A 514,783-nucleotide genomic window follows, 5' to 3' on the forward strand; every position below is an offset into this window, starting at 1 on the left:
GGAAATGGGAGACCTGGTTACTTGGGATATGGAGAAGGCGGAGATACTCTACTTTTTTTGCCTCAGTCTTCACTGAGGCACACCACCCAAGTTGCAGAAGGCCAAGGCAGAGACTTGGAGAACGAAGAACTGCCTGATGTAGCTGATCATCAGGTTTGTAACCACCTAAGGAACCTGAAGGTGCACAAGTCCATGGGACCTCATGAGATGCATTTGTGAGTCCTGGGGGAACTGGCTGAAGTGGCTAAGCCACTATGCATCATATTTGAGAAGTTGTGGTGGTCTGGTGAAGTTCCCAGACTGGCAAAGGTGAAACATCACCCGTTTTCAAAAAAGGGGGGAAAAGGAAGACCCTGTGCAACTACAGGCTGGTCAGTTTCACATCTGTGCATGGCAAGATCATGAGGCAGATCCTCCTGGAAACTGAAAATAGGTGACTGGTGACGGCCAGTATGGCTTCACTTACGGGCAAATTGTGCCTGACAAATTTGGTGGCCTTGTATGACAGAGTTACAGCATTGGTGGATAAGGGAAGAGCAACTGATGTCATCTGCCTGGACTTGTGCAAAGCATTTGACACTGTCCCACATGACACCCTTGTCTCTAAAGTGGACATGGATGGGGCAACCACTCTGTGGATAGGGAATTTGCTGGATGGTTGCACTCAAGAGTTCTGGTCAACAACTCGTCCAAATGTGACAAGTGGCTTTCCTCGGGTAGGTATTGGGACCGGTGCAGGGAGATCTGGACAGCCTCAAGAGGTGGGCCTGTGCGAACCTCATGATGTTCAACAAGGCCAAACGCAAGGTCCTGCACCTGGGTCGGGGCAACCCCAACCGCAAACACAGGCTGGATGGAGAATGGTTGAGAGCAACCCTGAGGAGAAGGGCTCAGGGGTGCTGGTTGAGAAGCTCCACATGACTCTGCATTGTGTGTTTGCAGCCCAGAAAGCCAACTATATCCTGAGCTGCATCAAAAGGAACATGGCCAGCAGGTTGAGGGAGGCGATTCTCCCCTCTGCTGTCATGACACCCACCTGGAGTACTGCAGTCAGCTCTGGGCCCCCCAACATCAGGAGGACATGGACCTGTTGGGACAGGTCCAAAAGGGGGACACAAAGATGGTCAGAGGGCTGGAGCACCTCTGCTATGAAGACGGGCTGAGAGAGTTGGGCTTGTTCAGCCTGGAGAAGAGAAGGCTGAGGAGACCTTACAGCTGCCTCCCAGTACCTAACGGGGGCCTGCAGGAAAGCTGGAGAGGGACTTTTTACAGGGGCATGTAGAGACAGGACAAGGGGGAATGGCTTCAAACTGAAAGAGGGTAGGTTTAGATTAGATACAAGGAAGAAATTCTTCACAAGGAGGGTGGTGAGGCACTGGCACAGGTTCCACAGAGAAGCTGTGATGTCCCATCCGTGGAAGTGTTCAGGGCCAGACTGGATGGGGCTTTGAACAACCTGGTGGAAGGTGTCCTGGGCTGTGGCAGGGAGTTGGAACTGGACAATCTTTAAGGTCCCTTCCAACCCCAAACATTCTGTGATTCTATGATAAAGACAGTTGCTTCTTAAGTATGCACTTACATGCATCTTGCATTTTCTCTGATGGTATTAGGTATTCTGTGCCTGTGGCGATTTAATGGTCTGGGGTTTCTGGGTAAACTGTATGCAGCTAAACTCATTACCGCTACATTACAAGTAACTTGCTCTTTTCTTATTTTCAGGATGTTCTACTGTGTTGAAATTCGAGTTGGAAACAGTCAAATTTTAATTTCTACAAATATTTTACAGTTTGAGTTGCTTACAAAATTGTTTTTAAATACATAGTTCTAAATATAAACAATATTAATGCTTTATAGGAAGTTAGCTTATCTTAATATATTCTATCATTAAAATGAAAGGGGTGATTTTTGAGTGAATATGAAAAAGGTATTTATTCTGTCTGCAGGATGTGAAAACACAGGGCTAAACTGCCTGTCACTGCTGTTGGTGAGTTATCTTCTCCAAAATGTGGAATAATGTTATTTTACCTGTTTTAAAAGTGTTAGTTGATGTTCGGAGGCACAAATCACACCTTTCTTTTAGGAAAATGATGAACTGGCTTCTCTTCGTTATGGAAGGGATCTAGGGCCTGAATTGCACAGTCCTGTGGGAAGAGCTGTAGTAGCAGACAAGCCTGGAGGGAGGGAGCGTTTCATTGATGGCTTTTACTGTGTTTTTGCTTTAATCATGTGAAAAAAGGGATTGAGAATTATACCTTGCCCTAAAATGAAATCTCTGGTATTGTCTGTCTTACAATAGCATATTTTAAAAGTTTCTCCTTTATGAATGCAAAATAAAGCTGCTGAATGCTGAAAGAGGTTTTTCCATATTTATCTGTGTTAGGATATGTCTTTGTAACCAGCCTCAGGGGTGTATATATTCCAACCCAGAGGGGCAGTTTAGTCCTCAAATTCAATCAGATTTTTTTACTTGGTGCTGAAAATGGGGCATTTTTTTAGCGTAAAATAAAGGTCATGGAAAATAGTGACATGGTAACTTTTTTGTGGACTAGCTACTAAAGATACAAAGGTAGCAGCAACACAACTGAATCTTCATGTTTAGTATATTTCATTTTCAATGAATCATCAACTGAGAAGATCTGGACATAAGGCGAGTACCCAGGGTAGCAGTAAATCCAAAGGGAAGAACCCTGGCTACTAGAAGATGAGTATGTTAGGGAGGGAAAAGAAGAATCTTAAGAAATCATGTACATTTTTCCCTTTGCATCTCACCTTGTCTCAAATGGAAGAGTAAGACAAAGGGGTGGGGGTAGGGGAAGGCTTATTAGGATTCTTTTGGCTACCTGCGAGATTTGATCTGCCTTTGAAGTCCAAAGAGCAGGCACTGGTCTTTGAATTTAGTTAAATAGAGATCCAAAAATGTCATGTCACAAAAATAAAGTTTCTTTGTGAACAGGCCATTTTTTTATTTTTTGGTTTTGTTTCTTTGGGATTGCGTGAAAATTTCTGCTGTTAGCCTCTAATCAGAATGTTACTTGGAACAAACAAGAATGATAAATGATCTGTAGCTATCTTTATTAATGCGAGAGGGAGACACAGAAAGGTAATGGATTAGTTTAGTGGGCCATCTATTCTGTGCACAACACACAGTGTTCTCCATCCCATTATTGATTTATTTACCGATTCCTGTTCTTTTAAAGTGATTAATAGTGGGAGGGAGAGTTTACTTGGGTGTGTGTATTACTCTTGAGTTTCCTTCCAGATTGTGATCCTTGAACAGTTTTTCATGCATAATTAAGTGTGGTATTATGCAGCGTGGACATGGACTTTCCCATGAGAAAAGAGAGGAGCCACCACAGATTTAAAATAACAAGGGAAGGACACCTGAAATTAAACCACTGAAATTAAATCCTGTAAAGAAGTCAGACCACCTGCAGTTGTATAGAAGGTAAGAACAATCGAGAGATCATTGGGCCCTCTCTGTTTCAAATTAATGTAACTCATACTTTAATTAATGAAATAGGATCTGATTGATTGTAGCAGGAACAGGTTGGTATTATGTTATACTGGTGCTTCCACTTGCCAGCAGGCGGCTGTCAAGTTCAGGAAATATGTTTCAGCTAGATGCGCGGAAACTACTGAAACCTGTTAGCTGAACCTTACAGTCTACGGTGATGTCTCATGAACAAGTTTTAATTTAAAACTCCTTTAATGAGATTAAACAGTAACCCAGGATGCTCAATATGTTCAAATGTTAAGGTAGATGTTGCACAACTGCATATATATTTGTGTTTCTGATCATAATTCAAAGTCAGATGATAGCAAAACATTTTAGCAAGTCTGAAGATGGATGGTGCTGATCCTTAGCTATGCATTCCTCCACTATTCATTTTTCTACAGCTTGAGTTAGTACCAGGACAGACTCTCCATCTTTCAGAATTGATACAGTATGTCAGTCCATACGCTTTGCTCGAACGCTGCTAGCTAATCAATGCAGGTAGCAGTTACTACTCGTCTTTGGCTATTATCTCAAAACTAATAACCTTTATGCCTGTAGATAATACAGTAATGAAAAATTTTGACTATCAGAGTTCACCATAGCTATGCCTAACCGCATAGTAGGTACAGCTCGATGTTCTTTTAATGTAAGGAAGTGTGTGTGGATGGGGTTTGTGGGAGAATGGAGAAGACGGGGGTTAGGTGAACTGGAGGTATCAGAAATTAAGGTACCAAAGACCTGGCATTTATGGTTATGTTTTGATATAACTCTGAAAGTATGTGTGATGAAAGCAAGTGGATTTATAGTATTCAAGCAAGTAATGCAAGCATTAAAGAGTTGAAAATCATATTTTGATATGATGTATGGGTATTTCTTGACATTTTGTAATTGTCCAGCCTCCATCTTGGAATACAGTTGTATGTTATCAAACAGAAATGCTGAATTATCATGTGATGGTCTTGCTTCACTAGAAAAAAGCAAATTCCTGTGAAATAAGCAGTTTGTACTTAAAATATGGCTACTTGATGCTGATTGACACTAAGTTTCCTCTGCTACACATGGCATAGAAAGATGTGCTCTTGGCTATAGTGTGGGCAAAAAGAGTGAGCATATTTCACAAAAGCAGACAGAAGTTCTCATTTTCCTTCTATTTATAGCTGGTGTAAGTAGTATCCTTTCAGCTCTGTTATCCGATCACTGGAGATGTCTTTCTGTTTTGCTTGCTGAGACAAGAGAAAAAGAACATACTTTTCTTCTGCTATATAAAGTGCATTTCGGTACAAACTGGAAAAGATGAATGTGTGTGTGTGGTACAGTTCCTACAAAAACTCAGAGACAGAAACATTTGAATTGGGTCACTCATAAGTGCAGTTTTCTTCTTCAAAGCAGAGGTGGTATGGTCTAATATGGCTTACTGCTAAATCTCTGCTTTAACACCACCACCACCACCACCCCCCCCCAAACATCAGTACTCAGAGTAAAACTAAGTTTATTTTGCCTAATGGTTGAAATAGGAACCCAGTGGAAGTAAGCATCTAGTCAGGTGCATGGCTACAAACCCTTTGCACACAGCTGCTCGTGGTTAAATAACCAGCCTCTGGGTGAGGGAGGAAGTGTGTGGAGAGCCTAGCACAAGTTGAAGTGTCAGGACACCTATTCTTCTGTCTCTGAGTATTTCCTGAGCTGTAAAGTAATGGTTACCCACTCACCACATGAAGGTGTTATGACTATCAATCTTTTTAAAAGTTAGAGCACTTAGAGTGCTGGTGATGTGTAAAGGGGGGAGGGAGCTAAATTATTTTGGCTTTGAAACAAAAAAAGAGAAAATACTAATGGTTTTTGCAATACTTCATTTTCATTCTTGAGTAAAAATAATATCCAATTTTAATATGACAAAGACTGCTGGCTAGCAGAGAGAAGGATTAATGGCACTTCATGCTGAGAAAGAGATATTTGGAAGTAATTTTTTTGGTCCTGCTGATTTTTGTGGCAATGAAAAGCTAAGCTGCTTCTCTCTTTAGAAAGTATGCCCAGAGGGAGTTCCAGACTGTTCTTCTGCCACTCCAAATTAATCATGCAAATTGCTGTTCTGCCAAGATAATATCCTTAGGTACACTTGTAAACTCAAACAGATTCTGTTGAGAAGTGAACAGAGTTAACAAAATACATAACTATTGTAATAACTGGAATGATGTGGATTCAGTCCAAAAATAAAATCAGGCAGTTTTCTTTTAAAGCCTGCATTAATTAGTCAACGATGGGGAAAACAGCTAAATATAACAGTAAATTTTCTAAGTTAAAAATAAGTTGTCATCATCTTCCGGAAAATGGTAATGGTTTACAAGGATACTAGAACAATGCCATTTATCATGAAGCCTTTGCTGTGTGTAAAAATTACTTAAATACATCTTTAATGTCTTCTTGAGTCCCTGTAGTGAAATTTTTTTAAAGTATTTTTTTCCCCAAAGACTAATCTTTTTAAGGATGTGAATAGAAGAATTTAAATCTGTAGGGTAATATTTATTTAATTACTTCTAGGCCTAGGGCCAGTTGCAACCCCTGATAACGTAAACAATGTCACAATTCTAAATGATTAGTTACAAAATTTCCAGCAATATCCTGTGGAGATGCAGATGACCCTTCCCCTCATCCTACAGTTAGGTCATTTCACATCCTGAACTGCTAGACTGGAGGAGAGCACTGCTCAGTATACGTATGGGAATCTCCTAAAGCAAGAGTGTGCTTAGGCAGGAGAAGGGCCGAATGGTGTGACCGGTGCCAGACTTCTTGCTAAGCTGGAATGGTAAGTGTTGTGCTGCTAAGACTTCTGGTTTATTTGTAATGAGTTAAAATTTTATTTGATCACATGGTCTTAATTAATACACTGTTTATGAATTCTAGGTTCCATCATAACTTATCTAAGTGCTTTTTGTTTTTTTAACTAACTTACAGCCTGTTACCTTTGTAGTTTATTGTTGTAATCAGTGGTGATGTCCTTATGGATGAAGAGGTGGCTCCTAGTTTAAGTAAAGGTAAAATGCAACATCTCTGTATAATGTACCCGATATATGTATGTGCTTCTGTTTTTGGAAGAAGTAGAGGTTGAAGGCAAACTAAAATTCATAAACCAATCTTGCAAACAATTGTGTCCATATTTCAATTCAAACACTAATAAAGCCACTGAAATCTGTTGGCAAGAAATAGGCTTTGCATTTGAATTTTTCAGAATCCTGTAATATGAAAACTGTATAAAAGGCATTATGAAAGTTTTTATCCTATATCCTGAAGACTTTAAAAGCTTACCTCAGTTTTGGCTTTTGGTTTTTTTTGTTTTAAAATAATAACATGTCCAGATCAGATCAAGAAATTATTTACTGCCTTTCCATGAATACTGGAAGCAATCGTTCCACCAGTGTTCTATAGAGTGTATATGTTGTCCAGCTCTCCCCAGTCTGTTTCATTTACTTTACCTGAAGAAGCAACGGCTATCAGCAGTACCTCAGGCAATTGCGAACTGTATCCTTTGAATCAGATTTGTGCTCATTCTCTAGGGGAGTTTCTACATTGCAAAGTGAAGGTCCAAGATCTGAGTTAGTCGTGAATGAGCTGACACAGCTAAATGGCTCATCATGCTTCCATGCAGGAACACTAGGCTGGGTCTCAGAAAGTGTATGTTAGTGTGTATAGCTTCTGGCCTCATCAGCCTTACTTCCCAAGCCTAATTATTAACCTCTGAACATGAATAATTAGCCAGACTGCAGCAGTGCTCTAATGCAATGGTACAGGCTCCTGTTCTGGTGCCAGCCTGTTCAAAGCCTGTTCAGTAGTATCTTTTGATTGCTCCTCATTATAGTGTACATATACTCTTAGAAAAAGGTAGGAATAGCCCAGAGGCTGCTGTGGTAACACCCACCCCATTTCACACAGTATTTCAGAGCAGCCTTTCAACCTGTTCTGGGGGTTGTGAAGTTACCCAGAATCTCTGCAACATGGTCTAGCTCCTGATGCTTTACCCTAGGGCTTGTAAAGATGTTTTTTGAAGAGAGCTGCATGGAAAGAAGGATCCCTCTTTTTCCTGGGAACACCCCTCGTCAGCTAGAATTAGGCTTCTCAATCATTATTGAGAAGCTAGGTATTGTATTTAGGTACCTATGATGCAAACCAGTTTCCTTCTCCTAAAATGGCTAGAGATCACCATAAAACATTCAATTTATATTGCTCTGAATTGAAAACAAATCTTGCCATATTGAGAATGCTGACCTTGCACATTTTGCAGAAATAGGAGTAATTAGTTAATTCTTAAATTAGAGTGAAGTAAAAGAATGTGAGTATTCAGGTATCAATCAACCAACCACAAATATCAATATATATATCCACACATAAAATATTACATGTTGAAACTCTCTTGATGTTATTTTGCATACAGTGAGTATTTAAAATTCAAGTGCCAATTAAGTGCCTGATTTTCAAAGCTTCTAGATTCATAGATCTAGAATTTAGGATCAATTTTGCAGGAGATTAATTTTCAATACACCATTAGGGCTTCTAAGGTTGAAGGCTTTTTAAGGTTCATTTTTAGATGTCTAAGCTGAAACAATTGGAAAGGTGAGTTCTCCTGAAGTGATCAGAAAGTGAAAAATCCTGGCACTTTTGAAGCCACCAGCAAATTTCTAATTCACTTAAATGGTCAGGACTCTCACCCCGTGTTTAAAGGTTCAGTGTACTTTGTTTCTAAAAATTATGCTTTTACAAAAAAAAAAATAAAAAAGTAAATCCAAATCAGGCAGCCAAAACCAAACGTGCCCAGATGCCCAGATTGTTGGGTGCATTTATAAGCCTTGGTTAAGGCACAGTAAAATATGAATGTGTTGTTAAACATTTTGAAATCCTTCTTTCTAAAATTATGACACATAAGCAGCAAGTTAGAGCATAGATATTTGAGATATATTAAAAAGCATATAAAATGAGCAAATTCTCTTAATTTGTAGTTAATTATGTTTTGAACCAGGTTATCTCATTATATCTGATTATATTTGTAGAGTCATATAAATGTGTGTGGCAAACTGCTGGCAATGCAAAACGTTGGTTAAAGTTTACAGCATTTAATGGGAATTATTTTTTTCCTAATCCTGAAAGGTATGCTAAGTTGTGTGAATTCAAGTATATATTCATTTTTTTAGTATTTATTTCTGCTTTTTTTTACTGAGGATTCATTAGCTGAATCCTCGACATGTGTTCTGCGTGGTGAATATTTTCAGTAATGCATGCAATCTACAAACTGAATTAACGTGTCAGAATTCAGCTGTAAGTGTGGATTTGAATCTTCAGAGTCTGGCTTCCTCAAACATCCATGTGGGCCACTGCAGCATTGGCACGTGTATTTGTTTTGTGGATCCCCACAGACCCCAATGCATTTCTCATGTGATGTGGCTGGCTTAAACATTTCACTCCAGAAATCACGTTGTCCATCTGTGATCTTATCTGCTTATTTTGATGAATTCTAATGTTAATGTTATTGTAATACAGTAATTTCATAACTATCTACAAGAATTTGCAATTCCTTTCATACAGAAAATACGACTAAACCTGAAATATGCATGATGCGAAGGAACATTACCTGAAAAGTGACTTGGCAATGAAAAAAATGATTGGATTTAAGTCATTTTTGTTTCAAGATACAGGGACTTCAAGACAGCAGTATTTTCGCTTGATTTTTTTTTTTTTATTGCAACCTATAAAAATGAGAGGGAGATCCAGAAATTGTTGCCGGTGGAGGGCAATTTAATTTGGGTGACTTTCAAAGCCTTTGCTTCCAGTTAGTAGCTTCACTTTGGTGGAAAAAAATACCCCCTGAGGAGGATTTCACACCCCTGTTCCAGTTGCTGTTCCTTGTAACAGCCATTCGAAGACGGGGTTCATCCAGCTGCATCATCACACGAGGCTGTTTTTCCTCTGGTGTCACCTCGCATTTCCGAACTTCCCGATGTATGGCGGACTAACACACCTGTGGGGTGACAGGCCGATCGCGACAGCCACCCAACGCCGCCGCCGCGCCCGGTGGGAGGGGGCGGGCCCGCCCCGCCGGCCGTGAGTCAGCGCTTTCCCGGGGCAGCGCGGAGGCCCCGCAGCCGGGCGGCACACAAAGCACCGCGGCCTCGCCGCCGCCTTCCGCCGGGCGCCCTCCTCCCCGTTAACGAGTAACGACGCAGCCGGCGCCGGGAGCCGGCTCCCGCCGTGCGCGGTCGCCAGCGGCTCGGTGCCGCCGCTCCCCGCGCCGTCCCCCGCCCGGCGGGCCCGCCCCTCTCCCAGCCTCCTCCGCGGCCGCCCCCTCCCCGCGCCAGGCGGAGCTGGAGCTGGGAGCGACGTCGTTGCTTGCCGCCGCCGCCGCCTCTCCCCAGTGACCGGGGCACCGGCCCTGCCCGGCGGAACCTCCTCTCCGGCCGCCGCCCGACGCTTGGTCCCAGCCGTCGCCTCTGCTGGAGCCGGCGCTGCCCGCGAAGCAGCCATGAGCTGGGGCACGGAGCTGTGGGTGAGTCCCGGCTCGCCTCTCATTGTGTCTGGGATTCGCCGCCTCCCCTTGTCTGCTGAGGCGGCTTCCCCGGGGCAGGCGCGGGGCGGCCGGAGCCGAGGCGGCCGCCGGGGCGCTTTGTTCGACGCTGGGGTGGCGCGCACCGGGCGGGGCGGGGGGCGGCTGGCGGTCTGGGGGTGGGGGGAGGCTGGAGGCGGCGGAGGGCGGTGGCGGCCGCGGCGGGGACGGGGGAGCTGAGGCGGGGCGGGAGCGGCGGGTCGGGGAGCGCCTCGTCCGGGGTGTGGGTGAGCGCGTGCCTTCTCGCGCGGCCATGGCGCTCACGGCGGGGGGGGGGCGGGGTGTGTGTGTGAGGGGGCACGCGCCGCCTCGCCCTCCGCCCGGTAACGGTCACGGCGGGTCGGGCCTCTTTGTGTGCGCCCGCCGCCTCCCTCGGGGCGGACGAGGGGACGGTGCGGGGCGGCGGGGGCCGGCGGCGGGCTCGGGGGGGGGGGGGGGGGGGGGGGGGCGGCTCGGGGCGGGGTCCCGGCGCGCCTCTGCCGGGGGCAGCGGCCCGTACTGGGCGGCGGGGCCGCTCCGCTCCCCTCCCGAGAGCCGCCGGGTTGCCCTGCGAGCCCCGCGTCCTGCGCGGCCTCCCTAACTGGAAGCAGCTCCTACACGGCTTTGTCTCCGGGAGCACCCCGGGACGCTGCCCAGCATTAAATTCTTTTAAGCCCGAAGAGCTGGCAGCGGGGAGGCACGGCCCCTGCGCGCCGCTGTCTGCGTGGCCTTCGGGCTTTCTGAAACCCCCGCTCCTGCCGGGGCTCCTGGGGTGTGCCCAGGGCAGCAGGGAAGGGGCTTTTCCCGGGGGATCTGCCCCAGCGAACACAGCGATGTCTGCTCGCAGGCAGCTGTGGGATGTTTTATTTTCTTTGTCAGATTTCCTGCTGCTGCAGCTATAACTGGAGCTGACACCGATCGTGGGAAAGCTTAGGCAAAAAAAGTCTGGTAACGAGGGTTTAACGGCCCCGTTTTAAATGCTGCCTGCCTTTCGTTTCTTTGCTTTTAAACATTGTGAAGCACGGATACTTAGGCTCAGAAAAAAGTAATTATAGAAGGCTAAACGTTGCAGCTTGGAGTCTAGTCAAGAACCCTTAAATTGTACCTAGTATTATACCTTTTTTATTTTATTTTTTAATTTTGAAGTTGATTTAAATTCCTCTATCAGTAGATTCTAGCATAGGGCTGTTGGTCGCTAGAGGAGCGGAGATTGCTCAGCACAGAGACGCCTATTTCCCGGGTGAGCTGGGGAGCCACAGGCAGGGTGGCATTGCACTGAGGGTGTAGGTGGGGGCTGTAGGAGCTGGGCCAGTGGAGCTCCTGAAGCCACTTGAATAAATTCCTGTCTGGCTATGCAAAATGAAGACGTAATAGCATTTCATCAAATGCACTACGTGGAGAAGCCTGTATTTAGGGGTTACTGTAGTGCTTTCTACAGCACCTTAACTAGGATTTATAGGCATGTTGAGAATTCAGATAAAATGCGCTTGTTAAGTACTGAGAGCGCTGCTGTAACAAAACTGAAATATTAAACTGTTGTAATATTAAGAGTAAGGAGTAAGTAAAAGCTATGATTTATACTGGTAGCCCAAGTGTGTCTTTGTAGCTTGTGCTTGTATATACTTCAGATGAGAGGTTGTAGGTCAGTGTTTTGGAAGAGTGGGGTTTTGCATTTTAGGGGAGTCCTGAATTTTCTGTAAGCACTTATGTATGTATCACTTTAGGAAACAGCGCTTTAGCGTACTGATCTCAGTTCGTTTTTAGAGCCTCTATTTTCTTTGTTCAGCTTGTAAATGATAGTTAAGGTTTTGTAGTCTGTCTTGTATTCAGATTTGTAAGAAAGTGTTTATCTTCCTTATGTGCTTAAGGAACATATACAAAAAGGTGGATTTTGACCTCAGACTTCCTTCTAATGACAGGCGTTTCATTCACAGTCTTATGAAACTAGTTGAATTTTATCTAGACGTACTATATGGGTTTTTTTCCTAAGTCACTAATTCTTACGTGTTACTTTTGAAGAAATAATGCCAGAATTTTAAGCTAAAAGATTTACTGCAACAGTTTTAAGTCAGCGAAATTTAATACATCTTTTTGCTTGATACCAGGCGATGCCTACAACTCTACACTAATGAGGTAACTTATGCATAAAATGGTCTGTTTGTAACTATATGACTAGACCGTGACAGTACAAGTTTTCACTTCAAAGTGTACCTTTTAAATGGGTTGTTTTTTTTCTGTTGAAGCTAATCATACTTAGAAAAATCTGTTAATGTTACAAAGCAGACTGTTTTCTTAGTTGGAAAAATATTCAGTGTTTCTCTTACAGGTTGAGAAGAATATCAAACCTTAGTTGTTTAAACAACTTGTGTTGAGCAAATAAAGATTAAAAATAATTTCAAAAACTCATTAAAAATTAGCTTAAACGTAGGTTAAAAACACAAGGAAAACCAGCATTTGTGAAGCTTCAAAGACAGGGCTCTGAACAAGGAGTAAATAAACCGTTAGATGTGTGTTCCACTGTAGCTCATCATTCCCTGTTGCTAGCATCAGTGCAGCTTCAGAAGGCACCCCAAGCTGCCCCGGGTTTGCTAATGGCAGCAGGGTACTAGGAAATCATGGTGTTAAGGGTCACCAGCTGTGGAGAGCTGCACACGTTTTCTGGAGACCTCGTTGAACCTAAAACTCTCCCTCATTAGCGCTTGCACCTGTAGTCATAAAGTGGAAATTTTTAGTATTAAGACTGGTATCTACATGATAGTTTTTTAGAAAGTTTGCAAATACGTGTGTAGGCTTTGCTGATTTACTGAGGCAGATTCGGTGATTTTGTGTCAGGTATTTTAATATCTCCTTAATCCTGCCTTATCAAATTGTATCTTTTCATGCTTTTTATTGGTATTTTATGCTGATTTACAGTTCTGATTATATTTTTTTCCCCCTGGAGTCTTACGCTTTACGCTATTTCTGATAAAGTAAAAACTATGCATGGATGGATTTAGAGACAAGGAGCCAGAAGAAAAATCAGGGGATGAGGGAAGCAACTTCTATCTGGTATTTATATGGTCCTTATTTAATATGGTTGTTCTAGTGTTGAAATTATGCATATGCTAATTAAATGGTTACATCAGCAATGTGACAACGGAAAGATTTTCTTTGATGGGCCAGTATTTTCTAATTCTTTATATTCTGTAGCTGCTAAGTACACCACCATTCTCTGAAGTGGATGTGCATTGGCCAAAACATGCATGTCTTGAGTAGGCTGAAGCACTTTGTGCTTTTCAGTATGTCCTGGCTGAACAGCATGCTCCCTGTTGTGTTTCCTTTGATAGCATTGTATGAAATTATGTCAATTAATAGTAAAATGTTGATTCATTTAAGCCATCCTGTCATTAGAACCATTTCATTCTACGTTTTCTATGCTGTGTAAATATGTTCCCCTTTTATGCTTTTTTATCACAACAAAAAATTTTGATCAATTTTGGAAGTATTATTCCACAAACAGTTTTATTCTCATCAGTGCAGTTACCTTTGTGGTCACTCTGCAGCATATTCTTTATGGTATATCCACACAAAAACTAAGATACTCCGGTGAACTGCCTTGCGTGGTAATATTCTCTTAATGGTTAGAACAGTAGTGAGAACTGGGAAGTCTAGTCTTCTGTAATCGAGTTGAAATTATGTTTTCTGAGAATTTGACTGTTGTGTGCTAAATTTACCTGTTTGTAGTACTGAACTTTTTCCTAGGTAATGTTTGTAAAGCAGTAATTGTCTCATGAAAGGGGGCACGTAATTGCAAAGTAGCATCGTTGTACTTCATTAGTAATAAAAAATTGTTGCTGTTTATTTAGATACAGTACACTTTTCAGAGTTCTAAGTTTCTTTTTAACATGCTTTTTTCAGATACAGCATGCTTCTGTTCACCTCATGGGCAGTGAGAGGGTTTACACATTGGAGTCCTGGGCAGACTTGTGTACTTGCTTTGTAAGGCGCCCGTCTGACTTTTGTCAAACTGAGCTGCCATATCTAAGGCAAGAATAGGTGAATGGAACTAAAATTGATTTTTTTTTTTTTTTAGTAACTAAACATTTGGAGATGAAAATGATGGATTATGATATGTTAAAGAATCTACACAGCATGAGCATCTGTTCAGTGTGTATGTTTCTGTACATCTGGAGTTCCTTTTGTGATGGGCGTAAAGTGTACAAATAACATTAGCGTAGAATATTTAACAAAATGTATCTGGTAATTGTTGTCTTGGGTTTTTATGCAGCTAAATTGAATATGTAGTACAGTTGCTTTGATTCTAAAGGCTCGCTGTGCTTTGGAGACTGGAAGATAGTTGATAATGAAGTTCTTGGCTTAATGAGTGGAGACAAGTAAAACTGTGATTGGCAGTCTGAAGTGGCTTCCTTGGAAATTAATTAAAGGGTTTGTGCTGTCTCTAAAAAAAATCAGGAAGGATGTTTTTCAACTTCTGATGCACATTCTGTCTTTCGAACCTCTGAACCCCTTAATAGCAGTTGGCAGAAAAAGAGTTTGAATACCATGTCAGAGCGTTTTCAGTCTGTAAAACCAGTCTAACCATCTGTTTCTCACCTCTTGATAAATATTTAAAGCAGAAATTTTGCTGAGGGCTTTTGTGTGAAGATTTCATGATTAAAAAAAAAGGCTATAGAAGTTTTAATGATACTATTGTTGTGAGCTCCTTGGGGGCCAGATGCACGCCATCTTTTATAATTAAGAAACCACTGGCAGTGTAGAATACTATTTTGGAAATGAGTTATGTTGGACCAAAGAAAGATCAAAGTATATTTGGTGATGTGCTCTTTTAATCTTTCCTTAAACAAAATTAATTCCATGCCTAAACCCAAGTTCTATTTACAAAAATATTAAATAATTCTCAGTTGCTTCAGTAGTTTTTCAAAAGCTGTTAAAAATTCTCTTACGCTTTCGATGCCTGTTTCAGACATTGTTTCCTTCTTGTTTTAAAATCATGTTCTCTTTTTGTAGAAGAAGATAAATTTGTGTGATGTTGTCTAATCTTAGAAATTACCAAGTTTAATTGTATGGAAAACATCCACAGAATGTAAATAAGGAAAAGCTGACTTCAAAAAATAGCTAAGTATTATGTAGCATATTTCTGTTGTAATAATTTCTTGGATTTTTGTTTACTAGATTACAAAATTTGATATTTTTTTTTAGCTAAATAAATTTTTTTCAAGGCAGTTTGAAACTGAGAAACTTTTCTCTACAATTAATATGACTGTGTGGTTATGTAGTCACTAGTATTGTTAATGCTAGTAAATTGTGTTTTTAACCAGTTAAAAAAAACATTGTCAGCAGTTGTAAATATCAAACCATATCCCATCTGGAAGTTCTTCTGTGCTTTTGAATCTTAATCTTGTGTAAACTTCGTTTCCGGTGTGCTAACACATACACTGTGTTAAAGGCAATATTCTGTTTAATATGTAGATGTTTGTGAGATGAAACCTGGATGGTTATTTTCCTAGACTTCTCCTTCAATTAACCCAAGGATTACAAGTGGTATGGATTCTGTTTTCATCCAGTGTTCTTGCTGTTGTGGTCTGCAGATGTGTGCAAGGAATGTGTCTTGTGGCTAAAGTATGAAATTGCAGAGTTTTCCAGATGCATAGGATGGCCATGTATTCCCTCTGTCATGGGTAAGATACTGGATAAAATGCTTAACCGCTGTGAGGCTACAGTCTTTTACAAGGAGTATGGTGCAGCTTATCTCATCCTTGTGAGACCCCTGAGATTTCCAAATAGAAAGCTATGTAAGGATTAAGTACTTGACTATTGAATGTGTAGTTACTTCAGGCTCTGGAATGAAAACAGTTATGTCAAATTTTAGTTAGAAATAATGTTTGTCTGCATTTTTCCAGCAATTGTCTGGTTCATAAACATCTGACCTTTTTTACTGATGTTTCCAGGAAGGGGTGAGTCATTGGCTTGAGACTTTATCAGTTTGGTTTTGAGGTTGAACATAATTTAATTTAAGAAGGCATATGTTTGTGCCCTTGAGTATCTGTTTAGAAAGTATTTTTTCAGTTTTGAAAACTGTTTATCACCTGATATCTATTAAAATGGCATCTGTTTTTATTTATGGTCCCACTTATGTATGTTTGTGCTCTTCAAGGAAGTTTGTGTGAATATATGAGGGACTTCACTAATCTGGAAATGCTGAATGCTGCAAAAATATTTCCGTCACGTAAAAAAACATGTGTAGTATCCTTACTCATAATACAAAACCTGAGAGTTGCCTATATCAAGATTCTAGATGCTACAGCTGGCAGTTCGATTTCCTGGGTGAGGCTAGCAGGAGGTTGGTTGAGATGGCAAGGACTTTTATCTTAACCTAGCAGAGGACTTTTTTAAAGTGTGTGTCTTTCAAGATAATGATCCTTTGGAATGGCAAATCTGTCGGAACTTAGGAACTTAGGATGGAGGAAATGGAGAAAAGTGTGTTGTCAGGGTGCTCAGGTTTCCATTCTTGGTGAGGTGTGTCCAAGTAGGGGATTTGTGCTTTCAGCAGTTCACAAGTAAATACTGGAAGACAGGAGGTTTCTGTTAATGCTTGTGTAGAGTTGTCACTGGTGCTGCAGACCTACTGAGGTAAGTCTGAAAGTTCATTTGTGTATTTAAATTAATTCTTAACACTGGATTGATCTGGGTGAGACTCTGTTATTAACGCAGTAGTTAAATACTTCAGACCTTACATTTGCAGAGCAGCTTTTTAGCGTGCTTGGTAAAGCCAGTAATAGAATTTTGGAGGGTTTTTGTTGTGGTTGTTGGGGGTTTTGTTGGTTTGGTTTTTGGTTTGTTTTTTTGGAGGGGAAGTTCTTTAACATTTCAGATTAATTTTTTGTTGTTCATAGCACACGTGTGCATACTTTTTCAGCAACTTTAATTCTTTTTGGTAGCAGAAGAATCCCCAAAGTCCAGATAATGTTCAGCTTTTTCCTTGCGTTGGTGAACAAATTGTTCAGTGAAAGCTGACATTCCAATCAGCTTGTTTCATTTTGCCCCTAGTGAGTTTACGTACCCCGGTCCCAGTGCTCTCTTGGCAGAAGGTTTAGAAGTTTGTCTTCAGATGCATGTCAGTGCTTCAGCTGGATGGGAGGAGAAGCAAAAAAAAGTATTATGCTAATGAATTCTTCTGGTTTTCATTAAAACGTGGACCTTCTACACTGACTTTGTTTATGGAATTATCTGCAATAAATTTGTTAGTCTGAGTTGCTGGTTTTTCTCAACTACAAGTTCTATTCTAAGAGAGGAGTGGCAGCAGTACTGTATTTCCTGCCAAGTGACAAGAAAGGGCTTAATTTCAGGTGTACTTATTTTTTTGTTAATTTCAGTTGTATTGAAATCTGAAATAGTGACATGTGAGATTCATGAATACCTTTTCCTTGATTATTTTTTTTTTAGTTAGAACTGAGCTTCTGCTTTGTTATTTACAGTAAAAAGGACATTGGACTGCTAAAAGTGCTTTCTGGTGTTGTGGTTTGTACATAGTTGTGTCGCTTTCTATATCTTTCAAAGGAGAAGTGCAGTCTCACAGTGAGCTAATATCTCAAGACCTGAATTTTTCTTGGCCTTTACTGTGGAATGCTTGTGTGGTCTTGGGCAAGTAAACTTACTTTTTGTCTCTGTTAGTTGGGTTGTAAAATTGGAATAAAGTTTGGATTTTTTAATTAAATAAAACTTATATTGTTACAATATCTGCATTTGTAGAATATTTCAGCATTCTTTAATGTGTAAGTGTAAAGCAGTATAATGTTTTAAAATGTTAGAAGCAAAACACAAAAAGCAATGGATTCTAATAACTTGTTCTGATTGTCTTTGATCGGACTTGCTACTCAAAGTAACCATTTAAAAACTCTTCACTTGAATGGGTAAAATCTGCTGTGTACTAACAGGAAGGTTCACCATTTTGCAGTGTCTATTCATGTAATGCTTAATGCTTAGCAAGTATTTGTTCAGGAGGCAGGTGCTGTGCAAATCACTTCTCATCAGCTGGTACACAAAAAATAGTACAACAAGCTTTTTTGTAGTTCCATATTAAGTAAACAATTTTGTTTTTCAACATTGTGCAATGAAATGGCATCCACTTGAATTTAAGTACTGAAGAACTTGTGAAATATGACAGCAATTGCACTGGAGAGTTGAGAGGCAGTCTTACTTTTGGCATATATGGGGGAACCAGATGTGAGTGAAGGTGATGACAATGGGTGTGCCTTTTGGACCTTTATGTGCTATGTATGTCCTTTGGAAAGACAGCATTTGATTGCTGGATTTTTTTCTTACGACGGGTGCCCAACTCAGGTGGATGTGAAAGCCTCACTTTGTAAATTCTGGTTGGCGGAGGAGGGTTTCTGTGAATGTGGGTATGCTTCTTGCACACTTTGTTTTTCCCTCAGGTGCTTAATTTCTTTCAAAGAAGGTAAACAATGATTCGCTTTTCTAATGATGTTTTCAAATAAGCATTTGCTCTAGCTGGCACAGTGTTTTCTTGTGGCTGTCAGTAGGAAAATAATTGATATGCGTGAACCCAGGGCAATACCTGTGCTATGGTGCAGCTGGCTTTCTGCACCAGAGGAATATTCTGGTAGAGCTGTAATGTTTCTAATGCCTAACAGTTTTTTTTCTTTTTTCTTACAACAAGTGTATAAAAGTCCCTGTTCAGCTATCTGTTACAACGTCTAGTTGTTGTCCTGCAGTTTTCCCCACTATATGAAGTCAGTTGCAATGAGAGAAATGTTTAGGGTATTTGACATCTGTAATCGATAGTTGGAGTGTATTTTGCTTGTATTTATATAGTGCTAGAACTGTTAGTCCCATAGCAGGTTTGTGTTGTGCTGCGTTCTGTACAAATACAGAGTATAAAGACCAGCCCCAATTCAGCTAACTTTCAATTCCAGCAGAAGATGGGTCTTTTAATGATCCTGCCACATGTCAGTGTGCAAACCCAAATACTGTTCAGCATGACGGGCAGTGATCCCAAGGGCAGCATCTTAACTGTTTCTTTAGGTAAGCCTTGCAAGCAAAGGATAGCAGCGGGGTGGACCTTTGTGGTGTTTGCAGGGGATTAGCGCATAAGCAGCCTAAAAGGATGCAGGAAATACTTGTTGAAATATGCAAGGGAGTGTTGGAGTCTCATGAAAAGAAAACAGTAATCCTTTGCTATAATGAGGTAATAGAGCTGGAATCAGCCTGCAGTGCCCTTGAAAGTGAGGTTAAGAAGCTCATGTTTGATGCGATAGAGAAGGATGCAAGGAGACAGGGAGAGATAACACTCAAGAAACCAATGTGAGTGAAGTGATGATCTCTCAATAGCAGAGAAGAGGGTGTTGCTGTAATTAAGAAATTGGATGGATAGAGCGTGGATAAAGATTGCAGCTATTGGAATGGTTAGAAGGAGCCTGGTTTTTCAAAAAAGATAGTGTAGAAATTGTTAGCAAGTCTTAGGATAGAACATAGATTTGAGTTTCAGGGAAGAAGTTAAGTGCTCAGGTGAAAGGAAAGGTACAGGTTTTCTTTTTCACCCTGTCTGGCCCCTCCAGTGTGTTTCTGTGGTTAAATGTGCAGTATATCTTGAGTTACCACTTTGCATCTAAGCTCCCTGGCTCTACCTGTAGATTGTAGTTGTTGTGCTGTATTATTTAAATGAGCAAAAATTACCCATGCTTTGTTATTTTCTTTAATTATTTAATGGGATTTCTTTTAGGCTTATGGGTTTTGCTGTAAACTGGGATTTAGTAGAACAAGGATATAGGTTATACTTGGGTTTATGAATGGTGCAGATTTTACTCTCAAATGATTTTAAATTAAATCTATTAATTAAAAGTTTTGTCTTCATAGCTATGTTTATTATTATCTGGGACATTTGTTAAACAGTAGATGATGACATTTGAGATCTGTGTAATATGGTCAAGATGTTACAAATTTGTTTGGAGGAGGGGAAAGGATGAACTTGTGTTGAAAGGTTCTTCAGCATGTGATAATAAAATGGGAAAAACCTGACTAGAGTGTCTGGTTAGGTCTCATATCTAAGTAGATGGCATTTTTTAAAAAGAGAAAAAAATTGTTTCTTGAAAGTAAATAGTAACTTGCAAGGCAAATCCAAATGCCTGGGATTTTTCTACTTCATAAGTAATGCAAGGGGAATGAATGTAGAAGTATAGTTCCATGAAACTTGCATAGAAATGTCACCATGTGAAGCAAGCCAGGCAATTTTGTGAAGTATCTCGACTCTTTGTATGATACTCAAATATTTGCTTCTGTAGCAAGAGGTGTGGCGGTCTGATTAAGTCTTTGGGTTTGAGACTACGGAAGTAAGGGTTGTGGATTATTTGTTTTGGTTTAGCTTGATTGGTGCTTTGTTTTGTAAAAGCTGCGAGGCCTTTTGTGTTCCTTGTCACATTCTCATTCCTGCTGTAGTATTGCACTCATATAACCTACATTTTTTTAACCTTTCTCCCTGAGTTTGAGGCTCTGATAAAGTTTTCTCGTGACTGATCACTCTCTAATAAGGACAACTTTCTTAAATGACTTTTTAAGAAACATTTTACTTTGGTGCGAGGGAGTGTAATGGTTGTCTCTTCCTCAGAGCAGTGTTGCAGTTCCTCTGGCACTAGCCTAGCCCTTGAAAGATACAAGTGTGATTCCCAGAGTTTCAGCTTTATCTTACACATTCCTGAGCGGGAAATAGTGAGGTAGGAGTAGTTGTGTCTAACTAAGAAGTTTCTACTGGAAGAAACATTCAATCACTGGATTGGAATTGGAGTCTTGTAAAACCTTGGTAAGTGCAAACAAACCCAATGACAGGCTGTGTGCTAGCTGCTCTTTGTGGCGTAGCACCCGGTGACTTTCAGTTACTTTGGTTCTGAGGGGATATAATTTGGTTTCACTGAAGTTTCAATAGTTGAACTGAAGTAATTTTCTTACAGGTTTAAAATAAAGTCTTAAAGATGAGATGCTAGTGATATTTATGCTTAGTTATTGTTAAATAAAACATTTTTCCATGTTGTGATTTAATACTGTGGGGCTATAATTGTGGGCTGTGTAATGAACACATCTTGACATCATTTGTATAAAATGCCGTGCAATTTTGGGGAAACTATGTAATCAACTGAAGGTGATAGTAGTGAATGGCTGGCATTCATGCTTTTTTCAGTAACTAGATACCGTGGAATATCAGTGCTTCAAACACAAGTTTCAATGTCAAGTTTTAATTCTGAAAGGAGGGCTGTTGTTTCATCTTTATATAGACCTTAGATGGGAGTACTGCTACTAGTTTATCTATACTGGATGCTGGGAAACTGAGAACAGTGGATTTCTAACAAAAGGCCATATATGTAAATGTTTCTTACGATCTTGATAGACTGTTTCTAGTACTTTGTACTTGGCATTTCAAACTTTTATCATGCAGGCATAATCAGACCGTAGGTCAAACCTGAAGCTTGTGGCTTCCATGACTGTTTTTCTTCATTAGGTTATTTGGAAAATTTTTTTGCTGACTTCTGGTCATTTGTGGGAAGAGGATCAGGCTCCTGTATCACCAAGTTAATCTGATAGGTGTTTGGTGTTGTCTGTGATACTTTCAGGACGGGTACCGGTTACTCTGTTAGGAAGACAGCATAATTTTACATAATGTTGTTTCTTCCTGGCTTTCTTAGATTGTTAATTTCTCTTAATACAGTGTACTCTCAAACTTGTTAATAAACTCAGTGGATTTATAGATAACATTTGAGTAATTCATTTCACTGTAAGTCTGTTGTGGAATACATTCTTTTCAGTTCTGGCTATATATATTGAGGAATGAGTGATGCATTTTTTTAAACTTCTGGGTTTTTTTGTCTTGTTATTGGTCACAATAATAAAATACAAAGGAAGGACAGAACACTTGGCAGGGTTCATCCATCCTAAAGCAATCAACATAAAACAATGTTTCATATGGTGTAAAAAGGTTTTTGTTCATTAAGTGATGAGTTCTAGAGCACTTCTTTGAGAGCACTTTGCAAATTTTTCGTTTATTTCCAGTTGATTTCAGTTACCTCAAAGGAATATAGTATGCAGTGTAACCTTGTGGCAAGAGACCATTTTATTTTGAGATGTTATTGTGTTTTGTAGAGAGCTGATGAGGGCACTTGAAAAATCTAAATAAAAATCTGTATATTCCTGTCATAAGTAAAGAGTTTAAGGCTTTGCTTGAAGTTGGATCCTTTCAATATTCTCTGCTACTAAACAAAGCTAATGCAGTAGTAAGTATGCTCCATGAGCTCCATGAAATGGCACCCTAACATACTAAGCAATTTTTTGCCATGAAGTTCTGCTTTTCTTTTTTCGTGAAAACAAGGGTTTTTACCTTTATTTGATTGAAGTTCCTAATAATTTACTTGCTCCATTTTTAGTTTTAGACTATCGTCTTTTGTTGTTTCTATTCATAGTCTTTTATCTCTTAAGAGTTACAATTCATTCAGTTGCTTCAACAGTGTAAGTTTCTGTCTTCTGCCTAGTATTAACTTCTGTTTTATGAGGAAAGTAGACAAAGAGTTAGCATTGCAAGTTAGCAATGAAGAAGTACCGGTTATGTAAAGTTATTTCTGAGAAGGTCTTTTGCAGTATGGCATGCTTTCTGTTTTCTTCTGGGCTTTGTATGAGCTGTGGTTTATCTCAGTTACATGGTATAAAACATCGCATTATTTAAAAAGGTGTTACCGAAGGCTTCCATGTTAATGCTGCAGCAGGCTTTCATAACCAGTATTTCCAGCAAAGAACACTTCTCAATAGCAGTCATTGCTTTAACTTTTTTGAGTAGGAACAATGGTAGATAGGTTTTATATAGTGCTTTAATGTGCAGTTTCTGAGTTTATCTTTTGGCTTTAACCCTTAAGGACAGTATATGACAAGATATTTCCAGCAAAGCCGTATTTAATACTAGCTGACACAGAAGGTAGTACAGCTCATCCAATTACATTAATCTGGCTGGAAACCGTTTACTGTTTCAGCTGTAAGTAGTTAATTTGAATTACACTTGGTATGCTGTTACCCTGCATTAATATTAGGGATCCTAATTTATATCTTGAAAAACAAGTCCTTATTGAGTATTTTCTCCGTGATCTTACGTGCTTGATTTCACCTCAGTATTTATATACTAGTTGTGTATTTATTGATGTTGTGGCCCAGTTTTACTGCTATTCAGTATTCTGCCATAGTTACTGGGAATCTGCTTGGTTCTATTTGAGTTCTTTACTTATTGCATCCATTTTATTGCAAAAAAGCTGTTAGTTTAAGCATTACAGTTGTATAAAGTAATAGAGTTGTTTCTAAGATACACAGATTCGGAAATCAGAGATGACGATGCAGATGTGATAAGTGTGTTTTGTAATATCTCCACTTGTTTGTTGAAATGGGGAAAAACTATTTTGTGGCACGGGGAAAAATATTTTGAGTAACATTTTAGTTTGTTGTTGAGTTTGGAATGCTTGATGTGAGATATTTGTAATACCTGTGAGTAACAAAGTTCTGTATCAAACAAAGCACTTCATATAGGCTTATTTAAAAGTATGATTATTAAGATATATTAGTATATTGTATCTCAGCATGATTTAAAAATGCAAGTAGAACAAATTAAATTAATGATGGTGACAACTATAAAGATGGATGCTAAGAACTGCAGTAGTTTAGAGACTATTAAATTATTTTTAAATTGCTGTCTTGTTTCTAGTGATTGCATCTATGAACTGGATTATATATTTGATTATTGTGTGAGTGATCCAGTTTGTGGAATACTAGAGATTCAAGTATTTACTATGTGTTTGTCCTAGTATATGTTCCTGAGAGGCATAAACATTTTGGATTATATGTAAGTAACAAAAAAACCCCAACCAACACACACACACACACACAAACAAACCCAAACAAAAAACCTTTGCAACAGGTTGGTATTAAATGAGTATTTCCAGCCTAATGGACTGATGCAAAATGTGTGTTAATGCTGAGCACATCTCACATGAGTTGGTTCCTGCATATGTATCACCTAATTCAAAACCTGAGTTTTTAGAAATTACAATAAAACCAAGTCCAATATAACTTCCAGAGCTGAAAATAAATTTTATTACAGTATAGGCTTTTCTTCTTTTTTATCTTCAATTTAAGACATGCCAAGAATTAACCTGTGTTTCCTGCCATTATCATTAGGATTACGTTCATTTAAATGACTTGGACTAAAATCTAGTTCTCTGGATGACTCCTCCAGATAGGAAGATCAAATTGTAAGCAGTATTCTTTCTCTTTTGTTTTTCTCTCTCTGTATAAATCTTTCTAGACTGTACAAGGTTATTTTTGATTCGCCCAGGAGTGAAGTTGCTTCACAATAAAGCAATCAAAGAAATCTAACATTCTGAAGTAAAAACTTGGCATTGAGGATTTAATTCCTAGAGAGGTATTTCAGGATACTGCTTGCAGGTTAAGATAAGAATATATTCTTGACACTTACTTGATTCAGTTTTGCTACCTTTGTTGCAGTTTATTAATTTACTTTGAAGCTAGAGAGTGGAAATACATTAAATAGTCTTTTGTACCAAGATCAAGTATCTCAGTTTATCAGTTACATATTTTGTTTGGGGTTTTTATGATATGAAAACAAATTTTGCTGTCACAATAAATCTTGTGATTTTTTTAAAGTGTGAATTGCCCGTTCTGCTGTGTAATAATTTTGCTTATTCTTACCAAGCATTTTGAAGCATTTGGGAAATAAATCCTTTATGTGACTGTTTTGTGATACAGAAGAACATTCAAAATTTAGTCAAACATATTTTGATAAATGATGTTTTGAACGTTTTAAATAATATTTGGTGTTTGTCTGAGGTTTATGGAGACAGTAGTTACAAACAAAAACCATCTATGACTGTTCTCCTTCACGGGAATGATACGTAGCTATCTTTAAACTCTTTAGATTTTCTTGCTTTCTTCCTTCTGAAATCATTCTCTTCAGAAAAAATGAGTGGCTGAGGAGTGGCTTTAATTTCCTGTTATATACTAAAGATGCATTGAATTCAGGTATTGACACAGATAAGAAAATTACTGATTAATTTTTATTTTGTTTTTGTTTATTTTCTTTCTGAAGGATAGGCATGGTTTTACACATTGGTATGTAATGATTTATGAAATAGAAAAAGAGATGTTTAGGGCAAAGGCACTTTATAATTTTTTCTCCCACAAAATCCTGATGTGTTTTTGATTACAAACTAGCATGCTTTAATCACTGATTTGAAAATGTTTTTGCTGGGATATAAAGTGTTAAGGCTTCCCAGATATGAAACACAGATTTTCAGTGGGTCTTCAATCAAGCTCATAATGTTAAAAAAACAAAGTTGGAACTCCCATATGCAATTAAATGGTTTCAGTTTTATAGTAAATGTAGTAAGAAAAGACGTAACAGTTTTATTCAGTGTAAAAGAAACAGTTTTGTGGTTTTGTCATTATGTCATGTTTTATTCAGTATTTGAGGCTGTTTCTCAGAATTTATGTAGCATTTTATGACAGTTCCTAGAACATCTATTATTTACTGAGATTTATCACTTATTGTTTAATATTTTTCTATTCTAATTCCCTGAGGACTTAGTGAAATGAGTACTTAGTAAAGACACAAGTAGTACTTCATGTTGAAGAAATTTACAAATAGCAGGGCTTTCCATGTGGGAAATAAAGAATGGGATGTGGCAGTGACACAAAATCTGAGAGGTTCCACATCTTCAGGCAAGAAAAAGACAGTGCCGCTTTCTTCTACTTACAGGTTGATGCGTAGTAAGGAGTGTTAGTTTTATAGGGTTCTTTGGTTGGAGCTGGATTTTGAAAGGGAAGTACTATGATTCATAGTGAATTACTGTGTTGAACTGCAATTGAATTTTGAACTACATCTCCAGTATATTGTTAAGCACTTTTTTTTACTGTTCTGCTCTTTATTATTTCTCATTTAGTAGGTTTCTTTCCTAATGACTTTTCAGTGTTACCAATCAGTTACTACACTAGTGTTTTTTCTGTGGTTGTCATCAATGGAACAAGCTGCTTTGCATGGAGTATAGAATTAACATAGTGCTTAAGATACTGTTAAATTGGTTACCCAAAGTGTTTCTTGATCAGGGCACAGAAAATGTTCTCAGTATCTGCCTATTGAGTAAACGGTGAAGTTAGGTCAGTAGGGTAAATTGTGCAAAAGAGGCTTGAAGAAGGCATTAAAAGGGAAGTAGCATATGGACAGGAGATGAAAAACCAGATTAGAAGATATTTAAAAAATGATCCTGAGAAATCATGAGAGGGAAAAAGTGTCCAAGGCGCTTCTGTTTCAATCACAGGTAAGATACCTAGATTGGATGCTTGTTTATCTGTACCTTTCTGGTCTGCACTGTATTTCAGTGTGCATACCCTTGTATTTTTATTAATTTACTCAGGAAGGAAATAACTGCAGAAGGTAGGTTCCTGCTGAACTACCTTTTAATTTTGACATTGGTTGTTCGATTGGCTTTCAAAAAGAAATGGATGCTGGCTGCTGTCAGTGTTGCCAGATGTGACCCCATCCTTCCATGGTTACTTCTGTCCCGAACGTGAGTACTATTTGTCTGGCTTCAGAAATACTTGCACTGATTGTGCTATAGATTTGCTTGCTTTCAGTATTGAACTCCTGCAGTGGTGGGGAATATATTTACGGAGCCCATTGTTTTTTAATACCGATGTAATTGGTATACCAGATTACAGAAACAGTATGAAATTGAGCTGTTCTGAGTTTGGGCTTTATGTGTGTTTTGGAAAGAATGAGAAACGTAACTATGACAGTTTAAAAATGTGGGGTTTTTTTTTTCAGTATGCTGAAATTTGTGCTCAGCTTTTGTACATGCAATTTCAGTGTCCAAATGTGCTGTAATAGGGGTGTTTTCTTGTTTTTAAAATCTAACTTTTCTAATGAAAGTGCATATGATTATGCTTAATTTACAGCACACTGATACCTGTTTCCCTTGCAATTTAAGGTATTTGGGAAGGAAAAATACCTTGTTAACCTGGAAGGGGAACAGTGTGTGTTTATATTACTTGATCTTGAAAAGAAAGTACATTTCTACTAGAAAAAAAAGTTTTATGAAAAATTTTAATGTTATTCTTGCAATACAGGTTATGATTCTGACATCTATAGTGAAATATAAGAGGAGTTTACTGTATACTTCTAGGGCTGTATCTTAAAAACTCTGTGGTAAACTCATACACAACAGAACTGTGCTACATTTTATCTGAGTAACAAAACCTTAAAAAATTCCATTGTTTTGAAGATGCCAGTAGTAACATCTGGTTTTAGTTTAAATGCTTTATTCAGTTATGTTAATGTTACTATGAATTTTGCTTTAGAAACAATGAGTGCAGTAGATTCTGTTGTGAATAGAGGATGATTTTTGTGGATTTGGTGGTGGTCGGTTTTTTTGTGTTTTGTTTTTGTTTGTTTGTTTTTCCCTAGGGTGTTACCTTTATCTGAAATAATGTTCCAGAGAAGATAGGAAGGCTCTAATTTACTGACATGTTAATTTCCTGTTAAATACATGGATCTAGTTTTATAATAGTTTGAAAAGTATTACTGCTGCTTGCAGCATATTTGTGAAGGGTAAAAGATGTGGCTTGTGTATTCTTTCTCTTGAACACTAAAATATTCACAGGTGAAACTGAAAAGGGAAGTTCACCTTAGGGTAGGACTTTTTACAGGAAAAATCCCCTTGTCTGTTGAGTTGACGAAACCAAACAACGTATGATGAATCAGTTAACAGCTAAGCCTTCCAGTTCTGTAAGTTTACCAGACCAGTCCCCAGCTATCTCTCATCTGAAGTATTGAAGACTATTGCTCCCATTTAATGAGAAGCGAGTGTCCTCAGAACAGTCTGTGTTGGTTATTTCTCTTAATATTTGCTGTCTTTCCTAAACAGTGAAAGGCTAACGATTCAGTTCAATAAAAAGGAAGAGTTGATCAGAATACCTGCGTATGGGTGTCTTACTCTGAGTGATTTAGAAGAGCAAGTATTTGTTGACAGTCTGTATAGTACAGTTATGTCTTTTGAATGCCAGTAGCAACCAATGTAAGGCGTATGCATTCATCGAGCTGATAATAGGAAATACATTCTTATATTCCAGTTGCATTCACTGTACATTCCTACATTAGGAATAGAGTCAGTACTCGAAACAGCTTTATCAGAGCTATGCTAAATTAAGAGATGCTGCATGGATCTCTGGGTCTGTGTTTAAAGGTAAAAGATTCACGTTTACCAGAAGGTCCAATGCATGTTATTTCTGTACCAAGTTTGTGTGGGTTTACTGTGTGTTGTAGTTAACACTTCCTGTGAGAAGTGATCTAAAAGTTAACACCAGGATACATGTGTTTTATTCCTGTGCTGCAAGTTTTATTTTACGAGTTTGTTTACTCCAATTACTGTTTAGAAATAGTGCCATGAAATGTATTTTGTTTAAGGAACTGTTGACTTGGGTTTAATATTCTAAATAACATGCACCTTTATTAAATGCAATATGAAGAAAGTTAAAAGGGATGTACCTTACTCTGTGTTGAAATGGTGAAGTTCTGCTGCTGATACTCAGTTCTTGGGTTCAGTGTAGGTATTTTTATATGATGTTTGTCCTGATTGTCAGAATGATAAACAGTATGATTCAACCCATACCAAACAGGTTTTTTCTTTCTACTTATTCCACCGACATAAGGCTTAGAAGTGCATCTTTAATGCAAAATACACCAAATTGACCCATCTCCGTGGGATTTGTGCACCCTACTTGTTAAACACTGTAGTTTTTAAGTCAGTAAAAAATGGTATCCTCAGAATGGTCTACTTAATAGCTGAGCAGATAAATATAGGGAAGTGATATTTGGATTACAGGGAAGTGGATACTCTCCCTTGTTTCTCGCCTCCCCCAGCCGGCAGAAAGTACTTCCTTGTTTTAAATTTGTATTGCTTGTTATCACAGTCATCTTGGCTTTTTGGTGAGTTCAGAGCTATGACTCTGTTACAGACTACACTATAGTTCAGAACTATAGTATAGACTCTGACTAAATTATATGCAAACTAGTAGTTATTTTACTTATGTCACAATTCAGTAAAACTCAGGTGGTAAGCTGCGTTTCATGGTAGTGCAGCTGGGCAGACTGTAATACAGTTTGTACAGAGTTGTGCATGTACATATAAGGGATGGAGTGTAATTTGACAAGCAATGACTGTGTCCTGCAAAGCAGTGGATGCGTGCTCATTGCAACAGAATGAGCAGCAAAGCTGCTGGTGGAACTTGTTTTCTTCTGAATTTGTGACGTTAAGGTATCTAGCTGCTGTGTAGTAATACTCCATTGGCAAAACCTTGGGCTTTTGCCTGTTGTCTCCTCTGTACCTCTCCCCTTGTTATCCCCCTGTTAATAACTACCTACTCTTGGGGAACCATTTTCCTTTATAGCATCAATACCCTTCCTTTCTTTTCTTGAGTACACTGTTCTAACTTCATTCCCACAGTATATGGAGAGAAAAAAGCAGTGGGTACTCTGCTTGTTAGATGCTATGCCAGACTGGCCAGAGCAGGAACTTAAGTTGGCAGTAGGTAAGATCTCTTTCCTGTTTCTCCAAGTTCTTGGAAAACAGATCCTTTAGAATGCAAACATAGATTGTCATACATGCAAGAGCTGGAGAGTATCAGGGCTGCTTGCTTATTCAGTCTCCTGTGGAGGCATTTTTAGTAATATTGTGGAAGTATCTGTAGTTTGTAGAGAGGCATTTAAAAGTTTTTAAAGTTTTCAGTAGTTTCACCAATGAATTGTTTAGTCATACACTGAAATACTCACCTTGTACACTGAGTGTCAAACCATGCAATAAACTTTTCTAAATGAAGAACGAAATTATTCTTTACGCAATTTTTCAAAATTAAAACCTCTTGCAGCATTGTTTTCCAAGTCAGGTACTTCGTTCTTGCAAGTGTTCTGCAGGCTGATGTTAGTCATGTTGCAAATGTGCTGGTTTTGTACAGAACTTCTGCTTCACGTGAGGCCTTGCATGACTATCAGTCATATAGCGAATTCAGTATTCTGCTGCTTTGTTGTTGTATAACCCTACTGCTTTAAACTCAGTGTTATTCCAGTGTTGCTGTAGCGATGGGATCTTCTCCAGGTGTTTCTTACAGTAAGCAACAGCATCTCTAAGCATTGTACCAACTATTATTTTTTTCCTGTGCTGCATCTTAACATGCTTACTTCATTTATGGTTAAACTTAGTCTTCCTTTCGCAAGTGACATAACTAGAACTGAAATCTGCCTGAGCTTCTGTCTGCTTATTAACAGCATTCAGCCACTCCCAGAAGACTGAGGGAAGTGCTTGCTTTCTGGCTTGGCTATGGTGAAAATAAGATTTCTTGGTATTATGGGGAATGGACATAATTATGTCCTTTGTATATACAAGGCAAGTGTAGTGCTGTCCCTCTGTTAAAGTGGCAACTGTTTTAATCCAGTAATGCTTGAAAATGTGTTTATATGATTTGTGATCTGCTGTTGTCTCGGCGCAGAGCTGTTTGAAAATGGCCTGATGTGTGTTAAAGCGGGAGTTAAGCTTAAAGCAGAACTAAGTGGAGAGTTACTGTTTCAGAATTAAGCTTTGGTTCAAATGCAAATAAGACTCAAGTATATTTTAAAGATCTGTATAAAGAGCATATGTGAAAAAAAATCTGGTTAAGTATTTTAAGCAAATTTCCTCACAATTAAAAGTAATGAGATTAAGGAGCTATTTGAAAGCTAAGTGAGTGGATTCTGATCCGGCTTTCAAAATAGGATTTCCTGGTATATACTTTATTTATGCTTGTATTCTACAAGCAGGGATGTATGGTTAATGCTACGTGCTCTGTGTGTGTGTGTATATTTTTCTCGAGTGGTGGTGGTTAGGAAATCCATTCTGTTTGCTTGAGACAGTGTCTTAACCTCCTTACTAACTCATAGCTAAAGGTGTTAAATGAAAGCTGATACGTACCCAAATCAACCAACCCTGTTTGTTGACGAGCAGAATGTGAATGGACTGCAGTGGGTAGCAGAGAGGAAGGATGCCTGTAACCCACCTTCTGGCTGCTGTGAGCTGTGTTGGTAGAGCTTCCTGAGGAAGAGGAGATGGTGCATTTAGGAAACAGCCCTCCTGGTGGAGTGAGGCAGGCAGAGAGCCTGCCATGGGAAGGCAGAGCAGGAGTTCCCCAAGATAAACAGAAAGCAGACCCATAGGTAAATTTGTGAAGAATTGAATTTTTCTTTACTTGTTTGCATGCTGATACAGGGAGGTAAATACACTGTTTTAATTCTTATGGACATGCCCATCCATTAACTGAAAAATTCTGGAGGTGATTTGTAAGCTGGACAAACAGGAGTTGTTGTTGAGATGCCCTCTTGTCTTAACATGGGTGTAGTGTCCCCGCTGTGAACTGTTTCAATCAGTTTGCTCTGCTGGTAGAAAACAAACCGTGTTAAAATCTAATCCTCAGTCCAATTGGTACGTTCGGTTGCATGGGTGAACTGGAGTGCACAGCTGTAATCTCTAATGTCTTTCAGCTGATCTGCTGATCTCCAGATGCAGAATTTGATTCTGTTGTAGTTCTGGCTGCTCATTCCAAAAGCGCTCACAAATGTTTCTGCTGCTGTTCTCTGTGGTAGATTGCTGCCCTTTCCTGGAAAATAAATGTGTCTGTCACACCTGTGAAGTTGTCAGCTGCCAAACAAGACATCCCCTCTTGCCAGACCTGACTTTCTGTTGGAAGTATCCAAAGCTTTCCTTTGCTGCTGGTCTGAGGACATCTTTACAGAGGAAAGCACAGACTTCGTATTTCACTTCCTCAATTGTGGCTCTCCATTTTTAGCTTCACTCCAGAATCCTGACTTGCTGTATACATTATCTTACAGCATGGCTAGGTCTCCAGCGGTTCAGTCCTACCTCTGAGTTGTTTGCTCACTTTACCATGCAGACATTTTCCTAATCATAGAAATTGACTTTTTAAAATCAAAGTTGACACTGGTATTGCTTTTAAAGAATATATACAGAAGTTCAACAGGCAAATGGATTTCACATACTGCGTTCATGCTATGAATTTATTAATTCTTTATCCCTTAGAGCAAAGTAGTCTTTCATGCAGCTAAAAGTAATTTTTTAATTCCCATTGTTTTGCATATTAGAACTTCAAGTCTGCATTTCTAGCCAATTTTCTTAATTAATATTTTCAAGCTACGACATGTGGTTTAATGTTAACACAAGTCTCTCAGTTTTTGCAAGCAAAATAACTCCGTGTCCTGAAGGTCAGCCTTGTTGTCAGAAGTTCTTTTTAGGAAATACTTTTCCTTTTCTTGTCTCCAAAAGACTACTAGATTTTCTTCATACTATCCTGCCTGTACAGTCTATATTGAACTTTTTTTGTAATATGAAGTAGTTTAGTTCATGTATATGCACCACTAACTTTTTTTATCTTAATTTCTGAGTGCCTCTGCTCTATTTCCAGTGTCGGTATGGCTTTTGATGTTGTTGCTCTGAACCATCTCATTGATATTAATCTTGTAGTCTATAAAATGTTTAGTCTTTGTTTGCTCACAGCCACATTTTTTCCACTTTTAACTGTAATACATAGATTGTTTGCAGAGAGGAATGAGGTATGATTTGCAGGTTAATCTGGAAGATACAATCCAGAACTCACAGGAAGCAAAAAAGCAAGACACTCTCTGTTTTGTTCTTTATATGGAAACAGCTCGTTTGTTAGTTTTTAAATGTAAAACTAACAGGATGTTTGAAAAGCATAAACTAGTTTAGCTGGAAGCAGTTCTTGTCTGCCTGTTAGGAAGAAGCACATTGCAGTTTTAAGGAGAAAAGACAGACCAGAAGACCAGATTGATAATTATAAAAACAAGCAGGCAGGAAGAGAGAGAAGTGTTAATCAGTTCAGGCAGTAAAACAGAAGAGCTATTATCCTAGGATAGAAAAGGAAGCAGGAATGCATAAGCATAGAGAAAAAAGTAGAAAACAAAAACAGTTGGGCACTGAAGAGGTTTAAAAGATCAGAAAAACTGAAATGTATTGTTGGAATTGTAGCATATGCTAATTAAAATACAAATTTATAATTAATTGTCCTGAAGACAAATAGGGAAAGGTGTACTACACTATACTGGTAACATGGTTGAACCCCAGCTGGCAGCTAAGTACCACACAGCCACTGGCTCACACCCCCACCCTGCCGCTCCCCACCCAGTGGAGGAGGACTGGGAAAAAGATAAGAATAATAATTGAAATAAAATACAAGAATTGTAATGAAAAGGAGAGAGAGGAAGAGAGGAATAACACACACACAAAATCCCAACAAACCAAACCCAAGTGACACACAATACAGTTGCTCACCTCCCACTGACCGATGCCCAGCCAGTCCCCCAGCAGCGATCGGCAGCTCCTGGCTGGCTCCCCCCAGTTTAAATACTGAGTGTGATGTTCTGTGGGATGGTGTATCCCTTTGGCTAGTTGGGGTCGGTGCTCCTGGCTGTGCTCCCTCCCAGCTTCTTGTACACCTCCTTCACTGGCTGAGCACAGGGAACTTGAAAAGCCCTTGATTCAGGGTAAACACTACTTTGCAACAACTAAAATATGTTAGTGTGTTATCAACATTCTTCTCATACTAAATCCAAAACACAGGACTGCACCAGCTACTAAGAGGAAAATTAACTCTGTCCCAGATGAAACCAGGACATGTATTTTATGTCCAATTATGGTTCCCATAGTTTTTAGTGTAATGCAGCAAGTAGTTGTTTACACAGACACTGTAAATGTAACACATTTTTTGTTAATGTAACTAATAATAACTGTAAATAATAATGTTAATGTAACACAGCAAGTAGTTCTTTACACAAACACTGTAAATTGGTCTGTTGCTGTTTTTTTTTAAATACATGAATTTATCTGCAGTTCTCTCATTCATGTAAAATGTTGAATAATTTGTATTTAAGGCCTTGACCTTTATTTAAAAATAATTGTAATCATTAAAAAAAAGCAAGCTGCATAATATTTAATAGAAATAGCTCATATTTAAGGAGAACAGTTTGATAAAATCTTAAGATGCCAAGTAGTTGCTGTAACTGTTTTGTAACTTACAGTACTTGAACAGAATTGGGTCTTTTTGTGTTCTGCAGTACAGCTGATGTAGGAAGGAAGAACATTATGTAGAGTTTAACCTGTCTTTTCAATTTATTCATAATTCAGGTCTATTTGAGAAACCCTCACGGAATTTAGTAGAGTAAACAAGGACTGCTGTGATCGATGTTGAGTTACATCATTAGCCATATTTTCTCAGTCTGATTACTGTGGGCTTGCAGTTGTGTTGTTAAGTAATTTGTTGCTTTTCCTAAAGTGATAATAAAATACAATGTTTCCATCCACAAATGCACTGAGGTTTTTTTGATGCCAAATGTTTTGGTCTTTTTTCCTGAACATGACCTGATTCCTGCTTTTCCATGCTTTGAACAATTTCTTTGTGGAATCTTATTAGGGCATAATATGTATTTCCTTATACTGGACCCCATAAGTGTTAAGAATTTAGAAAGCAAAATATGGCATCGAACTTTTAATCCCCCACTCACTGAATCAGAAGCTCAGACTGGTGATGCTATGCAGCCTGGAGAGCAAGGAACTGAGGGGGAAAAACCTACTCTTGTGCCCGTGCTTCAAAACTGCAAGTAAGATCACTTGAGTAACTGCAGACTAAAATTGTGGTCAGATAAAATTATGGAATGAATGATGTACAATTCAGTCAAAAGAGAATAAAATGATGGTAGTGTAATTATTGCAAAGTGTCATGATTTCAAATAAAATGTTTTATTAATATATTGTAAAGATACTGCAGATTTATTTAATTACAGTAATTAATTGAGATAGCTTGCTTAAACTTGTAAATTGATGTAGTTTTATGTTTAATGTGATTTGTAAGGCTTTCAGCTGTGTTGCCTGGAGATCATTGAAGATGAGACTAATCAGCAATAGCAGTATACTAGACTTCACGGTAAAAGAATCATTCAGTAAAATGGAAATTTTTTTACAGGATTTGATACCAAAGTCCTAGCTTTTAATGCAGGTAGAAAAGCTTTTCCAAGTCGATGAAGCTGGGAACATTAAACCCTTTAAAAATCTCAGTCTGGTTTAATGCCTTTTATTTGGTACTTCCGTACACAACCGTTTCTGGACTAGCTATTGATAGTCTTAGGAAGACTACAGGTTTGGTATTTATGCTGTAGTGTTCCCTCCATGCTCATCCCTCTGAAGATATCCTCACATGTTTTTATTGGTTCTTGAGGCTCGTTTGAGGAAAAAACAGGTGTAAGAGGGGGAGAGCAAATCTTGAGTTTAACCCAGGAAAGGCTGTTTTGTCTTTGGTGCAGATTTGATTCAACTTGGCTCCTTCGATGCTTCAGCTGCTATTACCTGGTATCTGCAAAAAACTGCTAAGTTTACAAGTACATTGTCCCATGGTTCTAGTAAATAATTTGGAAGTAGAATTTAGGGAGGTAACATTTATTTTGGAATAGTCCGTATTGGCCTACTACAAAGTTTTTGTGGAGTGACAGATTTGTTTGTTTATAATGTAGGGGCTTTGGGACTGCATTCCAGCTTTGGAGTGGGCAGTTTTCACTTAGGGCCAGCATCCATTAACTGACGTTAATCAGTTTCTTAAAACTGCAGCTGGCTGTTCTTGGAAGTTTTTTACACAGATTGCCTGCTCAGCTGCTAAGGGGTGTGAGAAGTGACTAGGCAAACAGCAGTACGTATTTGCCTTGGAATTTTGTTGAGAACATACTCTGCTATCAAGGTAATAAACAGCCAGATACTGTATTTGCTGATCTTCAGTTAACGCAGTTGTCACCCTTCTTGTAAAGGAGCCAGCCAAATTAATACAGTGATACATTTATTTTTAAATTCCAGGCTTAAATTCGATTGCAGCTATTTGGTCCATTTTCTCCTCTGTACAGTATTGCCTGATATTTATCCTTTTTTCCATTTAAGATACTATTTGTCTTGGCTTGTGTCTCAATGTGGAAGATTTTTCTGCTTGTGTTCCTGTATGAAAAGGAAACTTTTGCTTAATTGAGTCCCAGAACTCAAATATGGATGCTTCTGGAGAGAAGTGGAAAGGACCACCAGTAAATCTGTGGCTCACCTCTAGAAGCCTTTCTGAAAAGGCCATTCCTTTCTGCTCATTCTTTGATGCTGCCTTCATCTTCTGCTGCTTTATCTCAGTGTCATTACCGAGCAGTGTAGGGTGATTTTTCTGACTGTGGACTTTCATTCACTGGTTTACTGTTTATAGAGAATTTGAAAAATAGTGAAGCTGATGTGTTTTTAATTTTCTTGATCTGTTAATTGAGAACTCTGTTCTACAGCACACGTGACCTATAGAGAACTTAAGAGACATTATCAATATGTCTAATTTAATCCAATAAATCAATGTTTATATTAGAGTTTATAGTGTTTTAATTTTTAATACAAATCCAAAAATAGTTGTGCGTGTGTGTGTGTATATATGTATATATATATATATATATATATATATATATATATATTCCCTTCCCCCCCCAAGCATCCAACTTCGGTCATTCGTGATCCAGTTTTCAAAAAATGCTTTGGTACTTCTTGACAGTATTATTTTTTTTATCCTTCGTACTGTGTGCTTCATTCTAAGAGACTGCATAATGTAATTGTGGACCAAAAAATGGCAGTGAAGCCAGTCGTTGTGAAGCTGTCTCGCTCTTCAGAAGAGTGGAAACGTACTACTGCCTTTTTTTTTTTCTTCTTCTTTTATTCCAGTAAATGTGGACTAATGGCCCACTAAATTAGGATTTCCATTTCTTACCTAGGAGATCATTAATGCATCCATGAGTAGATGGCAGTAATGGTGGAGGAGCTGGACTAATGCAGAAGTCTGCAAAGTGGTGGAGAAGTTGTTTTGTTTTTTTTTTTTACATGGGCTTTACTCCATTCAGGTTGTTCTGTGTATGTTCTGTGCCCTCATACAGGGAGGGAAGAAATTCTGTCTTCCCTTGAGGGTGGGCGGTGGGATAATCCTACAAAACTGCCTTTGCACAGAGCGTGCTGTTTCTAGAATTAGATGAAGAAGCAGAATCGAGGAAAGGAAGTTGGCACTCAGTCAGTGTTAAAATACTTCTAGTAAAGTGTGAGGGGAGAATAGCATATCAAAGGTACCTACTTTTTTCCATTCCAGTTTCGTATTAGTAGCAGAGAATTAATTTTGACCAGAGGAGTCCTTTTTTGTTTGAACAAAATATTTGCAACGCCATCCTCTCTAGTTACATGTTTGGAAACATAAGTAATGTGGTGTTCCATAATGCTAATGAAACCTTAGCAGCAAATGAGAGCTTTGTGGACTAAAGAGCCTAAGTAGGACAGCAAAGGCTTTATTCTGCTGTACACTGAAGGAAGTCAGTTCTTTTAATGGTCTTGGATGTTGGCTCTGTGCCAAAAGCACCTTTTGGAAACAACTTCTGGATGCTAGGTTAGTGCTGTCAGTGATTACCAAAATGAGCGGAATATAAAAAAGAAAGTAATCTTGAGATTGATGATGTATTTTTATGCATATATGCAACAGGGGTTTGACACTACAGCATGGTAACAGTGTCCCTCTTCCCACACACAAACGATGGACATGTAACTTTTCTAAAAACAATAGCAGGAAGGTCACTTTATTTGACCAAAGATATTTAATGTGGAAATGTCCAGTTGGTGTAAAGTGAGTGCATCAGAACAATAAGAGATAGAGGTTGTGGTTTCCCAGATATATTACAATCTTGTATTTAGTCCTTCTCCTGTCTCTTGGCTGTTCATAGGGTTCTCTGGTGAAACTGATCAGAGGAAGTGGTTGTGGTTTTGGTGGAGAGAATAATGCAGATGCACATGGCTGGTGGTGGAACGGGATGGATGCTTTTGGTTGGCAGTACTTCCATGCCATTGGATTGAGTGTTCAAGGCACGAAGGCCATGGTGGTTAGTCCATAGTATAGGATACTAAGGGCTGCAAGGCAAGATCTGAGAGCAACCTGAATCCTGTCAAGTTGTTTTTATTATTATTATTATTGCTGGTAGTATATAGTTACGTTGTCTTGGTATCTCTTTTAGTGAATGCATTTGACTTGAGTCTTAAGCCCTGCAGCATTTTATGGCATTTTTTGATTTAGTTTCAGACCATCCTACTGCATGCTGAAATTGAACTTAAATTGGTAATACTAAAGGTCAACATAATTCATTAGGTTCAGGCAAGTTACTGAATCTGCAAGAGACAGCCTCTGATAAACACTCCTTATAGTTTTTTGTGTAAGGTAAATCAACTTTGCCTTCAAGTGCTTGCTTTAGATTTTTTTTTTCTTTTCTTCTTCTTTTTCTTTTTTAAATTTGCCATGAAGCATGTTTGGATTCAGCATATACATGACACAAACTTTGATGTTGCAGTTACTCGTCTTTTTGGATTACTCAGTAACTGTTAAGAAGAGTTTACTGTAAATGCTGTTGTAAGCTGAAAAGCCTCGGTTTTGTCACTGGCAGATTTTTAGCATAAAATACAAATACGTGCTAGGCTAAAAATATTTGCTAAGCTGTATTTTGTACTTTTATTCATTCCTGCCTCTAGTTCCTAACGCTTATTTCCACTTGTTTTTTGAAATTTCAACTTGTCCTAATTGATGTATCTTCCACCTGTTCATCAGTACAGAATACAGTGAAAGATTGATGTTGAAGATGATTTAATGTATTAAAAATCCCCACACTTTTTTTGGAAGTGTGGTGTATTTTTGACTGTTTCTCCTCTTTGTTTTGCGTGTTAACTTTGCTATAGTTTTCTTAATGGCTGAGGACAGGTTTGCTTGCTTTGGCATCTCTTGCTAGAGCTGATCATGATCTGTGGATATAGATTTGCTTTAATAAATGTTTTTCATAGGCAGACTACACCCAACTTAGTCATGCAGCTATAATTTGTATTCTTTTTCTTTCAGTGGGTAATTGTAAGAGTGAAAGTAATTTTCTGTATCCAACGAAATTACAATTTCTTGTGTTTTACAGCTGCCAAACACATCTCTTCTGTGGAACGGTCTCTTACTTACCTAATACTGATATTTGGTTGTATCTTTGTTATCTTGGTGGAGGAGATCCACTTTAGAATTAAAAGGGGTTTGGGGGAAAAAAAGACACGTTTGCATTCTGAAAGTGATCAAAGACTGCATACAACCTAAAATGCAAGTATTTAGAGCTGGTTTTACAGAAGGAGGTAGATCTGTGCCTGCACATACAGCTTATTGTTAAGCTGGTGTATATATACATATACACACATGACTTGATTTATAACTTGGATAATTTCTATCCGAGTAGCGAGCCTTCCTTCACAGCACAACTCGTAAATAAATCATGTGTCATTTCTGGTGCTGCCGTGAGTAACTAATTCTGGCTATTTTTGTTCCCTTTTGTTTTTATAGGATCAATTTGATAACTTGGACAAGCATACACAGTGGGGCATTGACTTCTTGGAGAAATATGCAAAATTTGTAAAAGAAAGGATAGAAATTGAGCAAAACTATGCAAAACAACTGAGGTAAGAATTTTGTCTTTTTAAAAGAATCTTACCACTTAAAATCACTATATCAGATGATAGGCAAGTATGTAATGTGGTTAATGGCCACTTTCCATTTATAGAGTGAATTAGATCACTAGTTCTCTTCATGACAGACAGGTTGTTCTTTACCAGTCCAAAACAGAAATTATCTTTGGGTGTGCACTTGCTTGCTTGTTTTCATTATCTTCCCTCCCTATCTTCTCACCCACCCTTCAAATCTTTGAACTAAAAAGATTTAGGACTTAAAAGTTCAAGATTCAATACAAAATAAAACCATACTAATATTTTTCCACAGACTATCAGGCTCTTTGTTGTAAAGTGCATTATCCGTGTCTACGTTTTTCTGTGTGTGTGTTCAACCAGTTTCAAGTCCCTGCTACTAAGTAATTTCTCATATTGGATTGGCAAAAAACACTACATTGTGTTAAGAAATCTGATTGAAGTCATAGAGTAGAACTTGAGAAAGCAGCAGATCTTCCTGTCCCTAAAGTGCACCCTTTCCGTAGCTGGTCCTGTCCTTTTGGGAGAGACTGTAACCCAGCCACCCTTTGTCTTAACTCTCCAGTCTGCTTTCTGCTGGTGCTGAGTGAAACGTCTTTTAGGTCCAATAGGAATTTCCCCTCACAGATTGTACATGAGTAACCGCAATGGAAAGGCAGAGAAGAACATTCTTCAGAATAAAGTAGGGTTGATTTTTACCAAAAGGTGCACACAGTACTTGAAGAACAAGATTTAAAATAAGTCACTCCTGTGAACTTGGCCTTCACCACAGTCTTTGCTGTCTTGAGTCTCTCCGGAAATTCAGCTGAAGCTGCTGCCTAGCTGTTGTCAGACTGAAACTGGTAGCAACTTCTCTCCTGTGGTGTCTTCCATCACCTCATCATTGGAAAACTAGATTGTCACCAGTTACAGAGTTGAGGAATTGTTCCTCATAAATGCAGTAATGAGGTTCACAGGTGAGGGTATGGATGTTCTTTGTCCAGGCTGCTCTTTTCCTTTGTGGTTTCTTTATCAGTTTCTTTTGATCTAGTTGTGTATATTCACCTAACATAATACCCCATTACTTTACTGAAGAAGTTTTTCTCTTAAAAGGAAGGAAATAAATATCACTTTTCCAAAGCTGGTGTAGAAGAACTTCAGGAGGTAAAGGAAAGTTTGAAGCATGCACAGCACCAGTTCACAGCCCAGTTTTGATTTGTTTTCAGTTGTCTGTTTAAAAATGGAAATGTGTTTTTATTTGCACAGACCTATCCAGATCTTTTCCTGAAGTAGTATGAACAAATGCTGTTTTGCTTAATTATATTTAACGGTTCATTCCACAGCTAGCAAGATGAGAGACCACATTATTACCCCAGGATCTGACTAAAAATAGGAAGTCTCTGTTCAGCATTTTACTCTCTTGGGGCAAAACTATTGATTTTTCTTAAAGTATCTTTGCAAAAGAGTTATGTCAAATACCCTTTCTGCCAGATGACTGGACTGACTGTCCATGTGCAGTAAGTATGACAGTTCTGGGAAGCACATGTCTTGCTGCACACGTGTTGTAGAGTGCATGCATGCACTTCCTGACTGCTGCCAGCGAGGGTCTGGGCAGCCCACACCTGAGAGGTGACTGATTTTCTGCCAGTAGACCTGTTCATGAAGCTGTTCTACCGATATTCTTACCTGTGTATTCCTTGGGGGAGAATTGATTTTTAGTAGTGAATGTCTTGTGATAACAACTTGATTTCAGCCATCGTTGCTTTTGAGGACACTCAACTGTTCTTAACCTTGCAAAACAGTCATGAGGCCCCAGGAAACATTGAGATCTAGCAAAATTTATACCTCCAGAACCAGCCATCCTGCAGCTTGCTCCTGAGAGGTTCTGAAAGAGAAGATCTGTGGGATGGACTATGTTTCTAATGAATTCTAATGCTGGCAGCATATGGCTGTGAGACATATCAATATCTGTGATAGAAACTTCTAGTTGATCATCGTTTTTTCCTTTTGTAATGAAATAAAATCTAAAAAAGTGTGTTGAGAATCTCTTCATAATGAATTTATAACTGAGATTTATTATTCACTTGTTTAGTAGATGTGTAAACAGTATGGTGAGTGGTCACCTCTTTGTACTTCTATAGCTCTTTTAGTACTTGGATGGGAGACCAAGGAAAAACAAGTTTACTGAGGGAGATACTACTAGTAATGTATGTTGGCACTTTTCTTCTGTCTTGGTTTCAGTGTAGGCCACGAACATTCTGCTGAGATTGTTGATGGATCTTATTCTCATATACTTAAACCCAAGGATGAACATTTCATAACAGTTTTCATAAATTAGAGTCCATGTCCTGGCAGAAATTCACATTCACTTTATGTATACCCTTGCATTTTGATAAACTTTTTTTTGATACTGTCACAACTTAATGATGAGACTTTCCCAGATGCAACAGCTGTTGAATCTTCTGAGGAGGTGACAAGTCATGCATGTACAGCATATGAGTAGCTGTTCAAGTGACCTCACTGTATTCTTACTGTATGCAGTTATTGCAGTTTGTGGTTGCCGAGTAATTCCAGAAATAACTTGTGAGAATCCTGTGCAAATGCTGGTTTTTGGTTGCAAGTAATTCTTTGCTATTCTTCTTTAATAGGCAGTTTTTGATACTCAGAAAAAGTGTAAGAAAATTTGAAACCATTGAAGAATCCTCAAGTGTCTACAGAGAAAAAAACTCTAGAGAGCTTATCTTGTCTTTGCAATATACTTTGTTCTGAAAAAAAGCAACTATAATTTGATCTTTTTGAGCTAACTTAAAGGCAAACATTGTTTTGCGTAGCTTAGTTCTCAACTAATGTATTGTGGTACCCCAAGAGTTGTGAGGGTAATTACAGGTCATTACTGAGTTACAGGGATGTGAATCAGTGCAAACATATTGCAATATACGTTGTAAATGAATCAATTTCATTTTAATTATATGAATTTAATTTGTTCTTACTTTATAATTGAAAAATATAGTTTAAAAATGTGCTAATTTACTGGGCTCTTGGCCTAATTTTGTAATTGAATTCTCAGATGCTGTTCTTGATCAGCATTGTTGCTTAAAAGGGGTGAGGCAAAGGTCTGTTTTGTTTGCTTGCTCTTCATCACACACAAAATAACTCCCTTTTTGTTGCATTATGACACTTGAGAAGACAGAGGAGTTCCTCTTCCTGTAGTGTTGGGCAGTAATACAAGTTATACCTGCAGCTACAGGTGAAACTGTCCTGCGGAATAAGATTTCGGAATTTGGTCAGCTTCTCTACTGTCAAGTTTAAAGAAAATAGCAATGATTGTTCTTGAACAATATGAGTGTTTCCCTTTAAAATTGTGTTGTGATCTCTGGAGATGTCTAGTTAATCCAGGCAAATGTATTTTTCATGTTTCTTCTGCATACTGTTGTGTATAAGTGGGATTTTTTTCTGAATATGGTATTAATATATGCATATGTCTTGTCAAATTGAGACATAGTAAATGCATTTTTATATGCAGAATCTTGGAAATGTTATTGAAAATGGGTGTAGCTCAAATGTGAAGTTGTGGACACAAATTATGACCATATGTGTTCATTTCTCAAATCTCTTCCTTTGATTGGAGCTGAGAATTTACGTTACTGATTATTACACAAATGTGGATGTGACAGGGTCTTTTTTTTATACTGATGTTTCTGCAAGCTAAAACATATAAATTCTTAATGGTTCCAGGAATATTCAGTTCTGTAAACTCAAATTCCATGTTGCAATTTGTAAAGATTCATCTCTTAAAACTCTTTCCGATGACGTTACTAAATACGCTTTATTGTCATTGCTTTCACACATTCCATGGTACTGATATGCAATCACCAAAGCTGTCAAAAAACCCTATTTGGAAGTATTACTTTACATATAAATAGGAAATGCTGTTAAGTACTTATTACGGGGGTTTTTTTTTAGTAACTTACGAAAGCAGACTTCAGAGTTTGTTCCCAGGCTCATTTGTAACGTGATGTAGAGGCTGTGGAGGTCTAGTATAAGCAGATGCCGCAGTACCTGAGCTGCTGCCTTAACACAGATTCTACCATGTTGATGCTGCTGCCCCCGTTCTTTACATGCTGTATTAATTGACTGAAGAAAACTTGGTTTTTATAAACACAATTTTTGTACAGATGTCTAAAATTTTATGTAGATATTTTATGTACATGACTGTAAAAAAAATGGATTTATTAACTAGTTTGCTTTTTGAAACTTCTGGCTACTTGACTGAGGTACTACTTCTCTTACAAATCGGTAATACAGTCTAGGCTGCTATCGCACTAGTGTTGACCTGAGACCAATTTATAATGAGAAGAGAGGTTGATAAAATTACAGGGGCAGCACAATTGGATGTGGTTAGTCCTGCATGAAGTCTGCTTCCTGATGGCTTTAAGATGGAGTGTGGTAGAAGTAGTCTAAACTGTACTTCCAGAGCTTATTAAACTGTCATCAACCTACACTTTGCTAAGGAAGTATAGAGCAGTTTATTTTATAGATTTGGTTCAGTTCTGATAGTCTGAAATGACTTCTGCAAATTTTCTTCTAAACTAGTCCAGATCCATACTTGGATTGTGAGGGTTAGACACGTTTAGATAAAGTGTTAGAGAGTATTATGCCCCCTTGAAGTGTGAACTGGCTCCTCTTTGAAATAACACTTCAGTCTTCAGATCCACTCTCCTACTAGCAGCTTGCCAACCTGTGCTTTTTCAGATATCTAAATCTAATTTTTCTGTTTTTTCTAAGTGTTGGTGTTCACTTCTTGGAAAAGCCATTTATGCCTCATTGTTCACGTGAACACTGGCTTTTTCTTTGAACTTTAAATTCTGCATTTGCTTGTCATTTCATATATGTTGACTTTGATTATTGTACCGTAACTCCTGATCACACAGTGTCTCAAAACTGCATGTTCCTGTGATACTAAGGTAGACAAGACTGACTAATGAAACTGACTTCTGTTGGGAGAAAGAATTACATAGTATTTTTGTCTTCCTAGAAGTAGTAAACAGTTGCATTAAAAAGTGAAACCAGAACAGAGATCGGCATGCTAGTAAATAATCTGTATTTGTGACCCTTCTCTCCTGCCACTTCAAACTAACTGTGTATTAGTAAGTGGTTTCTTTTCTCATTTTTAACACCTCTGAAAATCTTCCCTTTAAAAGGCTTCTGCATGGTTGCTTAGCTACAGCATCGTATACTTGTTATGCATTTCACCTTCTGAATAATAAGGTGAATTTTAGGAGTTTCCCATTTGTTAATAGGTATGGAGGAGCAAAGCAGAAATGTAAGGGAAAACGAAACATGGGAAAGTTACTTAGTGAAATGATTGTTTGGGGTTTTTTTCTTGGGTTTATGCATTTTCCAATCAAAATGTCTGGATTTAATCCCTACCAAGTAGAATGTTGCAAGAGGCGGTGGATTACTGGTGATAGCGAAAAGAGATTCTTGCTTTAACTTCAGTGAGAAAGTTCTTACAAAATGTGTAGATAGATTTTACAAAGTCAGTGTTTATTTTGTTTCTTAGTACATATTGATATAAAACGGACTTGACTATTTTATTATAGTGGTTCTTTCTGGTTGTAGTCTCTTGAGGGTATGGAAGGAGTTAAAGGGTCTGAGCTTCTAGTTCCACAGAGATTCCCTGCTCATATTTTGGTATATACTTCATGACTGAACATAGTCTCGCTACTTGTACCCTTGTACCGTAGAGATAACGTGACTTCCAAATAAATTGATTTGAGAAATTGCACAAGGTTATTTTAGACGAAAGCAGGATTAGCACCCTTGTTTTAATGATAAGGTAGTTCATAGTTCCTAACAACAAGAGTTATTATAGACGGACAGTGGGAATGAAATACAAAACATGCATGTGAGGCTTTGTTTCACAGAACCTTCTGTTACTCCTCCTCTCCTTTTCTTCTGTAGCACTGGGGATGTAGATTGCTTTATATAGTCCACTTCATTGCTGCTTTTTGGGCTGTATTAATAATTAGTCTAAGAAGTCAATGGCCAGTTTCTCAATTACTACTGGACAGACAGATGGAAGAATTCTATCCAGAAGCCAATTAAAAGACAATTGTTAAAGCAGCTCTGCTAGGTTTGCATTGTTTATACTTCATTTAGTCTTTGTATGGATGTGTGAAATAGTTTCACTACCAAACACCATCCCTTTACACAGTACAGCAGTTTGAATGTAGTCTATTCCATACCAGTTAAAAACCAGGAGTGTTCCTTGCATAATCCAGGCTCACTTCAAGAGCACGCTTTGAGCAGCCATCCCTGACAAGCTCAAGGCAAACACTGTCTCAAACAAAATTACTCAGTTTTGTGCACTTCTTCTGTTGTTTGTTTTTTTGTTCTTAAATGGAAGGTATGATTATTTAGAGATGTATGGGGAAAACTATTGCCAGCATTGCGCTGCTTCTGCTTGTGGGTTGCAAAGCAAATAACTGATGTGCGTTATTTTCTGTGGAGGTGTTAATTCACACTTAAAAGTATTACTTTAATAGCTTAAATGAGAGGTATCATAGCAGACAATCTGGTCCGCACTTCAAACATTACGAGCAAGTTTTTGATGAAGTGCTTCTAGTGTTTGGAAAATAATGAGAATTTTTTTGAGGGTGGGCATTGGCGTTTAAATATGGGTCTATTTAATTTGAGTAGTAGATCTCTCTTTAAATACTGTTTGCTTTTAAAGACACACATCAACTGAGATGTTTCGCTTCTTTGACCTCAAAAAGCACAAATGTTGGGGGTAAGCAATTTGAGAAAAATCCTGTGTCTTACCTGTTTTTCTTCCATACAGAGAAGGAATCTTTACTTGCTGTAAAATGGCAAATTCTCACAGGGAAGGGAAAAGAACTGTAGTAGAGTTATAATCTCAGTTTTTCTGTTTTTTGGAAAAACCTGACAATTTTGAAAGTTGCTAGAATAAAAAATGCAAGGGTTTGAAGGTTTGAACATCCAGCTGTTAAAAATGAGAAGGAAATTATGGATTTTTTTCCCAAGACTGACAATATGTATCCTTTTCTATTTCAAGAATTTTAGATGAACTCATTGCTGTCAGAAAAAACAGTACTGTAAGTCAAGGCAGAATGCTGTGCTGGAAAAAATGTGTACTTAGAAATTTAAAACAAAGATTGACATACAGGAAGGTAAAAATTTCAAAAATCACCGGACATTCTCTCCTCTTACCCCTCCTGTTTGTAAAATTGTGTGGCTTCATTTCATGTTCATCACAGCGTGTGGGATATTTGTAGCAATATACGTAACTGCAAATATTTTGCAGTTGTTTGTGTAAGCTGTGTGTGTCTGTGTTATTGATGCTTTAGGGTAGAGTAGGTGATGTGGTTTTTATGTTTCTTAAGGTGCTGTTTCTGCATTGCGTAATAGGCAAATGAGTTCATATCAGTTCTTGGTAATTGGACTGGATCATCTTTTAGAGATTTTCTTGGTTTCTTAAAACCTGATTCTTAGAACACTGGTGGTAGGGCAAAATACTGTCTTTCCAGAAAAGAGGTGTTGCCTCTTCTGTTCTGGAAATACCCTTATTGAAGGTTTGGAGATACTATGGTTAAAACTTCTACCTGGACGTACACTTAAAGCTTAATTTAGGTACAGGGTTTTGTGCTTATGGGTATAACATACAGTATGTGCTATCTATTATGTTACACAGTGGTTGTACACTTGCTTTTTTCTTGTCTGCTAGCTTCTTTTGCATGAGTGAAAAGGATTTTAAATAAAGAATTGATTACTTTATGTCTAGTCACTGTGCAGTAGAGGTTTTAAAATACTTAGGAATATATTGTTCTAGGTCAAAGTGACTTAAAACTTTGAAGATGCCATAGACTTCTACCTTGTGTTATCTAAAGGGCCTGTATAAGATGACAGGGATAATAGATTTGTTCCTTAAAGTCATTACGAAGAAGTAATGCGTTCATGCAGTTTTCTATGTGTATGTCTTCTCAAAAGAGACTCTAAAATAGCATCTTTTTTTCATTCTCTCTTAATAGAAACCTGGTTAAGAAGTACTGTCCTAAACGTTCACCCAAAGATGAGGAGCCCAGGTAAAAATGTACATTTCAAGTTCTATGTATATGAAACAAGGACTACAGTATACTCTCTCCTTTTATGGATTTTTTTTTCTTTCTTTTTTTAAGATGAAGTGTTTAATTGACTTAAGACAACAAAAGAATTGTGCTTGGCTTCTTACAGTTCTGCTGTAATTCTTAAGCATGAAACCCGAGTTTATTTCTGTTAGTATTTTAAAGTAGTAAACATGGCAGATTGTTCTTGCTCCATTCCAAATTAATCTTCAACTAGCTGAAAGTTTGAAAGCAGAAGTTTAGAATGCTATGTACAGTCTAGTGTTTTGTGGTTGGTTTTTTTTTTTAATAAAAAAGCAATTATGTGTCCTTAGGTTGTGTTTTTTGCTTAGTTGAATAAGAATTTTTCAGTGCATTTGTGTGGCAATACAAATGTAGCTATACATTTTTATACTGAGACTGGAGTGTACACAAATAGTTATGTTTTTGGCAAGAAGAGCTCTTAAAACTGCTGATTTGGTTGGCCTCCAAAGACAAAATAAGTGAATGTCTTAACTGTGGAGGAGCAATTTGTGCTAAATGACTTTATGATTATTTATCAGAGAGGAGCTTGTTTTGCTGTCCCAGTCCATAGCCTGTTTTTTGTTTTGGTGTTTTTTTTTTTATTTAGAAAAACACAATACTCTTTTTCTTTAGGAATGACTTAGGAAGTAAAGACAGTGGGCAAATTTCAGGTGGCAGCTAGCGCACATGCTGCGCGCAGAGTGCCTGAGAGTTCACACTAGGATTTCCTCTAGCTCTTCCAACTATTTAAAGATCCCGGACCACAGGGAATGGCATTTCTGGTGCTAGAGCGGCATTTGAACTCCCCAGAGCCAAGCCTGTGGAGATGGCAGTATTCCACAGTTAAAAGAGAGAAAGATGTATATTTTAATGTGGTGCCTGTTGTTTTTTTTTTTCTTTCCTCCCTCCCACACACACTTTCTACCCTTTGCCCCTCCTCTTCCCCCCTTTTTAGTGCCAGCCATAGTGGCACCTTACTTCCAGCCAAGAGGTGGGCAGGCAAACAGGCAGCTGTCTCCAGAGCTGATAGCAAACTTGTTCTGTAGATCATCCATCGGGATGCATATGAGTGGTATGATTGGCATGTTCCACCCTCAAGACCACCAAGCACAGCACATCATCTCTGCAGCAAGTTCAGCCTCCGAGCCTAGGGACGTATGTATCCGTTCCCAAGCTCAGGCCTCTCAGTTGGCAGCTTAGGAGATACCACTATACTACAGGGCTTTTCAGGTAGTATTATTCTTCTTTCTTTTCCATCCACAAAAATCCATATTCTTAAAAAATGTGTTTGAAAGAGACATTGCAACATATAGTACATGCTAGGCTTTAACATAGGCTTTCCCAACTTGGCATTTCTACTATAATTCAATTAGCATAAAGATAAGGTTTATTGTAAAATATGTATGGGTTGGTTTATTTATTTATGTAATTAGGAGTACAGACTGTACTAAAAGAAGTTCATTAAAAAAAACAGTCTCACTTTTATGATATGTATGTTTGTGTGTGTGTGCTTTCTGTCAGGTTTACTTCATGTATTGCCTTTTTTAACATCCTTAATGAGCTGAATGACTATGCAGGACAACGAGAAGTAGTTGCAGAAGAAATGGGACACAGAGTGTACGGAGAATTGATGAGATACTCTCATGATCTAAAAACGGAGAGAAAAATGGTAATTCCTATATTTTGATTTGATAATAGGATATCAAAATGGATGTGCCTTTCAACAAATTGATGTATTTACCCAATTTAATGAACTTGGCAATATGTAGGTTTCGTAACACATTTATAAAACATATTTAAAGTTACTCTATATTTTAATGTACTGGTTTACTACAGTTATTAAACCTAAAAATTAGAATCTTGGGAGATAGTGCTTACTAGTAACTTTTTTTCCAGTGTAATTTTCATCTGTGGTACTGTTCTTATATGGTGGAGTAGTGTGTTCCAAAGAGTACTGGTAACTTGTGGGAAATAGTGCACATTATAGTGTATCAACTGGAGCAGGGACTAACTAATTGTAGCACTGCTAAGAATATACGTAAATTAAACTTATTTGTTGTGTTTTTAGCATCTTCAAGAAGGGCGAAAGGCTCAACAGTATCTGGACATGTGCTGGAAACAGATGGATAATGTGAGTTTGTGTTTTGGGTTTTTTTCCTGTCAATGATACACAGTTTGTAAGTGAAACTGCTGTCATCTGTCTTGCTTACACTTTAATATTTAACTATATTACTGAATATCCAAATCAAACTTGGTAACATCCAAAATGCAGTTCAACGTATTTGTAGTTCCCTATTTAAAAAAAAACAGCTGTAAACAGCTTCTGTGTGTATGTTTGGCTGAAGCCTTGGCTTTTATCCAGTGTAGAGGAACCTATTTTTAACATAGGTTACAGCCTTCTTGGTTGCTTGTCTGTGGGCTGTTTTTTGTTTAGGGAGTAGTTAATAATGACTGCTTATATGAAGATGAAATCTTACGTCACTGTATTTAACTTGAGTTTGAGGGCTTGTTACATGGTGTTTGTTCAAGAATACCGCTATAGACTATTCTACTTTCAGGAGGTAGAATTTCTTTTTAACAGAGAAATGCAGAAGTGAATGTCTCTAGAATAGATTATAAGCACCTTTTTCTTGAGAGACATGCTTTTAAAGGAGAGAAAATACAAAACTCAACCAAGTATGTTCAAGATGCATTCTGATATTCTGTTGGGTTTGTCTCAGAAATTTATTACATCTTTGATCCAAGGTACTGTGAAGCAGTACAGGAGAGGTGAATTTCTGTTTTGTTGTCGTGGACCCAGATAAGCAATGTCTTGCTTCAGTGTCACACGTAAGAGTTTAATCCGTGGTCAGAGGATCAGTGTAGAAGCAGATGTGGGAGTTTTAGATGCTATCAGCCTTCACCAAGATAACTCCCAGACTTCACCTCAAACAATTAGTTGTGTTACGTGCGCTGCATTTACTTGACACATTAACCACCATTTGCCTGACTTTACACTGCTCAGGAGAGCAGTGCTCACACAATGTCAGTTGCCACTTTGTCTCTAGAGGTACTAACTTTTTGAGCTGCAACAGTAATTTCTACAGCTGTTGTCTTGACAACAGACAGATGTATTGAACATCAAGTGCATTGAATAGTGTTGTCTGTGCTGCTTACAGCTGCGCCAGTTGATAGAAATACTGATGATGATGGATGGATATGCTCAGATCTCGGTAGTGGAGCCAAATCATTCAGACTGCCTTCAAAATAATTTAGTTGAATTCATGCTATTAAAATTGATCACTGAAGAAGGGAACTTGAAAATTCTACTCGTACAAGTCCAGGATTAAATTTTATGCCCCCTAACTTTTATTTAGGCTATTGAAGTCATGCTAGAAAGTGAGCTTGTCTGTTCATAATTTACTGCAGATCTTTGTAATAGGTTATTTTGTATTTTGATGATCTGATATTTTATAGCACAATTAAGAGTTGTTTCCTTGCTGGTACTTCAGGGAAATAAATTTTAAGTAGAAAAGTTGAAATTTTTTTGAGATTTAGTTGCTGTGAGAACAGTGTACTTACTGAAAGGTATTGAGTGAATTTCAGATATTTAAATGGATGCTTTGATATTTAGAATTCAAAATTACTGTACAAAACCAAAAGGAGATAATGGCTGTTGAAGCAGTAAGTTTGTGGCTTTTGTAGAGCAAAAAGAAATTTGAGAGAGAATGCAGAGAGGCAGAGAAGGCACAGCAAAGCTACGAAAGACTGGACAACGACACTAATGCTACAAAGGCTGATGTTGAGAAGGTAAAAGCAGTGCCATTTCTTTCATTACTCTTTTTATCATATGAAATATTTGCATGGTTATCATCAGTGCTGGAACAACATTCTTTGAGTATAAAATATGCTTGCTTATTATGTGCAAAATCAGAGTTAACAGTAAAATCTAAAACACAGAGAGGGAGTATGCTTCATTACTCTCAAGATGACGCTGTGGAGATGATGACTACCTTAAACAGGCTTACTGGTGTTTGGTATCTTGTGGTATACGTGTACAGTCATTTCTGTGTTTTAGGATATGCATTTAAGCAATGTGGCTAAGGGAGCTAAAATGATTGTTGCTCTGTATACGACAAATCAGGTCTATAGACTGCCAGTATATATGAAGTCTGACACACTTTTTACTTCAGTTATAAGGATGTCAGTTTTGATGACTTGTATTGTTTTTGCATCGTTGGTAAAATAAAATAATGCTGTATGTCATTGAAAAGCACAAGACATGTTTGAACTGAGAATGCTTTTTTACTAGGCTAAGCAGCAGTTAAACCTGCGCACGCATATGGCTGATGAAAACAAAAATGAATATGCTGCACAACTACAGAATTTTAATGGGGAACAGCACAAACACTACTACATTGTCATTCCTCAGATTTATAAGGTAAAATAACTAACAGATAAAGTATGTCTGATCTTTTTCTAAGGGAGAAGTAGGTTTTAAAATTTAAAACTTCATTTTGGGGTCTTTAGTGGGTAATTTTATCAAGAAATTAGTGTAATCTTGATACAACCTGCATTTTATCATGAGATTTACTGCTTATAGTAATTATGCTTAGGCTTGTAATGAAAATACTCTGTTGCATTTCCTGTGAAGATTTTATGTTACATAGAGTCTTTGTTTAAATATTGCTGAAGAAGTATAGCAAAAGAAACATAGGGGACATCTGGAGATTTAAAACAATCATTCTAATAAAGTTTGATCACTAGTCCTCTTGATATTTGTGTGTGTGTGTGTGTGTGTGAATGCTTTGACTCTGGCAGAGCTGAAGGAAAGCATACAGCTAATGCTGACTGTGTGGTTTAATGTACCTCGTGTACAGGTATGAAATGGGTGGATTGGAGGCAGAAGTCCTCCCTCCCCATTGCTCATTGCTTCGTCAATATTGCCAGCAATCCACAGAAAACGCTGCAATAATAAAAAAGTTAAAGGTCAAATTAGACTTCAATAAATATATTGTGTAAAAATACTTCACATCTAAAAAAGGGGATTTCTCAAGGTGCTTCATGTAATGATGAAGACTTTTTTTTTTTTTTAAGATTCTTTCAAAACCAGAGAGGCTTTGCAAAATTAGATGGGGGGGGGGGGGGGGGCGGAGAGCACATCAGGTGAGGGAGAGTTTGGTAGTGTGTTGGCTGTTTGGGAGAATGCTGTGACTGTAGAGACTGGTTCTGAGACATGAGTGAGGAAATGGGAAGTGGAACGGTGACTTTATTTGAAGGTATACCAGTTTCAGAGTGCTTGGTATTTTCCAGAAGCACAAGGGAGTTCATCTTTTTCAAAATTAGAAGGTCTGGGATTCACAGGAGAAAGTTGAGTTGGGTTACTAAAGAATCTTCTGTTATTTTAACTAAGCAGCACCACAGTGGGTCTGACATGAGCACACTGATGGGGGAACTGCAGTCAGAAACAGTTCAGTGTTTGTAGCTTGGACCAGAGTTCTGGTTTACCTTTATTTCTCTAGGGTTAAAATCCATTATCATTTTAAGATATTACTTAATGGTTTTTGAAATCTCCAGTAAGAGCAGAAAGTCCTAGTCTTGCTTTCTCTTGGGACTACGTTTTTATTATTTCCTTGCAAGTAATTGTTAACATTCTATGGGAGAACCTTGGGAGAGGAATTTAGCGTGACTAGGTGGTTGCTTTGTTTCAGAGAGATGAAACGAGATGCTGTTTAGGACATCTGTCTTTGTTAAGAGTAGACATAGGAAAGATCCAACTTCTCATCCTGTTTTTGATAACCTGTTGATGTATGTGATACTGCTTTTTATTCTTTTGGGGTTTTTTTTCAACCTTCAATTAGGTGACAGGTCCAGGGTTATTATCTTAATAGTATTTCTCTCTAATTTTTTCTTTTTGTTGTGTTCCAGTAGATTTCTATTACAAATCTTATGTAATGGTATTCTTTTCTCTGTTTTCTTGCACACTTCTAAAGGAAATGGTTTGTATTTCAAATGAGACAGCATGTCTAAACAGTATAGAATTGTAATATTTTTAATTTTTCCTAATTTTTAATCATTGGTATTTTTTGGAAAGTATAAAAATAGAAGCAAGATAGAGATACTTATCACCAGAGAAAAATTATTTGGAACTAGAAGGAGAGAGTGAGGAGATACAGAAATTACTAGAATTTCTTTACTATAGTTTTCATTTTTGCATGAAACATATTTTAAACTAAACAGGTGGCTGTAGACACTGTACACATGCTTTAAAAAGGAATAAGGAAATGAAAGCCCAACCCTTTACATAATTTTTAAAAATCGGAGAGTATCAATGTTTCATAATTACTGTTCTGGGCTTCTTAAGTCTATGTCTGAAAGGACTTGATTATTTAAATTACATTCTGTTTTGTTAAGAAAATAAAAATACTGGGAAAGCACAGTAATTCTGTACTACACTGTGGTAACCACAATAACTGTATACATCAGGATCAAGGGAAAAAAATTGCAAATAAAAGCTTTATTTTATCTTTATGCTTGCAGCAACTTCAAGAAATGGATGAAAGAAGGACTATCAAACTCAGTGAATGCTACAAAGGCTTTGCTGACTCTGAGCGCAAGGTTATTCCAATTATCTCTAAATGTTTAGAAGGGATGATCCTTGCAGCAAAATCAGTTGATGAACACAGAGTAAGTAGAACTGAGCAATTTAAATGTGCATGAGCAGTTTAACTGATATGGAAGCTGTGGAGAGAGGAAAGACGGACTTAAACCTGTACATTATCTTTCTGTTGTCAAATATTTGTCTGCTTCAAAAGTGTTGTGACTTCAGTTTTCGCCTAAATGGTCACGTCCACTTTCGGTGTCTGTTCTCTTCTGTGTCTGTTTGCTTTCTTATTATCTGAAGATCTTGACGCTTTCTCCCTGTACGTGATTTTGGACACATTGTTCTCATTGTGCTGAAACATCCTGGAATACCAGCATGGCTGGTATTTTCTCCAGTGTGTAGCATTAAATGATGTAAAAGATGTTCAGTTAACAAATATACCATTCTATGTCATGTTTGCAGCTATTTATGCTTCTTTCTTATTCTTTCTAATATGGGTTCTTCCTTACTACATCTGGTTTCTTAGTTTTATCTTTGTTTCAGTGCTCACGGTGAAGGATTAGAAGGTGTAGTAGTAGTTTGGTCCTACATCATGTCTCGTTTTAAATTTGTGATGACCCTTGGGGAGTATTTGCTGGATTCTGAATAGCAGGGTATGCTTTGACTTACGCTCACAGTTAACACTGCTGAGAAAAAACCATACATTATCTTAACTGCATCTGTCCAAAAGCATGCATCCCGAGTGCTCTCCTGCTTCCCATCTGTGCCTCTCTGCAATTAAAGGGAAAATTTGTGTTTGTGTGTTTTTCTGTCTCTGGTTCTTGAAGGTTTTGCTTGTTTTGCTTTTTAAACTCCTTAATGTCCTATGTTTAGGACTCTCAGCTAGTGATAGACTGCTTCAAATCCGGTTTTGAACCTCCTGGAGATTTTCCATTTGAAGATTACAGTCAGAATATTTACAGAACTATCTCTGATGGAACCATCAGTACACCAAAGCAGGAAGGAATGAGAATTGATTCAAAAACTACAGTGGGCAAGGCTAAAGGAAAGCTGTGGCTGTTTGGAAAGAAGCCAAAGGTAACAATTAAGAAATTACTATTTGGAAAATCAAAATGTGAAGATTTAGAGTGCATGGAAGCAGCGCTTTATTTATTTTAAAATAACCTACCCCTTCCCTGCCACTCTTTTAAAATAAATGTAAAGGAGATCTGAAGGTTTGAGTAGGATTGGATACTTTCTGTATTAAAAATCAAGTTCTCATTGCGGGAAGTTTTCCAATTTTTCTTCTAGTGATCTGTGTCTGGGAATGTTCTTAATAGTTATTTGGGAGAAGTAGCTTCCCGTTTCTGTAATGTTTATGTTTCTGTAAAGGGTTCTTGCAGTTGCATAGAAAAGGTGCTAGTTGTGCATGTAAAAATAAGGGGAGGGGGGAGTATGCTTTGGATTCAGGCAGACTTCAGATCTCTCTGCTGTACTACAAAGAGCCAACCCCCTTCCAAATGTCACATTTTGTGGATGTTTATATATAGGAGCGTTACATAGATTCTTTGTTACACCTGCTGCTAATTTTGAAAACTTCTGAGATTTGCCTTAAAACATGAAAAATTTCTAATGCCTCATTGATAAAACATGCTGTTGAAGCTCCATACAGGTAAATGTCCCAGAAGAAATATTATTATGACATAGGAAAATATAGTCCTATGCTCAAGAAAAAATTGTAAGCAGAGAAATTACTCCTTTCTTGTATTATTATCAGTTAACACTTTCTGTGCAAGATGGCTTCATAGATCAACGAAAAAGATTATCAATACATGCATTAGCTATCTAAATGAATAATGAAGCATATACATATTTAATTTTTATGCTTAGTATTTATTTAGTATTGGAGCATATCAATGAGTCATTGTAATGATTCCCACAAATTTCTGAGGTTATTTTAGTGCTCCAAGTCAGTTTCTGCCATTTATTATAGGAAACTATTCTTAAAGCTTGCTAGTGGTAGGACTTACTTTCCACTTGATAGTATTCCAAGAAAGCAGACCTTTACAGAAAGAAAGGATATAGCTGATTCTTTATTCCCTCCTCAGTATACTATGTAACTGCAGCTGTGTGTTAAAATAAAAAGTGACTGTTTACTTTTCATGCAGTATAATGATTGATAATAGTTTAAATACATTATTTCATTAGCATATTTATTGCGTTTGGCTGCAGAGGTGGATGAGATTCAGCCTGTTCTGAAACTAGATCGCGATTACCAGTTTGACAAGACATCTTGCCAAGAATTTTGGAGAGGGAAGCTATGAAAATCTGCATTGGTTTTCAATCTGGACCTTGGCATTTACTGTGGTTTGAAGAAATCCCCTAGTATGACGACAGCTGAAGAAAGCTGACAGGACTTCCCCTACTCTTCCTTCTCCCCAGTTCATTCACTTTTTTATGTAGCATTCAGAGTCGGCCCTACTGTTTACTGTATAGAATTACAGATATCACATGTGTGTATACATGCTACATGTCTCCCTTAAGGACCTTGAGGAAATGGAAGATTATGACCCTTTTTTTCACCTGTTTTTAGGGAGGATGGGGGGGTACTCTACAAAACAGCAGCTGGGAGCCACATACTTATCAGGAGATACATATTTAATTCCAAATATTCTTTACCGATTTTAAAAGATAATCTTAAATTTGCTAATATAAAAATAATGCTGATTTATTGTAGCTGGGGTATTCATGGTGGCCTTCGGGCTTTCATTTAGCTGAATCTGTGGCTGGTCTTGACTTCCAGATAGGCATTTACTATTTTTGGTGTTGTGAAAGACAGAAAAGTCTTTTGGAAAGGGAATGAGTTGTGCAGTAGAGGAAATAGTACCGAAAAATTGAACTGGGAAAAAATCAGAGACCCCCAAAAAATGAGAGAAGCAATTTTTAAAAAGGGGAGGAAGGAAGTGGAGGGAGTTCTCCTGATGACGTTAATGCCACGCAGCCATGGTGTCAGTCCAGCTTGACTACAGAGATGGAGTATACTTTTTGTTTTATTCATTCTCCACAGATGTACCTAATATTTTTATTTTAGCACACCTGGTAGGGTGTAGGAAGAAACAGTGCAGGAATGCACAGGCTTCCAGAATGGCTGTTAGTTACAGCAGAACTTTGTGTTTTAATAAAAGAGACAAGCAACTTTGCGATCTCGTTAGGATCTTGAGGAAGTGTTGAGTCTAAAGCTTTTTTGCGTATTCCTTCATTCTCTGCAGCAACCTGTAACTCTGAAGATTAATTAATGACAGAAACCTTTAAAACCAATACAGTTGTAGTATAAATGTGTCTGGAACGTTACAAGCTGTTTCTGTGTTGGATGGAAATTTTATTTTTGTAAGACAGAATTTTCATTTTAAAATCACTTTTGAACATTTGGCTTATTTATTGCTTTCTTTATTTCCACATTAGCCACAATCCCCACCCCTAACCCCTACTAGTTTATACACATCCAGTACTCCTAATGGGTCCCAGTATCCCATATTCTCCATTGAACCAGTGCATTATTGCATGAGTGACATAAAAACAGGGAAGCCCAGAATTCCTTCTTTCAGAAGCCTCAAAAGAGGGGTAAGTTTGATAACAAGTTGAAATGCATGATGGGCTATGAACAGTGTGTTTGTGATGTGGCTTTTCTAATGCTCTTCACCCTCATTATAAGGCTTACTTTGTTAAAAGTAACACTTCAGCTGTAAGGTCACTTTTAGGATACTTTGTTTCACAGTGTACAGAAGTTACCCACCGGTTAAAAAAAAAAAAAAAAGAAGACAGGACTCTTCATGGCATTTCAAATGCTTGTGCCTAAAAGCAAGGTGTTATAAAGAGGGTGCTCAGCATGTGTTTGATACCTTTCTTCATTGTTGTTCACATTCACAAATGTTTTCCTACCATCATGTAACATTTTTGCAGTAATTTATCATTGGGTATATAGTCACAACAAAAAAATCTTAACAAATCGGATGTCTTTATTTGCTGACTTTTAATTTAAATAGTAGTAGTTGATTACAAGACACTGAACTGAAAAGGGAGAAATTTCATTTCTTTTGTACATCAAATGCTATATAGCACATGGTGCTTGCAGATTTCGAAATATTGACTTCTGAAACATTACAATTTTAATGCATTTTCTGATTAATAAATTGTTCTTGTTTGTCCAAGGTTCTTTTGGGTAAAATTATTGAAAATTTATTACCAAACGCCACCTTCTGAGATTTATCAATTCGTTTACTAATTTATAGTGGCATATTCTGCAAACAGAATTTGTTTGGAAAGCAACAAAAGGGAAATGTTAAGTGGTTTCCTAGCAACATTTATAGTACTAGTGATAAATGTACTGGCACTTTCCTCTTACATCGGTGAAGCATAGGCTGCCCAGTTTATGTACTTCTAAAGATATTTATCGATCCAGATAATGAGATAATTGGATGCATTTAATTATATCTAATTCACAATTTTCTGATATTTGTAAATAATATTGACTTGCTGTCTCATGTGCATCAAGAATGGTTGACTGCTGTTGACATAATGGGGAGATCAAAGTACAGCAATGTTATATTGCAGTAAAGTTACGATTTAGAGGTTCCCTTGCTGTCATTCCGAAATATGAGTTACACTTAGAACTTACATCTTTAAGTCATATTGTGGCATCTTATTTCAGGCTTCCAGATATCTTGGAAACACCCTTTCTACCATCACCATAATTATTTTTTTTTTTAAAAAAAATTCTTGTGCTCTATTTAGGAGGACAGGTTTTCTTTTCCCCTTCTGAGTCACTTACATCATAATTTGTTCTGGTTATGAAGATAATGTTCCTTCTTTAGTACTGGGTGAGGAACTGACTGGATTAGATGGTTGTCGAAGTGCCACAGGTCTTGGTTACACCTCCTTTTTGTTGCTCACTGAATGTATCAACTCCTGGCTCACAATCAACACCTTGTAGTATCAGTAGTTCTAGAACCTGTTACTGAAGCAAAAGATCATCTAACAACTACAGAGTGCTAATGGAAAATGAAACCATATTCTTATTTATTTTTTCTATTCTTACAGTTCACTGTTCACATTGTAAAAGTGAATGAATTTAATATAAAATAATATTGCCTAAAATTAGCAAGGATCACTAGTGCCCTACAAATCTAGATTAACTTGGATATCTCACAGTATTAAAGTTAAGCTCTGTAAATCTTAAGGATGAACATTTAATTTTTATATATTTTGAAATCCCTCGCAAGCATTTTAGGACAACATATTATCACATATTAAGTGCCTTTTCAACTTAAATATATACTTCAATTTTAATAGCTTTGGGGTTTTATCATCTTACCAGTCTTATATTTAGCGTCTATCTTGATTCAGTGCTTAGTAGCTGCTAGTACATGATGCTGGTTTCCACAGTTTTGTCCCTGGAAAATGATGTCCAAATGATATTGACATGCAGAACTACCAAATGGTATTAATTAGCTTCTGCTTCTGCCAAGGTGTATCCCTGAGCTGGCATCTATCGGGCAGTAAGCATGCTGGACATCCTGTTTTATGTGCCCCATACAAGATTTCACTCAAGGCACTGGAGGTCACAAAACCAGGCTGCCCTGCACTTCATGCATTGCATCTGCTTACCGTGACGTGCGCTGAAGGTGGCAGCAGCTGTAGAATCGGTTATTGAAAAAAGGCTTTAAGTACGGGCAGGTGTAACTTGCTGTGTTAGCACTGCTATCACATGCTGCTTATTGTCTGTTGAAATCTCAGCATTTCCAGGTAGTGTTAGTGCTTATGAGAGGTCTTTGCTTAATGCCACTTGATAAATAAATAGATGCATCATCAACAGTGACAGGTAAACCTTACCTGTGTTTTCTTGGAAGACCCTTTCTAAAGGGAACAAGAAGTTTGTTCTGTAGCCATTTTACGTCTGTGGACTTCACTGGGGTTTCTACCACGGTATCGTTTGTGAAGGTGCTTTACTTTTCTTATTGCTGGAAATATCCTAATTTTGTGTGTGTGCCCCAGTCAACAGCCTTAATGATTGCTGAGGGTCATAAATTACATTGGAGGTACCTGTCTTCTAAATTGCTTGATGTTTCTCTGGAAACGGTTATCTGAAGTCACTGAAAGCATGGTAGATCTTGAGAAGGCTGTGGATGTCAAACCCAAGATACAACACCTGGCATCCCATGTTTTATTTGCTTCCCCTAAGGATAAAGTCTTTACTCTTTAAATGTCATTGGTTTTATCTGGACTAAAATATTTCTAGGATAGCAGCAATAACCCAAATGCTGTTTTCAGAAAGTAGAATTACTGACTTCTAAACTTGAAAAAGATCTTTGTTTATTGTTGTGCTACCGTGATAGTGAAGTAAATACATTGTAAAAATTATGTTTGTAAAAGTGACAGTAGTGGATTTAACAAATTATTTGCATATGGCTGACCAGTCTTTCATCATCATCAAATTCTGCTATTTTGTGCAGTTGGCTGTGTGTTTCTTCTCCTACGATAGAAGTTATTTAGCATATTATTCAAAACACTGACATTCAAAAGTAGTTTCATGAAGTTGTGTATTAGTATTTCATGAGTTAAACTACCCGTTATCACCTAGTAATTTTTAAAATCAGTAACTTTTAAAGCAGAATTGCACTTCTGATTATTGTATTTTGCTTTTCTTATGTTCATAGTAAAATGCGTTTTTTATAAATTGAAATCTTAATCCTTAAGTAATATTTTAAAGATAGATTTTTTAGGCATTAATTATTTTAGTAACTAGTCGTTGCACGTGAATAATTTCCCGTTTCTTTCTGTTTTCAAATGAACTGTGCAGTGGTCGGTGAAGATGGTAAGCCCGTGTGCTGATCTGTCTGCTGTACTTCTGCTAAGATAGCATGAAAGTAATCTTTTGAAAAGTGTTGCCATATCATAACTGCTTTAAGTCAGGTGCTGAAATACATCTTCAGATTTTCCACTCATATACACAGTCGTCTTAATCATCCATGCTTAAATGTAAGATAATTAAACTTGTGATCTGGCTGCAACTAAATCTGGGATTTTGGGATTTTAGGGTTGACCAGTATTCACGAGTTGGTCGTGATGGAAATACTTGGTGATTTCTTTGTCAGGAAAATTGTTAAAGCAGCATAGAATAGGTATAGGAAACAATTACAAAACTTGTGTAAAGGAGAAATATTGCAGGGGAGATGATCCTTTATGTTTAGACTTGCTAGAAAGACGTTCTATTAAATGAAACCCACACGTTAATACTGTTGTTTTGCAGAGTAAACCAGTAAAATTCACAAGACAACCTCTGTTCTTCTGATTATTGCTGTAGGATACTCTGGTTTTACCTGACCTGTAAGGAAGAGCGATACAGGGGATGTGACTGTCTTTTTGTTTCTTTGTAGTGTGTTACAGCACCTGAAAGGATTTTAATTACTTTTTTTCCTCCAGAAAGAAACACTGCTGCTTTATTTTGGAAACATTGTATCTTGATTTCCCTCCTTTTATTGTGTCTTGTATTCCCTTCTTAAAAAGCAGCGAGGTTATGATTTTGCAAGTGCAAAAGAACCAAGAGGTTGAGGCGCAAGGAGATCCTAGGAAGGGGGAATTAGAAACTTTGCACCTGAGCCTAAGGCTGCTTGTGTCAGAATCTCGACGGCTGAATTTCTGTCAAGTTTCTTCTTGACAGAAGAAACGCTGTCCAGGCCAGTTCGCCTCCATGGAGGGTTACTGTAATGGCAAGCGGGTTTCTTGTGCTAAAACCAACTCTCTTAGGCAACAGGACACAAGTAGTGTAACTTAACCTTCTGTCACTAAGACACGTACCATAGTTCCTTCTTAACATTGTTGGTGTCTGTCACCCTGAGGAGAAGAGTTTTCATAACAAACTCGGAAGATGCATAAAAATTTCTTTCTGTGCTTTTCACACCCAAGTCCTTCCATTCTGTTTATAATCCTGGCACAAGTTTGCAATCCAACCTTTGCAGGTTTTGGCTTATAACAATAGGTAGTCTTAAGGTTTTTGGAGGGTTTTGTTTGTTTTGAAACACTATTTTTTGTAATGAAAAAGGTGTCCTGGACCATTTGAGCAAGTTTTGATTCAGATTAATAGATTTAAATCAAAATTTTGATGTTATAGAGGCTTTTTCTGTGCTCTATGAACTAGTTTTACTTGAGGTAAAATGCATCAAACAAACATGTAAGTTTTAATTTGTTTTCTAGCAAGATTGCTGAACTTCAGAAAGAGAACTGTAAGAGCACTTTGGAATGAAGATCCAAAATACAGTAATTTTCTTGTGATAGCATCCAAATCACCATAGAACACACACTCCAGAGAAAGAATCAATTACATACCTACCCTACACACATCTTAAATTTTTGTTCTGACTGAAATTGCTCTGTAGTAATTAATTCTGTCCTTTCTAAATCTGTTTTAAGTGCAGTGGATGTAACAGGAGGTACATGGCTCAGCTTTTCAGAAAAGTAATTAAGTCTCCAAGTTTTGAATTAGATCTGTGAGCCGACTGTTACAGAAGGCAGAAAGAACCTTGAATGAATGACTGCGATGTGGCAGCAAGAATGTGCATTTATTCTGTTGCGGTCTTATAGAGCTGTGTGTCGAGTAGAATTTTTAAGAAGGTCCATCTTGCTTCCAGTGAACACTTGTCCATGTGTGGGTATGTCAGCTCAGCTGTCCGGGTGCGTGTCTGTGACTTGTTTAACAGTGGTTCTACTTGCAGGGCCCTGCACTAGAAGACTTCAGCCATCTCCCTCCGGAACAAAGACGCAAGAAACTGCAACAGAGAATCGATGAACTTAACAGAGAACTACAGAAGGAAACAGACCAAAAGTGAGTGCATTTTTTGGATTTTGTCTTGGTTCTCTGGCTGATTCTTTTGAAGAAGAGAAGCCAACAGTGCTCTGAAGCTAGGAGAGAATATACTAGTTCAGGCTATTACACACATCTTAGTGCGTGGTTTATTGCGTGTAGGTTCTGTTGGCATTGCTTCCTCTGCTTTACTGCAATCCACATTTTGATTCTAATATTGCAGAGGAAACATTGGATGTATAAGCATGCACTAAACAAAATAATTAATGTGTAGATCTGTTGAGCAAGAGAGCTGCAACTTCGTGCATCAAGAACATTATTAATATTTAGAAAATTGCATATAACAAAACCCATGGGAAACAGTATTTAGACTGGATAGAGAAGTTGACGGAGTCCTTGTGTGCTTGTGCACAACACGGGAAAGGCAAAGTGCTAGGATGACAGAAAGGGGAAAGGATTTAGGTGGGGGGAGGGGGGCGGAGCAGTAGTTCCTCACATCTGTGCTCAGAATTGAATCATGGGTCAGGATCTCATGCACATAAACACTATTTTGGCTTTAATGAATCAGTACCGGTGTATGTAACTTCTATAATTATTGCTGGGTTTTGAATGTTTTTAGAGATGCCCTCATAAAGATGAAGGATGTTTATGAAAAAAATCCCCAGATGGGTGATCCAGGCAGTCTGCAACCAAAATTAACTGAAACTATGAGCAACATGGACCGTCTTCGGATGGAAATACACAAGAATGAGGTTAGACTAAAAAAATTCCTTGGAAAATGTAAATTAGTGGTAAAATTGTAGTTTGCCATATGGGTTATAATTATATACAGCACCCAGAAAAACTCCTTGATTTAAGAAAGTGCTCCTGATACGTTTTTTGTGGAGTGCTGTATTTTCAAGTATGTTCATGTAGCTAGAATAAGGATGTACGTTACTAAAGATGTAAACTGTTCAGAAGAATTTCTTATTAGTCACTTATTCTGAAATTGATACATGATTAAAGATTATGTTTTTCCTTAAAACTGGTATGGAGTATAGGCTAAGCATGAGGGATATGTTTATGCTTTGTGTGAAGGAATTGTGAGACTTCACATGTGAATGCAGTCTCTGTGTGGCTATGTACTGACAAGTAAACTGTATGCAGTGAAGTGCGTTGTTAAATGGTATTTTTAGGTTTAGAATCAAGTTTTCTTTGACACCAGTATTTATCTTTTTTCTCCCAAAGGCCTGGCTCTCTGAAGTTGAAGGTAAAGTAGCAGCCCGAAGCGACAGGCGGCACAGCAGTGACATCAACCACCTTGTAACACAGGGCAGAGAGAGGTCACTATTCTGTCTCTACTGCTTTTCCTAAGCTAGACTCAGTATGTCTATTTGATAGTTAGCAGTTGGTGATGGTTGTTACTTATCCTCTGAAAGTGTATGTCCTTCTAAAGGAAAATCTTACTGGTTTCGAATCCTAGAGGTCACTTCATGTCATTATGGTAACGTAAAAAAAAATGGCGAGTCTAACTGAAACACCCTAAACAGCAGTGCCTTTTAGAACTGTCTTACTCTGTTGCATAAAGCTCACCAGTCTTCTACGGAGACAGGTATGTCAAATTTGTGTTTGTTTTTGTAGCAGAGTTCAGTGAGGCCTTTGCTAGATCAGTGTTTTCAGACTGTTACCTCCAGCAGTGAATATAAAACCTGCTCACAGGCGTTGCCGGAGCGATATCCACGGATGTTCTGAGTTTTAGAGCCAGGAACTCCGGAGCGTCCTCACACCGCAATCATTGCGTTTCAGCCCCGAAGGGAGTTACACGGATGATGCAAACCAGGAAGTGCGAGGCCCGCCACAGCAACATGCACATCCCAATGAGTTTGACGATGAGTTTGAAGATGACGATCCATTACCAGCTATAGGACATTGCAAGGCCATATATCCGTTTGATGGTAAGGTTAACAACATGCACGGTGATTCCTTGACTATACAGCATGGATTGTTTGTTCTAGAGAAGACAGGTAAAATGACTTCAAGTAAATGAACTGTATGAGCAACTAGTTGCTTTTAAGATCAGTGGAAATACTTTATAAGTCACTTGAATTCATGGGCGGTACTTCTGTGCTGTTTTAAGATAAATACTCGCACAGCTATTGGCAAATATTTAGCTTTGCAGATTGGGCTAGGCTTTTGTCTGTAAGCCTGTCTGACCATATGTTCTCGTGCACAGATTTTTCGTTCTTCCTGTTTATATACAATCTGGAAACTATGCCCTGGGAAAAAGATGACTTGAAATTCTGTCGGAACATTGAGCCTTCCTTGCCTCGTTTTTCCCAGGTCACAATGAAGGCACTCTAGCAATGAAAGAAGGAGAAATTTTGTACATCATCGAGGAGGACAAAGGAGATGGGTGGACGAGAGCTCGAAGACATAACGGAGAGGAAGGCTATGTGCCAACATCATATATAGATGTAACGCTAGAGAAAAACAGCAAAGGTGCAGTAACCTATATCTAACAGTAAACTGGCAGCTTTCGGTTGTACATTCCCCAGGGAAAATAGCAGAAAAACCAGGAAGTTACACAGGTTCACGGAAAGCATTAGAATGTCAGAAGTCAGCAATAGTCTGTTGTTTGCAATGTGAGTTTGCTATAGTTTTTTTCAGAGATGACCACATTAAATTATGCATCTGACACTGGTCTGTAATTTTGACCAGTATCTTCTTTGTTTAACTGATCTAGGTGCTTCTGCTTTACAAAGCACTAAATTCCATTCAACTATTAAACTGGAAAAGACCAAGATTCTTGCTTGTTCTATAGAATACCTTGGTTTTATAGAGAACTGAAAAAAATACTTAGTTTTAGAGATAAATCTCTTAAGATTTACTCTTCCCACTTTTATGACTTAAACTACATGCTTAAAACAGAGGGTTTTTTCCTCTAATAACTAACTGAACTCAGTTACTGAAAATTATTAATTTCCTTCCTTAGCAAATACTTGGCAGCTTTCACTTCTTAAACAGGAAAATGTTTTCTGATTCTGAAAGCTCAACAAAAACACTCAGGAAAAAACATTATGATTAAGGACAGAAAGTCTGCTGACCTGCCTCTCCTTCCTTTTTAGTACCTGTAATGTAGAACGTTGTGTATTGGACACAGCTTCGTCGTTTTGTTTTAACTCTAGGCATCCTGAACAAACAAAAAAAAGAGATCACGTGCAATGCTTGATGTTTTACTGAGGCCTGTGAAAAGGGAATGATTTCCATATTCTTAATCTGTGCCTGTAAGCTAAGTCGTTGAATTGCGTCATGTTTAGTTTGAAATCGAGGTCTTAAATGTACAGTAATTCCCCTCACTGTTAAATCACTGAGGATTGGAAGCTGCGTTGCACTACTTGATGACTAGAAAAACAGCTGATCTAAAAGTTGTGGCCCGTGTTTCTAATGAGTTTGTGGAATTAGGTACAAAGCTAATGTACAGCCACCGAGAATGGCCTGTTAGAACTGAGCACGCTTCTCTGTCTTCTAAAGGCCTTCAGTAACTTTGTTCTTTTCTTTTTCCTCTTGGACTGCAGGTTCCTGAAGCGGGTTTCTGAGAAAATGGGCGAGATCTTGAAGGAGGTTACATGCAGCTGCTGGGGGGTGGGTGGGGGTGGGGTACTAGACGGGGAGGCCCAAGGGGAAAAGCTAGTTGCATGAATGCATGCAGACATACATTTAGTCACTAACATCTTAGCATCTCCATACATAGGTAAAGATGTATTACAAATTCTTCCATTTGTGCAGGAAAATATAGAGTTCCATTACCAGAGTTAAAAGGCTACTGCTCCTAAAATTGCTTTGTTTTTATTGTCCTAGGTTGTCCCAGATGCACAAACTGGTTTTTAGCTTGTGCTGTGTTTTGGTTATCCCAGTTACGCTCCTTTCCAACTCATTTTAATTGGCGGTCATTTAGAACCATGTGTCAGTTGTCAGTCTGCCTGTGCCACCTCCATGCTCGCCGTTAACCTCCTGCATGCCTAGGCCAGTCAGGCATGTCTGCGTAACACTTTGCCATCATTGCTTGTCTTATTTTGTAACAAATCATTTTCTTTAAGTATCTTCAGCACTAGAGTTTCATCCCAGTATCCATGTATGCTGCTATAACTATACCACTGCAACCATCATTACATTCCAGTTTTTGGCATAACTGATAAGAGACCGTAACGTGTTTGTGTTGATTTGGGGAAATGATCCATCTCAGCTCTAGCCTACAATGCAATCGAGAGAAACTCCTAGAACTGTGGTCCATCTTCGGCACTTCAGTAACCTGTTGGGAGCACTGAAAACCTGGAACAGAACCACCACCACAGAGATTCACCACTGCAAGCTAATGACTGTTTTCAGAAGTCAACCACTTGCCATTCAAATGCTGCCTTAAACTAGAGTGCCTAAACCTGTTGTTTGCCAACACTACCACTTACAGTATCCCACAAAGGGCTTTGTGTCTCAGCTCTTTTCACAGCGCTGCAGCTGCTGAGGTAGCCACGGTAGGTGTTTTCTAGAGCTCTACTTTACTGGATACATGGTGCATCGTGAATTTTATACATTGAAACGTGTATCTCTTCATTTGACTTCAATATTTTTTTTAAATATTTTTATGGAAACTGTCTTTTAGTTTTTCACTATGAAGTTCCAATTTTAATTACTGCAGTGCTAGTCCATTTCTGGGTGATGCTTCATTGTATGGACCAGTTGAAATTCAAGTGATACTTCGTAATGATCTATGTGCACTTTTACTTGTAAACAATTGAAATTTGCATATGTTTATACGTGTAAATATAGTTGTCTGCAGTGCCCCTATGGCTTATGTTGTCTTGCCTCCCATTTGTGGTCCTATTAATAAGTACATCATATCTGATTTAATAGGGTGATAAGAATTAGACTGGAAATGTTGGGGGGAGGGATACTTGTATCAAGCAAGCTTGTCAACCCAGCCACCTGCTGTTTGGGGAAATGAAATAATAATCAAAACATCCTGTTTTTCTGGGGTCTGAAGCAATATTTGGATGCAGCGGTGCTGGATTCTTTTTCATTTCAGTGTTATTAGGAACTGTACTACAAGTAAATCTGAATTTGAGTGACTTGTGTAGAGGTTTATTCCTTTTGTTATGTATACCACTATTACACAGCTTGACCTAGTGTATTATGGGGGCTATTAAACTCTAAATTTTAGATTTTTGGAGCTTGTATACAGGGTTATTTATATAATAATGTGACATTACTCAATACTGACGAAACTACTTAGGTAGTTTTTTGGGTTTGGGGTATTTTGGGGGTTTGGTGGGCTTTTTTTTGTTGGGGGGGTTGGTTTTTTTGGTTTTGGGGTTGGTTTTTTTGGTTTTGTTTTTTTTTTTTTATCTAGTGCTTTTTTATTTTAAAAAGTTAGAGAAAAGGAGGAAATGTGATCTGTGTATTTTCTGCTAAAGGGCCTGCGGTTTGCCTGGCTAACAGCCTTGCAGGTCAGTAATAACACTTCCTGGTAAAGGACTAAATGTTCTTGTCACGCTACTGTTTTTGTTTTTCTGAAACCAGGATTTGCTTCCTTTGGAGGCAGGTTGCTTTCATGAGGGATAGTGCAACTTGTATGAGGGTTATTAAACATAGGAAAAAAAACATTTGTACTTGCACAGCTAGTTATAAGTCACTTATTCTAAAATTCTGAATGTGAGTTGTCTTAAAGAATCTTACATTTTCCAGTAATTTTTAATCCTTTTTGTGCACATGTTGATTTCCTAAATGTTAAATGCTTTGTTTAAAGATAGTGTTCTCTGTTGAGAATATTTTCCTGGAATAAAAAAAATCTTTTCATGGTCTAAATAATTAGCTTCCCTGATTGTCTTCTGTTAAGAAAGACAAAGAGACTTACCTCTTCTTACGGTGGCAGCACCTCTGCGATGGTTGTAGATGGGTGGAGCAGATACTACCGTGTTGGTTTTGTCATTAGCTTGCTCAAATACTTTCAAATGCTGTAAATACCATCTCACTGCAGAAATAGGCTTACTGACAACGAATACGTGCAGCTCTAATCATAGTTCTTGCTTAAAAATTCATACAACTTCTGAGGATAACGCTTGTACACCAATTCTGTGTGTGACAAAGTGGACTTTGCTGCTCAACACCATGCACGCTGGTTTCCTATGAAAAGCGCTAACAGCTTATGCTTTGCCTTCATCCAAAGGAAAAAAAAATACTACTTACCACAGTGATTCACCTCAGTAAATGAAGCAAGTTTTAATATATACGTACACCCACATTTACTCATATCTGAAAGCATTTTAATTCTCTGGATTGTTTGTTCTTGCCATTTCATCATTCATTCCTGGCACCGTAGCTGTTGCGCAGATTCCAGCAAAAGCCAAAGTACTACAGATGTTGTCTTAAAAAAAACCAACCGTAAGTTGTCCCAACACATATAGAACTAATTTTCTACTTTCATAGGTGCCTGGGATATTTGAGCCTTCTGTTGTGGTCACAGATACAGGATCATTTCTGCAACCTGCAAATATGCAAACTATTTTGCATAAAGATACACTTTAATTCACAATTCTATGTACAATGTTTTATATTCATTAAAGGAATATTGTACAACAAATTTTCTGCAATGTCACATACTGAATCTATCATTTTATATACACTGTTTGCTTCATTTTAATATTAAGATGCCAATGCCCTTACTCCTAGGCATTATCAAAACATTGCAATTCTGGGGAAATACAAAAAGCTGTAAGACTATCTTACAGGGATAACCTAACTGTTTAAGGGGATCATTAAATGACATGGTGACACAGTAAATAAATAATTTGTTTAGAAATCAGTAGTTTTAAAACAAGTGTGCATTGTGCAGTTAAAAGTTCTAAACATCTTGTGAAATGCAAGAAGTTTGTGCAGTATCAAATTGCCAAGAGAAAGCTAAGGTTATTTCAAGTATATAATTTAAATAGTGTTTAGAAAGTCCTATATACTTAATTGTTCCACCTGCTTTACTAGAGGAGGTTCCAGTTTTCGGGAAAGTGCAGTTAAAATCTGGCTGAATTTCTCGTATCTTTCATTTTGATTAACTTGTGCTCCTTTGCTGCCCCAGAGCAATCTCATTTGAAATTCTGTCTTGAAGATTTCACTCATCTCTTCATCTGGCTGGAAACCTAGTAAGCAAGAAGAATCCCACAATATCAGCATCAGGCAAGTTTTTTATTCAGAAGAAATGGCACTTCAACTGTACTCTCTCCAACCCTCCAAAAAAGATAAGCTTAGTCTGCTGGGTTTCTTTTGCACAATGATTTTAACAAGTAAACAGTGACAATCCTTTCCATCTGTGACTTCCTAATAGCACACAAATGGCTTTAGGGACACTGGGATGGGCGATCCTTTGCTCAAGTCTAACGGTCTAGAATTGTCATTACAACCCAAACTTAAATAGAATTACTGAAGTATACATGCTGCCTGCAGAAATACCTGTATTTCTCTCCCCTCAACTTTTTCACTGCAAGCTTAAAGTATGTTGCTGCTTCCTGGCTGCAAGCTGTCAAGATCTCGATGTTGATCTTGACTGCTGTAAAGAATCTTATTATGAGGGCTGGTGTTTTATTAGCAAAAACCAGAGAAAAATATTTAAACAGAAGACAGGAATTTATCCTTGTTGCTTACTGTACTTCTGTTCAGTTGCTAGAGGGGTCAATGTATGGAGTCGGGAGTATGTTTAGCAAAAGTGTATGCTTGTTGCTCACTGGAGAACTGTAGTGACAAATAATTTACTGTCTGCTTTTAAAGAATATTGACCTTGTCCTCAGGCTGAGTTTCCTGCAGGACATTTGCCACTATCTCAGCTCCCACGAAACGGGGCAAGAATTTCTTGCACTGACTTTCAGTGGCACTTAGAGATCTTATTCTTCAGCCATAACCCACACTTTCTGTTGACGTGCAGCGGTTTTGCCTGCTGGTGCTGCTTACCTTCCAGCATGCGTTCTGCGGTCAGGCTGTACATTTCTGCATTCTGTGCTATCCGACGGGCCGCAGCCAAGTGTTTGAGCATTATTTCACAGCTCTGGTCACTGTTTTCCCACAGGTCCATGCCTTCAAAAACAACAGCTTGTCGCTCCATCAGGGTAATGAGAGGCATCAGCAGTGGCACTGTTACGTTGGTCTGTTGAACGCTGCTGGTCTCTGGGATAGAGAGTAACAAACAAAACAGATCATCAGACATTAAGAAAACCTGCTACCTGAAGGAGGTAGTGTAGCTGCAGTGTTCTTTTCCAAGCTGAAAACTACTATTTGTCTTCCATCTTTCAGATTAACAGCTTACCTCAGATATACCTGTCCTACCGGTTTCCAACTAACTAGTTGGGGGAGAAGGCCAAGACAAATTAGTGTTGGAAAACTATTTGCTACAGGAGAAGGCTCTGCTGAATTACAAGTCAGTGGCATAAAGATTTTAAACACATTTAATATCTGGGTCATTCCAGTAAATTCTGAGAGGCTAAAAAGTCTTCCATCTCCACCTTGCACCCTTCTTTTGGAGACTACAGCTGCAAAGCATCTGATGCAGGAGCACCTGATGTGGTCAGAGGAAGTATCTGACTAACCTGTTCTTTGTACTGGAGGATTCATCCTCTGATCAACAGGCAAAGCAGATAAAAAAGCAGATCTGCCAGAAGTAACTCTGCTCTGAGGAAGATGATTTTTTTTCCTGTCCTTGAGGCAAGATGATGGAGTGTTTCAGCTCCACAAAAAGGGAGCATGGGTTTGGGAAGGATCTTCTGTTCTGCATGGGTACGTGCACACCAGCACACGCTGATGTTTGGCTGGCGGAGTGTTGCCTTCTCTTTCATTGTCTTACACTGCATTTATACAAGTTTACACAGTCCTTTTAACATGTGATGCACGGTTACTGAAACAGCTCTCTCATTTCCCTACGCAATAAATGAGGAGTGGGAGAGTTAAAAGGCTAAACAGAAACCAGTGTCACTCATACTCACTATTCCACTCATCTTGTCCTTCATGCAAAGCTTTGCTAAATGGCTTCAGCTGTTTTTCATACGTAATGGCAGTTTGGGTATAATGATGCCTTAGAGAGGTCCAGGTTTGTTCTAACCGAGTGACCTGTTCAGACAAAATAGAGAATACCCGTTACTGTCTCCATAGCCGTTCACAGGAAGAGTACACTGCCAGTGATGAAGTTCCTGTTCTGCTGATCTCTTTCGTCTTGAAGAAACTGCATAAATTAAGCCATCAAACTCCTCCATATTTTGCAACATAAAGAGAAACAGATACTTACCTGTGGCATTTCCAGTGCTTTCATAATGGCAGAAAATGCATACAAGTCTCCCAGCGAGTCCTTCAGCTCCACTGCGACCTGGATGATCCTGTTTAATGTTGCTGTTCTATCTTCTAGACTTCCTGTGCAACCCAAGATATCCACAGCTATTCCTATCGCCATGGTATTGTGCCTGTAAGTGAAACAATTCACACTCCTGGTTACAAATTATGACATTTAATAATACATTATGCTGTACACTCATTCAGAGGAGATCAATTCAAAGTTGTATTTCAATATCTTTGTGCACGCAGCGAACTTACTAACATCTCTGTATCAAAAGCAGTAATGGAATTATATGGAATAGATACTGGCTTTGAATTTAATAAATTTTCTTAGGATATTACTACTGTACAAAATTCTGCTCAAGCAACAAATGTACGAACACTTCCAGGAAAATTGCCCCAGTTTCCTTTGTCCTCCACATTCAAATCCTGGGGCCTTCCCCCTAAATTTCAGCAACACAACTACTGAAATCTGAATCAGAAAAACTAGATCAGAGATAGAAGACCTTAATTGTTCCCCCCTTAACTCGTACAGAAAGCTTTGCTAATGATTTTTTGCTTTAGTAGATCCTCTAGCCTCTTCCCCACTTGCAGGAGGCTGCTACCTTCAGTCTCTTCGACACACACTTAAATGCTCAGCTACATTATAGGTCCCCTGAACTTCAGTTTACCTGTTTACTTAACAAGTGTTCAGCAGCTCCAAGGACCCTGCTTTCATTACAGTTCCCCTTTTCCTATGTTACATGCATGGAGTTGCCCCATGACCTTAAGGAATTTTTCCTGTGCAAAAAAAGTTAATATGCCACCTCACTAAATTATCTTCTGTAGACATGAATTCAGAAGACGTGCAGGAGAGCATTCTTTGAGGAAATCTGGAGTGCAGCATAGCAATGCTCTGATCTCCTGGCCATCTGCCCTGGAAATGAGTAACAGGAACATTCACCTTTCAATGAGGTCAAGGCGCAGCTGATGTCCGTAAGGCAAGGTAATCAGTTCCAGACCAGAGTTCACTCCCATAATCCTCCTCATTTCTTCAGAAACTTCTAGTATCCTCGCCACCTGTCAAGTGCAAAAGCGCACAAGTTTTGAAACCAACTTCAACCAACCAACCCTAGCCACATAGAAGTCCTCCAGGTTAGTGCAGGGGCTACAAAGCCAAGTGCACAGCATGCAACATTAGAATACAGTCATTAAGAGAAACTGAACCTAGGCGCATGCAGCGCCTTACAGAAAGAAACCAATAAAGTGGGAGGGGTTTTTGCATGATTCAGCCATCAGAAAACGTGTAACAGGTGTGACCAAAGTGCTTCGTTGAGCTTCTGCTCTCCACTTCCAGAAGAAGATTCATACACAAGCTCCAGGAAATGTGCTCTCGTGGCCTGACCATCGTCAGGGTGGTGCACTCTGGCCTTAAAGATGTACAAACTCGCTTCGCCGCCTTCATTTCTGAAGAGACAACTGCTCAGAATGTTTTTGGATTATACCACAATGTCCTCATAAGGATTAATTAATAAAAACACTTTAAGGAGGACACTGAATGCTGAGCACTTAATGAAGTTGGTATGTGAAAGCTGACACCCTCACCAATTTGTCTTTCCTTTTTAAATGTACAGTATTAGCTCATGCTTATATCAATAACAATTAAATATGCTAATTCTAAGCAAAACCACATTAATATGGTAATGTGAGATTACCTGCTCGTTTAAGGCCCGTATGACACATTTACCAATCTGCGTGCTGTTTTCTGATACACCCATCAGCAGGCTTTCTCGGTTATGAAGAGATGAAAGCAATCTAGGCCACACAACAAGCCTCACCGGTACAAAATCCAGCACTGCAGAGAAACCTGTTTCACTCGTAGAGACACAGGAGGGATGCGAAGCCCCTGGAGACGCCGATTGCTACGCCTTCCTCACAAAGAGCCCTCTCAGGCATGCAAGTGGCAGATACTCTATCACTTACCATATGGGTGCTGCTTTCATTATTAGAAATGTCATTATTTAAAAGGTGAACTGGGCTACTGATGCCACAGAAGACGTATGAACTTTAGCCTTATCACAGATCTCCGTAGGAAGCATTTATTCTGGCCCAGTTCACATGCCAATCTCATTGTATCATGCAGTTCTTATCAGTGCAGTCGGATGCAACCAGTTACCAACGAATGACAGTCACTGCCTCTCAGCAGCACGAGATACAGATAAAATAGATTTCTCTTAATGTCCCAGCTAGCTACTATTCCTGTTCCAAAATCCAAATTCTGTTTCTGTAAAACACTCCAGTGACTTAATTGTACAGGCTCCCACACTTCCAGCAGGCCAGTTTCCTTGGGCCCATTCCAAAGTTTATAGGACTTAAAATAAGTAGACTAATAATGAGCTAATTGACTTTTTTATAGATATATAAATACGCTTACTACTTCTGTAAGGCATGCATATCCTATGCCTTCAAGCAACGTACTCTTCAACAATATATTAAAAGTCATTCTGGTTATTGTTACTAGGTTGAGGTGAATGCTGAAACTAAAATGTCACAGAACACTCTTACTACTCCAGGAACCATAGTAAAGACGCCACGGTCTGTCACTTGTGAAAAGACCAAGCAGAGTGGAGCTGAGATTTCCTGAGTCACCGTGTCTGCACGAAGCCTCCCTGGGCAGCAGCCAGCCCTGCTACTGAGGAGAGAAGCTGTGTTTGCTGTTTGCACTCGCACACGCGCTCATCCTGCTGCCGCGCCAGGGAGCTGCCCCCTTCCCAGACCCACGTGTGCATCGGTGCAGCAGCACTAGCAGAGTGCTCCCCACACGTTTCTTCTGGAGCACCACCGTCCCTCGCTTCCCTATCTGCGATGGAGTTGCCCAGTAAGTAGCCCCGTGTGGCCCCGTGACACCTGGCTCCTGCAGCTGCTCTGTGGCAGGTACAGCAAAGTAGTGCAGCTGCAACTGCAGCGGCATTTCTTCTATTGCACAAAGTCATCACCTCATGGGGAGACGACCTTTCCTGTGCTTCCACATTTCTGATTCAACAGCTGATCTCCAAGCCCTATCAGCTGAATGAAGTCTGCACTGTCCAAAGTATTTTGTATTTCTACATCCTTCTAAACAATTCCACTAGCAATACAGAGAAATGCAGGAGCATTGTGAGCTGTTTTCCCATGCCACCTACCCAGCTGTAAGAGACTCGGACAAAGATTAGACGGGCAGCTAATTTTAGAAGTTTAAATATATTTAGTTCCATGGAACACCGTATATTATGGCCAGCAGTATGGCAGCCAGGTGATGTCGGTCTCCTGTCTGCCCTTGTAAGCTAACTAGCTATTTCCTGGCACGAGTAGTTCTTCCCACAGCTCTTCCCCCAGTACAGAAGAAAGGCTGAATCACAGATACACAGCAACTGATCAGAGATTAAAAAGATGTATGGAACACTGAGAATCTGAGTCTGAAGTCAAGGATGGTGGGAGACCTTTAGTTTGTAGAGTCTGTTAACATGCTTGTTCTTCAAATGGGGGCAGGGGGGAACAAACTCAACCCTAAAAATTCCTGCAAGCAATTCATTTATTACATTAGCTGCAAATCTACCCATTAATCTCTTCAAATCAGTTCTTTAAGAAGCCTAAACTTGCACAATATAAAATAAAAGGCAAGAAATTCTTAATTTATCTTTTTTACCTTGCAGTCCATTCTAAGAATGTGCTGTGCAATAATCTTTGGGTTGTTGTTGGTGAAAAGCTCTTTGACTCTTCTTAACATGGATGTTTCCAATGGCTTGTTTTCAGGAGGAAGTAATTTGGATTCAAAATCATTCGGTTTAAAACTGGACACCATCTCAAAAACAGGTGCAGAAAAGATGCTGTCCCCTTCCGCCACCTCAGCTGAAGCTTGTAAAGGATCTGCAGAGTTCATTGTAGGGTCATCTTCCAGGATCAAATAGTTTGTTTCAGAGTTCCTGAATGAGTGTGTTCCCCTCTCCTTCCGTGTCAGATGTTCCACGTAGCTGTTTTTCTGACCTAAATGTTTAGTTGCTGCAGGATCTCTGGCAGGGCTTAGTTCACAATAGTGTCCTTCTGAACTGTGGAAAGCCGAAGGAGAATCTGGGGGCTTTATCAGGGATGCTTTGCTGGGTTTAGGTGGAGGCTTCGGACAGAGCTGACTGTCTGATCCTCTAAGAGCTTCCCCTACTTGTGACTCAGAGGTGACTTTCTGAGCAATGGTGGGGCTTAGAGAAGGTTCACTGCCTGTTCTAAACGCAGGAGAGCTTGGACAGGAGTCTGCATCTGCTTGAGGTGATCGAGGTGGATGTCTTGAACCTGCACGGGAAAATGGTATTTTGGAAGGTCAAAACATACACCAATCCTGATGCCTGTCCCAGGGTTCATCTCTTAATGCTACTTGCTGAGGAAAATAATGGTCAGATCATGTCAATTATTCACTGACAAAAACGTATATGAAATTATATTTTGTGGAACAAACTAGCCAGCAAATTCCATTCACTTGCTGATCTTCCTGAAATCCCAAATACACAGAACAGCTGCACCATAATATTATTCTGTGGTAACGCTGACAAAAATTCCAGTCCCTGCTGCATACATAAGCTATACTGTCAGTGCTGGATAGTCTCCATGGCTTGGAATAGGAGGTTCCTTTGTAACCTGATCGAGGCTATAAAAACAGAAACTTCCAGCCACACCACATAAAAGATGAGTCATTTCTGAGAATGACAAGTTTGAGATGAAAGAAAAAACTTCCCGAAGTCAAGCCTGAACCTGCAATAGGTATGGAAGGAATGAATTTCAGGGATGCTAATCTTTTTGCTAAACAGTGGCTGACTTGAAGAGCTGGAGAAACACATCCATATACTTGTGTGTATTTATGCCTCATCCTGTACTCACTGCATATGCAAACCTCGGCATCCAATACAGGACTGAGCCCTATATTGGACATTCCCGATCTCCAGTTCCCAGTGCCTTTGCAGGTGTCTACAGCGAAGCGGCCAGTAGCATCATGTGGGCTTCACTGCTTGTTTCCAGCTGGCTATCAATTCACGCAGACAACAAAATCTGCAAATCGCAGCCTGTCGCCACTCATAAGCAGTATGGTACCAGAACCTGCTTGAAGGACCCCATGGCAAAAGGCACAGCAGTACTCTTCACGTTAACCGTTACGGTACCAAAAGAAAAGTTTTTGCAGCCATGGATTTGAATAAAATAATCAATTCAACTGCAGATGGCCAGAAACTTGTTTTACAAATGTCTGTCCCTCCCACTGTTAAACACGGGAGCACACCCTTTCTACCAAAGTACAGTCTCACTATACAAATACTTAATATTATCTTTGTCTTGAGAAGTCTTTCCACAATAAACACTCTAAGTTTTAACAGCTACTGTATTCAAAATAACTAGCAGCCTTAGAAGTCAAACACATGGGAACAGATGCATCACTGCAAGCTTCCTTACGCAGTATGCTAGTTTGGAAACGATTACTTAAACCTCTGAAAAATGTGAGAAAGAAAAAGCTATGGTCAACAACCAACAAGTGTTGGTACACCCTGTATTGCTGGAGGAAGGCAATAAGAGGGCTATGGAACCAGACAGCAGCAAAAGGAATGAAAAGTAAAAAGGATGGGGGCCAGGGGGGAAGAGAAATGGGGAGAAAAGGATGGACAGAAGTGAGTACAAAAGCTGTGGTAGTGCTTTTCTCCTGGTGAGGAACACTGCCACATCTGCATAATTTACCAAGAAAAAAAAAGCAGTTACCATGATTTCCATGAAGCACGGCTTCTACTTAGACTTCTGTCAGAATGACAGGAGTGAAACAAGGCAGTTCTTGTGAAGCAGGAAAGGTAATATTTTGTCAAAAGGGGCAGTGAAGCCAACTGCAGCTGACATTTTTTTGGTGTGGAAGCCTGCTGTGTGCTAAGGTACTCGGCCAGCTGGTGCATTGTAAATAAAAAACTGTCCCAATGGCTTAAAGAGCAGTAGTGTGCTAACACAGCTGGCACTGGCCATTAAATATAACTGTATACACGGTACTCTGAACACTCAACAGACTCACTCTGGTCTGAAGTGCAACAGAGCACCTGGGCACTTCTATAAGCACAAAACATTTAATTACAAAACATACCTATCAGCAGATAGCTCTCCGACTGGTGAGCCTTCAAAGGGAATCTTTTCTCCAGAACGTGATCCAAACTAGCTGGCTGGCTACCACTTTTTTCTTTGTTTCTAGGGAAAACAACAATGCAAACAAAAACATGTCAATATATGCAACACTCTTAACACACGTACCTAATTGCCAGAACATATCATAACCAGGGCAAGGATCATTGACCTTCCACTTGGGCAGCTTATAAGAATAAAAGGTACTTGATGCTGTTGTGGTAGCAATGAAATGGGCGATAACATATGTGACCCTGCAGCATTTGCGAGGGTGTTTCTTTGAATGTTGAGAATTTTTAATCAAACATTAGATTTGGACACTGAAATTAGGATCCATTATTCCACACGGTATTTCTATTGCAGAAGTCAAATATGGAAAGACAGACCTCTCTGGGACAGCAGCAAGATTTTATTTTAATCCTTCATCTCATAATAGTCAGAACTTGCCAAGTTGCTGCAGAACAAGCTGCACCACTGTTGTGCTTCCAAGAGTCTACATTTGCTCTTGCTCTGTGGATTTGCTGATTTTTAGCAAAGGATTTTTCAGGGCCTAAAACACGCCTCAAGCTAGTCTTCCATCTAAAATTAGAGTCAAAATTCACATCACCTACAGCAGGGGCTGATAGTTACCTCATTTCCCTCCATAAGAACAGCAAAATTAAAGTACCTCAGAAGATTTCCTCTGGGTATGCTCTGCTCCGGGGACTGCATGCTGGATACACCAAGGCTCAACCTTTTTGCAGTTTCTGTTTTTCCTTCGGGGATACCTGACTCTCTCTGTCGGACTGGAGTTACACCATACTTTTCTTCTAGACATCTGAGAGGCACGGTCCTGTTGATCGGTTGAAAAATAATTGCTCCGCTCTGCTTTGATATTGGTGTGCGATTCCCAACATAGTATCTAACTAAGCCGGGGATACTGTCGAAACTTTCAAGTTCAAACTGATACTGAACACGGCAGTAGGCTTCATTGAGTCTTAGAACTGTTCTGTTGATTTTAAAATGCTGAGAGGTATTTTTCCACTGACAGGTAAGAACAAAGTTCCCAGGACTCGAGAGAGAATCCCTAATCAGAAAATCTCCATCCCTCTGAACCAGGCTTTCTGCCACCTTTGAGAAAAAACAAATTATAAAAAAAAAATATGCTTTCAGAATCGGAAAACAAGTGGTCAAACAGCACATTGCAACAAAATATTCTTAAACATAGGACTTAATTTGGCTGCTCTGGGAGGACAGACAAAGCAAGAAATACAAAGCAAAGCATGAAGTGTGGTAGAAAAACAATGTCTTCAGTTCTAAAATTAATAGCTCATCCCATAGCACAGAGCTGGAGGCGCTTTTTGGAAAATGCCTAGCAGCATGACCCACCCTTGCATATATATTTCTTCTAGTTCACCAATAGAAAAGAAGGCATGAAGGGAAAGCAATGACTCCGGATTTTAGAGTTTAAAGCATCTGAATAGACAATCACACTGAAGTTTAGAAGCTACTACTACAGGACCCCAGAAACTGTCCTTCGTTATTACCTGAAGTGACAGAAGCTTTCATTTTTTATTCTTTGTGAATACTGCACTGTACTAGAAGAGTCAGAGAAACCCTGTTTTTCTGTTTTGAGTTAGTCCTTTGATATGATAAATTGCACATCTAGCAGTTAACCTTCAGCCAGCGCACACGGCTGCTGTGCCTGCCCTGGCCCGGTGAAGGGCAGCCGGGGCTCTGCGGAGGCAGGTCCGCGGGGGAGCTCCAGCTGCTCCGGGAACCTACGCTCCAACCCAGCGACAGTGTGAGCTCGTTCGTAACTACATCTGTAAGGATCAAAATCACGTTTCTGCACAGATTTTGTTGTGGTTGTTTTTTTCCTCCCCCAAATTCAAGGAAGAAAATAAGAACACTTTCACTTCAGTTAAGAATACTGAACCAAATTAATGTCAGCCTGTCTGACCAATATGTGGGGAAGGCATTCTCAAATAAAACTTAAATTCCAGTTCCACCTTTATTCAGTGAACACAAGTCCTGAAATACCTGTATTTTTCCACCAGTGTCTGCCCTGAACCCCTCCTCAACCTTGTTTTATGCCAAGCTGTGATAAATACCATAGCTTTCACACAGACAAGCGTTACATTTCTACAGAGTTAATGCAGATATCAGAGGTGTGTATAGTACTTTAGTGCACCTCTGCTTGTCTATAAATCTCAAAGCAGATTTGGCACGTACCTGCCGAGGAATACGTCCATGGTACCAGGCATGGCTACGCAAGTCTTCACTGCTTAGCTGTAGTTCTTCCTCTAACTCCTTCTTCAGTTTTTCTGGGCTGTTGTCCATAACTTGCCTCTCCCTAGAAAACTACAATAAAAGATTAAAAGCTTCAACTGTGCCAAGTTTAGTGATTAACATTTTACCTGGGTTATAACATCCATCACATGATCTGCACTAGCCGCTGGAATGCGGGTGCTGCTTTAGCAGGCTGGCTTGGCCTCGCTCTCTAGACTGTATCTGCAAAATCCAGCATTCGGTGAGATAACGTGATTGTTATACACTGCACGGAACAGAGGCAAAGTGTTCTGTCTGTACACCAAGCTAACAATGACACACCTACAAAGTCACTTCTCTTACTTCCTCTCCCAATAAGAATTCTAACTATACTGCAAAAAAATGGAGCTGGACCCAAATGCCCTGCTCCAATATTCTTCCTTCTGTTTAAACTTTTGTTTTAAATTCAGATTTCCCCCTCCCCACCCCCAACTGGATGGATGAAACAATCCAATTAAGAATATTCCCAATGCATCAACACAGCCTAACCTAGACATAGATAGTTGTTCAATATTTCTGTTGCACTAAAAAACAATTTGCCAAAGTAAATTTTCAACCTTAAAGGGCTTGCTTCTAATGGTCATTAAACCTGCATGTCCAAGACCTTCCACTCTTAAGAGAAAAAAAGCTCCTGCTGCCCCTTAGCACAAAAAGCACGAGATCTGCTTGGAGATATCTCCATCACTCCTATACAACTACTACAGGACTTTCTGGAAAAATTCCATCTTCATCTCTTCTTGGAGTACAGCTTCCATGGTAGACTACTCTAGCTCATTAGTCCTTCTTGTACATGCAGTGCTGCGACCAAAGTAAGGTGCAGTATCTTCTCTAGAGAGCTGTCACGTACTCATTCATAAGCACTCAGCAGAGGGAAGTCTTTGGGCTTCCTTACATTCTCCAATTTATTACAAGGCTCCAGCCCATCTTTACTGTTGCTGCAGAGTTTCAAAAGCCTAACATACCCAAAAGGAACAGGTTCATTGCAATGAACATCTTCTGCATCGAACAAAGAATCAGAGTATACCCTCTCTTAAAACAAAGTGCATTTTAAAAAAGAGAGGGAGAGAGCACGCTGAGGTAAACACACAACACATGCATTATTTAAAAAAAGAACTGGCAATGCTTGCCCACCGATCCTATGCTTTCTGTGAATACTGCTCCCTATAGCATTTTCTTCTTCGTACTGAGTACTCACAGCACCCGACCGTGGGAGCAGGTGGCATACATTTAGCACTTCTTTCAACAATCCTCCCTGCAATTCCAAGCAGACTGAATTACAACAGATTACTAGACAGCAGATTTTTGGTGGAATAGTGCCAGAAGCAGCATCCTGCTGCCAAGACTATATTAACATGCTGGGAGCCCAGAGATATTCTGAGATTTCTCCTCTTCTCTGCTTTTCTCGGGGAAAACTAAGGCTTCTCTTCAACAAATAACAAATGAACACAGTGGCTTATACAGGAAGGTAAAAGATAAAAACAACCTGGTAAAGAATCACTTTTCACCTCTGTTTTGCTTCTGTAAACCATAACGGGGTGGTATTTATCCATACAAATGCGGTTCAATGGACAAGCGTTTTCAACAAAGAGTAAATCCTTTGTGCTTTTGTACAGTCCAGGTCTTTCACCAACTCCTCCCAAGCTTTACAAGAAGAAAAGTCTGTACAGGAGGAAACCATGCCACAAAGAACAGACCTTCACTGCAAGGGCTCTTTGATAAAACCATGTACCATGTGAAGAGATCAAGTTACTGGGTGTAGAAAGAGCCATAGCAGAGGTCTGGTAAGGTCTCAAGTCCAAAAGCATATTGAAGTATCAAAACATGGTCAAAAATCCCCGTTCCGCTCCAAACCTCTGTGACCTGTCAGGCTAGCGCAGCTACAGGCCTAGTGGCACAGGCCTGCCACCTTCGCTTCCCAACTCACACGGCGGGGTACCCATCTAAAGCTGACGGGGTTGATTCCAGGATTAACGGCCATTTTACTGCCACATCTTACAGAACGATAGCCAGAATTACAACATTTGCAATAAGCTGAAGGTAGAGCGAAGGGCACACAAACTGAGAGTAGACTTCTCAAGAGCACCTTTCCCCTGACCACGTGGGGAAGTGGCCAGACAACTTTTAAAGCACCCCTCCAGTCTCAACAGCAGCGTTCAGTTGTAATGGTACACAAACCTATCACGTGCACAGCTGAGCATTTTGCTGATCTTCTTGAAGGAAATGCTACTTTAATGTGGACTGTATTTAAGTTTTTAAAAGATGCTTTCGATTGAATACGGATCTTAAAAAACCCGAAGCTACCCCAAAGCTACTGTACAAATTGATACCATCATTCCAAAAGCATCTCACTGTATCTCAGTGGTAGGCAAAGCCATGGTAAATGGCACAGACTGTAGCACACGGATGCAATAACTGAATTTGCTTAGGAGAGCTACATTCTTAGCCAACAAAAAGTTATAGGTCTTTGCGTATGGACTAATTTCATCCATTTTACTGACATGAATTATCTTAAAAAACAGGATGATCAAGCTACAGATACACATGAAGTACAAACTCAGCAGAGAAACCTAGAATTTCTTCTGGTGGTTAAATGGATTTTTCACTACTCAGACGAACATAATGAGACACATACTGCACTTGAATTACATCTAGCAAGACAACAAGAAAAACACTTAAGGAGTCCAAACCAACTAAATTGTTAACATTCATGATTATTGGTTTGTTCAAAATCCTCTCTGCCACGGTCTACCACATTGAGCACACTCTGATTGCCAGAGGTCAGATATCTCCTGAGATGAAGCGAACATACTTAAGTAACCCTTCTGCAACTCTGAGCTTGATAGAAATCCTCCTGTGGCTAGCATAAATCCCGAAATATACAGGGGGAAAACTGCCTAGGTAAGCAAGTTCAGTAATAGCATGTCTTCCTGGACCATTTTTTGTTGGCTGAGACTGAGTTCTTATACAACCTATGCCAGTTAAAGGAGAAGCGTGACCAAGAACTGTCTGTAGCCATACCAGCCTATGCCTTTCTATGTTAAACGCCATACCCAAGGCCTCTGGTCCTGCAAGATTCTCTGCAGACACAGAACATCACACGCAACCAAGGGCTCAAAAATCACTCCAGGCACAGCCTCCACAAGCACGTTAGTCTGTAAATAAGAAGAGCATAAGCCTAACTAGCTATGTCAGTGGGCTTGCTTTCAAAAGAAAAGGTGACCTGTTCCACACAACGCGATGCAGTTATTTCAGCCTCATCTCCCAGTAGAACCCAAAACTTCACGGACAGTAACAGTATGCTGTGAATTCGCACTAACTTCATAGTAACAATCTTCGTTTAGTAGTACGTCCTAATTTTATCTTTTTGTGCAAGACTCTTTGTTGGCTCCTACCCAATGAACTGAAAGAAACCTGAATTTACATTTACAGCTAGATAGTGAAATGGATGGTAAAAAGAAATTTTTAACAAACCTAGGGCAAAAACTAAAGACTTAAGTTTATTCTGCAACAAAACGCAGCTGAAGTGACACAGGGAAGCTTCCAGTTTAAGTTCTTTAAGACTTTCAAATAGTAACAACCCTGTCAAAGACCCTGGAATATAAAAGCAAATCAAGTCAGCAGAACTCTTCCAACACAGATGCTTTTTCTGACCTACAAAAAGCTTCCCCCAAGTATGAGCTTTCCAGAACTGTATGTTCACATTTTAGTCACATTATTTCCAGTCCTTGCATTATTTTTAAGATATTCCTGCCATCCTGAGTTTTCCTGAACAGGTCTTTGAAAGAAAAACACAAAGCTATCTAGCAATACAATATTATCAACCTCCAGCAAAAGTCCTCAGTCCTACTTACATACCCAATGGAAAATCTAGAGGGCCAAGAGTTTAGAGGGGGGGGGGGGGGGGGGGGGAGGAATTCCAGTCAGTACAGTTATTTTAGTGTTTTAAATAAACGTCATGCAAGTTTATTATAGTTCATAAAGGATTCCTACCTCAGGGCCATTGAACTAAAAGCAGACAGTGCTTACAGATGTAACAAGCTACCCTTACTGTTACACATTATTTTACATTTTTTTCAGGCAAATACTAATCTAGCATTCCAAAACCTGCAAAGTATCAAAGTTTAAGGAAGTAGAACACCAAAATACAATCTTTCTAAAGGCATAGACCTACCACAATATGCTGCACCTATGAAACCTGTGAACACATTTTAATGGGAATTTCTCACAATAATCTGTTGTTTGTGCATCTAAGGGGTTACTTTCATTCAGGTGTTTGACACTCTCCAAAGGAAACTTGCTGTATCCAAAGCCCTTGTGTCAATCACCCTAGCTGAATTTGTCACATTAGATTAGAATAATTTTTAATTGTTCTGAACAATCTGCTGTACGAGTTTGGTGGTAAACAAAATGGAAGTCCCACAGTTATTGCTGTTGCCTGCTGGCAGTGGATTCTATCTCCAGTTCATACCTGCAACAACTCCAGTAAAGTACATGTACCAATGGAATATCAAAATAGCCGAGAGAAGCATCACACAGGTTTCTACATATATACCCAAAGTTGCATCTTACGTGTTCCAGCTTTCATTGCTTACATCAATTGTTATTAATGAACTTCTCTCTAAGGTGATCAAGTGAGGGGTTTTTGCTTGTTTGTTTAGCTTTGGGTTGGTTTTTTTTGTTTCTTTGGGTGGTTTTTTTTTTTAACAACTTGAATTATGAGAGAAAGACTTTTACTTTTTAGATACAGTTTAGAAGTGGTCCAAAATCTGTCATGCTAGATCATCTCTTTCAGTTCTGATAACGCAGAATTTCCTATCACCTCTCTCTGCATCTTTCTGGTGAGGTACTATTTACTTAAAGCACAGCCAAGGCCCGTTACAGGTACACAACTAAAGGTGGCCACGTTTCCGTCCACTCTCAATTACTTCCTGGTGCTTTGCAAAGCTCTGCCAGATCATACTTAAATTAGCCCAACAGGCAGCCTTGGAATCACCAGATTTCCTGTTACCTTGAAGGTTTCAAGGGAAAAAAAAAAAAAAAAAAAAAGAAAGGCGAGAGAGAGATAATTATTAGGGACAAATGAGAACAGCTCTGTAAAAACTGAAGTGTGATTGTAGTGATGAAATAAGTCAAGCCAGTACCTTTCCTAAACTTCTGACAAATGTACTGTATCTATCTAAACCAAATCTATTACAGCTTCCTCCCAAATACATCTTTTCTCCAATACTGGAGCCCTGCTACATTTGCTTAACTGCACCATGAACTCTGACCTACAACTTTCTGATCTTATAAAATCACTAGGTCCGACAGAATCTCCAAATAAATGTGGAGAGATGGGATTTGTGATCCAGCAAAATCTTAAATTTTGTGAGATTTACATATCTTTTAGCCAAGTGGTTAATTTAACAGAAAGACCCATCAACAGAAAATGTGAAGGGGATGCTGGGCAGGGACAGGAAATACCAAGAGGGAAGACAAAGATGTGAAAGGAGAAAGAAAGGAGGGGACGCACAGACACAGGACACTAAAAACATCTGGAAAAGTGAAAAATTAATGAAATTCCTCTATTTCCAAACCACTAGAGAGCAATCAGCTTGTTCATACAGAAAATGAACACTTGATTGTCAAAGTTCCAATTCTGAATCAAGACACACTTCGCTGACTGCAGAGATCCCCTTAAGTCTCCAGCCCTGTGCTCCTGTGATCCTGATCAGACTGCCTGCCTGGCACTATGAGCACAAACATTTTAAAATATACGGTTACATCAATTTATGCTTTAATTTTATTTACTGTGAGTACAAATGTATTTCATTTCACTTTTAACTCTACTAATCAGGCACCAAAACCAAGAGATTTGCATTAGGCATATAAAAGAATACCCATGTGGAACCAGACTCTCGGTCTTTATTGGAAAACATTCTTGCTGGTCCTCACTTTCTCCTGTACAAAAAAATAGTATCATTGGCCAAGAACTTAAAGCGACAAGAACACATGGACAGAGTTATTTCTGAAATTGTTTTTTTAAGAAAGAACTACTGGGGAAAAGGGAGCGTCTAAATTCAGGAAACCCTTTTCTGATTAACTTGGACATTTTGAACTACAATTGTGGCAACGTTCTTCACAGGGGCAGGTTTTTCTGATCTTCCAGAGAGCTCAAAGTTCACACAGGACTACAAGTGCTACGGTAAGCAATGGAAGGTACAAAATGGGTGATTAAAGTCTCTTTGCATAGATGACTGCCAACTTCTGCAGGATTTTATTTTTATTTTCTAGTGGTTTAACTGGTTGGTTGATACATAGAACAAATATAAACTTTCGCCATGCCCAAGACACAGGTGAGAAGTCTTAAACTACTCAGAGAGATTAATTAGTACTGGAGAATAGAAATTTTGAAGCCACAAGATTTCTGCGTGCTTGTTTAGGTGACAACTTTCGAGGTTACTGATGAAAAGATAACAGACCACCATGAAAACTTCCATCATGACTATGACAGCTTTTTAAAACGAAATAAACTCCATCACATGCGCGTTTCTCAGTCTGCCACTCTGAACAACATAACCTGTCTGACAGTCACAGAAAAGCAGCCATCTTTAATTAACTAATAAGTGAGATACCTGTTTGGGAGAAGGAAAATAAAAAAGGCTTTTAGTACCAAGTTCAGTCTACCGTTAACTGAAGGTAATGGGAAGACTTAATTCTAGTGGACTCTGCCCCCACCTTCCACTAAACAGTACACTGATAACAAATCTTAATTTTCCAGGTGACCACATTCAGAGCTAGGAGGACAGCCACATTTCCAGAATCCTGAGAAACCCCGAGTTTAGAGTTAGTCAGACTCTGATCTCCTCACTCTGACTCTGGGGATTTTGACTACCAAACTGAAAGGATTTTAGAAGTTGTGCAGGGTTTTTTTTTGTTTCAATCTGAGAAATTAATAAATGAAATGTAATACCAAAAAGTTAAATGTATAAATAGCTACTGTAGAATGTTCCCATTCCCATCAAACAGGAACTGCTTACAGAGCACCAGTGGTCCCTGTGCTGTCTATCTATGATAGGGGTTATACTGCAATGAAAGTCTGAGAAACTGTATAAAAGAACCATGGGAAACTGAAAGAAGTTAAATAGTGTAAGACTGATCAAAACGCAAAGTCAGAGGCAAGACAATGGGGAATCAAAGTTCAGGGAGCTATAAAAAATTTCACATCATTTTGATAAGTCAGTCTTTTCCCATCTGGTCTTCTCCAACAACAACAAATGTAACATCAAAAAGGCAGACCCATAATGCCAGGTGGTGATGACTTGTAAACTCATGTTATCAAATCCAACTGCCTCCACATACATGCTGAAACTGGATACATGAAGCCCGAGGATGCCAGTGAAACAGATTTAGATCATCACATACTGAAGAAACATTAATTAAGATCTACTATCTATAAAAAGGGTTTGCAATTCATCCAAGATAAGAGATGGCACTTGCAATAAGTAGCTGCTTATAAAAGGCTTCTTACGCATGCCACATTCATAGCATTAGTACATTACCCAGTAATGAGCTAGATCAATGTGCTGCAAGTTTTAAAACTTGGCAGTCCTGCTAATTTGAGTGGCTTTCCCCTTTTGCACAGCTTCAGCTGAGGGTGAATCACAGCAGAGAATTAAGAATGAAAATACTTGAACTTCAAGGTCTTTCCCTCCAATTGTGACAACCGTACTAGCTAGAAAAAAACCATCTAGTGGCAAAGTTAACTTTATTAATTTAGACCTGTTCATTTTTTGTCCACCGTTTATCACTGATTTATAGTCTTTCTTAACTTCCAAAAAAATGCAAAAATTAAAGAACAATATTTTGGCTTGGGAGCAGCATAAATCAGAATTTAGAATTCTCTCTTCACTTTGGGGTTTTTTTAACCCCAAACAGGGCCCCTTGCCTTGAAGTTTCCCTTTATTTTTCTCAAGTGTAGAAGCTGACCTTAACTGTAAACCGCTATTAAAACCAAATGGGATCGTAAAAGGTACTGACACATCATGACTAAAGAACGAGTGGATCCAAGTTCAGATCTTCTGCACCAATCTTTATATTTTCTATTAATGTATGGGAAAACAAACCAAACATCTGCTATTGAGATCCTAATTTCACACGCTAAAATCAAGTACAGCAAAACGTGACTGCTCGAGTGCTGTACTGTTTACTGTGCTTTCATGGGACACAACAAGGCATCTCTGAGCTTGGCCACCTACTGATTTCAATTAAATCTGACAACATAATCGCAACAAATTTATCTTGGTGCAGCAAAAAATCTGCATCTCTCAGAGGTAACTGCAGACTTCAGCATGCTTATTTATGGATCAGTTTGGTATTTCATTACAACTGTAATTACTATTAAAAGGAAGAATTAATCTCATCTAATTACACAAACTGATTTTGCTTGAAGTGGTACATTTTCACAAATTAAGACCATGACTTAGGATGATACGAACACCTGAGCCTAGGCACTTTGGCATTTCATTTGCCCCCAGGGTGCAGACCTTACTCGATTTGAGCACCAGCTGTTTCTGTACCTACAGCCACTTTCTCTTCAGCAAACACACCCCAGGTTCCCTACCATCAGAATTTCTTAAAATAGCAGTTCATCAGATTCAACTAATGCTAAATCTGCATGCTGGAACACATGCATTCAAATCTATTTTAAATGCTGCAAATCTCTTTAAATAGAACCTTATTTTTGAAAGAGCCCAGCTGTAATTTGTTTCTACATAAAAGGTTTTATTTTTTACCCTCCATACAGCAAACACTATTAATGTTTCAGTTTCTCTAGAGACTATATGGATTAGACTAAATGGAAAGTTGCCATGACAACACCACCGTTATTTTAGGTATTAGAAATTCATGCCAAGTTAAATAAAGGGCATGTATGGTCAAGAACAACGGTTTTGTAACTGTTCTGACAGCCAACAACAAAACCCAATGTCATTTTAAAGACGTTTTGGAACAGAAGATTAAGTCTTACGCTTAAAACTGGAATGAAAATCAATTACATTAACAGGACAGCACCTTTAGCACTCTGTTCTGATAACTTCTGACATTTGTCCCAGTGACAGAGAAGCCAGTCTCAGAGTCACTTTTTCAGTGTGCCCAAAAGACTGAGCCCCACACCCCGCTTTCAGAAATGGACAGTTAAAAGGCTAAATCACTGGAGGAGAGAGAAGAGGGACAGCTGTTCCCCACTTTTAAGTGCCTCCATCAGAGTTTGAAAGCCAACAGGCCAGAAAATAGCAACCTTCACATCCTTCCTCATTGCAAGTGCTCCTGAAAAGCTACACACAGTGTCTTACAGAGCTGACACTTCGTTATTCAAAGAACAATTCATACATCTTAAATAAAAAGATTTAAAAGTTTACATATAGCTCACAGATCCTCAACAGTAATTAGATACCCCACCTGATTACAATTCAATTCCCAAGTGACACAGACACTTCTGTAAGTGTGGCTCAAAATGTTTATAAAGGCTTTTTCTTTGCATGTAACACATACAGTGCATTTTTGTATAAAGTAAAAGGTGTCCCTGCCTATGGCAGGAGGGTTGGACTAGATGATCTTTAAAGGTTCTTTCCAACCCAAACCATTCTGAGTATACATGTGTTCATGTATTTTGTAATTTAAAAAGTTCTGAAAAATAAGGACAAGTCCAAAATTATCTGAAGTGCTTAAAAAACCTGAGCTTCTGAGCACAACTGCCTATGCTTTCAGTAAGCAAGTGAAAAAGTTAGGGAACCGAGTGGTCTGATCAGTTAAATTCTGAAAGCTTGAAACTTTGCTAAAATTCACTTCATCGAGTCTGAAACCAGGGCAACTTTTTTATCTTGGTGCCTAAACGCGAAGACAGTCAGCTTTAGGCTCATAAAACTGAAAGTTGTTTAAGCTTCTCTCTGAAACAATGCTGAATTACAAAGATGTTCTTTAGAACAGAAACACACTGTACCCAACCATCGTATAAAAACAAATACTTCTGAACAAAACCTAAAAGCATTACTGACTAGCACACTGTGTATTTACTGTTACTGAAAAAAGGCACCTACCTTGACTCTGATAATAGACTTACGATGATAAAAGCAGCAAAGCGCTGCAATCAGCATTTGAAAAACATTATAATCCTTCGGCATTTTCAGTTCTGCTGTTTGTGGTTCCCCAAGACTGAAGATAAAGAGCCACTGTTAGCAGTTTTCAGAGGTTCAGCAAGCTCTTTACTATCACCACTGCCTGCCAGGGCTGCTACACCCCCCTACTCACGTATCAGTCCAGGACACTTTCCACAGCTGAAGCTGATACTACCGATTCCGTGGCCGCGGGCACGCTTGGTCCAGCATGCCATATAGAGAGGGCCAGAATCCTCATGTGATCTGTTTCACTCACCAGTAAAATCCTAGCTCCTCTATCTTGGTGTCCCTTGGCTCAGAGATGTATTTAAGCCATCAGCTCAAGGCAAACCTCTCTTCTTGATGAGATACAATGCCTGACTGTCTCCCCGTGCTGATAAAGGCTGAATCAGTTGCTCCAGCTCAATCATGCAACATCTTTTATCCGCATCATCAGTAATACACACATAAAACACATAAAATAAAAAAAAAATGAAGAGGAAAAGCAGTTGATTACTGTTTGACAACTGTTAGTCTTCATACTCAAATAAGAATTACATCCTTTGGTAACCAAGGAAAATGATAGATCTGTTTATTTTTAATTAGGAAGCTTCTGGCAAACAGTCCTTGGAAAAAATAGCACAAAACCAACACTGTCAGCATGGTCAGTATTAGTGGCACAACTAAGGTACATTTAGTATTTAAAGCTATCAGTCAAGACTATCAAGGTGATAGTCCCATGGGACTGTGCAAACTGCTAGAGAAAGAACTGAATTCAAGAACGCCTCTATTTGGCAAAGTAAAAATAAACACTAAAACAAAATAAAAAGCAGCAGTTTTATTTATGCCTGTGATTCTTCTCTCTTGGACAGCATAGTCCATAACTTACTGACTCACCAGCAAAGAATCTGTCCTACATACCTCAAAGGCCCTCTCAAGAACGAAAGCAAAAAAGGCAAATAACTTGGCTAATTATAATAGCTGTTGGACAGAACAGCTCACCTCCATAGCAGTCCAGCTAACAGACTTGGTGAAGGGAAACAAAATGCATTGGATTGAGGGGTACAAGAAAGCCTTTAACAGTTTAACAAAGAGAAACTTTGAAGAGATCAGTCATTTATAAATTGGAGGGCACCAAAAAGACTGGAAATCACAGGTATTTCAGATCTTAGATTGGGAGTAAATTAGTCCCAAGGAGTGGTTAAAAGGAAGAGTTACTTCTTCTCTTCTCATCAGCAACAAAAATATTCCATAGTTAGGAAGGCACATATATTAAATGCTTATTGATGTCCTCGGGTACTACTTGCAAGGCAATACTTCTCACCTAATGACAGTACTTCAGCGCCTGCACCGAGCAACGGGACTTGGCACATAAACCAACCAGCAGCACTGCGCAAAGACATCAAATGTGCACTGCCTTTCAAGGCAAGTGGGATGGAGAGCCCAGTCAAAAAGAGAAAGAAACCTCAGGCTTGATCACAAGGAAAAGGAAGTGTGATGTGTAAAGTTCTCTTACCTGTTTGACCACCTAAGTTTGCAGATACCTAGCACCAAGTTAAGCACTAAACCCAGAACGTTCATCAAGCTCGTCGCACTACCTGGCCATATGTTGAAGATGTTATGCTTGTGACTCTTGAGAAAAGGAAAACTGTAGGAATGTAAGATCGGAGCATTAAATGGACTGAAAATACATTATCCTGGCAAGAAAACGAAGGAAGTATTGGCTCAGAAAAGAAGCTGAAAAGAATTACTTTGAAGATGGAGTCCTGCTATAGGTGGGGAGAGGAAATGCCTCTCCAAGTAGTTTATGATAAACTCAGACAATGAATGAGCAGATAAAATAGTAAAAATGTGAAAGTATCCTCCTTTTCTCTCTACTCTATGCTGCAGTATATTTTAATTTATTTTTTCCACTTTGAGGAAATTCAGAGGATCGCTTTAGCAGGTAGCCAGAGAAAAGAAGATGAAAAGATAGCCTGCAGAAGTCCAAACACTAAAGCCTCAGTTGTGACTTCTTGTCTGGAGTTTTTTGGTACTGCAGGAGGACATCTCATCAAGGACTATATTTTTGAAGACTCTTCATGAAGCTTGTATAACACCCAAATCCAATGTATAGGGGCAGCCGGGGAATGACAAAAAGGGAAATTAAATTCAAGGATGTATCACTAAGGCGTTTCTGCTTTATAATGGTGACAAGGAAGTATTAGCATCACTGAACAATACGCTGAAGTTTCATTTGGATATTACGAACAGAAACTATCAAGACAAATAACTCAAACCTACAGCAGGTGACAAGAAGGGCTATTAGGACAACTGATTTTGGCAGCAGAAACCAAATGGTTTAGCAAAGCAAAATAAGTTGGGCCACTTTTGCTTTGAAAAGAATTAGAAGCAAGTTCCAAAAAGGAGAGGAGATCTTTATGCAGTTTAAAAAAAAAAGGGGGGGGGGGGACGACAAGAAGTATTATGACCTAGTAATGAGTAAACCTACACTGGAATTTAGACAGAGGTTCTCAATCATCACCAAGAATAACCCCCCCACACACACAGCTCTCAAAAAAAATTGAGGGTTAGACTGGCAGTTCTAAGAGTTCAACATGAAGTACTTTATAAAAATAAAAACAACACCCAAGTCCCCATAGTAGCACAATAGACAATATGACAACAGACAGAATGCGGTATCCTTTATGTACTTGTGTTTTCTTACTTCGTCAAGTTCTAGACTGCAAATCCAACCATTATTCTAGTTCACTAGCTAACACATGCATATTTCCCCAAGCCTCGATAACTTTATGCGTACATTCATATCTTACAGAAAGACCTGTTAGTTTTACAGCTTCTTGTATAATTCCTTTACCCATGGATACTTACGGATATAGTTCTATTGGTCTAGTTTGAATGATATAATTATCAATATGGTTCCTTCCCCCGCAACAAGTAGTAAAAACACAAGGCAAGCAAAGAATAAAGTTCTTGCACATGAATCATCTTCCCAAACCTTCTCCAACAGGACCTAGATTCCCCCGCTAGTCTTTTCCCTACTGAGAACAAAGGGACGTAATTAGTATATCTTCAACAGATCCCCTGGATTGCAGGCACAATCTACTCCCTTCAATGGGAATAGCATAGCTCAGTCTGGAAAGTAAATTTGGCCTAATACGTTTTCAGTGGAGGTGTGTCTATTTTTCATTTGAAAGGCTTGTTACTAAGCAGCAGTGAAAAAAGTTTAAGTGTACATCCACAGCTCAACATGAACAGCAGGGCATAAATTACAAATGGTAATTGCCAGTTCCTTATTTCCTGTCTGTAACCGAGTAAATAAAGAATCAAAAATTATGTATGCTGTTAGAATGCCAGAAATAATGAACCTTAAAAACTAATACGGTACCATGCCACAAAAAAATGAACCTTAAAAAATAATACTGTACAATCTCATATAGCAGCTGCCCACACTTTTTATCAACAGTATAACTGGCAGGAAAGAGGGTGCTTTATTTAGATACTGAATCTGTTTTTTTTAAAACAAAACTAATGGGATTTTTGTTTTTATTAAAGGTTAACATGACTTCTGCATGTGTAGTTCAATGAATGGATGACACATTCGTAAGAGTCAGAACCAGAACCCTTTGCATGACACTGTGATACAGCAGTATGAAAATAAAAAGAGTACTGGAAGGAATCTCAAAGAGCACACGAGTATGTATCTGGGTGACAGTATGATAGTTCCTCCCCTGCTGGCTATCACGGAGCTGTTTTCAGCCAGCATGGTCAAGAACAACATTCAGGGTGCCCCAAATTACACTTCATACGTAGGTAAGATTTACACTTGTAAATAGTGACTCGGAGAAACAAAGGATGGTTTAGCCACATTTTCACTCTCTTGTCCTGTGACATTTTGCTGGTGCTTTGGGTTCTTAAGACTGCACATGAGAAACAAACCACCTCTTTCTTGCACCTCAGAAACACCAAATACATTATTTCAGCTAAGTCAATCTATCGATGTATTTATAATGCTCTCCAGCATCAACAGATCAGCCATCAACTTAATTTCTTCATTTTCATAGATTCTTGCCATGAATATTAAAATACCTGATAGTCCTTCCGTCTGTTTGAAAGGATGGATGGCTAGAGTGCGTTTGATAACTAAGTTTACTAAGAAAGGATTTCTGAATTCATAGAATTCAAGACCACATGAGTTTAGGGACACTTGATTATATATTCAGTGTTGAATTCCTAATTGTCCATCAGTAAGAGAAATTAAGGTGTCTCTGCCAAACCCATTTGTATTATTACAAAGCCTCTGGAGTTATTTAGGATGTTTTTGTGGTCTGGTTTAAATTACACTTACCCAGCACTGCATTATTGGGACTGTTTCCCTGACACACCTAGACTTTGTCTACTCCACTCATAGCACATTGCATATGCAGGAGCTTGAAGCCTCTGCGCTGGATAGTGTGAACTTGCTCTGGGGGAACCCTAGGTTATTTTATTGTACAGGTTAAACAAGATAGAATGCAGGGATAACTTCTTTACAGGGGCTTGGTTTCTTTTTGTCTCACCGCAAAAAAAAAAAAAAAAAAAAAAAAAAAAAAAATTGTTTGGCTTCAAAGTTGTAAGTGGCTGGAGTAAAGCAACCAAACTCCATAAAAAATATAAACACTTGAAAACTCACAAGCAGTCTGAGGTTATCAAAACAGTCTGCAGATCTACAAGAAGCTATTTTGAACTAAATACCACTCATGTTCATGGAAGTGCTTATAATTCACACGCAGAATTATGATTTATGATATTACAGAGAAATAATTTCAGACTAAATTAGATGAGGGAATTGGTGGCTTGCCACTGTTACTTTGTACCACATCAACTAATCACTGAAGCACTTAAATCAGCCTGACAATATTCAGTGAAACACATGTAATGCTTTAGATTTCTCTCCGCTAAATGAAAGTAAACAATCCAGGCAGAAAGGCAGCTGTAAATGAAAGAAGGCATGGTGTTCTGTACAAGGGTCAACAACATAAATTTGATCTGATACAGCACACAGCCAATCCAGTACGTGCTGCTGCTCCCTGTCGCTGTACTAATGACATCATATGGAATAGAGCTAAGTCCCAGTCACACAGTGCATATGTAATCTAACTATGGCTGCGAGTGCCTATGGCTGTAAAATGGCACCTGTAAGGTTTTAATGAAGCACAATACAAATAAAATTTGAAAGAACAACCCCGAAAGAAAATAAAAGTGTTTAAATCTTCAGACTGAAACATTCTTCATTTAATACACAGGACTTTTCTCTATAACAAGTTATCAGTTCTTTTTAATATAAGAAAAAGTCAGGAAACAGGAGGCAACTGATAATTTGTCCACGCAAACAACATCTTCTCAATGTCCAGTATCGTTTAGTTTTAAGTACTTAGTCCTCCAGACACGGCCCATTGCTTCTAACAACGTTCTGTGGGGGATGCCTCCAAATGCAGGTAGTGCCCAACCGCTTACAGCTGTTTTAAGCGTAGAGTAAGTGGAAGCAAGCAGATGACAACACTGTCATAAAGTGCTGCTTACTTTTTTTACCTGTTTGTAACTCAACTGTCTAGAGGCGCATAAAGTCCCACAACCCAGCTCATGTCCTACCATTCCTGTGTCAGTTCTTAATAGAACCGATATTTTTATGTTCTCTTCTGTAACCTCACTTCCTGCAGGCTGTTGTTGCTGCAGCCTACGATCATAAATCAATAGATACAGCTGCAACCGTAATTACACTTGTTTGCATTCCATGGGCGTGGTATGGGAGAGTCAGCATAATTTCCTCCTCCTCTCTACCCGCAGTTCCGTGAGGCAAAGTCAGAAATGTGCTGCTGTTGCACAGGAATAGTGAAAAAACCAGAATTTGCATCTATTTCGTTTTCAATCTGCTTTGAAAATCTGACTCATATAAAAACCCAGATTGGCAGCTACAATAAGCACCCAACCTGCTTATGAGCTTCCTACTAGGTCCTAATTTGCACTTTAAGATGTCCAAATACCTTTGAAAAATACGATCTTTGGTAACTAAAACATACAGACTTTAAAGTTATCTGTCAACAGGCCTGGTTTTCTGACTCGTCGTCTTCCTATTAAGAAGCCATCAGCAGGTTTCATTGATCCTACCAAAAACTAGTATACATATTCCTGAGCTCCATCTACCGTCTGCCAACCCATGTACAAACACAAAGCAATTCTTTAACGTCTCTCTCATCTTTCCTTCAATTTATTCCCTGGATTGAAAAAAACCCCCACCAAACCAAACATGCATTAATTTCCTTTTCTTCAGAATTACATCACAACTTATAGCCCATATCTTTTTCTCTTTCCTGCTGACTTAGCTGTCATTAGTCTAACTTCAGCTTTGTTGGACAGCGTACAGGAGCTCTCTCACATATAAAAAGATGCCATTAACTCCATCACTAACTTCAGATTTCTGTTTTTGAAAGCCTCCCCAGTCCTGTCAAAGTAAAGTGTTTGCCTGAGATTTACACCAATCCCAAATATAATTCAAAGATAAAATAATTCTGTTACTTCACCAGGGTAAGTGTACACATTTCAAAATCAACTATTCATCTAGAAGTCCTGAATATCCTGAAATACTTCATTTTTATGCAAAGGGAGATTTTGGATGTGTAGCACTCGAAAATAAAACTCACAAGTTGCTTCAGCTCCATCAGAGCTTAGTTTTTCAGAATTCTTTAGCAGCATGTATGGGTTTGAAGAGGCCTGTCTCCCTTCCGCATTTTTGCACAATACACTTTCATGAAGCAAAAGCTGCAAGGTCACCTCAGCTCATACACCTCCTTTTCTACATTTTACTGACGGAACAATCCGAGGGCATGGAGGCAAATGACCTCTGGGTATTCTAGATGGCCAACATAACATTTTTACTCCCTCTTTTTTGTAGGTGCTTAGTTTCTAATGGTATCTGACATACAAAAGTCTCGGACAAGTGGGCTCCTTTGACAGCACACATTAACAGATGGCATCCCAACGGAAAGGTACCAATGCTCTTTCTGCTGCTCTTTCCACAGGCCAAACAGTATGTAAACAGTGTGTCTCCAAAAAGAGGCAAGACGTACAGACACACGCAATGTACCAGTCTGACTCTAATTATTGTTTACAGACACAGCTCCAAGAGGTTGGGAGCTTTGCCTCCATGGGCTTTATTAGGAGGAGCACCTGAAATGCTTGTTAATAACCTGCCTTCCACAAGCTATATTCTCACCCCCCCTTGTGGTTCACATGCTTATATACATTTAAACCCCAACTTCAGTAAGGCATTGCTATGAAAGAGTTAAATCTAGATATTTCCGTATCTTAGCTTTTGCTGTTAGTCCATCTTCAAAATTATGAAAAGGATACAACAATATCAAGTAACTATCCTCTTTAAAGCACAGCTCCTTATGGAACAACACTGAAAGCCCAAAATGAATAGAAAAGTATTTCACACAAGAGAGACAGCTGCTCAGCAACAGTTAAGAAAAGATCAACACAAAAGATGGTAGACTGTAGACAGATTTCTGCTGTTACTAACAGTTTAAGTATCTCGCATGAAAAGCGGTAAAATTCTGTGTGACACTCATCCCTTTTGTACATATACACAACTATTCATATATGTATATAAAAGCCTACTGTAAGCAGTAAGAATTCCAGCTGATGCCATCACACAGACAGATGTTTTTCTTCTCTTTGCATCAACTGAAAAAAGTCTTTGCACAGAAATTGAAAACTGAAAGAAAACCAAACTAACTTTATAATAGATTAAGTTTACTCCTTAGTCTCCACTCAAATCTTCAGATCCTTCTCATTATGCATATGGGGTTGGCTCATACCAATACAGAGAAAACGTTCACTACAGATGAGGTAGAAAAAACGGGGCAGGACGATATAATTTGGCACTTTTCTCTCTTTGCCATAGGTACTGCTTTTGTGGGAAATGGCATGATCTTTCCTGGTGGTGTGAGGCAATACAGTGCCAACTGTGATGCAATGAATTGGGTCCAGGATGACACGTTGGCTTAATTCCGTACAGAAAAGCACTGTTTGTCAGAAATTATCAGTCACTTCAACAATCACAGTGTCTGACAGAAGATACAATAGCTCTGTTTACAGCAAAAAAGGATCACAAATCAAGGTGAACCAAGCAATGTCTTAGAAGTAAAAACTACCCTTTTTTCTCTCTTTGAAAACTAAGTGCATGTCACCATTTACTAGCGTTTTCTTTCACTGACACCGTCATTTTGACTTGGGAATATTATCAATAGCAACATATAACTGTCAACACGTGAGAGCCACAGGCATTATTATTTTGGAGAAAAAGGGTAATTCATTTAAAACCAAGTTTCACAAGATTGCTAGAGACAAAATAAGAACATTTCTTTGCACCTCAAAACTTGTATCCCGTGTTTCAGATTCAGACCTTTCCAGCTTATGTTTCTCATTTGTGAATAAGGCTTGACAGTAGTTACTGATCATCGAACAAAGATCTTGAAAAGATCGACTAAGTAATTACTGCCACTAGGATTACTACTGGTTCCAAGGAAATTAGTGCAAAGTAATTTTACAGATAGTTTTCAACTCAAAGCTCAGTGCAGTCTCAGTGTATATGTAGTGGCTTTTCATGGCTCCAGATCACACATAATTTAAGAGTTAATGAGGAATAATACAAGAAGTAGAACGCAGATATTAACAGGGTTGAATTCATGATAGGACAAATGTAAGATTAACTCTTCACACGCGAATAGAAAGCATGCGTGCCGCTCTAAGAATTACCAACATTTTAGATTTACCCAAGCATACTCAGCATTACAGATGGTGCTTCATAAGCAAAATTCCCTGAACTCCCTTTCAGTATCAGGAAAAGGGAATGCAAGAGCCACTGCTATAAGACTTCACAACACAGGCCAGAATAATTAGAGAGCCACTATCCGTTTGACTGAATTAATATGAGGATTATCATTCATAAAGAAAAAAAAATCCCTCCTCCAAGTATGCTAGAAAAAACCCCAACCACCAAACGAACCATGCCCCCCCGCCCCTCCACCCACCCCCCAAATAACCCAGATCTTAGAGCTAATCAGGTCATTCAGAATTAGGGGCTGAGAATGAACAGAAAGCCCCAAACAGTAACAAGCTAACTCAGGAATCTCTCTACTAGCAAACCAGGAACTAGGACAGTAGGCTGAAAAGTGCATTGTCTTGCAGAGTTGTAGAATCGTACTTCTAAGCTGGTGTTTCAGTAAATACGCAGGATTTTATTCATCACTTTGCACCCAAACGATTAGAGAACTGCTGACTCATCTTTTCAGAGACTAGGCTGTTGGTCAAACAAAATTCAACAGGACAAAATACTGAAACTTGGGTGTAAGGTTCCATCACTAATTACAGATAATTGCATTCTATCAAATAAAACAAGTTTTCATTAACTCCAAATAAATAGGGCAAGATTCTCATAATTATTTTAGGGGAATTAACTACTTGAGAGCTGCTGAATTTCAATTACATATGTAACTCCTTAAGACTTTTCAAATTTCCCTGGGCTGAAAGCTTTTAGGAATAACTTAAAGAAATATTTACCCCTTCTAAGTAGAGAAAGTGCACGTGTTGTAAGAAACAAGCCTGGAATAAGCCTGAAGAAAAAAATTCTACTATCCAGAACCTGACCACTACCAAAACAGGATTTTAAAAGTGTAAGACAAGATAGTTTGTCCAACTTACTGCAAAAGTCAAAACTTATCCCACTAGAAAATTAAATCAAGATAACAAAGAAGAGATGGACAAAGAAAAAAAAAAAATCACCTGTACATGCAAAAAAGATGACTTACATCACATTTTAGGAAAAACTTATCCACAGTAACGCTGAAAAGACCATCAGACTAATCCAGTTTGGGAGGTAGAACAGATTATCTTGGGAAGGTATGGAATCTCTTTGCTGGAGATTTTGAACAAATCTGAACATTAGCCTAACAATCTCAGCGACAACCCAACAAATTTCTCAAGTTCCCTCTAGGGTCTACTTCTATAACCTAGTGGCAGGGAGAATCTTTCCCCCCATTCTGTGCCTCTGGAGAAAAAAAAGCAACCAACTTCCAACAGTCAGGCTACAGACTAATTAAATTATTATGAAAAACTCGATTAAAAAAAATACACTTACAGTGTTGTTTTCTCCAGCAGAGGGCAGTGTAGGACTAGCAACTGCCTGTCGAGCATCAACCCTGACCGTTCTCATCGTGAGACAGATAAAAGAGGTTTAGATTAGCTCTAACAGGATCTTAACTTTGTGAATTATACAGCTTTATACAAGAGGCAATTGCTGTGGAGTGATGTCTGTGACGCTTTGGTTCCTACTACGCAGAAAAACATGGGAAAAAAGGTAAATATCTCTGACTGAAAATCACTGACACCAATAACAATCTTTGAGTTGGATGACAAATCTGTAATGACAGAGACGTGTACAGTCGAAGTCAGCTGAATGGGCATACTCCTCCTCAACAAAACACATTTCATCTGATAATTATACCTTCTGCAATCGGTTGTCCTTGCTGCAGTTGCAAAAAGGGGCAAAAAGAAAAAACGCTAGCAGTTCAAAAAGAACCTGCTGATCATTTGGTGCCTTAGTGTCAGGCATTCCTCCAGGCTCACATACTTAATGTGTAACACTGTCAGACAGCGCAGAAAGCCAACAACCTTTCTGCTCACAAGTCACAACTCGTATCTCAACAGGCAAGTCTCCACAGAGGAGCTATGCGCAGCAGCTCATGAACTGTAGTTGGCCACTTTTCCAGTGGGGTGGGGATCTCTCTAATATATTTCCGTGTCTAAAAAAGGCTCCTTGCAATGAAATTTCAACCTCATCAGGAAGAATTCTTTCCCAAACTGTGACTACTTATCATGCTGACACAGTTATTTTCTTTCCCCTGAACCTTCTCAAACATACATACAAATTTGTTTTTGATAGTACTCTTACTGTATTACCTTCCTGGCACAGCATTAGAATGATGACAGTCAAACACCCACACGTACACTTGGATTGGCATCCCCGATATTATAAATTTGTGCAATTAACTATATGAACTATCAATAAACCTCATCACCTGATCGAAGTTCCCTGAAGTTGAATTAAACCCACAAAATATTGCCCTATCTTGCAAAACTACAGGTAACAACCAACACATTGGAATGCCATCAAAATTTTATTTTTAGTCGCGCTCCCAAAAGCCATGAATAACAATAATTTTTGTGAGTTTGCTTTCTAACAAAATCAAGGAGGAGTAAAAATAGAGAAAAAAATAAACATTATGGGGCCAAGAAAAACAAGAATCCTTCAGCAGAATTTCACAGAGGAATAATGTTTTTCTGAGCTGTAAACTTCCTCAGACCAGTGACAGTTTTTTCAAGTCTGAATCTAAATATAAACTTCCCTCATGACCACACTGAGCAGACAGTCAGTCACAAATTCTATTTTTCCACTAATAGATTAAAATACAACTCCAAAATCTCAGGCCATAATAATACTCAACTCATCGCTGATAAATATTTCTGTAATTATTAGTACTATATCCACAGGAAATGCTTGAAAGGTTTCCAGCCTTAATGATTGCAACAGAGACTTCTGTTAAAAGATCTTGAAGTATTTATAGTGAATAGGAATGGGACAGAAAGCTATCTTTAGTTCACATGAATTTGATCAAAATGGCTCACAAAAAGTTCTCTGACACACTCAAATCTGCCAGCACTTGATCCTTTCTCCCCTGCAGGAGTCTGTTCTGTGGATGTGCAGACTCAGGGTGTGGGAAGAACCTGCTGAGACTACCAATGGATCTATTATTTGGCTCATAAAACTTCTAAAAATCTCACAGAATGTACAACGTGCTATTGTTTCCGTAAATCTCTTTCATGACTTGGTTAGCAGCCTGACTCAAAGCAGTCTGGCCTGTTTTCACTTCTACCATAAAAGGGTTTTTTGAAAGAGCCATTTAACTGTGACCATGGTTTCAGCAACGCTGTGAGGACAAAGGAAGGGTTGAAGCCACATGGACACTTCAGTACTCAGACTCCAGCAAATAAGGACTTTTTTTTTCCCCCCCTCCTTAGAACTTTCTTTTGCATAATTAGCTCTCTTTATATACTGAATGAACTAACACATCAATATTCAAGATGCGGGAAACTGCCATTTGTGAGATGTAATTTAAAGTATTAGAAACCATAGTGCACCTACAGAGAGTGTTTTCTAAAAAACACCTTCAGAGGATTAATTTTGTAGTCAGCGCTTTCTGTCTTGAACAAAATAAAAGAGGAGAAAGAAATTATTTTGCCTTTCCTCCGTCCAGAGTATTTCTAGATACAAGAAATTCTTTCTATTACTTTTAGTCACCAGATTCTAGCAAGGAAAAGTTTGTATAAAAAGCAAATTGATACACTCAGTTTCTAAATTTACCATCAGTCTCTCTACTCTACACAGCAACACCTGCTTGTAGTCACTACTGCCACAGTAAACATGATATTCTTTTCACTGTGAAACAGAGCACACAACCGAAAAAATAACCACGTTACTTTTCCTCAAACCTGAATGAATTTTTTACATTCTATTTACAGTAGAGTCTAGTTCTGAAGAGATGTTGATCACTCCCCAAGCAGGAGCATGTTCTTAACAAGTATTAATTATCTTTCTTTTGGGACTCACAAGAACTCAAGTAGCACACTCGCATCACTGCAGAAACGGTGCTAATTTGCAGCCGTGAAGCTGCAAAATCAGCTGTGACCAGCTTCCCTTTTTAACATTACTTTTTTAAATCTTGCTAGTTCAAAACGAGCTGCTTGTCTTGGAGTTGAAGGAGACTAGGTATGCCTGCGTGGCCTGATAAAGCGGGTCGGTTTTGCGGATGGCACACATTTCATCGCACTGGATCCTTCAAAACAGCCAGCTACAATTAGCATGCTCGGGAGCAGCAAGAGTGGGGCTGCTCCCTAAGGGAAGGCGATCTGGGAGCACTGGGAGGGCAACACGCTCACCAGCAAGGTGCAGTCCCACAGCACCCAGACACAAGCAAGCTGAGCAGGGTGATGACACCAACGGGTCCTATCGCAGTCCAGTGAGCCTCACCTGAGACTGGGTAACAGCCCAGACCCGAGGTCCATCCACAGCACCCCAGCACCCGGGCTAGGGGCAGGCAGGCATAAGGCACAGCTCAGGCAGAGCCTGAAGGCTGCAGTCTGAGCTTAAATGCAGCACTTGGTCAGTGGGTGTGGGTGGAGGTCCTGGGACTGGTCAGGACACTTACGGTCAATTAGTGCTTTCAGGGCTTGGATGTCGTATGCTTTGCTTGGGACTGTAAGTCGGGTAGAATCACTAGCAGCCAGATTACTCCAATACTAGTGTCACATACTACTTTCAAAATAATGCAATTTTTTATAAGGCAGATTAATCCAAAGTCTCTCTTCTCTTTACAGTCTAAACAGCAAGATGAGAGAAACAAGAATCAGTATCAAGACTTTGTGTACAATTAGCTTGTTATAGTGTTAGTTTTGATGTATGCTTGATATACCGTATGTGCTCAATATTCAAGTTTGTGTTTTCAGTCAGTCAATCAACACTTCTCTGCCTAAAGACAAAACTAACTATATTTTCCTGTGCATCAAAAATATGAATCTGTCTCACAGAACTTTGGTATCCTGAATCAGCAAAACAGAACTCCCAAAAGCACTCTTTGGTTTTTTTCTCCCTCTTCTCTTACTATCTCTTCTTCATTTAAAGGGTTGGGTTTTTTTCACCACTGAAGCAACATCTGTCAAAGCCTACCCAACTGGCACCAACCCCACTTGCTCAAACTACATATACACACATTATACGTGAAATAGACCTGTGCAAATGGCAATAATGGTACAAGCACAGTGAGATTCTACAGAAATGTATTCTTTCAGCTTTATAACTTGATGCTGGTGCTCGTCAGCTTATACCTGACTTAAAACTGCCATCACAATTTATTCAAGGAGCTGAAAAATTTATAAACATTAATATAATGGTTACCATAAGGTAAGTTATAGAAGACAATGAACACATACTTGCTGAAACTTAAGCCAAATAAGGTGGTTCCAAGAATCTGTTGTTACAAATTCAGGTACATCTTTTACATTCATAGTAAACTTATAATAAATTATTGATGAGAATCCTCCTTTATTTGGCATTAATGGTAATTTTTTGTGTAAGAATACATTTCTGGAATCAGTTTTGTTAGTAACCTGGACTTTTACAGTAAAGAAATGTTTTTAGGGGCTATATTTATTAGAAAGCAATTTCTGCCTATTTTTTGAAGTTGTAGTTTATGATTTCTTATCTAGAATTCCTGTTATAATACCATTGAACTGGGGACCAGACTCACAGTTGACTAAGGTAGTGATATGGACAGAAAAAAACTGAAAGAGAAAAGAGAAAAAAGGGAATGGTAACCCTTGTGTTCTCCCTCGTAAGTCTCTTTTCCCCAGGCTTTCCTCCCCAACATCAAAGTTTTAATAACTAAGCTTAGCACCACTGCTATTGACAAGAGTCCAAGACAAGCTTCTACTAGAAAAGTTGAAAAGATCAGAAACCACATTTATAATATAGAACTTGCTGCAACAAGACAAGACACACATATTGATGAACTGGCACGTAAAACCTCTGCCTTCTACTTGGCCATATTATTAAAACTGTAACAACACACTCTGCACAGCATAGTGCACGAGACACAGTAAATTAAATAGAGCAATTAACATGTCCACCACTTTTGTTGCCTTTGGCATCCCCTCTTCTACAGCACTCTTCAGAAGGCTCTTGGCCTTCTCTATTTTGACTACTTCACCATATTCCGACTTCAGGCCGGGACCGAGGCCAGGGGCCTTGCAACACCAAGCTGTTTAGAGCAGAATTCCAGCAGCAGTCCTCAAAGTCCTTTGGCAGCCCCTTTTCCATGGACCTTTGTGTTCTGCTCTTCTCCTTTTCTTCTTCCAAACCCTAGTTCCTACCTCCACCCCAACCCCAGGCAGAAAGTCCAGCAAAAGAAGACCCCTCCACTCTTTCAGGCAAATTAATTCTCAGCACTTTCCTTTCATAGTCCCTTCTCGACACTGCATTACAGTCTCCTAGTTTACTACTTTGATCAACCTGAACCCTAACCTGGGCTCCTCTCCATTCCTATTAACACCCACCAAGGGAATTTCCAGCAGCAGAACCCACCTGACTGGCTCTCCTCTGCCTTTTCCTCACCTGAAGCCTCACCTGTAGCAGAAATTCAGGTGTCTGAGAAATTCAGGCTGTCCACATGAACAGCTACAGAAATATCCTACATTCAAGGATAACCTGTGTTTATCAGACACTTCTCAGAAGATTACAGTCTTCTAAAAGACAGGTAACAGAGTCCAACAATTAAAGAAGCCCATTGTTGAGAGACATGACATAGAAGCCAGATTCTTTCAAGGTTCTGAGAAATAACGTTCACTTAAATGAAACATGTTGAAAGGTACTAATTCCATGGAAATTACAGCACTGCAAGAGAATCCCCAGTAAAGAATCACATCCCCAAGGCTTCTTCCAAAGTCTCTATATTGCCAATCCAGGACTGATTTTTGAATAAAACTTATGAATGCTCCAGAGTTTTTTATTTAGAAATATATTTTTCTACGTATACTTTTTTCCCAGCACTCTGATCTCGTACAAAAGGAAAACAGAACTTAAAATTTTGCCAGGATTCCAGTTACTTTTTGGACCAGAAGTGAATTTTTAGCTGTAATTTCAGTAAGTATATTGCTAAAACCATAAACCAAAATCTGACATTTTCATGATCCTTTTCAAATGTGCTCCTTTACTTGCCCAGAAATCCATAAGCAAGAAATAGAGATTCTTTTAATCTGTTAATAAAGGCAAGGTAACTGAAAGGAGGCCTCAGTATAAAAAATGCAACCTACCTCCAAAGCACAATGCTCACAAGTATTTCACTGAAACATACAGAAAACAGTCTGAGACATATATATATATATAAAATCAGTTTTCCTATAGCAAAAGATAGATAGAAGCACTATTTATCTACAAATGGCTGGAAATACTCTGGCAGTGCTGGTTATATACAAAATAAAATATCTTAAGGGTAAGAAATGGCACCTTACCTTAACATATTCCAAGGTAGGATCCAGAATATTCTGATCTCTGCAAGAAAACGGGACATGGAGGAAGGAAGAAAGGACACAAAAACAAACAAACAAAAAAAACACAAATGGTGAGTCCAAATATAATCTCAAACTGAAGAGATGCATTCATATGAGCAGTAGGGTACTAGGTCATGTTAAAATCTTCATTGAAAACTGTGTGTTATAGCTAGATGGCCTATGCTACCTAGCTTTTAACAAATATATAAATAACTGATTTCTTCTAGAACGTTAGGTAGCGGAACCACTAGTAATTAATTTGGGAAATAAAAGTTAATTATACACTTTTAAGCAAATAAAAATAATATTGAAATTTCAACAAATGGCTGAAAATATTTATATACAACTTAAAACATCTGAAATCAAGTTAGGAAAGCTCTCCCAATGGCTTCTAAACGTATTTTTCTGCTTGTATGTCTTCCCTTTGAAAGGGCATTGCTAACACAAGAAAACAGGAAGCAAAACATTCACTTTTTATATAAAAAAGGCAAAGAATTAATAGATTTGCAATAGTAGAATGTTTCCTTTTATGATTGGAGAAATACATCTGGTTATTGCACTCTTTTAAAAAGTTCTCAAAATTATCATAATTTCAACATTGCAATTACTTGAAAGCCAGATAATCAAGTTATTGCCCTGTTTTAAAGAGAAAAGATCTCTTTGCAGGTTTTCCATACATACAGATGGCAAAGAGCACATAAGCCCAAGTGAAGAGCACTGCAATGAATTACAGCTCTTTCCGTGAACAGAAATAAAAATAAGCACATACTTTCAAAGGCTTTTATATATTTGTTTTTGCTTGAGAGCTAGCAGGTTAACAGAGTTTGCAGTACACGACTGGATGCTTTCTACAGAACCTGAGGTGACATACATGGTGCTCCCTTAAATACAAACGTGTAACAGGCACAATGAAAACCTTGCACACTTAACAGAGATCAGGAGCTTGTTACAGCAAGCAAGTTTGCCACGTGGACAGCACATGTCCCATACATTTAGAAGAAGAATCCTGTTTGGTGGAAGTTGTTACAATGGTGTAACTGGAAACATAACAAGCAGCTTCAGATATATAGACACTGGGTTACACTGGAATCAACCATTTCTAAACTCTCTCCGTGGTTTTGAAAATGTAACTGTGTATTATCTGAAACAAAGTTATTATTTTAGACTCAGTTTTCAGTCTGGTTCCCTAATAGCTTTTAATGCTGAATGTCTACTCAAAGGCAAAACGGAGCCTTCCCACTTCTTAGCCCTGCCCATAAAGGATGGTACTAGATTACTGTTTTGCACTACCTCAATTACTTACCAAGGGGTCAAGTTCCATTCACAGCTTAGTTTTTTAAAAAAACAACCAACAATGCTGCTAAATTAAATGGAAATCAAATTTGGACCATTTGAAACTCTTTCTTAGCCAATATACAAAGAACAGGCAGCTTGGTAACTGTACACGCATGAACTATGTACAAGCATACCAGAGAAAACACAAGTAAAGCACAGAGGAAAAAGAAAAAGGAAGTTTCTAAAAAGAAAGTTTTCTTTCTCAACACTTTGCAATTTGACTGGGGGGAAAAAAAAATCCCATTCTTAACCAGTTCAGCAAAGTCATTAACCATAGCTGAACTCTTCTCACATTCAAATGATCTGTGGCAACTTGTGCCAGTACCAAATGCTTCTGAAAAACTTTGCAGTTCAGTTCTTCACTTGCCTGTGGAATTTTTCAAGACAAAGACTCTACCAGCACTGCATACGCTGTGCACGCTCCAAAAGAACAAACTTGAGCAATAAGGCTAACAACTAGTTCACTTGCTTGCTTTGGCAGTGAGCACATTTTGTTACAGTCTGCATTTACAAACTCCGCTCCTGCAGACTACCTGTGCTACAGACTCCACTGTTCCCACCATCAGATACAAGACAAAAGATCTTTAGGACACATCAAGTCAAAGCAAAATGAAAGAGGCAGAAAAGCTTTAAGACAAAACACTCTATTTACTACTATATAAAGCGGGAAATCCAGAAGAGCTAGGGAAAGAAATGACCTACGTTTCCTTCACCATCCACATGACAAAAGTGCTTTGAAAATTTTGGCTTTAGGAAATGCAAGGTGTAACAAATCTCTTCACAAGAACTATAATATTTAATCCGGTAGACTTCCACAACAAAATGTAGGAAACCCTGCAATTCACCACAAGCACAGGTTATACATGAAGATGTTTATGTTGCAGCCCTATGCAGCTTGGACACCTTTCTCCTACCAGATCTACACCTCTCTCTCCAACTTCCCTTGTTGTCTAAGTCTTCATCTTTGCACAATTTTTTTGAAGTTATTTTAAAGGAATGGTAACTTCCATTGATGTGTAGTAACTAATAGTAAAGATTAAACTGCTGCATTTTCCTGTCATTCGATTCCACCATCATACTGACACATTATATGCAGAAAAACAGATTAAGCTGTTAGCCTAAATAACTAGGAACCAACCAAATGACTAGATCACAAAACTAACTCCTAATTTCAGCGTGCTCTTAGTAGCGATGATGTGCTCCTTTATGCCATATGCTCCCAGCAAAGGAAATCTATGTCAGGAACCTAAGAAAAATATAAAGCACTTATTTACCTTTCCATTTTCCCTCTCAAGGAATCTTAAAAAAAATGGTGAACCCACATACTTACTTCTTGTATTATATAATTTGCAGAAGAAAACTGATACTTTTAGATAACTACCAGATCAGATGAAAGGTACTCGCAAGCTCTGCCATCTCTCAATTCAACTGAAGGTTTGTTTCAATAATACTAAGTTCTTCATCTTTCATCAGATATTATTACACTTCAAGTAATGCTAATGTTTGTCTTCACAATGTGCTTAATTTTACAGCTGTATTCATTTGCATCTGTTTACCTACAACATGTATTAGAGTCTGCACGTAAGTCAACCATTACTGTGTAAACTGTGGGTTCACAGATTGCATTTTATTACACATTTTGGCTTCCTAATAATCAGATAAGCCTTACTTCCATTCAGATAAAAAAAAGCACATTTAATGCAGAAAGATGTCACCTGGAATAGATAAGTTTTCAGAACACCTCAAAGGCACGGTGTTGCGTAAGGGCTGCAGTAGGACATGCAGTATTGACTTCACGCTCTTTTCGTAACTCACTCTGTCACTGAAAGGAATTTAAGAACAGGATGCAAACACACTCCCACATTCATTTCAGGTATTCACATTGCTGCCAGACTCTTTATCACCTCATTTCATGACAAAACAAAATTCCCTTTCCAGGATTTTCTTGCTCATAGGAGGGGGAAAAAACCAGGCACCTGACTTGACACATGTTCTCCTGAGTAGCGCAAGTCCTCTGTTGACCCTCTTCCACATGCACAAGGTCTGTGGGGAAACTGTAGTAGCATAAACACTCCAATAATAATTCATCACTAAAAGAAAGCAGTTAGTCATCACAATCTTAACCTTCATGATTCTGAGGCTGTCCTAGCCAGAAACACATTCTTTCTAGAGCATCCCTACTGACATCTGACAACACCTTTCTCTCTGCTGGCTGATCCTGCAAACAGACAACCTTTTAATCTCTTCCTACTAGTCCTTGGAAACTATCCTGATTTCTTTTCAGGCCAGCTATAAGATTCTTAATAGAATTATGGGGCTTTTTTGTATGTATGGGTTTCTTACTGATATTTCCAAGAAAATGCACTGAGCTTGAAAGTCAGACATGGAGCTCCAGAAACCCTACAAAAAGATGAAGACAGCAAGACAGCAGAAGATGTGGAGCTGCTCCTTTGCTCGCCTCCTATTCCCCCCAAATAAACTGTTGCAACAAGGAAGAACCTGGTGTCATACTGGTTGGAAGTGACTGTCTACGAGCAAGTACTGATACTTGGAGCACTGTGAGAACCAACGTAACTTCTCAGAAAACAGGGATTATTGTTATATATAGACTCCTTCAAGATACAGCTAAAGCTGACTGAGATGAGAAAAGGAATGCATTTCAGATGTTATTGGATGCTATTCTTCCACTTCCCAACACCTCTAAATGATGGCCAAATGTGTGGGAAGAATTCAAGAAAACCACAACCTTTTAAAGTTGTCAACATCAGCAGTCATCAGCTAAAAGGAAAGAAAAATTCCTATAAGCACCATGGATCCTACTTCTGGTATGACAAAGTACTGCCATACTGCCAACTTCAAATCACGCACTGATTTGACGACATGTGCAACCAAACATGAAAATCTGTAAAGAAAACATCGAAGTCTGAGTAACTTATCACTCTTAAAAATATCTGATAAAGTTGTTATCTACTTATAATCAGTGCTACATCTGAAAAGTTGAACCCTGGAGTTCAACCCCAACAGAAGTTTTTTAGTTTGGTGGGTGCAGGAGAATAGCCAGAATCCCAGCAACTCAGAAACAGTCTTTTTTTTTTTTTTTTTTTTCCCCTCCAGATTCTGAGGTTTGTCCAATAGTTCTCTGTAGCACTGCTTCAATAAAGAACCTTTAAGCAGATATCCTGTGATCTTCCGCTGTTGATTCTACAAAATCCTCCACCTTTCTACTAACAATTGTACATTACCTTCTCTCTTTGTTGCTGTAAAGAATCCTGCAGCACACCGACCTTGACAGACCAAGCCATGTTAAGCATCTGCTTTCTCCAGGCCTTAGGCATCATCACAGACATATCAACCACAATTATAAATTAGCTGTGATCACTTTAACAAAATTTAAGCCTAGACACAATGCTACTATCAGAGATGCCCAAATCCTCGCCATCATTCAGCTATCATATATATATTCTTACAGCGATGGGTGGGAACTGCTGAATGGCCCTGAAGCAGCTTTGTGCTGCTCCACACTTCTATAAACATAGTTCTAGGAAAAACACTAGAAGACATTGCCAGTACTTGATGTATGAAATTATGTTTGTTTATTTTAAAGTGACCTTTGTGAGGGCATTTTCAAAAACATCTCCTTTCTGCTACACTGAAAGAGTGATCCCAAGAACAATCAGAAGATTGTTCTTGCCAATACTGCCAATGCCATGGTGCCAACACCAAATCAGAGTGAAGACAATACAGGCTCAAAGGGAGCCCGAGAAACTGAAAACACACCAATCTGCTGCATGGCTGCTTACACAGACAGAAATACTATGAAGAGACCAGATGGGATCAAATGCCTTCTTCAATTTTTGTCTTTGAAATCTCTCCATCTATGTAGATTTAAGAAATACACTACTGAAGTATGAAGGTGCAAGTTCGAGCACGCTAGACATGCTGTCTTTAAGTATATGTACTGCAGACTGATATTTGTACTGTAAACTAGGGTACATGATCCAGTGATTTCATCCTCCAGCAGCTTCTGCTTCACACATACACTCCTACTACATTCCTAAGGCCATTCCACCCTTCTGTCTACAGCTGCACAGCACCATGGACATGACTCATAAACACCAGTGGAAACAAGTGCAAACTGCTGTGACTAACCACTTAATGACCTGCAGTTCACACAAGAACTGTAGTGACTCTTCAGTAATTAAAACTCAAGGAAAGATACATCATACTTTTCTGTGAACTAAATGAAATTTCAACTCAATTCATGCTTGTTCAAAATGCCCCTGCAGAGATGCTACTGCCATTTACTTTCACCACTTCAACCTTCTGCAACCCCTACGCTTGCTCCATTTTAACTATCGCTGCAGAAAAATCTACCCCATTTTTTCTACCTTTTCCAAATCAATTTATACTTCTGCACCACATACAGTACCGGTCTCTACAGCCTGTTCAAAAGCTCAGGCTAGGCATTCCCATTCTTTTTCCTTTGTTTTCCTGTACATTTGAGAGAGGGCCAAAACTCTGTTCTTCAAAACCCTTTTTAAACCTTCTATTCCCAAGACTGTTAAAACATTGTGAAAGTAGTGGCTGGGCAGTAAGACTTGCTCATCCAAAACAATCACTGTTTCTTCCCTTATATGTGTGCTGTTGTCTGTTGGCCTTCAGCTGACAATTCTTTAGAGTCAGTGCTTTAGTTGCTGTAGTTACTCAAAATCCAGCTACACATAATTTGAAGTGCTCAAAATAATTTAACCTTACAAAATTAATATGCACATTCCCAAAAGACTGACAAATGCTCAGCAGAATCACAGACTCCAGCAATTCATCTGAAATTCATGTAAATCTAGGTACAGTTTATTCACCAAGCATGGTTGTCACCCAGCTGGTATGTCTTTCAGGAATGTGTATTTGGACTGAAGCATAGGAAAGTTAATCCTTTGCTTTAGTACTGATTAAGATGATGGTGGGAAGAAGAACTGTTCTCCCTGTCTATTCCCTTATCCCAGTTTAAGAATCTCATTGCATTAAACGTCTCTCTACATTAAGATACTGCAAGCAAGCACTAGGAATATATCCCCCTATGTGACATTTAACTACTCAGTTGCACCAATTTCCTGTTAACTAACACAAATTTATAATCCTGTATTACAACTGATCGCTCATTTCCCCTCCTCACATCCCATCATCAAAACAGTTTGCACTTTGACAAGTTTGCACCAATGAGTTGCAACAAATTCAGAACACAACTCCGAGAACGTGCAACCTTAGCATGTAAAAGTGGCAAAAAATGGGCACGGGAGTACTATTCCTTTATTGAAGCTGTTTAGCCAATGTTAGAGATGCTTGATTTTCCTTTCATGCATGTATGTTTCTGTGCTAAATTAACTGGTTTCTGCGGTAGTAGCTGAAATTCTTTACATGCAGAAGTGCCACATTATATTACCAGAAGAGACAAGAAAAATCCACTGGCTCTACATTTTTTTCAGCTACAGAACACAGAGACTGAAGAGACTTTTAAGAAAAACAAGTTGTCAAGTGAAACAAAGCAGTTTTGAAGTATTAAGCAGCATAGCAAGGGTATGGAAGAAGAGATGTGAAATGACTATAGCTTCTATAATACTTTCAGAAGCCAGCAGGTATCTCACAACCTATCACACTATCAGACTGTAGCACAGGAGAAATTGCAGTGCAGTTTTGCCTTTTGCTAATAAAGACGTCCTGCTGAAAGGAAGGGGTACAGCTACAAATAGTATTTTCTGTATCAGAAGATGACAGATTAACAGATGCCTTGCAGCATATATACAGTTAGTAAAACTTCCGATATAGAAATGGTCCATCAATTCTAAAAATGCAAGGAGAGTTATCCTAGCACAACAGTGTAGTTATCTCTTCTGATTTGTTGTGTTCTTAAAAAGAAGGCCTCTAAAATGACTGCTGCCCTGATTAAGAGAAGTGTTTACTAGAAGTAAGCACCTAAGTGCAGGTGAGAAAATAAGATATTTTAAAATCACAGCTGCCTTTTTGCTATGCACTTTCTACCTGCCTTCATTCAGGGACTGAAAAGAAAATAGTCACTTTCACATTTATCTGCAGGATTGTTGTTTGTTAGCCACAGGTACCGTTGTTATGCCCTGCAGTAATCATGGAAAGTTGCTCTCTATTTCAAACTTAAAAGGGGCAGAAAGGAAAATAAATGGTCACATGCGGACAGGAAGAAAGCTGGGGAAGCAATACAGTACTCAGAACAAGTGAACAGGGTGCTCCAGAATCTTTACAAATGAGACCAGGAAACTGCAGAGCTAGAGGGAAACTCTGGGTGTGATGGAAGGATCAATCAAGAAACTTGCCACTACATACAGTATCCTCTGTCCAAAGAAGAGATGGCCTGAAAAGATTATGTTTTCAGGAAGTCTCTAAAAAATAACATACGCTCATATTGGTTGGTGCTTTAAGGAATCTGGGCTCAAGTTTACCTGGCAAGTCATTCATTAACAATAAGGTCCTCATGCCACAATTAATTTCAAACAATGACATAACTGTTCCCATCCCATATAGCACTTCTCTTCCTCTGCTCAGAAGCTGAAAGGCTGGGGCTTAATTAATCTCCACTATTAGAGAGATGGTCTCTCTTTCTGAGACATGTTGTACCGTTCCCCTCATCTCCCTCCCCCAAGACCCAACAGGGCAGGTTTTGGTAATTGTCACCTGTAGCCAGGTTTCCAAAATCCCCATAAAAAGCAAGAAGTGAAGCTTTGGTTCTGCAGTTCCATGTCAAGCAAGCAAAGACAGCAGATGTGAGCATCAAATGGGACCAAAGGGGTGAAGTGTTGAGTAGAACTTCACAACAGAAGAATCTGACTCCAACAATGTACAGAAGGGGTGCAAAAGGCAGACGAGCCAAAACAGAAATGACCCCCAAAAGTTAAAGGATAAAAGGATTTGGTACTGAATGTAAGCAGAGAACAACTATTGTTTTCTGCTTATACAACAAAGCATTCCTTCTACCACAAACATCTACCAGCTTTATGGGTAGCTCTGTTTCACCTCTGAGACAGCAGAGGTCAGATGTGCAGGTGCATGTGTAAGCAGGACACATCAAGAGAAAGAATGGGAAATTCTGGGACAAAACCCACGAAGCTTTGGCAACATCTAAGGAATTCTTCCTTTTGAAAAAACATTTATGTGTGCATGTGTATGCAGCCCTAAATTCACCATACTTGCCTTATTAAAAAAAAAAACCACAAACTCACAGTCTGTTTCAGCTTCTTTAGAAAACAAAACTCATACTAAGAGGAAGTTTCAGGCATTGCACCAAACCCATAACTATTTTTATTTTAAAAAGTCTGTGGTTTTATTAAAATTTCCTCCCCACCTTACCCAAAAATTTAAAGGGAACTAAAGATATTGATCTTCTTCCTGTTAATCTTGCAAGTATTTTCATATCTGAAGAACTACATTGCATTCTATAACACAACAAATAGCATTATTTACTTTTCTCCACACAGAAAACATGCAAAATACATATTTTACTTGATATATTCAAATCACGATAAAATTTTATTTTTATCTTCATTTTCAAAGTGCACCTAACCACATGCTGTTAAGTGCACACACAGTTTATAAAAGTAACACATATTCAAACTAAAATTATGCAACAAATAACACTTTCCAAATCAACAGAACAAAACAAATGCTGTCTAAATACCCACCCCACCCCATTCTTAGAACCCAAAGAAAACCAGACTTTGCAGCACCTGGAAAAGCAAAACAGGCTGCAAATTCTGGCAAGGAAGAAGCAAATCCCCGAACAGTGTGCGCCTCACCAAGTACTGCCCTGCCAGCTCTTTTCCATTACAAAATAACTCAATTCAAGGACTTCAGCAGGTCTCATCTATTGTAGTAATGCCACTAAGAGAAAAGGAAAAGTTTCAGGAACCCAGAACCCAGCCATTGATGGCTTTATACATCAAGACTAACACATTGCTAACTTCCAAATGTACTGCCCTCCAAGGACAAGGTCCTGCCAGAGGACAGAGAGCCTGCTTAAGTTTATGCTGATGAAGTTGCCCTATTAATGTCACGGATACTAGTCACATTTAAAATCGCATATTTTTCCCCCCTGGACAGTTATATAAGATGAGACAAGTATGCAAGTCTCCCCCAAATAAACATGCAGAGCCTTGAAGGGCACAGAACATCCTAAACAACCAGATAAACTAATCTACTACTCTAGAATAACTCCCTGCTGTAGCAATAGAAAGTCCAATGCTAGTTAACAGCACTTTATCTGAAATAATAGGGGGAAAAGCTGACATAGAAAAACAAGAGGAAAAAAAAAAAAAAAAGGCTGGTGATGATTACTCAAACTAAAAGCCTGAACTCTAGCTAAATATACAGTTGGACACAACTATCATACTTTCAGAACTACAGAAATTAAGTGTATTCTTACCATCTGTATGTAGATACTTCAGGCTAGTCTATAAAATACACTTTAAAGACCATCTGCCACATTTTGATCTTTTGCAACCGAGTTCAGTGAGCACTGGAGGACATTAGAGCTACTGGTTTGCCCACTTCCTCAGTGAAAGAATCAAGCTAACCACAACAAGCTGACTCCCACCGCACACCCACCAGATTCAATTTTCCTTTTTTAAGAGCTCTGAACCATGTTAAAAAACTGTTGGATATGAACAGTATGCATTTTGCCAGAGTAAAAAGAAGCTGTTATGCCTTATCTACCTACAAAAAGCTGCAGTTTGTAGCCACATGGATAAAAACAGACGTAGTGTTGTACCTACAATCACATTCAGGACTTCTAGCATAGCCTGGAATTCACAGGGCTTAAAAATGCAAAATCCAGACAGGAGAAAAAGGAGGAAAGATTAAAATTATAGCTCTGCAGTTACAACTCTGCGCTTCTAAGTACACAGACAGTTAAAAGAAAAGCTTTACAAACTAGGGGGGGGTGGGGGGTGGAATTAATTCTGACCAGCCAGTAGGTCAGAACCTCTCATGAACAGTGATAAAACAAAGTATCCAGGGCATTAGGCATTATATGTGATTTAGAGAAATGCACAAATTATTTTGATTTCAAGTCAGTCTGAACAGTACAGCCCTACTGTTTATCAGTGACTATTTTTAAAATGTCAGTATAGACAAAGAATGGAATTTGAACAAAAAGTTGTCTTTGCAAGTGTGAACAGATAAAATGGCTACCGGAAAGACAGCTAGTGAAAAGGAATTAAACCAGCATGTATTCACAAACATCCTCTATAACAGGAAACAGTCAGTGTAAATTAACGTCAGCTTTGTTTGAAGGCTTTAATTAGCATGAAAGATCATTTCTGCAAGATGGTGCGCTTCAACACTTCCTAGGGAAAGGCTCAGCAGAAGGAAGATAGTGATTTAATGCAAATGTGCGACCACACAGTTTCTCCTAAAATATCCAAAGCTCACCTCTTTGAAGAGTCCCATACCACACACAAAGAAAAGGACAGAATTAGTTCATCTTTCTTTCCATAAAACGCTATATTTCTTATACACATACTTTACCAGTAAATTATCTTTTCTCAAATGTCTGAGTTGGACACACATGAAACACTAAGGGCTGTAAATAGGCATGTTACTCTACAAACTGCATAAAAAATTAGTATCTTTGTAAGAAATTGTATCTAGCTTTGATTTTACTACTGTGCTAGATTATCTGTCCTAAATTTTGTATTAAATCCCTTCAAACCATCATGAAGACAGGAAAAAAACAAACCAAACCAACCAACCAAACAAAACCAAAAAAACCCCCACCAAACCCCCAAAAAACAGTGCAGACTGTGCAAATTTGGATCCTATTTCTGGCCTCTTGACAGTTTACAATTTCACTCCAGAACTATTATTAAACTGAATTTCACTTAATTTGTTACAAAGCCTGTTTGTTTCAACAGGAATACAGGCTGGGTTTTTTCCTATCACTTTGCAGGCAATAAAGGAACTGCCAGTACTGAGAAAGGAGTATCTTTTTCCTTTCCTCCACTGTGCTTTAAGCTGATTATGAAGATCACATCTTTATTAGCCTGATTCTCGAAGAACACAAGGTTGGAACCACCATACCCCTTCCATTACTTCTCTCCCTACAAAACAACTTTGGAACTAATGACCTGTTTGACAGTGAGGTATCAAAAATATATTTCTTTCTCACCACTACAAAAAAATAAGTGGCTAGAGGCAGCAGAGGCAATGACTTCCTCCATGACAACTTGCCAAGAGGAAGACTGTGGCACGAGGTTTAAAATTTATTAGTCAAAGGATCCACATAAGAAGAAACACTGAATACCCTAACCACGGAAAAAGCCTTAATTGATGTTTATTCTATACTAAGCACTGAGGAATACATGCAGTAGCACCCGTGACTATGGAATGGATATTTGTGTGTCTTGCAAAAGTATTAATTTCAACTTAAAACCCCAAATGAAGGAAAAACCTTCAGAATATGTCACGCTTCTCCTTCTTCTTTCCCTGGTATGTGGATTGGCATAGATAGTATATATGCAGCCCCACTGAAATTCAAACAAAACACAAGCCTTGTGTAAGAAACATGTCTTTTGGAATCAGATTCTGTTAGTCTTTATGAAACTGTTAGATTTTTTTTATTAGGAAGTTTAGGAACACAGAATACTATAGGTGTCATTTGCCAGACAATCCAAGAAGCAAAGCAGTTACTTGTTCTGCTATCTTGCAGTCACACTGTCTCATGAAACATACAGCACAGTATCAAAACTGGAATCTACTTTTACTATGGAGTATTTACAGAAGATTCTTTGCAAAAGTCTTTGCTCCATTCCATCTTAACAACTCTCAGAAAGTCCTTGCATCTCTACAATGGGGAAACATTTAAGTATCAGGGTCAGCATCAGACCCACAGAGGTAACTACTGCCTTAACCCAAGACTATATCCAACTGGGTACTGTTGACATCCAACTGAAATACTGTAGAATGTTGATAACGGTCTTTGACAGCTGCCATTACCACTACATTCAAACTTGCTGTGACAGTCCTAATTCTGTACTGCTTTTAGGTCTTGTTTACCTGAGTGATATTTGGCTGCATTTATGAAAAAGCATGAAAATGTCGGAAGTCTGTTAAAGTGGAATGTAAGTCAGGGAGAACCACAACCATCCAAGCACACCAGCAGTTCCAAGTAGAGACCATTCCTTAAGTTAATTCAAGTTCTGGTTTGTGCTTTTAACACCACGAGGCTACGACTCATACCTCTCTGGCTTTTGCTTAGAAGTAGGTATGACAAATCTTCCTGGTAAGGACTGCAGACTTGTGATGTGTTGGTCACAGAAAAATTAAAAGTGAGCTTGACATTTCCAGTATTCCTTTATTTGAAATGAAATATGCCTTGTAAGATCTATAAAGAGTCTAAAATTATGCAAATAATAGCGCTAGCATTGCCTGTGAAAACTAGGAAAGTATTGGACAGCGAGGGAAGAACCACTTACCCTTCCCAAAATGCTAGAATAGAGAAACAAGAATTATTCTACTTCCCTGGAGCAGATACTAGTCAAGATAGCTGCACAAGACTATGAGTATCAGCATAGTGAAATGAAGCATTTGATACAGCAAGTATTCTTTCCCTCCGGAAGAAAAGCAGGAAAAATGTCTGGGCTGACCTCCTTCCTCATGCGCACAAGTGTGAAACTTTAGTATTTAAAAAGAGCTTGGAAATTCTGGGTTTCATGACGACAGCCAGAAGACACAGGGCAAAAAAAACAGTACAGGTTCTATCAACAGATCTGCATTGGAACAATTTTACTTTTAAATAAAGGCATCATAATATAAGGCAAAGCTAATAAAGATGACCCGCAGACCAGGTGTCAAAGAGAAAATCCACTTGTGCTTTATTTGCATTTAATTGTCAACATCAGATAATAAAGAATATTAAGCACAAGCAGCTTTACAGTTTTACAGGCTGAAATAGAAATTCCCTCTTGAACGTCCTTCACTTTAAAGAGGGAATTCTTATTTTTACCAGTAAAATCAACCTCCAGGCATTTTCAAGAGCTCAGCTGCTTTTAACTTTGGCCATTTAATTATTTCTAAAAGAATCTAAAAATCAGATATAGGCTTTCTCAAGAAAGAAAACTTTTTTCCCCTTGAACTATCACAGGTGTACACTACCACACCAAGCAGAAGAGAACACAATCTTATTGTATTGAAAGTTGACAAAATAATTTCTCCAAGTTTTCAAAAGTGACTATCAGGTTTGAAGAGACTTCTTTTGGGTTTCCCTCCACCCACCCCTGGAACTGCACAAATTAGTTACAAAAGCATCTTCTAATGTTTTAATATGTCAGAATTTTATTTTTCCATGTTAATCCTGAAGATACTAGAAATTTTTTAAAGACATACTATTTCTGTTCAGATAGAATATAGTCCTACAAATAAATTGCCATACATACAACTGCATCTTGGATAGAGAGTATTGCAATTCAGTAGCTGTAATACAAGACAGGACAAAATTTTCTGGAAATCAGAGAAGTTCCATTAGGGAATGCCACAATTCATTATCTTTCTCCTATTCTCCTCACCTTGGCTTATTTTTTTGTTCCAGAAAATTATGTATTGTGTATCTAAGTATTAAAGATTTTATTACTCCTTTTGAATTATTGAAAATGTTATCATGGTTGTATTTTTTAAATTAGAATTTATCAAACAAAGTGACATGCCTGAGTCCAGTACTATTGGATCCATGCGCATGCGAACACTGTAATCCTAATGACTAGTAGTTCTGGCCCACTGACATTAAATACAGCACTTGGGTTGAACAATGCATCATGAAAAAGTGTGATCAATATGTGTGTTCACGCTTTTCATATTTGTGAACAGCATTACATCAATGAAAGACTGATTTACTCCTGAATGAGAATATCCATGCAATGCTATGCTGTTTTGGAAGCCCCTACACTGAAAAAAGATATTACACAGCTTTTTTGATAAGGAACATCGACTTCCCTATACTATTAGTCCCAAGTAATTTCAGCCTGAGTGTAAGCATTAGAACGTGTACCTTGGCATATATGGCAGAATGCTTACCACAGGAAAATAAGGACTCACTCTCTGGAATTTCTTTTAAAATATACTAACGAAAGGTACAATGTCATCCCAAGAAGACTCAAGAAGTAATATAGTTGCTGACTGTCAAATTGGTAGTGACTTCTGCTCTAATACAATTGGCCTGTCAGGTCATGGAGCAGAACATATAAAGATGCATTGCAAAAAAAAAAAAAAAAAAAAAGAAAACAAGAAAGGAAAAAAAAAAAGGCACAAATTAGAAATTGTTACCACAGCATTCTGTGTGTGTTTTAGCAAAGCAACTGAAAGATCAAACACAAGAACAGCACTTGCTGCTATGGCTCAAAAGACAGCTTCTACGAACAGGCTGCACTAACAATATTGTTTGAACCCCTTATTTCAAAAGCACCGTGTTTTAATTCTGATCAGGCAGAACTTCTTGACATTTTCCTCTCAAGCATTCTCATTGCTTGTGCAAATGTGTTCTTCACAGAACAAGGAAAGTTATCAGTTACAAGTATAAATATACTTAATATGGAAGCTTTGGTCTCCCAAGAAATCAAAACATCTCTCACAAATCTTGTTTAGTAACTGCTCTTGAGAAGAAAGACGTAAGACAAAAACTTCAGTGTACACCACCACATTCTTTTTATGGTAGCAGAATAGCAACCTGGCTGCTTGTGTTCTTTAGAAGTACGCAAATCAAAGCAGCAAATTATATTAAAAAGCCAGTTCATGTAAGGAGGTACACCTCAGAGCTCAGTGACAGAGGAATACTAAACACACTGAGGCCCTTTCGTCTTTTAATGTGAATGGGGTATAGAGAAGAAAAACGTATTATATTATATTCAACTGAGAAGAGAGCTTGGTCCCGTATGCCACAAGCAAAAACCATACAAAAAACAATCTACACACACAATGGCACATAATTAGAACTGTCATTCCCTCACAAGATTTGAGAACAAGAAATCTTATAGCGATGGACACAGCAAGACCATAAATCCTAATGCAGAAGTTGTCATTTTGTTATCTTTTCTCAATCTTTTAAGTCTGTCACCCCAAGCAACCTAACACTCATCTTTGTGCCTTTAACTTACTCGCTGCATTACACTGATTTCTTCTTGTGTTAGCTGGAAATTTTTTCCTATTTTGTAGACCTCAATATCAGAACAATAACAAAAAAAGGACATTTACAAAATTAATTGCTTTTTTGTTAGCAACGCAGTATCAGTGATGATAACAGATTCCCAAAAGAAACACTAGCTACGAGAGCATAATTATTTCTCAAGAGTCATGGATATTATAACCAGGAAGTCAGACGAGAATAATAAACTGGGATAATTTGCCATTAGCTCAGTGTATGTTGGGTTCCACTGAATCGTCAAGAAAAACAGCTCACATGTAGCTCTAGGTTGGAGGCGGATGGAACACCACTCCCCTCCTCTGCACTCCATCTGTATAAGCATGGAATCCAAATCAAAACAAAGTTTGAACAGTTTGACTTCTTGGTTAAAACTGCTCTGTCAGAATGATGCAAGGGGTCATTTCAAAGCAATTCAGGGACTTCTAGAAGATTCTTCTGGGGGAATAGTACATGCAACGCTATACCTCCTAAACAATCAGAGGCAAGACCCTAGTCCTTAAAAATTATTTTTAAAAACTATACAGATGTCAAAAGAAAGCCTACAAATCCAAATAGCTAGATCCCACAGAGAGTGGTATAGAAGGTTATTTTAAACAGGCATGAGTATTTAACAGCTCATATACTGACCTTACTGCAAAAGGAGAATTATTTTCAAGTCTGAGCTATTAAGTTAGTAATTTTTTTTTTTTAAAAAGAAGAAATTCTCAGAATTCCTGATATATATGCATCAGAGATTCACTATTCTCCCCACTTGTTTCACGATGGTTTTTTGTTTGGCTTCTTCCATCAAGACCTAAACTGAGTACTATGGAGAAAAATCAGCCTCTGTTAGAATGCAGAGTTATCACAAACAGCTGCACCTATAATTGGACATTGAGAAGTCCAGAAAAACACATAACAATTCCTATTCAACAAACATAAGTAAATTAAGGTTTTACAAGATACCTGGCATGGAGTTTGTTGCTCTTCCCATTTTGTGAAGGGTACTCTTCTATAACATGCTGGACAAAAGGCGGCTGCTGCCGGTGTGTTCTGGTATATGGCAATGTTCCCATGTGGCTAAACATATCACAAGACCTAGTGGGAATTGTCCCCTTCTTCTTCCTGGGGAGAGTGCCATGGATAGAGATGTCTTGAAAGGAGTCTGAGCGATACTCCGTTGGTGAAGGTTTAGTGGTCAAAAGGTCCATGGAAGAAGCTAATGAGAACTGGTGGTTCGCTGGGCCATTTCTGGAAAGACTTGAACATTTTCCTGCAGCTATCATTTTTGGTTCTGCAAAAACAAAACCAAGATTCATCATAGTGCATCAATCATTGAAGTCCCCACTTTAATGTCAGTTAAATAGCATGACTAACAAAGGCATCAAAAATTGAACTGCATATGTCAAGATGTAGCCTGTATCATAATCCAGTCATGTTGCACCCAACTGCATGTGAAGCACACATTGCATGTTAACTGTTACACGTGTGAAAAGTCACAAAAAACCCCAACTGATCTAGACACACATGCAAGAGCAGGCCCTGAGCAATTCTCCATTTTTATGCACCAAGTTCCTCCTCTTTGCTCCTTCACATCCTCTGAATACTCAGACATCAACTTAGATTCATTAACAAAAAGCAAATTTTTAGGAACATTTTGACAAAAAATAAAAGGCACTCAACAGCTTGGTTTGGAAAATATGCTTCTAAACCCAGTAGCTGGCACAATGTGAGGAAAAAACTCTTTCTGAAGAGTGTCTTGCTCAAGTAATAAATGTAGCACAGAAGTGGTCACGTATTTCTAACAGGCTGTAAACTGAAGGGCTCTACCCAAGAGATAAGGGCAGGAGCAGATTACTGGAATTCTCTTCTTCAGCATGCACTGCCTGCTGGCTCAAATCGTTGTTGACATTAGGGATCTGCATAACTGTCAGTCTCTCGCTCAATCAGTTGTAGCCTGCTGTACAGTAGAGGTTTTTCTGTTATCATTAACAAAAAACCTTCACGAGACAAACACTTCGGGCACATTAACAGATTGCTGTTCTCTTTCTCAAAAAATGCTGCCTTGTGCTTACTTTGCAGTGCTTTATTACAGAAGACAGGCTGCCTTATCCTATCCAGTTATATCAGCCTGCAAAAGCCACTCTATGGAACATACACACAGACTTAAAGGTCAACCAGGCCCACACTATTTAACCTAGGTGGTAGTCAACCAGGTGCTTCCTAAAAAAACTGGAAAAGCCACAGAAGCGGCAGAGACAGATATGGAATCAGAAAGCAGAAGAGCTTTTGGAAATAACAGTTATGGACAGGGAGAATCTGTTCTGATGCTGGTGAAGTTTCATGCTGAAAAACAGGAGTAGCACCCTGAAGGCCCAGCAGCCTGGAAGTCAGCTGCTGACAGCTGCACAGGAATTCCTCTGGGTTTGGGGAATGCACAGGTGTTGCAAGGAAAACAGAGCTGCCTCTACAGTCCTCCTGCTCCTTCCTCCAGCCTCAGTATCACAGGTACTATCGAGTGTTGCTGCACTTGAAGCCATTGTTACCTCTACCCAGAGGTGATCCTAACAGTAACACTAAAGCTGATCGCGAATTTATAAAAGAATTCTGCCATTTCCTCTCAGCTGCACTGCAGAGATGCACAGGCGGGATAGGGTTTCCAGACTTCAACAACAAATCCCTTCCCACTTCTCCCTTATTGAAGGTCCTACAATAAACACTCACCGATCAGAAATGATAAATAATAATTAGCCTCTTTTTTTAATCTTCAGTTTGACAAAGCTCTGTCTGAGATACTATGTACTATAGTAGAAAAGCCTCTGGAAACAACACCTCTGTTCAGAGAGAATGTTTAACTTTGGTCAGGTTTCTTGTTGAAAAGAGTAGAAAAGAGTTAAGAGGTTAACAGGAACTGACATTTTTAGTTAGACAGATCCAAACAGAATTCAAAACCCTAAAGAAAACACACTCACAAAAAATCTCCCAGAAATTATCATATGGGCCCTTGATGTGAAACACTAAATCACCTCTCCATTTATCATGTCATTTGAGGACACAGTTTCTGCTGGCTAGTATTACAAATATTGCATAATTATTTTCAAAATAATAAAAAGTTTTTAAAAAAACCAAACAAACGAAAAAAAAAACCTGGGCTAGAGATAGGACGATCGAAAATGCAAACACTTACCACAAAGCTACAACCTCCTATAGCTAAAGTAAACTGATAGAGCTTGTTTCCAGTAAATTCAGATTTATTATTAGAGAGTATCTCAAACAATAGGGGAAAGAAAAGCTTCTTAGGATTCACACAACCATTTGAAAACACATCTTTATGTATTTACTGTAAGGAGGCAACAAACACCATTTATAGAGTCTGAAAAACTGGAGGCTAGCTTGCTCATATTGCACAAACATGTTGTTATTCTCCTTCTGGGGTCTGCTGAGATTCTGTACTTAATAATTCAACTTTCTTATTGGCTTCTAAAAAACACCTCCTAACCTCTGAATTCTGACTATTTAAATTCAGGTTATCCAGCCAGAAGAGATTTTTCTTAGGTTTTCCTGCAAGATTATCACCCTGAAATGAAACACATGGTATTTCATGCAAATGGGTATCAAAACCAGGCAGTTACCACTACAACCAATGAAAGCTTCAGTTGAATAGCTGACACCAGATGAGTCCACGATAAGCTTACAATAACAGTAAACAGTCAACCACTTTATGTTTGAGGATCCATAAAGAAAGCTGAGAACTCCCTCTCCTAACCAAATCACAGGAAAGTTATAGCAATCCAGTAGGTTTCCACTCCAACAGTTTGAAAATTCTCAACAAATATACGATACTCTGAAATACAGCATTTCCCATTTAACCTCCCCTCCTAAGAAGCCCTTCTTAAGAAAGAAAACCAAACACCCTGAGTTATGTCCTAATCATTGCATCTTTTAAGTCACCTTCAGTAACATCCCATGGTTTACAAATTCCATACCCAATCCTCAAATTCACACCTGAGTTTTGAGGAATCAAGTTAGAGTTCCAAAGTTACTATGAAACACCTACATTAAGGAACTTGCAAGACACTTAGCCACAATTACGTGTGTACAGAAGCTTTGATAATATTTCAATCCTCCCTGCAAAACCCCTCAAAAAAAAAAACACACCACCACCCAAAAACCAGAACCCCAAACCAACAGATCTGCTAACTTCTATCCATAAATTTACTTGCTTGCCTATGTGCTGCTGCACTATGTATTCTTCATAAACGTAAACCAAGAACTACAATAATTAGCACAGTAAAAGTCCTGCCAAACTATCCAAACATTTTTTTCATATCACATGTAAACACTGCAAGGAGGGAGCCTCTTCAGCTGAAGACCCTGGAATGTCTCAAATACTTCAGCATATGATTCAAAGAATGTTTTACTTTACTAGATATAGAAAACCTGAAAATTTTACTCCCTAAGAGACAGCGTGCTTTGAACATCTGCCATCATGCAATCAATAACGGAAATGGTAGAAATTATAACGATAGCCCAAAAGGAACTGAAATTTAATTGTGCGTATTCCTATTTGTCAAAATGCAGCATCTAACAAAACAGAGTGTTTTGGAAGTCATACAAGTTTCCCCTAACCAGATAAAAACAAGATTGACTCATGCTGATAAAATGTTAAAAACGCTAGGTGAGTTTTGATTTGTATATAGAGTGGCATTTCTCTTTCTTCAGTCTGTACTTTGGGAAGGTATATGGGAATGGAATTGGCAGAAGTCAGGCTGTGACTTCAGAGAACTGGAGGCCATGAAACGTTTCCAGGTAACTTCTGACACATTCAAGTTTTTTGTTATGAATGAGGGCAAGGGAAATCTTTAAAATCAATGTGGCATTTAGGAAAACAGTATGAGATCGGATGTAGAATAAAATAGGTATCTGGCGGGCAAGACCAAACATGTACCAAGCTCTAATCCAACAGGGTGTCATCTCTTCATGTCATTGCTCTAAACAAAAAAGAACCATATGAACAATGAAAAAAATAACCTTTGCTTCCCCAAAACAAATACAAAATATCCTTCTACTCATGCCCTCTTGTCTTTGGTTTACAAATACAAACTTTCTGGCTCAGTTTGTCTTATGAAAACCTTCTGATGTTCACACAGTCTGAAGGAGTGTTCTGATGGTTCATTCAAGCCAGTACAGCTGCAAGAATAAGCGCCCCTTCCATACCACAATATAAGGTAACTAGTGGCAGTGGCTGCTACTTTGTTGTTTCTATACATTGGAGGAGGGGGAGGGAAAAGGAAATCTCCAGCTCAGTCTCAAGAGATTCACAAATAGCATAACAAACAGTCCAAGGCTGTATACGCTCATGTTAATAGAAACCTCATAAAAGGAAACAGAAAAGCCATTTCAGAATTCCAAATCGGACTCTCAAGCTACCTCAAAACTCTTGAGTTATATCTAAACCACTTTTGGACATTAAAAGATTCACTCTTCTCTCAAAGTCTTATTGATCTGCAGTCTGGTGATTCTCCCTGTTAGATCAAAGTCTCTGAAGTTTACACCTGGTCTTAATATATCGCCAATGGTACAATACTTCACTCCAAGTCTTACCGTGTCTTTATCATTATATATGCTACGAGGCGAAGAGAGCTTGAACATGGTTTTAATGCAGCCAACTGAAGAACAACTGCCTTATGTCCTCAGGTCTTTCCAAGACTGAGTCAACTTTTGTGAAAACCCTACTTACTTTTGACACAGCAAATCTTCTCACAACCTCCTCCCACTCACCTGCCCTCCCCTCCCTCAAAACCAGTAACAATAAATTACCATGAGTGGGAGACACACTGTCTTCTCCCTGCTAGATTACTTGGCACATTTACATGCACCATGCAGATGCCCAGGGCAAATAATTGAAGCAATCAGCCTTAATTGTGATGAAAGTCAAGTTCAGGACAAAAAACCAGATCAATTTCCTCAAGATTTGTTTTTTGTGTAGTAAGAAAATAAGTTAGGGAAACAGAAAAAGCATGACTGAAAAGCCACTAAAGTTAACATTTCGTAGGAAGAAATACAGTTAAAACTACAGCCACTATAAACTCAAGGTAGAATTCATGTTAACTGTTTCCGTAGAAGCAACATAGGCTTCTTCATTAGCATAACAAAAACCAGAGGATTCTTGCTCCCAAAATGGCTTAGACGCACTTTCTGCAACCTGTGTTCTCTGCTTTTTTGCTTTTTTTTTTAACAAGATAAATTGATGCAGTAGCTGCTAGAGCAAACAGGTCACAGGACTTTGAAAAGACTGTTAAGGTTCAAGAACCTACAGCCTGTTATGATACAGAGAAATAGACTGAGAAAGCACACGCAACAGTTCAAAGGCTCTGAGCTACTATCAGAAAAAAACATGAGTCTGTCAAACATCAAAAAAACCCCACAAGACTATGGCCAGGTCAGTGCTTCCAAAGGGGCCTGAAATGCTATCACAACGTTCGTGCTCTCGTTCCCCTTAATGTGTGTCATACAATTTCAACTCTCCATACATCCTTGCACTGTAATCTGGAAATCTATTTTAAATGTTATTCTTAACTATTATTCTCAGGCAACAGAAAACACACAGGCCAGGATAATTATCTTTGAAATTTCTCTGTTTCAAAGTCAGAGAAACAGATAACCCCCCAAAAAACCTCTTTGTGAGTTTTCACACGTAGAATGCCTTGGTATCTATAAAAAATGCCAGGAAAAAGTGATCACTGAAAAGGATTCAATAATAAGCAGAGATCTCTTTGGCTGGCCTATACTATGAAATTATCTCAGAAACTTCAGTGCCCAATCAGTTAGCTCAGTAATCCTGAAAGGAATGAAGCCTTGACTTGAAATAAACACTCTCTCCCCATTCTGCTGGCAGAAATAAAGGACTTCACCGAAGTTACAGTCAAATCTAAGCGGTTTTCAGCTAATACAAGCTTTTGTTCCTCCCCTAGTATAGGAAGTAATTTATTATTTTGCCTGCTCCTCTGTTCCCACGATGTTACTGAAAAAAAAAGAAAAACCACAAAACAACGCACTCCAACTGAAAACGAACTATTTAAAAAAACCTTTTCAGCAGTAAGTATGCACTTATTTTAAACGATCAAGTGATTTACGGAAATTGCAAATCTGGACAGACAGAAGTGCTTTTTAAATACAACCCTCTAACTGACAAGAGAAAAAAAAAAAAAAAAAAAAAGACACAGCACTTCCTTTCTCTCTGCTCAGTGAAGTATCTCGAGTATACCGGCGTTTTATACTCGAAGAGCATTTAGCAGATTCCAGGGCATCCGTTCCCACAAAGCCCAAGCAGGGAGCAGCCGCCGCCGCCGCCCCGCAGCAGCAGCCGGGCCCGTCCCGCTCCGCTCCCCGGCCGGCGGCGGCAGGCAGGGGCGCTCACACACCGCCCGCCGTGCGCTCCCTGCCCCGCAGTTACCGGTCCGATCACCGCTCTTGCTTTCCAGGCTTCCCGGGGATTAGCCGGAGGTTTTGTCCCGGTCGAGCTCCGGCAGCGAGTCGCGTCCCGGTCCCTCCGGGCGGCGGAGCTCCGCGGGGCCGGGGGGCGCGGGGGAATGGGGCGGCCGGAGGCCGAGGCCGGCCGCGCACCACCAGCAGCCCGGAGCCCTTCCAGTGGGTGCACTGGGGCGTTCCCGGGGGAGCCCGGGGTACGGCCGTGCCGCGGCAGGAGCGGGCGCGCACGCCTGCAGCAGCCTGCCCTCCAGGAGAGCAGCTGGCGATGGCTAACCAGGGGTGACTCAGCCGGAGCCTTCCAGGAGCGCCTTATCGCCCGCCCGCGCCGCGGAAGGCACGACCCGGCTCGGTGACTCCCGAACGAGCGCGACTGCCGGGCGCCACTCACCTGGCGCGGCCGGCCCCGCACCCCGCCCCGCACCCCGCGCTGCGTGCGGCGGCTCCGGCAGCGCCGCGGCCCCGGGCGCTCTGGGCGGCCCCGCAGCGCCGCGCCCCACGGCCGCCAGCCACACCCCGCGGGCCGGCCGCGCCGAACCCCGCCGGGCAGGCCCGCTCCCAGCAGCGACCCCTCGCCGCCCTTCCCCATGGATGCGAGAGTGCCAAATCAGCATTGCAGCAACAACGAGGCTTCCCACATCCCCCGTTCGCGGGCAGCGCCGCGCACTTCACGCACACGGTTCCTTCCCTTGCCTGAAGTTATCTGTGCAACAGGTTGGCGGGATAAGACGCATTTGCTAAAACAAAGGGTCAAATAACTGTAAAGGGCCGAGAGCTGTCGGCAGAACAGATGGCTAGCTAACCGCCCCTTGCAAAGTACACCCTCTGAAACAATCGGGTAATTAAAGGCAGAACACGCACCCTAAGGAATTACCTCGGCCCCCCTCAGCCGTCCCACCGCCGCAGCCGAAGGGCTTCTGCTTACACAGAAACCAGGGCGCGCTCAGTTGACTTCTGAAGCACCGTCTAGATCAAATTCTTCTGCAACACTGTCTTTGTTTCTTTCCTGTTGGCTCAGTCTTTCAGGCTGCCTGGCCAACATTTCTCCGGTTTTGCCACGGTTATTCCAGTTGTGCAAAGCAATTTTGATAACATGGTTCTTTCCCTCTTACCAGAATTCGTGCCAACATTCTGCAAACCTCTTCACAGCTATCCCATTGGCATTAGCTTCCCAGCAACAAATACTTCTCTGCCTAACCAAACATGTAATTGATTTTGACATTAAATATTTTACCCCTAGTAGCTGCACGGTGGTTCTGTTTTCAGAGATCCTCTTTGTGCCCTATTTTTCATTTCACGCTAATGTTCAATCCTCTCACTCTTTCTCCATTTTAACTAGAACTCACTTTAATATGCTTCTTCCGATATGTCTGCTTCAGAGCCCGACTAATATGATGTTGCTGAAGTTGTACTCCTAAACTATCTAAATGATAAATGTCATTAAGGAGCAGATTATTAATTTCCCAGGACCTCTATGTATTATCAAACCAACCACCAAAAATAAACTATGGTATTCTCACTCTAAAGAAGTTAAGCTATATCCAATGGCAACAACAGCAGGATTAAAATTCCACATGGTGACTAACCATAGTGACATCTCTGGGCACTGGGTAGAACTAGGACATCTACCTCTTTGTAGTTCAGATTTTTAGGCATTGTCCAGAACGTGGAATTTTACTATCTGAACTATCTAAAATACATTACAGCAAAAAGCCCACCTTTTTAAAATGAAGCAATTAAAGACAGAAAGAGCACTGGACCTCCTCTTGGAGCAGTCTAGAGCTTAAAAGGCATTTAGCTCATCAAGTCAAGATTCCTTAGCCATCATCTGTGTTGCAGATGTAGGTATTGGGAAACTTCTCAGAAGTGTCTTGGAGTTTTCATAGATAGGAGTAGAATCTTTGCACAAAACTCTCGAGATGAAGTTTAGCATAAAAGAAGAGAGACAAAAAAATAAAGGCAGAGAGCACTCAAACATGCAGTAAGGGAAGGAGACAGAAGATTAAAAAATCAAATTTATCTAATATACTGAGGTCAAGGAAGCTCATGGTGGCATTTCTGACTGCTGCTCTTCCCATAGCAATCCCACTTTGGTTCCTGCAGGCATGAGCAGCAGGAAAGCATTACCACTGCTGCTATCGCCACGTACCTTTTATAACAACTTCCAAACTGGGAAAGTTGAGGTAAATGTGAAAGAACAATTTCAGAAAGGATTCATTCATTAAGACATAAATCACCACTTGTGGCATGCTGATGGACACAAACTTCTACACTTACATAAATTTCTCCCGCCAGATTACAGAAAATTGTAACATCACACGGACACTGAAAAGAACCTTGAAGTTGAGATCTGAATTCAAACTAATTTGACACAAAATGAAGCCTGAACACACAACAAAACTCACTCCAATCTTTCATCATTTTTTCCCCCAAATGCAATCACATTTCAGCTACTGATGAACTAGGAAAGCTAGCAGATCTTCAGTGGCTGATGGCACTCTGCTTTTGTCATTGCCAGTTGTGCAAAACCACGTTAAGTATTGAGGACAGAGAGGTACCTGAAATGTTTCAGAGTGACAGATGCTAGACCTTCACTGCCACAAGCAACAATCTATGGAAATTTCCCATAGGATATTTCAGGCACAATCCTTCTTCAAAGTACACCTGGGGAAGGGAGGGGATGAGCAAGGGGAGGAGAAAGAAACCAAAACCCAGCAGACTAACCCCATCTTGGACACCAAAATGACTCACTTATATGTCCTGTGCAAGAAAAAATGGAATTATGGTGAAAATACAGAAAGAGGAATTGAGATACTTGGATTACACTTCGAGTTCTAGCATTCTGACCCACTTACTTCCTCCATGACCTACACTTACATTTTTGTAACATACATCAGAGTGGTAGATACTTTTCACAGGAAAGACCGTACAGTCCTTCATCAGCTTATCAAGTGGAAGATGCTACAGAAGTGCATACTATTTTTTTTCTTCATTGCATAAAGGAAAATACCTTGCTACTCTATCTAAACCATACATTCCACAGATCAGGCAGAAGACATCTAAAATCATATAAAAAAACCATCGGATCGGTTAGCACCTAAGACAGTCTCTATTGGCTGATTCTAAAAACTCGGGGAAAATTTCAGGCACTGTAATTACATAGGAAGTCATGTCACACTTCATTGTCATGTTTTTTGAATAAGAACCAGAAAAGGAGTAGTAATTTCCTTAGTAACGTGACTGCACGCTAAGTAATGGGACTGGTAGCTGGGCAGTCCTGCATAAACTGTGATTACTCTTGCATGAGTCATTACATCCTTCTCCTAAGAGTTTTATACTCTCCTCAGATGAAATTGAAAATTGGTCTTTGTCTTCACACATGAGAATCTGCACAACCCATCCTTGTACACACTTGATGCAAAGCTGTTAAAAGAGAATTTGCCTGCAAGCTACAAGAATGAAGAATTTGCAGGACTGCCCACAGTACCTACATTAGTTGTGAGTTACTAGAGCTAGATTAGCTTCCTCCTTGCAAAATTTTTTGTTGCTTTCATATTTTGTATCTACTTTGGAAATGGGTTTACTGAGGTGTGGGATGAAGTCTTGTAAGCACCTGTGCCCTGAAGCAAACACAGCACCTCTGTCAAGCCTCCCTGTCAGCATTCCACCTTCAACTGCCACACCTCTCAGCCATCTGTTTATCTATACGGCATCACGCTGTCTGTGTATCGCCCGCCACAGAAATGTTAGTGGTGAAGTGCTGTCCTTTGTGACATCAGCCTAGGGGAGGGTGAGAAACCAGCAGCGTGCTGGTCGTCCGTCACTGGCCATCATCACACACTGCTGTGGCCTTCTACAGTCACCCTTGACTTCTGCTTTCTGAAGGAAGGGAGTATGTACAGGTGCATCCTTCCACCTAGTGCAAAGACACCTACACAAGCAGCTGTCTAATCAGATGAGTGAGGAGGAATGTAACTGGGTCCTAGGTCCCAAGACCTGTGATGCTGTAGGTCGCGTACCTTAATCACACCAAGAGCTGGGTATTTGCCAGTTCTTCAGGGACCATTTTCAAAATGTGCCTGGCTTATGGTAACAAGAGAGGTGATGGAACAAAACAAGAGAATTCACTGGAACTTTTCAGTTTGACCTTAAACCATCAGAAATCCAGTCTTCCTAAAATAACTGGGAGAAGAAACATCTACTCTAAAAGCACTGCTGTGCAGCTGCAGTGACAAAATGCAGAAGCAAGTACACAAGATGAAGACATGGTATGCACGGATTGCTCACACAGCAGTTCTTGTAGATTCCCTGATAAACAAAAGTCAAAGCAAATTTCTACTGTAGACTTGTCTTAGAAGAGAAAGGACACAAACAAAATGCTGCATTCCCTCAACTCCCACAGATGCCACATAGAAAAAATAATGATCAGCGTAATTATTGGCTAGAAAATAAAATTTCTTTGCTGGTAATTTTCAAATTAATCAAAGACATATCAGGTCAAATTAGAATGACAACACAAAGTAAAAAATGCTCCAGTAATTGAAACCTGACAATATTTAGTCTGAAAACTATAAGCTATAGCAATTGTGCTTCCTAAGGTCCCTCCTGGCTGCCAACTGAAATGGACAAGTCTAGTCAGCAGCTACCCAGACCTCCGTAAGGAACCTCCTACCAACGTTCAGTCTTGCTACTTGGTCTGTCTTGGGTCTGGGAGACACAAGGTGTTTCAGAAATGCCCAAAGAACTATCTGTTACAAGTTAGAATCAAGAAACCTCACGATCCCTAGCCTCAAAAAAGTTTGCAAGTGCAAATGTCCCGCAGCTGATCACCCCGGAAATTATGCCGCAGTAAAGCAGGAGAATTTGAGGAATTATATAAACCTTAGATCATTCAGTGACAAACTGGAGCATGAACGTGCTCTGGCTTGCTGGAGCTTCTGGCTACAGCACATTTAATTTTTGCAGACCTGGAAGAGTACAAACCAGGTACGTATAATACCAGATGTCTGATTTTCACTTATTACTGGCTAAAAACTACGGTTCTGACAAATCAGTGTTTTCCAATAGGAAGTGGTTACTGTTAAACTACTCTAATCTGCAGCTCACTGTTGTCTTAAGTCAGAAAGAAACTGAAACTGGAAGAATTTGAAAAAAAATTTCACTGTAGTATCAGAAGTTCTCAGTGCTACAGAATTCCATGTATTTTGAGTCACCTAGTATTAGCCACTGCTAGAACCAAAAAAAACTCTAAGTGCAGCGCTTCTCAGATATAGTACAAGAAAACTTGAGTATGATGTTTAACAGAAACCAATTAGTAATTACAAAAAAAAAGTTAAAATAAATTATTCCACATATTCTGTGACAATAACATATTGTGTTCCTACCCCCATCTTCAATTTGATATTGAAAATCACGTCAAGCAACTTGTGCTGACATAGATCAGACAGACCTGTTTGAAATACATGGGTGAAACTGCACTAAAACCAGTTTTCTTCTATTGACTAGTTCATTCCAGACAGTAAATTGGAACACAACACCAGAAAGAAACTGGACAAGGTTTTATGGGTTCCATTCTACCAGGGGGCCTATTTTCCTCTCTTTGCTTCTAAGCAGTGGAAGAACTGTTACTATGGAGCTAAGATTTCCTTTTAAGTGTCTATTTTTCCATGCTTCTGTAAGAAGTCTCAAATACAAGAGAATTAACAGCCTCTCTTTGCATGTGACAGATATTGGGGGGGATGTTCATTTAGAGCATAACTGAGGTACAGACAAAGATAAACAGAAGGCCAGAAAGCAGCAATAAACAAATTTGGAACTTTCAACAAATTAAATGGCACAGTCAGAAGCGTATGTTTACATTTACATTTACAACATTGTTACATTTGTAGCAGCATCTACATTTTTGTCCTCCTCAAACAGAAATGACAAAGACCTACAAGTCCTTGTATCTCACAGTGAGAGCAAAATAGACCACACAGGCAGCAATACCACCTCTAACTGTCACGCACAAAAAAGCATTCAAAGCAGCCTTCTCTCCATCTATTGGCAAAGCTACCAGAATACTTTAGCACTAGTTTGGAATCTGCCAGGTTGACACTACATACCACTGCTCCAGAGCACTCTGTTTCTAATGTTTCAAAGAGAACCCAAAAAAACCAGAACGAGTAAAAAGGCTTTATCTGAGAGCGACAAAGGCAAGACACTTGAGTTTGACAAGGCTAAACCAGGCGTGACTTTATGTTAATTATTTTGGCCACCTAAAAAACACATGCGGGAGTCCCTCAGTTATTTTATACCTTCTTTGAAGGCGGCCTTGTCTCTATTCATATTGTTCCAAGCACAAGCAATGACCTGTACTGCTTGCTCATCTTCCTTCTTAATAGCACACATCTTGGGTCTTCTATATAATGAATGACAATGAATGACCCACATGGCAAGAAAGCACTTCATATTTAACTTTACGCTACTGCAGCAGGGTAAAAAATACTACAGATGCAGAAACAGTTATTTAAGAATTTAAATGCAAAATCTCTTTTCCCCACCAAAAGCAGGAAGTTATGGAATATTAATTTCATTTAGTCTAATTCAGATTTTGCATATTATTTTGTGTTCACCCACAATAAACTGTATCAATGTATATATTTTATTTAAATCCATTAAGGCTAGCTTTCTTTGTATGACAGGTAAAATTATAAAAGATCTAAATATATATCCTATTAAAACTGCAATCTCTCTGTATAAGAAAACCCATACAAGACAAAAAGGAAAGATTCTTTAAACTTTTAGCCCATCAAAGGAAAACACTCTAAGATGTTAATGAAAACATATTAATCCATAAAATACTACTAATCAGAATTCAGCTCAGTAAGAGAAGGTACCAGAAAAAAAAAAAGTTCTAGCTCTTAGAACACGTCATAAGTAAAACTTCTTGTCACTTAGCTTTCTATTTACCTTTCCACTCATAACAATGTGTGGAAAGGTGCATCATGAATACTTACAAATGTACACAGACATTTTAATAGTCAAATGATACAAAGCTTTCCAAAACAATTCTATATTTAAATCCATGGTTATAAAGGGACCAAGAAATATCTTCCATGGCTGGCCATATCCAAGGTATTTTTTTATTATATCAAATTCTATATTTGCGTTTATATATTTACATTACCCACTCTATACGTAACATTTCTACTGCACTGAAGGAGCTGGTCATATCATGGTGGGATTCCTCAACGCATTTGTAGCAAGATTTATTCTTCCACTATAGCTCATAAGAAATCATAGTAAAATCCCACTCCTAAAACTGTAGCACAATATTGTAACACAATCAAATATCACTCTATCCCAAACCCACAGAGCACCAAACCCTGCCTCAGTTGTATTAGAGGATACTGGGAAAACGACACGTCCTTCCTGGAGTACTGCTCTAAGTACCGAGCTACAGCTTTCAGGACGCCTGTCTTGAGCTGCTGACTGTTACAGACAGCATGCTATGCCTCACGCTCTGGGAAGGAAGACCTTTTTCTGTAATACAGGAGTCAGATAACACCTAATTTGCCACGAGTTTCTCTCATACCAGAAGCAGCTGCTTCTACAAGAGGGCACATTACTTCCCGGCTTCTTCACAATGCCAACCAAACATTTCTAAGACTACAGAAAGGTGCTAGATAGCCACTTTAGAACACTCCTATAAGCACAGCCCATCATTTTGCTTTTTAGATGCACTCTGATTCCATACTGGGACAAGCCCAGGCAAGCTGCAGACCCCACCCTCTGACTCCACAATGTCCCTGGAACAGAAAACAAAATGTACGTCTCAAAGGAGGCACAGCATGCTATGAATACGTGAATGGATACTGGCCTAGATGGCAGGACACCAAGATCCAGAATGTGCTGCAGCACACATCAAAAGGTAAGTCAAGATACAGGCAACAGGACTATGGAAAATGTATTTATGGCTCTTCACATTCATGTATTTTTGAAACTTCATTTTTGTTACATTAAATGCTTGGAGGCTGAGAACATATCCTGGGAAAGCACCACTATGGGTTGGTGTGCTCTTTCATGTTTCATTTGACATCTACTTTGCCACTACCTGATGCGAGATCCTGGACGTGAGTGACTGTCAGTTTGACTCGGTGCACAGCCATGTGGTCTTCTGTTCATGGAACAGTGGTAGGAAGTATGTTCAGAACTGGTAAAAATTTTGCACTTGGGAAGAAAGTTTGCAGAAATTGGAAACATTTTTCCACTTGTGTGTTTTGATTTGCAAGGAAATCAAATAATAGTGATAAGCCCTAAGCAAATATTTGAGATCATCAGGATTTAGAGAAAAGGAAACAAATGCTTGAAATTTGGAAGGCTGCACCCAAGAGATGACATGTTCCAGGACAACTGCCATTGTAGCTTTTGGGCCTCAATTCATTCCACCAGCTGTCACCACTTGCTGAGTGATCTGCCAGGAAATCAGCTACCCTGGAATATCTCTACAATCAACAAAAAAATACAGACACCAATGCAAAGTAATTCAAATTGAAAGTTTGGACTGAATTATCTGCTGCATTCTTCTGTCCCTTTCTAATACCTAGGACCACAGAGTGACTTGCCTCCTATTAGGAGGCGCTCCTTCAGCTGTGGTTTCACTTCAGGCAGCGGCGCTGTTCCAGGCGTCAGGGCCCACTTCTGCTCTATCTTCCTTGGCCATTCATACTTGTACAAATGTTTGCGCAGCTGAACAGTGAACTGGCATGGGGACTTGATCTGAATGAACATGAAGGGAAAAAGAGTTGGTTTTCAGCCAGATAAATTTCCCAATAGGTTCACCATGCAGCTGCAGGACAGTTTTACTGACAACAACAGGAATGATACAGAGATGGGGAAAAGCAGCTAAAGGAAAGCTGATGAGGGCACAGACTGGCATTTCGGAACCCCAGCTTCAATTAAGGTCAAGAGTCAATGGCACAGCAGCCTTCCAGTTTTCTAATACTGGTGAAAAATATCAGAGCTCCATTATTCAAAGCACTGGTCCAAAATAAAATTAATTCTGCTGAAGTGGTTTAACAATTTTGAATGGTTATCATTCTACTGATTAGCTAACGCTGTTCACATCAAACCACTTATTCTAATCACTTCCTTACCATGGGCTGGCATAAAGACGGTGTAAAAGCATGAAGGTAGCAAACCTTGCTTTGTGTACTCTGCCTAATTCAAGAGGTATGTGATCACGTGCACATACATGATCCAGGTCAAATGTGTTTCTGGGCATTATGGCAATGCATGGATCCTGGTTATTAATTACTGTGGAAACACAGCCTGAGTAGCTAGAGTTCAACAAGATGAACCCAAATCTTAGTATACTGAGACATGTTCTATTCAAAGTAGTTTCAGAACCAGATAACATTTTAGAAAACGGAAAACATTTTGACAAATTTTTCCAAAACTTAACTTCGCTGTACAAAGAAATGCTTAGTCCTATAAAATTAACCTTGTGAAAGTGCTTACATATTAAAGTCACTTCGCACATCAAGCACTGACTGGAAACTGTTGAACCAGCAACAAATACAATGCTGCTGCTGTTTAAAGCTCGAAATAACAGCGAACAATAACATAGCCTTTGCTCCGTACTGGTAAGTATGTTAGTAGGACATTAGTATTTATTTAATAGAATGCAAGATTTTTTAAAAATGTTTCTTCTAACGTTTGACTTCAGTACAGTTTAGGGCTGGAAAACAAGCATTTCAGTGTGAACTGATTAGGCACTTCGCTTCTAGACACAGCACTCTGTCAAAGACAGACACAAAACAAAACCATCTCATAATAGGCTGGGTACTAGATAACAACCATTAGTCCCTACTGTGAAAACCAAACAGTCTGCACTCATGTATGACTGACTGAACGGAATTGTCTTGCAGCTTTCCCAGAACTCTTTAATACAGTAAATAGGCAAAGCTATCCAGGATGTAAATATCCTGGTGTAAACAGAACAACTCAGAGATCAATTTGGCTATATTTTTTCAATAGAGGGGGGAAAGGGATATACACTCCAGTTTGGAGACAAAAATGTTGGACTCAAATTCAAATTCACTGAAATCACCAGCAGTGCATCAAGATTAGATTTAGGCCAACATATCTGAAGCTGGACAATCACAAGTTGTAGCTGTATTAATAGAATTTGGAGTGTTCCAGTGAGTTGATTGAAATGTTACATAAATACCTATGTATCAATTCACCATGTGAATTTGAACTGTCCATTCCTTAGAAAAAATGTTACACCGAGAACTGTAATACGTTCCTCACTCCAGTACCAAAAAGGTTACAAAATGCAGTCCCAAGGCCAAATGAAAAAAGGTTCTAATTGAAATACATCTAGTTCCACTATAATAATCAACTTGAACAATACCCTAATCTGTTCACAGTAGCAGTTACAAAAGTGTCAGATTTATAATTTTAAGCAGTTAAACCAATGAACTGTAGAAGTTATGTAATTGTTAAAGCTATTTTGAACTCCTCAGGAGACACTGAGAAAATACACTGATCTACTTGTACACAACCAGTTCTAGGTTCTTCTGAAAAGTTAAAGTAGCTAATGTACTTTACATTACATTTTATTTCTACACAGGCTCCAAAATCTTCTTGACCAAGGCAGGGTAAAAGCAGGAATGTTAGCCAAGTAAACCACTGCTTCATGTTACATTTGTAAAAGCCTTAGGCAGTGATCTTTAGAATTCTTGGGCAGGCTGCGTAATACCCATACCTTGTTATCTTGTTAACTATTCTCAAAATATCCCGTACAGTAAGTCATAGTTGAGTAACATCTCGCTATACCCTTCCACTCAAGCTGAATGAATTACAGGGCTTGTTCCAACTCTTACAAACTTGAGTTGAATTTTGATACTGAACTGATAAAAGCATCATAAAAGCAACAAAAGATGTAGCGATAAAGTCTTAATTCATAGCAAAGTCCCAAATGGAAAAGGAGGGTCAGGACTGCCCGTGTAAACACTCTTCCTCTCTCCTCAGTAGGGATGAGGTAGCACGTACACAAGCTAGCTTGGTTTTGATACGATCTTTCCAAGTGAGGAAGACAATGGTGACACAGTCTTCCATCAATTACAGTCTGCTACCATTACTGTACCTTGTTAAGCTGAAGACTGAGAGCGCAATGGGAGGTGAAAGTGAAGCCTTTTCTAAATGACAACTTCTAAAACCAGTACAGCTCATATTATTTTAAAACCCTGCCAAAAGATTAATGTTTAGCTATTCTCACTGCCTTTGTAAAGCACCCCTGTGATCTGTATTCAGAGCAGTATCCTAGGCAGAATCAGGAAAGCTTGGGCTGCCTTAACTCATTCTCTCAGTCTTTAGGCGACAACATGGAAATCTTACCTCTCGTTTTTTCTACCTCCTGAAGCAGCAGGATATTGGAAATGATGCATGTTCGGTGGCCTTGATTTTCAATCCCCATTTTTTTAAGATCAACTTCTGTAAGATGGAGTAAGTCCTGTAGCAAATGCCAGAGTAAGGAACATACTATACCTATTAGTCCAGGAGAATTTGAATTTCTTTCAGAGAGGTTTACTGTGTCTGATAGTGTAAGCACCTAACAGCAAACTTAAGTATATTTATGTGTTATATGAAGCCACTTCGTTGTGACAACCTATGTCATTGAAGGGATGAAGAATTGTTCTTTTAAAACATTAATTCATTGCTTTTAAACAATCACATTGTTTTGCTGTGTAAATAAGACAATTGACACAGAATTTCTACTCTGAGCTACTGTTTCTGAAGTTGTCATTTTAAAATCTTTTTTGCAAACTAAAACCACTGCACAAGCATGACATTTTTTGGTTTAGGCTGTGCTGAAAGCCTCAGTTTTTTACGTGACTAGCTATACCTCTTTCAAAAGCTGTTAGGGAAATTTAGTCATGCCTGAAAATGTCATATGTTTCTCATATGTTTCTCAAATGAAACCTCATATGTATCTAATGACGTGAAAGAAGCAAGTTGGATAATTAGTACTCTTACTATATCCCTTTCTAGGTTTACCCAAATGCAAAAATTGGTACTAACGATGAATTTACATTTCAGCAGAAAGGATTTTTCAGGTTTGGCAACAGTGAGTGAGACTCCCTTTGCTTCTCTCAAAAAACCCCAACACCCTCCCCAACCCCAAAATCATCCTCCAAGAAAAACTACACACAAAGAAGTATAAATGCAATATGCCTGCTCTTCAAACTTCAGCAAAAAGCTGGTAAGGAGGAGCACAAAAAGGGCTGGTGTTAACTCCAGTACTGAACAGTGTGTGCTCAGGGTAACACAGTGGGAGCTTTTATAGGCACATTTTGGGGGTTTTTTAAGTAGCTTTGAAGAACTTGCTGCATTTTGCAGCAGACAACATTGACATGTGGAAATTTTTATTTATCAGGGAGAACAGTCTCCCACCCTTAAGTTTTCTTTCTTCATTTAGGATCAGAAGCATTTTCTGGTCTGGCTTAAGAACTGAATAGAGCAGTTGACTGAAACTCAAGAACTCTGTCTTCTACTGCCATGAATTTACTACTTAGCAAAGAACAATTTAATTCAAGAAACTGTGCATCACTGTCCTCCCTCATCAAAATGGATATAATCATACCTTCTACTGCAGAGATAAAAACCCCAGTGTAAATAGTTATTAGTAATTATTTTTAAAAGTAGAAGACATCAAAGGCAATTACTTAGACTTTCAAGAACTTAGAAGCTTGGTTCAACATGGTTCTTAAGTATATGCCTGGTATTAAGCAGGTCAGTAAGAATGCAATGTCAGGGTAAGCCAAGCATTTTCTCAAATTGAAGTTTTGTTTCAGGAAAACGTTCAGTTTGGCTGAGGAACTAAGAAATTATATAATGCTTGAAATCTACAGATATTGCAGAACTGAAACTCTGACTCATGGCCTTGAAATTAAAAAAAAAGTCCATTGTATCCACAATGATGCACTAAGCCTATTTTTCAGTTTTGCACTCCAGCAAAATCTTTTTACAAGCAGCTTTCAGGCTCAGTAAGCTGCAAACTATCTTTGCTGTGGGGTTTTTTTTGTTTGTTTGTTGACTGTCAAAACAGTCGTCCTAGGGTTCTATAGTACTGTTTTCTGTGTTACAATGGCAGTATGAATCACATAACATCATCTTCCAACGTGGTTCTTACTGAGTCTGTTTGGGAAAGTAGAAAATACTGTCCTTTTCCTAGCCGTGAAAAATTCGAATTATATTTAAAATCCTTTAAATTTTATTTTGTTTGCATTATGAGATTGCTATGGGACTCATTAAGAATTCTGGCATACAAGCAGCACAGATGTGACACAGAAGCTGATTTCAAATAAACTTTTCTGCCAGTTCATGAAGCTTGAATTAGTGACAAAATAAAATTGTAGAAAAATTGTTTAAAAGTGAAACCAAGGATATTTTGACTTGGTGAGAATATTCAGTTGTATTATTTGCATTTATTTGATGAATTAGGAATACAGCAAGGCAGAACTAAAGCATGCCAATGCAATATTTGATTTATGATATAGTACATAAGAGTCAATAAATCTATACATGGATGGTGAGAACTGAAAACACAAAATTGACAATAAAGACAAAATTTTGACCAAGTAAAAACCTGTAGGAAAAGGGCTTCCTAAGAATTTCTGAATCAATTTCTAGGTATCTTCAAGATGACTGAGGTAAGGTCCTTCTGTAATGGGGTATTTGCTCATTAGAGAATATTCTTAAGCCACACACTACTCATTTACCCATAAACAACTTCCTATAACAGCACGTAAGTTGCTATTTTATCAAGTTCTGAATTTTAAGAATTAAATTTATGTGTTAACTTTTGCAGAACAAATATTATCTATGTGTTCTTGCTCTGATGAACATGCCCATTTGTTACACTGAGACAGCCAAGACTAACATAGGACAAGCAGCATTAAAACCAGTAAAACATTCATTTTATCTAGCTCACCAGTAAGTGACTATTTATCTGTGAGTTTCAGTACACAGTTACAAAAGACATTGGGTTTTATCTTCCCCTTTCCTAAGACAAAAGCTAACAATCAACCTTCAGGGGTTTTGTTCCACCATTGTACCATGGAACATACATCACTTACATTACGTCATCTTGCTTGACATAGTCTCAAGAATGTTATTGAAAAAGCCCATTCTTACCTCTATGCCGTCATATTGTTCAAAGAGCACGCAATATTCTGCAAGACCAAGCTGGGTCAGCCAGTTAAAAATGGGCAGACACTTCATTTCACCTCACAATGCCTTTGACTCTGAAAAAAAAAAACCCAAAACCAAATTAAAAATACTGTTGCTTAGGAATGTTAAATAACTGAACAATGCAGAAAGCACTTGATAGCATGGAGCCATCTGGTTCTACCATCACGGCCAAAGAAATTAATACTTTCTTGGCTGCTTGGTAATAGGTAGTTATCTATGCATTAAGATTATTACATTTAATTGTTTCATTGTAATCTTCATATAAACAGGGAACGTTGAAGACTATTGTTGAGCTCTCACAGCTGAATTAATCTTTTAGAAGATTAATCAACAGTCACTCAATATTGTAGTATCAATTAATAAAATACTCAGTCTTTGTATCCAAAGGGAATGTTCCTCAATACGCTCATTCAGTGACAATGCCATTCTTCTCACGAGTAACACATATGACAAAATGTAAAAAATGAAGAGGAACAGCAAAAGGAACAATGTTATCTGTAATAATACAAACAAAGTGAATGAAATTGCATATTCTGTGAGACAGTCAAAATTAAAAAGATTCTGTGGTGGGTGTTTGTCCAACATGAACATAGCTAAAGTCAACCTGTTATGGAATATTTCTACAACAAAAGCAGTTGAGAGATTGTTACAGTCTGGTCTCCGTCATGATGTCATCTGAATTTGAGTTAGCTGTAAATAAATAATTTTTGGTACTTTTTTCTCAGTTGCTAAAATGAAATAAAACCCAGATGTTGAGATGGACACAATAGACACAGGAAGACAAGACAGACACATAAAATATTCTCCCAACATCACTGCTCTATGTAAGCAGTTATGTAAGATCTACATAAACAAATACTTACGTTTCCAAAGAATTGCTGAGTTTCTGAAGAGATTTCTATTTGTAAGTTTGAGCATATCTTAAGTAAATTCAAGGATGCCCAATTCTAAATCTGTGAATTTGTGACCTAAGCATTTCCTAGCAGAGCACTGATGCCAGAAGCAGGAAATGCTCATGTTCAGACATGCAGTGTCTTTAATCATAGACTTTTGATACATCTTTTTATTTGAAGATTTTCTTCTCATCTATACTTCAGGAAAAGTACTTGCTCATTACCTCTGTATAAACCAACTGGAATTACAACTTTCCAGTCACAACCCCCTTGTTCCAACACAGGTCTACTCTGAACATGTGACAAGAACCGGCCCAAAGGCTGACATGTTATTGTCAGCAAAGAGCCAGTGTGGCTTTCTGACAGACAGAGAAAGCTGTTTAGCATTATAATTCTTGGAACACTAGAAAAGTGTTGAAGCTTTTGTTTGTTTTAATACAAATTGCAAAACGAAAACCACTGCTCTGCAGAAAGGTAGGCTGCAGTAGCAGTATTACCTGCGCTAAAGTACAATACATTCCTAGAAATATTTTAAAAGCACTTAAATTAGGACAAGTACTGTTAGTAAGACATACAATATTTTGGACCAAACGTTGTTTTGGAAGCCACTACAAATCTTGTCTCAATTGTCAATCTTGGAAAGAAGGTCACATTCCAGAGACACATACACCATTACACTGCAGAAGCTGTAATCTTGGAATTCGTCACTTCATGATCCATTAGAGAACAAACCAGCTTATCTGCAAATGGCATTGTGAAATCCCTCTATCATCCAACCAGAATACTCTGCTATATTACTTGCTTTATTGCAGGATTTTTATTATTGTGAGAACATTGCAGGCTATGGATGACAAGTAAACATCTAAAAAATGGTGGTATTACAGTAACCAAGAACATCTTGTAGAGTAACATTGATCAGAAAATCTCAACATTTCACAGACACACCACAAAAGAATTTATTTGAGGAACATTAAAGCCACAGGGAACATTTTTATGTGAAGCGACAAGCTCAGCCACTGAAATCTTCCATTTATTGCTTGCTTTAAATAGCTACTTTCAGATTGCAGGACGGTCAACAAAGGCAAAAGATTTTCAGAGGGATAAAAGGAAAACACAGCTAGGTGTTTTGGTTAGGACATTAGTAAACCCATGAACAAATAGTTTTTCTTCTGGTTCATACACTTCTAGTTCAGTCACAGCCTTTAATTTTGTTATCATAAAGGAACTTGCTCCTAAACGGTTTAACAACTTCACTAGCAATATATTTTTAAGACTACAAATGTTATATTTAATTTTGAATACTTAGCTTCCATGCGTTTACATGACAATTTAAAAACATCTACAAGAATTGTTCGAGAGTCACCACACTTACCATTCCAGAACAAAGAGAAATTCTGCACTAAGCATGAAAGGAATCCCAGAATAGCAACATTCTCTTTTAAACAATATAGTGATAAACAACAGCTATCTAATCTTACTTGGCCAGCTGCATTTGCTGTTATTAATTTATATAAAATCAAAACAAACAACTCCCCCCCACCAATAACCCTCCCGCCTCCAAATCCCCATACAAAAGGAAATTCAAGTGCAAGCAGAAAATATCAACCTGGCATGACAAGACATTAAGAGATCCAAGATGCATTTTTTTCAATGCACCTACACCTCTGAATGGGATTATTTTATTTTTTGACACCTGTGCAGATTCTTCCCCTACTGTTTTAACGAAAAATTTGTTCCTACAGCTGAAAGGCATGGGGGGGTGGGGGGGGACGGGGACCCATAAATCTCCTTTCTGATCCTTCTGCTAATGGCAGGTTTGGTGAAGAAAGGTGACAGAAACATTAACATCTCTTATTTAACCAATATTACACTGTTAATTGGATGCAGGGTACAACCTAGTGGTCAGGACACAAGATATATTCAGAGCCTGATCTGAATGGTAAGTGCAAAGTAAAAATGGTAAGAGTAAAATGGAATTACATAATAAATTGTAAATGACCCTAAATATATGATTATGAGAACTGGTTTAGGCAGAGGGAGTTTCCTATTATTCTTCTACTCTTAACACTATTTATTTTTATTACTAAAAATAGGATTAACTCTTGCTTAGGGCAGGTAATGCCATCATTTTTTAACATCCCATATGTGATTATAAACACACTGGCAAGGTGTGTGGCAGATGTTGGACACATATTTTTTCCCCACTGAGAAATGAATACCCTTCCTTTCCAGAGGAAGGAAGAAAACAAAAATCTAAGTTGACTGCGTATATTGGAGGGCAATACCAGATCTATGTTCTATTTACCCATTCTAAACACTGTCACTTCCCATATATCTCAGGTTTCCTGCAATAAAGAGGTCATCATAAGTTTAGTCAGGTCACCAGATTTTTATGGGATAAAGCCATGGTTGCTCCATGACTTGCTTTCATTTGTTCAGTGAGACTTTTGCTTCTGTTATTACTTAAGGAGCTCAGGAGTGACGTTACAGTATTCTGAAATCCTTATGTGGAAGGTCTTGCAGTATTACCCACATAATTTATACAATTTCAGGGTTTTTTACATCAAAATAAACAATTTAGATCCAACCTAGGTTCGTACAATTTTGTTTCTGAACACCAGCTGTTCAGAGGTTTTTATGAGATACGTTGCTGCCAGAAAGTTATCAAATGGGTAATAACAGGAGGTTCCTATGGTGGCACTCTGACCTACTGAACTGAACTTTGCTTTTACTCTCAGAGTGCTTTTCTGTATTACCTTCGTAACACGCTCGCAGTTGCAGTCATACCTATCAGGGCATATGTGAAGCAGAAGAACACAGAAAGGTGTTCTATATGTAACTTGTAAATCCAACTGTTCATACTGCAAGACTTTACTATGCTGATAATTCATTGCTTTCTTTTTTCCTCTACCACAATATCCCAGAACTATCAAAAGATGCTGCTGGTGATGTTGGTTTGTTATACTCCAGACACAAGGTAAATGATATCTCATACCAGATTCTTAATTCAGCTATGGTTTCATCAAATTAGCTTCACTGTAATTTCTGAAAAGTGGGTATGTGCATATTTACAGAGATGCCAAGGCCAAGTAACTCCAAGTCACTGTGTGGATATAGTTCAGTATTCCAGGGACAACAATTCATGCTCCTTTTTCAGCCTCCCTTGGGAATTCAGGCCCTAATATGACAAGGAGCAAGCCTTGTTATCATGGTGTAATCCTGTCCCCACCAAAGTTACTCAGGTGAGCCAGCAATTTCATCTCATCTGCAAAGCAATTTCTCTTGCTGTGCCTTTTCTACTTCAGCAAAATTGACTTATATTGTACTTCCAATTTAAGACTAGCCTCCTGCTGTGACACAATCATTTATCAGGAAAAATTGATTTATTGGACACTTTCATGAGTTAAGAGTTTTCTTCATCACTTGAACTTTGCATGCCTTCTTAACTAACTCCCTTGAATCAAGGGTCCACCAGTTTTTTTTGTTTTCAGATGTACTTTCATTTTCAGATGCACTTTTATTTTCCTTTGACATCAGTGAAATCAACAAACCCTCTAAATTGCAGCCTCAATAAAGCTGACCTTCCAATACAACATTCTGTACACCTCAGGTCCTGTACTGTGGCGCTAAGTAATAACACTGAGCAAAGGTATGCTCTCTTTGCTGATCACATCTTAACTATTTATGCTTAACTAAGCAATTTAGACAGGTATTTCTTGAATACTCTATTGTAATGCATGGTTGAATGGCAGAATGCTTCTGCCACGGGAGTGCCAGGTTTTGAATGCAGAAATGAAAAAAATAGAAAAGCTGGAAGTGGTCATCATCTTGCGATGCCACCTCTCAGAGATTTTGCCATCTTAATACAAAAGAACTATCTTTTCTTTTGCAGCTCGAGTCATATTTCTGTTTCTCCTCTCCCTTCTTTAAACAATTTGCCAAGTGTAAATCATGTTGTCAGTAGTACAGATTAAGACAATAAATCTGTGTATTTTGGAAAAATCTCAGAAGCTGACTGTTCTGTAAAAGGAATACTAGATGCAGAGCGAGAGAGTCAGAAGATACCGGTCAATCACCCAAAGCTTGTTTCATCTTGATGGCAGTGGTAACATCTTACTCAGAAAAGTAACCTTCTTCCCCAGGATTTGTTAATACATAATGCTAAACTGCCATAATTTCCATAAATTTTGCTCTAGCATACTGCCTTAAATGAAAGCCAGAATTTTTCTAGTTAAGACTTAAGCGTGGTTCTCCTAATCTAATAAGGCCATAACAGGCTGGTAATGCACTGATCAAAACCAGCGTATTAAAAAGCCATCTGCATCTTTCCTGCTAGGAAAAAGGGAATGGCATCTGCAAGACCAGGGCAAGAGACAGAAGCAGCAGAAATACCTGAAAAGCAATCCATCAGCAGAATCAAAGTGTCAGGACACAAAGCAAACAAATACTGGCACCATGCACTAGACAGTCCACAGAAAGCACTTCTTGAGCCAAGGACTGCGGCTGAAAGGAGTGGGAAACTATGACTGAAAATCCTGTTTCACCAGAAACAGAGCTTGGTACCTTGCATATAAACTGGATGACATCAAAGATAAGCTACCACCGCTGTTTTTTTTCTTCAAATAGGAACAATATGCAAAACCTTCAAGTTTTGGTTAATTCTGCATGAAAAGGAATAACAGGCAACAAATACTCATCATGCATTAATTACTACAGTCAGATTCCATCTCTAGACTTCCATTAAAAAACATCTTATGTAAGAAAATGTCACAGATGGGTATGTGACCTATGTACAAACCACATACAGAGGGCATCAAGGGTGAAGAGGGAAAAAGAAAACCTAAGAACATAATGTAAAAAAAAAAAAGGCTAATGTTCTTACAGTGATGATGATTTCACAAAATAGAACATACAAAAGTAATACCTCTGATAAATCCTTGTTATAACATGTAGAAAAAACACAAGAAGAGGTAAATAATGGGAAAAAATGTGGATGATCCAATTATTTTACTTAAGATAACATAAAGATGTGCAATTTCAGTTCAGAAAATCTGTGGCCTAGTAAGGTGAAATACATACTTAGTTCTCTTGGAAACTAATTACATCCATACAACTATGAATCATCTGTTGACATACAACTATTCTCAGTACCACGTAAGCATGCTGAGTTAAAATAGTAATAAAAGAGACAAGGTGCTATCACAGTACTGGAAAAGGAGAAAATGTAAGATCAAGCTATTTCCATAAGGCAGCATGTGAAGGAAGTGGAACAGGCAACTGAGCAGATCTCAGAAAAAATCTGGAAGTATATGTATATGGGCAGGGGGAAAGCATGAGCAGGTACTCGGTAAGTCTACCACAAAAAGAACATAAGAGCAGGTACTCGGTAAGTTGACCACAAAAAGGACATAAAAAATCTACTTCATTGACTCCCTTTCAGTGTTGTTCATACTACAGAAAGGAAAAAAATGCAGTCTTACAATTATCTAAAAAATGAAGGCTGTCGAAAGAGCATAGGCAATAGTAATTAGCAATTTATAAAATATCTGTCAAACCACATACCTAATGTACTTCTTTCATTTTCATAACCTCATACTGTGCTGGGAGAAAGAAGAAAGAAAACTACAAGGACAAATTAACTGAACATGATGAACCTTCAGTGCACATGTTATGTGCTAGAGCTAGCAAGGCGTTAGCTACAGTCAGCTTTATTACAAATTCTAACTTTTTCGTAAATAGTATCATACAGCTGAATTTTCATCATTACATTTTTACTTTTTCCAGTGTATTATTTTGATTGGTCGTGATTTTTGCTGAAACACAGAGGAAAGTATGCAGAATTTCTCTTGTAGAGATCCAATTTAAAACAGATTCAAAGACTGACATTCCTATGTAATGAGTCACATCAGCTATTTAAAATAAATGTATTTGTACGTATAGAGTATGCAAACAAATACTGGGGTTTTAAGTAATTTGGGGTAAGCTAGTAGAGTAGAAGCAACTGGCATCCTAAATATTATCAGCCTAAGCAAATAAATTAGACCACTCCAAAGGACTACGCATTTGCAGTGCATACCATGCTGCTGGCAGTACACAGTAATGGCTGACATAAATGGTGTTAAATTCGTTAGGTTGCATATCACGTTCTCAAAAAATTTAGAAATGTATTTGCATTTTCAATTTTGCCTTCTGTGCTGAAGAAGCAAATAACAGATTTTCTTACTTCAGCAGATAATAAAAAAGCTTGAATAACAACATTTGTTTTGGACCAAATGAAAAAAAAAAAAAGGTCCAAGGTCTTTGGCTAACTGATACACATTTTTTTGTGTGTGTTTAATCTTATTTTTCCTTCTTTTTTCTACCCAAACCTCATTAAAGTTAATTCAACTGAAACTCTGCTAACATAAACTGATATTTACCTGTATTGTCCACACAAAATGCTAAACTTGTCCACAATTGTGGAAATACCTTGTCTTTACCAAATATGCCCTTAATATATTGTAAAAGAACAATTTTCTTATAGTTTTATCAAGCATTTAGCTACTGTGCTTTCCAGAGATGAGAATAAAAATTAATAGAGAAGAAATGTATTTGTATTCCAACAGATTGTCTAAACACCGCTTTGCTTTTCTCTGCCGAATTCATTTGACTCCAACCATCAGTCTTCAGTTGCTTCCAGCTATGGTTACATGTCTGGTGGCACCACTTGTAAAGCCAGTTTATGTAGCTACCATTTATTACTAACCTCCAACTCCGCTTGGCTCTGCCTTGCACTGATTTCTTTGCTGTGCCAGCACTAGCACTTCCTTGGCTGTGCAGTGAAGGGGCTCAGAGACTTGATCTGGCAGAGAAAATGACGCAGAGGAACGGGTTGCTGTTCCAAGTCAAATCAGGTCTCTTATTTCCTTCACTGAACAGCCACAGAAAAACTTGGGCTGGCACAAATCAAGCAATGATGACGAAGCGGTCAAGCAGCAAAAGTGTGAATTTGAGACATTCAATCTCCTCTCAAATTTTGCTGCAGGTTACGGACTCCTCTGCCATCCAGATCGCAGTCTGTATGTAAACATGCACCCTTTTAATCCATCTTGAACTTCAAGATACAGCAAACGAGGTACAGACTCTCTTATTTCTGCCAACTGTGTTGTGGAAACAACTATGGCAAAGGGATGGGAAAGACAGCTGGGGAGTGGCAGCACTCTAAGTCACTGCAGCTGTTTGATTCAGTGCAAAAATCAAGGCCCTCTGACAAGAGAAATAGTAAAGCTGCATGTAAAAACTTCAGTTCTGGTTTGCGATACTCAAGAAGTATAAATATCCATTTTCTTTTGCTCTAGAACAATCTGAAAGTCTTTTAAACATACCAAGTTGATACAAGTCTTAATCAGTCCCCTTCTCCTAATGAAAAGACTGGCTTGATTAAGGTCTCTGTCTCTTTACCCCACAGGAGTCTTATGCAAAAGTGTATTGCTGAAAAACTACCAAAACATATATATTTCATTAAATAATTAAATATGATGCCAGTAGAGAGATGAGTACTGGAAAACAGTATGAGAAACAAAGCAAAACAGTGTATCACCACATGTGACGCTGGAGTAGCAACTCCTGCGACACTCTAGTAGCAAACAGATCAAAGGAAGCATACACTTTCATTTGTACTTTAAATTTAATGTAATACAGTTACTGCTTGAATTTATGTCCCATTAGAACTTCTAAACCACCATCTTTTTAAGTCATAATATTTGCAACGTGTTAAATAAAAACCAACTAAACAAAAATATCCTAAGAATGTGCACATACGAGATTTAACTTTTTCCCCTCTTGCCTCCTTCTAGACATCCTGGCATTTCATTTCAAGCTTTTCCCTTAACTGTGACTATTAAAAAAGAATATAAACCTCTGAAATTCTCAAGTTAATACAATATTCTGTGGAAAATGTGAAATTGAAAATAAATTGTAATCTCCAGAAAAGGTAATCAATTTTGCCCTAATGACAAACATGTTTGCTTGTAAGATATCACAAGCTGCGAGCTTCCTTTCGTATATGTATTAATACCGATTAGCAGCAAGTACAACGAGCTAGTCAGATATTGCTGGACTTTATAGATACTTCACATTGTAACTACAAGTAATTGCATTTTCCATCAAGTGAGTTAAAGAATTAAAGCACAAGTCTGACACCCTTACAGCGTAAGAGCATGATGACAACTCCTCCTAGTGGAAGCCTATCTGACCGCAAAATTCAGACAAATACAGATTTCCTAGGTATAACACCAGACTTTTGCTGGTACCGGCTACCTCTGCATTTTTTCTACCCTCTTTACCGATACTAGACTCATCCAACTTTTCAGTACTACAGAAGAACATCCACGGGCTTTTAAGGAAGATTAAAATCACTTCACTTGAAAGTTTGCTGGCTGTAACAGCATATCATGGTTTATTTACACACATAAATGAGAACCAGGTTGCAAATGAATGTAAAGTAATCTTTTACTGTAGGACTATGTCTCACCCCTACCTCTTAAAACTTTGGGTGAGACTGATGAGATGTAAAGTAACTTACATGCATTGTGAACAATGAAGCTTTGCTGATATACTGGTGCCGGGAGTGCAGCCCTCTGTGGCTCCTTTTTGTTTCCTCTTTCACTCATACTTTGTATCAGCAGTGCCAGGAATGATTTCCATGTGAATGAGTCCCCTACATTTATCTGAATAGACTACTGTGCTCAACCAATTCCATCTCCAAGGGCTCAAACTGTCACAGACATTACACATGCTGTTCAGTCTGAACCCAGAGGAGTGTTTTTTACAATAATAGCTCAGAGCAGACAGAGCTAGTAGGAAGATGCAGTATCACACAATATACTAAGCAGATGATCAATACTGTCATTCATTTATTTTAATCCCTGATTTGCTTCATGGTTCCTTGATCAAGTCATTGTTTTAAGCTATCATAATCAAAATATTTTTTGGTAGAATTTTGACAATTTTTTGTGAAGGACTTAAGGATACTGAATTCTTTGAAAAGAAACCATTAGCATAAATATTGCTGGCAGGCTAGGCACTGAAGTGTCACTTCTAACCTGGATTTTTAGGTCAGTCCAACATTTAGCAAATCTATTACACACTATTAAGAAACACACACACAACATTACTCAACTTGTATGTGCTGTTCTGGCCAACGTTTATGTAAAGATAAAGAGTCTACAAAACACCAATCAGTTCTTAAAATACATACCGACTCAGCAACCACACAGCAGATTATCATTCACTGCTAATTAAAGCGTGTGCCTTAACATCTACTCACAACTATTGGGCCACAATAATTCAGTTATATGGAATATATCTATTTGGATTTCTCCTTGTTACACAGTTCTGTTTTCCAGACATTTCACACGTTACTTTATCCTTATGTCAGACTTCAGGTATTATCAACTGGTAGGCAGCCAATAACTATCATCAGTAGCTTACAAGAAACAACTAGGACAGTGGTTCATCATTCTTTATGTACGGCTTATGGAAGGCATAGACCATCCACCCTTCATTTACCTTCCTTACATAAGTGCAATTTTCTCCACTTTGTAACATCAACATATTTGTAATTATTAAGCAAAAGCTCTAAAACAGAGTAAGCAATTTTTCACACAATCTTATTCAGTGGGGATCATGCTGTCACAGATGTTCTGGGTAGCAAAAGCACAAATGAGCTTAAAGGACAGTACATGCAGAGAAAAAAAAAACCCCAACAAATCAAAACCTATTTAAAGCAAAGACACAGAGACAACAGAGACCTCTGAAAATCCTTACACAATGAACTACCAAACCAGCTGTGGTGATATCCTGGGGTAATAAGTATTTCTGTATACTCATGTTCTTACAACACTTTTATAAGCACAAGCTCGTCCTACGAAGAGACTGATACACTTTGTCTTGTTCCACACAGATGCTCCTGCATTTCACTTGGTGTGGATCTGGCACAAATCTACTCCACTGGTACAAATTAGTTCACAGAATTTTGAAAGTGTCACTTCACTCTCACAGACCTTAACAGTACTTGATCTAGCACATAGGCAATTCCCTAAGTCTATGCCTAGACTAGTTATTGTCCATCTTCCCACAAAAGGCCTAAAGTTAACATGAATGCTGTACTGTCTATGCTTATTGATTGCCAGAAATGGTAAATGTTCATGCTCAATGCAAGACAGATTTGCCCTGGCAGGTGATCCGATGGCAGTGAGGTGATGAAGATATTAATGAACCTAGCATTTCAACAGAAAAGTCTAATACAAATCTCTAAATTTATTCAGTACATGCAACTTAGCAGGTATTTTGAAGAGCAGGGCTAATTTTAACAGTGCGTATGTGACAGACTCTAGTTAAATAATTAAATAGAACTAAGATCATCAAGCACTTCAACTAAAGTGTTGACCACTACAGTCTAGCAAGTCTTTCCTCTTTCTGTATGTGTATGTGGTCTTTTGTAGCTAGATGGGAATTCATTCTACCTGCACCTCAAGCTGATCACAGCAGCCTAAGTGCTAGTGCAGTGCTGAACTTGAGCCAGTATGTGAAAAGGCTCCGCAGCTGCCTCACAGCTTGAACAGCCAGAGCCTATACGGCACCCAACAGAAACAGACTGTAAATGCATATGCCATATAATCAGAAATCTGGTTAAAGCTAGCATGCTAAGCTCTCTGTGGGGAAAGGGGATCAAGAGAAAATGAAATTACAGCTGTGATACCAAGGAAAAATTTCACTGTAGACTAATCCAATTTAAAATATCCTGGTCCTGCTTCTTTCAATTCCTCAGCCACCAACCCAGAAGTTACCTCCACTGCACCAAGTCTACCATTTGCGCTGTCAAGTGCTAAACTGGATATGTGAAATAGTCCTCTTTTACAAAACAAACAAAAGAAAACAACTGCCCCCCCACAGAGTCTGTGTTTTTTAAAATGTGCAGACCCAGTACCACTCAAATCAAGAGCCTGTCTCAAATTCTTTAACTACAAGTTACTACTGCAAACCATTTCTGAAACGTTTTATCACAGAATAGATTTGTCTTCACCTCTTCTGCCCTTCAGAATGGGAATACAATAGTAGGGCTGCTGTATTTTTTTAATAAGGCTGCTTATACACACAGAATTCCTGAATCAGCCCCCACAATTTTTTGTTTAGTAACAATATGCTTTTCATTCGCCTTCTGATGCTTTTATGGTAAATTTAGGTCTTTCTTTCAAATTGTTCTACAAACAATGTAACTTTTTTTTAAAGACAGAGATGTTCACCTGACCAATTAACTCCAGGAATTGAGTAATACCTTAGCTACCAAGCTAGATTCATTCTAAGAATCAAACTGGCAGCAGTAATAATAACAACAAAATAGACTACAGGTGTGTGTCTGTGAAATTATGACCAGTGGACAAACACATGCTCTTTTCCAGCTGTGCTTCATTATGCCCCTATATTGCAGTGTAACAAAAGAAAGGACTGTGTTGGCACTCCTCACATACACCAGTGCTAAAAACCTTTTTAGCTTCAGATGCTGATACAGGCAGTTCAAGCAAACCCTGCTGGGTTTGCATTGAAATGGATTAGAACAGAACTCAGTTTATCTGAGCTCGATTTCTCCTTTTCTGCAACAACATAGTGGTCCTGGCCCTACCTGCCTTTGCTCTCACGTGCAGGTATTCTTACCGCTTGACTGCTCTAAACCTCTGAACTGTGTAGTTAACAGCAGGAGTTGTCTCTTCCTTCCCTCTGCCGCTCACTCCTCCCCATTAGTTTGGTACCCCAAGCTGCAAAGCCATGCCTAGTACGTTTCCCTAATCTATGCACCCATTTTTGTTCACTTTTATTTTACAATTTCAAGCACAACTTCTAATGTAAACTAATTATATTTATTTAAATAATGGATTAAGATGAAAAGACACTAGACAAAACATTTCACATTGATTACTCATATGAACTGTTCCAGTTACGTAAGGAATCTCACAAAACCAACAGAACCCTAGTGACAAAACATACTTAATGATAAGACCTAAGTGAACAAGAAAAATACATTCCTGCTAAGCCATGTTGCTTTCATTTAACATAAAAGGCTAATGTTGTGACTTTTTGCAGTGAACTAAATTACCTTGAAATAAAAATATTTCTTCCTTATAAAACATAACAAACTGATATCATAGCAAATGATAATTTGTTAGAAAAATTCCTGGTATTTTTTCTAAAACAAGTTAATGGCAAAACCATCTACTGCTTAAGATATCTGGTTACCTAGCAAAGCTAATGAAGTGGTAAGAACTGTTTAGGGGTTTAGAGCAGAACATAACATACTAGCTGCTACATCCAGATATACTTGATAAAGCTGCATAACAAGCAGTAACAGAAATAATTAACTTTGTGTGAAATGAAAAATAATTTAGTTAGTAAACTCAACCCCCTCAGAAAGCAAAATCACTTGCTGATTTTTTTCTTTTTAATCAACTTAAAATTACACAGGAAAAGAAAAAGAGTGCATTTCCTGAAGAGAATCAATAGTCATAGAACTCTTTAGGTTGGGAAAGACTTTTAAGATCATTGAGTCCAAATAAGCAGGTTTATTAAAATCAACTATTGTATTCAGTGAGAATGATCTACAGAGCATCGGACACAAAGCTGGAACAAACGTTTTAATCTAAATTCTATTTTAATTTTAGATTGTTGTTCTCTCCCTCTTCTGAACTGCATGTCCTTACATACATGACATTTAGGTCTAGAACTCACAAGACCAGGTAACTTGCGTTGCAATAAAAAAAAATTCCGAGTATCATTAGAACCTGGGCTAAAAATTGCAACAGTTCAAAAGCTGCTTTATGAGGAGCTCAGCCATAAAGGGCAGTATGGGTCACAATCTCATCAAACTTCTTAGTAAGTCAATCTGCCTGTAGGAGTCAGATGCTTTATTTACTACGTTCTAGCATCTGATTGTAAGTGCAAAAAGCAATAGCTTATTTTTCTACTACACCTTTGGACCCAAAGAACTAGCTAGCTGAAGTGTTACAGATACTTGGGTTCTACTTGGAGAAAACACTGGTGGCAAGTCAGGAATTTCTTTGAATCAACTGAGTTTACATGTAAAAACGCTACCAGTTGTATTTTTGTGAACACAGGGCAAGTCTGATAAACAAAGAACTATTTCCTTTCCCTTTGAAGATACGGTAAAGGCCGTGCCAGGATTCCTAGAGCCAGATAAAAAAACACCACAGGTAGATAACACAAAATGCTGAGCCAGTCTGAACTTGTGATGCCAATTCAAATTTGTTCAAAGTATTTGTGATTAATTTTGTGGTACCAAACTTCATTCTTTACCAAGTCTGTCTACACACGAGTTTTATTGGTTTTTCTGCAGATAGCCCAAAGGATTTCTTTCTAGTCCCTTCCTGTTTCCCTCCTACTCCTTGATGCAGCGTTACTGCACGCAAGCCACGAACCAACCATCTTTAAACAAAGGCTAGATTCTGTTGAGTTCTGCCATCTCCACTGAGCTTTCCTTACCTGCTGATTTCTGTACTGTGGCATTCCTCATAACAAGCTTCCATCAGCACTGTGCTATGTGCTGAGCTCTTCACGAGAAAGCTCTCCAGCCTTGCCTCACCGTATCGTGGAGCAATCTGCTGCAATAACACAGCACCAGCGCAGAGAAGGATGATCCATACCGCTGCAGTGTAGGACACCATCAAGTACATCTTCAGTTCTCAAGCATAACTTACAGGAACTGAGTGGCGATTCAGAGCGAAGCTTACTGCTTCAGCCAAGCCCTGAACTTGCACCAATATCCCAACACCTGCTGAGTGACACAAGTGTATCTTAGATGGCGTCAAAATGCCAACGCACTGCAGGTGAAGCGCTGGGTTTCCACCTGTAGTATTCCTTTGCCTTTGATTGTGTTACGTCTCTAATCTTGCAATTACCAGATAAACTCCTCATCACAATTTTTATGCTGTATCAAGTACAACCTGAAAGGAGTGCTTCAGTGCTTTTAAGCACTTAAGTTTCACTCATTAAACTTGTCCTCTGGCATCTATCTCAAGCTTTAAGTATTCTCATTAGAAGACCAAAAGACGACAGAAACAGCTCATTTACAATTCCGTGCAGTAGCAACAGCTGCTCTCCTTTGATATATTTTCCTTCATTTATACTCCACCCATTTCAAAGACATTCTAAGTGTTTACAATACAACAGTAAATCTGCATGCAAAGTAACACAGACTTGGACATCGACAGCAGTACTCCACAAAATGAAACAAAACCAGAACCCAGCTCGTCTCCTACCCTGGAGGGCTTCTTAGAAGGGCTTTCCAAGTGAGCCTAGGTTAGGCTCACGGGGGGGAGGCTCTTTCTCTGTTGGAACAAGGGGGTAAGCTAAGTATCAAGACTGATAGCACTGCATTGTAAAACCTGAAGTTTATTACCCAAGTAGCCATGTTAATCTTGAAAGTCATGCTATCATTAACTGATACATCCAGAAATCTGGTGAAAGTACACCGGACTGTTTGTAACACAATAGTCTTGTACCAACTGCGTAGTTGTGAGAGGACTATATTAAAGTCTCCCAAGTACATTAAGCTGCATTATAAAGAAGTATTTCCACCAGATACTTCACACTGTAAGGTAATTTTCTGCTCTCAGTTCTAATGACATGGCTGGGCATGGGTGTACAAACAGAGCTTGTACACAGAAAGACTGGAACACCAGTCAAGAACCTGCACTTGAGGACTTCTACCTCTTACCTGTATGAAAAAATACCACTCTGAGAGCTCTTCTTTCCTTCACATCAGAGATTATTGATGGTTCCTAAACTCCACAGACAGAGGTTTCCTAAACTGTTTTTGCCAATTCTGATCTTTTTAACTTTTACTGCAAAAGGTATAAGTAAACAACTCTATTTTATCCCCCTCCTCAAACTGTCTTGTCTTGTTACTTTTCACTTTCCCTCTTACCAGTTCATAGATGTCTTCACTTCTAGAGAAGTCTTTCTAAAAGTATTTTCAAAAGTACAAAACAAACTCTGCATTAGTACAAAAGGCACAAACAGAGAAATGTGAGATGCAGTAAAGAGGAAGAAAAACAGAAGTTAAAACCAGCCAGATGAAGACATCATGAAAATTTTAAGCTGAAGTTAGTAAAGAGTAAAAAAAAAAAAATAGAGAACAGGAATCTAGCACAGACCAAAACAAAGATCTGAAAGCCTGCAGTAAATCAGGATTAGAGGGGAAAAAAACCACAAAGAATGATTAGAATTTCCCTCCCCTTAGATGAGCAATAGCACAGTTTTACTAGTGGAAGAGTCTGTAAACACGTTAACTGTTCTAGAAGTACACCAGCACTTAGTTAGGTAATAGGTTTAAATTTTAAGAAACAATTTTCCTCCTCATTATTAAAAAAACCCTCCATACTTGAAATACATACTTGAATTATCAGTTGGTATGATGTCTTTTGACTGAATCCCTGGTAAAGTGATGCCTTCTTCAAGGCAGTTTTTTTTATTAGCTCTATTTTGCCAGGTCTTGAGGGAAAGTTAACAACAGAGGTGTGAGACTTTTTAAAAATCGTTAATATTCTGAAGAGTTGTGATGCAGGGTAAGAAAAAGATAGGAAACTATACTGCTGAAATACCACTGAGGTTCAGACAAGCACATGGATCACAGATTTAAAAACAGTAGGATCAGTCTAAAATACATCAACCCACTACTCGACAGTGAAACTTAGGATTCAAAATCTTCCCATTTTTAATCTTTTACCTAGGTAATGAAACATCAAAGTTTCTGCCACTTTTTCCAGGTTTTGTAACTGTGTCACAAAGCTTCCAATGGTTTTGCACCACGTAGCACTTTTCAGAACATTGAGATATGCCATTTCAAAGCTGCTTTAAGGTCCTTTGTCAATGCAATAAAGCAGCAGCAAGTTCAGAAAAAGCTGAAGCCGTAACTGGATTTCAAGTTTTGTTAGTTGTTTAGAAGTAACAGTAAAACAGTAAGACTTGATTTCTAAAGAAGAAATGACAAAGATATCAGTCCTCAAAGATATGGGTACATAATGCCTCTAAAAGACAGGCACCAAACAGAGATGCCAGCAGAAATTAGGAATTCTGGAGTAGGGATTGGTATTTCTAAAAATAATCTCAGTATCTAAATATTTATTATACCAAAGTTAAAAATCCTGGTTGTTTCTCATTCTGGAGGAAATAGGCATTGTTACAGAGATCAACGCAGAAGATCTCTGATTGAATGGAATATTCAGTTACCATTTTAGAGAACTGATGAAGGTATTCCATGACCAGTGTTAAACAGCACCCTTTGCTACACGTGAATGTCAGGCTTCCACATATTCTTCTGTGCCACCTTTTTTGATGCTCCTTTAACTCTTCTCAGATTGAGACAATTACCTCAGCTGAGGGTTTTTTTTTTTAAAAATAATCCCAAACTTTATGGTAATTAATAATAGCTTTTCTTTAAAGTTACTAATAACCATTTACTCTAATAACATCAATTAATAAGGTTACAAACTATACAGATCATAACCTTGCCATTTCTTGGATGATTAATTCAATAAAGAAAATCGATAAAATAACTTATTCTGTTCTCCCAAAAACTATGTCTAAATAACTATATAATAAAATAACTATGTCAAAACAGGGTTATATTGTTTTCTTAGTAAGCTATCCAGACCTAACAGGTGGTTAATAAATAGAAGGCAATTCTGTTTAAATAATCTGTGAAGAATGTTTGAAATCAAGTTTGTTCCTTACTCCATTAGCAAAATGTGTACTAGATTAGCTTACCTATTAGATTACCCGTATTTCTGGATCTGCAAAATGAATTTCACATGCAAATCACTGTACTTATACTGTAATTATACAATTTAAAGCAGAACCTATGTGCAATTTCAATGGTCATACTGAAATTACCCCCACTTAGGTCTAATTATAAATTCAAATTAATATTTTTTAAATTAAATCCTTTTAATAATTATTTATAAACTCTTATCAGTGTGTCTTATATGTAGTGAACAAAAAAGCCATGATCTATTCCAAGGAAATTCCTATTTCCTTGATTTGGAAAACAAGACAGTTACATTTGAAAACAGTATTTTTCTTCTTAAATGGTATCTACCTGCGTACAAAGCGAGTCCTTCTTAAAAACAAAACCAACATACAAACACCCCACCACACCCCGCAAAAAAACCCCAAACAATCCACAACACTTTTCAGTCTACCATAACTTTCATATCAGTGTTATGGTAATATATCTGATATCCTTAATTTCAACTGTTTGAGAAAATGACAATACAAAAAGAGACCAACCAAACTGAAAAAAGAAAGACAGCGCACGGAGGAAGTGAAATGAAATTATTAATAATACACATTTTTTTTTCTTATTCTAAGGTACAAAATGTTTATGACAATGGAGACCGTCAAAAGTACAGCCATACGATATTCCGTAAATGCTAGCTATTGTTCAAAACCACTCAACTTTCACTGACTCTCTGAAACTGCCGCTAGGTTCTATAGTTGAAAAAATACTCATGCAACAGGGAACTGCTATAGCAAGCCTAATGATGAGGGGATTAGAATTGAAAGTGAGAGCACTGGACTTTCTTTTCTGGCAACATAGTTCAAATCCCAAGTGAGACAGTAGGGTCAATGAGCCAGAGGGCCTTCATTCATTCTCCAGCAAACAACACACCACAAAAGATCCATACATTATGCCAGGAAAATACTCAGCAAGAATGAGAAGCCTTGGAAACAGAAATTCTTGACTCAGAGTCTGGTTGAAGGTCACTGCTCTAACACTGCAAAGTTCACTCAATTTGCATTTGATATATTGATACGTTAAGGAATTTCTGAGGTTTTTATGATCTTTTATTTCCTGCAAATTTGACAGAGTTGAAAGCAAACATCAATCTTTTTGATTTCATAGTGTGGTGGAAGGGGACTAAAAGAAACACTTGACATTGTTGAGGGAGCTACTGAAAATATACAGACAAACTTTTTACTAATTTCTGTTAAATTAAAAAAAAAAAGTCTGTATAAAGGAAAACAGAGTCAGATTTAAAGTTTCCAGTTTCCACACAAGAACTTCCCTATATATTAATAAGCCTACATCCAATTTGCTAGTTCACATCCTACTTAATAGCTTCAGAAAATCCCCGTTAGCTAATTAAACATGATTAGCTGGTATCTACTGACTTGCTACCTCCCCTTTATTTCAAAACAAACCTATGCTACATTAGTTTATTTTTTTTTAATATTCCATGATGCTTAAATGAAATAAGATTAGACACAGTTAAGAGAGCAGCACTAATCTGATGACACTACTCCAACAAATAAAGTGACAGGCCTTTCATTAGAAGTATACAGAAAAGACTCCAACAGTGACTAGATTATTTTCCTTCTTTTCAGAAACCCTTTTATATGACAAAAGCAGTTCTTAGCCTGGCATCTAATTATCATGCCAATCATATAATCCACTGCAAAGGATTACACAATGCTTGCACAATCTGGAGGCATAATTTACTGCAGGAACCAATAACGTACCAAGATATGTATCTTCAGTGCAATAAATCAGGTAGTTGTCTACACATTGACACTGGTGATTGCAATCAGCTGCTGGGCAGGAAAAAAAATATTTATGGGCATGAAATTAATGATTGCTTTCAAGATTTTTACACTTAGCTGTTTATTACATGAACTTAGTTTTACCGAGTGTGACCAAAGAGAAGCACAGAAAGAAGCACTTGCTTCTTTACAAGCACTTGATCAAATGCACATACACAGAGAGTGTTCACCAGTTCACTCCACCATTATAATGACTGCAAACTGCTGAATGATTTTCCTTGACTGCCTCAGGGTATTCTTTAGCCAGATATATGTATCTTTCCCTAGCTGGCTGATGAACTAAAACCAACTTTAGAAATACACTGCAGTTCAGCAGTAGGGACCATCAGATATAGTATTCTTTATCTTTTGAAAATAAAAACCACCTAAGAATGTATGTCATTCAGTCACAGTGCCTTATAATTTTTGCCATCCAAGGTACAAAGGCACATCTCATTTCTTGGAAGTCAAATTTCTAAGCTCATAAAATGCATCTGCCTCTATCAATAGTACTTGCATTTTGGTTCCCTCTGTGTCGAAGCACAGTAGCTACATGGAGGAGACTAAAAGCTTCAGCCTGGACAAAACCATCCCATACATAAGGGAATGGTAAAATGAATTGCACCACGTGGTATTGCCTAATAATTACTAATGCATTTCAAAGTTCTTACTAACTTCTTCCTGTGCTGACAGCATGGCATATAGAAATAGAAACCACAGCCTCTGACCCCTGCACGTAGAACTAAAGCCAGCACAAGCAAGACAAGACCATGACATAAATTGCTGCTGTAGTTAAGTTTATCTGCATATTTGAAAAACCTTCCTTTGGTGGTGCCTAGCCACTCTGCTATTACAGTATCATGGTGGTGAACACGCAAACAAGAAAAGGCTGAGAGAGATCAGAACAACAATATTCAGAAAAGGTATAATATGTATATAACACTTCTTTACTAGGCATTTGTGAATATTGTATTGCATGTTGGCACCCTCTGGTGTTGACTGGTGCTGAGAGTTACCATTCTGAGAAAAAATCCACTCTGTAATGTTACTAACTGTGGAAACGCTCCTGATGTACGTAAAGAACAGGATCCTATTATTCGAAAGCACAACACTGCCACCCCAAAAATAATACGCAGAAGCACTAGAACCCAATCGGTGTAACTTAAGAGTAAGAAACCTTTGTCTGAATATCTAAGAAAATCCTTGTATTTTTTATACAGTTCGGTGAAACGCTTACTTCTTCAATATCTCTTTGCTTAAAATTAGCTATCATCAGAAGGTTCTTTGTTTCTTTCCAGTTATATTTTTGCTAAAAATAAGACCATTACTGGTGCAACATTAAAATGAAAACCTCTTTTTAGCATGGCTCGCTCTATCATCCCTCACAAAGAAGTCTATGCTTGTGCCATGACTGCATGCAACATTTTTCCTAAAGCAGAAACAAGTACAGTCATGTGAAATGAGCTCTAAGCACTACTGCTGTAAAAGTGGAAAAGCAGACATTACACCAAGTGGGTATTACAGCTGCTGTTTTCCTAAGCCTTTTCTACCATACTGCAACAGTATTAGATCACAGGCATTTACATGCAAACTTGTCTACATAGCACGTTTCAAATCCTTTCAGTCCCTCCGTCTCTCTCTCTCAAAGCAATCACTGCATCTTTTCACTTGATAGTAAGGTTGACATAAACCTATCAATTACAAAACAAAAAATTTTCCACATATTCCTGTATTTTTCCTCAAGATTCTCCCTTATTTTTTTCAAAGGCAGATGAAAACATACGTTAAAATAAGATCATCTTCCAAATAATTCAGATTGACAAAAATATATAAAACCAATTCAGATGCCTGAAAAAAATAAAATTGCGCCAAACCTTATGCAACTTAAGAAAGATTCCTTAATTTGCAGACAGTTAACACAGAACATCTTTACGAAAAATACAGACAATGTAAGACCTTACTATAAACATTTATCTCAAAATACAACATCATTACAGAGAAGATTTTTATTTTATTCTCTTTGGATTTGACAATAGTCCTTACTCTCACATAATCACTTTTCTTTTCATTCCAAATTTTAAAAAACAGTACTAGCATACTGAGGAATAACTACTACAATTAAGATCCAAGATTAAGACCTTTCCAAATTTTAAACCCACAAAAAGCTGGTTCGGAAACATCTGCTAGCACACCTAATTATTTGTTACTAACCAGGGAGCACTGTTCATAACAATAAGAGGGTATTGATTAATAAATATACATACAACAGGTCTTACCATAGAAGAAGATTATCACGGTCTATTACATACTCTTAAAAATGTAAAAGCTTCTTGGCAAAAGACACACCTTGAGCAGTCTCATGCCCAATCAGCAGTCCGACCTGCCTAGGAAACAGCAGCTGATGAATCACAGTGATGATAACTGTGCAGTTTATTATTTTTTTTTGTTTTCCCCCTAAATCAAGGAGAAGCTGTATATTGTGCTGAGTAAACTTTTTCACACCTTAATTATTATTATTACTTGTCTGCTAGATGAAAAATGTGCCAACTATTTGCCAACGAGCCCTTATGAAATACAGAAATTCCTACTTTCAGCTGAGAGTTTTGCGGCTATTTCTTAAAAAAAACAAACAACAAAACAAACCCCAAACTTATTCAAGAAGAGTTTACTTATAAACTGGAAAAAAACTTGAACTAAACCAAAACAAAAAATTAACCCAAACAACAACAAAATTGACACATTTACATCAACACGAAACTATGCACAAGCTGAAAACACCCTCCCCACCAGTTCAAAGCTCAGCAGGGAGAGGCAAACGTAAACTTATCTGTTCCAGGCATCCCATTTTATCATGTGTTGCTATTATTTGATAATGGAAGCCACTTAGGAGTTTCAGTCAGGATCATTCCCCCTCACCTAGGCTGTTCATCTGCCCCAAAAACATTTATTCTCTCGAAACCTAGATGTATAATTGCATCAGCAGACGGCTGTATTGAGGAGCTAGTGATCCGCCTAACAGGCGCAGGCCAGCGCCGCGCTGCAAGGCACGTTCCCCTTGGCTGCAGGATGAACCCCGCCAGCACGCCAGCCCTAACACAGGACCTGCAAGCAGCTCCACCTCACAACTGGAGATGACATCACCTGTGTCTCCTTGTCTGTATCTAAAAGGGCAGCAAACAGTTCCCAAGTGAACTGGCTTTCTGTTTGACAGTAGAAATGAGAACCAGAATCCTTTTTTAAGAAAATCCTCTAAAAGCTCAAAAGACCAAAGCATCAGATGACCTTTCCATGGACAGGATCTGCCCAGCCCGGCATGCTGGGCTGTGATTTGAGATCTGTTCCGTACCACACAACCCACCATCTGGAAGGTTTTTAAATTATCTACGCTATCCTTTTTCTTACATTATTAGCTCCAATAAATGGTACTTTAAGCAATACTTAACAGTCTGAGTGTCTTCCTTACTGGGGATAATGAACCAGCATCTCCTGGTGCAAAACAGCAGGTCACTAGATGGCTTGTGAGTAGGGAGAGAGGTATGATGTCTGGAATGTTAAAATCCATGAGTTGAAAACTAATGATTTTATCATTTAGTAACTATATTAAACTACATATGGCTTGCAGGTGTAAATTCCCATGCCAGATGTACTTCACACAAACTCTGCCAGCACAGAGATTGTGAAACAATCTGATTTTATGAAGAAGCAAACTAGGTAGGTACGGGCTGTTGGGGACTGATTTTGTCATGTTCTACCGGGGACTGGCTGCACACTCACCCCAACCCATTCTGCACTGCAGGAAGACCCTGAAAAAACAATCTCAAACCAAAGCCAAGCCCCTACCAAAGTTTTATTATCACCACTAACTTTACTCTCTTTCTCCACAACCCAGGTGTTTATGTTTCTCCTCTGCCCCTTCTGTTCACCTGTCCCTTCCACTGTACTCCCACATCTTCCAAGGATTCCAACATAACTCCTCTGCCAGGTTCCACTATTCTAACTCCGTGTGAATGTTACTTGTCCAGCCTGCCCAGATACCATTCCTCACACTTGCACCAAATACTGCTTCACTCTCTTCTCATTCTGATTAATAACAAAAACCCACACAGCTACCTCTAGTAAATAACTATATTGTTCAAACCCAAGATGCAAAGCTATCAATCAAAAAACTTGAGGCCTCTATGTAACTAATACCAATTAGACAGCAATTGATACCAAACACAGAAAGTGTCCACTTCCTTTCCAAACCCACCATGAATAGGATTAGTCCTTGATGGTACATCATGAAGCCATAGTCCCACTTTTAAACATACAATAGAATACCTGTCATCACAACACCACCAAAAGCAAGTAATAATTTTGTAGCAAGCTTATTGAATAAAGGCCACTTTTATCAAAATGTGATTGAAATTTCCCTGAGCCTCTTACCTGGGTGTAAACGTCTACCCAAATCTCTGTAATTTCAGATGGAGGGTGTGATAGTATTATTTCAGCTTTTTCAGACTATTTTTCTGGATTTCACACCCTAGTGGCTGCAAACTCAAATATTAACTACAAGTCATGTACTGCAATAATAATATTTTTTACATTATTTCCATGGAGGGTGATGTTAATAAATAAAGAGATCTTGTTATTAGTGACTCCTATGAGTTGCAGATTATCACTGACTCTGGAAGCTGCTTGTTTCACTTTGCTGCAGAAATGACTGGTACCTATTACTAATTCAAATAAACCAAGATACAGTTATATAAATGTATATCGCAATTCTGAACACAGGAAATTAATTTTTGGGGTTGCTAAGTCAATGCTTACTGCCTGCCAGCATTTTTGGAAATAAAAGTTAAGGCCCCTAAAAGAACAAAAGACATTATTTTACTTCAATGCTAGAATTGAGGAAAATTCACTGCTGATTTAGAGTGGCAGAGCTAAATCTGCACATTCATCACAAAGAAGCCTTTGTGTCTGCTCTGTCGGTACAGAAGAGCCTTTCATGTGCAGCTTTTTGTTTCTTCATACTGTAATTTCTGCAGGGTGATAAGTTGCATTAACTTCATGACTGATTTTATGAGACAAAAATTGGACGGAAGAATATGGAACAATGATTAAGCAAGGATTAGCTATAAAAATCACTCGCTAGTTTAACACTCTTCCACTATGGCTGTTAAAACAGAAAAAAAAGTTTTACTGATTGATTACAGAAGTGCAGGATTTGAGTATTCTGCTTTTAAGCTAACTGCAAAATTGCAACACGGCATTCACTAACACAATATCTAAATGACTTCCAAAACGTATTTACTGTGCTTAGAGACACAAAGCATGTTTTATTTTTACATCTGTCAGCCTTGAAGCACTGATGAAACTATAATAATCTATACTGTAATATACCAACACACAATGCAGCTCTCTATTTACGTACTCCTTCCAATGAAGATTCTCAAGAGCTTTAATTCAACTGGTGTACGGGGAGCTTAGATGTATCTGAGGAAAGTGAAAACAGCAATTCTCTTCAACATATGGTAAATTAAGTCTTGCAACCGTAATACAAATTGGCCAGATTCCAAGTTGGCCAGTACAGGATGGCAAATCTGCCTCAAACAATGAACATAATCTATTGTAAACAGCAATAAATTTAGCAGATCTACAGTTCTGAAAATATTAGTCAAACAACATTATATAATCACCATCATTAAACAATTTTCTGGACAGAAAATAAGAAAAAGAATAGAGAGAGAAGAGAGTAGAACCCCAGATGGATAACTCGGAGCTAACCTGGCTCTGCTAGTGCCTGCCAGATGTACTTGATCAAGCTGCTTTAACCACGAGTCAGTTTACCTACAACTGCAGTTCTGCAATCTATCTTGTTTTACAAAACCGTTCAGTATCATTAAATTGAATTTTAAAAGGCTAGAAATTACTAAGAAAGCTACAATCTAAGTATACTTCCCAGGTAACTGCTATGCTATTTCTATTATTCATAATCCAAATGACATATTAGTTTTCCAGCCGTACACAAACTTCCAATTCCTTCTGTTTGCTTCCCATACTGTAAACATTTATGTATGGGCACTTAAGATAGGCACCCAGCTGAGCTGCTTTCACAGAGGAAGAGTGAGCTCCTCCCCCATCATAAGGATACCTCTTCACTGATCCCACATCATCACTTCTCTTCAGATTACCATAACCCTTCCTCAGGATGTATCCTCTCCTATCCAAGTCTCTTCTGCTCACTGAAAGGACTGAAGAGACACACCTGGGTCCCTGTAACCTTCACCCTCCGTCCCAGAGCTTCACAGGCTCTCCTGGTACGTCCTTGGGGCCCATGCAGACATGCAGCAAGGGGCAAAAGTTGAAGGACCAGGCAATCCTTGACAGTTTCTCTGTAGTATCCTGGGTCCAAGCCCCAGCACTCAGTAAACATGCCAAAACATCATGTTCGGGTAGCAGATGGGTGCTTCCATCTTCTTTTGGGATTTTTACATTTAATATATGTACTCTTCAGTATAATAAAAGCTGTTGTTACAGAATGTTTGATCATTGCACACCTCTTGGCTCTACAAACTGGACAGAAAATTGATGAGAAAATGTTATTTACTCATAAAAATATGTATTCACATAACAATTTTTCATAATTAGTTTTTTTTGAAATAAAGGAAAAAAGACAGACATGCCCGTTTCACATGAAGAGCTGCTTGTGTTCTTTATATTCAGGTCATGGCAAAAACTAGAACTATCCATTTGGCTGGCAGCCTTTAATTTAATTCTGTTAAAGTGAATTCCCTCACATTTTCATCAGAAAAGAATTTACAGCAGACTGCAACCCAAACAGAATAAAAATCACAGCTCCCCCATCTGCCTATCATTACCAATAACTCCCATAGCAAATAATGTCCAGTTTCCTTAAAAAAACCCAGAATTTAAAATGTGTTTTTGAAAAACACTTATAATATAGTAAATACATTTCACACAATATGTGAAAATTTTTCCTAATCTGTGGAGAAAATAGCTAGCCGTAATAAAATTGTAAATTCTAAACAAGAATTTTTGACAGTGTTGTGGGTAATAATCTATAAAATTTGAAAACCGTATTTCAGAGTTAACCTATTACGGTATACATCACCCACTTGTGAATCTGAAACTCCTTTGTTCCCATGTACTCCACTTCCAAAGTATCAAAAAGGTATACCACTGCTTTTCACTGAAGTATCACCCCTGTCATTACACTGACCGCAGACCCACTTGGGCTCCATAGCCTTCCATCACACCCTTCCCTAGCCTATGCGTAAGCGCCAGGGTCTCTGCCCCTATGACACAAATTTCAATCTACTCCTGTGCATCTCTGACCTACACCCCAGTATCAATTGTATCAGGGGGGAAAAAAACCACCCTGAAGTCTTCTCTGACTGCTTACTACAAAAATACTGGTAGATTTCTACCTGTAAAAAAAAAAAAAAAAAAAAGAGAGAACGCTCCTTTTCACAAGAAGTAAAAGTGAAGTTTCTATAACTCCTGTAAAATGGGATGAGCTTTTTTTCCCACTCAGCAGACAGCATGCAGGGACGCCAGAGGCCTAAGACAGTGGTGATGTCCCATCTGCCACATCTTTTGATTCAAAGGAGCTGGACTATCCATAAATAGCTCCTTTGTAGTTCAGCTGCTTTGTCATCTTCCCTGCCCACTGTGTGTGTGTGAACCACAAGCTGCTGAACATCTCTGCACAGCTGTGCCTGTGCAGGGTCAGGCGCGCAGTCACGCTGCCTTCACACTCGCCAAGTGGGAGTAAAGGAACGAGGAAGATGAAGAACGTCAGCATAAAGTTAGAGGGCTTTGGGTACTGACTGAACCCTTAATCAATTCCATAGAGTTGTTATGGCGCTAAAATTCTGCAGAAAACCAAGCTGGGTATCACCCTCACTTCACCTACAAGAAAATGTGAATGGATTTGCCAAGGCATGCTGCAAGGCCAAGACAAACACAGGGTTAGAATTTGGGAATTCCTGGCACCTAGTCCATTACCTTATACTGCACACTGACTTTAGCTACAAAAATCAAATTAATACATTTTGACACAGTTGCTTTAAGTGAATATCCAAGTACCTAAAGCAAATTTACAGAGAAACCTTTAAAATACAACCCACATTCGCTAGTTCTGAAAATCCACAGAGGGGTAATTTTGCTGAAAGTTTCCAGTATAGTCAAATCAACATGTATCTGGAACAGACCTAGTAAAAACTTGTTTGGGGAGGGAGGAGAAGAGCATATGTATAATTCTGGCTTAGATTCCTGACAAAAGGACATGATTTTTAAATAGTATTGTTTCTGCAATTAGATCAGAATCAGTATTCACATGGTATGCGGAGTCAGTCACTCATATTCATAACTGAGTGAAACCCAAAATTTAATCAAGAATAGAAGCTTTTCATCCTTTTAAAACAAGCTTGGCAAACTCCAGAGATGGCACTAGCTACACACAGCCAACCTCAGGGACACGCTCGCTGCCCGGCGATGATCTGTGCAGTTGATAGGACACTCTGACCCCACATTAACTTCTAGCTCTTCAAGAAAAATAGTCCAACACAGTACTAGTGCCACATTCTGGGAAATTTAGAAAGAGCAATAAATCCCATAATATTAAAGTATCCCTCATCAAAGAGACAAGTCTGCAGCTATTTCTGTTCCTATTGCTGTTCAGAGGAGATCCTGATCAATGCAGATTAAAAGCTTTTTCCCCCTGAAAGGTAATGGCAACACTTAAAGCCTGGATTTATTAACCAGGGACATCTTCAAAGGAAAGGCTGGCAAAAAATGTTTTCTCTGTTAAAGCGAGTGAGCATCATGCCAACTCTGTCCATTACAAAAAGCAAGGCACCCTGGGACAAATTCTAGTCTTACTAACATTGATATAGCCTTGAAATAACTCCACCGGCTTAGTTTTGTTCGTTCAGAATCAGAACGATTCTCATGAAAGCAGAAGTTAACCCAGTGTTTTTACTTACAAAACATTCCTGTCAATCTGCACTGAACCAGATGACTGCACTGCATCACTGCCTAAACCCGGCGCATCATTCCCAGAGCATGTGGGTGAGGAGAGAAAGAAAATACTGCATTTAAACAGTGCAGGAGAAGGTAAGGATTTTTTAAAGATTGTTTCAAGTTCCTTATCTTTTAATTGTACACTCAAATTCTTGCTTTTAATCTGCATACTTGATGATGAGCAGAATTCATATTTTAATAATCTCAAACTACCATACCTTAGCACATATGCTAGGAAAACATGTTCTACTCCTCTTGATTATTTTGGAAGTCTTAAGACCAAATCTGTATACTTGATGTTAGTTTTCTAGTATTTGTTCTTCATGCAAACTCTGGCAGAGGCAGCACAATCTTTATCAGTGTCTCAGATTTATGTGGCCAATACAACTGCTCCATCCTTACAGAATGAAGAACCAAGTAACTCAGCTGAGGAAGCAACTGATAAACAGGCAACAGGAGAACTCCGTCACCCAACAGCATTTAGTAAACACATAAAAAGGAGAAGGGAAACTTGTTGAAAAGCAGCTAAGCCATCTGGGTAGATTCTATTACATATCTTTTGCCATTCAGGTTTGATATATGGAAAGTGATAAATAAAGTAAGGTACATAATAATAAGGCATTTCCAGAGGAAGCTGCATCTCAAAATTTGTTCTTGTCTTACAAGAATAATCAAAATTACCTTGTAGATTACTAATTTGTACACCACCATGTGGAATAAGAAGGCATCTACTGTCTATACTTTACAAAAGTGACAATGGAGCAGACTGCCTACAGTCACACCGCATGGTAGTCGCACAGCTGGAATAAGAATCCAGTAGCTCGGGATCAAATCACTAGACCACAGATACATACTTTTTTTTTTTTTTCCTGAACTGCATAGGAGGAGCTGAGCTATAGTGTCACCTGAAAAGCTTTAAAGGAACAACTTGACTGTGGAAATATTTGTTGGCTTTATGTTAATTTAAAAAAAAATAAAAGCCCAGATGGTTACATCTAGATTTCAAATGTAAGACAAGAACAAACCTTTGCACTGTCAACTTTGTCTTTGATAATTATTAACTTAAGGATGTAGTCTTTAAGACTGCTTTGGCACTTAAGGTAAACTGAGGTGTATTTCCTGTAAATTTGAGGATTAACTTGAGACAAACATAAGTGTTGATTATCACTTTGTTTGCTCTTAAAATTACAAATAACATAAAAAGAGACTAGATAAAATTTCATAATACCAAAGATATAACCTTAAGATGAAGAACTACTTAAAATAAGGTGAACGAAATTGTGTCTAGGATTTCACACACACAAATAATTTAAAAAAGCTGCAATGAAGGGAAACAGAAACAGCTGCAACACAAACTGAAACCCAGCCTGACACGGGGAAGCCAAAGATCAAAGGTAGTTGTAGTTAAGAAAATTTGTTCAAAATGCATCACAAATGAGTACTTGCACAGAAACAACTGAAGGAAAGTAGACAAAAGGACAGTGAAAAGATCCACATGAGAAACGGTTTGAAAAATGAAAAACTTGGGCTTATTACCAAACCTGAAATATTAATACAAAGCAAAAGAAGAACGGCTTTTCAGAATAATATAGGAAGGCTCTTCTTTGGCAATACAAATACATAAAAGTTACGCTTCTGAAATGCAGTGGAATACAAGATGAGTGAAATGCAGAACTATATATCACCACCGAAAAGATCCTAGCAGCTAATTCTCACTATGTTAAGCTAGAGAATTATATTTACTATAAAGCTTCTTAAGAGAGAGATGATTGTACTCCCAACAAACACCTCTGGAAGCTCTGTAAATTTGAAAACTGCCTTTTAATAAATTCACTGAAGCTCAACCCTTATCAAAATTAATTGGATATACAGTACACAATGCACTTTCTTCATAATAACAGAAGTTAATGCTGAAACCCAACTTGTAAGCTCTTTCAAAACCTACTTCAATTGTGTAATTAATTACTAGATATGTATTTCTTTTTAATCAATGGAAGAGTACTATAGGAAAGTGCTATTTTTAGCCTGCCATTGGTGTATTTGCTGTCTTGTGTCAAGGTATTCCTACCTCAGTTTCTCCTCCTATTTAAAATTAGCAAAATGGCACCTAGCTGAGCAGAGTATAATTTTTTAAGTAACTAAAACCAGCACAACTGTACTCCAAAAACTTCTACTCCCTGAAACAGAGCATAAAGTTGAAGAGGAGCTAAGATGATAGTCAGCCTGCAACAGAAGTGGACTTCAGACGGTCCCACGATCCAGGTCCAGGCGTCAGCAAAGGTCAATCTGATCTGTTGGTTTTGCCTCAGACGCCCCATCTCCTTCGATCACGAAATGACAGCTGTCCTGTTTCTCGTGCAGCAGCTCCATCTGCTGCCCGAAGGGGAAGGCGGACTTTGCATTGGCACTACGTTTACAGAATAAAAAAGGAAACCGATCTGAGTAACGAAATATCGCTGGAAAATTGCCAAATGCTTCCGCAGTCAGTCCTCCTGCATGAACGGAACCAACGGCCAGCCTTCACCACGTCACAATGAACCAGAATGGAAATATGAGAGGAAAGAACAATCATATGAGTGTCAGGGTTCCTCACTCATCACCTTCGGAACTAGCCTTTTCACAGCAAACTTTGATCCTTCACTATCTGCAGTCATGTACTGCTGCGTTGTCCAAAGGTGCCGTGTTACCAGATCGCACGGGTGAGGTACTGACACTCACTTCACCCCACAATAAATGTGCCCAGGTGTTCACAGGCTGTAGGATGTTTACGGCAGTTCTTACTTACAAATGGTTTATTTGAGTTGCACAAACATCTACCTAAGCTTATTATTCTCAGTTCTTAAAAACGAAAGTTACGCTTCTTTTATGCAGTGCAGGGCCTTGAGGACTCAAATTAAACCTTCCACACTTTGCATTCCTGTACCAGGAACACTATGAAGAGTTCTGTCCATAACTGTTGCGGCAAGACCATATGGACCCAGAACTCGTAAATTTTATCAGACCCGCTCTGAACCCCAGTGATTCCTAGTCTGTGTTTACAACAGCTCTGGCTCCACCAGAGTTGGTTAGCTCGGGGGGTGTACCTCCAGTACGCTACTTGCTGTAACCCCCGAACCCTTCCAATAACCCCCCAGTTTCTGAGCAGTGTCGCCGGAGCTATTTAATAATAAGCCAGCTCATGTGCTCTGGCGCACTGCTGGCCACGGGTGCTGACTTCACAGCAATCACGGGGCGCACTACCAGCATGCCTTCATTAACTGGAGTCACCTTGGTTATTCATTACACTCGTATCTCAGCCTCTGACGCAGTGGTTGTTAGATTGTGTATCCTAATCAGCTTATTTCACATCGATTTGATTAGCGTTCTGGTTCCTCAGATTTTAGGGTGCACTTATTTTCTTGGGTTTTCCCACTCTCCTGGATACCGATACTTTTAAATTATTGTGAAATGAAACATGAGATTCTCACAAAACCATTTTCCTGCATAACGTAGGCCATGGCACTCCAGAGCAGATGTCCTTCCAGTCCTGTCCGGTCCACTCCAGCCCCAGGTCACGCTCCTGAGCCCTCCGGCTGGCAGCCCCGCGCCCCCTCGGGTGGCCATGGGACAGCTGAGATAGGCTTTGCCTGGGCTCAGGATTCAGTTCTGGGAAGGATTCAATAAAGAATAACCTCATACTCTTATCTTTGGGGGTTTCTAATATACCTACTCTTTATTAAAAAAATTACATCAAAGACTTGTTTCAGACCATAATTACAGCTTTTAAGGAAAAATCTTGTTTTACTGAATCCACCACGGGTTTTACTGTGATTTTAGGACAGATATAGTTCAGACATTGTTCCCTGTAATGGATTTAGTAATAGGCATTCACAGTGTTTGGAACAATGATCAAGTATATTGTAATTGAAAATACTGTCACATAATAGTATATTATTTCCTAATTTATTTTCTTTTTTTGTCCTTTCCATTTACAAGGTTTTTTTTAATGTCTCCAAAATACTCTCAGTCACTCATTTCCAAGTGCAATTCCTACACCCTCTTTCTCTACCTGTCAACTCACAGCAAGTTTCTGCAGTGTCTAGCAGAAATTACAGGGCCACATTTTCACTGGTCGCCAACGTCTTGTGTTTCAGATTCCCACACAGTTTTTTTGTCTGATGTGGCACAGGAAAGCCAGCAAAACCCTGCAGTGCACGTGATGTCCAGTAAACATAACCCCAGTTTTCTAGGTTCCTTTAATTCAGATGCTATGGTTTAAAAACAAAACCAAAAACCCCATAGTTAGACTGTCCCTAAAAACCTACAGTGCTGGAAATCACCAATGTTAAAATAACATGTTTCCGAACAACTTTAGAACCGACCTAGTGTAGTTTCCATATCCTTGATGCTACAACTGAAAACTTTTTTGCCTGAAATGTTCACATTTACTAAAAGCACATTATAAATAACTGCAACGTCACAAATGTTCATATTTGTTAAAGCAGAATCATTTGATCCAATTCACCAATGTATCACCTTCATCTGTGTAAAAAGATTCAACCCTATAAAGATTCCATATGCAAACTGAGGGGCGTTTGGAGGAACAGCTCCCCAGCATAAGGCAATTGCGGAATATAATCATATTCCTCCAAACGTGAGGATTAATATTGAAAACTCCCAAGTAGGATGATGACTAATATTTTATATTGATTATTGATGAGCTTAAAAAAAAAACAACAACAAAACACGAAACAACGGCGCGGCCCTACGGGGAGCGCTCAGCACCAGCTGCGGGTCCCAGGCGGCACGCGCAGGCTGCCTCCAGAGCCGTTGACACGGCGGCTTTGAAGCCCAAACCGATTCATACCGGTTAAAAAAAAAACAACACCCCCCCGAAAGCCCCTTCCCCAAAACCATCCGACACCAGACCAAGCGTTCGGCGCTCGCGCAGCCCGGGCCCCGCGCAGCCGCACGCGGGGGCGCGGGCCGGTGGGCGTCGCGCGCAGGCCCTATGGGCGGTGTGCAAACACTCCAACAGGTGGCTCCGTGGCGCAATGGATAGCGCATTGGACTTCTAGAGGGTTGAAGGGATTCAAAGGTTCCGGGTTCGAGTCCCGGCGGAGTCGTGTTTGCCCTTTTCTTTCACCTTTTTTTTTCCCTCCCCCGCCCCCTCACCCTTCTGGCTGAAATCCCCGCGTCCCTCTCCTGTCCCTTACCTCACCGTCGGAGCAATCCGGTCGATCGACCTGGCGCTTCCCTGCGGCCGGCTCCCCGGGCCCGCCTCCCGCCGTGCCTGACGGAGAGCGGGGGAGGCGGGGAGCGGGCGGAGACAACGGCACCGGCCTCCATGCCGGGCCGCCTCCGCTCCAGCCTCCGCCGGGCCCCGGCGGCACCCACACGCTTCACCGCCAGCCAGAAGGGTGGCGGGCGGAGGACGGGTGCCGCGCCCCCCGCTCGACTCCGCCGCCTCCCCCCTCTCGCCCTCAGGCAGCGCCCGGCGCGGCGCCCGCCGCAGCCCTCCCCGCCGCGGGGGGAGGGGCGCCCCGGCAGCCTTCCCGCCGCTTCCGCACGCAGCAAGCGTTTGCAGGCGCCGCCAGCAGGCACCGAGCAAAGCGCTGCGGCGGCAACGACCCTGGCGAGCGGGCCGGTGCCTGCACACCCGCCCGTTCCCGCGGCCCCGTTCCCGCGCCCGGCCGGGGCAGCAGTTCCGCGGGCACAGCGACGGCGCCGCCACCGCCCGCACGGCTGAGCGCGCAACCCCACCTGACCTCAGACCGGCTTTGCTTCCCAACTTACACGTACCTATAGATCTAAGCAACAACCGGTAGATAGAAGTTGAAAAGCCATTTCCATCAGCAATCAAAAAAAAAACCCAAACAAACAACAAAGACTTGTCTGGCAAAATACAACACAGTAGCAGCACTGAACAAGCCTTGATTTTGCTTAGGACTGAATAAATTGCAAATTAATTATTTTATTCACGATTTATTTTTTTCAATTTCTATGTGTTTTAATAGCCTCTTTTTATTCCTGTATGTGTGACTACAGCCTCTTTTCCAAACTATTAGTTTCTTTAAAAGCAGTAAAGGAAAAATCCAGGTAATTGAAAACGAGACACCCCTGGGAACAGCAACCATCACCATGCTGCTGCATGTAACCCCCTCAGGAATGCCAGCTCGCCATAAAATACACATAGCCCTTCACAGAAACATCGGACTTTCCCAGAATTTGAAGATAAACAGCAAAACCGAAAACCTCTCTACATTAACCCCATTAAAAGCAACTCAATCTTATCACAGAAGACAATTCATCTGTGTTTCAGTCACTTCCAGCAATGCACTTCCATCCAAATGCCATTTCTTTTTCTACTTTTTGTATTTAAGGATTACTAGATAAGATTTGCTTAGTTCCTAATGAAAGAAACTTGAAGGCAGATATTTTTTACATATACATTTGCATGTTGCAAGCAATATTTACATAATCGATACTGTAAAAATGCAAAAGAGTTAAGGGCTACAGTCCAAAACAAAAAGGGAAAATTTGCAGATTGGAGGAGCGGGACACTTCCTAGGGCTAAGCTCGGGGACAGCTCTCCTGCGATCCTGCCTGTGTAACAGATTCTAATGTGAATGCAAGCAGAAAAGTATAGGGACACAATTCCATAAAATACTTGCATGAAGATGGTTTTGAGGAAAATGTTGCATGAACATCGTATTTCAGAATGCATAAAGAGAACTAGGAGAAAAAAATTCAAGAACTATAGTAGGCAATATAGATTGGGCAGATGCTGCTTGTTACAAGTGTATGGAGTAATTAAAAAAAGAAAGCAATGTAAAGAGGCAGTTTAATAATCAATAATAATCCTTACATCTGACTGAATATTAAGAACTTTTTTACCATGAGGAGAGTTGAGCAGTGGAGCTCTCGGAGTTGTGTAGTCTCCATCCGTGTATGTTTTCAAGGCCTGACTATAAAGCCCTGAGCAACCTGGTGTAACCACCTGGTGTAACCCTGCTCTGAGCAGGAGGCTGGGCAGGACAAGCTCTCACGGACGCCCACAACCTGCCTTATGGGCTCCAAGTCTTAGCAAGACCCACCCAGGTAGGCTCCTGTGGTGAAGACAGGACTTGTTAAAAATGAAGAGATCAAAAGTGGTTTTATCACATGGAAAACAGCAGTGGTAAGAAGACGCCTTCAGTTTTGAGGAGACTTAAGTTGATTGCAGAGAGATTAAGACCCTCAGAAGAAAGAAAGAGGACAAAGTGTGAACAATGAGAGCATGACAGAGAAAGGAGAAATATTTCACCTGCTCCTGAGCCAACCATGCCGCTAGTGGCACCACCTCAGCCCCTGTCAGCCTAACCCCTTTTCCTCATAGGCTTGTGGTTGCAACATCTAAGAGATGGACCGTGCACTCACTGGGCTATACAACCATTGGATAGTCTCTGCCTCAACGGCAAGGAAAAAAAAAAAAAAAAAGGAATACTGGCAAAACCAAGGGGAACATGAAGAAACAGTAGAAAGGAATAAATTCCTGTTCATACAAAACATTCCAGTGACCTCCAAAACAGCAATAGGTGCACATATAAAAGACCCAGCACGGTACCTATTGCTCTTTAATCTCTGGGAAATTTCTTGTTAATAATGGTTTATGTCAATAAAGGCAAAATTACAAAATAACACAAATATTTCTGACAGCCATTAAAAGAAAATACCACTTGCAATTGACAGGCAGTTTCTCAAATGCTACTAGTGTTTCACAAATGATTTTTGAGGTATTTTAGTATTTTCAGAGAAATCTGGTAAGTTTAGGCAATCATGTGCTACATTTTGTTTTTACTCTCCCCCCAGCAACTTAAACCTTAGGTCAATCTCAATCAAATTTAACTGGAAGGTAGAGGAGTCCAAAATACTGCCTGTCTACGCTTTTATGAAAACTGGTGGTTAAGAAAAGGTAAACTAGTACCTTATCTGAAAGAGGCTGAAGCACAAGCTCAGGCAACAGCTGACTGGCAAACACAACCTGCAAGTACTACCCTGCAGCCCAGCAAACGCTGTCTACTCCATCTCACCTCTTCTTCCCACAGAACACGGGCACTTGCTGAGCACGGTGTGTGGCAAAACAAGACACTGGAAAAATCAAAGGAAGGGAAAAGATGCAGAAAGTAAGCCAAATCCCTCAACTAGCCGTGTTGTACACGAAGTAATTCCTGTAAGTAGCTCTTGAAGCAGCTTGAGCAACAGACAGCTGTTGCTTGCTGTGCAACACCAAAGCTTGCTTTTCTCTTTTAAGGTCCTTCAGACTTGTACATTGCTTTTCCAAAGTTACACTTGAACATCCCTGGATGCAACAGAATGACAACTACTGTGGTGCCTTTTCTTGCCTCAGTGTTCAGTGCTTCCATATCTCACCCAGAGAACAAGACGCCATAGTTGGTTTTATTGCCTTTTTTATCATTTACTGAGAATCGACGTATTGGCATATGTATTATTGCAGAATTGTATTAGAATAGCATCTGCATGTTAGTTGACACTTGGGGACAGGTGGTTCTACTTGTATGTGTTTGATACTTCCCAATGAATTTACTTTACTCTGCACACCACTCATCTCCAGGCCATCAAGACTTTCTAAGGAATCTAGATTCTCATCTGTCTGCAGTAGCAAAACATTATAGTTAACTTGCAAAAGAATATAAAAAAACCCAAAGGATTTCGGGGAGATTTCTTTCAAGCTTCAGTTGGTGATCAATCTATACCGTGGTGATCAATCTATACCAGCTACTTCCAGCACAAACAGCTAATCCTCAAAAAACAACAACTCCTTATTCTCAGTAGCAGAAAATTCCATGGTTAAACACTGGTCAGGAGCATACTTCTTGTTTATGATTTGCAACCTTTAAAATCCAGTGCTTATATGGTAAGAAAACAATCAACACCAGTGGTCCTCTGACAATCCCTTCTGAATCTTTCTTACCCAATCCACCTAAGACAACGTAGTGACCGTTTTGTTTCTTCTATTAGCCGTCTGTTCTGCTACCTAAGGGCAGTAACTGAGTTATGCTAACTGTAACAGCAATATAACTAGGTCATTAAAACCCAACCAAACGCCACAACAGTTCTGCCAATCACGAAAGGTTATGAGCAGTCACTAAAGAGGAACTGACCTGATGGCATCTCTGGTTCTATAATGGTAGCAGAGGCCTTCCAAACCATCCGTTTACCTGAAGAGCTATTCCGAGTCAGCTACCAGACCCCAATCTGCACACCACACCCTTGACAATGGACCCCCCACTGTCAAGCTGTGTTCAGAAAGATCATTAGACAATTATCAATGGTACAAATTAATAAAAGCAACATATAACTGAATTTTAAAATTATATATATACGTTTACACTATTTTATCAAACTATATGTAACATATTCTTTATTGATTCATTATACTTACTTATATATATATTTTTTTATATATATATAAATATGTCTATGTATACACCAAATTCCAGGACATTCCCAATCCTGTTATGGTCAGTGTTGGAATAAACCCTTCACAGCCAAATTATTTCTCAGTACTTTCCATTACAGAATTGACCACCAGCACCACTGACAAGACATAGAAAAATCTGTTGTGGCACATAAATGGTGCCAACATGAATTACACACGTAACTTTAAATTGAATTTACTAATTCACTGATGTAAAGCCTGAAGCCTGAAATGACCACAGTCCATGAGGCTGGACTTTGTGTTCAGATTTAACAGTATGCTTTCACATTATTATCTTTTTACATAAACATTAATTTCAATACTTGAATTTAAAAATCTAGATTAAATTTAGATACCTGATAATTTGGCAAAGCTCCCTACCAAATTCTCACTGCAAGAAATTCCCTGAACCTCAATTTGCACATGATCTGCAAACCTAAAAAAGAAAACACCACAACCAATGCATTCTGTAGAACATTTTATAACAATTAAGTTGTTCCAGCTTGTTATTTTTCTTCAAGTCTTAATTGTGAAATTTCCTCTTCTTCCGATTCTTCTTCCCTGCTGCAAAAGCTGCTTTTTCACTCATGATCTCCTGATACTTCTTTTTATTATATCTGAACAAAATAGATAGTTTACTTTTAAGCATGGTAAACCAAAGTTCAGGAAAAGGTAACATGGAAAGTACTCTACATACGTAATTTGCCAAACAGTTCTCTTGTATTTTCTGAGTCAGGTTTCTTTAATTTTATACACTTATGTGTAGGTAACGGGAAATCAACAATTGAATTAATGATAAATGTAGGTAAATTTGTTTTGGAAGTAAATTTGATTGAAGAATCATTAATTTTGGCATAAGCAGGAGGTTCTTCATTGCATATGCAATCACATTTGGACAGTTTGCTAAAACACTGCTACTGTTCATCATGGGAAGACTCATCAATTTCAACAATACTACAGAAAAATTATACCCATTTTTATACTGCCTTCTCAGCAAACTCAAGATAATCACCCTTACTCGAGTACTCAAGATTGAAACCCAAGATGAGATTAACACTAAACAATGAACAGGATACAAGTTGCTAGCTCCTCACAGTAAGGATTCTTAGGTACCTGTACCACAGCTCAGTGCACACTGAGCAGTATTGAGCCTTTTAATAGCAGCACTGACAAGTATCTGCACTAATGCTAAAGTATCTGCTTAAAGCCCTTAATTAGCCACAGCATGAATTAACTGATCCAATTTCAAAGACATTAATTTTTAAAAACAGCTTCTAATAAATGCCTTATAAATCAGGTCAAGCCAGAAAACTGGTTAAGAAATGGCTGTACTAACTTGCCTTCCCAACACTAATAATTAATTTACAAGCCTGACATTAACCTTATAATCTCAAATCATGCACTACTTCCAAAAAAATGTCATTATGTGAAAAAGAAGTGCATATTAACATAACGTAGTAACCAATATCAAAATGTATCAACTAAGGGATCTACTCCAGAAACTGCAGATTAGCCAGACATTACTTAATCCAATCATTGTCTTAAAGACTCTAGTGTAATTTTGACTCCTATGACAGGTGGCAGACTGACATGCTTATAATATGAAATCATATAAACTTTCACAGAATTATAGACAGCACTTTTCTATCAATTATGCCAAGAAAAATTAATCAGTCTTTAAACAACAACAAAAAAATGCATGCATAGGCACGTATCAGTTATTCAGAGCCCTTGGGTTTTGGCATAAGCCTGTGTACACACTTCTTTTGAAGTGAACCAGAATACGGCCGATAAGTTATCTCTTCAACAAAGACATTATTTTAAAAGTGGCTGCCAATAGCGATGACCCAAGTTGGATAAAACCCTTTCATAAGACAAAAAATATGCTGTCTCAGTCTAATTATCCCCTGTCCCTTAGATCTTCTCAACAGCAGTGGTGCTGAAGTGCTAAAGCAGATGAGTAAGTATTCTTTGAAGTATAAACCCACCTCCCCAAGATGAATAAAAACAACAAAAAAAGCTGACATAGTTAAAAATACTCCTCTCTTATATATCAGAATTACCAAACTGTTTTTAAATACCTTCTAAACTCAGAATCTGCAAGCAGCTCTTCAACAATTGTTCTCTTCCTTTGTTTCTTAGGGATTCGACTATGGTAAAAGTCTATAGGAGAATCAACCACAGTTCCAACCTAAAAAACAGAAATGAAAACACTGTTACTGAACAGCAAGATGCTGATTTTGCCTTTTTTTTTTTGTTGTTTTTAACTCCTCAGCAACAAGTGTAAAGACACCTACAGAGAAAAGCAGAATTGTATCCTACGGAAGTGCAAAATACCATAAGAAATCAGCAATGTTTTATATGCAGCAGAGTGACTTTTTGCCTCATTATTTAGTGCACAGAGGACAGCTTGAGTTTTAAGACTGTACAGATGTCAACACTGGACTGCTGCGTCAATGCTTGTATTCATAAAAGAAATCCAGTTCTTAACATTTTACCAAGGAGGGAAAGGAATGACCATCCTTATGACCATCATAACTCTTTCTTGTCTCTGTCATCATGATGGTTTTACTAGAAGGCTACACAGCAGTTCACCCAGCTCTAACACAAGGGCTTCATCCTGGAATGCATCAAGTTTTTTCCAACCAGCATGTTAGCCAGTTCTGATGATTCAGGTTAGCAGTGGAGACAGACGGAGTATGTTTCATACAGTGAAGACAGACCTGAGCCTATCTCATTATGTGGAACATTCCTGTCTAAGTTTTTCGATGCCCAGAAACTTCAAAACATGCAAGATCCATCCTTTAAAGTCAAGCATTAATATTTTAGAGAAATGAAAACATTTTCCTCAGGCATGCTAACTATTCAAATAGGCCTAAGTTGACGGAAGTCTTATTTCTATAGTTTCTGCAGTAATTATCTTCTTTATGCAAACCACTTCAAAGCCGAGAGCTATAGCAGCAGAAATTCTGGCTGATCACAAAGCTAGCTGTCTCCATTCAAACTGTATTAGCTAGTAAGAAAATAAATGCTAATTATTTTCTAAGCACTTGTTAAAAATAGGCAAATACTTTAAAAAAAGCAGGGAAAACGTCTGCTGAGGGTTTGAATATGGATTAAGTCAGGCGTTTGTTCACTATTGTGAGATCAGCTGAAATTAAAAACCCCAGCATATACACATATGTAATATAGATTTAAGCAGCTGTAAACTACAGCCAAAAAATCAAAATACTTTATTAATTAAGGTAAGAAAGCAAACAAGCATAAAGGCTACCTACAAAATAGGCAGGGAGTAAGAATAGCTGTTCAAAACTTCAGCAGTACAATGCAACCTTCCGCTCCTTCCTTACCTGGAAGTACTTGGGTAGACCATCTCTATCATTCTTCTTATAAAAATGCTTAGGGTCCAATGAAGCTCTCATCTTCAAAACTTTTAGATCATTTTTCAGTTCACTTGTGATTTCTGGGGCTTTCATACCAAACCAACCGTCACCTGTTGTTTTCTCTCGCTCTGCCTAGGGTACAATACCAAGAATAATAAATTTGCATTCAGCAATCAGCACAGGATAGCACAGGGAACTCTCCCCTCCTAAAGATGGATAAAGCATTTAGAACATAACTGTACCTTTAAAAATCCTATTTTACGACCCTTACAATAAGGTCATCAGCACTGTATTAACGACAGATTTGTACCACCTCAGCACATCATCTTTCACTTCACTGCCCTGGTGACTAAAAGGATAGCTTTTCAAAGGATGGCTCAAGGAGGTCACTGAATTGCAGCTCTTCACTTCCAGTGAGGCTTGTGTATACACACAGTCCCACCACGAGGCTCGCTACCGAAGTCTGGTTTGTTATTTGAGGCATTATCAGTTCTTCACTTACCCTGCGCTGTTTCTTCAGTTGGTGTAGTGACTCCCTGAAGGGTGGGACACACTCCTTTTTTTCAAAATCTGGAGTTATTACACTCTTCTGCAAGAGCTGTAAGAATTTTTTTTAACGTTAAGACAGTCATCTCACTGATACGAATTTCACTGCTTAACCGTATTTACCGAATCTACTAAAGGAATCACACAGAATCTAAGCAAACATCATTAAGACAGTATTTCAGCTTCTTTGATCCCCAACAAAAGTAGCAGGGATCTTCAAAACAGAACCCAGGCCAACAACAGAAAGCAGTTGGCTAGCTCTGGAAGAAGTGAGATAGCAAATGCTCTAGAATGGCTATCATGAGTGAGCCTAAGAAAACAGTCTCAAGGAAAATAAAGACATGCCCTTTATCTCAAAGCGTGCTTTTGAAATAAAATTGCTAATTCCATATTAAGGAGAGTACAGACCTCTATTTACTGAAATTCATTCTTGCTATGGACTAAATATCTTGTGAGCTGAAGGTCTGCTAACGTATCATTAGGCAAAACTGTGGGCATCATCAACTTCTTTTTATTTTACAAGATAATGCTGGTATTTGCGTTGCTTTTCAGTTTCTGAAGTGTCGCATTTATTTACATTCTTACCATTAAACCCAAATGTAAATCCACACTTTGGCCAAGAAGAATGGAAGCTCTAAGCAAACTGTAAACCAGGACATTTATTTGAAAACAAGTACACCAACCTTATCAAATTAACATCTTTGTGTTACTGCAGTCACAGGTAACTGCTTAATTGTAAACACATTACCTGGTCCTTCTTTTTCTCCTTCAGTTGTTTAATTACACTTGATTCAGGCTTCTGTTTTTTTGCGTCAAAACTAATATATAAACCTCCAAGCTTCTTGATATTCAAACCAGGGTCTATGCTGCTGGAAAGATGTAAACTAAAAGACAAATAGTTAATGATTAGAATATTGCAATAAGCATGCAACTAAACCTTCTACTGTCCTCTAAGAAAGATAAACAGAAAAAATATTTTTCTTATTTTTTCCACTTTAGTGCAGTTCTGCAATGATTTTAAGTCTCAGCGTCTAGAATAAATTTATAATTTAGAGATGATAGAAAATGAAGGGGAAAAAAATTGTGCCATTATATGAAGTGACAAGTTTATTAAAGAACAATACCTGTGGAATCACTTCCACAAATATTTCCACATTAACTCTAATGCTGTATTCTTAACTTAGATAATCTTACTATATTCTATAAAACTGAATTCTTAGTTCACTTAACCTTGTCAAAAGAACTCATGACCAGCACCCTTCTTCAATGCATTGAGAAGCTTCCTAGCTACAGAGAAAAAAAAACCACGAAAGCACAAACATACGGGTGGTAAAAATACCATCAACTCTTAGTGAAAAGTATGAAGAAGCTACAATTCATTGTAGAAATGTTTTAAGTCCTCTGTGTAACAGTACTAGGAATAACATTATTAAACACTTCAAAGCTACCATGTTTCACATTTTTTTCATTACTTCGTTTGGGCAGCTAAAGGAACGTAGCTGCAAACAATGTACGAAAGTGGACTCAAAAGGAGGTTTTTGATGACAAAAATGCTTAAAATCTACAAAGTATTATGGAGAAATATGGTAGTATCTAAAGAGGTACAACGGATATTGAATACTCAGTAATACAAGCCCTTTACAACTTTCTATTAAACTGTGACTGATCTGTTGTAATGTCTTTACACTGAATACTTGGCTAAGTTTTTGTAAGACTTCCGGCCTACCTGAAGGTTTTCAGAAGATTAAGACTTGTTTATCCAACCTCAACAGAGTACGACGCTTTAAACATATGAAGCGTATAAAGGGATTTCAGCAGGAGTCAGACTACAAGAGCTCAAGAGGTCTCATCCAACCTGAATTATTCTATGATTATATATGATTCTATGAAATCAGCTGGGCTGATTTCACTTGAAGTGTCACTGTTCAACAGCGCAAGAACTAAAAAATATATGTGGGCCTACAAGAAAGCTGGAGCGGGACTTTTTACAAGGGCACGTAGTGATAGGACAAGGTAGAATGGCTTTAAACTTAAAAAGAGGGTAGGTTTAGATTAGATGTAAGGAAGAAATTCTTCACTACGAGGGTGGCGAGGCACTGGCACAGGCTGCCCAGAGAAGCTGTGATGTCCCATCCCTGGCAGTGCTCAAGGCCAGGCTGGATGGGCTTGAGCAACCTGGTCTAGTGGAAGGTGTGACTAGTGGAACTAGACAATCTTTAAGGTCCCTTCCAACCCAAACCATTCTATGATTCTGTTTAGGATTAAAAAGCATAATCTAATTAGGCAATGTATAAGGAATTTACTGGACTTTTTGTTATTTATAACCAAACTAAAAGATCAACAACTAAGAAAACTGGCTTAAATAAGCAATTATATCAGCCTGACCATTTAACCCAGTTTCACATTTTATTTTTTTAAGCTGAACAAATATAAGGCCTCCAGATGCCTAAGTATTTCAGAGTTCTGCTCTCTGAAACAAAATTGAAAAAAAACCCAGACCCTCAATTTATGGCCTATATTTTTATTTCATACGCTGTACAACCCCACTTCCCATGTCAATACGACTTACGTGATGAGACTACCCTCTCATTTATTCCACATCATTTAGCACTTAATCTATATGTCCTATGCACATATGCTTGAATGAAATGAAAATTCTTTAGTTATTCCCAGAAAACTACTTACACGTCAATCTTAGTTTTCAATAAATCATCATCTTCATCCTTCTTATCTTCATCTATCAATTCCTCTTCAGCATCTTCCAGATCTGAGGATTCTTCACCTTTTTCACTTCCTTCGTGCTTACTATCAGCATCACTATCTTGGTCTACCTGATCTAGATAATACTTCTGGCTGGAACTCATGCCAGGCTCAGTATCAATTACAAAAAGCCCTTCAGCATGCAGTGAACCGTTCGAAGATTTTTTGAGGGAAGGAGTCCTCTCATCTGCTTCGTTGTAACACAGTTCCTCTTCAACTGTATTTACGGACAGTACAGCACTATTTTCAGATTCATCACTTTCATCTTTGCTCAGAAGCAATACAAGAGAACTGTTTCCAGTGCTTGAACTTTCAGAGTTGTGGAATACAGATTCAGCATGTTCTCCTGTTTGGTCTTCACCACTGTCCGTATCGATTTCAAGCATCCTGCATCCACCAATGCTATCAGTACTTTGTACAACAGCTATGTCCTTTTGTGAGCTACTCACTGCCCTAGGTTGCTCACCCTTTCTTGGTTTATCAGCATAGGTGAAAGACTTCCGTGCACCTGCCTCAGCATCTTCTCTTTCGCATTCCAGAATTTTTTTATTTTTGTTTGGTGTTATTTGCCCTTGGGATTCTAAAAATTGTTTGGGACTCATGCAATCAGCCAGGGAAAGATCCATATCCTCTAGTTCCTCCTCCCTCACAAGTATTTCACTGTGTTCTTGTATTTGGCCACATGCTTTCTCTGAATCATCCACCCCAACCGACTCTCTATTTTTTATTGCTTTTTTCCCAGGTGATTCAATGTCACTTTGTTTCAGTTCTGTAGGACTGCTGGGTGTCACATCATTCAAAACCACTCCTTCCGGGTCTTCACTCTGGGTTGTACCGGCAGATTTGGAAGAACATTTACTTTTAGGTGAACTGGATTCTTTATTACCCTCAGTGACAGAGGAAGCATCTTCTGTGTCAGAGACAAGTTTTGCAGCAGGTCTAGCATCAGAAATTATTACTGGCTCAGATTTAATGGTGTCCTCAATTAAATTCTCATCTTCTGAAACAATTTTGTTTCCTTTCTCAGTCTGCTTAGTATTATCTGCTTGTGATTTCACTTGCATGCTCCTAGTAATTCGTTTGCTAGTGCCGGACGGTTCCATACAAGAATTCAGACAGCATGACTCTGCATCAGAAATATCTTCACTCTGGACTTCACAAGCTCTATCCGCCTGCAATTTCTTTCTGCTTTGCCTGCTTCTTGTAGTTCTGGTAACATTAGGCATCTGGACACCAGAAACTGCAGAGGAACAAGACTCGGCTTCAGAAGCATCATCTTCATCCACAGTCCTTCTTAACTTATTTAGAAAAGCTGTTTTGTCATGTCTTTTTTTGTCAGGATAATCCGGCTGATAAGGAACTACAATTTGTCGTCTTCTTGTTACTCTAACAAACAAAGGTGTCTGAAGACCTGACACAGCAGAGCAGTTTGATTCTGTTTCTGACACATCCCCATCGGCTTGTGGTTCAGCAACCGACGGTGCTGAATTAACAACTGTGTTCTCATTCCTAATAAGTTGCAGCTCTAAGCTATCACTGACATCTGACTTTGCTTCTGTATGTTCCAGCTCTTCAGACTGAGATTCCTGAATTACCTCTGGCTTACGAATTGATTTAGTTCTTCTTCTAGTCATCCCCGTAGACACAGGAGTACTAATTTCATTGGACACCATCTAGAAAGGGAATAAAAATAAGAAGTGTGCTATTGGCAGATAAAAAAAAAAAATAAAGAAGATGCTATACAAATCACCAACAATCTTTTCAAACAAATCAGCTCTATAAATCACCAACAATCTTTTCAAACAAATCAGCTCAAGCTGACAACATGTGACATGTCTCTGTTTAACGCTACCTATGTGGAAGTGTTAACAAACCCTCCCTTGCTTATCTGTTCAGTCTACTGTCTTTTGGTCAAGGCAGGGGAAGAAACACAGGCATCTGTTAGAAAACATAAATAAAGACAAATATAAATATAAATAAGTATCTCTTAAATCTAGTAAGTCCTGGCAAGCTGTCAAGGGAAACAAATCCAGAAGCAATGCTTAGAAACATCCAAAGATTTGCTCAACTGTAAACTGCCGAAGCCCAGCAACCAGCAGAATGTGCCCCAAAATGGTTTCCATAAGTGACGTTAGCAGTTTTAGGAGCAGAGTGGCCTCACACCACCAGCACCACTAGGTATAATCTGCTTCTTTAACGATGCCTGTAAGTTACCTGGAAGGCAATTAAAAATTCTGGCAAGAAAAAACCACTCCGCAACAGCAGGATCTTCCCAAAACACAGCGCAATGCTGGATCAACATAAACCACACTGCCTACAGGGTCAGTATTTACTGGAGCGTTTGTGTGTCTAGTGGAAAACCTACTGAGAAATACTAAGTGAACTGCAGTACAAAATTGAAATAAATAAATACACAAATACCCTAGCCTTTAACTCGCAGCGTTAAGTGGGTTAACACCCGACAAGGGCTGCCAGCGCCGAGGGCCCGGCGGCAGCAGCAGGGCCGGGGCGCACCGCGAGCGGCTCCGCCGCAGCGCAGGCCGGGAGGCGCAGCAGCCGGGCACGGGGTTGCCCCCGCCCCCGGCCCGGCCCCGCCGCCGCCCCCGCCGAGCCCCACGCAGCCGCCGAGACCCGCCGCGGACACCGAGGCCCCCGCGACGAGGCCTTGTGCGTGCGCGGAAATGGCGGCTGCTACTGCTGCTGCCGCCGCCGCCGCCGCCCCGCCCGGCAGCCGGCTGCCCCCCCGCTCCACTCCTCTCACCCCCGCTGTCCCAGCGGGCTCGGGCCCCGAGGGGCGGCCGCCGCCGCCCCCGGCCCGCGGCCCCTGCCCCCGGCCCCGCGCCGCCGCCCGCCTGGTGGCCACCATCTTGTGGGCTGCGCCGCGCCCGCGCCTTCCGGCCCCGCCCACAGCGGCAGCGCGGCGGCCCCGCCCCGCGGGAAGCGGGCACACCAGCGGGCGGGGGGCTGCCCCTGCCGCCAGGCCACGCAGGCCCGGACCGCCCGGCAAAGCGGGATGGCACCGCGGGCGACTGCGATACGGGGGGCGCGCTGCGGGGAACGCCTGCAAGGCACCGCTTCGAAACCTACAAGAATTTAAAATTTTTAATTCCAACTTTGCGCTTCCCCGTGGTAGGGAATCCCCCTCTCCCACTCGTGACGCCGAACAAACCAGCCAGCCCGGTAGGTGTCACACTAGCCGCGACTCCAGGAGAGCGGAGCGCAGCCCCCGTGCTGCAGGGCCCTGCCCCCAGCCGGCAGCTGCACGGCGGCAGCGTGCACCCGCCGGCAGCCGCCCCAGCCCGGCTCCAGCACCGCTCCTGTGCCGCGGCCCACGCACCGACCCCGGCAGTTAACGGTGCCGCATGCCACCAGCCAGCGGCACAGCCGGGAGGCACAGGCAGCACACGTCCACCCAGCAGCAGCGCCCAGCCCTGGCTGGCGGGGCAGCTCACAATGAAACCCATTGTAAAAATGATTCTGAAACTGACACACACTGACCCAACGTTTAAAAAAAAAAAGACATTTTGATTAGGAGAAAAGAATTCAAGCTTTTATTGATACATTACTAGTTCCAGTCCCCCAACTCTCTCACTGATCAAAAAAACTGAAGTCCAGGAGAATTTCCCAGTATTGACCACCCACAGGTAAGGTATTTGATGACTCAAAAGGTATCTTAAAAAAAAAAAAAGATTCACATTCTAACTCAGTGGAATGGATTATAGGAAGCTGACAGCCCATACACTACCTACAGGCACCAAAATTCCACTAGCTGCCTACATGACAGAATTTGAAGGATGTTGGTGAAAACCCACTCCCTTTACAGTCCAAATCTCAAAATATGTACACCTAAGTTAATGAATACTACTAGCATGAAGTCATGCTCCTGCCTGAAATCACAAGGAAAACTAGTACTTTAGACACTCAGCATCAAGCTCCTGCTGAACTACCAGTTGAGCTTTTGCTGTCTATTCTGATTTAAAGGCCAAGAAAACAAGGTGGCCTTATCGGCAGAAAGAGAACATTAAACCAGAAGCCTTGCCTTAGCCGCAGCAGTCTCTCAGGATTCGCACTAAGCTACTGCCAAACAGAAACACACCTAACTTCAAGCTAACCTTTTGCCTAATTTCTGAATGGCACTCAAGCAACGAAGTTTCCTAGGCAACCCCAAAAAGAAGTCATCCATTTACACAGCCCCACAGGGAACAGCTTCAACATTTACTATCTGTTCTGGCGTGGCCAATTCCGATTGCGCAGTCCACAAGTATCAAAAAAACACAAAGCCACCGTTGCGAAGACAGGCACAATTTGATTTTTTGATTAACATATTTTTTGATCATTTGTTTTCAATTCTAGTTTTAAACATTCACACAATAATACATTTTCAGTTTCAAACAAAAAGATGCCATCACACTTGTGCAAACACTAAACAAAGCATTCTGAGGCACAAAGAAGCCAGAGGGAATTCAAGTAACAGTCAGAAAGTAATGTGGAAGATACATTATTTCTAAATTATAGAGGTCTTTTACACTATATTAAAAATAAACCAATTTTCCCATCCACACAAATTAAACAGCTGACTTGCCTATATATACACATACTAAGTAATGAGACACCAGTTTAATTTTGGGGGGGGTAATTTTTCGTAAAAGGTAACAGTTTTCTATAAAAACTAGTCCTTGAATGCTTTGCAGCTATGTACCTACCAGATAATTAACTATTATTAAAGAGAAATTCATTTTTTAAAAAATAAAAATATGTAAGTTTCTCTATACTACCTAATGGCAGCTACAATATGATAATTTTACAGTGAACTGGTCATAAAAAAGAAAAAATATTTTAAACTGTTTCTCTATAGATAGTTTCAATTAAAAACAAAATATGAAAGATTTTGGGTTTGTTAAATGAACTGGTCAATAGGGTAAGAAAGAAAAACAGTGTTAAAGCACTGCAGACACTCATGCTGACATCACACTGAGTAATTACAACTTCTGGTCTTTGTTACAAATGTCATAAAAGTGTTTCTATGAAAAAAGCAATGTTCCCCCCATTCCCAAGAAATTAAAACAGTAAGCCATTTTAAAAAACAAGAAAAAAGTTTTAGGAGGCATTTCTTTTAGCTTGCATGATATAGCCTTTGGACTTGATAATTCCTCTGCTTTTAACAATGACTGAATACCGGAGAAGCCATAAAGGAATCCATTCGTGTGCTTTCGTGTTCTGGATGCTTTCCTGAAGAACTTCTTGGAAACTTGCTTCACAAAGTAATTCTGAAGTTAAAAAGGGATATTGATGCTTTAAATAATGTAATGTAAACAGCTGCAAAAAGCAACACTTAAGAGAAGCCTTTTTCTACAGTCAAGAGTCTTAAGCAGTGCATTCCAGAAGAGTGGTTCTGTGGAGTATCTGGCACTAAGAGTAAAAGCAGCTGAGCAATACAGAAAAAAAAAATATCTTCAGGACACTTTTTTGCAACATGAGTACTTCCCATGAAACTTAATAGACTAAGATTTCTACAATATCAAACGGAGTTGATCAGCAGAGCCATTCGCAGGAAAAAATTGAAATTAAATTTGAGAAGCTAGCTAGGCAAAACAAGAGGCAAGTAAAGCATTAGGCTGAAATCAGCCAAGTACTGAGCACTCTCAGTTACCGCTGCAGTCACTGGAAGCTCAACACATAGCATCTCCCGTAACTGGGCTCTTAATACCCACAAGCCCAGAAAGCATTAAGAAAAATGGGCTTAAATGCCACAAAGCAGAACAGGCAAGTATAAATCCTTCTAGTTTCCTTTGGAGAGTCAGTCAAAGAAACAATCCCTTTGATGAGGAATGTTCCCAAAAGACAGTCTCAGTGCTCTTCAGCTGACCACTACAGAAAAGTTAAGCTTAGCAAATAATGCATAAGGGAACCACTGCTTGCTTTGTTTTCTATCCAAATCCTCTTCTCCTTCATTTCATTAATCTCAACAGAGAATATTTATTACATTGCAAGTTACACTATGGACTTCACAGGACATGGAAACTGTCAGACTAAATGCAATTCATCTTGCACACTGCCAGAGCGGTGCCAATACGTGCTCAAGCAGTGATGAAATTCATCGGTTGCAACAGTCATACTATAAAACATACACTTCATAAATAGCATTTTATATGCTTTTTTTCTTCGGGAAGGTGGAATGGGAAGAAAGGAGAAGGAAGGAGAAGTATGATCATCATGAATAGTTGGACATAAGGAAGCATGTAGAGGAGGAATGCATTATTGTTTAAGACTTCTTGCTTGCAAGTGCAGCAAGATATTTAAGGCATCATTATAGTGAAGAAGATTAGAAGATGTTTGAGAGATACTAATACAATATCCCAGAATAGTCTAGGGAACTTGTAACTCAGATTTCTGGAGTCTAAGGGAAAGCCTCCAAGTCCTTCAATCACTCAGTAAATGAATCACTGCACAAAATATTTATATTTTTTTATCATCACTGCACAAGATATTTATACCAACCCTCTTTGTAATGACGTTACCTTAAGAACTCACAACTTTGAAAGAATCCCACTGAAAGCCTAATAATTTTACATGTCTAACACTACCAAACTACTCCACAAAAAAAAAATCAACTGACCATTAACATTTCTATGCAAGCTACTTCACAGACAAGTTCTGGGCAAGTCAGCTTTCATTTATCATAATTCATTCTATGTTTTGTGGAAATAAGTTTGGTTTTTTAACATATTCAAATTTCTCAGTAGTTCGTCCTATTTATTTCATTTTCTTTGATTAAAACTATTTCAGGAAACTATCCAAGGCTGGAAGAGCACCCTCTCCCCCAGCTTTCTTGAAGCAAAACCAAGAACTTAATATTCTGTAGAGGAGAAACTTTTAAATTCCTTTCTTCAGGATTCAAACATAAAACTGAAGTTCAGAGAGAGATCATTCTTGATTTTGTACTGAATAAATGCGTTTTTAAGGCTTTGCCACATGAGGTAACAGAAGACTTACCTTTTGGGTCATTGTGAGTTAACAGCTGTATGTCAAACTGCTTTGCAAAAGCTGTGAGATCAGGTGGCATCACACAACAGGAAGCTAGGTTCACCTGATTGCTACTTGGTTTCACCTGAAAGTAACAGAATAGTTTTATAAGAAAAAAAATTTATGTACTTATTTTAGTTGTTCCCCCCATGCCCCTATTAACTACAGAAATCTTGCTTTGAACCATTTGCCTTTGACCACTGTTTTAAGATCTCAACAAGGCTAATTCTGCATGATGCTGAACGGGCAACTCCTACATCTGCAATTTCCTGCAGCACAGAGCCCAAAGCAAGAATAAGATCTAACTTTAGGTGCTGCCACAGCAAGATGAGTACTAATCCATTCTTTCTGGCTTCCTGTCTGCTGTGCTCCCTTCACAGCATCGATCCAGGGTTTTTTTCCCCCTCTCCAGTTGAACATTACAGGGATGTTCAACTTCAAATAAAAAAATCCAAATAAGTATTTGTTAAAGATACCTGAAGGCATGGAGGACTGCAAATTGTGTAAGTGCTTAAGTCAGATTAAGTTAAAAAGGACACTCTTCCACTGACTCTTTCTCTGCTCATCACAAACTGCATTCATTATGACCATGCAGGTGGTCATTAATCCTCTCAACTCTTCCTCTGTATACACAAAACAGTGAGGAGCACAGATCAGGACTCTCGGCAAGATCTCTTACACAGCTACGGTATGTTCACGTACCACAAAAGAAATGTCTTAAGAGGAGTATTCAAAGAACTAATAAGGACACAGTTAATCCACAACCTTACATGAGCACAGGCACATACTAGTACAGACCTCCATCACTCAAATGTTAAGAGGCAATTAATCACTTTGGACAACAAAAATATTGTGCCACTTCATTCACAGCCTTACTCTTTACATTTAAGCTTAGCATTCCAGGGGGAAATCCCTCTTCACTTTACTCTGTGTTATGAACAAACAGCTGTGTTTTCAGAGCCACTGGAATAAATCTGAGGGTTTAAGAGTACTGTTTATACTCCTTTCCTAAGTACAAAAGCATTCAAAACTCAAACCTTCAGTACTTCAAAGAACCTACTACTGAACAGACCCATGTTTTCTGGCCTTTCCTCACCGGTAGGTAAGATCACTGAGGAGAGTTACACTTGGAGCCTCCCCCACCTTGAACAACATTGTGACCCTCCAAAAGATGCCAAAAGTAACAAGGCTAATTAATATTTTGTATATAAACCCATCTGTAACAAGTTTACAGCTATGTGGCAGCCAGTTACGGTTCCTCTGTCCTAGAAATTCTACAAGTAGGAAGTTTGCTCTCACCTGTGCCCACAGATACAGCTGCTCTAACAGTGCTTTGTCTAGGTCAGAGGTACCTATGGCAATAATCTTCTTGTTTTGAACTAGATTCTCAAGTTCTTGCCAATAAGGTTGCAAATACTCCAAGGACAGGATAGTTCCATCTTCAACAGGAGGTGGGGCAATAATGACTGAGTCCAATTGAGCAACTCCAAGGGCAGAACATGCTGAGGAAAAAGAACAGAGACACTGTCAAAATCTTTCGTGAAATAAAAACATAAGCAGCAAGACTTCAAATTCAGCAAAAAATATACCTCCTGCTTCACTCTGCTGGCTTTCATTCACCATTTGAAACTCTTACAAGTATCAGCAGTCAAGTATAGCAACACGACATTTTTAGCAAACAATTAATGATACAGCTGAAGGCCAAGTTTCAACTGTAAGTTGGGAGGGAGGGAGGATGGGACACATCCCCCCAAAAAACCCCTGCCACCAAACAAAGCACAAAGCTTTTTTCTCCTGTTAAAACTACATATTTCTCTCAAGAGAGTGGTCACAAACAAGTCCCAATTCCCTTACTCTCAATTTCTTCCAAAATTTGGAACTTCCACTCTGAACTGTAACTCAAGTACAGGGCACGGACTAGGAGAGCTACTTGGACTATGTGAGGAGTCGGACTAAAAGCACACTGAATATGGAGACTGTAACTGCCAGAGAGATGTGGCAAGTCTTTAAGTATCACTGAGCTTTAGGAAAGATGCAAGCCATGAGGCTGTTCTGCACAGCAAAGAAGAATAAAATTAAATAGCTAAATAAATTCTTTTCTTCTGGAGGAAGATTCTATCAATGTATTTTTAACAAATGGTACTACAGCTTACAGCAAGGAGGCTACCAACTGGGGTATCAATAAAACAGAATAATATCTGACCCTTTGTTCTTTGGTAACCCCTTATGCCCAACAGTCTTCCAAAGTGGTAAAGTTCAATGCTGCTCACAATTACTGCTGCATTACGCTAATAAAACTTCATGCATCAGTACAGCTATTGTCCTGTATTTTCAATAAAACTTAACTATTTCATCAGCTGCTCGCAGCACTGTATTACCTAAATAATCTGTGTAATACCACACAGTTAGTAGTGAAGTTCATCATGTTAAGAAGCGGCAGCTAACAACAACTGGTAAGAACTACTGTTACTAAACCATCGCATCCTATTCACTTTTTAACAAGTTTTGTGTGAAAGAACAAAAATCGGACTTGAGTTCGTGGACTCAAGGTGACAGTGAACCACATTTATTAAGTTTACTGACTGAACTAACATGACTAACATGTAAATAGACTTGATTACCTAAGTCTCTTAGTAAGAAAACAGGCTATACTTGTGACAGAAACTAAGTATACCCCTTAGATGGAAAAGGCTCTAATTTTATTTCTAAACATTGAAGTAAAAAAGAAACCCTACCAGGAGTTTGAGTTTCACACTTACCCAGGTCAACTGCATCTCTGATTGATGAAGAGTTTGATCCAACGATGAAAAGTTTTGCTGTTTTCAAAGAAACTGGGATCAGTAACTGAATAAGCCAGCTTTCATTAAATATATCGCTATCTACTTTTGCTATATACAGTATTTGAGTTCTTGGGTACAGGGTGCTTAGAATATACACCAATTTAAAAAATTGGGAAAAACCCAACCTTCTCAAAGTTGACTGCCCAATAACAACACTGTTATCTTAAGTTTCAGAGTTATACAGTCTCAGAACAAGAAATCATCCAGTTAGATGATCTAATAAGCTGTAAAGCTGGGACTGAAGCATCAGGACACTACACAATAACTGTAACAACCTGTATAAAAACCCCAAATGCAACAGTACAAACAGACCTCTTTAGAACTTAATGAGACTCAAAATGTACTAGCGTTAGTTTGGACTGCCTCCTTCAAGTTCATCATATTCAACCTGGAAAAATTATGCAAATAAATGTGCTTCCAATGCTATTTCTTAATTCCAGTACTATCTGTAGTATTTTGCTTCAGAAAAGTCAAAAAGATTCACAAAATATATTTAAAATGTCTTGAGGAGATCCAAATTAAAGTAGAAAAATGCCGAGCTGCTTTAGAACCTGAAATATGAATTCAAGTCTTTCTTAGACAACTTCTAGACTACCAAAAGCATGACAGTGTGCACTGATGTCATTTGACTTTGCAAATATAAAACATGGTGGAAAAAATATATATACATGAACATCCTATTAATGACCGCATACAAAGACTTTTTATGCCACCAGATTTGTTACTGTGTTCTTACCTGATACTTTCAACTCATCCCTTTCTTCAGGATTTATTTTTTCTACAGCTTGAGCTACAGTACATTCCAGAACCTCCAGTATTTCCTGTAGTAAGTACAAGAGACTTAAGTATGACTTGTGTTAGAACAATAATAGAAATAGAAGTCTTACAGCAGTTACAAACAAAAACACTATAAAAATGCAATGACAGAAGGGAAGTAACCCAACGCTTCTTGATCTCTGAGGGGAGGTCAGAAAATAAAGTCATATGAAAGGCCCTATACATCCCCAATATAAAAAATACAAATTACTGACAACAATTACTGGAATAATTAGTAAGTAATCCATAGTGTTCCGATTTTCTGATGTGAACAGATAGTTGCACCAATTCAAACTGCCTTGCTTTAAAAAGAAAGCCTCATGACCAGCTGAAAAGAACCATCAGAATGAGGGGGTCTGGGTTGGAACACCTTTGCATACAAGTATTTTGTAATTTCAGTGAAGCCTGTGAAAATGCTGTAAAACACAGATTTAAAACAATAGTTTTGAAACTACAAATTGGGAAACTTTCAGAGATTTCACCCTTTCACCTAATTTTAAGACTAGGCTGACATCTCATGTCAGCTGGCACAAGGTGACTCTCAAGTCTTTACCTACATGAGATTTTGTATTATACATGTGCACACACACCACACCGCCCCCAGCCAAGAACTCTTTGGTCATTTTTGCTGCCTTACCAAAAAATCCTCAAGTGACTGAGTTATGCCATACAGTCAGCATTTTAAATAACAATTAACTTTTACTGGAAACCAGTGTAATTCATAAAAGAATTTGGAATTATGCAGTTAACATGTTCTGACAGCAAAATCTAGCTCACACTAAATAATTAACTTTAAACAGATCACTACATCTTACAGAGACAAATGTTTATTTATGTTCTCTTCTTGAGCAATCATTAGATCTTCCAGAAATCGTTCAGCATTAACTGCCTCACCACACTCCAGTGTGGAATGCAGCAACGTTCAGTTGATGCCACCATTACACAAGAACTGGTAAAGAACCCCAAAGAAACAGTTAGCAAAGTTTTTTAGTTTTGTGTGCTTTTGCATTCGCTTTATTTTTTTAAATGAAGCATGCTAATATTTCACAGAGCAAATAACATATTTAGTGGGAACCTATTACTGCTTTGCTGAATTTCAAAAGCAATAGTGAAAGAGGAGCAGGCAAATACACTAAGAACTTTATGTCAGATGCCATTGACTGTGGTTTTAAGAATTATGTGGAAGTCTTTAGCTCTTAAGGGCAAATCTGCATCTTCAGAAACATTTTTGAGACAACCAAGGCTATGCTTCAGAGTTCTCCTCCAAATGGGATGATCTTCAGCTATTTAGTTTATCATCTCCATAGTTTAGATAATTCTCCATCGAATTTTTACAAGCATGCTAGCAAACTTCTAAGGTGTATATATATATACAGTCTGGTGGTTAGGGTTTTTTTGTGACTGCATCAATAATTAATTTGAAATCTTACAGGCCAGGGCTTTCATTTTGCTAATAATTCTTACTTGCCATCAACAGAAATCTTCACTTCGGTATTTCTTAACTTCTCTAGATTTACTAAATATTTAAAAAAAAAAAACAAACCAAAAGGAGGGGTTTGAGAAATACTCTTAAGTTATCTGGAGTTGCAGATGCAGAAATAGATTAGTGCCTATTTTAAAAGGTGTAAACACCTACATATTTCTCTGTTTTCACAAGTAAGATGGGTAACACACATAACACCTCTCCTACCTGATTTAGGTCTTGTCCAATCTTTGAGCTCCATTCAGTCAGTGTTTTCTGAATGCAGTCCCGCACCTACAAAATATTTTTTCATATTCAAGTCTCGGTATGTTACAGCTGCACACAAACAATGATTCATAGGCATGTAGGGCAGACTGAGCAGGTGAACTAATGACACCATTCCTTCAACCACAGAAGATTCTTCCATCACAGCTTCCATCTGAAACTTGTTCAAACTAGTTTACTTACATATTTTCCTCTCCTCTTTAACAAAGAGTTTTAGCAGCAATACAAGTACTGTACTTCATTTATTTCTCCAACCATGGCCATATTTAAAGGAAAAAAACAATGCTAAACAAGCAAGAACTAGGGCGTGGGGTGGGCTGGGTTGTTTCTGTGTAGCGATTCCCAAGTCAAAGTGTTGTCAGAGAAAAGCATACGTGCTGTGACATTGTTAGAAATGAGACTTTACAACCACTAAACATTCATTGTATTAATTATTTCTCTTTCCAAGATCTGCATCTGATACTTTTCATTTACTGCCTACCTATTCCACTGTGCCAAACCACTGATGGTTTTAAGTCCTTCATTACTGAAGGGGGTACCTTCAAATCCCACCCAACACCTGCATTTTTCCTGCATCCACACATGCAATATAAACTTGACTAGGATTCTGACCATGGGTTTTCTCAAACACAGTAAGGCGTTAACTATGAAGTCTACATCAGCTAATTAACTGCATGCTGTACCAGTGCTTCAACTGTACCAACGCTCTAGCTTCATCACTGGGGTTGTTACCCTGCAGGCTAAGTAAATGTACCGTCAAGACTGCTACCTGCCAAGGTAGAAGCACTTCCCTGAGCTGCTATGTAACTTCACTTTTAGCAATCTGTTTTATAACTAGGTGGATACCTACTTTTCCTAACATTATGTTGCAATTTCCTGTGACACCTAACATTAGCTCAGAGAGCTCACAACACCATGCACCAACCAGAAGATTGCCTCCACCATAAAACTGGGTATCATGAAGATTAAGATGTAATACAGTAATAATACTTTGTGAGCACGTTTTACATGTTCTTTCCCAGCCATTTAAAATGTCATTAAAAAAATAACTGAGTCAGAAGTCAAGAACTGACACACACACAACCTCTGAAACAGCTATCCACAATGCTGGAACTCTTCAGCCTATTTTGATACAGCTTATAGCATCTTTTCCTTTCTGAGGGAAAGTGAGACAGTGCTAAATATGTGTTTTCTCTATACTGCTACTCTGCAACTACCACATACTGTATTTCTGTTGCAGTTAGTATGCACCAGCCTCTGTCTCCAAAGCACACCATCCCCTGCCCTCAACACATGTGAAAAGCACAGTGTATTTGACTGCTTTGACCAGCTTTTCCAAATAGTTACATTCCAAAACTCCTAACGTCAGCATTCATAGTTTGCAAAATTTTAGCTTACATTCTGCCACTGAGAACTGTACACACTAACTAAACCAAACAGGAGAGTTAAAAGCCAACTTATTTCTGATAATTAATGCCAATTATTTGCTCTTGGAATTCCAGCAACTCTGAAAAGCAGGCAGCCTTATGTTTAAATGGATTTCCCTGTAAACAAGTAAGGTTAAATACCTGATTAGCTCTGCATACTGGCCACTCTTATTTACCAACCACCCAGAAACTGCTCACACTGCGATACAGCTATTTCTTTGGTACAGAATGTGGCCGTTTCACACAGATCACAGAATGCCGCAATATGCCATCAGGCCACATAAAAGTTATTACCACATGTCAGCTAACCAGAAGCATGATGAATCCTTCCCTCTCATTACATCACCCTCCTGTCACCTTTCTTAGCATTTGTGCAGTCGGCCTATTGTAGATTATCAACAGTGCCGCTACACAGCCACAACCAGCCAAAAAAAGTAGTAGCTCCGACAGGTAAACGTCCACTTTCAGCTTATTGTGTCACGATGACACAGCAGATACAGTGCTCCTGGAGCTCAGGACCACAGGATCTCCAGAGACTTTTATCAGGATTATTCCAAGTGTTGGCACACGCTGCCAAAGCCAATAGTTTACGGTGGTAATTTCAAGCTTTTAACAAAGAATGACAGCTATACTTTGCGAAGACGGCAGCAATGGCTCATTTCCCTGAGACCTGTCGCCACCGAGAAATTCAAGTTAGGAAAAACAACGCACCACCGGCACCCTGCCCTCGCCGCACGGCACCAGGGATGGATGGCCTCGGCCACCGCGGGCGGCGGCACCGCGCTCAGCCCCGCAGCGGAGGCGCGGGCTCCGCGCCCCCAGAGGCTCCCACCGCCCCCGCCCCGGGCCCGCGGCCCCCGCCGAGCCGTAAGGGAGAACAAGGGGTGGGCCCGCTCCGCCCTCCGCACCTGCCCGGCCACCCTCGCCCGCTCCCGAGGCCGCCTCAGGGCGGCTCAGCCCCCGGCGGCGGAGCAGCGACCGCCGCCCACGGTAACGCTCGGGCCGCCGGGCGCCCCCGCACCTCAGCGACCGCGGCGGGGCGCCACACCTCACCGGGCCGGCCCCCCCCCGCCGCCGCGGCCCGCCCCGCGGGGCCCGCCCCGCTCACCTCCTCGCCGGGGGTGGCCGGGCACTTCTTGCGCAGGCAGCCCCAGTTGAGGAGGTTGCCGGTCTGCAGGGTGAGGGTGGCCGCCCGCTCCAGCAGGGCGCGGGCGCCCTCCGTCCCCATGGGGAGGCCTGGCGCTGCGGCGGCCGCCGGGCTCCCCGCGACACCTGCGGCACCGCGCCGTGACTCAGCACAAATAACGGCGGCGGGGGGGCGGCGGGGGCTGCTTTGTAACCGGCCCCGGTCACATGGCCCGAGGACAATGGGCGGCGGGGCGGGCCCAGCGCCGCCACCAGCGCGCCAGCCCGGCCGCGCGCGCCGCCTCAGCCCCCCGCCGCGCGCCTGCGCACCGCCCCTCACGGCCGGCGGGGCGGGGCGGGGGGCGGGGCCTTGCGGGGGCGGGGCCCTGGGGCGGCCGCGGCGCGAGCGGGGTGGCGGCGGGTCGCGCCCCGGGAAGGCGACGGCGACGGCGGCGGCCGAGCTGCGGCCTGCGGGGCGCTCTGGCGGGGGGGAAGGGTCCCCGCCGGTCCCGCGCCGCGCCGGGCAGCACGTGGCTGTGGCGGGCGGTGACACCCCCGCGGTTCGGTGACACCCTCCGCGCCGGCCCCGGCGGGGGAGACCCGCCCCGAGGCGCGGCCGGGCTGGGTAGCGGGGTCACGCGTGGGCCCCGTGCAGGCGCCGCGCAGACGGGCCCGGCAGAGCGGCTCCGCAGGCTCGGTGACATTAAGGCGCCCATCCGAGCTGCGGTGGCGATGCGTTTCAGTAGCAGGCAGTAGTTGACGGGCACTGAGGTAAGAGGCCCCGAAGGAAACCACACGCCTGTTTCGTTTGCTTGTGTTTACACGGTGATGGAACAGCGTCAGGGTGTAACTCCGGATTTGCACCAGCTGACACGCCAGGTGAAGTGTGAAGGATTGCGGCGGGTGTGCATTTTTGTAAGACCAGGTGGCTTCGGGAAAGCCACACTTCAAATGGCTGAAGTCCTCCTGTACTGGAGATTCAAGGGGGAGCGGTATGTGTCATCCCCACCACCACCCCACCCCCCAAACTACAATTAAAGGGAACAGTAACCCACAAATTGTAATTTTGCTGTCAGCACAGGAACTTGAATTGCATTTCTTAACAGATTTTCCTTCCCCAGGCTGCATGTTGTGCTAATACAGAGAACCCATTTGCATAACTTCTGTCAGTCTGAAGCATGGCTTGATGGCTTTCTGGTACAGAAAGTTAGTTTAAATGTTCTTTACACTTATGTTCTGATTACTTTCGTGTATTTGAAATGTTTTCCTCATTGTATGAATACAGGACATCTGGAATGGAAATACACTGAAAGAAATGTCAGCTGATTTGGAGAAGCGGTAATTTTGGGTGTGTTTTTAACATAAAAATCCAGAAGGCCTGACCTGGCCCAAAGGTTAACGGTCCAGACTCGTGATCAGCTGGGGAAGGAGCATGCATCTCTATACGCCTTTACAGATTTGCCCACGTTTACACTAGTAGTGAATTCTGTCCTGCTGGGTCTTCTGGCTTTCCAGCAGAGGCCTTTTGGTGAAATTTATTCTTTGATATTTCCTTTAAGTAGCTTTGATGGTTATAATTATATAGAAGCAGGTTAAATTTAGGGACTGCAGAAGGTTTTCAAGCAGCACGTAGCATAAACCTTTCTGTCTCATGGAAATTCATGGCAGTGAAAAAGCAGTGTTCCTTTATAGCATTGTAGAATCTCTGATATTTAATTACCTTAGCTCTGGGAAAAGGGTATCGTGCAACAAAGACTGGAAAACCAGTGTCAAGTCTCTGTACTGCTTTATGCCACGTGTTTAATCCTGAGCAGTGGCAGGAGCACGTCTCAGGGGCAGAAGGGATCTCAGCGGAGTTCTGTTGCCAGTCCAGTCCCCCCTGAAATGTAAGGCACGCTATCAGCGCAAGAAAGGAGGGTGTTTTCTACCTCGTGGTCAGCTGTATTTTTGCAGGTTGTCTCCTGAAGCTACTTCGGATCCGCAGGAACCGTGAAATGCGCCCGATTTCCTGCAGTCATTCCGTACCGTTCAAAGCAAAATCAATCACCGTTTTGAAAGGAACGCCGCCGGATCGTGGCTCCAGGCGGCCGGTGGCTGCAGCTCCTCCCTGCCAGTCGGGGCACGGCGGGAGCCGCAGAACTTGGCCGTGCGGGGGCCCCGCACTGCTGCAGCCCGCCCGGGGCAGCGCTGCCGGCGCGGCGCGGGAGCGGCTGGGGCAGCGGCCGCGGCCCCGGGCGGGGCGGGGGGTCCGGGCGCCGCCTGATTGGCCGCAGCGCGGGGCCCGGGGAAGGCGCGGCGGGAGGCGGCGCGGCGGCGGCGGCCGCAGGATGGGCGGCAGGGCCGGCTTCTTCGAGGTGGGTGCGGGCGGCGCCGCGGGGCAGCGCCGGGGCCGGGGGGCGGGCGGGGCGAGACCGGGCCGGGCCCCGCAGCGACCTGCCGCCGGCGGACGGGGCTGCCCCGCGGACTCGCCCCTCTGTGTTCCCCTCCATCTGCATTGAAGCGCCGGGGAGCCGGAGCCACCCGCTCGCGGGTCCGCCGAGGCGAGTGACCGCCGCTGGAGCCGGGCGGAGGGAGCCGGGGCTTCCTCGGGGCGGGAGGGCGGGAGCGGCCCCCGCCCGCCCCGTCCTTCCCTTCCCCGGGCACGCTGCTCCTGCCCGTGTCCCGGCGGTCCCCGGAAAGGCCGGGCTGGGGGGGATGTGCCAGGCTCCGGGCGGGCTGTCGGCGGTCTGCGGAGGCGGATCAGCGGCTTCCCGCGGATCTCCCGAGGGCAGCGCCGCGGCCCGCCTGCCGCCGTGGGGCTGGCGGTGCATCCCAGCCGCAAGGAAGGAGCGAGAGCGAGGAATGTTCTCGGCACCTTCTGTCCCCAACTTCTGGGGAGACCCTGTCGCCGGTCGCTGTGCACGTCGCCAAGAGCCGTCTCGCTGAGCCCTCCGGGCCGGCGCCGGCGTGGCCCCGGGCGGCAGCACCCCCGGGCCGGCTGGGCTGGGCTGGGCGGCGCGGAGCCGGCGAGGGAGTTGGTGCTGGCCGAGCCCGGCGCCCCCCGGCGCAGCGCCCACCGCCCGGCCGGGCGATCGAGTCTGGGTGGGGAACGAGACAGCCGGCCCGGGGTTCGGTAACAGCTCCTGGTGTGCGCGGGGTGCAAAGTGACAGGCACCGGGGGAGAGCGAAGGGTGAGGTATCCCGTCAACTTAGACACACGGCCACGCCGACTCTGCTAGAATTAGTTAGGCGGGCTGATGCAAAAATTCTCCGGAGTGGCTTGTATTACAAAAACAGGTCGGTATGAGCTCAATGACAGCAGTCCTGAACGTGTTTCTGCAGGCTTACACTTCAGTTTCTCCAGCACGACTTGCTTAAAAAATGAACACAGTTCCTCCCTCCCCATGCAAAATACAAAACAATTGTTATAACATTAACAGAATCCAAAAAAATCTGAAAAGCGGCTGCTCCTCTTTCTTACAATGACCTAATACTTCAGATCTCGCTTTTCAAAGCTATAAAAGCATTCTGCACATCACACAAAATTCAGCAGAATAGGCTGTCTCCAGCTCTTGTGGCTGTGATGTAGGCACCTGTGCCGTGCCTTCTTCTCCGCCGTGTTTACACCCATTTTTAAATAAAAACAACCAAGCTTTTCACTGCCTCCTGCATTTCTACTACTGTCCCAAACTCTGCTGAGATCCAAATGCAGGAGCAGACACGTGTATTATCCTCCTGAATGTATTTGGTCATTGCCTGGTCTGCAGGTTTGGTCTTCTGCTTTAGCCATACTGAACGTCTGAAAAGCACTTGCTACTAGAAGACCTCAAAAGCATGAACATCGTTACTGTTACCTGATTTTGCAGATGGGGAAACACAGGAAAGTGGAATGCCCTGCTGCATCTTGCTAGGCAGAAGAATAGCAGCAGATATAGGTCTTTTGTGTCCTAAATCAAGATCTTGTGTTTAAGCAACACTAATCCAAACTCAGAATGCCTCGTGAATTTCTGTGTCAGCCTTGTATGTTTTAGTACTTTTCCCTGTACAGCAGACAACGGGTGGAAACACATTTGCCTAGCTCATCCAGTGTGTGTCTGAGCTGGCTCAGGACGTAGGATGCGGACAAAGGCAGCCTAGGTAGCACCGAGCAGTGCTGTTGCATATCACTTTCTGCACTGTTCTTCCCCACTGATTTGCTTTCTGTTATAAATTCACTGAATTTGTATTCTGAATTGCATTTCCCCACCTTGCATTCAAAACTGAGCTATCAAAAGAGAGAAGGTAAGTGCCCACCTCTCCCAGTGCTTCCTGAGGAGGGAGGGAAATCTCTATTGATGTTATGAACGTGAGTGTTCCCTTATTGAGGTATTGTACAGTTTTGTACTTCTCTCTGTACATTTCTAAACTATTTACCGTTTATTTCTCTTCTGTGGTGCTTCCTTATGAGAATCATGAAGCACTTTACAATCACCGAGCTGTCACTGTTTGAATTTTTTAGAATATGGCCATTACAAGTATAGCAGAGCTTCATTGGTAGAATATTTCTTCCTGTTTTGTTGAGTTTGTGCATTTGATCATGCCAAGTACACAGTCAGTTTTATAGGTTCCTGAGTATGTAGGAAGATCCTCTCCCTTATGCATGAATAAAATTACTCTTGGGTGGACAGACCTACAAAACGATGGCCAAGAACATCAGACTGACTGAGTGCTGAGGCTGTTAATTCCATTGCTTTTCATTATGAGAGTCTTCCTGAGTGCAGCTAAAGACAGAAACGTTTAAAAAATAGGCAACATTGTATTAAAGTGACTGTTAAGAAGCCAGTGAAAGGCAGATTCAGCTTTGGAAGTACCTTTAGCTCCTTATTTTGAGCTGGCTGTGTTCAAACCATACCAAGAATTAAGAGCAACCACCTAATCAAGCCAAAGTATGCTGGACTGGATGGATGGACAGCAAAAAAAACCCAAAACACCAGAGTGCCCGAGTGATATCCCTCTGCTTATGAGATACCTGTATTAGAACCGATATGCAAAGTCAGGTCCCTGTACTCCTAGACCTATGTCTGAACGGCAGCCTCTACATTTCTGATTCTGTAACAATGCTAGAATAGGTCTTGTTTACATCAGGCACTGGTATATTTCTACTTTCACCTCAGCTTTTTTATCAGTGATATCTCAGGAGAAGCTTAGCAAGGACAACTACAGTTTAAAGAAATACATGCAGACCTGAAAGTTCTGCACCTGATAATTTTCATTGGTTCACCTCTGAAAATTTAGAGATTTATGATAAAGATTTCAATCTAGATAATATTATCTAGGAGTGTTCATTTCTCCAAACTGTTTAAAAAACAAGTCTTCTGACCTATTTTAGATATGTTTCGGGTCTTGTGATACAGTTTATCCTAAAAGTGCCTGCTTTTCTCCTTTCCGTACAAGGGATGCCTGTGTGACGTGCTCAGATGTAAATGTCTGTAGTAGCACACTCTGAAGTTAGTTAGGCTAATGAATTCTTTCTACTTGACAGGTTTAGGTCTTCAAAAGCATTTCATATAAAGAAAATAGTACAGTGTTCTGACTTCCTAGAGGAAAGATACTTGAACACACACACTCATACTGTAGAAAATTTGTGTCATAAGAGCCACAGTTGTCCTTTTGCTTCCTTAACTGGTTTGGATGGGAAGTGCCTCTTGTGAGCAGTGATAACCAAAAACGTTTTGGAGTCTTCACTCCCTGAGGATAGATTGAACCAACATATGCAGTACCGTCTGAAAGCCCCCCCTTTGCTGGCATTTAAAGTTTCTCCTTCTGACTGTGATGAAAATGCTCTGAATGCAAGGGAGGGGGTGGGGGTGACGGCTGCCTGGCTGGCATCGCTGAGATGTCACAGCTCCTGTTACAAAGGTTTCTCCCACTCAGAGCTATGCTGTCTAAAGCCTCATCAAGTAAGAGCACTGAGAGCAAGTGCCAAAAGCAGGACTGCAGAGGATTTAAAGCTTCTGTATCCTCCAAGAGTTGCCTGAACAAGACAAGGCCACATATGAGATATCCGAATGGTCATTTAAGGGGACACTGCTGAAAATTGCCCTGCTATTTGAAGATACCTGCTCTGTTTTCACAAGTAACACATAAGATCATTGTCACAGGAAGAGATGAGATGATTGGGAAAAACATTATCCCTTTCTCTCCCCTCGCCACTTTTCCACACACTTACCAACACTTTCTACACTCAGTCGTGCTGCTTCACTTAAAAGACAGCAGTTTGTCCTTTTTCTCTATGGATCTTGAGAGAGAAACTTAATTTTGTATAGGAAAATATGATGGTAAAACATTACCTGGCAGGAAGTACCTGGAGCTACTCAGAATTTGAAGGCTATGTTTGAAATCAAAAGTCTTGTTTGAAGAAAAAAAATGGTCTTTTGAAGTATATTTTAAAAAATTAATGCAAATCTTGTGCGTTCACCTGTCAGCATAAGGTATCCAGACTTCCCAGGGCTTCCAGTCTTTATGCTCTGTCAAAAGAAGCAGACTCATCCTTGCTACCTCTAGGTTAAAAAAAGGAAAAAATCTCTCTCATTCTTTTCGATTCCATGTCAAAAACATACACTGGATGTACATTTTGACATCCATACACCAAATGATCCATGAGAAGTAGTAATGGAACTGTAGATACTGAAGATCAGCATTGCAAATCACAGTGCTGATGCAAAGAAATTATTGTGATTTCGCGAAGAATTTATAAACCTCTTCTCCCTGAGTACTGCCATTGTAGAAAATAATCACCGTAAACTAAAGCCTGAAGGCAATGAATATTCTCTTGTGTGTGGAAAAGGCTATGCAGCGGAGTGTTGAAAAACCTGGATGTCTGCTTAGTGTTGAGTCAAAGCTGGCTTAGGTTCTCAGATGGAGGCACCCCAGTCCACTTCATAGTGACAGTGATACTCAGGGAATGGTGTGACTCTTCAGTATGCCTGGGAAACTGGCAGTGTGCTGCTCTGTGTTAGCCAGTGTAAGTAAATACACACTGCGCAGTATTAACTTGTGCAGGTTCCTTTCCCATCTTGTGTATCCTCCTGGAAGATGCATGCTAGTAAAAGCTGGAAAATTTTCATAGGCCTTCAAGAGCCAGAAGTCGCTGTGAAAGCACAAACCACTTAACAGCTCTTCCTTTTGTGAAAAATAAACCGGCTCCCAACTCCATGGGAACAAACCTTTCCTTTCCTTCCTGACCATCCTTACGCCAGCTCACTTCGTCCCCTGTCAATTGCACAAACAGGTTTGTCGTTCTGAAGGATGACCATTTGTGCTCTACAGCTGTTACCAGCCACAGGTCCACAAAGGGACTCGGGTTTTGCTGTGCCTTCAGGTTAGGCACCCAGCTCCAAGAGTGGATATGACAAATTTGGTGAAGGTATCCAAGCTGACTTCAACTCTGTCCCTTTACCATGTAGTATCCCAAAAGGCATCTGCTGTAGGGAAACGCTGGACAGAAGTACAGTGGAAGGGAGAAGTGCTTGAAGCAGCCCAGAGAGACAGGAATTCAGGATTTCTCTTTGGTAGAAGGCTGCGCTTCTCACTGGAATACATTCCTGTCCTCTCCTGCCTGTACTTTCGGGTGTCTCTTGCATTCTTTATTCCTTGCTTGGTGGCCCAAGTCGCCCAGACTGTCTGTGGGAGGAGTGGGGAATGGCAGAAGACAATCTAAAGCAATTTTCCCACTTCTGGCAGTGTGTCTAACCATTACATATAAAGCCTGAAGAACTAGATCATCTCCTTTGCTGACAGTATAGTTTCATTCAGGAATAATCTAAATGCTGTGCACTGTGCTGACCTTCAGATAAAGATGGTTACTGGATCAAAGTCCTCAAGGATTTAGATGCAAGCATGCCTAATTAACAAATCTGAGACAGGTGGAAGACATCAAAATGTACTATGAGTTTCAGGACAGTTCAGACAGTGGTGCTCACGGGCTTGCATAGGAGCAGAACTTGGGAAGCTGAGGAGTAAGTCCCTAGTGTTTATCTTGTGAACCTGTAAATGTTAGACATCTAAATTCTACAAAAGTGAAATTTAATTGTATAAAACCTTTTGAGATGGGTGTAACTATCTTTTCTCTTTATACATAGTGAAATAAGGCAATAAGGTTCTAGTCTCATGAAATATAACCCAACTGCTTCAAAGAGGTAAGGCTTTATTTAGTTGGACTACTTACAGTTTAAGGTACAGCACTCCACAGGTAAGATGATGGAATTTTGCTTTGTGGTTAAACTTTTGCCTTGGTTCTGTTTTGGGGATTCCTCATGCAGCATGTGACTAAGCTGTGGAACTCCGTGCCTCAGGACACTGCATGCAAGAAGTTTACACATGTTTAAAAGGCAAGTGGATAAACAAATTGAGGGAATATCCATGAAAAGCTATTACACACAAAGGCAGCACTTCTGGTAGAGGAAAATGCAATCTCTGTGTCTGTCTCCTCCCCTTCCCCCAGCCACTACATTCTTGCCCTGTTCTGTTACGTTTTCTGAGTCACCTGCTGCTGGCTGTATCAGAAAGGAAGATACCATCCTAGATGGATCCTTACACTCATCCTCTGCAACAGTTTGTACATTCCTGTGCAAGGGAAGTTTCAGACTGAAAGTCAGTTGTAGCAGCAGCAGCACAAACACAGTTTTCAGTGTACGTACACTTACAGCCATTTTCTTTTGGCTTAACTCTATTGACTTCAAGAAAGTTATTCTCGTACATGCTAGTGTGAGATCACACTAAGGCATGCTTACTTCCTTCAGGAACAGCATAGTCTACCAGAAAATTCTAAGGAGATAGAGAAAATGACTAATTCCATAGAAAAAATAAAATATTTAGAAAGATTTAATTAGAACTAGATTTTTTTTTGGTGTTAAATTCAAGGAACCTGACTTATGTAAGCACACAAATAGTTCAGGGAGAATTCAGTCTGCATTATTCTTTCCCAGGCTGGTTGGTTCCTAGACTGTAAAATAAGCAATCTTTTTACTGAGTTATTTCAAAATAAATCAATACAATATATGGTTAATGTCAGTGCTCACAAAATCTCACTCAGCTACAGTTTACTCAATCTGCTGAGTACAAATGGCTGCAAATAAAACTTCCAAGAGGCGCAGACATGATAACTTTATCAGTATTTCCATAATAGTTATCACATAATTTCTGAAGATCTGTTGATCCTTAAGAAGCACTTGATACAGCTTTAAACTGTGGGAATTTGATTCACTATATTTTTGTAATCCTGTTGCAGGGACACTGCATCTTAAAAATGTTTTTTTAAATGCTGTTTGCTCAACAGTTTTCCCCTTATGAATAAACTTTCCCCCCTTTTATTTTCTGAACAAAAGTTTAACAGCTGGATTTATTTTTCTCTGCTTATGTAATGGATTGTTTATTCTTTGCCCTTGACCGTTCTAAACAATAATAATCAAGAATTTTTCTGTTTTTAAAGAGACTATCAATCTTTAATCCTTACACACTAGCACAAATTTGTCTTCTAAAATTGAAGATACTTATTTGTAGTCACTTATAGAAGAGTTTTAACATGGCTGTCTTTCACAAATCTGCCTGTTGATTAAGTTCTACTCAAAGTAGTTTTAGAGAAGCCATAATTTAAAATGCCTTTAAAAATTCACCAAGTAATTGGACTGTAAGTCATACTGCACTAGTGCAGGCCAACAGTCAGTGTCCTATTGTGCTAAATGCTTTGAAAACACATAGACATTAAAGTTCTCTGAGCCGAACAGTTCATGTTTGAAAGGGATGATACCCATGAGAAAGTGTTCCAAGAACAGATTGCTGGGTATCTAAAAACTGTTGCCAACCAATGCATTAACTGACTTGGTGCTGCGCCTGAAGAAACACTGTGTTCAGTGCTATGTGGGTTCGTGTGATTGGCCATTATGTTCAGAAAAGATAAAATTTCTTGCCTTGGATCAGGCTTTTCTGTCCCTGATGCAGGGATCATCTGAACACTGGGGAATGTTCTGATACAGCTAAGAGGTGTGATAATTAGAGGAAACGGTCACCTTGTTTTCACTCTGTCGTCACACAACTTTCTACAGACTGGAGTGGAATCTAAAGCTGTGTTCTTGCATCCATCTTTCTGAAAAGGGAAGGAATGTTTGATATTTGCTTAGATCTTGACAATAACTGAAAGTAACAGAAATGTTTGAAGTTCAGGAATGGGTGTCCAAAAAAAAAAAAAGAAACATTAAATAATTTAGGTTGCAGGGGACTTCTGGAAGTTGTGTAGTCCAGCTCCTGTTTGAAGCAGATACAACTAGGTCAAATGGCATTAGATCTTCCCCAGACCAGTTTTAAATACCTCCAAGGATGGAGATTCCACATCCTGTTTAGGCAAGTTGTTCCACTGTTTGGGCAAGCTCATGGTGAAAAAATTTCCTTGTATCTGATTGGATTTTCCCATATTGCAACTGATGTCCATTGCCTCTCACCATTTTCACTGTGCACCTTCAAAAAGATTCTGGATCCACCATGTCTATAGGTTCCCTTCAGGTATTTAAAGAAATGGGCCAGTACAGGCAGGTATGTCAGTTTGACACTTCAAAGAGACACACTGGAATAGAACCAAACAATGGTACAGAAGATCTTGTTTGTTTTCCACACTGATTCCGAAGGTCCACAGAAGTACCTACATTTTTGTACAGCCACTCCCCTGAAAACCACAGAGCAAAAGAAAATGCTCTATATTTTTCAGTCTGGCCTTGTGCATAATAAGAATAACTCAATTAAAAGAGCACAGGTGGCAGAAGGCAATCAAAACCACTCTGTAATTGGCCTGGAGAAGATTCCTCTGATACAGCCACCGAAGGCCATAGACTAAAACAGCCCCCGGGGGGTTCTGATCCAAACTGTGTATGCTGGGAGTGGGTATGGAACAGGAGGGAGACTGCTGAGACTGGGGACTGCTGTAGTCTGTAGGGCAGTGGTATTCACTGAGGCAAAAGCTTTGAGATACAGCTCATTTTTTAATAATCCTTATAGCAACTTTGCATCAGAAAGGACAAGAAATGGTTTACGGCCCCTACAGTACTTGTTCTGTGGATGGCAAGAGTCAGAACGCTGTATTTCAAGAACAGCCCTCTGGGAAGGGAATCCACTCATTTGCTTTCCCATGGAGATGTCCCACAGAGACACTAGAACTTGGTATTTGAGTCATTTCAAATTAAAAAAATAAAGGGAAAGCATATAATATTCCAATCATTGTTAGATATCACAAAGGAGGAAAAGTGCTTACCTCCCTTGATGTCCTACATAAGAGCTTACGATGCACAAGCAGTAAATATCACTGCAATAGTACCCCTGGCGGAGATCAGATCTGATACTTCTGGCTGGAGCTGAAGTGCTCCATTGCTGCACCAATACAGAAAGAACAATTTGGGACAAATAAAACAAGGAAATAAGATACCCTAACCAAGCGATCTCTTCAGTGCAGCCCTATTAGAAAGATACTGGACTGTGACTCCTATTTTTAGTAAGGAATCATATTTAAAGCCTAATGTTAGTCTATCCTCTTGGCCAGTTAATACCAAGCATAATTAATGCTAGATGTTTATTTAAGAAAAACAAAACAACTAACTCGTTTGTTACTAAGTAATGATGTCATTTAGTGTGACAGATAAGCTTTGGACTTTCACTCTTAGCTACACCACAAAGTTCCTTTACTGTGTTTGATGAGAACAAATGAAATTAAAACACCATCACTGTATTTTAGGTTTTGCTAGCCTGCTGCAACTGGGCTTTGAAACCTCTGGGGACTTGTCTGCTTGTCTGTTGGTTAAAATCATAACCATCTGCCAAAGTGCCATTTGATCATGGAAATAAACTGCTCTTTCCTTTTCAGAGCTGTAGCTAAACCGCTACTTGGAATATAAAATGCTAATATGTAGTTAGTAGTACAGGTGATCTGAGGTGCAAGAGTGAAACTGAATATTCCTACAACAACCTTTTAAGGATTTGTGAAATCCAGATCTTTAGCTGCGTTTGCTCATTATGTTGCCTATGTTTTCCACTCTCTTTATAATTAAAATATTCTGGGAACAATGCACATTAATCTTCAAGCTGTGTGTACTCAGAACATTTGCTTACATGCATACATATGCACATTTAAATTTTTTTTCTCAAACTGTCTAGTTTTACGAATCATAAAAATTATGTTCCTTAGCGATTCCTTATTTGTTCCTCTTGCTCTAGCATAAGAAAATATCCAAGATCAATGTGTTTTAATCAATGTTAGCTACCTCTGCTTCTGAATATATGCAGGAAGATCATTTATTTGGCAAGAATATTACTAGTTTTGCAATTTGAGTGCTTTGAGAACCTGGCTACGAGCAACACTGTCTCTTGAGCACATCAAAATTGTTTTTCACACAGTCCACAGATCAGAGAAAAATGGTGCCTCTGAACAATGATTGTGAATTTGGGAATCAACTAAGAGTTTAGAGATTATGTAGCCAATAATTAGTAATTATCATTTTGTGCCCTATCAGGTGGAAATCCTTGATTGGAAGACAAAGAAACAGCTATGCTTCCTAGATAAGGTAAAACAAAAATCTGTTTAAAATGCTAGGTGACTGTTTAAAAATTACTAACTTTGCTTAAGTAAACTTAGTGTTTATGAAGGTTATTTCATCTCCTGATGGCCCATCTTCGGCCATTGAAGGGGCAATGATGATGCACACTTCGTACTGACTAGAGTACTTCAACCCTTTCCCAGAAGGAGCTTTTGGGCAAAGAGCACGCTTCAGTTCCTTCACTAAGATGTTGCCAGTCATGTCTTACTCACTCATAAGCCATCAAACTGTTGCTGCTGTTGTAGTAACTTTTGATCACTGCTAGAGAGGCTGCCTCTGAAATAGATGTCACAAATTGTCCTTTTTCCTGTAAGAAGTGATGCGAGTCACCCATACCAATCCTAGCCATCTGTAAGAAAGTTACAGTGTTACATTGTTTGAGTCACATTTCTACTTGGAATAGTCTTAACTAGGTGCCTTTCAAAATATGCATCTTACATATGCAATATTTTTTGTTGCCTAGGTGGAACCAAATGCCACAATTAGGGAGATCAGATTGATGTTCCATAAATTCTGTGAGTATAACTTTTGCCGCAGTTCACGTCACATCAGCATATCCAGTATATAAATAGGAGAGAATTACATAATTTGAAACACGTGATGTACACACATAATGCTAAGTAACCTGCAGCTGAATGCGAAAACCAGTGAGATTTCAGTATAGTTTTTTATACTACCCAGATACACCTTTGTGTTTTGTCTGCTGCATAATTTCTTACAGATATTCATGTTGAATAAATATTCCTAAAAATCTTTAACTAAATCTTATCTTGTTGTGTTGCATTCACTGTAATGGTGGATGATGTGAAACAAACATTGTATATATCACACAATTCTGTATGATCTTACAGATCCTCGGTGGTATCCAGCAAGGCAGTCGCTAAAACTTGATCCAAGTAAGTACTTGTGAGGACTCGAGTAACAAAGCTCTGAGCAGGGGCCTGGCATAAAAGGTGTACTCTGCATGGGTGTTAGCTCTTAAGAATGAGTTTCCAGCTACATTAATTAGCACTATGAAGGCTGAAGAGAATCCAGAACAAATTTAATTCTTTGAAAGTACTGAACGGAGTTCCACCCATGTGCCTGGTGCTTGGTAATTAACTCAGGAGTCTGCACATTGTTCCAGTGCACTTTCTAACTACTGAGCACTTGTGCTTTCAAGACAGGCAGCACAGAATATAGATACTAATTTCCCTTAGCTGCAGTGAAATGATCGCCACAGTGATGCTCAGCTGGGAGCACTAAAAAGGGCTATGAGTTAGAGCTATCAATTCACATAATCCACTGCTCTCAAGCAGGAATTAAAGTTCTTTTGAGGTAAGCTAATGCAAAACACATTGCTGTGGATGTGGGATTTGCTGACAAAGCTGATGCCAGCTGGCTGACTTCATTAATGCAGTTGAAGGTATTGCTACTAGAAGCCTCTTAGTACATGTCCTGGGTGCGCAAAAGAAAGTCTAATTGCCAAATTGTGTTAATTGATCTTTGCATTCAGTATAAAGTGTAGCACTTTCTTCTTTTGCTTTCATTAAGCATAAGTTTATTTAAATGTCCCTTAGAAGCATGCTGGTGAAGATTACTTCATTGTGTGGAATCTTTCCGTGGAAAACAGGCGTATGAACATCGTATTTCCTTCTTCAAAGATCTACCTTGTCAGATTCCTCCATGGACTTAGGTTGTGAGGCTTGCCATGAGAAAATGCTGGCCTTCTGGAGATTCCCCCAGATCTAGGCATTAAACCCTTGAGTACTAGTCCAAGTCCTGTGGAATAACCTCCTAGCTGCTTGGCTGGGAAAAAAGGAGGCAATGAAAACCTCTGTAGGGGGGCCTTCCAATCTCAGCTTATCCTAGCTTCTGTTTGTCTGACGATGAGCAATGAGGACAGATGAGAGAGATGGAGGTGCAGCTGACTAGGAGGTCAGTGAACTCTGTTAAAGGGCAGTGACCCACCAGCAAATTCTGCTGTAGCAGTGATGGAGCAAGTCTACTAGACTCGGCAGGCACACAGGGCTGAAAATTCTCCTGTCTTAGTGTGAATAGAGGATCCAGGCTTATATGTGACTACAGGGATACATCAAAATTAAGTATAAACATTCTCAGTTTACTGAGGTTCCAATAAACCCATGTCACGTCAAAGAGTCTCACAGATTGGTTAAAGCACAATATAAAGCTAGTATGCTACCAAAGTTGACTTGAATTTCACTGAAATGTAATTACCTCTTTCCTTCTCAGAAGGAAAGTCCCTGAGGGATGAGGAAATCCTGCAGCACCTCCCTGTTGGCACAACTGCTACCTTATACTTTAAAGATTTAGGGCCACAGATAGGATGGACTACGGTGAGCTATGCTTCAAGTCTGAGCCATTTTAATGGCTATTTTTCCATAATTAATCCTTACATCACATTTTGTCTCTCTCCAATATTACTGCATGATGCCTGCTCTGACAGTGGGTGCAGGCAATGAATCCTCATTGCTTCAGTTCATGTAATCAGGGAAAGCAGTAACAGGATATTCTGAAGGCCTAGTTCCCTGGGAGAGCAGCAGTGGAAAACTTGCTGCAGGGTGGGTTGGCTCTACTGAACTAAGGTGCAAGTTCTCAAATTAATCTAGTTGTCTACTGCAAAATCACTAGGAACTAGGTGGCTAAATGCCTTTGGGGCTCTGCTTCACAGGGCCTGCATAACCCTCCTGACAAGGACCAGGATTATACCTCTATGAGTTTGTCCTGCAAAGGGGCACATGAGCGACTTCACATGTCAGTAATTGGAGTGACTCTAGCAGGAAACCACACAAAAGTAAGATCAGCTAGTGGTCTGCATGTGGCTGCATCCCAGGGTGCTAGCGGCAGGCTAATTACAGCTGATAATTTCTGCAATATTAGTAGCCATCACAAAGACCTTGCATATTTACTGTCTTAGCTCAAATGCAAATTCTGTCATAACTCAGCTGGCAGGCAACACAGCACTGCTGTTTATGCAGTGAGGTGACCAATACCCTTCCAGTTCTCCAGAAGGTCCACGATGCACATATTAAAATAGTTCTAATGAAACAGCACAGCACAAAGGGAATTATGTGCCCACATTAATAATATCTTGTGTACATGACAAATAGCAAAGGCAACATTCATAGGAGATTAAAAAAAGTCAAATGTTCTGCAAGACTGAATCTTTGCATCATTAGTTTGGACGCAATGCTGATAAATCAGGCAGCTATCACACAATCAAAAAACCCAGCAAGACAGGGGAAAACTAATGGCGGTGTATACTCCAAGTCACACATGCATTAATATATACCAAAATATCACAGTGCAGAGTAAACCAGAGTTCTGCCATTCCATAATCTTTCCTACACATTCTGCTCTCCCTGCCCTCCAAAGCTACTTCATTCAAATGTAAGCCAAGAAATACTTTAGTATTATCAAATAAAAAAAGACAAACTTCTCATCTACAGTCAAATCCAATCTTTGCCAGAGAAAATGCTGATTGTTACAGCACAACTTCTCTGAGCGTCCAAATAACTCTAAACACATTAGAGAACAGTGGTTGGGGATTATTTTTTTTTTGGTTGTTCTTTGGGAGTTTTTTGTTGGGGTTTTTTTTGACAGTACAATCAATTTCCCTTCTTTCTCTATGAATGAGATATGGTCCTACCTTCCTCACTTACGGAAGTGTGGAAAATTCAACTGTTAGTGTTTGGTCCAAAGTAAACTTCAATTTAAAGTGATGTTCCTAAGAAATGCACACCTATCTGAAATGAAATCAAGTTAGATAATAGCTTCGTTGGTTTCCTGTCTCTTTTTTTCTTTTTTTTTTCCTTTGTGTTCAAATTAAAGATTGTTTGAACATAGAATGAATTGATTGTTTTCTGGGGATATCTGCCTTGCCTGACTGTTCACACAGATGGGGTCACCTGTGAACACTTACAAGCTGTGTTTCCAATTTAAACAACTCATTCATAAGAAAAAAAGCTGCTCTTTTTCAAGATAAATTCTTCACCAAATTTCATTTTAACCCAAAATAAAGTGACAGTTGTTGAGGGCAAGAGGAGGGTGAGAGCTGCGTAAATGTAACATGCATGTGTATTTATCATGATCTCTGGGCTGCCATTACTATCTTTTCATACCCGTACTGTTTCAGCTGCACTGGCGATGGCTGTTTGTATGCAACTGAGGCAAATGCATTGCAAAACATTTACTGCATGTCTACCAGTTTCACAGCCCAAGCCCAAACCTGCTATTTCCTCCCTGCCTCTCTAAATGCCATCCTGGGTCAGCGGAGGTGTTTATCCCACTGCATTAGTTATCACAAAGAAACCAAAGCAAAACCATCATCTAATTCAGCTGTCTAATTATTTTCTCTCTTTTTGCAGGTATTTTTGATAGAATATACAGGTCCATTGTTCATCTATTTTCTGTTTTATTTCCGCATGCCTTTTGTCTATGGGCTGGATGAGAGATTTACATCAAGTCCGCATCCAGTAGTTAAGTAAGTCCGTTTGCAGGCTTGAGCAGTATTTCTTGTTAGCATTGTAGTCTTATTCCAAATGTCTTGCCACACTTGTTTTTTTAAGCACTCTTAAATGCTTTTGTCTTGCTGTTTCTAGCTTGGCATGTATCTGCCATTCTTTCCACTACATCAAAAGGTTGATTGAAACAGTATTTGTTCATCGGTTCTCCCATGGGACTATGCCACTGAGGAATATTGTGAAGGTAAATTGTGTCAGAATCTATCCATAGCCCCCCTTACAAATCCAGCCTAGCCAACCTATGCTCTGCCTCCACAGCACAGATTTTTTTGGTGTGGCTTTTGTAGTAATGCACAGCAAATCTCACCCATAAAAGCTGTAGTTCTTTCAAAAGAGTTCTTAACGTCACAGTTGTATAACCCTCATGTTACAGTAGTCTCATTGCTTTTTTAGTATTTTTAACCTCCAGCATACCCTTCCTTTTCACTCAGCTTGGTGTGAAGGTTTTAGTAACACTGGTAACTTTTATGGTAGTACAGGCAGGCACAATGTTGAGAGGGTTGCCTCTTTTTTTTTTTTTTTTTTTTTTAAGTCTACCTGTTTTTTAACAATCACTGTACATCTTCTTTGCCCCTAACACTCTCTTTGCTGTTAAGCAACCGTTAATTTACTTTGATCCAGCACAAAGCAGCTGGGTTGTTCTGCATTTTCTTCTCCCACCGGAGCACTCCCTAAGGTTACCACGGCTGCTGTGGCATAGGGCAGCTTTTGAGATGCAGACCTGCTATTTCCCAGATGTCTGCAAAGTAGTACAGTGGACTGCATGGTTATGCATGGGCGGTAGTTATTTTACAAATGTTTGCAACAAAGTACACACTAGTATTCAAAAATACACTTTATACTCAGGAAGACAGAAGATTATAATCTACAACTGGGAAAGCATATAGTATCAGCGTTTGGGTATTTAACTTTTGGGATTTAGACAGACCCTTGGAATTTGCACTGTGGCAGTGACACTCAGCACCTGAAGCTCTGCCTTGCAGCTAAATACTTACAGCTGTGCAGCAGCTCTGATAGTTCTGGTGAGAGCTTCATGCTTCCTAAATGGAAGGAGGGTCCGTAGCTGAGCAGTGGCCCTCAGAAAGAATCCTCCCCAGCAATTTTACTGTGTTTTCTGCAGCAGAAGAGTGCAGGCGTGGTTAAAAGGCTAGCAGATCTCTTAAAGATTTGTTCTTGGCACAACAGTAGCTAATGCATGCTAAACAGCAGATAAGTGAGCAACTTCACCTTGAAAAAGCATCTGTACCGTGTGATAAATCTTCATTTTCTCACTGCTGTCTCTGACAACTACTCGTTCCTTTCAGACCATACAAACTGTTGTTGCTAAAATTGACACTTGTACCAGTCATTCTGATCACTTCTACTTTTCTGCCTTCTCAGGTTGGTGGTACTTGCTTTCATCTGTAAAGTTGATCACAGTTCTTCTTCCTTCTTAGCAGTGCTTGGGTTTGGTTTGATTTGCTTTTATGATTTCATTGGCTTTGGTGGTGCTACTCCAAAATTGTGCCAGTGAGAAAAATATCAGATCCTCTTCCCTTTTTTCTCTTACATACAGATGGTAGACAAAGCTGCTTACTTTAAGTAAGGCAGCAGATATAGATAGCTTATTTCCTAAGTACAGTGGAGTGCTACCTTTAAGAAGAGACACTTCAGTCTCAACAAGCAGAGATCTAAGACAGGAATTAACAAGGTTTGTGATTTTCATCCTTTTTTAACCAGATGGAAATAGGAGTAAATGATACTGTAAACCGCAGCAGGGCTTCACCAAACGTGGTTCATGCTATATACTAACATAGTATAATTCTTTCTAAGATATGTGATTTTTCTAGGCAATGGAAAGGTAGAATGCCTGATTTATCTGGACTTAGTAAACAGCTGGCTCAGGGTGAATAACATAGGGTTTAATACAAAAATTGTGTGGTGGTGAAGGAACTAACTAAAGAAAAGATGACCGTGGTTGTGCCAGAAAAGGATCCGTCAGACCTGTAAGAATAGAGAGGTACCAGTGGAATTCCTTAAAGATTGGTCTTATGACTGTTCTTACTGAACATTTTCATGGGTAAAAAGAAGGGATATTGTCGCTTTGTGTAAAAACATCTGGAGGAAAGAGGAGGAAAGAAAACACTAGACCTAAAGAAATACTATTTAAACCAGGAGACAATATAACAAGACAAACAGAAGGGTACATGCTTGTCATGAACAAACACGGGCAAGGCATTAGGAAATAATTTTGATCTTTATAGGGATCATCAACAGGAGAAGAGAAGACAAAAATCCTAGCCATAACTTTGTAAAGTTACAAAAAATTTATTCATGGGGTCCCTGCAATATCTGAACTTGATCCACAAAATCTTTTTCTGAGAGTTTGTTGTAAGGCTTTATTATTCACCTGGAATATTAAATATTCACAGAAACAATTTTTTCCTTTCGAGTGAGTTTATGAAGTCTGCCTGTACTCTGCTGTTCCTATCTGAACTGCACTGAAAGCTTTTGTATGAGCCATAAGGCTTCTAGTGGCAGCCAGGCATTTGCAATGTTACTGCTAAGGACCTTAGCAGTGCCAGACTCCACTCATCTTAAAGCTCCTTTTCTTATAACTAAGGAATACTCTTGCAGTAAATCATATTCTTTGGATGAATAGTACTTGTTCAGTTTAATTACAGCATGTATTGCTGGGAGCTAAGCCATGATTATTTATTTATTTAATTTTACTTTACTGAAATCCATTGCCAAATGATCCGTCCTGTGCCAAGCCCCAAAGTTAGGGAAAGGTTTTTCATAAGATGCCATTCCAAGATTACAAGAACCTGTTTCCACCTAAGTTTGTACAGCAGTTAGTAAATAGGTGATGGTGGAAGAAGCTAGTGTTAGGGAGGAAGCAGTAGTTTATGGACAGGACACTAACTAGATTGCTCCTCACTGGAGTCATTCTTCTGGCTCTGCTTCTTTTCCAGGGAAAAAGGGAAGTCATCACAGGGAAGTTACTTAATCTCTTTACTATTTTGTCCCACCTGATCTGTAATTATTCATTAATAATTTGCTTTTTCTCATCAGTTACCTACTAATATATAATCTCAGAGCAAGGACATAGTATGGGCCTGTATTATGGCATACCCCAAAAGGTGTCCATTTTGCCTAAGCTCGCTGGGCACTTCAGTGGTTCAATTAATTCTGAAAAGAAAGGGGAAATGCAACAGAATGTTTGACACAACTGTTTGGAGCAGATCGGGGGGCTTACCCCTCACCACCATTTTAAGAAAAATGCACCATTAGACACTGCAGTCAGCTAGTGGGGGTTGCAGATGCTAAGGTAATCACTTTTTCAGGGTATTGTTGCTAGAAATGCAGTTCTGATACATACAGGGGGAAAAGGTTGCAAAATTCAAAGCCACAAAAAAAATGTTAAACCAGGCAGGACAGGCAAGAATGCAGCCTTGAATAAAACTTTTGGCTGCATGAGCAGGAAAGGAAAGCTGTGAAGGAGAAAGCAGGAAGACCTATAAATGTCTAAGGTACATGAACCTATTAGAAGGCCAAGAAAAAAAGTATCACCAGAAGAAGTAAGAGGATCAGTGTTTTATGCAAGAGGAGGGAAGGAAAGACAAGAGGAATGAAAAGAACAGGAGAAGGGGTGAAAGGAAGATAAAGAGCTCAGTTTTGGTCTCACTGAAGTCCAGGTAATAACCAAACATGCCCTAAAACGTTAACAACTGAGGCACTAGGTTTGATAAAGGAAGAAATCTCAGCTGATGAGAGGCAAATTTATGAGTTGTCAACAAGGGTTAAAGTCTGTCTGCAAGGAAATGGCACCTAGAGATGAAAGCATAGAGGAAGAAGAGGAATGGGCCAAGAAAGGGCCTCCCTCCTACCTACAGATGTATAAGAAGGGACAAGATTACCTGTCACCAAGATACTACAACAGCAGTGAGTGTCTGAAGAAAAACTGCAAAGAGGCAGGGCCAGGAAAATGAAACAAGAGGTAGAGACTGTCATTGTAAGTAGGATTTTTTCATGGACGAAGCCTGCGAACAAGCTCTGAGATTCGTCAGGAATGAGTCAGTATAGCCATTAGTGACAGCTGTGTTACCAGAATTCAGAGAGCGGAAGCTGGATCGCAGAAAGCCAAGGGCAGCAGCAAAAGGTACAAACTGAAGATACCACAGTGAAAGGGCAGAGGAAAGTGTCAGGCATGGTGCCTTTAAACAGGAAAAGTTAAAGCATGGGAAAAAAAGAAAACTCATGGGGTGAAGGAGAAAAGGAAAGGCAAGAGATTGGGCAGTACAAAGTAATAAGTGGGGAAAAGAGCGCAGTGCCTAAATCTGGTTCTACAAAGTCTCAGGGGTCAGCAAAACAAGTCACTCCCTCACGTACAGTCTGTATGGCATTTATTCTTTGGCCATTTACTTGCTTCTCAAGATAAATTTGTTTCCAATAATACGATCATATGTTCTAAAACAGTTTATAAACCTAACAGCTCCAAGATACTTGAGAGGAAATCTTGCTCAGTGAGCACTACTTCCTTCCTGTTATTTCCTGCTGTCTGCTCCCACCTTCCCACACTTAGGATGTCATTCTTTGTTGTATTATCAGCAACCTGAAGGATCAGCCCAATTAATTGTTATCAGTGGTCCTTGCAGTGAGTACTGGCCCAAAGGATTGTACTAAAACAGAGAAAAATTCCATGTTTTTCAGAACTGCTTATATTACTGGGGATTTGCAGCTTGGCTTGCTTATTACATCAATCATCCTCTTTACACTCCTCCCTGTAAGTAGCAAAACAACCCTCAGTATGATTTAAGTACTTATGTGTTTGTATATTAGTACTAATCACATGTAAACTTTTATTTTTATAGCTTATGGGAAAAAGCAGATTAATTTTGCTGTGATCATGTTTCTGGTAGGTTCATTGCTCTTTTTATAAAACACTAAAACATGTTGCTTTATTTCTTACATTGTATAAATGGAGGAGTGAGTAGGATTAGCAGATACTTGGAAAGTCAACACTTGGGACATATTACTAAAGCTGACCACTTGCATGCAGAACAGATAAATCTGTCAGTTTTTAATGTGACTCTGTACGCAAGGAAAGATTTCGATTCTGTATCCATTCCAAGACTGGGATATATGGGATATATGCTGGGGTGATGTCTCATAATCTTTAAAAGAATCCTGAAACTACCAGTTTGTCACACTGTTTAAAAGCCAATGGTTTTTTTTTGTGAACTGTCTGTTAAGAATCACAACAGATCATAAAACTCAGAAAAATAAAACAAGAAAGCAATAAGAAAGTATATTGCTGATAATTTCCAGGGATAAAGGTTCATTTTACTGGGCTTCAGAAACTTTTTACAGCTTTCCTTATAAAGCAAAACTCTTAAGTCACTGTCTGTTCATTCTCACAGTTCCTAGGAACATTTCATACACGTGGAAGGCACATTAGTGTAGCCAACAAAGATCTACCCATTTCTCTCATGTATGCATAACTTGTTTAGGGCATCAGCTGTCCATTTGCTTTGAGCAACTACTTGTCAATGACTGCAGGATCTCAAAGCAGCTCTCTAGTATGAAAATTCTGTGAGTTCATAATCTATTCCTTTTTTATAGAGAGACTACATAACTGAAAACACAGAGCTAGGAATAAAACTCAGGAGCTCTGACCACCAGTCATTTGCTTTAATAGTTATGCTTTGCAGACGCTGGAGGCTATCCATAACCATATAAATAGGCAATTTCACTACACTTTCTGCATAATTGATTGGGGAAACATTATTTAAAACCAATGGAGAAACCTGGGTTATGATTCATGTCAATTATACTCTAGAGAAAACTTACTTAGAGTCCAACCTGTATCTTCCTTGGGATTTTAATAGCTTTTGAGAAACCAAAACTATCCAAATAATTTTTTTTTGTGCTTTAGAAAACGTAAGACTAACCAAAAGATAAAACAAGTACCTCCTGGGTTTACTTTTATCCCCTTTGGTTTAATTGCCTTTAGACCTCACAGGGATTATATAAGTAGAAAATCTGATCTTTTGGACACAGAGTCCACATTTGCTGGCAAATATTGTAAATATATGAGTATAATATGGACTCATGTTTGAACAAAGACATTCAGTTCTCCTGTCAGACAGCAACCTTAGTTAAGGATATTTATTATTTTATAATAGAATCTTTCCTCCCCCCCCCCCCCCCCCCTTTATTTTTAAGTACCCCAGATAATAACAAAAGGAAATAACAAAAGGTAAATAGAAGAGAAGCACATTTTTAACACCATCATGCTGTTTTCTTGCAGCTGTGTGAAGCTGGAAATTTTTCCATTCACGTTGCACTCAGTGACCTCCGGAGAAATGGTAAAAATTGCATTATTACTTTTCACTGTCGTACAGCCATTCAGTACTTCTGCAGTTACTCTGCCTCACAAAAGACCTGCTCCTGGAGGGTGGTGATACCCGCCAGCTGACTGCTGTGGGGGTGCAGATTGCTCAGCGCTGTGGAGATTGGATTCTAGGGAAGATCGGACAGTGCAAGGAATCCAACACCAGACTGTTAAACAGCACTTCTTATCTTACTGTCATTTTTATTGGTTAGGGCCAGGTTATGTTGGGGGGAGCTGGTATATTAGTTAACACTGGTAGTGCAAAAGGAGACTGCTAGTATAAGCTATGCTGTGGGGAGCAAGGCAAGTAATTTCACTGGCTTCTACAGGGGGCACAAGATCTCTGTGCAGGCCAGGGTTCTTTGGGCATAAGCCAAAGATCTTATAGCTGTCAACTATGACTGCTAAAATTCCATTCTGTGGCAATCTGAGAAAACCTTTAACTTCTAAATCTAAAACCTGAGGTACCTCTTCTTACAGGAATGACTGTGATCAAAGGCATATGTAGATGTCTTCCTAATGCCCAGAACATTTCCTCACAGTTATCCTACTCCTCCTTGTGGGTCCAGAGGACATGCTGTTTTCCCACATTCTGCTTGTCCCTCTCACAGTGATGAGACACAGGAGTAGGCAGAGTTGGGTTGTCTTTATAGGAAACAATATATTTAGGAGTATGAACATTTTGTGATTTGTTTTCTAATCTATAGGATCCAAAACCCGTAAGATCCCATATCCAACAAAGAATCCTTTCACATGGCTGTTTTTCTTTGTATCTTGCCCTAACTATACATATGAGGTATGTATTTTCAAACAAGATGTTCAGATTTTAGTTTTACTGAATATATTTTCATTTATTTTAGAATGCTAAATATGGAAGAAACCTCTGAAACAGTTCAGCTCAATACATATCCCCTCCTCCCCTAAATCCCATGAAATCAGATTGCAGACAGGAACTTGTCTGTTCTTCCTCTCCTTCCCTGAGGCAATACTTATGGGACTAACCTTAAACAGACAGCCCTGACCCTGGGCCTACACGTCAGTGTGGCTGCTAGACAAGGCAGATACACATTAAAGCAGTGCAAATTCTGCAGAACAGGAACAGCATTGCAATGAGGGGATGGGGGCATCTGGTGGATTTATATTGTAAAAGAGCCCAGGAATATCACAGTACACGGGAAGACAGTGGGCAGACAAATAAGAGATACTGTGGTAGAGAAAATGGGGAAACAGATAAATAGATGTTGTGGTAGGGAAGATGTGCCTGGGTCTTCTTCCCCATTTTCTTAAGTTATACATTCACTTGTGTTGGTGGTGATTGCTTTAGAAGCTTGAATGAGTTTATCAGTTCATATTCCTTAACCAGGAGCCAAACTCCCAACTCAGTTTAAAAGCAGTTAAAACCAGTGCAACTCTGTGTAACATGCACTTTTGCACAGGAGGACAGCATCAGGTTTTAACTTCAATGGAGTTTAACAGATGTTAATGAGAACAGCATCTGGCCTCAGGCTATAGAAAGTTACCATTCCTAGCACTGACAGAAGGAGGTGTGAACAAAGACAAATTAGACAGAGAAACAGATAAGACACTTGTAGTGCTTAAATTTTTGTCACGTTAATAATAGCTATGGAAGCAAACACAAAGGTTTTGTTTGTGATAATAAGGCACTATTCACCTTTTTGGCTAAAGGTTATTAACAAATAGAAATTGATCTGGCTGACCTTGGCTTTTTTATTTACCTGTACTAGGACAAGGTTGTTTTTGATCAATAGAGACATAAATGCAAATGCTGTCACCAGAAATATTTTAAATTTCCTTGGCCAAAACAGGTGGGGACGTGGATCAGTTTCACTATCATGACTCAGTGTGTTCCAGGTGAGTAATATTTTGGTACTTCACCCTGAAGTGATGTCAGTAACAAGAATGTGGGTTTAATACGATAATGAAACTTTGGGTTTTCTCCCTTCCTTCCAGTGGGGCTGTTCACTTTGCTTTGCTTCATTCAGATGACAATCTGGGCAAAGGATAAACACTGCACTTACCTGCGAGAATTCAAGGATTACCCAAGTCTTCGAATGCCAATTATTCCCTTTTTGTTGTAAGAAAAAAGGTATAATTTGAATATTGCACGGAACTTCAAGAAGAAAAAGCTCATAAGCCTCCTGCCAAATAAGCAAATTAATTTAAAGGATTTTGGTGCATGTTTAATCTCCACTGCTGAGGGAAACTGTATGCACTCAAAAGCTACACTTCCTTAAATTCAAGAATTCTCAACTCAGAAGAACCTTTAAAAAAAAAAAAAAAGGCTTCGTTGCACAGCTGGTAGTCAAAAACCCCTACAGTTCACTGAAATCTGACTGACTTAGATTTTCCTGTACTAGTCTATTTAGATGGATGGATCAGATACTGAGAAGTCTGTGCTGAAAAGCAGCTCCAAATTTAGCAGCAGCATTCTGCAAGACATAAGTACATTGGAACAAGGACATACCAACTAACTACTAGAGAGCTCAGTTCAGCCAGCATGGCCAGCTGGCCTGAAGACAGTTGCATGATCTGGCTTGTTTGACTTGAAGAGAGTGTGCTGCCTGGAGGCAGCTGCTGTGTAACAAATAACACTACCAAAGAACATGAATGATTCTTGGAATAAAGAAATGGGCAATACTCAAATACCTGATTTGGGTCTAACCCCTAATTTGCCAAAAGAATCTGAAGTAAGAAGTATTTGTATTATTTATGGATGTAACATCCAGTGTTGCTGGGGTTTTTGTTTGGGTTTTTTAGTCTTCTTCATTAGTAAATTGCATACTAGTAAATAAGGTTCAGAAGATCCTATATATGTGATATTTGGCCTGTTTTCATATAACAAGTCCTTATGATACTAAAGGATCTTTTACCTAGCATTTTATGTCAGCATTCTCTGAATAATTTTTAATACACTTTGTAAATACATGAAGTGACAGCTAGTCCTCAGAATGCTAGCTTCCTTCCTATTTTCAGAGCCAGGGAGAAAAATCAGCTACATTTTGGACTTCCTGTGTTTTCTTTTTCACAAGATGTTCAGTGGGACTTAGCTGGGTTTTGTGCAAATCTAGTAAAAAAAGACTATTGCAATCTATCTAAATGACATTTTAAAGAAGCTATTTTAGAATATGAAGAGAATGTATAGATACTGTTTTGTTTCATGATTAATTTATTTATCTATAATGGATGTATAGAAAGATTTTTGCAACTATTTGTAAAGGTGAAATATGCAATAAATTCTAGACTATATTTTGAAATCAGTTGAAATAATTATGGCAAAAGAAGATACCTACAAGCTGGTTGCTGAAGCTTCATAATATTTCGTACAGTAAAAAGCAAGAGTGTTCTTTTATATATATATAAAAGAAAAACTACATCAATTGAAGAAAAAAACCTTAACAAAGCAGAAAAGACATGACCCAGATTTTATTTCTGTAAAACATATCTTAGAGAAGATTCTTAGAAATGGTTAGCTCTGGTAGATAACTGAAGCATTACATCATTATGAATTTGTTTTCAGTATTGTTATTTTCAGTAGTTTAACTGTGAGCCAGAGAAAGGAGCTAAATGTCAAATGATTTCCCACAGAGTGCAGTGTGGAGTACAAGCAGGTTGAAATTTTCCATCTAAGCACATGCCCTAGTCACACTTTACACCCACTTAAGGTCCAGTCACAGGAAATAACTAAAAATTGATCTTGTTTAAGTAACAAAGATATCTTTCCAGGCCTCCATGAGAAAACAAAACTTGTGGCAGATTTGGACATATCTCTTTCCTTTTAATCTTCATTTTGACACTTTGCTTCTATTTGAGAAACCTGAAGATGAGTATGAAATAATTTTCATTAAGATTATTTATTTTTTTTGGTAAGCAAATTTCTGGCCTGGGTCTGAGATCGGAATTGATTCTTCCCATTCTTGCTGAGACAACCATTTGTTTTCACTGGCAGCCTGGTGAGACAGTGAAGCTGTTTCCCAGCACTAGCCCCATCAGCCAGCACTGATGTTCTGACCTTGGTAGTCCCGTGCACTCAGGATGGCAGGAATCCACTTCTTAGCTGGAATGCTCTTTGCCTTGGGACCTATCTGCTGAGGTGGCAGTTGACTTAAGCAAGAAAAACCTACCATCCTGAAAGGACCAGATGGAGAAACTATCTTTAATGTTCTTTACATGTCAACAAGGAGGAATGAGGACTCCCTCCTTGTATCTTATAACGAACTTCATGTTAGAGAAACATTGTGTTCTATAGCAAGGACTCGCCTGTCCTTTGACACTTTCAGCATGTAGTGTTCCTGGTAGAGCAGCAGAAGTTGGCTGTTGCTAGGGCTGTTGCAGTTGTGAGCACAGTGCTCAGAAAGGTGCAAAAAAATCAGTATAATACTGAGTGTGGAAACTTTTATCTTACCCTTGTACTGCTCTGATATGGCACATCTTTGCACTGTGCACACTCAAGCGCTAGTGACTGTAGGAATTGTCTATGCAACTCCCTGCTGATGCAAAGCAGGGGACACCTTTGCTTCTCGGCTGGCTCCAGCTGCACGGGGATGCAAAAGAATTTCCTCATCCTCCGTCTGCTCTTTAGCAAAGTTCACAAAAACCTGTATGAAGAAAGCAGAAAATGTCACCATCTCATATCAACTGGGATGTATTAGTGGAATGTCTGTACATTTGCATCCTCTTGGCCTCTCTGCAGGGAAGGGACAGAAAGGTTTAGACATGAACTGAACTGAGGCACTGCATACCAGCAGGGAGCATTAATTCCTTCTTTATTTTGAAAAACTTCCTTGCAACCTCCTTTTTGGATGCACTTACTTGCAACTAAAATCCTGTATTTTTGCAAGCAGGAGATGGGTTAAGCAAGGTTTGCATGGCTTGCACAATGTGAGCTTGGTTGTGATGGGAAAGAGGAGACAGAATATTTTAGTAGGAAGCTGTAAGGCAGCCAGGAATGTCTCTCTAGCATTCCCATCAAAGACAGCTTTGCATATGTGGACCCTCAGCTACTTAGGGAAGCAGGCAGATGAAGTTAATACCTTCTAGCAAGTGGGTGCTGCCAACAGTCATAGTGGACTTTCCAGTTTTTTGAGGTCTAATTGCTCCTGTATAAAAGCGCATGACACAGACATATAAACATTTAACTAGATAGCACAGTGTCTGACACAACACAGCCCAAATCTCTTATTTAAAATAAAATGTTACTCCCAGCTCAGCAAGCCTTATTCTGAACAGGTGACCTTGCTCAGACTGCTGTCTCTGAAGGAATGGGTTGTGTGAATTCTGTCATCTGGGAAACGCTGTCTTACTAGCTTTCAAATGGCACCTATTTACACAGGGAATTAATTACAGATTTCATATCTGATCCACCCTCCTTGATGAAGGGTCTGTGAATTTTGCCTGAGAAAGAAGTGTGAGAGAATTCTCTACTCTGAACAGTTTGGTCTTTCCGTTGTTTAGATACACCCCTATTGCATTGCCTAAAACCCACCAGACAGGCTCTCTCATGGATGCTTTATTTCTTACTCACCTGATCTAAAGTTGTTTGAGACACAGAATATTCTTCAATATGCAAGTTTTCCTTATTGGAGAGTATTAACCGAAAAATCTTAGCCAAAGAGGAGGAGCAAATCTGATACTGCAGCATGTTGTAGTGTTTCTCTCTCTGTAAACTTCCTGGGAAGTTCATGCGTATGAATTGCTCAGCAGGAGTAGGATCTGGAGGCATGCCGTATTTTGGAGCTTTGATTTTCAGAGTGACAATATAGCCATCTCCAAACCTGGGAAGCACATGTGGATTTGGGAATTGGATGAAGAGATGGTTTCATTATTCAGGAAGGAAATTAATTTTCTGCAGCTATGAAAACATTCAGAGTTTCTGAAAGATAAAGCATAAAATCTAGCTTTGTAGCAAGCCCTGTGTTTGCCCTGCAGAAGTGATGTGTAGCATAGCAGAGTTGAAATGAGATCTGCTCAAATTGCCTAGCATACCACATAGTTGCACCCAGAAATGGGTCTGTTTAAACAACAGCTCTTCAGATTGAATTGCTATTTTAAGAATGGTACATGTCACATACATTAAGTTTTCCCATTAAAATGCACTATAAAAATCTTTTACTCACTTGTATTTTAGCTGCTGAATTGTGCCCAGGCATTTGAAGGTACCTTTTACCATGATGGCTAAACGAGTACAGAGGGCTTCACATTCTTCCATACTTTCAAATAAGAGAAGAGATATTTGAGATAAAAGCCAGCAGATGAACTTCAGCTACTCTGGGATTCTGAATTCTAACTCTTTTTACCTGTGTGAGGTTAGAACCACAGCTCGCCCATCTCTGAGCACACTGACAATAGAGTCCCACAGGAAGCGCCGGGACTGAGGGTCCATTCCAGTAGTCGGTTCATCCTGTAAGGGAAAGGTTAAGACAATCAGAGTCAGAAAAGCAGATAAGAAAATCTGTTTAGAATCAAGTCATTATGTGTTTGGGCCTTAGCATATAGCTGCTTCCCTACTGAAATCTGTGTCTTGAGAAAGCACCTGCACCTTGTGCACTGCCCATGAGTGAATGGGTACTAATGTACTTCTTGGCACAAAGCAGTAAGGAAAAAGGTACAAGAAATTGCAGGTAAGAATATAATGCTGGCTGTGTAGGGCACGACTACAGGGAAGGGAGCGAACACAGTGACCAGTACAACAGTCTGGTCCCAGTTTAGGGACTTAGATATCAAAAGTATAAGCAGTTGTGATACCCCATTATACAAATACTTAGGACCCAAAATATAAATAAATGGAAGGAGGCTCATGCAGTAGCAGTTACATCAAATTGTGTCAAGTTTGGCTCCCATGTTTTGATGGACATTAGAGGTGTAGGTCAATGTACTGAAGAAACAAAGAAAATAATCTTAGTTCTATAATAATGGATACTTCAGATAAAATCTTCCTTTTCTGGTGCAGCAGCTCTTGTAAGAGGAGAGCAAGTTCTCCCCAGGTAACCTTCTTACTTAACACAAACACAGAACACACCTCTCAACCCAAGAAGCTAGTGAAGTAACCCTGATTTACACCAGCTAAGGATATGGTCCTGCATAAATCAAGTTAACACAGTTAGTAAGAAAAACTTTTAACAAAATCTTGGGGAAAACAAATTCATTCAACATTTTGTCTTAAGAAATTATGAGAAAACATTTTATCTGGCTGTTTACTGTGTACAGGCAGAACACATATAAAGGCATATTAAATGGCACAAGGAACCATGCTGTTGAAATGCTATTAAAATTTTTCTTTTTAGCGTACAAATTAAGGTGATACAGTGTAATTGAAATAAAGACTTTCTGTAGTAATTGCATTTAGAATCTCCCTTGAGATACACAATTATCTGATAACTTATTTGATGAGAACTACGTTTCAGCATTTGTATACTTTAGTCTAAATTTGTATAATTTATTCAAATATATTAAAGGCTGCAAGAGGGTAACTATCTTCCTCTGTCCTCCTGGATAAAGCAGCAAGCTGTGTGTCATAAGATAATCTTTTACATGAGCGGTTATACTCTAACAAGAAAAGGCAGACTGAAACCAAATGTGGATTTAAATTCAGATTTGTCTGGATTATAGATTTTATCTAAACCATTCTTTGTGGAAGATATTTCTTTCATAATCACTTGGGGTCCATTGAAGACATAGTTATACATTTCAGTCTATCCCTGAAATTAAAGAACTCACAATTACATTGAAGTAGATATAAGTTGAGGGTAGAAAGGAGCTTGCGAGGACTGTCATAAACATTCTCGTACCTCTTTAGCACGTAGTTTTATGAAATGTTATATTGAACTATCACAGAGCTATGTTACCGTAACACTTACTAGCAAGATGAGCGGTGGGCAGCCTATAAGTGCGATGGCAGTGGAGAGCTTGCGCTTATTGCCACCACTGTAGGTCCCAGCCAGGTGGTCTGCATACATAGGAAGGCCCAGCTTCTGGATGCCCCATTCTGCAACCTATGAGAAAGACCATCTTTTTCACACAGCAGCTAATGCATAACAGACAGGATTGCTGATACATCCCTCTTCTGGCAGACATGGCAATCCGCTGGGTTTTAGCACATTCATTTTAGAAGCAGAGCAGGGGAGTCCAAAAAATTTGTGATGATGAGGGGAATTCTAAATAGTTGAGGGAAAGTCATAAACCAGCCTCAGCTGTAGAACTCCTATCTGTACAAGAATTGAATTTTTTTTCTTCTGGAACCTTCCCCATGTTTTCTTTCTTATACATAAACAACTTTAAAGGCAAGAACAAACCAGCAACCAGTGCAGTTCTGAGTCATAACAACTGCATCTTTACCCTTCCACAGTTGGCGCCACAGTTTTGCAAGTACTATTAATGGCTAAGAACCTGCATTTGATGGTGCAGTCTTCTATTTAACTGTCCAAATCACAGGAACCAGTCCCTGGCCTTCAACACACAGAATGGCAAGCCCACTTTGGAAACTCCGGCCCTTGGCATGTTATGAACCCAGTTTATCACCACAAATACTCACTGTAACTACATCTAAGTCAAAAGCAAGAATGCTTTACCCTCTTGATTTCCTCTGCTGGAACCCCCCGCAGGCGTGCATATAAGTAGAGATGTTCTCGTCCTGTGAGCAGGTCATCAATGGCATCAAACTGAGGACAGTATCCCATGTTTTGATGGACATCAGAAATGTGGGTCAATATACTGGAGAAACAAAGAAAAGGGTATTAGTTCTACAGTACTAGCTTTAAGACAGAGATGGACAGTTTCAACAAATTTTTTCTTTTCTGGGGCAACAACTCTTCTAAGAGGGGAATGAATTCTTCCTGATACAACACCCTACTAAAATATCTGTCTGTACAGAATAGCAAGGAATATATATTGGTTAAAGTCAACTCAGTCCTGGTTAAGAGTGTAAGCCCATTTCCCCTCACCCATTTTCCTAACTACAGACTATGTTAAGAGAATTTCTTTGAACAGCCACTCAGATCTTATTTTTTGCAAATGTTGTTTATTTCTAGAAGAAAAAGATCAGTCAGTTTCATCACAGAGTGTGGCCACTGGGAACACATGGGCAAGACACAAGGCTAACACTTTGCTAACACTAGTAGTAGTAGTAGTAGTAGAAGTACAGAATCACAGAGGATTGAGGTTGGGAGGCACCTCTGGAGGTCACCTTGTCCACTCACCCTGCTCAAGCAGGGCCACCTAGAGCAGGTTGTCCCAGAACATATCTTGGCAACAAAATAGCCATTGTTCAAATCACAACCATGGACAAAGAATCAAAACCCAAGCACACCCAACAAACCAAGACACACAACCTGAATCTAAAATAATGTAAGTGAGTACCAGATCAGACTTCATTAACTTCTGACATTATGCCAGCACTGTGCAAACAAAGACACTAGAAACAGCCAGAGAAAAGTCCCAAAGGTCAAAGTACCCTATTGGACTCGTTATCTAACATTTGTTATCTCTTGCCATTAGATCCAATTGCTTTGTCCCACTGTCAGCATTAAATTTCTTATTTTTTTAAGGTACTTACCTATTGCCAGCCACTACAGCATCTCCAGATGTCACATCAGTATCTCCAGTCAGCATTTTGAATGTTGTGGTTTTGCCAGCGCCATTCACTCCCAAAAGACCAAAGCACTATATAACAAAATTTGTCACATTCTTTAGTATTTCCAACTTGGAAATCAGTGAGGGCATGAAATCTGAACTGATCTGTGGAATGTAATCTAGTGTTATTGAACAACCTACCTCTCCGGGACGGATGCCAACACAGAGTCTGTCCACTGCAGGCGTGTGCCTACCTGCATAAATCTAAATAGACAGGAAAAAAACCCAATAAAAATCCTATTTTGAGACATCTACAGCAAAGTAAATCATCTGAATTTCTTAGTTTAATGTTATTGGGATGAGCCAACTTTAGAACCAAGACAGGAGTAAATAAAAAAACTTAAGAGAAAGAGTAAGCATTCTACAAAGTCAGTCATTTATTTACATTAAGTAAATCTGTAATGATCCCTAAAAATACCAATTTTTCTGCATGCAGCCTTTTCCTTCATATCTTCAGCACTAGGAGACAGACCTGATGCTTTGCGAGGACAAAGTGTCTCTGACATATCAAACCAAGGTGGAACAATACAGCAAGATAGCCTGAAGAATGATACTCCAGTTCTCTATTCATAAGATCCCAGTAAAGTGTGTAATCTTTGTACTTCTGTAGCTCAAGCTCACATGTGTTTTGATAGCATGCAATGTCTGGAAAGAAGATAAGTTAGCAATAACTATAGCCCTTGGTGTGAAATCAATCACGTGGTTAACTGAGACTGAAACTCACCTATGGAAAAAACAGCATGGTAGAAGAAAAGACTACTAGTAGAAATGTACACTCAGGAGGTAACAGTTGTGTCAGACAATGCGAGGTTAAAAAAAACACCTTAAGCAGGGAGGGTTGCACTGTCCTTGCTGGACTTCCCTGTAGTTTGATTTCTAATCAAAGGAAATAGCCTTGACTTCTAACATGTTTGTTGTTTTCCAAGGCACAAGGTTGACTTTGAAAACAATACTGTCTGAATCCACAGCTGAAATACATTCTGAAAGAATAAATTTACACTGCACTCATTTGTTTCATTCTTCTCAAAATACTACCTTGGTCAGGTCTTGCAATTCTAAGATATCTGTTTTGTTCCCTCCACTCATGATTCTTTTTCTTTCTTCTGCAACATCCTCATCTTCATCGGTAATGGGTGACATGGCAGTCTCAGAAAACCTGGAAAAAACCAAGAGATTGATTGCAGAAACAATGAGTTGCCCCGGATGCAGTTAGAATAACAATGTGAAACAATGGTTAATCAGTTGCTAAAAATGCAACTGGTGGAAGCAGTGGTATTGAAACTTCACAGTGTGACAGTGGCTGGAGCATTCTTGCTGTTGGGAGAATCCCTGACCTTTGAAAGTTATTCTCTAAATACTGAAATGGGAGGAAACTGCTTGCTTGATATCAGTCACTGCTTTTGCTATTTGGCTGCTCTTGAGTGACTACAGATAGTCCTTCAGCAGGTCTTTTGAGTGCACCTCCCTGTAAGACTGTATTTTTGTAATTGCACCAATTAGTACTCTTGCTGGCAATCTTGAACAGGAGTCAATGACCTGCTCACACCTGAAAGGTAACTGCTTTCATTGAGATAGAGGCACATTTGTAAAGCAGAGAGGGGAAGCTTCCATAGTGTCCAGGCTGCAACTGTCCTGTGCCATGGACTAGAATTCCTGTTCAGGGGTGTCAGGCTAGTACCTTATGCCAGTACTTATGACACTACAAACTTGCCAAGTAATTTTATAATCTTGCTATTACAGTGTCTTAATCTAAAAACATCTTAATTCAAGAAAACTAATTTCTTTAATAATATTTTCTTAAATCCTCTTAAGATAATGCACATTTGTAAATGCTTTCTTGAGCCAGGATATCAACAAATTCAGATGAAATCAGGTAAGCAAACAGAAGGAAAAAAAGCTGACAAAAGAGAAAAAGAAAGAAAAAGAAAAAAGAAGGACATAGAGAATAACAAAGACACTCACCCTGTTAATAAAGGAACATTAATAGAAGCTTTCAAACATACCATCTTGTGGAGAACAAAGGGTGCTGCATAAGGAGATTCAGAATGAAGAACGCAACCCCTTGAACAGCCATGGCAACCAGGTTCTTTCCAACAAAATCCCACTGAAAAGGGTTGGAAAGATGCTCCTCACCTTTGTGGAAAGAGCACCGGAAAGCAAAGTGAAATACTGCTGACAAAAACCACTGCTCCTCAGAACAAAAGGCATAATTGTAACAGTTTAAGATGAAAATCTGTACTTTATTTGGTCATGATCAGGCACTATCTTCATTTTCCAGTGTCTTATAAAGATTTTTAAGATACATCCCAAGCTCAGCTGGCACACGGGAGTAAAAGTAAATATAAGCTCTCCAAAGATATATTAATTTGGATATCATAACATGAAATTTGCATGGATTATGTGAAAGACATACATTTTCTGAATAAAAACAGATGAGTTCAAAACAGATGAGTTCTGCTATGTGACTGTTCTTTTAATAAGAAGTTGTCTGGTATCAGAGGCAGCCATATCCTAAGAGGATGCATTTGAAGAACAGTGGCCACTTTAAGCATTAAACCAAGGGCCGCCAAAGTATTAAAATGAAATTAAATAATATATCCTCTGCTAATGATCTAAGGACTTCAGAACAAATGATAAGAAGACACCAGAATCTGGCACTGAACAAATGGGTTCATTTTCAATAGAGACAACTGGTTGGGCCGTAGAGTTCTAGCAGCTCTGTCAGAAGCTGTGATTCCTTCAGAGAGGTTGAACTTTCATATTCCTCATCCATCTGATGATGTGAAAGGGGAGAATTTCAGAAACAGCCACTAATTTTCCAAGATAAAACTTTCAACCATCTCATCCAAGGTCAGGCTATGCAATGCAGATATAACTTGTGCTTACTGGCTTAACTTACCAAACCTGACATATACTTCAGTCACTGCTTGGTTCATGGCCAAGTCAATGAGTCCACGGCCCAGGCAAAAATGTGGGAAGACAATCAGTACATTTTTCAATGTTTTATTGAACTTCAGCAAAGACTACAAGAAACAGAAACAACATAACAAGCAGCTGAAACCAGACTTCTTTAATATATGATTCTATGAATTTACCTTACTTTCTGTTTTTGATTTTGAGTAGCTAATTATGAAATTATTATTGAAGTTGGAACAGCTGGCTCCAATTGGCTGAAGGGATATTCTGTACCATATGATGTCACACTTAGCAGATAAAGCTGGGGGAAGGAGGAAAAAGGGGGGACATTCAGAGTTATGGTGTGATGGAGCCCTGCTTTCCTGGAGATGGCTGAATGCCTGCCTGCTGACGGGAAGTGGTGAATGAATTCCTTGTTTTACTTTGCTTGTGTGTGTGGCTTTTGCTTTACCAATTAAACTGTCTTTATTGCAACCCATGAGTTTTCTCATTTTTACCCTTCTGATTCTCTCCCCCATCCCACTGCGGGGAGGGGAGTGAGCGAGCAGCTGTGTGGGGCTTAGTTGCCAGCTGGGGTTAAACCACAACAACCAGGTGTCAACAAAAATATTACTTACCGGCTTATTTTCAAATAACTCCAGGATGAATGTAATGGCACTGCTGCTGATCCCCACAAAGAGATTAATACAAGACAATGCAACATAAGCAGTGCTAGGGACATTGAAGAAAGAAGCAGCGGGGTACATCATGGGAATTACTGCCCATCTGCATGCAAAAGACAGAAAAACTATGACAACAGCTTCTCAGTATTCTCATGTCAGTTGGTCTAATGAAAACACAAAGTTGAGCCTTCTCATCCCAAGTGTAATGAAACAGTGTAACCAACCAGACATACCACTACAGCATTCTTTCCCTGGTTACTAGATAAGTTTTTTCTGCTTAGTCTTTTTTGTTGTTAAAATGCCGGGCAATAGAAACTGCTAAAATTGAGAAAGCTTAATGCTGGCAAGGTTATTATTACCCCAGATATCTTTGCCCATCTCACTGGATTGCACCCCAGGAGGGAGAAACAAATGTTAGATAAAGCAGATAAGACGCGCTGCTTTGCTAGATACTCCTCAGCCTTTGGAAATGCTCAAAGAAATCAGAAACTCTGTACATTTTTATATTCTTTTCTAACTCCTCTACCATTGTTTTTTTACTCCTGATTTGGAACTTCCTGTGCCATGATTTCTGGGACATAGCAAATGTACATGCAGCAGCACAAGAAGAGTATTCCTCTGGAATAAACTTACAATACTTAGCAATAATCAGTCTGACTAGAAAGAATTCAGTAACAATAACCTGAATTGCTTAACAGGAAAATACACATGTGGTCAGAAAGAATCATCCTAAGTTTCCCACTGTGACTGCAGCTGAACACAAGGGTTAACATACAGTTCTATTAATTTACCTTCTTTTATGTTTTCTATTCAGAGTAGGAAATCATGAAATTATTATTGAAGCGACTGCCATGTGATTACATTTTTTCTGAAAATTTCATCTTGGTAGATGCTTTAAAATATGCAAAGACATTTTAAATGTCCATCCACACAGCCATGAAATACTGTATTTAAAAAAAAATATACAGAGCCACAGATAACTTATAAAAGATACCACTGTTGCACTTTAAAAAGATATAATGAAAAATTAAAACAAATGGATGTTCTGATAGCATTTTTTAACATTGGGTATTTTACAGAGATTAAGTGACGGTAATGTTTTTCATTTTCTTGGGATTTTCATTCAAAGAACACAAAAACTTCAGAAAATTAAAGGTAGTCTGCCCAGAAAAGAACTGTTCCCTCTTAGGCTTAATTTGTGATATACATAGAAGGATGTGAAGCACCTCATTTCTCTCTTCAGCTCTAGAAATAGATCTAGTTGATCATTTTGCCTAGACTACATCAGCTGCAGGGCTATCAGGAAAATTATTTTATAGATAAAAATATATTACCACTAATTAAATGAGAGAGTGAATTTCAGTCAGCCTTATAAAATGGTATTTTACCAACACAAATGCTCATTTGAAGGGAAAAAAAAAAGTCTTGAAGACTCAGTACTCTCTGCCTTTCAGTTAAATGCTGAAAGATACTTGGGTATTGGCTGTCAATGAGGCAAATGAACAAGCGCTAAATTCCTACACAATGTACTTATCAGAAAGCAGCAAACCGAACAAATATATTTTCCTGTAGGGATCACACTTAATGCTTAAAAATCTAAGGCACTGATGATAAAATCTCCTTTACAGCATGTGGCCAGAGTGTGTAAATATCCTGGAGGAGGGATGGAATCCATTTCTAACCTGTATTGCCCCCACTCAGTTTTACTCTTTAAAGCTGGATTTCTCGAAGCACAGAGCTCAATAGCATGAAATCATTTCCATGTGAAATACAGGGCCCCACATGCAGGAATAACCTTGAACACTCACCCATACAGAAGCAGCAAGGCAACAAGCACAGGGAGATTAGTCGGAGAAGTGTATGCTTTCTTGTTGAATCCAGCAAATATAACCACAACCATTCCAGCACTCAGTGCATAATTGACCTGCCACATCACAGGGTGAAGATCAGTGTGTAAGACCTGAGACAGTCTGTAAACATACCCAGATCCTACACATTATTCCAAAAAGATTTTGAATTGAGGAACACTGGAATTCATGAGCTAGACTAGTCACCCTCATGCTTTTGGATCAATGGGTCCCTGGCATCACTCGACATCTTCTTATCAGACTGTTCAACAAAAATACAATATATATTGCTGTTCTTTAGATTATGGTTTGGGAGCCAAGTATTTCATGGTCCTGCTGGCAGGCTGCCTGCAGAAAGAGGCCGTGCATATGCAATGGAAGTGCAGTTTCTGATGGTGCAAAAGCTGTTTAGGAGGGAAAAAGCTAGTTACCTGAGCCACATTCCTGGGAGGAGGCTAAAGCAAGTATGCTTGGCCACTGCTCTTCTCAGTTTCTCTGTTTGGTATTAGTAGTGCTAGCCTACTGCAATGCACAGAGCTCCCCATGCAGAATGGAAGGTGGCATTTCACAGAACTGCCAGCACCAATCAATACCTTTGCATCATGCTATCAAGAGCCTCGGTCAAGCAGAATCCATGTCAAAGAAGTAGCTGGGAGGCTGCGCTGACCAGCAGGGGACAGGAATTCAGAGAATTGCTTCTTTTCCCTCATTTACTTTACATTCCTCTGATAGAGCACCTTCTGAAGCTTGAAGAGGTTTGGGCTTTTCAATTATTTCAATATTTTTCCCTTTTTTTTTTCTTTTTTTTCTCTCCAATTCCATGTTCATGCTTTTCTTATTGCATAAGCCCTTGGCTGTTCTCTTTGTTGAGAAGGCTTGGCTAGAAAACAAGCCCCTTGCTGTGCATCAACCAGGCAAAGAATTTGCTCCTTTGTCACAAAGTGGCCTGAGGAGTAATGGGAGGGTAGCTGAACCCTGACTAAGGAAGCCTGGGCCTGTGGTCTAAATCCTTTTGGAACAACACAGATTAACATGATTCAGTGACCTAAACAAATACATTTATGTAATTTTAGACACCCTAGAGTATTTTCTCTGGCCTCCAGTTACTGTTCCAGCAGCCCGTGAAACTCCTCCACTTAGATTTCCTGAATATCTTGAAACATGTTATGGTTCTTCTAGAGGACAGGAGTGACTAGCATCATGCAGGCTTTCCCCTGCTATGGGAAGTTGTACTTTATTATGCATTCAGTTCTAAGGAAGGTAACTCTAAGATTACAACCATTTCAGCTTCATTAGTTGAATAATGAGTTGGGCACCCAACAATTCCTACATCTGTAATTAGGAGGTCAAATCCTTAGCATGCTCTCTGAGAAACATTTAAAGAAATGAATGCTTTGCAATGCTCAGCATCACCCTTCACTCAATTCACTGATTAGTCCCCAGTTCATGCAAACCCAGGAATAATTGCAGGCTATGAAATCAGACCAGCCGTTACTCACTATGTCCCACATGAAGTTAGTTAGCCAGTAGATTGCAGGGCTCACACCACTGATGAACTGTAGATGCTTGGCTTTCGTTACACGTTCTTGAATCAGGTATAAAACATAACTGGCTGGTATAAAGGACATGGCAAAAATCACACAAATGGCAACAACAGCATCCACTGAAGTGGTCAGCCTAAAACAGAGCACAAGAAGCGACTGTGAGCAAGGGAATGGATGCAACACAGCACTATAGTAGCATTTGGGGAATCTGGAAGGAATTTTAAGATCTAGAAGTAGCAACATTATTTTGTAAGTAGAAGACCTTTCCGATTTCAAAATGTGCTAGTGTATTTCCCAAGTTGTGCTGGGTACTGTAGCTAAGAAACACGGATGATGGTGGTACCATTTCCTGATTTTTTACTTTCCTTCATTCTCTGGGACAGTTCAACTCCTATATATATCTCAGTTTGATAGCCTTTCCTTTATGGTGTGTGTCAAAATAGACATTAAGGCACAACAGTCAAAGTGTTCTGGGTGCTGGGAAAAGAGGGACTCAAGGAGGCAAGTTGCAGACAGTGAGATGAAGTGCAGATCTTGCTAAGGCAGAAGCTTTCAGTTTCACTGAATTCTGAACTTAATAGAAGACAGGAGTGGGAAGTCATGTTTTCTTAGGGGTGTCTTTTTCAACAAATTATGGCTTTTAGATTCTGGAATACACCAAACCTACCACATGCCATTGAAAATAAACCTGTGTGCTGTCCTTGACACCAAGATGGAGATGGTAGACTACTGTCTACCTGTAGTCAGTTAAGGGCAATTTCTGATTCTTCTTGGGATTATGATCTCTGTGTTATTTCAGAAGTAGGTCTGTTGGCTTTTGAACATGAACAGACTTCAGAATCTTTCAGAATCAACAGAAACATGTAATCATGTATAACCAATGGTCATAGCTCCTGCATGGGATGGGAATGAACTCTTACAGGAATATAAGGAGACAGAAAAGAATAGATTGCATATCTAATTCTCCATCAGAATGAAACTTCATGGAAAGGCCTCCATGTTCTGTCAACTGAACTATTTCTCCTCAGAGTGTGAGTACATTGGAGGTGGTAAGCTCCCAGGAGAGGAAGGGGTAAAAGCTAGCAGCAGAGGACAGACTTACACAGTGACTTCAGAGAGTTGCTCCTTAGTAAGGTTGAGGGGATGGTTTATAGCAGTGATCCCATACTCCTCAGGGGCTTGGCCAGTCCGCAGGTTAGCTCTAAGGATTGCATTGTTGGCTACATTGATGAAACTAACCATAGCATGCCAGCCTTTATTGTTAAACCACACCTAAAAGAGCCAGAAAGCACAGATTCATTACCAGAAGCCTTCACTAATAACCCTGAGCTGCAGGAGAAAACTTGGCTGCCTTTTATCTACTTTGGTGGGCATTGTCAGCAGGGAAGAATGCACCACCAGGAATTCATAGCTTCTAGGCACAGTCCAGCAGGAGGAGCTCACAGCCCCTGTCAAGGGATTTTGTAGAAGCACATTTTAAAATTTAACAGAATGTGTCCTACTCGGAAGTATTTAGGACAGCAAGAAGTACTAAGAACATGGTTAAAAAATCTCACATTAGAAATAACTTGACATTATCACTGTATCCCTTATTACTTATCATTAGTATTTCAGCTCCTCTTGCATCCAAGAATGCCACTACCAATAATGTCACAACTCAAAGTCTATGACAGAAAGGACTATGAGTTAGCAGACTACTTCCAGAAAATACCTTAATATTATCTTCAGTTTCCATGTATTTAAGGAAATTAGAAATTTCTTTAGCAGCAGCCAGTGAAGTTTGTCCCTAGAATAGAAAAGAAAAGGCTAAAGATCAACTGTCTGGGTGCAATCTGGTGCTGCAAGTTTTCAGCTTTGTAACAATTCTTTACTAAGGGGACCAAAAAAACCCCAAAACTATCTTGCTTACTCCTGTCACATTCATCATTCGGCCAAGATCACTTAAAAAATTGACAACTTGATCTCCAGAAACATGAAGGACTGGGAGCCTTCCTCCTGTAGAAATTCCTCCGTATCTAACAAGAAAACAGTATCATCAGTCACTTTACCACAGACACAAAAATCTGTACATTGATCCACTTAATGTAAGTTTGATTTCTATATATCATATAACTAATGTATAACTCTCCGCTCTTTTCTAACAAGTTGTATTAGGTCTTTACAGGGCTTACAAATAATAGTTCTATCAGTTTCTGAGAGGTTCATGCTATGATTCTGAGAAAATTATTATTTAGATAAAAGATTTGGAGAAAACAGTTATTTCTACGGTGCAAAATCTTTAAATCAAGATAATTGACTTATAACTGTTTGGACAGCATGAAGGACTGAGGACAGCATGGACCTCAGTTAAAATTTCAGTTGCCCTGAAAGGAGCAGGGATTCACCTATGCTGGTGCCAGCCAATACTCCATAATGATAAATACTATTGCACAAGGTGAACCAAAGTCTAATCCCATAGAAAGTAATGTCTGCACATGAACAAGCAGATATTCTATGAAGGAACCAGTCATCTGTCTACTACCTTCGAAGTGAATTCCTACTGCTGATGAAAAACTAAGCATGTTCCTCAAGGCTAATTAGTCACCTTTCTAAGCTTTGTATCTACAGTGTAGACCATCACACTGGCATTAGCTGATGCCTCTACATAAGCGTGGAGTACTAGTGGAGTCTGTTTTATAACTACTGTACATATTCAGAGCAAGGATGAGGAGTTGTTATTGTTACTTCTATATTTCATAGGCTAGTGTCTAGGTCTCATCTTACTCGTGTCCTTGTTTTGGAAGGCTCATATTTTTCTGCTCCACTTTGAAAGAGCTGCATCAGAGCACTATTGCAATGTAGTGCACTATTGTATTGTAACTTTCCATCACTCAGACCCCATTAGTCTGACTCTTGTAGATAATAAAACTGTGACAGTTCCATTGTGTGCCTCTGACCTTCATCCTTGTGGGATTAGTCCAAACGAATATAACCCCTTGTCTTTATAAAACCCTTGCTGACTCCCAACCTATTTCCCACTAAAGCAATCACTTTGTTATATACTATCTGCCACAATTCCCCTTGTCCATTCAGAGAAACATTGTGAAGCTCCATGGTTAAACACAAATTCCTTGTTCCTTTTATTTACAACCATAATCTATGAACTAGTTTCTTACCTCCTTTCATTGACCCAGTATTTGCTCTTCAAGCTGAAACAGACAAAGAGAATCCTGTTTTTTAACGCACTGAACCAAAGTCAATGGTATTGTCAGGCTTAAATGGAAATTAAAGGTGAATTAAAGGTGAATTCCTATACTTTGCAGATCTCCAGTTCCCCCCAGACAGCTTCCCCCCCTCGCCCCCTTTGTATTGTCTTTCTTTTTTTAATTGCTGCCTATTACTTTAAGTTGTGGGGTTGTCAGGACTTCTGGTATTCCCTGCAGTGGGTTTTTGGATTTTTTTGTTTTGCTTTGGTTTCCAACATGATTCACCTCCAGCTCATACAGAGATAAGGAAGATTTCTGAAGTGACACATACTGGCTTTATCCTAAATCCGTAATGAATTGGTTTTAAAAGATGTATCTAAAGCAATTATGACATATGCTAAGAGGAATCAGTCAAAGGCAGCCAGCACATAGCTAATACAACAGAAATTTCAAGAACTCTGCTGGGAATTGAAAAGGTGGCAAGGTCTGAATCAGAAATAACAGGCGATGGACACTGCATAGCTAATTACTATGCACAACACTCAGGAAAGCTGAGAAGCTATCAGTACGATAGATGTATCTATGTAACACTGTCCTTTGGCTCTTCAGCACTTCTGGGAAGCAAGTGATAGTTAACAGAGGCAGATAGTCATGCTGGTGTGGCTAACAGTCCTTCTCCTTTGGCTCTTCAGCACTTCTGGGAAGCAAGTGATAATTAACAGAGGCAGATAGTCATGCTGGTGTGGCTAACAGTCCTTCAGGGACGCAAACTGGTATCTCTGCAAGGCAGTTCCCCATGCTGTGCAGAGGCATCAGTTTTCTCACCACTGACAGTTACCATTAAGATGGCATTCCATCACCGCTGCAGCTTAGCTCTGCCTATAAAGGAGTAGCCAATTATACAAATAAGTATAATTAAAACAATTTAACTCCTCTAAAATGGGCATCTCCTTACATCAGTAATATGGACATGATGCTCAAGTCTATGCAATACTGTGGCAAATCAGGTGCTGTGTTATTATTAAATAAGAATGTAAAGGCCAGATACAAAATACCACATCTGAAAAAACAGAGAGATTCATCCCTACCTCCCTTTTATCAAAGTGGGATATGTTTTCACCAGAAAATCTGAAATATTTCTGTGGGTCAGGTCTTGAAGAATTTCTGTGCTGTGCTGTACTCTCTGGAAAGAAAAGAAAACCTAATCAATCACAGTAAACTTTACAGTCTCTAAAGCTATTAAGTAAGTCTCAGTAAAACAGCAAAAATAGTTTTGACTTAGAGGAATTGCTTAGGTTCATACTGTTGCTGATAGTGGGTCATTCATTTTCTAGCCCAAAATTCATTATTTTACTGAGATTTCAGAAGAAATCATGAAATCACAGAAGTCTGTGATGTCTGACACAAAACAGCTGCACTTTACTCTGAAACTTGCCCCAAATTTTTACCTCAAGTTGCTAAATCATAGAAAACTACCTTATCTTCACTGGGACCTCAATTTATTTGAAAAGCTTCCTTCTTTCACAGTGAAGATAAGGTAGTTTTCTATGATTTAGCAAGTTGAAGTAAAAATTAACATGAAAACTTCACCTTCACTAGCAAATTAGATGCTTTGAATGAAAACCATGCCTTATGACACCTTTGTGAGCTTTTTTCAAACACAGGGTCCCGTGAAATGCAAAAGCTCAAACTTGCTGAGTTTATCCCAAGGAAGAATATACTTTAAAAGGTTCCCGGGCGGTTTCAGAGGGCAAAGCTTGCAACCTGAAACGACCTAGAAAGTAAGGCTAATGAACTTTCCAGAAGTTCCTACATTTGTCCACAGAGAGGCAGTACCGGATGACAGAAGTTGAGCCGATTCTTGACAACACACAGGAAGACGTAGCATCATAGTGCCTTCATTAAATAAGCTGTCTATGCTCAGACATACTTCACTATTATTTACTTCCCTGGAGACTTAAATGTGTTTCTTCCTGAAAAGTTATATAAAATTATCATATCCTGCAAAATTATCAGGATAATATTATGATAAAGACATTTCCCTTAGACTACTAGAATCTCCACAAACAAACAAACAAAAAATTAATTTTGCATCCTACTTGGATTTGAAGTTTTAGACTAAATTTCCCTCTCAAATACACTAGCATGCAATTAGCAAAATTCAACTTTGGCTGTCTGTTGGATCGGAATTACTTGGAAATGAGAAATAACTTGGGATGCTGTGAATAACATCAGACTATAATCTCTTTATTATTTCTTTTTTTGCTTCATAGACAGGAATTCTAGAGATACGTAAACAACTTTTCTTTGTTGTTTTGCGAATAGTGGTAGATAAACCAAAGCAAGGAGAATCAGTGTTTTTAAGAGATTGTGTCATAGATTTGGCTTCAGAAATTTATCAAGCTTGTGACATTAGTGGTAAAACTAGAATGACTTTAGTCATTTGGCTGTTGTGTGCAGTCTGCCAAACAGGAATATTTAAGTTGAATGGGGTGCATGGTGACACATTAAATTAGCCAGCTAATTACTCTGAGAGTGGCTGTAGTTCCATTTTCTTTAACTTGTTAGAAAAACATTTAGAAAATGTAAATACTAACAGGCTACAATTGTCCTTAGCTCCTCAAAAGAGCAAGCACATTTTATAAAGGGCACTACTAAGATTATTCATCAATAGAAGCAGGTGGGAATGTAGGTCTCATCTCTTCATATAGCATCAGTGGTTATTAAACTACTCATCTTCATGCACATCTAACGAACACTCATTAGGATTGCTTAGAATTTTCTTTCTAAAAATGGAACCAAAAGGCATGTAAAAAAATGATTATTTGGGGTTGACTCAATATTAATTTTTCCAATTTTTTCCATGTTTTTCAATTAATGACATTTTTTTCTTTCCTTCCTTTCTTCTTTCTCCCTTCTTCTCTTCCCTTCTTTAAAGAAAGGCAATCTTGCAAATAGAATTGTTCTCTGAGGCAAAAATAAATAAATAAATTATTTGATAAATTGTTGAATTTTTTTTGTGATTTTCTTCTATATGAAAAGTTTGTAATTTGGATGAAAATAGTAATCACATTTCATTTAGATGTGCAAGCTTTTCCAATACCTTTGAAATTTAATTCCAAATTCCAGCAATTCTTGTTCCCTTGGAAATATACTCAGCTCTTTTCACGTATATTGGCATGGCAAGGTACTTGCACACTAATCCCTCCTCCAGCACTTGCCATGAAACTTTTCTACAAAGATTTATGGCACAAGGACACAACCTGTGGTGGTGGGAGGCCTCCTGCGCCTGCAGGGCATTCTGGCAGCATAGTGAGTTTCTTGTCAGTGCTGCACTTGCAGGAAGGTGATGGATTCTCAGGGCTCCACTTTTGGCTCAGCAGGAGCCTGCTTAGGTTAGGATGAACAGAAGGTGTGTTCCAGGCAGTTGGCATATTATTGCATGGGTAGTTTCTGTGTAGAAGAACAGATTCCTTAAACTGTGCAGATATACAGTTCATGAGAGCTCACAAATCCACAAAATCACAATGCTTTCAACAGATATTCTCCTCTCAGCCCTCATCCTGTGAGTTATGAATAATAAGAACATTTTAAAGTACTTGGTAAACATGAACAAATATAATCTCCCCCTACATCTCTGCCAAGTTCACTGTCTTCAGCTTACAGATAGGACACTGAAGGAACAAGGGGACTGTGTTAGACCCATCGGTACATACAAAATCTGCAGTGGAGACACATCTTTGTAAAGAAACTACCCTTCTCCTTGCTCATGCAGTATCTTTTCTCTATTTTTAAAACTTTCCTCTTTGCTCCTGCTGTAGCAGGCAGAGGAGAGGAATCGGAAGAGAGAGGAGAGGAGAAGACAGCCAGAAGAGTCAAGCTGCTGGATATCTTGACTAGGAGAGAGGCAGGAGAAAAGGAGCAAGTGGCAAAGCATAGCAAGCCAGTGACAAATGCCTCCAAAGCACGACTCACGAGCAGGGTAAACAGGTAGGACAACAAATGTTAAAGAACTCTAGTAACACTTCCCTCACTTCACAGTGAGAATAGCTTCAAATTGTGGAGACTGTTCTATTGCTACTACACAATCTGAGCACCTGCTGAAGCTACTGCTTCCAAACACACCAGGGGGAACAGGAGGAACATGAGGGGACTCACGTGGGAAATGCCAGAGAAGCTGTGAAGATTTGGATCTGAGCCCACTGGCCTACTGACATAAATTTCAACATTGCTAAATGCTCAATACAAGGCTACATGAGCTGGTTTCCAGCTAGGCACATTGAGCACTATGAATCTTTCTTAATTCCCTGGCACTTGCTGTTTGTTTGTTACTTTTGACCCCATATTAGATATTATTGCCAACCATCTATCTGAAGCATTGGTTCTAGTGAAAAGTCAAGACAATTCATACTTGTTTCACTACTCAAGTTCCACTAGTAATATCCTGCTAGAATCTTGTTCAAGAGAGATTAGCTAGCAACTTACGGAAGAGGCTGATTCTTCATGCAGCGATTTCCAAATCCTGGTTTATTCAAGAAAGCATTAATGAGGGAGACCATCTGCTCACTGCCGGGACGCTCATTGCTAAGGGAATAAGATAGGACTTTCTCTATCAAATTTTCTTTCAAACTATTCTACTGGAATACACATAGCAACTGGTGAAGGACAGCCATATGGCAGAAGCAACTGCATCCCTACAAATGCTGATAATGAAATTATTTATTTATGCAAAACCCCAGAATCTTCCAAGAAAGTGAGCAGGCTAAAACCTGTTTCTCCAAATATTAAAGCATGACTTCTGAAATAGTCCTATAGCAATACTCTCCAAAAAGGCTTGAATCCACATTTCTACCCTCTCGGCCCTGTCACACTCAGTAATTAGAAGATGAAAAACATATTCTGCATTTTCAGTTGCTGAGGCCAAAGAGACAAATCTGCTAATAGTGAAGTGTCTGCAACTAACAACCTAATAACATTAGACTACAGACTGTTGCTAGTGACAAGTGTTATACAAATAAAAATATCAGGATCTGCTCCACACACTACCAGGTGTATATTAAATTAAAGTTTCATGTCCATTTTCTATATGAAACTCGAGGAAAATGCTTCAAAATTACTGCCTTCAGTTTTGCTGCTTTCTGCTAGTTGTGATCGAAGACTTAAACATTTTTTATATATTTCCTCTGCACTGCATGTTTTGACTTGGCCCAAGTTCAGCTTTGGAATATGTGGAAGTGAAGGTGAAGCAGGTGTTCAGGAGAGCACAGAGGAATTGTGAAAAAAATTCTGACCCAGTGAAAGGATACTGTGAGGGGAGAAACTGTTAAGCAGCAGCATTAATAACACTTGAGCTCTGCTTTCATCCTGTTTCCATAACTTTGTCCGAATATTAAGTATAAATATATCTACCACAGGTCTGCAGATAGGCTTGAATCATTTGAATCATATTGTTCTCTAAGATTATGATTACAGGAGTAGTTCAACAGTGTATCAGAAACAGTCAGATTTCTCACTGTCCTGGATCTGCTGTTAGGTAGTGTATGTAACTCTGTAAGTGTTGAAGTCATGAATTCAGGTAGGAAGAGAAGAGTCCTAAAGGTAGCAAGATATATGAAGGACTATTGGTTAGACATACTAGCAGCTGTATTCTCAACTTGCACCAGTTTCACGCTGTTTTAAATCTGCTGATTCCAGTGGAGTTAATCCTTTTTTACACCACACCAAGTGAGTACAGTAAGACAGGGGCCCATGATCTTAAAAAATAGGGAGAAAAGGGTGTATATATGACAGATGTACTTTTACTCAGTGATTCCTCTTACCTGAAGAAAGTAAACTGTTGTCCATAGATCCAAGGGTGCAAGGTTAAGGCAGGATATTCTCCAAATGGAGGAATAATTACTGTAAGTATTAAAGACAGCAACACAAAACTACCAGGGAGAACAGTCTGCAGGGAACATGAAAAAATCACATGGTTATTAGATATATGAAGTGACACTGTACACACCTCATAATATATATAAACGAAGGAGGAACAACAGGAGCACACAGGTCAGAGCTGGTTTAGCTCATGAACACCAACAATTTACAATTCAGTGCTTTCAGTTAAGATTCTCGTTGTCACAGAAGTGTATTATGTTAGAAATAAAAATGCTGGACTAGTAGTGACTGAATAGTGAACTTGGTGGAGTGATAGACTCTAGGCAGAAAGAAACAGCATAAGAAGCAGAAGAGTTGGAATCATAATTAGAACAGTCAGGGACATCGTTACCCATTTGCAGCACCCCTGTTGCTTTGCATAGAGACATTGTTGGGAAAGACAGTGTTGAGAATGTTGTAGGAAACCATCAAAAACAGCAAACATCAGTCAATACCTGGGCTAGGAAGTCCTTGTGGCTGCGGGACGCATGGTGGAACCGTTTGATAAGCAGTGCTTTGATCTGCTGATGTACAAGCTGAAAACCTTTATACTGCCGGGACCCTTTGCCTTCATTTTGATCTCCAGCTATGCCTACTGGCATTCGAGAAGTGCCATTAGTTTTCAGAGCAGTTTGTTCAGCTGGTTTGTCCTCAGCAGAAGTTTTATCAAGAGTAGAACCATTTTCTTTAGTGTCTTCTAGGTAAAGATGAAAAAGGGCGGAGAAGACACTTTATCTTCCACACGCGAAGGTAGCACAAACATTTTCATGATCTCCAGATTTTACCAACTGAATATATCACATCACCAGATTGCTTTACTTACAAGTGTTGCACTGTGTCTGTATCTGCTAGTGGCATCATATAAGTTAACACTCCTCTTACTCCAGCAGGATGAACAAGTGACTCGTGTATGTAGACTATGGACTAATGGTCAGCAAGGTACTTTTCATAAAAATTACTAAAACCATTGGCATTTGGGGGCTTGACACTCCACTTTTATTTAAAGAGTTAAGAGCCTTATCCATTCTAAATAAAAGTCTTTCTGCTGACTTCATCTTGTTTCTGAGATATCATGTCAGGCCCTGAAAACAGGTACTTGCTGACCAAATTTTTTTTGGCAAAACCACCATACAAAGACCGAAAGTTCTGAGACTCCTCTTTACATGGCGTTCAGAATACAGAACAGTCCCAAGAAAAGTTTATCAAACACTGTTTATCAAATGCTGATTCATGGATCTATACCTGCTTTTGGCACTCCAGGGTCAGCTTCTGCTGTGACCTTTAGGAAAACCTGCCACAGACAAACACATCTCATGGTTAGGAAAAGAACAGGTACAATAACCTGACCTCTGGAACACTATCCTTTGATGTAACAGGAAAAATTTAGATACCTTTTCAGTATTCTTGCTTATTACAGAACCCGAGGTCTCTTATGAAATAGCTCAGAAAATAAAGAAAGGAACAAACTAAGATACAAAGACAGACAGATTTCAGTCTAATGAGTGATTCACCACAAGGCTAACATGAGGTAAGGCTTGGATCCTTTCTCTATGCCCATCCCAAAGACTTTCTGAGTGTGCCACAGCATATGTGACTAGGTTTTGAAGGGAACATTAGGAATTAGGATGATTAAAAATTTAAGAACAGGAACTGTCTCAGAAAACATTTTGGGGACTGATGGTGATCAGCAGGTATTTTAGTTTGTCTCTTACCTCTTCAAGCGGTGTGTCTGAAACTCCAAAACTGCTGAGTCCAAGGTCATCCAATGTTTCCTCCAGTTCTCTGAAGAGACTGGCATAAGATCTCTGTTTAAAGTGTTTATTGGGCAAAAGGTAAATGAGTTCTTGTCCAATGCTTTCAATTAATTTTGCTTCTGGGATATGATGATGAATAACTTCTGCTAGCTCATTCAGATCTCCTGTGAAAAGTCAAAACAGTGTTTAAAGAATGAATATTTAAGCACGATTTCAAAAGCTGTTGTTTGCACTATACAAAAGGGGACTGTTATATTACTTAACTCACAAATATCTCAGTTAATTCTGTACTAGACTGGGCTATATTGTTAATCGTGCTCTGGAACTATGTAGCAGGAAACTATTTCAGGTCTGTTAATAATGCACAACAAAATCATCAGGAATATCTACTTCAGTTCTTCAATTACGTAGAAAAGCCAAAACATTTTTTCTGAGAAAGCCAATTTCCTTTGCTTTAGATATGTTTCAGTTTTCATTAACAAATTACAAATTTTGGTACAGAGTAGTTAAAACTCAGTCTACACTTCTAAAGCACACAAACTTCCAATTCATCACCTGTGCCTGAGACCACATATACATCAAAAAGGGGCAATGGTAATCAAAAGCACAAAGAAACCTTATTAAATTTATGTTACAATACAATACAGATGTCAGACATGACACAAGTACTGAAAAAGTGGGCCTCAGCAACACTGATCTGTAAGATGAGATTGCAGCATAACTGGAGACACAGCTATGCATTGGAATGCCAAACATCCCAGTTCTTACCATCCAGTTCCTGCTCTGGAGCTCCTTCTTTATCCCTGTGTGCACAGCTGGAGCAGGAGCAGGAGCACTGAGATCCACAGCTACAAAATGACTAGCACGGACAAGCAACAGATACAAAGATAAAAGTGCTTCAGATACATGCAAAACAGGATGTAAGGGTAGTTCAGTCTCCGAATGGCTTGAGTCAGTGAAAAATATGTGGTATCTGGAGCATCTTGAGCATGTTATACTGAAAGTCATCTGAGGACTGGATTAAGCAACGCAGAAAACATAAATCAACCTGCATAAAGCATATCTGTCTGTTCTAAATTGCATGCAAAACACCTGGGGAAATGCGATCATCAGTGCCCATGAGTATACAGATCATGATACTAAGAACAGAAGCACTACTAATAGCAGAAGGAATCCAGATCCCTGCTTCTCAAGCTGTCCAAGGCTGGTTTAGCTACAAATTAATGTAGACTCTTCAGGTTACTCTTCAGTAACTGAGCTAGTTACTAGACTACACCATGTTTCCAACCAGTGTACTGCAAAGGCAAACATCAGAAAGACTTGTATCTGGACAAAGGCAACTTGGTTGGTAAAAGTTCAGACACGCTTAACTGACAAGAATGAACTACAAACCACTGAGGGCTTCAAATCCACCTATTATTTTCACCTGTCTGGCTGAATACATATTTAGAAAACCAGAGAAGATTTTTACAGAGACTCAGGTATCCATATAGTTTCCTGAGGTGTCATCAAATTTTCTCATTGCTTTCTTCATTTTTAAGCCTCAGGCAGCACTTAACTGCTTTCTACCTTGGTGCAGTGCATGAATACGAATAACTGTTTTTCAGATTACATGCGCAGGAAGGGAGCTACATACTTACTGAAGCCCTTCCAGTTCTGGTGTTTCTCATCTTGCGAACAAGAGTGAGATAGAAGCCAGACCCAAAGCGGTTCTTTAGGAATACAGGAGAGCCTGAGCAGAAGAGTCTTCCTTGGGATATGATGGCTACTCTGTCTCCAAGGATGTCTGCTTCATCCATGTGATGGGTTGAAAGGATGATGGTTCTGCCTAGAAGGAACAAGGAGGAATGTACAAGGCATGGAATTTCTCTGGAACTCAAAACTGTGCTTAGTTTTTTGGCAATTAATGCAGGGGTTTTCTGCACCACAGCCAGGTCCCAGGTTGCCACATCCATAGGTATCTGTTCAAAGAATCTTGTTTGTTTGTATTCTTATCCCACTACTCATGACAGCAGGCACATGCTGCATCTATGACGGGTTTTGAAAGAAAACCCAAACAATTTCCACTCTCAGATCTGTTACCTGAGCGATACTTCAGCAGAAGATCCCAGATAGATCGCCTGGAATATGGATCAACTCCAGAAGTGGGCTCATCCAAGACTACCACTTTTGCTTCACCCACAAAAGCAATGGCAACAGACAGTTTCCTTTGCATTCCACCTGCCAGAGGACAGACACATCCAGGAGTCTGAGATGAGATGTATGAGTATGTGGCAGGGATGTAATCAACACTGCTTTTCAGTGCAGGGACAAATCGATACAGTAAAACAAAATCATCCTCAGACAAATCTTTCTACAATGTAAATCAACACTCACATTCTTCTCCTGAAGTTCAGAACAGCTCATTCAAAATTTTATTATTTTTTAAACATATTTTTCATCAACACATTGCATTTTCTGCTTCTGACAAGAAGCAAAAGCAGGAAGGTATGTGAAACTAGCCAACTTTTATAGTTGCAATCAGGACAAATCATAGAGTATTGTATTTGGAGTACTGATCGAAACAGTAGAGCAGCATGATAGTATAATATTTCATTTGCCTTGAAATAATAGAACATTGTATTTTGGTTTTTTCTTACATTGATAGATTATATTTTTTATATAGTCATTTAAAAATAACAGCTTTAAGTATATTTGAATTTGTTGTGTATTTATAAGAAACAGAAGCTTTAGGGACAGGTTGTGCCAGCTTTACTATTTGCACAGTCCTATTTACTCTTCGAGAGTAAAGACCTCCCCAGTGCACAGTGATATGTCAGAATATGGCCTCAAACATGTTATTCAAACAGTAATTGCCTAAAGACAAAGAAAAGGCAACAGAAAAAAATATCTTAGAACAATCCTGTGGGCACCTGACAAATTCTGAGCCTCTTCATTCCTTTTGTGGGTGAGGCCTATGTCTTCTAGCATTGTTTCCAACTCTTGCTCAGCTTCATCCCTGGATCTCCCTTTCAGCTGAGAATAAAACAAGATGTGCTCTGCTACAGTAAGGCTGCAAAATGAGACAGAAAGGCACCAAGGCAATTGAAATGAACAAGATTTTTTTCCCAAGCAGCCATAAATTCACTCTAGCTTTATCTTGCTAAAGGAAGAAAAGCGGCTTTAAATCTGGATCACAGGTCTTTGGTATCAACACACTTCACTCAGATGTCACAAGCTCTTTCTCTGCCTTTTCAAAGCAGAACGTGCTACTATAGGAACAGGTATATCAGGCCTCAAGCTATCCATTTATGGGAATAAATGGGAACTAACACGAGCTGCATTAAGGAAAAGAGTCTGCTGTTGAGATGAACATGAACTGATGGCAGTGAAGCTGAAAATCACCTGAGAAGGTAGTAGTAGATGGTCGGGTGGTAGTGCATAATGGGTGTAGAAATAGCCTGCTACTGTGCTGTTGGCTCAGGTTTTTTTTTGCTTTAGGAGGCCTAAATCATAGTGCATGAATCCCAGCCTGAACTCCTGCTAACCCACAGTGCTACAGAAAACACCAGGAGCACTGCCATTTTCCTTGGAAACTTTGTTCCCAGCTAAACGATGCAGGAGAATTCTACTGGAGAAGGGTAACACCTACACTATGTCTGCGTTAAAGAGCTGGAGAATTGCCTCTGAGATACATCTGCTGCCAGCACAGCGAGAGAAACAAGACAGGCTTTGGGGATGTGTCAAGCATGCAGACTGGGACCCTTGTTCTGAAAGCTAGTATGGACTGATACTTACTGATTGAATAAGATGTTGTACTGGGGGCACATGCCTAATCTGTGCCGAATGGAGTCCATGTGAGTCTGAATATCCAGGCCGCCAATCAGCACAGTTCCAGAGGTGGGTGGGAAAAGGCCTGTCAGTATCGACCTGGGAAAATAAAATGAGGAAATTCCCACTCCCCTATATTTCTGTGCCAGATTCAGAAGATGCATTACATCATTCCACTAGATGGAGCATGATGACTTCTTACTATGAGTCTTGAAACAACTCCAATTAAAAGCTTATATAAAAATACTCTTGCTCTGCTACAGTGAGAATCTTGTGGCTCTGCTAACGTAATTTTTGATACACCTGTCTGTATGGTTCTGGCATGCATTAAAAAACTGTTTGAGTCAGCTTCTCTGTTTCAGAGTAGTTCAGCATACTACATCACCCCCATGTACAAATGTGTCTAAAATGAAACCTACTAGGACTGAGATAGAGAATAATGGTTTGAGGTCTCTAGCCATGCCGATTCATGCCCTACACTTTCATCTTCTGTAAAATGGAAGGGGGCCAAATGTTATGCTGCAAATGGGTGGAACCTGTTACTAGATTTTAATGAAGAATGTTTTTTTCAGTTCTGAAAATTTCAAAGCAATAGAAATTTTTATTTTTATCAAGAGAACAGAAAAACAATAGAAAATTTACAAAACATTTCAGCAGATTAGAATGTTTTATTTTGGGTTGAACATATTTCTTGCAGAACAATTAAAAAAATTAAAAGGCAATTTAAGGTGTGTTTCAAATAAAAGTCTCTTTAAACTGAAAAACCTAAAGTGTTCTGCTGGGAAAAATCAAAATGAAACACTTCATTTCTTTCAGCATTTGGTGAACTTGTCACAGACTCATGAATTGTTTTGTTCACCAATTGATCCTATTTTGCCAAATAAAGTTCTGCCTATGTATGAAAATTAAATGTATATGTATGCAAATTAAACATTCCTAAAGTCCAGCTTCCCGAGACACTGGGGTCTAGGATTAGAGAAACATTTTATTCTGGACATGGATCTTGCATATATGTAACCATTTTGCCTAAAGAGGGCCTATATTTTGTACTCTTTTCCACACAGACCAAAAAGTCTGACTGAGTTCAAGTCAGACAGAGAAACCAAGAACACAAGGAGTGCGGTAGCTTTCAAATCTTCAGCTCTTTCAGCCAGAAGATCCTTCTCCCTCTTCATCTGTTGGGAACTTGGCCATGGGAAATTAATTACGGGGGTTGGGGGGCGGGGGGATTACTTCCTTCTCTCTAGACTTTCACTTGTTTTGTGTCCCCACTGCCTCCCTCTCAGGGTTTTAGTTAATCTCCTCTTTGCCTAGGGGCAGCATTTCCCTTCTGGAAGAACCTTGATGTTGTGTGTCAGGCTAGCTGCAGAGGTGGTAGAGGAAAGAGTGGAGAAGACTTCCTCAGGACAGCAACAGAGCACTGCCCTGGATTTGCTTCTAAAATACAGACTTACATGGTGGTTGTCTTTCCTGCTCCATTGTGACCAAGGAAGGCTGTGATCTGGCCCTCATAAAAGGTGATATTCATGCCATCTACTGCTGGCTTGGGCCTGTTGGCAAAAATCTTCACCAGGTTCTGAATGCATACTCCTGGAATCAATCCCGTTGGCTCAGGCTCAAAGAAGGTATTTACTTGAAAGGCAAGAAATCAAGAATGAAAAAAGAATAAAAGCACATGTTTTAATCCCAGTTCTGATGATGACACATCAATAAGTGCAGAAGCAACAGCACATACCCAGTAAAACCCAGCACCACATGCCAGGGCCAGGTTCTCTAGACACACCGGTACCAAACTGAGGCAAGATATCTAACTGCAGTGCAATTTATTTAGATCCACCCACGTATCAATGACAGGAGAAGCAGAGCCCAGAACTGTAATGGTCTGTGGAGAGGTAACTCATTGGATCAGGTGAAGCTGAACATGCTTTCTGTTTTCATTGTGTAGCAGGAAGATTATTTGGGATTGTTGTCTGTAGATACTTAGATAGGCTGAGGGATTACATTAAACAAGCAGCAAGTTGCCTTTCTAGCCAGGCTGAAATCTGCCATTCAAATCATTTGCCCAGCTGTGCATTCTTTTACCATGATGCTTTAAAAAAAACAACATTTGCCTTTAATCCTGGTAGGTGAAATATACCCCCTTGCTGAGGCCAGCTCAAGACTTAGGCAATACCTAACATGAGCACTACACGGGATGTCTTTCTCTCCAGATTAAAAATGCATTATTGTAAATAGCACCATCAGGATGTTTTATTGCATCAGCTTCTAGACAAAACAAACTTCCTTTGAAGTAAATTAAGCCCTTGGGCAATGTGAATTATGGAAGTTAAGAAACTTAAACTAAAGACCCTGTCCACTTTTGTTTACACAGAATGCTCAAGGCTTTGTAGGGAGGCTTGTTTTGCAACTGCAGTTTACTTAAATTGTTCAGTACCCAGCAGGCCTGTGTGGAGAGCAGCCAATGCCATCTGGGTGAAACCAGCCCCACCTCCATCAGTGGCTTGTATGACAGACATTATAAACAATACTCAGGAAAATGTCCTGAATATGTCATACATGAGAGAGCTGTGTATACTACAGAGCATCTGAAATAATTTATCTAGAATGGGTAGCTTTATTTTAAATAAAATTATGTTTATGACAAACTTTTCTTTTGCTTTGTGAAGAAATCTAGGTTTCGTTTTACTTTACTGGGCCAACAAACATCCTTGTATTCACAAAAGTTCACATGGAGTCTGGCTAGATAGTTATGCATATATTGGAAACTGAGGTACTGTCCTTGGTTTTGTATCTATCACAAGCATAATTCATACTTGCCTTCAAGACTCACTGACAAGTTCTGACATAAATTCTCCGATGATCTCCCTCAGTACCTGCTTTGCATCACCTGAATGACACTGGTGGAGGGTTGAGCTCACTTTTTTTGTGACTCATATTTCTCTATTCTGAACCTGTTCCCTCAGTGCAATTTTGGGCCTTTTAGGTCTTTCTTCAGAGATGGCAGTATTTGTGGGAGATGTGGATGGGGCTTTGGTGAAAGCTCTGCTTAAAGCATATGAAGTAATTTGGACAGATTTATGGTGTGTCTTCCCTGCTCTGCTAATTCATGCTAGTATTGGACTGCATAGAGTTAAGCCATTAGAACTACTCTCCATTTCCCATCCCATTACTCTCATATGAAGCACTAGCTCTTACATGAAGCCATTTTGGAAACTCTCCTTGACCTATACCAGGTCTGTTCCTGGCTTCTCCAGTCTCCCAGTTCCTGTGTGGCTGGCTGAAAGGGAAGGCAGTTTTTTGTGCGCAGTGACAGGCAAAGCCCTTCCTCTGGCCATGGAGCCGCTGGAATCTGGGAGCTGACGAGTACAGCACCACAAAGATAAGGCAGTACTAGGAGAAGACTGGCTGAAATAACCTTTGCCCTCTGCCTCTCTCTTCTTTTGAAGTCCTGTCCTGTTTTCATTCATCCTGAATGCATGTTTTCAGTGCCTACGTGAGGAGTTCTCATGACCCTAGCTTTTATCTCTAGCTTTTCAAGAGAGTCGGAGTGGGCTCAGAGCTGTCAGTGCAGTTACTTTTGCTACAGAATCCACATGCATTCCTCTGAGCATCATATACAGAAAACTCCTCTGGCTCCCCACAAAGGAAGACATTAGGAATTGAAAACAAGGCAGGTCATTCAGGAATTCTTAGGTGGTGGCTAATGTCAGCATCAGAAAAGGCTGCAGACACATAGCACTTCAGATAAATCCCTTTGAAACCTGCCTTTCCCTATAGATGCAAGACACACTAAAGTTGCGGGGGAGGGTGTGTGTGGGTGTGTGTGTGTCTAGGAGGGAAGAACATTCCTCTCAGCATAAGTATTTTTATTGAAGTAATGGCTCTCTTTAATTCTAAGAAGTCAATGTATGTGTGTCTGAGGCTTCCCTCAGCATGAACACTAACTTGCCATAGAAACAGCCTGCATTTGCACAGTAAAAAACAAGTTACAGATCTCTTCTACAAGGCAGCTCTCTTACACATGGTGGCTAAAATATTGTAAGGAACTGTGAGGGTAGAGGAATCAGTAAGAGGGTAGCTGGGACAGTCAGTGCCTCTCCTGAGATTAGCTCTGGCAGTGGTATGCTATCCCCTGTAGCCTACTGGGCTCTTGGACTCCAATCACTCCTATGCCTAGTTTGTTATGAAGTACAGTGAGTATAGTATCTCCGAAGTACTCAGATTTCTCTCTTTCCTTACTATTAATTTCATCTTTGTCCTGGACATCTGTCTTAGGCTTCCCCTGCTTGACGGGTTGTTTTTCTTGTTTGTGTTTACATTGTTTGTTTTTACCATCCTTTGCCCCCTGGTTGTCAGTCTTTGCTTCTGGCTTTTCAGGTTCTTCAGATTTCTTTGTTCTGATTTCATTTTCTTCCATTTCCATGACCTTCTGATCCACACAGCCTTCTGACTCTGGGCTTTTTTCTATATAAACCAAAAGTAACCAACATTTAATTAACAAAAATTTAATTTCCTCTTATCTCTAGAGGTGCTTTGAGGAAGGAGGTAGTCCTAAGCTGTGAACTCTCCAAGAGCATTAATCATCAGTGCTTTACTTGGGTTAAGAACACAGTACTCAAAGCCATCTAGCTTAAAATCTGCTTCACAGTGTTAGGAACAGATATTTAAGGAAGACAACTGACGATTTTGCAATTATAGACTCAGAGTAGAAGATCCAGACTAATATTAAGTACATGCTTTATATTTTTGTCCATGCAGCTCTAGACCAAGTTCTTCATCACATGAAGAGAAAGGTCCTACAAACATTTCCCAGACTTACAGGGGGTGAGAGGAAGAAAAACAAAATGAAAAATTTAAATAAAAAGCAAACTGCTAAACTGCTGTTTAGATTAAGAGACTAGCTCCAGGCCAGAGTGAATGAGCTGGTGTTAACATTTGTACAAGAATTTTTGGCTTTCCAATTTGGTCTTAGACCTTGTCACACAGAGGAAAACAGTCACACAAAATCACTAATAGGGACAGGCTTGAAGCAGCAAGAACAGTGATGTAAGAAGAGGGAACCTATGTAAACAGGAAACTGTTTATATAACACAAATTCAAGCTGGCAGCCTAGAGTGCAACTAGCACAATTGTAACTTATCAGATGGCCTAGGACTTAATTTTGTTGTGAAATCTCACCAAAACCTTCTGCTCTAAGATGTTTTAGCCCATAAAATTGTGTAAAATTACCTGGTGCTCAAACAGCAACATAAACAAGCTCATCACTTCACCTAAAATGGCAGTGGGAGATACAAAAGTGCACTGAAAGAGGCAGTTTTAAAAGTACCAAGATAATTTACATATTTAGCTTCATTTTCAGCTGTACATTTGCATTCTGACATTCTTACCCCGTTTTCTTCCCAACACATTAACGAGTTATGATAGATTAAGACAATGCTTAGTATTGGCCTTGAAGGAAAGATATGAGCTGAGAAAAGTTCTAAAGTAGTTCCTGTAAGCTGAGGCACTGAAGACTCTTAGCTCTTCAAACAGGTAAAAATCACGTGTCTCCTACAAAGGAATTAATCAGACACGACCTTTCCAACTGTCCCTGCTTGAGATAATGCAAGGCAATGTTTTGTAGAAGGGAGGAATAATTTAGATCAGAAAGGACTTCCAAAGATCTCCAGTTCAATCCTCAAAAAATAGGGCCACTTTAGATCACAGGAACTACCTCCAAAAATGGAGATTTCACAAACTTTCTGAGCAATTTGTTCCAGCATTCTAACTACCTTCACAATAAATAATTGTTTTCTTATGTTGAATCAGAATTCCTGTTTTCCAGCTTATATCCATTGCCTCTCATGCTTCCACTAGGCACATCAGAGAAGTCTAGCTCTTAGCTTTCTTAAGGCTAAGCAGACCCAGCTCTCTCAGCATCTCCTCATACGTTATATGCACCAGCTCCTAATCAACTTGGTGGCTCTTTACTGAGCTCCCTCCAGTAACTCTATGTCTTCCTTCCAAAGAGGATCCCCAAAGTGGACAACACAGTACTCCAGATGCAGTCTCAAAAGTGCTGACTGGAAGGGAAGAATCACTTCCCTTGAACTGATGGCTATACTCTTGCTAATAAAGTTCAGGATGCATCTGGTCTTCTTGGCTACACAGACACAATTGATGGCTCATGTTCAAAATGTTGTCAACAAGACCTTTTCTACAAAGCTTCCAGCCAGCCAGGTGGTGGCCAGTTTGTGTTGTCCTGTGGAGTTATTCCATCCCAGACACAGTATTATGCATCTACTTTTGTTGAACTCCATGAAGTTCCTATAAAGCCGTGTTTCCAGCCTGCTGAGGTCCCTCTGAAGAGCTGCCCTGCACTCCACTGTTCCCTCCAATTTGGTATCTTCCACAAACTTGCTTATAATGTCCTCTATCCCGTCACTCAGGCTGTTAATAAAGTCATTAATAACAGTATTAAGTCCAGCGTCAGTCCTTGTACGACTGCTGCAACTAATACGTGGTCCCCAGTTATGCTTTGTACTGCTGATCATAATCCTTTGCACCCAAGAGTTCAGTCAGTTTTCTACTCACTTTAGTGTCCACTCAAGCAGCCTCTATCTCCTCAATTTGGCTATCACAATACTATGCGAATTTGTACTAAAGCCCTTGCTAAACTCAAGTTAAATGGCATCCACTGCTCTCCCTTTGTCCATTGATCCAGTCATCGCAGAAGAAAATCAGACTGGTTAGGCAAGATTTACTCTTGGTAAAACCACATTCATTATTACCTATCACTTTGTCCTTCACGTTCTTGGGAATGGCTTCCAGAAAGATCTATCTCTTAATCTTACCAGAGACTGATAAGCATCATCAGAACTAGGATGAGAGCTGTGAAATGGACTGCAAGATAGCTCCATTTTTTCTCAACAGCGAGCTGTTAGATCAGCTCAGCTTTCTGAGGTAGTGTCACCTACAAAATAAACTCTAGGCTTCAATTAAGTAAAATGTCTTATCCAAGTAACCTAAAAAATGCTACTAAAGCCTCATAAAATAAATGAAATAAGGCAATAAAGTAGTAGCCATGAACTTTTCTGTTGCTGACCTACCTGAGCAACTGAATATTGTGGGGTTTTCAAGCCTTCTCACAACCATTAGTTTGGGTACCAAGAAACTGTGAGTCCACCTTGTATTGGAAGTATAGTAAAGAACACATAGAACTTACAAGGCATTAAGATAACTGGAAAATAAATTTCGTTTCTACTAAATTTAGGCTTACACTAAATAAATAGAAAACGTTAAAATACTGTATGTAACTGTGCTCCAAATCTGAGATATTCAAAGGAGCTCTGGTGTAGGATATGCCCAAATTCCACTGAAAAGTTGCTGAGATGTAGTGGCTGACATCTTATCTGGGTCTTCAGAAATTCTGCATTCATCTACAAACATGCTCCAGGTCCTCCTTTGGCTCTTTCCTCCTCCTTCCTATACAGTCAAATTCTAATCTGATGGCAGCATTTGTGAAGCTGAAGCAGGTAACAGACTCCATAATGTCTAAAAATCCTCTACCATTCTGAATACTCTCACAGAAAGTCAAAAGGAAAATCTGGTCATTCCCTCAGAATGCACAGCCTCTTCAAAAAAACCAGCAATGTTATAACCTCCTCTTTTCTGATCAATACCTGTGAGCAGTGGACTTCACAGGAAGGATTAACTCCCTTCTGGTTTATAGGTATCAACCTGAGATCGGACTGCCTTAGCAGCAGTCTGTCTGAGTTGACGAAAGGTAAGACTGCTAATGAGAAGACTGAAGAAATTATTTCTTCATCTGTCATTTTGATTGATATCACTGTTACCTTGTAAATTTAAGCCAGACTTCAGAACACTACCTTCAAAAAGCCTTTATCCCAGTCATCAGTCTGCATTAATTCCTATTTACATACAATCACCTACATGTTGTTCTTAACTAATCCAGTATCAATGCACAGAAAAAAATCTGCAGAAGCAGGAATTCTGTACTCATTCAAGTTGGTCCAAGGGTGTCATAAATTTTGATCTTGCTTACAAAACCAAAGTAAACAGACTTAAATTACTATTAAACTAGACAGAAAAGAATCAGGTTGAGAAAGATGGGGGAGCCTCAGCATAAGTAAGATCAACATTGTATTTCATTTTGACTCATTTCACAAATGCTGTGTTGAGCAGTAAGGACTCCTTGAATGTCTCAAAGAGTGTTAGTTAGAGAGCGGGGGTTTGATGTTGCTAGCTAACTCATGCCTTAAAGGCTCTCAGATGGAACAGTGACTCACCTCTAATAACTCTAATAATAGCAGGCCACTCCAAGTTCAAAGGCACCTGCTGAGATTCCCAGTGTATGGCTGTCTCTAATCTTTGGAGCAGCTCAGGTAATGGAAATGTTATGCAGTCACCTCTAAGCGGATCAGTGGTTTTGAAGGTATTTCTCAACACTGAAGTTTTAAAAAAACTCACCATCAGCAGTTGCTGTTTTCTCAGCTTTTGGGTTTCTAGAGCCAAGCCAATAAGATTCCTGCACAGGGAAATACCAGGGCTGTGGTAGCCCATAGTCCCCTAAAACAGAAATAAGCAGGTAAAGTGCACTTCATAAAGACATTCCTCAGTAGGCATAAATTCATCTAGGCAAAGCCTGAGCTATAATTATATACACCTTGCATATCAGAAGGTCAAACCATCCACCTGACAGAACAGATTTTGTTTGCATATAGTTCTTTTTCTTTTAGACAGGAGTAAAACACTCAAAAAACATGTGATCTGATTTGCCTTACTTTTTCTTAAGTAGAATGTGGTTTAATTACAGAATGAAGCTACTCCTTACACAGGGACAATTTGAATCCTCACTAACCAGTCAACAGCTGTCAAGGAACACCCTGACTGCTTAAGATGGGATCCCAGCCCCACTCAGGGATTTTCTTTTAAGGCCCACTTAACACTTGAGGGTTGACATGAGTGAAAAGCTTATTATATTTACACTTATCACCCTGGGCCTGAATTCACAACTGGCAATGAGAAAAGAGACTCTGGCTGTTACTTCAGCACACAGCTTTGCAGGAAAAGTGACAACAGAGTAATCCTTTTCTTAAGGAGAAATGGGCTTTTTGGTCACACGTTAATTGTTTTGAAAAGAAAAAGTACAGTAACATTATCAGTTCTTGTCAGGTCAGACCAGAGTTAGTACAAGTCAATACTGCTGTCCTGGATCATATTGCTTTATAGAATGCAGGGATTTGAGCTACTATGTTTACAACTGTCATCCTTGGGAACCCGGATGTTATTGGCCTTGTGCTACTCTTGCAAAATAAGCAAAGGGAATTTGTGATGCTCACTCAAAGATGGTCAGGTTTTCCATACCGAAAACCACTGTTCATGAAAGCGTCTGCCTATTTCTGGCTTACCAAAAGTACCCTGTATTTCTGGCAACCACTTGTGCTCCCATTAATGCACACAAATGCTCTGTCTGCATCCATAAGCAGTTTTCCTTGCACTTGTTATGGACTGGATTATACCTCTTTGAAGCTGGTGGCTAAAACAACCGCTTCTCATTCAGGATGAATGCAAAATCCAAGGGAACTCCATTATGAAGCAGAATGCTCAAATAGCCAAAGGACCAGTGTGCCAATGGGTGGCTGGTTGCAGAGAAAACTCGAGCAAGAGCTGAACCATATGTTTCAAAGGATTAGCTAGGGAACTCATATAGTAACCTCAAAGACTACAGCATTGATTTGGTAGGTCTTCATGTGTGTGACAGAAATGCTATGAGAAATTCTACAGAAACAGAGGAACAGAAAGCCAAGGAGACACTCAGAGCAAATATTGGGAAGAACTGAAGCTAATGAATAGAAGTCCTGAGAGGCATTAATTTTGTGTAAAATGCTGGCTGAAAAAAACACCAAGTGGGATCCATGAGCAAAGAAACCCATCTTATTTAATTCCTGCTGTATTCATTGAAATGTATGTTGTTTGTGCATTCTTTTTTAAATAGAGAGTTAAACAGGGTTGCAACACAGGCATCTCTAAAGAGGAGCTTCTAGGAAAGTTACTGCACATCATCTTTGAAAATAAGTATGCCAAAATTGCATTAAAATTCTTTGTGAGGACACATTTCTTAAAAACTTTACAGGCATTAATTTGGTGTAGCATAGCTCACTTTGGTAGGGACAGAAACAAAGCAGTCTTACAGTAATATGTTAATTTTGAAGCAAAAAATCCTCATCTAAAACCATTTAACAAACCCTTCTTTTCTTGACTTGGATTAACTGTTGTGATATGTGCAGAAAAGCACCATACTCCCTTATCCATCATTAGTTTCCCTTCACAGCTAAAAAATCTGCAAGGTCTCAAATTCTGAGTAACCAGTCAAGCAAAAAGTGAGGTTTTATTTTGTTTTTAAAAAAAAGAAAAAAAGAGAAAAAAGCAATCTGCCAAGAAACACATCCTGGAACTGTAGTTCACATGTAGGAGTAATAAATTAATGAAAAGAAAAGAAAGCTCACTTGCTTGTACAGCATAAGAATCTGCATTTATTATATTGTAATAATATTCAATAAGAAGATAATAATTTAAGCTACAAGGACAAACCATTTTGTCATAAAAAGTTCCCAAACTTTGTAACTGATAACAAAGGAAATCCTTCTGTGAACTCGCACTAGAACTAGGACTCCCATTTAGAAATAAAATACATCCACATAGGAACTTTCACAGCTGTCTAGGACACAATATTCACCTCAGGAAATCATACTATCCTTTAAAAAACAGGTGGCCTAATGTGGCCATAGTATTATGTGAACTAGGACTGTTATTTCTATATTTTCAAAAAATTTAAAAATTCTCACTAGATATGGTTGAAACTTCTCAAAAGAAAAATATACACACAAATTGGCTTTTAACAGATGATATTTTGATAATTATTTTCTATTTAAATTTCAAAAGGACCAGTAATGTTATCCTCCTCACTCTTTCCTCCTTTTCAGGACTAAAATAAGAGAAAGGAAAAACAAAAGAGAGAAAAGTGGAAGTCCTTAATAAATCAGTGGTGCTATACTGGATAAGACTCACAATCTGCAATGTCAAATACCCTTTTCCTGACAGAAATACTCAGTGATTAGACTAACACATTTTATAACAAATACCACTACCTTGTATGAATCAGAAATCGACATACCTGGAAAAACATTATCAAAATACCAAGAAAGTACTCCATAAATAAAAGCGTCACAAAGCATCATTTTAATGGAAAAAAGAAAACTATATTCATCTCCTTCCAAGGGACTGGTTCTGATGTTACCCCACTGTAGGCCAAGACCTTGCTCTTCATAGCGTGACAAATATTCTGTACCAAAACCAAAAGCTACTTGAGAAAGCAAACTCTGGAATAAAGAAAAAAATATATTCAACTCAGAGGGACATTTTGTAAAGCAAGCACAAAAAACCAATGACCTTCAGGGACTGGACTTCAAAACTGATAATGCCTAACAACTGATCAGGAAAAAGCGTTTTCACACTATATTGGACCCGGATATTTAATCCTCTGAATGGCAGCAATTCTAAGCAGTATTTAGCCATAACAGACTGAATTAAACCTTGGCTGTACTTTCTTTAGCTACTAGGTAACCTTCACAGCTTGTTTTTTCCCATTGATGTCTCTGTTCTGAAAATACTGTAGATGCATCTAGAAATCTGCAGTGTACACCTTTGCCTACCATGGAGAAAGAAAATATTTCCTGAGTATATGGGGCAGGGCCACTATTGAGGATCGAGGCAGAAAGTACACCAGATGCTCAGGATAAGGAAAACCACAACCAACCCCTCCCTTGGTGTGTCTGCTACCTGGTTCTCACACAACAAACCAATAAAACAGTACAGGATTCAAACATCCTTTTCAATGTTGTATTGCAAAAAAAGAGCAAGAAATGATATAGAGCTGTTTCACAGGATATGTAGTTCAGCCAGGAATGTCAGATCTTAGGAAAATGAGGGGACAAGAGGGATCCCGACAGCAACTCTCAGTGAAGCATTATCATAGTGGGCTAAGTAAAAAAATATTTAGTTTTCAGCAATACATTCATCATTCAATTAATTTACTTGTTCTTAAAAAAAATTGTTTTTCTTCAGGCCCCTGACACATGGACAGCCCACCCCTTATCATCCCTTGTAATTAGCTCTTCTTTGAAGACCAACCTCTGAACAATAAAAGACTAAATGTAACAGGAACAGAGAAAAATATTCATGATTTCTGGCCAGCAAATATCCTTTCTTACCAGAATGTCTCCTCCTCCACTTTAGGAGGAGGAGAAAGTTGTCTTTATGCTCAGACTGTGCACTAGTCTCAAGATTTCTTCCCAAATCAGAACTTGTAAGAGGCCAACCCTACTCATTTCCTGACTTAATGACAGGATCAAACTTTGCAATTATCGCCTTACTTGGTAGAACTACATCTATACAGTACATCAATTAAGCATGCTGATTCACAGCCATATTTACACTTAGTTATAGCCTTTAAAGTGTTTTGTTTTCTTTTTCATTACATTTCCTAGTGCAAGAGGAAAAGACAGTACTTCTCTTTTACCAAGGTTGGTAGAATGCTCAGCAGAGATGGGGAGAGTGGATTCAAACACCTGCTCCCCTTTCCTGATCCACTGAGCAATGGAAAATCACTTTAAGTTCACAGTTCCATTTCAAAAAACAGCAAGAAGTTTCCACCTCCACTGAACTGTTATGTTTTTTACCTATAATGGAAGACAACCAACAAGGAAGCACTGCATGGAGAATGTCCACAACTTCTTACGCAGAAGGTATTTCTACAGAACTTTGGTACTTGGGTTTAAATCCTAATTCTGTTCAGGTAAAGAAGGAATGTGAACCTGAGGTCTTCTCATCCTTAGACATTACCCTGTTAATTAGGTTATGGCACGCGAGAAAGATAACTGTCCCCATTTTGTGAATTGCCTTTGTATATATTAAACATAGCTGAAGTTTATAAGGAAGTGTTAAAAATTTTTTGAACATTATGATAATCTCCTAGCATTCAAAAAGTAAAATAATTTTTACTGAGTTTTCTAAAAGCCATGAAAATATCTCTTGGTCAGTAGGTCTGCTTATTCACTTGCAATCCCTAAATTTTTTGAGAGAGATTCAGAGGTCTCCCTCTCTGGATCAAAAAAGCAGAGAGGAAGAGAGAGGTGTGCAATGCTTTGTTACTTACATATGCATAGTGAGGGCAGCTAAAGTTTGAACCCAAAGATACCATAAAATCTGTGAAAGACTTACTGCTAGGATCTTCAGATTAATAGTCATGTGGTCTTGCCAGACAAAGCAGACAATGTGGGGCAGGTACAAGGTGAAGTAGATGACACCACTGCAGGCAGCTGCTAGATTTGCTTTGGAGAAGAAGGTGCTGAACAAGAAACACTGCATTATGGTGGCTGTGATGAACGTCAGTAGGAATAGAAACAAGAGAAGTGGACTGCTATAATGTAGTACTTGTCCAAACTGTAAGCAAAAGGAAAACAGAAAAATTTAGAAGTACTGCCACTTTCTGAACTAGCAGGAAAGGTCAGAATTGCTATTGACATGTAACATGTAATAGGCCAGTCTTCCTTACCTGATATGACTTCTAACTCTCTCAGGCAGTAGTTTCAACACCTGAGATCATTACAGTAACAAATCCTTCAACTAACTTGATCCCTGCTCCTGGATTGTGATTTCAGGTTAGTACAACTGGCTGTGGAGTTCATATTCATATTTGATGACTGAATTAAGATCATAACTGCTTGAAAACAGACATTCTGTCCCTGTCTTAATAAGCAAATGATTCCAAGCATGATGTGCCTGCTTGGAAATTCATACACTGTAAATAAAACTATTTGAACTATCATAATAAATTTTCATTGATCTCCTCTCATCTTCTCCTCAATCCACTTGCTCAATGTGCAGGAAAGACAATGTAAGGAAGTCCAACAAAATGCATCTTCATAAAAAAAACCAAAAACCAAAATCCAAAAAAAGCCCCAGGAAAATTATAGAGTTTCTGCACATACATGGTATTCAGACTCCAGAAGCTTATCACAGCTGAGGAATCCAAGTGTAGTTTCTCAGAGATCCTTCCGTACTAACTAACCCACAGAGTGAACTTTAATGGACCTTTCTTCTTTAGAGCTTTTGTAGATTAAATGTTCCCTCTCAAGAAGAGCATGTACTGCTGCTGATTATTTATTTACTCTTAAAAAACAATGCTGAGATCTATTTATTAGGCTCAACTTTGTTCTGACCCTTATATAAGGCTCAAATAGATCAATAAAGCCCTAAACAGGTCTCAATATTGTTGCAATGTCCCAGTGGGCCTCTAAGACCGATTTCTTTATCAACAGTGATACAATCTCTCCTAAGAATGTATTTACAAAGGTGCGTCACACAGGCACAGCGAAATCCAGTAAAGGAAGCAAATTACAGGTATAAGCACATTCCTCTCTGGTATTAACTACCTCCTCATTTTTAATTAAACCAGTGTAGCACATAAAGTAAGCTTTCTCTATCCACCCAAGCTGTAATGGAACTGCAAGTAACTAGGATTCATCAGGGCAGGCTGATAAGATAGAGGAGATTGAACCCTAACTATACATTTATACCAATACCAGTTCCCCACATCAGAAAAGATGCAAGGGCATTATTCCTTATCAAAATGTAAAGCTTTATATAACTAAATATAGCAGCCAGGAGGAGCTTGGTTCTCAGGTAACAGAGGTAAGAGGTAGTCCTTAGAGACAACATCCAAACTGTCCTGAAAAGTTAGAAAAATTACAGAAATTACAGAAATTCTGAGTCACAGAGCTAAAAGATTTTTGGTTTTGGCTTTTGTTTGTTTTGGGTTTTTTTTCAGACTGTCCTGTAAGTTCTGCCCTTGCAGTCTCCTTTTCCATTGAAATAGTGGCATCAATTCTAAGCAGGCAAGCACTGAATATTATAAATGAATCACCTATGGTGAATTAAGAAATTAAAATTCTTCATATTATGATCCCTTCTATTTAAAGAAAATTATTATTTCTTGAGAGATCTGCCTCTGTCTACAGGAAATAAAATATACAGAGTAATCAGCTTGATGTACTGTTCTGGGGGGGATACCACAATAAATCTTCCTAGTGAATTTATCTTTCTGTCTCTGCCAAGTGCTAGTGCTGTCATTAGGTCTGCTTAGAAGAATGTGCCTGCTGCCTGCTGTGATCAGAAGAGGCCACCAGCCATTCATATTCCCTATGAATGGCTACTGTTCTTTCTCAACAGCAAACTAGTATCAACAGTACAAACACAACGGTGAGTTTGAGAGTAGCGATCCTTACCATAATCAGTGCTGTGAGGAGGAAGGTGCTCACAGCCATCACGACAAAGCTGTCTAGGAACCAAGTGCACCAAATCACCCCATTAGTTATACCCCGGTTCTTCATAGCCTCTTTCAGACGCATTTCTTTCTCCAGCACTATACTCTTCACAGTCATGGAAACTGAATATATCCAAGCTAGCACCATGAAGATGGGAAAGGCGCGGTTTAAGGTGATCATGAAGCTACCAAAGCAAGAAGGGAGAAATGAATTAAATTTAGGTAAAACAATGAAATATTGACATGAAAAGCATGAACAAAAAGGAAAAGGAGTAGAGAAGAATGGATTTGTTAAAACGGGCTGGAAATTCTCAGTCTAAACGTCAACAACACATTGTTCACACATTGTGAAGTTCACGAGCAACCTGAAAATTAATGAACTAATGGTTGCTACACTCCCGTGAGACAGACAAATGTTATTTTTATTTTACAAAGAGGTTCTGAGGGTTACTGAAGGCTACAAAATGTGGTGACTCATGAAAACACCTCTCTCTTCACAGTGAATTGCCATAATGCTTTTACTATGATGTACAAGGAATATCTTCAGACATATTCTAACTTTAACAATTTGGCTATGTCACTGTCTTCTTATGCTCCCCAGATTCACTGGCAAAATAATTAAACAAATTAACCGTTAGAAGCATCAGATGTTGCCAGAAAAGCTGCTGAAATTCATACAAACCATGACTGGGGGAATGCGTTGGGAATATTTCACACAGTACCACTTCCAAAATGGCAGCGCTGGGACAGGCTGCTGTGAGTTGCCCTTCATGTACTGTGATGAAGATGCTGCTCCCCCTCTGTCCCTCCCCCCAGGCTCTATGGCGGTTCAGCCATGGCAGATGCTTCTTGGTAAAGCACTGCCCCAAGTGTGCTGTCACGGTGAGAAAGAAATTTTGGGGTGATAAAGCTGAACACATTTTCTATGAATTTGGGATTGCAATTTTCCAATGAAATTATGATGAAAACCAAATGCAGTTGATTCTTTAAAGGCCAAAAGCTTAGAGCTGTTAAAACCAAAAGGGAGCAAAAAGCCTTCAGCTTCCTAAATATGACCCCTACAGAACTACATTTTTTCCGTATGCTATCCTAGCTATTCCATTGTCAAAACAAATGGAAAATCTTAACTTTTTCACCAAAAATTCCTGAAAAGCAATCTGGCCTGCTGAAACAAAGCTAAGCTTTGGCATTTTGCCTGTTGGCAGACACATGTAACCCAGCACTAGGCCTGCATAGCACAGCATACGTTTGCCATGACAATGCACTTGCTTCACTTAAGGAGGCTCTCTGCAGATGCAATCACTGGGGTTGGATATCAGCCCTGAATTGTGCATGGCTGCTGCAGGCTTCAGAGACCTTTTGCACAGATAGGGTTTCTGCCTCTGCAGTATTCTCAGTGGGTAGGAAATAAACAGCAGGCCCACCAGGGTGATATTTTGTCAGACTAACAGGTAATGACCAGTGGGAACGACAGATCAAATTATGTATGTCTGCAATCTGCTGTTATCTGAATTATTAGCATTTGCCTGCACAGAGCACACCAATAGAACTATGAAATTATTTTTATAGTGCTTTTTTTTGTTTGTTTGAAGTTTTTTGTTTGTTTGGGTTTGGGGTTTTTTTGGTTCTTGGAGTGAAATGTATACCAAGACAGTCACAAATTGTAGCACTGGAACAGGTACAACATGAACGGGGAAGAGGTACCACTTCATATAATCTGAAACACCCACGCTGTTTCAGGCAGTGCTAAAGGAGGAATCACAGCATCCACAGCCCCACTGCCTCTGTGCAGCCGTGAAATCTCCACACCCAGGAGCAAGCCTCTCTTTCTTCATTACAGAAAAACAAACCACCTCTTTCTCCTTTAGCTTCTTCATTCTGTTCTTCCCAGGGAAAGAAACTCCTGGTGTCTGCAGTAATGAACTGCAGACACAGTCCTGGAATCCTTTGCTAGATTAATATGAGATTTAAGACAAAAACCAGTCAATCTGCATAAAAAACATGGACAGGCATTAGGGAGAAGAAGGTTAGAGAACACCAGGTTATTGTTGAAAACTGTAGCATCCACTAGGGAAGGGGAGAGAGCTGATGTTAACAGAAACCAATGCCATATATCCAGTTTGATTGCAGATACTAGTCATGTAGTTATAAACAGAATCCTGTTTAGAGTTGTAGTTAGGATCTTGAAAGGAAAGAGTCTTAGGAGCCTAAATTGTCTTGGGATTCTGCAAAGCCTGTAGGTGTCTTCAAGGAACAAAACCTACAGCTTTGGGTACTACCATATCTAGATATGATGAAGTCTATGGTTAGGGTTTCATAACACACTTGAAGAGACTGGGTTTGTTTGATTCCTCAAGACTCACAGAGATAGCAAGAAAGGTACCAATTCCATTGGGACAACCATTTTCTGTTCCATTTCTTCTTAGGAAATGATTCTTTGGATCTAAAGAAAGTGGGGTTTAGAGATGTAGTTAGAGAAAAGCTTACTGCACTCCAAGGGATTCTGCACAGGTAACTGAAGGAGGCAGTCTTTGTTTTAACATGGTTCAGTGCTTTGTGTTCAGTTTTGTCACACACACACTGGTCATATGCTATAGCATGAGACTTAGTTTTAGTTAGAAAAAAACTTTTTAGGAGATTACATTTTTTTCTGGCTCCTGTGTAATCACAGGGGTAGTTCCAGGGCTGACATTGTTATAATTGTTAGAATCGGGGTGCCCTGCTGACAACAGATTCTCATCTGTAATCAATATTAAGGTTTCAGTTATTATTATTGCCTGGAAAAGTAAGGCCAAAAAGACCCGGATTATTTTTTGGAAATTGGAAGAAAACTGCTGCTTTGAAGGGGCCAGTGTTTTGTGTTCATTTTAAGTCTGGACACTAGTTGCCTGGATGCAACAAAGGCCAAGACTGGGATTAGGTGTAGAATCTTGGCAAAACTGGCTTCTGGATTCTGGGTTACAGCAGGATAAGGAAAAGAACAAATTAATTCAGTTATGTCTCAGTTATTGCTCTTGCATATATACCTTAGGACTAGGGTTAGAACTGGTGCTTGAGAGTCTTGAAGCACCCAGCAATCCAAGTATTCATCAGATTTGAGACAAACTGCTTTTACTCACACATCATCCACAAAACATGGATATGGCATTTGCTGCAGATAAATTCCTAATGGCACTTCAGTGTTGGTCTGGGTCTTTATAATCCCATGCTCAATCATGTCTTGGAGATATGCAAAGCCTCCCCAGATATACCGTAAATCATCCACAGGATCAGCTCTTGGACCAGGATCCCAGTACCTCAAAAAAAAAAAATTCACATGGAAATCATTTGGGTAAACAGTGGTTTTAGGAGAAGGGCAGGGGATAAATATTAATAGATACATCTTAGCTACTGAAATTGTAGAGGCACTGCCTGGAATTGTCTTTTCTAAATTTTGGTCTGTCAGACCACATTGCTTGAGAAAGTATATGACCTCCAAGGTTATTTTGTTTCCTTTAATTTTCTCTACACTGACACAGAATAGCAATTTTGGCCAAAAATGTACATAAATTAACAGAGTAGCTGTTCCAGAATAGAAATAACTGTATTTGGAATACAGTATCCTTGGAGATTAAACTGAAACAGCTGGATTGCAACTACCAGCCACCATTATATTCCTCTATGTAGACAATCCTGAGAAATTATTCCTGCTATTCCTTTAAGTGAGTCCATTTGAGAGGGACTTGAGGAGGAAAAGTAGAGAAGTTCTACTGTCCAGGTGGAGGACAGCTGGGTCACAAACCATGTAGGACCTCCTTGTCTGTCTCTCCAAGTGATGGAGCCAACTAAAAACTTAAGCAGATTACTGAATAGATTCTGAGCAGTCTCATTCACTTTGCCATGTATCCATGAACCTACTCACTGCCTGGCCTAACTGTCACAAGAGTGATACCACTTGTGTACCTGGTAACTGGAGATGGATTCTGCACTGCATTACACTATTGTGAATACAGTTCTATTTCATGCACGTATCTAATGCAGGTTCTAATATCCTTATGTCTCTCATATTCATGTTATGGCAGGCAAGAACTGAGAAGGCAAGAACTATCACATACCGGTCTTTGATTTTGTTTGTTTTCTCTACTGCATCTATGTCCATCCGGATCTTGTATGTCACATGTGGTGGAAGACTGCTCGCTGTAGGCTCTATGTCTGGAAAAACCACACCAGCCCAGAATTTGTTTTCCTCCAGCAGATGAAGGGCTTGATGAATCAGTTGAGTTTCATCAAGATAACCTTCAAATTTATCCAAGGTCAAGCACTACAAATAACCATAAAGAGAAAAATCACCTGGGAATAAACTATTAAGAGGTATACATTAAAGCAAACATCAGTAGTTGAAAACAGAAAAAAGAGATAGGTTAATCTGAAGTAGTTGCTATTTTCAGCTTTAAAAGCTTATGCTGAAACCATTAGAAGTTGGCTCTCTCCTCCTTCCTGAAAGATCCTCTATTCTTACTCTAATTCTGATGACAAATTCAAAACACACAGCATTACCAATACCAGCTCAGAAACATCATTCTCCCTAATAAGAACTGTAAACCTCAGATTTAGCATTGCTGTGGTCAATGTGAGTGGATGGAATAATTTTGAAAGCAGCTTATTCCTGACATTTAAGGATTGCCTTACTCCAAGCTCAAGAAACGTCCATCCTGACAAGGAAGAAATCAAGCGAGGGTGGCCACTAAAGCAGGAGCTGTGCTGTAAATTTAAGTATAACATGGCAAATGTAGATGTACCTGTACAAAACATACAGCCAGTACTGGGTTCAGCCAAAGCCTATGGTATCATGTTTACTAATTAGGTAGAATGAAATAATTTAAACAAATATATTTAACTCTAGTTAAGTCACTGCAATCATCCAGCATGGAAACATGAACTCTGCCACTTGGACTATACTTGGAAGTTCCCTCAATAAGGCAAGTATCTGAATTGGAAAGGCTAAAGCTGTAGCACAGATGAGGTCCCAGTATCAGCAACTTTCTTGACAGTCTGCATCCTGGAGATAAAATTAACTCATCTACAAAATATATCTGGCCATGACAGCCTTTTAGCAGTCCAGCTGAATGAAAACACTATCCTTTTTCAAGTTCAGGGACATTGTTTTCAGCTTAGGAAATGCCTGAGTGAACATCAGGGAGCTAAAGGATGACTGATCCATAAGAAAAGCACATTAGCTATGGACTCCAGCAGAAAAGCACTTCATCAAGTGAATTGCTGGGAAAATCAGAGCATAAATTTGAATATTAAAGTCTCTTAGGTATTTAAGCATTTATTCCTATTTAGTGGCAGTCAACTAGTCCATTGATCTTACTGATAATATTGTGTTGCTACTAAATTCTGACATGTGATTAACTTGCTGGCTTAAGTAAACATGCTTTGGCTATCTCAATAATAAAATGTAGCTTCCCCTTCACAGCAAATAGCCTTCTTTCTTAGTCTCTGTCATTACTGTGAAATGTATTATTATCACTCCATATGCAAGACACCAAATCATCAAAATCTAAGCCCTTTACGTCCCCCTATTTAATTCCTACTTAACAGGCATTGTAAGACAACAAGATTGTGAACCCTACAAACTCTATCATTAGTTATGTGTAGAATTACAGACTTATGTTTGTACATTTAGCTTCCCCCCCCCCCCCCCCCCTCCAGAATTGGCAAGACATTACTAAAGAGTAGAATTATTTAACCTCCTGATGGACTGAGAAGATACTTATTGAATTTTCTCGCCTCATAAAATTCCAGGAGGCTAACTTGTTTGATCTGATTTTCTTGATCATCTCTCCCTGGTCAACAACCGACAGTTACTCCACATCAAATTGCTTATGCCAGCAGCTTGTTATTTAATGGGCAGACATCTTGAGGACTCCTTTAGGTAACCTTTTGTTGTGATAAATCATGCTCTGTTTCCTTTAAAACCTGAAGTATCACAGTTTAACGGGATCTATATGAAAATACATTTTTAGCTGGCAGCAAAATAAAATAGTGCTTAAACTGATAACTTTTTTAGTTTGTAGCTTTACTTTTCCTGGTGTTTTGCAAATGTTCATTCTCCTACTTTGCTTTACAAAATTAAACTCTATAGATTTTCATATCAGAAAGAAAAATAAGGCAGAAAAACTTTCTGGTTTGTATGCCAGAACAGATATTGAATTAGACTGATGGCTCAGGTTGTATTAATTTTTGGGGGATACATTTATCCCACATAGTTAACAAAGATCTGGAAATCAGTTTAGTTCTTGCCAAAGTGTCAGCGTTTCCACAGCAAAGTCCTGCTTCGGAACTGTGCCTTTGCAGCGTCTGGAGGACTGTTTGCTGTTTCTTTGTTATGAGAAATAATTTCAAGGTATTTGTTGCAGCTGCAGAAGAACTCATGTAGCTCTCCAGGGGAATGGCACTGGCAAAGTACTGACAGACAACTGATTTGTCTAGATTTTCACTGCAGAATAGACAGTGTCTGAACTGGGCTGAGGAGCAGTTCAGGGGTCCTTATCCAGGGGTCCAGTCAAGGAAGCAGCAAGTGTTCAGAACAGAAAACACAAATGGTTATAGAAATTCTGCATTAGTAGAATAAAACTGAGGCTTGTGTAAGAACATAGGCTAAGACACCAGTGTTGCAATAATTCACAGAGTTAAAAGAGATTTTATATTGTAATCTACTAGCCAAAAGCTAGAATTTCTTTCTTGTAACATCTTAACTTCACTTGTATTCAAAACAAAGACTGCTCTGCTTAGTTTTTTTTTCAGTGAATTGCAACACAGCTTGTGCCTTCATAAACTTCACTGTATCAAAATTCATCAAGCACTTGGGGAAATTTATTTCAGATCTTCTCCCAGTAATTATTTAACAATTTAAAATGGTCCAATGAAGATGGGAAAAATAAAACTAAATACAAAGTGCAGGTTTGAAAGATAAAACCAGAAAATAATAAGTATAGAGAGGGGACCAGGAAGCTCTCACGAACAGTTTAGCTATTCTGTGGCCTAAGGTAATCAGGGAAGAACAGGAAATTCTTGGGGTGGTGAGGGTGAGCAGCCACTGCACAATTTGTGGGATTCTCAGCTGCATCAGAACAGTTTGCAGCAGAGATCTGGAGTCTCCAAAGATAGTTGCTGGCAGCACACCTCTCCTCATTGTCCCTGAAAGAGAGCTATTTGTTTCCATTGTGCCTGGCACAGTGTGAAAACAATCTCAAAGGCTAACAACTCAGTGTAAACACCAGACTTAAAAGAATACGCTCATTACAAAGAACTTCAGGACACAAAGATCTATTGCCAGGTACAGTAACTGCCCTGATGTTCCAGCCGTGGATGTTCCAGCACAGACCTGCTGCAAGCGATATATTTCACTCAGCTTAAGTAAGAAATAATTCCGCTGACATGATGCAAAAAGATCACCAAAAGAACGAGCAGAGCTTTGTGCAAAAGTTTTATTGTTCCCTCTTGCCATAGCTATAGGAATGCAGATAAACTCTCAGTTCCTGCCTTCTTGCAGGGGACGAATGGTCTTTTAGACTGAAATGGATTGGAATTAGGAGAGCTAGGCTTGGTTTTGTTGCCTACAACTAGTACCAATTTTCACTGTGAGCTTGAGGCTCTGCTTGTTTAACCATTAAATAAAAACTCAATATTTACTTTTATTTCAGAGATGTTTGTAAGATGTAATTAATCTCTATAAAGACTCTGACCCTCATATGGCAGATGCTAAGTGTTGAGTTCCCAAGTATTAATATTACTGCCAACAGCAATGTTTTTTTAAATTCTTGGGCTTAATCTGCAACATTGCAGGGTCTGTGTTCATAAGTTTACAAAGAAGAGTTGGCATTTCATTTATCTAACTGAGCAGGAATCCACTCCATCTCAGGTCTAGTTCCAAACACATCTTTACCTCTGGATCAGAAATGTAATGGATAAAAAACCAAACCAAACCAAACTGCTCTGGGAAGGAACGGATGCAGCAGTTTGCCTAGTCCTCTAAAAAATATAACCTTTTTTGCTCTGGACTTAGAATGAACCTGATGAATTCATCAGTAAGTTAGATTAGCCACACCAGAGTAAGCTCTTACTCAAGCTATCTTCCAAAGTATTTTTACCATGGCTTGATATTTTAATCTTTTTCATTTTTAGTATTTTTTTATTTATGTAATACAATTTCACCTCACTTTCTGCACTGTGGCTCTCTAAAAACCTCATAGAGCCCCACTAAAAAACCAGCAGCCTAGAGAAGGGGGGGTATAGATACCAGGAAAGAGACACAGACATATTGTCAGAAGCGGCTTACAGAACAAATGGGAACTCCCTCATTGGTTTCAATAGAATTTTGATCAGGTGCTTAAAAACCTGAAGGGGGACTTACGTGTTAGCTTAACTGTTAGCGTCTCTGGTCCAGGTCTTGCTGAAATTAGTGGTCTGTCAGATATTAGTACTTACAAAAAAACATTTCCTTGAGGTTTTTCATTCACTTTCTGCCTCTCACCATCAAAGTGTGTTCAGACATTTAACCAGAATTTTGAACACAGCATTTGGGGAACATCTAATTGAAGGCTTTTTTCATAATAATTATTATTCATGTTCTTATACTGCTGTATCATTTTTAAAATGTGCTTTTAATATTGAGATTAAATTTGAAACAAATGAAGATGTCTTATAGTTTTGCCTTCTTGACTGTTGCCACGGATCCGCAATAATGCCTACCTTTCTTTAAGATATTCTCTACAAGTATTTCTGGCAATGGGAGGGCTGACCTTACCTCTAGATACTGACTGAGCAAACGCAGAGCTTGGTCTGCAGCACTGAAGATGTTCCGCCAGTCAAAATCTGCCATTCCCTTCTCCCGGCTCTGTGGAGACCCATTGTGGAGAAAATTGATTATGTGTTCAGCGGTTAAGCCTTCAGCACGCAGTTGGCTGTTCAAGAAGTCTCTCACTGTATGGTGCTTCAGAGATTCCTGAGGAAACACATCAGGACAGCTGCATTAAAATGATCCTCTTTACATGCCCTGTTTAGCTAGGAAAGTTTCCATTTCTATAGCTCTTCCTGAGCCATGAAGTAGTACAAAAGGGTATGCCAAGGAATTAATTTCATAAATGGGCAATTGCATAGCTGAACTGGAGGTGACACTTGAAGAAAGGATGAAAAGAAATTTATCCTTGACTATTTATTGTGTCGTTTCCTTATAAGCAACAGTATAAATGTAGTAAATGTCTAATCTAATATAGTGTGGGAAAACAAATGTTCTCTCCAGTATGAACTGCTTTATAAACTTTAATTACAGATACTACTTGTAGCTCATCAAAGTCAGATCTAAGGGATGTGCAAATAAACAGTTTGCTAAGGTATTAAACTGCTGGGCCTAGCAAAAACATGGTCCTACTGCCGCCTTTGCCTATGCAGAACCCAAGAAAATCAAGTTGTCTGTTCTTGAAGGACATTTTGGAGAGAAAGGGAAGCAGCAATTGCTGCCTTTGTTAAAGAAGTCAGGCAGATTCTGGAGTGTACAGATCTGAGTTTGTCACAGACATGCTGTAATGCATCTAAGACTAGCCTTCAAACCAAGCCCACTAATGAGTCCTGCAGCCTTAAAGGCCACAGACTCCTTGCTGCAAAGTTTGTGCTTACAGCCAAACCTTCCAAATGAATTCTCTTCTCCCTTAGTAAATATAAAGGATGGTGAAAGTCCACTCTTACTGAAGATCCCTGCTAAGTTATAACATACACGGATCATATTCATTTGCAGGCTGTTTTGAAAGAAGTACCACAGCTGAGGTCCTACTTCTTCCCAAGCTTTGGTCAACAGTCTGAGGCGTTCAAGTTCCTCAAAAGTGGAGTTTGCCTAAGGAATAAAACAGCAGAAAAGGATGTTAGAAAGCTAAGGAGATAAACAGAATTTATGATCCAGCCACTCAGGGAAGTGAAACCTGTAACTTACAAATGGTTTAGTTTTTACCCTCAATACTCAATAACCTTGTTAAAATAGCAGAAATGTTAATAATCGTCAGAACAAGAATTTCTAAAATCCAACTGGAATCAAAGTCACTTCGAATAAATTTCTGTTTTATGTATAATGGAACAAACAAGTGCAGATTAACCCCAGTTAACTTCAATTCCTTTAAATACTCAGGTTTAAGGTAGAATGATGTCTTCCTCCCCCTGCCCCCCCCCCTATTTTTCTCCATTAAGAAGGAAAAAGAGAGATGGTGTGGGTAGGATAAATGGAAAGCAGTTGGAGAAGACAGATACTCTTATAGTTAAGATTTGAAATGTTTGGCTGCTGTAAATCTGATCTTCTTCTGTTTGAACTATGAGCAGAAGTTCTGTGCCTTACATAGATACTGAGTAAGTGAATTGAGGTTATGAGGCAGCCAAAACCTAGGTCACAGGCAACCTTGATTTAACTGATTGATTAATTTCACCCAACTTCAGGCACTTCACTGAAGAGTCCAGGCTCCATCTTATTTTCATGAAGTGAATACTATTTATCATTTCAACATAGACAATACATAAATACATACATAATACTAAGCCATGATGTTGCCATTGGTTTGTAATCCCTCTGTGTTAGGTCTCAGTGAGTCTATCCAAGCCTCACAGCTTCTCTATTTAAATACTTACTGGCACAGAGCTGCTGATGTTCCTACATCTGGAAAATATATATATGAAAACTACTATTTTTACCAGTGTAGATGTGGAATCATGCCAACAAAAGGCTACTTGAGCTGTAAAAAGCATGTAGTGTGGACCAAAATGGGATGAATCAGTGAAGATCTGTCTCCTGTTTTTTAAACAAAGAGTAACTGTCCCTCCTCTGGTGACCGTCAGAACAAATGGAGTTCTGAGAAGAAAATCTGATTAAGCTGATGTAGCTGGGTCACTTTTTTTTCAAAAGACGTTTCTTAGGACACAATTTTCTGCAAATATGCATTTTTGTATTTCAGAATTTCTTACATTTTTTAGGATTTGCCGCACGGAAGGTGAATCAGGAGCAAAGAGAATTTTTCCCATCAGCAGGGGCTTCACAGCACTCCAGGCTATCTTGGTTAAAGGGTTTGATTCCAAGGTCTGGATCAATGCATTACAAAAGGGTGCTAAAGACAGAAAGACAGACAGTCTTTATATAACCCTACTCAAATCCTATCATATATAATGTCCTGCAGGGCTTTTTACTGGCAATACAGACAGATTAAAGCATTTTGACTCTGAATGGGTTAAGTACATTCTGCAATGCAGAAGTACAGCTTCTGATTAGATGTGAAAAAGTATTAAGTACATATTGGAGTTGTAAAACAGACACTATGGAAACTGGAAGAGCAAAGAAATTTAACCATTTGAAAGTTGTTGTTATTTATAAGGCATTTCAGATGGAAGGAAATTGGACAGCTCAGATCTCACTGAACAATTTCAAACTAATTGCCTTTTCTGCTAATGACTTAGCTCCTTTGTATTGCAGTTGATACTGCTATGAAGCTATTTTTTCTCATATTAGTGGTTAATTATTACACAGTATAAAGCACTGGACTGAAGATTCAGCAGGCTTGGATGTTGAACTCTAGAACAGTTCAGGACTGGATCCTACAATAATTTAGAACTAAACATTTTAATGTAAGCATTTCTGTCTTACTCCTACACTGTGAAGTAATTAGTTTACTTGGATAGCATTTAACTGTTCTGTCTCCTGGCTGAAGAAATGGAGTAGTGGGCCTTTTACAGGCCTTGTGAAGGTTCAGGCATAAGTAGAGACAAGTATCAATATGAACAGTGAAAGGTAGGAGTCTCTCTATAGGCAAAGTGCTGACCTGCACTTTGTAACCATACAACCATATCTATCACAGTAGAAGGGACACAGAAATCTACTACCGGCTGGAATATGGCTGTTAGTACAGAAAAAAAATTGCTGGCAGTCTCAATGTAGAGAAAAACTAAACAGCAAACAGAAGGGGACATAATAAAAAGATAAAATAATGAATAGTAGAAAAGATAAAATTGGTTCCTCCTTGCATTGCATTATCTCCTACTACAATTGCAAGAAAGTAAGTGAGGAAATCAAAGCAGTGAAAACTGGTAAATTGAATTTTTTTCTATGTAAGATTTAATTATGCTGTAGAACATTACTGCTACAAAATATATACACTCTTATCAGGAAGATAACAGCTGCCGTGTATCAAATTGAGTATTATTTTAAAGGCGATATTTATAAATTCCTGTGCTCCAGGCCATCAATCTAGTTGAGAGGCTTTGAAAAAAATTATCTTGAAGAAAAGTAACTCCAGAGTGCGGTACTGTATTTTCCTGAAACTTCTTCAGAAGCATCTAGTTCTTCCTGATATCAGCAGCATATATTAGAAGATAAGACAGACAGACTGTCTTAATAATGATGATGACAATGTTTATGCCATCATATTGAAAGCAAATGAGTATTTCTCTCAGTTCTCGGGCTTCTCTGCTTCCAGTTCTTCAGTATGAAATAAAATCATTTCACCTTTCACTAATTTCCTGATTCAACTGCTTAAAAATGTTATTTTATAAAAGCAACAGTGCTATTCTAATAAAAGTTGCACCTGTCTATGGGGTCTGCAATGGTTTGGTGGACAAACTTACTGGTTGTATTATCATAAAGATAACTGGATTTCTTCCTTGCTGAGTCAATCCCCAGGAAAGCTTTGTAGTTATTATCTTCATACCAGTTGAAGGAAAGCACTCTGGATCCACCTCCTTCTGGGTAGCCACAGAAAAGATCAGACAGGGAGCTCACCAAGTGGCCTAAGGATTCTGGCCTTCCATCTTGTATAAAAGGTTGCAGAACTGTCAAAAGGTTCTGAACGCTTGACCTCCTGGCTAGCTGCAGTAAGACAAGACTTTGTTAATCACAGCCCTCAAAGGATGAAGTATCTGGTGAAGTCTCAGCTCTGCCCAGACTGGTGAAGTATGGAAGCAATCAGAACCTCATCCTTTTATCTCCTCACTCCTGGTCACAGGCATCATTTTCAGTTCTTGTTCTCTGTCTTTTCTGAAGAGAAGAAAATGCTTCCTAATTGCCAATACTTATGTCTGCATTTATTTTGTAATGAGAGAAGAACTAATTTCTAAGGAATCAGCTCTTCCCAAACAAGTCTATTTCCTTTCTGATAAAGCAGGTAACTGGAACATGAAAAGGACTAAGGAAAAGGACGACTATGTGCTACACAGAAAAGCGATGTCATCTATTATTAGACCACTTACCTTTTGCACTGCTCGGGAGACATTAGACAGCACCCTACCCCAGGCCTTCAGGTCAGCACCTGGCGCATTCCTGTCCAACACAGTGGGAAGCTGTGAATACACCAGAAATACAGAAGAGTTTTATGTGGTTTCTACATGACAACAGCTACTACAGTGAGAGAAGAAAATCCAAATGGCATCTCTTTAGCTCAAATACTTTGAGTTACTTAAAACAGTGTCTTGCAAGCCTGTCTTGTGGGGCCACAAATCCAGTACCCATGTGCAGACTCACACAGCAACCTGTGTAAGTGTTCCTACTAATACGAGGCTGAAACAGTTACAGGCCACTGAAAATATAGCCTGAGATTTGTTCTGTTTATCTCAGGCCATCGTGAAGGTGCAAAAATGGAGAAAGAATGCAGCAACTGGGATTTCTGAGGAGCTGATTCTCACAGAGGCTATAATTCCAGCAAGATATCCAGGCTCTTGGTAACTTCTGAATTTCGTAAAGTTTGTGATACAGAAGCCTCCATTTGCCATGGAGGTAAATAACTGGTAGTACTTCACAGTATTGCTACGGAGAGATTTCCTGGTTTTGGAGACAGCCTGGTCCTTGCTATCTACCAGATTGGACAGAAACCATTATTTCTTCAGGCTCCCGCAGACCGGCCAAACAGCCTTTCCAGCAGAAATTAACACTTTAGTTATCACTGGCTTCTTAAGAAACCACTTTGCTTGCATCACTGCGCCCTTCTTTGTCACTTGAGGCTTTCTTCTCAGGCACCCATTTCTTCTGGTATTACAAAAAACCCATAAAGCTGGGCTTTTAGGTAGCTAGACTGTGGTATTTATGAGCTAAGCCCCTAAAAAGACTTCCCCAAAACTGTGTAGCTATACAACCTGCTGATTCCCTGCCATTCCTTCCAGTCGGTAGGTGGTTAAGAAAGCAGATGACAGCTGCACTGTGTAGGTACCCAGCAGGGAATCACAAAGCAAGATGTTTCATGGAAAGCTTATGTTAGCATGTTCTGATCTGTCACTTGCAGTTGAGGCAGGAAGAATACACACAGAATGCTTCAAAATACACTTTTCCTTTGTCCCCTAAGGGGAACCAGCCTCTGCAAAGATTATACAGAATTCTTAGAGCACTTGCCTTAACCTGGCCTTTTTGAAACTGTGAGCAACAGGTCTTGTAAACAATTGGAAGTTAACCAGAGAAAAAGCTTGGATAAAGCTGAAATTAAGAAAAGAACCTCCTTCTTGTAGCTAGAAGAAAACAAAAGATAAGTAGGGGCAAAACTACATGTTTGCTCCTAAATGTTATTTCTTTCAGGAGGCATTCAGTAGAATCAGGTCTTAATAGAAATATCTTAAATGAGTGAATTTGTACTCAGCTAGCTTACGTTCTTTAGAAGCACATGTAAGACAGGATCAGCAGACATTATAGGCTAACTACACTCTCATCGAACCTAAATACCAGAGCATACAGTTGGGAATGTTTATTGGGACTAAGCCGAGATGAAGATTAAAGCTTTCCCCAAAATATTTCTCCAACTATTTTCATATTCAGTGGAAGTAAATATGGTGTCATGAAAAAAATGGAAGAGCACAACCATTGAAGAGTTTCTTTCTAACAACAGAAGGCCCATTTCTAGAATTCACAGTCAGCTGCCCATCCTAAAATTATGCCCTACTCAAACAAGCAGCTCTACAACAACAAACTCTGGTATGTGATTGGTTATACTATACAACTGTAGCCTGAAGACCATGAAGTACAGAAAGACTGACAGTACAAGAGTGCAGAAAATAACCTGGGTCTTGAACAGACAAGTATTTCTAATACAGAGTTTAAAACTAATGTAGAATTTTTAAAAGTCAAATGAAGATTCATTCTGCATATGTATCCAAGTATAGATTAACACTCAGTTTGATTACATATCAAGTGCACGTGGTGATAGTGATCAAAGCCGCTGTTTCAGTAAACATGTCTGGGCTTAGTGAAGAAATGCTTACTTGACCCAAAATTGCAATAAGCTATTAAAGAATTTTATTTTCCTTTATTTAGAAGGTTTAAAGAACTTCAAACCCAACTTAAACAGGCAAGTTCAAGAACAGCAGTGCTTCAGAAAGAGGCTCATTTTTCTTGCTGCAGCTGAACCAGCCAGACAGTAAAGGAAGGGTCTTACTTTTCTGCCTCTGCTTTGCTATCAAAAAAGTGAGTTACCTTAATTTCTGGCAAAAACCCCTAGAGGGTATACATGAGCACATGAAGGACTTGAGCGTATATTCATGTACATACATGCCTGAATATGTTTATTACAAATTCAACAAGAAACGTTAATTTCCAAGTGCTGAAGTTCATTGTCAAAATAACCGTGGCAAGGAGTGTTTATGCACAGTCTACCTTTTAGTTTAACAGGAGTAACTGAGACAGATTTTGATTTAAAAGGGGAGCTTCTGCCTTGGGAAAAAACCAGAAAAATTATTATTTAGGAACTATAATGATAGGAGTGTGGGAAAGCTTCTACCAACTTGAGATCTTGTGCTAGGCATCATGAAAAGATTATCCCTCTTCTCCACAGCTGGGTGCACATTGAAACCCACTGGGAATCAGGCTATGGATACCCTTCCAACAAGGGACTTCCATTCCAATACTCAGGTATATTCCTGGCAGAGAGACCTTGTAGTAACAGACTAGATCGTAAGCCTGCATCTGAATACCCAGTCTTTCACAACTCCACATTTTGGTTTCAGGCTTATGCTCCTATGTCCCATGTGAGCCTGTTTTTGTATGAACACAGACAACTGCTTCATGAAATTTCATCTTTCCATTTTATTTCATATGGCAGCAAAATCATAGTATGTTAGCAGCTTAATTTTGAAGCTGGGCAGTGCAGTGTGCATGTTCACATGAAGTCTTTAATGCTGAAACCCTTATCTTAGGAGTACTGTAGCATTAATTCTCTGCTATTTCCAGCAAGCATCAGTTATATGAAAATATCTGAGTGTATTTTTAGGTATGGAAAATAGTAGCTTTCAAACAACTGACCACAGATTCTTATCAGGAGTGGCAAAATTGCAGGGGCACAATGAATGATTGTCAATGCTACAATAATCAAACAGTAATTTGGCTGGTGTGTCAATTAAAGCTTCTGGCATCCTCTGTTCCCAGATCTGAGCAACTCAAAGCTGAACAAAATCCATGTTAAATCAATCATCATATTACACTGCTGTGGCAGAAAAGTCCAATCAATACTTTCTATGTAACTTTAGCAGCTGCTCATATATCCTGCCTGCTGTACGCAGCAAACTGACAATGTGATGGTCTCATGACATTTTTACAACATGAAAAACAGCAAATTAAATTATTTGTTGAAAAATGCAAAATCATGATCATGGGGAAAACAAACACAAAAGGCCTATACACAGTGATGTGCTCTAAGTTTGCTGTCATGAGGAAAGAGGCCTTGGAGTCTTTATGAATAGTTCTCTGAAAGCACCAGCTCGGTGTGCAGAGTACAAATGGAGTATTAGAAAAATATTAGGAAAAGAACAGAGAACAAATGCAAAAATCCCCACCAGTATGCCACCTTATATATATTAAAAAAATATTACTTTAAAACTTATAATAAAATATAAATAAGAACATATAAATATATTTATAAATTGCATAATATATCCATACTGAACCTATGTTGCAGCTGTGGTTAATTTATGGCAAGAAGGTCACAGCAAAAACAGGAACAGCACAAGGAAGGGGAATGAAAATGAACAGAAGTAAGGAAATTCTTCTATAGAAAGCCAGTACAACTTGTTTGGTTTGGGTGGTTTTTTTTTTAAAAAAAGGCTCACATGCCTATCCCAACTCAAGCTTCATCATGGCTTTGACTTCAGTGTAAAATTCTGTCCTGCTGGATGGAGCAAAGACAGGATGGATTGTGTAGGATATTCTCAGAATCCTCAGTAAGGTCCCTGTAGGTCTTGCTACACACTGTTTTGCTACACAGACTAGAAAGACCACATAATATTTACACACACACACTGATTTTAAAATTACATTTGATTTTTTTAGTTCTGTTGTGCTGTGAATTTCATCTGTTTCATCCTAAAGCATACTCAGAACTGTCTAGTGTCCTGCTGATGGTAGGTTAATGATCACACATTCATTACCTTACATTTTCAGGGGTAAATAAACAAAGACTACTTAGAACACTGGTGATGTATTACAAAGAAAATTCTTGAAGGGCAATGAAATATCAGCCAAAAAAATTACAACATAAGGCAAGATTATTGTGTTTATACTTACCAGCTGAAATAGCTTAAAGAAATCAACATTTGCATATAAGGCATCTTCTACTCTCTGTAGGCTTTCCTGAGACAAGGCGCACATGGCCTTGTGCACAGAAGGGAGTGCTTTTCGGCTGCTGAAGATAATAAAGCGGTCCAGGAGCATCTGACTGCAAGCAATGTCCTTCAAAGTCAAGCTAGGGACACCATAGGCAAACTGCAACCAAAATAAAATTGTTTACTGTTGTGGAACCTTTAAATCTTGAATTGTTCCTGAGCAGTGTATCAGAAGTGGACACCTTGATATCAGCCCCTGCTAATATTTTCATGAATGGCAGAAGGATGTGGCCAGCTAAAGCATCAACTCTTGAACCACCTTCACTTGATATTATGCTAGATCACTTTGTCTTCTCTTACATTTTTCCTCTTCTCATTAGTGATTCTCCCTTTCATTGAAAAAGTTCTTGTGAGTCTTCTTCTCTTTCTCTGTCACCTAAGCACACTTGCTGCCATGCCACCCATCCTTCTGGCTAAGAAGAGGTAGCTACAACTTGCTTGAAAGTATTTCCCCAGGGTCAACTGATTGTGCCACATCATTCTACCTTTCCTGTTTAGGTTAGTTATATTTTTGCTGTCAGTTGTTCTAAGAGAAAAAGGCCAGTTCCACTGATTCTCAAGCTTGATTTCCCTCAGTATTTTATTGCAGTTATGACTATTCCACACCAATGCTTCCTCACAGCCATTATTCATTGTCACTGTGCCCAGGCATACAGCCAGGATTTACAAAGCCATTACATCAAACCACACCCATCTACTGATTACCACTTCTAATAAAAACATGGAACAGAAAAAACCAATTATCTTTAGTGTCCAGCTACTGGGAACAGATTAGTTTATAGTTAAACCAATGTAAATACAGAATAACTCCACAGAAATCAGTAGATTTATCTGGGATTTACATTGTTGTAATGGAATACCCTTAGAAGTTTACAGTTCAGTCCTAGTTGCTTTATAATGGACAGAATACATGGCAATATAATAAAAAGTAGCACTGGAAATTCCTCATAAGCTAACGTTCCCATCCTTTGTACATCTCCTTTCACAGTACAAATTGTAAGGAAACAAGCTCACAACACTGATGACTACAAATGCCTACTGTAATTGTGACTCAGACTTTCAAACAAACAAGAACTATACACTGACAAGCCATCCTTAGGCTAAATGAATGTAATAAGCTGCATAGAAAAAGAAATCTTCAGAATCAGCACAGAATATAATTTTCTTCAGAAAAACAATCTGTTGAGCATTTCAGTCTAAAGTATTTGGATCAAAACAAACACACCACATCTATAACCAGGTCAGATGTAGTTGCACATTCATTTCCTAAGTAAAGTAACAACCTCATCTAAGAGATTCTGAACATTACCAAAATTTTATATCTGCAAATCTCCTACAGTTAGCAGCTGAGACTTGTTTGGTCGTGCCTATAAAGAGAAATACTTGAAAACCCAGAGGAATGAGAAATAATTTCATTCAGTTGCTTCTATCCATTAAGTGCTTCAGATATCAGAAGTCACCAATAACACTGCAAGTGTGGCTGTGGAAAGTCAGCAGCCAGAATAGGAAAGGCAGGGGAAGAAAGGTCTAGTACAATATTATATTTTGTCTACAATGACTGCCCTGAATTTCAGCTTATGGAGCTGCAGCTGACAAAAAACCAACAACATTGGAATTACAGATTGTGCATTGGAATTATGATGCAAAAAAGGGATGTGAATTTCTAGTAAAATATCCGAGAGGTACTGTCACTATCATCACTACAGCTGTAGCCCTGTAAAGGCATTGTTAACACGAGCCAGACAGTGTGGAGAGAGGCAGAATGCAGAAGATGAAATGCAACCGATGGATACAGCGTGGCTTGCAAAAAAGCTCTAAAACCAAAACCAAATTGGAACATTTGAATTGGATTTAACTGACTTTACATGAGTGAAAGAATTTGCTTATTTTCTCAGTCACTTATATCCTGGATATGTGTGTGTGTAAAGAACAGCATTTTTTAACCATATATGCCTGGTCTGGTACAGACCTTATCATCCAGTGTGAACTGCAATGAAACTGAGCTGCACAGGGAGGCAGCCTGGGAACCTTGTTTTGACTTGTGAAAGGAGGAAACTGTGACACTAACATCACTGAGAAAGATTAAACACAGAAGAAAAAAAAAAAAAAAAAGAGATGCTATTTACAAACTGTAAGTGCATTTCAAGAATGTTCATGAAGAGATGGGATTAGAAAAACATCAAACCTCCGCCCTTCCAATTTTTCCGGTAGGGTGGGCTGTTGCCAATCTTTCCTGAACTTCTTATTGTGTTTTAACATCTCTTATCCTTATCTTAGAATGACTCAAAAAAGCAGGCCCTCAGAGGAAAACTTCAATACTTTTTTTTTTTTTTTTCTCTAATCCATGTGTCACTGTTTGGTCTAAGATGGCAATATGAAGTCCAAATTATTTTTTCAGCTAGTTGGCTGTTTGATCAGGTTTAGCTTTCAGTTCTGTGTGTTGTTTCCTGCACTCACAGGCCGCTCAGACCTAGATCTGCAGCCAGCTGTTGGCAACAGTCAGGTTCTTGTAAACAAGTTGCTTTCAGGTTGATCAGCTCTGTGCCATCAGAGCCAGGGCAGAGGGTTTACAGTGATACGCAAGCAAACAGAGGGTAGAGCAGCATGAAGAACTAGAGATGAATTATCGTAGCTGGGGCTTAGGATGACCACGTATCTAGGTTCTAGTTATGGCTCTGCAAATTCTACCTCAACCAACTTTAAGTCCAGTGCCAGTAACTTGCTTATCAACAGGGTCCATAGGGATTGAGTGATTTACCTCCCATAGGAGATCAAGTGTTCAATTCCTGCAGAAAATAATTCTTTTGTGCTCTTTCGAAAATTATGAGATTAGTTTTTCTGCATTAGTTGCTCTTGGAGGATGTATTCACAGGACTTTCTTTCCCGATAGCTGTAAATTAGCCCTTGTGAGATGATCTTGTATCTCTGTGATCACTGCTAACAAGAAAACTTTATGGAGGACAGCAGAAGTGGTACTCAACATCAGGTCTCCTCTAGCTTCCTCCCTAGCAGGTCTCAATCATACTTTCAGTGATAGTATTGAAAACTTCAGTCCTGCATACACTGGCAGACAGTTTTTAACACTAGATGAATGAAAAAAAACACTGGGGGGCTAACAGAGGATAACAGAGGATAACACAGCAGCACACAGTTCTCTTGGCACAGCAGACCTCTCATGAAGGAGATGTTAGGGATGAAGGGGTAAAGAGAAGCCCAGCAGGATAATACATTCTTCTTGTAATACATTCTTCTTGTCACAATCAGCAAGGAAGCAAATTTTCACCATCTCAGCTAATATGGATGTGTGGAAAAAATGTAGGATGTATCAGCTGACACTGGCTTTGGTATGGTCTTGTATTGCTTCATGACAAAATGAAGATAGGGGAGAGCTTCCCCTGGTACCAATCAAGAAAACAGCTGATAAGTAATCTGGCTACTAGTTACACCAGCTGGAACCTGTGGTGCACAGAAGGAACTGCACACAAGTTCATTAATGCTATCCCTCTTTCTGGCCACACACAGTTCCAGCATTTGTATTTTATGTGACAGTGAAAAAGAGGAATTGTGCCTTTCAGCCTTAATTATTCACTTGCTTCCACCCACACACTAACACAGTGTAGAAATTGTTCCAGAGTTCTGATTCAGCAGTATTCATTCATTAATATAGCATTCCTCACAGAGCTCCCAGCCACCAGTACACGCAGAGGCAGAGACAGCCTGACTTGGTCACACACAGTCTCCTGCTTAGCTGCTCCAGGAGGGACCTGACCTGCAGTTTTCACTGAGTTTTCTGAGCAGATCTATTATTCAATCAGAATCTAAGAAAGTGGGTCTGTTTCTCCACTCCCACCTATTCAAGTGAGACAAAGCCATAAAGCCACCATATTACTCTGCTGACATTGAGGCAGAGAACTGCAAATAGTTCTCTGCTGCTATTCATCAGGACTGCTGTCACAAAAGGATGCACAGCTGCCTTACACTTTTGAGCCAAGTATTTAATCATGGGGATGGATGCATTGCTTGGCAATATCGTTTCTTGGTGTTTCTTATTTGGGAGCAACAACAGCATCGAACCAAATATCTATATTATTTTTTAAAAAACAAACCAAAACCCTCTTCCTCTTGATTCATAATGGGGAGAAGATGTTATACTCTACCCACCTGTTCAGGGCGCACTTGAGCATTAATAAGCTGGAAAACAACAAAATCAGGGATGCCGGCATCTTCCAGCAAGAAGGAAGTGAGGGTCTCCCCATCTTTCAAAATGTCTAGAATTCGTATTCCTCTTCCTGGATGAAGAAAGGAGTGTAGAGATCAGTGAGATCCCCCCAAAATGTAGTTAAAGAACAGCCTATACCCTGGCTTAAACCTGCAAAAAGTATGTTCTTTGGCTCACATACTTAGTAGCGACTAATAAAGCTTAGGGGTCCAAAGCTATTTTTGAAATTCAAAATAATTTTAATCCTTTGTTGGGGAATGATCATCAGAATATGCTGAGTGTTCTGACTCTGCATATCTGATTTCTCAAAGATGTTTCAGACTAGAACTTCATCAACGGAAGTACTAAAAGCATCCCTGACTATATTTGAAAGGCTGCCTTTTTTCTAAGGTAATGTCTCACTTTAAATGTTCAGATTCAAGTGTGCTACTGTTCTTAGCGTCCTTTCTTCTGAGCCCTGCGTAAATAAAATTAGTCAACCCCTTACATTTACATTAATTTATCACTTCCTGCTGATTGATCTTAGCTAGTTAATCTTACGCTATAGGATTGCAAAAATGGCCCCTTGAAAATCTTTCGTGAAAAAACCTCACTATCCTTGGAGAAGCATAAATTGTTTGCAATTAATAGTCATATTAGACCAGATTACTAACTATTAAATGAAAAACTGGCAAATCTTCAGGCAAACCAATGAGACTACCCACTGTTAAATTAAACACATGTGAAAGGCCTCCAAGTTTCCATAATTCCATCTATAACAATATCCAAAATACTGCTGCTCTTAAAGTCTAACAGTGTCAGTGTGAATTCTGCCTCATTATGGTCCAAGTAAAAGCTTGGAAAGTGAATGTTACTAACGTCCATTGAATACTACAGCCTTTAATAAAGTAGATCACAGAGCATCAACAGACTTCAGTAAAGAATGCTTGAAAAGCACTAGTTCTTCCACTTTTCAAGACAGGCAGTTGAAGCTGATAGAAGCAGCATGTATCATGCTGACAAGGGGAATGTAGCTTTAGACATCTACACATAAACATGCATAAATTTGCTCCTGAGTGTCTCCATTCTATGAGTTAAGCAGAGCCTTATCAGAGCTTGACAACTAACTTCCACAATTCCATCTGCAATAAGCATATGCTGTCCTAGGGCTGCAGGGGCTCCTCCATGTATTTATTCAAGCTGTAAACACTGAAAACAATAGTAGGGGCCTGTCCCTCATTCCCTCTGATGCTCTTCCTGGCGCTCAGGCATCGTGGAGGAAAAAAAAAACCCACAGTACAGGAACACATCTCGTCAAATGTGTCAGTGCAAGGAGGCAATGGGAAAAGGAAGGACTCAAGAAGGAGAGCCATTTTTAAGGAATCAGGAGAAAGAGCAATCTTAATTCTGACATTTGTTAACTTTTCATCACTCAACTTTGCAGCTATAACAATATTCTGTTAAGATTGTTACCTACAGGCGACACTAGTAAGCCACATGCTCAAAGAACTTAGTCAATTCTGCAGTACCTTTTCCTGTATGGAAAAACGTGCCAATTCATATTTTGTTAGTTTAGCTCCAGAACTGACTTTGTTACTTTGTTTTATGAAACAGATGATTCCAAACATTATTTTTTGTTTAAAGTAAAACACATTAAAAAAACCCACAGACTCTGAAAGAGAATTAATATTATATTTCACAGGGGTAGAGAGGAATGTGCTCTATTTTCCAGCTGCTGAGTAAAGTTGATAAGGGATGCAAAAGCAACTTCCTAAACCGTGGGGTGTGGTCCCTTAGAAATACGTTGCAAATCCATGGCATGTTGTGCTTTTCCTCAGCTCTAAATAGGCGGGTTTGGTTTCTATAGTTGTATACAAACCACAGCTCAGATTATATTTCAAGTTCTTCTTTGCATTCTGGGGCATTTTGATTGTCTCACAGCTATTTACAATGAGATAGTCCCTTTTTTACTTCTAGTTAGAAACTTCTGATAAGATAGTGGAGCACATGTATCAGAGGGTTTATATACATCTTACTAAAAACACATGGAGAGTGACTATTTGATTTTTAATAAGAATATTATTCCTATGGCAAAGGACTTGAGAATGGGACACATCAATTCTCAAAGCCAGTCCATTTTCTGAGCCTCTTTCGTTTTAGGAGTACCTTTTCAAATTCTATACTTAAAGACCAAATATTAAATTAAAAAATTGTTGTTAGTCCATTTCCTATTTTCCCCCAGGACTGTGTTTTGAGTTTGGCAGGTTGTTTTCAGTAAAAATTAATGGAGTCATATAATTTGCGATCCTGTCTAGAAGCAGCATAACGTACCTTCTTTCTCTAAACACATCAAAACAAGAAGAAGGTGCTTCCTTCTTGCAGTTCCAAACCTGTTTCAGCTAACACTTGAAATACAAGTATCTCTGAGCTCTTTTCTAGGTCATGCTCCTAGTATATATTCAGGTGTATTCCTAGCTTTCCATTCCTCTGCATCTCCCAGTGATTCTTTCTTACTGCTTCTGCCTGTATGGTAATCATAATTAATGAAATCTCCAACCACATGTTTTATTTTGGGTGGCAATATACTCATAGTTGTGTGGTTTGGTTTTTTCTACTGTTATTTGTTATTTAAGGAAGATGGTTACAGAATGGAGCTGATGACCTCTCTCCTTTCTCTCAAACAAAAGGTGTTAGTTACAACACTGGATGATTTTTAACTCGCCCTAATGGTAAGCAGAGTAACAGCTACATGTGAAATACATTATAATGTTGTCAGTCTGCACGGTAACTACTAGTCAGCTCTCAGAAGGAAAAATTCAATAATCTAAAGGATATAGACAAAGCAATTACCTGCAATCCTTTCAGGATTAGTTCTTATTGTTTCCATAAACTGAGTCATAATGACAAGTTCTTCCCAGATTCTTCCAAGGTCACGGATCGCAGGGGCTTCCAGTAAGAGCTCCTGAGCATCTTTATATACCCTTGCAAGGCTGAAAGAAGAAATGGTGAATGACCAATAATTTAAGACTAATGACTTGAGACCCTTTGACATTAAAAAAAAAAAAAAAAAAGTGAAGCTGACTTTCTTTGTGACAGCGATAAGGAAAAAATAAACTACTCTGTCTTCAGTCTTGAAACTCAAAGCTCAGTTCTGTGGTGACAACAGAGTAATTTCAGGTGATGTGGGCTCCAGTTAGATTTGCAAGTCCACAGACGGTTTAAGAGGGCTACTGGTGTTGTAGAAGGTTGACACACTTCCTTCATTAGCCATGCTGATCTTGCTGGGGAGATAGTACCTTCCCCAGACAGCATTCATCTCACAGCTGTAACGGTTATTTGCTTTGGTTCTGGCCCAGGCTCAGCTCCAGCAGTTGGATGGGACAGTCTGGGCACATGCAGCCCTGCTCAGCCAGGTAAGTGACATGGATTCAGACACAGAATTCTCCTCCCTCTCCCAGCTCAGTCCCCTCCAATATAAGGGTGGCGTTTAGGTCCCTTCAAAACATTTCTTCTAGGAGAGGCAGGAAAGCATGAGTGACAAACTTGTCACAGGCAGCTGTTGACCTACTGGTTCTGCATTAGAACATGCAGTTCAAGCAAAGATGCAATCAGGTCCTGTTTATAAACAAGTACAAAAATTTCTTATTAGCAGTAGGGGAGACCATTACATTTCTTTAAGTATGTTTGTCCATGCATGTAATGGTATATCTCAGTCTTCATGACTTTTTTTAGCTTACAGGAAAGAGCAAACAGGAAGGACTAAATTCTTTCAGAAAACACAATGTATTTGCTTCCTCTGTAGTGCACTGAGTTTACTCTGACTCACAAAGGGACGGTTTGCTCTGAAATAAGCAACCTAGAAAAGCCCGAACATAAAGAAAACAGAACCCTCTAGCTTCACAGTGTGATTGACTGTACCTGACAAAAAGGTCCAGCTGACTATTTTGAATCCTGTTCACTAGGAACAAAAGGTCAAATTGTAAGTTAACTCCAAGCTATGGACTTTCACTTGACTAGAGCTTTAATGGCCTGGACATTGTTAGCTTATGAATTTAAACCATTGGATGCTCCAAAGTGGACTATTTGGAATGACAGATTTGGTGCATTTTTTATAGCTATTTTAACAGGTTTTTATTTTAAGGGTCTTTGACCACTACGCAGTCTTTCATGACTCAGCTATAACAATCAATGCATTAAAGCACTCCCACAGGTGTTTTTTTTCCCACTAACAGTCTGGAAACCTCCTATCTTCCTATTTTGTTAATAAGCTTAGTATCTGAAGGTTACAATGCTGATTAAAGTCTCACAGGTATATAGTCAAAACAGGTACTACATAAGAAGTGGCAGGGCAGATTTTCCTTGCTGCTACTTCATCAGTGCTTTCATTTTAAGGGACAACTTAAGTGATGAGAAAAGAAAGCTTAGGGGTTTCAAACTCTTATCAAAATGATTTGTCCTGAGACATTTACTAAGCAGCAGGAAATAGAAAGGATGGATTTTATTAAGTAAATACACGTTCCTTAGAGACTAGTACAACTGAACTCTTTCTCAAAAAGGCCCAAACCTACCATCATGAGCTCTGTTTCAACTTTGGTGACCATTGTTGGAATCAATTATTTGCACCCTAGTGTCTTCTTAAATGCTTACATTTCCCTTTTCATCCACACCACAAAACAATTCTTTAAAACATCCCCCAGTATACCCGAGGGACCTTTCTAAGCAGGCTAAGGATACTCCATCCTTTCTTCTTGCACAGTTCATGCCCATGAATGCTTAACAGGTGCCAAGAGCAGGCTATCAGCAGTTGCCTAACAATGCAACCCAGTCTCACACGTATAGCTCTGCTTACATGGAATTGTTGTAGTTGGACACAACACCTGGACCCTCTCCATGGGTTGGGCTGCGGAAACAGGGGTTGTTCATGTTACAGAAGATGCCATGTAACCAAGGCAGTGTTCCTGCAGATGGCATTGCCTTGTTTGGGAAGTGACCTAGAGTACAGAAGCACAAAATGTAAACGATCAGGTGACTTTTCTAACACAGCCTGCATGAATCTAAATAGCATGATGGGCTGGCTCACGACAGAAGGAATGTGATGGATATCATACAGGTTTCTCATTCACTAAGCAAAAAAAACCCCAAAACAATATAAGCAATATGGTTATTTTCAACTGAAATAAATTCTGAGCTTTTATTAAGAGGTAGTGAGGCAGTACTTTCTCAGTAACAGAATTACAGAAATCTACAACCTGATAGAATCTTGAGATCCCATGTAAGTCCACCCACAAAGCATCTCACAGGAAAACCAGAGATATTTTTTTTCTCCTCACTGGTAATTCTTACAATATATGGCTATAAATAACTAAACTACTTGAGGCAAAGTCTGTTCTTTTGCCACTGGAGAATAATACTCAGCAAACAGGTCCCAGTGTCTCTGAGAACTTTTAGCTGTTACCTATGTTACCTAGCACAAGTCAGAGCATTAAAACATCTTTAATGTTCTTACATTCATGTTGGCGATACAGTGGATTAGCTTTCCTCAGCCAGACAAGAGCAAGAAATAATGACAGAGGCCATACAAGCTCCACCAGAAAACGAAGCTGGAAGGAAAAAAAAAATTAATTAAAAATAAATTTTACAGATTAGTCATGTACAGAGTCACTAAGTGCTTAGAGGGATAAGGACCCTTCTCACAGCAGCAATGTCCAGTGCAACGTGGCCGTGGTTATCCCTCGCCTGTTTCACCATTTGGAAAGGACACTCAGAAATAGCAAGGATTTCATCAGAGCCCCATGAAGCATCACCATTAAGTCAGTGGCTTCACTTCTTCTGAAGAAACTTCTAAGCATCCTGACTGAGGTAAAAAGAGGCATCAGATAGTACTAAACTGCCAGAAAACCAGATATAAGACTAAATAGTTTTTACACAAAGTGCATGACTCTATAACAATACGGGAAAAAAGGATTAGACGCAAGAGAGAAAAAGTGTGCGGGTTGTTTTTTTTTTTTTCTACCCACACTTTTTCAATGCTTAGCTCATTAGTAGGCTGCCTGTGCACTGTGCTTATCCAAAGATAAAAGACTTTAGCATAAGCTTACATTCTTTGATCATTAATTTTGCTTCTTCTTGTCATCATTCATTTGAACATTACTAATTTTCTAATACAGGTAGATATGCATACATTAAGATCAAACACCTTACTCAATAACATAGAAGACCCTTTCAAAGGCCACTTTATTGCCCAAATCTTTCAACATGCTTAGAACAGTCACCAGCTCCCAGTTATGACAGAAAATCAAGGGCACTGCTTTACCACAGAGCAACATCCTGCCTGGTTTTCAGTCTGTTTCCTCCACTCCTGTGTTTCAGTTTGTTTTACTGCCTCTGTGTGTTTTGGCAGAGGTTTGAAACTACAACCCTTTGATCCTGTGGCACAGGCTTTGAGCTCTGAGGACCAGCTATGGGATTTTTGTGTTCAGCCACGTGGCACTTTTTTTCTTCTCCCTGCAAGAGCCAGGACAAACTCTCTCCAGAACCCAGTTTTTGTAGCACATGCACAGGAAAGCCCTCTGTGCCTCCTTTCCTTTGCTCCTGCCTCCGTGACCAGGCATCAAATATGTAACAATAATGCATACAGCAGCAGAGCCAGAGACAAGATGGGTCACATGTGAATGCTTTTTTTTTCTTTCCAAACTGAGCCGTGCAGGGCAAAAGATACTCCACAGGATAATTAAAAACAGGTTTTTGGACCTGCCCTGTTTTTTCCAATATAACTTTCTCTAATAGCTTTAATTAAGCGCAGATTATGCTTACAGCAAAAGGGTAGAAAGATTTACACCAGGCAACCATTTCCTATTTCACACTTTCTCTCTTCAGGCTTTTCCTTTTTTTAAAATAGAACAACAAAACCAAAAATACCTGACCACCTTGGAAGTTGTGCATGCCTGAATATTTTTAAATCCAGACAAATCTTACCAGCAGCAAAGGGCAGATGACATAATTATTAGAAAAGGAAACCTGCCACTGTACAGCTCTTTTGCTTGACAGCTGTTTTGCACAGCTCAGAATAGTGTTACAGACCCTTCTCAGCAGGGGTCCGCAAGGTCTGTTTAACACCCATCACCATCCATTTGATAAGACATTTGGGACAAGCACTGCATGCCCATAAACTCGGAGGGGTAAGAACTGGGAAACTCCTTGATTGTTGTCTTTGCTGCAGAATTTATCTGGGTTATTGCTCAGATGTCAATTCTTACTTCATTTCCAGGAAATACAAAATCCTCTCGACTTGAATTCAGTAATTCTTTTCTGTCTGAGCTAACTGGTTTGGAAGGGATTGAAGACTGAAGTGCAAGGGAAGCTTTCTTTCAAGCTGGTACACAATGTGTTGTGTGACAAGGACAGACCAAGTGCAGTTAGCCCTATGATTCTTTCCTGTGATCCTTTTCCTGAGGACACATGGGTGTCTCAGGACTCACTAGAAGGATCAGAGAGCCACCCACAAGCCTCCAGAACCACAAGATAGACAACCAGAAATCCCAGCAACATGCACAGAGAAATGTAACACTCAGTTGGAGCTGTAATGGATCAAGCACAGTGATAAGACCATATAAATATGACAAGCATAAATTGACTGTGCATCAACTGTTAACTCTGTAATTAAGTCCTTCCTCTTGTGAATTACCTTAGGCTAAAGGATGAACTTGAGTAGAAGATGGGCTATTCCTCCATTTATGGTACTGCACGATGGTTAACAAAAACCAGGCTGATTTTCACAAAACGCATTTCATTGCTACTTTTGACATGGATTTCTGTTTTGGCTAGCTTGTTTCTCTGTGAGGACAAATAACCAGGTAGTTTTATATACTTGGAAAAGGAAATTATTTTTACTGACTCTGTTGTAAAATGTTTTACTTTTCAGAGCGGAGAAAATATTTCTCTGTTGTGGATTAAATCACTGTGTTTATAAGCTAGGAATGATCATCACAGACAGGGATCTCTGGCAACACCAGGAAATACCAAATTAGCATTTTTTAAAATTATATAGGAAAAAAACAAGAAAAAATAATTCCTGAAACCCAAGCAGGCACTTTGGGTCACATATCTGAGCAGATTTACCCAAACAAAACAGTATTTCATGTACTGAAAATTCTGAAGAATTAGATAAAGATCCATTTGCTAAAAATTAAAACCCTGCAGGTTCCAATTCTCTCAGTATGCACATCTGAAGATCAGAAAGACGTGGATTTTCTGTTTGTTTGGTGCTTTTTTTCCTGACTTGAGAACCAAACTACTACAGCTCCTTGATAAGCAGCAACTAAGTCCAGCTTCAAAAAAGGGTCCTTATATTTGGTGTAATTTAGCTCAAGTATTGACTGGTGACTTTTATGCTGTATTAAATTATGAGCTGGCAATGTTATATGCATCAGCTCTTGAGGGCAACATAGACTGTGGGAGAAAGTCTGCTGAGAAGCTATGAAATAAAGCACATTCAATTTGTCTATGAAGAAAATCAGATAAACCTTTGATCCTGGAAATTTCAGCATGCGAGTCATTCTTAATGATTAAAATCAGGTCAGCATAGATCAGCATTTCAGCTCATCCCATGGTTCAGTTTGACCCTATTGATCTCTGTTATTATGGCAAAATTGTTTGCATGACTGTTACAGCCTCACAGATGCCCTAATGTAGTTTTAAATTATTTTTAGTTTGAAACAGATAGTCTATCTGTATAGGACCTCAAAGGGACTTCCTTTGCTGGACAGCAGTAATTGTAGTACATCAGATGACCAAGACCCTAGGCTGAGGTTTTGTTTCACTCTAAGAATTTGGACTAAAGAAAAAAAAAGAAAAAAAAACAAGAAAAAAAGAAAATAGAACAATGATGAAATAAGGTGGAAAGTAATAGATAAATTTGCTCTAAGACAAAATATTGTAACATCTAAGAGGATTTGAAAGGATTTAAAATACTTACCTGATTTTCACTTTACTTATGTCATTCAGCCATATTAAAAAAGATAAAATCTGTGTGAATTTTAGGGCCTTAACTGGATTTACATCTAAAAGCAGCTGGTTGTGAGGAACAAATCTAAAATTAGGAATCAAACCTCTCTGAGCTGAATGGTGCCCATAATGCTTTCTAAATTAGATCTTTTAATGTGAAAATACAAAAATATTACTACTCAACTCTTCTCCTGGTACACCATACTACCTGTTAAAGAAAACCCCAATACAGGTATTCTGTGTTTGGTCTGTAAAGAGCAGCTTTGCAAACAGCACCAGACAAGATCTGAATAGGCCCATACAAAGACCACATTTGATTCTTTGGGGAATTTGATACATTTATAAGCACATAAAAATCACAGTCACTTCATCCCATGAGCGTACAGTCCAAAGCTGAAATCCAAAGACTACCACTTTACCTTTTGTCTTTTCCGGAGGATCCAGTTCTTCCAGAGTAGAAGTCTGACTTGCCTGAAGAAGCTCATTCTTCTGCATCAACACTTCTGGTTAACCTGTGCAAAGGATGCATTGCCATTTCTCAGCTGACAGCTGAAACAGACCTCAAAGCAAAATAACAGCTTTCTGTTCTTATTTTAAGATTATGTTATCATAGAGATTGGTTCCTTTAATTGTCTGCACCATTTAATTTTGCACTTAATACGCTATCATACATGAAAAATTGTGGTTTTCCTTTGTTTGGAGGCCATTTCCTGTGACACATTTATCAGTGCCAAAAAGCAATAGAAAGGAAAAGCGCCTCTTTCAAATGAAAAAATAGTCATTAACATTGAATCCAGCTATTAACTTGGACTTGCAAGTAATGAAAGCAGTTAACTGTTGCATCACTTATCAGATTAAATCTGTGCTTTCAAAATATTTCTTCCAAGAAAAAGATGGATTTACAACTGTACATTAGTTATTATGATAAAGACAGAATTATGTTTTCCATTCAGACACTAGAAATGTATATTGATTAACACAGCCTGGAATGGATTTTCTAAAGGCAAATACATTTTGTTGCCATTTTATTAAAAAATACAGGATCTCATTTTTGCGCTGTTTAATTCAGCAACTCCCACTGTATTTTAGTAGTGATACAACAGAATTTAAACCACTATATGCTCTGTTTTCTAGATTCATGCCTCATTTTTATCACCTAGAATTTTTGCCTTCAAAAGGAAAAAGATAATTTGACATATAAATCTAAATACCAGATAAAGGGACCTATTAAAAACCAAACAATTTGAATTTGCTACCTATATCAACTTCCTACTTTATAGATGCCTTATGGGATTTAAATGACTGAAGAGTGGTTTCTTCATGAGCAGCAGTAACTGGGAAAGTTGTGGAAAAGGAAATGGAAGTTAGATATTGGAAAGCATTTTCTAATTATAAGAATGGTGAAGTAGTAGAACTGATTGCATTGGAGGGCTGTGGGGCCTCCATTGCTGGAGACTACTGAAACCTCTGTCAAGACTCACACAGGCAAAACTGCCCATGGATTAGATTATTTGTCGAGTTTCTCTTGCCACTATTCTTCTAGAAATTTGTTTCTGGAAAATCTAATAAATGGAGGAGATTTTGTCTGATTTTAAAGGACAAAGTTTGGAAAACACATCCCAGTACTTTGGCCTAATGTGTCAACAAAGTATTAGTTACAATCATTAGACAAAAATCCACAATAGTTGACTGTTTCAGAAAATCATCTCAGGTCCACATTTTATGAACTGAAAAGGAATTCAGACCTCAACCAGGGAGGAGGTGGCCAGCCCTGGGGAAAGGCTGTCACCAGCCCTAACCAACCGTGCTGGAAAGGGATCCTAAAGAATGAGCAGCTCTCTTCTGACATACTGGGCATGGAAGAGATTAGAGCAGGACACTTAAGGACAAACTTGGCTAGAATTGGCTGTGCTACTTATTGGGGGTGAAATAACAAAACAACAGTTCTGCAGAAAGATCATCCATGCAAAACCAATGATGCCAAAACCTGGAGCATTTTCTATATTTTGTAGGTCAATGGTTTGATGCAGTTTTCAAGGTCACTCCATCAACTCTAACTGCCTAAGTTGCAAAGCACCACAAGAAGTGAGACTAGCTATAAAAAGCTACTAATGCTGTAAAGAGTAAATCCATTAACACTTGATGGTTTGAAGAGATACACTTTTGGGGTGTGACAGCCTCCCACTTTGAGTGGATAAAAGCTAAAGGGAACAAAATTAACCCACAGCTTTGGTAACTGCCTAACACTGTAAGTTGAAAAACAGTCTTAATAGTATAGACAATACTGGGATCCTAAACATGCATCATGACATGCAGAACAGGACCAGTTTTGATTTAGGACACTTAGCTTCACACTGATGGGATGTGAAGACTGTTTCAATCCATTATGAGAGGGAACATTATTGAAGTCTTGACATTGAGACTAAAGAATTGAATAGAGAGGAATATGAAATTCTGTATCAAATTGGCTAAATGCTGTCCTTGCAGAGTTTGCCACACTATTTGTGCACAAAGGCAGACAACCATGTAGTAACAGAGGCCAATTTTGCAAGCTTAAGTGTCAGCACACAGACATTTCTTTTTCTTAGAGCTTACACTACAAAACCAATCTAGATCAATTATTTGATTGCTGAGTGTATTCAGGAGACAGAAAAGGCTAAATTTAGACACTAACATTCAAATTTTTTTCTCCTTCACTAAGTAAATGAAAAGAAACACATCCAGTGCTTGTTCAGACATTTACCCAATCCAGGGCACTTCTGAGCAATTAGCTGTTGGAAGGGTTTAGAGAGTAGCAATAAAATTGGCTGAGCATCATCAAGAAAAGACAATACTTCTGTAGTTTTGCTAGTGGCAGCAGGTTCTGCATGTAAATAGGGTGATGACACGTAAGAACATTCTCACATGGGAAGCTGCCCTATATTTGGTTGCAGGCAGCTCCCATCAGTCACCAACTTGCAGCTGCCATTAGTGTGGCGTGCCTGCTGCTTCTCAGGAGCTTACAGCAGTGCTCTCTTCAGAGTTGCCACGTACAGGCAGTCAGGTGGCTTTCTGACACTCTTGCATGACCCAGGGCTCTCCTGCTGCTGTTCTGAAGAATGAATCCTGCAGCTGAACAAATGAGGGAAAGCCAGTTTTGTTCCAGCTCCTCTCACCTTCCTCCAAACCCCAGATGGACACTGCAATCTTTCTGCAACAGCTGTGAAAGGAAATTCAAGCCTTCATGTCAAGGCCATAAAATCTGTAGTCTACCAATGGCCTGGCTTCTCCTCTTCTTCCTGGCTCTCTACTGAGCAACCCATCATTAAGAGTATCTTAATGAGAGATTCCCTAACAGTATAGAGAGTCTTAGCTCATGTTCCTAAATCTCTCACTATGTATGACATACCTGCACCATCCTGTAACTTTCACTACTATTATTGAGAAAATTTGTAGTGCAAGACCATAAATGGGAATAGGATTGCCAGATAAAATGGCTGTTAGAATTTGCTCTGGAAAATCCAGCTATTATTCTGAGACTAAAAATATAAGTAGTAAAGAAGCCAAAACAAACAACTTTGAGAGAAAAACAGGGCAGTAAGGTTATCCCGATTGTGCTTGCAATTTAACTTTCAAGGTTTTTTACATTAAACCTTGCTAGTTACATTTGTTGATAGTAATGGGGAGAGACATTCCTTATAAAGAGGAGAAACTCAGTCAACTTAATTAATATGCACAAAGTGTGAAAGGAATTTGTCTTTAAGAAAGCAACTACTAGACTGATTACCAAGGTTAAGACTCTGCTAAATGAGTCAGAATTTAAAAGTACTTTTCCTTTTGGCCTAAACCAAGCTGTTAATGCCATATGGCATTAGTTATGGCATTAGTACATGATGAGCAATCAACATATAAAAAAGGTTCTATTTTACTCATCAGACACACCTTAGAATTGCCTCTAATTTTAGGATGAACAAGAATGCATTTATATATCCCCAGACTGCTTTGTTTATAACACCTGCACTAGGTGCTAAAGGGAAAGAACCTTGCTTTCCTAAATAGAACAGCTTCACAGATGTGTTGAAGTGCATTAACCTTATACTGCTTAGAAATCTGAATTAGGCAGGTGAACATGAGACAAAAGCGTAGAAAAAAAAGAACTTAATGTAATCAGAAGGCACTAGAGACAAGACTCAGATTCTCTAGCAGCACAGAATGAATAAATAATAATTAATTTTCAATCCTGAAATATCCCTTCCTATCTGGGCATTACTCAGACAGACAACACAGAATTGTGTGCTTAAGACTCAAGCTCTACTAATTTAAGTAGAGCAAAACACTATAATAAAATAATTGAGTAGGATCATGATAAAAACAGTACCTAGCAATAACGTGTTGAGAACTCCACTTGGGCTCAGGAAGTACCAGAGCTTCGAGGGTGATTAATCATGGTGGGGATCTACATTCTTTAAAGGCAGCACCCTGCTCACAAAATCAGTGGTGGCTTGAGACAGCTGCAATTAGAAACAGCACAGGCACTAGAAGAAGCTCAGTTTCCAAAAAACCAAAGTTTATTAACATAGATATTAACCCCCTCCTAAAACCAGAAGAAGTCCCCCACACTTATGAACTGTTGATTCAGTTTTTCATTAAGACGCTAATGCAAATTATGACTGTTACTATTTAGAACGGCAAATGCTTGCTGCCTTGAAGACAACATGCTCAAGGGATGTGACATATCCACGGCATATGAAAATCTGTGTTTTGTTGATTTTCCTTTTGCAGGAACTGATTTTCTTTCCAGGGTGCTGACTGTAAGGGCCAACAAAATTAACTTGGTTATAAAACCAGCATACTATTGAAGTTTAGGAAGACACTTACAAAGCCCCAACTCAAGAAAATAAAAAAAAACCACTTATTTTTTTACTTTTTTCTCTTTTTTTTCCCTCAGCAGTTCACACTACAACATGGATGACTTGCTCTCTGCATTCAGAAAGAAAACTCATATATTTGTTGACAGAAGACAAGAAAGTGAAATAAATAATTGGTTACACCAGTCATTACTGCTAGTTTTGATACACAGTATAATAAACTTAAATACTGATTTTAGATCAATAGAAATAAATTAATTTTTACATTTAAAAATCCTAATTTTTCACAGTTCAATCCTATCTTACAACATCCAGGACATAACCAGAAGAAAAAACCAAGAGTTAAAAATATCTTTAAACAATTAAGTAATAAAAAAAAAGGCCTTTCCTTTTTCTGGCTTTTGCATTTCAGCAAGGAAATATGGTGACAGCTTTTATCACCTAGACCTTCTTGCTAGACAGCACATATTCTAGTGTTACAGCTGGAATCACAAAAAGGTGTCTGGGTTAGTAACCAAGTTAACCATTTATTTCTCAGCTGATAGTGCAGGAGGCTGAAGACACTCATGCCGTGAATCAGATATTTCTGTATTTCACTTTATAAGAGGTAACAGTAACGTCTAGAAATGAAGCAAGCAAATTAACATCACGTAAAGTTTCATATTTTGACTGGCTGCCAACAATAAACAATAGCTCTTCCCTGACTTTATCCTGGACGTTCAGTAGAACATTCCTGGCCTCCAGATTATCAACAGCAGTTTGCAAAGGGTCCTCTTACCCTGCTTACACTGTATCAATTACACTTTACTATCAAAAGTTATCAAGAATTTCTCTCAACTGAGTATTTCTTTAAGCCATTGTTTTCTGAATTTAGTCATTACTTGTAGTATGTTCCTGCTTTTCCTGAGGAGCCTAAGCTCCCAGGGTACTGACATATCACAGCCTTCCTCACTACCATCAGGTTAAGAACACTGCAACATGTTCATTCATTCTCAAATTCTTTAATGATATCATGACAAACAAGCGTCACCCTCATTAAGTTTATTAGCATTCTTTCAATTGTATGCCTGCTGATATGACAGAAGTCTTTCCCACTACTTCAAAACTTAGTTCATAAGATTTTCAATACTTCCTCTAAGCTCCAATTGTTTCATGAACATGGCACAAGTGGGTTTTGTTTTAGGTTTTTTTTTTCTATTGGAGACAACATTTTAGAGACTGGTAATTCCTTCTAGGCTTTCTAGACAAATCAGAACTGTAGTAACTGGAGAAGACTATTTTTTTCACCCCATTCATTTTCAAAAATTTTTCTGACAAAATTAACATCCTTGCTGTTACTATACTTCCCTTGTGAAAGGCCTGGGAAGTTTGTTCTTGTAACATCTGCATGTGCAGAAATATAGCTAGTTTAGTACGTTTCTTCATGGACTGTCATTCTCTTAAGAATAGAGACAGCAAGACACAGAAGTAACTTTCACAAAACTGCAGGAGTGGAAAAAATATCATTCTTCTCATCTGATCTTTGATTTTATATTTTCTAGAACTTCTAAAATGTCATCAAGCTGCAAGCTCACATAGAAACGTACTAAGCTAAATACAACATGACCTTATGTGTGTGCAGTCTCAGACTTCCAGAGATGCTTTCAGAAAGGCTTTCAACAAGCTCTGCCCTACTTCAAGTAATATTCACTAAATCAAGCTACATATTATTATTAAATAGCTTATTTCACATCTCCAATGTAAATTACCCTCAAGTAGCATGATCAGATCCAGAAGCAAAAAAGCACTGGGTGAACACTGCATTGTTTACAGATTTTCATCTGTAAGGGTTGAAAGACACAGCAGTACAGCAAAACCTCCCACCAGTGCTCACACTAGGCAATGGCTCTGTATAAGTATCGTTAAATCCTCCCTCACTGCCTCGCTGTGACTGTTTTTCTAAGCAGAAGTTGAGCACCAATCCACCCTCCGTTATTTAAAACAATAAAAAAAGAAACATGCAAACACTGTCACATCCTTCTTCGCAGGGCTTTGAGGGGACCTTTGAGGATCCTCCACAAAACTTCATTTCACTGCATTTAGCAGTCGACAGGATTACACCACACCACACTGCAGCTCTGACAGCAGAGCACTGCACTCAGCACACTGCCTTCTTCCCAGTGCCGTGTCAGGACCTTCAAGCCTCCACACAGATTCACCACCTAAACCACTGACTTTAACCTGGCTTCCTGCATGAAGGAAGATGTGGCAACCTCCTCTTTTACAAGTGGCTTTAATCTAATTTCTGTGGACGTATGTTCGTATCTCAGCTAAGACTCACACTGCTGCCATCTTGACAAGGGGCTTTACAAAGTCATAGAGGGAAGTCCGCTCTGATTAATGGCAGTGCAAAGCAGAGAAACTACTGCTGCTGCTGATCAGCTGCAGACTATATGTTTAAGCGCTATGATTGTGTCTGAGGCAATATCTAACAATTTTATTCAGCAAACAAACATTTTAACTCTGAGATTCTAAGTAATTTTAAGAAAATGGATCCATTTTGGCTGCCTGCATGTACACAGACAGCTCTAACAGATTAAACTAATCTCTCCTAATTAGATTTTTTACATCACAATTGGATGATGGTAGGATATATTTGTTTTCTATGTTCAGGCTGTGCCTGTGACCCATTTTTCCTCTGTAAAGCATGGGATCTTTGAAAGTAAACAGAGAGAGCTTATGTAAAGCCTATCATTTCACATGGGATGGGGAAAATACAGTTCAGTTTATGGAGCACACTGCACAGTTTCTCTGGTAGCTCTACCCACAGTTGTCACTATTAGGGTTTTCCTAATGATCTGTAGTTTGCTGCCAGTAGTAGCAAAAAAGGAGGCATTCCATGTACTTATCAGAACATAATGAAAGCACTGAGTGGCAAGAGATATGGTGATAGTTCTTGCATCATTCCTGCAATAGATATGTAATAACATAAAAGTTCCCTGTGATGTACCTCATGAACACATACATGCAATACCTCAAGTCATATGGTATGTGTGTTCCGTTACCCCTTCACCTACATACACCATAGTTTTAACAGCTGTTTTAAAAGCCAGCATTTTACTACTTTTCTTATTTCCAAGCTTATTCCGGACACTTGACTACAAAGTCAGATCTGGTTAAATGCTGTTTGTTCAGCAAACTACGAAAACATCACTAGTAAACTCTCCAGCAACACAACCAAAGATTTCCCTAAGATGAACAGAATTTAAAAATTACTTGAAAAGAAAGCTTTGAAAATATGCACACTCATGCGTACCGGGTGTGCCCATGGGCCAACACTTCTAATTTTCAGGAATAAAGCTTTCCAGCATTATGACAAATTCTTAACTGGCAAGATGTTTTTTCTTATACGCGTCACCAGACACAGTCTCACGAGAGAGCTAGCACAATTAATGCCAACACAATTTTACCCAGGCAAACTGTAGGAGTGTGCATGTGTAAATGTATCTTAAATAAACAGATACACCTGTGTGTACGTAAAGAAAGTTACACATATGCAGGCTGGGGGTTTCTGAGTTAAGCTTTTCACCCAGCTACCTTAAACAGGTGGGGAGAACACAAGCTGAAGGTTTATAAATTTTTCCTAATGTGTTTCAGAGGTTTCCCTCCATAAAAGAGTAACCTGAAGGACAAGAATGGAAACTTCTGGCAAACTGGGGTCAAATGATATTTCTTAGATAAGGCTGCTGTAAAAGAGTTAAATAAAGGAGTTGGAAAGCGAGGAAACTAGTTGTACCACTTGAATAGATGGCAAAGAACACGATGCCAAGAAGTGAGTATACCCAGAAACTGGTGGAAGCTGTATTATTCACAAGGTCAGTGATAGAATCGTTCAAGGACAGTGCTGACAAGAAACCAGACAGAATAAGAAAAGGCCCAGTGAAACGTCCATTTGAAAGGTGCATTTCTAAGAAAAGACAATCAGAATTGGCAGACTCCTCCACACATCAAACACAGGGAAATGTGGCGTCTTGAACAGATCCTGACCATGTCCAAACCCAGTGTTGGGCTAATCGCCTCAATCTGGCTTTAAACAAGCACGAAGGATACTAAGTGCAAACTCAGAAGGCATGTTTTCTACTTCTGCTGTAAGCCAGTTTACTTCACAGACACTCTTCTGACATCCACCAGCATAAGGACTGAGGAGTGAGGCCTTTCCTAGCATTCACCTTCTTCCAACATTTTACATTCTGTAAGATTTGGGATGGCTTTTCCTTCTACCTGTGAGTAAAATCACTTTTCAAGGATCCCACACATCTCTCAATTAGAATCAGAACAACTCTCTCTCTTACAAAATTAAGTGGGCACACAGAATATTTTATTGAGAAAGGCTTGTCTCCAAAGCATCCTTCTGTGAAACTTATTTCCACATTGACATTTATATAAAAATAGCATTATCTGTAAATATCAGACATCCCCCCATCCCAAACTTTGCTAGTAGAAAGTTGAAATGGTTTCAAATGTCCCGTTTTCCCAACATATTAAGTCCAGGTGTATGCTGACAAGTAGGATGGCCCAGCGAGGCAGATTTATAGTGTAACAGTGAGTGCTGAGACCCAGCACCCACAGATGATGTGTCTGGGGGTTACTTCAGATGATCTCCAATCTGGCCCCATGGACTGAATGTGCATTAGCAGCTGCCGCACATCAGGTACACTGCTGAAGCACATGTTCCAGTTTAGTCTTATCCAAAAAGGATAAAGTTTGTGTGCTCCGAGATCACTCTGTACGGTGAACCACAGTGGCATGTAAAGGAGTCACTTCAAAAGCAGAAACATGCTCTGAACTAAGTTGCCAATGTTAGCGGACCCACACTAACTGCCTTCACAGAGCCTTTTGTGTCAGCTTTCAGAGGAACTCCGTTAGGCCTCTGCTACATAGACTACAGAAGCTAAAGAACTAATAGATTTACAAGCAAGGCAAGGAGTTCTTAAATCGAAGCAATAAAACTCCTGGAAAACTTACCACAAAAATCTTACCTCATGTGCGAGCGCTGCTGTGCTATGGGAAAGGGAAAGGTTTCTGAAGGAATATTCAGCTTGGTTGCAGAGAAACACATATCTTAGAGGCAGTTTGTGCTTGCAGAGTAACACTGCTCAGTTTTAAGGAGATTGTTTTAATCCCCTACTTGATACAGAACAGCTCAATCTGCAAGTTTAAAGGCTCCTGAATAAAAATCCTCCCAAATATCCAGTATGACCAGCACAAACACAACAGTCTGCACTAGGGGCTACTTCCGAAGGCGTTTCTTCAGATCTGAACAAACCCTGTATTTGAAAAGATGGTCTCAGAAGGGTAGTTCTGGTAGCATAGGGGCCCTGCTAAACAAACAGCTGTCATGACTAATTAGGTCAGTGACTTATGGAAGTCGGTACTCTGCCAAAGCTTTAAGAGGGATGAGGCAGCGCATTACGACTTCAGAAAACGCAATTACCAAGCAAATCTGACACAGAAAGGTTTCTTCCGCAGAGGACAAACCGCAGGGTGCTGGCATGACCCAGAGCCTGTCACTTGGGGCAGGTGGGTGGAATTACTGCGATTCAACTGGAGAGAAGCCATTTCAAACACAAAACCTAGGGAAATCAGCATCAGAACCTAAAGAAACAATAGGGCCCATTAGGAACATTTCCAGTCGAAAAGAAAGCCTAAGTCTTTTTCCCCCGGCTGCCGGCTCTGCCGCCGCGGCCAGTCACGTCCCTCCTCAAGCCGCCGCCTCAGCGCCCGGCGCCCCCAGCCCCCCCAGCCCGCGATGGCGGGAGGCGGCCACGCCCGCCGCGCCGCTTCCTCACACGCAGGGGAAGGCGCGGAAGGCCCCAGGGCACCAGCCCCAACCCAACACAGCCCTGACATCAAGCTGCAAACGTTTACAAAAGTCTGCGAACAAGTCACACACCGGCCCCTGACCCGCTGCCTCGCAGGCCCCTGCAGGCTGCCCCGTCCCTCAGCGTGGCGGGAAGGTTCTGGAAGAACTCTGGCCACCACCCCGCAGGCGCTCCTGTGCTGGCACTGTGCTGGGCAGCAGGGTCACAGCTCCTAAGCTTCCAAGGTTTTCATTTCGAAAGAAGTGCGCTTCCTCCTTCAGTTGCATTGCATGAAGAGTCAAAGGCATTACAAACCAGCGGCATGCATAATTCTTTGAAAGCGACGAGTTTTTCATAAAATAATGGGGTTTTATGAGCCACCTGTGCACCCCCACGCACAGCACGCAGCAGGGTGCAGCGCTCCCCGGCTCCCAGCTGAGCCCACCAGTAGCTGCCCAGCTATGGGAAAACACTGAACGAAGAACCAGGGCAGATTTAAAACAGCAGAAACCTTTCACACTAGCAAAACACGGAAGCAGATGGTACATAAAAAGCAATATGGTAACTGCCAGTAACTGGCATTACGACTTGGCTGATGTTCATCTGTTTCTCACAGGTGAGTATAGGCTCCCTGATCCTCCATCACTGCAGCCTGCTCTGGCGAGTACTGGAGACCCTCCATCCAACTAGAGGAACAGCTTTTAATTATAACCTCAAGCTATTAGCATGTTCAGTGCTAGACATATGCTAAAACACTTCAAAATATAGTGAGACAATAGATTTCATGGTAGTTAACAAATAAATTAGCTATCTCATAGCCCTGATCTGTCCTGACCAGCACTACCCTTTCACAGCTGTGCTATGAGGTTCTGATACAACACCTGTAATGTTTCATTAATGCTATTTGCTGCTCCTTAACCAGTTGTGTGGGGTCTCCTTCCTCCTCCATTTTCTAAGCGGAACAAACTATGTCAAGAAGCCTTTATCCCTCCTCTCATTTTATTATGCAACTCACAATACCAGTCTGGGCAGATGGAATCTTCAGATTTTCCGTAGTATGAGGCAGCTCCCCAAAGGAAGGGCTCCGAGCATGGCCAGGGCAGCCCAGTGGTGGCAAGGGCTTTGCCAAGAGTGCAAGCCACGCTTCTGTGGAAACGTGACAAGGAATCAGAAGTTCAGCGTTGCGGGTTTAGTATCTTTTGCTCTGGAAACTGAAATCAGATTACGCCCACTGAATGCAGCGTGGGATTTTATCTGGGATATTTTGGGAAAAAGGATAAAGGGAATGCAGTAGGAAAGCCCAGCGTATTTTACGTTGTAAAAGCAGAAAAGCAATTCTTTGCTTTTCGTGTCCTCCAAGAGCCTTCTTGGTACTTATATCAGTAGCGATTACCAGGCTACAATAACTGTACTCTATAGTATGTGAGAGAGGGTCAAGCTAATTGTAATCTCATTGAGAAAAGCATACCACCCCCCATCCCCAGAAGACAGATGCAGCAGAGTACTATCCTATTACAAAGGCCAAATGTCTGTATTTTAATAAGTTAGAAAAAATCCAGATATGGAAGCCATAGAGTCACTGAAATGTTAACAAGTTAATATATTTTAAAGCAAATAACACAGTGTACACATAAAAACCATTTAATACAAAGTGAAAACCATTAGATGCACCAACTAATGCAGATTTTTGGTTATTTTCAGTTCTTTCACTGAAACTTGGAAGCAATGCTCTTCATTTCAGTTACACCAGGTTAAGTAGTGAAACTGATCTACAGCAAGCAAATCACTGCCTTTTCATTCACCTGGGAAAAACAGCACCACCGCAACTGACAGTCTCTCCACAAGGCCATCCCAATGAAACAGGCTGTGCACATTTGCCCCACTCGCTAAGCTATACAAGAAACCAGATGTGGATTGATTGCTGCTTCTAAATAGTAAAGCTCAGTAAGTGCATCCTTGCTGTACAAAAAATAATAATAAAGTGACAACATAGGAGACTGGCAACAGATAACCATGTCTGCCTAAAATATACACATATGGTACATAATTATGGGGCATGCTGGCCAGTACGTAAGTCTGTTCAGGAGCAAAGCTTTAATTGCACAGATTAGAACACCGAACAAATGCTTTTACAGAACAAAGCACAAGCTTTGGTTTATGCTTAGACACTGAATGTTAAACCTTCCATTTTTATTATAATGTCTATTATGAAAAATGGCTCCTTTCACTGCTACACGCAATAGTTGTTTCTCTATGGGTAAGTACTCCAATTCCATACAATGAAATGAAGATCAGTGCCTTATTTGATGAACCCATTAGCTGTATCTAGACTGGGAATGCATTAAATCTTTATGAAAAGCTACTGAATTACAAAAAAGCTTGACTTAATTCTTTCACAATTCCCTAGCCCTCCCCCCCCCATTTTTAAAATGCTGCATATATAAAAATAACTTCAATATGGCACAAAAGTAGGATTCTCAAGGGAAGGCAAAGGATAAAGGGGCAAAGGGAAGCCTCCACTGGCAACATCAACAAATTGCATGCAGTCCAAGAGGAATTTGCAGCCTATACAAAATGAGCTTCCCTGTGTTCCAGTTCCTGGATCCTTTTTGGTCTGAGTCTCTGGTAAGTAGGCTTCAGATCTGTGGGGTGAGTGTCTTCTGAGCTAGTTTTTTGTTCATTTGTGTTTTGTTCAGTATCACCTGATGGAATTGCAGAGCTCCTAGCCTGTTTCACAGTATTATCCTGGTGAAGCACAGAGCTAGCACTGGCTGGTGCACATGCTTTAGCAGAAGAACCCTCTTCATTTTGTTTTGATTTGTTCGAGGGTGGTTTATAAAAGGTCCCTGGGGGTGGTTGCAATGTTCTTGGTGCTCTAAAGGCAGCAAGAGGACTGGCATCAGGACCATTCCCTTCTGTTGCAGTCCTTCCTGACCTGACAGAAACAGAATATGGCTTACTAGGAAGCATGGCATTAGCTGCACTATTACCAGTGCTGCATGACGAAGATAAAGCACTTGCAGTTCCACTCTCAAGTGCTCGGTTCTCCTGGGGCACATTAGTCACAATCATTGCTGTCCTTGATGTGATATCATACTGTTTATATTGCTTGTCCCAAGTTTTTCGCAGCATCTGGGTGTCATAACAAGGAATTCTGCAGCAGGTATTAACAGCAGGGAGTGCCCTCACCTCTGAAACTTCTTCAATAGTAGGGCTCCTGCCAAGCTTCTCTGGACTTACTGCTCCTGCATTTCGTGAATTTCTTTCATTCAAAACACATGGAGGAAGTATTCGGTCTACAGGTAGGCTCACAGGGCGAGTAGCTGGTTTTGTCCTTGGAACCCGCAATGGAACTTTGGTAATCTGACGGTTAGATTTTGCAGGAAATAAGTTAATTTTACAGCTGTCTTCACCTAGAGAAACAAATGAATCATTTCTCTCTGAAGCTGGACTCGCAGCATCACCTAGAAACACAAAGAGATGTGACAATCTTTACAGCAAATAAAGAGAAATCAGCAAACTTTTGCCAACAGAATATGAACTTTAGTAAAACACATATTGTACAGACATAAACAAGGAAAACATGAAGGAGAAAACAGGCCAAAGAGAGAGTGCACTTTTTGTCTGATGCTTTCCCATCCCTGAATATTTTCAGTTTTAATAATGTTTCAGAATGTTGCGCTATTAATGTACAGGACATGACTGAACTGGAAACACCAGCTGAAAATCAGTATCTAATTAAAAGAGATCATGTACAGTTACTCCTAAATAGATGAAATCATGTGTATGTTAAAACAAAACACTGTAGCAGCACAAGCAGATAAACAGAAAAAAATATCTTATAGAAGATAGGTTAACAAACCTGGCTTTTTTGGAGCAGAAACATTAATATCCAAAATGCTGGTAGCTGATGATTCTATCAGAGAATTACTCTTCCCAGAGCCTTCTGGTTTAGTTCCAGTGAGTGGCAATGATACATATTCTGGGGGACAGGAAATGGTCAAAACATGTTAACTGCTGGATACTGGTTTGCAGCATCATTGTGGGTTTCAGGAATCCAGTGTCACAGCACAATTATATATTTTTTTTCTTAAAAAGGGAGAAAGCAAAAAACACCATTGTATTCTCTTACCAAATACTTTACGCTGATTCCATAAACACAGGTTTCTTGAAAGCCTTTAGAAAGATTTAACTCTCTGTTCCTCTTACAAAGATAAAACAGCATATCAAGCAGTGATAAGAGCGTTTTATCACATGCTTCTGTCTAAATTGAAGGGCTGCATCCACTATAATCCAATGTATGCATGACTGCTTATTCACCCACCCCAGGACTTTAAAGTGCACTAACCAGTTACAGATGTATCTACTTGTTCTTTTGTATTCTTGCTGTTGTTCGACTCCAAAACCAATGTAGCTGTTTCTGAAGCTCTGCTTTCACTTGGAGCTATCAGAATACCCTGTTAACAAGAGTCAGAGCAGAAGTAAATGAGAACTCAAGAGGAAAGGCACTTCTTAAAAAAAATGACAAATATTTAACAGAAATGTGCTCTGGAATGCTGCAGCGTTTGACATGGAAGTTAAGATGGCACAGGTAACATTGAGGCAACACAAGAAAAAGTTACTCACTTCCTTCACAGCAACAAATGACTTCCTCTGCTGCTGTGGCTCCCTCTCTTGTGCTGATACAGCAGCTCTGACTGTAATGGCAGCTTCTTCAGACTGAGATGTGCTCAGAAGTGGTTTCAATGAAACATCAAATATCTTTTCATAGTACATGATGAGCAGCTCCACCACCCGGGCCTGGTAAGGGTAATCCACAAGTGATGACAAAGAAACCGTAGCATCTGTTTGACGCGGCCTGATCAGAGTTGGGCCAAATATTATGCCAAGGTTACTGGCTGACATTTTATTTTCATCAGACTGTTCTGTAACCCTGCGTAAAGAAGGAAAAAAAAAAACAACCAACAAACCAAACCCCCAAGAGTTAGAGGGTTTTACTACTTCAGAAGTATTTTAGATATTAAAATATTCTGTCTAAAGAGACTAAAAGACAATAAAAAACCAAAGGTGAGTTTGGTAGGTGGGAAGACTCTTCAGTGCAGCCTGCATTTAACAACAGCTTGGACTAGGCACTTTCCACACAGGCTGTTTTTATGTCCTACTCTGTTAATGTTATTAGGGGCTATTCGGAATTTTTGGGCTTGGGGAAAAGAACGTCTCTCTCATTCTAAATAATAATACACCTGTAGCCCAATATTACCCATTTTTATTGGTAGTCATCATCTTGGTGCATCCTCATTATACATCATCAATACAGTCCAGCATTTGGACAACAAGGAAGTGAAATGTAATTGGAGAATGGTTATTAACAGACATGATACAAGTTTCAATTTTCTGTTAATAGCCACCAAATCACTGCCCTGACTGGGCCATATCCTCATTTAAATCACACCTAGGTCCCTGCAGCTGCCACTAGTTACCACCTGCTGACTGCAACGTTAGAAGAGAATGTTAGCAGAGAATCAAGAGTAATTGATTCCTTCCCTCCTTTCTTTCCATTTCATATTCTTCTCTCACCTTAGAATTCATTACATAGGAAAGAAACAGCAACAGAACAATGTTTTCTAAGGTGTATGTGACTTCTTCCTCTACAGTTATCAAAAGGGTACAAGAACTCCCTAGTACGCAGCATGTAACAGTTTATTCTTCAACATCAGTTTGCATTTTAAGTCTTTTCTCACCTGTGAAGGTGTCCAATAAGGTACTGAAGAGTGTTATAGTTTGGTACAGGCAGTTGCTTCAGAAGATCTTTAATTTTAATGATGATCCTATTCAGTTCAATACACATTGACTGTCTTTTCTTTGATCTGGGGCTAGCTTGTTTAGCATCCAATTCCTCATTAACATTCTGGCTTTCTTTTGCAAGTCCAATGAACTCATTGTAAAGCCGAAACAAAATCAAGGGTTCCGGAAGCTGAAGAAATAATAACATTTCAGAAACACACTCAAGCCTGAATTTTAACCACTTTGTTTCTTTCCAGTTTTTCTTCAATTTTGTCTTATCTAGCATCTTTGCTTAGATGATGGCATTGTTTAATCCTTGTTCATTAGCTCAAACCACAGTTTGTCAAATCCAATCCCAGCTAACAATAACACTCCTCCCCTACACCTTTCTCTGGAAATCTTTTGCTAGCCCTTTCCTGCAATAGCTTCAAGACTGAGCATTTATCAATACAGGTACAGATTTCAAGAGGGCGATTGCTGCGAAGGAGGGTGTCACACTGCATATGCATAAATACCATGATAATAGAGCAGTTATACTAGCAAAGACTGGAAAAATAAGTATTGTATGTGGCGTCAAGTTTGGTCCACATTCCATTTTCTTACTCTCTCAGTATGAAAATGAATAATTAATAAAGAAATACAGAAAAGACAAAGCCCTCAAGCCTGACCTGACTATTTGCGTTGCCCAGCTTAGATAAAAACAGAAAATAGGAACACTAGATAAAACTCAAAATGATTAGTTTTAACAGCCTCAAATAGAGTAACTCGGGATTCTGTCTATAAGTGTCTTAACTGCATGTTTCTAGCACTGCTCCTGCATTTAAAATGAGCAGGTTTACCTAAAACCCACACCAACAGGACAGCTACGAAGGAAGTAATAAGACCAGAAAAAACCACGTTATTTGCCTTCTTTTTTTTAATTATGAACCTTATTCCTAATACAGTACAGTGCCTCAAACTGGTACCCCAATATGATGTATATAATATGCTACCTTTTTATTTGCTTAAGTAGGAAGAGTACATCTTTGCAATTTTTCAGAAGCACTTAATGGTGATGATCATAGGATTGGAATGCTCATCTCTGACAGCCAGTGTAAGGAAGAGGACAGGACCCTGCAGCTAAGGATTATTCCTTTCAGGGTCAAGTTTTCAGACTGACTCAGAAATCTCACTGGGCAACATCCCAGATTCATTTTTTCAGATACATACTTTTGGGAAACTCAATCACGAAGTTTTAAAGCCCCATTTTGAAAGAAAAAGATGGATGAATCCTCTATAATGAGCACATCATCATGACCATTGTGTTTCATGAAATTTTTGTTAGCATATATTAACAGCAATACATTAGCATCTGTCTGTATGAGGAGGCAAGAATATGGGAGAGTTTTCAGCTTTACTTAAGACAGGCAAATTCAGTAACCAGAAAGGTTTTAGAAATTAAAGCAAGTGGATAAACAAAAGCTTGTTCTGTGTATGGTACTAATATTTAAAGAGACACTATGCCCAAGTGGAATACAGACTGTAGCACCAGCAGCTTTTCCCCATCCCTGTCATGGGCTCCACGTGAAAATAAAGAAGCCTACTGCAAATACACAATGCGCTCCTTTAATCTTCTGCTGCAGGACTGCTGAAAAAGATTTCTTTTTCCTCTTGTACTGAAGAAATATACTACACTATGGTTTTCTATCTGGCCTCTCAAGTACCTACCTGGCGGAGATACAACTTGAGAACATTGCTGATATCATGTGCATAGAGTTCTGAGAGCTCAACCAAATCCTTTCCATTTTCAAAAGCTTGACAAAGCTTTTCAACTCTTGACTTGGCTCCATTCACACGATATATACCCTGAAATTAAAGGACCAGTACAACTCTGTTTTAATTTGAAAGACAAGTGTTTTAAAAACACAGATGGTATCAACAGTACAGCATTAAAATCTTAAAGAGTTTGTTATGTGTGTGTGTGTTTTTTTAAAAAAGATTGTTCATACTTAAGTTTTATAAACAAACTTGAGCATACCTTGACATTGAGCGCTCTGCTTTCGATTTCTGATGTACACTTTTTGATGATGAAAGGAATGCCATCAGGAACATTTTTAGCAGCTTGGGTAAATTCCACTCCAAACAAGTGAAGCCTTCCATGAAGTTTTTTGTGCCCACATTGAATAGCTAAAGTCTCTAAACATTTTTTATGGCATGCAAGCGAACACTACAGGGGAGGAAAAAAAGCACATGGTTTGATACAATCTGACACCATAAGAATTATCTCTGCTGTTTGTCACCCCATATGTGAACAAAAGGAAAGATTTATCAGTCTGTTGTGCTTTTGCTTTAAGTTCACAATGATTCTACAAGCCTCAAAGCCTCTGTACTTCTTATACAGAAAAATAATGCGAGTTTTCAAAACTCCCAACTTTACATAAATCCCAAGCAGCTATTGGAAGTACTTTATAACTTACCTCCTCACATTCAGCTCCGTGAAATACCACTAAGCTGTCACATTCTCTGCATTTAGATGGAGCTCTCAACTTCCGCAGTTTGTGTGTTTGTGCTGCTTTGGACATATTAGCATTTCTAAAAGGTCCTGGAGAATTTGCAGTTTCAGATGTCAAATCATTTAAACCTGGAGAAAATTTTCCCTGTTTAAGTCATTCTAATAACTACTATTGGGATAGGGTATTCTGATTTTTTAGAACCATGGTGCAGAACACAGAATTCTTAAAGTAATAGCAACTATCAAAGCAAAAACATTTCAATCACAATGAAGCAAAACCATGTTACAGTTTACCTAACAGACACATTACCTATCAAATAATCTTACATAAAAGTAGAATCAAACAATCAGTTTTGCATTTTTAAGTATTTGAGCTTTCTCCTGTACTAATGGTATTGAAAATATTGGGACATTTAATTACAAGCACCCTACAGTTCAGGCAACTATTCATGAAAGTCTCATTCTATGTATCTCAAAATCCTGTACCAGAGAATAAAAAAATGACATTATGGTTTGGCCTGTAATGTTTCTGAAATACTTTAAATAATAATACTTTGCAGCAGGGAAGAATCACCACACGTTCTCATCAGACCCCATTTAAAATAATCATCTCAGTCTCCTATGATAACATCAAGGTATTTTCTAGATGATTCTAAAACAGAATAGCAACAGGTGCTTTTTGTGATCAATTTTTCAAGCAATTTACTTAAAATGCTATTAATAATTCTGTGAACCAAAATCCTTTGTTTTACAGATAAATGTATGAGGCAATTTTAACTTAACTGCCCAGAAAGCTTCTTTAAGGCACAAGTATTGATTAAACAATACCACTCCAAGTGAAAGTTTGCATTAATTAGCATTTTTCCAGGCTTTAAATCTGGATCTAAATTAGTGTTGTTAACCATAGACTCATTCCTAGAAGGCAAAGTATACGTTTAGGAAATAAGGACTAACTGAAGAATTTCCTAAAGGATTTACTGAGCAAGGGCCACAAATATTTCAGAACTAGTCTGTAAATACTGCTGAATTCCCATAGAATTCTTTCCGATAATCCAGTTATTCAGGTTTCAGTACCTGTGGCAACACTGTCCTCCTACAGTCAAAATTATTTCGAAAATTAGAAATGGTCTGGTCAAATCTGGGGCAGATTACTAAACTTGTTCAGGTAAACTGAAAAGGGTAAAAATCTCTGTTATACCTTAAACGTTTGGATCCACTCTTTCCTAACTCGCCAGTTACCAACTCTCTGTATCTGTGTATTTCACTTCAAAGTTTAGAAATGATCTTACATACCACAGTGCCATGCAGCTAATTTTAATTGCCAATGTCTGGAGGGGAAGGTTAGTGTATCATTTATGTTTACCTCAGGAGGGTGAAGACACTAGAAATGTTCTAAGGTTGTGCCTATAGTTAGTCTAAATGTATGAAGACAATTTTGCACCACTACATTAAAATGACCTGCAAGTTGTTCAACTCTCAACCTCAACTGGATGCACACTGTATTGAAAAACAACGCTGCTGGCAATCACAGCCTTGTTAACAAACTTTTCTTAAGCACATCAAAAAAAAAAAGCCACACACTAACAAAAAGCATCTTCTGGGGACTTCATGTATGGAAACAACATTACCACAGTCTGAAGGAGATGGTGGCTCTCTTTCATCAAGATCATCTGCAGATGACATAGTACCAGTGGAAGGTGTTCGGGGGAGTCGTCTTTTAAAATCCCCTAGCAAATGAGAAAAATTTTCAGGAAGCTGTAAGTATCAGTTCCACCCCACTGCTCATTTTCATTAGAGGCTCTATCCAACACTTGTTAAACTAACAATGATTTCTCCATTAATGCAAAACAGTCTAAAGAAAAGACTTCAAATTAGTATAGCAGTGAGTGTAGCTGTACCTGGGCTAGCAGATGGAGAATCCATGGACCGTGACTCGCTGCTCCCCCCTGCACTTTCAGAATCACTGCACATTCCTCCACTCTGGTTGCCAACTGACCACGATCTAAATGGTGGTGGCCCTCGTGTCACTTTTCAAAAGAAAACCCACAAATTCCAAATGTCAAGGATGAAATTACATTATTTTATTTTTGTTTAAAGACTGTTTATATTCAAAATAGGAAAATACTGCAAAAGTTGCATGAACATGCAATATAGTAAAAGAAACTACAGCATGTATTGCTGTGAACACTTTGGGATGTGAGATAATGAATGTCAGAAACTTGATATTTGTGCTTTTGCAAAAGACCTGAAACTAACATAACATTTACAAAACAAATGGATTTTCCATTGCTGAAGTTAATTGCAATAGTTTAGTATACTGAGCTTGACAGTACTTGCTGTTTGAATCTCATCTCACCTTTCCTGTCAAAGAATTTGACCTTATGCTCAAGTACATAACTGGTTTTATAGGCTTTGAACTTTAAAATACTTTTTAACCTCTTCAGTGCTGTATTTCTGACAGCGAGACATCAAGCACATAATTTTTTTCTGTATTTTTATTTAGAGACGAACTCCATTTGAAATACAGAAGAACTACCTTGGATATCTGTGCTGCTGGAAGACCTCTTCTCTCCAATCTTTTGCGAATGATGATAAATGGGGCTTCCCACATCATCTACTGTCTGTGCAGGATAATCTCCTGAACACTGAGATAAGTTACCATGTGACGTATGGACACTATTGGTTGATTGCTTATTAAAAACCCTTCAGAAAGAACAAAATAATTTGAAGAGTGAGTAAGATAGAACTGAATAAAAGCCATGCATTTTTTTATCCCTGGGCACTAGGAAAGCTTCATTTAATTGCTGTTCATGGACATACATATTTGGTATGTAATTATTGAAGCCCCAATAAAAATAATCAAAAAAAGATAGCAATTTTTTTTTAAATATATGAATTTTCCTGGTGTTTCCTTCCCACCCCATAAATCAGCTTTTCCATATCTCTGCAAGGTATTACGACTGTTATTTTGCAGACTTTGTAAAAACAGCAAATGTATTCATCTAAATACAAGAATAATTCAGAGGCTATGGCAATCTACTTTTATGCTTTTCTCTGAAACACTCTCTGCCCAGCCATCAGAATGATTCACTTATAAATGTATAGGTGTTAAAATGCTGTGCTTTTTTTAAAAACACAGAAAATATGTTGAAGCTGCCAGAGCTTATAGTCAGTCCATTGTGAAAATCTGCTCTCACGATATGGACAGAAACAAGTTAAAGTAACGAATGTAAAACGCTGAAGCACCCTGTGGAAAAAATGGCCTGCTAGACAAGTTTAGCAGTCAGGAAGCTGCTCCTTAATCAGTTCTACCCTACCCACCTGAAGAAAATAAGACTTAAAAAAACATTAAAAATTGCATTTGTCCAAGCTACCATCCCATAAATAAATGCAGACTTAAACAATAAAAATGATCACTTCAAGTACACGAAGAATCACAAAGTCATGTCAAAGAAAAAAGGCAGGAAGAGGGGAGCAGAAAACACTTACTCCTATAAATCTTAAGCAGTAAATAGCTGGGAAAGCACACAGTATGAAATTTCATGCTCATCAGTTTCTCGGGCAGCTGCATAGTTAAATCCACCTAAGTCAAAGACTGTGAGTATAGCCTAAATCAGTCTTAAAAGGCAGGAAATTTACAGACAAGAACTAAGAATCTCAGCTTTAACATTGAATTTCCTGGCTTTTGTTGGTAGAAGTCTGACTCAAGCCTTAAGGTTTTTTTGTATTTGGTTTCCTTTTAACAGACTATGACCGATGACGACACTTCCCTGTGTAACTGTGAAACACACAGATTGGAATGGATATTCTGGTGCTTTAGTGCCAAGATGACTATTTTACAAGTTCAAGGTGGAAAACCATTTGGCATACTAACATTAGGAGCTATCTTTTGTTCCCTAGTCTTCCACATTAGCTGTATCTTTTAACAGTAACAGTAAAAACTGCCATTTCACACAGGCTGGAAATTAAGTTACAGCATAGGGACCTGTGGACTCTAAACTCTTTTCAGACACACAAGACAGAAATTGAGCAACACTTCCTGCCAAAAAGTTGCCAAATGTAAACAATATTAAAGAAGGTACTGTAGCAGCAAGGCTTGCAGAAAAACTACCTCCTCAGACTTTCTAAATTGATTATCAAATACTAGTGCCACATCATACTACAGAGTTCGCAATTTACATTTTCCGTAGTAACCAGTATCTATATTTGAATAGTAGTAAATTAATTCCTGCACAATGATTGTCAATGGTTTAGCAAGTCTTATTACACAAAACAATACTCTGCTTCGGAATTTAAAGTTAGGTTTCAATGTCAACATTATATACGACCTACCAAAATATGAGTCAAAGAAATAGAGAATGGTAAAGCTTGGTAAAACACCAGAATTCATTTCAGTCCTCCAAAAACATTGTTTTACTGTTAAAATGTGTGTCTAAGCATTTAGTTCTAAACCAAGCAAATGCCAACTGTAGTTTGGGACTTACCCATCAACTCGGGAACTGTGGGTTTCAAAAGAACCTGATTCAATAAGAACACCTTCCTTCGGTAAGCTTTTCACAAACTCTGAATACTGCTGACCAGGGTCATAGAGTTTGGCACTCTCACAGAGGGACTGGCAGTTAACTGGAAGAGATACAACCTGAGCGTGCTGTAGCTGGAACAGGTTAACTGTTGCCTGTTGGGAGAAAAAAAAAAAAAAAAGATCACTTACTAGGTATTTCACTTGCACTTTGCTCAACCCAAATTAACATCCCAACAGAAAATTATTTAGACAATAGGACTAGAAAAATTCTAGAAAGTAACATTTTAGGGATGGACTTTGTGCAGCATTCCCCAAAGTCAACTGCAAAATCTTCATCCGTAGTATAGGTACTAGTATTATTGTTCATTTTGGGTTATTGAATCCTCCAGGTAGCAAAGGCAATTCCAATGGCTTCCCACTTTGGGTTGATCAAGATAAGCAGCAAGGGTTTTTTTTGCTACCAACAAGGCATTTTTCATGCTCTGCAGGAAATTTTGGTCACCGCTACAATGATGAAGTAGTTGGCGTTACAAACCCAAAGGAGCTCCATATCACCTTGATACAGAAAAATCATAAAACTGTCCTGACAGAACAGATTAACTGAATGTTTTCCTTGTTAAATTACGTAAAACTTCTAAAATATTTTATCACAAGGCAGAGACCAGGAAAGGGAACAATGCATGGATGCTTCTTCAGCATCGGGGTTCCAAAGCAGTTCACAATTTAGATATATTTGGAAGTGACATATTTGTCTAAGCTTTCTACTGGCCTTAGGGATTGGCTTTTGGGTTGCTTTGGGAGAGGGTGTGTCTATGTGTTTTATTCTTTTTCATTTTCCCACCCCCTGCTCCAGCATTAAATTGTCTTTGTCTGATCTCAAAGAAGTACACATGTATCGCCATAATGCGGTCCTAAAGCTTTTTTAAAAACTGTGTGTAGATACACTGTTTTGACATTCTTTGCTTATTTACATTACATTAATATAGTAAATTAGTCACAATGGGTCCTGAGTAATTGAGACTGTCATCAAGATTAGCAGGCTCCATGCTGCAGTGTGCTAATGTCCATTCTGTGCTTGAGCCAAACACCTTTGCTAATGCACTAATGAAAATAACGGGAATGGGAGCTGTACACTTAAAGCAACAGATTAACACTACTACTATCAGTATTCTTAGAGATATTTCATAAGAATTACGTAGTCAGGGTTCTCCAAGCCAACAGCTCATAAAAAACATTTAAGACTCATCTAATGCCCTCCCTTCTCCCCGTCCCACAAAATCCTAACAGAAAGAGAACATCACAAACAATAGAAGTTTTTCTTCCTTCACTATTGGTTTGACCTCTGTCTTTTGAAAAACTTTCTATTTTAAGGCTTTGTCTTAGTCTTAACAATATTTATGCATCTGTGCCAAAGTTTTTAAAAAGCATGCTTACAGCTTTAAGAGTAAGATCACACTGGTAAATAAGCTCCCGAAGCTGTGTTAAGACATCACTTTTAAAGCTTTCCAAATCGTTTCTTTTTTCTTCAACCTCTGCCATGCTTGCTTTATAGTGTTCATTGGCCTCTTCAACCTAGAGAAAACACAAGTATAACGTGCTGATGGATTACAGGCCTTGATACTAGAAGCAAGAAAAAAACCCCACACAAACGCATGTAATTGGAGATCCCCATTTAGGATAAAAGTCCAAACGAGCACAGCAGGATTAAAATTAAGAATTATGAACACAACACTTGCTCAAATGCTCCCATTGGGAAAGCATGAGCAAACCCAGCACAGGCTTAACTTTAAAAGCAAGGAACAAAACCTCTCACTTTTTGAAGAGCTTCCTCCTCTAGCCTTCGTTTTTTTTCCAGTTGCTTGCTGAAATCTTTCACAAAGCTTCCACTCGAGCTAAGATGTTCCTCCTCAGCACGAGCAGTGCAGGATTTTGCCTTTTCATACTCATCTTGACGCTGTGTATATAGCAACTTTGCTTTTCTTAGAGCAGCTTCTAGCTCTTGCTGCAGTATGCAACAAAAAAAGCAAGAGAATAATTATTTTTAATTTCTAGTTACTTAACATGGTGTTTAGAGGCTGTTATGCACAGGTCTGTATGCTACAGTGACAAGTACATAGTCATAGAAAAATAACCTCTTACAAATACAAGTATGTAATGACATTGACAGTGACATATTACAACCAACACGCCCTTAGATTCTACATGTGAATTTAAGTGCATAACAGCCTAGTTTGAAAGTTTTGTCCTTTTGAAGACTTTTACATTGAACACTGTTAGATATGAAAGAAATACCAACCATTTTTTTCTGTTCTCGCTGCCAAAGCTCCTTGATATCTTTCCTTTGCCTATCCAATTCATTTTTCCTTCCGAGAAGAGGCTAGATAGGAAAAATTAACAGAGTATATAAAAGGCTTACAGGCTGCAAGTTTGTTGCTACAAAACTTTTTTTAAAACCTAAACAATATCTTAGTCTTTTTCTTTAAGCTTACCTGCACAAATTTATTAGACTGGAGAGCAGCTGCTGTTTGTTGCCAAAGTTGATTGTTCTCAATATCATTTTGAAAAGCATTAATGAATATTGATTGGAATGGCATATAATCCTAAAATTACACAAATGAAAACATTTATGTTCTAGGTAAGGTAAAGGTATGCTGACATTCTAAACGTCTGTACAACTGTACTAGGTTTTCAGTTAAATTTAATAAGGTATTTATGTGTCTGTGGAAGTCAGAATTAGGTATGAATGTAGTATTTACTGATTTCTCAGCTACATTTCATTTTACTAGGAAAACACTCTGAAAGAGAAGTCTACAAGTCCAAATCACAAGGCATACAAGATATTAGACAGAAAAAAAGCATATTGTGAAAACTGTAAGGCTATACTGCATTTTCAACAAAAATAAATTTATATATCCAAGTTTCAATAGGAGATGAAAAGACATAAAATACAGCAGACCTTTTAAGCAGTGATTTACAGTATAAATCAATTCTCTTTCAACTTAAAAATGCACTCCTCAACATCCCCAAAGTTTCACTTTTTGGCAAGACTTCTGAAACACTTTTAAGACTTTAAAATAAAGCCCCTAATATGTACTCACCTGGTGTCCAACAACAGCTTTAGCAGTTTCAGCCATTTTTGCTAAGTTTTTAGCACACTCCACCTCTGTTAAATAAAATAAAAAAATCACAGTTACTATTTTACACAAACAGTTGTACTACCTGCTAAATGCTTTTTATGTTCTCCCTTTAACAGACAGGCTACAGAGGGGACCACTTCACTTTGTTACAGGCCCTTAATTATACGAAATGTGGGATAGTTCTGTCCACTTCAGCGGAACAGCTACTTATTTAGAAATCACATTATTGACAGTCTGCAGCACAGAGGCCTGACAACAGATTTAATTTCATCATGACAAAGCTGATTAAATGCCAGAAAGAGCCACTCACCCAAGCTAAGCTTTTTTTCTACCCATGCGACTACATCCTTGGTATATTTTGACCATGCTTTAGCATAGGACAGAGCTGATTCAATTCCACTGTCATTTCTTAGCAGCATGCTATCAACCTCCTCTGCTCGAAGATGTCCTGAAAATAAACCATCCAACACAAAGAAGTGAATCTGAGACATGACCACACACAGAGCAAAGCCAGTATTAGCCAAACGTGAATGCTTAAGCAGCTCTGATCTTGAGTTGGTCTTTAATGCTAGTTGACTCTAAACAGGACTGACAGAGGTTTTAGGACAAATTAAAGGGTCATAGTATTTTATCTGGAGTAGTCATATGGTCAGCATAACTTTCTTAAAGAAAGTGACCCAAGAAAACACCAGTCATATGATGACATACAGAATTGCTTCAGGCACTGCTGCTTTTCTGCCCCCAAAAAGCAACCCAGGCTGGTTATTCACAAAAGTGTAAAACCTCTGCAATAGCAGATTTTCTTCAGTGAAGTTTTAATGGCAGCACAGGTGTAGAAAAGTGACGAAACATGTTATTTACAACATTTTAGAAGATGAAAATACAGGTACAGCATGGTTTTCACTAATATTGAATGAATGACCTACCTTGAATATCATCCCTTTCGTGCAGTGAACCTCCAGACTCCACAGAAAGATTCTCAAAAGACTGGTACACAAGAAACAAAGCATTAAATTAGCAAAGAAAAACTCTCACTGGAACTGACAGGCTAGCAAAATAAATGGCATCATCTGCTCTTTTCTGTTTTTGCAGATAGAGCAACAAACCGTATTGTAACTCCCTCTCATCTAGGGCACCATACCTTCTAAGCTCCCATAGCTGTTGATTGAAACATAAATAGCAAGGAATCGTACACCTTTAAATCAACAATCCCGAAAGGCTGTGATGAAAGAGTTAAATATCAACCTGATTTGTTACACAATTAAGTGAGCTCCAGCTTTTCTCAGATCCCTACCTATCTCTTAAAAAGCATTTCATACAGACACCATTCTACAAGCCATTAGAATCCTGTATATTTTCCTCAAGGGAATGAAGTTACCATTTCTCCTAAATTACTTGCAGGTGTGCACTGTAGGCACAACAGCTGACTAGTAATACTTGCTAATGAAGCTCTGACAATTAGTATAACATGACAGAATTCAATCCAAGAATATAAGGAATCTAGCACAAGAGTTCATCCATACCTTTGTCCTCATACTATATTTTGCTACCCTTTTAATTGTTCAATTTGAACTGTTTGTAGGACTGCACTGTAAACCGGGCTGCTGCATAAATTTAAGTGAATAAAAGTTTGCCTAGTAACCACCACCCCCTTAAAAAAAAACCAACAACAACCACAGAACAAAAAAACCCAACACAACCCTACATAAATTTAAAACAATAAACTACTCTTAAAAATTCTGAGGTAGAGAGCAGGCAAAAGAAAAAGTCCAAGAAATAGCTGCAAAGTGGCCTTAATCTTCACAAAACCAGCTTGTTTCCATTTTAGACTTTGGTCCTGTTTTGTTTTCAGACTTAAAAGCTAAAATGGAACACAGTAACAGTGATGCAAGTATCTCTTCAGGTTTTTTAAATGTAAATGGAAACTTGATCCTAAGTCATACAGAAATCCATCAACAATCATTACTTACTTCACAGCAAAAGCAGTTCTTCCATATACCAAAACTTGCAAGGTATTAATCATCAATTACATTGAACAGAATCAAACTACAGTCTAAAGCACAGTGCCAATCCCAAGAAAGTGGAGTACTAGCACAATTGCTGTCTGATAAAAGAGTTTCAGTGAAATGGAAGGGCTTTTTCAGAACTGGTGGGAAACCCATCCAAAGCTGACTATCAACCAAATAGTAAAAAACCCGTAACACCCACCCCCGCCAAATTTAGAGATGTATCAATATTCCATTGCACAGAAAGCCTGAACTAGATTTAGATCTGATTTGGGTATAAAGTATTACTGTCTCCAAGTAGATTTTAAAGTGGCATACAGTTGTTAGGGAAAAACAGATAAGAGGACACCCCACCCCCCACTTTATATTAACTCAGGATGCACTTTTAAGTTCAGGTCCTAAAAATTATTTCCCATTATACAGACCTAAATCGTTTCAGTTCTAAGAACTGTTCACTCCTTTCCAATAATTCAAGCACACATAGTTAGGACAGCTAATCAATGCTCATTCATCCATCCACATTCACCCCACTGCAAATACATAATACCACATTTTAAAAGCAAGCACAGGCACTAGTTTTACCCATGTCCTGCAACTTATTTTTAGAATTTGACCCATACAGCTTGCCCTCTCATGCATCCAGAAACTCACCCCAGTGAGACTAGCAATAATGAAATAAAATAAATAAAAAAAAGAAGCCTGACTTCTGGAGAGTTTTCATTTCTCAACTTTAGCCAGCCTCTTCTTTTTCCTATTACCCAAGAACTCTCACTGTAACAGAGGCAAATCTCTGCAGACATTTTGAAAATTTTATCCTTCCCCTTTATTATGCTCTCAGATCTACATAGCACTGAATAGCATTCAAATAGCTTGTTAAATAATGAAAGGTCAGACATGCCCGTCTCATCTCTTCCAACGTATTCTAAAGCTCTTCTGTTTTTAATTAAGAAAGATTTTTGCTTCCATCTTGTACTTCTGGTTTTACTACAAAGGCTAAAATGAGAACAATCACATTTGCTAAGAGGCAGTATACATATCATTTAACTTAAGCTTCCAAGTGGAATGCCTGAACTAAAGAATGTAGACTCCCCTGCAGTCAAGAGAAGCACGAACAGCACTGCCCCCCCACCCCCTTAGAGCAATCCTCAACAGCTTAGTTGGGGAGGTCCCTAACTTAACAGGCAATTAAAATCTCTCTCCTTAATTAACCCTCAAAGCACTTACATGTTAAATTCTACCAAAATATTATGCTCTAACCTTTTGTAAGATACAGCTAGCTGCTGTGTTCAATGACTGAATGGACACATCTATGGGAATGAGAACTTAATACAGCTGCTGAAGTATTTTGGTTTTAATTCCTCCTAACACTCAGCTCCTAGTTGGCCTCCAAATTGCCCTCTGAATTGCAAATCAAAGTGAAATCAAAGTGAAATGCTTCATCTGTTAAACGTGTATTTCCCTAAATGAAAATGGACTGAATTTAAGACAATTTCTAAGAAATTATCCCATCTGCTCCAAAATTTATAATTGTTACCTTCCATATTAGCAAAAGTACATGACACTACAAAAAATGGCTTTTAAATATGTACTGGTGACTTCTGGAGCATCTAGAATAGAATTCCTTCTCCATTTCACTGTATTTAATTTCCCTTTGGTCTTTCCTCACCTCCACATTCATAAGAACTATCTTTTAGCCAAGCATTCACTTCACGATACAATACATGGGAACATCTCATTTCACAGGAACACATTTATGCACTGCAAAGCCATTACAAGATGAAAAGATTGGCAAATTCAGCACCTTCCTTCTGCTGGTGAACCAATTAGATGAAATAGTACTTGTTCAAATTGCCTCATTTAAAGTTACATGAGATGCTGGCTTCTATGCTATTTTATTTCATACTTTTTATCAGCAATCTAATCCTCTGATTTCAAGTCTGCTGGAACCAGTTTTCCACATAGCCTCCTTTCCTCTCCATGTTGTTTGAGGAGTTTTGTCGCAGCTACAGAAGTAGAACTTCTGTGATCATCCATCTCTCATGTGTGTTACCAAACACAATGAAAATTTAAAGACTACTACTCAGATGTAGCTGCCACAGCATTACTATGATTATCAAGCCTGTGTGAAGAAATGCTAAACCTTAAGTACATTTCAACAAAGCCTTTAAAAATTCCACAATTAAAATTTTTAACCCTGCTACCACTTAGTTTGTCATACACACCAATTGTCAACTACATTTTCCTTGCATGTAACTTAATTTGACTTGATTTACTTGAACGTCTGCTTCTAGATGCATAAAAATTCAAAACAGAATTTGGTACTGAGCATTTTTTCATCTCACCTTCAAAGTGTTTAAAGGGGAGTTTAAAATGCTAATGTTTTTCTCTGACTATAAGTTGACAGTGCTATTTCAGTTCTCTTACTGAATTGCTGAAACAGCTACAGCACAAACTGGGCTCTGGAAGAAGAAAAGGTTATTTTGTGATTAATATTAGTCTTTAAAAGCCCAAAGGAGGTCATTAAACCTTTAGCTTCTAGGTCTAAAAGGTCTATTTAACTACTCCAACATGCATATCATTCAAATATCTTACTTTTAACTATTTGGTTATTTTCACTTAACCAATTCTAAGATCTCAAAGACAATTACAGCAGGTTGTTATTTACATATTTGAGTGCTAGCCCCACTGAGTCATCACTGGCATTTAGAACCAAGAATACATTTAAGTATCTGAAGCTTTGAATGCATTTTTTTAATGAGTTTAATCTTGTTTCAGCACTCTGAAGACTCCAAGTGTCCCAGCCCCATGATGCACAGAGTTTCAGTGGAAATGAAAATCTCCTTTAAAAGATAATATATTCCACACTCTCAGAGAACGTGTTTAGCCTACCCGACTTCTCCGAGATACAGGAAGTCCCAATGACGAGCCATTGTCTACATCTCCCATAAGGAAGTCTGAAACACTGCCAGAAAAACAAAGAATTGTGTTACTTCATTACTTTACCTTACCAAGCAATTTCAGATCACTGAAGAAAAATTCAGATAGCATTTCTAGTATTCCTTTAAAAGCTCTGCAAACAATTTTTAGAAGTAGTCTTATAGTCCCTGCAATTTCTATACCATCACTGTTTTCCTTTTTAAGGAAAAAAAACCCAACCAAAACAAGACCACCATCAACCATCCAAACAAAGCAGTACAATTGTTCTGGATGTGGTTAATTTGTATTAGTTTATTAACTAATATTTGTCCAAAAGAAAACTAAAGGTTTTGTTGCTGTTTAGTCTTAGTTTGATTCAGCTCCAAGAGCTCTTTCAAAGCTCCTTCTGGATTCCAACTTACACGTTTCCAAAGGTGAATGCCAACGTTTCAATGGAAGAAAATATTTCACTGAAGAGTTCTCTCTTGTTTTCTTCATTAACTTCTTTGAAGTTCATCGCTTAGGAAAAAAAAAAAAAAAATTAAAGCAAGGGGTGAGAGGCAAGGTCAATCAAGCAAGTCTACTAGGCCTAAAGACGAATTTTATAGTTTCCTCCAGAACATGCAACATTATACTTCCCTGAACAATTTAAAAAACACAGTTTTCAAGAAGATTAGTAAGAAATGAAGGACTAAAGGAAAGAAATTAATACAATCCAGATGCTTCCCACAATAAAATCGGATTATTCTCTCACTTCCTATATCTTCCCACTTAAAAAGCAGCTTTGTGTGGGAACATGATGGTAATGTGACAGCAAGAGAAAAACAGTCGTTTATCAGCAAGAGTCAAATCACACAGCAGCAGCGCCACCGCAAAGTAGCCCACAAATGCAGTTAAGTATTTGAAAAACTCTTTCTTTTCTGGTTAGAAATTTAGAATTCATAACAGGAGCAGTAGTTCCTGGGAGTACCCCCACCAAACTGTATGCAATCCTGTATGCATGCAGAACACCGGATCTCTGGCTTAAGTACAGACAAACAAAAAATATCAAAAGGTAGTGTCTGTTGCAAACCCCTTTAATTATTAGCTCCATAGTCTGGGAAAAGCCCCTCAGTTCTGCCTGTTAAAAGTAAAGGAAAAACCTCAGCCTAACTGTCATTGTTCCAAAATAGGAATAGGAGCATTACTGGACAAACTATAGACCGTTTAAACTGGTGATCAAGACCAATATTTAGCCGCTCAGTACTGGAACTTGAACATGCTTCCAACACAAACTGGAATAATGAGACAGGAATGATTCATCCAGAGTTTCTATTAACAACTACTGGGCAAGGGAGAGGAGGGAGAAAAGACAAAAAGCACAACCATTTTGTGTTTTCAACTTAACTCCTTAATCATTGGTGACTGGGAAAAATTTTGTAGAGAAGTTGCATGTATTCCTTTGAGCAGAAGCTGAACCCTCTGAATGGAAGTTTTCCCAATTTTACATTGCGAGAAGTGACAATTTCACATTAGTAGTTACTGTTTGAAAGTTTGATTTTTTTTAAGCAATGCAATATTCTTAATTATCTAGATGCTTAAGTTACACATGCTTATCTGTTTCAGATACACTGCAATGACATATACAGTTCTTCACTCCTATTCGTCCCTTTTTCAAGACCCGTGACAATGTTGATTTATGTATCCTCCTTATATTTCAAGTACAAATATGGAAATAATGGACCGCAATAACTTCTAGAAGTAGCAAAAACTATATCCCATTAAGATGTTCCGTATTCTATACACATTATCTTAGCAAATTACATTAACAGATTTTAAGTCTTTAAAAGTATCCAAACTTCCTGCCAGGTGCCTAAATGCTAACTGGTAACAAACAAAGAAAGTACAGTAATCTGCTCCTCCATTAGACTTCCTTTGTGAAAGGAAAAGTTTTTTAACCAGTAAATTAACACAGTTGAATCCACTCCTTTTTACACAGCATGCCAACAGGGCTGATCAACATTTTTGTAACAATTCCTATACAAAGCTACTACAGAAAATATGTATTCCTCTCATGGGTTATTTTCACAATTACTTGCAGATCTGGAAGAATGTGTTGTAATAAGCCTACCGCAAAAAAAAACCCAACCAACAAAAAACCCACACATATCGCAAAAATATTAAGTCACTGTTGCCACAGTTCACGGCTAAATTAAGGCTTCTCCTACCTCTTCATTCTTCTACACTTCATAATTACATAAAAAAATGCCTCTGGCAGCTTTGTTTGAAATGAGACTCAATAAAGCTCCACAGACGGTAACTTTTTTGACAACTTTGTTAATACCACTGATTTCTTTATTTTTTTAAATTTGGGTTAGTTGAAAACTTCAGCTTTCCAGAGATAATGTTGCTTATAAATCTAAACTTTGCATTCCAAACCATTAAGCAACAGCAGTTATATGAGATCTATTGATTATCAGCCACTAATGACTGGAAAAATCATTTGGGTGCTGGCGTGAAACACAAACTGTTTCCAAATTAAAAGCAACAAACAAAAACTGTCTATATAAAAGCACTTACCGCTGAAACATTCGTATATCCATTAGCTGCAGTGTCTTCAGAGAAAGAGCTTCTTTCGCTTTGCTCCTGAGACATTAATTTAGATAGCCTCTTCCTAAAGAAATGCTGCCTGTTTCACTCTGTCTTCCTGTTCCAGGAAGAGTTTTGTTAAGCTTTACACTTTATATACCAGAGAAACCCTTTCTTCTCAGGATCCATCACAAATGGAATAACTGATCTGAAATTTTTCTCAATTACCACTTCTCCCAAAAAAGGTTAGTCCAAGCTCTCACTAAGTCAGTGGAATACAAACAGCTTTCTTGTAGCCTACTACCACTGGAATGCTGATGTACTTAACATCAACTTTAAACCATGCACTCTTTCCCCAGGACATCCTGACTGCACACAATAGCTACTGACAACAATGAACTATAGTAATCTTTCCATGTCTGGAAATGACAGCTATCTATCTATAGTTCTACAGATTTCAAAGCAAGTATAAAACTTAATGCTTTCACATAAGGCTTCAGGGGGCACATAATGAACTTAAAAAAAATCATATGGTAGCAATACATTAAAAACCAGAATCCAGTACTTGAAACGCAAGCCTAGCTTGCATTAAAGTGGATCTATACTTCTGAAGTTAGCAAAGTTGTCTTCAAACTGAGCTGGGTTGGGCAACCTCATAAAAATGCTGCAAGACACTGCGAAGTTTCAACTCTTGGGTCAAGCCACCAAAAGCTTTCTGAAACAAGCACAGAACAGCCTGGGGAACCAGCAACAGCCATGGAAATTTTGGAAGCCAGAATTCCAGAAGCTGAAGCAGCACCTAATGACATTCGAGCAAGGCTTCTGAAACTACGATGAAGAGGCTGTCAGCTGTCAAGACTCAAGTGCAACCAGGGCTTTTAAAACATAATGCTTAGACACCTCACAGTGACCACAGCACACAAGTTTCTGTGATGGTCTTACCTCCTTCCAGTCAAATCAAGACAGCAGAGCCCAGGAAACCTAGGGGTCACAGCCACGACAGCATCTGCAAAAGTTTGCTTGCTTCCTCCTTCCCTATAGACATGTGCAGGACTGGCAGCAGCAAAGCAAACTGCAGGGCCTGGACAAGTCTAAACTACACCAGCTTACAGAATTTACTCTTTGCAGGTCAATTTTCTTATTTTCTTGAGTCTAACAGACATACCTGGTAACACCACCACCTATTTCCTTAGACAGGAATACATCTTCAATCCATATTTTACTAGCTGACTTTTAAGCAGTAAGCAACTGGTTGACTTGTTGGACCTGAAGACCACTCTAACCAATTTTCTGTCCTTAAACTCCTAACAATGCTTTCAAGAAATTTTTATTTTTTATTTTATTTTTTATTAAAAAATAAAAACACCACTCACCCAAAGAAAAAGCAGCCAACCAAGACCAAAACACACTCCCTTCTCTCCAAAGACAGACTTGTAATACTTCTTGTTATAACCTCTCATCATCTTCAAAAAAAAAAAAAAAATATATATGGGGGTGGGGGGGAACTTAAAAAGTAGTATGCAGACTGGAAAAAGACAAAAGAAAAAGACAGCTGGAGAGGGTCAGCAGGCTGTCGAGGCCCCATTGTTCTACTTTTAGTTTTCTATGCTGTGTAATTTCACCAGCCTGTACTTACTACCAAGTCTGTCGGCCTTCCAAACTTCAGCTGGAAGTCTGTTTCCTACTCCCATCCATAAATTTTGCTCTGAATTTACATCACAGATACAGTAGAGCTGAAATTACTTCACCTTGATAGAGATATTAACTTTGATGCAGAACTATTAGTAAAAAAAAAAAGTACCTAAAAAGGGAATTTCTACAAGGCAAGTGCAGGTTTCAGCTTTACTAGGAATCTACGTTCGTTCCAGTGATTCAGTTAAGTCATACAGTTTAGAGAAAAAAAACAGTGTAAACTTGAATTTAGCACGGGATCAGGAGAACCATGTAGTCTAGGGCCATCAACTACTTAAAGACACCAAGTAGAAGAATAACGACTATGTGTACAATGGCATGCCAGACTGGAAACTGACTTCCAAAAATAGGAGCCTAAACAGGTTCCAGGCAAGATGCTTCAGCAAGTCTCAATTCTTCCATATCAAGTCAGGTGTCATTTAAAAGACAGCCTTCACGAAGCACTCGAGTAAGCACATACAAGTAGCAGAGTACAAGCGAACAGGCCTGGTGAACCACGTTATGTCCAAGACATAACCAGAGATCTCAAGGTCCCCTGTCCGTCCCTCTCTGCTATGTTTTCCTGCAGCCTCAAATGGTAGAAGTCTGCATTATTTGTTCTGCAAAACATCACTCTCTGTAGCAAGATGAAGATAACATGCTATACCTACTATTTCCTTCAATCTGTCCAAAAGGAAAACCATTAGGTATCCAAAGCAGAACTACAACCAGATTTATATCATTCCCACTGAAGAACCTGAGAAATGACTGAGAGGCTTGAGGGGGAGCACAAACAATTTTTGTTAGCATTCAAAATACTCCCAATTGCAGTATTTTAAAGGGGGTGGTCTATCTGCACTGGACATTAAGTTTAAATCACAGTGCAACTTGTCATACTCATGAGAATACTTCGCAAGCCAGAGTCACCGACAGTCACTGGTTCCAAAGTTATTAAGTGCTAAGGTAGTAATTTATTAAAATAACCATGTGCCCCTAATATGAAGTTCCAAATATAAACTAGATTTGAAACCTTGGCATTATGCAAAGATTCAAAAAGGTCGTTCTAGAACTTAAGCCAGTTATGCTTCTATTTCTGATGGGGGGTGTGTGTGGGTAAATCACACGTAAATCCCAGCTTGTTTCTATTTCATCCTCTCCTAAATAAACATCAGAAATTTTCCGTGCCACGTTAATCATCCTCCTAGTCATAAATCTGACTACAGATACAAACTGCTTCCACATCTTTTTATAGTTCTATCCTCCAATGACAAGAAACAGATGAGTCACATGAACTTCTTTCATAATGTCACATTAACACAGCCTGGGAAGACAGAGGCAAAAGGATACCGGTTCTGTCCTACCAGCTTCTCACATTCTTGTAGCTTCCTGTTTATTCAAAAGTTACGTTACTTCTAGTGAAATAACCACAGCTGAAAACCTGTGAACACATGTGTTACTGACAGGCCACTGTAAGCAAACTTGAGGCCCAATATGCTTACGATTCACCCACAACATGCTGTATTTCTGCTTCAGCTTCCTCAGTTCCAGCAGTCATACACTTCAGATTGAATACAAACACAGAGCAGTGTGATCATCAAACAAAAACCAGCTATAAAAACCAAACAGATTCTGAAGACAAACTACCTTTGCATTTATCACAGATCACACTGGGGGGAGGTAGGCTGTCTGCATACAGCAAAGGTTTTGCTGTTCTCAGAAAAGCAGGGCTGAAGTACCAGACGGAAAGAGCTGCAGCCCTGTAACTCCCCCTGTAACTCCCCATTTCCATCTCCAGACACATGAGGAATACATGACTGAGGAAACACTGACAGGAATTACCGTCTTCAATTAAAAGTACTTGTTTGTATCAAAGGCTACAAATATTGAGGCAGGACTAACCGAGACCACCACCTTTAGAGTGAACTGGAGCTCCCTTTCCTTGCAATTAACTCGGGAACTCCGCAAGGCCAGGTCATGCGGCACTGGATCACAGGAACAACGCTTTGCCACAGAGCAAGTTAGTGTTTGCTTTAGCCAAAGAACAACCAGACAGTTCACGCCAGCCTTTCCGTTCTAGGTCCAGAACATATGCTGCTTATGAGACAGATGAATCCTCAGCGAGAAATTAGCGAAAATGTTGTGAACAGCAATTGCATGCCATAATCTTCTATTCCATTAGAAAACACTTCTTATTTGCTTATTCAAACTGGAAGAACACATTTGTATCAGATCAGCACTGTGCATCATACCATTACTGAACTTTGGATCCTGTAGCAGGAGTCCTAAAGCTGGATTTTCAGTAATGTCAAACCATTACCAATGAGAAAATTATTCAGAGTAACATAACCAAGGGGGGGGGGGGGGGGGGGGGGAGGGAAGTCAAAATTTGAGCTCAATTCCAGCACAAGGACAAAGACTGTTACCATGACAAAATCCACTCCCCGTGCCTTTTTTCTTTGAGAGGTTTCTCATCATTAAGATTTAAGATCATTCAAGTGAGTCATGGCTGAACAGAGACTTTTCAGATGTACCTAAAGTACAGTCTTACAACTTGACCCACTTGAGCACATTTGACAGAAAATTGGAAGACACAACTGTACCGCTTTTGCTTCAAGTTGCATTCTTAGAGCAATAAAGAGTGGAGTCACTTTCAAAATTCTGTAGTTATACAATATACACAGTGCTTTCCTAATTTTCCTTTCCACATAGAAAATAACGCAATCCCTCCACAACTGTAGCTCCTCATAAACCAAATATATTAACAGTAAGTGTGTTAGTTTATTTCAAGTGTGCACATATTAATTATATGAACTACAATCTTCCTTTTTTTTTTTTTTAAGTACTAACTTCTTTTGGCAATGCAGATACTCACACATACTTTTTAGCTACCCAAATATGTGTGAGTATCTGCATTGCCAAAAAAATCTTAGTTCTAAAGTTTTTTCTTCTGCTCACTATCAAGAGACATGAATGAATCCTAAACCAACTATTCAAAAAACAGGTACCCATCAAACCAGACAGAAACAGAAGTATATAAGAAAATGCATGAAACACTGGTGCACCTGCTCAGGGTTCAGTGATACAGAAAATGTACAATGGAACAGTGTGCACCAAGAAAAGAAAAAATAACATATGTACGGCACCAAAATCAGAAGCCTGCAAGTACTCTGTAAGAATAGATTCTGTAATTCAACAAAATACTTAATTCTCCTCTTCAGAAGCAGGAGGGTAGGCGGGAGAACACATAAGTCTAGATCTGGAAAACTAGTACAGCACCACAACTACAGAAAGTGACCTTGGACTTATCATGGACTTTAAATTGAACACAAACATTGACAAAAAGGCTAACATAATTACGGAATCAATCACCAACGTTACCAGTAATTCTACTGCTCTAGTCTGTAACGGTAAACTTGGACAGTATAGGCAGTGATCAGTTTGGGGCACTGCATATCAAAAACCCCTTTGATAAACCATGTAGTCCAGACAGGATAGGTGTTATTGCAGTAGTTTTTGGAAACATCATTTAACAAAGGTTGATGTAATCCGATATACCTGCTTATCTTAAGTCAGTTCTCCGCATTTCTTAAATTAAAGAGCAAACAGTTGAGCATTGACCTGCATCCACTGAAATTATGGGAGGGTAGAAGACACACAGTAATCTTGCCATAGCACTTAAGCATGGGAACAGCTTGTTTAAGGTGAATGTAGAATTAGGTTCACTAAACATTCAACCTGTTCTCTAGTGTAAGTATCTGATTATTATTTTACATGTGTACTTAACTATTCCTGAGACCAACAAGACAAACAGCAGCTTCTCAGGGATATCCTCTGTGTTTCTACTGTTACATAGAATTCTCTGAAGGAAGTTCAGAAGTTGCAGGGTTATAATTCCGTGATAATTTCAAATACCTGGGACAGATCTATAGGAAAGTCTACATGTAGCAAGGAGAAAATGCCAAGTGGGCTGCCAGTACCTGCCAAGATCAAACTGGCAAAACTATGTATTAATAGGAAGAATCCATAAGAAGCTTGGAACCATCTAAGGTGTATAGGAATTAGGCAGCTAAACACATTAGCATTTTAAATGATACTCCTACTTTACTGAATCAGCAGTATATGTTCTGACATATAAGATTATTAGGAAACATGGGGGGAAAACTAAATTATGCATCTCTGAAGGAATATGTTCTACATGATTTAACAGAGGCAAGTGGTACAGACATACCATATAGACGAAACTGTACTGGTTCCACAGTAGTATACTGGACTTATTCCAGAGTAGGGAGAGGCTACACAGAGAAGAAACAGCTACAGTTTATGGGGTTGAAGCAATTGTGTGCTTCACCATTTGCATTCATCCGGCATGCAGAGAACTGCAGCAGCAAAGGCTAGCAACAGAAAGTATTAACATTTATGCCTATGCAGCTTTTTTTTTTGTTGGTGTTGACATTGACACCTTTACCATGCTTGTGATTATTTGTGAAATTTATAACTGTTAGGCCATTCAGATTACTTCTTCACTTGATATAAATACAACACCATCCCTACAAATTCACAGAATTAAGCAGAGATTTTTGGCAAATCTCTAAGTGGATAAATGTGAGGTTTGTTATTCTGCTATACACAGGTAAAAAAAAGCTCAAGACTAAAGGCTTTTGTGCTTTTGGAATTTGGTGTGGGCTTGCAGCTAGCTTCCTATAAGCAGGATTTTACTACATCAACAGGAGAACAAGCCATTTATTACCACTTTTCACTTGGAGAAAGTATTTTTAAACAAGTGTTATGGTACTATTAAAAAAAAAATCCTGTTTCTTCTGTATACATGGAATCCTATCTGTAAGTCCAAGCCAGAGTCAATCAAGTCACTAATTACAATTTTCCAAGAATATCAAAGGAACTAATTCCTTACCTTTCACTTTTGCAATAACTGTTCCTGCAGCACTAAGAATATCCACTGAGTTTAGAGTCTGATGTTTATTTATCACTGCTTTTAAAACACGTAGCAACTCCCCCAGGCGTTCATGTACTACCTGATGCAGGCCGTCTTGATTTTCTGAAAAAAGTAAATGAGAAACTACGTTAAAACAGTAAATTAATGCCCAATCACATTACAAACCACTTTGATGGTATTCAGCTGCACTGAAGCCTAGGTCATGTAGAAGCTGGGCCTGCTTAGAAAAAAGAAATTGTGAAAAATAAAAAGCTATAGTAGCATTTGCCAGTTTACTTGCAGTGTTGTATGCTGTTTGCATATAAACTCATTTCTCTCCAAAAGTCAAGCAAGTGTACTTAAACCCCAAAGGACTCTACACCAATACCCTAAGGTTTCTGAATTAAACCATCTTTTTCTCATGTCATTTCATCAGCCAACATTTTGATAGTCACATATATTAAAAAAGAACAACAACAAAAGATGGTTGGGATTGCTCATTAGGTATTTCTTCACCTGATACAAATTCTACACTAATTCTGTATATTCACAGAATTAAACAAGTATTTTTGGAAAATGTTGGCTAGCTTTTAACTCAAGTGTCAGTCAAATCTTAGAGCATTTTTAGTATATAAGCCTAGATCTACAAAGGTCTGTCTTTAAGTATGTCAGTCACAATAAAGGAGTTGAACACCTGAATTATTTGTGGAACTGGCCTAATCAGAAAAATTCTCTAACAAGCACACTTATAGGGCAATGGTTTTTACAGCATATGCTCTTTTGCTATGTGCCCTTAAGTCCCACCCCCCTACTTATTTTTTTTAAAAATAGTTCTTGTTGCATATGTGGCACAGGTTAAACCACAACCTCTTCCGTTCTGTTACAGGAGAGGTGCTGGTGCACGGAATTAAAAGTTTCACATGCACTAGAGTGCTGCGTTGCAAGTTGTGGTAAAAAGCTTTCAAATTCAGGAAAGTCTAGCTTATGAAAAAGAAAAAGAGGATCTAATACAAGCTGACTCACTTCCCCACTGAGCAAAAAGGAATGGCAATTCTGCGTTGTCTGTGGCCACGATAACAGGTCAATACAGACAGTTACAGTACAGTGCAAATTGATGCAGTGTTACTCAGAACAGCTTCAAATCTGACCCATTTTGTTCTGACTACAAGACTTCATATTTAGGCTAGAGGCACCTGAATTTTTCTGAAGAGTCAACAAAGTACAACATGACACATCGGTACATGTGTTAGGTGGGTAAGGTGGGGGCACTACATACAAATGAATACAATTATATCAAGTGCAAAAGCAAACCTTCCAAGGGACCAGTGTACTTCAGGCTTTATCTCCCTAGATGTCAAATATCAGGAGATTTTTTTCAACTCAGACTGGCTTATACACAGTCAAAGGATAAACCCTGACTCAGGAAGTAGACTAAGGCAAAAACTTTATCTACCATTCATGGGAACTTTGTGTGTTTTTTTCCTGCTGGAGGGGAGGTAGGAAGCGCTATCTGTAACAGGACACACGGAAGTCTAGGAAAACACATCTTACACAGCAGTAAATTAAGAAAGCTCTACGTGATTTATTAAAGGAACACAGTTGTGGCTTTATCTTCATTTACATGCATAATGGTTTTTAACTGAGACTCAAACACAGCAAAGGCAAAAAAAAGTGTCATTAGGCTGGTACTAAATGTGGGTATGATTCAGTACATACATATTCACAGCACAGATAGTACACGACAAACAGATCGAGCTAAAGCCATGTTATAAGACTTTGGAACTTAATTGGGAAAGTAATCCAGATTTGAAGCAGTTTCCATGCAAACAATGATACAGAAGACGAGACCTTGGATAAGAGGCGATTTATAGGGGATATGAAAATACTTGAAAAGAATCAAAGTAGCGGGTACAAGCAATCGCTTACCAATGTGTTTCAGTTGAATATAACACACCTCAGATGATTAAACAAGGGAAGGAGGAGCCAGATTTGCAAGAGAAAAGGGTGATTCCTCATGTAAGAGACCTGTGGAATTTCTTGCCAAAACACAGCATCGACACAAGAAGTTTACATAGAAACAAGGAGAGACTGGACAAATTCTAAGTTTCCCTGTGTGTTACTAATGAGACAATAAATGCCTTACTAGGTCAGGCCATGGGTCCAACTAGCCTGTGCCTTACATTTACTTACATTACTTACAAGTGGGCAACGCTGCTTAGGAGACTAGACAAGACTGGCCACTTTCTGCAGTCTAGACCCCCAGCACCCACAGCTGCTGCACCACAGCTGTTCCTATGCACTTTAGTAACTGCTCACACACCTGCCGTCTTTGAATTCATTTAATTCCTTTTGAACCTGCCTCCACAACTTCTTTCCACTCAGCGACTTCCCTTTTTAGTCTACAAAACTACTAAGCATGGTAGTCAAACAAACAATGTAACCTGCAACAGCTCAAGAACTCCCCACTAAGCAGAAAGGGTTCGGAGGATACGTCCAACAGCATTTTCACTTTTCTCTAGTTAGTTACTTTTGGCAATCATTGGAGTTCAGACACTGAGCTAGACACAGCTTTAGTTTAAGTCAGTACAGATGCTGTCACCTTGTAAGACTTGGAGAAATCCATCAAAGCCTCAACTGTACTCCATCAACGCTGTTGGGAGCACCGGGCAGCTCCAGGCAAAAGCAATGGGGAAAAGCAAAGACAGCAGAGCTGTACTGACACCCATAAACCCAAAGTGGATCACACAACACAGAAAATACATCTGAAAATTACGGTAACATGTTATTTTCTGAAAACTGTATTAGATAGTTAAAGATACTTCCTATTAGTCCATTAAGAAACAAGTCCAGTGTGTAGACTTAAGTTTTGAAATACTTAAGAGGTAAGTCTATGGAGGTCCTGTCTCATCTCTTCTTACAAACCTCCAGAGGCAGACAAATATTCCACAGTCGCTCATCAGGACTAATGATTTATATTGGCAGGACGGGGGCAAATCAGCTTTTATGAAGGCATGTGAAGGCTATACACACAAACCTTCCCCGTCAGCTGTCTCTGTATAACCAGACTATATGCAGTCCTCACATGAAGGGCATGAGTATTGTGGTCAGCTCACTACAGCTGGTCTGCACAAGTGCACCTTTTGCCCTCAACCGCATCTCTTGCCTAGCCAAGGTGAAGGTGTCCCTGTCTTCTGACACACAGATGTCCACTTGTGGCTGGAGAGAAAAGGGTTCTTAACCATGTGATCCCGAATACCCATGCACAGGAAAGCATCCAAACCAGTCGACAGATTACTCCCAGCTTGAGAGTCCTCAGGGAGTACATCACAGACATATAACTGCATGCATTATTCTGGGGAGTTCAGTGTGACCCACAGCTACAGGCTTGTCATCACAGGATAAAACAGCCTCTTGAGGTTCCTTACAGTTTAGGTCAAGGCAAAGAAAAAAAAAAAATCATACAGAAGACAAATTAAAGCATATCAGATCCCAAAATACAGTTCGTTAGTATTAAGATCTTACTAGGCCAACACAGTTGGGAGAAAAAGCGAAGCAAGCAGGAGGGGGAGGAGAAGAAAAAAAACACCCAACTGAAGGGACATAAGCCTCTTCAAGTCTGAAACAGCAGCAGTAAGCTTCAAAGGGAAATAGAAGTTGAAAACAACTGCTGAGTTGAGTTAGATGTTTATCATGCTATCCAGGAGAACACTATCACTAAAATAATGCATTCAAGCATGAGATTAATTATTTGTACTCTCACAAGTAAAGGTCTGGCTACACCCAACTGAGATTTCTTTGTATTCCATCACTGTATTATTTGTTTACAAAATATCTGAAGCATTGTTTCTGTGCCTCCAGAAGACAAGAAGTCTGTGACAGAAGTAGTGCTTGGGGAGGGGTGGGGGCAGAAGTCAGGAACCACAACCACACTGCATTTTCAGCAGCTGATCCTCACCAAACAGACACTAGAACAGATTTCCTCTTCAGGACAGGTTTATTTAAACTTCAGGTAGTAAAACAGTGTAAATACAGCGGATTAACAGAAACAGTTTTACTACTGAGGAGTCCAAAAGTGGCTAAGAGACCAAAACAACAGTAGAGCAAATACTGGTTCAGCAAAAAGAATGCATCAGAAAATGTCTCCAGCAATTCAATCAGACTCAAGCAGTCATAAAAATTAGTATTTATTTTCAGTTTTTCTTTTCTCCCTTGTCTTACTGTACAGATTCATTTATCTACATTAAGTCAAGCAGGTAATTCCTCCACCAATGGATGCTATATCAGTTTTAAAATCTTTCTCAAGCTTAGTAACATGAATTGCAATACTGTAGAAGACTAGCTAGTACTCGGGGCCAGAGGACTGTGACTGCCAGTGATCCTGCAGCACAGAGGACCTCTCCAGGCACCTGAGTTCAGCTGTTTCCTTTGGTGACCAGTCTCCTGGAATCTCCTGGAAGAATCAGTCAGCCCTCTAACCAACAAAAAGAAAAAAAAAAAAAAAAAAAAAAAAAAGAGAGAGCTCTTGAGACTTAAAAAGGCTTGGAGAGCCCTTAGTAGCCTATCTGCAAATCTTCTTTCCTTGGGGTTTAAACTGTCATTTACATTAGCTGAAAATAAGCTCTTCCAAAATGTATAGGCAACCACACCAAAGCACACTCTGTAGCAGCAGTGTAGAAACAAAAATAGGGTGAAAAGGCACATACTCAAAGCTGACAAACCTAAGGCACAAGAATGATAGAACAAAGCAGCTGGGAAGCCTGTCTGTGTTAGCCAACCCACCTCCATAACACACTGTTGTGATCAGCATCCCACTCCCTGACGGTTTTGGTCATCACATTTTATAACCATACTCATCCGTCTTTAACGTAAAAACAGCATAAACTACCTATTTTCTAATTTTAGGTATTTCTCAACAGGAAGCTTTTGTTTAGTAAATTAGCAAGCAATAATGACCTTACAGCTATGGATTCTGTTCATGCAAAACAAAATAAAATTTGCTCATTGAGCTTGTCAGCGCCCATCAACCTCCCTGCCAAGTCAGGACTGGTCACAATACACGTAGTCAGAAAAGGCACTGCTGTGTCAGTTGGCTGGTATTCTTTTGTCTGACCCGATTTACTGTTGGCCCAAACATTTCTGAAGCTGTTTATGTCAACAAATGTTTGCCAGGACAAGTTTAAATACAGACTAACAGTTTTTCCCTTCCACTGCCATTGCATATCCTATGCTGCTGTTCAGACTCCTACACAAGTGCACCATTCTGCTTACTGCTGCTCCACCTAGAACATTAACACTTCCTAACAGCAGTAGACCCTTCCTCTACTACCCAATTTCCACCAGTCATAAAAGAAGGGGAACCACTAATACAACTACTGTTTTGCTGCGGCTAAAAGTTTGTTTAGAGCTGAAGCTGGTCACACCGATGAAAAGAAAAGATAGGGTATCAATCCAGATAAACCACCTGACAACTAACACATCTGTGGAAAAGTCTTCAAGTCAGATTGCATGAGACTTGCAAAGCAAATATTCTAGTTCACACCATCTAATAAGGTCCTGCTTTCCATACAAAGCTTTTCACAAGTAGAAAGATGTGATTATTTACTTAATGCATTCAACAGCCTTCAAGAATGTTACAAACAGTGAAAGATACTATCAGTTTGAAACAACCTGCCACCAATACTCTCTACAGCCACAAGTTCATAGACATAGACCAGTCTTTTGACTACAGAGTGGGGAATATATATAAACTCATCTCACTTGTGAAAATCTTAATATAACCAAGTTAACTTGTATTTTTGCACAAATAGTTTCTCCATCTACCCTCACAAACATGATTAAATGCCCTGTCTTTGGCACCTACCATGAAACTCACTCTCCCTATGGATGTTACCACTAGTTTAAGATGAATAAATGCAACTGGATGAGAACACTTAAAACATCAGCTGTGCAGAGTCACTGGGACATAGCCCGTGGCTGAAACCAACCATCACCCTCACTAGGTCTAGTCCCCATTTTGAGGGCTCCCTTTGTAAATTGCTGCTTTCCTGGGACCAGCTGAGGAGTGTGTACTTCAGCTTCCCTTTTACTGCCACTGAAATACAGGAGCCTCGCTTGTGGTTTTAAGTAACATCATCTGCACAAATCCCAACCTCCTTCAGAAGAAAGGGAGAAGCCCGACAGAACAGCCTCCCAGAGTGGTGGTGAGAATAAGCACACAAACTGGGAATCAATTTCCCCAATATCTGAATATTTGGATCCAGAATTTTTACGTTTCACCTGATGGAACACAAACAGTCAGCTCCCCATGGCTTTTGATCTTGGAAGGATTCAGAAGAAATATGCTGAAGTGACCAACATTTCTCTCTGCAAGACCAACATCTTGCTAAAAGACAGCCAGCTTCTACTATAACCTCATTTTTGGCGTTAAGGTAAATTACATCCTGTTTCCATTATGTTACACTGAAGGATTACATGGTATCAGTAGCTACACCACCTCGGTTGGGGGGGGTGGAACCAGCATTGGCCTGAAGCTGATTCAAAGTAAAGCAGCTTTAAACTAAAATCACATTACTATCACCTCCATCAACATCCACGTTGCACACCAGGAAACTGTCAGCACTCAGGTCTGAACCTGATCCAGACTATGAGACTTCCCAGTGAGCATCACAGAGTAGGCAAAACAATCACACAACAATGAACTGTGTGGAAATCACCTAAATCCTACATCTGCAGTTTGGGAAACAGTCCCAGATTAACCCATCACTTTACTTTCGCCGTCCTCCCCCTATCAGCCCCATTCTAACATGATTAACAGCCTGCCATTATTTGTCTGACTTGACAGAGGTCACCATCTCAAAACACAACAAGAACTAATCAAACACACAGTGAAAGCACGTTTTACCCTTTGGTTTGACCATAGTAAAACTGATCTACATCACTGCTATGTAGTCAAGTCTCAAGGAAGCTTTGTAAGTCAATAAACATATGGGCTAGACTTGACTTTCATCAATTGTACAGATATAAAATGAACTAAACTTTTTTTCCTTTGATAATGTTGTAGATATTTATATGTTGGTGGCCACAGCTCAGGAGTGATGAGAAAATGGCAGTCTTGGCTGTCATAACTTAATTGGCTGCAGATGTAAGGAATGAAACATTTTAATTCACTGAAAAACAAAAACTCAAAAGAATTTCTGGAGGCATTTGCCTTTGTAAAATCTCTTAACAAGGCCAGAAGCTGCCAAAGGCACTAGCAAACTCATCATGTTTCAACCCTATGTTATGATGCAGAATTAGAAGCTATCTACCAGAGATCTCTATGTCAAGAAACGTCATACTTGAAGCTTTCGAATTAGCAAGATAGCCAGTCCTAGCTTTTTTGTTAGTCTCATGGTGACTCTGGCTGTGATGGCATCACGAGAAGACACTACACCAAAATCATACAGTCTTTGGCAACATGTGCTCCAGAATCCACTGTGACCAATGTTTTAATCACATATTGCAGCAAAATATCTTTATTTTACAAGCAAGGATTTAACATTTGGCAAGTCAGTTGCCTACTTACTGCCAAACTACTAAATTTGATCTTAAAAATCAGGTTGTACAAATCTAGGTTAAAATAAAAAAACTTGTAAGTACCAGCTGCTTTTTATGTATTTTAGTGGTGGAAGTTCTCCCTTGACTTTGAAATAAATAGGGTAAAAGTACAAAAAAAATAGATTTTTTTTTTTTGGCAGAGAAATTGCTCTTGGATAAAACACAAAATTATCCCTCGTTAGCCCAGCCTTCCAGGTAAGACTTCTAGCATGATGAGCTTTTGTTGGGTACTCATCATGATAGAAATCTTAGCCAAACAGGCCTTTCAGATTTGTCATCTGCTATCAGGGACTGGCCAAAATACATCAGTCTTTCTGTATAGATACAACCATTAATCATGCTGACTAGCCTCTGATGTGACTTTAAGCTGTGGCGGTTTTTGGATGGTTGGTTTTAAACTGGGTAAGCATTCCTACCCCATTTTAATTATGGGCCAATTCTGTACTACTTAGAAGTCAAAGCTCATCTAAGAAGTCCTTCTCTGCTATGCAAATAGGTCAAATCAATGCTAGATTAATTTTCAGAAGTTAAAAGTTATAAAAATCAAGATGTCTTAAAAAATATTTTCAAAAAGTCAAGAAAATAGGTGGTGTATATGCAAAACATCAGAATAATCAAAATCTCACAATTCTGCCTACACTGAAAGCAGTTAAATATTTTTATTATGTCAGTTTGCCAACTGACATCAGCAGAACAGTTACTTCACATTGAAATTCATAGATGAACTCCCCATTTGTGTATGTGGGGAAGCCTTTTGGAAAAAACCTACCACAATGCAGCTTTTCATTAATCTATTTCAATATGCTGTACGCTACATTCCTTCAACTTTTGTATTCTACTAGCCTTGAGATTCCAGTCAACTAACCTAGATGTGTTCAGCCATGCAGTTTAATCTTTTATTAACCCATAATTTAAAGAACAGAAACCAGCAATGAAAATGGCTGGCGTTTCCTTATTTACCTGTTCCTGACAAATGACAGTGAACACACTACATGGCCATTTTAGCCCCTGTTCATACAGTTTCCCTGTGTATTCCAGGAGTTTAAGAACTGTAGGTGAAGACAATGCTTCAGCACTTCCAGAACATGTTTTAAGTCAGAGCTGTAAATTGTCAAGTGGACACAAGGCTACATTGTTTATGATGAATACATTTTCAGCAAGCCCAGTCAGTCACATTTGACCAGGAAGTCACATCCATCAGGATCAGCGACTATACTTTCAGTAGTATGCTAGTTACTTCTTATTCAAGGACATTTTACTAAAACTTAGTAAAGTAGTCCCTGGACTGAACAGCTGTCAAATGGAAGACACTGTTAAAATAAAATGAGAAGACTTTTATGCTTTAAGCAACTATGTTCCTTGCATATTGGTTTAAGTTCTGAAAACATATGAAGTAATACTCATTCAACTTTCACAGCATAAATTTCTGAAAAAAAGAATAAGCCGGAAAAGGAAAGACTATTCCCAGAAAGTCGATCTTACCATATGAAACTAGTACACAGAAGAGGTAGTATGAAAGTTTTGTTTTATTTATTCAAAATAAATTTAACCTTTGCTAACCCACATCAAGAGATCATAAAAAAAATACTTCAGCTTTAACTCTTTTTACTTTTAGTCTAAAATACTACATGGTTAGTTCTACATGGCTGCTCCTTCCACTTCTAGCCCAAGTCACTGATTCAGCCAAGAAGCTATTTTATTGCTGCCAGCCCACCTAGATTTCAAAAGACCACACAAAGCCAGGATTATAAGATTATATAGTGTTAAACAAAAGATGCATTACTTTGTGCATTTCTTTTAAAGGATCTTTCAAACACAACTATGAACTGCTATAGGATATGATAGTATCCCATTTCTGTTTTGGTGATGAAAAGAAAAAAAAAGTTACACAAAATCAACTTAGATTTTAAGTGGGATTCAAATCACTAAAGCAGCAGCCAGTACTATTAGTTGTCTAGAAAACTGGTGAACATAAAGGATTAATTATTTGAAGGTCCAGCATTTAAGTCCTGCTGAAAGAACCACCCGAGAGAGTAAAGCCTGACTATATGACTTGCACAGGTGAGACAGTGATGAACCATTTGAATGCTCAAGAGGAAGTATTTTCACAAACTTACCACTTTCTAAATCCAGGAACAGCTAACCCCCTCTGCCATATAAAGTTTTGGTATCAGATATTTCACACCAAAACAGTTTTGGTGATTTCGTATGAAGAGAAAACACTGAAAGACCATCATTACAGTATTAAGTGACGTCACACTGACACTTGTACACCCCAAAAGACAACAGTAACCCACTGTACAGCTCACTATGAATTTTTTAATTGAGTAGTTTCTTCACAAATACTTTGCAACAGAAAGGTGGAAAAGACAAACCATGGAATCTGTTTGCTTTATGGTTCCGGATTTACACAGCTGTTTCCCCCAGATCCACTGAAATTGTCATTTGAGCTAGTTACTGCTAAATTTTAAAAAAATAAAATTAAACAAAACACCACCAACCAACCAAAGGATGCACAGGCCAGAAAAAGCTACAGAATGTGAAAGTTTTAATAGAAACAGACTGAACTTGGTGAACTACATATTTGAATAGTAGCCCCATGCATATTATTTTTCATCCAATGGCACACAGTTTTGGGTTTATGACAAGCTTCTTTCATTATTAAGAATCAAATTTATTTATACACTCCAGACCTACTGCTTTCTTTTTAAATTAAATTTTCAGCCACCTTCTCTAAAAGCTCATGTCTAGTCACCACCTAAACACCTGCACCCCTAAGAAGAGTTCTCTATTCCTTGCTGAATATTTGCTTGTTCTTAAACACAAGGGCTTAAATATGAATACCAGAGACCACTCTGCAATCTTAATCCTAATGTTAGTTTCCACTTCTTCACCACTGGCATAAAGTATTTATCACAGTCACTTTCTCAAAGCCCTTTGCAAACTGTCTTCAATCAACTATCACAATTCACGTACACTACTAAGCTTTCAGACAAACAACTTGCACCTTACCAAACTAAGCACAAAACATACAGGACTATCCCTCCAAAAAGCTGCCTCCTTCAACTGCTCTTCTGCTGGCAGTAGTTATCCTACATGTCTGCTGAGACCACAGGCCGTTGTGTTGATCAGTACTTTTCTGTTTCTCTGCACCTCCACATTAGTGATTCCAGTAAGCGTTTTTTCCACTTCTTGTCAGCATTGAAGAACTTCTGGACAGGCTTTTTAGTTCCATAGTTGTGGTAGCATGTAGGACAAAGTACCTTATGTACCCTATATACGATGAATTAATGAAAAAAAAAAAAAAAACCCAGAAAAAAAACCCAGAAACACAAAATAACTTAAGCATCCTACTACAGAATCCATTCATCTGACTACCAACACTAAAACAGCAATAGGGATCTGTGAACACTGAGCAGTCATCAAGGTAATGCTTCAGGAATTCCCTGTCCGTAACTAGCTCAGCAACATCTGATCTTGCAAATAGAGCTAAGAATAAGCTGCAGTCCAGAACTAGAACATCAACAGAGATGTTAAATTTGTTCACAACACAGAGCCTTAAACCAATCACACCTGCACAAACTGGAAAAATTTCAATACAATGTTCAGAAAAAAGCACCCTTTGGAAATCCTGTGCTACAAACCCCAAATTTCACCCCAAATCCTAAAGATGTCAAAACCTCTCTCATTGAAAAGGCATGGGGTGAGAGAGGGTACACACTTGTGCTTTAACTCCACCTTACAAATATACTTCCTGCAAATTACTGATCTACAATCTTGCAATTCATTTTAATCAATGACGTTATTTTCAATGCATCTTAGCTAAAACTTCCTCACTAGGCCTTCCACATCTTGCAGTTTCCTAAAACTAGGAAAGGATTAAAACATAACAAGACTTAGAAGAAACACTTTGTTCTTTCCAACATAGGAGCTTTCCTTTCCCTTCAGCATTCACAGTACGCATAGCAAAAACATTATGAACTGCTGCAACACCCACTTTGTGGGCCCTGAACCCAACTTAAACACAGCACAGAGAATAAATACATTTGAGAAAGGGAAAATGTTGTATTACAACAGCAGCTCTTTGGAACTGCTTAAGTCATCAGAATTTGAACCTTAGGCTTTCTTATTTCTCCCATACATTCCCCAATATGCATTTACATTAAAAAATAAAAAAAGCCCATATGTTATTTTGCATACAGGCATGCAAGAAGGTGAGCGTGCAAATTTCCAGCATTCATTCTCTGATCATTATTCTGGACCAAAGCAAATGAAGCCATTTTAAATGCTGTTTCACAAGCAAAAGGACCATGTAACTGTGTGCCGTAACCCCCAAAATAAGAGTCTTGTAAATTCCTTTAAAAGCTTCTTACTGCTTGTTGTATTAGATATATTTTCATCATCACATGAAATTTAAATGGGGATTTCATTGTCACTGCACATTTAAGCAGTAAGTGAAGTTGCTCAAGTATCTGAAGCAGTTCAGTCACAACACAGAACAACTCTAAAGAGTTAGGCATGATAAGCCAACCTTCGTCTTAAGTTGACAGTCTCCAAAATAAAGAACCACAACTGGCAAATAGGAATACATACATACTTTTAAAAATTAGCCCAAGAAAGTACTTTTAAACAGTAAACAAGGAAAAAAAGGTAAAAAAGAAAAAAAACTTTCTTCAGCTACATCACAGCCTCTACAAAAAAAAATTCAAGTTCTATGTTTTTCAGTTACACTACTCTGTAATGAATGTCATTAAGATGAATGTTTAACCCAATCGTAACTCTTTTCTACAGCCTTACATGAGTCACTCAATCTTCTATAAAAAGGGGCATTTTAGCGAGACAAAGGAATAAGCCCCCATAAAATCCCCATTTTCATTAAAAACGGGAAACAGCTACCTATGAAGATCAAGCCCAGGCTTTGTATCCCATCTCCTACCCTTGCCATGCAGTTCTAACTCCAGTATGTGAGACATCAGACCTAACATAACCAAACCACCACAACTGCCAGATTAGATTAACACTTGCTTGGAATTAAGAAACAAATCAGCTTCAGTTCTGTGGCCTTGCTACATAAATAGAAAGAAGAAACACTCCCAATGAAACTGGTTGAAAAGGAATGATTTAGTCTATGAAATCTTCATGAAGTCAAGATCATTAAGATGACAGTCACAACTCATATAACTCTATGCTGTTAGGCATAGAAAAAATACTTGTATTGATGTCCTTAGTTTATGTTGCAACTTTATAAACTGATGCATCAGAGAAATAAAATATATATATATATTTTTGTGGGTACACTGTAATACATTTTGCCAAGAGTAGGAAACTATTTTAGGGCAAGGGTTTCCTCTAAACAAAAAAGCTCCTACATGTACACAGGAACTGCTGTTAAGAACCAGAAGACTTCAGCCTGGATATGGACCAAATCTTATCTTTCAGGTGTTAGGGCCAAGATCTTAGAGATACAAGTTTTTGTGTCCAGGTGTTCCCGTTTCTTAAGCTGCAAACAATATTAGAAGAATGTTTGTTGTTGAAAGGCCTAACTTTACATTTACATTCAAAAATGAAAATCTGACTATTCATCCTCTTCCTCACTACTTACCTTTCATCTTGCTAATCTTGTAATTTCAGTTTCATTCGTCTAGCTGCTGTGATGGAAAGTGAAGGTAATTCTAATTAACAAACTAGCTCAGACTAAGTATTTTGAGATTCTTTTGTACATCAGAAATGCAAAAGGAGGAAGAATGCAGTTTTGCCTTGTATTACATTTTTTTGGACTTCAAAAGCAACATAAAAATGGATAATGCCTGTGTTCTCTTATAAATAGTTCACTTTTCCCAAAGAGAGAGATGCTAATTAAGTCAATAAAAATATCCGGACTGCACATAAGGGTTGATTTTACATTTTAAACACTCACAGGCCTCCAAGACACACACACCCCCCTCCTGACTGCTGATCTTAGACACTATAGCAACAAGTGAACATTTGTTCTGAAGGAATGCGGAGTATGCAACTGGGGGAGGGGTAGTACTATCAGCCACAAACTTATCTCCTGGTCCACTAAGTTATTATTTAACTTCAGTCTTCCCCGAAACTGAAGAAACAGCATTTACTATCCAATGTTAGCAACCTGCATTTAACAGGCAGCTTACACTTTGACTATGAAGAGCACAGCTTTGCTTGAACTGGACTTCAAGAGGAGGTTGGGTTTTTTCCTCTGCTTGTTCAGAGTACTAGAAACAGCAGAATTGTTCCATGACTACAGATTAATTAAGCAGCGCTCTAATACTGCAAACCTGCAAAGCAGAAGAAAATGCCCATCTCCTCTGGCTCTGGTCACAGTATCTGAGTGTCCAAGACTCCCTAACAAAAGCCTGCAAGATGGTGGGCTCATAGAAAACAAGAAGCTTGGATAAAACACTTTGCAGAATGATCTGCAGTGAAATGGAAATAAAGGTGGCAAGTTCTCTCTCCCAGCTTAAGTGTAACATTTTTGAGGAAAACCACGTTCCATAACTATGGCTATCTCCCATCAACTTTGACTGTGAACTACTTTGTTGGATTGTTGTGGGCTTGCCTTCGTTCAGGCTTCACTAGCCCTTTATGGACAGAGTTCTCTGGAGTACACAAAGCTTCTGCTTTCTTCGCAGAACCTCTCAAGTTTGAGCAATCTGCCACTGGACAGGAACTGGACTCACAGCCATAAATCTCAGTGCTTTCTGCTCATGAGAGAGACTAGGAAGGAAGGACAGCGTGAAAGTAAGGGAAGTACGGGAAAATGACCAGGAGGTCTCTGGCCTGATGTGGTCAACCAAGAGAAGCAGTTTACATGCCTATTACTTTCCTCTCTGACTTTTGCTGTAAAAAGCATCAGTAGCTGTTAAAAAAAAGTAAAAATCACTACCGTTGGCTTTGGATTCTTAGCAATAATTTTACTTGTTAAAAAAATTTAAGGAGGTATTTCCTTTGTTCTTACATCTCTTTGCTTGAAAGACTATTTCATATTTGTCAAAGAACAGTTTCAATTTCAAATTGGCAGAATCAATACTTAGAAGTGACTACTACTTGAAGATAGGTGAAAGGGTGTACTACGGAATTTCCAGGTCAGAAAGACTGGAAGCACATATGTCTTTGCATATAAGAAGCACATTTTAGGAAGGTAAGTTTAAAAGATGACTGTTGAATTCAAGTATGCCAAAAGCTCAGAGCTAAGAAAGCTGATTAATTTGCCATCAAAGGGCATTTTCTGCTTGCTGTTCTCTCCATTCCCTCCTCCACCACCACCACCACCACCACCCCCTTTCCTTCATATATCCCAGTCAAATTTTGCATTCAGCAGAGGAGACAAAAAGAATTGGTACAGGGTTTAGCAGTGGATGCAGTGATGCCAGAGTGGAGTGCCACACCAACTCCATCCAGATCCTCCTCCATAGGTTGTTGTTCCATTTTAACCTCTGGTCACTTGTTACTTTGCCAGCCGCCTTCTCCCTCTTTTGCTGTACAACCTTACAGTCAGCGCATGGAACTAATCTGGCTGAAAACTAGTTCCCTTCTTCCTAGGAGTAGTTTTCAGGCAGATCTGCCCCCAGAACTGGCTTGATACGCAATCACCGAAGAACTACTGCCAGTGCCTGGAAGGAGTGGTGAGATCACAGCAACTCACACTTAAGTTTCTTCTCTAAGCTGCTGTGGAAATACACTATTAGCACATTTAAAACACAGACCTAAACATAACAAGCTTTATAATAAGAAAACAACAATTTTAGACGTATCTTACATATTTTCAGCAGTTACAGAACTGTACCATCAATTCAGCTGTTAGTAGGGAAGAAAAACCTGTAATTTCTGCAGCAGCGCCTTCATAAATTGCTCCTTCCAGCTGCCTGACACTGGCCCCAGCCTGGTTTAGTCCTGGCTTCCCTGCTACTATGGCTCACGTCACTTCTGCCAACTCTGCTATGGGAACAGCAATATCCAAAGCAGCAAATACAAATTGTCAGAATTCACCTCTTAACACCTTATTTGACTCAGCAAGAGGATGAGCAATGTTATTACAGGCTAATACATTTAAAACATGCAGTTAGTTCCTTGTGGACCAAGCCTGAGTAGAGCTACAAAGCACAAAAAGGGTTGTATTTTAATAGCAAGTTACAGAATTATTCTTCAGGTATTACAAGTATGTAACACTTCAGTAGATCCTGGAAGTTATTAACATTAAAATTCTACTCCAGACTATCTGTCAACATCCTCAAATGTTGTGATTTCTATAATAGGATTTATTATCTACTAGACAGTTTGTTTTCCCCTTTTTTTGTGCTATGTGGAATAAAAGAAACAATGCGCTATGCTTTAAATGAATTCCTCTGCCTTTTTCCAAGGGTTCTTGAAGGTCATTTAATCAATTCACAAGCAGATTGTTTACACATTTGGTAATCACTACGTTCTCACGGTCCCTGGAAGTCAGCTGCCCTGACAGCATTTTACTTTCCCTTCTCCCATAAAGGTTTTTTATTTAGGACAGAAAATACTATCAAGAGAAAACCTGCATCACCTTCCACAAAAAAAGAAATCAGTCCAACTGCCCTCAAAAAAACCAACTACAGCACCCCCACCCCCAAAACATTCCTTCCAGAGACTGTTGAAAAGCAAGACAAACACTATCAGATCCTTGTTTAGAGCAGTTTGCCACCTATCAGGCGTTTGTACTATGAGGTGTCATTAGACAGGTAAATACATCCAGTTTAAGGTGTATCAAAGACAGCACCTTTCATTGAGAGACATCAAAATGGGAATAAAGAACAAACAGCAAAATTATACTTCGCATTATAAATTATCATAATTTCAATCTGTAATCTTCACTGCAATAGTTAATGAACTTCAGATTTCCCTAGCAAAACAGGGCAAACTGACTTCAAAAAATACTACCTCAAAAAAAGGACAGTAATATTTTACCCTGTAAGAAAATAAAGAAATAGAAGTCAAATGCTAAAAATACTACAATGTGTTAATCATACTGAAAATATGGACGGTACTAAAAAAGCACATATTATCAGGCCTGGAAGGGCTAAAGAGAAATCATTCATCTTTGACCCTTGGGCACTATATTCAGTAGAGAGCTTCTGGCTTTTAGCATAGCATGCAATTAATACCAGTCTTCAAGGTGCTAGAACAATGTTTTGAAGTCACTGCAGATTACAAGTTCCTTATTTTGAGGAAACTATTTAACCTGACACACCTTTAAAATTGTCTCACTGGGCTGAATATCTTATCCTTCAAAAATAAGGACCTGATACGTTTCAAGTTAGGCAGCATTCCTGATCCTTTTGAAAGTATTGGTGCTACTATAAAGAGGATGAAAACATTCATGACCAGGCCATCCAGCTTCACCAGTATTTTTACCTCTGCTTTAGTTTAAAATAAAGGAAAAAAAAAAAAAAAATATGGTCTCAAACTCTAGGAATCCAGACAGCAAAATCTGATCCTCAAGGACAAATCTACAATGAAAGGTAAGAACTTCATCTTGCTATTCCGTTTTCTACAATACCTGGAAAAAAGTGTGTATCAACATTTAAGAATAAGCTACAATTAACATTAGTTGAAGATAAGATGAACTTGAGGAAAAGAGGTTTTGCTCATGAAAAGGATGCAGAATTACCCACATGAAGCACACAATATCACACTTTGAAGACTACTTCAAAGTTTGTGATAAAGCAAGCAATAATTCCAAAATATATGCTAAAGTACAGTCAAGAAGCTTATATATTAAAATATAATTACTCCTGCACTTTTAAACCACATGCAAATTTTACCCTTACAGCTATTCATAATGTAACACAATTTTTCCCACAGTCCCAAGGGCAAACCTTACAGTATGAAGCATACATTACATTCCTTAAAAAATAACAAATAGCAGATGACACAAAACTAGTAGCTAACTATGTTCAAACCAGAGAAACAGGAATGTTTCCCTCATCTCTGATGTGAAACAAGTAAAAGCTACTATTTACTGTTTAAACGTGAAACACTGAGTAAAAATACCTTCTAATTAGGAACTCAGATCATGTCTTAAATATTCTTCTGTATGGTCCTTTTAAACCTGAGTAAATGAATCTGATTTGAGCAAAGACCACACAGTGGCACCATTTGCTTAAAGCAACAGTGGAATTTATTATATGCCGTAACAGCACACGGATTGTGTCACCAATCTCATACATAGATACCTATTTTCTTCAATAGGGTCTCAACTTTGCATATCTATGCAATAAGCAATAGTTTTTTTGAACTGATGAATTCTCTAATAGAAGAGGTGGCTAGGTGGCTCCTGCACGGTTTGTCCACAAGAGTGGCTTACGTGCTTTCTATACAATTTCTATGAGGTATAGGCATTCTTACCTTTTGAAAAGATAGGACAGTATATAGCAGTTGCCCCCTATCTCCTGTCCTCCAGGAGGCCATATTGTGCATGTGGAAGTCACCCAGCCTCAAAATTCAACAGTGCTTACTTGTAGACCCATTAAACCCCTGCTTTGGAACAAGAATTAACCTCTTCTAGTTACAGGATTTACCTTAAGTATGCCTCACACGCTTTAAATACTTCTGAATTTTCAATACTACTGCCAGGCTGTTAAGCCCTCAGCAAGTCTCTGTGGGAGGCAAAGAACTTCTCAGACCCCAAAACATTTTCTACCATGGAATCTACTTCTGGAGTGCCACTACCTCTGAAGATCACAGATCGATCCAGCCTTTAGATTGTACTTCACTGCATGTCCTAGTTTTCCAAGAGGAGTGCAAGCTGAAGGCAACAATTAATCTCACACTCTCAACCTATAGCTAAAAAGTTATTACTGGAACGCAAAACACAGACAAAACTCACCACCTTTCAAGCCACTATGTCTTAATAGTTTGTACTTCAGGTGTACATTAAAAGAGAAATAACAACTAAACCCAAGTTACATGAAGAGTACAGAATGCCATCAAAAAAGCTGAAAACTGAAATGAACAGTCTTAAGAGTAGCACAGATTGCAGGCAATGATCTGAGTCTTCGAGGTATTAATTCAACATACAGTCTCAAGTATGGGCTTCCAGGCAGAGATTTCTGAGAAACTGTTTTAATTTTCTTCTTATCAGAAAGGTGATTGACTTATTTTCAGTCTTCTCAACGTATTTCAATTATCTCTGACCTCAGAAAGTACAAACGCTACAAATGAAGATGACCTTTCAGTCATCAAAAAGATGATGATAATGCAACGATCCTCACTAATATCAGCCATATGATACAATTCTACTCATCTGGAAATTTAACTGAAAACTGTACCAGGAGACTGTTGCGCTAACTCTGCATTTCAACCCCTACAAGTTCAGCCTGTCATCAAGTAGAATTAAATAAAAAATTTCTTGCGAAACAGCACTACATTCATTGATGTGGGTTCAAAAAATGCTCAGACCTCTTCTTTAACGAGGACATTGATAAAGTATCTTGATCTTATGCCTCAAGTTGGATTGCCAATAACTGATAGTTATATCCAGTGAGCACAATGCCTACATTCAAAAGGGAATTTAAAAAAACACAGCAAGAACTGAAGTGTATGGAACAGATGTTTTTTCATTCCACACAAGAGGCAACTGCAGCTCCCTCATGTCCAAACAGCTGACAAACCTTTCATCTCTGCAGTTATATTCAGAGGGTTTTTTGTTTGTGGGTCTGGAGTGGGCTGTTTGGGGGGTGGGTTGGGAGGTGGGTGGAGGGTGGAGATGTTTTGGGGTTTTTATGTGAAGTATCATTAAGAAACAAGTTTCTTACTTGGTGCCAAGCAAGGAGATCCCAAGTGTTTTAGATTTTAGTTTATACAACATTGTTAGGTGAGAGTCTGAAAATAACGTTACAATCCTGGGTTTACCTTTACTGAAAAGTTGTAGCCAAAATTTATTCAGCATTATGACAATGAGACTACTGTAAGAAATTAAATTATATTAGTATAAGTAAAGCAAAGAGCAATAGCCTTTAAGTCTACAGAAAACCAGTTATATAACACTGCCCTTAAAAGAGATCTCAGCTTATTTTTCGGGTTACATATTGACTTGCATTGGTACTGCACAAAACACAGTCTATAAGGCAAAGGCACTTACAATCTAGTTTAGACATGAATACAGGTTACAATCCAAAACAGCTTAGATTTTTCATCCAAGATAGTATCACTACGTCAGGAGAATGTGAAGTGAACTGTAGGTGAGTAACTGTTAGGCTCTTCCAAGGCAGCTCAGATAAGAACAGCAGGGAATATAACCATCGGTACAAAATGCACGGCACGCACCCACTGGAACCAGCCTACCTACTGATGCAGACCCCAGCAGCAGACTGGCCAGCCCTGGCTAAAAGGGAGCTGTGTGTTGAGACTGAAGCCACTGTGCACACAAAGGGAGTTTAGACAGGTCTGCCAAAGCAGCAATACGACGACTAACAGTAGATGTAGAAGCTGAGGGAATAGTGGTCAGAAGCTGAAAGACCTACAGCAGGCTCTAGGAACATTTGCCAGGCAAATACAACAGCTCACTGCCGCAAGCCCACTGCACCACTTACATTTGCCACCTCTGAATTGCTTGTAGATATACGCAACGTATACGCATCAAAATTATTTTTTGTAGCTACTAGCTAAATTCATTTTTAGTTCTCATTTCATAAACTTCAGAGCAAAGTTTTACTATTCAATAAAATCTACATCAAGTTAATAGATAAATGCTGTCCAAAAAGGAAAGAATTGATTTCCTATCCCTGCAATTGATTCCACCTTGGAATAATTCATATAACTAATTTCAGGATGGGGGTACTCTACAAGCATTACAAGCCAGAATTTTACATGGAAGAAATCCGCCCAATCACTTTAGTAAGTTTTCGTTAATTTTTGGTCAGACAACTGTAAACACTTCCAAAGACAAATAAGATGGAAAAAAGCAATCCAAACTATGCAGCTTCTAGGAGGTTGTCTCCATCCAGCAGCAAGCAAGTCCAATATCACAGAATTCACTATATTATGAGACACTTTTGCGGACAGAGGTAAAAAAAGAACACTCCCAACTGTGGAAAACAAACATCTCTCCTTTATAAATTAACAATCCTTTAAATGAACAACACTGTTTCACCAATTAATTCCATAACATAGCATAAAACAAGATGACAATTCCTATCTTTCATATTAGTTTTTCAGATCTTCTGAGTCCAAAGTTTTAAACTGAACCTTAATTAACAACTGCTGCGTAGCAAACTGCAACACTTCATTATTTTGATAGTCCCTTCCTACAGGATGCCCATTTCAGTGTTAGTAGGCACCAGACATCCCACCTCGCAAGCAACTCTGCTTATCTTGTGTGCTCAGGAAAACCACTATGGACACAAAGTGATCACTAGTCTGAAATTATTGTTCTGTTAAAATCTGCTCACACCTTTTGGCCGAGGTATTTCAGCTGTGTGCAGACTCACCTGAAACACAAATGCTCAGCCCTCAGGCCATCTTGTACGTAACTGCTCTGGATGTCATTTCAGCTATTAACACTGTAATTCTACATTTCTGTAGAAATATAATAAAAAGCTTTCCTGCTGATGACCAAAAATGGACTAATACATTTCCCTAAAGGAGCAGCAACACACAATAACATACACTCCCCATAAGCAAGAAAATTTGCAGTTTCCACCTGCTGGCAGAAGATGGTAAACACTTACCTCGTAGAGGAAGAAAGTGCTACGAGTTACAATTTACCTTAAAACTCAAACTGCTGGCATATAAGACTTTCAAAAACCAAACCAAAACAGCCTAGAAGACTCAAACATACCCAAAATATTAACAGAATTCTTTGGAATTATAAAAAACATTCAGGTGGTTAAAAACGAATTAGGGGATGGTCTCACCAGCTTCTAGCAGCGGCCTAGAAGTCTGCTAAAAGCCTATTTTCCCTTGTTATGATTATGAAACAGATTGCACAGTGTTCTGATGAGGAAATAGAGAACCCAAACTACCACCATTTCCCGTCATCATCACGCTGGGGGAGGGGAAGGGGGAAGAAAGGGAGGATAAAGGGGGAAGGTAAAGGGCAAGGGCGAATAACCACAGTAAAGGCATATGAATGGAGTTGTGACAATTTCAGAAAGTCTAAGAATTAAGAACAACTGACACACCTTCTGAAAGAATGGCTTCCTTCAAATAGAGTAGCACATCTGCAAATTTTCTGACATCATTCACCAGTTGCATGATGTATTCCGGATCCACAACAGGATTATCATAGCAGTCAGAGTTGGAGCTAATGCTGCTCAGAGAGCTGCTCTTGGTGCTGCGCCCCATTCCCCAATTTCCTGAATTAGAGATGGTGAAGAAGTTGGAGGTAGACAGTCGGGCTAATCCCAAACCACGCTTGTTACTTCCACCGTTCTGTCGCAACATCCCAGCAGCCGCTGTGCTTATAGAGCTCTCACGGTTAACACTCAGTGTTGCTTACTGTCCATTTGACAAGCCAAAGATGAAACCCTTAAAAATTAAGGGGAGAGAAGGAGATGGAAGAGAAAGAAAAAAGCTCATTAATGTAGAAATACACATTATGTAATACTTTTGTACTGACATGATCCAAAACTTCTTTTGAGATGATACTGCTTTACATTACAATGCTTAACTGAAGTATTATAAAGGTTTTTGACTATTTGAAGTTATTTAAATTCGTACAGCAGATACAGTGTGCATAAAAATCAATGGTATGCAGAAATAATTTCAAAAGCTAATTACGATGCACACTCATTTCATGAGAAAAGCTTCTTCCCTGAATATTTATTCTGGAAGCTTAAGAAACATGTTTTTTTACATTTACCTCGAGACTTGCTCTTTACCATTAGATGTACTACGACTGAATACAACTGCAAAAACACTTGATGTGATATAGACCATAAGCAATATCCCTGCTCGCATCAACCACCAAGCTCTGTTCGCATCCTGTCTCTTAAGATAATAGACAGCCTTGATCTGATAGGATGAATTTTCTTTGTGTAGATTGTGCCGAGCAAGAAACTGTGGCTTTTCACAGTTTGTCTCAGAAAGGAAAACATCCTGAAAGAACTTATATGGGCTTTTTCAGCCTGCTATTTTTTAATATGGAAGGCAATCAAAAGAAAGACATAGAAAAGTGAAAAGATTTAAAAATATTTTAGAATCAAAGTTCATCTGCAAGTCTCAGTGCAGTTATCTTGAAGGGTGTTGCTCTGCTTTAGTACACCTTAAAAGTCCCACCACAGAAATGCACAGATTTGGGGGAGATGATACTGGTATAACTAACAACTACCTGCATTCCTTTCGTTCAGAGGAAAAAAAAAAAAAAAAAAAAAAAAAAAAAAAAAGAATGCTACTGCAGACTTCCCCATGTCAGGTTAAGCGATTCATTTCAAAGCAGCAAACTCCAGGTGGCAGAGTCAGGTATGGTTCCAGCAGCTCACACAATGCCTGCTATTATTCTCTCAACACCAGGAGAAATTCTCGATGTTTACACTATATGGTCAACACTACAGGGAAAAAAACCCCAAAGTGGAACGTGACAGCTAAAAAGTTAACTGGGGTTGCAGACATATCTGCAGCAAAATCCCAAATTCGACTATTTTTAGCAAAAAATAAAAGTTATTACTTCTAAACTAAAAACGCAGGCTGAAACAGGTCATCTTGCATATGTTTGCAATTTTTTAGACCAACTGAAGATGTAGAACCTTTAACATCATAAACACTCCCGCTATGTATTTCAACAGGCTTTGTTCTAATGCACTTCAATTATTTTTCCATTATTGCTGCTTTATTTCACTTTGCAATTTAAAAATATCTGAGGAAACGTGGTCACAGCAGTTGTTTTTGTAATTAATCTGGCAGGGCTTCCCGAGACTGTGCTGGGGGAGGGGGAAGAAAACTTCAGAATTTAACGCAAATTAACTGCTTTAATTTCTGTTTACTGTTTAAAGTCAGTACCTATAAGAGCACACATGAGACCATATAAATATTGCAGATAACTAAGCAATTCCAAACACCTCAAATAGACTGAAGTGAGGTTTACATTAAACATAATGTTTAAGTAAGTTTCTTCTGTTCCCACATGTAATTCTCATGGCTACAAAGCTACTTTGCAGTTCCGCCTTGCAATTACAGCAAAAACAGCCACATAACCCTCTCTCCTTTTAACAAGCGTGATATCTATTTATATCGGGACGGAGATTTTCATATTATTTAAAAGGCATGCCTCTTTTAAGTCTGGCCAGCTTCAGAATCAATTCTAAGCAGCACGATGTGTTAGACCTGTTCCCGTAGCAAGTCCGCACTTCTCATGCCACCTTTAGAACCACTGCATTTATTTATTTTTTTTTTTTTTTAATTCAGATGAGCAACAAAGAGCACCCTAATACCACCGCTTTGAAAACTACCGAAGTTACGCCAAAGGGTTCCGAATGGGGGAAATCTGGAGAGAAGCCTTTACTGCACAGCGCCAGCAGAAGCAGGGCTGCAGCTCGGCACAAGCACCTTTCCCTCGCAAGGATTAACCCTTCCGCCCGCGGGGGCGGGGGGCTCCCTCACAGCACACATGCCTTTCATTACTGGGACGTGTTTCATATTTCTTCAGGAGACTCTGGCTTCCAAAACGAGAAGCGTCCACCAGCTTTTCTATAACCGCCTCCAGACTCCTCTGGTTAAGAGCGAGCCATTGCCAGTCCCGACAGAAAAAGGAAAAAAAAAAAGTAAAAGCGCCAGATATTCCAGAAATTTGCTCTCCCAGCACAATTTCCCCGGCGGGGCGGGGGGAGAAGACGCTCCCGAAGGGGCCACGTCTCTCGGCCGCCGCCAGCCCCGTGGCCGCGGGCAGGGCCGCTCCCGTACACCCCAGGCAGGGGTCGGGGCCCCGCCCTGCCCCCGCCGCGCATTCCCGCCGCCGCCCGGCCTCCGCCGCCGCGCTCCCCACGGCCGCCCGGCGCGGCAGGTAGCGGGCAGAGGCCGCGGGGGCGCCACCGGGAGACCGCGTGAGGGGCGGGGCGGGCCCGCCGCCGCCCGGTACCGCTCCGCCGAGCCCGCCGGCCGCTGAGGTGTGCCCGGAGGGGCGACGCCCGCACCGGGGCCCCGACGGGCGCGGGAAGGGGGCGCCTGGCCCTCCGGCTGCCCCCGCTCCCCCGTCCGCTCGCGGCCGCCCTGCCCCGCGCTCACTCGCGGCTCCTCCCGGCGGCAACAGGCGACGCCCCCTCCCCCCCGCCTCGCCCGCCGCGGCGCGTCCCAGCTCCGCCAGCGACAGCCCTTACCGGAGCGCGGCGACCGAGCGCAGGCAGCAGCCGGGCCGCCGCGGGCCCTCCGCACACCCGGCCCGCTGCCCATGGAGCGCCCTCCCCACCGCGCGGACCGCGCCGCCGCCCCCAGGGTCGCCGCCGCTCCCGGCACCGCCCCCCCACGGCCGGGGGCCGCCGTTGGCCGGCCGCGCGCCGCTGGGCGGGGCTCTGCGCGGGGCCCGCCCCCCTCCCGCCCCCCTCCCGCGGCACCGGGGCAGCGCGGCCGCTCGCACGGTGCGGGGCGGGGACGCGGCCCGGCGGGATCGGGCCGATGGGCCGCACGGTGGCCGGCGGGACGCGGGCAGGCGGATCCGCCCTCCCGCAGCCAGCCGGCGGGGGGCTCCGCACGGCCGCGGTGCCGCCGCCTCAGCGCCAGGCGCAGCCCGCGCCGCCGCCGGGAGGGGGCTGGGCACCGCCGGGCGCGCTGCGGGACAGGGGCCGCACAGGGGCGGCTGGCGCCCGCAAAACAGGCTCCAGCGGCCCGGCAAAGTCCGAACTGCGGCTGCGGCGTGTGCGGCGGATGGGGTTTGCTCTCAAGGGATTTTCCCAGCGAGAAACAAAGGCTGCGGCCGCGGGGAGAGCGCGTTCCGCGCGGAGCCCCCCACCCTGCGCCTGCGGGCAGCCTGCGCCCCGCTGCAGCTCCCGGCGCGGCCACGGGCGGGGGAGAGCCCGCAGACACGCGTGCCTGGCCGCTAGCGCTCGGCTCGCCTTTCTCTCTGGGTGAGCCCTGTTGGCCACCTCGGGACAGCGAGCGCCGTGACCAACCCGGAACGCAGCAGGGTCAGACTGCACCCCCGGGAGGGGAGCGGGGCAGCTGCCCAGGCAGCCCAAGGTCTGGCGTAATTTAGCTTCTGAGTTCAGTTGCAAGAGCACATATATGCGCTTTTGTCTGGTTAAGAAGGAAAAGAAGTTGGAAAAGCAGAAATTTGCAGCATCGTACAGAAACTCCAACAGTTCCCAGCAGCATCAGGACCTTTAGACCTCTGCACAGACATTTGTATATCAGCTCAGCTACTGGTGGCAGCAGCGCTTTTTCCAGAGGCAGGAACTATGAACCCACACACTATTCCTCAACTAATAAAAGGCCATTTCAATTCAGCAATCTTAGACCTGATGCACAAGCCCTGGACTGGGACATGCTTTCAATGACATATCAAAGCCCCCAACCAACATATGCTTCTTAGCCCAGTCCCTCCACCCTGGCAGTTTCAGGCTTTACACCTTGAAATTCCCCATCCTTGCTCCAATCTCCTTCCCCAGGCACTCCAGCACACTACCCATTCAGGATTCTGTGTCAGAATACCAGCCGTTTCCTTGGTCCTTTCTTCCTTTCCATACCTGCCGTAATTTCTTCTATTGAAGAATTTTATTCCGTTTCTTTTGGAATTTATAGAGCCTGAAACTAAGCAACTAAACTAAAACAAGTTGTGACATTACTTATCTCTACTGTCAATGTTAAGCACTGTTCAGTAACTTCACCTTAAAAAAAATCCTAAATAAAATGTGATGTAAATTTAGAAATCTGGTAAACGTCATAAATTCTTCAAGCCTCCTAAGTATGGAGAAAAGCAAACAAAGAAAACAATGCCCTGAGATTCAGAAAGATTTTGATCATTCAGGTAATTGGTCCAGCAGATGTCAAAATCAGGCCAGAGCAAACAATTGTAAACTAATTTAACGTGAAAGCAAGGAACTAAGGTAGGGAATGTGAGTTAAATAGTACAATCAACAATCACATCATCAGAAAAAGTATTAAAGGTTTATTGTGGGAAAAGTCATTGAAACCATTAGGTAAGTGTCCAACAACAATAAAAAAGATAAACAAGCAATTCCACCTATACTTATCAATAGATAGAATACAAAGCAATGGATACTATTTGGTCTGCCAAACCTTTGTTAGAAAGCAAAGCACACACCTACAGCAGACTCTCTCTTCCTTACAGATACTCTTTTTGAAAACAGAAGTGACTTTATCTTGCCATAATTACACCATTCCTAGGCACTTTTTAGAAAAGGCAAGGAATAATGAACTCGGCTGTTCTGAGTATATACCCAGCTCTAGTCCTTTCACTGTTTCTGAAGTAGACATACATTTTGTCATGCTTCAGCCCCTCTGTGTGTTAGTCTTCTCTCTCCCATCTTGGCTCCCACATAAGCTAACGTGTCCATACAAGAATTCAGCAAATTTATTTTGGTGAATCATTTATTTGAAAAAAAAAATTTAAAAAATCAGTTCCAGAGGTCAAACTGAAAGCGACAAAAAATAGAAATGCTAGGATTACATGTTTTTATGCTTCTGGAATATTTTGTTTCAGGCACTTTTGATTTAAAACATAAAAGTGTTCTACATTGTGGGAGGCCTAGCTTCAAACATCTTTTGAAAAAAGGATTTGAGCCCACATCTGCCACATTATGTGAATGTTAAGTTTTGGGGTTTCCTCAAAGTAAAACAAACAATCGTTCCTTTTTCATTTTAGTTGTTTAGAGCTTTTTTCCTCCCCATTTTCAGTTTGGCTGCCAAATTGAATACAGAGTCCTCTGGATTCCCCCTGAATCAAGACTAGCACAAAACAGCTGCAACCGTGTCCCAGACTGTACAGTGTCGACTACCTCCTAAATTGCCTTGGAAAATATTATGTGAAAGAGAAATGGAAATAACAGATCTACATTCAAGAAAATACGGCTTGCACAAAAGCTACGTGTACATCACAGCTTGCAACTTTTGCCGGAGTAGATAACTGGAAGGAGGATTAAAGGTCTGACAGCTACTGTATGTTGGTCATCCTTTGCTAGTCTACAGGGCTAATGCCCCCTTTCAGCCAAGTATAACCTACAGCATCACTAATGCGGGCTTCAGAGAAGCAACAGAAGTTGAGCAGATGAAAGGTTGTTAAAGTTACCTTTGTAGTCACCCTTCTTCTGCACTTCATTCAACTATCATAGTTTGCTTGGAGTGAACATTCAGTTTGTTCTATGAACAGTAATTACGCAAATAGTGAAGATCAGGGCAATAAAAATAGTACAGTGTCTCAACAATGTATTCTTCAAAAAGAGACACCAAAATAGAATTTGTTTTCATTAAATATGCTGAATTTTCCTGTGAGCAGCCATTGAAATCTCGAAGTCATTAAGAGCCACTTGTGTGATTCTTTTAACAGGTGGTTTTTTTCCTATCGAGCATATGTACACAGTGGAACAAAAACTATAGCACATCTCTTTAAAAAAACCCACAAACCCGAACAAAACCAACAATCAAAAAAACAATCTATGGAGTAAACTCCAACTACCTGCTTCTCCCTTCTTAGTGTCGAACAGTACTTTACTCACACAAGAGTCCCTTTGAAATCCAAGGAAAAGCCTGCCTAACAAAAGCTGCTCTACACTGCAGCTTCCAAGCACTGTTAAGAAAAGAAACACTTCTAGGTAAGAGCATTAATGTAACTACAACTGGGAAAGTCACATTTGTTAAGAAATTAGTTTCAAAATACTGTCTTTATACTAAGTATCTGCAGAGATGCTAAATATTCTAGACTAGTTGTAAGACACAAATTATGAGTATACAGCTTACTGCAAGCAATAAGAGTTCAATACAGAGCTGGATATTTGTTACTCCTGTTAATGCCAAGTCAGCAAGGGAAGCAACAGCTGAGAAGGGAACCCAATTCCAGCCACACACAGAGCATCACTGTAAATAATGGTAAACAAATCACTTAGGCAACTTGGTAGAAGTTTCTACCTTCTGTTTACATTCCAGCGAGCAGATTCTGCTCTCAAGAGGTATTTACATAAACCATTTCTTTCCAAGAATCTTATATACAGGCTCCTGCAAAAAGGCCAACATCACTGGTATATCAGAAAACAATTCAAGACACAGCTCCTGTTAAAAGAAATAATGTGACATTTTTGGTAAAAGAAAACCCTGCCCACAAACACATTTTAAGTTTTAATGAACAGTCAATGAGGAACAGCTAGAAGTCAAACCTGAAAATAATTTGTATAACGTCTGAGAGAACTCAAAATTGTTACCCCAGCCCCATTGCATCTACTGCTGGTTTATAAAAGATTTTTTTTTTTTCTCCCATGAGATCTCCATTTTGGTTTTAATAAATGCCACCCACCTACCTGAGAACCCATCAAGATATCCAGATTCATATATGCACTTCCTAGAACATCCTACATTTCAGCCAGTGCAACAAATGCCCTTAAGGGAGCTACGTGGGTGAAACTGCAGCAGCCACTATGAACTGGAATGAACCTGCAGAGCCAACTGATAGAGACATGCAGACATGCTCTCCTGCAGACGTGCTTCTTACCCAGGGATCAGCCATCTTTCTCTTCTCAGTCCTGATCTTCAAGGCAGACCACAAAACACTTCAGAAGATGAGCAAAGGAAATGAAGTTCATAGCTTCAGCAGGTTTAGAAAACATATTTTTTGTTTTATGGCTCATTACAATTCACCCCCGAGATAATCCCTCCATGCTTTTCTATAGGAGTTAATCACTTTTTCACCATTATTCCCTGTTTTTTTCCTCTCAGATGATCTAGCTGATATTTAGCCTAATGCAGAGCAGTTATTCTCAGTTATTTTCAAACCCGATGCCCCAAAACTTGTTGGCTTTTTCTTTTCAGTTATATCAACTGATCTAATTTAAACCTTTTTCCCTGGTCTTTCCTCTGTTTATATAACATCCTGCCCTGCTCAGGATGAGCTACATACCATTATAAAGTATTCCTCAAAAATGGTGCAAGGCTAGAAGTGTGATGTGAGAAATGCAACTGGACACAGAACAACTCCATTTGCTAATTCTCCAGGGAAAAGGATTGCCACTGGCACGGGCAGCACCCCATTTCCTAACATTTAACAAGCAGTTTCTTAAAAAACTTCCACCTTAACTAGCAATTGCCAGGGAGGACAGTGGGTGGTGAGGAATGAGAGGAAAGACTGCATGAAGGAAACAACTTCCAGAACCTTCGCAGCTTGCCAAACACACTATTAACCAACAGTAATTACGGCACAGCGACCTGCTGCTTTGGGAGCCAGGAGGCCTGAAGCTAACCACCCTGGCTCTGTTAGCCCCACCTGCTGTACCGGTACCAGCTGGATTTAAGGGAGAGAAAGCCCAACAATTAAAGGTTAGCAGAGAAACAGGCTGTTTCTACAGGGAACAGGAGGTTTGGCTGGGAACTGCTTGTAGGTGGTATCTTGCCAAAGGCTGTCAGCCAGGCGGCTGTTGGTTTGATGTGCTCTGGGTAGCAGGGTTACCGCCTGCCAGCTGAGAGAGAGGTGGTAAGCAAAGCTGTCAGTGCTGGATTTGCCTTGCAGGAGAAGGGGGTTGTGATGTAGCTTCTGTTGGCTTTGTGTTTTGAATTAAGGGTTGGAAGTAGATTATAAGATACAGAGACAATGTTACCCGGGTTCTGAAAGTCTTCAGGATGCTGAGCCTGCAGGGTGCTGTGGGGCCTCCTCCTGTCGCTGGGTTTCTTTCTGGCTGCTCTGGAGCATGCCAAAATCCTTCTGAAAGTGCTGAGGATTGCTGCTTTCAGCTGTAAAGCAAAAGTTCCTTTATAAGTTCTTGATAGTTTTTAGTAGCTTAAGTGTTTGATACATCAGATGAAAACCAACCAAACAAAAAATACTGTGAGTAGAAACTTTTCCTTCTCCTATTTGCATAATTATTAACACAACAGTAAGTCAATTCAAGTGTAGCAAACAAAACCCCGAAACCTCCACAGTTTCATAACTATTGTCAGAGAAAAATGGAGTGTAAGTTAAAAATACTTCTTTGCCAGAGAGAACAGTGTATTTCAGGCTAGGAGAGCAGGTAAGGTCCTTAAGTACCAATCAAAGGCACTACGTGTGATTAAGTGGTTTCTACTTCCAGATCTATGCTTTTGCTTTGTCCTTCCTTCTCCTGCCTCTGATGTTGTGGCATGATTGTCCAAGTCTGGTCCTTACAAAAAGATCCAGATTAAAAGAACCCTGTGGTTAAAGGTCTTCCAGTTCACTGGGATCATTTTGCCAAGCAGGCAAATATGGCTTGCCTCAGCGCTGGCGAACCTAAGCCTAATGGTTTGCGATGGGGTAGGGAGCTGCGATCTCACAACCTGCTTTAGGTGAAGCTGGAATAGTTTTTCTCATTGTGGCTCAGGGCTTTCTGTGCTAGTCTCACAGACTCTATTTGGCTTCCATGTGCAGTTTTGTTGCCAGGGTTCATATTTTTATGTTGGAGCCTAGACAAATAAAAGAGACTCGGCTAAAGATTAGCACGGTTGATACTTCAGCTGTTACAGTTTGTGCAGGAAGAAACTGTTGCATATTCAGGTTTTATGCCAACATACCTGTTTCAGATACAATGATGTATATTTTCTGTCAGGGTTTTTTTCCCCCCACCTCTGGAAGGCAAAAAAAAAAAAAAAGTTAAACCAAAACTATTCCTAGTTGTTCGCAACTATATAGGCAAAACCCCCTGCCTTATACTGCACTCATTAACAAGATATGCTATTCTCAGTATAGGTATCTTCATAAGAGTGTAAGTGAGCCCTGTTTAATGGTATGTAGTGTAATCAAGAGTAAAGATTGCTGATACCTGCTAGTAAAGACAATTGAGGCGATCATGGTGAATGTGAAGCATAGTGACTATGTTAAAGAGTATATCTGAACTGCTGCTAGGGGACTGCTCAGATACAACGGAGGAAAAGGTGATGAACTACGTTCCTCTATGCATGACTAATGGTCAGTATTTGGTATGTCAGGACCAAAAAGGACTCATTCTCATTGTAACAGAGCAAGCTATCCTTTACCCTTACTATAGTTCATAGATAATTAAGCTGTATGCTGAAGCAGATCTATCTGATTATTCTGCTTTCTAACTATAGAGGCAGCATTTGACCATAATGCTACCAAGGCTAGGAAAACAGCTGTAATGCGTGGCTGAGCCACGTTTTTACTGGATTTCATACGCTGGTCACATTACCTGAGGAAGTGCTTGTTGTGCAAGGAGCGCATCCAGTGGTTTTCATCCTAGACTTTATAACCTGAATATCTCAGTCAAGTTCTTTCTAACATCTCACTGAACTAAGTATTACAGTCTGCTTTGTGATACAGTAGTCTTCAACACCTGCATTAATTTAGGTCTTTAAAATGACATCCCACTTCATTGAACATTGGTGAGTATATGTGCTAGAGGGTGTGGTATTGTTTGCTGAAGTGATTACAATGTGTTCATAGGTTTTGAAAGTACAGTGCTATTGCCCATCTCTTTTGGTGTTAGTGACTTCAGATCAATCTGCTGAGGCAATATTGTCAATGAGGACTCTGTAGCACGTCACCGGATTAGCAGCAAAGGTGAGCCTCAGGAGAGGGCTCTCTTCCTAGTCCTGTGTAACGCTTCACATAATTTGTCAGTGTTATTTGTCATCTAAAAAAATCTGCTCGCTTCTGTCAATGATAATTATGAATGCCTCTTGATCATGAATATGAGCCTCAGACAAACCTTCTGGGAGAGGACTTGCTACTCTAACTGAGCTTTTCCACCCATCAGTATTTCTTTTCTTTCGAAGTACTAGATCTTCACTCAAGAGATATAATTACAAACAGAGGTAAGAAACATCTTCCATGTAGTTGTGAGACCTGTTCACGTGAATAGAATGGTATAAATAAATGCAAGTAGAAAAGATGCAGGTATGGGCCCTCTAAGGGAGAGAAAATTACTAAACACCTCTTAAATATCTTTGAGTATGCAAATCCCTGAACTACTGTGCATAAGCTTCAGTAGAAATAGTGAATTCTACAACCATTTCATCAGGAACTGAGTAGACGCCTGGTCCCAAGGGACAATTCCTGAGCAGATCTCTGCTGTGAGCCTTCCCACAGCCTAGGTGCAGCACCTGAATTCCTGAAGGGGATTTCCTACTGACCTTAATGGCTCTTTGCTCAGGGCACAGGTTGTTCAGCTGTCCTATAATGAGGCTCCTAAATCTTCCTATTCACAATACAGGGAGTGTAGGTGCCTAATACAGGATTCCCTGCAGGCCATGGGCTGGGACACCAAGCGTTACAGCCCATCAGTCTCTCACTGGACTTGGCCCAAAAGTTGCTAATCCGACACCAACAATGGTTTGTCTGTTTTGTTTTGTTTCCTGTTTTTGCTTTAAATAGTAATGATGAACCTGATTAGCTGCAAGATAGCAGATGCTATGGCAATATAAGATTTGAATAACAGATGTGAGAACAGACTCTGGCCTTGGTTTAAATGACATGTTATTTTTTTATTATTTAACATTTTCTTGGGCAATGTGAGCCACGTTTTCTGCTCTTTGAGAAACTCATTACTGAATAACACATTAAAAAAATCAGGACCATTATTATTTTATGCATGTATATATAAATCTGAGAAAATAAAATTGCTCTACCTAAAAGAACAGTATATATTTTTAAATAGGATACTGATCACAGAAAGGTTAAGCGATGAGCTAACAGAACTGATTATTTCTGTCATCTTGCCTAGGTAAAATAATCCAACATGATACTTAAACGTCAATAAAGGACATGTGTAAAGCTTTGTGACTTTAGGTTATGTATATGGCATAAAAATACAGAGTACGAATCACTACATTGAAAACCAGAGTATTTTAATGATTTTATTCTGACAAAAGCTGTCAATGGCTTGCACTTACAGATCTGAATTATATATAAACAGAAAACTGCATTTTTAAGTAAAAATCAATAACCTGGCCCTAGCTGTTTATGTCCAAGTTATTACTGGTCCATTGGCACCTTAGCAGTATGGAACTGTGTTGGATAACAGCACAAATGAGAAATTGAAGTTGATGGGTTTGCAAACCTAGTGAATGGAAAGGTGATGTTGCCTGAGCTATGGCAGAATGCACTCTGGAGCCCCTCAGCTTTCTCCTGTGAATTAACTTGTCTTGATAGGAACACGTGGGGATTCCTTGTGAGTACCCCAGCTTGCCCCATGATTCGGAAAGATGGTGGTCCCTGCTTATGATGCTTCTGTGAGGAGACTTAGGCCACATGTCAGGTCAAGATGACTGCAGATAGAGTCCTTTTGCTTTGGCAGGCACTGCTGGTAGCTGCTCTGGGAAGATTAGTCCAAATAGGTAAGAGCCTGCGGGGAAGCAAATTCCATTCTCGTAGAACCAGAGGTCTTCACCAAGGGCAAGCTACAAACCTAGGCTGGTTCCTTCCTTGCCACCCTGATACTGTTCTGCAGAGTGGCTTTGGAGACTACCTCTTCCGACAGACAACCTCCAACTCAGGATTTAGCCATGAAGCAGCATATAATCAAGAAAGCAGCACTGGCAATCTCCTTTAGTGTAGGAATGTGACTCCAGTGCTGATGGAGCATTTGCCATCGAGCTCCAGTAACTTCTTCCAACCAACAGAAAAATCTCTGAGGCAGGCTTGGCTGCCAAACATTACAGGCTTTGAAGTCTGCTGGCAGGTAAGAGCTGTATGTCAGTGACCTACAAAAACATCAAAAGGTATGTCAGGGAATGCTATTGTAAGGGCTGGAAATCTAAAAGAAAATCCTCAAAGACAGTATTAAAGGACTTCAAAGGTAGGAGATAAGTAGAAAATCAACAACACTGGTCAAAATCAGACAGAGAAACAAAAATTTTCTCTGACTTGAGTAGAAGTTAGAAAGGAAATGAAAGGGAGAAATATGTACTGCTTTTCAAGGTCACACGTGCACCTGTACTGTGTAAGCAACAGCTATCTTGTCTTCAAGGTGTATATATCAGTACACTCAGAATATAAATATATACAGTTAATGCCTCAAAAGGAGACTAATAATTGATACCCATATTTTTCTTTTTACTCACATATCTAAAGGTGCTTTATAATTTTTTTAACATCGTTTATCACAGTGTAGTGAGTATGTAATAGTGAAAGATACCATCGTTAAAGATCAGGTCCTTAATGTAATCTGCCCGAATCCAAATGTGGGACCTAAAAGACTCGAAGTGAAGGCATTAATGTAGGAAATTTACTCAGCTATGGATTAATCTCTATAGTATAAGGCTTTTTATAATCTCTGGTACTTTATAGCTTAACTAAGGATTTTTCAGCAATAAAAACCTAACATGAGAACATAGAATTTCTGTAGAAAGAACTTTGGAACTGGAAATAGGTAAGGCTTCAAAATAATGTCCAGGCTGCATAAGACCAAGAATCCAGTAAGACCAGTATCCTGCTTCTCATAATAGCCAGGAATGAATGCTTAACGAAGATATGAAACCCTGGACAGGAATATATAACACTTTCCCTGAGCTTCCAGCCATTTGCAGCTGAGAAACTTCCTCAGCCAAGCATAATTTCTTTATATCTAGTAATTCTCAGTAAAATTCTCTCCCACAAACTTGGGTAGTCCTCTCCTAAAACTAAACTTTTAGTAAACACAAATATCCTGTAGCAGGAAGCTCCCAGTTTTACAGACAGTGTGAATAATTACACCTTTTCCTTCCCCCCCCCCCACTCCTTAATTTAATTTTCCTACTTTTGACGCTCAAAAGTCACGGCTACTGTACTGAGATACAGACTGGGTTTCTGAATCTGGCCTCTGCCACCAAACCTGTCCTGTGAAGACAGGCTGTATCAGGACAAGCTGCAGGAATGGTTCCTCCATCAATGCCCTTGTGCAATGAGTGAAACAAATCAGAAGGGAGAAGGAAATAGCAGCAGCATATCATCTTGAACATCAAAATGACCATCTGAAGACATTTTCAAGATGCATTATAGCACACTTGTGTGTGCTATGTGTGGTTTACCATGCTTGCAGAGCGCACAGGGCTGTAGTTAAAATTCCACTGATAATTTTTTTCCTTTTTGTGAAGTTCTGTTTTCAATTTTCAGTGTGTAGCAGTGTTACCAAATATGGGAGAATCTGCTACCATTCTGGACTTGTATCACTGCCTCTGCACTGGAGATGCATAACAAATGGATTTTTTTTCTATTGCAGTGATAAGTACCGATTCCCTGTAGCCTCCAGTGGACAGAGAAGCTTACAGGCACATTGTACAGTATGTCAGATTTTTTCTGCTTTGCTTCTATCCAATTAAAAAAGAAAGACCAAGCTGTGAAAAGGAATGTTGAATATATCAGATATAGTAAGAAGGGTTAAGCTGTTCAGATCACCTTACTTCAGATGCAACATAACAACCACCACCCCCGTCCCCCCAGGAGGAAAATAAACATTTCCCTTGTCCCTAGGGTGGCAGCAAGCCCTAACAAGGAAAAGCAGGACACATTCCTTCCTTCCTTCCTTTATAACTAGTCACTGAATTGCTCCCAACACATTCCAGATCTGGTAGGATAGCCTAATTGTCTTCACCTGGAGGCCACTGCTTGAATTCCTGTCAGTTAATATAACACCTATGGAGTGAGGCACTGTGATTTCTTTCTGATGAAAGTGGATTATGTACCCAGACCCATGGTCATGAGCAGTTTCACAGTTTCATTTGCATACAAAGTTTTAGAAGTTTCCTGGGTGTAGCTGTGCCTATAAAAGTTTGAGTCTGTAAGTGTCATCAAACATAATTCCTCCCTAAAGAATTAGAACAGATACATGGAAGATGCAGAACTGTTTATTGTAATAAGTTGTGGTTATGAGTGAAATCTTTAATTGCTTCCTTTACAATGAAAGGTCTGTGCAAAGAAGGGAATGCTGCTAGTTTGCTTTCGTTGGTGGTGAAATAGGGAAATTTCCGTAACAATTCCTGATCAAGTCTGCAGTATTACTCCATAAGGCAGTTGAAATTTTGCGATGTCAGACAGCAATTCTTGTCACAGGTTGTTATCAACCAGTATTCTGGGTCATAATTCCCCATTTCTGTAGTTACAGATACCACTCACACAGAATGTCAAGAGGAGCCCCAAGATTCAAATCTTAATTCAGTAGTAAACCAGCAAGTTTATCCCCTTTTCCAAACAAGTAGTTAGGCAATTAGACTAGAAAAATAAAAATATTTAAGCATACAGACTTGAAGTAATTTGTCATTGTTATGTACTTGTTCTATTCCTACCATCATTTCTGAAGCATTTTGTAATAAGCTTTGAAACCGCACTTGTCTTGCCTGCTTGTGTTCCAAGTGAAGCAAAATGTTAATATTGTTACAGAAAAAGACCCTGGAATAGCACTAAACACAGCTGTTTCCTAGAAAACATTTTGATAGTGTGGTGAGGCATCAGGGAGTTCTCCTAGACAGCAGCTTATCACAACAGTGCATAGACAGCCAGAACAAGTTTCAACATAGACCAGTCATGACGGTCTTTACTCGTATGTCCACTGCAGAAGTGAATATACAGTGACCAGAAGGCCTCTAAGGCTTGAAAATCATGGTAAACATAATGCTAAAAGCAGTAAAAATGTGCAAGACCACAACCACGATGATAAGGAAGAATGAGAATATTAACAATTCTATTTTTACCCATCTTCACTGATTTATAAATTTCATTGAGTGGAATAATGATTTAATGCAAGACTTCTGACAGCAAAATGAGAGAATTACATAAGTGGGACACAAGTACAGAGGGGAAAGACAAAAAAAACATCTGAATAAGGAAAGGTATCTGTTTTACCAATGCTGTCCTGATATACCCCTAACTGTTAATCTAATCTGAACTAGCTTGAAAGCTTGTATGAACTAGAGCTTTGAATTCCCATGGATAAAGAAACAAATACTGCTTTTCGAAAACTGCATATAGTTATCATATGTTGCATATTCTTACGTATATCCTGTATCAACAAATCTATATTATGGGTTGTATTCAGATACTGGAAGCTATAGCTCTCAATCCTGTAGCTGCTTGTGATTAATTTCAAAATAAACCTGAGAGACAGAGGGGTCTTAAACATCTACAGGGCTCCTATTACAGTGAAATTAATGGTATTGTTTTCTTCTTAAGCTCAAAAGACTAAGTTCTGTGGCAAACAAAAAAAAGCATTTGACAGTGTTAGTCGCTTTATTTTAAAGATCACTCTCTGCATACCTATATGAGCTACTCAGTTATATAGGCATTTTAGGAACTTTCTTCTTTCTTTATGTAAAGAACGTTAACGCACCACAGGAAAGGAATGGAATACCTGCTTCTCAGATGTCTTATACAAATATGTTTCTTCATTGCTCCCATAACTCCTGAAGCATTCCCCAAAGTAGACCAACAAAGGCTGGTTTAACTACTAGGACAGCAGAAGGACTATTCTTATGAAATACACCTTTGGTAAATTAAACGAAAAATCAAGAGATCTGTAGATTATTAGCTCTGTAGTTCACTACTAATATTATTTCTGCACAGCATGTTTTACAGATGTTCCATAAAGACAAAGTTATGAAGGCAAAGAGGGCTATGCTGTTTCACCAGCGACAAGCCCCCACTGTACAGATGTTCACTCTGTAGTTAGCCCGCAGACCCCCTCACCTCTAGCACATACCCGAGCTTCAGGAATGGAGATGAGATGAATACAGATCAAGAAAATAACAAACCTGACTGTAGGATTTAAGTTAGCTGTCAAGATTAGAGCAAATACAGATACTGCCGGCCGTTAAGTGTACAGTATTTGCACGGATTATTTCCTTTAGCATTTACTTTTTCCAAGTGTTCTTAATCAAATGTAACCTTACGGCACCATCCTGCGGCACGCTGGCTAACTGCACGGCTCCCGGCGGCGCCTTCCCCGCTGCGCACCGGCTGCTCGCTCTCGAACACTGGTGGAGCAGAGGAGAGTTCAGAACTTGAGTTTCATGTCTTTTCTGTGACCAAGCATCACATCTGCTGCTCTAGTAAACTTTTACCTTATCCGTGGGAAAGTGGTTTGAAGGGAAAACAGTGTTCCCTACTATCCTAAAATCGATTCAAATCTACTCAACCCTTGGCAAGTATGATTAACACAAATAAAAAGTAGAAGTGGGAGATATGTGTTTGAAGAATTAAAACTCGGATTGGATGGGCTGAAAATCTTCATCCCAAAATCCTGAAACAAACTAGACTAAGACTACTGTGGGGTCGGTTCTGTGGGAAATATTTCAAATAAATACATAAAGTCAGGGTAGTATACGATTGTAGAACAGGCAACGCGGTATGACTGCATAAAGGAGGGAGAGGACAGAAGTGATTCATGTCTGAAAGGTCTCTGAATTTGACCTGAGTTGTCTGTAATAATTTGAAGCAAATAGCGAAGTGGTGAATAATCAGATGTAAAAGTAGACAAGACTACCACACCTGGCTGGCTGTTTTTCCAAAATAACTTTATTTTCTAGGCAAAGACAATGTGACACACTTCATTTAAGTGAATATTAATAAAAAATATTATGTAGTGCCACTCAGAAATTTATTAATGAAGCTGGCAAAGTTGGTAATTTTTATAAGGGTTATAATATATGCAACAAACTGGCAAAAAGTGGTAAGGTACTGAATGATTTTGGAACGGTGAACCCAGCTAGAAGAAAGCTATTAGATTTTAATATAGTCATTAATGACCTGCCATAGATGTTACCAGTGCTCTGTTGACAAAAAAAAATATTAGAAGGTATCATTTATACAGGATGATGACAAATGTGATACAGTTGTAAAAACGTCAGGATCTACTTATACCTGAGGTACTTCCTGCAGAAATAGGAGTGACACTGATAAGACTTTAAAATGGAATATTCAAGTAAATCAATATACAGAAAATAGACACGACACAGACATGTGCAGAAATGACTACTGAGGTGACCAAGGGAAGAAAAACAAAGGCTGAGTAATATTAGATGTGATCGTTGCATATAAATCTGTTAACTGAAGAGGGAGATCTGCTTAAGTGAAAGGGCAATGATGATGAACAAACCAGTTTAAACTGTCTTTTATAAATTAAGATTGGAATTTAGGAGAGATCCTAACCTACAGCAGTGAGTTTCTAGAACAGATTTCCAATTGGAACACGGGGACAAAACTTTCAATAGTGATCTAAACAAAGAAATGAGGTGATACAGTGCCTCCAATACCAGGAACTGGACTTGATCCACATCTCTTTCAAGTCTATGTTATTCTTATAATTATTCTGAAGATGAATTAGTTGTGCCTTTCTACAAATATCACCCTAGAATGTGAATTTATTAGCTTTACACTATTTGTGTTTTAGCCCCCAATTGACTTGAAAACTTCTGGGGAGAAAACCAGACTTATACAGCATGATAAGCATAGCACCACTCTCCAGTGCTAATCCTGAACAAACTGTCCTTCAGGAAATGTCATTGAGTCTTCCATAAGCTGTCAGCCCAGTCTCACCTGCGGTGGATCAGAGATTTCCCAGATGACCATATCCACTAAAGACTGGTTGGATACCTTAACTTATTAGAGCCAGCTAAGAAGAAGCTGAATGCTACCTTCAAAAGGTAAGAATGTAGTTAAAGAAGATATTTATACTGGAACGGCTATACAGTGAATGGTCACAAGCATAGTGAAATTTCTGGGTTTATGGCATAGGTTCATTTATAGTTTTGTGCCATTATTAGGTTCTTGTGTACATTATGATTGCCTTGGAAGAGCAAATAAAAAAAAATCCACAGCCAAACTGGCTATGGAAAGAGCTAGTTTGGCTTTGCAACCCAAGTACTCACTAACATGTATACAGCAATTCCGAGTTCTTTTGCAGAACACTGTTTTTATTAATCAGTATCTGGGAGGAGGAAAACTAGAGTAACTGTGTTTTGGGTGGGTGTTAGAGTATTTATTGCTGCTGGAGGACACTATGTAGCTTTAAAGCAAACCTTAGAGCACTTTAATCCTTATTCTCATGTTTGCTCCACTTTTTTATTAGTTCTCTTGCAATTTGTGCTATTTTATTTTAGTTCAGTGATGGAATTCTGAAAACAGTAAATTCCAAAAGCACAAGTGAAAATACCCTCAAAATGTTAGCACTATGTTCACTGTAGGACTACATTTTGCATTCAAAAGAAAGATGATGAATTTAGAATTTTTTGAGAAGAACCTTAATTTGGATCATTGTCCAAAAGTCTGGAAGACGAATTAAACTTTATTGAACCAGTGAAGTAATGCTTATGTGACCACAACTGAACGCAATGAAGTTGGAGTCTAAGACTTGTTACTGTGAATGGGAGGTCCCATTATTCACCTCTAGAACTTACAAGGAACAATCATTATTACTTTAAATTACAATTGTAGTAACCACCCCCCCCCTTTTCTCTTTCCTCCTTCTCTAGACTTTTCTTGTTTGTTTTAACCTTTTCTTCTGAGATCCCTATTACTACTTTCCTCGACGCAAGGTAGGAGTAAGTGCTCTGCTTTCCTTAAGAGCCTATGTTATTCAGGCACATACTCTTTTCCTCATGGATATTCTCCTTCCAGCAGCAGAGAGAGCACAGGCTATGGTTGTACTACGTTGCTACACAAACCTTATTTCTGTTACGAATAAAGGTTTCAGATTTTTGTTACTGAGAAAATCTTGGGAAAAGTAGAGACACATGTTTCTTAAGATGTAAAGGTCTCTGGAATTGGAACAATTGCTTTAAGCTGCGAGATAGCACAAAAGATAACCCTGTTGAGTATCGATTTGAGAAACGGCAATTTCAATTGTACCTGAAGTAAACTCTGCAAAATGTGCCTGCAAGAACTACTCGGCCCCTGTGTGTCTTGATCTCTTGCCTGCTTTTAGCAGTTTTATTCATCCTCCTCCTATGCAGGACTACAGGGCTTCTTGGACTGAAAGATATTTCAACAATGCAATCTGGACCACATAACTGCTCTGCTGCTCGTTTACCCTGGTAGTCATACGATTTAAGCCCTAGGATTTACAATTTCAGATTACAAAAAGAAATATATATTAAGGGTAAAGATTAGGGCACAGGCATTTCTGAAGGTCAAATGTATGCACAACTAAGTTTAGGAAAAGAATTAGAAGCATTAAGTTAATATTTCTTCTTCCTTAGTTATCATACACAGCTATGAAAGGTGTGGTCCATATGTAGTATTTGGTTACTTCTGCTGCCTGTTTATGCTATTGCCATCAAGTTAGTGTGAGATAAACTAGCGTGTGAACATTCAGTGCATTAACTAAGTTGTGATAATAACACAGAAACATGTCTTTACTTGTGGTAAAAACTCACTCTCATCTTATTTCAGATAACAGGGCAACTGGCAGTTGACATTTGACTTGGAATGATGTAATTTGGATGATTATTTACTTAATAGTTAAAACTGTGTACCTTCTATTTATATATTCTGCATTAAGATGGACTGTGTGGGTTCAGTCTTGCTGAGCTGGAGCAAAGAATCCTGCCCTACCTTATAAACTCTGCCTTAGCTGGCAGGCGAGAGGGTGAGCTTTCAGCTGCGGCTTAGGGTGTAGCTCTATGTAGGAAGGAACAGAGAATTTTCTCACGTTGGTTAGAGACATACAACTTTATGCCTTAAGGCAGAAGAGTAATAGCATTTTTTTTTCGTTCCGCCAGAACGGGATAAAACTTTGCCATTTATTTTTTCTATGAAAGAAAGGTAAATTTATTTTCTATACCAAAAAAATGTGCATATGTATCTGTGTATTATGTTTCTGTGTATTTATATATACACATGCACACATATGTATATTTACCTACATACAGAAACTTCCACCATTTTTTTCTAAAACAGGTTAAACACTGGCCTATATAGCATGAGGGCAACTGTCATGATGGCTATCACATTTGGACAGTTATGTACACTATACTCCCTGGTGAATTCAGTTTCAAATTTTAATTTCCAGTGGACATGAGCCACACTAGAAAGCCCTGTAAGCAGTATCTTTACATGCTGAACAAGTTAAAAGACGTTTAACAGCAAGCACTGTCTTCAGTACTAGCAATCTATGTAACTTCTCCTAGTGATCTGGCTTTAAATGTACTGTTTATCAGTAGTATCACAAACTATTAGTAGTAGCAAGATGTAATATTAATAAATTTGCAGCAAAAATTATTTGTTGCAGATATTAGCAGCAATATGTAATATTAGTATGTAGTAGTAATAATAATAACATGTAGTAACATGTTTCTAAAAAAATAGAAAAAAAATAAAATAAATAAGTAGAACACCAACAGTCTATTTCTATATATATTCATGGAGAGGAGCTTCATATCTTTTAAAATTTTTACTGTTTTCTTCACATTCTTCAGGGGTCTACTTTCTGTCTCCTCCTCTGCTGTTATTGATCCTATGCTTATTTAACAAAAGCCTACTTGTTTCATGTTTCTGAATTTTACTCATTAAATTACATATTTTGTTACCTATTCTGCAATATGTATTAGGAACATATTTCTTCCTGCATGCTCCATACAACTAAGAGGTTCACTACGTTAATAACCCTGCTGCCCTGGCCTTTTTCATAGCTCTCATTCTTTGCTGAAGACCATCTGGATGATCCTGAAGGTACCCTACAGTCCTGATTTTTATGATTCTATGATCTTTAATCAACACTGAGATCTAGTCTCTCTTGGTTTCCTCAATCAAATTTAAAGATCCACCACTTCTGTACAGTTCCACTACATTCTCTATTTTCTTATCACTGGACAAGCGTCACCATTCACGAGTAGCACCTTTCCTCATTGCTTCCTACTCTGTTACCAATGCATTCTGTTTCAAAACTGTGAGTAAGTTCAAATGCTTTGGGAGAGGAAGAAGGCAACTAGATCCTATCTACTGAGAGATTTTTGGATTCAAAGATTACAGATCTAAACCAACACCTCAATTATGGCAACTACTGGAAGCCAGAGCATGCACCTTTTTGCAGAAAAAAACCACCCACCTTTTTTTCAGAAAATGCTACTAAGTAAAGCATCTGGATTCTGCACGTGTGTCTTCTGGGATAGTCCCAAATAAGTCTGCCACAAAAGTAGTCTAAAACTTCTCAAGAAACTTGAATCAAGGCTGTATCAGGATTAAACCTTTAATTATATGCCTTCATGTTTTTAGCCCAGTATTGCTGCTTCATTCAGTGACTAGATAGTTATTCAGTATTCATTTGTAGTATTAAATTAATTTGTAATCAGTATCTAGCATTAGACTTTAATGAACATCATCCAAATATAATGCAAAATTTAAAAATATATTATTAAATGCTAAGTATTTTTTAAAATCCTATGTTTGGGTTTTTTTAAACTGCTATTTTAAAGAAAGCTCCACCTAACTGCAACACTTAGTAGCACAGAACACTTTGGCAAATACAGCTCTGATGTATCTCATGATATTCCGGAAAAAATGGGGGAAAATGCAATTATAGGCCAATTTTGAATGTGTTAGATAACTTACCCTGGGGCAGCATCCTACAGTGATTCTGTGACAGAGTTAAAGTGATAGTTCAGATCACTTTATCAGCATTTATCTGCCTTAGCTACAGAACTGTCATTTTTCTTCCCATCATCACCTGCCTCATACGCTATGTCTCAGAATTTTCGTAATATACAACAGAGCAGGCTTGTAGGCAACAGCCTACTTACCTATACAATCCTAATCCAGTACAGGTTCATGCAAGAAGGGAACTGGATTTTTTTTGCCTGCAGAAAAGGAGACTGAGGGGAGACTATCGCTGTCTATAACTACCTGAAAGGAGGTTGTAGCAAGGTGGGTGCCAGTCTCTTCTCCCAAGTAACATGCGATAGGACACAAGGAAAAGGCCTCAAGTTGTGCCAGGGAAGGTTTAGATTGGATTTTAGGAAACATTTCTTCACCAAAACGGTTATCAAGCATTGGAATAGGCTGCCCAGGGAAGCAGTTGACTACACCATGCCTGGAGGTGTTTGAAAGACTTGTAGGTGTGGGACTTAGGGACATGGTTTAGTGGTGGACTTGGCAGTGTCAAGTTTACAGTTGGACTCAATGAACTTAAAGGTCTTTTCCATCTTGAATAATTCTATGACTCTAAGAACTGCACTCCCAGTCAAATATTTTGCCATCATGTTTCCCTCGTCTCCTCCACCATGAATTGCTAGCCCAGGTACCACAGGCACCTGGTCCAGCCAGTTCCATCTCACATCTCCTCATTAGATTTAAGTTGCTTTCTTTCAGCCTTTTTCTTCTCCAGTCAATTAGCTCTAAATCCCTCCTTTCTGTTTTGCTCAGTAGCTCCATGTCATCCTCCTGTTTTGCAACACACATCCTGGTCTGCTTTTCTTGCCTAATCATTTAATTCCCTCCCAGTATCAGGATCATTGTTCAGCCTGTCTAATCTCCTTGCTCAACTGGTCTCTAGGTCCTCCTTCCACTAGCTTCCTGACCCGAGGTGGCTCAGCCTCCCTTCTTAAATACTGTCTTGCTTAGCCACTCTAGTTTCTGTAGCCCTTCTTCACTGATTCCTTGTCAAGCCATTTATTTCTCTTCCACTCTCAGTCTTGGTTCATCCTAATGCATTTCTTTCATCCCTTATCTGGTTTTATCCCCCTGCATTCAGATCGGTGGGATCATTCCTAAAGCCAAAACCTGTTGCCTGTGCTCAGTCCCCATGCATAGCTGCATTTCGGTATAAAACACCCATTGCAGGAAAAGCCTTTGAGCTTGCATAGTAGATGACTGCTTAGTCTGTATGGAGGAAGGTTGCAGAGACTTGGATAATATGATCTGTAAGGAAACTGATGGTGCATGATCTGAATATACAAAATGATGGAATCTCCAGCCCTGTTGGTAGCCCAAAGCCAAGAATTGTTACAGAAGGCATACAAATCCATTTTTCAAAAGTCAATACTTCGGCAGTGTGAAGGAGCACGTGAAAAGCCTGTTCTATAATGCTATATGGATACCATGTACGACCTCTTATTAGTGTATAAGAGCAGACCATTAAGCTCCTAGAATGCTGAATGACTCTGACATGGTTAATGAGAAGGGCTGCTATAATCACTATCAACTTACGAAACAATGGGTGGAGATAGGAGTTCAATTTTAGAAACCCACTTCAAGTTACCACATTGCTTCTCCACCTTCTACCTTTCCTCAGCTAGTGTGTAGCAAAATGATAATCGAGTCTGACTGTTAATAGATGCAAAGTATTGCATACAGAGGAGAAATGATAATTCTACTTCAATTCTCAAAAAAAAAAAAATATCTGAACTATATTGACTCAAAACAATGATTAAGAAATACTGTACTTGCCAAGGATAGAAGTTTATTGTGTAAAAAGTGCTGAACACTAAATAGTTTAAAAGTCTCCATAGTGAGACAAAGTAGGAGAGAGTAGTTTCCAGGAATGTGCCAATAGGGAGAAGAGTTTTGCAGAGTCTAAAAACTGAACCCTCACTATTGATCTTTCACGGTGATCAAATAAGAATAGATCTGGACACATAATATATTAAAATCCTTGTTCTGTATATTAGCATCCATTCTACATTACCGATGTTAAAAACATACTGTTTCTAAAGAACACATCACCATAATATACATTTGTGGCCACAGCTGCTGGAAAACAGAAAGATGGGTCTGATGAAGTCATTAAGGTTTAAACTTAATGTCTGATACCTGTTGGCCAAATATGAGAGAGGGATATGAATCCTTTCTAAGGCGTTAAAACAATTCAAGCTTCATCACCTGGAATAAGAAGGAACCATAGCATAAACAGTGATGATGACACTGCTTTTCAAAAGTTATGTGTCTCTTGTATAAGCTAGTCTTTGCCAAATTGCAGTCTGCATTGCAAAGCATGGTGATAAAGCACAATGACCTAAAAGCTTGTTACATTTCCGTAATATATTGAAACTAATTTATTTTTCCATTGCTTCATTCTTGGAAATAATTGGACCACATTGGCATGACATCTTTTATGAAATAAATTAATATCCAAGCCAAGGCAGAAAATTTCTGCCAACTTTCAGTTTGCATCATTATAAATCAGCAAAGATATAAACAGCTGAAAAGCACTACTCATAAAGGAATTGTGGCGCAATCTCAATAAAAGAATTACAGCTCTACCTAGGAAACAGGACTCAGTTGTAAACCTATTTTAAATGCTTTTGTTTAAATTACTGAATTCAGATATCAAACTTGACTCCTTGAATTTGCTAATATCCATTTCTTTGTTCGTGAATTTGTTCATTAATGCCTTTTGGGTAAAACATTCCTTAAAAACTTCCTTCATTTTTCTCACTTTTTCATGGAAAAGAGAACTGTTTTTTAACCAAGCATTATTCTAAGTACGATAGGAAGTTAACATTGATGACTTCTCTGGTCTTCTACTTTATGTATTTAATAAAACAGAAAACAACACAATACTTGAGATAAGCTAGAAATAAATGTTGGCTTTCAGATAATCAAACGGTGTCAAAATCAAACTGAGCTGTGATTCACTTCAGGAAAAAATGGAACAAGCTAAACAGGAACATTTAGTTTCAGTTACCATTTTTCTACCCACTCACTTAGTCCAAACTAGGTATGCAAGTGAAGCACAAAATTCTAACTGACACTGTTAAGAAATGCAGAGTACTGCATTTTGGAGGGAAAAAACTAATTCTGTACTTATTTCACACAGATTGTCCAACAATATTGACTCATGAAAGGAGTATCAGCATTCTAAGCATCAATATGGACAGCTCAGTGAAGACGTTTTTCTGTAAAACAGTCAAAACCAGAAACCAACTAATAGGAAAAGCAAATGAAAACAGCAGGCAAAATAAAACTGAATTCTTACTACAAATCTGTGCTTTGCTCTCATCTGAAATAGTAGGTGCGCTTTCTGGACCAGCAGACTATGAGTAATTATAGTACTTAATGACAACAAAAATTAGAATGCGTGTCAAACACTGTACTTTAGAACTAAACCAGTGTGTAAATGTTTGAAACACATTAACATCCACATAGTAAGATCCACTATGAAAGCAGATATGTGGAGTCTATACTGCTCTTATGTATGATACTATCAATGTACAGACAGGAGACAAGATAATTTCTGAGTCTAGTCTTATAGTGGTAATTCCTATGTACTTCCACATTTTCACCTGGAATTTTAAATTTATGAGCTGTGCTTACAAAAAATGAACTGCCACCTTGTATTTTGGAAAGGCATGAGGTATTAAGTAGCGGTAAGGGTTGTTTTTATAGAGGATAGATCATAGTCACATTAAAAAAACAGGCGTATACAGCAAAAAATACAGTCAGAAATCAAGGAAATGCAGAAAGTAGAATTCTGTGTAGCAATTAAACTCTTGTGGGTTGTGGTGTCAATTAGTGAAGATGAGAACAAATACTCCCATCCCCATACAGTGGGAAAGTAAGGCAGTGATGGCACAGAAAGTCTGCAAACATCAATATATTTAAAAGCTGATGCTCTGTACATCCTAAGCTCTCAAAGCTTTTTTTTTTTCCTACACACCCCTTCTCCCAGATTTTACTTTCTGCTCAGGAAGACTCCTTCTTGCATCTTAAGCTCCTGTAACATCCCAGTCATCTGGGAGGCATGCAGGAGGTGGGTAAGAAAAGGGCAAGAACAAGAGAAAACACGAGGTACAAAGAAATGGAAGCATATCTTCTCTTTCTGTTCTGCAGATCAAAGAAAGTTTATGTCCATTTCAATTTCACCCTGTAGGCCCCACTCTGAAGATCAAACCTGTGTTATAATCAGCATATGTTTCATGGAGGTGGAGGCTTATGGATTTTGAGTGGCTGATACCATATCCATACTGTTTCACCCACACTGGAGTTTCAAGTTGTATGAAGTGACTAAACATACAAGGATTCCATTTGGTTGATATTAGCTGTATTAATGAGGCTGTCATTGGGAATATTCTGTATCATTATTCATATATACACATATATGAACTGATACATAATTAAATGTAGCTCAACTTCAGAGGTATAATTTCCTTCTGTTAGAAATCAAGCAACAAACATGCTCTGATATAGCACTTCAGTAGAATGTCAAAACCTTATCACTTAACGGTGATGACTGCATTAACAGAGCAGTTCATTAATTTCCCTGCAAACCATGCCAAATTCTACAACTAAGAGATACACCTAAAAGATAACACAGATTTCACAAAAAAGACCACATCAATCCCTGGAACTGTCCTTGCTCCACTAGTTACTAAGTTTTCAAGAATCATAGTACTTTACGTAGCATTAAACAAGTGACCAATCTTACCGAATGTATATGGACTTAAAAATTAAGCAAGTGCAAGCCTACGGAATGGAGACCAGCACTATACAAACTACCTTCACACTTAACATACATGGTACAGTTTGTACCTTACAGCTTACCTCAACTTACATAAATTAATCTCACTCTTCTGCCACCTTTCACAACATTTGTAAATTGCTCTTCATGATACTAATATGTTACATTGGACCTAAAATAAACAACATGATTTTTCATTTAATTATTAGATGATATGTTGTTCTCAGAATATAGCTGGGTGTTGTATGCCAAGTGCCAACAGCAAATAATACAGGTTCTTCCTGTTCTGAGAGAAACCAGATCAGGGCATCTTCTTATTTGTTAAGCTAGACTCCATTTAAAAAAAAAAAGTATTCACATAACTATTAGTGGGGCAAAATATACACTCCATAACAATTTTTTATATTCCTGACTTTGACTTCTTAAAACTTGACTGGATAAAATCAAGACTGACTGAGAACATAACTTGAGAATCTGAACTGTTTAGCGATTTTATTACTGCTTTTTATTAAGTAGACTTTTTTTAAAAAAATATGTGAAATTGAAGAACTGCTTAGGCAGAAAGATACTGCTGCTTAACACTTCAGACACAGGACCATAGCCTAACACTCACTGTTATGAAATCTGACGTCCATTATAGGGTTTTAAGGCTTTAATAGCAAATATGTGTTTTAATTCCTACAGGCTTCAGTCTTCCAGAGTACACTTTCTGGTTTAAATAGCTTGCTTTCTATGGATATTCTTACATATTTGGTAAAAAGTTTGAACCATTGGACCATCTTAAAACCACAGTTGGCAATTTGATGTTGCTTCTTCAGAGAAACTACACACAGGATTATTAATACAGGTGACAGGCATGGTACTCTTTGCTTTGTTTTCCTCCAAACTACCTTTCTACCTCTAGCTTTTACATTTGAAATAATTTGAATTAATGTTATTGTTATTTGCTACCTTGGAAAACTCTCACAGCTGACTTGTACAAGGAACACCAAGAAAACAAAATTGCTGCAACATACAAAGTATTAAAATGCAGCAGATTGCAGAACAAAGTAGGAGCTTTTGTCACAAAAGCATTTAATCAGTGTGGGTGATTTTATTGAGGATACGCTTAGCCATGAGTGTTGTTGGAAACTGATGAAATAATGGATCTATAAAAACCTCATGGTTTGAACTAAGTCCCCATTTATCAATCATGCTAACAAAGTTATTCTGAAAAAAGGCAACATGCAAGAGTGGAGGCCGTAGAAGAAACAGTGGAGGACTGGATGCAAGAGACAAGTTTCTTAGAAAATGATAGGTGTGTGTGAAATTATTTAAAGACAAGTTAAAAGAGAAAATATGTAATAGGACATGTATTGGCTAGCCTCAGAGAGTGGGATAAGGACACACTGCAAAAGACAAACAGAGCAGAATGCAAGTCATGCTGTCATGCAAACAACAAAGGTCAGCAAGGCCCAAATGAACGGACATTGTATGTAAACAGAGTTAGACTGTATTAGATAGCTAGTTCTGTTGAAGGGTACGATGAACCTAAGCATAAGGACAGAAGAGGCCTTGTAAAGAAATGTGTAGTAATATAGCACTCTTGGTCTCTGCACATATTGACATCAAAAGTAGCAGCAAAACTGTACTTCAAAGATTCAGTAAACCTGAAAACTTGTAGAAAAAATCACTTTTGTAATGATCTGAATATAAAAAGTTTAATTTGATGAAGAAACTAGCTCTTTTTAGGTTCTCACATTTACCTACTGCCAAAGTATCTAAGATTTAAAAAAACTAAGACATTTTTACAAACATTCATCTTATAAAACAAGATTAATTTATTAATGCTGTGTAATTCTGTTGCATATTTTCTTGAGGATCAGAAACAGTGTGTATATGATCCCCCGCCCCCAACACCAATGTACAGCAGGTATTGTGAAGAAGGGAGATTACTGATTTGTTCAAGGTCACAGAACAAGTGCCAGAGAACTAGATTCAGTAGTCCTGATATTTGGTATTTTGAGACCCCAGCTTTTACATCAAAACATAAATTTGCCCCCAAATGCCTGATGATACCAATGATGGGGAGGGGGAGAGGGAGAGAGAAAGAAAAGTGTATGTGGTGATTCACAATGAAGAAACAGGGATTACTTCTCATCGAACTGTAGCTTTGGCCCTGCTACTCCAGGCAAACACATCTGAACGAAATAGGAATGTTGTAAATGAACTGACCTATGCACACACTTTTATAGTCGTTAACAAAAGCATAACGTTCAAAGGTATTCAAACATTTTTAAAAGCCTGTATTAAAACCTCTTCTAGACTAAAAATAGAGACATCGATCCTAACCACCTTTTGATCTACATTTAAGTTTGACCAGATCGTTTTGTCATTTCAGTGTTAACTATTGCACTGATAAAGGCTGTAAAGATATAACTGACCAGTTCCTGTAGAAAGTCCAGCCACTTCATATAGGTTATCATGGGTCTTTCTGAGGGATATGCTTGGCCACTGGGGAAGATCAGTCTCAATACAGTTACACTGGCATGGGTGTTTTTGCTGATACATCTCGACTTGGCACACTGTTACTAACTCTGCTGGAAAAAGCACCTGTGTGACTGGTTTTGCAGGAGGCGGCTGGCTGGTGCCTCCCGCCGTGCCTGGCCTGGCGCTGCCGCTGACAGGGATGGTTTTCCTGGACTTACACAGGTGACAACTCATTCCGCCCTGTCTGAAAGTCAACCTTGGCAGCTCCCCTCACGGCCCTAAAAAAAAACACAAGAAAGACAGCATGGCAACGCTTGCACCAGAGTCTCTCTTAAAGGTTTATTTCCTATTGTCTCCGCGTTGACATGGCATTCATCATTCACACTCAGAAATCACACTGTACCCCTGCACAAAGACCCCTCACCCCGTGGAAGCGGATGACCGGAGCCCCACGGCAGGGGGTGCCAAGCCGAGGGTACCTGAGAAAAGTAAGGCGGAGGCGCAGGGGGCCACCAGGCCCCACAGCCCCTCCCGGCCTGGACAGCCGCCGGCGGCCTGAGGGGAAGCGCGGGGGGCCAGGCCCCACAGCCCCTCCCGGCCTGGACAGCCGCCGGCGGGCGGAGGGGGAGGCGCGGGGGCGCGCCCGCTGGGGTGGGACACGGGGGGGCGCGTTCATCAGCGCTGCCGCTGTTGCACAAGCTGCCCGCGCCGCCGGCTCCCCAGGCGCGGCCCGGCCCGGCCCGGCCCGGCGCGGCCCGGTCCGTCCTGCCGGCGGAGCGCCCCGCCCCCCTCCCGGCATTCCCCGCGCCCGCTCGGCTGGCCTCGGCTCCGCTGGGCTCCGCGGCTGTGCTTGCACCATGGCCGCCTACAGCAAGTACCTCACCGTGCGCCACTCCGCCGTCGCCGGCGCCGCCGCCGTCTGCGCGCTCCTCTGCCTGCTCAACAAGCGGCGGGCAGCAGCCCAGCACGGGTGAGCGGCGGCGGCGGGGCCGAGGGAGCGGCGGGGCCGGGGGCCGGGGCCAGGCCCGGGGTGCGCGGGGCGGGAGGGGCCGGGGGCCAGCCGCAGGCCGGGGGCGGGGGGCCGAGGCGAGCCGTAGCTCTGGTCGCCCCCCTCGGCCCGGCGGAGGGGCAGCCTGCGGCCCCGCTGCTGTGGGGCGCCGCGGCCGGCGCCCCCTCGCCGGGGAGGCGGCTCCTGTGGGGGTGGGTCAGGCTCCTTCCCCCTCCCGCCCTCCCTGAGGCGCGGTCGGTGCCGCGGTTGCGGGTGCCCAGCTGCCGCCACCTTGTTACTCAAATTATACTTGTTTCCTCCGTTTTCCTAACTGTGAGCTGATCTTAACGAACAGTTGACTCCTAGGGATGTCCTAGGACGCCATGTCTGCGTAGGCAAATAATGGACCCCAGCTGCTGGCTTAATGCTGCCGTGTGACAGTAAGGTACACGGGTAACAATTTCAGAGAGGTACTATGTGCTTATGTTGCTTATAAGGATGCCTTACCGGTGTACGTGGGCTAGGGTGTGTGTTTGTTCATCTCCTGTAAAGCACTAGGCTACCATATAGTGTGGCAGATGAAGAATACACCTCAGGCTCCATCCTTTCATAATTTTAGTGTATTAGTGGCTGTAGGTTATTTGCCATATGCGGAGGACCCAATGTGTTGCAGTACTACAGTTACATATTTTGTGTAGTCGCTACAGCCTTATCCTGCTGCTAGATCTTGATGGTGAAATGGACTTAACACACTTAAGTAATAACATACCTGTGATTAAGCAACAATCCAGTTTTATTTTACCTAATTCCTTCCATACCTTTAAGAGCTTTGTGAAGTTGGGTAACTTTGTTGTATAATGTCAGAAATCTATATGTTGCTGACAGTTCATGCATTTGGTACCTTACATTGTTTGCATGAGAGTAAAAACAAGATCCCAAACTATTTCTGAAAGTTACTGTTCTATCAGACTCTTAGGGAAGGATGATATTTTGCAGGTATTTCTGCTTAATTTAATGAAATACTGTTGTAAAAAAGGAGAAAAACTATATAGAAGGGCCTAAAAAAAGAAAGCTGGCTGTTACTGACACTGTACTGCAAGCTTTTCACACTTAATGTATTACAGTGGTGTTTGTAAGAATGACCAGGCCATGCAGATGTTCTGGCAGCATCTATATTTTAATTCAGATCAAGCCTATTCTTTTCAAGTGAACCTCCTAATTGTCCTCACTTACCTTTCCCTGCCTTTATTGAGGAGTGATCATGGAGCGCATAAGCTGGATTACATCCAGGTTGGAACACATCTTCAAATGTGGATGCAAGTCCAGGGTAGTTTTAAAGTGCATTTAGTATATTCCCACTACTAGTAGCGTTCAGTTGACAGGAACAGGCTAGCAGCTGTCCAGAGTGGACTCTGGGTTGTCCCAATAAACTATTTTGCTTGCAGGTCTTCTAATGTTGATCTGCAGGACTTGTTGGCTTGAGAGTAAATATATTGAAAGTGATTGTTAGCCTTAATGCTGAAGACTATGTTTGAAATGTGTCCTTCGTGTATGAATCTTTGATTTTGCTTGGTACAGTGTTAAAAATCCAAGGCATTCATATATATTAAGTGGACCAAACACTATTACAAGATGAGTGAGAATTGGAAAGTGGAGATAAATTACGAATTATGTTCCAGCTAATTCAGCAATTGAATGGAATTGTGTAAGCCTGATCTGATCTGCCCCTTTTCCTCTAGCTGTACTGCAGTCTTTCTGGTACCTCGTCCTTTACTTGTGTAGTGTACCTCTCTCAAGCAATCCTGCATTCTCAAATCCAACAGATATGCAGTTGCTAAAATAAGTACCATGCTTGCAAACTTGATTGTTCCACTTTTGTGTATGTGTTAAAAGCATAAAGCTGTGGAGTCCCTCCACAGTTTAGGTCTTATTTACTACTGGTACTGTATTGTGGCCATAGATTCCAAACTCTAATATCAACATTCAGTTATTACAGTAATAGCTGTGCTACTGCTTGAATACTATTTTTGAAGATGGTTTTTGCCCACTGATCATTATTTTCTCCATGTTCCCCTGTGAGGCAAAGCTTGCCAGGAGTCTTACAGAATGCAGCCTATCAAGACTAGGCAGTAGGTAAGCTACATTGCCTATACCACCAGCCTAGGCAAAAGCATCCAGTTATTACCATTGCCTCATCTTCGTTTAGTCTCATTAGTTCATGTATCATTCATTTCTTAATGCTTTGTTGCTAATGTAAATTATAGCATACTTTTGGAAAGTATTGTCATTGTGCCAAATCTTTACATATGCCAGCATCCTTGTGCTGGTATGTGATGCTGACATATAATAACAAGTGGTAAACCTTTGTGTAGTAATGATAAACATCTCCAGGGCCTAGTGTACCTTCTAATTTCTGCATTGTATTTCTCTCTGCCACTTTGGGAAGAGGGAGAAGTTGGGAGGGTATGGCTGTCTGAAATTTGTTTACTTATTCCTGTGGAGAAGAATTTCACTTGGCAGTCTAGGTAGTCTGGAAAAGGACTGGTCGTGTATTTGCTGCTTGACATTGACTGAGTAAAGTATCTGAGGAACAGTGGCGATTTAGTTTTGTATGTGTGAATTCTTTTGTTAACCTTGGTATATAATGCCTGAAAATGTTGTGTCTTGTTAGTGTGAGATGAATTTCAGAATCTTGAATTCTGGAAGATGAAATTCTAGTTTCAAGCTTCCTGAGGGCAAGGGTAAATGTTGCAGACCTGAATATAAACTGCAAAACACTGGCCTTAACATTCAAGTGAACCATGGAAGTGTTCTAGTGCAACTGCAAACTTTACCTGCAAAACCTCTTCCTTCCTTACATAGTTTATTTAAGAATACATGCTTAAGTATTTATGCTTACATATACTTTATGTTTAAAATAAGATATGCTACTATATCATGTTTTCTTGGAATAACTGTCTACTGTTTTATTTTGGTGCTTTTTTTAATTTTCTGCTGGAGTTCTGCAATAGTTCAGTATCACTACTGGCTGAAGTTGAAAAGTACATAACACACAAATTAAAAAAAATAATAAAAATCTTACTTAAGCAAATCAGATTTATTTGAATGTGTAACAAAAATGTTATCTTGCACACACTTTTCATATTGTGTGTTAATTTTGATAGGGAATAATCAGTTATAGAAATGATAGCAGGAAGGAAAGAAGAGGCAACTTTCACCTACTTTTCTGCTGTCAGACAGTAGGGGCAAGGTCCAGTACAACTCATATCAAGTAGTAATGTATGAATAATTAAGCTGTATATGTTATGCTAACCTGTCTTAGTAGGTCAAAGATCACTTAATTAATGCTAGCTGGATTAGTCACAGGTGCTCTTCTGTAAGAGCTATTATATTGCTCATCAGTTCTGCACAACTGAGAGGTGGTATCACTTGTAGATTGCAATATATTTTAACCACAACTTTCTAAAATCCTCCAAAATAAGAATGACATAGAATTGTTTACTTTTAGTAACTTCCTAGTGTTCCGTGTTGCTTCCTTGGAATAAAACATGGTAGGAAAAAAAGCACTGTTTTACTACTTCACTTGCTGTTCTCAAAAGGTTTGTTTCCTTGGAAAAGCTTGCTTTCTTCTTGGGAAGGGAGAAGTTGTAAGTAAATGCAATTATGACTTGAGTTGTATTTGGTTTTTTTAGAATCATAGTTGTAGCTTCTCAAACAAGACATTATCCTGGGTATATGATACAGGAAAACCCAATCATTCCATTCTTTTTATTCTCTCCCTAATCCTGCCTCAAACAAGAAGCAGCACAGGATTTGATACGTAAAGGAGATGGATATTGTCTCTTACCCTTCCAGTGAGAATTGTTCCTGAATATCCATGTAGCTTAAAATGAAGTACTTGCACCAGTGGAGAGTGAGCTTGGATTACTTTCAGAAAGAAGATCTTTAACTCATACAGCTTTCTGCTAAATGGAAGGGACTGAAAGGAGTAAGAAAAGGTAATTAGGGTAAAGAGTTTGGAACTGCAAAATTAGAATTAGAGAAAGGCAATAAACAGAATGGAGTTAATAGTAAGGAACTTATAATATATGGAAAGGTGACAAAGATTTTAGAATCTGCTCATAGATACACCGGCCTTTCCAGTCATCCAGCTGTGTCCATTAGAATCCAATTTGGTATGAACTGAACTTCTGAAGCAAGTGTTGGCATACTTCCTGTGGACAAAAAAAGTGCCTAAGAGCAGAACAGTGTGTGCTTGGGGCTTTAGGAGTTAGACGTGCGTAAAGCAAGGGGAAAGGCTCATTTGAGTGAGAGATCAACAGAGTTGTTGACAAAGTATATATCAAATAGGGTTTTACACAGTTTGTCTTAGGTGACATGCAACTTGTGCACTTGTCTGTCATTGGGCTTCTCAGCCTTTTTCATCTGACAGAGTGGAAGTACATGCTCAGCTTAATGTCATCGGCTAGACTGCCATGAACCTACAGTTTGGCAGTGATTAATAGAAGTACAATCAGAAGTGGTAGACACATGTTCAAATATTTGGAGGAGCTTTCAAATATAATACAGAAGCTTAAGCATAGCAAGTGGCAGTTGTAACTAGAAGCAAGATTTTTAAATTGTAAAATGCATTTTTATTCCATTTTTGTGTATTTAGGATGTTACTCTCTTTTGTTAGTTTGCCTCATTTATTTAGGTTCTGAAGATGTTTGGGTGAGCCTTGCTAGTGTACTTTGCATGAAGGGACCTGTTCTAGTCAAGTCCCCTGCGACTGATTGACAAGAAGAGTGAAATTATATTGCTGTGGATTAATAGACTGCTTCAATCCATGTAAAAGCTTTAAAGGGAACCTGTGCTGCTTTGTGAAGTTGGCAGGTGTCAAAAAAACCTAAACCTCTGTGCCAGCTACATTAAAATAGGTTTATCCAAAACATGAATGTGACTGTTTAGTCCACTGCTTGCTGTATGTAGAATCATTTAGTTTGGAGAAGACCTTCAAGATCATCAAGTCCAACTGTTACCCAGGACTGTCAAGTCCATTGCTAAACTATGTCCCTAAGCACCACATCTACATGTGTTGTTTTTGTTTTTTTTTAAATGCTTCTAGGGACGACGGTTCCACCATGTCCCTGGACAGCCTCTTCCAATGCTTGACCACCCTTTCAGTGAAGAAATTTTTCCTAATATTCAATCTAAACCTCCCCTGGCACAACTTGAGGCAGTTTCCTCTTGTCCTGTCACTTGTTATCTGGGAGAAGAGACCTATTGCCACTGACTAGAACCTCCTTGCAGGCATTTGTAGAGAGCAATGAGGTCCCTTCTGAGCCTCCTCTTCTCCAGGCTAAACAACCCAGGTTCCCTCAGCCGTTCCTCATTGGACTTGAGCTCCAGACCCTTCACCAGCTCTGTTGTCCTTCTCTGGACACACTTCAGCACCTCTACGTCCCTCTTGAAGTGAGGAGCCCAAAACCGAGCACAGTATTTTGAGGTCTGGCCTCACCAGTGCAGAGTACAGGGGACAATCACTTCCCTTGTCCTGCTGGCCACAGTGTTTCAGATACAGGCCCAGGATGCTGTTGGCCTTCTCGGCCACCTGGGCACACTGCTGGCTCATGTTCAGCTGGCTGTCAGCCAGCACCTCCAGGTCTTTTCCCACCAGGCAGCTTTTCAGCCACTCTTCACTTACTGAGGGTGCACTTGATCCCCTTGTCCAGATTGTCGATGAAGATATTAAACAGGAGTGGCCCCAATACCAAGTCCCGGGGAACACCACTTGTGACCAGCTGCCAGCTGGGTTTAATGCTGTTCACTGCTACCTGTTAGGCTTGGCCAGCCAGCCAGCTTTTAACCCAGTGTAGAGTACATCTGTCCAAGCCATGAGCAGCCAGTTTCTCCAGGAGAACGCTGTGGGGGAGAGTGTCAAAAAAACCCCAACAAACAACCAAACCAAAATAAAAAAAACCCAACCATATAGATAGGATTACTAGAAAATGTATCTAAAACCTAATGTTACAGAAAATCCTGCCTGTGGCTCAGAAAACCCTTCTTCAGCTGGAGGGTATGGAGACAGGAGAAACCAGATGACTCAACCCCACTCCTAGCATTCAGACTGCCTTTGTTTTGGGCCGGGGTAGTTAATTAGTGGTTTCTGTCTTATTAAGTTGCATAAAATGATTGTTGTCTAAGCCAAGATCTAGCACGTGTGTAAGTGTGAAACTTTTTTTTTCACCTTGCAGGGAACTAGCTGGAAGTGTTTTTCCACTGTTACCCATGAGGGAGAGCTACAGCCACAGTTCAGGCTAGAGCACAAGCTTATGGAAAAACTGGTAGCTCTGAGGTTTTTTCTTTACGTGTTACTTTGTTATTGAGATGCAGACTTCTACTGAAACTCAGAATTTTCGCTACAACGGTTCTGCTTAGTTGCCACCTTCTCACGTTTGTAGAAACTTCTTGAGTAGCAATTCAGAGCCCCTGCTTGCAGTGACATAACGGTCTGTAACCTTCTCAGTCTCCTACTCGGTTGCCTGAATGCATTCCCCTCACATTATTTTTGGTCATGCTGCAAGTAGCCACTAACCTAGAGCCAAGAAAATTGTGCTCTTGGTTTCTGTGTGTGCTCAGGCTGTGCTGCGTAAGTGGACATGCTTTTGGAGCGTGCCCAGGCTTCTGAGTAAGGTTGCTGCCCTTGACCTGAAATAGCTGTACTGTTGCGCTCTATTCATCTGTGTGGGGTATGCAAGACGAAACTGTGTCTACCAGTGAGCGTGCTGTAAGCAACACTGTATTTTTCTCATTATAGCTGTTACTTCTTTACACTGCAACAAGGTATGCATTTGCATTCCATCTTCAGTCATTTGAATGTATTCTGTCTTTACAATGTCTCAGTAGTACCTTTACTGCAAAACTAACCTGAAAACTGCACAAATAATCGTGAACTATTAGAAAATTGATTATCTTGTCTGTTTTGTTTTTTTAAAGCTATGGAAATTGCCCATGGCTGTTTGAGAATGTAAGATCTGCAAAATGCAAATGCTAATGTTGCTTAGAAGTAACAACTCTTTAAAAAGCTCCACTTAACCCTAAAGCAGATATTCTTCCTTTGCATTGTGTCGGGCAGAAGTTTGTCATCTTACTCCAGAAGGAAGGTAGCATGACCTAGAATTTGTAGCTTTCTTTGCAGTTAAGCATAACACTTTCAAACCTTTATTTCCTCTTGACCTGTCATTAAACTGGAAGTCTTGGTTATCTCTCTCTCCATGTGCAATTCCCTGTTATGCTTAGTTTGGTGTAGATTGTTTCCACTGGACTTTGTTCTGGCATGAGACAGGTATTTCTAGAGACAGTAATTCTTTAACTTTTTCCTGTTTGCCAGTAAATGCCACAGAACTAGTGTTCTTGAGACCTTTCAGTAACTAGACTCAACAGCCTCTTAAAGGTTTTTCCCAGTTTCTCAACTCTTCTTCAGTAGTGTTGCGAATGATCCTTTTTGAGTAACCACCATAGTTGTATGTTTCTTTAGAGAGAGTATCTTCACTGGTATGGAAATAGACTTAAACCCAAAGACTGAGAGCTGTAACCAAGACTTATTTGGAGACTGAAATTGCGTGGTATTATCAAGTTTTCTGCCTCCCCCCTGTGCTACATTGCTGCCCTCAAAGTAGGATCAGCTGCCAAATGCTGGTACAGAGTCCTGAAACTCTTAATTAGTTTCTTTAAAACATTTTGCTGGTTTTGGCTAGTCATGTTTCCTGATGTTGAGGAAAGTTATTCTGTGTTGCCTACTGTCTGTTGGGTAGGTATTTGTCTATTTACTTACATTTAGCAAGCTGCTGTTCAGTTACCATGCATGCATGAATGAAGAGTTTGGTGTAGTTGTGTCATCCCAGTACTGCTGATACCTCGCTTCACTTGTTGCACGAATGTTTGCTGTAAAAGTTCTGTGTGGTTAAATAATGGGTAGCCAGCTCCATATGAGGTGCTGCTTTTCCTGAAACTTCCTCAGGTGATACGTTTCCCATTATATCTCTAGCCTTGTTGTGGTTTGGTTTGTTGGTGGTTTTGGTTTTGTGGTTTGTTTTTTTTTAAGTAAAATCATAAAATAATTTCGGATAGACGGTACCTCAAGAGGTCACTTAATCCAGGTGTCTGCTCAAAGCAGGATCCACATTGAATTCAGACCAGGCTGTTGAGGGCTTTGTGCAGTCATGTCTTGAAAACATCCAATGACAGATTCCAGTTTTGAACAACATATTGCAATGCTCTGTTATTGTAACAATGATTTTTAATTTTTTTTTTTCCTTATATACAGTTAGAACCTCCCCAGTTCAGTTCGTGCCTGTTGTCAGTCTTCGCTGTGTGCCTGTGTGAAGTCTGGCTCTGTCTCAGTGGCCTCTTAGGTAATGGAAAGTTGCTATTGGGGTCTCCCAATGCTGCTTTTTCTCTAGGATGATCAAGCCCTCTTCCCTCAGCTTCTTCTGACAGTTGTGATGGCCCTCTGCAGTAGGCCATCTGCTGAACCTGCTCAAGTTTACCAATGTATTTTTTTGTACCGGGGGTCCAAAACTGGTCATAGTACTCAGTGTCATAAATGGCAACCTTGATAAGGAGTGTGTAAGACATTGCTGTAGTTAAGTGTACGTGAAAAGCCATTTTTATTGTAGTCACTAAGGTGTTAGTTTGATTTGAGTCTGGCTTTAAACACCCTGAGTGTAGAGAATAATTTTGAAAGAATGTATTGGTTTGTGTAGCCTGAAGGTAGCAGTCGGAGGAAACACCATGAAAATTCATGTAGATTAAACTTATGCTGACCTTTGTATTTTGTTACCATAGATAGTCACGTGAAACAGATAAAAGTTGGGGGGGGGGGGGGGGTTTAATTATTATTTTAATAGGACTGAGTCTTTATAGAAGCTCCTTCTCTCCCCACCCATAGTATAGACAAAGATATTTTAGAATTACTTAGTGTAGGTATTCTGAATGTTTATTCCATGGATGGATCATCTGAATCAGAAGTACTTTGTATCTCATTCTGTGTGATTTGTTCTCAGCTTTGTGATCTGCATTGCTGCAGAGGGGTTGCTGCATCAACCAGGATGATCTACAGATGAAGTTCTACCTTTGCTCGGTCAAACTGAGTAGAGATTGATTCATTGATTGCTTGAAAACTTAAGCCTGAGACAGTGGAAGTTTGGGGAAAGACTTGACTAGTGTAGCAGAAGTACTTGCTGAATACAGGCAAAGAGAGATGTATATAATTAAGATTTTTTTAATGCTTCCTGAGAAAATAGTGAAGAAACACTTCTTAGGTGTGGTTTTATGTTGGAATATTCTGTGTTCCTATCCTTATCCAAAGCTATGCAAATAAATAGATTTGGCTCAGTCTTAGAAATATTTTAGTACCATCATTTTTCTTATATTGTTTTTTCCCTATATGTTGTCTGGGTAACCCTTCTCAAAAACTTCACCATCACTACCCCTTCTTGTCTGTAAGGGCATGAAGGAAGCTCAAAAGTCAGTCTGCCCATCATCTGCTTGTTACTTAATGAAATCTGTTATTTCATTACTGTATTGGCAGGTCTTTTTTCATAACTCCCTGGCAGTAAACTTAGTTTCAGTCAAGCGTTTTACGTGTAGAAAAACTGAAAAGCAAGCAGACACTGGAGATGGGTTATAGTAAGTTAAGTAATTCTGCTACACAACTCTCTATTGTATTGGTACAATAAGAGCTTGGAGGAAAGCTAGCTTTTGTATTTCTACAGGGTTTATTATTTCAGAGAAATGAATTGGAGCAGTTCAATATAAAAGCTTTCATGTAGTTTTGAGTAAATGTTACTGTATTTGTGCTTGACTTAGGCTTGCAAAGTGTTCTCTGCATACGTAAACTTTCATGCTTCAGTTTAAAATCACATTATTATTTTTAACCTGCATTTGGGCATTCATAAGTTCAAAAATGTTATAATTCAGTTTCCTGGATGAGATTGTGAATGCCATACTTTGGGTTTTTTTTTTTTCCATAAAGTCACCTTTGAACATTTGTTCTTGTAGTCTTGCATTGTCACCATACCTTTCTTTTGGTCACCTAAAGCAAAGTCCTGTATTTTCTTAGTATCTGTAATGTAACAATCGAATCCTTTCTGATAAAGTCTTAAGTGTCAGGGGAACTGATGGCTGGAAGTAAAAAGGCAGTCCAAAGCCAGGGCAAGGCAGGAGAAAAATCACAGGACTTTCTGATATAGAAGGAAACGGGGAGAAATGAGTGGTGAAAGGTCACTCACAGTTCTGACTTCAAGGTAGAGAGGAACAGAATTATGTTCCCTAGGGGACACATTTCACATCAGTGGTGAATTCAGTGCTACTGTCATTCAGACTGTTTGGAAGTTTTTTTATACTTCAGGATCTTTCATTGTCCCAGCCAGGTCAGATTCAGTGCCAATACATATACTCAGGGAAGGGTTTCATTGTAACTACACTAAAGATCAAAAGTAGAGCTCTTCTGCAATTTTATGGTAGCTGTCTGAATTGTAGTAATATTGATTGAATAAGCATGTAATTAATTGTACTAACCTGAGCTGTATCATAGCCGTTACCCTACCACATCGCCAAGTCAAGCATCAGTAGAACGAGCTTCAAGGCACTCCTACGAGAATAAAACGCGCAGTTTAACTCAAACCAGAGCGTGCTATGTGTGGATAGGGTAGTCGCTGAAGTTAACACTGCAGCAGGAGGCAGCCTTATGTTTCTGTTCCAGGCAGTCCTTATGCTGTGCTGCTCAACACCGGCCTCTACACCAGAGGAGTTACTTGAAATCGAGAATTTGGACAGCGTCCACTCACCGTCCTTCACCAATAAGGCTTGTGATGCGCAGCATTAAGTAAATGACAGGTCTGGAATAACAGTGAGCTTGAATCTATTCCAAATGTTAGAGCTCTCTGCTGTAACCAGATAGTCTTGTTGTATTCCTGCTGACTAATTGAGGGTGTTACTTAGTCTTTAAATTCAATGAGATTGCAACCACAATCTCACAGAATAGTTTAATGGAGTCTGGAGCAGTGCCAGTATGTATTGAACTGAAAAAATGAGACTCTTGAGAAGGAAAAGTCCTGCAGTAATCAGCCTGTGGAAGTTTTATTCCAGGCAGAACTGTGGCACAGACTTTTGTTGCAAGTAAAATGGTTTACTTGTTAAAACAACAATGGATTATATTTTTTTTAATAGCAAGAGCAATGTTTTAGGAGCTATGTGCCCACATGTATTTTTCTGCTTCTAGATAGTCCATGCTTCATATATATGATTGTTTCCTTTCTTACTGAAGTATTAATCTTGTTTTGAGCTTGCATGAATTTTTTTAGAGCAAGTGAAGAAAATGCTGTTAAAGCTCTTTTTTCATTAGGTTTTGATTTTACAAATACTTAATTTTTATCTTAAACTTTTAAAGTACAAATTCTGATTAAAAGTGAGTTCACAGTTAAATATAAGATCACTATTTCTAAACAATCCATTCTCCATAATGGATAATCAGTTTCGACTCAGTTCAGTAGTTTCAACTGCTGAATTTCTCTCAACTGTTCCGTAGGAGAAAATGTATCAATAAATACATCAGAGGTATTCAACTGCCAGAATAATTCTAGGCCTCGTCATTTTAATATATTACGATTTTAATGCATTCACTTCTGATCCTTTTAAAGCTGAAATAGTTGTGCATTATGAGTGTTGTGACTGCAAACATTGGCAGGCCTTGAAGCAGCAAAGCTGGGAACTATTAAAACATATCTGGAAGAGCAGCATGCTTTCATTTTGCACTACAGCAAGTCATGAATCATCTAGGGAAATACCCACATAGTTTGATAATTTATTCACATTTAGGAATACTACTTTCTCCTAGTCCCAAACCAGATGGGACTGATCCATACTCAAGGACACTTTAAAAAAAATAGATCCGACTTGCTCCTACATCACCAGGATGTAGTCTCTAACTGGATTTTTTTCTTGGACTTTGCACACTGTTGCTGTTTCCACAGACATACTTCCATCATGGCCTAATCAAGTGTTGTACCGCTTCTGAACTTTTATTGAGATATTTCTCCCCTAATCTGCCCTCTGCTGCCCTTCGTGTTCTTTGTTCTGTCTTTTGCACAAGTAGTTTACAAGATTTTTATCTTGTCCTCTCAGGCTTCCGTCTCACCATTACCTTTAATTAAGATCTTGTTAAACTGGCATCTCTCCCTTCTCACTTTCACAGTCTTTCCTTCCCTCCTTTTCTCATATTCTTCTGCTACTCTGCCTCTTCCTTCCATAGTAAAGTTATTTCTCTTCATTGGTCAGTGACATTCATAGATCTTTCTAATAATCAGCAATTAAAAGAGACATGGTTTTATCCTAGATATTGTGCTTTAAAGCTCTGCAAAGAGAAGTGCGAAATGATACTGTTGATAAAGTTGCAGGATAACTGGTTGCATGGCAGTCTGCAGTTGTTTTGATGTAGGCAGAAGGAGCAGTTTCTGCTTCCCTGTAACTTCGTAGGCGCTGTCTTGAAAGTATATGAATATATTAGTTTTAAGGCAGTCTGTTCTCAGTGGGTTAGTGTGATGGCTGAGAAGTGGTAGGTTCCAATTTCATGTGATTATCTGTCACTTTTAAATGACATAAATGCATAAGCTCTTCCAATAGCTTCATGTGCTTATTTATTTGATGCTTGAATGGTCAGAAAATCAGACAGACTGTAACTGTCTTACATCAGCTTGCCTTTCTTAAAAGGAGAGGAAAAAGAATAACATTGTATTTCTGAATGTTTATTTAGCACTAGTTGATAAATACTTTTCCTCTAGCTGCTCAGTAAAATGTAGAAGGAAAATGAACAGGATAAAAACTAGCTCCACTTGCAATACATACTTTTGCAGGAACTTGGTTTCACAAGATCTGATTTTTTTATTTCTGCCCTGCAGTGCATGTTTATGAACAGATCATCTTGATCTATAGTAAAATGTGTTATTTGGAAGTCAAATACAATGCAAAACAAATCTGTTTGGCTTATGTAGATAGTGCAGAACATGAAAGTTGGGTTGCTTGGATTGCTGAATCTACATTCATGTAGTTTTCATTTATGGTCTGTGGAACCATGTAGCCATGCTTGCAAAGTGTATGTGAGAAACACAGAAACACCTGGAGTTCATGATGAGAAAGCCAAGGTAAAGTAAAACTCGGAAATGCAATGAGGAGACTTAGTTTCCCTGCATGAAACTGGATCTGGAAGGAGTAAGGTTTCATTGAAATTGTATAAAAACAGGACGTAAGTTTGACATAAACGGTAGCCCTGCTGTGGAGATACCGTGTTGCTTTGAAAGAAATAGATAATCCTAAGCTTTCCATTTTGTCTCTTCTGTGTAGAGATGAACACAAAGAAAAGTGTGTTAATAACAAGCAAAATACTTTTTTTCCTCTACAGTAAAAGAAGTGGAAAACAAGCACTGCAGAACAATGAGGTAATTATTTCTTAATGTAATGTATTTTATATAATTTTAAAGTTTAAAAAAAAGTATTATTCAAGTCCCATAATTGTAGTTTTATTTTGGGCAGGATGGTGGCTATGGTGCAAATGTGGTTTGACACATACTTTCAGACTTGCATTGGTGAAACAAATGAAAGTGTTTAATCACATGTGACTGAAGTTTGACTACATAATGATATGTACTTGATGTGTACCATGTGCTTCTGCATCTGCGCCTTATGAATGTGTAAGGACTAGTGTTGTATGTTTGCCTCTATGCTTAGCAACAAACAGCTGCCTGTAGATGTGGTATAACTTGTATTTGCTTTTTATTTAAAAGAAAAAAGTATGGAACAAGATGCAGAGTCTGACAATTTCTGAAAAGTACTTTAAACTTCTGGTAGAAGGTTTGGTCTTTTCTGTCAATTCATTTGTTTGAAAACAAGATATTATATCCCTTTAAATAAAGCGGGTTTTGTTTCATGTTCAAATAAAATATGATAGTTAGCCCAAAGGGCAGAGCTCATTATTAGAAATATCAGGTAATATGATTATATGAATAGGTAACTACTCCATGTACTTCCATCTTTACTGAAAACTTAAGAAAAGGCTTGTGCTAGGTAAATACAAAGGTGTATGCAAGCATTGTGTTAGTACAGTCAAGGTCTGGCTAGAAGCTATCTGCCATAACCACTTGTATTTTGCATAGCTATACCTATTTGTAAAAATTGTAACTAGCTTTCTCTTATCCGATCCCTCTTGGATTTAGTTATACTGAATGAGGGATTAAGTCTAAGGGAAAAAACTTCTGGGAAAGAAGATATTGGAATTAATGCGAGTGCAACACAGAAGTAGAAGTGAGGAAGAGATGTATAGAGAGGAAGAGTAGGTTCAGCTTGAGACACCAAATATGTTTAGTCGTATACTTCTAGAAACTTCACACGTCAGACATGATGTTTGACATTTCTATTGCTGAAAATAGAGTCATGCTGCTTTAGGCCTGGACAGTAGACTTTAATTGTTGGAATTACTTGGATTTTTGTGTAAATGATTTTAAGTATTTTTATCATTTACCGTACAGCATCCTGTCTGGCTAGAATTTTTATCCGTGATTTGCATCTATGTATTTTTTTGAAAAGGCCAGGACTACAGTTGACTTCATCCCACGAAAAACAGGAGTATGCTGATTCACAGTATTCAGAGTAAATTTTGTGTTTGCTGGGGCTCAGAGCTTGCACTTGGTGCCCATCACGTTGCATATGTAAATTGTAAGTGGAGAGACTAAGTTGGGCTCTTTGTGCAAGTTTCAGTGGTTTAATCATCTGTGGAAATAAAGAGTGCTTGATAGGGTTGTCTGACTTGGTTAATGGTGAATCACAGGGTACTTTCTTTGTCTTCCCGTCTTGTCTCCCTAGGGTTTTTTCCAGGTTTCCTGTCTTGAATATGTTGTAGTATTGCCATAGGCATTGGTAACATGGGCTTCACATGAGTCTTGGCTAGCAGGGATAGCAGGATTAGGTTGATTAGACAGGACTTGTGGACTTTTTTGTATGCACTTTCAGTCGTTTTTTTAGGACTGAATCCTTGTGTCACAACTGTGAAGGGAAAGAAAGAAAACAAAGAAAAGAAAGAAAAGATACTGGTCTGTTAGCTTGTTAAAAAGTGTTCAGGTTAGTCAGGGAAGAAGATAGGGTTGTACAGAGTAAAATGCAACTGACTCAAAAGGTGTTTGGGTATAGGAGGGGTTTTAAGCCTCGTAGATTTAGCTCACTAGTGTGTTGTGCTGACTTTTTATAAGTAAAGAAATAACAAATTCTGGTTTCACTTGAAGTAAGTTTGGTGCTATACAGTCAAGGAGCTAAAACCATTGGTGGTCTAGACAAATGATGGAAGGCATTTCAAAAAATACAGGCTGATGTTGTCTCTTGGAGACAAGCAATGTTAAGAGGTGGGATTGCATTATAATTTGTAATTGGATGTTTTATTGCAGTGGTCTGCATGGTTTACGTATTGCTTTTAACATGGATTTGAAATAAATGCTATTTTGTACCATGGATATTTCCTGTTTCGGTTTGCTTTGATAGCTTAATTTGTTTGCTTAGGATTTCTGTTAGCTGTGAAGGCATAGGCTCTGGATTCTTAACACTTCATTTAACTTGTGTGTGCAAGTCTTAAACTGGGGGAAGATTGCAAATGCTGCAGAAGGAAGGTAGCTGTAAATAACTCGGATAGGGAAAATACCACATCAACATTTAAATAATACGTTACCAAAAAAATCTCACTTTCCTTGTTTTGCTTGTCCTCCATGCAGCAGAAAGAGGGAAAGAAGGAGCGAGCAATGGTGGACAGAGTGTTTATTGCAAGAATATGTCGAATCCTGAAAATAATGGTCCCTAGAACGCTTTGTAAAGAGGTAAGCATTGCCTGCAGTAACAAATGAGCATTTTTTTGAGTCAAGTTTTCTTTTGTAATTGTATTAGAATTTAAACAAAAGCATATACTGTACTTGAATAGGACTAAAAATCTACATGTATGTTCAGCTGTTAGATAACTAACAAGTTGTGTTCTGGTTTCAGTTACAAGATAAGCCATTTACTGTCAGCTAATAACTATTGTCTGTAGCATATCTTTTAAAAGGGCATCTGGGTTTTGCATGATTCTATGTAAGATAGTATACTTCTCTGTGCAAATATTTCTCATCTTTAAATAGCATGCTGTTCATCCATAATTTTGCTTTTTTAACTTATATCTAGGCCAACCCTTACTGGAAAGTGAATTTGTCAAAAAGTCTGTTAACATCATTTCAGGAGAGCTATGCAGACTGGAATTTAGCAAGATAAAATTGTTTGTCTCAGAAACTTTCTCATACTTTCCAGGACATTTAAGTTTTTTTGAAAGAGCATTAGTTGAGCTCAGAACTTAAGTGATGAACTGTAATACAAGAGCAATGAATTCCAACGTACAGAATGTAGAGCAAGCATGGCAGCCAGCTAGTCTGGGTGAAGAGGGACATTTGATGGCTTATTCACAAAAAGGAAGTACACAGAATGTGGAAGGATGGATGGGAATGCCTCCGAGAGTGCTGGCAGAGCTGCCCTCCAACTTCAAAAGGTTGTGGCCATCAGAAGAGATTACTGATAATCCCCCCAAAACCCAAACATCACTCCCATGTTCAAAAACAAGTATACTGGAAGCTACAGGCTGGTCAGCCTCACCATGTTTTTAGTAAGGCTGTGAGCAAATCCTTCTGGAAGCTAACTGGCCACACAAAGGACAAAAAGGTGATTGCAAGCAGCCAGCCTGGATTTACAAGTGGCCGATCATGCTTTATGAACCTGATTGCTTTCAGGGATGAGATGACTGGCTGTGTGAATAAGAGAAATGAGGGTGTTGAATATTTACATTTTTATTGAGGCTTTGAGTGTTAAGGTCTCCCCTAGTACACAGATAGCCACACAGAATGGGCTGGATGAGTGGACATTGAGGTGGATGGAAAACTGGCTGGATTATTGGTCTAAAAGGTTTTTGATCAATGGTACAAGGTCTAACTAGTTACTAGTGGCCCTTTTTTCATTGGAAATTGGAGTAGATGGCCTTCAGAGGTCCCTTGCAATCTATATGACTCTATGCTTATGCCAGAAAGGTGTCTCAGAATAGCAGTAACTTCTTTATCCCTGTAATCCTCCATCTTATAGGATGTGTGCAGTATATGTATCAACCAAATACAGCTTTTTAAAAGACAAAACTTTCTCCATAAAAATTTAATCTATATTTAAAATATTGTATGCTGTGTGCTTCCTGCAATACGTTAGCTGGGGGCAGCAGGGTAATGCTGTTCTGCTAGATATGGTTGGACTACTTACAAGAAAAAAGTGGTAAATTTTATCCATTGTTTAACTGTTACATTTCTATTTTTGTACTAGACAGGTTATTTGCTGCTTATTGCTGTGATGCTGGTAGTCCGCACGTATTGTGATATTTGGATGATTCAAAATGGAACAGTCATTGAAAGGTATCTATAAACTTGTTATTTTAAAGCATTCTTTCAGTGTATAAGAGGGAAAATACACATATTCAGACATTTTGTAGCTAGCTTATTTATGTAGAACAGTTGGAAAACTGGTATAGTTGAAATTGGGGGGGTCCTTATATTTTTTAAAGAAAAAAATAATTTCTAATCAACTGCTTTTCTGCTGTTGTACACATTTGTATGTGTTAAATTATTTTCAGTTCTTTTGGTCACATTTTGTACACTGAAGACTCTAAATCTTATGTTGATTTGAACATCCAAGATAGCACTTCAGAATAGCAGCATAGTGGTTCTGTGTCATAGACCCAGACATATTGCTTGGATAGTGTTACTTCTTCCTACTGAGCTGTTTGGTCTTTTGATTGATAAACAGTGTGTTCAGTCTTGCTGTTTTATAAAGTGTTTTCTGGACCGCTCATTATTCTTGTTGCTGTCCTTGCTAATCGAAGCAAGTCAGAATTTGTCTTGTCAGAATTCAAAATGATACTGTGTTTCAGGAGAGCCTTTCAGTGCTTTGTAGAATGGAAGGACTGCTTTGTTTCTCTCATGTCAGAATCTATGAAAGCAAAGAAGGAAAGGAACTGGTAGTCTGTGACCATGAATTTCTGAGCCTTATATGCAGACGGTTACTGCAGGAGCAGAAGGGAGATAATTGCTTGGTCTGTCACTTACCACTTAACTTACAGAAGTCTGTCATACTTGATCCCACAGCTGATACTACAGACTGCCACGATGACTTTTTTTCTTTTTTTCTGTGGTCCACTGAGAATGTAGCCACCGAAGAACGCTGGTTTATGCTTGCTTATTTCTCTCGTAACTAACTCTTAGCTGATGGTCATTTACAGTGCTATCATCGGCCGCAGCAGAAAAGATTTCAAGAAATACTTGTTCAACTTCATTGCTGCAATGCCTGCTGTAAGTGCTTTTCTTGTGCTGGCTTTCAGTAGAATGTACTTTAAGTGTAAATCAAGAATTTGGGGAAAAGATCTCAAATGAGTGTCTTAAAACCCATGGAAATTAGTTGTTTTACATGCAGGTCTGTATTAAGATGCATTTAATTCTTTGGCTCCAGTGTGTGGGAGACGTATCAGCATGTTTCCTTATTGATTGCAACCGTTTTTCTGATGGATATATTTAGGTTTTCAGGTTGGTTTTCTTGATGGCAATTTTGTCTGATAGCTTAATGTGCCATCTGTAGTACTTCGTAGTAACATCTTATGGATTGGATGATGTTTCAACATTGTAGGTTTGGGATTCTTCTGACAGCACTGAAGGTGAAGATATCTTTTTAGTCTTTAACTTTTATGTTTATTACAGCTGCTTCCGAGACTTGTTACATTGGGGTATTTTTTCTACCCTTTAACTTTTCTTCAGCTTGTCAATCTCTCTGACCTGCACCAAACAGAAATAATTGTTACTACTAATAGATAATGTAATTGGTTTACAATAGATTTAAAACTGCATTGATAAATTTAAGGTAGTTGTTGTCAAATGCTGGTTCTTTTCTAGAGCTTATCAGAAGAGCTACAGATACACCATATGAACATAGTTTTATATTAAATCTTTTGATGTGGTGAGATCCACTGGGAACAGGAGTTTTAAAAAACACAGACAGAAACCTAATCAGTGGCCCTGTAGATGCTGTATGGTTGGTCTTAGGTGTGGTAATAGTATTACTGACTTCAAGGGGAGAATTCACCTGTTCTGAAGTATTTGCACAATTTATGCTGCAAACTGATCTAAGTATATTAAGTACATCTTGTTAGCAGAGTATTGAAATACTGTCTCTTATTTTAGATCTCTTTAGTGAATAACTTCCTGAAGTATGGTCTAAATGAATTGAAACTTTGCTTCCGAGTAAGACTTACCAGATACCTCTATGAGGAATATCTTAAGTAAGTAACACCTTGTTAATGTCTAAAGTTTTAAAAACTAAATTGATTAAAGTAAAACCAAATCATTATAAGTACATAGCAAGAAAGTAGCAAGGTGCTTAACGGGTTAGGTGTACTGTTAGAAAAGGTTGCAGTTAACTTGCAGTTAAGGATGGGTGGCTTATCCAGGTTGTATGTGGCACAGATACAAAGGCTCCAAAGTTGTCTCAGTTGGGGGAAAAAAAGGTTAACGCGCTGTAGTGCTTCCGTTACTGGGTCAGCTTCCAAAGTACTTCAGTTGCTTTATGTAGTGCTAATAATCCTACAGACTGAATTGGATGCATGAACTTTCAGTACTGCTTAGGTCTATCTGCACTGGATTTTGGTTGTCACATGTGCTGTTACAGAATTTATGAGGGTTTTTTAACTCTGAAGTGCAGCAGCAGTGCATAGAGCAGCATGGGCCTGAGCTTCAGCTAAGGCATCCTGGAGCCTACGCAGTTCTGCAGGATTTAATGTGGACCTAGTCATGCAGAAGCACAAGTTGTGTTGACTCCATACAGTCATTTAATGTTTGCACTATGTTCGATCGCAGTTGTATGAAGCAGTGGGGTTACAATTATTTGAGACTCCAGGAATGAATTTTTTGCTGCCACTCAGCTATTGTTTTGTTTCAGAGCTTTTACGTACTACAAAATGGGAAATCTGGACAACAGAATAGCTAATCCAGATCAACTCCTTACCCAGGATGTGGAAAAATTCTGTAATAGTGTAGTAGACCTGTACTCAAACCTTAGCAAGGTAAGGCTTTTCAGAGAGAACTCTGAGTAATAGCTGTGGATGTTTAGGATGTGATGTCAGAGCTCAAAACCATTTATTGCATTTATGTGTATTGCTTGGAGTACATGGTTTAAAAATACTGTTTATGATACTATATTGTTTCACATGCTCTGGTTTTCATGACTCCTGCTAAAGCACTGTTGTGGGTTGCTATAATTTGTATTAAATTTTCTTTGAAAGAACTGATTGCATTCTTTTGCAGTTGAACAGTGAGTATGCTTTCTCAGCTAGTGAGGTTTCAGAAGAACAATGTCTAGCTTTTAGTTACATACAACTATTATTTTGGGTCGGGAGGTGTGGTTGAGTAAGCATTCCCCTCTTCCTGGTCTAAATTTTAGGGGGTTTAGGTGATGAAGTAAATACTATTGAAATTTTTAGAACATATTTTCTTTGACGCTATGTTTTTCATACAAGAAGTATAAAGCAAAATACGAGTTGTGTTCAAAATTTTCTGACTACAAAACCTGTAGTTCAGCCGCTCTAGCTTTGAGCGAGAGAGTGTGTGGAACAGGATGCTTGCAAATTGGAATATTGCTTCTGCCAGGTGTGGCACTGTCCTTCTGCTCAGTATTTCTCACAATTACTTCAGTTAAGTGGGGTCTAGTCCAGCTTTGCTTCATGAGCAGAGAGTTATTACAGACCTAATATAGTGAAGTAGGTTTTTTATACATCATGTACTTTGTTTGAAGATCATTATGCTTTTCGTGATCAATTCTGGAGTGAATGTTTTCAGGAAAATGTCATGTGGCTGAGATTCCTTTTGGTTTAGCATTTAGTTTGTATAATAGGTTAAAGAGTATCATTACTGCAGAGCTCTAACTGTTATTGGGATGTTTGGTGGTTTCTGAACCATTTTGTATTTGTTTTATGTTGGTGTTCTAACACTTTTTTTCTTTTTCTTTTTTTTTTTTTTTTTTTTTTTATTTCTCTTCCAGCCCTTCTTGGATATAGTCTTGTATATCTTCAAGCTAACAAGTGCAATAGGAGCTCAGGTAAATTGAGTAGGGTTTTTTAGCATTATAAGCAAATCTTCCTTTCTTCAGTTACAGCCTTGTACCTCTTTGGATTCTGAGGAAAATTCTAGGTGTTAATTATAGATTCAGTCATTATTTGAAATTATATTTTACCTTTAATGTTTTGTATGCTTTAGTGCTCTTTATCTTGAGGCAAGCAAAATAAAACCCAGAATTTGCAGGCATTTGATCAATGATTGGAAGTTCTTTTGTTTCTTCCAGCAGTTACTGGGGAATCCCATTTAGTACAGTACCCTTCTGGCTGCATGTATCTTGTGTGACTTCCATTTAAGGGAGAAAATTAAGTTTTCTGTTCCTTTGCAGCCTCTGTAAAGGGGAGCCATTCCTTGCATTGAGCTGTATGATAATTATATTCCCCCCCCCCCCCCCCCAGTAAGCTGAATTATTTCAGAAATATTTTTTCAGTGTAGTAAAATGATGCATTATCAAAAATATTCAGGGTTTGACAGGAAGTAGCTCTGGGATTTTGTCAAAACAGACTGCAGTAATGCTTAGCTGGAACTAGGTAACTTTTCCAGTCTCAGATGTCTTTGCATTGCTGTCTGTAATACTTAGCTATTACAGGCAGTTTATGCCACATTCACTTTATGCCTATGGTTTTATACCATGCCAAACTTCAGTAATATTTAAGCATGCTGTTTGGGAACCCTGGTCTGTTGAAGCTTAGGATCTAGAAGAATAAGAGATTCCTACCGGGACTGCTTGAGAGAAGCAGGAAATGTGTTAGAGATGTATGGATCAAAGAAGAGAACAGGATTGAAATATTGACTGCTATGGCAATGTAGCAAATAGAGAGACAAAAAAGTAGGTAGAAAAGGAGAGTAAATGAGAAGGACTTACTAATGAAATATGCAAGGACAGTAGGACGCAGAGATTGGACTGGGTGATGATATAAAAATTGGGTAGAAGGGTATCTGGGGACAGAGAATTAGTAAAATTAGTAAAACAGTATCTACAGTGCCAAAGAAAGGAACGTGATGGGAATTACCAGTTCAATTACTCTTGCAACATGGGAGGTGAGAATCAAGGGATTCATGCTTTCTGGGCATTTTGGATGCAGGTGTTGCAATTTGAGACCATCTAGATGGTAAGCTTTTCTTCTTTTTTAATATTCACAGGGTCCAGCTAGCATGATGGCATACTTGATTATTTCAGGGTTTTTCCTTACACGTTTAAGGAGACCAATTGGCAAGATGACTATTATAGAACAAAAATATGAAGGGGAATACAGATACGTCAACTCACGGCTTATTACAAACAGGTATGGATTTACTACATGACAAGATAAAGTGACAAAGTAATCCTGTGGTATAAATTAAAGCTGGATGGTAAAACATATTTGGGAAGTCTGATGTTGTCAGTTCTGAGTGAATTGTTGACATCTTTATGCAGATCATTATTTAATAAATTCATAGTTGCATTATTTTCCTAATGCAAAAGACAAACTGTAGCTGGGGTATAATAAGCTTATGTTCCACTGTTGTGAAACAGAAGCCTGTCTGTAACAAAATGAAGTTGCATTCTTTGTGGGTTTGTTGTTTTTTGTGTTTGTTTTTTTAGTGAAGAAATTGCTTTTTATAATGGAAACTTGAGAGAAAAACAGACTATTCACAAAACCTTCCGTAAACTGGTAAGACTTCTTTTATGTCTTAAAACATTTGAAGCGAAACTTCTAATTTTATCATGGTGATTCTTAACATATATTAACATGAATTGAATTATAGTGGCTTGGTGTTTATGCTGCTACAGTCATTAGATTTATAAATAAAATAGTAGGCTATAAGCAGAACACAAATTTCTCATAGAATAGTCTTTCTTTTGCTGCATAGCTCCTTTTCACCCACAACTACTATTCTCTCACTGCTTAGTTTCACGTGTAGGTTGTTTTGAGGGCAAGTCTTTACCAGCAGGGACACTTGTGCAGTGTTTGTCAAAGTTAAGGTATGTTGAGGTATCTGTAACTTATGGAAAAATAACTGTGTTTGGAATCAAATGTCTGTAAAACAATAAAAGATGGTAAAACAGCTACTGATACACTTTCTCTTTTTTTTCTTCTGTAACTTACCAGGTGGAACACTTGCATAATTTTATCCTGTTCCGGTTCTCTATGGGTTTCATTGATACTATCATTGCCAAATGTAAGTGTTTGTCCAGTGCTCATGGGTTGCTATAAATAACAAAGTGCTTAACTTTTTACATGAGAATTCGCTTTTTTTTTTTTTTTTTTATTGCTTCAGTTAATATGTAGCTTAGTATTTACTCTTAAACTGCAGATCTTGCCACTGTGGTTGGTTACCTGGTTGTTAGTCGTCCATTTTTGAACCTGGCTGATCCTCGTCATCAGAATAGTACTCATGCAGAACTTTTGGAGGTAAATAGAACAGAATTAATACAGTTTCCTGAATTTAATTTTTTTTTAGTCCACATAAAGAAACTTTCTTCTACTCTAGGATTACTACCAAAGTGGGAGAATGTTACTGAGAATGTCTCAAGCTTTGGGCAGAATAGTCCTAGCAGGCCGTGAAATGACAAGATTGGCTGGGTAAGCTTAATAGTAGTTGTGTAAGATTAACTTTATGAAAAATTATGTTGTTGCTGTTTCTCATCTAATTTTAAGAAACTGACCGTAGAATTAAAATAAGCTTATGTGCTTATTCATTGCAGCGCCCTGAAAACCTAGAAATTAAAAACATTTTTTGCTGAAAAATATATCTGAAGACATGCTAATTATGTTGCTAGTAATTTCATATCTGAATAGTAGCTGCATACAGTTTGAATGTTTAATAGAAAAGACATTGTCAAATACTAATAATTCAATTACGTATTGATTTTTTTTTTCCAAACTTTTTTTTTTATATCATAAAAGGAAAAGTTACCAAATACTTGGCTATTACACGGAAAGGTTCTTGTAGATATTGTGAATACTGGACAACCTCAGTGCAACTCTAAAATGTAAACGTTTTGTTTCTATTGGTTGAATAACCAATAGAAATGGGTTGAATAACCGTCATTTTGACAGTTTTAATAGAGTACTCTTTAGAGCTTCTGTGGATTTCTAAAACTTCGAAAGATTAATTACTTACAGGTTTTTTTGTTTTTGTTTTATTTTTTTTTAGTTTCACAGCCCGAATTACAGAATTAATGCAGGTCCTGAAGGACTTGAATAGTGGCAAATACCAGCGTACTATGGTATCACAAGACAAAGGTAGATGTGATGTAATTGTGATAGGTACATCTCTGTGTAGTGTTCCAGTCTCTAATACTTTTTTCTTAAATTAAGATGCAGATAAAAAGCAAGCTCTGCCTTTGATACCTGGATCTGGAGAAATTATCAACACTGATAACCTTATCAAGTATGTTTACAAAGTTTTCACAACTTCAATATTTTTAATGTAGTCTGGCTTCTAAGTTTTTCCCTCTACCACTATTAATAGGGGGTTTAATAGGTGTTATTACAATATGCAATTCCTGTTGTACTATAGTTCATTTACAAATAATTCCACCTCACTCCATTCAGCATTTCTATTCTGTAAGTCAATCCTCATCCTCCCATGCTAGCAGAGGACATAGTATGCTGTCTAGACTTAGCCTTTTTGGTAACATTTTCTGCTGTCCTTTGCAATATGACTTCCCAGAACGTTTTTTTAACACTTTGTTGAATTTCTTCTTAGAAATGCATTGGCTGCAGATTTTATTCCATGATATTTCATTTCATATTTTATTATAATTCATGTGTAAAAATCAGGGGCAAGTCTATATTCAGTTTCAGAGTATTTGCTTGTATTTTTGTATGCTTGGACATTGATGTACTCGAGTAGCAATCAATTCCTCAGTTCTTTGCAGTCTGAGGAACATAGTATTGACATGGTACTACTACTTAAAGGCTTAAAGTAAAACCAGTTAAGAGATTAAATAGCCTCAGTCTGATCAATGTGGAAAGCAGGTGGTGGAAGAGAAAGGGGGAGGAAGAGGGAGAGGAGAGAGGAGGTGATAGAGCTATTTTTATTATTAGAAAACAAAAGAAAAGCAAGGGGAGGTGAGCAGAGGGGGTCATTCATTGAGTATCCTGGAACTAATGGGATGCACTTCCACTAGCAGATTTAAGTGCATCTTTAAATATAGGTTTACATCCACAAGATCCTTTGGAGACCAAAGGCTTAGAAGGATTCAGAAAACAAATATCAGAAGGGAGAAAAAATCTTCAGATGTTTGTTAAACACTAAGGTACCTCTTTCGGTTCAAGAACTTCCTTTGCTGTTTATTTAATAGTTGGGAACTGGGACAGTGGACTGAATGAAGTACCGCTGAAGTCTTGACCTGTTCCTTAAATCTTCGAGTAAGCATGCAGTATTAGCTGATTTTAAGCAGCTGCTCTTTTCTTTTTTTAATGTTGCAATACAAATAGGTTCGATCATGTTCCGTTGGTGACACCTAATGGAGATGTTTTGATTCAAGACCTTAACTTTGAGGTAAGATTTTGATATCATAGAAAATTATATTCGTATAAAATTAAGTGAAGATGTTGATTTCAGAGGTAACCTGATTTGGAGAGGTGCTTATATGGTATGCTTAAATCTGAACAAAATTAATCATCTCATTAGTTTAAAAACCAGGCAATAAGTTATTTAAAAAAAAAAGTTCTTATTACAAATGTGTTTTCTTGCAGCTGCAGTTGGTGTTGAACTTGTTGGGGGGGGAAAAACTATTGGTGGAAATCAGTCATTGTAATGTTGTACAGTGTACAAGCCTACAAGGATACCAGCTTGTCTTACTGTTTGTAGAATCTTTCAACGACAGTTTCTCGCTGCCCTTTTAATGTGCTGGCTTTGCATTTTTAGGTTCGATCTGGTGCAAATGTACTAATTTGTGGGCCGAATGGGTGTGGGAAGAGCTCACTTTTTCGTGTTCTTGGTGAGGTAAGGGAACTTTTAAAAAATAAATGAGGATAATCCGAAGCACTGTTGTAAATGGACTTTTTTGGTCAAGTTTCAACTCTTTCTTTTTGCAGTTGTGGCCTTTGTTTGGTGGGCGTTTAACAAAACCTGTAAGAGGAAAGTTGTTCTATGTTCCCCAGGTGAGGCATAGTACTTTAATTGACAATAGTGTTCTTGTTCTTCTTACTTTGGCTGTGTTTAGAAATATTTGACATAGCTTTTTTTTTCTAACTGTGTCTCCAGAGACCATATATGACTCTTGGAACGCTCAGAGATCAAGTTATCTATCCAGATACTTTAGAAGATCAGAGAAGGAAAGGTATTTCTGACCAGGTAATGATAATTAGTTCATCACCCCTTTGTTTTGCTTAAGATGAGTAATGCTTCAGATTTAGAAATACTGAAACTGCTGTTTAAAACACTGCATTTAGTTTGTTTTTAATATTAATCAGGGTTGATAGTATACCAGTATAATGGCATAACCTTTATAATCTTTTTCAGTCATTTCTTTAAGTTCACTTAATCTCCATTTCTAATTCCTGTTTCAATAAAAGGTGCTGAAGGAATACTTGGATAATGTCCAGCTCGGGCAAATCTTGGAACGTGAAGGAGGCTGGGATAGTGTTCAGGATTGGATGGATGTACTCAGCGGGGGAGAAAAACAGAGAATGGCAGTATGTCTCAAAAGCATAAATACTTTAAAAGAAAATACAGGACATAGGTTGAAAATGTAATCTGAGTTGTAAGTGATTTTTGTTTACTAGATATTGATGTTTTAGTTAGAAGAAACCCACAAAATGTGAAATACCTGAATACTGAGGAAACAACCTATAATATTGTTTATTGTATTCAAAATTTAATTGTAAATGTTGGCCTTTTTACAACACCTTACACTTTAGTTATATAAGCAGAAGTTCTAAAAATTGTTTTTCGAAAAAAACGTAAAGACAATATATAGCTCTCGGATTTTCAGGCTTCAGTGGGTGCCAACTTAAAAGAAATTCCTTCTCCATAGTAAACTTTTGGACACAGTTTAACTTTTAACACTGCATTATTGGTTGTAGCTCTGTATCCACAGTAGCTTTTTGCTTTGCATTGCAGATGGCAAGGTTATTTTATCATAAGCCCCAGTTTGCAATTCTGGATGAGTGCACCAGTGCTGTTAGTGTTGATGTAGAAGGCTACATTTACAGCCACTGCCGGAAGGTAAGCTCTTTGGTTTGGGGATTATTTCTCTGTATGTTCAGAGGAAACTTATACAGAGTTCACTCTTCCTTATGCCTAATGCAGATTAAAAATAAATAAAAAAAAAAAGCTTAAAGGGCATGCAAGGACCATTTATGCACACTAGAATTCAATAATTGTTTTTTAATCTTAGGATACTTTAGATGTACATGTGGCCTCTGTATATCACAGGACTCTTACTAACTGCTAAGTAACCTTACTTTTCCAGATAAACTCTTAGAATGTCAAGTGAAAATAAAATTATCTAAAATTTTATACTTTCTTGTTATTCAAGACATTTCTTTTGGCCGGGGCAACAGGAGTGAAAGGCTGAAAATTAATATTTCCATCTGTTCTGAGATATGGGAAGTCGAGCACTCTTAAGAAAACATTTTGACATGAAATGAAGTTTCCTTTCCCTCTTAAATTCACTGTTTCAGATTCTACGTAGTGCCATGTGAAATATCAACAAGATTCTATTTGACACCCCTAACCTGAGAAAGAATGGGCTTGAAATAACATTAATTAATGAGTAGTAGTATTCTCAGAATGGTACTGGAGCAAAACAGTGCAACCACTGAAATACGTGCTTGAAACTTGGAAGTGGGAACTTAAGGAGCCTTCTGTAGTAGTAAATTGACAGTAGCTGAAGACTCTGCTGAAGAGTGGATGTTATTTCTTGAACTAATTTTATCACATTAATATCAATACCCTGACAATTTTCCAAGTCTGTCTCGCATATACTTGTTATTCTGTTAACTTGAATGTTCATTTGTACTTTTGTTTTAGAGTTACTGTTGCCAAGTAGCTAATACTTACTACTGAAAAATAGAATTCATGGTTAAGCTGTCCTTGCTGAAAGAAAAAATGTTACCGTTTTATTATCAGAGTAGTTTTGTCCTTTAATTGGTGCTACTGTTAGGGATCCAAAATTAACTGAGTTACAAGGAAGCAAAGGAAGATTATTCACCTTTAAATTGTTTCTTTTAAGTTTATAATTCATTAATAGCTTTTGTGGCTTTGGTTTTTTTGCTGTTAGACTACTTTCAATTGCTACATTTATTGTTTCACCTGTCTTCTACCTTACCTGCTTTGCTCAATTAATTCTACATTTTGCCATATTACTAGGAGCAAAAAAAATGGTGAAATCAGTTAAAAAAGATTAATCCCTCCTGCTTCTTTTTTTCCTACAAAATCTTATATTAAGGCTACATATATATACTGTTAATAATAGTCAGGAAGTTTGTGTTCATGACTTTAAGCTCTTCAGCTGATATCTTGCTGAAAAATAAATAACACCTAACCCAGGCGAAAATAACTGCTTTATTGTGTGTTTTTCTTCATGTAGGTTGGCATCACTCTCTTCACTGTCTCCCACAGAAAATCACTCTGGAAACATCATGATGTATGTAGCCTTTGCTTTTTGCTAAGAGTATCAGTAGGTGGTAGGGGTTTTATTGTTATACTTTCTATTAAATTGACTTTGCAATTCAAGGTGTTGCCACTTTACATCCTAGTAGGTTGTGTTCTGTTTTTTTTAAAAAGGTTTTACTTTCATAATCCAGTTGCACTATTTGAAATATTCTCACACTTCTAGTTACAAAGGGAAAAATAACCAAAAATCCTTAAGTGTATCTGTAAAAGTAGCCTCAAAAATATGAAAGGCTCGCTAGATACCAAAGTCTTCAATCTTAGCCTCAAAAAAGCCCTTGAACCAGAATCAAGTCTTTGCTTTCAAGATACCTAATATATCTATGCATTTAAAAAACGTTAATCTTTAATATATGGACTTCTTTTCTCCCAAACTAAGATTTCACTATCGTTATTACTTTTTATGCAGGCAGATTGTATGTGTGGGGAAAGTACTGAATTAATACACCAGGATGAATTTGTACCTTAAGTATATTGTCACAAAACCCAAGATGGTGGTGTTAAGTCTAGGTGTGACTCCTAGCAGACTGATGGATGATATGAAAGAAACCCAAAGCAATCGGTTTAACTTTTTTCCAGAGCCTACTGAATGTCATGAACTGTGAGGTGGGAGAAGCTTACCCTCTGGCTAGCTGAGTTTAAAATTTTGCATTAAAACTACTTTAAAATATAATTTATTTAGGCCTTTATAGACCTGGTGATATTTAGGTTGCTGATAATGTATGTTTTTGTTTCAGTTTTACTTGCATATGGATGGCAGAGGAAACTACGAGTTCAAGAAAATAACTGAAGACACAGTTGAATTTGGATCTTAAAGTTCATGAACTGAACTGCTAGAGACTGATGATTACAGGAAGTGTGTAGGATGGCAGACATTGTACAAGAAAACTGCTCAGCTTGTTTTATAAACAAATTAACTAGGATAACCCAAAACAAGCTGTTAAGCATTTACTATTATGTAGGATATTGCTAATTGTGTATATGTTGGTTTAATTATTGATATGTACTAAGAATGTCCTTATTCTTGTGGTTTAAAAACCTGCCTAAATTAAATTGGGCTTAAATCACTGTAACCTGATTCATCCTGGGATGCAAACCATTTGAAATCAGCTGATTTGACTTTTGTAGACCTTCTTTCCCTTCAGTGAAAAGCCCTGTTAAAATTAGGGTTGCTACCTCTCTTGTTCCTGCAAAGCAGTCTTGGATTTTTGCTCTGTTCTATGCATATTTCTGAGTTATCCCACATGGAGCAGGACGTTATCCCATCTTCAGATCTGTGCCCAGCTAAATGAAAGAGCCTTTTCCTTGACCAAACCTTGTGATGTAGCCAATACACCCTTGCTGATAAAGGATGGACTGAACATAAAAGACAAAACTAATTCCTTCTGGTAAAAAAATTAAGCTTGTTCTTTGCTGAGTTTTGCATTCTCTTTTAACATCAGTCTCTCCATGCAATTTTCTGCTGCTCAGCAATCCTGTTCTTTCCCGGTTTAGCAAGAGTTTCATCCATCCTCCACCTCAGCTGCCCTTTTTCTGTCAGAGAAATACTATGGTAATGAAGAGTTTAGAGGAGGTTGAAGCAGGAAAGGACTAACGAAAGGCAGGGGGCTGTAGAAAAAATATGTTCCTTGTATGAAACACTTGTGTGTGTTTTCAGCTTTGAAGGAATGAGTGGTTCCCACAAGAGGAAACAGAGAAAATAATGTGGGTCCAATCATTCTTCTCTTGAAATCAGCAGGGGTTAGAATGGACTCAAAAATGCTAATCTGTGAAGTAGCAGACTGTCATCTGTCCTGTTCTGTTCGGTCCCGTAATATAGCAGTTGCTTTCTCCAAGTTTGTCCTTTTCTTCCTCTTCACAAAATATGATCTTGTGGGTTTAGCTGCTCTTCAGATCTGAGCTTGAAAGTGAGTGATAATGGTATTTCCTCTTTGGCCTTCTAGGCTGTGAAAGCCTAAAATGATACTTTCATCCTTCACATTTATTCTTTTATTTGTCATGAGGTTTCTTGATTTCTGATACAAATTATTCACCAGTGATTCTTGCTGTTGCCTAAGGATCATTAGTCCTTGTTGGTTTTCTTGTTCCAGCTGCCAAATCCCCTTGAAGAAACCAAACTTGTTGAATAGTTTACTGTAACCATTTTTTCCATGCAAATGATTACTGTCATTGCTCAGTGACTTTGAGAAACATAAATGCAGCAAGGTGATTTTTGTGATCAGGGAAGAGGAAGGTATAACTGAAACTGAATTGCAGTTTAGGCTTTAAAACAAAAATATACAATACCTGTTGTACATTGAAGGTCTCGTAGTTTTTTAGTGTTCCATATAAGATATAATATAGGAATGCACTACATGAAGGCATGCATAAAACATGCAATAAATCTGTTCTCTGTGCATCTTTTATCAAGGGTTTAGATTAAAAACAAACCCAACTTTTTATAAAATGTGTATGTACTTGGATGCACTGCTGTCTGTTAATTTTTACCCAATTTGATTAGTCATCTTCTTTCATGTTGAAATTGCTACCTGTTAATATTTTCCCTTTTATCATAGTTCTTGCCCATACCTGTCAGTACCACTATTCTTTCATAGTACTCAAATGCAAATGGCTATCCTGGTATAAGAATCCAGTGACCACAGTATATTCATAGTATAATGCATCAATGAAAATCAGAAAGCCTCTCTGAAGTGTAGTGCATTCAAGAGAATGAGGTACCAGAATAAATTTTTGTGCTTGGTCCACAAGAAGGCAAATACGTATCTCCATTTTACTAATCTTTTTTTCCTGTTCATTCAGATTCTCACATCAGCCATAACATAGCAGGTAGCAGCATGCCGTATGTGAGGTGGTAGTCTTTTTTTTTTTTTTTTTTTAATTGTAACTGTGAAAATAGGGATGCCAGGTAGTTTGTTGTGTGGGGGTTTTTTTTGTTTGGGGTTTGTTGGTGGTTTGGGTGGTTTTTTTTGGTGAACGTTCTCAGCACAAATGCAACTTCTCTTGGAAGGGATGTTTTAGTAGCCTTTAAAGACAAAGAAAAAAAATTCTGAAATGAGAAGATTGCTCTTACCTTTGTGACTAGGGCAGACTTTGCAGTGAAGTAGTGAACTTGGGATACTTCAATGTATTTTTAACGCTGACAAGCAAAACCACACACAGCATACTTAGATAGCACCCCAGCAGCCAATCCCAAGGTACTCTACAATTAAATTGGTTAATAACAGAATTTTGTATAAACTCAGATTTATTTTAAAAACTAAAAACAACAAAAACATTAAAAATCCAACTCCATAACCAAGGAGGAATAGGTTTGCCTTTAGATGCCATGAAGTTTGTTGAAACTGAGTATGCTAGTGTCTCCTTAGGGCCAGGACTTGGTGTTTCTAAATATACTGGAAGAAAAGGAAAGAAAAATACTCTTCTATGCTTGATTGTAAGCGAGGCTTATCAAGAAAGTATAAAAAGAATGTAGTTTCAAAATTATATTCTTAAAAGGCCTTACATTAAAGTATTTTGAGATAGACTTGGTCTATTGAAAGATGGTTTAAAAATCTAATTAAAATGATCCAAGTTCCATTTCTGTTGCAGAATTGCACTGTGATACTGTATTTTAGCTGTTACATCTTTTTAATAGCACAAGTTGGAAGTTTGTAAATTGGAATTCTGAGCTATCTTGGTAAGACGAAGTACTGATGAAAATTTTCAGTCTCAAACTGTTGGTGCTTTGAAGATGGTACTGGTAATAGTCAGAGGGCTGCATTTCAGCAGTGGTGGGAAACATTCCTGTATGTAAATACTGTAAAGTGTTTTGAAGGGGGAAATGGCGCTATATAAATGTAAGACATTAAGTGCCTCTGAAATAATAATAAATCTAAAGATAAAATATATCTGAGCTTTTTGTTTCTTGATGATGTGATTATGAATTTTGTAACAATACAGTGAATATGTACTCCACAAATCCCAAGTTGCTAAACGAGCCAATTGACTTGTGTTCAGTTTATAAAGTCTGTAGTACTGTGTGAAATTCACCCTGGAATCAGCCAAATGATGCCATCCAGTTCTAGGCTTAACAAAAGACATAAGCTCACTACTTGAAAATATGTACTTAGAGCCGTTGGATTATAGGTGCCTTAATCTGTTTTAAGTGGGCGCTGATTCTGACCTCTCCTTTGTCCACAGGCCTCGTTATTTCCTTTCAAGTTTATTGATTGTACAAGGGTGTGGGGCCTGCATAAGGTTAACATTATCAATACTTATTTTGAGTGCTCATTAATCTTTGTACTTTGAGGAAAAATAGGATAATCACTCTCCACCTTGATTGTATTTGTGATTTTTTAAATGGTTTTCCTTTGTTGTGGTAGATATACCAGCTATCGGGATACTTGAAGCTTAGTAGTGTAAGAGTGAAACTAAGATATGCTTGAATGAACTGATTTTAAGGGTCTTTTCTTGTGACCAGTGTTTTCTAATGCTAATTAGTACTAATTTTTTTCTTCTTTTAGGTTAGTTGTGTACACAAGTGTATTGTGTAGCATTCTTAAAGGGTAAAGCTCCCTTTGAAAGGAAATTCCTGAGCCAAGTATCAATGTCATCCAACTTAGCTGATGAGCTGGAGAGAAAAAAAAAAAAAAAGGAACTTCTGTGTTGGGGATGGGATGTTAAATACTTAGTATTCAGAGTAGTGTGAAGTCCTGTTAGCTGTTCAAATCTGGGCTCTCAGCTACCCAGTTCATTCCAAATGCTTGGTTTGTATGCCTCAACACTTCAATTCTTCTTTATGTAGAGGGAGAACATCAGCTCCTGGAACAGTAGCACTGAAACCATGGAGCAACAAATTCAAACTCCTTTCTGAGAATCAATCCACTGTCATTTGAGGATGTTCAGTAACCTTGGTCCAGTATTTCCAAAAGCTTACTAAAGTTCGAGGCAGCTGTCCCCTCAGAAAAAATTAAGCTTTCTTGACGAAGACTATGTTTGGGAGGCGATGGTGCTTTCTACAGGACTAGTACAAGACTGGAATAAGCTGCAAGGTGAACAGAGCATCACTGTGAACCTTGTCACCTTCCATCCCAAGTGCAAAGCATGCTTCACGGCTTAATGGATGTATTTTCTTACAAAAAAAAAACCCACAGCAGGAAGTGTGCACAAAAATCCAACCTACCTCTGACCCTTGTAATTCTTCTGGGAAAAGCTGGCAGTTTACACTGCATCCTAGCCAGTACACATGTTGCAGGGATGTTTCTTGCCCAGATGTATCACAAATAGTGTGGAGTAGCCACACCTGACTGGACAGCCCAAATACAAGATTACTTTAGCACCATTTGAAAGTGACTTGTATTATAAGAAAATTCTGGATGTATTGCCACTTTCTTAGCTCTGTACTGTACTAGTGAGAAACAAGGCAGCATGGAGTGCTACTGTGACGGTTACTTGACAAGTTTTTAATTAAATCACATCTAGTATTGACAAATGACTTACGCTTCTGCAGAATAGGGGATTCGATCTTCATGTTTCTTAAATCTATAAGGAAGAAATACCCTGTGGCTTAGGACTGGAGAGAAAGAGTTAATTTAGTGATTCTTCCACAGGATTCTGCTCTCTGCGCACTCGTCAGGTACCAGTGCGTCACCTAATCCTTGGTGTTCTGAACTGGTCTAAAAATGTGAAAAAAACCCCCAAACATTAAGATGGCCTGCTATCAAGATAGGACTTCAAAATCCATTGTTAAAACTTTATATGTAGTTGTTATAGATAAGAGATGTCCGTAGAAACATCCATGATAACTATCACCTGAAATCCAGCTGTGAAAAACAGTAGGGAGGAAAGGTTAATTTGATTTTACAGAAAAAATAAACAGCAACTTTGATGTGTCATGAAGCAAACAGTGTGCAAGTTCAAATTTCTGCTTATAAAGCTGCTGTTCAAAACACTTATTTCTGTGTATAAGGTATTTCCTTCTTTCTTAATTGTAGATACCTGTAGGCTTGTGCCTGTCCCTTCCATGACCATGGGAAGAGGTTTCCTGGTTTTATGACTCAGTGATGTGCAGCTTTCTGGGAGAGGGTGGGTTGGTTGATTTTCCCTTCACGTGTGGTACCAGGGTCTTGCTAGTGCTCTGAATACAGTCAGATTTTCATTAGTGGTGCCTTAAACTTCTCCTGGAAGTTCGGAACGGCTGTGCACGTTACAGGTTCATATAATATGTTTGTTTATGTGTTCTGATGAAACCCATCCTGTCGTGTGCATTCAAACTGGTTACATCTTGAAACTGGTTTCATCTTGAAACAGAAATGTGACCAAGTTAGGTTACTATGAAAGCAATTTGTCTTTTACATTAAAACCTGAGAAAAAGACTACCTTCAAAGTTGCTCAGCCATCTTTGAACTGTTGCATTTTTTTTTTTTTTTTTTTACTTGTATGCAAAAGCAGAGCAGCCAGATGACAAGCAGCCTGAGACATCACAGACAGAAGCTGTCTTAAGGGAGTAATTTGAAAAATATGACAGCTTTGGCGTTTAAATAGAAATAATATGCCTAAACATCTGGTGAAATTCCATGGGGATTGACTTTGGAAACTGAAGACATTTTGCCAATAATCCTACAATGAATGCAGCAGTGCAAGAATAATCATCCAACTGGCATTTTAAAATAGGCGAGAATGTATCTTTCACAAACCAGGCTTAACAATCACGATCTCTGACCTTTGCAATACAATTGCTTGTGCTGGCAAAAGGAGCTCTTGTGCTGTAGTGCCCAGCCTCGTTCCCTGCTCTACTTGTCCGCAAACCAACATCCTTGCTTCCCACCCATCCCTCATTCTGGGAAACAAGTGGTATCCACATGTGATGCCGGCACCAAAATAGCACAGAACTGGAAAAATGAGGTCGATGCTGTCTAGACAAAACTAAGACTGCTGAGGTTGGTCTGCTGGGGTAGAAATAGGGGACTCCACCTCCATGACAGAGCAAGTTTTATGCATTAAAATTACTTTACAGTTTGGCACAAATCAAAGCTAATTTTTTAAGCTTGGTTATAGAAAGTTAGGGGGATACTGCTCTGGAAAAGACACGCTCTGTCTGTGTGACTGAAGAGACATTCTTCTCTGTAACCAAATACACACTTTATTTCCTTTGAGCTGTTTAGTGCAAGCAGGTAGTGAATCCCATAATTTTGATCATTGTGGACCAAGGTAAGTAGTGTGAAGATGCTCCCCAAAATAAGCCAGCCTTTATTTGTTTAATTTATTATTGTGTATTCTGCTGGGGGAACATATTGGCACAAAAGCAACAGAGCTAAAAATGGCAGTTGTCAGAAGCTGCTAATGTGACAGACCTAGTAAAACAGAGATAATGAAGTATCTATAGAGGGGCTGATAAGCTGCTGCATTTGGGAAGATAATGTTGGAAAAGAAAGGGGTGTGTGCAGGAGGTTTCTTAAAACTCAGATGCAGTCTTACACATTGCAACGGGACTGATCTGCAAAGCCAGATTTGTTAATTAGCAAATTTTTTTGGAGCTTAGTAGGGAATTAAGGGCCAAGGTCAAATCTACACATCGATATTCTTTTATTTTTTAACCTGTAAATGCTAATTAGATCATTAAAAAAATTAAAAATTGAAGTAGATTTTATTTTTGCTATAGTAGTTGTGTTTATAATAGTAGAGCATTTTGGAAAGGCTCCCTGAGGTTGGTGCTTCAATGTTGCAGAAATCTCTGCGTGCTTAGGTGTTCATTCCATAAGCTTCCTCTGAGGCACTGGGGTGCATCATGCCAGTGGGGTAGGAGGTACGTGAGTAGGTGGGTCTGAAAGACAGCAGGTAGTTCCTGTGTGCACCGTACCGTGTATTTTCTTGTCCCCAAGGTTGTTACATAGCATAGTGACCTGCTTGAGAGACTAGGGACAGAAAGGCAGCCCCTCAGCTGGGGCTTGGTTTGACTTCTTGTGCTTGTTGCCACCTCTAGAGCCATCATTCCCTCAAAAGACTTTTGGGGTTGCCTTTTCAAGCCAAACATAAAGCCCAAAATAGCCCCAGTTACACACTGCATTCCAGCTATTCCTACCCACGCCTTTCTCTTCCTTGCTGCGGGATGGATAGTGTGTTATCACAGCTCCAAACGTAGCTTGTACTTCAACATAACTTACAGAACTTTTACAGCTCAACTTATGACGCGTTTTATGTCACATAACTTATGACACAGTAGTAACACATTTTCCATTGCTCCCGGAAGAATTCAGTCCCTTCTCTGAGGTTCTTGGTCTGTTCTTCTAACACAGGGGTCCTCAAGCTTTTTAACCAGGGGGCCGGCGCATGGATGCAGTGGCAGGCAGTCATCTGCGGCTGCTTGGTTTCCCCTCCCAACCCCGGGCAGGGGGGACGGGGGGTTCTGTAAATACCGGGGGCTGGATTGAGGACCCTGGGGGGCTGTATCTGGCCCACGCGCCGTGGTTTGAGGACCCCTAATCTAACAGTTAACAGGGCAGCAAGAGGGGTCTCTTTTCTGTTGGAAGCATACTGAGGGGAGAAAGTCTGGTAAGAAGCTTAACATTCAGTGTGAAAATCTCCTAATTCTGATCTACTCCTGAGTTTTCTGAGACTAAAGGAGAACTTTGTCAGGAGAAGGGAATATGGTTTTGGACTGGCTTTAATGCCATCATGCAAACAATGAGTAAATAAGTGCTTGTTGCTGCCTGCTGGATTGTAAACTGGGGCCTTGTTTCCAGCAGTGCCTGAAAACTGGACATGACTGGGTGTGTTATAATCCGAGATCCCTGGAGGGGCTGAGGGAAGCACGGACTGGATGGAAAGGGTGGGGGGTGGGGGTGGGGGGGTGGTCAGCGGGAGAGAGTGGCACCCACCATTCTTACTGGATCTTTTTGAGCTGTTCAAACTGTCTGTTCTTTTCGTTATTAGGGAAGGGATGCTCTAACAAATATCCCATGCCCCTTTTCCTTTGAATTTTGATGCAATCTGGATTCAAACCGAGTATCGGTGTAGTAGCCATTTAGGAAAATTTGGGATTAACATAGCGATTATGCCTGGTTTTGCCACTGGGGGTCGCCTTTCCTAAGCGCAGAGCGCCGGGCGCGGTGCCGTGCGCCGCCGGGCGCTGCTGCTCCGGTGCGGAGCCTGCGGAGCGGGGAAGGAGCAGCTCTGCGGTGCTCCTGGTCCTGCTGCTACAGTGGCAGCTGCGACGGTGACACACGATGGTGTGGTCGCACCCGTGATGCTTTATGGAGTCAGTGATCGTGTCAGGAATAAAGCGGAAAGGCAGGAGAGCAGGCTGAGTATCCTCTCCGTGGAGACCCATGCACTTGGTGTGAGTGGGTGGTGAGGTATGAAGGCAGCGGGGAGAGAGCCAGCTGTGTTAATCAAGGATGCGCTCTTACAAAACCAAAAAAAAAACCAAACCAAACCAATAAAACAAACTTTTCCCCTGGAATAACAAGTACTTTTCATAGGAGTAGGTTTTAAGATCTCATGTGTCATTCTACCTCTTTCATTACACTAGCTTTTTAATTGTGTTATGTGATTACTGAACAACTAATTTAACACTTATGTGATCTCATTGGGAAAACATTTTTCTGTTCAGAGGAAGGCGTTTTTTAATTAAACCTCTTGGTGAAATAGTTTTGTGAATATAATGATGTCGGTACTTTGCTATTTAAATATTTCTGGAAGTAATAAAGTAGAAAATTTGAAAACAAAAATAGAATAAAACGCAGCAGCAAGGATAACTGATCTGGATCTGTGAATATTCTTTGAGTTCAGATTAATAACTTCATTGCTAGTCTAAACAAGACACTAAACCCATTAATATTTAATTATGTGTACTGAGAAAGGCACTCAGAGCAGTGCTAGTGAATGTTCTCGAAGTTATTGATTTAATTACAGTGACAAAGGGAAGCTTTAGAGAGTGAAAATATGCTGCCATGCTACTAATATATTCTTGATTGTTCATTAAGAGATATATACTTTTTCAGGTGCTATATTTTAATTTAAATGAGATCTTAACTGTGTGTTTGCAGGAATGAGACAGTGAGTTCATCTCTGAGGAAGAACAGGTAACAAAAATGAGTAGGGGATGGAGGAGAGGAATGGAAACATCAACAGAGGAGCCAGGGCAAGTAAGGAGGAGAAACACTGTGAGCTGCTTACAGGAGCAAAGCACTGAAGTATGTCACTAATAGGGCACACGTTTTGACAAGATGAGAAACAGGCGCAATCCCTGCAGTTGGACACATGAGAGAGGACGTGGCTGTAAAAGCCCTGGAAGCAGTGGACACGGCTGTGTCTTTATTCCCAGGTCCGGCCAGATTTTACTGGAAGACATCGCCTCTGAGGCAAATCTTCCTATGAACTTGCCTGATTCAGCTACAGCTAGAGGCTGAGGAACCACCAGGGAAGATGTTCCTTCGGGGTCCTGTGTGGGGATATGGAAAGGGGCTATCTGGGTTGCATGAGAGCCCATGCCAGAAGAAGCAGAAGGATCTCACTAGCAGGAAGATTTCTCATCATAAGGTGGAAGGAAGAGGAGATCAGCAGCACATTTGTCCTGGTCATTGTGCCCTGAGCTGTTGTAGGTGCCCTGCCATGGAGGACACAGGCTGGCAGCGAGGGGAGGGCAGCTGCCTGCCATGGTTTCTCGTAGTGAAGGGAATGGGCACGCAGAGAGCATGTGCCACGGTGAGTAACGCCATGCCTGATGGGGGTGGAAAAACTTCCAGCTGGCCAGTTCCTGCTTCTGTCCTGTCCAGCAGGTTATTCTTTTTTTTTGGTTTTACTGTCTCAAACATGAACACCAGGACTTCTCTCCCTGTCAGTGACAAACATAGACTATAGAAAGCATGGTTATTTGTATGTGGGTAAATACTGCGTAATTAGAAGACTACTCAACTGACTTTTGGGTCTGGCACTGTCAAAAGCCTGCTCATTCCTGTGTATTACGAGGCTCTGAAACTGTGCAGCAATTACTACTAACCTGCAAAATAATCGGCATTACAAAACTGAACCAAGAAGGCAATCTATCACCACTGTTTATTCTCACTTAATGCAGAAACTCTTTGTCCTGAGTTGCCACATGAGTGATCCAAGTTAAGCATATAATCACATTCTTATCATTACATGCCTCTCAGCAGCAGCCTTCTCACAGTGGAAAGCTGAGTCTGCTAGAAATAGATTTAGCTAAGCTGGCTGCTGCTGTATCTATCATACATACATTTACGAAGTTCTGTACAGTTGTTCATTTTAAGTAATGACAGTAATTTTATTGTCTGTAATGCTGTCAGGGCTGACAGAAAGGTAGCATAACAATATGAGCCTTTATTCACTCACATGAAGAAGAATATGTTTTTAAGCAGTACTATAAAATGAAAGTGGCTTATTACAGTATGCAATGTTACATGCCCGTTTGTGTAAGGAGAGAACAGAAGTACCACGTCAGGGAGCTGAGCACATGTTTTCATCCACTTGAAACAGAGGATACCCTTTTCTGCAACAGATGACAAGGAACAAAGCAGAAAAGGGGAATTTGGAGCATCAGCAGGAGTGTGCTTGCTTACAGCAGCCTGCTTAGAAGATAAGCCAGGGAACTCAGGTGCGTAGGAAAAGCCTTCCCTTTCTCACACCGATGCCCTGGATGGCTGGCTCTGTCTGAAACCAGTACAGTCTGAAGAAGTGGCCACATGTGTGTTGTCGATAGGATCTAGTCTTTCTTCCTAGTGACAATACCTTTATTCAACAACAACTCCTGCCCACCCGGATACTCTGAGAAAGTTAAATCTCTGCATAAAAGATTTGGTTGTGGGCTCAGGCTCAAGGGATAATACTTCCAGAAGTTTGCAATAAAAAGCTCCTTTTCTCAACTGTCTCCATAAACAGCAAAAAACCTCTTTGAAATAGGATCCGTGAGCCCCGTGACTCCGGTTACTCAGCACTGCTGGATGATAACACACCGCAGCTAGGGAACAGAAGCGCTGCAGGCTTCCAGAACTTGTGCGGCAGTGGGTCACTGTCAGGCCATTTAAGGCACTTGTTAGCATTTTTATGGGTTCGTTCATTTGTTCTCTCTTCCTTAAACAACCTCCATATCCAGAACAAACCAAAAATCTTGGAAGTAATGAAGCATGATTTATAACACCCTTCTGTGTAGCTTATGACAATCACCTGCATGGCCTAGCACAGGGGTCCTCAAACTACAGCCCGCAGGCTGGATACAGCCCCGCAGGGTCCTCAGTCCGGCCCCCGGTATTTACAGAACACCCCCGCCGGGGGTTGGGGCAAACCAAGCAGCCACAGATGACTGCCTGCCACTTCATCCGCACGCCAGCCCCCTGTTTAAAAAGCTTGAGGACCCCTGGTCTAGTTTAATAAAAGCTGTGCTGTAACCTACAGGCTTTCCTTTTCCTATGAGCTTTTCTGTTTTCTGAGCTTTGCACTGAATGAAACTGAGGAAGCAGAACACCACAGGGAAGGGAAGTAATGATGACAAGTTTGGAAAGTTTTTAAATTTCCTCCCACAAGCTCTCCTGTTTCTCATTGCTATTGTAAGATTCCTCCTCCATACAAGGCTTATGCATCAGCAGAAAAAGCATTAAGCATTTATTGCACAATATTAAGTAAACAGGGGTGGGGGGGGGTTTGCCATGGTGGTGCCATTTGTTTTCTTCCCTCTGTATAAAAGGGAATTAACAAACAAAGAAAACCCCCATAAACTACACTCGCACATTCACAACAGTCTTAATCCATACAAAGAAGGTATCTGTGATACAGTAGGGATGAAAGATGTAAAATACAATTCTGTAAAAATTGCTACATTGGGATACTGTATGGTTTTACTTCTCATAAATACAATGGATATCTTAAGACATGTATAAATCTTTGAGATATACAGCCAATTGGTGCCTGCTACAAGATGCATTTTTTCCCCCCCTTCTCTTTATTTTTATGTTGTTGTGTGCCTATCACCATCATTAGCAGCAGCAGTCACTAGCAGCGTTAGTTACAGCAGTTCTCATAACTGGGCAAGGCCCTGTAATGCCTTGAATGACCGTTAGTACCACAAGTGGTACCGGCACCCCTGTGGGATGTTTAGTATGCTTCCCATTAGAATGCAGAGCTGTGAACGCAAACACTGCTCATACAAGCAAGAAAGCTGGAAAGCAACTCAGGACTCTTCAAAACCTTCTACCAGTTCATAAACTGTGGCTTCTTACCCTTAGAGATAGCAGGTGCCCTGGTAGTCTATTTTGCAAAGTCCTGGTTAGACTGCTGGAGCTTGCCTATGCTGCTGTCACAAAATAAATTTCCTAAATGTATTTTTAATTTAGTTCTGAAATGAATATTGTAGTTCATTTAAAAAAGGAAAAGGAAGTTTTGTTTTGCCAGTCACCTTTATTTCACTAGAAAAGTATAAATTACCACCATAAATACAGATATCACCAGTATAAAAATTAGGTTCTCATTTATAAAATAAATATTAAAATAGTCAAATCAACAAGTACCTCCAAATCCCATCACCAAGATGATTTGAATCTATACCATATAAACTATTAATTCACCAACTGTTTAATTAAAATATTAAAAATGCAGTAAATACTGCTACCTACTCAGTGCTTGCATGAAGTGAGTTACTAATGACTCAAAAACTGCAAAGTACATGTTCTAACACTTACTTGGAACCATCACACTACCCTGTCTGTGTAACTCCAGGTGTAATATAGGCAGATGGGTAGCAGCTACCTACTTCAACACTCTTTCTTACAAGTCACCAGTACAGTAGTTTACCTTTGATTGTCTATATCCGAAGATAAATAGACCTAGTTAATTTTATCCAAGAAGTGCAGACATAATAGTAACATTGTTGTCACATCTGAACTAACAGATCATTTCACCAGTTAATAATGTTAAAAGAAAGTCAGATAAATTCAGATTTTGTTTCATAGAAACAGAATTAAGTTCCTTTTAGTTAGGAAAAGGACACATAATTTTCAAAAGTAGTGTTTTTTTCCCCCCTTACAAGTACCATAAATCTTCTGGCTCAGAAAGGGCATACTTTCAGAATGTCTGTACCCGGTCAGGTCAAAGGTCCATCTAGTTCAGAATCCTGTTTCAGACAGGACAAAGGAATGGGAAGAGTTTCCACCAGGATACTCTTCCAGCCTCCAACCACTAGTGACACAGGGGTTTTCCGGTACCTAGATTTTTCATCTGTGACTGTCTAACAGATTTTTAAAACAACATGAAGTTTGGGCTTCAGAATTCCTGTACCGGAGAGGCTAAAAAGCTCCACCCAACTACCCAATTCATGGGTTTTGCCTTTTTTTTTTTTTTTTTTACACTTTGGAACTACTGTCTGCAATAATTTTTCCTTAAACACCATTAAGCGGTTCCTTTTCTCTTGCAGCTTTTGCTTTCTTGCGTTTACACAGGATCACTGGTAGGACAATGGCAAGAGTGATGACTGCAATTGCTATCACTGCTGTGATGATAAAGACTTCTGCTCCATACTCTGTAGGAGAGGAAAAAATCCAAGATTCAGTTATCAGAAGCCATAATGTCACAGTGTTACAAACTCTTAGAACACATTCCACTGAATTAAAACATGCTTTGCATATTTTACAGTATCACAGAAGTGATCACTTCAGTGTGAACTGAATTAATTTTAACATGAACTTTAACTGACTTAAAGTTTTATTTCATGTGGTTCGTGCTATGTTTTAATCTAGTTTAGTTAGTGCACTAAAAAGCACGCTACCACCACAAGAATAAATCAGGCCATTGCCCCTACCCTGCACTGCTTCTGTAAAACTTAAGTCTAAGTGGAAATTTATTCTAGGTTAGAAGCTACAAAACACCAACAGAAGATATTTCTATTCAAGTTGTAATTTGCTATAATTCAATCCTTGTAATAAACAAAAATATGCATCTAGATAAGGAAGTTAATTTGAGAGAGCTGATTTGCCAGTTCTAGAAGAGCTTTTCTAGAGTGCATATATTCTTACCTGCTGGAGAAGAAAGAAATAGTACAGCAATGTGATATTATTTAATAAATATTGAATTTATATTGAAAAAAGTGTTATCCAGATTGTTTGGAATTAGACTGGCTGATTTCATCGACCACTCACTAACTTATTTGCCAGTAAAGAAGTCGATCTGCCAGCCTCTGACCTTGTAATGCAACAGTAAAGTCTTAGAGTCTTAGTCTTATCACCTACTTTTTGAGACAATAAAGTTCAGCTCAAACTACAAGTCAATGGACACGTAGGTTTCCAGCACACCTATGTTTTAGAGCTAATCCTTCAAGCACTTGTTATGGGACCTGTTACTGGAAGGATCTGAGGGAAGCACTCAGAAAACAAAATAAATGAAGCTGAAGACTAGTGACGAGATCTGAAACTTCAGTTAGCAGTCAACTCAGACAATTTAAAACTAATCAAAACACTTGAGTAAAAACCCTAAAACAAACTCCAGCTAGCTAAAGATGGTGGCCTCTTAATGTGAGTTCCTCCCACGGGTTTCCGTGTTCAGACCGTGTCCTCTCACTTAATACAGCAAACAGCTTAGTCTGTAACTGGCATCACAGTTTGAAGAGATATAAAAATATATTCAGAATTTAAGAGTCTTTTTGTTAGAATGCTAAAGACTATGACAAACTTCACCAGATACCTACCATCTAAGATGTTTCTTCCTATACTGGTACAAAGCACCATGCTTTCCTGACCATTACGGTTTTCTCTGCGGGTGGGAATTACTCCCTGTACGTAGAAGCAATAGTTCTTTGTGCTGTCAACACTTACTTCAAATACATGGCTTTTTGTTGTTGCATCTTTCTGTAAAGGAAAAATATACTTCAAAAAAGTGTTTTCTTCAAAAGCGTTAACTCTTCAGGTAGCACAGAAATTGTGTAGCTATAATACAGCCACAGAATATGTAAAAAGTAGACTTAGACTTTACCTTTCCAGAACTTTGATCTTTCCAGTAATACAGTTTGTATTCCAGGTCATGTTGGAAAATATCTCGAATACTTTGAAAGCTTCCATTAGGAAATGTGTATGGTGTAAGCGGATCTTGGATCACAACATTCAGTTTGGAGCCTTTTTGCGTGTAGTTCTGTATCTCTGGTTTTCCCAGAACAGCTAAACAAGCATTTTCAGAATTAAAAACCTGACATTATCTTTTCTATACAACATGCTCTTTTTTTCTTCCTCCAGTCTCTTCCCTACTCAAATCTGTTCTAAGTTTACTGAGCCAAAGTAATACAGCGAAATCCTGGATTATTAACAAATATCTTCATCTTGTACATAATGTTAATAAAATGGTTTACTCACTGTAGTGCGAAACAAGTGGTAACTAAAATCTTACACACTCTGCTACAACAGAGAAAGCTTTATGACTGAACGTCATATTCTCAGGTATCAGTATGGCTACTGTAAGAACGTATAGGAAAACCCTTTAGGCCCAATCTAAGCCTTGTTTAATCAATGGAAGTAAGTTTATGATAAGATTTAACTGACAATCCTACTTACTCTGACTATAAGGCGTAAATTTTTCAGAGACTGCAAATGGTGGTTCTTCAAAGTTATCCATCTCTGAGGGCATGACAGACAGTATGTGTGCTGTATAGGTCTCTTTTACATTCCTGAGCACATCAGTAACATCACACTCTGTTTCTGTTGTCCATATGCATTTTTTTTTTGTGTCAGATGTCTGCCTGAAAAGAGCATGAAAGAAGTGGTAACACTTTCCAGCCAGACTTACTATTTAGATATGTTAAAAAACATTTTCCCTCCCTCAAACTGTAAAGACTTCCCTTATCCAGTGGGACAGGCTTGCAGGTGTACTAGGCTGAAAAGGAGAAGAAAAAAAAACCTCAAACCCCACTATCCTGTACAGCTATATATTTCACAATTCAAAGCAGAATCAAGCATATAAAATATGATCCATATTAATTATATAAATATGTTATTGGATACATACTTGAATTAAAAGTTCAGTCTTTTGTATGAATTGCATAGGAACCATAAGTAGTTCTGATTTTGCATTTTTCTGCAGTTGACTTATTTAGAAAAGCATAAGATGCATTAATCACTTTGAAATTGTTATTCTTGATGCATCTGAAAACTATGGCCTTAAGAAACATCACTTGTCCTATGAAGCTCTGGTGACGCCAGTATTAATTAATGGTTGACACACTGTTTAATGTGACAATTCTCCTCATATATGTCACTTTTGTCACCAAGAACCAGACAGTAGCAGCAGTTTTCATTGCAGAATTACAATTAAAAAATATTGACAAGAAACAAGACTCATGCACTTCTGATTTTTAAATGATAGAAAGCAAGTTCATTTACTTGAGAAATAATAATGAAACCAGGAAAAGAGAGTTAATTCCCCATTTTACTGCCTAGTTAGAAAGAATGGAAAAACAGATTGGATACTACTGCTTCAATTCTTTTCCCTGTTTTTGCTGGTGAACTAAGGTGGCGGGGGGGGGGGGGGGGGGAATCGACTCCATAAATCTTTGCTTCCTCATCTATGTACATTTAAGCACACTTCATCCATTAGAGCAACTTGTCTAGAGAAATGCCTCTGTATCAGAACTACACCAGATTTTATACTGGATGTTGGGCAAACAGACTTCAATTTTTTCCAAGTACAAATGGCTGGAAAGAAACTCCAGATTCATGAATTTAATAAAATCCACTTTGCTAAGTGTGTAAGTCTAATAATTTAATCACTCCCTTAAAGAATAAGTGAGCACATTAGGCCATTGCACTGGATTTCATCCATTAGTCATGAGAAAGCTGTAATTTCTATGCCACTTTTAGAGACAGAAGAGACTAAATTACCGTATTTTCATTAATATGTAGGAGAGTTGATGATAGTTTCCCTGTGGGGCATGATTAATGACGATCTATGAATTAATACAGGAGCTAAGAACAGCACAGATTTATTACTGAACTTCATGGAAGTTTTTGTGCAGTATTGAAAAAGGTATTAGATGCTTCACGGAAGCCGGCTACTTTTTATGTCCACAGTATTTCATAGCTTACATAAAACATAACAGAGGAAGTCTTGACAAAGGCAGACAAACAAAACTAACTTTTAGTATTACCCAGCAAGACATATTATTCATTTACCGTGATTCACCAATTAGAATAAAATGCAGACATATTTACCAAGCACCTCCCAAGACTGAACACGAAACAGTCGGTCCAGACACCTTGAAAGACATAAAAAGGTGAAGTTCTCTCTAATATATGGTATGTCAGATTGAGCATCAACTTCTTCAGGCTATCCTGGCCCAGATCTCCGGTGCAGCCGCCCTGCATCAAGCCCCAGAACTGAAATGTGGATCCAAAGCTCAACTCTCCGTTTTGAAGTAGGCAAAACCAGAAGCCTGAATCAAATACTTTTATAGTCGGGTACAAAGAAGTATTAAGAGCTGGGTTGGCAATTATCCTAACTCATATTTGGGCTCTTTTCCCGTTACATTCAGTCTCAGAAATAATCAAACCTTCTTCAACTGCCATTAATGGACACACCTTGGTGTCATCTACTTACCCGTGTATTTCTACTGTATAGACGTAACCTGATGGTTTTGGTTGCCACTGTAGTATAGTTTTAAAATTGATTGAAGACCAAGTTATATTAACTGCTGTTGGTAGTTCTGGACTGCCTTTAAACACAGGAAAGAGAAGAGCACCGTCAGGGATGTTATGTGCAATTCCTGGTTCCCTGCAGTCACTGTTTGGTTAAACGAAGCAGTTGCTGTTAATAACTACTTGGAAAAGTTCTTTGTGGGGAAAAGGTTCAGAGTCCTGCCCTCTGGGATCATGCTTGTCTTACTAAAGGAATGTGTCCTGGCAGAAGTGAGAAATATGAGAAGAAAATTATTTTTCCCTCCTGTAACTCTGAGGTTACGGAGGTAACTCATTCAGAGTTCTGTCTAACGCCTCCTTTTCGATCCAAGACCTCTGAAGAAGCTACAAAATCTTGAAGATCCTCTTGAGAGCGGCCAAGCACCAAACAGACATGGTGCAGTACAAAACCATACCGGGCTCTACCTGCTGCAGAAGGCATCAGCTCCCAGCTTCCCCATTTATTTACTTTGGGAAGAAAAAGTCTTTAACACCCAGCGGTGCCCACAGGCTCATGCGAGGGGCTGCCCGGGGTGAGCTGGTGACCCCGCGGGCGGAGGCCACAGCGGTTCGGGGAAGCGCCGGGAGGAAGCTGGGGCGGAAAACCCCGCACCACCTCTGCTGCTTCTGGCAACGAAGCGTTTCACTGAGCGATGTTACCATGAATTTCCAGATGCCGCCCTCCCGGCCCCTTCGACGAGCTCAGCACGGGAGGCCGGGGGAAGGGGCCTTGCCGAGCGCTCCGTGCTGCTGCAGGTCACCCCGACGGTCCCCGCTGCCGGCCCGGCCGTGCTGGGGATGGGTCCCCCCCCCGGAGCCACCGGCCCCTGCTGACCCGGGCGCCCCCCTCGCCGGCTGCTGCTGCGGGGCCGGGGTCGGGGCCGCCACTGCCGCGCGGGACGGGACGGGGCAGCCCCCCTCAACGGCGCCGCGCGAGGCAGCCGCCCCCCCTTTCCCCTCAACGGCCCCGCGCGGGGCCGCTCCCTGTCAGCGGCACCGAGCCCCCCGCCCGCCCCAGGCAGCGGCCCCCGGCCCGTCCCGCCCGGCGCTACCCACCGGCGGCGGCCAGGCGCCACAGCAGGGCGCTCAGCAGCAGGGACTGTCCCGCGGCGGCGGCTGGCGGCATCCTCGGGGCAGCGACGCGGCCCGTCCCGGCGAGGCGGAGCGCGGTGAGCTGTCATCGCGGCGGGAGGCGCCGGCTTATATCGCCCTGGTAGGAGGCGGGGGCTGCGCCGCCTCGCCCGCGGAGCGGCCCGGCCGGGAGGCGGCGGGAGCGGCGGGGCTGGGTGCCGGGGTCATGGGGGCCGGGAGCGGGGTGGCGGAAGGGGTCAGGCACCGCCGGGTTGAGCAAGCGTGGCGGGGGATCTTCGAGGAAACCGGCATTACCGTGAGGAGAGGGGCACTGAGGGAAAGGGCAGCATGTCCCCCGGGCGGCCTCAGCCCCGGCACCGCGGCCCCGGGCGCAGGCTCCCCTGGACGTGACGTGCCCGCAGCCTGTCTCCTCACGACCTCGGTGTCCCCACACACTTGTACCACCCCTCACCTCCCCTCTGTTGGCCACAGGACGGAACACTGGTGGAACTGGGCCGCAGCTGATAGCCAGCTTCACCCCCTGCAGCCCTCTGGCCGGCTGGCAAGGGCGAGGGGTGCGAGCACTGCCCCGGCCCAGCTCGGGGGGCAGCGGGTCTGGCGGCAGCGGAGTTGGGCTGACTTGGACCCTGTAAGTTCTGAAGGGCTGCGTATGTCACTTCTGGCCCCACCACCCAGCAGCGTCTGTCACAGCTCTTGAGCTAACCCACATCGCCTATTCTCTTGCTCCGCGCACATGCGTACGTGAGCCCTGCCAAGGCTCACCTGGTCTACTAGACAGCAAGTACGGTTCAGGTGTTCAGGGGTTTGTACCTCATCTCCCCCCTAAATGAGGGACCTGTTAACCTTTTTCCTCAGGCTTACATTGGAAAGGTATGCCGTGTTCACAGGGAACAGAGAATCTGTCTCTGACAGAAGATTTTCAGTATCTCAGTCTGAGGCCTTTGCAACAGGCTCCCTGGCCTCTCTGGTGTATATATTGCTTTTTCTTAGGGTGCTGCTTTAGTTATAAGCACTTAAACCAAGCTTTTGGAGCTGGGGGGTGTGCTGTGTCTTAGTCTTAATACTCAAGCCCTAGAGGGAGCCACGTTCGCACTTTGCTGGTGATACTTCTGCAGGGGAGGCGAGAAGAGACTATACAGTAGAACCCGATGTGCAATTAAGGGGGCTAGATGCATTTACAGTGTTCAGCTGACTCTTCTCTTTATTTTGATGCTGATTTGTACAATGTTCTGTACCTGGCAAAATATGGGTAGGAGGAGAAGACTATTGGGGAAGTTTCATAGTCAATTGCCTTTAATTTTCACAACTGACACATACTTAGATGCAAGCAATCAGTTCTGTTTCATAATGTAGAATATCCATTTCACCCAGAGTCTGCATTAGAATTCATATAGTGTGTTCCAAGGTGCACCTTGGATTTTGAAATTCTCAGCATACCTTCGTTAAAATCCAGCCATACGCCTTCTCCTTTTCCTGCCTTGTTTTTCATCAAATTTCAGTGCTGTCTCTATGCAGCATTACATCAGCCAGAAAGCTTGCATGCTTTTAACTTTGTGTAGAATAGAGATCTTGTATGACTAGATTTTCAAGATTGTGACCTTATAAGATTACAGTTGATTTCCAGAGGACTTTACAAAGTGAAACAATACTCACTTTTTTAAAGAAAAAAGGTGCTTATATAAAACTTTAAATCACCTTTGAACTCATTTTCAAGTTAATTTCATTGTAGTTCAGTCATGAAAGATGGAAAGCAGGTTAGCGGTGGTTTCCAGTTTGTATGGATATAATCTCAGTATCCCCTTCTCCTGCCCATCCTTCTGTCATGACCTCCCATACCTGAGATAGGTGGGGAACCTCCAGACTAACCAGCTTGACCAGTGCTACCTTATTCCAGTTTCCTGCAAGACATTCCAGTGTTCACGAATGCCGAGCTTTAAGATGTCTTGATTCATGCTGCAACATAGGAGAAGGCAGCTGACAGTTCATCAGAGTGGTGGAAAGCAGAGCCTGAATAAAAGGACGTGCATGGATCAAGCCATCAAGCAGGGCTTGGGGGCGTTGTGTGGTTAGAGGAAACAGGGTAACTTTACCAGGCTAACCATTCTGAGGGAAGGAAGTTGAAGGGAAAATTTTAAAACTGGGGGGAAAGACAGCATGCCAAAGGGACAGTGTAGCTAGATCAGGTTGGCAGGGGAAGGGCATAATGGACAAGGGAGAAACACTGAAGTGTGGAACTGCTGCTGCCTCTGTTCTTCTTTCTTCTATTGCATAAAGTTGCAGCGCAGATTTGTCCAAAGAATAAGCGCTGCTCAGCACTGCCTGACTCCAGGCACCAACCACCGTGGGAGAAAAGAGGAACGCTATGCTGCTTGACATGAGCTGATGCCTCTAAGGTGGAAGTCTGCTCAGCAACTGGTGACTTAACTGTGACATTCTGGTCACATTTCCTGCCCACTTCACGGGTATTTGAACAGCTCATTTAAGACAGAAAATTTTGCCCTTACTTCATATGTATGTTGCTACATGCAGGCAAGCATTATGCTGACTTAGAGCTCTGGTAATTTGTCTGGAAATTTTGAATTTGGTTTCCATAGTGGAACGCCAAAACGTAAGCCTTGACTCTGAACATGTCTCTAACCAACTTAAGTCATCCTCTGCTTATTTTACAGTCAGCAGAGGAAAATATCATTCCTAAGGTGAAACCTGTATTTTCATAGTATAGGCATCTAAAGCAAGTCAATTAATCTGTTTTAAATATTGAAAGAAATGGGACATTTCTATCGATTGAGGCCAGAATCTTACTGTTACTTTTTGGGATACGTGGGAGACATGCAAGAGCACAAGCCTGGCTGCATGGTTTAGGTTAGGAGATGACCTCTTCTGCTCTGTGACTTCTTCACTTTGATGAATTTAGTGGAATTGAAGTTGTTCACCATCAGGAAGGTTTGCCAGATTATGAGCAGATTTTACAGATTTTCTTTCCATGTTATGTATACCATGGAACCAATCCATGGTATACATAACAATTCTATATATAATATATAATAATCCCTAAATATATATAAAATATATATAATAATCCCAATTGATTATGGGAAAAGTGAGGAGAAAAGCAAAACTGAATCAGTGAAACTTCAGTTTTTGAGATAGATGTGTGTATTTTTAACATATGATCTTCCAGATCTCTAAACAGGTTAGCTTAGAGAGATACAAAATAATTTCTTGCTTAGCAAAGCAATTTCAACATTGTGTTTTCTGTACTATCAGATATAATTGTTGACATTGAAGTGGAATGCCTCAGGTGACATAAGTAACCGATTGGTTTCTTTAAGCTGATAGTTTTGCAAGACTGTAAGTAAAATGTTGTAATACTTATCAATGTTTTGAAATTTTGTAGTATTATAAAACATCATTCCATGCTAACATAAAAGTCAGCAATAGTCTCATGCCTGATAGCATAAAATTTATTGTGTGAATAAGGTTTGAAATGCCTGGGAGCTTTTTCCAAAATGAAATTGCTCTTGATATTTCTCCTTTCACTTGGCTTTTCAGATCTTGTTTGATTTGTCTTAGTGAACCATATGATTGGGAAATTAATTTATCTTTTATGTAGTATTAATTATGTTTAATAAACATTAATTATGTTAATAATATATTAAATCATATAAATATAATAATTATATAAAATAATGTTAATAAACATAAATTATGTTTAATTAGATGAAACAGAAGGTTAGGGAGCAATTTTTGACTGGGTACCTGCTTCTGTAAATATCTTAACATTTATCTTGCAGAACTGCTGTATCAAATACTTTTTTATAAATGCATGCACAGACTCACAAATACCACTGCATTTTAAACATTGTCTTTTAGCAATACTATAATTAAATACATTTGGTAAGTGAAACAGTTTTGTGAGGTTCAATGTATCTTTTGTAGTGCTAGTAAATAGGCTGTGAATTTCAACAACATACATTGTGTGTACCTGGAACAGGTCTTTGTTCTTCCAATCTTTTTCAGTTCCAACCAACTTTCTAAAAGGAAAATACCCTTCAGAAGTCTTGAAATGATAGGAAGTTTACATCAACACTTTCTGCCTGTGCATGTAAATGCCTTAAAATCATCAATTAATTTAGATTATATACATCCTATATGTTGTATTACACCCATTTTAGACACGGTGAGGAAATTGTACTCACCCAGCTCTATGGACATGACGGAAGTGCATGGTGAAGTCAGGAAAGTACAATGTCTGGATTTTGTATAGAATTCAGGATTCTGGTTTCTTTTTTTTTAAGCAAATAAAAATTTCTATCTCTGAAAAATATTAAAGATAAAGGAAAAACATAGAAAATTAAATTCAGTATGTAGATACTTAATAAATCTTTAAAAGCTGAATAACTCATTTGTACTAATTTTCTGCACCAAGGTAAGGAGGGTAGATGCGAAAACTGGAGTGAGAGTTCATTAGATACACACACTGGTCAAAAGTTACTGTGGTCACCCAGCAATCCTGCAGTGCACTCTGATTATTGCTGGCCTATTTTTACAGCTGCTAAACAGCTGCATCTTCTCTAATTGTAATGTGAATTGTAGGTGTGAATACATGAATGAACATAACGTCAGAAAAAGTAAAAAGACTATAAGCAGAATTTATATGAAAATTACTGGCAAAATTTGTATAACAGTATTTGTACTTCAGAAGATTTATATAATGTGGTAAAAATTGGTTACCAAGTCCCCTTTTTTATGCACAGAAACGGAATTAGTATAATGTTACTGACCCCTGTGGTAAGCAGTGCCATTAAACTAGTGTAATGGAGTGACGAGTCAACTTTTATACCTAAAACTATTTGTGTTTGTTCCTGAAGTCTCCACAGCAGTGAAAGTCCCAGTGTGGTAAATCCCTCAAGCATCTCTGATTTTATTACCTAAGCTACTATAAATTATTGTATGATTCTAAAACTACCTTGTAATTTTATAGAATCATAGGTAGCTTAACTGAAAATAACAAAATTGCACTGCAATAGAACTAGTTTAAAATTGAAATGCAAGTCTGACGTTAAATGGGACTTCCTTTCACTTGTTGAAAAAAATAATAAGCAAAATTGATACAAAAATTGGAATCAGCAAAGATCTTTCTTACAGAGGAGTCACATGTCCGATACTAATTTCTTGTTGATATTAGAAATCCTGAAGCAAATGTTTGTATGGTTTTCTGATATTCTGCTTTCAAAATTGGTTTTGTTACCACATTAGTCACATACACCTCTCCTTACTTGTCGTGTGGATACGTTAAGAACAGACTCTAGCAAAAGAACAAATCTTGTGGGAATTTTGGGGTCTGGATTGGCTCTGGGATCCGGTGTGGAAACAATGCTTGCTTGGGAGCCAGGGGAGGCATCCCAGGGAGGGAGGCTTCAAGCCATTCCCACACTGAAAATTCTTGTCGACATTGCTTTGGTGTTAACCCCAATTTACTGTCTGCTTACCTATTTCTTACTCACAGAATGATATGTGATGCATTTATTATCCTTTTCAAAATACTGTTTTGCAGCATTATTTCTTAAAAAGGAATCTGACCTATGGGTTTGTGTACATTTAATTTCTGTTATCTTCAGGAATGCCTTGTATAATGAAAATTTAAACTACACTTCGCTTAGATTGATGCGTGGAAAACTTTTCAGGAAGTGAGCAGCTACAGCAATATCAGAAATGTGTTGTCAGGAGTGGCATGGTACTGCTGTAGTGCTATACACAGCTGGTTTTGTTTACTAGTGACACTCCCCTGCTAGAGGGCAAGTAATTCTTAGTAATAAATGTCATTGAAGCACAACAGAAACTATGGAGATAGAGGCACTAAATTGTATTGACACCCTTTATTCCAGGTGTTCCGCCACAGCTATGAAGTAGCCTCTTAGAGTAATTCCTTTAGCCCAGAATATCTTAATTACATAAATTAGTTTTGCAAGTTCCTATGCATCTCTCTCGTAAGATTTATTTTTCCCAAAGGTACTTAGGTTTTATTCCCACTCCTGATTTTCTGAGGAAGTGGCCAAACTGGGGGGGGGGGGGGGGGGGGGGGGGGGCACTCTAAGTAAAAGTGACAATATAACCTATTTAAAAGCAGGCATGTACATTAATGGTAGCAACTTCTTTCATATTGAATCCAGTCTCAACTCATTACTTTTTAATTAAGTCTAAGTAACTGAAATAAATAAAATTTACCAGGCAGTTATTTATAACTGTTACTAAAAATTACTTCCCTTCCTCACCAATTGTTTAAAAATGCTGACTTTTTAATAATAGATGTGGCATATATAACTTCTCAGTGAAGGTAGTGGTAGTCAAATTCAGTGTTCTTTAAAAGTATTTGGTGTGAGCATGCCGTGAAGGTTAGGCGATTAGATCAGTAAAATAAACAAAGCTTCAGTTTGAACAAATGTAGACCCTAGGCTATCACTAAACCCATTCTTAGGGACTGCAAGAGAGGAAAAGGTAAACTGTACGCCGTTTGACTTGGCTATTATAATGTTTGATCTTGTAATACAGCTTGCTCTTTGGGAGTCATTTGATACAACAAAAAAACATTCTGTACTAAAGCTAACCAGCGAAATGAAACTGAGAGTTTTATCCTGCATCTCTGTTCCTTGCAATTACATTACTTTGTTGATGCTGCCTTTATTGCTGACTTGGGAGTGAATAGATTAAAGATATTTGGAAAATGGTTCCATTTAGCTATAGGAGAATAATTCTGGATTTGGTAATTGGACAGAATTAGCCTGCTATACCAGTGTAGTTCATCTTTTGTACAGCCCAGGAGACTTCATTCTGAAATGATTTTTCCACTTCCCAAATCTGCCACGTGTATCACACCCAAGGAGAGTCAATGAGCTTATAAAACATAGGTTTGACTTTTAAAAATGTATCAAAAGCTCTCATTTAGCACTGGAGTATATAGAGAACTTTTTCACTACCGTGTACTTTGAATTACAGTCTGTGCACAAATAATGACATTAGGTAGGTATGACTCTGCTTCTCCAGTTTCAGATGGTAGATTGCTGTGTCTTTTCAGCCACCTTTCTATTCCACCACAGTACTGCATTTTCCTCCTTCCTGAAGAACGTTAAGTAGCATTGCACACTGCAGTTTGTCTGTTCCTATAGCTTACTACAAGGCTCAGCACTGATTGCCTCCTTGATTGGAGACAACCTTTAAAATTCTGAAATTTTTCTGTACAATGGGAAATGGCTGATTTGTAATGATTGCCATGTGTCATTCACAGTATGGCCTTTATTTTGAGCTTTCTAACTTTGTATTGCAGTTAATTTAGTGAACACATATGATCATAATCACTGGAATTTAATATACTTGTGTTTCTCTTTTCCTCAGAAAATGAAGCATGCCAATGTTACCTAGAATTGGACTTCATAAAGTATTGCTTACTCTATGTGATTTAAGGGAGGATTTTGTTTAGGGATTTTGAAAATAAATAATGGTATATTGTTCAGAAAAATACAATTAAAGACATATTTTATTCTTTAATAAAATCACAATGGAAAGACAAACACTGTATTTAATGTGACATAATTGCTTACAATTTACTGAATAATTAAATATCACTGTGAAGTGACATTATTTATAGAAAAGGATACAACACTGTAAATCAGACATAATATTTACTAAAATTAATGCATTTGTGTGCAGTGTCAGACTTGAGGTTTTATTTTAAAGGAACAAAGAAAATATTAAAAGACTTAAATGGTTAATGCAGTCCCACTGGTTGGAGCTCAGAGATATCACCATGACAAGAAAGAGTGAATTTTACCTTCCAGATGCTGTGAGTGAAAGATTTGAGTCTTGCTGTTCTTTGATGTCAGTTAGTATTCACAAAATACTGGCAGAGACCATATTACTTATTAGATGTTCTCTGCTGCTTCAGGTTATTTGTCAACTCAAATCATTGAGGTCAGCATGAAGATGTTAAAATTTTAGCCCTGTCAAAAAAATTATGCAAAGGGAGGGACATTGCTTCTGTTAATCAGCTGTCCAGTATAAAGGGAAAGAAATATCTTAGATTTGATCTAAAGAGACGGTCTGAAGTGGTTTTCTTGAACATTTATTTATATACTGGTATTTACAGACATACCCATTCTCTGTATTTGAGTCATAAACAATTGTAACTCAGACAGTTTAAGGACAAGATGTTTACAGCATAAACTGGTATGAACTAAGGCATTGCATTCCTGTGTGTGGAGCAATCCTCCTGTAGCAGCCGGCACCCAAATGCATTCTTTCACCATATCAGGGGCAAACAGAGTGTGCTTGTATTGACCTGTGTGAATTGATTTAGGAATTAGTTAAGAATGGGTGATGGGAAATTTCTAGTAACTAGTATTTAGCTAGGAAAGCTGTGTGGTTTGTAGCAAAGTGCTGAATGTTGAACCCTCAAAGTCTCAAGATTTTTAAAACAACTGTGCCGTTATATTTTGTATTTTAATGCGTTAGGAGTCAAGTTAGGGTTCTTGTAAAGCCAAAATGCTGGCATTCCAAACTGTTAACTTTGACATGGAGCTGTTTGATTAGCTGTGTTTGGAGCTTTGTGAGTATGTTTGAATGGAATGTAAAGTACATAGAGGAAATATGTTCTTAGGTTGAATGTTTTCCTTAGAACAAAGAAAAACTAAAAATTAATACCATTGATCTGACTGAATTTCAGATGCTTTTGCTCATAAAGGCTGTGTATTTTCAGGTTATTCTGTTAGCAGCTAGAGATAGCCTACGTTTTTAAGTTTGAAAAACTAATTTTATTTGAGTCTGGTGATGATTGTTCTTTTCCCATGATATTTAACTTTAAAATAACAGCAGATCAAGTTTTGTGTCCTGGTATCATCCTCCGTCATCTAAACCACACCTGGCCATACTGACTCCTGCTGTTACCCACAGGAACATCATCTTGGACTGTGTATCTCTTCCCCTACCTCCTAATTTGGTTCCTTTTGATTTAAACAGCATGGTTGGTAGCTGATTGATACAACAATTGTTAGTATATGAGGAAAAGTACCTTTCATATATATAAAAAAATACTCCTTGCCTATCTAAGACACCTAGACAGTCAACCTTCACCCCACACCCCCCCACACCCCCCCCCCCCCCCCGTAAGCTTCCAATTACATACTTAGGGTCCTCAGTGCTTTGGTGAACTAGTAGTAAGTACTATGTCTGCTGGTAGCAGATCCCTGGATTAGTGGAAACTTTGAAGTACTATTGCTTAGGTCTTTTCCAAATGCTGCATACTTTAGCACTTTAAAGGCTTTTATAAACTCAAAGCTAACTTGCATTTAGACAAAAATCTAAACTATGCACTCTTTAAATAGGATAATGTAGAATAAGACAGAAGAGAAATGAAAGTGCATGTTAAAGTTCTCTACTCATTCTTTCCTGCAAACACAGTCCTGTTCTCTAGGTTTGCACTTTTCCTCACAGCCTTTCCTGGCTTGCAATAAACTTGACAAAGCCTCTTTAGGTCCCTAGAAAAAGCTTTTTTTAAAACTCAGTTTGGAGAGTTGGCTGTATGTTTACTCCCTGATCTTCTCAGCTGTCTCCCATTCTGTGCTTTTATTGCAGGTTCCTCCTTGCTATGCCTCTCACTCATTCTTTTTCTCCCTTTCTTTTTAGCAGAACATAACAATACAAGACACAATAATCTGCAAACAAAGCAGATAGCATCAATCGCACCATTAAACCATTGCAACATTAAAACATTTATTGCAATTTGCAATAAAGATTCCTTTGTAAGAAGAATTCTAAAATTATTTCAAATGGTAAAGCCCCCAGATTCTGTGGCTAATTATTAGTTTGTATGCATTTGCTTATATTTCCCTGTGGGCCGTTTGAATTGTCAGTTCTTAAATAGGCAAGTACTACAATCAAAGTATGTGAATTGTTGCCTAATAACTCCCAAAGATTTGGCAAAAGGCTTTCAGACTTTTCCAAGTTTGTAAAGCAGGGTCTTAGGACTTATTCTAAAACTGGCACAAATACATCTAAAATTCCCATTAAGATATTAGGGCAAAGTTGTGAAGAAAAATTGTTTTTCATCTACAGAATGTGATAAACTCAGGCGAGTGTTACCTGTAGAATCCCTGTAAGCAGTTGTCCATCCTGGACACTGCTGAATGATAGAAAACAGTAGTGAAATCAGCTGAGCTGTAGGTAATGCTTGTCTGAAGTCAGCTTTCCATATAACCACTCTTAATTGACATTCAATGTACAGCTGCACCGGTCAGCTTAACCTACCTTGATAATTATACTGTGATGTGGAATAAGAACATGCAGAAGGGGAAAAGCACAGATTTTCCAGGTCCTCCCTATGAAGAAACAGCACTTAACCATTTTCTACATCTGGATTCATGCGCTAGAAGAATTAAGAGTTTGAGTGTTGCCTGTAGGTACACAGTTGAACCAAGTGTTCATTGAGAACCACATTCTCCTGAACAGGATGCACAGAAGACAGGCCTTCAGAAGACAGGCCTGATCATCACCACAACCCATAAGTTACAGTGAGCAGACAAACTGTAGTATTCTCCTAAGGCCTCCAAGTTACAGTGGATGTCACTATGCAGTACTTAATTTACAAAATAGCTTCTAAATCATTGTATGGCAAGTTATTTACTAGATATGGTTGAAAAAACCAAACCCAGCATTTTGTATCATCACATTTGACTTGAATGGCGTTTAACATGCCATTTTAACAAAAGTGCAATTGGATTCAAAATGCATAAGAGACATCAGGATTTCAGAAACATGATGCTTATCAACTTGAGAAACAAGTTTATGAATCCATAAAGTCCTTGAGTGCTGTTCATGAAAATAAAATAGCGTTTTTTACTCATGTAATGAAATCCAGTTCATTAAGAAAATAGCAGCACTTCAGCACATACAGGGTGCACTGTTTGTTATTAAGTAGGCTGGAGTTTTAAGAGCTTCAGAGTCTTGCAATTAAAACAAAATCTGGCTAGGCAAACAAAGTCTTGAACTGCTTTTTTCACATGTTTCACAGCATCCTTTCCTCCCTCCCTCGTCTTATTCTGAGAGGCATGCTTGGCATAGCCACCTCTTGACATACAGCAGAGGCTTGAGCCGATATTGTATCACCTTGGAATTTTAAAATCTCAGGAAGAATTTGAACCCCAGGTGTTACCTTTTCAAGCACATAGTACTGCCAGGCAGAGACAGTCATTCAATGGGGGAGGTGGAATTCCAGTAAGAGAGGCCAGAACTGGCTGGATTTCAGCTTCCAAACTGTCTTAATATAGTCTTTGAACTCCCACTGCACAATTCTGCTTATATCCAGACTTGCCATCTTGTGTCAAGTCCAAAATTACGCCCCCAGAATCTGAAGGATTGTCTCCAATCCTTCTGTTCTTCTGTCTTATTTCAGAATACTTCATATTCTTGTCCAAAACCTAAACTGATTCAAAATTCAGTGAGTGTTTATTCTTTGTTACTGACTGACTGAATTAATTGGGAAGTCATGTGTAGTGATGTGCAAAATACACAACTAAAAGTTTTGATTCTGTAACAAGGTTTTTGGATTAAGCATGCACTGAGAATTTCCTCTTTCATTGCTTGTGTTAATTCCAAAACCTTCATATGATAAAGATTATGATACTCCCATTTTCTAGAAAAGAAAGAAAGCAGTACTAGGAATGGGAACATAGACACTTTCTGAATATAAACAGAGGCTGCTTTGCCCATGAATTGATTGTGCATTGCTCAATGATTCATTTAAACCAGGAATCTGACAAACCAAGAATACTAGACTCACAAAACCTTTTATGTGCTACTTGAAAGAAAGGATGGAGACAGACACTTTCTTGGTCTTAGACTTGCTGGCATAGAAGAAATTGGAAGTTGAAAGAAACTAATAGAAGTACACAGGGAGACACATTTTCTTGCTGCCAGGAAGGAAACAGGCATATTTTGTTCCGTCTCTTTGGTTATTTTACCAGTGATTAGCAATGTAGACTCCCATTTGAGAAAGGCAAGCAGGGGACCAGCTTTTATTAGTCTCTTTTGCCATCTCTTCTTTCTTTGCCACCTGTAACTTATGTTCATAACTTGCCCTAATTCTGAAATTACATTCTGTTATTCAAAAAGGAATGTTGCAAATAAAAATGCTGTTAAGTGAAGCTGATGCTCTGGTTAGTATCTATAATAGCTTTATGTTTTGCCTTGATCAGTTGGCAAATACGACTTGTGTTCCACATATTTCCATAGTTGTTGCATAGCAACTAATTCCCCTATTAGTTGTGGTTTTAATTGCCATCACCCAGCTGGGTTCTCCAGCTAGTTTCAGGTCTGTTCTGCCAACTCTCCCAATTCTCTCTCTGTTGGTGTAGAAGTGGAAAGTAAGAGATACTGTTAAGTACAATGGAGATAGAAATAACATTAGATTATTTTTGTGTCCTTTATTTATCCTTCAGAACAGTAGTTTCAGGTGAAATTTTTTACGATAATTTGCTTTCCGACACAGGGGTAATTAACATAAGAAAAATTATGCCAAATACATATATTTACATCTGTTCTCGACTTGTTTTTTCTTTTTTTTTTGGTATGTCTACATGTAGCTTACTTGTGCCAAGTAAGGGAACTGACCTGTAACAGCAAGACTGGAATATGCAGACTATACAGAAAGCCTTTCGCCAGGAAAATTACACAAGTCTAACTATGCTAGGAAAAATGTTCAATGTAAATCCAGCTTCCCTGTCAGAATATTTATCTGTCCAGAGACTTCATTTTCTCTTCTTGACATTTTTTACTTGAAAAAACCACATTTGAGTTGGGTATACCCAGAGACTCAACTTCAGCTTTGGAAGTATTTTTGTCATTGCTCTTGGAATTATTACAAAAAGTATAATGGCTTTTTTTGGTTTTGTCTTCTTTCAAGCGTCTTTGATTTGAAGATGAGTGACCCAATCCTTTACTAAATTCCCTTCAACAGTGCTTTTAGAAGAAAGACAGCAAATAAAAATCAGTTGCTTCTGTCTTACTTTAAGTTCAGAGATTTTCCTTCTACACTGCTAGCTGAATACTGAAGTATGTACTGCTGAGGCAGATCAAAAGTTCCCTTCCATTCCTAAAGAAGCATAGATTGTCTTTAGATGTGAGTTTGTCAGAAGTTTTTTCAGTTACAACCTAGATTTATAATTTGAAGGTATGTGGTTCATAACAAGTTTGAACCTGGGGAACTTGGAAATTAGTTTTAAATTACTTCTAATTCATTCGCATTTATTTGCAAGCTTTATGTAGTTGTGCAACTCTATTAAAAGGACACATATTCAAATCTTGCTTACATCAGCTGTATGACAGCTTAAAATGTATGGGATTAATTTGATGATGGAAAGAAGAAGAAAATCAGGTTCAAGATATATGAGATTTAGACATGCATGTGAGACCTGCATCTGTCAGCAATGGTGTCTGCCTCATTAGCAGGCTTAAAAAATACACAGATTAATTCTGTTTTCTTCTTAAAACCAGTACCTTTCTGCAAAGGAATAATCAGCCAATGATAACTTCTGACAGCCAGCTCAGTGGATACCACAGCAATTCAGGTTTAAAATTGCAAACAAAACTTTCCTACTTCTATCCACAGTTAAATTCTTAGGGCATGATAATTTCCAGCTATGAAATAGCTGCACTCCCAACTGTTAACCATTGTGGAGTGACAGGATATGACCATACAGCACAGACTGTGTGTTGCAGGCTTCCTAAGCCTCATGTTGTCCAGTGTGTCTCTGTGATGTGATAAAAATGCATGTGTCCACATGCACATTTTCTCTTTTTCCAGCACCAATAAGAACGCACTGCTACTAGTAAAAAAGAATGAATCTTTAGGTCTCATTTAATACGGGCTTAACTATGAGCCTGCATTTACTGTGTGGTAGAACCTGATCCAAGGACCACCTCTTTTCCATGTCCCAAGTGGGTACCTGTATTAACATAGATAGCAATGAGATAGTGCTAAATGCCATTTTCAGCTTGACAGATGAGCTTTGTGCAAGACATCCATTTCAAATGTTCTGATATTGATACTCTGAAATTCTACAGCACATATTTTAATGTATTTGAAGAACCACATGATCTTGCTTTATTGTGCTCAAGACACTAGTAACCAGCACCAGAACTGTGTACTAGGTTTTTGTTTCAAAACTGATGTTTTTGCTTTCCATTTGGTCTCTATTTGAGACCAACTGAACTTTTACTTTTTCTGCTATTTTTGGAGCAGAAATGTTGCTTGGTGTGTTTCCTCATGTGCAGCACCAGGTGAAAAGTCTATGAGAAAGACAGATAAAGGTTTTCTGAAGCTGGGAACGTGACATCATAAAGGGAAGTTTGGAGACTGTAGTTTTTCAACATACTAGGTCACTCTTCATCATGTCCTAATGCAATGCTGGATCCTAATTTAAAATGATCTACATTAAATGCCTGTTACCTTTCCCTCTTGTAATCAGAATGTTCTCAGAAACACTAGGGCTTATGCAAACCATTACTACTAAGTTTTGAATAAGAAATTTACAATTTTGGTCCTGTAATATCATACACCCACTTTTGAATGTGTAGATGGCTATACAAGATGTGAGGCATAGAAGAAATGGGTCTGGTTTTATTAAATTAGTAAATAAGTAAATCTAGCTAATTCAGTTTGAACTATTATTTTTTGCTCTTGTGTGAGGAGGAACAGAAGTAGGTCATGAAATCATTGGAATTTTATTATATTCTATTTGTGACAGTTGCTTATTTGCTGCATGATCTTGTTCCTTCCTTATTTTTACTTCTGTTTACAACTACTAGTCATATCCTTGTTCTTCTCTTTTCTTAAAAAGGCAGTTTTTAAAAGACATAAAAGGACAACTCCCCATGAATTACATCATGATTTATATGGGTATTTCCAGATGCAAAAATAAACTGATACAATTTGAAGGCATAAATTCATAGGACTCTCTCCAAACAGTGACATAATCCACATATGGAATCAGTATTATGTAGCTGAAGACTGTCAAGAGTGAACTAGTCATTCTCCTTTTTGCAGCACTTGATATTAAACTAAGATCTATTACTTGACTCCCACATTGCTTGACTTCTGAATTAATAAAAACAAACTAAGAAAATGCTTTTAGAGATACAGTTCATCTCAGTGTATTCATTTCACTGCTTTTGGTCTTTCACTCTTCTTCAGACTTATACTGTATTAAGAGGGTTATTAGCACAGTGCTTTCAAAACCTGGAAGCTGAGCTCATGACTGAATGGTTCTGTACCTGCAATACAAGGAATACAGGGAAAGCAGCCATGCTTTAGAAGTTCTTTTGGTAAGAATTCTTGGGTTTGAGACAAATTTTGTTTTTCCATCACCAGGCCAAGTCTATTAATTTTTAAGGGCTTGAAAATCTTTATGTGATACAACTTGCAAAACTCGACCAATTAATTCTGCCGTTATTATAGCATATAGTTTTGAAGAACAAACTGACTTAATGTTCAAATCAGAACAGAGCTAATACCACCACTGAGAATTTTCCTTAAGGAATTTGCCCCACCCCCCAAAAAAAATCAAACATTAACCTAAAAAACATGCAAGTAATTTAAGAGTATAAACAGCTCAAGTAATTAATTCTTATATATTTTTAATATTACCTAATTTTAATAACATGATATGACTACAGTGGGGACACTTTTTCCACTATAGCAAGGCTCTGTAGGAAGCAAGACTCCTGCTAGAATGAATGTAATGTTTTCCCTTGCTATTGAGCATTTGACCTCTTAGATTTTCTACGAATCTTTTTTAAGGAATGGCATTCAAACTGAACAAGTAGTTAAGGCAGCATCACATTCCCGAACGGAACGGTGGACGTGACCCAGCTGTTGCTGACATTTTCAGGATTGTGATTTCCTAAAGTCTCCATCTACAATCTTAAATTTATTTAGAATGCAAACTGGAAGGGAGCATTCCACATGCAGGCAAGAGGAGGCAGCAAGTCAGGAAAGAGGTCTGAGCCGAGGTCATCAAGTTTGGTCAGCTCCGCCATTAACAGGAAGGCAGGCACGTGGGCTCCTCTAGCCCAGGGTGACGTCTGTTGCTTTCTTCTGCAGCCGACTGAAAAAGATTATCTCAGCTTGAAATCCACAGATTCCTCCAGTTAGGAGCCAGCTTACCTGAATGTTGCTAAGGGATTATACCAAATTTTTCTATTGCATTACTTTAACCTATGTGAGGTTGTATACTCACATTGAAAACATAATGATGCTTGTACCATTCTTTTTTTTTATTATTTTTCCTTTTTCATTCTATATTTTCTACAACAAATTTCAGTCTGCTTTTGCTTCAGACACCTTTTATTTTTTCTCCAGATATATTTATTGACTCCAAGTCTTTCTTTAAAGGACCTATTGGAGTAAGTTTTCAAGATTTCTTCAAAATTTTATTTATAAAAGCCTATGTATGGCTACAAAACTCTATTAATGATTGTCAGCCACTGATGGGAAACCACCTGATGTGTATCACTCTGAGGCTTTAATTGTCAAATGAGATTTTATGTGACAGAAATCAAGATCACTTGGAACAGTGGTAAATCTCATATACTTTGCTTATTAACACCTGAAGAATGAGAACAAGCATGGTTCCCATCTACAGTTCAGCAGTAGTTCTTAAAGCTGGGGGGGACAGGTAAGGGGGAAAAATGAAGATAACTTCTTTTCCTAAAGCTTGAGTCTCAGCTAGAAGCTTGTTGGTTTTTCGTTCTCTTCTCCTGTGTGCCTCTTCTGTCTTGAAGTAAGTAGACCAAAGGTTTGTAGGATTTTACTGTGTATGTGCTTAGGTTTTGGGGGATGTTGCTAACTGAACTGTGTACTATACCATATGCAGGCCTGTCTGTATATGGTTTCCATTACACTTTGTTGCTGAATCTTTATATTCAGTATTATATATCAGAATACATTACTTTTATTTTATTTTTTAAGTTTCTAGTAGCAGACAAGTAGTTAGGGGAGTTTTCTGAACTTAAATGAGGTATTGAGAAATGTTTCTGTATGAAAAAGCTAAAGAGAAGACGTTATTAATTAGGAATTTAAGCATCGTTTCATTGTTCATTTTTTCAATATGCTTCATACTCTTCTATTTTTTTCTCCTGCCATATTTACTAACTTTGTCTATTGAAAGGTTGCATAATCTGACACAAATCTGGTGAGGAAGAATCTGGGATGACAATTTAATGCATCTTTGGGGACATAATTTTTGGCAGAATCTCTTTTATGTAACCTGGTGATGCTTTTATTTTCATTTATTTGGAAGCTGATTAATGTTTGTGTAGCTCTAGGCCCAGCTGGTGGGAGGGGACAGCAATGGGGACTAGAGCCTGGAGCCTGCTTGTATGCAACCAAACTCTTTGTTGCATTAAAGAAAAAAAAAAAAAAGGGTGGGTGGAGGGGTGGATGTAAGCAGGAAATTCATGCATTGGCTGCTAAAACCCTTAACATTTTAGAGATTTTTATCCTTAAAGAAATATTGCTGCCAATCATTATAAAATTTTCTTTTTCTGCTTCAGAGCTGGGCTTATGTCCAGGAGTAAGTGGTGAAACTGGTGTTACAGAATCTCTCCCACGTTAAAGAGGTGTCTGATTCACGTTACAAAAGGCAGGTATTACACTGTCACCCCAATAACACTGCCTGATGCTGCTTATATAAACACTAAAATACAGAACATAACTTGGCCTATTTAAGGATGCACTGGCACATCCATCCGTTTCCCACACCTTCTAGTATGAAATTAGCAGCTTGCATAGTAATTTTGCGTGGATTTGGAGCCATAAATAGCATTTTCTGTTTCTTATCAGTTTCTGCCTAACAGGAAAAACCACAATGACCTCTTTCCAGCATTTAATATCTGTCAGACAGAGAAGTGAAACCTCTTCCTGTAAGAGATCAGATTCCTGAAATCTTCAGAATGGGGAAGGTGCAGGGGAGAGGAAGAGTACAAAAGGTGCAAAACCGGGAGGATACTTAAGTCAGGTGGATGTTACTTCATTTTAAAGTAAGGTGGTTCCCAAAAATACTTTATCTGGTATAATGCTAAAATTTCAGATATCTTTGTATCGGCATGTTTCCCTGTACCTGAGGTTTCTTTAGTGTCATCTAAACAACAGTTTAGTCTGAAACCTGTGCAAGTTGATAAAGCTCACAAGAAGCCTTTGTGATCTGCAAGCAAGTATTTTCCACCTCTTTCTGAGCCAGAGGTGATAATGCTTGCATTTTAGAGTGTCTGCAAGGATAATGAGGTTCTTCCAGTACACAAATATGTAGTTTGAAATATGTTCCCATGTGTAACCTGTCACAGTGGTATGAAGATCTGCAAAACAAAAGGAGTGATGTTGACCTTTCTCAAAGGACAGTCAGGAGAGGGCTTCTCCTGTGGGCAAGAGTGACTGAGCTAAACATTAGTACCTCAATAAGTACTTCTAAAGTTCATCCTCAGTTATAGAGTAAGGCTCATAATTCTGTATTTGCAGATAGATCATATTATACAGTGAGATGGACCTTATGATTCCTGATGTGCAATTAGGATCCCTAAGCTGTCTTGCAAACAGCACATCTGGTGAGATACTAAAAGAAGTACAGTAAGTTAATAAAAGGAAATAATAATAATCTAACCTGCTAATAAGCCAATAGCTATTCCAGTGACTAAAGATTTTATCAGAGCATCCAGTATATGCCTTCTACTGTGGCTATTACTAGATTAAGATGATAGGAATCAATGAGGTAGTAACAGCTTAATGACGAACTATACAGGTGAATGGGACAAGAGGAGTATTCAACCCAGTTTAGGAATTTACCACCACTTTTCAATGACTAAACTCTGTAATTTTACACCATCACCTGAAAAGTCACTAAAACTTCCTCAAATTAAGCTTTACCTTTTGTCTGCCTGCAGTTTCATTTCTCTACCTTTCACTTTTGCTACAAGCCTAGGATTGGTCGTCTTTTCTGTTACAGACGAGCAGTGGGAAGCCAGACTTTGTTCTTGTATTGGCTGACTAAAATTGCATAAAAAGAGCTGTTGAGGCTATAAATTAAGCAATGTTTTTCTTGTATACCTGTTGTAAACATTAATTTATGTAAGCACTTCACAGGACTGTCTTCAGTTTCAATATATATTTTTTAAAAAATTAGTTCACTGCCAGCAGAAACTAGGGCTGATAGCCATACAAAATCCATTGGGGATTTTTTAAAATAAAAATATAACTAAATTTGGTTTAAGTTTGTTTTAAAAGTACAACTTAAAATTTGTTTAAAATTTAAACAAATTTTTTGATTTGTTTTAAAAGTACAGCTATTTGTGCTTTTGTTTTTAAAAACATTTTGTTTTAATTTAAAACAAATCAAATTATTTGTTTTAACAGTACAACTATTAACTATAAATCTAAGATATGTGAAGTAGCCAAGATGTGAATTTTAAGGGGAAAAGTTGGTGCAGTTGAATGATCACCCAGTGGTCTGAGTGCTTTCTGTGATGTGTCAGGACAGAAAGCAATACTAGAGGAAACCATTGATTATTGGAGGTTCTACACAGATAAACTTGTCTGATTGTGCTGTAAAATTATATACATTGATTTCTTAGAAAATTCCCCTTAGGGAGTTAATTTATGTAGGTGAACCATTATGAAAAAGCCTGTAAAAAGTTGTTCAGGCATTTGATTTGAATGTTTTCTCCTTGTTAGCAAGTAATCTTTAAAACTGTGCTTGTTTCGGTAATCCCAAATCTACTTTTCTTTGAGCTTATTTAGGTGTTACAAGCCAGGTCTTACCTATTCTACCCAAAATAAAGAATTATTGTATCTGTAAACCATTCTTCTTTTTTTTTTTTTTTTTTAAAATCCAGTTTAACCAACAACTGTAATCCTGTTTTTAAATCTTTTGATGCACAGATGTATGTACTATTTGTATAGCCAGAGGATAAAGCTTGTTTTCTTGATCCTTTAACGTTACTCCCTGATAGTATTTTATACATCATTCTCTGAATCATATCAGAATAACAAATTATATTTTCAATTTGAAGATGTTTAACAATGCAAATATTTTTTTGCAGAATGATTGTAGTGAAGATCACTTCAGCTTGTGTGAACAGTCACAGAAAGGTGTTGAAGGCCTTAGAGCTATGGTTTTGTTATGGGGTAGGGGTGAGGTGGCAAACGAACTAGTGAAATAAGTGGAGTTTGCGCTGCAGCTACCTTAGATTTATAAGTGGCTTTATCTAATCTGTACATAATTTAAAAATTTACAATTGCATCAGTAGTTATATTTTTAGTAGCCCACCATAAGGACGGAGAAGTAGAGCAGTAAGTCATGCAAAACACAAAAATATAAACCTGAGATATGTAACTATTTTTATTGACAGGATAAAGAAGACAGATCAGGGCACTGATTAAAACTTAAATGATGTCTTTAATCAGTTAAATTTTATTTGCCACTATAATCCATCAAGTAATTTTTAGTGGAATCAAAGGTTGAGGTTTTTATTCTACAAAAATATTTTAATTGTGTTTACAATACTCTCCAGACTTCATATATACCATACAAAAAATCTGTATTGCTGAGATTACCTATAATATGAGAATAAAGGCATAGCCTGTAACTCCTGTTTAATTTTCTGTCATTGCAGGATGTGCATTGTACAGCATTCTTGGCTGCATCATAAAAAATCCCAGGACATCTGGGCCAAATACTTGCCATACTGTAAATATGTTCAGATCAGTGGAACATAGTCGGACCAAGATTAATTGATCTTTTACCAAGAAAGCTATCCAGACTAGGAAAGGATTTTAAGAAGCCTTAATCCATCATTTTTAGGAACATTAAAAATCTGCTAATGAGGCTTCCCAGGGAACTGGAACAAGAGATGCTCAGAGCCTGTTTGCTTTTCCCAACAAAACATTTCCTCCAGTATCAGCTTTTACACTAAGGCTCGTTGTTGTTTTAAAGGATCAGCTTTGCAAAGAGGTTTCAGTTATTTATGAACTGGAAGGAGAGGAGTAGCATGCCACTAGAAGATATATTCTGTGTTTGCAGTTCTAGAACATAAGCTTGTATCATAGATTTATCCTGCTCATTTCAGTTTTCTGTTGTAGAGTGAAGTGCCTAATATGACCACTGAAATTAAATTATTCTGTTTACCTAAAGCAGGAATTCTTGACAGGTGTGCAATGAGAATTTCAGAGTATTGCGGTTTCTTTTTTTTTTTTAATGTCTGGGAAGTTGTGCATCAGTGTGTACTCAGCCTCAGTATTTATTATGGTAAATAGTTAATTATTTGTTATATGCTAAATACATTACTTAACTATTTATCAAACTTGATTACTTCTTGAAGAAGTAGTCTAGCAGAGACTGCAACATCATTAGAAAGACAAGGTTCCAAAGCAGTACTGCTAGTCTTTAATACACAAAGGATTTTACTGGTAAAAGTTGTGCTCCTGAGGTCGTGGAGACCAGGTTAGTTGTAAAATCTTGTTGCTCAGATTTACAAGGTTTTAATCTAATCAGTCTACAGTCATTGGCATGGATTGGCAAACTACACGCACTGAAGAAAGGAGGAAGAAGTTCTTTTAAGCTGGAGAAAAGATAATAGCATTGTAAGAAAGAACCTTTCATGTCAGCTGCTGCCCTCAAAGTTGACAAGGCCAGCTGTTTCTCCTAATCCTTTTTAGAGGAGAAGCTTGATAAATGAGTGTCAGTAGACTTCAATTAGAGACAATATCCTTGATGTTATCAGCAGTTCAGCTGTGAAAAGAGCTGTCCCGTGAGCCAGATAAAACTAAAACGTGGTAAAGGGTGAGTAGGAAGTAGGACTGTTTAGGCGTTTTGTTTGTTTCGGCATATTTGGTGGAAGGGCAGGTAGAAGCTGTTCTCCTTGCCTGGCCTAAATAGGCTTCTAAGAGAAGAATCAGTCCATGTTGTGTAATGGCTTGTCTGAGAATACTGAACTCAGAAAGAAGCAGTGTATAATCCATGGAGAATCAGGTCGATGACTGGGACTCTTATGATCAGTTGTATTATTGCTCAGTACTCATTTTACTCCCTTTGGAAAGGGGCAGGGAGGATTCTGATCTCTGTAGCATCTGCAGTGTGTTCTGCTTAAGAAATAATAGGGGTTTGGCTAATTTACGGATGCACTGGATATGCTGAAGCATGAGATACAGAAAAACACTAGATGTCTAAATGACAAACAACCTTAATCTATCCTAAGCTGTAATGCTACAGAAAAATATTAGCTTCAACACAGGCTAAAAGCCCTGTACTTGTACAGTAATCTTTTGTTGTGTTTACCATTATACTTTTGTAAAATAATGATTTTCAAGATCCGTTCTTGCTCAGTACAGGTCTGCTATAACAGAATAACAGTAATATATAAAGATTTAAGTCACAAACAACTAGGATTTTCCCCCCCTCTTACCAGAACCATATGAAACAGAAAGGAAGAGATGCTGTTTTGTTACTTGAATGTTTTATTTTCAGCTGTCTACGAATTTTTTTTATGGCTGTCCCTGCCAATAGGCAATAATCTGTGCGGTTAGTAGGCCAGAATAATTTTTCCTGTGCTTGTCCTACAATAACTGTATGAAGTCATAGATTTTTCTTCAGCTTTTATGTCTTTCAGGTAATATAATACATGCCTCTATAAAAACATAATTGCTCCTGGCTATAGGATTTCCTTAGGCTTCTACTTTAGATGAAATGATCTTATAGTATTTATCCAGCAATAACTTTCTTCAATTTCTTCCCTTTCTTTCAACTAGTGCTTCCTTAGACATCTAGTCAATCACATAGCCAGTGCTAAATTTGAACTGAAGCCAGTTGTACTTCTGGAAGACATCTGTTATAGTTTCTGCAAGCCCTTTGTTTGACAAATGCAGTGTTCTGGGGGCATTTGTGGCGAAGTTGCAGGTTAAAGAACCTACCGGTACTGTTCCTGGGTAGTACACGCTGTCAGCTGACCCTTTCTACCACAACGGGGTATGTGGTGCTGCATTATCAGTGGTAAATTTTCTTAGCTCCAAATTTGCGCTGCTTTTCACTTTTTTCTTTTTGTACAGAACACCTATCCTATGTTCTTCCTTTAGGTGTCCACTAGCCCTCTCCCCACCTTCAATTTACAGCTAAAAGGTTAGGGCTCAGTTGTGTCAGTACAAGTTTTCTTGCTTTGCTGAGTGAAAGGTCACAAACTGGTAACTTTGAATATTTCACTGTAATAGGAAACAACTTCAACCAACACTTATTTATAAGGCTTTTGATGACTTCTGGTTAATCTCAGTGTTATCTAAGCTAACTTGCATCCTGAGTGACCTTTGAAGTTCTAATCTTGGTGTGCTGGTAAAATTGAAAACAAAAATTTTCTTCACTATAACAAATTATGTATTTGTAGTCAGTAAATCTCAGCCAGTTGACCCAGGTGGGATCAAAGTAGGCTGAAGCCCAAGGAATTGCTGATCACCTGAAATAAAATTCTAAAGCGGTATGACAAACGAATGAGCTTGTACTCACTGCTGTGACAGACGGAGACCAGCTGGAAATGTTTCACCTCAGTAAGATAAGAGAAATTTTATTTACTTGATGTGATGTGGATTGGGATTCATAGCCTTGGTGAGACACTTCTGGGTGTGTAGTTATAATAAATACACACATTCCACTGAAGAGATTAAAAGCTTTTGGCACTAATAAGGAAATGATCAAGGTATATTTATTGCTTAATGTTAAGACACTTGTTCACATGTGCTGCATCTGCGCATAGATACTATACTGCCTTGCCCTTCAGTGAAAATTGCAACAGACCATTTTAGAGATAAAGATGGGTGGGTACACACAGTTTCTCTCCAGCCTTGTTTCATGACTCACACAAAGACGTGTCACAAAACGTAGTGTGGCGACTCAAGAACAACTGTGTGTTTTGTTTTTTTTTCTTTCTTCCAGTGAGCTCATAATAATGTATTCTAAACAGACCAGGTCTTGTCAAATCCATGTGCCCCAGCCCTTCTTATCCTGGGGGACAGGGTGAGAAATAAGGACTAGTTGCAGCAAAAGGACTATGTAACTGTAATAGATAGTGTAGGACAATTGCTTGGTAAAATGTTGAGTCACACCCTCAACATAAACCTCTGTGTAAATTGTACAGTCTAGCCCAAAATGTCTGGCTGTAGTTTGCTGACTTAGGTTCACTCTAAGTTTTATTCCTTGGTGGTTGGGTTGGTTTGCAGTTCTCTCTCCAGCTCTTTCCCTCTCTTTCTTCAGAATTATGTGTACTGTTGCTTGTTTTGGCAGTGTTCTCCTTAGTGGTGTGATGTACTCTGTTGTTTTTTTCCTCTTAAATATTTTAATTGGTATAGCTGGGTATGTGTGTGCCATTCCTCAGAATGATTCTTCATGGTGGGGGAAGATAAGGGCATATTATCACTTTAAAAGCCTATCTTCTGTTTGGTTTTCTTGTATGTCTTCTACTATATTGGTAATTCAGATTAACCACAGTAGATACTGTTTAGCAAGTTTCATAGCGGTATGTAAATATATGCAGTCATACATGCTTGTATACCAAATAATCACAGAAGGTTTGTGGTTGTCAGCCTTTTATAGTCATGGGAGATTGAATAAGATTATTTTTTTAAAATATAACTTTCAGATTAGTCATGCAACAACTCAGTGGAGTATCCAAGTATCTCACCTCTCCTTAAGGTACTTGAGAGAGTCTGTTGCAGAGGTAGAGAAAACCAATCAATCAGATGACTGTTGAATCATTGGAATTACGACAAAGGATGGCCAAAAGTGGTAATCAGAACTTGTCCTGAAATAGACTTCTGTGGCAGCAGTCCAAAGCTTAACCAGGCTAACTGCAACAAAAAAGGACTTAATGTAATCTTGCTGTTGATTTAGTTTCTAATTTATACTGGTGCCTTTGTCTGTGGTACCTAGTGAATTCCTTTTTGTGTTCAAGTATCTTCATGTCAAAAGATTATTCCATGTAGCCTAACTGATCATAGCTGCCAAAGTTTACTGATAGTAATAATTTAAAGACAAATACTGTCTAACAAATAAGACAGTAATAAATAAGTCTAACAAATAAGATTTTGATATTATACCACTTTTCCATTGAATGTGAATTGCACTTTAATCCTATGTATGCTCTCCTTAAAAGCTTTGACGAAAGGGCAACATTAAGTATACTTGCTATGGCTGTAAGCTAGCGATGGATATGCCGTTATACTGGGATGTATGTCAAAAGAGATGGAACATAGTGCTGCGGGGATTTTGGTGCTATTGCAGATGCAGAGGCGTGTAGTCTTTTGTGAAATTCTTAATTTCACGGAGTATGTTGGGTTTGTTTTTTTTTTTTCTCCCACTTATAAGACTGTTCTAAAGTGTCATTACTGTAATAGCTACAAAATTCTTTTGAGAATCAGCCTAAAATTACTGATAGTCAGCTTGCACTCAGTTATTCTTGTGTTTGCATTTGGTTTTAACGTGAATAGATTTTTTCCTCTGTGCACTTATGTACAGACATCATAGCTTGGGAATCTTCATGTGTTACTTTAAGCTCCCTGATGTTTTTTAGTCAGATGGGATCTCTGTTCCCCTGATCAAACCACTAGCTCCTTTTTGCACCTGTGGAACCTTCAGTTCTCCTTTCATTGACATGGGTGACCCGTATTTTTCCACTAACCCAGGTGAAGACTTGAACAAGGTCACTAATAATTTTCTGCTGGAAATATGTGACCCTATGTTGTGTCAGTTATATCCCATTCAGACTGGCAACAGTCAGATAGCTGTAGTGTCTGGTCACCACTGTATGATTAGTTAATATCCCAGGGCTTTTTCATCCTGCAGTTTGTTTCCAGTAAGGCCCTGGCCTATGACAAAATATTTTGGGGGTTTAGTGGTGCAGGGTTAATTACACCTCTGGGGTTTTTGTTTTTGTTTTTTTCTTTCTGTCTACTCTAAAACCTTACAAAATATAAAGATAGGACTTAATGGCCAGTACTTGTCTAAATAAAATGGTAAATTGACATAAATTGAAATAGAGACTATTGACCCAGTAGATTTGCGGAAACTATTAAAAAAAGCGTGTGAGAGATATTAGATTACTTTGTCATAATATTTTTCTTTAAGTTTGCTTGCTATACATTGCCTGAACTCAGATCACCAGTTCTGGTGTCAAAAGCCAATGTTTCTGGTAAGGTAACGGTGGTAACATAAAGAGCGCAAAACTCGCTGACCACTTACAATCTGATTTGGGACCTTTAGTAACTGCTGAAATATGGCAGCTACTTTGCGTGAAAAATGAAGAATGGTTATGTGTTGAAAATCAAGTGGAACAAGGGGAATAAGAGTAATAATTTTGAATTTACCTCAGTTATGAGGATAAGAGGGTATTGGTATAGCTTATCTTTATACTTTAAATACTGAGGCTAGGAGTTTGTTTCACCTCACCCCCCTTTCAGTCAGTGTAAGTAGAACTGGTCTTGCTCTGAATGGCCCTCCAGAGTAGCGCAGCTTAAAATTAATGGTTATATGGGGACAGGAAAGAAAGTAGCCTCATTAATTAGCAATCAACTTTAGCCTAAGTTAGCTAAATATGCACACATATTTGTTCAACCCACTTGTTTGTACTGCAGTATGGACTTTATTTGTAATGTAAGGCAGGGCAGAGCAGAGAGTGAGGTATGATTTCTATTCTTTGTGTGCAGTACCACAGACTTGGCTAGACCTGTGAGGCATGTAGAAAAAAGCATGATAAGAAGTCAGAAGTTTGGTCTGGAGCTTTCAGTGTCAAAATTCAAATATGTGTCCTTTATAAAATAGCTGAATCACTTCTACAGTGAAGAAGGAACTTAATCAGGGTAAGAGATAAAAAGGTGTTAACACTACATGGCCAGTCTGCATAAATTCCTGAAACTTCTTCAGAGTTACAGGTGTCTTAGAGAAGTTTCTAGCCTGATCTTCTCCTAGAATGTCCATAGGAATTACCTGGTGAGCAGGCAGAACATGACTAGATGGAACTGGAGTTGTTTAGTTTTGAGAAAAGGAGGCTCAGGAACCTTACTGCTCTCTCCAACTTTCTGAAACAAGGTTGTAGGCTGGTGGGTGTAGGTCTCTTCTCCCAGATAACAAGCAATAGGACAAGAGGAAACAGCCTCAAGTTGTGCCAGGGGAGGTTTGGATTGGGTATTAGGAAAAAATTCTTCACTGAGAGTGGTCAGGCATTGGAAGAGGCTGCCTAGGAATGTGGCTGAGCCAGCATGCCTGGAAGCGTTTAAAAAAATGCATAGATGTGGCACTTAAGGACATTGTTTAGTGATGGACTTCACATTCCTGGTTTAATGGTTGGACTTGATGATCTTAAAGCTCTTTTCCAACCTAAATGATTCTATGATAACTTGAAAACTTTTGAAACGAAAATGGATTGGTTCTTGAACCTTAAAATTTGCAGCTTGTAATTTGCCATCGGTATGAATATTACATCATTTCTGAAATGAGGGAGTGAGAACAACTGCAAGAGGTTTCCGGAAGTTTGCAGGACTAGGGAAACAGCTGTTGCTTTATTTGTGATGACTTGACACTTTGAGCATGGTCTTTGTGCAGAGGAATTTGTTTAACCCTGGAGTCTTGCCATTCAGACAGTGAGGAATACATGCTAGAAAACAACTTCTTTACCAATGCTGTCACCTGGCTTTAGTTACTACTAGGAAAAGCACTGTGGAAGTACTTGTTGATATTATTTTGCAAGCAGTATAGGTAGGCTGTTGCTGACAGATGCAATCTGCTACAAGGGCACTTGTTATACACAGAAAGCTCTAACTGGTATGCTTCATCGCCTGCTGATGAGGAGACAATATGCAGAGATGACCTAGAATTTCACTGACTCCTCAGTCTTGGAATATAGTAGGAAAGGGGTGACGGTGGTAAAAAGTGAAGTAGAAATGGGGCTTTGGATGTGACTATGTGTGTTAAGTGGGTTTTCTAAACACTAGATGGGGGTAAGTGTGGCAGGTCACATGTAGCCACTGTCTAATGAGCACAGTGGGCACAGAGTAGAGGAGACAAAACTGGAGGACTTAGCAACTGCACAAACATTGCTCCGTTGCTGAACTTGTGACCCTGCCACTCACACGGGACAATGTTATTTTTGTGACAGAATGTGGCAAAGAGAGCTCTTGAAATAATGAAATTACAAATATCAAGATTTCTTTTTAAACTCTCTACTGATGTTGAAAAGGGGAGGGCGCACTCGGAGAGGTTAGTATGCCTGTAATGCTCATCAAATTTTCCTCTAAAACATCTGAGCACTTAGTTCTTTTCTAAGTGCTTTTTAAGAATACATAAACAAATACATGTAGCAACTTCATGATTTTCCAAACAAAAATAGTGTATTACTTCAATATAACTAATCCTCAGATTCCTTTATTTCAGACTAGAAAATAAATCCTTACACCTAGTGTAAATGATGCAACTGCAAACATAAATGCTAAGACATTGATGATTTTGCCTGTGAGCACTGAGAATGCTTCCTCCATGGTTAGCTTTTGAAGACCAAACGACAAGGCTAATTTACTTTCTTGGAACAGTCATATCAGAAAATAGTGTCACAGGGATGGCCAGGTCAGTGGAGTCACATAATCTGAACAGAACTGTCTGTCTGACGTGTGGCTTTCTGAATGGGGAAATTTGCACAACTTCCTCTGATATGTAAATATGTTTTCATTTACATATTCTTTTACTACCAGTGTTCTTTCATATAAAAGCAATACATGCAAAAATATTTTCAAATGCGGAGAAAGTCTCACAGGCCTGTAATATCTAGATTAAAAAAACCCCACAACATAAATGCTAAGGTCTTAGATGGCTATTTTCCCATATAATTATCATCTTGATCCTCACATGAAGTAAATTCATGTTAATTCCATTATCTTCAGCAATTATACAACTTCACATGAGCTGAAAAATTAATCCAATACAATTAAAATTAGTCTTAAAATTTAAAGATTGCTCTCTAGTTGTGTAGTTCTTTGATGTTCTCGTTATTAAACCATTTGCTTTTCAGGCATTCTTTCTATTTAGCCTTTCCAGGCTCAGCTGTTTCAAACACTTCTAACTGGTCATGCTAATATATAAGGTAGGAACATAAGGAAAAATACTAAACCCAATGTTTAAATCAAAAACCACCAAGCATTTTAGTAAAAGAAAGAAGTCTGCAAGTGAACAGGGAGATAGTAAATGGAGCAGCTGAAATCTAATTGTGTTAAGAACTTTTAGCCTTCTACTTCATAGAAGATCTGTTCCATAAATATTTTGGAGTAAGGCACATATGATGTACAAATGCTGTGTAGCAAGTGTTTTGTTTAGTGGATAGTTTGGATTGAAGCCCAGACTGACATAATAGACAAATGCTATACAAACAGTTTATATGGTATTTTCTTTAGTGGATAATTTGGGCATAAACCCAAACTGGGTCAGTCAAAAGCTGATGTTGGCCAAGCCTGGTTTGTTCCCCTACCCCCAGTCTTTCTGTGATTCATGTTGAGGCTATCACTTCTCTGTAAAGCTTGGAAAGGTTCTTCTGGGCTACAAGAATTCCCCTGGCTCAGGCACCCATAGCTTTTACAGACTAGAAAAGAATGCTGTAAACACAACAGCACCAAAAACAATTGTCACTGTTTTCTTTTGTGTGACCTGGGTCATTCATGGGGCTGAGCAGCTGTTGACATGTGGCACAGGCCTTGGAAAGCATGCAGGAGAGCCGCAGGAGGCGTTCTGAGGAAGCATGCTCATGTGGGACCCCAGAGGTCCTGTTTTTCCACCGATGTTGTGTAATCCCGCTCTGAATAGGTTGCACTGTTGCATAGACCTGCCTAAGCAAGTGTAAAATCGACGTTCTGAATATATGATAGCAAGCTTTAGTGCTTCTGGAAGAGATCCCTTCTTCCCCTTGTCTCGCATGTTGTTAGTGGTGGCAGGAGCCAGAGGAGGAAACGTGCAGCAAGGGTGGAGTGCTATAGGAGGGGATGCGAGGTGGGGTGGCAAAAGGGGAGGCTGGGCTGGGGAGAGTCCTGCCCTGTGGTCTGGGGAGAAGGAAGAAAAGGAGGAAGATGTTGGGAGGCAGCAAGGTAGAGGCAGGAATCCCAGAGCTCCTATTCGGTTACAAGACGGTTACAACCATCTCCACAATAGCTACATAGTTCGTTGTGAGTGTAGGACAATACCTCTACCTCCAGCCTTGTGAAGCTCTGTTAACCTGTATCACTCCCCTGACAACTTGTAGTGCACCCAAAGACCCCATTTATTGCACCAAGACTGTTCAAGCGTGGCTAGTCCCTAACTGAATCATTCTTGGGATCTTTGCTGCCACTGCAAAGTTGAATGTTGCCCTTCATCCTTGATGCCGTAAAAGTCATTTTGGCCTGGCTTTCTTCTGAAGTTTTGACTCTTCCTAATATGCTAGGCTTTTTAGTTTCTACTGCATCACTGCTATGAGTGCACCAAGCAGCTGTGTTAGTGTTAGCTTGCACATCTCCAGCTGTTTGCTGGCTTTACATCTTGCTGGAAAGAACCTAAAAGTTTGAACGTAAATCACTGTCAGCTGCAAGGGCATTCTTGTTGCACAGAGTAAATAGATTCATAAGAGATGGTTTTATTTGCAGGTGTTAGAACCAGCTCAATGCTAATCCTAAATGAAGGTGCAGCCATTGTAATTTATTTCTGCCACAGCCCCATTTCCTCACATGTTTTGGCAAAGGCATTTGTCTAATCCTTCAGGAGAACAGTTTTGACAGCTAAACTGCCAAAACCTGATTGTACAAAATAAGTTTTTTACTACCTTAGCTCCCAGAGTAGACTCACCATGGATCAGGATATGGTAGCACCAAGGTACAATTAATGTTGTGGTACTGCACCAGAGGCATAATTAATGTTAGTGATTACAAGAGAAATAATTCCAGTCCTGCCTTCCAGCTGAAGAGCAAAAGGAAAAAGAACGAAGTAATATGTTTTGTAATACCTTCAGTCTCTTTTCTGGCTAGATACCATAATTTTTCTGATTCTATGAGTTGAATCAGTTAATGTATTTTCCAATTGTTTAACTTTTACTAGACTGTCCCATTTGTTTCTATCCAGTGTAAATTTTAAAAACAATATGCAATAAGTCAAGTTTGACTGTTTCTTTTAATTGTCATAACAGAACTAATCAGTGTCATAGCAGAATAGTTTTAGAATAGGAAAATATGCCTGTCTTAGTCCAATATCAAATTAATTCAACCTGTTTACTTGTTGATGTGAAGACCAGGAAACAACCCCTGCTAGCTTAAAAGAAACTGCCTGCGGAAGAGGTGGTTCTCTTAAGTCTACAGAGGCACTCGTAATGCCAGCTGGTACTTGGAAACTGAAATTAGACAACCTTAATATCAGTAATAAGATGCAAATTTTCAATAGTCACTGCAAAGCAGAACATTAGATGTAACTGCTATCATAGGTTTTATAATGCTTGAGATTATTCACACAGACAAAATGTCTGAGGCAGACAGTATTGCTCAGATACTACTTCAAGCTGCAAGTTTAAAACCTCTAGGACTGGTCTGGGCTGTTTCCTCTGCAGGATAGTAATGAGTAAAATGACTGGATTTCTGCCTTACTCCTTAGCCTAACTTTAATGACACCTCTTAAGTTAATCTTAGATGAAAGAAAAAATTTCTAGCCATGCATCTTTGCATACTACCTGTGCATCTAATGAAACCTGTGTCTTTTGGGTAGGAGTGCTATATACAAATAACAAGGCTTCACAACTTATAGGCAAATCAGTTGAAATGTTGTAGAAGGACAGATTATAAAAATAACTTCTATTTAAAGCTTCATGATAAATACTGAAATCCTGGAAATATAATTTAGTAGTAGTCTATTTTACTCAGCAAGACTAAGCACAAAACACTTAGTCCTGAGCTAATAAGGCTCAACAAGTTAGTGATTTAAAGTTGTAATGCCCTACAGCATCCCAACTGTCTAATGTGGAAAACATGGTGTTGGTCTAGGCTATACTAGTATCTCTTTCCCTCATAGTCTAATGTCACTCTTCTCTAAATGGCAGGAATTTGTTCAGTCTTGGCCAGCCTGTGTCCCACCAACCAAAGAGGAAGGACAGGTTGTTAGGAAACTTTTCTTTTCCCACAACCCAAGAGTTGTTAAGGCCTGGTTATGCTTTGCCACCCTCCCTCTGCTCACTTTTCCCCTATGCTTTGGAAAATATCCTAGTCGATCTATGCTTCTATATCTACTCATACTTGAGTACAGTTTGTTCCTTTTGCGTAACTGCTTCTGTTGAACACTCCTTGACCTCTAATGGGTTTAGCTTACCCGTACAGATTAGTTCATACCAGTTTATTTTTCAAGGGATTATATGGTCCAGTTGCATTTGAGGTTGTTTGCTTTATTAGGTTCCTATACCGATGACTGGTGTATATATTGACATAGTAAATGCCATTCTTCTTGGTATGGTCAAGTACATGCCCTTGAACAAATTCTTTGTATAACTCTGCTTTTGAAAAGCTCTAGCGTGAACGTATTGTAACATGCCCTGTTCACAAAGAACACTTTCAATGGCTTAATTTCTGCTGAAATTACTTAAATCTGGCTTTAAAACTGTTATTCGTGCTGGCGTATCTCTGCTACGATGAGCTGTGCTTCACTGGAATAAGCAAAACCAGATTGAATTAATTTATTCTTCTCGTAGCCACGATGCAATGAAAAAGGGGGGAGGGGGGACCCAAACAAAACTCCCAACCTATCAATACATTATCAGCAAGCTTTTCCCAGATCTGTTGAGATTATTAGATAGCAGCACAAAGAATTAAATGCAGGAGTCTGAAAAGTCACAAAGCTGCACATCTGCAGCGTCATACTATGGTAGAAGGGTTAAATGGACAGAAAAGTAAAATAGACGTTTGTTAAATTTTCAGAAAATTTTTCTAGGCAACTCATTATGTGTTTGTCTAGTCTGTTACAAAGCTTTGTTACAGAAAAATATACTTAACTGCTAAAGGATAGGTCTATGAAAAACGTGTAATTCTTTTTAGGAAATAGAAACTTAGTGCATATCCTGATTATTTTTTTTATAGGCACGGCTTTTTGATTTTCTGCTTGGTCAGAAGTACATCTTACTTTTGGGTTTTATGTGGGGGGTGTGATTCTTCCCCCCCCCGCCCCCCCCCCCCGCCCCGCCCCAAACATCTGGAAGCAGGAGCTGGATACTAGTCTTGTGCTTTACTAATTCCAGTCACTTACATCTGTGGTAGTATAACCTCAATAATAGGATTAACAGAAGTAACTGATCATCTAACTTGGTCTGTAGCACTCTTGATTATTGACTCTGCTCAGGAACAAGTAGATTAAGCAAATGTTTTGCAGGAACTACTGAGCAGGAGATCTCACAAGCCATTCCTATAGGGACCCTTAAAAAATATTTACAGGCCAAAGCTGCATGTGGGTTATGGAAAAGCCATACTCATTAATTTAATTGGAAAGAAGTATTTGTATCCATTGGGAAAACTGAACAACTTTAGCTTATGTATTTATTTAGGTATCCTCTCAATATTTTTACATTGTTTTGCTGACTCTTGTATGGCATGCCGAGACACCATTCTGTTTCTATACACGTTAACTTCATGCCATGATGTATAGTTTACTGTGAAGTTAAACCACAAGGGACTTGATTGTTTGAAATTAATTTTTTTGGTAGCTAGTTAATATGCTAACCTAATGTAAGCCCAGCCCATCAACACAGTCTTTGCCAAAAGAAAATTGCAAAAGAGGCAAAAAATATCTGACTTATATTACCTAAATTAAACTGCTTAAGAAATCTAACTTTACTGAAATACCTTGTCATGTGTGACATTTGAGAACTGGACAAATGGAAAAAAATGTTTGTGGACCATGTGGTTTCTAAGAAACTTTAAGAAAATAGTTCTACTGCTGGTTACATGCATGGTTTCATGGAAGGTGACCTCACAGCACTCAAATGTTGCTGCCCTGGAAGCACTGACAGCTTTTTGGCAGTGGATGAAGTTCATGAGCATGGTCGATAGATCTTCCTGCTTCAGGAAGAGAAACTGATTTTGCATTCTTCTGAAATTTTGACTTTTCCTAATATGCTAGGCTTTTTAGTTTCTACTACATCACTGTTTCCAGGCATGGCCAGAATGGGAATAATGGAGCTTTCTTGCATAAACACCATGGGATGGAGAAGGTTTGGGGGCCTATACAGTGGTCTTCCAAAATCTGGCATTACTATAAACTAGCTAGGCAACACCCCTGAGCACAGCAGTGGGAAGCAATGAGTAACATCTCTGCCTATGAAGAAAGGGACTGGGAATTAGTCATCCTGAAAGGTTAGAAGCCACTGGTTTTTCTTACACAGACTTCCATAAAATAACATTATATCAGAGGCACCTGTTGAGCAATGTAGGTATGTCACTGCTCCTGAGTGAGTGAGAAGCTGAGAAGAAAAGCACATCTGAAACAAGAGGAACGCACAGTTGGATCCTTTAACACGAGAGGCTGAACTATTGCTTTTAAGTTATATGCCTGTTCCATAAAGTTCGGCTCTGATGTGGGTGTGAAGTCACTGATTAAAAGTGGAACTGGTATAGGGGCTTTGAGTTTGTCTCGATCATTGGCAAGGAAATAAAGTCAGGAGGTGTTAAGACTGTTCCCACTGGGTCCTTTGGATTCACTTGTATCCTCGTCCTTGGTGACTTTGTTATTACAGCATCTGAGACTCAATCTCATTATCTTGATTCCCCAAAGAAATGGAATCATTGATGAAGATACAGTTTTCATTTCTAATTTAAATTTTCAGGATTAAAATGCCTTAAAGCAATAGTAGAAATCAGGAAGTAACACAGCACTGTTAAGTCCATGCTAACAGTGGCAAAGTGCTAAACTGTTAAAGTCGCAGATACGGGTTTTTTCCACATTAAAGTGCTGTCACATGAAGGGTAAACTCCTGCTTTTCAAATTCCCAGTCAGGGATTGTCTCATTTACTAGTGGTATGTCTCCTAGAATGTAGAGAATTTACTATTATTTACAGGGGAAAAAACCTGTTATGTGCAACTATATTGAAAACCATGTACTCCACAGAAAATTCATTTTTCCCATTGTTTGGCTGCCAATATCTGTGAAGAACATCAGTGAACAATATAGGAACTGTAGGAAGTTCTGCTGACAATGGAACAAGTATAGAAAAATTTATTGGGGTTTCTCTTAAATATGTAGTATAAAACATGATAAACCCTTTGGATTTAATTTTACACAGCTAAATACTTTGATAGAAGCTGGCTGGGGATGTTCTTAACCATTAGTGTTGTTGGTAACTGAAAAATAGACACAGATATTTGGACTGCAGTATTAAATTTGAAAATATTTGAGGTATGAGCTTTCCTAGTAGTTAGACTTAGTCCCACTATAATTGTATCATTCTAGAAGCTACTTTGTGAACAAAGCATTCCTCTCGAGAGAGAAACGAGAAATTGAGTAGGTTGGAAAAAAGTGAGAAAAATCAGTGTCTGCCATGCCTGTACTTATTCAACTCGGTTGTTGTATTTCAGCTCCTTAAGTAAGTACTTGTGTATATTTGTAGAATACTTAGCACGGGGGTCTCATTGTTCTATAGCTACTATACAAACTGGAAATAAAATAGTATCTGCCCAGAAGAACTTAACGGTCTGAGCTGGCAATCTAGAGAGAACTTGGGCAGGGTAGATGAAAAAAACATGCAGGAGAGGGAACAGCAAGGCAGCTTGTGAATGCTTAGGAGCAGGGATGAAATTCTACTAGGAGAGGAATCTACCCAAAAGGAGAGATGCTGAAGGAGAAGAAACACTGAACGAAATGGAGAAGAGAGACTGAAGGGCAGAAGGAGTGATCCTAGAACACAGGTACTAGAGGGGAGAAGACAAAGAGCAATTCAACTGAAAAGCCCTAATCAGCAAAAGGGCAAGAATATTCAGACTGTAAACTATGAAAGATGATAAAGTATTGAAGGGAGTTTGGACTCTGGCATTTGTTTGTGCTTCATGTAGCTATATCCAAATCCAAAACTGAGGCCACAATCTTCTTGCATCTCATGTTCCTATATATTGCTGTGGGAATAGTATGTCCTTTTTCCACACTGTCACACCTACTCAGTTCTTTGCAATTGAGGCGTCTTCTTGCTACTAGTATGAAGGCACCATGCTGAGGTCTTGGTGTTCACTGGGATACATAGGCATTATGGTAAAGCAAATAATAACAATGTAGAAACTATATGTGGAGGGATAGTGTAGGAACAGATGAACTTATGTATGTAGACAATATAGATAAAGACATTTTTAGCTCTCCACCAGTTTTTTCCAACAAAAAGTTACCATGATCTTTCAATATGTTTCACACCTTAGACCTGGATGAAGCAGTGCTTCAGAAGAACTGAAAAATACACTTATATAGGAATATAACAAAAGTATCCTGTACCAATCGTGTTGCTTCAGAGTATGTTAGCAGCTACAGGCTCTGTGACAGTAGTTATTTTACCTTCTGTATTGTATCCTTAGTTACTAATACACACAGATAAAATCTCTAAGCTATGTATCTGTGCTGCTTTGAGTAGGGGTGTTAGCCCAGTTTGAAGGCCATCTTACATCATGCAGTTTGACTAGAATATAAAGCAGGAAGTGGAATGAAACTTTATCCTTCTTAGGAACCTGTGACTGCGTTTTCACTCTGTTTATTCTCTAAAATCTTTATTATTTTAATTAACTGAAAAAGTAAACACTCAAGAATCTGTCATAATGAAGCAGACTAAGCCGTGTCACTGGAGATTACTGCTAGCTATTATTGTGTAGTTTGTATGTTGAAAATCCCACATCACTTAATCCCTGCAAGGCTTTTCCTCATTGTACATCTGCCCGTTTTGGATTACTTAACTTTTTATTTCTTACAAATCATGCAAAAAAAATCTCTGAATACTATGCTGAAGGCCAAACCAGGGCAACACCTTATAAGGCATTTCATACTAGTTCTGACACGTCAGAAAACATCTGAGAACACGGAGTGCTTTCTGTTGATCATCATCACGTGTGAGTCAAGTCTGCAATGCCTATGGAGAGCAGTTACTTCTGAAATGTGTGTGAAACTAACATGGATTTTAGAACAATTATCTTCTGAAAACTGAATTATTTCTCTGTCCCTGTGAAGATTATTTAACTGGTATCTCATATTATCTCATTTGTAGCAAAAATTATCAAAACACAGAAAACTTAAACTGATGTTTACACATTAGTGAAATGGATTCAGGTATTTTGTTATGTTACCTGCTCAGGAAAATATTTTTTTCTTATTTAAAAAAGAAGAGATGTCTGAGCTTGCCTATAACTGAGGGCTTCACTTAAACAAATTGAAACCCGATAATGTTTAGTTCTATAATGAAAACTTTTGATTTAGGCAGCCAAAACTTCCATGTGACTGACTTGAATTTTTTGCTTTTAATTGCAAACAAACCATTGGTTAAACTTCATAGTTTACATGTGAACTTCTTCCCACCCCATGGTGCAGGGAAGGCTGCAATTACATGGGAATCAAATAGGTTAATTTTTTAAAAAGGTACAAGCAACCTATGCCCTTAAGGTGCTTGTAACTGGGAGGTTGATTCAGCTATTAGTGTGGCGTCAGCTACGAAATTGGGACATCAGTGAGTACTTCCTCAAAATATGTGGAGAATTTGGGAGTGGAATTTAGGTTTGGGTCCCTTTAGAAATCACCATTCTTCAGAGAAGAAAGGAAGGAGTCATGCACTTCAGAGGATTTAAATTCCAAAAGATTCTTTTCACCCTGAAGTTAACATTAGTTGTAATTGCTAATAATAATTGTCAATTATTTCTTTAATGGGTTTTAGGCCAGACCACTTCATAGTCTTTTGAATTAATTTATGGCTGTCTGGTAAAAGCGCAATCTAACAGAAGCATGGTATCATTGGTGACATGCTGAGAATAATGAAGTAAACACAGGGTTCGAAGAGGCTTCTTTCTGCTGTTTGAAGAACCATTCCCAGCAGAAACCTTGGGAAGCTGACATCACTACCAGAGTGCAGAACTGAGTAATCACTTCTAACAGTGATTTTTGCATTAAAGAGTACATGTGGCAAGTCCCAGAAGAAGACAGTCTATACAAAGGGCTGAACCTTTGACTAGTAATTGTTACCAGTTCTTACCACCTCCTCCCACACCAACCACTAAAAGCTAAACTTTCTGGGAGCTCAGGGCAGCAATTCCAAGATTTTTTTTTTACTTTTTTTTTTTTTTTTTTTTAAGGAAACTACCTTATATACATACATCTTCATAAATGTTAACAAGTAAAATTTGAACTGGCCATGTGTTCAAGCTGTTGCTATTCCCTTGAGAGATATTTTCCTGTGAAAGGGACTGATGAATGCTGTTGGTTTAAAAAAAATAAAATAAAATGAGTAGCAATTAGACTATTTATAGCTCTAGTGACTAAGCATATGGACTGCAATACTCATACATGACTTGAATCTCATGATGTGAGACCATCTGGTACTCTAGGAAGGAAGCCAAAGGCAGTTTTCAGTGTACATCTGTAGGCCATCAGATCATGCATATCCTTTCCAGAAAGAAGAGCTGCTTTTACAATAATTGCATGCTGCTGCTTCTCAGAAACAAACATTATGTTATTAGGATGCTATCCACATAGGATGTTTTGTCTATCTGGCAGAAGAGAGTTTAAGGATGGGATTTAGTACTTTGAGAAAAGTTTAAGGTCAATAGATGTTGCAGCTCTTAATGTGTTTGTTAAAGATGACCTATCAAATATTAACAATCTAAAAAATGTATTATTTTGGTTTTATAACATTGGAGGAGGACATGGAATGTAAGCTTCTCATTTCTTTCCCTTCATCTGGCTAGGTTTTTATTGTTCTGTCTTTTTAGTATTAGTTGGATCTGCTAGACCTTATTCTGAATATTCCAGTGGAATAAATTATATAAGAATTATATTGTTTCTTCCATTTATGAATGGGGGTTTTATAAAAAGGTGATAAGTAGGAACAGTCACCATTTTTCTATTAAGCAGGTTTTTCACTGGAAAACTGATTTGTTTAAATGAATAATTGGCAAAGAATACATATCTTTTAAAGGGCTTCTGGTACCATGCAGTACCTTGTTACAGAGACTTACCTGCTTCCTACCTAAGTCACTCTGCTTGCTGCTGTGGAGCCCTGGCTTTCAGGGCTTCACATCTGGGGAATGTCAGCAATGTGATCTCTTCCAGGGTTGAAGACTGCTAAACTGCCAAGAAAGGTCTTAAAGGTTTTGGGTTTAGTTCCTAAGCATGAACTTCTTCCTTCAGGTGTGGTTCTAAGGATGTCCTGGTACCTGGGATTCAAAATCTCTGTTAAGAGTGAGACCTCTGCTAACCTTGCACCGTAGTTTGCTCCATCATAAAAGCCATAGGCACTCTCCAGTATTTCTTCTGGCTATTCTGTTTTACTTTGGGGTTTTTTTAGTTATGTAATACAAATGGCAGCCATGTCCAGCAAGTGACAGTCCTCTCAAGATTAGGAGGGGAAGACAGTTTTTTCCACTTAATTTCTTTTTCTGTTTTTTGAATTCTGCATAGTGTGGTTCAAATACTACTTAGACAAAAATTTGTCATACAAGTAGTACTTGCGGGCAAAAGGTGTACTTCTATCCCTTTTAAATAATTCCATTTAAATAGTCTGTGGTGCATATATGTGTATTTATATGTACACTTTGATCGTATCTGGGCAGTCTTCCCATATCTTGACTCTGATTTAGTTGGAGATGAGAATTCCAGCGTTCTGAAGGATTAAGAACTTTAAAGAGGTCAAAACATAAAAGTTACTTCCTAAAGATACAACATTCCATACTTTTTTGTTCTTTGCTTTTGGTATGAGAAAAACACACACAAATATCACTATTAGTAATCAAAATATCACTGTTAAGTGAAGTTCTGCACTTTCATTTGGTGAAATAATCATGTTGAGCAGCTCCTCAGGGTTACATGTGGTAGCTCAAAACAGATCAGTCTGAGCAGAAATCACATATTTCTACTTCTAAAATTTTTGCTTGTGCCATTCAATTTACTGTAGTGCTGCTTTCTTATGTTTTCCTAGTTTTTAATATTTTTTTTCCATTGTTTGTCTTGGTTACTTGAAATTTGGTTTATTTTTACTAGGGCTGTGTTTCTCCATTTTCAATGCTTTTCGTTATTTACTCTGGTTAACATGTCATGCCAGATATGACTGAGCTTTTTCCAAGCACTACAGATTAATCTGGAGTATGTCTTCTCTGTTCAAGTTTTTAGAACTACAGCAAGAGAAATTCACAGATATCTCAATGTCACACTAAAACTCCGGTCTTATTATAAAACATGCAAGGTGTATTTTCTCCAAATACTCTTCTCAGCCAATATTAGATACAGCCTAGGTGTTAGACCCCAACAGCAGGATGATTATTGCACCAACAGAGATGAATTACAAGTAACAGACCTTCAGTCTTTTGACCGCACCTTTTCTTTGTGCTCACAATTAAATACATTCACTTTTATATTCTTTATTTTAAGACAATAAAAAATTGTTGCCTAAAACTGACAAAATGGAACAGTTCCTCCAGCTGTCAATTTTGTTTGGCTTCAGTGAGCAGTGATAAGGGTTTCAAACACTTTTGAGAAACAGAAGTGTAGCAATATCCAGAGATAGTGTCAGCTGGGACACTATATTGTTCTGGTAGTCAAGCACTATTAGAATCCTATGTTCAGTAAAAGCTCAGTGTTTATTTCATTTATTCCCATGATTCATGTCACTGAATTTACTTTCATAGGTATTTATACACTTATCAAACTTTGCCAAAATGACAGCATCTTCATTTGAAATAGCGAGCTGGTTGCTGACAGGGTTTTGTACTGTATCATGTGTTCACCTTGTATAATTCATATTCATTTAGTAGTTAATATCAATCCAATTCTAGTGAAGTCTTTACTTGCTATTTTGCCTGATCCTGACTCTTTGTTCCATCAGGATATTTTTTTTTCCTTGTATTTATGGAAGGCTGTTAAAAATCAGTAAAACATAAAGAAAAAATAATTGAATAGAGCATGGAGAGGGTTTAACTGAACTACTGTAATAAAGAAAGATTAGTATAAAACCCCAGGTGTTAAGAAAGCTAGGAAAGTTGATTGTTTCCTGTACAATTTATTTCCTATTGTAATTCAGCCTCTTTCAGAAAAAAACTCTTCTTGTAAAATTAGTTGGACTGGGTATAGAGTTGTGCTAGTAGTGCTTTTTAACAAAAATTTGGAATAGTCTTCTGCAGTGAAATAGCTTAATGACTGTTGGACTGAAGAGATTTAGTAGTGAGTTTCTGTTCTGAATTTTTAGCACTTCATTCCCAACATAGTAATATTAGAAAGAAGAGCTAATGAGGGGTTCTTGTGCCTCATGATAGAGCTGCTGTTGATATGAATCCATAGCCACAAATGTAGTGACTAAACTTGATTTCAAAATACCTTTTTCGAAGCTCTGCTTTTTTCCCATACCATCAGGCGTTACATGATGGGTGGCTCTGAGCACATATGGGAATTCCAGAAATTGCCACACATCAAGCAGATGAGCCACACTCGGAGTGTTGTCAAAATTCCTTGAGGAACTACAGGAAAGGAGCAAAAGATGCAGAAAAGCTTCAGTTGCTTGGGAAATAGCTGGGTCTGGAGTTATCTACAGGCTACCAGCATATAGCTAATATTTTATTAAGATGTTCAGGTTTTTTATCTGCAAGAGTAAATTCTCAGTTCAGGACTGAATCATTAAAACTAGCCATACAGCTAGGCAAAGACTTTATTAAAAAGGTAACTTCTTGCCTCTCCTTTATCAACACTCCTGTATCTATCTTTCTTATTAATAATCAAAGTTCAGTTACATGGTATATTACTAAAAAAGCCACTGGTCAGATGTTATATAGTTGAGATGTAGGCAGGTATTATAGTAAAATTCCTGCATTTTTGTATAGTGAAACAAATCAGAACAACAGGATGGAGATTGTATTTTAGCAGGGGTATAATTCTGTGGCTAAAAGGAGGAGATGGAAAAGGGCAGAAATGAGAGAGTTTGCTTTTTGTTCCTTCCTTTGAAGGGTTGAAAAGGACCTCCACTTTCTGTAACCCATTTTGCAAGGGAAAGACCACAATCTTCTGCCCTAAGCCCTCTAGAATATTTCAGGAGCTCTATTAGACAGACAACGATCTTAAATGCAAGTAATATCACCTGTAGGTGGATTTCTATAACACAGAAATATTACACAAACCTGCATTTCTTTTCTTTTAATTACATGAAATGGTGGAGATGTTTTTATGACTCTAATCATCATCATCTAGCAGTTTGCAAAAAAATACACTGAACAAAAGTGCACAACCCTTAGCAAAAGTATGCCAAGGTTTCATACTGATGCTGTTCCTGGCCTGTAAGCGCTAGTCCAAGCAAAATACGATCAGAGAACCCAATTCTATTATGTATTCATTGGAATAAGGATAAAGTTCACAGTGTAGCACTGAACTCCACAGTTCAGCTTCAGTAAATTGAAAAGCAATGCTAAGAAAAATACAAGAAATAATGCAACTTTTAGCTATAGCAAAGAAATCACGTGCATCTCTTGAAAGAGCTATGTACAAGTCTCTTTATCAGTGAGTTTGTAGTGACTGCATTACACACACAGAGCAAATCAGTAATTATGTCAGCCACTGAATAGCAACCAAAATCCCAGAGGAGTAATAACGCCATTCAGAAGCACCCAACTACAGAGCAAAATCTCGACTGCTATGTAATTGGCTTTCTGCCTTACCACGTGCATCTGTACAGGTCTTTCCTACGTTGTAGTGTTACTTTTCTGTTCTTAGTAAACTAGCTAATGGTTTTGTGATCATTGAAAGCATCCCAAAAATGTCCTCTGTTGCCTGATAGAACAGGAGATTCCAGTGAAGATCTTACCTTACCTAAAGAGGGCTTATCTTAATTCTTGATGAAAGACAGTTTAATTCGTCAGGCTTTACCTCATGTTTTTTGTCTATTCATGCCTGACTTGACATTTAGCCAAGTTGTCACGAAGTCTCTTGGGCAGTTTGCACATATGCAAGAGCTCTGCCCTTTAAGTGGTTGGTGGAGATCACCATGGTGTATCCCCTGCTTGTGAATCAGAGCAATTTCTAAAATATTGTCAGGATATTGTGTAGCATAAAGAGGAGATTCTAAGTCTGTCAGGGCCCAGAACATGCGGTGAGGCACTGTGAATTCCCGGACCTACACAGTTTGCCTGTGTCATATCAGGTGTGGTTATACACTGTTATGCCTTCCTGAAGCCTTCTAAGGTTTCATCAACCCAAGATGTTGAGTAAACATTAGATTTGGATGCTGCGTGTACTATCAAAGACAAAAAAGCAAATAGACCCTCTGATCATATTCCCGGAAGAGCTCCAGTATTTTGTTGGGCTTCTTTCCATACAGCCATTCAAGTGGTGAAAAGCCCAAAGAACATACTGTGGTTATTTAAATTCCCTGTCCTGCCACTGGTGGGGATTTTCATCCTCGGGAAGCCTCAGAATAAAGGAAGCTGATCAACCATCTGTGAACAGCATGTATAAAACACAAGGTTCTCTGACCGTGGGCAAAAATCTGTCTCAATACCCGAGAATGTCAGCCAGCTGCAGAGGGTATGTGGGAGCAGTCTTCTTCCCAATCTTCCCAAGATATTTCCCCAGAGCTTCCATATTACACTGCACTCTAAAGCTTCCCCCTTCCCTTAAGTTCTCTTGTGCTACAGACACCTCCCTGCTGTCTCGGCACTGTTTTCAGCAGGATACTGGCTAGTGGTTAACAAGTGAGGCTCAGAAGGACAGTATTTTTCCATTAAATTTTCCAAGATTGTTACTATTACAGATTTCAACATAATTTTAATATATAAATTTTTTCAAACACAGAGAGACCCTAGTAAGTTTGCATTATTTTAATTGGTTTAAGTTGTTACTTGTATCAGTTTCTGTCACATCAGTTTTAAATGTGTAGCTGAGTACGTGTTTAGAGTAGTACAGCAAATACACAGATTCACATAGACCTATTGAACACAGTTGGCATTTCTTGTTTCCAACAGCTAGTTCTCAATTTTCCCAGGATGTTGCACCTCCTCCTTGCAGAGTGGTTTGGCCACAGTTTCTAATTGTGTGAGTCAGATGTTCTTCCTTTTCCACAGCCTCCCACTTTGATATCAATCTTTTACAGATTCTTGGAGCAGAGAAATATAAAGCACTTGAGAACTGAGCCATGTGGTGACAAATACTAAATTTAAAAACTAATAGTATTTTAATCTCTGGAAATGATCTAGCTAGTCTGTGAATTGAAAGTGTACAACTACCAAAAAGCTAACACCAGATATTTTTCGATACTGAAGGATTTTCTTCCTGTAGAATGTGACTTTTAATTTAAGAAACTTTCCAGTCATCTTCTTGGCATAGATGTTAAGCCACAGATGAGACATTTAATTATTTTTTTCTATTCCCTAGCACACACACACAAAAAAAAAGGCAACTAATGACTCCCTTGCATTGAATAGACAGACTTGAGGGGCCAGCAGGGAAGCCAGCTGAATATGCTTCTTTTCCCACAGTGGTAAAAGGAAAAACTTAATGCCAGAGAAATTATTATGGTAGAATTTGTTTCTACTAATATGTACTGTAAGTGTCTGGTTAAAAGAAAGCTGAACAAAGCAATTTGGTTACTACTACTACTAGCTATAGGGCCAACACTTCAGCTTTTTATTTTCTTAGAAACCCAGCTTCACTGAGTTTTCTTAACCATTGTTAGCTCAACCACAATTATGAGTAGGTCAATACCAGGAATGTGCAGATTTATTGTAGCTTTATTGCAAACAGAAACCAGGTAAGTAATGAGAAGATAGTGTACTACTAGAAACTTGAAAAATGAGGGGTTTGGCATCCAGTGATATACTTTTTCAACTTCTTAAAATATTCCAATGAAATATGAACTTGGAAATAGGTAGGTGTACTGATTAAACTCTAATGCAGAAAAAAATGGGCTGGTTTCTGACGTTTTATGCTTGTGTCTTTTCTGATGAGCCTTCATTGATTTTTACCGACATTTTTCTATCAATGTAGCCTACAACAAGTTTTTTCTTAGCATCTGTGTTTTGCATCAGCACAATTTCTTTCTTTCTCTTGTCCTGTCTACTTCTGACCACTGGTTACTGCCGGGGAAAAAACAACCAAAAATTGTTTTCTCAGAGTGTGTTGAAAACACTGTACTGGAAGACAGGCAGTCTTCTATACTGGAAGAAGTAGTCTGCACAGTTTCTGGTGTCTTTATAAGCCACTAAGTCTTGATATTTCTTTATTTTTATTATTTGTTACTTTTTGAAAAAGTTTTTTCCCCACCTTTGGAAAATACCAAAGGATTTGCACATGTAACTTAAACGAATGAAAATTAATGAAGACCACAGTTTCATGGTTGCAGAGTAGTGGGGTCACGTGCAGATGTTAAGTGAGAAGTAGCATTTAGATGGTAGTGAGGGGACTTCTAAAGCTCATCAATCAGAAACTGAAAAAGCAATAGCTAGCAGTGGGGAGCACAAAGCTGCCTCAGGAAACCAAGCCCCACCAACAGGCTGATGACCGTCTTCTGTCTCAAATAAGTAAACATGCTGGGAACGAAGAAAGACAGATGTGTTTGTTTTAGTCAACTGTAATGGCTGAATTTTTTTTCAAACTCAAAGGAACTTTGCTCTTAATGTCTAATTCCTGTGTACTCGGAACTCTGCCAGAGGCCTCCCACTGCAGCAGTCTGTTCCAAGACCCTGCAGGAAGACATTAAATACTGAATTTCTGATCCTCCAAGAGTATTAGGAAATAATAAATTTGGAAACAAAATCTATTGAAAATGTTGCAAAGTGTTTATGCAGAATGATCTCTTCTTTCTAGTTATTTACTTGGAAACATGTATGAAGCAACCCTCTAACATTCTTTTAGTATGTAGTCTATCATTTTGCTGCTAAATGAAATGTGTGTCCCAAGACCAAGCAAGCTAAGACCCTGATGTGTTCTACATATCCACATTGCTTAAGACAGGCTTGGTAACCTGTGTTTCTGATAAGGCACTTTGATGTGAAACGTTAACTCATGGGACAGTATAGCAACCTGGCTGTCATGTGATATGATATCACGGTATTACGGGATGTACAGTGGGAGACCTGGGCTGAGCAGGCATAGCCATGTCCACGTTTAGCTTACCCACACTACTAATAGGTCTGCATGACAGGATAGAAGGAACACAAGTGGTCTCTTCTCAATGCCAGCAAATTCACCCACAGCCCATTTGTGAGCACAGACTCATGTTCAGAGAGTCTGGATGCACGGTTTAATTATAAACATGCTCTTATGTTTAAAACAATATGTAAGCAGCGCTATCGAAGTGTAAGCTAAACATGTGGATAAATGTTTATCCCTAACAGATGTAATTTTGGGAAAAGTCAATATAATTCCCATCAACAAACACTATGCAAAAAGCCCATGAAAATGGATTTGTGCCTTCAAAATCAACAAAACTAAGCTTTCTCTAATGTCAGAGTTGAGAGTTCTCTGAATCTATAAAATTTGTGTCAGTAGAAACATGCTGGATGATTTTGGATGTCACAATACTGCACAGAGATAGACATTCTGGAGCCTGGCTGCTTTTTAGGATGTCTAGCATGTAGGTAGCCTCAAATGCTACCTGAAATAATGCTCAGAAATTAACAAAAATAATAAATGCCATTCATTCTTTGTGGTTTACATCATTAGGCAAACAGATGCACATGTTACCCTATCATTACTAAGCTACATAGCTTAAAAATTTAGTAGCTTAGAAGAGGAGTAAATGGAAAAATTACAATCACAATATTAATATGCCATGACTGTGTGAAATGTCTGACTGCATTTGTAGTGCTGTTGGCCAAACCAAGTGCGTGGTAGTTGCTCTCTCATCTAGTATTCTATGTGTTATTCTTTGCATATTCTGGGCACTGATAAGTTATGCATTATATTATTTGCTAATCACAAATATTCTTTCTTTGTTAAACTTAAAATTGCTTGTGTATGTGATCCAAGCCAGATTTTAATAAAGTTCCCAAAGGTGAAAATCTTATTCATCACAGTATTTTTTTTTAGTTGTACCATCTCATACCAAATTTGCATATGCGACAAAAAGGGATTAAACAGCCTCCTAAACCAGAGACTTATGACTTCTGACCCGCATCAAAACCAAAAGCACTGAAATTCCTTGAAGTACTGTGCTTACATTATTTTTTTACGTTTACATATTATTACACCTGCAAGTGTAAGAAGATACGACAGTCAGAAATGCCTTGGGGAGGATAATCACTTTTCATGAAGTCAGTATCGCATCTTTGAAATCTTGGTACGTTCAAAGATAGTTAAATGCTTATTGTGCACTTAAAACCAAACCCAAATTTTAACTTTTTGAACTCCCTGCTGCTGAGCCCAAACTAATTATCTTCAAATAGTTCAGCACTGTAATGATTACTGATCATCGTGTTCCAGAAAGTGCTACTTCTTTGTGGTGGTGCATAGTAGGAAGCTACGAGACATAAGCATGTTTAACATTCTTTCCCTACTACCAGGCTCACTAACAAGGAATATGTGTTTATGTTTATTCTTATATTTCAAGCTATTTTGGAGAAAGCAAACCAAAGTAATTATACTAACAACAATATCTTTTTTTTCATCTCCGAAAGATTGTAAAAGGAAGGTGGAAGTTTAGATGATACTGTCCTTCATTCTCAGATGAGGAAACGGGGTCACATAGAGTTAAGTGGCTTGGCCAAAGCTACCTGCAAACTTTTATCTGTTAGTTCTGCTGACAACTACGGTGCACTTGTTTATGTTTATAAACATAGATATCTTTATATTTTCTCATAGGATATTTCAATATTTGCTCTGCTTAAATGCAGTTGTGAAAGCCATGACCTTTTCTCACAGTTTTGTAAAATGCATGTCCCATGAAATAATAATAGTATTTGATTGACTGTAGTGACAAATCAAAGGAAATGGCATAATGTGCATAATAAGCAAAACTTCTGGGTCAGTGGAGAAAAGCCTTTGGCAAAGGGATTGAAATCAACAAATATAGGTTGATGCAGAGATTAGATAACGTTTATCTCACATAGATTCCATCTGTGTAAGAGACAGTGGCTAAAGGTTATGTGACTTCAAAAGGTACCTTATTAAAAAAGAAAAGTGTATTCTCTTATTGTCACAGCTGAACATATCCCAGCTTTAGTTGCTGTTTAATATTCTACTAGCGCAGATTTCACTGCAATTTGTGATAAATATCAGAGAATTCATTTCATATTTTTATATATCCACCTCCAGGGTGTTTCGAGGTTATGTACTCAATAGCATACTATTATAGCTTCCACATCTCACTGTGTGTTTCTGGACATCTTTAGTCATGGAAATGTTTAACCAGCAAAAGAGATAAGACCTGGAAGATGACCTGAGTGTACAAATTCTAATTGTTACACTAAGATCCGTCTCAGAGGTAGACAAACTTTCATCTCTCCATTTTAGTGTTCTAAAGATAAGTGTCATAGCCACATCAATATTCATTCACAAATCTGTGTGAATAGGTTTTTAAAATGCCAACTTTCATTTTACTGTGCTTTATCAACTTTGATAGTAATTTAGGGTTCACAAGGAATGAGGAATTAAAATATGGTAAGCTTCGAGTAAGGTAGATAGAAAGCAGCTCCTTCCTTTTGATTTTTGCTGTGATTTTCTGTATTGGGTTTTCTTTTCTATGACACAAAATTAAATATTTTGGTATTTATTTCTGTCCAGTTACCAGTAGGCATTAAACTCTAAAATGTGTTTGTAATGCAAGTTGGTTGTACAATCTTACTATTCAAGATATTGTATTTATATTATAGGACATATGAACAGTAACATTCAAAAATACAGTATTTTGTGTCATGTATATAGCAGTATGTATATGTATTGCTATGCATGTATGTGTACATATGCATGTCACCTACATATATGTTTGTGTAAATATATGTATGTACATCATAGCACCACACAGGAAAAAAGCTGAATTTCAAATCATACCTCTTCTTTTTAAAGAAAGAGTATTGCTCAGTGCTAAGGAATGTAACAGTGTCCTATTCATAGCAATTTCTGACACAGCGTTTAGTATAACCATACAGAGACATAACAAGCGAAAGAACTGGAAAATATTTGTATACTTATTAAGTGCCAATAAAGCCGATAAAAAGCACGACGGCCACAGACGTTATGCAACATGGAGTGGTAAGATCTTCTGTTTCTAGAGGATGTGGTCTAAAAAAGTAGCAAATAGTTTGTAAGAGTTAGAGCAGAGTGTTTTGGTTTTTTTTTTTTTAAGGGGTGGCATTACTCAGCAAGTTTCATACATAGGAGTCAGCTCTTTCTCTGGGGAATTTAGATGTTCAGTTTTAGTTGGCTACACGGAGTAGGTTGTTCATGTTTCTTTTTTTTTAATTGGGGAAAGGACCAATTTTGGAGAAAATGTCAAAATAATAACAGCAATAAAAATAACATCAGCTTCTTCACTTCTGAAGCTTAAAATAATTTGGAAATGTGATTTTTTTTTTTTTTCTTATGGAAGAGCAGATATTAAAGGTAACCCTTCTGCTAAGTAGCAGAAGAAGGGGAAAAGGAGAGAATGGCAAACTGTTCAATCAGCTTTGCCACAAAGGAAAATATAGCATCAGGCTAAAGTTTCTTGCCTTGTGCAGTGGAGCTTTTGACCCCTCATAAGTGTTGCCACTTGACACAAATCACTTAAGACCGCAACCCATCCCATTTTTTGCCAAGTGTTTCCAGGGGAGGGCCAGAGGACAGAGCACATTGCCACTTGCTCTGTGATCTTTTTCTTTCTCCCTCCTCTTTATCATTGTCTTGGCACAGAGCCAAGGTCTGGGTGTTTAGGCGTTCTGTAGCCTCTCAGCTGTGCTGCTGCTTGTTCTCACAGCACCCTGGTCCTCACACCTGTGCCTGTCCTGGCCCAAGTCATTAGCATCTGTTGGGCCTGGCAGCTGTCCTTCAAGACCCTGAGCCTCAGCATGTGCCCACGCTTCATATGCACTGCTGGGGACTGTCTTCTCTGTAGCCGTGCCAGGGACTTGCTATATTTCTGGCCCATCCTGGTGGCCCTCCTCAGCCCCAAGCCCCACAGCCCTGTGCCTGCCCCACTTCTGAAGTGGTGCCATGAGCTGCACCTCTTCATTATGCTTAAGGTTCATTCTCATGGTCCTCCCTTGCCCCAGGTCTCACTCCTACATGCCTGCCTTGCTCCTGGAACCCTGCCCTGCTATCTGCCTTCTCACCACACCTGGTTCCCATCGTCCTCCCAGCCCCTAAGCTTTAATACACCATGTCTGCTCTGCCTCCAAAACACTGCTGGGGCCACAGCTCCTCAGTGCTGCCCTGCCTGTCCTACCACCTTCCTCAGCCCAGGGCCCTGAAGCTCTGTGCTGCACTCCTACTGGCACCACACCTCATCCCAGTACTCCAGACTCTCTGTCTCCTGTCTTCTCCCTCTCCGCAAACTCTGAGCTCAGTCCCCCTGTCCTGTGTCATGACTGCTTGGTGGCATATATAAAATTGACCACAGATGCTGCCCAAACCTTGCTAACTGGTGGCTTATTCTCTTTAGCTGAACACTGGGGTTATGCTTTACTAGGTGAAGTAATCTAAAGGTTGCTCTGCCGGATAGGCATGAAATGAGCTACAGGACAAGATTTCTAGTGTCATGACTCTCAGATGGTTCCCAGCATGGCAGGTCTCTGCACTGACCTGTTGGGGCTCACTCTTTACCTTCTGTAGCTGACTTCACATGATTGTTTTCTACATTGTACTCTTTATGGCCTGACCTTCTTAGCCTTAGATTGAGTCCGCTGATAACTGTGGTTATCATTATTCCTAAAATAAAAGAGATTTGCCTCTCTGAATTTCTTCTTGTCATTATGGCGTTAAGTAAATTTTATGGTTTTCCTCCCTTCCTTCCTGAAGTGTGAAGTCCTTTCTAGTTTCAGATTTGACATTATAACCAAGAGAGTTCTCAAATACTATCTAAGCACATACGTTTTGGATCATCAGAAGAAAACAAAACCATTTTATTTCTGGCAATAGGGTCCCTGACTTTGACATATACCAGAAAAACAAACAGTTTTGTCTTCTCATCTTGTTGTGATGTGTCCTTATGTTACTTTAAATCACTATTGAGGATTGTCAAATCGATTATTAGGGTCTGAAATACAATTCCAGTGGTGTCTGGATCCTTCCTAATAAATAGCTACAGTTAGAGTCTTAATCTCAAATGCAAATCCACAGTTCCTTCAAACTCTGAGTCTCATTTGACAGAGAGGGATTTCAGTGAAGTTTCAGAGTACACAGACTTTGAGAGAGAGTAAATAATATCTTTTTATTTTACAGAAACATGTCTGAAGTGAAAGTTTTAACTTATAGAATTTCTTTAGTGCATTGAGAATATTTTTGTAATAGCAGAAGTATTTAATGAATGTTTGACTCTTAAAATACTTTCACTGCAGTCTTATTAAAACAAAGTAGATCCATGTCAACTCACCCAGTAATGCAATAGTCAGAATGCTGTCATTAAAACAATTCTTTTATTTTAATCACAAGTGAAATATTAACATTTTCACAGTTCTGAATGCCAAAATACCATATTTTGTCACCTTCAGTCGGAAAAAAGCCACACTGAAATATTCATGAATCAAAACATTTAATATTCGTTCGCTTACGTTTAAAGTTGATTCCGAATAAAACAGTATTCCCTTCACTGTCTTCAGGGAGATGGTGTTTGAGAAGTTTCATGTCCCCATTCTCTGCATTATCCAGTAAAACTAGATTTCTTAAAATGCATCACACAAGTATGTCAAAAGGGATTGTCCTTTGCAAATTTCATCACTTGAATCCTGCAGATAATAGCACTGGCTCCAATGCTAGGATACCATTGAGTTGTCTTCAGTATCTGCAGTGAACCAAGTACCATCAGGACTGATTTACAAAAATGTCTTGTTAGTTGGGAAAAGTGGTTTTGTCCTTGCTGAAGAAATGCAGCTTTTCAGAAGCCAGCATTATTTACACACAGCTCCTCAAGCTTCCCTTCTCATAGTGCGTTCAGATAACAATTCTGCTAATGACAAAGCAGGTAACAATTGTGATCATCCTTGGTGTATGCCTGAAAAGAGGTCGCATCTTATGTTTGTTGTTCTATCTTTTCCACTGCACCACCTCCTCCGTCTGACACATTTATGCCTGATTAAGTTAGTCAAGGCAATGACTCAATTTTGTTATGACTTTTTAAGGGCTACATATATAACATAATATAAACATTTTGTATTTACTGCTAATCGTCATTCACCAAGTTGTTATTTTTGGCAGTTATGAATTTTCCAGAGGAATAAACATTGTGTTAAATTGCACAAGGCTGCACTCTGTAGAGTGTAAATGAAGGAGAGTTAAAGACATCTCTTGTTTCCAGTTTTATGGTTTTACTTTGTTTTGTTTTAATGTTAAATAAGAACAGGGAGGGCTGTTGGGAGCAATTGTTTCCTAAAGGATATACTTTAGACATGATGGTTAAGTAAATATTTCTGTTGTGTTTAAAAGCCTTGAAGACACTGCATAGCTCCTTACGGCGTTATTGTCATGGTTTAACCCTAGCCAGCCACTAAGCACCATGCAGCCGCTCGCTCCCTCCCTCCCCACCCCGGATGGGGAGGAGAATCGGGGGAAAAAGGTAAAACTTGAGGGCTGAGATAAGAGCAATTTAATAATTAAAATGAAATAATAACAACAACAACAATTGTAATGAAAAGGGGAGAGAAGGGGAGAGGAATAAAATCCAAAAGGGAAACAAAAACCCCAAGGGATACAAGTGAACCCCAGGAGTACAACTACTCATTACCTGCTGACGGATGCCCAGCCAGTCCCCCAGCATGGATCAGGAGGCTCCAGCCAACTCCCCCAGCTGTATATACTGAGTGTCACGTTCTATGGTATGCAATGTCCCTTTGGCTAGTTCAGGTCAGCTGCCCTGGCTGTGTCCCCTCCAGCCCTCTCGCTGGCAGGGCCCGAGAAAATGAAAAGTCCTTGACTTAGCGTAAACATTACCTAGCAACAACTAAACACATCAGCCTGTTATCAACTTTATTCTCACATCAAATCCAAACCACAGGACTGCACCAGCTACTAAGAATAAAATTAACTCTATCCCAACCGAAACCAGGACAATTATTTACAGTCTTTCAGCCCAATTCACTGTAGACATTTTTACATTGTTTCCAAAATCAGTCAAAAACTGAGAGAGGGAGTAAGGTGCTTGCTGACAGTTCTGGGAATGGAACAGCATTGTAACAGTAAATAATAGAATGGGAAAGAAAAGGATTACCAGGGTAATTCTAGGGACCAGGAATAATCTGCAGGATAATGACAGAACAATCTTCTGGCTATCAAACAGATACTCCAGGAAAGTGCTGGAACCCTGATCGGATCACTTGGTCAAAGCTGGTCCAGACTCAGCTTCAGAGGAAGTGTTGGCTTTCTGGTGATGAAGGAAGGGACCATTTCACCAATTAAAATTTTTGCTTCTGTGATGTCATTGACACCAGACATGGACCATAGTATATGTCAGTTTTCAAGACAGAGGGTTTGTTCTTGTCTGTTCTTCTTGGCATCCTCTTAAAGCCTTAGAGCAGAGCAGGTAGCATGGCAAATTCACTTTATACAGTTTGTGACATGTACGTTCTGTTGGTGTATCCAAAGTTACTGGACTTTGGACCAGACCTTACATTTTCAAAGCACTATGGTTTGGGGGAGATGCAGCATGAGGAATGGTTATCTGCTCCCTTCCAGAGAGGCAAAGTCAAGCCCTGAAACATATTCTGGGATTCCTTCTCTGTCTCAGAAGGACCCTTGCAGCAGTGAAAACATTCGTCTTTGTACTGTGCCCCATCATTGTATGGATGAGCATAGAATTTAGTCTAGATTGGTATTTGCAGCCTTTTCTGGTAAGGTGGGTGCTTGACTGTGTCAAGGAAAAGCCATTATGTAACCCACTATTTATTATTTGGTATTTTAAGAGAAGATAAGTAAAGAATTTACTGCTTGGGTAAGCACAGTGTTACTGCTTTACAGTATTACAGCTTAGCTGTTCTACATATACTAATCAAAAATACAGAGGATACAGACATAATGTGACTTCTGGGCCTGAGGGAGCTGTGGACAGTCTGTGTTTGCTAGGAAGCACTGGCTCAGCCCTGCCTATTGTGCACGCTGCTGTGCATACGTGAGGTGGTCAGAGGAATAATCTTTTTGCAGTAATTTTGCCTGTTACCTTCTGATGTCTTGCTGACCTGCAGTGTCCCTGGGTAACAGGCTTATAACTGCCAGTCTAGAGTTCAGTCTGAAGTATGCATAGAAAGTTTATTTTTATTAGACTTTACTGAGTATATTTGTCCACTTCATTTGTTACTGCAGCTGCTTTCAGTCAGTTGTAACTCTTGTAAAAATTCCAGCCTGGTGGTTCCAGCTTTTCTGTCCCTTCAACAGGCTGTAACAATCAGGCTACCCCAATTCAGACCACCTGCATTGTTTAAGCCCGTCTGATGGGGCTGTGAATAGGGGTGAGTCAGTGTTTATCACCCATTTTTCTTTATCCACTTTTCATTTGTTTTCCCTTTCCCAAATTTGGTGGCTAAAAGGGATGAAGTAAAACACAAAAGAAAACATGGCATGTTCTATTTCTGTCCTCATTATATTGCTTCCTTTCAGAAGAATGAAACTAAGTAATGTATCTGCCCACCTCTCATTGAGCCTGACCCGCTTATTTCTATGAATCAAAACATAGATGGATAGTTTTGTATTGTCTGCTCATATACCCACCCCTAGTTACTGCTGTTTCAGATGTTCATATTCATACTGAAGGTTTGCAAGATTGTGACCTAACAATTTATTTTTCAGTTTTTTACAAAATAATGCTAGGTGAACATGGCCATGTAGTGTGTACCTGTGGTTACCAGCTGGTTTGCTGCTCTGGGTTTCAGGAATGCCCTGAAACTGTAAGTATCTGGCCACCCGTATCCTCACAGTACCATTACTTTCAGGTTAAACGTATGGTCATGGCATACTTGTCAACAGGCATATATATCCCTGGAAAAGGTGCTGGAGAGTGGGTAGTCCTGAGTCAATATAGGTTAGGCATCAATGATTAGTTTTAATATAGTTTTAGCTATCAGCTACATAACTGTAGTTTAAAACTATTAATATAGTTTTATATGCCAGGCTCTGATATTATTTTGTCATCACTGTTTAAACAGATAATTCAGGCAATTACCTCCTTAGCATTACTAACTATATGCAATACATTGACAACTACATATTAGTTTGTGCCTCTACCCATATACCAATCAGATTTTAAAAAGCACAAGGCAAATAATGCATATGCATTTCATTATCGGCAAGCTGAGTATATGAATTTGGGTTTTTTGATCATGGGTCAGTTTACATGGCACCCTGCTGGCAACAGATGGGGTTCACCTGTCCCAAACGGGGAAAAGGATTCTAGGTCAGGAGCTAGCAGGGCTCATCGAGAGAGCTTTAAACTAGATTCAGAGGGGGAAGGGAACAGAACCAAGTCAGAGACGAGCCTGGGGGCAGCGTGCCAGTGAGGGAGGTGAGATCAATAGCACAGCTGAAGGGCATCTATGCCAGTGTCCAAGGCATGGGCAACAAACAGGAGGAGCTGGAGGCCACCATGCAGCAGGAAGACTGGGACATAATCGCCGTCACAGAAACATGGTGGGATGACTCTCACGACTAGGGTGCTGCAGAGGGTGGCTACAAACCCTTCAGAAGGGATAGGCAAGGCAGGAGAGGCAGCGGGTGGCTTTGTATGTCAGGGAGTGTTTTGACTGCCTAGAGCTTGACGATAGGGTTGAGTGTTTACAGGCAAGGATCAGGAGGATGGCCAACAAGGCAGATATCCTGGTGGGAGCCTTATAGACCACCCAACCATGATGAAGAAGCAGGTGAAACATTCTGCAAGCAGCTGGGAGAAGTCTCACAATCGTTAGCCCTTCTTCTCATGGAGGACTTCAACGTACCAGATGTCCACTGGAAATACAAGACAGTGTACAGGAACCAGCCTAGGAGGTTCCTGGGGTGTGTGGAAGAGACCTCCTGACGCAGCTGGTCAGTGAGCCAGCCAGGGGAGCTGCCCCGCTGGGCCTGCTGTTTGCAAACAGGGAAGGACCCCTGGGTGATGTGGTGGCCAGAGAACATCTTGGGCATAGTGATTGTGAGATGATTCTTGGAGAAGCAAGGAGGGAAGGTCAGCAGAACCGCTGCGTGGGACTTCTGGAAGGCTGACTGGCCTATTTAAGAGCCTGGTGGACACAGAGCCCCTTGGGAGAGAGTTCTGAAGGGCCAAGGGGTCCAGGAAAGCTGGACATTCTTCAGGAAGGCAGTCTTAAAGGCACAGGAGCAGGCTGTCCCCATGTGCCAAAAGATGAGCCAGCGGGGGAGAAGACTGGCCTGGCTGAACAGAGAGCTCTGGCTGGAACTCGGGGGGGGGGGGAAGTATTGATTCAATAAGTCAAAAATAAAAAACCCCCACCAGTCACTGGGATTTCATAAACAGAAGGAAAGGCTGGATCAGTCAAATAAATCATTATTCAATCCTCCATTTTAGGAGGATAATTTATACACAGTAACTACTGTTACAGATGGGGAGTATCTCAAAAGCTATTTATTATACAGTCTGTACTCTGAGCCCAGCAAAGACTGAATGGTATTGGTAAATAACTGCATGCCTAACTCAAAGTCCCTGAATCATTGTGGACAAACCCCAGAAAACTGGGAAAATCTGACAAAGGTGTTTCCATCTCTGGAGACGATCAGGCATAAGACAGCTGCAGAATTGATTTGTTGAGATGTCAGGAAGGACAGCAAATATGAGCAACCAATGTATCTTCCTCCACATCTTACTTTCTCCTTTACCTCAATGAGCAATGATAGATGAGAATCATATTGATTGTCTGCTTTTGGTTTTGTCCCCAAACATTACTGTTCTTTTGTTAAATATTTTATGATCTTTCTGAATAGACAGACAGGCTTTGGTCTGTTTCTATATTTTGCCAATGAAATAATGACTAGAAGTGAGACTCATGAGATTTATGAATTCATTCTGTCTGTATTATAAGTAAAAACAAAGAAAAAATAGCAAGAGGTTGTCTGAGAAAGTTTGCTGTCTGCACTCAGAATGCCTGTTTTCCTCCCTGATGACCCAAGTGCTGAATATCACATTGTCCCGAGGCACATCTTCTCTCTTCGCCTCCCCTTAACTTTTCTGTTGCAGAAGCTTTTGCTTCTGACCTTGCAGCCATTGTTTTGTTTTCTATATCCCACCAAATTTTCTGTATTATACCTAGCACTGTTTGCCACATGGTATATATTAACTGAATCTAAAGAAGAATGGACAACTGCATGAAAAATAAAACTCTTCAGCCAGTATTAAAAAGCTACGTCACTGATCAGAGGGAAGGAAGTGAGATTTGTACATGAGGATTTCTAAATTATAAAAACTTGCAACAAACATGAGTATAAGCAATAAGGAACTTCCTTCCAGTTTTAAAACTTACAGATAGTTCCAGTAATCTGAGTTGTTCTACAATACTAAAGTATCAGCATTGTGTTCTCACGGAAAAGCCTGAAAAGCAAGCTGCAGCATGAAAGACGTGACTAGTTGCTTGATTAACAAACATATTAACAAAAAAGCTTTAAAAATAAGGTACAAAGAAACACACTGTCTTGTCCACCCTGTAGCTTACCATGTTTGGAAAATAAGTTTCTTCATGCTCCTAATTTTAAGCAAATGCTTTAGGGTATTCCACAGTAACAGGAATGTAAACATGGAGTACAGCTTGTTAACATATATAAAAAACTGGAAGCTGCTTCCCACAGATCTGACCAGGTGCCATTTGTCAGGCTACATCCATCACATGCATTGTTAAACAATGGCTGAAACACTGTTACTTTGGACCCCAGCATGTGTTTCATAACCTGCTTAGAAGAAGAGTGATAAGTAATGCATATCACACATACTGAAATTCTTTGGGTTATAGGTAGTGTCCTGGTCAAAGCATCAGATATGCATGCAATATCAACTTCTCTGGGACTGTGTCTTAGTGAGAATGGGAATTGCATTGTTCTGTCAAGAGATGGCATGTAAAACTATCAGTTTTATTAAAGATTTTTGAAGAAATTCAAAGAAATTTAGCTCCAGCTGTGGCTCCCAGTGATGTGAATGTTGAAGCTTCTTTGCAAATAGCTGATTCCTGGGGAAAACATGTCACAGTTGAATGTTTTTATTCAGATTACATTATCTAAAATAAATATGTTTGAGTTTGATGCCTGTTTTCCTAGTACAAAATCAAACATTTGGAATTTTTAAAATAAATCAGCTGGAAATAGGAAAACCGATGTATACTGGCTGCTACTTTCAGAACTTCAACAATCTTGTTACATGAATAGTATCAAAATTATAATTTATATGCAATATATATATTTTTCTCCTTACACTGAGTATGGTCCATAGCAGGCCATAATCAGATTAATATAATAAACAAAGCCATTTGTGGCACAGATAGCTTGCTAGATAGAGAATGCTTTATGAGAGCAGATGAACACAGCTGCTCCCAGTTGACCAAGCAAGAGTCAAGACCGATGCATGCGGAGGTGAGGATGCTTGACAGCTGTCAGTGAGGCACAGAAGAAGGGAGAAACTACTGAAACTACCTATAACCCAAATCATATGGAATCTTTTCCTGCAAGAATGAGAAAACAAAGTACTGCAAACAAATAATTGTATGGGGGGCACACTATGAGTGCAAGTTGCTGGTATGTGCTAGTATGTTCCAAAATACCCCACTTTCAGTGATAGCAGCTAGACTACTACCTGATCTACAGATCTCTAGGGGTGCAAAGAAAAGCCTGAAACAGAGCAGAATCACCTTTGCCTCTGACTTTCCTATAATAGTTACATGCACAAAACAGAATAAAATTTAAAATAATCTTTGTTATGGCATGTTATTTATTTTCTGAGCCAAGTGTTGACAGAAAGCTGAATTACTACTAGCTACGTAATTGACTATTTAAATACAGTGTAAAGTTCACAGGTGAACAGGATGAAGAGTGGCAAACTGTCTGAGTCATTTTGCTTGATTAGTCCATAGATGTTAGTTTTGTCTCATTTGTAGAAATACACCTTACTGGTAGACAGGAAGGACCATGAGAATTCCCAGACACATGCACATCTTTTGGGTGATACACACTTCACTAGTTAGAGTTATCAGCAATAATATGTTGCAAACCTATTACGTGAACAGGAAACTATTATACTGCCATTGCTCAGACTACTTCAAATTTTAGTCATTAGAAAGGGGGTCAACATCCTCTTTTCAAAATATCTTTCCATTATTAAACATGCAGTGGTTGCTGCAAAATGTTGTTTCCTGAAATAACTCCTCAAATAAGATATTTTTACTTCCATCAAGGGGTTTTGCATCATACATTACCCAATAGTTTACTTCACTGTAATGATACACAGTTACTAAGATAAATGTAGCTCTTGTAGGAACAGCTAGTAGAATGATAACTCTTTTTTATGGCATGAACATTATCGAAGTACAGTAGCTATTCCATAACTTTCCTGATAATGTGATGGACCAGGAATACTGTTTTTCTGTTGTTTAATCACAACAGATGAGTAACACTCCTTGGTTTATGTGCAAAGTTAAAAATAAATCAATACTGCAACAATATCTAGACATTTATATACATTTTTCTTTACATTGGTCTCAATGTCTACTACAATTTTACCTAACACCACAAAAACATTTGACAAAATAACATTGCTTATAAGCTGCATTCAGATTCTGTAGTAAGTATTATGACCAGAGTGATGAGTTGTTATTACAGACGCAGTGTTATTACTTGAAAAAAAGTCTCAGAAGAATGTGGGGTTTAGATCTGATCTTAGAAATGGAACACAATTAACTCTAGTGACAATACTGCAAAATTAGCAGATGTTGATCTTACTGCTATCAAAGAAAAACGGTTTCTTCTTTCACTTTAAATGATCAATGGAAACATTGTCACAAAGTGATTAAAAATTATACGAAACTGTATGTTGATACCTGAAGTACAGGGAGGCAAATGAACAGAGGCCTGGAACAGGGTAGGGCTAGCAATGACATGGAGCTGTGAGGCTTCTGGTTTTAGGATCCAGCTGCTTTAACCAGCTGAACTTCATGCATATGTGCAAGATAAGATCTTACAGGAGAGTCTGATATATAACATCTAACAATATTCTGTATCGTTCTGGGTAACAGGGAAATTAAAATGTCACGGAAAACACTTCAGATTTCAGCGTTCCTCTCTCTGAAACAGTAGCATATAATGATGGATCCTAGGGATTCTTAATTGGAGTTATTTCTCTAGCTATTCTACATTCAATTAGGGTTTGCAGAACTGGACCAGGAAATAGTTCAGCTATTGGATGAGTCCTTATCCTGTAAATAGCTGTGTCTACAAGGATGACTACAGAAATCCTATGAATTAGAGCTACTCATCTGGGAGAGTTTCTCGTATGTGGCCTTGGCGCTGATTCAGTGTAACTTTAATGAAGATGAGTAAATCATTTATGTCACGCATGCTATTGCATATTCTGTAACACCGCCACTGACGGCTGGTTTCATGGCTTCATTCCATTCACTGTTGATTTTCTTCTCATGAGTAATTAAGGTGAAACTTTCATGAAGCAGATAATTTTTGAGAAGTCTTTATAAAAACATGAAGGTAAACAAAACGTATAAAGAATAGGTCAGATAAATCATAGACAACTTGTGGGCCAATATCTGAGTCAACATGACTAGCCACATAGAGTTTTTTTAAACTTGCTATTTGGATGCCAGTGTTTATAGAGCGGATTGTCGATTCTTTGGCAGAGGACCCTATTGGCACTAAGCAAACAGATTTGCTTCTGCAATCGGTCAAAAACCTTTCCTTGTGCTCTTAAGAGGCTGAATAGAGCAGAATGTTCAATATTCTCTTTTCAAGCAATGAAGATCTTTGAGACTTTTTAATGTGCATTGCAGTGGAACTTTGGATCCTGTCCAGTTTTATAAAATTATGCAGAAACACATCATTACATATGAAAAGCCTTATCCTAGAACTCCTGACTAAAGTAATGATTATTCTTATATATAGTAATTGCAGAAATAGGCCACACTGGGCAGTGAATGAAATGAAGCCTACAAATAGCTAAGAACTTGAGTAGATTCTCTGCTGGCTGCTTATGGTTGAGTGGGAGCTTTAGGTTTGAATAGAGTAGATGGTCTGATGCCTTCTCTGTATAAAGCCTGTGTTATCTGTAAGAAGAAAAAAGAGGAAAATACATGCTGCTGTCCAAGTCTCACTACAGTAACAGGTTTTGTTTCAAAAAGACAGCTATAAAATACAGGTAGAATTGTACATGTTTCTAAACCTCCGTACAATAAAAGTCTAGACACAATAAATCCATGAAATCAGCCTTCAGTAGTCACTAGAGGGGTCAGTGAAAAGCAGTGCCCAGAAAGTCCAGAACTAAAAGCAACTGCGAAATTGCACTGAAACCACTTGGAAGACCCTGTGTACAGAGGGATCTCTCAATCTCTCTCTCTCTCTCTCTCTCCCTCCCTCCCCCCCCCCTCCCTCCCCCCCCCCCCCCTCCGGCCACCCGAGCCCCGAGCCGCCCGCGCTGGCGGAGCTGCCCGAGAGTGACACCGTGTGGGGGACCCTGCGGCAGCCGCGGCGGCTCTGAGAGGGCCTCGCCTCAAGCCCTCGGTTCCAAGCTGTCTGTCTGGATGTGACACGGTTATTTTTCCTTGGGAAACATTCAGTAGCTGAATCCATTAATGTGGATTGTCCTTACAAGAGCTAAACTATCAGCGAAGGATCTTGTGCTGGCACAAGACTTGCTTCTAGTCCTTGCAGTCAACGCGTTCCATATCTCAGTGTTGATAAAAACCGCACTGTCCTGGTCTCCACCCACCCAATTAATGAAAACCCTCTCATCCTTTTCATTCAGAACCAGATCTGACTGTGTAGGTCACAGATATTTCTACAGTCGCTGCGTGTCCAGGCTGATGCCTTTTGCTAGCTGCCTGTTTGATTTGGGTTTATCCTAGGTTATTCTCGTTTTTTCGCTGCTCTCAAGAATGTCTTCCACACTTCCTTCCATTTACATAATTTACAGAACAAGCCACCCTTCTCCAGCCTTACAAATCCACGTCTTTCACTTTTTAGTTTCTCTGAAACACAAGCAATTCCCTTCCCTGGCTTTTATTGGGGATGTTGTGAAGAGCAATACAATTACTTCTCTGTTCTCTGTATTAATGAACTCAGATGTACTGGCATGTCTACTCTTTGGACTGGAGAGGGACATTCACGGTCCCAAACAGAAGTAGTTCCAGTTCAAGCTCTTTCATCTTGTGCTACCCATGCCATTTGCCAGTCACAGCACTAAGGATGCTGTAATTCTGACATCCCACAAAGCTACAGCTCTAGTGCTTTTTCTTGTCTGGTTTGGTATAGAAAGTACCATGTGATCCTGAAACACTGATCCTCTTGCTGTTCTAATACCTTGAAGTGAGTCAGCTCTGAAGTTTATTATCAGGTTCAGCTCAGCAAACACACTCCAAGCACTTTCCTAGGGTCAGACTGTACTCCAGTTTGCATATTGACAGAGATGAAAGGGCTCTTTGTGCAGATCTCTGCCTGCTTATGTGGAAAGTGAAACAAATTAACTTTCGGCATTAAACTCCTTTCTTGAATGATTCATATGGTTGGTAAATCACGGGAGGGTGGTCGTTAGCAGTAGTAAGTTAAAACTGTATAGCTGGGCTGTTAAGATGTGCACGCTCTATTTTTCTAGATTCCTGGAAAATCTACTTAATAATCAATATTCTGAAATAAAAAATAGAGCTTCTCAATGCATTGGAGATATCCAGAAGAAGATGGGATTAATGTTCACTGGAACTTAGAAGTAAGTATCTATGGACAGCAGAGCAGTTAAAATTCCAGCTGTATTTTCTAGACGAGCAAGCAGAAATCTAACATGGACATCATAAAGACACTAACTCACGTCATCAAAAGGATTGGATTCCCAGATATATAGGACAGACATCTACCAGCTGATCTAGTGGAGTGACAACAGTACTAGCAGGTTCATCAGAAACCTGGTACTGTGATCTGAGTCGTAAGTCAGGCCAGAGTGTGACAGGGCACTTTCAAGTCAGCATTGTGGGTATTATCTGGCAGCAGAGGACAGGTGATTCTCCAGCTGTGAAAGGGAGTGGTAGCAGACCCAGATTTCTTTGTTCATTCCCCACAGTCTTAATCTTTTATATGCCTTTAGGACAGGGGTCCTCAAACTATGGCCTGCAGGCTGGATACGGCCCCCCAGGGTCCTCAATCCGCCTCCCGGTATTTACAGAACCCCCCCCCTGCCCCCCTCGACCTCCCCCCCCCCCCCCGCTGGGGGCTGGGGGGGAAACCAAGCAGCTGCAGATGACTGCCTGCCACTTCATCTGCACGCCGGCCCCCTGGTTAAGAAGTTTGAGGACCCCTGCTTTAGGACTTGCACTTTTGCTTGTGTAATCCTCACATGGCTTTCATGCCTCCCTGTATCAATCCTAACCTCCCTCAGCTCTCAGGTTTCTTCTTTGTTCAGTCTTCATCCTCCTTTTCCCAGCCACGTCCTCCTGGCTCTCAGTCTCATTCACACCCAGTCCTACCCTTTGTTCCAATCCTGCATGCTGTCCCTTGCCAGCCAGTCCTCTGTCCGCCTCCTCTCACTGGCTGCCATTCCCCCACTGTCATACTTTTCCATTTTCCTTTAAGACTTCTGTTTCTAGTGTTGTTGCTGAGCCAGACCTGGCTTTTGGTCAGTCACAGTTACTGTGGCTCAACAAAGGCGTGATGGCCCACTGTGTACAGCATTAAGTTAAATGCTTTAATGATACTTCCTGATACTGACCCTTATGAATCCCCCAATCCTTCTCAGAGAGCTCCTAGGCCCTGCTTTCCTTGTTAACAAGGTATTCCCCATCAACTCCAAGAAGCTGTTTAACAGCTGTTTCTTCTTTTCTTTTCCTTTATGTTCATCTCAGGATCCTTCTTTGCCCATTGTGCCTGGTCAACGTCAGGACAATCACTGAGGCACAGGCAAACCAGTGAAAGTATAAGGTAGGTCAGAAGTGCATTTCAGGGTATCCCAAACTGTCTCAGGCAGGCTCAGGAGTACACCGTGCAGATACAGTCTTCAGATTCCTTAGCTATGAAGCTCAGTGAGTTGACTGAGCATACACTGTGATTTGTCAAAGTGATTTAGGCAACTGTTGATGAAGTTTCTCAGACATGAGAAAAAGTAGAAAGCGCTTTTTCATCCTTGTCCATTAAAAATCTCTGATCCAAATAATGTGTGAGAATTTCTTTACTACTACCTAAAAAGGGGATACCGTAATATCTGCTTCTCTAATTTCATTCTTAGAAATGACTAAATAATTTGTACGGAAGTTGTCCAAAATTCCTCAGCACCTGCCATGAGAAATTTCAGACTGAATTGTTCAAGCGAGGCAAGGTCATAAACACCAGGTCTCAGAGTGCAAATTGTCAGAAAACCTGACTAGCAGCTTGAATGTAATAAGCAGAATTATGCTCAGTTTCTGGGTGTTCAATTCAAGATATTCCAAGTAACATAGCTACATATGGAGAACAGTGCCTACTTGCTAAGCTACTGTACATAAGCAAGATCATTTGAAGTAATGGAAATTGTGTGCTTAGCTGCACCTTCTCTAATTAGGCAGAAAATGTTTGCTTTTAAGTTGACTTTCTCAATTTCTGTGTCCTGCTATTAAAGCAATTGGTCTCTGTTTCTTGTCTGACCCAGAAGGGGATACAGATAGGGGTAGTCATCTCACTTAACCAGTCTAGCAAGGAGTTGTCATGCTTTCATTTAAGACCTTCCTTTCCTAACCCACATTCCTGCCCCAGTTTTAACCAGGTAAGTCTCTTGGTAAAAAAGTCAAGCCTTAGGCACAGGCAGCACCGGGATTCATCCTCCATGAATAAACATACTCATAAGAAAGAGTAAGAACTTTGTGATTAAAGCAGAGGCTTGCAGTCAGAAAGCTTGAGTCTGACTTTCTTCTATATATTCTGGGTGACTTTGTGAAAAACAAAGAATCAAAACTGGAGAAAAATGCCCATGAGTTTTCAGTGCTGCAGTATTTCTGTTGCTGATGCTGATATACGTGTCTGAAGATGTGTAAAATGTAAAAAAAGCTCTTAAAAACTAGAAGTAGTCTTGAAAATGTAAATGTTAATCTCCCTTCCCATGGTCACCCCACCACAACACACCAAGCCGGTTGAGTGGTTACTGTCTCGATTCGCAATTAAATCACTGAGTTCCTGGGTACCCCAAGATTTTAAGTATATTTTGCCTTTACAAGAAACATTACATACTCGAGAGAGCAGTGAAGTGAATGTGAACCCTCATCACACTGATCTCCCAGGAAATTGGCTGTAGTTGGGTAGAAGACTTAGATGAAGCATATTATAAAGTCAGCATCTTGTGCATGTGGACCAGGGGACTGAGAGCAAAGGCTCCAACCTGGGCTTCTCACCAGAGAGCGAGCACAAACCAGTGCAAACCGCTCTGGCCAAGTTCTTAGTGTTCTTATAAAAGGAACAGTTCTGTGATCCAATGCTCTTTTTCCAGAACTCATTTGGTCTCATTTCTATTTCAGGTTAAACTGGATCAGCCCTACAAAATGTCAACTCCAAAACTCCCTGCTCCCCACTGAGTGCTTGAACTACTCAGCTGCAGAACCAGGCTCCTTCCTGTGAAAGTGGTAAGACAGAAAGTTTAAAATCAATTTTGGCAATGCGGGCACTTGCAGGATCGGACCGATAACAAGCAAGGGCTTTCGGTATTACCTTTTGGATGCGGGTGTTTAAATCCCTTATCCGATCTGAGCCTTGCTTCCTGGTATTTCCTTCAACTGCAACATGAAAAGCCTCATTTGTGAGTACTGGCGGACCGTGCTGCTCCCCACTCGAAATGGTGGAAGCAGATCACCACCTAGTGACACACGGTAAAATTACTCATCTGTTACTAAAGGGAGTAAATGTTTTATTTGAACATGTTTGAAATTCAGAAATAAAATTACTACGATTAAAATATTTATATTTTAAATTTAAAATATATAAAATATTCTGTTCTAATCCCGAGTTATTTGCTATCAAGTGTAAGATAACTTTTCCTCAGCTAATTAAAGCAATACAAGAATTATAATTGATATTCCTCGGTAAAAGCAGGCCTCACTGCTGATTCCAGTGTTTTTTCATGAACTTCAGTTGCTTGAAATCTGGGTTTTATTAAACATATTTGTTCCCCTTTCTGTTTTCCTTTATTCACAATAAGGATGTAACACAAAGCTTAAGGACAATCACTCAAAAAGGGCCAGATCAGCAATGAATGCTAATATTAACATGTGATGACAGCAAGCCAGCAAATTCTAATATCAACCTTCATCATTGGCATTGTTCTTCTGAAATTATTTTTCTTAATCAGATAATGAGGTTACTCTTTGTGTCTAGGTTAAAAGTTATTAATAATTTGGGTTATTTTTCTTGATATAATCAAAATACTGAACTTTTATGGAAAAAAGGTAAGTTTCACATGAAATGTCACATTTGTATTTCAAGGGAAAATTACTATTTTCACATATTTTTAAAATGCGGTCGCACAAATGAAGGGACAGTTATTTTCTCTAGATTCTATAAACACAAAATTACTTTTGCAACATAGTAAATTTCAGAATTTTATTCTAATTTTTACACACATGAAAACTCTCTACATATTGATGAATAACGAGCTTTAAAAGTCACAATGCTGATAAAGACAAGAACTGTGAGTTGGCTGGAAACTGAATGGTTTAACAAATCCTTTGTAAGACACAGAGATTTTAGAAATCTTTCCTGTCATATTTTCTCAGAAACACTTCTTGGCAGGTGTGTGTGTGCGCATGGTGTGGCATGTAAATTTAAATCAGAATTGTACTGAACTCTGTTAAAGCAGTTTAAAAGTCAGTTTCAGAAACATTTCACAAGTTAATGTTTTTGGAAAATGTATTTATTTCCGGTTAGCTTAGAGGGACTCTGAAATGCGCTGGGGCAGAGATTAATTCTTTTTATCCCAGAATCCCAGTTTCTGATATTACTAATTTACTTCCACCTAT

The 514,783-nt window shown here is 39.3% G+C and overlaps 9 protein-coding genes, 1 long non-coding RNA gene and 1 other non-coding gene across 33 annotated transcripts; 4 read left to right on the top strand and 7 right to left on the bottom strand.

The window, feature by feature from the left end:
- The first annotated feature begins 9,606 nt into the window (after positions 1–9,606).
- FNBP1L (formin binding protein 1 like) lies at positions 9,607–69,146 on the top strand. 4 transcript variants are annotated; one of them, XM_056356115.1, is made up of 16 exons: positions 9,811–10,025; positions 39,624–39,739; positions 47,791–47,844; positions 49,408–49,555; positions 49,955–50,017; positions 51,571–51,675; positions 52,178–52,306; positions 54,406–54,552; positions 55,343–55,546; positions 57,911–58,069; positions 61,305–61,319; positions 63,217–63,326; positions 63,925–64,057; positions 64,533–64,627; positions 65,091–65,239; positions 65,625–69,146. In XM_056356115.1, exons 1-16 carry the CDS (start codon positions 10,002–10,004, stop codon positions 65,801–65,803), a joined length of 1,830 nt encoding a protein of 609 aa, XP_056212090.1. In that variant the 5' UTR covers positions 9,811–10,001; the 3' UTR covers positions 65,804–69,146. The 4 variants fall into 4 exon arrangements, with proteins under 4 accessions (XP_056212086.1, XP_056212090.1, XP_056212085.1 ...); XM_056356110.1 differs by lacking the exons at positions 57,911–58,069; positions 61,305–61,319 and having other exon boundaries at positions 9,815–10,025; positions 65,625–65,783; positions 66,860–69,146; XM_056356111.1 differs by lacking the exons at positions 57,911–58,069; positions 61,305–61,319 and having other exon boundaries at positions 9,607–10,025.
- Positions 69,147–69,531: 385 nt separating this feature from the next.
- On the bottom strand, positions 69,532–184,898 carry BCAR3 (BCAR3 adaptor protein, NSP family member). Of its 7 annotated transcripts, none has more exons than XM_056356104.1 (15): positions 184,787–184,898; positions 144,636–144,745; positions 141,837–141,951; positions 123,930–124,257; positions 107,399–107,438; positions 81,006–81,134; positions 79,459–79,901; positions 78,757–78,857; positions 76,306–76,943; positions 73,585–73,700; positions 72,598–72,769; positions 72,299–72,422; positions 71,274–71,486; positions 70,302–70,468; positions 69,532–69,822 (listed from the first exon to the last, which is right to left on the bottom strand). In XM_056356104.1, exons 2-15 carry the CDS (start codon positions 144,720–144,722, stop codon positions 69,796–69,798), a joined length of 2,700 nt encoding a protein of 899 aa, XP_056212079.1. In that variant the 5' UTR covers positions 144,723–144,745; positions 184,787–184,898; the 3' UTR covers positions 69,532–69,795. The 7 variants fall into 7 exon arrangements, with proteins under 7 accessions (XP_056212079.1, XP_056212077.1, XP_056212080.1 ...); XM_056356102.1 differs by lacking the exon at positions 184,787–184,898 and adding an exon at positions 178,441–178,692; XM_056356105.1 differs by lacking the exon at positions 184,787–184,898 and having other exon boundaries at positions 141,837–141,932; positions 144,636–144,747.
- Positions 178,265–178,350, top strand: TRNAR-UCU (transfer RNA arginine (anticodon UCU)). Its single transcript is given in 2 exon segments — positions 178,265–178,301; positions 178,315–178,350. It is a non-coding gene; the product is annotated as a tRNA-Arg (tRNA).
- DNTTIP2 (deoxynucleotidyltransferase terminal interacting protein 2) lies at positions 183,620–192,285 on the bottom strand. The gene is made up of 7 exons (XM_056356202.1): positions 192,156–192,285; positions 189,320–191,067; positions 187,383–187,518; positions 186,591–186,686; positions 186,056–186,220; positions 184,769–184,896; positions 183,620–183,659 (listed from the first exon to the last, which is right to left on the bottom strand). The coding sequence occupies exons 1-7, from the start codon at positions 192,258–192,260 to the stop codon at positions 183,620–183,622; spliced, it is 2,418 nt and encodes an 805-aa protein (XP_056212177.1). The 5' UTR covers positions 192,261–192,285.
- Positions 192,286–193,588: 1,303 nt separating this feature from the next.
- Positions 193,589–204,689, bottom strand: GCLM (glutamate-cysteine ligase modifier subunit). Its single transcript, XM_056356116.1, has 7 exons — positions 204,356–204,689; positions 201,764–201,829; positions 199,994–200,078; positions 199,177–199,233; positions 197,717–197,919; positions 196,388–196,502; positions 193,589–194,661 (listed from the first exon to the last, which is right to left on the bottom strand). Exons 1-7 carry the CDS (start codon positions 204,473–204,475, stop codon positions 194,492–194,494), a joined length of 816 nt encoding a protein of 271 aa, XP_056212091.1. The 5' UTR covers positions 204,476–204,689; the 3' UTR covers positions 193,589–194,491.
- Positions 204,690–204,768: 79 nt separating this feature from the next.
- Positions 204,769–231,167, top strand: TECR (trans-2,3-enoyl-CoA reductase). Of its 3 annotated transcripts, XM_056356146.1 has the most exons (15): positions 205,346–205,364; positions 205,494–205,578; positions 205,658–206,726; positions 216,882–216,932; positions 217,429–217,480; positions 217,817–217,861; positions 219,198–219,301; positions 221,333–221,448; positions 221,567–221,672; positions 226,181–226,253; positions 226,342–226,385; positions 227,781–227,838; positions 228,572–228,660; positions 229,691–229,736; positions 229,836–231,167. In XM_056356146.1, exons 3-15 carry the CDS (start codon positions 206,367–206,369, stop codon positions 229,961–229,963), a joined length of 1,272 nt encoding a protein of 423 aa, XP_056212121.1. In that variant the 5' UTR covers positions 205,346–205,364; positions 205,494–205,578; positions 205,658–206,366; the 3' UTR covers positions 229,964–231,167. The 3 variants fall into 3 exon arrangements, with proteins under 3 accessions (XP_056212122.1, XP_056212120.1, XP_056212121.1); XM_056356147.1 differs by lacking the exon at positions 205,658–206,726 and having other exon boundaries at positions 204,769–205,364; XM_056356145.1 differs by having other exon boundaries at positions 205,230–206,726.
- A 124-nt stretch (positions 231,168–231,291) lies between these two features.
- Positions 231,292–315,907, bottom strand: ABCA4 (ATP binding cassette subfamily A member 4). Of its 5 annotated transcripts, XM_056356141.1 has the most exons (51): positions 315,235–315,615; positions 309,727–309,859; positions 305,789–305,881; positions 301,873–301,966; positions 301,216–301,357; positions 299,217–299,356; positions 296,330–296,457; positions 292,071–292,268; positions 287,786–287,875; positions 287,165–287,405; positions 285,515–285,654; positions 284,286–284,402; positions 283,320–283,517; positions 278,623–278,828; positions 277,648–277,824; positions 274,491–274,713; positions 272,425–272,646; positions 270,320–270,524; positions 267,613–267,711; positions 263,383–263,607; positions 260,598–260,775; positions 259,111–259,242; positions 258,246–258,385; positions 257,416–257,553; positions 256,974–257,161; positions 256,102–256,192; positions 255,292–255,497; positions 254,822–254,870; positions 254,035–254,276; positions 253,483–253,607; positions 252,149–252,247; positions 250,927–251,116; positions 248,752–248,846; positions 247,634–247,666; positions 246,388–246,493; positions 246,190–246,264; positions 245,581–245,750; positions 244,434–244,611; positions 242,896–243,011; positions 241,043–241,190; positions 240,409–240,532; positions 239,513–239,642; positions 238,545–238,665; positions 237,651–237,713; positions 237,433–237,539; positions 236,450–236,591; positions 235,739–235,873; positions 234,179–234,282; positions 233,999–234,091; positions 233,407–233,656; positions 231,292–232,480 (listed from the first exon to the last, which is right to left on the bottom strand). In XM_056356141.1, exons 3-51 carry the CDS (start codon positions 305,852–305,854, stop codon positions 232,358–232,360), a joined length of 7,002 nt encoding a protein of 2,333 aa, XP_056212116.1. In that variant the 5' UTR covers positions 305,855–305,881; positions 309,727–309,859; positions 315,235–315,615; the 3' UTR covers positions 231,292–232,357. The 5 variants fall into 5 exon arrangements, 4 of the variants coding, with proteins under 4 accessions (XP_056212116.1, XP_056212119.1, XP_056212118.1 ...); XM_056356144.1 differs by lacking the exon at positions 309,727–309,859 and having other exon boundaries at positions 263,476–263,607; positions 315,235–315,616; XM_056356143.1 differs by lacking the exon at positions 309,727–309,859 and having other exon boundaries at positions 254,035–254,273; positions 315,235–315,616.
- A 1,729-nt stretch (positions 315,908–317,636) lies between these two features.
- On the bottom strand, positions 317,637–371,108 carry ARHGAP29 (Rho GTPase activating protein 29). Of its 4 annotated transcripts, none has more exons than XM_056356044.1 (24): positions 370,978–371,108; positions 367,849–368,194; positions 346,064–346,207; positions 337,335–337,431; positions 336,886–336,958; positions 332,917–332,977; positions 332,301–332,438; positions 331,952–332,016; positions 331,343–331,453; positions 331,150–331,230; positions 330,667–330,855; positions 330,288–330,425; positions 328,816–329,006; positions 326,868–327,034; positions 326,230–326,358; positions 325,960–326,058; positions 324,297–324,460; positions 323,858–324,046; positions 323,548–323,685; positions 321,798–322,030; positions 320,683–320,989; positions 320,405–320,513; positions 319,919–320,038; positions 317,637–319,520 (listed from the first exon to the last, which is right to left on the bottom strand). In XM_056356044.1, exons 2-24 carry the CDS (start codon positions 368,108–368,110, stop codon positions 318,622–318,624), a joined length of 4,104 nt encoding a protein of 1,367 aa, XP_056212019.1. In that variant the 5' UTR covers positions 368,111–368,194; positions 370,978–371,108; the 3' UTR covers positions 317,637–318,621. The 4 variants fall into 4 exon arrangements, with proteins under 4 accessions (XP_056212019.1, XP_056212018.1, XP_056212017.1 ...); XM_056356043.1 differs by having other exon boundaries at positions 325,963–326,058; positions 346,064–346,228; XM_056356042.1 differs by having other exon boundaries at positions 346,064–346,228.
- Positions 371,109–379,612: 8,504 nt separating this feature from the next.
- LOC130156856 (uncharacterized) lies at positions 379,613–398,287 on the bottom strand. 2 transcript variants are annotated; one of them, XR_008824627.1, is made up of 3 exons: positions 398,094–398,287; positions 397,569–397,892; positions 379,613–380,488 (listed from the first exon to the last, which is right to left on the bottom strand). It is a non-coding gene; the product is annotated as an uncharacterized LOC130156856 (long non-coding RNA). The 2 variants fall into 2 exon arrangements; XR_008824628.1 differs by having other exon boundaries at positions 398,039–398,287.
- A 119-nt stretch (positions 398,288–398,406) lies between these two features.
- Positions 398,407–431,339, top strand: ABCD3 (ATP binding cassette subfamily D member 3). Of its 4 annotated transcripts, none has more exons than XM_056355763.1 (23): positions 398,407–398,584; positions 412,044–412,080; positions 414,397–414,498; positions 416,009–416,097; positions 416,961–417,030; positions 417,913–418,010; positions 418,667–418,790; positions 419,765–419,821; positions 420,982–421,124; positions 421,424–421,493; positions 421,932–422,001; positions 422,137–422,234; positions 422,314–422,405; positions 422,980–423,068; positions 423,144–423,216; positions 424,269–424,332; positions 424,702–424,779; positions 424,872–424,937; positions 425,041–425,130; positions 425,352–425,471; positions 425,899–426,003; positions 427,370–427,426; positions 428,190–431,339. In XM_056355763.1, the coding sequence occupies exons 1-23, from the start codon at positions 398,472–398,474 to the stop codon at positions 428,265–428,267; spliced, it is 1,983 nt and encodes a 660-aa protein (XP_056211738.1). In that variant the 5' UTR covers positions 398,407–398,471; the 3' UTR covers positions 428,268–431,339. The 4 variants fall into 4 exon arrangements, with proteins under 4 accessions (XP_056211738.1, XP_056211741.1, XP_056211739.1 ...); XM_056355766.1 differs by lacking the exon at positions 398,407–398,584 and adding an exon at positions 398,882–399,047; XM_056355764.1 differs by lacking the exon at positions 398,407–398,584 and adding an exon at positions 399,537–400,735.
- Positions 431,340–440,770: 9,431 nt separating this feature from the next.
- F3 (coagulation factor III, tissue factor) lies at positions 440,771–447,281 on the bottom strand. The gene is made up of 6 exons (XM_056356531.1): positions 447,147–447,281; positions 446,014–446,128; positions 443,976–444,160; positions 443,404–443,585; positions 443,120–443,279; positions 440,771–441,958 (listed from the first exon to the last, which is right to left on the bottom strand). The coding sequence occupies exons 1-6, from the start codon at positions 447,214–447,216 to the stop codon at positions 441,819–441,821; spliced, it is 852 nt and encodes a 283-aa protein (XP_056212506.1). The 5' UTR covers positions 447,217–447,281; the 3' UTR covers positions 440,771–441,818.
- Positions 447,282–514,783: the final 67,502 nt, after the last annotated feature.

This window comes from Falco biarmicus, chromosome 11, assembly GCF_023638135.1.
Source record: "Falco biarmicus isolate bFalBia1 chromosome 11, bFalBia1.pri, whole genome shotgun sequence".
Taxonomy (NCBI): Eukaryota; Metazoa; Chordata; class Aves; order Falconiformes; family Falconidae; genus Falco; species Falco biarmicus.

What these genes read in the sequence shown, in the direction of transcription:
- FNBP1L (XM_056356115.1), top strand. Translation starts at nt 10,002, where the DNA reads ATGAGCTGGGGCACGGAGCTGTGG. An exon ending in TGTTTGGAAAGAAGCCAAAG is followed by an intron (nt 55,547 to 57,910) that starts GTAACAATTAAG and finishes TTTCCACATTAG; the next exon opens with CCACAATCCCCACCCCTAAC. An exon ending in GGCCATATATCCGTTTGATG is followed by an intron (nt 65,240 to 65,624) that starts GTAAGGTTAACA and finishes CGTTTTTCCCAG; the next exon opens with GTCACAATGAAGGCACTCTA.
- BCAR3 (XM_056356104.1), bottom strand. Translation starts at nt 144,722, where the DNA reads ATGAAGTGTCTGCCCATTTTTAACTGGCTGACCCAGCTTGGTCTTGCA. An exon ending in GGAGGTAGAAAAAACGAGAG is followed by an intron (nt 124,258 to 141,836) that starts GTAAGATTTCCA and finishes TTGTTTTTGCAG; the next exon opens with AACCAAAAATGATAGCTGCA. An exon ending in AAGCACTGGAAATGCCACAG is followed by an intron (nt 72,423 to 72,597) that starts GTAAGTATCTGT and finishes TTGTCTGAACAG; the next exon opens with GTCACTCGGTTAGAACAAAC.
- DNTTIP2 (XM_056356202.1), bottom strand. Translation starts at nt 192,260, where the DNA reads ATGGTGGCCACCAGGCGGGCGGCGGCGCGGGGCCGGGGGCAGGGGCCG. An exon ending in AGGAGAAAAAGAAGGACCAG is followed by an intron (nt 186,687 to 187,382) that starts GTAATGTGTTTA and finishes AAATTCTTACAG; the next exon opens with CTCTTGCAGAAGAGTGTAAT. An exon ending in GTCTACCCAAGTACTTCCAG is followed by an intron (nt 184,897 to 186,055) that starts GTAAGGAAGGAG and finishes TCTGTTTTTTAG; the next exon opens with GTTGGAACTGTGGTTGATTC.
- GCLM (XM_056356116.1), bottom strand. Translation starts at nt 204,475, where the DNA reads ATGGGGACGGAGGGCGCCCGCGCCCTGCTGGAGCGGGCGGCCACCCTC. An exon ending in AGCTGTATCTGTGGGCACAG is followed by an intron (nt 196,503 to 197,716) that starts GTGAGAGCAAAC and finishes TGTTACTTTCAG; the next exon opens with GTGAAACCAAGTAGCAATCA. An exon ending in AACTCACAATGACCCAAAAG is followed by an intron (nt 194,662 to 196,387) that starts GTAAGTCTTCTG and finishes TTTTAACTTCAG; the next exon opens with AATTACTTTGTGAAGCAAGT.
- TECR (XM_056356145.1), top strand. Translation starts at nt 206,367, where the DNA reads ATGCGCCCGATTTCCTGCAGTCATTCCGTACCGTTCAAAGCAAAATCA. An exon ending in CACAGATAGGATGGACTACG is followed by an intron (nt 219,302 to 221,332) that starts GTGAGCTATGCT and finishes CTCTTTTTGCAG; the next exon opens with GTATTTTTGATAGAATATAC. An exon ending in TTGCTGTGATCATGTTTCTG is followed by an intron (nt 226,386 to 227,780) that starts GTAGGTTCATTG and finishes GTTTTCTTGCAG; the next exon opens with CTGTGTGAAGCTGGAAATTT.
- ABCA4 (XM_056356140.1), bottom strand. Translation starts at nt 305,854, where the DNA reads ATGAGCTTCTTCAGGCAAGTCAGACTTCTACTCTGGAAGAACTGGATC. An exon ending in TAATCCTGAAAGGATTGCAG is followed by an intron (nt 296,458 to 299,216) that starts GTAATTGCTTTG and finishes TTCTTCATCCAG; the next exon opens with GAAGAGGAATACGAATTCTA. An exon ending in GCAGGAAAGACAACCACCAT is followed by an intron (nt 259,243 to 260,597) that starts GTAAGTCTGTAT and finishes TTATTTTCCCAG; the next exon opens with GTCGATACTGACAGGCCTTT.
- ARHGAP29 (XM_056356042.1), bottom strand. Translation starts at nt 368,110, where the DNA reads ATGTTGCGACAGAACGGTGGAAGTAACAAGCGTGGTTTGGGATTAGCC. An exon ending in CTGTATCTCGGAGAAGTCGG is followed by an intron (nt 332,978 to 336,885) that starts GTAGGCTAAACA and finishes CTTGTGTACCAG; the next exon opens with TCTTTTGAGAATCTTTCTGT. An exon ending in CGAAAGGGATGATATTCAAG is followed by an intron (nt 332,439 to 332,916) that starts GTAGGTCATTCA and finishes GTTTATTTTCAG; the next exon opens with GACATCTTCGAGCAGAGGAG.
- ABCD3 (XM_056355763.1), top strand. Translation starts at nt 398,472, where the DNA reads ATGGCCGCCTACAGCAAGTACCTCACCGTGCGCCACTCCGCCGTCGCC. An exon ending in TCATTGCTGCAATGCCTGCT is followed by an intron (nt 417,031 to 417,912) that starts GTAAGTGCTTTT and finishes CTCTTATTTTAG; the next exon opens with ATCTCTTTAGTGAATAACTT. An exon ending in TTTACAGCCACTGCCGGAAG is followed by an intron (nt 426,004 to 427,369) that starts GTAAGCTCTTTG and finishes TTCTTCATGTAG; the next exon opens with GTTGGCATCACTCTCTTCAC.
- F3 (XM_056356531.1), bottom strand. Translation starts at nt 447,216, where the DNA reads ATGCCGCCAGCCGCCGCCGCGGGACAGTCCCTGCTGCTGAGCGCCCTG. An exon ending in GTGGCGCCTGGCCGCCGCCG is followed by an intron (nt 446,129 to 447,146) that starts GTGGGTAGCGCC and finishes CTGTGTTTAAAG; the next exon opens with GCAGTCCAGAACTACCAACA. An exon ending in AGGAAGAAACATCTTAGATG is followed by an intron (nt 441,959 to 443,119) that starts GTAGGTATCTGG and finishes CCTCTCCTACAG; the next exon opens with AGTATGGAGCAGAAGTCTTT.